Raw genomic sequence first — 576,716 nt, forward strand, 5'->3', positions numbered from 1 at the left:
TTGTTCCATGTGGTCTCACCCCCCTCCCATCCCTTCTGGAATTTTTGTAGGTGTGTTATTCTCTTTCTTCTTACTTATCTTACTGCTACTCTTCCTTTTTCAATCTCATTTGTATCTTTTTAAGAACATCTTTTGTATCTTTCTTGCTACTTTATCTCTACTCTTTATTTTCTCTCATTCCTTACCCCCTGTTTATTGCTTTTTAACGTCACTATGTACACAATAGTTGTGTTTCTGGTCTATATTGTGCACTATATTGTGTCTGGTTTATTCTGCTGTGTCTTTCATATGGTTAATTCATGTCCCTGAAAATTATTTCTTGGAATGTCAGAGGCTTGAATTCCCCTATTAATAGACAGCGTGTTCTATCGTATTTAGCTAAATTAGATGTCAGTATAGTTCTAATTTAAGAGTCACATCTCACAGAAACTGAATCATTAAAATTGAAGAAACGTTGGGTAGGTGAAGTTTTCTTTTCGCCAGGTGATGGTAAGACAAATGGAGTTATTATAACTTTGTGTCATAAATCATTCCACACTAAACTTATCTATCAAGAATCTGATGATGAAGGCAGATGGTTATCTACTAAACTGTTGGTTGGTAAGGTTCCGGTCTCTTTGTTTAAAGTATACGCCCCCACTAATGGTGATGCTCATTTTTGGTCCAACTTAACCCAACGCCTTGTAAACTTTCCTGAAGATAACTTTATTCTTTCAGGTGATTGCAATCAGGTTTCGGATCCCTTTATTGACCGCAACTCCACAGTGTCCTTTATAGCCAGCAAGGCACGTACGTGGTTTGTGCAAACTATCAAACAGAGGAGTTTAATTGATGCCTAGAGGCTATGTAACCCCTCCTTGAGAGAATACACTTATTTTTCCCTGGCACATCAAACCCAATCTAGAATAGATCATATTTTCATATCACACAGTATCTCCCAGTCTTCAAGATCTGCTGATGTAGGTCATATTCTCATTTCTGATCATGCTCCTGTTTCAATTCAATTGGATATTATTTCTCAACCTAAATTACCAAAACTTTGACGTTTCAATAACTTGCTTCTTTTAGACCCTGTTTTTACTTCTTTCTATGTATATTTCTTTCATGAATACCTTTCTATTAACTATACTGACATTTATTTCATACTATTTGGGATGCGTTTGAAGCTACAGCCCGCGATTTCATTATTAGTTATATCTCCAATAAACTGAAACAATCCTGCATTTCTAGTGGAACATTCTTTTTACACTTCTAAATCAAAAGAATACCTCTCAGAGCTTATTAAGACTAAAATTCAATTTATTAAGGTATCCACAGATAATGCCTCTTTATTCTTGTTGAAGTGTAGTGCAAACTTTTATGGTGGTCAAAATAAATCAGGAAAGTTCTGAAATTTTATATATGCCGAAGAACATACTGCCTGACTCTGAGATCTCTGACTATCTTTCTACTATCCAAAAGCCTTCTGATGTTTTAGCTGATTTTGACCTGTTGGAGACTGATACATCACAAACGGAACTACACAATGCATTGATTCCTGTTAAAGAAGATAAAGCCCCAGGTCCGGACGGATTTACAGTTGAGTTTTACATTAATTTTGCTCAGATACTTCTCCCACAATTGCATGGTCACATAACTTCTTTTTCGCACTCACACAAATCTTCCGTCTCCTTTTTAGATACCTTAATTTGTCTCCTCCCTTAGGAGGGGAAAGATCTTCATTACTGCAAAGCTACAGACCTATATCATAAGTCAATGTTGATTATAAAATTGTTTCTAATGCTCTAGCCATCCGACTTGATTGGTACCTTCCTAAATTGCTTGGCAAAGAACAATCCGGTTTTGTTAAAGGACGAAATATCTCTGATAACACCTGTTTATTTTCTGATATATTATCAAAAGCGTCACACTATTCGGATGCCCTTGCAGCAAATGCTTTAGATGCTGAAAAAGCATTTGATCTAGTATATTGGCCTTTTATTTTTCACTCTCTCCAGTGGTTTGGATTTGGTCCTAAAATCATATCCCTTATCTCTCTTCTTTATACTGTTCTGAAGGCTGCTATGTTTGCAAAGGGCCTTACCACTTCATATTTTACCTTGCATAGAGGTGTTCGCCAAGGTTGCCCTCTATCCCCCTTTCTTTTTAACTTAGCGTTAGAACCATTTTTATCCAAAATAAGCCAGAATCAACTTATTTGTGATTTCACGTTTAAAAATCACCACATTAAACTAGCTGCTTACACTGATGACGTCTTATTGTTCCTCTCCCAACCTCAATCATCACTCTCAGCTTTCTTACAAGAAGTTGATACACACACAGGTTTATGTGGTGTCCTAAACATTTTAAATACCTTGATGTATGGTTCACTCCATCCATTAAAACAATTTCTTAAAATTTTGACAAATGTCTCCATAAACTAACTACTCTAGTTATGAAATGGCACCCGCTATATCTGTCTGGTGTGGTCGACTTGACACCATTAAAATGATGTTAACTCCTATTATACTTTATATTATTTCTAACATTCCCATACCTATACCCATTAGGACCTTTCAAAAGATTAACTTTATACTCACATCATTACTCTGAATTAACGAAAAATCTTGTATATCGTTGTCAAGATTATCTCATCCAAAAATGGAAGGAGGTGTAAACTTTCCAGATTTCTTTAAGTATCATAAGGGGTTTTTGCTTCCTCAAGCTTCTCGATGGCTCTCAGACTCCTCTTTGAAATCTCCATTATAGGTTGACCTTGAAAAGTCCTTTCTTTCCCGTTTCTCTTCCCAAGAATACTTATCTTTCACGTGCAAACCACAAACTATATCTACACCAGTACTCAAACACTCTTGTAAATTGCTTGATTCGATACTTCATTTCATTCCTAAAGATCTTGGTACTTTTCTTGACTCCACTATTTGGCACAATAAACTTATATTAATAAATAACAAACCTATTTATTGGAAGTCATGGAAAAATAAGGGACTAGTTTAGGTACATCAACTCTTTGATCAAGACGCAGTTCTCTTGTTTTCACAAGCTCGCTCCCTGTTTCACTTTCATTCTGCTCTTCAAAGCAAATTCCAAGCTTTACAACAAGCAGTGCACCGTACCTCCAATCCTCTTACCCTCCTCCTTCTCCCTCAGAGTCTCGATGGCACAACCTTTTACACACAAATTCTAAAGCCTCCACTATTTACTCCCAATTACTTTCTTTCTCTACTAACAGAGTCAAAACTAAGGAACAGTTGTCTTGGGAATGTGACTTAGGATTGGATGGGTCCACCCTCCTTTGGAATAAATATGGACCAAACTTAGAAAATCCTATAGAGAAGCAAACACCACATAAACTCTTTACTTTATATACAATAGGCTTCTGTTATCTCCCATGACCTTGCATAAAATGCAAACTGAACTCCCTTATACATGTTGGTCGTACTCTTTAGTACATGCTGATTTAAAACATTTACATTTCACCTGACCTTCTGTGTTTAATTTTTGGACACAAGTATGGAACCAAATTAACACACTTTGCCAAACCACAGTCCCTTTCTCATTTGCTAATACTTTTTGGGAAGCCTATCCATGGATTGGGGCAAACACTCACCCAAAGTGCGAATTCTGGATTTGCTATTAGCAGTTGCATTTCAGAAGATCACAAGTAACTGGAAAGATTTGTCCTAATTATTTTTCCAACTTTGGTGGTTTGCAGTCTGTCATAATCATAGATTGGATACCGCATATGTTTACCCTATATCATTTATGGTCTTCTATTACGCAGTTCCTACAGGACAATGCAATGTGCTCCTTTACTCATACACCTGCCCAACAAGAAGTTTCCCAGCCTCCCTGACTTCTCTGTTACTTATACCAATATTGTTTTAATTAGTTTTCTTTTATTACCTGGATAATTTATGTCCATATTGTCTTCTTATACAGATCAGCCTTTTCTTAATCCAGACTATGCATTACTTCCCATTTTATAATGTTGTTTATGTAGTTTTTTGCATTGCATTGTTCTATGTAATGGCGTTTTAATATTTCTTCAATAAACATACATTGAAACGTTAGCCTTCCTTGGCCTATGTTGGACACCCCTGAAATAAAATACTCCTATAAGAAATCTGAAATTTTGAAGCTTCAGGTGGAGGAAATGTTATAGAGTCCTTTAGAGCAGAGCGTTAGCAGGACCTTTGGCAGTCATTTTTTTGTTCTTGGTTCTTGGTCCCTATGCCTAATTTATAAGTCAGTGAAATACAATTGTACAGCAGGTGGAGCAAAGCCTGCTGCACCATCAAGGAAACCCTTGTGGCGGACTCACATCTTTTCTGCCAATGTCCATTCTCCCCACAACCACCAAGTCAACCATGGCAGTGCCAGACAGAAACATACAGTGGCTAAGCCAATTGGTGTCACCTGTAATAAGCAGGTCCAGATCTATTGACTTTGACAATGGCTGTTTGCTTTGCAATGGTGTATCATTTAAACAATTCAGAATGGCAGCCATGATGGATTGTTTTTACTTTTCACATTGGAGCAAAACCATTCCGAGAATGATACTGGTGTATCATCATCCGTGCATGCATGGGATGCAATCACCACATGGGGTTTGTCTTCAGCAAAAAAAGTATTCACAGATGGGCATTCAGGTATTCGCAGATGGCCATGCTGGTGTTCGCATGCATGCTGACATTCCAATGCCCATTTTGATTTTTTTGTTGTTAGTTCGTATACACAAGATGTCCCAAAAATAGAGAGATCTGAGAGGTCCAGTAGCAGTGTGCACCTGCTTGTTATTCGCAAAAAAAAAGACAAAACAGCGACTAGAGGGCATTAGGTGGAGGGGAGGAAATAATAGAATGTCCATGTTGGGACTGCACGGAGCAATGGGGGTAACAGGAAAAGAGTGTGGGGACAAAAAAGTTTTTAAAAAACATAATAAGGAGGGATCCGGAAATATTTGGATGCGGCGCAGGAGGAGGGCTGATATGGAGAGAAGAGAGACAGCTAAACAATGCGCTACCATGCAGTGCTAACAGCTAAATATTTTTTTCCCCTCATATCACCAGGGGAAAGATATAACTCATCCAATCAGAAACCATGGTAAAGACTCCAGGGGTGAGACAAAAATAAGAATACAGAGGAAAGCCATTGAATATAGAGCTGTGAACTGAAGGAGACAAGAAACCCGTCAAAGCAAGGGGATTGCCCACAGCCCACTCTAGGTGCATGTAAATTTAGAGGCTGCTGTGCTGTCTGTAGTATGTACCAAGTCTACAAAAAATAAAGTGAAAATAATTGTCCCACAGTACAGAAACTGCCCTGATGGTTGTGGTGGACGAGCTAAGACAATCATTGGAACAGGGAAAACCAGCTAGGTTGCTCTTATTAGATCTGAGCACGGCTTTTGATACACTGGATCACCCCATATTACGCAGAAGGCTCTCAGACATTGGGATTAGGGGCACGGCGCTCAAATAGTTGACATCGTTCCCGAGTGATCAGACATTTCAAGTACAGGAGAATACCATTCTCTCCAAGACCATGTCTCGAAAATGAGCCCAACACTCTTTAATGTCTATGTTGAGCCGCTTGCCAAGATCGAGCTGGAATTTGATATATCCATGACTTCGTATGCCGATGATACGCAGCTAGTTATCTCCCTGGATTAAAAAAACTGCAGGGATGGTGAGAGCCTATCTTCCTGTTTGGTAAAAGTCAAAGAGTAGATGACGACAAGTTGTTTAAAGTTAAATGGGTACAAAACGGAGTTCCTACTCCTTGGAAATAAAGCAATACCCAGGCCCATCATAGACTGGCCTGCGTCCCTAGGTATTCCACCCATCCCCGCAGAAACAGTAAGAATCCTAGGATTCTGGCTAGAAACATCTTTCTATGGTGACACAGGCCAAGAAGGTCACAGCAACTTGTTCCGGACTTCTTAGAAGCCTGCGTAAAATCCTTGATAGAATCCCCATACAACTAAGGAAGACAGTGGTCCATTCTCTAGTCACTTCGCGACTGGACTATGGAATATCATTGTTCTTGGGTGCACCTAAATATGTCACCCGGAGACTGCAGGTGGCCCAGAATGCAGCAGCTAGGCTGGTGTGTATCATCCCGGTGCGGGAGTCATTAAAAAAGCATTTATTTAGACTCCACTGGCTCCCAGTAGAAGCCAGAATAAAATTCAAGGCACTGGTTATTATTCATAGACCACGGCATAATAGAGGACCAAAAAAAGTTAGGAGGCTGATCTCTCCCTACATCCCAAAGAGGCAGTTGCGATCCAGCATGGAAGAACACCTAAAACAGTCAAAGGTTAGGAGGGAGAAATGGGGAGGAAGATCTTTCTCCCATCTAGCCCCCAAACTCTGGAACTCCTTGCCGTTAGAACACAGATTGATAGACAGAGAACTAGAGTTTCGCAGAGAGATCAAGACTTTGCTGTTCAAGCAATACATTTAAGACATGGTTGGCCCGTATTTAGTACCTGACCGCGCAGCACTGGGAAGCCTTAGGGCAGCCATGCGCTTTACTAATCCCATTAATAATAATAATAATAATAATAATAATAATAATAATAATAATTGCCCCAAAGATGATCCCCATGAGTTAGAGCAAAAGGGTAGACCACCCCTGGTGAAAATAGATCCGTATGTGGTGGCGTTTAAGAAATAAACAAAACAGCTGGATACTACTAAATAGTATAGCAGTGATTCTATGTCGTAGACATATTCCTAACACGAAATCCAGTTTTCTATCAGTGTTAACGTACTGAATCTTCCTTTGGAAATGGGCTGTAAAAATATTCCATCAGAACAGCCAAACCAACCTGTCCTAATGATAATGATAAAACATTAAAAAGCAGGGATTAGGAGTGCCGAAGATATGGGCATTGGAAGGCATGGTGCTCAGATTCTCTGGCCTATTGAGGAAACGAGCGATGGGTTGGGAGACAGATATGTTACCTATCTAAGGAAGGGGACGCGATGTGACATTTGTATGTGTCGAATTTATTTTGCTGTTACTGTAAAGAATACTTGCTTTAATGAAGAGAGTTTTGAAAAAACAATAGCAGGGATTATTATATCTTCTTTGAAATATCTGTGTTGCAGATATGTCCGTCATATACTAGTAATTTAAAAACACAAGCATGTAAGCATGTTGGCATCTGAACATTACTGTGGAATCACTATTGAGTATAGTTTACTGGAGAAGCATCATCTACAAATTTCATTGTTCAGTTTATACATATACATTTGGGATTTAGTGCAGCCTCCCAATTATGTTTCTCAATTAAATTAAAATAAAAACAGGATTTATAAAGCACGGCAATCACCCACAAAGGTATCTGGGCACTGGGAGCCCAGTTGCTTCGGAAGGATTAATTTGAACAGTCAGTCCTTGAGTCCTTGAGTCCTTTAATGAATTCCAGAAGACAGAATGAGGTCGGGAGGTGAAGTGGGTGTCGTTCCAGGACTTTGCAGCAAAGTAGGAGAAGGAGCGTCCTCCATTGTTTGTTCAACGAATGCAGGGTGTCTGTGCGAGGGAGGCAGAGCGCATGTGTCTGGAGGGTTGGTGGAAGTTCATTTTGTGGTTGCTGTATGCTGGTCCTTGATTGTGAAGAGGTTTGTAGGTGTGGCTCAGCATCTTAAATTGTTTCTCTTCTGAATGAGGAGCCAGTGGACCTTCTTGAGGTGGAAGTGATTTGGATCCATTTGGGGAGGCTGAGGATGAGTTTGGTCGCTGAATTCTGTATGGTCTGCAGTCTCTTCAGGAGGTGCATGGTGATTCCTACATAGAGTGCGTTTCTGTCGTCCAGACAGTTGGTGACTCGTGCTTGAGTGGCGGTTTGTCTGGTATTGACGGGGAACCATTTGAAGATCTTACGGAACATGCAAAGAGTGAGGAAGCAGGCAGAGGAGACTGCGTTGATCTGGCTTTTCATGGCAAACTTGCTTTCCAGGATAATGACATGGTTGCAGGCTTGGCTAGTCACCATGGGTGAGGGCCCTGGTTCGGAAGGCCACCAGGAGTCTTCCACAGGAGGTGTTGTTCCTGAAGATCAGCACTTCCATTTTGTCTGTTTTGAGTTTTAGGCAGTTGCCTTTCATCCTGTCGGCGGCGCTTGTCATGCACCTGCTGAAGTTGGTCATCATGGTGGAGGGGTCTTCTGATAACGATAGGATGAGCTGGGTGTCATCTGCGTAGTATACGTTTAGTTCATGGTGTCTGACAATGTTGGCCAAGGGGGTCATGTAGGTGTTAAACAGTGTAGGGCTGAGGGACAAGCCTGGAGGAACACTGCAGATGATGTTCTTGAGTTCCAAAGCTAAAGGTGGTAGGCGGATTCTCTGGGTTCTTACGGTGAGGATGGAGGGGATCCATTTGAGGGTGTCTCCTTGAAATCCAATGTGATGAAGCCTCTTGATAAGGATGTGTTGGGATAAGGTGTCAAGTGATGCTGAGAGGTTGAAGAGGATCAGGGCCGCCGATTCTCCTCTGTCAATGAGGTTTCTGATGTCATCGGTGGCAGCAATCAGGGCAATTTCAGTGTGGATTCCGGATTGGGAGGTATCCAGAAGATTGTTGTTCTTCGGGTGCTCTGTGGGTTGGCAGTTGATGGCATTTTTGAGGACTTTGGCAGGAAAGGGGAGCAGAGAGATAGGACGAAAGTTCTTGAGCTCGCTGGGGTCGGCAGATGGTTTCTTGAGAAAGGGTTTGACTTCTGCATGTTTCCATTCTTCAGAGAAAGTGGCATAGTGATGGATGTGTTGAAAATGGTAGTGAGCTCTTTGATGTTTATCTTGCTCCCAAGTTGGATCTGTGGTGAGGACAGGGTTCCATGGGAGCTCCTGAGTGGAAGGAGTTCATGGTGGCTGTAGTGTTTTTGTGTGGTGAGCTGGTCCCAGCTGTTGAGCAGGTGGTCGAGGTTTGCATCTGTGGGAGCGAGAAGGCGGAGGATGTTGGGAGCGGTGGGTTGAGGTTTGAGATTTTTTTGTAGATTGTGGAGAGCTTGTCGTGGAAGAAGTCCGCCAGAGTGTTGCCAGGGTATTCTCAATTGAACATATGTTCATGAAGGGCTATACAGAGTAAAGACATGAAGATGGAATTGTTTTACTATTCTTTCACCAATTATTATATGGACAGAGCAGCACTCACTGACTGTAGCGGCTGTCAAGGGAGTTGTGGCTGAAGGAAAAGTCTCAATAACAGACCAGGGCTATGATATTAAAGACATGCGGGGCTCCAATTTGCACCCCACAGCATCTAAAGTATGTGTGCGAGGACATACCAGGCCTTAACCTCTTTATACAAATAAGCACTGGGAAAACCAATAGGTCACACCTTTAAAATGAGAGGGCTAAACTCCTAACTCTGCCAATGCTTGTTTGTGAAAGCATAGCGAAAATATTTTCTAAATATTGACTGATGGTGTGCTGCATGCAGGTGTACTGGAAGCCATCTTAGAATGTTTGTCTTTTTTAGGGAAATTCATTCAAAGATGGCCGCCGGTTTATCATAATGCATGCTCACTCATCAGCGTCCATTTGAAACAGGTTATCTGAGAAAAAGCATTCCACGATAGCATGCAGCTGTATTGTGATAGTATGATGCATTTATATTCATTGTAACAAACCCACAGCTATTTGGGGAAATGTTTTGTAAGTTTCGTTTACTGCTCCAATAAGGACCATTTTCAATTGCTATAATAAACTACAAAACTAAGCACAGGAACAAAAAAATAAAGAAGCTTACAACTCAGAAGTATAATGCAGCAGCCAGATCACCACAAACAAAAAGTTTAAGAAAAATAATAAACCGCAGGAAGAGGGGGCATGAGTGAGCAATAGTTAGGAGCTGAGGGTTGGAGGGACGAAAAGCAACAAAAGAGAGGGAAGGGGTGGGGTGGCAGAGTAACAGAAGAACTGGTTGGGGAGGTTGAAAAGCTACAGAAGCGGGACAAAAATCGACAGAAAACCAGGGAGAGGTGGAAGAGCAATGGAGTACGCAGGGGAAGCAGCACACACAGGGAAAGCAATATGAAGGTGCTGTGGTCTTGGTGGACAAAACGCATCAGAGAAGTGGGGGGGAGTGGCGGAGCAATGGAGAAATTGGTGGGATTAATGAAAGGAAAAGATAAGCGGGCAGGGCATGGCATAGCAATAAACCAACTGGTGAGGGTGAAAGACAATGGAAGAGTAGCATGTGGAAAGGTAACTGAGGAACTGGGTGGAAGTGGGTGGAAGCAACATGCACTGCAGAAGGTGGCAAAAGGGTAAACTAAAACACACAGTTAAGGAGAGAATGTAAAAAACACACAAGCAATTCCATAGAGTGCTAGCAGAAGAAGAAAAAAGTTTATCTATAATTAAAATTAGTGGAAGAATACACCTCATCCAGTTAGAAACACTGTAAAACAGCTATGCTCCAGTAGAGGGACACATAAAAAGAGGTCCAAAAATCCATCAAATAGGAAGGAAGTAAATGAGATTGGTGAGAAAGGCATCCACTGAAAAGCAATGGGCTGACCCAAAGCCCACTCTAAGGGGCTGATTACGATGTCGGGTGGATCGCAACCGCCCGCATGGCGGTGGCAATCCGCCCGACATTTTCCTCCGCCCGCGACCCATTTCCCCCCTGCTATATTAGTATGGTGGGGGGGACCCCGGCGGACGGAAAGACCGTCCGACAGTTTACCACCAGTCGACCAGTCGACCGGGCGGAAAAGGGGCTGGATATGGCGGCGGTGTCTGCTAGACACCGCCATCCATATGACAATGGGCAGCAGTGCAGGGCTTTCCATGGCGGAGACCCCGCCATGGAAAGCCAGGTGGAGTTTGCTTTCGGGGGCCCGTTGCGGGCCCCCAGGGTATTGGGGGGTGCACATGGGGGGTACCTATGGTATCCCCCTGCATTGTCATGGACAAGGTGGCAGGCACCGCGCGGTGCCTGTCACCTTGTGCATGACAATGTGCATTCCCAGCATTGTGGCGGGCTGTGCTGTGAGCACCGCCCACCACAATGCATGGCGGCGGTGGCATCCTAATTGCCGGTGCGGGTCCGCCGCACCACTGGCAGCTGGTCTCAGCACCGCTAGGGTGCCGCCTGCCATCCTAATCGGCCCCTAAGTATTGGTATTGATCACAATAGGTCTTATGATAACAGACAGCTAAAGCAATCTGTAGATGAGACCTAGAAAATGGGTAGTCTCCAGAGTGTTAAATCATGAACAGAAGTGTGCACAGCAGGCAAACATGAAGTGGCGATACACCCTTCATTATATGTTTTTCTGTAGACGCCCACAACTATACTTGCTGAGGTCCCCAAAAGATCCCATTAAAATGGAAGCAGCCACAGATATGGTGGAAACCTTTGTGGCCTCCTCAAGAGTTGCAGGATATGGTGATGCAGAGGATAGGCCACCGTGTAAGTGAATCCCTTAAGTGTCCTTATAATCCTCTGTGTTCCAGCTCAAGACTTTTTCTATGCCCTTTTAGACTATGTGATATTTCCGTACTATAGTGCAGGCACACCAGCAAGGGAATTTCCTCATTTTCCTACACCCACTTTCACACTGAAACATACACTGGTACAGAGAGAGAGCGGGTGGGGGGGAAGCATCACGGAGGGCACAGGTAGGGGAAGCAACACAGAGGGCGATGGGAAGCAACCTAAAGTGGCAGAAGCAACACGGAGGTCACGGTTGGACGGAAACAATGCAGAGGGTGGGAGCAAAAGCAAAATTGGTGGTGGGGAACAGAGAAGCATGCATGCATGACAGAACAAAGTGGAGCTGTGGAGGAGAGCAACACGGGTCAAAACGCAACACGGGGCAGACGCAAAGGTGGGTGAGAGCAAAATGGACGTGAGTGGTGGAGAAGCACACTGGCGAGGAAGAACAACGCAGAGCGCCAAAAGCGGGAACAGAAATAGAGGAGGGGAAACAGCTGAAAAACACATACACTCTCATGAAATGTTTAATGAAAAAGAACAAAGTAGTGCCTGATAACTAAGCAGTGGAAGCACACAAGTAATGAGGCTATGTTTTAAGGGAGGAACAAATGATGGAGCAAGGTTTCATATAAAAAGAAACTTGCTCGTATGCAATCCTCTCGAATGACCTGTAACATTGTAACCAACAAGTCTGTGAGTATTAACGGTGCACCACATTTTACATTTGTATCTAGGGGAAGCTTTTCTATGTATTCTACTAACCAGTAACCTGAGTGTCCTAAAATGGCCGCCAAAAACGCGGGCATTCTTCTACGCATGCGTCTACTACATCTACATAGTATGATGTCTTCTGTCGCTTGGGGGGAAAACTTTGCAGCTGTGCAATAGCTTTTAATATGGCTGCTTGAAACCTTTGCACTAAAGCACATGCTGAACTGAAACTAACCTATGCAAGTTTTACTAAGCCATCAATGCAAAAGATTTATTAAGTAAATGGGGTTAGAGTAGAAGTAAGTGGTATACAGTGAATTCATTTAATTTTGTATTCTAACATGTTTTTCTCTGACTTTATTAATGGCTTGTATTTGGGCCTCAGAGGGTGACCACGTCTTTGTTTACTTGTGGCAACTATGCATGTGCCCCATCTGCTTGTCCTGAGACCAATGAAGTCATTGGGTGACTGCCAAACCTTAAGTCCAGCAAGGACATGGGAAGAACAACTTTTGACCCTACAAGAGGAAAAAGATGAAACATTGTATTACAGATTTATCGATCTACATATGAAATACTTGTGGGAATAAAGCTTGTGGGTATTAAAATTAAGGGGCGGGGAGCTAGACAATAGAACTAAAGAAAATTCTTGCACTTAGTATGGTGTGATGTCCTCACGCCACTGCTTGGCCCAATCAAATTGCGAGTGAACATAGAATTAAAACATTTGGGGGTGGATCATACATTTGAATTGGTGTAACAGAGGTAAGTTCTAGTTAGTTAGACACACTTGACCCACGAGATGCTGATGCTATGCCGAGATGCTGCCTGATTTTGCTGTAACCTGACTGAAGAAACCAACACTAGGGAAATTCGCAGAACAAACAAGGAGGCACATCTAGGAAGGGGTCTGGATGAGCCGGAGAGAGAGGCACCAGAGAGGGGTGTAACGCTGGCGTTACACTGGAAGAGGTCACCTTCCCGGTCCTGAACCGGTCCTGAATCCTTGACACTCTGATGTCGGGGTCCTCACACCATTCTAGGTCAATATAATTGTGGGGTTAATGCTCCGTATTTGCTCTCTATTTCTTTTCTCCTCAGGTACTGTCATTGCAAGAATTTAATGCAAATTGATTATAAACTAACTGTACTATTTTTCCTGATGGAGAATTCTGGTATATCTATGTGTATTCTGATTTGACTCACAAAATAATTCAAATAAACTTTAAAAAACTCCTTCTGAGTCTGTGGTTCTTTGAATAAAAGATAAATGTATTATTGTATTTCCTCCCTATTCTAAACTACTACTAGATCTTTCGATGTGCATTTACTCAGGAGACAGGAATGGTAAGAATACTGGTGTAAAGATTTCCTATGGTAATCAAAATTAATGACCAGTGGATATTTGCTAGCTCATTAAGTGTATGAATATGTATGGGCCCAAATGAATGTTGTGTGTATGAATGTGTAGAGCTGGTAAACTCTGCTGCATCACAAGCACAAGAAGAGGAAGGAACGCCCACATAAGCTAACAAAAAAAAACAATTAAATGAAAGTGACAATAATGCCAACTAATTGGTGGGCTTTAAATACACTGTAATCCAACAATAAGTCTCTTTGCATACAGACAGCTTGCACTGTCTGGTAGGCGAGACCTAATAAAGGAACACTAAAAGCTGCATAGCTGGATCGGGTGGCTTAGTGGACTAATGCGTCCACTGTGAAGGCTGGTGTCTGACCTCATGACCACGGGTTCAAATCCCATTGGGTTGTCCCAGAGGATGTTGTCCGTCCGCTGCGCTGCCGCCTTTGGTGCAGGAAACCAGGGTTCGAGCCTCGAGGTCACGTCCACATCCTGAGATTCTGGGCAAATCACTTAATCTCCCCGTGCTTGAATGTGTAATGTAAATACGGTGCTATGTAAAGCGCTCCAATACCTTCGGGTCGAGTTCGCGCTATATAAATATGCCAACAAATAAAAACTCAGCCTTTGATTTGATTTGATTTGAGATTGTATTTGTATAGCGCACTATCACTCCGCGAGGAGTATCTTGGCGCTGGCGTCATACAGTAGTGATAGCACGGATTATTGACTTGCTAAGAGTAATTAAATCAAAGCAAAGCAGCAGTCGTCCGAGATACCATAAATCCAAGTTTTGAGATCTTTCCTAAATGAAAGTTCAGTATTACAGAGTTTAATCTGGGCTGGCAGCTTATTCCATGCTCTGGCACCCAAAAAGGCTAGGGTTTTTGCGCCTTTTCGTTTATATCTGTAATTGGGTAATTCTAGAAGATTTGCCGAGGAGGATCTGAGTGGCCTGGTGGTAGTATAAGGAGAGACACGTGCCGACAAAAATTTAGGACCAGTCTTCGTCTTTGCCCTAAACGTGATGAGGAGGATTTTAAAGAGAATTCTTTTGTGGACCGGGAGCCAATGAAGTTTATTTAAGGCGGCAGACGCTGAGGATCTTCTGGGGAGTTTAAGTACCAGGCGGGCTGCAGCATGTTGTACCACCTGAAACTTCTTTAGGACTTTCACTCTCCTGAGGTCGATAAAATGATTATCATTCAGGTGGGTAACAATAAACATCTGTTATTCACTGCCAAGATACCCATGGGTGAAGTGGGATATACAAATGTTATGTTATTGCTAATTGCAGATGGCCCTGCCTAACCAGCTGTCAAGTGTGGTAGCAGGGTCCCCTGTCCTCTGGCTAGCTAGTCAAAGACCGCCATGTTTAGAGTGCAGTGAGGCCCCTCACAGCCCTGGCCTTGGTGCCACTTCACATACTGAGCACATGGCAGCTCCCCCCTTACTTCTGTAATCCCGGACTGCAGCAGGAGAGTAGAACCGAGCACAGCACCCGTCCACGCCATCATGACAGGGCTGGACTGGCTACCGGGCATTTTGGCATGCTGCCAGCTGGGGGCTGATTTCGTTGATGGGGACCTGCGTGTGCTGAAGAAATTCGTTTTGCAGGTCTCCATCAACGAAATGAGCCCCCACCGCAGTGACATTAGCCCCCAGCATGCCAAAACGCCCGGTAGCGAGTCCGGCCCTGCATCATGGACACCCAGTGCAGTGTGGGTTTAGCATCCCTATGTCCGTACCAACCTGCGTGACACCAAAGGCACATTATTATATTTTGATTCTGCAGCTGTGAAAGGCTGCCAGTGAACTGTTCAGGTGTAAACGCGGGCGGGCGCTTCACCTGGAGTTTATTAAAACGCAGTTCCTCATAACTGGGCTGCCACGCGGCACATCGCCCAAAACAAACTGACCCTCACGCATTTTTGCATAGTAGAAAGGCCAATTTATTTAGAACAGGTAAACTCTCAAATAACTCAGCGATTTATTTATTTATTATATAATTTAGAATACTGAGCCAAAACCATTTCTAACATCACATTTCCCCATTTCAAAACTTTAAACCAACCTTCAAACTTCTCTGTGTTACCTTTACCTTGTCATTATTGTCTTCCCCTATTTCCTATCCGTCTTCCTGGGATGCCGGGTAAGACCGCTCCTACCTCACCCACCCCAAACCTTGCCACCCAGGAAAACCGAAGCGTTTTCCTGTCCCCACCAATTATTACTGCCGTAACCTCCCTTCAGCGATCTTTGCTGTTGCACCGAAGGTCAACAGCCAATTCCATTGACAAACAGTCCCTGATTTCCAAAATGTAATATACCAGGCCTAACTCTGACAAATGAACCCCATCTGCTCTGAGTAACTCTTTCTTTACTAGTTATGTTTCCATGTGACAGAGATACCCATTCCTGCACAATAGTTTTTCATTTCTTTATTCAGCTTTTTGCGTGCTCTATCCATTGCCACTTGGTCTCTCGCCTGCCTCCACTGCTGCCGATAAACAAATTCAGTCCACACAACTGTCGTTCCTAACCAGTTGTCTTTGATCACTGCTAGATCCAATTTCATGTTTTTTAAAAGCGTAAGACCTGAAAGCGATACGAGATCGTTCTCTCCTAGATGTATCAACAGCAAGTTTGGCGGCCGTCTATCGTACATCAATCTTCTGAGAGTTGGGAACAGTTCCTCCCATTTCATGCCGCCTTTTCCTTGCCAAACTAACTCATGTCCTGCACTTGGGAGGCCGAGGCTGCGACCATAAATCTGTCTTTCGGCGAAGAGGCCTGCCCATTTGACAAAAGAATGTCCGATGATCCATACGTGGCGTTTCCCAGACAAAGTGCGGATATCACCTAATATAAAATAGAAAGAATTCGCACGCCGTACCAACATTTACTAAAACTACTTGCGTACATAACGTGTACAACACCTGGATTTCCACCTGCCTATTCTCTGAATGGCATCCCACCCTAACCCCAACTTTGCAGCGTCCGTCGCTGCTCCAATTCTGAATGAATGAGTCGCATACTCTGAAGGTGATTCTCCCATTAACAGCAAAACCTTCCGCAGCACCCCCAACAACTGCGTACTGGTAACGTGGTGGCCTGACTTATGGATGAAACCCCTCCCACTCTAAAACTGGGCAACACTCCACCAGGCCACTTTTATTCAGAAAAACCCAAACACCCCTCCCCAATCGGTCAGTTTTTGAACTTCTTAACCAAATCCGAAGCCTCTGCTGTTCGCAAATTACTTCGTCATAACGTATGCCTCCATTCCCTCTGCCTCCCAATATTTCTGACACGCGAAACGCTCCGAAGAAAAGCCAAATCATTGCTAGCCTGAACAATGCTGTCTCATGAGCGCTATAACAACAATGTGTTAACTGTTGCACCAGTCTCTGCAGCAGCTGACAGGAAATGGGGGCTCTAGGCAGCCGCCTTATTACCCTCCTCTTGTTCAAACCTTTCAACATTCTTCGCACCAAAATGCCATCAACTGGGTCACAGCCCCAAAGTAACTGTCCATAAAAGGATACCCCAGCCAATTTGCCCGCTATGGTGTTAGATGACAACCCCTGTTTCGCCAGCCATAGAACAAAGTGTAAGATAATGTAATTAAACGGTTGTTTCTTCCACCCTTCGCTGTTACATTGTACGTAACTTGTAAATTGTAACCACGCTTGTCTGTAAGCTTTCCTTGTGGAGTCCGCTACTGAGTTTTCCACGAGCCTTTCAATTGTCAGTTCCCCAACGCCCAGATGTTGTCTGACAGAAGGGTTTTGCTGTCGTCCGCCCCTGGCGCCAGTTCGCGAAAAAGCTGCCAATTAAAACGTGAAAGGGCGTCAGCAATGGAGTTATTTACCCCTGGTATGTGTTTGGCTCTAAACATAATATTCCATTGTAAACTCACCAACATAAACTCCCGTAACAAACGTAGCACTCTCACATCTTTGGCTTTTTGGTGATTGAGTAAGTTCACCACAGACATATTATCAATATTGAACAGTAGAGATCTGTTTTGAAGCTCTTTGCCCCATGTGACCAGCGCTACCAAAACCGGAAAAAATTCAAAAAAGGCAATGCTGCGCCCTTGTGTCATCCAGTGCGCTGGCCGCTGCTCCGAACACCACCGACCGTCCCAAAAGATACCAAAACCTTTGGAACCAGCCGCGTCCGAATATATCTGTACTTGCCGGATGAAACGGTCCTCAATGAATTGTAACGGCACTCCATGGAAATTCTCTAAGAAAACCAACCATATTCTCAAATCTTCTTTTACCATTTTGGATGTGCGGACTCTATGATGAGGCTGCCGGGCTCCTGAAAGCGCCATGCCTAAGGCCCGGCAAAACGTCCTACCTGCCCTTACTACTCTGCAAGCAAACGACAAATAGCCCAGTAGGCGCTGTACCTGCCTAGGCTCCAGTTTTGATTTTTGTAATGTTTCTTCAACGCAATCTCGAATTTCACGCACTTTCCCTGCTGGCAGCCTGGCTATTTGTGCTACCGTGTCTATTTCAATGCCAAGAAATGTTAAACAGGTCTGTGGCCCTACTGTTTTATCAGGCGCCAATGGCACTCCCAGCTCTTCCATCAATTTACAAAAAACGTCCAAGGCTGCCTGGCACTGCCTAGTACCTGCCTGCCCCATGAAGATAAAATCGTCCAAATAGTGACAGGACGCTCCTTGTTGGTAATTCTGAGAAAAAAAAACAGTGTAGGAAGGTGCTAAATCGCTCAAAGAGGGCGCAAGACACCGCACACCCCATGGGTAATACTTTGTCAACATAATAGTGCCCTTCAAAATACATTCCCAACAATTCAAAATCAGTTGGATGAATCGGGAGGAGCCTAAACGCCGACTTGATATCACATTTAGCGAGCTGCACGCTCCCACCTAGAAAATTCACCTGCTTCAGAGCCTCGTCAACTGATGTGTAAGACACTGCCGTGTCTGCTGGGGCAATAAAATCATTAATAGAATGGCCTTCCGGCCAAGACAGGTGCTGGATCATTCGAAATTCCCCAGCCGCTTTTTTAGGGATGACCCCGATAGGTGAAATGATCAAATTCGGCAAGGGACACTTTGCAAACGGGCCAGCTACTCTGCCCAATGACACTTCTTCGGACAGCTTAGCTCGAACTATGTGGGGGAAATCCGTTGCGGAGTTCAAATTGTCTGCCCACCTACTTTCTCTGGGCCCTTGATAACTAATCTTGAAACCCTCCAACAAACCCCAAAACAATGTGCTAGCCGCTGTCTTATAGTGATATGCCTCCAGCCATGGTAACATCGCCTCCAACTTAATTGGCGTAGCCGCCTTTTGGCATAAATTGTAATGGTGCCCACCTACCCCAGGCCCCCCATCCCTGCTCGGGCCCTCTCTGCCCACCAGCTGCGTTAAATGTGGTGAAGCACTGAGTAATTGCATGTCGGGAACATTCGTGTCGAAAGCGACACGCCTGTCTGGTGCATGATCCCCTATTAAAATTCCAGCAGGCTCCAATCCCGGCTGCCTGCCCCCGCCCTGTGACACCCGCCCCTGATAGAGCGGGATGTGGCAGAAAGGGCTTATATGTAACTGGCAGACCGCTGGCAGTATGTGTAGTCGCCACAGGATGAGCTGAAGCCATCCATTGGAGCCACAATTCTGCATCTACTTCGCCCCATGGTTTATCTGTCGCCATGCTCATTCTGGCCCTAAATTCCTCCTCATAATTGAGCCAGCAATAACCCCCAAACTGCAACTGAGCTTTTCGTACTATATCCATATATTTAAAAATGGACACTGCTCTCTCGGGGTATTTTTCTGTATATATGCTGGCAAAGATGAGAAAAGCAGACGTCCAGTTTTCCACATTACGTGGAACCCTTGGCCGTCTGCCAGTTCCCGTTCTTCTTCCTTGGAACCTTCTTTCGCCTGGACCTCCCTGTGTAATAATTTAAAGATGTCGACAAACTCATGTTCCCAAATTTTTTGTTTCGTTTTCAACGATAAATGTGTGCCCAGGGGCATCGCTAAACCCATGTAAGGTAGACGTTCAGATACTTTGCCCGCTACCTGCGTCGCATCCCCCTCCGTCCTGTGCACCCTCGTACTCCCTACTTTGTCCTTGTTTTGTTCGCCGACTGAGGCCTCTTCCCCCCCAACCTTACTCGGGAGTACCTTTGGCTGACTCGAGCCGCTGTGTATATCCCTCACCTGAGGTAAATTAAAATGTGTAACCGAAGGGGCCCACACCTCCCACCATGGTGTCGTACCTCTCGGAAGATGTTCTGCTCTGTCCCTCATGTCCACTGGCACACTCGCTTGACGTCTTTTCATCTGTGACTCTTGCACTGGCAGGTCCGCACGTGACTTCTGTAATGTAGAAATAGAGGCAGTTGACCCCTTCCCTCCCTTCTTTACCCCTTTTTTCCCTCTGAGTTGCTGCATGACAGCACTGTCTTCCTCTCTAACTTCATCCCAAATCACCTCTTCGTCCCCACCCTCCTCTGCCAACCCTACATTTTGTCTACTACTGCTAGGCAGGGCTCCATCTCCAATCCCTCCATCAAAAATGCGCCAATCTTTTACGCAACTCTGCCCTTTAGCTCTGTGTCCTTTTGAAAAATCCGCGCTGAAGTTGTCTTGCTGAGGCACTAACTCGCTAGCCACCGCTACCTGTGACGCTTGTCGAGACCGCTGCTCGCTTTGAGCTACCGTCCGCCTAGAAACAGACGATGACCGCCGGGCGCTCTTCCCACCGGTAAGCTGCTCCGCAACTGATACTCTTGTCAATGGTGCTTTTTTAGCAGTCTCCTTCTCCTGCGCCGCACCTCTTTGTCCTGAGTGTGGCACCCACACCCACTGCCCTTCAGTATAACCTGTCTCTGATAACACCCCTTGCGCTATTTGACCTGGTGGTAACCTAGGCTCAGGAAAAATACTTTTTTCCATGTCGGGCTCTGTCCTGTGAGAGGGCCAAATATCTCCCTGCCATGAACTCACGCCCAGCTGATCTACACCATATACCCCATCCTCCTGCTCATCACTGGACTCACTAACGGTCTCTACCATTTGCACTACACTAACCACACCCTCCTCCGCTATACCAAAGCCTTCATCCCCCGCTTGCTGCCACTTTTTCCCTGTGCTACCAGTACCCCCACCAGGCCTTTGCTTATGCCCACTACCTCTTCTGGGTCCCTGTCGCTCCCCGTGTCTGACAAATAATCCACCAACGGAAAACCTTGTTCCCCCTTATTGTGCAAAATCATACTAAGAGGTTCCACCATATCACTAAACTGTTGGTCTTTTGCTCCCGCCTTCGCAACGCTACCCTGCCTCTCCCAGCCTATGAGGCATGGTGCTGCACCCCTCCCGTCACCCCTCCTGCCCCTCACCTTACTTCTTCTGGGAATGAGCCCCCTAAACAAACCCACGGGGACCTCCCTCGGATAAACCTCCTGTCCAACTGTGGCACTTCCTAAAACTCCCTGAGGCATTATGTTATATCCTGTAGTCAATGTTAAGTAAGCCTGAGTTATTCTCTTCCTCCTTGTTATGTGTGTGTGTGATGTCAGCTCATGATGTCACTGTTAGAATGTTATAATTCAACTGGGAGAGACTGACAGATGCTGAAGATGGTTGGCAGTTCAAGAGCTGTGTAGTCTTGTTACTTCAATAAATTCACTTTACTTCAACTGGATCCTGAGTGAATTACTACAGAAATTTGGCGACGAGGATAATGCTCAAGAAAAAGAGAAAACATGGTTTGACAAAAAAAAAAGTGTAAAAATGGTTTCTCTTTCTGTGGGTGATTTTGTACGTATTAAGAGTCCTGTGCACACCAAGAAGGGGTGTTCAAAGTTTGGACATCCAGTCAAGGTCATTCGTATTTATAACAATGCTGCCCAGGTTGAGGGTGGTCATTGGTGGAATTTGTCTAGACTTATTAAAACAAGGTCTTGCTTGTCTCCTAAGAAGTCAGGTGTGTCGAGCAAAGCATTTACCTGTTCTAAGGATTCTAGTGTGTCAAGCAAAGCTCATGCCACTTCCAAATTACTTACAGGTCAACGTAGGAGAAGTTCTAGAATTCGTGTTATTCCTCATAGACTTCGTGACTAATGATTTTGTTTAATTTTTTGGTATTGTATAATATGTTTAGTGTTTAGTTTAGTTTGTCAGAAGGAAGGGAGGTATGTTATATCCTGTAGTCAATGTTAAGTAAGCCTGAGTTATTCTCTTCCTCCTTGTTATGTGTGTGTGTGATGTCAGCTCATGATGTCACTGTTAGAATGTTATAATTCAACTGGGAGAGACTGACAGATGCTGAAGATGGTTGGCAGTTCAAGAGCTGTGTAGTCTTGTTACTTCAATAAATTCACTTTACTTCAACTGGATCCTGAGTGAATTACTACACATTGCTACCACCGGGCGCTGTGCAAGGCGTTTTGCCATACCTCTTCTTGTTCTACCATTCTGCTGAGGCAAGCAGGCCGCTACTGCCCTCTGCACTCCGCTTGCAGCCCGACGCCTCATTGTCCGTCCCCTTGGTGCAGACGCAGCCCTCGCCTCAGCTGACAGCAGGTCTTCTCTCCCTGCCTTCCTCAATAATTCCACAGCTGCCTTTACTTGCTCGTCGTCCTCCATGTCTCTCCTGCTCCTCGCCGTCAAAAACGGTCGTTTTCACGTCAGGGAAGCTTCGTTTTCCCATTAGCACTTCAATTTTACCTCTCACCCACGCTCGCGCTTCCCTACACTATCGCACCTGACTGGAAAAGCTAACGCGCGCGCGCGCCTCTCCCTGCGCTGCTAGCGCGGCCCGTTCCATTCGGGCGAAAAGCCCCAGGGGGAGACTGTTTCTCCGCTCCCCCTGGGGCCCCTGTCTCGCCTTTGGCGTCTTCCTTCTTGTTCGTTTCTTTCGCTGGAAGACATCCGAGGTCACAGAGATGTTGCCGCTAGGAGTGACAAGTACATGATCATTCTTTCAGAGCAGGTTACACCTGGTACCCGCGCGCCATAAGTGGGGATTGACAAAAGCAGGATGTACTTAGCTTGCACCCTTCCATCCAGGATCGTGCAAGGAAAGGAAGTTTTAGGAGGCTAGGAGTTATGGCGTTGGTGTTCTGTTTTTTTTTAACACAAAGTAGAAAAGTCCAACCTCCAGCCATCTTGTTTTAAGGGTTGTGAGTCTCAGCCACTTAGTATTTTTTGTTTACCTCCGTGGGTGAAGTGCTTAACGTGTCAACAATAATAAAGGTATTGATTACTATTATTAATATTCAAAATAATAATAAAGTGGTTTATTATTATTAATGAATTATACTTATAATAACGTAATTATTTACCAATTAAGCACTACACCAATGGAACTAAAAAAAGAGGTGAATTGGACCCGTAATCCTTAAAACAAGATGGCACTAATATTATTATGTATTTTGTATTATTAATAATAATAAGAAGAAGAATTAAGAAAAAAGTGCACGAGTCCGTGCCTAAAGATAAAACAGTTTACTGTACATTGGGTACAGTCAAAAGGGAATGGAGTGAAGGGGGTTGGGGGGGGGCGTAATGAGGAGTTGAGCCAATGACAGTCAGCCAGTGCTTTATTTTTTGACAAATTCTCCACCTGAAGAATTTGACATGGAAAAAATGTAACAGTAAAGTTGTTCTTTTTTACTTAAGAGGAACAGGAAGGACAGCAACAGACACGCGTAGAAAAAAATGAAGGTGAGGGGGTCAGGAGGCAACTCTTAAAAATAACCCATTGAACAAAAAGTACCCATTAAATATAGTCTTAAATGATATAGTGCCTTGATATGGACCCGCCATGTCTTCCCCCTTATGCAAATTTACTTGCTACATCATTTTCATTCTAGTTACTTTATGCAGTTTATCTCATTGTATATAATGTGAAGTTAAACGTGGGTGCGTTCCACATAGAAAACATTTGCGAATACCCCAAAGGTTTGTGGGGTTTCTAACATTTGTTCTCTTTTCCCTGACCTTAATCATAAACTTCCTTCTGTGAAAAAGCCAGCTCTCCATGCCACTGGAGTCAAGCTATCCTGGCTGAAGAAGGTCGAAACCCCGAAACCTGCCCCAGGATGCTTGTGTCCAGTCCAGGGAGGACCTGGCTTGGCAGTTCGGGCTGGACTGTTCCCATGAGGCACAGGGTCAAGACTGATTTGCATATGGCTGGGTTCAAACTGGAACGCATGGTGAGCGAAAAAACGATGGATTTAGGCCCAGATCTCTGTACTGGGGTGAATGTATGACATTGTTCTGCTTTCTGTCCATCAACTGTTCTTTTTGCATTTGTCACCCCGAGTGGGACTGGTATGCTCAGACATGAGTCCCGTGCTCTCCATGCCACTGGAATCAAGCTATCCTGGCTGAAGAGGGGTGAAACCCCGAAACCGGTCCTAGGATGCTTATTCCAGTCCAGGGAGGACCTGGCCTGGCAGTTCGGGCTGGACTGTTCCCATGGGAAACAGGGTCAAGACTGATTTGCATATGGCTGGGTTCAAACTAGAATGGCATGGTGAGCAAAAAAACGATGGATTTAGGCCCAGATCTCTGTACTGGGGTGAATGTATGACATTGTTCTGCATTCTGTCCATCAACTGTTGTTTCTGCATCAATGGACTGTTCAGCAGGAGTAAGTATATCCTGTGACTCATGATTTCTGTTTTGCACGTGGGAATCTTGATTTTTACACAGGTGACATACATGCAGACAATAACTATTGAAGGTGGTGGGCACTGGTACTCATTACGGGAATCAGAACTTAAAGTTAATTATTGTACTTTAAGAAAGAGAAACAGAAAGCTAAGAAATAGCGGCAAAGAGAAAAGACAGGATTCAAAAAGGACCTTCCAGACCGAGATAAAGAAACAAGAAGCATACGGTAGTGGAAGAGAGTAGGCCATCTGGTATTTGTCAATCCTGACACTTGGCCAGACTGGAGGCAGGTACATGAGAAACTCTTTGGGTCAATGCACTTCTTTTTATTTATGCACTAGTATGTCATTACAGTCCAATGATGACTTAACAAATAATTCACAGATTTCCATTGCAGAACAGAGCCTGAGTAGGTTTGTGGGCATGTGAAGTCAGGGCTGTGGTTGACAATTCAGCATTTTTATTGAATTTAACATGAATGTTTGGGTGGGTCACTTGGCCGCCCTTAAATGGGAAGCCAGAGGTAGACATTTTTCATATAAAATATGATGATGATAACAGCAGGTCCTCTACTACTGTTCGAAATTGTTCCTGTAGATGGGAAATATATTAAAATAAAGATGTATTCTACTCTCTCAAGCCTTAGTGCAATGTACCCTTTATTTATTATTCATGTTGAAGTCCATAGTCAGTAAATGTCATCCCATTCACCACAACCTATCTCATGCTTTTAAAAGCTTTCCAAAGTGACAGATTTGCAAAGTTTTGTCCCTTCCCAAAATTTCCACGTGGGCAAAATATTCAATAAAATATGTTTTTTCAGGACATTTTTCTTTACTAAACTTTTTTCTTCTCCCCAAAACGTAGCACATATTTCCTTTTCCCACAATACCCACGTTTTGCTCTATTTAACCTTTCTTTAAGGCATTACCAAATGGTGAATTAGGCAAAGGTTTTTAAAAAATGTAGTTGACAAACAACAACTTTGCAGATTTTGCACAACCCTAGTTAAATTTGATGCATAAACATCGTCGTTTGAGATAACTTTGCTGAGAAAATGTTCTGGAATCAGGAAAGGAGAGACAGCCTAAACCCAGAAAAACAAGAATACTATTAGCATTAGTAATTTTCTACAACAAACTCTTCTCAGTTTCAAAGTTTACATGATAATACATTTGTTAACATTAAGCACTAGGCAAATAATGTAAACCTGACAAATGTAGAGTTAAGGTTTGTAAGATTTGTTTACATCTCTCCACGGTGGCTTGGCTTCTATGTATTTTATCAGTTACTCCATGACAGGAGGAGAGGACTTTTGGCATCGCTCCCCACTACTGGTTGCCAAAAGATAAATATTAATGCCAAAATGGCCAACCCCAGCAGACCATATCTAATTTAGACAATACCACCTAAAGAGGCGAGACTCAGCTTGGCTGAGCACCAGCAAAGGTTCAAACAAATTATTTGTGCAGGCGCTTTGAAAATGAAGAGCGCATGCAACACAACAGGTTGTGAGCAGTCACCCTGCAGTGACTCATGTCACAGGGTTAATTGTTCATAGAAAATACTATTTAACACATATGCAAGAGTTTAAGCTATAGACATTGTAAATGACAATGCCTTTTATTTATCTGTTTTGATAATTAACACATAAATAAATGGCATTGTCATTTACAATGCCAATAGCTCAAGCCCTTGTAAATGCGAGACCTATTACATTTGAAAGAAGCAACCACCATTGTCCGGGCTGCTTTGAAAGTGAAAGTACGTTGCAGGAAAGCATGTCGTGCCTGCAGTAGGTGAAACTCTTTAAAGAAAATAGAGCTTACAGACTAAATAAGACGTACCATGTAACAAAGGAAGTAAAAGGGCCAGTCCTCATGGGAGGTTACAAATGAAGACAAGGCGGGACTAAGGAGGGACTAACAAGCCTATTAATGAATCAGAATCCAAAATTTACGAAGGACTATGACACAAACCAATGACAAATATGGGTGGAGAGTGGGAGGGCTTCAAGTCCATACTCAAATACAGCATGACCTGCAGAGCCGCGCATGTGCTGCCCAGGCTTGACCTAATAAGTCACCCCTAAGGTAGACCTTTTTGCCCATAGGGTATGGTGCATGATATTTAAAAGAAGGACATGTAGAAATTCAGTATTCCATGTCCTTACTGCAAAAAATCATAAAACCTATGTTCTCTGTAGCAAGGACGGTTGCTTCCAAAGAGAAACATGGGATTACATTATAATACCTCACTCGGGAGACGGTCAAGAGAAGAGAATTTAACAACACTAGTCTGCGGCAGTGTGGCTGCGCTGACGCCGAGTCTACTTACCGTGAGGAGGTTGACGCCGGACTGCCCCTGTACATCCCAGTCGTTCCAGCGCACAGCGCCAGCAACTCGCCGGACCCGCTTTGCAGGTCCCGCTTCGCGTTCAGTCACCGCGGAGGATTGCTGATTGGGACTGCCTGCCTGCCATCTGGGGGAAAAGAATCAGGACCGGGGCTGCGAGCAGCAGGGACTCCATAGTCCAGGAGTCCCTGCGAGCCCAATCACCAACACCTGGGCTGCTCTCCCTGGCCGACACGCCCCCAAGCCCACGGGAGTAAAAGTCGATTGATTCCTCCTTAACAGCGGGACAACTACTTGCTTACTTCAAGGTTGACGCTGGACTGCCCCTGTACATCCCAGTCGTTCCAGCGCACAGCGCCAGCAACTCGCCGGACCCGCTTCGCGGGTCCCGCTTCGCGTTCAGACACCGCGGAGGATTGCTGATTGGGACTGCCTGCCTGCCATCTGGGGGAAAAGAATCAGGACCGGGGCTGCGAGCAGCAGGGACTCCATAGTCCAGGAGTCCCTGCGAGCCCAATCACCAACACCTGGGCTGCTCTCCCTGGCCGACACGCCCCCAAGCCCAAGTACTGTACTATTTAATGAACCTGGTTACCCGCTGCGCGGGAGCGCCCGGGGCTAAGCCTGGGCAAAGGGCGGGCCGTCTGAGGCCGTCAGAGAACGGAGAAGACCGGACCGGGCCCTCTCCATAACAACGAGGTACTTCCAGAACCTAACAGTTCACTAATCCAGCACATCGTTTTGAGAGCTCTAAGTAGCCTGGTGTAAATTCTGCTTACCAAATTTTGTTGCCGACTAATTGTTCCGCCTGATTGTGGAGATGGTTCTTACGAGAGGGTCTAAAGATAAAGTAAAGGGAGGTGGGGGAAAACGTTTAGGTCCTATGGATGACTTTATTACCAAGGCGAACAATTTCATTGACCAAAGCATCACCCTAATAGAAGGTAGGGTCTCTTTAGATCTAGCCCTGGCAAAGCGGTCATCCATGGGAAACTTGAAGAATGCAAAAACCCCCGAGACCCGCCAAATTGAGGGCTGTGGCCCCACTCCCACAGGTAGGAGAAGTCTACCAAATAATGTAGATCTATCAGCTTCACAACTATCCGATTTTCAACTAAGTCTCGATCTAGAAAAATCCCCAGTACTAATCCCCGAAATAACCCCGGATGAAATAAGAATTATTAGAGGGAAAAGGGAGGGGGCAATTAGGAAAAGAAGAACAAAACCTAATAAATCGATCCCACATGACTCTAGTACTCTAGACGAACCAAAACCTTCAACACCCACATCTGACAATCCCCACTCTGGTAAATCAGTTATTAATCAGCTTACGCATGAAAATTTAGATTCGCTTAGCGTACATAACTCGATTTCTTCTTCACCTATTTACTCGCAAAGAGATAATTTAAACCCTGTGTCAATAGCCAACATAGCAGACCTTCTAAAAATTACCATTACCCCACTCGAATTAAGGTTGTCTCGGATGGAACAACAATTACAGCTTCTTATAGACATTATGAAACCAAAACAAGTAATAGGGGGGGGGGGCAAAAAAAAAGAGAAAAGAATCAAACCTCCCCTTCAAAAGGTGTCATATACGCAAAAAAAAACTTCTAAAAACGCCCCTTCTGATTCTACATCCAAATTACCACCTCCCGAAACAACCATCATAGAGAGAATAGAAGATCCTATTGCTAAATCCAACACTTATCCTTCTCAGAATAATGTTTTGGGAGCAGCAACGCCAGGGCCAAAATACTCCCCTCTCAGGGGAAAAAAGACGCTCCAACAAAACAAACAGGTCCCTAACCAAGTAACAACTGATCACACCATAGCTGACACGAGGGGCAGCAAAAAAAGGTTGGCAGTTGACCTACCTCCAGAAGCAAGCCCCTATGTGGTAGTTATGGTAGGAGTTCCCGAGCTAGAAGACCACGTTGTGGAAACTACCTGGTCACTGAAAAATAAGGTGCAGTTTTGGTTAAATAACAACTGTCCCATTACTGAACCCGGGTCATCTAGGATCCTGATGGTCCGTAGAACCCCGTGGGTGGGAAATAGTAGGAAATCAATTCCGGGTGACTGTATTCTGATTTCCTTTGACCACCCATGGGTGGTGGACCACATATGTTCTTGGGAGCGTCCAAACACCCATGGCGAAATAGGTATTAGGCGTCTCTCCTTTTTTTACCCCTCCAGGTTGCCTAGGGAGGGCCAAATCATCAATGCTCCTTATTGGGAAACTATAGCCCCTGTCCACGATAATTACTTCAATCGTTGGAACACAGTGGGCCCTCGTTTCCACGAGCATGGTGGTTATAGGCCAAATTCAGGCCCACAATTTCGGGTAAGAGGAAATGATGACTGGGGCTTCCATCAATTGCGGACGTTAAAGAGAGAGCAAACCAAAAGGGAAACCTGGTTTGGGATTCCCACGGACAACAGATTTAGTGTTCTTGAAATGGTCGATTGACCACCAATCAATTCCAAATCCATTGATCATAGCTCTTCTCAATTAACATCTAATTCCACAATGGATTGTTCAATCCAAGAAACAGTGCATAATGTAGATCTGCATTCTCTATCCATTCTTTTCTGGAATATAGCAGGGCTCCGCTCAAAAATCGAAGACGGTTCACTGATAAATTTTTTGGAAGGGGGGAATATTATATGTCTCCAGGAGACTTGGTCCCTGACAGAGCTTCACCTCCCTGGCTATAAAACGTATTTTACGCCAGCGTTGGGGGGTGGCTCTGGAAGACCCAAGGGAGGGTTGACTACATATATTGCCAACACAATTAATGATCTTAAAACATCTTTGGTGTTGTCTGATCCAAATTTCCAACTATTAAAGCTCCTCTTTAATAAATTTGAGCCTATTCTTTTGCTCAATGTTTATAATAATCTTGATGAGGAACAATTCTTGTCTCTCATCAATTTAATTAAGGAGAAATTGGGACATAACTCTCTACTTGGTAAGGGGCCAGTCCACCTCATATGTGGAGGAGACTTAAATATCCACCCATGCCCTCACGTCGGGAAAAATAGATGTGGAATTGTGGATGAAGAGAACGCTCCTATTATGCACTTTAATCATAGTAAAGCGGGGATTGCAATGAACAATATGCTGGTTGATTTAGAACTGGAAATAGTAAATGAATTGATTCCAGACTCTAATCTTTTACAACCAACGTATGTGGGTAGGGGCTTCAGTACGACAGTGGATTACATTCTTCTCTCCCCAGGCTTATTACCTCGAGTAAGGTCCTGTGAGGTACTGTTAAACACTTTTAGCGACCACTCCGCTCTTAGACTAGAAATTCAACAATTGAAGGGACAATCGGAAATTAGTATAATCGCCTCAACGCTCGCTCAAAATAAATTGGAGTTGGGCAGGACAAATGGTTATACAGTAAAGTGGGAGACGCTGGATCCGGAGATAATCACGGCGAAATTGGTAACGGAGTCATATTTAAATATAACCAATTGCCTCGATCCAACGTTGCCTGAAGAAGCTGTTTTAACCAACTTCCTACTAATACTGGAAAAGATTAAGGAACTTCTTACAATAACATCCAGGAGGTCACCCTCGATTAAAAAAGGTTGGTTTAATCATTCTTGTACCATGGCCCTGTCCAACTTAAAAAAGGAACTAAAAAAACAGTTGGAGATTCAGAAACGATTCAATTGCTGAGGCGTCAATATGTCTCCGTACGAAAGCAAAGAATCACTGAATTAAAAATGAAATTGTGGGATGATTTACACTCTAGCGCTGTATCTAAGGATAGTTTGGCTTTTTGGCGTACTGTCAAAACTCCATATCTCTTGGGCGCAGACACTCCTAAGATAGAAGTGGCTATCGATGAGGCTACGTGGGTGGCACATTTTTCGAAAAATTTTAAAAACCCAGAAAATACCAGCAAAAGACTAGAACACAGTCTCCCAAACGTCAACTTCCCCATCTCCCTAACTTTTGATATCACTGAAGTTCTAGCGGCCTTGAATGCTAGCAAAAGCGGGAAAGCTCCAGGCCCCGATGGGGTCCCAGTGGACTTGTTTAAATTTAACCCGGATCTCTGGACCCCCATTTTAACTAGAGTATGCATAGCAGTGGCAAAAGTGGGACTGTTGGACTCTTGGACAAAGTCTATCATGGTCCCAATTTTTAAAAAAGGTGACCGCCAAGATGTCGATTGTTATCGTCCCATTTCCCTTTTAGATTCGCTAGGCAAAGTGGTCGGTAGAATCGTTCTTGAACGACTCCAGCAGTGGGCAGAGGAGGGAAACATTATTTCAGACCTTCAATTCGGATTCCGGGAGGGGTTTGGAACGGTAGAGCAGGCCCTGAACCTTAGTCTGATTCTGGGAAAATACTGCCAAGGAAAAAAAGAAACTGTGTATATGGTCTACGTAGATTTATCTGCCGCTTTTGACTGTGTCTCACACACGAAACTTTGGAAAATCTTGTTACTCATGGGAGTGGACTCATCTCTCGTTGATTTTATGAGAGAATTATATTCGGGCGCCACCGCTAGGGTGCGTTTTGGCACAAAGGGTGAATTGACTGCGCCGTTCGGAGTGGAGCGAGGCGTCAGGCAGGGATGTGTCCTCGCCCCCTTCCTCTTCTCCCTGTACACAAATGGCCTGGAGGCGGAGATGTTGAGGGGGGCTCTGGACCTACCCCGGGTCAAACGGCGATTGATACCCGCCTTGCTCTACGCCGACGACGCGGTCATTCTGGCCCGCACCCCACGCGAACTGCAAAAATCCCTAAACAGATATGTTGAGTTCATGGGTAGCCTGGATTTACAAGTTAACGTGAAAAAAACATTTGTCATGGTAGCCGGGCGAGCCAAAAAGTGTGTAAAGAATATTTTTCTTAAAGAGCAAAAACTTGAGGTGACTACGAAGTACTGCTATTTGGGGATAATGATTGACGATAGGCTTAACTGGAGAGCAGCAGTGGAGGCGAGATGTCATTTGTTTAAAAGAGCAACAATGTCCCTGATAAGTTTTGCACAGAGGCTAGGGAAAGGCCTCCAGTGGAGCTGTTAAAAATTTACGTAGCTAAATGCCAGGCAATTGCCCTTTATGGAGCAGGCCTGTGGGGAATCGCAGAAATCAGCACCCTGCAGGTTGCCGAAAATAATTTTTTAAGATTTCTTTTAGCAGCACCAATGAGCTCCTCAGTATATGCCCTTCATCTGGAGCTTGGCATTCCCTACCTTGAGGACCTGATAAGAATTCAACCGCTATTGCTCTGGCGTCGTATCTGGTCTTCCGAGAACAATGTGTTATCACAAGAAATTCTGATGGACTCAATGGCCATAGACCACTCTGCAACAATTCAATGGTTGTGCTATGTAAAAAAATTTTTTAAGGATCTAGGTTTGGAGATCTATTACACAGATCCCAAAAAAATTAACGAATTGTCAAAGAAAGGACTTAAAAAACTGGCTTTAACGCATCTGGAGTCCTTGAGGCTGACTTCCGTGGCATCGAAACCCTCGGTTGTTCATGCTAATTTAATTCAGACCACTTACTCCATTCAACCTTATTTGACAATACAGATTAGCACTTATCACAGAATGTTGTTAACAAGATTTAGACTTGACTCCTTTTTTTAGGCTAGTATCCTTCCCCATGAGAAACAGCTGGGAGAAGGTTTCCACTCCTTGTCCGTGTGATGAAGTGTCAACTCAGTCAAATTTACACACTATTCTGTTCTGTAAATTTCATCATCCACATAGGAGGGTTTGGTTGCTACCTATATTAAAGAGTTGGGGATTAAGACAGTGTCGACCGGCGATGCTACGCCTTCAATGCCTAGATTCCGAATTGACCTGTTATCTTGTCCTTAACTTTCTAAAATGTATTCTGAAACATAGGAATAATTTGCAAGCAGCGGTTTGATCCCAGTATTTGTAGATGAAGTGAATCTTTGTAAATTCTTGGTTTTAACTATATGAGCTGATAATTGATTAATTTTAATTTTCATCATTCTCTATTTTATGTGCGATGTCCCATTTGTAACTGCTCTTTTATGGTTTTTTTAAAATTGTAAAAACCGAATAAAGAAAGAATTTATTAATTTATTTATTATTATTATAATACCTTATAATGATAATTCCAGATTGGTAATAGCTACAGAAATATAACAAGGACTCTTTATAATAGTTAAATAAAATCCAATGTAATTGGTCAAGTCAAATATTTTCAAACTAGTATGGAAAAGGTACTTTTGAAAAATGTCATTTTGTCTACCTAAAGCCTATAGAGCCCTTTCTGTGAGTATTTAGCTGTCACCTGGCAGCTTGGTGGCACCCCTGTAGTGAGGGGTATACTGCTACCAGGACAGGAACAATGAGCCTTGGGTGTGGGGAAGTGTTGTCCCCCCTTTGACAGGATTGCCTGGGGGCTGTGTCCAATCCCTGGGTGCACTTCAAAGGGTTGGCCGAGCAAGGGCCTTAATAAACATTTTATCAGGGTCCTCCACTGTCACAGGCAGATGTAACTCACAACTGGCACTGTTTTCCTTTTTGTCCGTCTAGTCAGCCAGGCACCAGAGAGCTGCCCCAGAAGTGGATAAGAGAGACCACTGAGGCAGGGCCGGACTGGCTGTAGTAGGCAGCGGGCATTCCCCTGGTGGGTCGCAATGGTGGGGGGCGGTTTTGGGCCCTTGGGGGCCGTTTCTGTTTCAGGGCCGTTTTTGCTGCATAGCTGCAAAATCGGCCCCTGTAACAAAATCAGCCGAAACCGGCCCTGGCAAGCAGCTCGACCGCACCCCCCAACCCCCGGGGGGCCAGCTGAGCACTTTGCCAGGGCCGTTTTTTTTTCTCAGTCCGGCCCTGCACTGAGGTGAAGCTGTGAGAATCCGCTTTGACATTAGAGTAGCAAATCTTGCTTGAATGTCACTTTCTGCTTGACAGGTCTGCTGGGGTTTAATATATAACATTTTGGGTGCACTACAAAGAAGAGAAACAGAATGCCAAAACATGTTGCGTGTATCTACTGTCTGTCTGTGTTTGATGGTGCACAGAAACTGCCTAAAACTGGTTCTTAGTGTTAGATGTAGGATGACACTGAGATTACCATAGTACATTCACTACGCACACCCCCAGACCTCAGAGTACAAGTTTAGTGTTGAGGGATAAAAAAGTAGATTTCCAGTATATAAGGATTATCGGGCCTATATTATGTTAGCATGATGCATCTATACGTACACTCCCTGTTGATATATATGCTTTTGTTTGGAGGAAACTCGTTAATTTCCTCCCTCTATATCTATTGCTAAAAGAGTAGGCCAAGAACCATACAGACGCCATTTTCTGAACATATGCTCGAGCACGGGCCGTCATCACGCATTGATCACATGCAGTTGTCAGGCCCCAGTTTTTCTGAGTTACTGGTAGCAGCTGAAGGTAGGCTGTTTACTCAACTGTTTTAAGAATCAAGGTCGCATCTGGCTTTGGGGGGCGATAAGCGCATTCCTGGAGGTGCCGTGCCTACACTCCCAGGCACCAAGACGAAAGGGAGTCACCCCTCCTGACCTCATCAGTAAGAGATAGTTAAGCCTTTGTACTGGTCTGATGTGTGCCATATATGGTCCTTTCCTGGAGCTCGAGGGCCAACTGGTGTTTTTCCTTTTACAGTGATTGTATGTGTTGAACCGAAAAGTATATAACCTCATGTTTGAATACAAGCCAACAGTCTTCTCGGCGCACCTGATGAGTGAGGTTCGGAGAGGCTCCTCTATAGAGTATTTTGTTTAATAAACGATTGAACCTTCTTCACTGCCAACTGACTGATTATTTGGTAATGGTACTGGGACTATTGGTAGGTACAGTCCTTTAGTTTAATTTTGTGGCACATCAGTTGGAGACTCTGGTGGGACTCCGTGACTGGGTCGTCCTCCCCGTAAACGGGTGGTAAGGACAAGGGGTAATTCTGGTCGAGCGGGTGGACGGAAAAAGGATCCTTTGAAATTTAGCCATCTTTGGTATGAATTTAATCCGGTCTCACGATCAGAGTATCCCCAGCTGCTAGTGGCCCTTCACCGGAGTCCTACGGGCGTAACCCAGAAGCTGACAGTGTTGGTCTTCAGGAGTTGGCAGTGGAGAACACGCAATTGTACCTGTGTGCACCAGGTGAGTGGAATTGTTTTGATGTTCTTGGCATGCACTGTTGAGCAGTGCTTTTGAAGCAGTTAACTGTGTAAGTATTTGGTGGTCAGTGTACCACGGAGAATCTTAGGGGTCTGATGGGGCAGCATTGTAGTGGCTGCACGTATAGATGCTCCACGGACCTTTTGTGAATAATAGAGACGCCGATCGGACGCCCGTTGTGGCACGTGTGGCCGGACTGCTCTCGGAAAAGCCTGTAGCTGTACCTGGGTAGCCTTGGGAACACATCTGAAGTGGCGCTAATGAAGCGGGCTTAGTCAGAATAGTCCCAAGAGTGAACCAGGAAGGCTGCAGGATGGTCTGTAGGTCGGTCTGTGGTTATACCTGTCTGACGGTCTCTTGGTAGTCTTTGGACTGCTTGATTTTGGTATCTGTCGGTCTTGGAATCTGAATTTGATTGATTCTCCACGAACAGGAGTCGATGGGCCCTGTTCTTTGTTTTGAAAAGACGTCATTTTGAATATCTTTGCATGTATATATATATTATTGTCTTGTGTATGAGCGTGAGGTTGTATGTTTTGCGAATGTTTGAACATGGCCATGTTTGAAAGTTTATTTTTCTGATCGAATGAAGAACGCGTGACGACAATAACCATGCAAATTTTGCAAATTGAGTTGTTTTGGATGTTGTTGCCGCCCTAATGATACGCGTTTCGCTGAAAGTCAACCTGCCCCGTCTGAGGGCAGCCCAAGTTATGATATGTATGTAAAGCATGGTATTACACCTCTCTTGTTTAATACACTATGGCATAAATATACTAAAGATAATGCGGAATTACAATGGCCCTTAACCAGGTCTTTTGATGAAAAAAAGATACATTTTCTGCAGGATCGATTATTTGCTAAATGTAGTCGACAGTCAATGTTTGACTCCCTAAGCCTGTGGCAGAAGGAAGCAAAGCCTAGACGTATGCGGGAGGAGAAAGTATGTAGGATGAAAGGAAATCAGACGATTATGCAGAAAGGTATAGCTTATGATAAAGCACGAACTGAACAGGGGATTGATTGTGCAGACAGACAATTTAGATTGCAAGTGGATAAGACCTATGTGGCTAGGACTGAAGAGCAAGAGGAGATAGAGGATTTATTGGCTACTCGTCCACCTCCACCTTCTGCTCCGCAGCGTATATATCCCGTTGTTCCCCCGACTCTAGTACAGGCCCCTTCAGCTTCCACCCCTGTTGTTTCCTCTTCCCTTGCCTCTCCGGGAACATCCTCTGTTTTGTCTCCCTCAGTGTCTGAGACGGCTACTTTATGGCCTGTTACACTGCCGTTTATCTTCCCCTATCCCTGTGTGAGCCTCCCTTTCTGCGAGCACAACCCCATCTCCAGCTGTTTCGACTCCATTTCGTGCTCCGGGGGATTTCGACGCACGGAAGTTGTTTACCCCTTCGGCTGTAGGACAGGAGGAGAAACAGATGATTGAGAATCAGTCATCCCAGTGGATGCGACAGCCTATTTACACTATAACTGATATCTGGAACACGCTTCGAGACTATGAGCCATGCAGCAACATGCCTTGAAACACATGGCTGCACGTATTATTACTCTCTGGGAACAGTGTTTTCCAGGAGGGATGGCCCCCCAAGTGATGTATGACATCCGGGACAGGTCTCATAAGTTGGAACTTAGTCCAGATGAAGTGTATAGAAATGTGGAGGTTTTATTAAATTATCGAGAACGGATGCATCAGAAGTGTCCCTCGTGGGACACTCAGCATCCTATGCGAGAAGTTCATCCTATCTTTCATCCTGAAATACCGGAACTAAAGAATAACCAGGGCGTGGTGACTAGACCTCATGTAGAGGCCCAAGTGCAGGAGCAGTGGGTTTACACCCCCTGGAAGAGGAGTGAAGTCCTCTCGCTAAAATCACAATTACCCGACCCCCGTAAGAATCCCACGGCTTATTATAAAGAACTCACAGAAGCGACCTCTTCGGCCATCATGACTTTAGCTGACATAGAGCTATTTTTTGCATTGTTAGTTCCAGTTGACGTATGGCTTCAGGTGCATGATCAGGATCATGCTCAAGAATTAGGCGGAACATGGGAGCAGATAAAAGATTGGGACAAGGATCGTAGGCCTGGAGAGAAGCCGAAACCTGAATTATTGGCATTACCTGGCCGTATTATCACTTACATGCATTCCCTAATTCCGCCTCGTAAGGTGGATTGGGACAAATTGACCGCATGTAAACAGAAGAAAGATGAAAGTGTTTCTGATTATTTCACTAGATTTGAGGGCGTATTCATTGCTTTTAGTGGGCAGGATTTAGCGTTGGAAGGCGGTGTACGATTATTTGTTAATCGTTTTGTGACCAATTTGTTACCAGAAGTCTCTGCACGGCTACAAGCCGCTGAAAGTACCTGGACCACTTCTACGCCCTCGGTAATATTGAGTATGGCCCAATATTACGAACATAGAGAAAATTAGAGTAAGGATAAGACGGAAAAGAGAACGAAGGATCTTAAAACACGGGTGTTGTTGCAACAAGTTGTTCAAGGACGAGGCAGAGAGAGAGGCGGTAGAGGGTTCGTCCCGAGGGGGGCGGGAACTGGACGAGGCAGAGGGCCGGCTGTCATTTTGGGAATAAATCAGTGTGCTTATTGTAAGGAGTAAGGTCATTGGCGATTTCAGTGTCCGTTGTTGCTGGCCCAGAACGGGGCTATGAGAAGTAGAGGAAGAGGTCGGGGAAGTGTGGATCGCAGTGATATGCGACGAGAAGAGGCGACGCAAGTTGGATCGGAAAATAATTTTTTTGATAATCCAAGAGGTAGGCAGTATTATAATGAGGAGTGTGCAATGGACGCGTCCAAAGGGTATGCTTATACATAGGATAGCCATGGACAGAGTGAGGGCCAGGTGTCGGTACCCATTGATCAGCAAGGACCTTATGTAGAGGCGCATTTGATGGGGACATCTGAAAAGTTTTTAGTTGATACGGGTGCAATGAATAGTTCTATTTCTCGTTCCCTGGTCCCAGGGGCTGCTCTGTCCGGGCACAATAATGTTTCGGTAGGATTCTCTGGAATTCCGGTGGTGAGCCCCATCTCCAAACCTATTCCTTTTACAATTGGTCCTGTTACGATAGACTCCCCATTTCTTTTGACTTCCCATTGTGGCGAAAATTTGTTGGGCTTGGATTTGTTTAAAAAATGACATGCTAAGATTCATTGTTCACCTGATGGTGTTTACTTGACTATTAATTCCCTTGGGAAGCATACTCTGCAGTGTTTCACTAAAAATGAACCCCTCCCTCGTGAGTTTGCTGCTATTCCAGCAACATTGTGGGCCACTGATGATACAGATGTAGAATTATTAAAGATTCTGCCCGTTGCTATTACTTTGAAGCAAAATGCTCGGCTTCCTCGTATACCTCAGTACAAAATTTCTCCGGCAGGCGAAAAGGCTTTGCTCTCCATCATACAAGATTTGGTAAAAAGGGGTGTGGTGGAAGAGACAGCTGCTAATGTGTGCAACAGCCCCATTTTGCCTATCTTAAAGAAAGCCCCTGTTGGAAGCGATCCTAACTATGCTGATACTTATCGTTTTGTGATTGATTTGCGTGAAATTAATAAAATAGTGGTGCCCCAATACCCTGTGGTTTCAGACATCACTACTATTCTCACTATGATTCCTCCTACTGCTAAATATTTCTCTGTGATTGATTTAAAAAATGCTTTCTTTAGCATTCCGATTCATCCTGATAGCCGCCATATTTTTGGCTTCTCACTGTCTGGTCGCAGCTTCCGGTTCTGCCGCGCTCCCCAGGGGTACACAGAGAGTCCTAGTATTTATAGTCAAGCTTTGAAAACATTGTTGGATGATTTGGTCTTGCCCCCTGGTAATGTGCTTTTGCAATACGTAGATGATTTGTTAGTGGCCTCTGATACCGAGGAAGGTTGTAAGCAGGCCACTGTACAATTATTGTCTCATTTGGCTGCTAATGGCAATAAAGTATCCCTTTCTAAATTTCAATATTGTCGACAGGAGGTGACCTATCTCGGTCATCTACTGTCGAAGGAGGGGCGGAGACTAACCCCTGAGCGTGTGACTACCATTTTTAATATGTCTGTACCACGTACTCAGCGTGATGTTTGTGCGTTTCTCGGCATAACTTCTTACTGTCGCCAATGGATCCCTAATATATCCCTGCTTACTAAACCTCTTCTGTATTTAACCACTAAAGATGTGCATGAACCTTTACCCTGGACTGATGCTTGTCAAGATGCTTTTGACTCTTTGAAATCTGCGCTTTGTTCTGCACCTGTTCTTGGTACGCCTGACTACCGAAAACCTTTTGTGCTTTACGTACACGAGGTGGACGGTTGCTCGCTTTCTGTGTTAACACAAGGATTTGGTGGTAAGCAGAGACCTTGTGCCTATTTCTCGGCGGTGTTGGATAACGTCGCCAGAGCACTCCCTAGCTGTTTAAGAGCCACTGCTGCGGTTGCGGTGGCTATTCGACAGTCGGAAGGGCTCGTGCTGAACACTGACCTCACCGTGATGGTACCGCACGCTGTGGATACATTATTGAACAAAACAAAGACCCAGCACCTTACGAGTGCGCGTCTTACTGGATACGAATTGACTTTGTTTGCTCCACACATTACAATTAAACGATGTGCCTCTCTGAACCCTGCTACGTACTACCTCTCCCTTCGAATGAAAAGAACAATGATGTTTATGATTGTATATTTCGGACTGAGGAAGAAACGAAGGGACGGGTAGACCTGACTGACACTCCTCTATCTGACCCTCAAGGGGAGTTGTACATGGATGGCTCTTGTTTCAAGTTACCAGATGGCACGACAACTGCTGCATATGCAATAACTACTCTTCACACTATAGCTCAGGCTTCTCGAGTACCCTATCAGTCAGCACAGGTGGCTGAATTAGTGGCATTGTTTCGGGCCTGTGAGTTAAGTGAAGGACTGAGAGTAAATATTTACACCGACAGCCAGTACGCCTTTGGCGTGGCTCATAGTTTTGGCCGACTATGGGCAGAAAGAGGTTTTCTTACTTCTCATGGTCAGCGAATACAGCATGGCCCCTTGATTTTGCGATTACTGACAGCATTGACGTTACCAGAAATAGTGGCTGTAGTCAAATGTAGTACACACAAGGCAGTGGTTGATGCAGTGGGGGAGGGTAATGCCTTTGCCGATCAAGTAGCTAAGAAAACCGCGAAATCCAAATTGACCTCAATGTTTGTGACTAGCTCTGCTAGGTGGGTGGCTGAAACAGAGATGTTTGATAATACCATGGAGAGTGTCCTAGAAATACAGAAAGAAGCTACCCCTATTGAACTGGCTCACTGGAAAGAGCGAATTGAGAGATTAGATGCAGATGGTTGTTGGATTGATCTGACAGAAAAGCAGCGGTGGCTGTTGCCTAATGCATTAGTGAATGCGGTGGTGACAATGGCACATGGTTCAGCTCATATTGAGGTGAAAGGTATTTGTGCATTATTAGATCCTGTATGGTACAATCGCAATATTTCTAGGACCGCTGCTCATTTGGTACAATATTGCATGGTTTGCTTAAGACATAATCCAGGGGGCAGGGAGCCTGTTCTGAGTGGAAACTTTGCACCACCATCTTTGCCTTTTGAGGTGCTTCAAATGAATTATATCCAGCTGGAGCGTGTTAACAATTTGAAGTATGTCCTGGTCGTGGCATGCGCTTTCAGTAAATGGGTGGAAGCCTACCCGAAAAAAGAAAATACTGCTTTGGCAACGGCAAAAGCGTTGGTAAAGGAGTATTCCCCTCGCTACGGATTGCCTCGTGTGATCTGGAGTGACAACGGAAGACATTTTATTGCAGAACTCATCACACATATGTGTAATGGACTACAGATTAAACAGAAACTCCATGCTGCTCGACACCCCCAGTCCGCTGGGTTGGTCGAGAAGTATAACGGGATATTAAAGCTCAAATTAGCTAAAATTCAAGAAAGTACTGGATTGAGGTGGCCAGATGCTCTGCCGCTGGCATTAATGTTGATACGAGTTACCCCACATTCTCGTTCTGGTTTGTCTCCATATGAGGTCATTTTTGGGCACCCTGCTAATGTTTGGGGCGACCCGAGACCCAGAACGTTTCGTGGTATAGAGTATCCTATGCTGACAGACTATTTGTATGCTTTGACTAAAGATCTTCGTTCCATTCATCAACAGGTCTCAGCAGTTTTGCAGCCCCTGCCGGAGGGTCGTAGACATCGCTTGGAACCAGGACAGTGGGTTCTGGTCCGTAACTATCAGCGAAAATCCAGTTTGGATCCTCGGTCTGAACCGTTTCAAGTCTTGTTGGCCACGCGGACGGCGGTAAAAGTGAACGGCAAGCGACACTGGATTCATGTGTCACATCTGAAAAAACTACCCATCCCGCTTCCATATGATCAGCGAATCCAGGACGGGGTTCTGACTCAGGAAAATGAGCGAGTTCCTCGATACATCCCTTTTTCTGACGCACAGGTAACTGGAGAAGGGCAAGGAGAAGGTACACCGGGCTCGGAAGGGGCTCTGTCATCAGCACAATTGATCGCCCCAGATTCTGTTGTTCCTACAGCTAACCCAGAGGCTTGCAGTACCCCTGTTTCACCAGATTCATCATCCTCTGTTTTGTTCTCTGATCAAGAAGTGCCTGGCCATACTCGATACAACCTGCGGCCCAGAAAACAACACAGTGCACCAGGTGAACATGGTAAGGAGAGACTTGAGTGATAGGCTACAGACCTGTGCTATGAATGTCTGTTAGATGCGCTTCTGGTGTACTGAGCGAGACACTGAACTGAACGCGCTGAGAGCCTTGAACATTTGTTTGCTCTGTTCAGAAAGAAAGACTGAATTTCATGTTCAAAGGGACCCAGGTTGTGTTTTCTTCAAGGGTTGTATGAGAACATAACTCCAACGTGAGAAGTTTGTTTTGGTATTATCTGTGATGAATGATAGGAGCCTGCCTGTGAGGCTCTAAACAGACACAGGAAAGAAGCACCCTCTGGCAGGTTGGACTGCATTGCCCTAGTTTATTGTTGGACTTTTAGTTAGCATGTATCCCTTTGCTCGTTTTGTTCCTGAAGAGGAACGTCCTTTTGTACCACGCTATTTTCCTACATATGCCTGTTTTTTCTAGTTGGACCAATCGTGTTAAAATTGCATTTATAGCTATTATAGCAATATTGCTAATTATATTACTGGGAGTATTCGTATATTTAGAATTTCGCCACCTTATGTATACTGTTTTAGGAACAACTACCCCACCTCCGGAACATGTGTTTCATACTTTAGCCCCTCATAAGGAAAGGCATCGTCAGTCCTATGTGAAAAACGCATTCATTGAAATGCTTTATCAAGCACACAGTGCCACCAATACTACAAATTGTTGGGTTTGTGGTCTTTTACCATCTGTTATGCACAAGCACGACGTATATCCTTACCTTTGTCTCATCTGGGAAGTTGCGAGGCTTGGTTCAAATTGCTTTCTATGATGTATATGCATTACATTGTGGACGCTCAAAGGTTTTCAGAGAGGGATCATGAAATGATTTGAGCAAATATTGAGGTTCATCAAGGATTCAACCCCGATGGGAATAATGGAGAGGGAACCTTAGATCCGAATGCCTGTATGAATATGTATATAACGTACGAAAATACCACTTGGTTGAAAAATGAAATTTTGGACTTTGTTGAATTCAATTTCACTCAATATTATCAACACTTTCAGGACCGTAATGTTACTGAAGATAGGGCTATTCCAGTGCCTGTATTAAACAGTACCTCTACGTTTTGTGTTTAAGGAGCAGGGTACATATCAGTAGGAGAAAGTCGATGTAATTACACTTATCAGTTGCGTACCTTTAGCAGCCCTCCGTTGTTAACCCCTCCTAATGTATATTTTGTCTGTGGAGAAAGTGCCTATACTTGGCTTCCACAAGGTTGGACTGGACGTTGCTACCTGTCTTTCCTGTACCCTCCAGTCTATATTGACCCTTCTAGTTATCACAAGGATCACCGACTAGATAAATGTAGCGTGCTTATTAGGAGAAATAAAAGAGTGATAGATACCACTGATACAGATCAGACCGATAATCCACTGCAGCATTTCACCGACATTATGAAGGGAGTGTTACCCTTTTGGGGGCCTATGCTTACTAGCCGAGAAGTACAACGTTTGTCTAGAGTAGTTGAAGGGGTAATTAACACTACTGCAGGAATACTGACCAATATAACAGTTGAGCTACAGGCGACCAGACTTGTTTCGCTTCAAAACCGTATGGTTTTGGACTTTATCTTGGCAGATCGAGGAGGAGCATGGCGTGTGATCGGCAGCTCTTGCTGTGTTTATATTCCTGACTCCGCCCCCTCTGTTCATTTGGCCATACAGAAGCTACATTGTTTAGCTTCCGAGTTACATGTAGAAACTGGTACGTGGTCTCTCTGGTTGGTTTTCGGGTTTGCTGTCTACTTGAGAATAGAAAATTTTGATGGTGCTGGCATGTATAGCCGGTATCGTATTCACGTGTTGTGTTTGTGTACAATGTGGACCTGCATGTTGCTCTTATTGCGCGACAAAACTCACGTCCTCTGTGTCTGGTCCATTCTCAACAGCGGTAAAAGCTCAGCTAGTTCAGCAGGAGCTCAAAGACCTAATGCAGATTGATGAAAGAATATTTGACGATTGAACTGTTTTGGTTAGCTACATCATGCTAAAAGGGCCGTTCTGAGGGATAAAAAAGTAGATTTCCCGTATATAAGGAATATCGGGCTGTATTATGTTAGCATGATGCATCTATACATACACTCCCTGTTGATATATATGCTTTTGTTTGGAGGAAACTCGTTAATTTCCTCCCTGTATATCTATTGCTAAAAGAGTAGACTGAGAACCATACAGACGCCATTTTCTGAACATATGCTCGAGCACGGGCCGTGATCACGCGTTGATCACGTGCAGTTGTCAGGCCCCAGTTTTTCTGAGTTACTGGTAGCAGCTGAAGGTAGGCTGTTTACTCGACTGCTTTAAGAATCAAGGTCGCATCTGGCTTTGGGGGGCGATAAGCACATTCCTGGAGGCGCCGTGCCTACACTCCCAGGCACCAAGACGAAAGGGAGTCACCCCTCCTGACCTCATCAGTAATAGATAGTTAAGCCTTTGTACTGGTCTGATGTGTGCCATATATGGTCCTTTCCTGGAGCTCGAGGGCCAACTGGTGTTTTTCCTTTTACAGTGATTGTATGTGTTGAACCGAAAAGTATATAACCTCATGTTTGAATACGAGCCAACCGTCTTCTCGGCGCACCTGATGGGTGAGGTTCGGAGAGGCTCCTCTATAGAGTATTTTGTTTAATAAACGATTGAACCTTCTTCACTGCCAACTGACTGATTATTTGGTAATGGTACTGGTACTATTGGTAGGTATAGTCCTTTAGTTTAATTTTGTGGTACATCAGTGTGGCCAAAGAATTCAGCCACCTTGAAAATGCCTAAAGTGGGTAGGGTTAGCCCAGGGAACCTTACCTCATTGGTTAAGGTATACCCTGGGATCATTCTCACCCACAAGTTTGAGACTGGCATAAACAAGAATTCTCCAGCAACCTACTTCAGAACACTCCTTGACCTGTGGAAGATCAGAAGAGGGTTGGACCTTCTGGCTGAGACGTTAAAAGAGCCCTAAAGAACTGGACCTGCTCCCTCTTGTACCAAGACAAAGAAGTGGACTCCAAGGGTCATAAGGATGACCTCCTGTTCAAGCTACAGAGATGCAGTAAGCTACAAGAGGCCTTTCCTGAAACTGCCCAGCTGATCAGTGGCACCTCGACCTGGAGTGGTCCCTGCATGCCATCTTGTGCATCTTTAAGTGCCTTTCCGGGTGTCCTGGGGGAATTTAGAAGTGTACTCCTGTGGTGGATTGGGACTTGAAAGACTAAAGTCAGAAGATAAAATCTTTGACAGGACAAAGCTGGTTGATGCATCTGACCTGGGCTTTATTGTAGTACGCGTCAAATTGCGCCTAGGTCCCTGGCTACCTCGGCCATTTACATTCAAAGGGAGGTAAGGTGTTTTTATGGTTCTGGACTTGTAGAGGTAAACAGAGGTAAAAGGTTTTTAAGGTTCCGGGGTGGGTAGAGATAAAGGGCGGTAAGGTGGTTTTAGGCTTTATCAGTGGGTAGAGGTAGAGGAAGGTAAGGAGTTTTTCAAGTACGGTGGGTAGAGGTAAAGGGGAGTAAGGGGTTTTTAGGGTTCAGAGGTGGATAGTGATAAAGGAGGAAAGGGTTTTTTTAGGGTTCAGGGGAGGAAAAGGGTAAAGGGTGCTAAGGGGATTTTAGGGTTCAGGGGTGGGTAGAGTAAAGGGAAGTCAGGGATGTTTAGGGTTCTGGGGCAGATAGAGGAAAAGGGAGGTAAGGAGTTTCTAGGGTTCAGAATTGGATAAAGGTAAAGGGAGGTGAGGGGTTTTAGGGTTTAGAGGTGGGAGAGGTAAAAGGTTTTTAAGGTTCAGTGGTGGGTAGAGGAAAAGAGCAGTAAGGTTTTTTAAGGTTCAGGGGGAAAGAGGTAAAAGGTGCCAAGGGGGATTTAGGGTTCAGGAGTGGGTAGAGGTAAAGAGTGATAAGGATGTTTGGGGCGATTTAGGGTCAGGTAAGATTAAAGGGAGGTAAGGGGATGTTAGAGTTTAGTGGGAGGTAGCGGTAAAGAGAGGTAAGGGCTTTTTGGGAGGTTAAGGGTTAGGTAGAGGTAAAGGGAGGTAAGGGATTTTTAAGGTTCAGCGGAGGCAAGAGGTAGCAAGGGGGTTTTAGGGTTTAGGGGTGGGTAGAGGTAAGGGCTTTTTAGAATTCAGGCGCAGGTGGAGGTAAAGAGAGATTAAGATTTTTTTATGGTATGTGTTGTGAGCATTTAAGGACGGTGATAGGGTTTAAGGCTTCAGTGGTGGGTAGCGGTAAAAGGTTTTTAGGGTTCAGGTGTGGATAGAAGTAAAGGTGGGTAAGGGATTAAGGGTTCAAGAGTGCTTAGAAGCGAAAGGAGGGCAGGGGTTTTAGGGTTCAGGGTAGGAAAGTGGGAGAGGTAGTAAGGAATTTAGATAAAAAGGTGCAAGTTGGAGATAAGGGGTAAAGTTTTCTGTCCCCTTGTTCCCTCACTCCATTCCCCCTGTCCTCCTCACTCCAAAACCTGGGGGGGATAAATCCCCCATGACCCCCACACCTCCTATGCCCATGGGCATCAGGGACACTCAATGAGAGATCACGTGGAGATAACAAAATCGCTACTGGCGGAAGCAGGCGTTACTGAAGGCTGAAGGAGCATGGCCGTTGGTCAGGTAGCATCCTGGGTGAAACCAAACTTGGCGCCCCGTCCCACTCGTCCTCTTGAATTATCTATATGTCCCGGATCGGAGAGAGCCTTCTGCAAGCAGCTCTGCATCCCTCTGGAGTTCAGTGCCCTGGGCGTGGACCTAGCTCGCACATGCTAAAGGCCGGCCATGAACACATGTGATGCCATTATCCATGTCCTTTTGGCCCCCATATGGGATCCCTCTTATATGCTCCAGTAACTCTTCCCCTGGAATTATGTCTTGGTGGGTGGAGTTACAGGGGATTACAACTAGGACTCTGTGGATCCCATTAGAAACAAGGAGTTACCAAAGGAATCAGTAATTCCAGTCCCAAGTCCTGTGGTAATTCCTTATTCTTTTCCCGTATTTCACCCGCAGACTCAGCCTTCATTTAGCAGGAAGAATCTGAGATAGAAACTCCTCAGACCCACAGAGATACTGTGGCTCTTGTGATACTGATTCGTCTAACTCCTAACACAGGCTGAATCAGGATTACCAGGGATCTTGAGGCAAAAATACTGTGTCTCGAAGTTTCTGTGTTGTTTCTGCGGAGGACCGCATAAGCTAATTTGGTTTATGTTTGTGCTCTCTGCCATCTGAGTCACAAACTGGATACCACAACCACCACACACTGCACACAGAACCTACCAACACTCAGGCAGAAAACATCAAGGAAGCCTACTGTATTTCAAACAGCTAGGCAGAGAATCAGACTAGGCTGAAGAGAAAGTCTGGATATTGAATCACTCATTACCAGGATCAATCGTCAATCCATCTGGGGCTCACGCTGTAATGTACTGAAGCATTTATATAGTGCTTCATACATGTATATCGGGCGCTGAAGCACATTTTTGGATAGGTAGCATGCTAGACAGTGATGGAGCGTGTGGTTGTCAGAATGTTATACTTGTGATCCTACGTGTTTTGGTGTTATGCATGAGTTACAAGAGGGGTGTCTTGGGGTGCTGCACCTAGCAGTGTTATGGAAGAGGAGGTGTGAGAGATAGGTGTACAAATTATAATTAAAGTTAGGACTAAAACATTTAGGCAGCTACACATCACCAGCCTAAAAGCAGCAGGGTGCTGTGTGCGTGTAGACTAAAAATGGGGTAATCAAAGAAGTCTCAGTAATCTATATGGCAAAATGTGCAAGGCAGAGATGCTGTCATATGTGTAAACTGACGTACAATGAGCGACAATGGGAGTTGATGACAAGAGCTCTTGTCATGCACCTTTTGTAAAGGCAGGGACACTGCCTACTACTGTGCAAATACACCTCATCAGCGAAGAAGGAAGTAAAAGAGAAATCGAGGTTGGCAAACTCAGCAGTAACAACACCATCTTTAAAAAGCCCGAATTCCACCCACTCCTGCTAAGCTGAAGGAATCCAACATTTTGAGCAGGATTTAGAGCCCGAAACCCCCTCTCATGATCCTGAAGGTTCCCTGAGGTTGGCGAGCAGCAAAAGGGCGAGCCCCAGACTTCTCATGGTGTCAGACTCTTGCCTGACTGGCACCCTGCACATGCGTGGGTGAGGGGCAAACTACATGCTAGGTTACTTAACTGAGAGGAAACTAGCAGAGTGGCATGCCGCATGTTGCCTTTCTGTCCTCACCCTACATGGGAGCACAATACTTTGGTTACATCCAGAGGTCTTTGCTCTTTCTGCTTTGCATGAGGAGGCATCCTCCTGTACTTCTAAAATTTCCTCCCAGGCAGCTTCCACTTTCATTAGTAATGCTGAATGACATCCCAGGGGTTCTAGGGTTTAAAAGAGACAATGTGGTGAAAGGAGACCAACTCTGTGTCCATTGTTCAGGCTTGGACAGCAGCACTGCACAGATTTAGTGGTTCTTACTTTGTTCAATTTTTACTAAAAAAACAAACAGCTGTTATATTTATCTCCAGATGTTAATGTTCATTCCAATTACCCCTGTTTGGTCCCTTCTCAATCTACCCTGCCCCCTTCATTACCCTGCTCTCACCTCAAGCAAGAGGCCTTTATTTTTTTTCAATTCAAAAGAATTTTATTATTTTAAAAGCGCAAATATGACACATAAGATATAAACGAAAGTGATACAATTGATATCAGACAATAAGATAATAAATACATTAATATAAAATTAATTGGTAGGAGAGCAATTCATTGTCATTCATTAATCTGCAGACATCAGATAAATAAATAGTTAAGGAGGGAAGACCCAAAATGATGTCTGGCAAAGATATATATCAAAAGTATCACCTACAGATGGCAAATTAGAGAGAAGAGGAAAGAGAAGAAAGGAAGAAAGAAAAGACGGAAAGAATAGGAAAGAGAAAAGGAAAGAAAAGGAGAGACAGAGAGAAGGAAAGGAAGAAGAGAGGATTTCCAGAGGAATCACCCAACACACAAGACAACACTAACCAGACAAATCAAAGGGATATTGTTCCACCACCCCTTCAGAGGCCAACTTCATGTATGAATCTAGGGCTTCCCATACACCAGAGGAAATAGAAGGAGAAAGATGAGCATGATCCACTGACGTATGAGCACTTCGTAGAAAGGAAACCCAGGCCCACCAAGTATGGTAAGAGACAGACGAAAAGGATTTCCACTCCATGAGAATTACCTTGACTGCAATAGTTAACAAGAGGTCCAGCAACTGGAGCTCCATGGGATCTAAAGGCGGAGGGACTGGGGCCGCCAACGGACCTAAGAGAATTAATGGAAGAGACAGTTGGAATTTGATGTTAAAGATGAGCATAAGGTGTTTGTGAACTAAATCCCAAAAGGGTTGGAGAAGGGAACAATCAAGGAACATATGTTGAAAATCGCCTGGTAGAAGCCCACAACTCCAGCATAAATTGTCATCTTTGAGATTAAGTGAATACAGACGACTGGGAGTCCAATGAAGAAGATTAATAGAGAAAAACTTAGACTGCGTTAGAGAGGGGGCAATTTTGTTACGAAGAGAAAATTTACCAATATCTTGCCAGGTATCAGAAGAGATATGGGCAGTAACAGAATGATCAAAATGATGTAACCATTTTTGCTGTGTGACAGTATGGGAAGGGAGTGTAGAGGACGATAAAAATTTATAAATCCGAGACGCAACATGACCAGTCCTGATCCAAAGCTGAAAGAGCGTAATCAGCGGGGAAGAAGGATGAAGGAATACTTTAGCAAGTGCAACCTTAATCTTAAGAAAAGTATAAAAGTCTAAATTAGATAAAGAAAAATGTTGAGCAAGGGATGAGAAAGGGGAAGGATCATTGTTGGAATCATAGAGATGTTTAACAAGTGAGACACCTTTCCCAGCCCAGTAAGACATCAATTCAGGGTCAATATTAATTTTGATTTTAGAATTGCGCCAAATAGACGACCATCTAGTTTTATGTATTGGAACTGCTACCCTCTTATCAACCTTACGAACCGCAGCAATAGTGTCTAAAATAATAGAGCAAGAAAATGGAATAGAAAGGGTGTTTGTGGTCAAAAAAGATGCAGTCGGAAGAGGGGAGGCCAGTTCCTGTTCTATTGTCAACCAAGCTGGAGCATGAATAGATGGGGAAGAAAACCAAAGGGCACCCTGGGACGCCAGAAAAGCAGTTTGATATTTCCCCCAATCAGGAAAATTACAGCCCCCCATATCATAAGATTTCCGTAAAAATTTATAAGCAATCCTAGCCCTTCTATCATTCCATAAAAATTTAGAAGTGAGCCGATCAAGTTCATGGAAGAAGGAATCAGAAAACCTTACTGGAAGCATAGAGGAAACAAAATTAATAATAGGAGTGATCATCATTTTTAGAGTCTGCATACGGCCCCACCAAGAAATATGCTTCGGAGACCAATTGTCTAAAAGACGTCTCACCTTAAGAATAGTTTGGGATTCATTATAAGAAGCCGTAGCATATAGGGTGGAACAAAAATAGATACCCAGATACTTTAAGTGTTGGGATTGCCATTTAAAGCCGGCCGAGCCCATATGAGAGGAGAAGCAGTAAGCATTTAAAGGAAACATCTCTGTCTTATCTTTGTTCAGATTGTATCCTGAAACTTTTGAAAAAAGAGCAATCGTATCCGAAATAGCAGGGATGGCCAGAGCAATATCATCAGAAAAAATGAGAACATCATCTGCATATGCCGCAGTTTTTATCTGATGAGACCCAAAAGAGAACCCTTTAATATCTGGATGCGAGTCAATCATTCTGAGGAGAGGATCAATGGACAACAAAAATAGGAGAGGGGACAAAGGGCATCCTTGTCTAGTGCCCTGACAAAGGTTAAAAAAGGAAGACGTAGCACCATTCACCCGTATATTAGCTCTAGGTTGGGAGTAAAGAGACATAACCATACGAATAAAGGAATCACCAAGATTGTGTGCAAATAGGACCGCTCGTAGAAAAGGCCAAGAGACCTTATCAAAGGCCTTTTCAGCGTCAAGGGCCAAGGCTGCCGCCGGAAGATTAGATCGTTTAGCGGCGCCAAGAATATGACAAAAAGTACGTATATTATCCCGTGCAAGACGTCCCTTTACGAAACCTGTTTGGGAGGGATGAACCAAGTGAGGAATAAAGGACTCTAATCGTTTAGCTAAAATTTTAGCAAAGATCTTGGCTTCCATGTTAAGGAGGGATATGGGACGAAAATTTTTGGGATCTGCGTGATCCTTCCCTTCTTTGGGGATAACTACAATAGTAGCATCCGCCGCAGAACCAGACACAGAGCCATCCTTAATAAACGCATCAAAAACGTCTTGGAGTTTCGGGACAATCACGGGAATAAAGGTTTTATAAAACGCAATAGGATATCCATCAGGACCAGGAGCTTTACCAGACCGAGTAGCTTTAATTGCGGAAATGATTTCATCAGCAGTAATCGGGCAATTTAATGATTGATTATCTTCCTCCGAAACAACTTCCAAAGGAACCGACTTCAAGAACTCCTGACATTGTTCAAAAGAAGCTTGAGCCGACGGGGTATATAAATTGTTATAAAAATCGCGGAACACCTCAAGGATTTCTGTAGTTTGAAATTTTTTCCTACCAAGCTGGTCAGTAATAGAAGGAATTTGGAAAGTGTTACAAGAAGATTCCTGGAACTTTAAAGTAGCAGCAAGAATCTTGCCCGCACGATTTTTTAACAGCAGTCTCTTAGATTTCTGAGCCTGCAGGCCAATATGAGCTCTCTTAGTGACTATAGTATTGTATGAATATTTTAGATTTTTAATAGATTGGAGGCAGGTCTTGTTCTGAGAGTGGCGGAAAAGGGATTCCTGACGTTTGATCTCATCTGCTAAGTCCGTGAGTTCCTTTTTAATGGCTGCGTTTCTCTTTGACATACATTTAATGACCTGACCACGAAAAGTACATTTAAAAGAGTCCCAGAGAACAACAGGGGAGCTGACTGACCCAACATTCTCAATAAAAAAAGTCTCAATGTCATTGGAAAACTCTCGCACCAAGGACTCATCATGTAAAATTTCTGTGTTGAGTCTCCACGAGCGAGCTCGTGCCCTAGGGACAAAGGAGGTAAGAGTAAATGTGACTGCGGCGTGGTCAGAAACTAAAATAGGGTGAATAAGCGGAGAAGAAGAAAATTGAACCAGAGAAGAATGAACCAAAAGATAGTCAATGCGTGAAAAGGACGAATGAGGGGAAGAAAAAAAGGAAAAGTCACTACCAGTGGGATTATGAAGACGCCATACATCCTGAAGATGGGTAAGAGAGCACATATTAATCATTTGTTTGTGTGCTTTAGGGGGACGAAAGTTAAAGGCAGAATTCCTATCCAAGATAGGATCCATTGGCAAGTTAAAGTCACCACCTACAATAAGATTACCAGAGTGAGGAGTATCCTCGAGCTTTTTGGTAATCGCATTCCAAAAGGCCGGGTCATCCTTATTGGGGGCATAAATATTCATGACAAATAAGTCAGCATTACCATCGGACAACTTAGATAGTAACCAACGCCCCTCCGTATCCTGTTCAGAGGAAACGATAGATAAGCCAGAGTGTCTAGAAACTAAGGTAATTACTCCATTCCTTTTACCACAAGCATCTGAACAAGCAACATCAAAGACCCACTCTTTCTTCAGAAACAACGCCTCCTTGGCAGAGAGCTTTGTCTCCTGAAAAAGGACGAGATCAGAAGAGAGAGATTTACAGTAATCCAAAATCTTTGACCTTTTGACTGGATGATTTAACCCTTTCACATTAAGGGAAAGTATATTTAGTCCAGACATAGAACCATTATCAGGAAAAAAAGATATTCCATATGTGGCAAATGAAGCGCAACAACCAGGAGGGTTAACCAGCAGACATCAACAGCCAGCACAACACAGGGTGAGACCAAAGAGGAAATCCGAAGAGAAGAAAGGAAAGAAGCGGAAAAAGAAAGCAGGAGAGTACAGAGAAAGAGAGCGAGAAGAGCCAATCCGGCAGGTCTGAAAAAGACCAAATTCATACAAGGGGGGACATGGAAGAAAGAGAGAGGGGCCAACAGAAGAAATAACAACAACAGCATAAAAAGCCCCAGAGCAGTGCATAACCGGTTATACATTTAAAAGGAGAGCACTATCTAAAAGCTAAGAACCGGAGATAATTATCACTTATTAGAAGACAAAGCGAAATGAGAAACTGTAAAGGCAACACAATTGACCAAATTAATGTATATATAACGACTAAAATAAATCATAGAGAACGGTAGGAGCAGAAAAGAGAGAAAAAGAAAGCCCGATCAGGCATTAAGAGCTGGTGGAAAGAGAACTAAGAGAGAACAATAAAATTAGGTAGAACCAGACCAAAGCGGACTCCAACAAAAGAAAAAGAACCATAATGAAGAGAAAAGAAGAAATACACTCTAAAGCATACTGTATGATATAATATGGGAAAAATACGTGAAATATAATAAAAAACGGTAAATAGCATCTTATCAATATAGCAATCAGTGAATCCCTATGGCAATTAAATAAGAGGCCTAATACTATATATAAATATGTAAAGTCTATAAACAAACTCATAGATGACTTGGCATGAATAAATAAGGCCATATACACGCAAACTGGTAGAATAAATATGCTTGGCTAAGTAAGTAAACATGTAGATAAGAGAGGCATAAATCTATCAAGAACAAAGCATCTCTAAAACAAACTAACCTACTAGAAAAAAACAGTTAATGACACAATGTAATCAAATCACGCAATGAGAAAGTCAATAAAGGAGGTATCTATATGAAACAATATGGGAAAAATAAGTGAAACATAATAAAAAACAGTAGGTAGCATCTTATCATATAACAGTCAGAGAAACCCTCATGGCAGCTAGATAAGAGACCTAATACTATATATAAATATGTAAAATCTGTATACAAACTTAAAGATAACTGGCCATGAATAAATAAAGCCATATACACACAAACTGGCAAGATAAATATGCATGCCTAAGAAAGTGAACATGTAGGTAAGAGGGGCATATGACTGCCAAGTACAAAGCATCTATAAAAAACTAACCTACACGAAAGAAAAACAAATAGTAACACAATGTAAACAAATCACTCAATGAAAAAAACAATAAAGTAGGTAAAACTAGCAACTATATGAACGACCTATATTGACTCTAAGTATAGCCATAAATAAACACTTAATAAACATATATGAATAAAACACCTAGACAAACCAAGCAACAACACGATGAGAAAGCAAAGGAACAAACAATGACCTACTCCATAAAGTACAAAATAACAAAAAACAAACATGAAGCAAAAGGAACGACCACAACAATACGATAAACCAAATTTCACCACAAAAATCGACGCACATACCGAAGACACACCCCTGTAAGGAAAAGGACCGTGACCTAATACGTCGAAAGACAAACTGGGGAGGCAATGAATAACAGGACGCTACGCGGACAAAAGTGAAGTCACGCGAAAAAGAGAAGTTACCACAAAAAATTGAAACGTTTATACACTAAAACTAACAACACTAAAGACCAAAACACCATAACGATACTAAGGGAGCACCAAGAGACGACAAAAATACGTCAAGACCAATGGACATAAAGACCACTACGCAGATCTAAAAGCCGCTAGACCTAATAGATCTGACAGAGACTAAAAACAATGCATTATGTATAGCCGCCTCAGGTGCCAGAAGAACCAGGAGCATGTGAAGCCCCCGTTTGAAGATCCATCTGTAGCTCCATTTGATTATCCAGAAACGAGGCCAAATCCGCAGGTTCGTCAAAAATTCTGACACGACCCTTGAAAGTAATGCGGAATTTTGAGGGACCAGCAAAGGAGAAGGGGATATTCATTTCAGACAAACGCTTCCGGAGATTAAGAAAGCCTTTCCTCCTCATCACCGTGTCTCTGGCAAAGTCTTGAGAAATTGAAATACGATGGCCATTCCAAGAGACAGCTCTAACCTTCCGCATATGCGCCAAAATCTGCTCTGTATGTTGGCGACGCAGCGGCTTAAAGATTATCGCTCTTGGTTGCGTAGCAGACTTGGGGCGAAAGGAGGGGACACGGTGTGCCCGTTCCAGTTCAAACTCTTTGTGGAAAGAAATTTGTAGTGTTGACGGAATCCATTGATAAAGAAACTCAATCATGGAAGATGCATCTTTCTCAACATCTTCAGGAAGACCAAAAATACGCAGATTGGATCTACGATTACGATCCTCTTGTTCAGTGAGGTCTTTCCTCAATGCTGCCATAGAACGCTCTATCTGCGTGAGAGATCTAGAGTGCTTTTGCATGGTATCCTCTGCGCCACTAATCCGTGCTTCTGTACCTGAGACACGAAGGGAAAGGGCCTTGAAATCATTCCTGATGGCTAACACCTCCACTTGCAGTAAATCTGTATTAGTCTTAGTAGACTGCGCAATCTCATAAACCTCATTAAGGCGCGTCAGAATGGACTCAAGAGTCGAATTAGTGTCTTTAGGAGCAGACTCAGGTGTTGGGGATACCTGTTTGGACCTCTTAAGAGATGTTTTAGATTCCTTAACGTCTTTGGCATTCGGTGAAGGGGCCATATTTTCAGCCATAGGGCAGACCACCTCAGCAGAAACAAAATACACCTCCTCAGATAGAGTGAGAACAAGGAATGCCAGGGGTTGTAAAACCCTCAATGTGTGAGAGGAAAAATGAGCAGGAAGGAATCATGCACTTGCATCAGAAAGAGCCGGGCAGAAAATATCGCAGACGATCCCAGTCAGAAAAAACACCTCACGAAAAGAAGCATGTGCTACAGGCGCCAGTAGTCAAGCACCGACTACGAAAACCACCAGGATCAAGCCAAGAACAAAAAAGCCTCACATGAGGAAGTGGCAGTGCGTTTGACGACGAGAAAAAAAACCAGAAACCTCAAAAAGTTCACACAGTGGGTCTCTCAGCAATAGTCGATAGAAAAAAAGAACAAAATAAGCTCAAGAAAAGTGAAAAACGTCACCAGCTCCTGAATGCCTCCATTCCTGACAGGATAGACCAGTAGCGTCGTCTTGTAGAAGCGAGAGAAAAACTCCCTCACAGAAGAAACAAAATGGCGGCCACTCGTGAAAGCCTGAAGCGTCACTTAAAAATGCCGATAAATGAGCTCTGGCCGCTCTTCACCACCAGAGACCTCCCTCGTAGCATGCACGGCAGTTTCCCATGTAAGATAACATCTTCTGCGCAGAGCAGGGCAATATTGAGCGTCAGCAATGCCTCCGTCAGCCCTCTCCCTTTACGGAGCTCAAGCGCGATCCGCCATCTCGCAGCGGCGCGCAAGCCACGCCCCCAAGAGGCCTTTATTTTTTTTAAACATTGCTCTTTCCTGTTTAAGAAGACTCCCAATCCATCCTCTCTGAATGCCAGCTGCAGCCAGCAAAGTATGTGAAATGAGTCTGCTGGACACCGCAGCTCAAATCTGCCCTTGATAAAGAGGAGTTTTTTTGCTCCATTGCAGTACGGCATTGATTGTGGCATTTATATAGCGCTTCATACCCTGCAATGAGGCGCTGAGGGGCATCATTGAATGAGTACCATGCCACACTATGAGGGAATGCATAGTTGGCGGTTATGGTATTTATATTTGGTGTAAAGACAGGAAAGCTACCACTGTGGTCAGAGATATCGTGCAGGAAGGGTGTAAAGACAGCAGAACTAACAGTCCGGTCACACCAATCTTGTAAGTAGAGCATAAAGGTAGCAGAGCTATCACACGTCACGCAGGTCTTGCAGGTAGGATGTAAAGACAGCAGAGCTAACGCTCAGGCCACAGAGGTATTGCAGGTACAGTGTAAAGACAGCACAGCTAGCCCTCAAGTCACAATAGTCTTGCACGTAGGATGGAAAGACAGCAGAGCTAACGCTCAGGTCACAGACGTCTTGAAGGTCGAATGTATGGACAGCAGAACTTTCAGGTGGGGGAATCTCTCTGACCCTTATTATCGGCCATCTGGTGCTACAAAATAGGAGTTGTTTGGTAGGAGAAAGAAAGAAGAACAATACAGTAAATTAGTGACAAAGAAAGAAATTGAGAATGAAAAAAGGCAGCAAGAATGAAATAATGGGTGGGGTGGAGGAAGAATGAGGCATGAGGTGGAATAAATATTAGGCCGCCTTGGTTTCCTTCATCTCCAGAATTTAGCAGTTTCATAGGCAGGATCCAAATAAAAACTAGGCTCCTTTTCAACAATTGAAATAGTGGTGAAAACTAGCACCTCACAAAGCAATGGAGAGACTCCTGAGACCCTGATTGGCTGTGGTTGATTCACAGCACGGTGGTACAGCATTCTTTATCTTAACCGCTAGAAGAGCTGTCTGCCAACTCTTGGTGAAATGAGTACAGTCTCGACCACCTCCCCTTGAGTGTGTGTGTTGTGTGTGCTTAAATAGGCATGCATGAGGGGAAACAGCATTTACCACACTGTTGTTACCACGCAGGTAGGTAACAACGTGGTAGTTACAACGACCACGTTGTTACCACGCGTGGCTTTACATCGCAAGTGGTTTCGACGACTTGCGCTAGGTGGCGTGCAACACCAAGGAATGTGTTGGATTTTAAGTCCAACACATTCCCTGCTGTTGCACTAACTGGAGTAGGAATAGTAATTTATACTATTCCTAACTCCAGCGCGCCAGTCGTAGTAACAACTTGCGATGTAAAGCCACGCGTGGTAACAACATGGTCATTGTAACGACCGCGTTATAACCTACCACGTGGTATTTACTCGCGTAGTAACGTCATACATTCATACATGAGTACCATGTGCAATACGAATGGGGTCATCCGTGAGGACATGAGCCATTCCCTTTCTCCTGTCCCTTAGTGCTGCCACCCAGGTTTGTGCTCTGGTGACTTAGTAGTTGTAACACCCTTTTCTTGGTTTGGGTGGCAATCTCCATTAAATCCAGGGATCTTCCATGAAAAGGATTGAACTGTATCTTTCTAGCTGCCTGGGCATGTGGAGCCCTGTTCCCAGAACTGCCCACTGATAATTTACAATTACTCAGAATGTCTGAGCCATGTTTGCCAAAATACACATGTCAGTGTCCATCCCTGGCATGGCCCTTAATGGTGTGCTTGGAGCTTGTGGACACAGGAAAAACCTGGCATAGGAAGGCTGCGCAATGCTTTCTAGTACAAATACTACTGCACTTGGATGTGCATTTATTTAGCTCTTTCAAGCAACCAGCTAGACACTGCAAAGAAAAGTGTAGCACAGAACCAAAAAATGAAATGACAATGAAAACAAATGAAAATCATTAGAATTCCGGTGGGTTAGATAACTCAATTAAATGGGCTTTCAGAAGCTTTTTTAAACCCACACGGGGTGATGTAATCTGATGAGGACCGGGAAATCATTTCACAGATAATGTACAAAGAGGGTCAACAAACAAAGCTGTATCCAAGGTCATAGAGGTCATGGAATGCAGAGAAGAAATAAAGTAGCTGAGTGAAGAGTTCAAGGGAGAGTATGCAATGAAACTGGAGATCATAAATTGTCTCTGCGATAACTGAATAAAGAGATATTAAAATAAACTGGCGAACATAAATAAGGTGGAGCATATAAGCGGACATGTTTAAACATAAATCAGAGGAACTGAACACTGTAGGAAGTAAAGTTGAGCAAGGTAAGTAGTGATGTGTGCATTTAGGGAAGAGAAAATAAAAGATGACCACAAGCAGATTTAAATCCACAGTAGTTAAGACAGGAAAGTACACGAATTTGAAGCAAAAGATCAAAATAAAGAAAGACTGAAGAAGCAACTGCATTTTACAGATATTGTAGAACTGAAAGTGACAGCTTTTAGAAAAAGAACCAATATGGGAAAGAAAGTTGAACAAAGAATCAAAACAAATTCAAGATAACGAGCTGAAGTAGAAAAAGACAGTGGGCGTAGCAGAAAGAAAACAGCTGAGAGAGATGACTAATGAAATGGGGAGTAAAACAATTTAATCTTTTTGGGCATTATGTTTTAAAAACAGAGCAGACATCCAGGTCTCCACAACAGAGAGACAGACAGGGACTTGAAACTGAAGTTCAGTAGAAAAGAAAGAACATTTGGTAGTAAACTCTTAAAGGCGTGATTAAAACCCAAAAGAGAAAATACAAAATAACAGAATGGAATAACAGACGACAAGTGAGGGTACCAGGACAGAATTTTGAGGACCACCCACAGGGTTTGACTGGGACAGAAAATAGTGCAGAGCACCAAATAAAAAGTGGACCCAAGTAGAAAATCAGACAGTTAAAATAGTGCCCCACATTTGCAAATCTGGACTACTTTTGAACTTGTAAAGACACGCTGTATAAGTGTTTTTCAAGGTATGGGAGACTGCATGCATTTGTGCTTGCTGTAGGCAAGGTTTGGGGTTATATCAGGGACATGACCTGTAAACAACAGCCCAGCAGACAACTAATCAAGCCCACACCCAGACAAAAAACTAGCCCACAAGCTGACCTGACAGACCGCCTTTCTGGCTCTGCCAGATTGTCCAATAGACGCAGCCCAACCCTCAACACCAAAATGTACATGCAAAGTTACACATGTAGAATCCTTACTAGCTACCTAAAACCTGTGATCAGATGGATAAAAGTGAACCCAATCTGGGCAGACCCAATGATGCCTAGTGCAGAAAGAGAATTCAGAAGAGTGGGGTGGTCCGCTGTGTCAAAAGATGCAGCAACATCTAATGGAACTTATTGTGGTGTGTCTGAAACATGAGGTTAGAAACGTGAAATAGAGCAATTTGGTCAAAAACCAGGGAAGAAAACTTGATTGCATAGGGAAACAAACATAGAGGTGGGCGAGGCACTGAAGGCTCGGGCCTGGCTCAAGACACTTGCCTGTCTCTGGACCCTCGAGCCCAAAATGAACCGAGTTTTGCATATTTGCCAGCCCTCCCAATTTAGGGGGTAGCAGTAATCTACCCCTTTTTGGGGGTCTTCCTATGTATACGTCAGCTATGAAAGATGTAAGCACAACCTGTCCCAGTGATTATCAATGACCTGCTAAAAGTTTTTGGTGCCTAATTGGAGCACTTTGGTTTGGGCTTCATCAGAGTTCACAACACCTGCTGCTTCACTGCAGCATTAGCTGGGCTATTGGCATAGGATGTTCTGCTGACCCTACCCTGGATTGTAAGTATGCCGGACTCAAAGCAAGAGGGTAAACATCCCCCGTAGGTATTAGCGTATCCAGTGTGTAATGGGCACTACTGTGGTTTGAATTTCAAACTACAGTAATAATCGGGATGCAGTGGGACACTCAGGTCTCTGGGCCCTGGTGCCACTGCACCTGCTGCAGTAATGGAAGCTATGCTCCTGAAGGTGAACGCTTCAGAGGACGCCTCCAAGCAAACTGGGCATCACTGTAGGGATAGCGTGGTGGACCAATGCATAATGAACTGACGTGTATTTACATTGCAACGAAAAAAGAAAATGCTGCATAAGACTAAACAAGCGCAGTATTTAGCTGGTGGAGCGGCGTTATTGCTTTCACTCCCTGGGCCTCATTTATGAAAAGTGACGCTGGGAAAAAACAGTGATGCATCACTTTTCATAGCGCCATACGTACGACACCATGGTTACGCCGTATTTACAATACGGCGCTACAAGGCACAAGGATTTACAGATACGTCAGGAATTCCGATGTATCTGGTGGTGCAACAATGACACATTGCTGGAGTGTGTCGGAAAACTGACGCAACTCCAGCAATGTGCCATAACCCATGGGCGACTCCTATGTGAAAATACCTGCGTCAATCCGAAGCAGGCGTAACGATTCTGATGCAGTTAAGTCATAGAAGTGGCGTAGTGAAATCTTATGAATTTCACTGCTCTACTTCTACGAGGCTTTTTTACGGGGGAAAGCCCAGCCTGTATAGATTATACCTGACGCAGGTATAATGTAGCGAAGGCCTTTACAAAGTGACGCATCTGCCTGGATGCGTCACTCTGTAAATAGGGTGCAGTATGGCGCATTGATTCCTCCGCCGCAGCATCACAAAAAAGTGACGCAACAAACAGCAGCGCGAGCCCTTCATAGATAAGGGCCCCTGTTCCTAAGAATCCACCACATTGGATCCCTCTTCCCTGTAACGAGAAAGTGAGCAATTCCAGTCCCAGAGGTAACTAAACCTGAAAAGAGAAATGGCTGAAACATGTGTATCGAACGCTGTTCTGCAGGCGCCAGGTGTTTATTTTATAACTGGGTGTGCTGTCTGAAGCGGCTGCCAAGTTTGCAGTCACCACTCCTGGGCCTGAGGCCCGAGGTTTGCCTCGACTGATCATAGCGAAAAAGGCGGAAGGGAAACAGGAAGCCGAAAGCGGTGGGGTGGTTGAAGAATACACGGAAGGGAAAGAAGGCAGCAAAAAAATGCAAAAGACAAAGGAGGAGTATCAAGACTAGGCGAGAAGATAGACGAGGAGCCTGGAAACGAAAGAAAAGAGGAACAGACATCAGAAGTTGCTCCAAATCAAATGCGAGCAATCCAGTCCCGTTTTCACATTGCATTATGGTATTTGTAGTTCTTAATAACTAGTTCTACACACAAAACTACAAGTACAAAACACAATGGAAAACCTGCAAATAGGCTACTTCCATTCAACTTGGAGGGATTTCAAATCAGTTAACTATATTGAGGAACAAAGAGAGAGATGGAGAGAAAGTATAGACGGAATGCAAGAGTGAAATATAGTTAGAGAAAGATAATTAAAAATTGTGAAAGTGAGAGAGAGAAAGGCAGCTAGAGACAGCAGGTCGACCCACCTTGTCTCTGTTCTTGAACAGCAGCAGCTAATACTAGTTGCTTTTCTGTGTGATAATAATGTGCAGAGGCTGGGAGTGATATTTTGTTTTGCTAATGTGTGTCAGTAGCTTCAGTGGGGTTCTCCTGAAACCAGCCTCTTATTAAGTCAGGGGAAGCCAGTGACATTAACATTAGCATTGAGTAATCTGCCTTCCCATGACTTAACTTTCTGATTTTTTTCTAACAACCCTTCTTGTTTCAACATGATTCATTATGCAATATGCGTACTGATTTAGCTCCTCAAAGAATTAACTCAAACCAGTAACATTTGCTGTAATATGGACAAGAAAAAGCGATGCAATGTGAAAACAGGAATCCTGGGATCAATCCTGGCTTTTCCACTTGACCAAATTGTGTGATCCTAGGAAGTCACTGTATTTCAATGAGCCTCCTTTTCTTTCATCATCACATTGCAGAATACTTTGAAATATATCTCTTGCATATGGTTTGCTAAATATATTGTTGCACCATCTAGCCATCTATAATATAGGCCGCATATTTGGGGGGCACATACATGTCTCAGTTCATATTTAAAAACTATCACTTCTAACAAATGCCACTCAATCCAATTATATCATCCAATATTTTAGAAAAACGCGAAATCCACATGTGAAAGAAATACACTTTTTCCAATACTGAAGTCTTTAATATTTTTTTAGATGACATATATTTTCAAAACTCGGCTCGTGCTCAGACTCTTGGAACCAAGCCAGACCCTTGTTTGTTCGATATGATGTTTTTTGCTTTTCTTCAAAACATGATTACATTTATAGCCACGATTGGATTAATACAAACAGTAATGGGGCCGCATCGCATGTCCAGCTTCAGTGACCCCAAACACATACAGTTCGAGTAGGCACATTATTCCCGTCTCCTCTCATCTGTATCAAGGTCACTCTACATCTCGTGGAGAGATTTAGATCATGCTCTGAAAACAAACATATAATCATTCCAAAACCATTTTGTTTTCATCACAAGTTACGAACATTACCAAGTAAATGGTCTGGCAATAAAGTCCCTTTTGTCCCGTGAAAGCCATTTACACAGATGTATGCCTTGATTTAGTCCACAGAGGGTCGAGGCTCCATTTGTGTAGGGATCCGTATCTAGGGCTTCATGTCATCTATCCTTTTTTGTGAAGACAGGAATAAGGTGGCCGCGTATCATTCCATAACTAACTACAACCGGTCGTGATGAGTCAGGTTCACATATATGCGTAGTCCATCCTTCCATCTACCTTTTATTTTTGACTTGTCCATCCTTCCCTCCCTGCTCCCCCTAATTCCCCTCTTCCTCCCAACAACTTTCAACAATTGGAGGCTATCAAGCGATACCTTAACAAAGCTTCGGCAGTGCAGTGTCATGTGCTATTATTCTTTCAGTTTCTCACATTACGTTATGTTACATTACGTTATGTTATGCTATGTTATGATATGTTATGTTATGTGAGGAAAACTTGTAGAGCACACATACTCCCTAGGATTTCTTGGTGAAATCCAGGAGGGCGAGGACAGAGGGCTCAGGCTACTCACAAGCTTGTTTAAACAGCCAGGCCTTCGAAAGCTTCCTGAACCGCAAAAATGTAAGCTGTGTTCTGAATACCAGTAATCTCTCTCTTAAATTGTAGGGACCTTAGGAAGATCCTGTTGAGGACCATAGGAAGATCCTGTTGAGGACCTGAGGAAGATCCTGTTGAGGACCTGAGGAAGATCCTGTTGAGGACCTGAGGAAGATCCTGTTGAGGACCTGAGGAAGATCCCGTTGAGGACCTGAGGAAGATCCTGTTGAGGACCTGAGGAAGATCCTGTTGCGTATATCTTAGAGCCGTTCTGTGGCGGCTGTAAGAGGTTAAGACCAGTGTGTCAATTCTGAAGAAATGCCCCCATAGTGTTTCAAATTTAGGCAGACAGTCATTTTGTGTACGTATTATCTGTTCAAAGGATGCAACCTGATACATCTCATGCATCCAGTCACCTGATATCCGTGACATCTTCCAAAATCTCAGAATCTCTATTTTAGCTACTGTCAGTGAAGTGGCAAATCGGTGACAAATCTGTGGAGCAATCTCCGGGTAAGGCGATGAGTTATGTGAGAGCACTGCAGACCCAACTACCCCTCCCACTACTCTGGAAAAAGCAATCATTATCTTTAAAATGTCCTTCCAGTATCATTCAAATTTTTTGTATCCCCAAACAATATGAACTATATCCGCCATTGGATGTTGGCATCTCCAGCATGTTGAGTCCGGAGACTACTGCTTTAAAGGTGCCCCACAGTTTCAGATATTGTAGTATTTTGGAAGGTTAAAAACCTGTAGGTAGTGTATTAGTTGCTGGTATTTCCAGGAGTGTATGCCGACATCCAAGCAGAGTGGTACTCCATCATGTTCAGACCTGCTGTTAGTTATAATATCTGCTGTGGTTTTGTGCTGCATGAGGGAAGCAGACACTAAGTAAAAGTCTATTCTAGTTCTAGTGCCATAGACATTGGAAATAAAGGTATACTCTTGGGGGGCAGGCTGAAACAGTCGCCGTGGGTCTAATAATGAATTGTCGGCCATTAAAAACCCACAGGAGATGTCTATCCCTGGATCTAGGTATGTTGTGATGTCCCTTTTTAGTCTAACATGGAATCTAAGGCCAGATTCCAGTCCTCACCTAGCACCACTTTGGATATGGACATTGGGATTAGGATTCGGTCTATCTCTTGGAGAAGATGGGATTTGTCAAGTTGGAGCATAGATAGAGCCCAGGATCAAGATAAGATTTGTTAATGGATTTTGGTTTTGATGAGTATATTGTTGCTATCTGGATCATCACAGAAATTAAGCGCTCTTAGTGGTAGGTTTTTGCGTGTCAGAACAGTCATTCCTCCTTTCTGGTATGGATGTGTCATTGTTGCGCCATCTGAGGATGTGGGTACATGATAGGCATTGTATTCCCTCCATACCAAATCCCTTCTAAGTTTTTCACTCTCAGTTTGCAAGAGATGGGTCTCCGCTATTAAAGCTATATCTGGGTGGGTCTGATTGAGAGATTTATCTTTTTATTCGTGATAAGATGGTTAGGTGTGTCTTGTTCTGCATTTAATTATTTAAAGACAGAGTAAATCTATTGTTGTATTGAGGGGTATGTTCGGGACGGTGGGGGATGTGCACAAATGTAGAGGAATCTGAGAGTTACTAAATGTATTTGAGAGGAGAGCACTATGCTGGTTTCCTGAAGTGTTAACTGAACAGAGTTTTTTCCAAGATGGAAGACCCTCTGATATAGGACTGTCATATGTGTCAAGAATAGTGGGCCCTTCTGTATTAGTAGAGGAAGCGGTATTACTGGGGTTATCTCTCTTTCGGGAGTGGACCCTGGTTGTTGATGATCAATCTACTGTTATCAGGTGCGAATGGCAGCTGCTCAATGAGGTGGCCCGCCCTTCGCAACGCCTGCTGTTAGTCTAACGTGTGCTACTCTGGTGGCGGGTTGGAGATATGTTGGATCTCCCATGGGATCGTGCAAATATGTGGTGAAAATGTTCGGGGCAATCTGGTGGTATCCCATACAGTAATATTGGTTCTTGCTCAGCCATAACATGGTCTCCCCTTTAAACTCACTCATCAGTATTTACAGTATTACCATTATCACAACACAACCTTAGTCTTGTCTGGTGCCCCAGCATGACTCAGCGGACACACCACATTCTCAAATGCTTTATCAGTTTATGACTGTGGGGACGTTTGTTTTGCTGTGCCATAACCAATAACCATGTAGAATAGTCAAGCTTATGAGTTCCTCATTTCAGTTTGATTTCAGGGATGACCTAGACTAGACTTCCAACCCCCTTTTTTATGTTTCGGCACTGACACCCAGTTGCTGGTTACTTCTTCCAGTCTATCTCTTTCTTGTCTCACTGACTGGACATCCAGTCATTAGTTGGAGTCTCAGACAGGGCCGGAATGACTACCGGGCGGTTTTTGCTGGGGTGGCAGGGTGGGGTCCAGTTTCACTGCTCAGGGGTTGATTTTATTGCTGGGGAGCTGCTGGCGCTTCTAAATTAACAATGCAAAACAAATAGCTTTAAAGCATACTTTTTAAAACATTTGTTTTGCATTGTTTATTAAGGAAAGCCCAGTAGCCAGTCCGGCCCTGGTCCCAGACGTTGTTGGGTGTGCCAGTGAAGGGATCGTCACCATGTAGGATTGTTCAATATTATCCAGGAATTGTTCTAGTTAACCTGGATCATCTAATTATTTAGTGCGACCATCCTAATAGATTAGCATTGCTACAGAGTCTAAAAACCCATAGTGGATGTTAAGTTGTTTAGCCGGGACCGGAGAGACAGAAAGTGCATTCGTTTTTGCATAGTCTCAAGAGTGAGAACTTGATTCACAGGGCTCTTATGACCCTAAAAAATAAGGCCCTTGATTTTTGGCCAACTTGATAACCTCATGTGTTTGTTGATGACGTTTAGAAGCAGATTATAACGTGTATTGGAGAGTCTGTATCTGGGTGGGCCATAGATCTGATCCTGTGGGCTCTTGTAGTTCTAATGGCGGGTTGAAGTCTAGTTTGGTGATTTCTCGTATGAACTGCAGGATGAAGGCCATGATGTTGTTTCCTTCCACCTTTTCTAGTATACCTGAGAGGTGTAAGTTGTCACATCTGTTTCTGTCTTCTAGTTCTGTTATTTTAGCCTGCATGTAACAATGATCCTTTTTGCTGTCTATGGTGTTCAAAGTAGTGTGCTCAATAATTGTTTACATGTTCTCTATCGAGAAGATGCATATGTTGAAGGTCAAGAGTACTGATCTGATGGAAGTAAGCTCAGATGTGTTCTTAGATGTGTTGTCCTCCATCACAGATATTGAGAATTTCAGCCCCAACATTCCATTTTGGATGACTTCTAAAGTAACATCTTGTGCCATCTTGCCCTGATATTTTGAGGCTTTTTGTGATTTCCCAGTGGCTGATTTCATCATCAGGGGGATGGGTAAATGGGTAAATGGTTCCTCAAGGGTGTCTCCTTCCTTCCTTCTTCTTGTGAATTGACTATGATTGGTATATGTGTCCCATTCCTAGGAAGTTTCTTGTTGGAGGGTTTATCAAGTAATTTCTTACCCCACCGTTCTATAAGCAATGCTGTTTAGTGATTGAGGTTGTGGCATACTCAGTGATGGAGTCTGGGCAATGCAGCATGACTTTTATTCAGATGGTGAGGGCCATAAGGGTGCATGGAGTCAAACCTCTGAAACGGCCAGTACTAAAATGAGCCGGAAGTAATGGCATTCCACTGGTGCTTCCAATGAGTGGGCGTAATTCTCTGTTTGGTGGTCTCGTGTTTGATCTGAGCATTTCAGCAGGGGTTTTCTAAGAGGGTAGAATGAAGGTCAGTTGCTTGAACAGGACCCTGTTGTCAGTTGACTTATCTTGCAATTATCTCAAAATGTTTGGCTAGATTAGAGGCTATGCGCTGAGAGCTATTTATTCCAGCGACAGGTATTCAGTTGTGTCTTGTGTAGTAGGGAGACAAGCCTAAGCTTTTCAGATGGCCAAAAAATACTGTTCTATATGATAGAGCTCCATTAACAAGTGCCCCCCGTTGTTGATCCCTATAGATGGCAGGGCACTAGTCCTCTTTTTACAACCACGGGTCACTGTTAGACCTGGTCTGTTCACTGCTCCTGGCCCACATCAAGCCCCCTGGCTCTCGCTCACATCTCTGAGCAGGGAACTCTGGAGGTAGATTTTTTTCTAGCCTGTTTCCTGGCAACATGTTTTCCTGGGGTCCTTTACTCCCCTTCTGCTCTGTTCTGCAAGCCACTTTCCAGCACTCCGCTGTGCTGCTTCACTCTATATCTGTGTCGGTAGTCAGGTGAATCGGATCATCAAATGCTCTGAGTGTTCCACAGACCTAGGCGATCTTTATCACAGTTTTCACAGTCTGATGCCTTTATTTTGATTGATGAAAAGGTCGGTCTGTGTGGAGCTTCGCAGAGGCACTGCCATCTTCTTCAGCAGCTAGCTCCACCCCCATCAGCTCTCCATATTAAGTTTCAGCTTCATATACTTCTAGAAAAAAGGTGATGAGAGGGAATAAAGGAGGTTAGCTGAGAAATACAGTATAATGAAGAACTGATGACAAATAAAGAAGAATGAACATAGTGTGGAAATTAGAAAGATCAAAAAATTCAAGTGAAGTCTTTTTAAGAAGTGAAAAAACAATAGTAGAGTTCTGAGACTTAGGGAAACACAATTCGTGAATAAAGCATTTAATCTAAAGAGATGAGAGAGAAGATGTAAAGAAAATCATAAAAGAGGATGGCACAGGACCAGGCTTGGCATGAGGCAAAAAAGTTAGAATTTCCTTCCATGGAGATCAGGCAAAAACAATCCAAGAGTGGCGAAGGTGGAGTTGAGGTACAGAACCGGTGGCTGAGGGAGTGGAGATTCCCCATGAATGCCAGGGCAGAGATGTCCTATACTCACTCAATGGAGCAAAGATTTATGAAGCTGGCATATCTTTCTATTGGCCCTGGGCTTCTGCCAATGCCCCAGAACTAGAGGGATAGTGCCCAACAAGAGCATCCTGTTTGAATTCACGTCGAACTTTGAAAGTAGCTCTGCAGTCTCACTCAGTAAAGGCATCTGAGTTAGGACTTCATGTTGCTGTTGCCCTGTGAAAGCTGGGAAAATCAGAAGTCCCACTGATTAAGATCAATTTGAAGGATGGCTCAAACAATATCAACTGCCTAGGAGGCACAAGGAGCTACAGTCCAGCTGTCATTGCCACAATAACAACAGCTACATCGACAGAGGGTCTATGACAGCTTGGACCACTGGAAGAACTGCACCTATTCATTACATGAGCTGTCACACTTTGTGAGAAGCAGTAAAGGAACACAAGTATTGTCACTTTCGCCTCAGGTCACTATGGTGGATCATGTTAGCTGAGTCTGGGAACTCTCATTCTATAGCCATTTGAACCACTTGTTTACGGCTTGATGTCCTAAACAAATTGCGCTTACTCCAGTTTATGGAAGGTACGTACCACGGGTAAAAGTCACCTGTCACGTGGGTGCCCCTGCCAGAGGAAAATTGTGACTACGATTACCTGTCTATGAGATACTGGCTGTAGGTCAAGGGAAAGCCATAGGCAATCTGGATCCCACAAGGATAACGCAAAGATGTACGTTTTGTACTTTTCTGCTAAAGTGAGGCGAACTAGGCTTCAGGTATCCTACTATGCCCCTTCGCTCATTCACAGATGACTCAAGTCACACAAGCCACCGTCCCTCATATTTTTCTCGGCTGAAATCCTGCAGCAACTTATGACCAATCTCCATGGTAGGCGTGTGCTAAACTGAAAATTCCCTACATGCCAGCTGTAGTAACTACTGAGACTCTCTACTTCTCTGAGGCACCAGAGGCCAGATTAGCATAGGTGTGACGTTTGTGAGCAGGTTGACAATATAATTTATGAGGTAATGATAGCGGTCGAGGCTTCACCCCAGGAACCAGTCAGAATTCTCCCCCTCAGGCCCGAGGAGGTCTAGTACCAGTGAGAATGTGTACACATTGTACATGTACAGCTGAGGAATGCTTGGAAGGTGATGATTCATGGACAAATACAGGAGGAGCTCTGAAAGCAGACATACAGACAGAAGGAGATTATGAAGTATAATGGATTGTTCACCCTATGTAAGCAAAGATCCATGTCTCTAGGAAGACCTGAAAAGGAGCTAAAGAGGTCCCACTGAGCATTAAAATACAATTATGTATTGTCTGGTCTTGTTAAAAATGCTCTCAGAAGTAACAGTGCGCTGACATGGTAAATAAATAAATAAAGCTCTTTGCAGTACACGCCTCCTCCTACTCATCTGGCCAGGCTAGAGCAGCTGTCAGCATCTTATGATGGTGAGGAGATTGTAATTACATTGTATTGTAATTGCATTTACACAGCGCTTACTACCCCTGACGAGGTGTCAAAGCACTTTTTCGGCGAGTAGCACGCTACTCCAGAACCCATAAAGGATTAGTGGTGAATTAGTATAGTAAAAATATGAAAGTAATTTGAGTGGTGGATAGGTTAGTCAGTTATTTGGATTGAGAAGGATAGTGGCGGGATAGAAGAGGGAAAAAGGTTTGCATTTAGGAGATGGAGCCACATGTGTGGCAAAAAATACAGAGTTGGTACAAATCGATCACTTGCGACACCAACATTAAATCTATCCATTAGCATCCAGGGTTTGATTTTTGGGACCTACCCCATTAATAAAGAAGCATTGGCAAGCCCAAACAATGTGGAGTTGTCTGCCAGCCTTTTGTTTTTGTAAATGGTTGCTTTGATTTGCATTGATTTTTATAAAACATTGTGATGACGGCTCCCGAACCCTTGCCAATGTTTAAAAAAAATGGAAATAAACAAAAATATCTTTTGGTCTGACAAAAAGCAAATATTTCCACAGTCCCTGACACTGAAGGAAACCACTTTGTGTGCAGATGTGTTCCTTGAGAAAGGCCAGAATGATGGCACTTTCTGTGGAGTCAGCCAATGACTGAAGTAGGCTCACCCCTTACCCCCGCTGCATGCTGGAGTGGGCAGAAGAAACTCGGTCACTGCTTACAAAATCTCATCAAAACGAATTATCAACCCGTCAAAACCAAATCACTGCAACTGACACCCAAAGACTGTTATTTTAGCCTTTGAAGTGCAACCTTGTGACTGCCACTCTGTTTCGGTCTGTAACGATGGAGAGATCCTTAGATTTGCCTTTGATTGCACCAGGAGTCTTCCAGGAGGTTTACAAACATCTTCCATTCACTAACAAGAGCAACAGGCTTCAATATCAACTATAATTTGAAAACTTAGCGATTAGAAGCCTTATTACCTTTCCTGATTTTGTTTGTAGACTTGTTTGCTCATGTGTATTAAATTCATTTTCTTTTTCAATGTATAGAAATGGCAACTAAGTCTCTAACCTCACACCAACTCGCTTGAATGAGCCTTGGCTGCTCCACCTACCCTGCAAGAGTCAAGCGCTGCAGGAGAGTACAAAGTCACCTAGTTGGAGTGCATCAATCCTTACGGTCCGAAGACACCAGTGGCAAATTACCTCAAATTGTTACCGATGGGATCAAGTACTGCCTGGCTGCCTTGGCATCCAAGGAAAAGGCCTTACAGCGAGGCTGGAGGTGACATCATTATGACATTGAAAGCAGGCCATGCGCAGTTCCTTTTCTGCCTGGCAACCATGCAGGGCTTCCTGCTGAAAGGTCCCCCTGGGGGAAACCTCCAGTCCCTTGGGATTCCACTAGACTTTCCCCTGAACTGCCATACACAAAGTGTGGGGAAAGGGAGATAGAAGGGTTACCATCAGCTCTGAGCTGGTGGAACCCACCACTACTACATCACCATCCTCCTGCCACTCAAGGGCAGGGTCGGACTGTGACAGAAAATAAAAGTGGGCCCCATTCGTGAATTAGATATCTAAAAAAAGTGGCTCATGTTTGCAAATTGGAGTTGTTTTGAGCTTGTAAATGAACACTGCCTAAGTGTTTTTGCAAGGCATGGAGTACTGTATGGATTTCATCTTGCTGCGGGCAATGTTTGTCTTAACATCAGGGAAATCAACAGTAAAAACCGGTCCAGCAGACCATAGCACAGGCCCACAAACAGCCAGAAAATCAACCCTCACACTGACCTGTCAGACCAAACCATCGGGAACTACCTAATTGCCCTATAGGCCAAATCGATCATGTTCTAAGACAGACAAAATTCAGGTGGTGATTACAATAGCCTGATCTCACTTGGCGGGAATTTGGCAGACACTGGCAGAGCCACAGCCACCATCTGATTAACGCTTTCCCCGCCAGCCCCACTGTTTGCTAATTGGTCGCTGAGTGGCAAGTGGCTTTATCATTGGTAGAGGTACAATAACACCCCCAGCCACCATAGTGCAAATCAGTGCCTCTATACCTAATGTAAATATGCATAAGTTGAAATATGCACTAAGGGCGTGGTAGGTTAAGGTCTCAGTTCTTACCACGCGCAAGCATGTACCATCATCTGATCAACCCCTCCCCTCCTTAACCACCTCCCTCCCACCAACCCCTGGTTTACAAATAAAAATGACAAACTAAACCACCGAAACAGGTGCACACATAAATCATCTACTCCCGGCCTGCTGCAATGCCAGCTGAGGGACTGAACTGAGACACCACTGATGCACCTTGCAGCTTGCCACAGAGAGCACAGCTGGCTACTAAAGCCATATATTATTCATTCATGATATGTTCATTTTTAGCTTTCCTGCACGTGTCTTTCTCCATCTAATGGGATCACACTCGTTTGCAAGAGATAAGCATCTCGAATCCTGGTAACGCGTTTTCATAGCAATAATTTATGCAGGTAAGATGCACACTCAGCACGTCTTCTGGATTTCACGTGTTTTCTTTTTTTGGGTGGATGGAGGGGGGGGAGAAACCGCTGCTGACATTCAAGGACTTTTTTATGCAAGCTGCACTCTCCCCCGAGGCTAGCCAGCACTGCCATACTTATCAGCACACCACAGTGTAAATCTAAAATTATCACCAACCAAACGCGACCGCAAACACGTCTAAAGGGAGTTACTACACTCAGTCCTGTTCTCTCGCCTCAGCATGTGCATGTTCTCGCTATTTGCTCCACTGATCTAAATGTGTGATTGTGTGTTGACGTTGTTAAGAAAAACTACCATGAGTGGCAGATAGTGGAAACGAGGTGCAGGGAACGTGCAAAGAAGTTAGAACTCGTTTGTCTAGTTTTCTTATCGCCAACTTTGTCAATATACAACTTCTCAAGGTACTGAGCTAAAGTACACTCTCTGCCCGTCAAATGACTTTAAGCTACTTGACAGACAGAAGGAATACGTAAAGACAAACCATTAGAGGCGCAGCTACAGCTTGTGGCGCCCGGGGCTGTCCCTCAGATTGCCGCCCCTGGGGGGGGGGGAGGGGGGAGCTGGGAAAAAGGACGGCGAGCACTTGAGAGGTCAGAGAGACACGTAGTATCGCCGCTAATAGTTACCTCGATCATGCAAGGTACATGCACAAACATGACGCGGTCCAAGGCTACACAGTTGAATACACCAGTGTCCGGCAGTACAAAAGAGAAAACACAGACTGCATGATCTATCTGGGGACTCAGAAAAACCGCACGCCAATGGTGCCAAGTCTAACATGTGTCCCCTCCAGCTGAAATGTGGGGAGAACTACTCACCCTCTTGGGAGTTCTCTTCCGAAGGCAGAAAAATCTGGACAGACCATCAGCATTGGCGTGTTCTGTACCAGGGCGGTGTTCCAAGATGAAGTCCATCCCCTGTAGGGAAATGGACCACCTCAACAGCTTTGGATTCTCACCCCTCATCTGCATCAATCATCTGAGGGGCCTGTGGTCTGTCTGAACCCGGAAGTGAGTCTCAAACAAGTATGGGCTCAACTTCTTCAGTGCCCTGACCACAGCAAATGCCTCCCGCTCAATCGCACTCCACCTCTGTTCCCGTGGAAGCAACCTCCTACTAATGAAGGCTACAGGTTGGTCTAGGCCCTCCTCATTCATCTGTGAAAGCACAGCCCCCACACCATGCTCTGAAGCATCTGTCTGCACAATGAATTCTCTTGAGAAGTTGGGAGCCTGAAGCACGGGCGCCATGCACATGGCAGATTTCAGAGCATCGAAAGCTTTCTGGCAGGTGTCAGTCCAGTTCACTTTTTTGGGCTGTTTCCTGGAAGTCAGCTTTGTCAAGGGTGCAACAATGCTGCCATACCCGTTGACAAACCTCCTGTAATACCCTGTGAGTCCTAAAAAGGCTCTCTCCTCTGTCTGGGTGTTGGGGGGTTCCCAAGCCAGAATGGTATTAATTTTGGGCTGTAGGGGCGCCACCTGGCCGCTCCCCACCTGGTGTCCCAAAAGCAGATCATACAATATATAGATGACATTCTCTTTTCTAGCGAAAATATACAGTCACATGCAGAACGTCTGCACCAAGTTCTTCAGGCTATTCAGAAGGGATGTTTGAAGGTGAACCCCAAAAAGGCACAGATTGTGCAGACACAGGTAACATTCTTAGGGTTAGAAATATTCCCTGAGGGAAAGCACATAGGTCAAAGCAGACTAGGGATGATACAACCTAAGTCCCTTCCAAATAACATGCACTCATTACAGAGCCTTTTAGGAGTTATTGGATTCTCGAGATCCTTCACCTCAATTTTTGCTGAGATTGCAGCCCGCTTGTTCGATTTGCTAAGATACTGAGACTGGAACTGGACAGTGAAAACATTGCCGGGGGCACTTGTTGAGGCCCCTTCATAGGAAAGCCTAGACATCACATTGCCATTCTATATTTGGCCGATGGTCACAGACAATTCAATTGCATGCATTCTGTCCAGATGTATTGAAACAAACACATCCGTGTAGCTTTTGCCTCTCAGTTGATGAAAATGGCTGAAGTGAAATACTCTTTGTGAAAAAACAGTGTTGCATATGTACTGGGCAATCTAGACATTCCAGTGCATGATTACAGGATCAGACATCATCAAAACACACCATACACTCACTGCTGAAGGTGTTGCTTAATGGTGTGAGCAGCTAAATGGATAGCAGTCCTTAGCAATAACTCCATACATACAGAACATTATCTACCCAATGACCCCAATTGGCAAGAATACCCATTGTGGGCCAGACACATGAGTGTGTCATTGAAGCAAAAGGAGACACTATACCCAGTGTTTAGAAACCTCCCTTAAGATAAAGTTCATATTGTCAAGGAGGTGCTGGAGTGTATGTTCAATATCCTAGTGCACCAAATGGGACTGCACACACAATTCAGAGACACGCTGGTAACAGATCAGGGCAACTTGCAGAAGTGGTAGCAATGCTACTACCCCTAGAACATGAAGCCCAGCATTACCAGTGTGTGCTATGATTGATGTCATTGTTGCTTCTGACTTTGTTTTCCGAGGGTGTGTGTTATACCTGAATCGGTGGAAACAAAACAACTTTAGAGGAACAGATGGTCCTACTGTGAAATTTTCAGATTTATGGCAGACAAGTGATGCCTTAACTTGTTTGCTTATACAAGAAAACATGGTAAAAATCAGGGCACACAAGAAAACAGGCCCCTTTACAATAGGTAATGCGTGTGCTGACTGATCAGCTAGCAAAGGGAGCATACCTCTAAAATGCCCCTATATTCATAGAACAACAACGTACACATGTGACACCTGTGACACGTTCCCAGGCAGCATCAGACCAGACGATACATGACAGCTTTCAACATCTCCGGACTGCACAAAACAAAACGATTCAGTCCTGAGGCCCATGTCAGACCAATGTGCCACTACGCAAGAGCTAAAACAAATACCTGGGTTTGGGTCTTGCTTTTTGGCACATGGAATAATATGGTGAAAAAAGGATTCCTTTGTACTGTATATAAGGAAGACGCTGCTATGACGATGTCCAATGGGGATTGAAAGATCTGCAAAATGTCGTACCCAGCATAGAATACAAAACATTTTATTAAATGTGGATTAATTACTTGCCTTTTTGAATACCTCGATAGATTCCAGTGGAGTCTGCAGGAGCGTTGTGAACGCCAGCGCCATCATTCAATTTGCGGCACCACCATCAAAACGGCCAGTACCGAGGCGTGCACCTTCCTCAAAACTCCCGGCACGCTCCAGCAGCAGGATGTGACGTCCGCAGCAGTTCCGACCGTGCGCTTCTTGCACTAAAAAAACTGGAGCCGCGCGTGTGCCGCACTAGTGGCCCGTTGCGGCGGCCTTTATAATTTATTTGGGGACACTGACTTAGTGAGTGTCCCCCAAAAAATTATAAAGGCCGTCGAAATGGGCCACCAGTGCCGCGCGGCCGCCGCCCCCTAAATAGTGCCGCCTGGGGCGGTCCGCCCCCACTGCCCCCCCCCCAGCTACGCCACTGCAAACCATCATGTGTTCATCCTATCTGCCTTTTCATTGGCACAAAAGATGCGAATAGACAGCGCGCCCATATTTCGTCCAGTGTTTAATTCGTGCTGGTGGTTGCTGGTGGTGGACACGGGGACTTATTTTTGAGGACCGGGACTTGTTTTTCACCTTCAGACTTTGACCCAGAGAATTGGAGAGAAAGGTAAAAAAAGGAGGAGAAAGGTAGGAAAACAGTGAAAGGGGAAAGCAGGGATGAACGAGAACCTGTAAGAGTGAGGCAAAGAGACAGGAAGCGTAGGGTGCTGGAAGAAAGAGGCGTGAGGTGGAGTCAAAACTAGACAGTCTTGGTATTCGGTCACTAGCTTTCAGAAGCACCAATGGTAGGATCCCAGGAAACAACTTTGGGTCATTGTACTTTTTTTTTTTTTTTTTACAAATTAAGCACTGCTTCCTTCACTACGAGGCATCTGGCCAGTCCTCTGGCAGATGTAAGCTTAGCTGGTTTGACCCCCCAGCCCTCCCTATTACATTTCTGAAAGATTCAGCTCATCCCAAAAATGGCTATGTTCAACTTAAGCCCCACTTCTTCTGCACCAGATCTAAGTTAGGCCATGCCCCAAACACTGACGGAGAAAATCTAGGCCCAGAACACACCATCACCAGTGCTGCCTTTTTTTGTGTGCAGTTTTATATAGCGTGAGCTCGGCCCGAAGGTATTGGATCGTTTTACATGAGCACCAGTAACGTTCCACAAGGACACATTTATTTTTGGTATGTACGGCGAGATTAAGTGATTTGCCTAGAATCACAGGATGTTGTGCTGATGCCGAGACTGGAACCTGGTTCCCCAGCACCAAGGTCGACAGCTCTGGTCGTGAAGCAATCCCAGGACTACGCCATCTTGGAGGACCCCATTTATACTCTCATCATACCTCCTCACACTTATGGCCCAGCAGGGACGTAGTGAACCACCTGCTTTGGCATCTACAGCAGGCCTGGGGCTCTTTATGAGCCTTTTCTGTCTGCACCTCGCAGACAAAATCTCATAAATAACGCAATGAATAAATACAACGTCAATAGAAGAGCAAGCGGGAGCAAGGAAACACAAAACATGGGTAAATAGACAAGGGGAGGAAGGGATATTGAATAAAAGGATGGGTGAAAGGAAGAAGGGATGAGTAGGTGGATGATCGAGTGGGTGAATGAATGTGTGCATAGATGGATGAATATCTGAAAGAATGAGTGAATGGTAGGTGGATGGACAGGTCAAAGGATGGTCCAGTGGATGGATGGATGGGTGAATCAATGGATAAGTGGGTGTACGTATGAAAGGATGGTGGATGGATGGATGAGTAGGGTGGAAGGTTGAGCAAATGGCAGGCAGAGTGGACGAAGGAGTGAAAGGATGGATCGAGAGTGGATGGAAGGATGGGGGATGGATGGATGGATGGCTGGATGGCAGAGTGAATGAATGGATGGATGGCAGAGCGGATGGATGGATCAGTGAATGGCAGAGTGGATGGATTGATGGAATGGGAAAAGATTGAATTATGCATGAAAAAATGAATGGATATAAGAATGTAAAGGTGAAATAGTGGATATCAGCAGGTGGATAGAAGGGTGGAATGGCGAATAGATAGGTGTGTGGATGGAAGAGACAGGAGAGCTCTTCTAGGGAATGGTAAGCTCACTTGCATTTGCTTATTGTGTGCCATCAGAGTTTTCATTCCTAAGTGGGGGGTATGACATTTTCTGGCTACACCCTTGTGGCCCAGCCTCTTTTAGAGGTGTCCTTCAAAATGCCGAATATATTTGGCACCAATGACCTTAGGTGAGAATGTGTTCCTCACCTAGTTGACCTGATTGCTGCTCAGTTTATTGATTCGTCAATGACAACATTCCTGAATATCCTCCTGGCCAGTTACTACATGCTTCTTAACACAATGTGGCTTCTGCCTGCCAAGTATTGCTATAATGTTCCTGGGCTGAACCTTCTAATTATAACTTAATGGGCTTCACAATGAGTACATCAAGCATCTAATCTCCACCTGCATCACACAACAACCTCCTAAGGTAAGAGTCGATTGTCTACTGCTCACCAAAAACCCACCAAGATGATCCCTCCTCAGCAGAAGCCCTGGGCTCAGCTCTGCACCTGATGTTCACTTTCAAGTGCTCGGTCATCTTGGGTGGTTTTAACATCTGAGCGAATCACCTCAAAAACATATATTTATTTTATTTTAACAGCTTAAAGGAAAAGGAAGTGGGGTGTAGGCATTAGCAAGCTGAAAAAGAGATTCAGCAGTGAGCGTTGAGCAGAGGGGTGCCACCTCCTGAGAGTGGTCATCGCCTGTGGTACGGGTCCAACCAGTCAAGTGACTATCCTAGGGAGGTGTATTGTGTAACAGGTCTCCTATGCATAAAAACACTAGAAGAAACTCATCAGTGCTGCAAGAAGCATTCGGATGTTTGCCTGGACCTCACAGAATGTCATAGCTGGGATGTACTGGAGAGTGGGAAAGAAAGGGAGGGGAAGCGCCACTGGATAGTGGATACACCAGGAAAAGAAGCAAGAAAGGAGGCCATGTGAGGGTTTGGAGCGACCAGGTATAGGAGGGTATTGGAAATATGTTTCATATTTGTATTATTATTATTAGTAGTAGTAGTAGTAGTATTAGTAGTAGTAGCAGTAGGAGTAACAGTAATATTATTATCATTATTAATATTTTTTAAAATTTTACTTATTTATTTATTTTTATAAGAACAAAACTGATAAGGTCATCGGTGCAGCAAAACAGCGTATGACATAAGAACCAAGCAAGTCATGAGCGATCACATAGTACTCACAGAGACCATTGAAAGTGTAGCAATGATACAAAGGCACAGAAGGCATAGCATAACAACCCAATATTTAATAATTTTATGGAGGTACAAGTTATACATAATCAGAGTGATAGAACCCGTGCAATGGAATGCCAGGCAAAGATAGAGCAGAGGGAAAACATAGCAATCAATCAAGATTGAATTTTGACAAGTAGTAGCGCACGGGAGCGCAATTATTCTGGGGACGAGCAGTCAGCAGCAGTGTTGTAGAGTAAGTTACGGACCAATATTCGCACAGTGACATGTCCTTTAGCAAATCACGAAATGTTGGCGCCCGCCGGTCACCCCAATGCATTGCCACCCTGCGCCTACCCAACAGTAGACCCATGGCTGTAAACTTCCAAATTGTTTTTGGTACCTCTTTTACGCAACCCAACAGAGCCACCATGGGAACAAAGGGGGAGGAATTCTCAGTCATGGCATTCAGGGCTGCAGTGACATGAGACCAAAACGATGCCACCTCCGGGCAGGACCACGCCAGGTGAAAAAATTCCACCCCCCAGGTGCCGCAGAGCCTACGCCTGGTATCTTCAGTGTGACAGTAGCAAGCAATATCTGTGGGTGAGAGATAGTGTATAAGACGGTGTCTACCATTAGGGGACACATCCCTTGGCTGTTGACAACAATATTGCCACTGGTCATCTGCTATCTCATGCCCAAAATCCCTCCCCCATGCCATCCAGGCCTTGGGGAGCTCTGTAGTTATATTATCCATCACTGCAGCATACAGTCTTGAGATAAGCCTGCATGGATGTGGGCTAGACAGCAGTACCATCAGGACGGGCCATACGGGGGTTCCTCCGGGAACATAGGATAAAGGTAATGGACAATACGTGAAGTCCTGCCATATACCCAAACATCCATTGGTGTAGCAGGCAAATCGCCCATAAATTCACGGTATGATTTAAACTCATGGTCTTGAAACAAATCACTTAGTGTTTTGATATTTCTTTTAGCAAGAAGCAGTGGTAGCTCCGGGGCATTGCAAGATTGTGACCAACAGCAACATTTAATGGGCAGTTGAGGTGAGTACGGGACAGGAACGTCACAAAGCGAGGAGAGTCTGTTCCAGGCCCACACAGTACATCCAACAGTGTGGATTTTCTCAGAGGGTCGTGAAAGTGACTCAAAAGGGGCAGCAAAAAGTGGAATGGGAGAAATCATACCTCGTTCTCAGACAACATGTGGGGAAGACCTACTGTTATGGAACCAGTGAAAATGAATTGCACCTGCGCCACCAGATAGTATACTTCGAAGTTAGGGCTTGCAAAGCCCCCTTGTGGTATGGGAGCTGTAACACATGCCTGTAGGAAGCTGGCTCTGTATATACTTTACCAACGTGAGGTATAGTGTGCACAGAGTCCAGTGGAACCCAAAAGGTAGACAGAGGTAAAATAGATAGCACCTCACTCTCTATTTGGGGTAGTGTGGTCAAGCAGTAAGGCTTTGTCAGAGGACAGCGTTAAGCATTTGTTGTGCACACTCATTCTTCAAATGAATTCACACACTCAAAGACTGAACTTTTGTATACAAATATTCTTTTCGTTATTTCATTCTCTAGAACCAAGCAAGTTTGGCACAGGTAAGTGATAAATACTTTGCAGTAAATATGCAGTTGTAGTACAGTTTGGATTGCAAGTGTAAATGTACTTTGATTTGATTACAGTAGTGTTACTGATAATGTGCTGCTTTTCAGAATACAGTACATATACTTTTAGTAAAATATCAAGTAAGTTACTTTTCAGATTACTTTTCTTACACAGTGCAGTATGCCTGGATCCTGCACTGGGACATCTCCTCTAAACAGGTAAGTAAAAGCATTTTGGTTATTTAGTTACAGTGTAAAGGATTTCTTAGATTTTCCAATTCCACACTTAGAAACTTTGCATGGAAAAACAGTCAATGTTATCCTGTGGAGGAAAATAGTATTATTGGTTGCAGCCTTTAGAGGTCACAGGGCCCTGGGTACCTGTGGTACCATTTACCAGGAGCTGACCTGTGGCCAGACATGCCAATTAGGTTTTGTTTTCAATGCAGTTTTGGGAAAGAACATAGGCCCTGGGTACCTGATTGGCAGGAGCCCAGGGCACACTCAGTCAAAGCACATCAGCAGTTCAGCAAACAGTGGGGGCTACCATGCAGAAAGAGGGCACTTTCTCACAATGCCATTCAATACGAGGCAATGTCATCAAAAGAGAGAGCAATTGAGCAAAAAGACCTAATTCAGAGGGATGGGGATGTTCTGAACAAGATAAAGTAATTTCGGTAAGACAACCATTTTCATCAGGGCCACCCTTTTCACTAGAGAAAGTGGCAGAGTAATCCAATGATCAATAAGGGATTTCAGGGCCTCAATATAGCGGCCATGATTTTCCCTAAGAATAACAGGGACAGCCGTATGATAAAGAATGCCCAGATATCGAATGGGGTCTGTCTGCCAATGCACCAGGTATGATATGTCTGGGTGAATAGTGGAACTGGTGAGAGGAACCATAATAGATTTGTTCGAAATAATCAGTAGGCCTGGGCAGTGAGAAAAGTTTACAATTCTTCAAAAAAGAGTAATTAGATTGACAGCAGGATTTTTGTCCACTGGCATGGTATTATCAGCGTACATGGATAAAAGAGTATATCAGAATCCCATATTCACCCCTCGTCGACAGTGGTACTCCCGCAGGGAACACACCATTGGATCCACAGCCAAAGCAAAAAGGAGAGGTGACAGGGGGCACCCCTGTTGTGGGCCTCACCAGATTATAAACGGCCCAGAGAGCCCATCATTCAGGCGCAATCTGGCAGAAGGAGCGGTGTACGGGAGCCAAACCCATTTAACAAGGGCTCACCCAGCCCGAGTCTAGACAGCAACATTAGTAAAAAAGGCCACTCAAGGGTGTCAAACACCTTAGCAGCATCTGAAAATGCAGCAACAGTGGGTGTGCTGGGGTCTAGCTGATGTGTGAGGGCAAAGAGTGAACAGTGGTTATCCGCCATAGAATGAACTGGAAAAAACCCAGACTGATCAGGTCTGATCAGTTGCGGCATCAGTGGTAACAATCTATTAGCTAATAACTTTGCCAGGATTTTACTATCATGTTAATAAGGGATAGGGGATGATACGATTCACACTTAGTCGAGGGCTTATCTGGCTTTAGAAGTGTGATTAGGATGGATTCCTGCATCGTCAACAGCAGCTGACCAGTCTGAAAAGCCTCCTCATAGACAGCTAAAAGAATAGGTGTCAATTCTTCAGCGTATACCTTATAAAACTCCTCAGGAACGCCATCACTACTCGGAGTGTTCCCATTTCGTAATTGGCGTATGACACATTTAATCTCAATCTCAGTATGAGGTTGATATAGCATCTCTCGTGCCACCTGATCTAACCACGCCACGGTCACCCTGTCCAGGTAAGGCTCTGTCACTGATTGCAGGATATACAGGTATTGATAGAAAGTGACAAACTCATTCGCTAGATCTTTAGGATGATATATCGAATGCCCATCATTTGTGTCCAGGCCATAGATATGATTGGCAGCCCACTTAGGCTTTATCAACATGGCTAAAGTATGTCCCGGCCTGTCACCCTCCCCATATCTGCACGCCAGTGAATATTTACCTATGAATTTCACCTCCCGGTCAGATTCATCTTGGAACTCCATCAGTAGTGAGTGCATTGTGGCCAAAAGAGTAGGGTCCTTGGTTTCCTCATATTGTAATGCCAAGGCACAAAGTTCCTGCTCCAGTCCAGCCAATCAATCAATCAGTTTTTTTTTAAAACACGCTACTCACCCGTGAGGGTCTCAAGGTGCTGGGGGGCAAGGGGGCAGCTCCGAATCAGTCGAAGAGCCAGGTCTTGAGGCTCTTCCTGAAGGTGTGCAGAGTGGGGGAGCGTCTGATGTTGACAGGGAGCTCGCTCCAGGTCTTTGCTGCGACATAGGAGAAGGCTCCTCCACCTGCTCTGGTTCTGTGGTTGCGTGGGGTCTCTGCCAGGGCGAGGTCGGTGGAGCGGAGGTTCCTATTGGGTACGTGGAAGGAGACTCTTTCGTTGAGGTATTTGGGTCCGATGTTGTGGAGGGATTTGTAGGCGTGGGTGAGTAGCTTGAAGATTACTCTCTTCTCGATGGGGAGCCAGTGGCGGTCTCGTAGGTGCTGGTTCATGTGCTCATGTCATGGGGTTCCGAGGACGAGTCTGGCTGTGGTGTTCTGGATAGTTTGGAGCTTGTGTGGCAGGGTTTTGTTGATTCCGGCGTAGAGGGTGTTTCCGTAATCCAGTCTGCTGGTTATGAGTGCGTGGGTGACGGTCTTTCTGCATTCGGGGTGGATCCACCTGAAGGTCTTGCGGAGGATGTGGAGGGAGTTGAAGCAGGTGGAGGTGACGGAGTTGATCTGGAGGGTCATGGTGAGGGAGGAGTCTAGAATGATGCTGAGGTTTCCAGTGTGTCTGAGGGAGTGGGTGGGTTTCCGTGGGTGGAGGGCCACCAGGTGTTATCCCAAGTGGTGGAGGAGGGTCCAAGGACGAGGACGTCTGTCTTCTCCAAGTTGAGCTTAAGGCAGCTGTTGATCATCCAGCTGCGACATCTTTCATTCCTTCCTGGAAGCTGAATCTGCTGTCTTTGGGGTTCTTTGTGAGGGAGAGGATGAGCTGGATGTCGTCGGCGTAGGATACTATGCTGAGCCAGTGCTGTTTGATGATGGCGGCGAAGGGGGCAATGTAGATGTTGAAGAGCGTGGGGCTGGGCGAGGATCCTTGAGGTACTCCGCAGTTGATCTCAGTGGGTTCGGAGAGGAAGGGTCGGAGTCCGATCCTTTGGGATTTGCTGGTGAGAAAGGAGCGGATCCATCCGGATGGACTTGAGGATACCATGACTTTTAGCGATGCACTCTCCTTGGATAACAGCCTTCAAGGCTTCCCAGAACAAGTTAGTGATGCCACTGAGCCCCTATTTAACGTTATAGGGTCCCAATGGCAGCACGGATTTCCACCACAAAAGTAGAGTCCAACACGTTTTTGGGTTCAAGGTGCTACAGCAACGTACGTGACCATTCACTTGGAAATCTAAAAACAATTTTAACGGGGAGTGGTCAGAAAGGGTTCTAGGGAGGTGTTGGATATTGCGCGTCCATCCCAGAATGTCCCGTGATCTCCCCCCAAATCAAGGCTTAAGGAAATGTGGTGGACGGTAGAGTGGAAGGTGTATTCTCTGACCTCGCAATATCTTGATCGCCATAAATCTAGCAGTTCAAGCTGTTCCATGGCCGGAATAAAGGCTCCACTAGACCTAGTAGGCGTTGTTCATGGTGGTCAGAGCAATCTAGATCTATATTAAGTACCAAGTTATTATATCCTCCCCATATAAGCAAGTGTGGGTTGAGTGCCATACAATGTTCAAGCACGGCAAGGAAAACATCTGGGTTGTCCACATTTTACCATAGGTATTGAGTAATGTAATGTGTGTGTGCCCAATAAGGCCCTGTTCTACCAGGTATCTCCCTTCAGGGTCAGCTACAGATCAAATATGGTGGAAAAGAACCTGCTTTCTAATAATAATAGCAACCCCTCTAGAACAGGAGGAGCAGGGTGCAAAATATTGGTGAGGACACCATGTGGCAAACAAATTAGTTCTTTACCAGGCACAAGATGTGTTTAGTTCAACAGAATTACATCCACCTGATGACAGCACGGGTAAGTAAGGACCTGCCCGCCTTTGCTATAATGTTTAAGCCCTTAACGTTCCAGGTGACAAACCTTAAAGGAATAGCACTGGGATAAAATTGGTGAACCATACAGAAAGTAAAGTACCAAGTGTTTTACAACATTACACAGTAATAGTGATGCACATGTAGAAATGTTGCAAGAACAGGGCAACATAATACCCCACCCCACCCCCCCAGCCCACCCACACCAGGACCCAATTTCCCAGTGACAGTCCCAAAGACAATGAACAGCAACATTTGAGGAACCCATATAAAAGAAACCTAAGGGTATTAAACATTAGAACAAATAAAGGCCAAAAGCAGGGGGCGGCTAGACCACTGGTACAAAAATGCCATTTCGCCCGCAAGGCAAGCAAGTATTCAACAATCATATTAATACTCAGTAGCAGTACATATGAATCTGACCAATCAAATTATTTCTAACAAAGAAATGTCCGAAGAGAGAATGTCATCAGTATAGTATCATCGGGCATAGCGAACATTTCAAAATAACATGAGTATAATGAAGAAACATCAACCGATCAGGCCCTTACATTACACATGATAACAGTTAACAATTGCAGTGAGTCATTCCACTTCATCCAGGGGCAAACTATTTCCAGCATCCTCATAAGGGGGTGAAGACCTCTTCTGTAACAAGGGCAGTGCTGTAGAGGGGTCAGTGAAAAGTTTGAGTTTACCCTTCTAGGAGAAGTGCAGCTTGGCAGGATATCACATGGCATATGTAATACCCCGTTCTTGCAGCTTCTTTTTTACTGGGAGAAACGTTTGATGAGCCTCTTGTACTGATTGAGTAAAATCGGGAAAAAATGTAAGGCGCATTCCCTTGGGATTCACCTCCCACGCCTCATGGGCCAAGCGGAGCACCTAATCCCTGTCGCGATATTTCAAAATGTTTACAATGATGGGACGAGGGGGTGCCCCTGGGACAGTCTGCGGGCCAGTGATCTATGTGACCGCTCCACTACAAAGGACTTTGAAAATAGTTCAGCGCCAAACAGAGTTAGGAGGAGCCTCTCCACATAATCCTCAGTGCTCCCCATTGCTGTAGATTTAGGAATACCAATAATGCGGACATTGTTACTCCTGGAGCTTGCCTCCAGGTCCTCGTTCTTTAGTTGCACCTTCCGAAGTTCTGTCCTCAACTCCTCCAGGTCTTTACCTGCTACACCTGAACATCCTCGACATCCAAGATGCACTCTTCTGCATCAGACAGTCGCATCGGTAGCTTGTCCATGCGGTCTTTCATATAATCAATAGGCCTGATGAGGGAGTCAAGTTTACAATCAATGGCATTAAGACTTGTACGCATTTACAAAAGCAAACCTTTGAAGTCCTCAACTGGGTGGGTGGTGAACATTCTCAGGGTGTTCCCCTCCACCCAGCGGTTGCTCAGAGGAGATGGAAAGAAGGCGCGACTGTCTCCGGGCTTCAAAGGTAAGGCGCTGTCATTTGGCATCCGTCTTGCCCATGGTGAGTTGTGGAGTATGGACCTGCAGGGGAATCAGGAGTACCAGGAAGCAGCATCAGTGAGGTAGGAGATGGAAGTCCCCCCACCAGGCATACTGCAGACAACAACAGGATCGGGCCCAACCAAGAGATTCAGGCGCTAAGGGGTGCAACGGAGCCAAAATATGATGCCCAGATAGCGTAACACACTTATCCCATGGTAGGGGGACAATAAAGTGCCAGGAATTCCACTTAGAGAGAATGTAGGAGCCAAATGCCACTCCAGGGTGCAAATGTGTGTTTGTCTCAACCGCGTTCAGTATGTTGGTAGGCCGTGACTAGGCCGTAGGCACACCCAATCGCCGACAGAATTCGTAGGCTGTCCGCGGCATGTCCAGCACCAACCTCAGTCCCAGGCCCCAGCACTGACCACTCCTGCACACCTCAGGGTATACAGCCGACCCGAGCTCTGGATAGGCAGCAGCGCTGCGCCCTAGGAGCCTAGGGCCACAGTCGGCAGTCTAGTGGCACAGGCCCCGCCTAGGTGGTCACCCTCCGGCACTCGTCCTTCTGGTGCCACAGGGGTCCTGGTCACAGCAGCTAAGAGCACGTTTGTCGGCAGAGTATTGGCATCCTGATGCTGCTGAAGGCAAAGATAACAGAACGAGGTTACACGGATAATTGTTGCTCAGACCTGCAGAGCAACATTAAAAAGCCGCCTTCTTGGGCCAGTGCGAAGCCACGCCCCCCCACTATTATTAACAATAATAATAATAGTGCCATTAATTAGCTGCATACCCAAACATTGTCTCTAAGCACAGGTCTTCTATTGTTTGTCTGCAACTGGTACGCATTGAGTTTTACCTGGATTTCCTTAGTTTCCTTTCTAGTGGCAGCTGGATGCTCTAGCACCTAATTCCAAGCTGTCCCAGTCTGCGGCCTCTTTCTGTAATAAGCTTGCATACTTTTCTTCACTGGATCATGGGGCCTAATGGGGTGATATGGTTTGATTTTGTGGGTGAGATATGTCCTGGGTACGCCCCACTGTTTCCATGCATATTTAACTGGTTATGGTGCAGTCGTAATGCAGAGACCACAATCCAGATATGAAAGTCGTGTACACTGAAATATCAGGAAGCTTGTCCTGAGTCCTTCACCTGTGAAAAGTTTCTTAATATTTGTGCAAAGGAGTAAAATCTTATCCTTGATGATCCCAAAGTGAGGAGCATTTCGACAGACAAGATGCGCTTTGCCCACAAAGCGAGTCAGTAGCCCTGGAAATCCATGGGGAATGGGATGAATAACTTTTTTGTAAGTTACATAGCCATCGGCATAAGAGGTGACAGTGACTGGGAGTACCTGTGGACAATTGGATGGGAGTCAGAATCTGGAAGTTTGATGACTGACAGAGTCTTAATGCGTTAAGTCATAAGAATGAGGAGATTCTAAAGCACAACATCTTGAGCGCTCTCTGAAACATGGTGAAAGAGGCAGCACTGCCTGAAGGGGCACCACTAGAGAAGAATTAATTCAAAGTTTGGTGTTTTTGAGCAGGAGATCTCTAGGTATAAGATGTATTTTCTGTGAGAAGCCCAGCAGCCTCACAAAAGTGTAAATTATCAACACAGGGAGAGCAGGAGAAGAATACTAGTGAGGTGGGATGGGGGTTGGGGGCAGACTTGTTACGCAAGGGGAATGGTTGGGCCAGGGGCGTAACGGAGGCTTCCCAGAATTTCTTGCTTGGAGAGGACCCCCTCAACTTCTAAGCCATGCCATTTCATTGCAGCCAGCGTTCAAAGTGCAAAAGAAAAAGTATGGTAACTGTGATGCTGCACGCAAGAGGGTGGGAGAGAGGGCGGGGCGAGTGAGGGTGTTGGTATGGCCAAAAAACCAAATATTCAACAGGGGGGAGTAAAGAAGGCCCCAAAGCACATCGTGCCCGCGGTAGGATAACCTCATTAAAGAAAATAGTGCTCACAGTCTAAATCACACGTACCATGTAACAACAGAAGTAAAGGGGCCAGTCACCATAGAAGGTGACAAATGAAAGGACTAACAAGCCTATCAACGAATCAGAAGCCAGCATTTAGGACAGACAATGACACAAGCCAATGGCAAATATGGGCTGAGAGTGAGCAGAACTTCTATTCACCTACTCCTCTACAATAAGTCTCGCAGAGAAGCGCATGCTCGCTGGCTCTAGGCTCAACCTAAAAAGTAGGGGAACTGTTTTCCTGAAATTAGAAAAGTAAGGACAGGCCCCCCACTTTGACCACTGCTTGCAGCATGCGTGCAATGGCATGGAATAAGAAATAGTTAAACACTCTGGGAAGCAACTCTGCTTTTGAGCAGGCCCCTGCAGTATTGGGGTGCTGGGGGAGTGGCAACCTTCAGGGGTCCCCCCTTGAGCCCAAGATCGATGAATATCCAAGCACTCTGTGAGATGTCAGGGTCCATCATCACATTCTACTGGGGGTGGGGGCCATCATTTTGCATTACACCATTGTACTGGGCTCTGGGCCTAGTTCATATTTTGTAAACATAATTCTTCCTCGAAATTTAGTTCTGCTTTCACTCATTATAAAAAATGTGAATGCAGTATTTTTGTGTTATTATAAAGAAGGTGGTATTTGAAAGTGAAGCCGCCTCCACGCTGTTGCTGACATGCTGTAAACTCATGGCGTGTCTGCTCACTGTATACAGTATGTGCATAGTTGCGTTCAATCATGGAGTTTAAATGTACACATAAGAACATTGCAGAATGTGAAAGTAAAGAGCAACCATGGCTGTAGGGAGGAGGTATGTTTGTGCCTTTGGTCAGGGATATATTGCTGCTGATATCATCTGTATTAAGTATTTTTTATCCACATCAGAAATGGAAAGATTCTGTGCAGTTGCTGTACGCTTTGGGTACCGAATTAGGAAATAAGCGAGTATATTAGGAAATACAATATTCCCAATCTGTAATAAAACCTAAGACAGTTCACTCACATCCTCCAGGTACCTGGTATTTAATAAGTGAACATTTCAACAGATTATTGTGCCTCATTTTCTCGCAATCGCTTCTTCAAACATACTCCTGAGGTATCCAACATAGGTCCAGGAAGGTCCCATATTTGTCTGATTTTCAAAATAACAATTAATAATGTAAATCATTTCAATTTAGATTCACTGTATGTAAATTTTTCTTTTAAGTGAAAATTCATTTTATATAACATACAGCCTGCCCTGCTGAACCTAGGTTCAACACCACTAACACATTTAAATCCGGTGTCAACACATCAAGTTAGTAGGTCTGGGTGAAATTTAAATGAAGACAGCATAATTCGTGTACATTTGGGAATTTCACGTTACTCTTCTAATTCCTGAAATTACTCCAGTATGCCACTTCACGTAATTAAGCACCATTCACGATAAAAATATACCGCAAATAGCACCATTCTTGGTAATTGCGTTATTCATTGTAAACATTTCATGTGAATGAACGTGACCAACAGAACACGAGCGGCTGTTCATGGCACTTTGTTTAAATGTGTCTTCATGCCAAAAATTAACGCAAGGACGCATTTCACACTAAAATATAACTTCGAATGACAGATTTGCAATTCAAGCAATAATGTGTAATTTTGTGTAATTCTGCCAAAACTTTGCATAGTTAAGTGAATTTTGCACACCTCAAATTGAAAGTGCTCATTCTTGGCTACCTTGCATCATTGTATTTCTGTGCTGTATTACTTAATATGCTCTCCTGTAAGGGGCCACTGTTCCTGTTGAAATTACATTCTTGGCTACTTGGAATTACCTAAAGTGCACCAGGGATGAAAGGGATGTGTGTGCCCACTTTCTGCGTACCCCAGGGCACATTGGTATTCTAGAAGAGTCCCAGCCTTTTGTACAGCCCCTTCTGTAATACAGGTAGCACCACACTGTCGTAAGGTGGGTCTCCTCATTTGCACCGGGGGCGCGGCCCTTAGGAAATAGGGGAAGACGTTGCCTCTGACCTGCGCCATATGATGGACACAGGCAAAGAGGCTGTCAGGCTGACTGTGCGACAAAAAGAGAAGGCCCACAGTGAGTGCCCCCACACGGGCGCCCTCTGAAAGGTGGAAATGGGGCCCCACGGACTACCCCAGGTATCCCCATCCTGCCGGGTGTGGTATCCCACTGCTCCTGCCTACTCCCTTGGTCCCCTTTGCGGAGCAGACTGGGTGCCACCTGCACCATGAAGGAGGGAGCGGGCAGGTTTGTTTTTCACTAATACGCTGGCCTCAGGGCAGCTTAGCAGCTGGAGTGAACATGAGCAGGGCAGAAGTGCCTATTAAGGACCATGGCTTTTTTTTACAAGGTAAATGAGAGGGAGGAGCTACAGCACAAAATGTGTGTCCTGCTCTGCAATTTTAGGAGGACTGTTTTTTACATTTAGGAATGTGAGAACCTGCAGTGAAGCTGCCCTGAACCAGCAGGAGGCCGGTCCAACAGCCATTACTGCCGACAGGCAGACTGTTCAGGGTCAGACCGCCCATTGGTGGTAAAGCGATGTTATGAAGTATCCTTAGAACCTACTCAGGGTCGGACTGGGACAGAAAATAGGCCAGGGCACCAAAATAAAAGTATCCCCCATTAATAAATTAGAAACCTTAATAACAGGCCCATGTTAGCAAAATGTGACAGTTTTGAACTTATAAAGATAGAGGTGTTTTGAAGAGCATGGGAGACTGCATACATTTGAGCTTGCTGTAGACAATGTTTCTTTAAATATCAGAGAAATCAATAGCAAAAACCCACACAGCAGCCCATAAAACAATCCCACAAACAGCCAAAAAACCGGGCCACACACTGGCCTGTCAGACCAGCCTGTTGGGCACTGCCTGATTGCCCTATAGGCAGCTCGACCCTGCAGTTATTCTCTGTTTCCAGGTTGGAAATTTAGAAGCTTTTCACAATTCATATATGTGGGTATTACCGCTCTACCGAACCATGTTAGACCTCTGAAATTCTGTTCAGTAATGGATTGCTCTATAGATGAACAATACTGGGTTGCTTGTTAGGTGCTAGAACCGGTAGAGATTTAAAAAATAAAGGATCTTGAAAACTCAGTTCATGATGTAAGACGGCCAATCCATAAAAGGTCAGGAAACAGGTATTTTACAATCGTGTTCTTCTTGTATAAATAGGAATCTCTTATAATCATTGACTTTAGTCCTGCAGAACTGATAAGGTGGGAGAGAGTGGGAAGGGACTTACACCACTGCGTAGTAAACTCAACGTGCCTCACTTATGAAAAGCATCGCATCACTGCGTGAAAACAGCAATGCTACACTTTTCAGTGTGCCCTCCTTATGACACCATGGATGCACCGTATTTACTGTACAACGCTCCATGTTGCAAGGATTTACAGATACGTCAGTATTCCTGACGTATCTGTAGGCGCAAAAGTGGCGCATTGCGGTGGTGTGTTAAAACAGACGCAACTCCAGCAATGTGTCCTTTCACAAGCCCCATGCGAAAGGGCCTGCGTCAGTCTTACGCCTGCTGTGAGGCAGGCGTGAAGATTTGATGCAGTGGTGTCCTAGAAGTGTCGCAGTGAAATCTCATAGATTTTTTGCAAGGGAACGCCCACCCTGCATACATTACACGTGTCACAGGTATAATGTAGTGCAGGGGTTTACAAAGTAGCGCATCTGCTTAGATGCGTCACTTTGCAAATATGTTGCAGTGTGGCGCATATTTTACGCCGTCAGTGCGTCACAAAAAGTGACGCACCGGTTGTGCAAGGAGCTCATAAATAGCCCCAACGTGCTTTGACTCACCTACGCCAAAGAGAAGGTTTGTAATTTTGCTGTCGCTTTAATTTGTAGCCAGTTGTAATGGCAGTGGTACACTTTCTGCAGCATACCACTGGCAAACTGAGAGGTACAAAGCAGAATGGGCCTGTTTCATTTCTGCTGTGTTGGTGCACAGTCTTGTGCTGTCTCCCAGATTCATAGTGTTTTTTTCAGGTAGCAAAGCTGTACCGAGATTGGCAAGACCACACTGGATTCATTCAGTCACCGTGGGCTTAGTTCATAAACCCACGTTGGCGTACCCATAAGTTGAATTTGCACAGCCAAGTGCCTTGAATGACAAATGCTCATTCACTTTTCTAAGTAACAATAGGTAAGTTTATACTCATACATGGATGTGCTCAAGCATGATATTACACATGAAGGAATCATCTTCCAAGGTGTGGCGTGGGCATTCTAGGACTGGGAATTTTGGGAGCACACACAAACCTGTAAGATTGTGGATACTCACAAACGTGTCCACGACCCATTCCCGTCCTACAAACTGTTGATAATTTACTTCGAAATTTACTTCTATCAAGGGCAGAAGTAAATGTATTTCAAGACAGTAATGGAAAACTTCTCCAAGGCGTGTGAGGGAGTATGGAAAGGTGATTCTCCATTAATTAATTAATTTTGGAGGCCCATGTAGCAAACTGCATGAGCACATTTGTGAAACACTCCCACTATTTAGACTCACATCAAGCGGGCTTCAGGCCTGAACATTCTACTGAGTCCATTGTTTTGGCGGTTCACGATGAACTCAGGAAGGGGGCTGATCAGAACATCGTGCAGGCACTAGTGCTCCTGGACTTGTCGGCGGCTTTCGACACCATTGACCACAATTTATTGGTTGATCGGGTCGAGAGCGCGGGCATCCAGGGCCTCCCGCTAAAATGGATCATATCCTTCCTCAACGATCGCTACCAAGCGGTTTGTCGTTCCAATTTCTCCTCTGAGAAAAAAAGACTGACCTGCGGGGTCCCCCAGGGCTCTTCTCTCTCCCCTCTTCTTTTTAATCTGTGTATTTTCCCCTGATTTTAGATCTTCGGAAGAGAGAAGTAGTTACTTTTAATTACGCTGATGGCCTCCAGCTTGTCTTCACCGATGACTCGTCACCCTCCTCCATGGAGGATTATCAATCGACCATGAATTTCATCAGCAACTGGATGAACTTAAACCAGTTAAAGCTCAATCCTGATAAGACGGAGCTGGTTCTCACAGGGACCTCAGCCAACCCTTGGAACCCTAACTTTTGGCCTCATTCTTTGGGATGCCCACCCTCCCCAGTCAGCTCGGTCAAAAGCCTAGGTGTCACAATTAGTAGTGACCTCACCATGAAGGCCCAGATTAATTCGATGGTCTCCATCTGCTTCTTCCACCTGCGAAGAATTTGGAAAATTAGCAGATTCCTATCCTTTGAGGCTCTTATCCAAGTTAACCTGGCCTTAGTAATGTCGCAAATCGACTACGCCAACTCACTGTATGCCGGAATCCATGCATACCAATCACACCAGTTACAAATGGTACAGAACCAAGCCGCCAGGCTTGTTTACGGCCAGCCAAAATCCCAGCACGCGAAACCCCTGCTTAAGAGTCTCCATTGGCTCCCAGTAACCCAGCGCTGTCTCTTCAAACTTGGCTGCCTAATCCACAGAGCCTTGTCGTCCCATGGACCTGTTTTTATTGCTACCAGAATTCAGCGATATGCCCCCTCTCGTGTGCTACATTCTTCTAGCCTGAATCTACTGACCCCTTGCTCATTCAAATGAAAAGAACATGGTGGTCTAAGATTCTCGACCTTGGCGCCTCAATTCTGGAATACCCTCCCCCCCGAATTGCGCCAAGTTCCCTCCTACCCTCAGTTTAGGAAATCCCTTAAGACTTGGCTCTTTTCCCAGGCCTATAATTAATTAACTCTCACTGCATCTGTCTATGCATCTCCGTTTAAGCGCCAAGAAACCGCTGGTGAACGTGCGCTCAATAAATAATTTTATCATATCATCATATCATTAGAAACATTGTTCTCACTATGTTGTACAGAATTTAGAAAAAGTGCAATAGTCCTCCTGCAAAGGCAATTTCACCTTTGCAGTTGTGTACATGTGAAGAACTGACATCACATTCACACAAAAGGGAAGTGACAAAATATTTCGAGGAATACGCTTTAAAATATTTCTTAATTCAAATATTTCGAAAATCTGCAAATGAGTAAAACACAGAGGTGAAGATTACTGCTTTTTTATTTTTTATTTTAGAACTGGGTACATCGGGGGTTTAGTTGCACCTTAAACATGTGTCATAGTGCTGTCTCTCTGCAGTCCCCTGGGAAACGTGAGGGCGCCCAATCACTGGTGAATGTTTGTGTAATTGTAATATAAACCTTGCATTTTTGTAAAAGGGCAGTGTAGTTCCCCATTCCACTAGCGTGGAACACAGATGGGCACTGCTATGAGGATAACTTATATACGTTTTTAAAGTATTCTAAAGTAAGTTGAAGAAACCCCATGTTCTTCAGGAAATTCTTCCCCAACTACACCACTGACCAGGGCTCCACCAGAGTCGACCTACTATGGCACAGGTTGGAGCAAGCTATTAGTAACATTTTGTAAGCTATCACACTAATATACGGAAACAGGCTAGTAAACCAAAATGCATACATTAACAAGTACTTTATCAGTGAACTGGCCTCCTTACAAAATCGCTGTGCACTCAAGCAAAATCAAATTGAAAATCCAAACTTTGTATGGGCACACAAAATCTACTTGTGGGGATAGCTTTCAGTGGCAGCTGGCACAGATAAGCGCGGTGAGGCGGGGCAGGGCAGGGCGCAGCAGGGCCCGGAAGAGGGGAAGCCGACAGACGACAGAATAGGTGTTATTTATTTATTTAATAGTACCTATTCCGTCGTCTGTAGACTTCCCCCACTGCCACCCCGCCCAACCACGTTTACCTGTGCCGGCTGCCGCTGATAGTTTTTCGAAGCAAAGAACACTTCCATGAAAACTGTCTGAAAATGGTGCCCTTGTTTGTAGTCCCTCCTTTACCCCTGCGTCTCAGCCCCTTAGGGATTCCTGTCAGTACTTGTTTTCAGATAGACCAAAGAGTCACCACTCCTCCTCCTATACCACCATTTGGAGTTCTGAGCACATCTACCACACAGCAAGAGGGCTTTCTTTCCGGTATTAGCAGCTCCCAAGCATCCTCTCATCAGTATTCAAGACAGGCCCTTCCTCAGTCACCTTAGATCTACTCCCTAACAAAGTGCTGTAGTTCACCGTCTATTCACTTGATCCAAAGATGAAATACATTATCCATGTTTCTTTCCTACAGACATCTTCCCTCATCACTATAACATTCTGTCAGTACGTCCTCCTCAAAAAGATGTATGTCAACCATGCCGCCATATCCAACTTCACATCAAACTCAAACATGCCTTCTGTTTCCAGACTAATGGACGGCAATGTCACCCATTAACGATAAGCCTACATTAAAGGACACCCCTCAATCTGACCTAATTGAATCTGAATCTAGTCCCTTCAAAAGCATATAATCGTCTTGACCAACATTTGAATCAGCATTCTCTTTTCCCTGGCTTGTCGTCTGTTTTCGGCACTATTGCCCACCGAGCATTGTTGGATAGACTCACATATTACTTTGGTGGGATAGGTCTTGTCTTCAAATAGGTGTAGATTTTCTCAATTATCACACTCAGCAGTAAAACCAAATGATTTCCTATCCTTTGCCCAGATGCTGGAATGGGGAGTACCTAAGACTTCCTCCATGTTCTGGTCCTGTTTCCGAGCTGTCCATCCAACATCTGTGCTCATAAGTAGCCTTTGTAATGTCAGCCAAACAACACTAAACTGTGCTTTTCTTGCATCTCTAGTGACATTTCCTGCTACAGTACAGTCATCATGTTCTGAATTATTTTTATAACTAACCTTCATTGAATCTTAAGTTCACATGTATCACCCATATTGCAGATTGTTCAAATAGCTCTATTAGGCTTTTAAATTATTCAATATTGAAATACAATACAACAAGCTTTTTTGCACTACATACATTAAGAAAGATTAATTCATCATCTTAAAAACATTTAGTGTTAAGAAGTTAGGTTTGTCAGCTGTGGCACTATGACTGTAACGCCGAATATTTCGGTCCTCAATCATGGAGCAAGAGGACATTTATAAAGATATGAAAAAATGTACGTTTGGGAAGTCCAACTCGGAGAGGGTAGAACAAAGAGGAATATATGAGCGGAAAGCATGATTAGGCAAATGAGAGGATACTGGATAAGGGGCCATGAGTAAGTAGTGTGAGGCCAGATCCACCACAATACTGGTTAGGGGGCTGGGAATAAGTAGTGTGGGGCCAGATCCACCATATGCCCTGTTATTCCCCTTCTGCTATATACTCTTTGAATGTTATTAGCATGTGTCCCTGTCTGCTGCTATGGGACGTTTTCTTCTTCTTCAGGCTTCCTCCCAGTGCGGTGCAGAACTTTCTGCTTCACCCTAACGTATTAGGCTCAACACCAAAGGAAGGGGACTATTGTGCACGCCAATGCATGGTTAGTATGCGCTTGGCTAAAAGAAGGGCAAAATTTGCAAGGCGCACCCACACCTCAAAGCTTTTCCTCCTTGGCTGTAGCTTCCCATGAGTTCAGTGTTGTTAGCTCTGTAACTGTGGCTAATAGGGTGTGCACCGAATGCCAGAAACTGGCAATATCTTGGCATGCCCAAAGCATGACCCGAAAGTCAGTTGGCAGCAGTCAGCATCTGGGGCAGGCATAATCAGCTGATGAGAACATATGGTTTATTTGAGAAGGTGTGAGGTAACCTTTATGAAGAATCATATATTGAATGTTCTTGAATCGTGCGTTTCTAGAGATAGCATGAGGAGTTTCAAGGGCCAGCGTCCATTCAGTGTCATGCAGGGGGTGCACTAAATCCTCCTCCCATTCCTGATGGAGTTGGATCAGAGAGATCCGAGTGTAATACCTAATGGCTCTGTAAAACCAAGTGATTAGGTGTTGACCTTTTCCCAAGGAGTGTAGCGCATGTATCACTGCATGTGTTGGCGGTTCTGTGGCCATCACACCCCACAGTGACCTGAGGGCTCCTAATAACTGCTCATGTAATAGAAATTGAGTCGGGGATGCTATATTCCTGACATATCTGATCAAATGTAAGCAAGTGGTCATTCTGAAACATATCGCCCACTACATCAATGGAATACTCATACCAGGTTGCTAATTGATCAGCAGTAAAGTGCCCCAGGGTCCTGGTAGACCCTGTAGCAGTGTGGATGGAGAGTAAGGGATTGTGCACTTTGTAACCTGAAAGACTTGTGCCAAGCATTTCTGAGCTATCCACACATGAAGGGGCCACGAACAGTGCAGTTTAATAGTAGGATGAAGAATTTGTTGGATCGCATATGGAGGGAGGGGGCCATCCGCAGCACTGGTTTAAAAAAGAATATTACCACATAGCCATGTGGCCACCTATTGCAGCTGTGCTGCGAGATAATAAGCCTCGAAGGACGGCGCTCCCAGTCCTCCCCTCCCCACTAGTAACTGGAGCTTATTTAGGGCCACCCTACATCTCCGTTGTCCCAGAGGAAATCTCCCAACGCCCAATTTAAATCAAGAAATAACAGTCGCTTAGGATATACCAGGACGTTAACATCGTGATTTAGTAGATGGGGAAGGACTATCACTTTTGAAAGGGCGATTCTACCTACCAGTGCTAACAACAATCGCTGCCAAAACCGCATTTGTGATTTAAGGGTGTGCTGAGAGTGATAAAGGTGAACCCCAGGATACTGGACTGCGCCTGTCTACCATGTCAATGGCTCTCCACCTAGCTGAATTACCCGAGTCAGAGCATCATGGTTAAGTGGAAAAAAGCATGAGTTCCCCCAGTTCACCATCAGTGCCGCCACCTGTTCAAAGTCGTGGAAGCCCACCGAAATGGGGGCCATGTCAGTTGACGCATCCCGAAGATATAGCAGCACATTGTCCACGTACAGGAACACCACATGCATAACTCCGTCCAGTGGGATGCCCCAGTGTCACCCCCCTCCAAGTGAAGTCACTGTGCCAGGTTCTCCATGGAAAGTGTAAATAGAATTGGCGACAGAGGGCACCCCTGTCCCGTTCCACGGCCTATCATAAAAGGCTTCAAAATTCAACCTTCCTATGCGTACCCTAGAAGTAGGGTTCATGTATAGTATCCTTGTATAAGCTAAGAGATGCCATCCCAATCCCATGGCCTTCAATCTGTCAAATCAGTAGTCCCAAGATAAGGAATCAAAGGCCTTTTTAATGTCTTGTATGAGAGAAGCTGCTGGAGAGTCTCGCAGAGGCCTGATCCATAACGTGAAGAAAACGGCTGATGTTATTAGATGTGTTGCGCCCTGGGGCAAATCCATTCTGATCCGGATGGATCAGTGTAGATAATAACTGCACATACCGCTCCACTAAGACCTTACAGAGGATTTTATAATCTGCCCCCAATATAGCTATAGGCCTATATGAGGAGATCAGAGTGGAGTCTCTACCAGGCTTGAGCAAGGGAACGAAAAGAGACTCATGGAGAGAAGCTGGGAGCGAACCTGTGGTAAGGGCCTCATTGTAAATTTCAACCAATTTTGGGGAAGAAACGTAGAGAAACAATCATAATATTCCAATGGTAGGCCATCTAAACCAGGAGTCTTATTTCGAGCCAGATTATTTATCGCATTCTTCACTTTCTATATAGGGATCAAGCCATCAAGTTCCTCACATGTGATGGCGGTAATGGTTGGTAAGGCCAACGGATCAAGGTATTGCTGAATGACCTTCGGAAGAGGCGTAGGCAATTATCAATATGGTGCAATGTAATAGGAGCTAAATGCTTGTAATAGGTTATTTTGGGTTTGTAGGGCTGGCCCACCATCCTGCGCAATCTCCATGATTGGCGGAGATTGTACATCTTGGCGAACAAGCCATGCAAACAGGCGCCCCGGCCTATCACCCCGTCACATGAACTTGAGCGGTATAGTCCGCATAATAATACCATCGGAGGCGTTCTAACAGTAAAGCATAACACGCTTTTGCATCACTTAGGGTGCAATGGGTTATCACATATGGATGGTGAAGATTGTCCAAGGTTTTCACTTCCTCTTCAGCGGTCTTCAAGTCCCAGGGATGCTCTCTGCGAACCCCAGATAAATTTTGCCTGCAAAAATCTCTTGTTACCACCTTAAAACAGTCCTACTATATAGTGCTGCTTGTAGCAGTGGCATGAATATCTGCAAAGTAGCAGGTAAGATGTGTATGCTGCCCTTTACAAAAGGCTTCATCAACTAATGTGTCCTTTGAATGTCGCCAGGTAGGGACCGGGGAATGCGGCATACCCCATCTAATATCTACGATGTGGGCAGCGGGATCAGACATCACCCGCTCCAGGTAGTCAGAGTGTGTCAATCTCAGGATAAAATCCGTGGAGGAATGAAAATAGTCTAGTCGAACATATAGATCATGGGGGGCAGAGAAGTGAGAGTATAGACGCATGTGTGGATTACGAGCTCTCCAAGCATCAAGAAGGGACCATTGCTGAGTCTACTGACCAAATTGCCCAATTACAAGCAGAGCGCCGCGAAGCAGTGGTTGAGATCGGTAAAGAGAAAGATTTAGAACCCTATTATAGTCACCCCATAGCAACCATGGGATGCCCACCCATTGGACAAGAATCCCGGCTAGGGTAGACCAAAAAGCTACCTGCTCCGTATTTGGGGCGTGATTACATCCCAAGAAGACGTGTTCACCATCTAATTGGCCCTCCACAAATACAAATCTTCCTTCCTTATCAACTACTGTTCGAAGGGACTGAAAAGGCATTTCTGGACAGATCCATAACAAGGCTCCGCGAGCATAAGAAGAATATCTGGTACCAAAAGTTTGCCCTCTCCTGCGTTTGCTGAGCCATTGAAGATTACTGTCAATTAGATGAGTCTCTCGCAGGAAGTAAATATGCGCCTGTTGTCATTTGATGTACGCCTATACAGGGTGTCGACAGTGCACTAAGTGTATCCCCCCTACATTTAGGGTTAGAAATCGGATATTATGGTGACGGTCCATGTTCTCATGTATCAACCATATTGTAGATGCGCTTGTTGATTTTATGATCCTATACTACCTAGTGTAGATTTAAGCCTTGAGAACAATCTGCACTGTTATTAGTCAGATAAGAACAATCTGGATCAACCTCTTTCTGTGACCTGGTAGGTGTGAAAATATAGAAGCTCAGCCAGGGCTGCTCAGCCTAAAGCCCCTCTCCCACCAAAGGTAACCCTGCAGGTTTCCCACACAGATCAACAAAGAGACCCCCCATCCTGCCTTACATGCTTCAGAGGCAGGAGAATGTTGATTAACTATTGTAAGAATTCAGAAGCAAATTGTGTTACAGAAATATAGAATCTAGCGAGAAAGCTCTGATATCCAAATACAGAAATAAAAGAGTGCTTCGTGTTAAATCCTCCGTTTTTCCTCTGTTCTTCCCAATTCAACATGGTAAAGTGCTGTAAACATTACTTAAGGTTTAAATTGATATGGACATGCTATATGTTAACATTGCACTGCCTATACGTTAACATTGCATTGCGTGTGTAATTGAATATGTTCTTTCTCCTAGCCAATGGTAACCCCTTCTTCTGAGCTGTTCAGAACATGACTGAAGCAGCCATCTTGTGCACAACCTACGTGCTGTTATATGCTGTGAGTTGGTGCCATTCACAGTGCTTAATTTGCAAAAAAATAAGTGCCAGGACCCTCGTCAGGAGCCATCCGCAACCTGCACCACCCATTGCCCCTGCCATCTTGGCCAATGACGGTATCAACACAACTACTAAGCATCAGACTTCTGTAAGTGTGACAATTCAGACTATTACAGGCCCCAAAGCTATAATAATGGCTTGAGCGGCAGGTATTAGCCATTTTTAACGTATACTGAATTAATAAACAACTGTTGTTGTGCTCATATGTAAATTAGACAGCCAGCGCCCCCATGTGGGAGACTGGCATAAGCGAGGTATTGACAAGCAAGTGCCGGCACTGAGAACCAGAAACCACCGGCTCAAATTAAGCACTGCATTCACCTGAATTCTTGGTCTTCGTGAAAGCTGAGAGTATGAGTAGCGAGGCACTTTTGTCAAAGAGGAGAATCACAATCGCTGGCCATGAAGCCAGTTGACTCATAGCCATGGTCTGGTCAACAGAAAGTGGCATCCTGCTGCAGGCCAAGTTCTTCCTTGGTAAATAAGGCTAAAACTTGCCACGCAGACCCTGTGACACTTTTCCCTCTCGCCATGCACCACTAGGCACCACACATTTTTACTTTGAGTCGTGAGAACTCACGCAAAGACTACAAAACTAATACAGTACATAACTGTATCGTCATGTGAAAAATAACTGTTACTCTTTCTATTCTTTCTTTGACTCTAAATCCTGCAGATTACCTATTCACAATCCACGTGGGTTACTCCATCCTGAATTCCACAAAATGCTCGCTGCTCTACGACATATAGTGTTGCTCGGTTATCAAGTCTTCCGGGAGAAACTGCAAACATGACTGTAAAGTATTTTCACAACAAAAGCAATCTTCATTGTTCAAAGAACCAACTATCTTTGAGTTATGAGGACTTCCAGAAAGGAGTGAAATCCCACCCTTCCAGGTGAGAGTTAGTTCTCTCGGACCTCATGGTTTACTTCCTGGTGGTAGCCTGCATTTTGCTTTTCAGAGAATGGTCTGTCGTCTTGCAGTACAACAAATGTTTGCTTAATGGTTCATAGTTTACTTTAGGCTTTTAATCTATTCTCTGTTCAGCCCCTTGGGGCCACGTTGGCAGCATCCGCTGCTCTCTAAAAGCTTAAAATCGTGTCGGTAGTAAGAACCAGCTTGAATTGAATAAGCCCAGAACTATTTATTATCGGCCAGGCTATTCATCTCATGCCAAAATGTCACGCTGTCTGCATTACAGTCAAATTCCCTGACATGGTGTGTAAATATCAAGGTAAATTGGCCATCAGATGGTGCATTGAAACAGCGCCATGAATCGTGTCCAAGCACTGAAGGCAAGGAGTGCCCCATGGACAATTCTGCACACAGTTGCACTTGGCCATAAAGGCAAATGTATTACACATTGTTTATTATTTGGAGTTATCCTGTTATATCTGCTCCCAGATTTTGGAGATGTATTTGTATCTCTTTTCTTTTTCATTTATGCATTTGTTTTGTATGTTTTGGCAAACTGTTTTGAAGTGTTTAGTGTTTACCAATCACGCTGCAGGTTATAGCAGACAGCTGCTGTTGCGGGTTCTCTAAATAGCCCTTTTCCTATTGTCCCTTTATGAGCAGGGTAAGGATAAGCCCCAAGGGGGGGTTCTTGAGGGTCTACAGGATGATGCTCTTGGGGATGTGGGTGATGTTGGCCAATTGCGGTGGGGGTTGTATGATGACAGAGGAAATCCATCCCCAGCAAGAAGACTTGAACAGAGAATCTTCTGTCATTTTCCATGCATTTCATGCTTGGCGGGGGACCAACAATAGCCTGTTGTCAGGTTCTAGGGGTGTGGGGGGTTTCTAGAAAATGCTTTCTACATATATGTGAGTCAGGGCTAGCTAGGCACTTTCAGGTCACTCAAGGATCCTGAACTTTAGGTCTTGCTATAGACAGCTTCAGAATTCTGATGGAGATTATGTTATCAACACAAAAGACGTGCACAGAAAGGGGCTTTGGTCAGACCCCTTTAACTATTGGGTCATTTGAGTCAACTCACTTCCTTCTGCGCTTAAAATAGGTGTCATTCATATTTTGGATTAAGCCAGAGGAGTGTTTCAGTCTCACTATTAGCTAGCTATTGACTATTAGGAGTGTTCGAATAACACCTGTTAAAGGAATGCTTCCTACTGCAGTGCTCCTATATATTATTTTCTCCCTAAAGTATCTCCATGGTCTGTTGATGTTGCGCCAAGACTTGTTTTGCTGTTAAATGTGCTTGTTAGACTTAGCATCTTTTGGCGTGTTTTCCCTGAGTTTTTGCTTTCTGACCTCCCGGTTTTTACTCTGTTTTCGCTGGCGTAGAGTTTCTGCGCACTTTTCTCACTGCTGATCAGTGGTAAAGTGCAAGTGCTCCTGTGGTAAGTTGTGTTATGGTTTGGTGTTTCCATGATTAGATATTTGATTTACTTGTTAGTCCCTAGTAAAGTGCACTGAGTGTGCCAGGGCTTGTGAATCAAATGCTACTAGTGGGCCTGCAGCACTGATTGTGCCACCCACGTGAGTAGCCCTGAAAAGGTAACTCAGACCCGCCATTGTGGAGTCTACGCGCAGTTTGTAACTGCCATGTCGACTTGGTCAGTGCGCACACTTGCCAGTCCCTCACATTCCATTTTCCTACATTTCAGCCACCCCTAAGGAAGGCCCAAGGTACCCCTGTGGGCCGGGTGCAGTGTATGTGAAAGGTAGGACATGCCCTGGTGTGTGTGGCATGTCCTGATAGCGAATTACGGCCAATTTCGTTTTTCGCTATTGCAAGGCTACCTGTTACCCATACGACAGAATGAGAAGTTTGTTTATAACATCATATAAACATAACTGGCCCAGGAAATTAGGTAGGAAAATAAAGTTTAGTATGTCTGAACTCAGAATCTAAAAATGTATCTTTTAGTGAAGGTGATTTTTACATTCTGTGTTTGAAAATAGCACTTTTAGAGAGTAGGTATTTTCTTGCTCAGTCATCCCGTGTGCCTCTGCTGGAATGTGGATTGCCTGTCTGGGTTTTGGATGACTGAAGGCTGGTGAGCAAGAGTGGCTCCAGATAGTCTAGGTGGGTCGGGAAAGGGCTGAATAGACCTGGGCTGCAATTCGGCAAGGGGGAGGAGATTTTTCCTTGCACCTCAAAGGGCCTGGTCTGCCTCTGACCATGCATGCCGTCTCCACCTCCTGCCAGGAGGTCACACCAGAGAAGGCAGAACTGGTTATGGCTGGGCACAGACACTCTCTGCATAAGAGATCAAAGGATTTTGGGATATAAATATTTTGGCCCAGACCCCTGAACTTTAGAACTCTTTTGGACCAAGAAGACTGCCAAGAAGAAGAGCCGGAGAAGCTGTGAGGAGGAACTACCACTCTGCTGTGTGCTTTGCTGTGTTGGCCTGCAGTGGATGCTTCTGTCTTGGCCAGTGAAAGGACTGGACTGAACTTTCTGCAATCTACCTTGTGAGTTTCTCCAAGGGCTTGAGGTAGAGCTTGACCCCTGTTCAAGAAGTCTCAGGAACAGCAAAGACTTAAATCTCTTCTGCCCTCAGCACTGGAGACTGTGTGTTTTGTGCTGCAACAGAAGAAAAGCAACACAACGACGTCTACGACGCCTGCTGATACCGCCACCGAGCCGCTGCTCGCACCACGACCTTTGGGCACCGCACTCCACACCGCCTTGCTTCACGACGACGCCTTGGTATCCTCGACATCGATGCTCCACGCCAAATTTGACGCCGCTGCTTGCCCCGTGGTTCGAGGGCATCGCTCGTAAAGTTACACGACACACCGCTCTCATCCTGCACTGCAGCCTTGGCCTACCGACGCCGGCGCCATCGACTCCAGTTCGCCAGCCAACAACAGCGCTTCAGCAACAACGACACCGCTGCTTGCACCGCGACCTGCCAGCACCGCGATGAGCACTGCATTCACCTCGCACCGCGACCCGGGTCTCATCGACGACGCCATCTGATGCCGCCACCGAGCCGCTGCTCGCACCGCGACCTGAGGGCACCGCTCGCCGCACCACTGCCCTTCTCACCGCAGCACCCGACGCCTGCCGACGCCAGTGCTCCTGACTCCAACAGAGAGGAGATCGATCTGCAACGCGTGTAACTTCGAGTGCCCCGACGACTCCTGCACCGACCTCCGGAACCGACGCCTGCGGACGCCATGCTTTCGGAAGCTCAACGAGAGGTCGCTGACGCCCTGCACTTCTAAAAGGTACTGTTTGCTGTTTTCCCGACACCGTAGCTGGCCCGCAACACCGTGGTCAGCCAGAACTGTTTGGATCTGTTTGCTCACGACGCCATGATAGTCTCGGATGAAGCTATCAACATCAATGAACTGTTTTTCAAGCATATTTTGATAACGAAAGATTTTTAAGTACTGTATTGTGGATTTTTTATCGTTTTTAGTCCTGTCTCAAATATATAAAAATATTGGATATTTTTCTAAACTGGTGTGGTGTCCTTTTGCAGTGCTTACACTGTATTACTGTTGGTTAGGTGCAAATGCTTTACATACTGCCTCTAAGATAAGCCTGACTGCTTGTGCCAAGCTACCAAGGGGGTGAGCAGGGGTTATTTTAGGAGTGTCCTGACTAGAGTGGTGGTTTCTGCCTGGCTTTGGCACATGCAGTTGCCTACCAAAAGTCACATTTTTAGCAGTACGTGTTCATCAAAAAGATTTTGCATCTAAATGTGGCTTTTGTTCCTACAGGTGTTTTCACATTGTGATTGATGTTGCACAGAGGGCGATTTTGCACCTAAATGTGTTTTTTCTCCTAAATGTGATTTGTGCTCCAAAATGTGTCTCTATGCTCCTGTTGATTATGCACTACTGGAGTTTTTGCAGCTAAATGTGACATTGCACCAAAAAAGATGATTTTATATATTTTAATTACTTTCTTGATTTTGCACCTAAATGTGTTTACACGTTCCTGCACCAACTGTGATTTTTCCTCAAAATGTGATTTTTCTCCTGAATGTAATTTTATCTTCATGGCATTCAGATCTTCCTGGGACATTTCAACCTCCACTGGAACAACATGAATGACGCGTCAGTCAATAGCCTTAAATCCTTCCTGGGAGACCTTAACCTAATACAAATTTGCAACAGCCCTACACACATTAAAGGGGCTACCTTAGACCTAGTCATCTGTAAGCTCAACTCCATTCATCTTGAATCTATTGTCCCGTGTGACCGGACTGACCACCAGTGCATCACCTTCCTCATCTCAGATTCTGTGAGAGTTAATAGGGTCCAGCCTAAGAACTCCAGACACTGGAAATGAAGACTGCGATACATCAACTTTTGTGATCTGACTGCTCTCTGTGATAACATCCTGCCCTCTCCTGTGGACATGTCAGATGTTCATGACCTTACTGACCACTATAACCGCTCCATGATTCGATGCCGCCTCTACAGCTAAAAAGATTGTCCTCCAAAGTCTCTAAACCTTGGTACAATGATAGCATAAATAGAGAAAGACAGAATTTGAGTTTAGCGAAAAGATTGAAGAGATCCTCTCCCTCCCTCGAACATCTCAACTAGCTGAGATCTTTAAGAAATATCTACAACAAATGCATCAGATGCTCTAAAGCCAGCTTTTGTCAGAAAGCAACTAGAACAAGCAAAAAAACGACCATGAGAACTGTCTGAGCTCATCAAGCTTCAATCAAACAGTCAACCTAACCTTTCCTCATTGGGTCCAGGTCCGTAGCCTAATTGCGAAGAATTTGCAGTCTTTTTCTCTGAAAAGAGTACTAAGATTGAATATGAACTATGGTCAGCCTTGGAGCACCTTTCGATCGCACCTCCTAACACCCTCCTTCCTCCTTGGTCTGAGGTCATCCTGCCCATTCGGTTCTGCCCCCCCCCCCTAAAAACAATGCCTCCTGGAGCATATTCAAAACTCTAGTTGAAAGCACTATACGCAAAACTCTGGCTACTCTGAAACCATCTAACCACTACAACGACCCCTCGCCATTGAACTTCTTCTCTGAGATCAGAACCTCCATACTCCCACTTTGGACTAAGATTGTCAATGCCTCACTACTGCAAGGTGCTATTCCGGACTGCCTAAAGTCTGGACAGGTCACCCCTATTCTAAAGAAACCATCTGCAGATCTCTCTGACCTACACAATTTCCGCCTAATTTCTAACCTCCCCACATTGGCAAAGCTCCTAGAGAAATGTGTTCACATCCAGCTGTTGAACCAATTTGAACAATTCCGACTCCTGGACCAATTTTAATCCGGTTTCCGTCAGGGTCATAGCACGGAATCCGCTCACTCATATTGTAGATGATGCGCTAAGATTGCTCAATCGGAATGAATCCTGCCTTTTGACCCTCCTTGAGCTATCATCAGCTTTTGATACTGTTAAGCATGACAAGCTGGCTTTCTGGGCCTGTACTAAACTGGTTCTCCTCAGTTCTCCACACTAGAACCCAAAGCTTCAGGGTGAACCAGTCTTTGTCTCATCCTTCTCCGGTCAATTTGGGGGTTCCACAGGGTCTGCACTTTCACCCACTATCTTCAATTTGTTCATGGAGCCTTTAACAGAAACTCTGAAATCATCCAACATTCAGTATCACGTGTATGCCAATGATACCCAATTGTACCTGAAGGTCTCCTCCCCTCAGGTCACTCAATTCAGTCTTACTGAAAACACAAAGCTGGCTGACACGTAACCACCTGAAAATAAACGCTCTTAAAACAGAATTCCTCTTAATCGCCCCACCCAAACAGTCTCCAGTCATCGAAGAATGGATGAATCAACTAACAGCTCTTAATTGCACGCCACACATCATTGATTCGACAAGATCATTGGGAATAATGCTGGATAAAAGTCTGAACATGCAGAAGCATCAGTGCACTCACCAAAGGAACGAACTTTCAACTCAGCATTTTAAGAAAAATAAAACCTTTCCTTCCTTCATATGACTTAAAGGTTGCGGTGCAAGCCCTAGTGATCTTTAAAATGGATTATTGAAGTGCAACCCTTTGCAGCCTTCCTAGATCAAAGACGGCTCCACTCAGGGCTGCCCTCAGCTCTGCTGCAAGGCTCATAACAGGCTCCAAAAGAAACAATCATATCATGCCGGAGCTGATATCCTTAAATTGGTTCCCATATGAAGCTAGAATACAACTAAAAATTGCATGCATGGCACATAAAGCTATTTATTTCAACACCCCGATATACCTCGCTCAAAAACTGGAGCTCTCGGGTGGTTCTAGATCCTCTAGAAGTGCGAGCACATTACTGCTCAAGCCACAGAAATTCCATAAAAAGAAAACGTATAATCGGGTCTTTTCGGGTATCGCCCGAGGATATAGAACTTCCTCCCCCAGGAAGTCAGGTTGAATCCCTCTATTGCCTTTTTCAAAAAGAAAGTTAAAGCGATACTGATGAAAACATTTTTGCCTTAGAACTGGAGCTTCTAAGGCTCTAGAGGACACGCTAGTTGGTTTGGGACTGTGAAGACTGTTTGTTGATCTATTGCAATTGATATTAGCTAAATATATTATTCTCTGTTACCCCCTTTGCCATTTTCCCTGTACTATGTTCTTCCCTTCCAAAATGTGAAGTGCTCTGATACCCTTCGGGGTCATGTTTGCGCTATACAAATCTTATTTTTTTTTTTTTACTTTTTTGTCAGCTTCCTTAAATACAAAAACAGTATATAACAGTACAGGTTATCAAAGTAACTGTCTCGGTCTTTATAAATAAATAAATATACTGTAAAGCGCTCTGAAAGCCCATGTGGCCATGTTCACGTCATAGAGTGAATCCCTCTATTGCCTTTTGAAAAGGAAGCAAAAACGGTATTGATGAAGAAACTTTTGCCGTAGATCCCTAGCTTCCAATGCTCCACAGGACTCCCTAGTTCTTTGAGACTGTTAAGATTGTATGATGTATGATTGTATGATGTTTTGTTGATCGGCTTTTACCTCCCCGTACCCTTTGTGATTGCTAAATTGTAAAGTGCTCTGATACCTCCAGTGGCCATGTTTGCGCTATATAAAACCTTTTAAAAATAAATAAAAAATGAATAAAGTAAATATGCCTAGGGGTATGGCACTTTCATCATTTCGAAAGGAGGAGAACATGCACTTTACTACTAGTTAGCAGTACAAAAGTCAGCAAAAATATTGTTCAGCAAAGAGGCCACAAAATACAATATGACCATACAAGAAGGGTTGATTTCCTACAGACATTGTACACTGGAATTACATGTGGAGGATTTTTGAAGCCATGAGATCTGGTACACAATTGCTGGGATGGATAAAACTACTGTAAACAAATTCCATGGAGAGCTGAACAATATAAAGGGGTACCCGACAGGGATGCTTTCTGTCACCGATGTCCCCTGTCACTGCTTCTATTTATGATAGCATTTAAGCCACTAGTGATTAATTAGTTTGAGAAGTGTGCCACAGGAGTGGGGCATACACATACCTAATACAGTATAGTGTACACAGTATGAATATACAGTGATGACAGTCTGGTATACTTGAGTCAGTCCCAAAGATCACTCTCAATATTGCTACAAGAGCTAGAGAGATTTGGTAATTTCCTGGGGGCTAGTGTTAATAAAGAAAAGTAAGCTGTTTCCCTTGGGATGGTTCTCAAGGGTAGAGATCAGGGAACTCTTGTGTACAGATCTCCATTGGCAAATTGACAGTATCAAACACCTAGGTATCCAAGTTGCCCACTCCATATAGAAACAATATGCCTACACCATGTGAAGGCATATTGATGTGAAGGGTGATGGCAGGACTAAGGATGTCAGTATAATTCTGGAACACTCTTCCCCTAGCATTAATAGGCAGAACAGCGGTGGTAAAGATGGTGTTCCTCTCCCCGTTCTTATGTTCTCCAAAGCACACTTTTGCTCCATATCCAGGTCTGTGTTTAAATAACTGGATAGTTCATTGATATCACTGGTATGGGCAGGGAAAATAAGTAGAGTTTGGTTGGAGATCCTAAAGAGGGACATAGAGGATGGTGGCCTTGGACTACCTAACTTAGAATGTGTCATTATTTGGCAACATGCTGCAAAGTAGTGTGAGGATGTGTATAACTGGGAGAAAAGATTATTAGGTAAATTGCCACTGATACTAATGTCTTAACGGCTACAGCGGCTGACCTTGAATCTGGGGAACTAAGGGGCTCATTATGATGGCGAAAGGACCGCCACCGCTGGGCCGGCGTTGAGGTCCACCGGCCCTGTGGACCGCGATTCACCCACTGACATATTACGATGGAGGTGGGATTCAGACGGCAGCAGAGGCAAAGCCCATCCACCACGGAACCGCCCAAGGCAATCGTTACGATAGCCCAGCAGAGCGGTCTGCATCCACAAAATGGTGGCGGTGTTTAGCAAGCACCGTTTGCCAAATTATGATGCGGTCTCCAGCCAGCCATTCCGCGGAGGTGCAACCACCGTTGAAAGGCAGGAGGAGTTTGGTTTTGGGGTTCTGTAGCGGGCCCCCCTTGTGGTGGGGGAGGTGAGGGTGCATGGGGGGGTACCCATGGTACCCCCCAACATTTCACTGCACCAAGTGGCAGGCACAGTGTAGTGCCTGCCACATAGTGCAGTGAAATGCACAACATGCTCGTTTTGGCATCACGGCAGTGCTGCTGTCAGCAGCCACCGCCTCAATGTGAACGGTGCGGACCAAGACTGCAGCGGTGGCGGTCCCATCATAATAGGGTATGCGGGACCGCCGCATGCATGGCGGACGGTCCCAGTTCACACCACCTTAGCGGACGGAGCCAGTCCGCCCTCCATCGTAATGAGCCCATAGGTTCAAGTCTGGCGGGAGGCTCAAACATCCTGTGTTTTGGGGAAAATCGCTTAATTTCCCCGTGTCTGAAAACAATTAATGTGTCCTTCTGTAATGCAACTGTTGCTCAAGAAAAGAGCTCTGATACTTTCGGGTCAAGATTGTGCAATATAAAACTGCAAATATATATATATATATATATAAATATATATATCCCTACAGAGTATGCTGAACAGCAGCAGTACGGAAACAGCTGTGAAAGGGTATTTGGGTGGTCCCTGTTCTCTAGGAACTTGGATATCTAGTGGCTACAACCATTCAGGTGAATTAGAAGGGAAATATCCCGGGTAAAATGGAGGGATGGAGGGTGCACTACTCTGGGCTACTTATACCCAGGTATATAATTAACAATTTTCATGGAAGCACACAAGGCATTTGGGGTAAGGCCACATCAGTTTCCGCAATAACCAAAAATGACATGAAAAGCTGAAGAAATGTGTGACTTGCTCCCTAGTACTCCCTTCACTACGGTCACTCTTGAGATGGTGCTAATAATATAGCTTAATTTCACGTTTATAAGGCTCTGAAAAAAGATTAAAAGAAACCTCAAATTCCAACACATTAGGCATGGGGTCAGATATCAAATGCTTTTAACGGGCAACAAGTGGGAGAGAAGATGTGGTCTAGTTCAGGCGGTATCTTAAAGCACTAAATTCAAATTAACTACCTGCACAGGACATAGCTAACACCCAAAGCTAAAGACGATATACCCTGAGAGGTCCTTTGCCTGCCCTAAGTGTAGCGAACAAGAGGCAACGTTCTTGCATATGACTTGGACTTGCGGAACATTAACAGGTTACCGGAGACGAACCACAAGTAAATTAAAAATTGTCACAGCAGTCAATATAGAGTGCCCTCTGCAGAACTGCTATTGGAAATTATTCCCAGACATAAAGGTGGGGGAAAGCAGTACAGATTTGCACTGTTGGGATTACTGTTTGCAAAAGGACACTGAGTAATTCATTAACTTCCCCAATAAGCCTGTGCTGTGGAAACATGGAAAAGAGACTTGTTAAAACAGGTCCTGGCCGTAGAAATTAGAAAGAAGTAGGTCAGAACTGATGAGAATGTAGCAGATGATGTGGAACGTTGGTAGGATTTAAGGAGATTGATAACAGACTGGGAATTCGGTAGAGCCTTTCATAAAGATTGAATCATTCTAGACTCTAGAGGCTATAAACACTGGGTAAACAAAGGCAATACTTGGATGTTCCCGGCAAATCAAGTGGGACTAAGTAGTTATTAAAAAAGTGAATATCTCAAAAGGATATGAAGTACTTGAAAGTCTGGGTTATGGCAAAATGTGTATCACATGATCAACACACTGTCAAGACCACTGACCTGTTTGTTTGCCAGGAGTTGCAGGAGCGACTTGGGTTTTGGAAATGGGTAGATGATATCTCGTTTGTACTTCTCTTGAGAGTACCTTCTGTCTGTCTTTTTCTCAGGACCTTTAATGTGGTGCTCAGAACTTGATCTTTGGCTTTTTGTTAAGGTGTACAGCTTCCTGTGTTCACAATACAAACCATTCAATTAGCAATGGCTCTACTATGTTTACATCAATGTCTCCATCAATTCTTTCAAGAGTGGCCAGTGGGGCAGTGGTTGGCTCTGTCACAGGTTTGGTTGACTGGTAGAATATGGGGGTGGTTTGTCTGGATCAGCAGAACTAGATGGGTTCAAACCAGCTATGTGGGCTGGGGTTTGAACAAGGGTCATGTGGGTATATGGAATTCCTTAGTAATAGAGAAATTGCAGCCTCTCCCCTTGGACAATATCAGTCCAATTCTTCTCTTAGCCTTACATTCTCTTGTTGGAGGGAGTGCAGTTGACTCTGCATTTCTTCTGAGATTCTGGCCATGTCTTTAAGTGAGGGTTCATTACCCTGTAGGGATGTGGCCAGGGCATGAACCTCAATATTTTCTATGTCTAGATCCATGTCACCCAGGCAACTCAAACATGTGGACTTGGCGTTCTGTCAAGACCACTTACCTGTTTGTTTGCCATAAGTTGCAGGAGCGACGTAATTCTGACCAGTCCCTCCTCCCAGTATGTTTCCCAAAAGACAATAACCATTGTTCTACTCATCAGGCCGGGGGAAGGGGGTTTTGAAAATGAGGAGCTGAGATCTCGTTCAGACTTCTGGTGAGAATGCCTTCTGTATGTCTTTTTCTCAGGCCCTTCTCTGTGGTGCTCAGAACTGGATCACTGGCTTTTCGTAAAGGAGTACAGTTTTCTGTGTTCACAATACAAAATATACAATTAGCAATGCCTCCGCTATGTTTACATCACTTAACCACAAGTTCATGTTACGGGAAAGCAATAGCAGTCACTCAGGAATGTAAACTTACTCAATGTCTTCTCCAAAGGGACCCAAGAAAAGCAATCCACATTAGTGTTCAACAGGGTAAATTTAATTTTCTCCTGTTTAGCTTTAACAAGAGGATACTGTCCACCTTTAAGTTTGGTTTTTTTGTTTTGATTTCTTAAGAATCCTCTAACCTTTCATTTGTCAGCTGAATTTTTGGGGAAGGTAGGAGCTATACAACCTTCTGTGATTTACATGCCAAAGTGAAGCCTCCCTTCTGTCTTTTGCCCCTTGTAGAAGCTATTGTTGGTTTTATTGCTCCGTTACATAAGATTTGGCAAACTAACCTTGTTTTCTGTTCTTTGCTTTTCAGGATCCTGATGATCAGCACAGCCGCACTGTGAAGAGAGGATCTGGAGACCCAGCTGGAGCGCTTTGTCAGGTAAGGATGATCTTAAGTCAAAGGTAAGTTCTGGAAACGCAGAAGGCTCAGTTCATCCGGTGAGTATGAAAGGCAATCACATGCACGTGTAGAGGGCATGGCTTTTATAGCTTCTGCAAGCAAGATGGCTGCCAGGTCACGTGACTGAAGGAAATCCGCTGAAATCTCATGAGATTTTCTTACATCACACATCCTTTCATCGGAAGCCCAAAACATGAGTGATTTGAAGTGCTAAGGGCCAGAGACCTATTCCGTGTCCCCAGGGATACTAATATCTTCATGGCTAAGCCTGCTGAGTCCCTGGGTTAAAGCATTATTTGCCAAAGGTCCTCGGGTGAGCTGCAGCTTTTGGACCGGGCATGCTGGGTCCCAGGGGATGCATATCATTGGGCCGAGATGCACACTAGAACCACGTCGGGCAACAGTTCAGACAGGTCGCAACACTCATAGCTACCATTATTAATGGAAATATTATGATAATGAGCGTATGTTCTTCCTCTGTGTTTCCCCTCAAGTCTGTATGAGTGACTAGCATAGGTTATCCTATCGCTGTTGGAAGGTTTTGATCTACTGTATTGCAGGGCTTCTAAAGCAAATGAGGATTTTAACCCTATTTTACATTCTGTGGTTGGCACAATATACACAAACAATTTTGTATACGTAGATTCCTCCATGCTGAGCCCCTGTATAGAGAAACAGAAAGTTTTGGATTGGTTGCCACTCTTTTTATTGGCCAATTTGATCAGCAGTAAATATTACCTTTATGCAGAGCACGACATCGGGAGTCGATTGAAAGGATTTGCTGATCTACCAGAGGACTATGGCATTGTCTCTTTTTCAAAATTGAAGAAACTTCCAAATTTGTTAGGCGATCTGTTGTATGTGCTTTGTGGGGTCTGACTCCTCCTGTGCTTAGGATTGGCTTCTCTGTGTGTCATTTAAAAATGGAAGTGTTCTAATGGCTGATGGTTGGTGCATGTCCCACCAAAATGCTGCTTGATAAAAGGTCATGACTGACAGAAGATGTCATAAAGGAACTTGTTAGGTATGGACAGAGCCACTAGATTTATGTGCCAGGGAGGGCCAAATTATGTCGCAGGATTGATTAAATATGCGAGAATTTATTTAAGTCGTATAATGCAATACATTTTTAAGCATTATTAACTATTTTGTCATTTCTCCTCGTTACCCCAGTGTGGGCAAATATTTTCCATTTGTAGTTTGTGTGGTGTGAGTGTAGGTGAAGTCTTCTGCATGAGAGTGTCAGATTGTGCAAGTATACCATGTTTTCAGTGTGCTTGTCGTCTTTTGCATGATTGTGTGTTGCATACATGTATGCTTATGTCGGTATTTGTCATTCTGTATTTGAGATGGAGTGAGTCAGATTGTTTATATGTGGACACTTTGAAAATTGACATAACATAACTTATTTAATCTGTAGACACATAACATCTGTGTACTATTTTATGATTCAAAATGAGATGCCTAATTTCACATTTCTTTTGCTTTTTTATCATCTTTCAATTTCAAGTAATGGTTGTATTCTCTGAAAAAAAGACACACATTGGACTGGTAGTGGCTGGGTCAAGACAATAGTTGTTTTAGTCTGCTGGGCAACATTACAAGCACTTAAATCTCAGCATTATATAGAAAATATATATACAAAGGGCTTTCTTTAACATTCGATCAAGGGGGTAAAAAGTCATCCTATGTGTATGGAAAGAGGTTTGCCATGTATTTTGCACAACTCTGTATTCAGAGAAACTGTTGTTATGGTTTGTGGGAAAAATGCAGTGATAACACTATTAGTTAGAACAGACAACAAACACTACTACAGGCTTGTTTTGGCTAAACAAGCTAAAAGTAAATATTCCTTGCATGAATACCACTTCAAGCTCCTTGACACTGCTCCCAATGCTGCAGGCTTCCACACGTTCCCCACTCCTGCAAGCTTCCTCGGCTGTCCCTACACCACTGCAAGCTACCCAACACTGCTCCCAATGGCACGAGCTTCCACACGTTTCAATTTGGGCTTGATATAACCTTATACATATTCAGGAATTAAGCTATAAATCAACCACCCAGGATAAAGTGCTGCATGGCTAAACCCTTAATAGGTCCCAAAGGCTAGACCTATTGGCTATCCCAATGCTTGTTATTATTGCCCTTTGATTTCAACAAACTAATCAATTACATCATGCCCATCTCACACAAGACTCAGATCACTGACCTTTGACCAGATTACTCACGTATCTTAGATGTACTGTCTTACTTCTGCCCTTTACAGTCTGAACGACTTAGCAATAAATACAAAACAATAAATGAACTTCAACCAACCAGCCGCCCCAGGATCCCCACCCTGCTTCCCGCCTCCTGGGGTGGATTTCTGTCCCGGCCCGGGGCTAAGGTCCAGCTGCACTTTATCTTCATTGAGTGTGTCTCCCGCTTTTCAATGATCTGTTATTTAGGAAATGTAAATGGGCTTCATTAAGAGGGCTTAGCTGTGGTGTTTGTTCTCGCTATTTTTTCAATTTGTCTAGCAACTTCGATGTGCTGCTTGCCCAGGTGTGAACCATTCTGCAGGTAATCTCTATCCCTTCTCTATCTTCACCTCCTACCTACCATCCAGGTGCCTCCGGGCAACTTGTAAGAAGATCCCTTCATTTATTGGACTGCCTGATGTCCACGCTGCCAGGATCCTCATGTGACCTCCCTTTATCACTCATTATTTTGGTCTTATTTACATGTTTGGGGCCAATCCAGGGAGTGGTTTCAGGTCTTTATAGCACTATTACTAAACCACTATTTTGAACCCCAACTGTTAAACAAAAATGGCGGAGATGTTTACCAATGAAACAGGTGGATGACAAGTGAGTGACTCTATGACCTCTCATGAAGGCGTTGCCATTGGCCACCACTGAGGCTGGAACAGGCCAGTCCCAGCCCTGACTAAGCTGCTGGAGATGCAATCAGAGTGAGCATGTTATAGTCTATATTCGGTGGACATGCCACAAACTGACCCAACACTGCTGGCAGGTCTGATAATCCATGAAAGACTCTTTTGGGTGTGACCTTACTGACATGTCACCGCTGACCATACTACATAATGTGTCACAGATTCCGTGCAAGTCTAACCACTGGAGGACATACTTCCGCCTGTCCTCCATAGTTGCTAAAGTCTACATCATGAGAAAGTGGAAAACACCGAATGTGGCTTCACCTAGAGAATGGACAAGTACTGGCCAGGCACATACATCTGCTCTACCGCCTCAATGACCGGATGCAAATGTTTGAAAACATTTGTGGGGATTTTATGCTAGCCCCTGTATAACAGTATTCTGTTTCTGTACGTTGGGCTCTTTTATGGTTCAAAAATGTGTAAATGCTTGGGCATTCGCTGATCAACTCTGTTTAATTAATTTTAACCAGACCCAGACCTCTGCATAGTGATGCTTTATATATTTACATTTTCAATTCCAAAACTCTTTTGTGAGGCACCGCCTATGTCTTAAAATAGCCAACAATATTTTACCCATCTGAATTTCACTGGTGATCATAGGGTGATATTGTTGCACCTTTTAATTTTGGCATATATGACTGCATGGGATATGCTCTGCCACAAGAAAACCACAGAAAGAGCCCTACCTTCATTCAGTAGTGCAGTCTCCCATACCAATTGTCCTGCCTGTCATTATGCTCTTGTCAGCATACAGGGTCACTCTGTATTATGACCATTACAAGGAGTCCATTACCACTGCCTATATCCGTCTCCTTGTTTTATCCGAATGTTCTAGGAAGTACAAGACATTATGGTATGCATACCTTCGGCCGGGCTGAGATCACTTGCCTCCCAGGCAAGAAGAGGATCCGTCTAGATTTTCTCTATATGGCTGTCCTGAGATGCCCTCTCCTACTGCCTTACTTCTCTCCTAGTCTTCACATACTCATCCACCCCATGTCATTCCCTTCCTGCCCTAAAATTCATCTGATTGTCCATTCCCATATTTCGTATGATATGTTGGAATCATCTGTATAATCCAGCCCAGTTGCTGTTTGTATTGTTGTCAGGAATCATTTTATATTCATGTACGTATCCATTGTTTGTTTGAAAAGTTTTATACAGCGCAAACATGACCCATTAGGGTATCAGAGCGCTGTACGTAGAAGCAGACACGCTTAGCAGGTTAAGGTATAAATACTAAACATATAGGAAGATAAACATACAAAATGCGAAAAAAGAACAGCCAGCAGCATAGTAGATATAAAGTAACAAAAGTGCTTAGCTGAATGGTAGACCATCGCTGTAAAATAAATAAATGTTAGTTTGGGTGGCTTCAAGTCTATTGTTGCAGGAGCAACCATTTTACCTCTTATTTGAATGGGTCGATCAAAGGGTTAGCTCTGATTTCCGAAGGAAGAGTGTTCCATATTCTTGAAGCAACACCAGAGAAGGCTCAGTTATAAGTTCTGTTCATTTTGAATTTTTGTAGTTTCAGTTGAAGAGTGTCAGGACTTTAGAGGGCCCGATTCATACCAGATAGTTAAAGTCTTTTTTGCCAAGTAAACAGTAGTGTTATAATTAAGCGCTTCATTATTATTATTTCATACACTGAAGGCACTCAAAGCTTCTACCACAGTTATCAACATTAACACTGAAGCAATACATACCATCTGTGCAATACCGTTATCTCACTCTGCTCTAATGACCCCCTCACCTTCCCATCACCAGTCACAACCAACGTGAAATTAAACATGACAACATAATACCTGCATAAATCAAGATTGTCCGGATCATAACCTTGAACAGCCCTCCTACATTGACACAGACCGAAATATTGTTCTGGACCAAATTCACAAACCTCCCACTAACTACCACAACACCTCAATGAAGCTTCCTGTTTTTCAACCAACCTCCAATACACCACAACAACAGCGCACAAACTGGCCTGACATACACAATCAATCTTAGAATTGTTTTGTCTCTATTTAGTGATTCACTTACCACACATCATATCAAACCTGCCTTCCTGAACTGTAGGTCTACATTCTTTAATGCAACATTCATATCTACCCTCAAACAGAAATCTGACCCAGAAGTGATTACACTCACAGAAATGTAATTCTGCTCACCCCCCACCACCACTATGTTATCACTAAGATACACCATGTTCTACATCAAAAACAGGAAAAAGAACGGAGGGTTGCCTTGTTGCCTTATCCACATTAGTTCCTTAAAGAATAGGACGTGTTACAACGCAAACGTTTACAATGCATGCCTTTACAACGTGATTTTACATCGCAACATCCATTACAGCGCATGATTTTACAACACATTTTTAAAAACCTCACTTACAACGCATTCCATTACAACACATATCATTACAATGCATACCATTACAACGCATAATACTTTTAGGGCAACAGTAGTGTAAGTGTTGGATAGTGTAGGGGTATAAGTGACTATTCCCACTCCAGTGAGTGCAACAGTAGGGTAAGTGTTGGATAGTGGAGGGGTAAAAATTACCGTTTCCCATTACTTTCCTTATAATGCGTTGTAATGGAATGCGTTGTAGTGGCATGCGTTTTAGTGACATGCGTTGTAATAGCTGCGTTGTAATGGCATGTGTTAGAAATGGGATTTCTGGTTGGCTAGGGCTTGCGCCAAAGCCAGGCAGAAACCACCACTCTAAGTCAGGGCTGGGGAGTTACACGCCAAAGATAACCCCTGCTCACCCCCTTGGTAGCTTGCCACGAGCAGTCAGGCTTATCACCAGAGGCAATGTGTAAAGCGTTTGCGCGCGCACACAGCAACGACACTCTAGGCCCACCACAAATGAAACTCCACACAAGGTTATATATAAAAATAGCCTTTGTATTATAATAAACACATTAGATGAAAATCACATAATTTACACTGTGCCAACTGGCACTGGGCAGAATTTTACAAAGGACTATTTACACGGGACAGGGCCACATGGACCACTGTCAGAATCAGCACAAATCACCAATTGTACATGTAGAACATATACTAACTGTAACACAAATTATCACTGTAGAGCACAACCAGTAACTACTGGTGCAATAATGACCTCAGCGTCATCACACTAGCATCAGGTATAAAACCTATCCTGCATCCATCACAGGGGCATAAACACATTATGCAATTTCTCATTAGTCTAACGCATTAGACCTAACCACCTAAGTATAACTACACTAGGGGCGTACATCACAATGGGTGACATAGTCTCACTAGCAAGAACAACCTCATGACCAGAAAAGATCACATTTAGAGGTATAACACAGGGTGCGCAAAACATACTATACACAGTACATTTCCTAACACCATAAGCATTAACAAAGGGTGCGCAAAACATACTACACACAGTACATTGCCTAACACCATAAGCATTAATATATGAATCACAATAACACCTCAATCACATTAGGGTCCAGGTTACGCCAGAACCTAAACGTGGCAGCTGCCCACTACTTGCTGGGCAGCTGGGGACAAGCACAGGCCCTAAACGCTGCAGCTGGCACTAAGTGCTGCGCAGCTGGGGGAGTAAAATGAGGCTTGGGCTCTCGATCAGGCACTACCAGCGCTTCACACGGAGCCCCCCCAGCCACTTTCACTCACCGGTGGTTCTCTTCCTGGCGGGGGCTCCTACTCGCTGCAGCGGCACGTCTCTTGCTGCCGTGGGCGGCCTTGGCTACCTGCCCTCTTCACCCGGGCCCCCTCCTGGGACCCGGGACTCCTCCGCATCTCGGCCGCCACCGCGGGGCTCTCCGTGCGCTGGACTGTTCTCTCACGGGGCTTCCCTTCCCGGACGCCCCGCCCACAGAGTCCCTGCCTTCCGGGTCGTGCTGAGCAGTGGCCTGGAAGGAATTAAATGTGCAGCTTGGGCCGCGGCAGTGATTCCTTGGGTAAAGTGCGGGGTGGGCACCCGCAATTTTAAATAAAGATGAAGCGGGGTGGGCACCCGCAGCTCAGTAAAATGTGGGGTGGGCACCCGCGAGACGGTCAATAAGCGGACATATGCGGGGTGGGCTCCCGCATTCAAATCAATAAAATACAGATGCGGCAATGAGGGGTGGGCTCCCTCAACCACGATCAATTAGCGGGGTGGGCTCCCGCTTGGCAGCCATTACGGGGGAATCCCTACGCTGGGGATTCCCTCTGGGGACAAAGACAGCAGCTGAGCGCTGCAGAGCATACAAGCTCCTCTTCTTGGCAATATAAGGATAAAGCGCTCCCAGGGCGCTATAAGGCTGTATTAAGCCTTGGCAGAGTAAAAGGGCCAGCAAAAATGTCCAAAAGGTCCTGAAGGCATCCAGGGGGCAAGGTAGGGCCCAGGGGCCAGCACACAGGGCCAGCAGGGAGGTTGCCCCCATGGCGGTCCCTCCTGGTCCCCACCAGCAGCAAACCCCCTCTGTCAGGATCCAAAGGAGAACATTTTTCTGGGGTCACAGCCCCTTCTTTTATACCCCATTTCCCTTTGTCTCAAGGTGCAGGGAAGGGGCGAACCAGATACAACTGGTTCTTGAGCACTTTGTTTTGCTCAGCCCCTCTCCCTATTCACAGAACAGGCCAGGGTCATCAGTCGCACCACAGGGGGAGGAGCCCGCATTGTGTGGGGAAAGCCCAGCCCTATTCAGGTCCCAGGTGTACTCCTCCCACTCATCAACATGCAGCTCTCTCCACCCACCACTGGGGCAGACCCATCCTGACTCCTGGAGCCAGGCTCACCAGCCAATCACACGCCAGACAGTCACTGCACATTTATGCCAGCGTCTAGAAGTGGCACTTCTACACTAGCTACAGTAATGCCGCACACATCATCGCTCTGCATTCACTCTCACGAGTTCGTACATACCAAACTCGACCCTGCACTCCCCACGCATCAGGAACTACCACGGTCACTCAGATCCCCCATGCATTCCTATGGGAGGGCAGGTCAGTCTCACTAAACCATACACAGAGCGCACGCGCTTTCCACTGGGACACAGTGTGCAAGAGCCTAGAGGCCTAAAACCACTAGTACAACACAGGAAAAAGGCTAGGATAATGCATAACGTTCTAGGGGTGAACTTGCCAGAAGGGCCAAGTCCAACAGCATGCTATGCAAAGGATGTTGCATTGTAATGACTGCGTTGTAAAGGTAGTGCGTTGTAATGACTGTGTTGTAATGGTTGTTTCCCGTTCCTTAAAACAATATGATTAACTTAATAAACTCCTCCTTTCTCCAAAACCTCTCTGTGGAGATTACAAACAAAATACCTTAATTATAGCACTAACTCACCTATTCCATTCAGATTCTCCTGAGAGATTTCAACTTCCACAAGAAAATTAGAAAAAGACATCCATACTACAATGTTGCAGCTTTCCTACCCACAGTAAGATTCCTCCTTTCCAGGGCCTGATTTTTTTTAAAATAAATATACACCACAAGAAAATATCTAACCCTATAAAATCAGGCAGGTTGTTCAAATAACTTCTTCATTCCATTCAAAATGTTGACCTGAACAAACTCTTCCCCTGATAAACATGGAGATGTAAATAGTGAGATCTATAGACCGCAAAATATATTGACAACAAACATTGGTAAAGCCAACAGGACTGGCTGTGAAGCAGTGCTGAATGCAAACACAGGCATGTACAAAAGTACACAGACTATCTGTGCTGTGCTGCAAGCCTGGGGCAGAACAGAGCCTGGCACTCAAACACCCTCTGCAGCACACTGGGAGCAGATTTGTTACAAAGGTCACAGCACACGCCGGACAGGGGGAACGAGTAGTTTAACTGAAAGCTTACATAAACACCTCTATTTGTTTTCATTTCAAGGTGTATCTGATCCCTGTGTTCAAACCTAGCATTCTCTAAACCTTTCTAGAACCCTTCTACTGGAACCACAGGATGGAACGAGATAACTCTTCCTCCCAGCATTGCCTATCCCTGCGGGACCTCCCTCTAGAGTGACCAACCATCCATAAATTTCACGGACCGTCCGTAATTTGGATCTCGCGTCCGTTGTCCGTGATGATCCCTTTTACAGACGCCTTTTGTCCGTAATTTGGGGCATTGCAGATAACAGGGAACAGAACTGTTCCCTGCATGAAGTCTCAACACCCTGATGGGGCCCATCTCGTATACCTCCTCCGAGCACAGGAGCAGCCCCACCCCGCCCATTGTCATTCTGTATGCGACTGATTGCCACATATAGAATGACAATGGGCCAGTCTGGGCTGGTAAAACATGTGGTGGGGCTCCTCCAGCCTTGGTCTAGGGCAGGGCATTCTGTCAGACAGAAGAAATGGCCAAAACCCCCAATGCTGCTACATGAGAATCCAGTTCAAGAAAAGAAGCTTGTGAAAGAAGTTAAACAAGCATTGGCATAGCCAATAGGTCTCGCTTTTGGGACCTTCTAAGTATTTAGTTATTCAGCACAATATCTTTGGTACAACCACATCAACTGTTGCATGGCTACACACTTATAATGTCCCAAAGGAGAGACCTATTGGCTATGCCAATGCTTGGTGTGGTTGTGTGTGTGGTTGTGTGTGTGTGTGTGGTTGTGTGTGTGTGGTTGTCTGTGTGGTTGTGTGTGTGTGGTTATGTGTGTGTGTGGTTGTGTGGGTGTGGTTGTGGGTGTGGGTGTTGTGGTAAATATTTCGTTACCGGTACTATTTTTTATGCGGTAAAATCTATCAAGAATAACTCAGTAAATATAAGAGGCAGAATCCGTGGTATGAGAGGGTTTAAAATGCTTTATTCCTATAAAAAGGAAGACAATTCGAATTGTGGGCCTTCTGTTCCATCACCACGAAAGTTCAGGAAGGAAGGGAGCCTATATTATTGACAGATAGGCAGTTTTATAGAAAATACATTACAGTGAAACAGATGCAAGAGGCGTAACAGCTGATAAAAGGTGCATACGTAGCTAATAGAGGGCGTAATTCAAGAAACGTCACTAAACATGATGTCACAAGTGGGCGGATCCATAAAAGAATCCTGCAATGTCAGCAGAAATGTTTGGCAAAGATGCGCACGCAGCCGCATGGCGTGTGATTGACGTGCAACTAGAGGGTGAAGGGGACTTGACATTTAGCTCTACATGTGGAGACAGAAGTCTGGGGTTATGTCAACCTAATTCCAAATCATATCTAATATCCTATTTTTAAAGAACTGTGTTATCCAAAAGGAAAGGTCTCTTAGGATAGAATCTTATTCTATACTGACTATACTGACTGTTAGTGCGTGTACAAGCGTCTAAGTGTCTACACTAGATGCGAGGGGGTAGGAATATTCCATGGTAACGGGGCTATGAATTATTTGCATGAGGGCAGCGAGGCCTGGCCCTTTGCACGGTAGCTGGAGGAGTGTTTACCTAAACTACTAGACAGGAATGCATCGGATGGGGAGCGAAGGAGATAATCTCGAAGGTGAAATACAGTTTTTGGCAGGCGACAGGCTGGATCAGGCACCGTTAGCCGCGCAAGGAGTAAGACAAAGTTCATGGTCACAGATGCAGGCTCAGACTGGAGCTTTCAGAGGCAGAAGGCAGGAAAAGGCTTGATGACAGAATTCGGGCCTACTCGCCTGAATCTGTGAAATGTGGGAAGTGAACCACATAAAGTCGGTGGCCTTTCATACTTAGGAATGGAATATCTGACCCATTCATGGCGGATCTGAAAGAGGACATGTTGACGGTGGACGCACATATATTTGCGTCTTCAGAACTAGAGCAGGAGGGAACATACATGTACTTATAGCATGCACATGGAGCCGTTGGGGTCTACGATAGGGGACATAACTGATCACAAAATTCATATTTCCTCATTCCCTCCTTGTCCCCTTCGGACCCTCAGGAGATATCGATCTTCATCAATCCATCGATCTGTTCATATAGCATCATTTGTTCTTCTTTCTTCTTCCGGGATCTCGAATGAAAACTTGGAGGTGGGATACACGAGGTGGCACACAGACCACAAATCGCTGGCCCACATTGTAGACATAAGCAGCAACTGAATAGTATGAGAAAGCCAATACCTAGGAAGGATAGTATTCTCCATCCCCAGGCTGACAACACGCCCCAGAACCAACCGGACCAAGTCCAGGTGCCTGGACTCTGGTGTATCTGGCTTATAATCTTATGAAGGCGGGTTATGGCTTTATATACAGACGGGGAATTTTCTGGTATGAAAATGCAACAACTTGATCCGATGACCCTACAAGCTCCGCCCCTATCGGCCAGGATGACGTCAAGGACAAGACGATTTTGAAGCACAACAATCCGCATAGCAGACTGCTCTTCTGTTAAATTGCCTAAGGCGGAAATAGTTTCGTTCACTACTGCTTCAAGGGTTCTTGTTAATCTTCGTATCAGCTTACTATTAGTGACTGTACCTATATAGGGAAAGAAACCTTTATTGAAATCTGTGTATTTCTCCCATGCTGTTTCAGTGTAATCGACAATTGGGAGATCTCTCTGTTGTCTATTGTGTACTAAATGGGTATTTCTGTGATAATCAGGAGGAGCTAGGAAAACAGGTGGCAGAAGGAATGCTATGTAACAGGTACCATCCCAATCTAAAGGTAGACATATATATGCGGTCTGGCCACATATGAAGTAGGAATGATGGGAAGCTCTAAATGTAGACTTGCCTTGATCACTGAATTTTATTACAGTGGTGCATTTACTATGGCCCATGTGTATGGAACCATTCTTTCTTATACATAATTCCCCTTTTACTGGGAATACTGACATGGCGGGCAAGATTGGTGTAGCTTCAGATTCAACGTTCAGGATCATGAGGTTAAGTGTAAAGTTACCTAATCCATATACTTCATTTTCTAGATCAGTTCCTGTTCTTTTGGGAAGTCCCTCCTTGTTAGGGTAGCAGACTTTAAGCAAAACTAGGTTCAGGTTTCCCCATACCCAGTTGTCTTGATAAACTGCGGAATTTGAATCTAGGGTATTAATCAAACTAAACCATGCTCCACAGGAGCCATTGTGTGTGAACGGATAGGGAAAGAGGGGCAAGACTCCCTTATAGTTCTGATAGGGAGGGAGTCGGCCACATATCCAACAATTTGTGGCATTGCTGGTTTGATGGGAATGATGTAACATACTAATGAATGTGTTGTTGCGCAGCGCAAATCTATATGACAATTCATGCGGAGGAAATTCGCTAAAAGAATGTTCTGCAGTTATATTATAAGCACGTTTAAGAATAGGGTAATACTTGAGCAATAGTATGCTAAAAATAATAATCAGAAGACTTAGAAAAAACAAAATTAATAATGTTACTGTACAGTGACTACGAAGTGATTTATAATACGCATGCTTTTTAAGCTGCATCTGCTGATTTCTTTCTCTATTCCGGTCTAGAGGATACATGTCAGAGACAAATTCAACCGATTCACCTTAGAGAGGACTTAAACAATCAAATTGTCTGACTTATTAGACCTCAATTTTAGTTTATAAATTTCTGAGTTCGATTGCTCAACCAAGGGGAGCTTTGAGTCTGTTTGTGAGGGAATACAGGGTTGAGTCTCTATACTGGGTGGTAGTCCATAAAATTTCTTGATATGACTTGAGTGCAACCACCCTTTTCTTCCTTCGATTTTCACGGCTGTCCTTGTGGTGAGTAGAACTAACTTCGGTGACTTCCACCTAGGATCCAGTTGGGTCTTCCGGTCAAAGTTCCTGACCAGCACCAAGTCACCAGGAACTACGTCATGGGGCTTCACCTCAGTATTGTCGGGAAAAGCTGCGGATACCTGTGAACGACAAGATTGTAGTGCAGACATCAAGGAAGCCAGGTAATCTGTCAGCATATTACAGTCAATGTCAGTGATTTTACGAGGTATAGGCGTCCCCCACATATTTGGTGGTCTACCGAAGATCACCTCATACGGGGATAGCCCTGTTCGAGAATGTGCTACCATTCTCATGTAAAAGAGCGCAACTGGTAAGGCTACTATCCAATCAACTCCTTTTTCTCTACATATTTTGGACAATCTAATTTTCAAAGTTTGATTATGGCGTTCTACGAGACCTGCTGCCTCGGGATGTCGGACACAGTGAAATTTCCATTGATAGCCTAATAGAAGGGAAACGTGTTTCATTAGTTCGGATGAGAACGGCTGGCCGTTATCTGAGTAGACAACACGTGGTAAACCGTACCGTGGGAAGAATTCTCGAACTAACTGTTTGGCAGTAGTCGGGGCAGTGTAATCTGAAACCGGGTATGCTTCTGTCCAACGGGAAAGAGCACAGACAACTACGAGAACATATTTGAATCCTCGACATCGTTCCATCTGGATATAATCCATCTGGAGGACTTCAAAAGCATGATTAGGAGGTTGAAATCCACCCTGCTCTACGGGGATGCTTTTACCTGGATTAAACTGACAACATATCATACAGGTACGAACCTTTTGTTTAGCTGCGGCTCGCAAGTGTTTGTTAAACCAAATGTGTTGAATACTGTCTAGCATAGCTTTCTCTCCTAGGTGTGCTGGACTATGTATTGTGTTAATGATAACTTGGACCATAGAGTCGGGAAGAAACCATATAGATTTTTCCTTCGTCATCCATCCTTGATCTGTTTGGATCCCTCCTAATTCAGTCCATTTCTTTATTTCTTCTGGTGTAGCATATGTCAATTACATCAAGGGCGGGATCCTTAACTGTCATGCAATGTGGTAGTGTCGGGACTATTGTCTTTGTCGCGTCAATTGTGAGAGTCTGATTCTGAGCAGTCTGTTTAGCTGTTCTGTCAGCTAGGTCATTACCCTGAGAAATGATATCGGTAACTTTTGTATGAGCTTTGCATTTCATAATCGATATTTCAGTAGGTAGATGAATCGCATCTAATAGGGCTTGAATGAGGGGTCCGTGCTGGATGTGGGCACCGTGAGAAGTTAAATAACCTCTCTCTCGCCACAGTACGCCGAAGTCATGGACGACTCCGAAGGCATAACGTGAATCTGTGTATATGTTGACCTTTTTGTTTGTGGCTTGAATACAGGCTTGTGTCAGAGCGGTGAGCTCTGCTGCTTGAGCTGACAAAGTGTTAATACAATTTGTTTCGATGACTTCAGTGTTTGTTGTGACTGCGTAAGCGGCCACTAGCTCTCCTGTACTTGTTCTCATACATGACCGATCTACATACAATGTCAAGTCTGGATCTGACAAAGGGATATCTGTCAAGTCTTGTCTGGGTTTCGTCGTGATAGTAATAACTTCGACACAATCATGTGCCAATGGATCTGTTCCGCCCACTGGTAACAGTGTGGCAGGATTTAACGTATTACAACGTCTGATTTCTATGTGTGGCTGAAACAATGTCAGTTCGTAACCGGTGAGTCTCGCTATAGTCAAGTGTTGTGTTTGTGTGCGATTCAAAAGAACCTCTACTGCGTGTGGTACTTGTACTGTCAATTGATGTCCTAACACTATGGCATCGCTTTGTCTGATTGCTAAAGCTGTTGCTGCCACCGATTTCAGGCACGCAGGAAGAGCCTGAGCTACTGGATCTAATGTACTAGAGAAATAAGCACATGGTTTATGTGATCCTGCTTGCTCCTGAGTGAGTACTGACAAAGCAGTACCTTCGCGTTCTGTAACGAAGAGTGTAAACTGTTTACTGTAACATGGTGTTGCTAGGACAGGTGCTTGGCATAAAGCTTTCTTTAAACTTTCAAAGGCGTGTGTATGTTCTTGAGTCCAAGGGAAGATAGTCGATGTGGCTGCCTCCTGTTTTGTCAACTGGATGAGTGGTTTTGCTAGAAATGCATATTGAGGGATCCACTGCCTACAGTATGAAGTGAGGCCTATAAAAGCCCGTACCTCCTTTTGTGTCTTGGGTGATGGCATGTTAGCGATTAACTGGATGCGGTCGGATGTAAGCTGCCTTCCCTCCTTGGACAGCGAGTGCCCAAGGTAAACAACTCGCTGGACACAGAATTGCAGCTTAGAAGGGGACACCTTGTGCCCCTTGTCAGCCAAAAATTTTAAAACCGTCAGTGACGCTTTTTCACATTCAGGTTCGCTTCGAGCGGTGATCAGCAGATCATCGACATATTGAAGCAAGGCAGTGTTAACTGGCATGTGGATACTGTCAAGTTCTCGTTTCAGTGCTTGGCTATAGATGCTGGGGCTTTCTGTAAATCCTTGAGGTGCGCGTGTGAATTTAAAACTTCGTCCATTTAAACTAAATCCGAATAAATATTGACTTTCCGGGTCGATTGGGACACTAAAGAAAGCATTCTTGAGATCAATTACAGTGAAGAACGTAGCTTCTGAGTCAATAGCTGTGAGTAATGAAGAGATATCTGGGACCACGGGGTATTGTGGCACAATACATTTATTTAATTCGCGCAGATCAATAACTAATCGATTTACTGGTGGAGCTTTTGGATCCGTTCTTTTAAGAATCGGAATTATCGGAGAATTACATACATTGGAGTCAGTTTCGACAACCACTCCTTGTGTAATGAGCTCGTCAATGATTTGCAACAAAGCCACAACAGCATCGGGGGGTAACTTGTATTGTCGTATTCGTGGTAGTACTATTCCTGATTTCAGTGTAACTCGATATGGTGTAATGTTCATGCAACCAACATCAGTGGGGCCTTGTGCCCATAAATGTGTAGGTAAATTCTGCAGTCGGTGATCCATGTCTCTGGATACGTAGTGACCTTTAAAGTCACGTAAAAATAGTCGTACTCCTTCCGGAGAACAACATATTATAGCTCCTAGAGCTTTTAATGTTTTTATGCCTAACAAGTTTTCTGGACATGATTTAGTAAGCAATAAATCTGTAGTACGTGTCAATGGACCAATCGTAAGTGGAAGAGGTTGTGTTACATCATTAATTATAGGTTTTCCTGAGAATCCAAGGGAAATATTCTGTGAGCCTGAGAGGGGTGCCCCTGGAACTTCACTACGTCTTATAGTTGTTCTGCTTGCCCCTGTATCAAGTAAAAACTTTCTGTCTTCCCCTAATAGTTCGCTATGTACATAAGGTCCCTCTTGGTCTACAGGAACCTCAATAAGGGGTAAGCCAACTTCCCTCTCTAGGCTATCTCATGAGTATCGCTGATAATCGGGATAATGATAATCTGCTTGTGCATACTGATACATCTGTTGTGTCGTTGCTTGTGTTGCAGCAATAGGCTGCGCTTGTGGTGGTGCTACAATTTGTTGTGGAGCTGCCTGTTGCGGAGCTAGCTGTTGCGGAGCTAACCTAGGTTGTGCTTGCTGAGGTATTTGTTGTTGGTTCTGATCCTGTCTAGGTGGACGTGGTCTCTCATGTGTTCTACCTGTAGCAATATTATGTTTCAGGACTGGACAATCGTGTATATAATGACCTGGTTGTTTACAATAGTTGCATGTCCCTTTTGCAGGGCCTGCGGGATCACCCCTTTGATGACTATCGGCTGGAACCGACTGTGCAACAAGCATTTTCATTTTTGTATCTTTCATACGTCTTTGTTCGTGTTCTTGTTCTTCTTTAATTCTATTGTGATGATATTGTAACATCTGTAGCATCTGTGATGGGGTATTACCTTGCCAGGTACTTTCGAATTTCAATACTCTATTCTTAACTTGTATCAGAGAATTTTCAACTAATTTTGTCACAAACAGATGTGGGTATGACTCACTACTGGCTTTTATGCCACTATTTATACCAAAACATTTTTCAAATCGGGAATAGAAATCACTAGTATCTTCGTCTGGCTTTTGTTTACAGGCTGAGATTGCACCCCAGTCTTCCTTTTTCGTAGTTAATAAACGTGGCAATACCTGTATTAGTAATCCTGCTAGTGCTGTAGTCTTTTCCCCAAGCCCTGCTCCTGCAGCTCGGGCCTTTTCTTCGTTTTCCAACGCTGTCCAATCTATCTTTTGGTCTCCCACCTCCCATTCTTTTTCTTTGAGTTTTTCATAAACACCGGCGGGTAATAGGACTTTTAATATTTTCATAATGTCGGGGTAGGTATACTCTCCCATGAGTAACATGTCTTTTATCTCACGGTGGAAACCTGCTGGGTCTTTGTCATGGCTGGGTACTACTTTCTTCATTTCTAATAATTCCAATTTAGTTATAGGCGTGTACACAAACACGCGTGTGAAATTATCGCCGGCACCTCTGATCGGGTGCACTTCGCGTAACGGGTTCTGTCTATCTATGTGATACATTTTTCTTCCCATTATGGGAACTGGAACGTGTTCCGGGCATACGAAATTTAAATATTGGTTTCGGGATTCTAGTATTTCTTTAATCAAATCAGTACCTGACCCTTTCCATATATTCGTGAGTAGTTCTGTCAATATGTCAGGTAAGGGTCCTGGATCGGAGTGTTGGCTTTTATATAATATAAGGAGGTGTTGAATCATGTATATACTAGCTAAACGCTGTTCATATGGGTCTAGATTCAGAAACGTGTGTGCAAGTACATCATCATTGTATTCGCCGGGACTGTCAGCCCACTGTACTGCTGACCTGGCTAATTCTTGTTCGTCCATGGAATCGAGCACGTGGTACCCCCTTCGATCTCGGAGTAATTTATCAGCGGCTTGGAATAAGTGTTCAGGGGATTTTGTATTTAGCATAGTGTTTGGGAGATGTCTATTATATTCTGGACGTATTGGACGTATTGGGTCGTTAAAACCTCTGGTATTATTATGGGGTCTTCCTTTACTTACATAAGCTATCGTGTCTACTTGCTCTGATTCTTGCTCCTCCTCCTCTCTGTGTAGATCAGCGGCGTCTACCTCTAATCGTTCTTCATGTATTCGTTCTACCTCTTTGCGGATCTTTCGATACATAGCTACTATACATAACTGTTTATCATGTCTTCCTTCTGATATATTCCGGCCCCAAGTGACAAGTGTTTGCATTTCTTCCGGATTTACCCCAGGCCGGTCTTGATTTCTAATTACACAGTTTATGAGGAAACGTAACAGTTGTCCCTGTACCTCCGCTTTCTGGTACTCCATGGCTCTGCTAATACTTTCAGGACCTCGCCCTGACTGGACAAAGTGATATATATTTTCTAAATGTGTATTCATTCCTGGTAACTTCGTTAAATATATTGCAGCTCATCTAATACGTAATGATGACAGCAGCATTTCGTCCCGTTTACCGGGCACCGGATCATATCTACAATCTACTAGAAGTTCCTTAAGCATGTCGGGAGTGGCTAGTTTGGGCGTACGTTGGTGTGCTAATTCTCTAAGGGAAAATTTATTTCCTCTGGGTGGCGTAGAAAAAATGTCTGCCGTACCTCCTGTAGCACCGTCTGGGGTGCTGGACGTGAAAGGATTTGTTGAGGGTGAGACAGCAACCGTCGTTGCGGGAAAAGCTGTAGAAACAGATGTGCTTGTCGGAATGTGTGTCGAAGCATGTTGTTGCGGAGGTACAGACGAATGCTCTTGGCGATGAGCATCATCGGCAAGCAGTCTATGTGGTGCGGTATTAGCATACTCGGGAGCTGCGTCATCTAAATAGCGGGAAAGGAAAATATCTTCTGCGGTTCTGGGATGCCCCTTGGGATGTGCTTTTATCGGAAACAATGGGGGTGGCAAGTCTTTTGGTATTTCCGGAGTAGCCTTAGGTAACCCTTCGGCCAGAAGTGGATACATACCATTCATAAAGGCGTTTCTTTGTCTATCTACTTGTTCTGAGTTTACTCGAGTACCTTCCTCAAGTAATAGATTTTCTCGAGTTTTATTTGAATTCTCTCTACCTTTCTCTTCCTGTCTGTGTGCTTTTTCTGTACGTCTGTATGATTCTTTACGCCATAATTCAATAGCATCTTTCCGTGACTGTCTGGCTTTCTTTTTCCATAATTCTTCTTCTACTCGCATGATGCAATCTGCATCCCAGGTCCCCGCTGCGGGCCATCTCTGACTCTCTGGTAATTCTTTGGTGTAGTCCACCCATAAATCAAGAAATAATACGGCATCTAGACCATGCTTATGATACATAAAGTATCCTGGAGTGTCTCTAGGTGGAATGGGAACAGCTTCTTCGAGTACACCTTTTCTAGTTTTGATCTGTCTTAGTTTCGAAAAGAGCGGCATTTTTAGATCTTGTTTCTAGAACACACTTTATACAAGAAAACACAATAATGAACAGTCATTCACACCACAATATATAGAACATATTAAAACATTTAACGCTTAACAGTTTTAACGAACAATGATAACTAATAGAAAACTAGTTATTGACATCATACTGACACTAGATGATACTTATTTATATGCAAGACATACTATATTACTATATATACTGCTAAACAGTACAGATACACTGCTGAAACAGTGCAGACCGGATTTGTGCACCCAAACCCGTCTTGACCGGCACAGACTATGTGCACGTAAAATGCCTCCCCGATAATGGTACTCACCGGGTAGCTCGGAACGGAAGGCCTCGGAACGGAACTGAAACTGGACCGGACTGGACTCGACTCGACTGGACTCGGAACTTCGGAACCTGGCGGGACTCTGTATACCTCGGATCTTGCTCTCTCAGCTAGGCTCTGGTCGGGATACTTCGCACTTCTCACCGCCTCGTCTGGGTGTTGATCGCAGCCTCAGTCGTCCCCGCTTGGCCGGAGGGAGATACAGGAAATCCTGCGGGGTACGCGTTTTTGTCCGTTCAGCCGCGGCAGGAGACCGGGCCTGCAACGCACCGCCGGCGCGTGAGATGAGAAAGTGTCCCTGTTCGGGCGCCAATTTATGTGGTAAATATTTCGTTACCGGTACTATTTTTTATGCGGTAAAATCTATCAAGAATAACTCAGTAAATATAAGAGGCAGAATCCGTGGTATGAGAGGGTTTAAAATGCTTTATTCCTATAAAAAGGAAGACAATTCGAATTGTGGGCCTTCTGTTCCATCACCACGAAAGTTCAGGAAGGAAGGGAGCCTATATTATTGACAGATAGGCAGTTTTATAGAAAATACATTACAGTGAAACAGATGCAAGAGGCGTAACAGCTGATAAAAGGTGCATACGTAGCTAATAGAGGGCGTAATTCAAGAAACGTCACTAAACATGATGTCACAAGTGGGCGGATCCATAAAAGAATCCTGCAATGTCAGCAGAAATGTTTGGCAAAGATGCGCACGCAGCCGCATGACGTGTGATTGACGTGCAACTAGAGGGTGAAGGGGACTTGACATTTAGCTCTACATGTGGAGACAGAAGTCTGGGGTTATGTCAACCTAATTCCAAATCATATCTAATATCCTATGTTTAAAGAACTGTGTTATCCAAAAGGAAAGGTCTCTTAGGATAGAATCTTATTCTATACTGACTATACTGACTGTTAGTGCGTGTACAAGCGTCTAAGTGTCTACACTAGATGCGAGGGGGTAGGAATATTCCATGGTAACGGGGCTATGAATTATTTGCATGAGGGCAGCGAGGCCTGGCCCTTTGCACGGTAGCTGGAGGAGTGTTTACCTAAACTACTAGACAGGAATGCATCGGATGGGGAGCGAAGGAGATAATCTCGAAGGTGAAATACAGTTTTTGGCAGGCGACAGGCTGGATCAGGCACCGTTAGCCGCGCAAGGAGTAAGACAAAGTTCATGGTCACAGATGCAGGCTCAGACTGGAGCTTTCAGAGGCAGAAGGCAGGAAAAGGCTTGATGACAGAATTCGGGCCTACTCGCCTGAATCTGTGAAATGTGGGAAGTGAACCACATAAAGTCGGTGGCCTTTCATACTTAGGAATGGAATATCTGACCCATTCATGGCGGATCTGAAAGAGGACATGTTGACGGTGGACGCACATATATTTGCGTCTTCAGAACTAGAGCAGGAGGGAACATACATGTACTTATAGCATGCACATGGAGCCGTTGGGGTCTACGATAGGGGACATAACTGATCACAAAATTCATATTTCCTCAGTGTGGTTGTGGGTGTGGTTGTGGGTGTGGGTGTGGGTGGGTGGTTGTGTGGGTGGTTGTGTGTGTGGTTGTGTGGTTGTGTGTGTGTGGTTGTGTGTGTGTGGTTGTGTGTGTGTGGTTGTATGTGTGGTTGTGTATGTGGTTGTGTGTGTGGTTGTGTGTGTGTGGTTGTGTGTGTGGCTGTGTGTGTGTGTGGTTGTGTGTGTGGTTGTGTGTGTGATTGTGTGTGTGGTTGTGTGTGGTTGTGGTTGTCTTTGTGTGTGTGGTTGTGTGTGTGTGGTAGTGTGTGTGGTTGTGTGTGTTGGGTGTGGTTGTGGTTGTGTGTGTGGTTGTGTGTGTGGTTGTGTGTGTGTGTGTGGTTGTGGTTGTGTGTGTGTGGTTCTGGGTGTGGTTGGGTGTGGTTGTGGTTGTGTGGGTGTGGGTGTGTGTGTGTGTGTGTGTGTGTGTGGTTGTGTGTGTTTGTGTGTGTGGTTGTGTGTGGTTGTGTGTGTGGTTGTGGTTGTGTGTGTGGTTGCGTGTGGTTGGGGTTGTGTGTGTGTGGTTGTGTGTGTGGTTGTGTGTGTGGTTGTGTGGTTGTACGTGTGTGTGGTTGTGTGTGTGGTTGTGTGTGTGTGGTTGTTGTGTGGTTGTTGTGTGTGTGGTTGTGTGTGTGTGTGCGGTTGTTGTGTGTGTGTTTGTGTGTATGTGTGTGGTTGTGTGTGTGGCTGTGTGTGTGTGGGTGACAGTAATACTAAAAGTATCTCAAAATAAAGAAACACAAACATCGAGTTTGTGGAAAGAGAAAGCACGTTGTAAGTCAAACGGGTGCAGCAAAGCATTAACACAACAACAAAACAGACAAGATCACTTAGCGAAGACTGAGTGCTGATAATGGATACACACAGCCCATCATCTTAAGAGTTCGATTGCAGCCAATGTGCACTCAAACCTGCCCCCTCCTTGTGAGTTGCACCCCATATTTCATGAGTTGTAACTGCTGCACCCGCCATAGCGCTTTGAGATCTAAAGAGCTACATAGGTCTAATTGATTAACCAGTCGCCAACATGCTGTGCTTTTAAAGAGAATGTGCCAAAAGTTTCCAGCTTCCTCATCATGTCCTCATGAAAGCGCCAACGAAAGGACTCCCTGAATGGTGCAACGGACATGAAGCAGCCACTGCGATCAGAAATAAACACTGTGAACGTTGTCCAGTTTCACAATAACATTTCCTTAATGTTCTTTAAGTCACAAAACAGTAATACTAAAAGCATCTCAAAATAAAGGAACACAAACATCAAGTTTGTGGAAAGAGAAAGCACATTGTAAGTCAAACGGGCGCAGCAAAGAATTAACACAACATGTTCTTTGATGTTTGATGTTCTTTGAACGAGAACATCAAAGGGGTGCCGCGAAAGTGATCGCGGGCGAAAGTGAAAGTGATCGCGGGTGTTTAATGAGCATGATGAGGTTTGCCAGCCTCTGCTCCTAAGCGCGCGCCCGCGCACATGCACTGCAGCTCTAGGCTGGCCATGGTAGCATTTTTTTGAGCCCTCACAAAAAGTCTCATCAGACCAGTGCATGCGCTGGGTCAGGTGAGACCTAAAAAAAGGGTTATGGGTCTTTCACAGTCTCGCCATTTTAGAACTGATGCAGTTTCAATATTATATTCAAGGAAGCCATGATTGCTGCTTTTTTATTTTATGCAACTAACAACCATTGACAAAGCCTATATGTTAGAAAAACCCCACTCCCACTCCGGAAGGGTGGTAATGGGGTCTTCCCAGACATACACTGTGGTAGCATGGCTCGAGTGGTCAGGGGTCAGGCACCGTGTTAAGCATACGACATACCCACACAATAACCATGCGTGCATCCGTTCCAAAAACGACACTACACCTTAAAAATTATACTGAAAATATATCTCTTTATCTTCTTTTCTCTTAGTTGCTGATTAAATAAATAATAATACAATCACAGTACACAAGGCTTTACCTTAAAAAGTGCAGGTCAAATAAATAATAACACTTTACAGGTGCAATAAATAGGATCAGGTCAAATAAATACTGTGAGGCAATAAATACTGTGCAGGAATTAGTTAGCTCAGGACAATAAATACAACACAGGAATAACTTAGATAAATACAATAAATACAGTACCCTCAATAAATAATATCAGCCAACAATGACATTTGTAAAATCAGATCACATTTAAAATACTATGGGCTGATTTGGCCCAGTCACAGCTTGTGGTTAGGTGGATGGCCTGAGGGGTATTCTCCCTGGCTTGGACAAGGCTGAGGCCTAAACTGAGGTAGATCAAGGGGGAATCTAGAGATCTGGCTCTCCCACACTACACAACCCCTCTGTATTAGTCTCAGCTCACCCCTGGCACAATCAAGCTGGTTCCAGCACCTCTCTAGCCCCTAGGATAGTCTCTCAGGGCTCCACAGGGCCTTAGGCGCCCTCTATTCCACTTACTGCCCTTTTTATGAAGCTCCGACGCCGCTGGGGTCGTGTCGACGCCGTGAGGCGGTTCCGGTTCGATGTCGGCGGCCTCGGCGCTATGTCAGTTCTTGACGACGTCGATAGGCGGTTCCGGTTCGATGTCGGCGGCCTCGGCTCGATGTCGACCTCCGGTTCGATGACGTCGGGCAGTCTTGGCTCGATGTCGACTTCGGGCGGCTCCGGTTCGATGACGTCGGGCGGCCTTGGCTCGATGTCGACTTCCGGCGGCTCCGGAGAGCGATCTCCACTCCCGACCTCCGGTGCTCCTTTCTTCAGGTTCCGGCGACTCCGGAGTGCGACCTCCACTCCCGACCTCCAGCACGATTCTCTTCAGGTTCCGGCGACTCCGGAGTGCGATCTCCACTCCCGACCTCCGGCACGCTTCACCTCGGTCTCCGGCGACTCCGGAGGGCGGACTTCACTCCCCCGTCGACGCCGCACACTCGACCTCGGGTGACTTCCTCCACGACCTCTGGTACTCTGCACGACCTCCGTCGGCGCCCTCTCTCGACCTCTGGCGGCTCCGGGTACGACGTCTGCTTCCCAGTCAGCGCCGCTTCTCCACCTCGGGCTCCAGGTCTCTAGGCTTCTCGACGTCGGACTTCAGGTAGTTACCAGTAACCAGGTCAGGTACTTGCTGTTCTTTACTTTTAAGGCCTGTTCCGGCTGTCCAGGTCCTTAAGATGGTTTTTCTTGCTTTCTCCCACACAGGGCTCCAGGCTGGGCTCAGTCAGCAGGGACTAGTATCAAGGGTGGGTTTCTGGACCCCACTCCAGGCACAAGTTTCCACCCCTGTTGCCTCACTCCTTCCTCCTTCAGTTCTGTGCTCCTCTCTCTTCACCAGTCAGGTGCCAACTGCCAGCTCCAACTGTCAACTCTGGCTTAGCTTCCCAACATTCCAAACTGCCTCCAACTGTCACAGGGTTCCAGAATGTTGCAGAAGGTTCTAGTAGGTTCCAGTGGATTCTGATGATGTCACAGGTGGCCACCATTTTGTGCTCCAGGCCCTCAGACAGAAGTTCCAGGGGTAGATAAAATGGCTCCCTGAATCTGCATCAATACTAAAAAGTCTGGTGGTTCCCAAAAAGGAAAAATACTAACAGGGTTTGAGGCAAAAGTGGGACAAAATAAATAATGATGAGGAGGGACCACCCAAAGGGCTGACAGGTCTAACACGCGTCCCCCCCAGCTGAAAGTGGGGAGAGCTACCCAACCCCTTGGGAGTTCTCATCACTAAGGCGGAAATACCTTGAGAGACCGTCTGCATTGGCGTGGTCCACTCCAGGCCGATGTTCCACCTGAAAGTCCATTCCCTGTAGGGAGATAGACCACCTCAACAACTTGGGATTCTCCCCCTTCATCTGCATTAGCCAACGAAGGGGTCTGTGGTCGGTCTGAACCAGGAAGTGCGAGCCAAACAGGTATGGCCGCAACTTCTTCAGAGCCCATACCACTGCAAAGGCTTCACGCTCTATTGCATTCCACTTCTGTTCCCTGGGAAGTAGTCTCCGGGATAGGAAGACCACGGGTTGATCCAGACCCTCTTCATTGAGTTGCGATAACACTGCCCCAATGCCATGTTCTGATGCATCTGTCTGGACAATGAACTCCTTGGAAAAGTCTGGGGCCCTTAAGACCGGGGCCTCGCACATGGCTTGCTTCAGCTTCACGAAGGCCTGCTGACAAGCCTCCGTCCAGACTACCCGTCGAGGTTGTCTCTTGGACGTGAGCTCCGTGAGGGGGGCTACAATGGTTCCGTACCCCTTCACGAAGCGGCGGTAGTATCCCGTGAGGCCCAGAAAAGCTCGGACCTCAGTCTGTGTCTTGGGGGGTTCCCAGGCCATGATGGCCTCGATCTTCGCCTGGAGGGGTTGCACCGCTCCCCTACCCACCAAGTGTCCAAGGTACACTACCGACCCCTGCCCGATCTGGCACTTGCTGGCCTTGATCGTTAACCCAGCTTGTCTCAGGGCCTGGAGAACAGCTTGCAGGTGACGCAAGTGATCCTCCCAGCTGTTACTGAAGACGGCTATGTCATCCAGATAAGCAGCAGAGAAACTCTCCATTCCGGTGAGGATCTGGTTTACCAGGCGCTGAAACGTGGCAGGTGCGTTCTTGAGCCCAAAGGGCATCACACAGAACTGGTAGTGGCCATTGGGCATGGAGAAGGCTGACCTTTCCCTTGCTCCATCGGTCAAAGAGATCTGCCAGTACCCAGAAGTAAGGTCAAAGGTACTTAGATATGGGGCAGCTCCCAGCCGGTCAATCAATTCATCCGCCCTAGGGATCGGATGAGCATCCGTTTTAGTTACTGAATTCAGTCCCCGGTAGTCCACACAGAACCTCAGTTCCGGTTGGGCACCCGGTGGTGCAGCTTTTGGTACTAGTACCACCGGACTGGACCAGGGGCTGCTAGAAGGTTCGATCACTCCTAGCTCCAGCATCTTAGTGACTTCACTGTGAATGCTGGCCTTCACCTTGTCTGACATCCGGTAGATCTTGGACTTCACAGGTGGGCTGTCTCCTGTGTCCACATCATGGACGCACAGGTGAGTCCTACCCGGAACAAGGGAGAACAACGAAGAGTACTGTCCCAGGACCTGGCGGCAGTCCTCCTGCTGTTCAGGAGTTAGAGATGGGGAGAGAATCACTCCCTCCACCGACCCATCCTTCTCTTGAGACGCAAACAAATCGGGGAGAGGCTCGCTTTCCGCGTCCTCTGCTCCGTCAGTCACCATCATCAAAATTACTTCGGGCCTCTCGTGGTGGGGTTTGAGGCGGTTGGCATGCAGCACCCGTAGGGGCTGACGAGGGGTTTTAAAATCCACCAAGTAGGTAGCCTTGCCCTTCTTCTCCAACACCTCAAAGGGTCCTGACCAGCGATCCTGGAGGGCGCTAAGCTCTCCTGGTTCGATCACCCACACCTTCTGGCCAGGCTCCAACTCTACCGGGTGAGCGTTGTGGTCATACCACGCCTTCATTACTGCTTGGCTGGCCTCCAAGTTGTCAGAAGCTTGCTTCCACAACTTAGCCATTTGGCTTCGGAAGGCCAGCATGTAGCTCACCACGTCCTGGGGAAGCTTCCTGGGAGTTCTTTCCCATCCATCTCTCACCAGGCTGAGAGGTCCACGCACAGGGTGCCCATACAAAAGCTCGAAGGGGCTGAAGCCCACTCCCTTCTGTGGCACTTCCCTGTAGGAAAACAATAGACAGGGTAGGAGGACGTCCCATTTCCTCCGCAGGCTTTCAGGCAGACTTCTAATCATGCCTTTCAAGGTTTTGTTAAACCTCTCCACCAGACCATTGGTCTGGGGGTGGTAAGGAGTTGTGAACCGGTAGGTCACTCCACACTCCTTCCACATGGCCCGCATGTATGCTGACATGAAGTTGGTCCCCCTGTCGGACACAACTTCCTTGGGAAAACCCACTCGGGTAAAGATTCCCATCAGGGCCCTAGCCACAACAGGTGCTGTAATGGTCCTTAGAGGTATAGCCTCTGGATACCGTGTGGCATGATCCACCAAAACCAGGATAAACCTGTGACCAGCTGTAGTAGGCGGATCTAATGGACCCACAATGTCGATGCCCACTCTTTCAAAGGGGGTGCTAACGACAGGAAGTGGTTCCAGGGGAGCTTTCAGCTTCACCCCTGTTTTCCCACTGGCTTGGCAAGACACACATGTCCGGCAGTAGGTGTCGGACGACACTTTCATCTGGGGCCAATAAAAGTGTGGGACAAGACGGGCGAAGGTCTTGTCTTGCCCCAGGTGTCCTGCCAATGGGATCTCGTGAGCCAACTCCAGAAGGAAGGCTCGATAACGTTGAGGGACTACCAAGGCTCGTGACGATCCATGTAGGGGTGCCTTGGGTTCACTGTAGAGGAGGCCATCCTCCCAGTAAACACTGTAGTTCCCTTCAACGTTCCCTGCTGCCTGGGCTTTGGCCTGACGCCTCAGCCCCTCAAGGGTAGGGCACTCCCTCTGGCCCTGGCAGAATTCCTCCCTGGTCGGGCCTCCCTCCACGTGCCACTCGGCCGGGATGGGTAGGTCCTCCAGTTTGGTGACATCCCCCACCGCAGACTCCTGGTCCACCACCTCCGGTGGCCTATCCGTCCTACGGGGTGTGGACGCCGAGGCAGGCTCCTCCTGTCCTCGGTTCTTCCCTTGATCGGCAGCTGGCTGGGCCTTTGTTCCAGGCTCCAGCCGAAACGAACTCCCTTTCCGGGTAGTTGCGGACCCTGTGCTCACACAGGCCCAGACAGGTGTACCCAGCATCTCAGTGTGAGTCCGGTATTCCACCTCCTTCCAAGCATTGTGCTCCATGTCATTTCCCAGTAGACAATCGACCGGCACGGCAGGGCTTACGGCAACTCGAAGTGAACCTGCAACCCCCTCCCATTCAAAGGGAACCTCGGCCACCGGATAGTGGCCGGTTCTGCCATCAGCCATCGCGGCTGGGTGGAGTACATCGGGAATTACCTGCTCTGGAGACACCAGTTGGCTACGTACCATAGTCATACTGGCTCCTGTGTCTCTCAGAGCCTCCCCCCTTTGGCCGTTGATGGTGACCCACTGCCCATACTTTATAGTATTTGCGGGCATCTGGATCTTAGGAACCATCTCCCGTTCTCCCAGGGACACTAAAGTGACACCCGCCCACTCCCTTCCCTTAATTAAAGGTGTCTCCTCCCCGAGCACTACACTAGCTACTCCGGGGGCCTTTCCTCCAATGGGAGGGGGTGGTCGTTTTGGGCACTTCGCATCTCCCTTATAGTGTCCAACGCCACCGCACTCGAAGCAATGGACAACCCTTGGCTGCTGACTCTGGCCAGGATTAGGGTTTCTGGGTGGGTTAGCCCTAGGGGTGAATCCTGTTCCCTTACCTTGGAAATTATTTTGGGGGCCTTTGGAGAACTCCTTTTTCTTTTCCCCCCCCTCTTTCTTCTGGGGGGCGCCCTGTCCGGCCTTTTGAGTATCCCCTCCAGTCCCCCTTGTGGACACCCGGGTACTAGCCCAAATGTCCGCCTCCTCAGCAAGCTTCCGGGGATTGGTCAGCTTGCTATCCACCAGGTGTTGACGCAGTTCAGGGAAACATTTTTCGAGCAGGTGTTCCTTCAATACTAAATCAAACAACCCCTCGTAGTTCCTCACTTCACTGCCCTGAATCCAACCCTCTAGTGCCTTCTTTGCATAGTCCAGGAAGTCCACCCAATTCTGTGTGCCCAGTTTGTGACTACCCCGGAACTTCTGTCTGTACTTTTCGGGTGTTAGTCCAAACTTTCTTATGAGCGCCACCTTCATGGTGGGGTAGTGGGTCTGCTCATCCTCCTCTAGGGCCAATAATGCATCCCTACCAGCTGGAGGCATGTACCTGTACAATCCCCCTCCCCAGTACTTCTCTGGAACCCCATGGGCCCTTAACGAGACCTCATAGGCCGCTAGCCACTTGGCGATATCGTCACCCACTCCATAGCTAGCTACTATGTCCTTTGGCAGGTAGGGTTTGGGTTCCCTGGTGATTTCTTGGTCTTTGCTGCCACCATTAGGAACAGGGTGTGCCCTAGCTCTTAGGATCTGAAGATCTATCTCTTTCAGCCTTAACTCATGAGCCATCCTCTGTTCCTCCTTCTCTTTCTCCAGCCTTGCTAAGTCCCATGTGAGCTGTCTTTTCTCCCTCCGGTCTGTTAACTCCACTTCAGACAAGCCACCGCTAGAGGCACTGCTGCCCTTCCTAGAAAGTGTCCTGGGCCCCGCTAACAGGATCCCCACCTCAGGTTGGTACAACCCAGCCCCCTCGCTGTCAGGCTCTCCATCCCTGTCTTCCTGCTCAGCTTTGCTTTCTCGTCGTGCCTCCCCCCAAGCCCTTAAGCTGGTTTGGAGTGCACCCTTCTTTGCTCCTGGGGGACAATACACCCCCTCCCGCTGACAAAACTCCCTGAGTTGGGCCACAGTATAGGTTTCCAGGTCTTCTAGCACAAACTCCATTTTGCCCACTCAGAACAGAAGACAGGTTTTTACAGAAGCTATGCAGGGGGGTACCTTATAGAATACCTCCTCCCACCACCAGAGTAACTTTGGAAAAACAAAAACTCACAATTAGGAAGGCCGCTTTGAGAAAACTCCAGGTGTAGGCCTATGGACTACCCACAGTTATTGTCGAGTATACGTAGGCACAGCTCAATCCCGCCGCTGAACACCAATTATGTTAGAAAAACCCCACTCCCACTCCGGAAGGGTGGTAATGGGGTCTTCCCAGACATACACTGTGGTAGCTTGGCTCGAGTGGTCAGGGGTCAGGCACCGTGTTAAGCATACGACATACCCACACAATAACCATGCGTGCATCCGTTCCAAAAACGACACTACACCTTAAAAATTATACTGAAAATATATCTCTTTATCTTCTTTTCTCTTAGTTGCTGATTAAATAAATAATAATACAATCACAGTACACAAGGCTTTACCTTAAAAAGTGCAGGTCAAATAAATAATAACACTTTACAGGTGCAATAAATAGGATCAGGTCAAATAAATACTGTGAGGCAATAAATACTGTGCAGGAATTAGTTAGCTCAGGACAATAAATACAACACAGGAATAACTTAGATAAATACAATAAATACAGTACCCTCAATAAATAATATCAGCCAACAATGACATTTGTAAAATCAGATCACATTTAAAATACTATGGGCTGATTTGGCCCAGTCACAGCTTGTGGTTAGGTGGATGGCCTGAGGGGTATTCTCCCTGGCTTGGACAAGGCTGAGGCCTAAACTGAGGTAGATCAAGGGGGAATCTAGAGATCTGGCTCTCCCACACTACACAACCCCTCTGTATTAGTCTCAGCTCACCCCTGGCACAATCAAGCTGGTTCCAGCACCTCTCTAGCCCCTAGGATAGTCTCTCAGGGCTCCACAGGGCCTTAGGCGCCCTCTATTCCACTTACTGCCCTTTTTATGAAGCTCCGACGCCGCTGGGGTCGTGTCGACGCCGTGAGGCGGTTCCGGTTCGATGTCGGCGGCCTCGGCGCTATGTCAGTTCTTGACGACGTCGATAGGCGGTTCCGGTTCGATGTCGGCGGCCTCGGCTCGATGTCGACCTCCGGTTCGATGACGGCGGGCAGTCTTGGCTCGATGTCGACTTCGGGCAGCTCCGGTTCGATGACGTCGGGCGGCCTTGGCTCGATGTCGACTTCCGGCGGCTCCGGAGTGCGATCTCCACTCCCGACCTCCGGTGCTCCTTTCTTCAGGTTCCGGCGACTCCGGAGTGCGACCTCCACTCCCGACCTCCAGCACGATTCTCTTCAGGTTCCGGCGACTCCGGAGTGCGATCTCCACTCCCGACCTCCGGCACGCTTCACCTCGGTCTCCGGCGACTCCGGAGGGCGGACTTCACTCCCCCGTCGACGCCGCACACTCGACCTCGGGTGACTTCCTCCACGATCTCTGGTACTCTCCACGACCTCCGTCGGCGCCCTCTCTCGACCTCTGGCGGCTCCGGGTACGTCGTCTGCTTCCCAGTCAGCGCCGCTTCTCCACCTCGGGCTCCAGGTCTCTAGGCTTCTCGACGTCGGACTTCAGGTAGTTACCAGTAACCAGGTCAGGTACTTGCTGTTCTTTACTTTTAAGGCCTGTTCCGGCTGTCCAGGTCCTTAAGATGGTTTTTCTTGCTTTCTCCCACACAGGGCTCCAGGCTGGGCTCAGTCAGCAGGGACTAGTATCAAGGGTGGGTTTCTGGACCCCACTCCAGGCACAAGTTTCCACCCCTGTTGCCTCACTCCTTCCTCCTTCAGTTCTGTGCTCCTCTCTCTTCACCAGTCAGGTGCCAACTGCCAGCTCCAACTGTCAACTCTGGCTTAGCTTCCCAACATTCCAAACTGCCTCCAACTGTCACAGGGTTCCAGAATGTTGCAGAAGGTTCTAGTAGGTTCCAGTGGGTTCTGATGATGTCACAGGTGGCCACCATTTTGTGCTCCAGGCCCTCAGACAGAAGTTCCAGGGGTAGATAAAATGGCTCCCTGAATCTGCATCAATACTAAAAAGTCTGGTGGTTCCCAAAAAGGAAAAATACTAACAGGGTTTGAGGCAAAAGTGGGACAAAATAAATAATGATGAGGAGGGACCACCCAAAGGGCTGACAGGTCTAACACTATAGTTCAAGCTTGTTGTAGGTGTAACACTACTTGTAGTATTATATATCTGAATATACACTTACAGAAGCAGCAAAATATCAGTGGGGCGGCTAAGCACAGATTTTTGGCTTAGGTGTTTTAAGCTATGCCCTTAATTACATTGAACACCCCCTTTGGAGAGACCCCCGAGTCTTGTCATCCCACTTAAAGCCCTGGAAACAACACCATGCCACAGTCCCCTCAGGTCCTGGCACTGTGCATCATGCATGATTCATGACTTCTAAGGTTTCAGATTGACTATGTGAAGGGGCATCTTGTACCCCTCCCTTTTCTTTAGGAACTACAGTGAGAGGTGAGTTCCTGATGGGTCTCTTCTGTCTGCAACTCTGCAGATGAAGTGTCAGCTCATAATTAATGTGAAAAGGTGGGTGAGTGAGTAAGTGAAGGGATGGGTGGATGGCTCGATGCATTAGTGAAATGGTGAATGGATGAATGAAAGAGTGAATGGATGGATAATGAGAAAAGGGATGGGTGGCTGGATGAGTGAAATGATGGATGGATTGATGAATTGATAAGTGAAAGGGTCAATGGATGGACAGATGAGTGAAAGGGTGGATGTATGGATGAATGCATGAGTGAAAGGGAGGGTACATGGGCAAATGGTTGGATAGATGAGTGAAGGAGCGAAAGGGTGAATGGATGAGAGAAAAGATGGATGGATGAATGAAAGGATGGATGAGTGATAGGGTCAATGGATGGATTCATGAGAGGATGAGTAGATGGATGGATGGATGGGTGGATGGAAGGAAGGATGAATGGCTAAGTAAAAGGGTTGATGGAGAGAGAAAGGGAGGATGGCTGTGTGGATGACTGAAAGGGTGAATTTGTGGAAGGATGAGTGACTGGGTGGATGGATGGGTGAAAGGGTAAATGACTGGATGGATGAGTGAATGGATGGATGGGTGGAAGAGTGGATGGATGAGTGTGCGGATAGATAGGGTGAAAGGGTGGATGGATGAATAATGGATGGATGAGTGAAAGGGTAAATGGAGGGAAGCATGATGGAATGGTTTGCAAATGGTTGAATATGTTTGCATATGCATTAGCTGCATCTTATGCATACCACTTTACATCTCACGATGTCTATGAGCAGATCTTCCCGACCATTTCTCTCACCAAACATGCCTGCTCAGGACCATGAATTGATTGTAAATAAAATATCAGACTGGACAACCCAGTGCTGTAACCATATAAATAGATTATTATCATATGAAATACCACAAAAAGACCTGCACAGTTGATCAAAGCTGTGTGCATACTGAAAAACAATGAAGTACACGATTGTTTCAACTTAATATAAACTTATTTTCATTTGTGTTTAAGTGGCTGTCTATTTACTTACTTACATACTATTGCACAACCTCCACTGATGTGTCTGTAAAACTTACCTTTTGTCCTGAATTTTGACCTCCTGTCCTGAATTTTTGTCCTGAATTTTACCCTTGGTCCTGAATTTTTACACTCACCATCCTGAATTTGCACGGATGCCAGTTGTTCACCCTACCTCCCCGGTGCCCTCAACCCCTGCCACCGACCCCTGAACCACAGCACTCTCCTCTTCTATTTACCACCTGCTCAAAGTAGATGGAATCAGCAGAAAAGTGTCCATTCATTATTCGCCCCCAGAAGGAGGAATGACATGCCCGTTTTTCCCAGGTTTGCATGTTATTCCTCATTCTGGGTAGAATAACCTGCCCATTATTTGGCGCACGCAGATAGAGTCTTGCACACTGGAACTCTTGCACCAAAAGAAGGGCAACTCACAATAAACAAGGTCCACAAATGATGCTAGTTCAATCCGTGAAACAGTGCAAGTTTCCTTTGGTGAAAACAATGCGGGTTAATCTACACAGACATCATAAAATAACATGTCTGCATCCACGTTTGTAACGAGTTCCAGAGCCATTTGCATTAACATGAAATACCGGCTTTCTAAAAACATCGCGCCACTATAAAGGGAACAAAAAGCATGAGTCATTTCGCGGGCATCTGCTCGCGCGCGACGGCCGCATCCATTTTCAGAGAGAGGGTAAGAGGTTTTGTGTTTTTTTTTACCTGAAATTATACAGCTGAAATAGGCTGGAAATACATTCTGGTGGAGCCACCGAATTTGTTTAGCATTATTCCTTCATTTTTCTCGTCATTGTTTATGCAATGTGTTCTGAAATATCGGTAAACCGCGCCAAAGCTTGGACCCGTGTGTGGTGTTTGGGGCCCTAGGCCCTCATGCTAGTAATCATGGACACAGACACGTAGTTGGATGGTGGGTTAACTGGCCACGAGCACGTGCGCTCGGCCCTTTTATTAGCCTAGTCACCTGACCCAGTGACGTAGGTGGTGGGTGGGTGTAAAGTGTAGAACATACACTGTGAACACTAGAACGTGTCCATGCTAGGACACTACATTCGTGGACTTGTTTTGCTAGACTAAGTTTAAGTGCAAGCCATTGCATGTTTACAGCGCCTGCAAGCCTGTTATCATCAGGCAAGACTTATCTTTATTATTGTGTATTAGGGATCACGGAGGGTCAGGGGCACGTGCTGTGTCTCACGTGCACGCGTCCACGTGATCACTTTAACCCTTTTCTTTCTGAGCTCAGCACAAATCCAAGACTTTCTCTAGGCTCATGTTCGCAAGACCACATCCCCGTTGTAGTTATGGAAGTACAGAAAATTTACCAGCAACCCTGTCTTCTATTTTAATTTCATACTGTAGGAAGCGGGCTCTGTATATACTATGGCAAAGTAAGTTATAGTGTGCACAGAGTCCAGTGGATCCCCAGAGGCTTACAGAGGTAAAAGTAGATACCTTACTCTCCTATTTGTGGTAGTGAGGGTGAGCAATAAGGCTTTATAGTAGTTAAGCATTTACTGTACACACTAAGGCAAGAAATAATTTCACTCACTAAAAGACTGAACTCTGAACAATTGTTTTGTATAAAAAAAATTCTTAGTTGTATTTTATTTTTAGAACCAAGCAGGACTTGGTGCAGGTAATAAAAATAGTACTTTTCAAGAATTATACAGTTGAATGCAATTGAATGCAGTTGGCTTTGTTACAGGTAGGTTAAATGTTCACAAACAGTTTAAATTACTTTACAATTACTTTGTAATTACTGTGTGATTACTTTTTAGATTACTTTTCGGATTACGTTTTCTACTTAGCGTGATATACTTAGATATCACACTGGGACATTTCCTAGATAACAGGTATGTAAAACAGTTTTCACAAAAACACAGTTTCTTATGTTTCGATACAAACACCCTCAACACGAGTTATTTAGAGGGAAACAGTCAATGCAATCCTATGGAGGAAAATGAGAATATTGGTTGGGCGGAAGGAAAACTCTGGTTGGTGGCTGCTCATGGGCATGCCGCTTGGGTGTGGGAGCAAAGCTCCTAGGATTGAGCTCAGGGAAAAGGGGGAACCAAGATAGCACAGAAAGGACACCCACAGCTGCACCTAGGTGGCTGGGTGCAGGGTGCTGGATCGACGTCGGGAGCCCAGTTGTTTTCAATGGGGAAGCTCTGGTCAGAACAAACACTGCGGGCACGAAGATCTTCTGGAGGAGACCACCGGTTGAAGAGGTAAATTGGGATGTCGTGGGATGCCAAGACACTGTCGGTTGGGCCACCCAAGGCCGTAGTGCATCGGGTGCGGAGGTGTCTTTTGGCATCGGGTTTTCCTTACCGGCTCGGGTCGCGATCGGGGGGCTGCAGGTGTCGTCGGGAGACTTGAAGTAGGTCAGGGATTATCAGATCCCAGGTCAGGATCACCGGGGAGACCTTCTTGTGGTATTGGGCCACTGAAACTCGGGCCATGGGCGGCGGGGGCAGAGTGGTGCAGAGCCACAGATTTGGCCGGAGCCAGAGTCTGTTGGTGAGTAAATCCAGTGCTCACGGGAGACAAAGTCTTTTTGGCGAAGGCAGGGCAGGCCCTCCGGGTTCTGGGGGGCCAATGGCTGCAGGACGCACCGGGATTCTGCTGAAGCAGGTCGGGACAGGCCGGTAGGGCTGGGTCTAAGTCAGTTGGTGTCCTCCTCTTCTTCCTTCAGCACAACTCTTGTGTCCTTCTTCTTTCTTCTTGTCTTTTGGGTTCAGGGCTGCCCCTAAATACTGTATTTAGGGGGTGTTTTAGGGGTCTCAAGGTCAGTAGGCAATGGGCTACTGACCTTAGGATGACTACACCCTTGGTGTGCTCACCCCACGTGGGGGAATGTGCAAATCCCTAACACTGATTGGAGAGTGCCTGCCTTCTGCAAGATGGTGGGCACTGAAGAGTGGGCTTCTCCTCGCCTCCCCCACCTGAGGGGTGGGGTGGGCAGAGGTGGGTACACCTTCTGGGCTGTTCTGATTTTTCATGCCTGTCCTCCTGCCGAAAAAGGGGGGAGACAGGAAGGGGGCCTGCTCCTTATGGCAGGAGAGGCTGGGGGTCGTTTTACAAAGGTGGCAAGGCCTTTAAAGCTCCCTTGCCACAGATGGCTGTTCCTGACCTGGGGGAGGTGTGACCACCTCAACCCAGGAAAGGCTTTGTTTCTGGGCCCAGGGAGCGAAGGCTCCGACCCCAGAGGTTCAGAAACATGTCTCATGGTGGCAGGCTGGTGTTTACCAGTCAGGGAACCCACTAGAGGCTGGTCGTTTTTCAAGGGGCATCACTAAGATGCTCTTTGTTCCGTTTTGCATCTGTGGACTTTGCCTGTCTTTGCCTTCCCGTGCCAGCAGCGCTCTTCCCTTTACCGTGTTCCCGTCTCCCGCCGCCGCTACCACCAACTGCGGCCGCGGAGTGGGGACGGGACCACACATCCCAGCATCCTTTGCGGCAGGGGAGCCGCCGACGCCGTTTTCGCGCCAGGAGGCGCACAAAAGATCGCCGCAACCCCCGCGTCGCGGGATCGCGCGCGGGCGGCGCCGGGCTAAGCCCGGGCAAAGGGCGGGCCATCTGTGGCCGTCCGGGGCAGGAGGAGGCAGGGCTGGGCCCACTCCCTGAGATTCCGCCCAGTCCTACGAAAGGTACTGTTCGTAATTACTTGTATGTGGATTGCCATCACTCCATTTACTCTTGCTTACGATTCTGTACCCTGCACGATCTGGACACTGACAGTTATAATTTCTTCCATCGCGTATAGCTGCATTATTAAACCATCATTATGACAACACGTACTCCCAAAAGTAGACCATCACTATTGGGAGGCTCAGTGCGAGGCACGCTGGATAACTTTATCACAAGGGCCGCCTCAGTTCTTGAGAATGAGATTACCTTGGTGGAGCGACGCCTATCGGCCGAACATTTGCAAAGGAAGCGCTCCTCGCTCGGACCTATTCAGATGGCCGTTTCACCGGGTCCTGTATTGCCTGTTCCCTGCTTAATAAACAATTCTCGGACTGCTTGTAGACCTTCTTCGCCCACTCGAGACTCTAACACTATGACACAGCCCCATACACATGTAACACCGCCTGCTTCCAATCCCCATGTTAACTCTCCTTCTGACTGTATACTATCAGATTTACAGCCTTCAAGGGCCACTACCATTCCCATTACTGACAGTCCACAAAGGAAGGGAAGGAGAATCATTAGTGCAGGTCCCCCTCCTCTGAAAAAAAGAAAGAAGGGAGTAAAGAAACATAGCAAAATGAACCCACTTGGTAGTAATAAGAGGAACCAAGTGGAAAATGCTATGATTCATCTCCCTTCAGTCGTCACACTATCACACGACTCTGAAACCCAGTCGGATTCCCACAATTACGACCCATTAATGAACGAAATTGTGGATCGACTGGAGTTACTTCTCAAATCACTCCTCCTCCCACTCCTAGAAAGAATGAAGGGCATATCGAAACAACTTGGGTCAATGGAGAAGTTGATCGTAAAAAATACTGACCAGTTAAAAGAGTTATTGCCTAATACAGTGGTATCTCTAAATAGCACCATCCATTCTAAACCACCCTTAGCGACAAACGATAAACAACTTAGTCTAGAGGCAATTAAAACTAAAACTCTACCATCCTCAGTAAACCTAACTAATTTGTCATCTAATCGAAAGAACAACACTGAGTTAGACTATGGTCAGACAACTGTTAACTCACGAACCAACGGCCCCGATCCCAAAACACACAACGTCTCTGTTGTCGCCGCCTTGAGTAAAACTCATGGTGTTAATTGTCATCATATAGATCTGCCTCCGGAGGCGGTCCCCTACGTTATACTTTTGACAGGAGTTCCAGCACTGGAAACAGGGAAGAAAGAAGGATATTATGACCTAAAAAACAAAGTCATGCATTGGTTAGGACAGAATAGGCCCTTACCTCCCAACATCAACGGTGAAATCCTGAATGTCCGTAGACTTGGTTGGGTCGGCTCACGGCCGAAAGAAATTGAAGGCGATGTGATCATTGTCAATTTCAGAGACCGCAGGGCTACCAGGCATATAACTAATTGGTTTCAAGGTCAACACGAGAGTGCCATTAGAACTTATGACCTGACTTATTTCTATCCACAGTCACTAACTAGGAACTCAACACAGTCCAGTACCCATATACGGCCCCAAGTAGGGTCCTTTAATTTTAACTTACCCACTTCCAATCGTTTTTCCCCTCTTAGAGGATTAGAGGAAGTCGACTGACTTTCTTTGGGAGATCATACTCGGGGCCCTTCTAGTGGCATAACGAAGACACAAGTAAAAAGCGACCTTTGTCTTCTTCCATTAACCCACACTGTACCGGACATTAAGAACTCGCTACCGTTGGTATTAAGTATTGATCCTCAATTGATAGACGAACCGTCAACACCCACGAACCCTCTATCATACCTTACAACTACATGCGTTCAAAAGACAAGTAAATCAAAAATAGCGGTCGTATTTTGAAACGTAGCTGGTCTACGCTCCAAACAAGGGAACGACGTTTGGACTAATTTTATTTCAAATTTTAACATTTTGTGTTTACAGGAGACATGGCTGACAACAGTGATTCATTTGGATGGTTATAGAACATACTTTTCACCTGCCCAACCTTCTAAGTCTGGCAGGGCTAAGGGTGGATTAACCACCTACATATAAAATCTGATCAAGATGGATGAGATAAGGATCATAAAACTCAACCCTAACTTTCAGCTTTTTAGCCTTATACTAAATGCGAGAGATTCTTTCCTCTTGGTCAACTATTACAATAACCTCTCTGACCGAGATGCAGTGGAAATAATTAATTCCATCTCTTCTCTAATAACATCTATTATTAAGAAATCACCCAGAGAGATGACTATTATATGGGGTGGTGATTTTAACCAGACTATTTGTGGTGCTTCCAATCAATTTCTATGCGGCTTATATGATGAGGATGGTAATCCTATTCCTCATTTTACCCACTTGTCTCTAGGCAGTTCCTTAAATGAAATCATGTTCAGGTTAGATCTGGGAATCGCGAATAATCTGTTTAATTTAAACGCGTTTCCGGCCCCTACCTATCATGGGAGGGGATGTAATTCCACCATCGATTACATCTTGATTTCGAATGGTACAATAAAGAGGGATACCACTTTTCATATCCATCAGATTGTATTGAGCGATCATTATCCTATCAGCATTACACTTTATCTTTCCAACAGGCCCAACACTAAAATCCCTAGTCTTTTACACCAACACAATTTAGAACTATCCAGATTAAATGGTTACTCTTTGAAATGGGCTTTAGTCGATCCAATCGAAACCGTTAACACTGTGGTCATTGGAGCATACTCGTCCATCATGAAATGACTGGACCCGACTACTTCAGACGCCAAACAAGCCCTAATGGCAAAAAAGACCCATTCTATAAATAACAGACAGGGCTGGTTTAATCACACATGCACAGCAGCCTATTCCAAACTAAAATCCGCTTCGCGTAAAACAGTTAGGGATTCCGTTGAAATATCTAAATTGAGGAGGGCCTATAACCTTGCAATAAAGGAAAGGAAATCGGAGTTAAAAAAACAACTCTGGGACGAACTACATGAGAGCTGCTCTAGCAATAATAATATTACTTTTTGGAAAGTGGTAAAAACGCCTTTTCTTACTGACAAGGGTAATCTCCCAAGATTAGAGGTCGCTATAGATGAAAAGGACTGGGTAGATCATTTTTCAATTTTTTTTATGATTAATCCATTATCAATTGATGTCAGAGATAATGATCTTTATTGTCAAGACCCTCCGCCCTTCCCTATTGACATATCCATTACACTCGATCAGGTTACTCGGGCTTTAAGTGCAAGCAAAAAAGGGAAGGCCCCGGGCCCCGATGGGGTCCCAATAGATTTTTACAAAACCCATGTCGATCTTTGGATCCCTCTTTTGACTAGAGTTTTTAATGCACTCTGTACCACCGGCATTCCGGAATCCTGGAAAAAATCTATCCTAGTACCGATCTTTAAGAAAGGGGACAGGAATTTAGTCTCCTGCTACCGCCCCATCTCCCCATTGGACTCAACGGGGAAAATGATGGGGCGGATAATACTTGATCGTTTGCAGGAGTGGGCAGTGGAAAATAACATTCTATCCGACCTACAATATGGGTTCCGTGATGGCTTGGGGACCATAGACCAAGCCTTGAATCTATCACTTTTGATAGACAAATATGTTAACATCAAGGCCGGAGCACTCTATATGGTCTACGTAGACCTGTCAGCTGCATTTGATTGCGTTAGCCACTCTAAACTCTGGTCCATCTTATTAGATCTAGGGATGGACCAGACCGCAGTCACCTTTATGAGAGAACTTTACGCCGATGCAACTGCCAGAGTGAGATTTGGTACCAGTGGAGAACTTACTGCATCTTTTGGGGTGGAGAAGGGCGTGAGACAAGGATGTGTCCTGGCTCCATTCCTATTCACCCTATATACTAATGGTCTGGAGAGGGAGATGCTGAGAGGAGCCCAGGACCTTCCTATGGTAGCCAATCGCCGCATACCAGCTCTTCTGTATGCGGACGATGCGGTGATATTGGCTCGCACCCCAATCGAACTTCAGAGGGCTCTAAATAGCTATGCACTTTTTATGGCCAGCCTGGACCTTAAAGTCAATATAGGGAAAACCTTCGTTATGAAGGCGGGCGTTGACAAGATTAACAAAACCAGACCTATTTATCTGAATAAAGAAAGATTAGCGACCACTGACAAATATCCGTACCTAGGTGTCATGATTGATAAAAAATTAAACTGGAAACCGGCAGTTGAAGTGAGAAAACTCCAATTTGCGAGAACCACCTCCGCACTTGTGAGTTTCTCCAGGAAACTGGGGAAAAAAGTACCTGCGGAAATGGTTAAAATTTATAAAGCCAAATGTATATCAGTGGCCCTATATGGAGCGGGTGTATGGGGACATGCAGCTGTGGGCCCCATCCAGACAATAGAGATTGGTTTTTTGAGATACCTTCTCGCTCTACCAAATACAGCTGCAAACTATTCCTGCCACCTGGAACTAGGCCTTCCGTACGTGACAGACCTGGCGAGAATCCAGCCTCTTTTATTATGGCACCGAATTGGGTCATCAGAGAAAACAATCCTTACCCAAAAAATCATTCAAGATTGTAAGGGCCTTGATAATGCACACAGATCTAGGTAGTTAGTTTATGTTAACATTTTTTTAACTGATTTAGGGCTAGTTAAATACTATCATGACCCTTCTCTGATTCAGGAGTTAACAAGGAAGGTCTTCTACAAACTTTGCCATAATCATCTTCAAGACGAGAGGTGCCAATTGGACGTACAAAGGTACAGTTTTGGGAAAGAACACAGACCCTGGGAACCTAATTGGCAGGGACCCAGGGCACATCAAGTCAAAGTGCATCAGAAATCTGGCAAAAAGTAGGGTGGTTACTGCAACAGAAAGCCAGTGTCCTACACATACAAAATAAATTTTCTTAAATCAGTTGGCAGTACTGTGATTTGCTTACTGAGCAAACTAGTGGTGCAAACCGCTTGCGATCACTAAGATTTAAGATTGCTTTCTTCCACCCCTGGCTCGTTTCCTAATTAATGTTTCTGATAACCAAATAAAAAGTAGGCCTGGGAGAAAATTTCGTTCCGTTCGCGGAAATTGCGATAATTTGACATTTTTGCGTTCCGCGGAGAGCGCGAAAATGTCAAAATTTCCGCTTTCCGCAGCTTGGCGATAATTTGTTTCTTGCTCGCGCTGTGAAATAATACATTCTCGCGCGCGCGCGATCGCCTTACCTGAATCCCTGCGTTCGCCGACAAGTTTTCTTGATCCGGTCGCGTTCTCCATGAGATGTTGGATTGTTTTTAGCCATTTGCGCTGTCTCGCGACAGTTCGCGCCCGCAGTGAAGTCATGCGTCGCGCGATCACGTCTTTCTTCTCGCGATCATGCACCGCGAGACAACTCAAAACAAGATGGCCGCGCCCGCGAGCAACCACATAGGTAAGTTGGCGACCCGCAACCATGCAGAAAATCTCGCGAACATGCGGGAAAAAAAATTCCGCATCTTCACGATATTTCCGCTTGTTTGCGATAATTTTAAACATCTTCACGATAATTTGCGGAAGTGGATTTCGCAAATTCCGCCCACCCCTAATAAAAAGGGAATATCAAGCGAAACAAAAAAAAACACACATCTTTAGACCCATGAATGGAAATTGCAATTGTGCCCATGTTAGCATCACATTTTTGTCCTCTATTTTTCCAGCTCCTAGTCATTACAAATCAACTTTGTCACCACATAGAAAAACAGTCAAGAAAGTAATAAACAGATATACAAAAATGTTTTGATGTACCCACCCATGTGGCGCTACCACTTAAAAGGGACCTTTCCCCAATACATTTCCTTTTTTGTAAACTCAGGGTAAATCGAAGGAGTTTGGTTTTCAATATTTTCTATCCTCTTGATTCTGAATAACCGAGGATTTATCTATGGAGATGCTACTGCTCCCACAATGAAGGAGCTCACGAAGAACACAATGTATGGAGTCTCTTCCTGTGTGAGATGGATTCCTCCCGGCCTTAAGATCTGTCAACATTATGGAGACCCGCGGTACATCCTTCTCCCATGATCCCCACCCACGTGCAGTGTATTGTAGGAGATTGTTGTCCCACATGCATGGTGTGTTGTGTAGGTTTGACTCATATAGTGGTGATTCCTTTTTGGGGTGCCATGGATGGTCTACAAGGACTGTGCTATGGCTGCAGCTTAGATGTTGCTGAAAGCTTCATGTTCTGCATCAGTAAAGTGCAGGGCTACACTCTGGTGATATTGTGCAGCGGCCACTTTAAATGTCTACATTTAAGAGCAGAAGGCGCTTTTTATGGCAGGTAGAACAGCAGCGTTTTGATGAATGATGAAGCAGTTGCTTTACGAATGGGATCGAAGGTGGTTTGCAGACTCTGTTAACCAGACGTGTTGAAAGTTTAGAGCAGTTCTGGGGACTCATCATAGCTGTGCCTGTGAATGCTGACCTAAGTGTTTAATCATTTGGGTCAGCTGTGACGATAATGGGGGAGCCCTTTTCTGTTATCATTCTGGTAGTCGATGTGCTACGTCACGGCTTCATAAATGTGGTAAAGACGCTTTTTGTAGTGCTGCTGGTGATACCTGGAGCCATTGCTGAGTGTGCTAGATTTGTTTCATTGCTGCGTCTACTGTGGTTGAGTCTTTGCTAATTTGAAGTACTGCTTTCCCTCACTTGGACATTTTGTTGAAGTGAAACACTCGCTGTAGGTGTTTTGAAACCTTTGGTTTCCATTGCTGGTATGATGGGGCAGTTTCTATGAAGCACTCTAAATCTGGGCGCACAACCACCAGTATTATTATGGACCCAATCCAAAGATCCCCATAAAACAAAACCTCAAGAGCAGAAGTAAGAATACAATGCTGATGAATATGAAGATGAATATACCAGCCCTTTAAATCTGGTGAATTGCTTATAATTAAGGCTCCCTTTTTTCCGTTTTTACTGATTTTTACAGATAAATACAGACAGAAAACCATTTATTTTCTTGCCTTTATTTATTTTTAAATGTGGATAAAAACGTAAAATGGGTGCTTTTTGAGTGATTCTAAATACACTTTGCCATGACTGCCAGGCCAATAACTGTGTGGATTGATAGGTAAGGGGGTTAAAAAAGGAATTTCAGTAAAGAGGCTTGAAAAGCAGTAGATATGCACAAGGCTGATACTGAAATGAGCATATTTTCACATAAGTGCATTGATTTATATTCTTATCTTCTGCGGGTGTTCATATCACTGAAGCTGGCATTCAAGCATGTCTGTATATTTATTGGTTAAATAAATGTGGAAATATACCAGTTTCAGCCTTATTTTTTAACAAAACCCATTATAAATATGGATAAATACAGATACAGTTGACAAAAAATAAATATGGATAAATACAGACGGAAAAGTAAAAAAAAGAAATAAGATAAAACCGGGAGCCCTACTTATAATAATTAATGTGCATACAATAGTGTAGATAATGCATTCAACAGATACTGATAGAACACTTCCACCAGAACTTAGAGTTTGTTGGAGATTGTCCAAAAGCGTGCAAAAGGACAAGAGGTAGGAGATTCAACACATCATGTGTCACAAAAGCATGCAAACGGTCAGGAGGCAAGAGATTCAACACATCATGTGTACAATGTCAGAAGACCAAAAGTGGACCCTAGAAAACAACAAAGGTTCAGTGAGAGAGAAGGCTGGGTGCAAATGAATACAAGAGTCTGAGAACCCATACAAGATGCAAGTATGCCAGGCAATGAGTGTTTACATCTTGATACCTTTTACAGTACACTGGCTAGAATGACTTGGGAAATAAAGTTAGATCATGATCTTTAGTGACAGAAGTTATCTTGGATTGGGTACCAGTGTAGTAATAGTGACTTAATAAGTGAACCCCATCCTCTTGGAATGTGAACTAACTTGACCATGAGTCCTGAATCTCCAATTCGGTCCTGGTTAAAATATTCTCCAAACCCCCCAGTGTCCTACTCTTACCGGAACTCGCTGACCTCTATTGAAGGGCTGTTGTTATAGGTGCAGACCCATAACCTGTTGATAAGTCCTGACACCAGGCATGTCTTTGAAATACCAGAGATTTGAGATATATGTGTCCAAACATAAGACATTTAAAAGGAGGCATAGGGACTGCAGGTCTTGGTCCTTTCCATTTGTGTCTCCTGTAAGGTCCCATTCTGCTCCCCGCTGGATGACTCCAAGGACCTGAAGAACTGCTTCTGGGCCTGCTGTCTTCTTCACAGCTTCAAAGCCTGCCTGATGCCACATGAGAGGTGGTCCTGGATAAGCGTTTGCCTATTCTAACTTTCAGCTCATATACCCCTTTCTCTGAGGATGGATTCCAGCGAGGAAGGAGCCCCAACTGTGCCCATTGAGGAGGTAGAAGATTATGTAGAATTTACTCTTTCAGCAAATATGTAAAAGGGAAAATATTTCAATTGATCATATTCAGAAGAACCTAGGACCAAAGCATGTTCCTGGTGCCTTGTGGCCAGGCAACATGATGATGAGCCTTGTCAGAATTATATGTTCTCTTTTGTTCTCTTGCTTGTGCTCCACAACCGACTGCAACTCCTTTGCTGCTCCCATCAGATACAGAGAACTTTGACTCTATTTGGAACTTGATTAGTTGATTGTCATCATTAACTCGTGCCTTAGGAGAGGTGGGTTGCATGCAGGTGGTGTAATTTGGATGGTGGTGAGTGTGCTGAGACAAGGGCATCATATCCTTTTGCTCTGTGCCAATGTGATATGGCACATGTTTCAATGAACAGGCAAGAATCTATGACACTGGTTTAGATTGAAATTACCAAACCCTACTACTTTGTGGCTGGGCTGTATGATGTTTTACTAGAGACAATGTGTCATGCGTATGGTTTGTGGTTTTTGCGAATAAACCTGGCAAAACCCAGCCAACCCCAAAATAATAAAGTCTGCTTTTAACCATAAGCCTACAGGCTCATACTGTAGATGTTGTAACACAAGTGATGAAACACAGATTGCCACATTAGATATCAGTGGCAGCTGAGCTTCCATCTTAATAAATGTTAGTAAGGAAGAGCAGTCTTTACCAGCCTCCATCACCCCTGCACTTCTGGAATACTTTCCAAAGTATCTGGGGTGAGTGGATAGCATATGTACTTGCTTGAAGAGATACATTAGGCAAGACACAGTAAAGCTTCAGAAATGCCTTAACCTTTTTATTGATGAGGTCAGTTGGTGATCCATCCCCAGAAAACCACTGGCATATTTCTGTTAAGACTAGAGAGGAGAGTGTCCACTTTCACCACAGGCGGAGATTCCTCCCTGAACTCTTTTTGCTAGTTGCTTTTGAGGAACCACATAATGCATACGCAGGTTGTGAAAAACATCTCACCTTGGCAAATCCACGTCAACTGAAGCCTGTGAGGTCTCAATTAGAAGAGCCCCTTATGGTGGTTTGTTGTTTATCGCACCTGATAAAATCTGGTACATTTTAGAACTGAATTCATCAGAGACAATAAATACCCTCTATCACAAGTTTATACCTAAGAGTGACTTACCACAATTTGAAAGGGGATACTCCAGGGGTGCGGACTTTACTACACATGGTAATTATTGGATGTAGTAAACTCTACTCTTATAATGATTGCAGTCCCTGTGCAAATAGGGATTTTCACAGGATTGGCAAAATAATTAAGAAGGCACTTGTAATCGAGACCTGTATGTGTGGTTCCCTTAAGTCTTTCTACTACTTGCTTTTTATGATAAGCAGTGGACAGGTTTTGAATAAATCAATGATTGTTGTATATGTGTACACATGCATAGAATTTAAAATGCACCACGGCATGTAGTTCAACACCTTTTTTCATGAATAATAGATATTTGATATCCTGGGTATTCTTACATACCAGGCATGTGTAATTGTGTAGCCACAAATATACACATATATAGTGTTTCTACTCCAGTGTTTCTAAAATGCTGAGATCCACTCGGTCAGGGAATCCAGTCCATTTGGATAGGGTCTCTCTGAGATCCCAGCACTCCTATAGTTCCGCTAGGTATAGATCCATGTTCTCTGGGACCGAAAAGACAGAATCCATCATAAAGTTCCCTCCAACTGGAACTACTCCTTCCTTCTCACTTTCACCTCCTATGTTAGGGTGTTCTCTTGGTATTCACTTGCCTGCAAGACAGATGATAGGAGCATTTATAAGAGAAGTTCATCCAACTCTATCAACTCCCTGATGACTACACTTTCCTCTAGCTATATATACCTGTGAGATTAGCAGCACCATGCCCACATGAGTACAAAGACACTGCTTATAGGATGGTATGAAACTCGCCCGACTATTTCTCCTCCACTAGTGCCTCAAATTGGTTGAGCAAATTCTCTGTGTCACCCATACTCCATCCGTTCACAGTGTGATCCCACCCACCTTGTTTTTTTTGTTTGTCATGTCTGCTGGGTCCCATCCCTCCCAGATGCTATTATCCCATGAGCCACAGGGGCAAACTAGGTTTTGATTGGTATCTCCAGAGCCGAGAGGTCTGCTGTTAGGCCTGTCATCCTTTGAGTGGTATTCCTCCAAACATTTTGCTTTTGACCTCCAAGTTTTGCTATATCTTTTTGTTGCCTTTAGGACTCTGAACACTTTACCACTGGTAATCAGTGCTACAGTGCATGTGCTTCTTATCTAAATATGTGTGTAATTGATGTTTACCTGATTGACACATTTATTTTATCTGTATGTCCCTTGTAAGGTTGTATACCATATACCCAGGGCCTGTAAGTTAAATGCTACTAGTGGATCTCCAACACTGATTGTGCAACCCACACAAGTAGCCTTTCAAACCTGTTTCAAACCAGCCACTGCAGTGCCTGTGCGTGCAGTTTACTGCCACTTTGACTTGGCGTTTAAAACCACTTGCCCAGCCTTAAACTCCCCTTTTGTTACATTTAAATCACCGCTAAGGTAGGCCGTAGGTAGCCTTAAGGGCAGGGCAGGTAGAAAAAGGTAGGAAATGAACTTGTATGTTTTGCATGTCCTGGTAGTGACAAAAAACCTATTTCATTTTTCACTAGTGTGAGTCCTACTCCTCTCATAGGTTACCATTTGGAATTCCTTCAAACACTTTTAAGCTGTACTTCCTGATCATAGAGAAGCTTTTTCATGTTTCATATGTTTGGAATAGTATTGATAAATCCGCCTTACTGGTGAAGTTGGATTTAACTTCATTATTTTAAAGAATTGCCACTTTTAGAATGTGGAAATTTCTCTGTCCTAAATGGTCTGTGTGCCTTGCAGTCTGCCTCCAATACACACTGGGCTGGGTGGCAGCTGCACTTTGTGCATTTCCTTCAGACAGCCACAAACACAGGAAGGCTAGGTGTGGCTGAGAACCCATCTACATACATTTGCATTCAGACTGCCCTGCCCGGGGGCAGGATGGAAGGTAAGGCCTAACACTTCACTTGAATAGGTAGTGTCCTCTCCCCACACAAAGGTCTTATTTTCCCCCATAGATTGCCAGGCAGACAGGACTGGGCTGAAAGTGGAACCTGTGCACTTCAGAGTGCTGCTTTGATGTCACCCCCACTTTAAAGGTATTTTGGGGTATAAGTCCTGGGTCTCTGACTTCCAAAAATCAGACACTCTTGGACGTATAACTGAGTTCTGCCAGAGGAACTGCTGTGATGCTTAAAGGACTCAACTGGACTGCTTGTCTGCTTTGTTGCCCTGCTGCCTGTTGCTCTCCAATTCTGTTGAAGGAGAGCTGGACTCTGCCTTTTTTTCCAAGTGATCTCTAAGGGCTTGCTTGCTTGCCCCCTGTTCTGCTGAACTCTCAGGGATACAAAATACTTCAAACTCAACACCAGCATCTCCTGGACCCTTCTTCAACTCGCTCCTGAACCCCAAGAGGCGCCTCTCCAGTCCTGGGCCCTTGGAAGTGGTTTTTGGGCCCCTGAAATCAAGCTTTTGGGATCTCTGCGAACAAGCCCTTTTGCACAGGAGCTGTGCTGCTCGCTCAAAGGATCAGTGTGAGCTGTCACAAGATTGTCCTGTTGCACAGCAGCATAGACACTCATTACTTCGAGGCTCCTGTCTGCCCTCAGCGTTGCCAATTCGACTCTCCGCGCTCACAAATGGGGCTCGTGGCTCACCTTGAGAAGGCAAAACTTCAGTTTTGGTTTATACTTTAAAAATTCATAACTCAGATTCTACTTATTGGATTTTTGTCATTATGGTCTTGTTCTACTCATACAAATACAATCCATGTTTTTAACCCTGGGTGGAGTATTTGTTGTGGTGTATCGATTGTGTTACTGTGTGTGTGTGTTGCCAAGGCTATCGTTTAGTGTGTACTTAGCTTACCCTGACTAGATTGGTGATTCCTGCCTGGGATGGGTGCATACCTCAGCCAACCAGGAATGCCAATTCTAACATCTGCCTTTACCATTTTTGTGAGGCCCATGACTTGCATCTTCCTAGTGAGTCGGGTGCTGGTGCCAACTCACCAGAAACACAAATCTGTTTCTGTCAGTTTAATTTTATTTTTTACTGGAAGCAACGTTTTTTTTTTCCATTGGCTTCGATCACATCATTTCACACATCATCAAACTGAGCAGCCTCATTAGATTTTGGCTGATAGGGTACTCTGAACACATACAAAGCAGTGCACTCTGTCAGTCAAACCTTCAGTCCAACTTCTCTGTTTTGAGTCAGGTGGGCCGTCATCTTTCCAACAGTAGTGCTGCGCTGGTTCCGCTTTCAGAAAGATTGCTCCAACAGAGTAGAGCATTTTTGACTGTCATGTCTGGTACAAAGATGTATTTGCAACTAGGCTGGCAATGGCCAGACTGGGACCCAAAGCGGCCCTGGTAAATTTTGTCAGACCTGCCTCTGTACATTGCATAGTGAGTGCAGTTAGCGAGCATGACCACTACAAAGAGGTTTTGGGGGGTTCTCCCCCAAGAAAATTTGGACAAAAAATGACACAGTCTACAACACATTTTTCATTGTATATTCAATTGTATTAACTTTTAAACCATAGCAATTGTTGACAGAGTGCACCAGGATTCAACATTCTTTGTTGGGGCTCTGCAATGATTCCCTCACTATCACTCTCCAACAGTGCCCCTCATCTCACCAATGCACCGCTCTCTTATGTATTTCATTTGTTTTATAGCACCTCTTATACCAGTGTAGGGTGCTCCGACACCCTACCCATTTATGAGAGGCACTATAAAATCACACACAAATACAGAGTCAATGCATCATACGTGTGTAAATCAGCATATAGAGAATGTTACAGAAGACTAAGGGCACTACAAGGTGTAGAATTCATGTCATACCTACTTGGTAGGCATTTTTAAGAGTGCTTGGTATGGAGAAGCACAAACTCAGGATTCAGGACACAACACAGTAGTTATGGTTAGCTTTACTAATAAGAATTTATTTATATCCAAACAAACCCTTTTTAGCAACATTAGGATAAGACTCAGAAAAAACATAACTTTCTAACCTGAACCATGTAGTTTGCATGCAGCTCTTTTATGACACTTAATAGCTCAGTGTACTGGATTATGATTGTAACTTATGAACTGTACTATAACAAATGGGTCGCTGTGACAAAAGCAGTAACCCACAAAGCAATGCACTTAAAATACTATTCTGTGATCTGCATGGTACACGTCTTTTACAGGGGGCATATTAACCTTCCACGCTACATCAGGTGAATCAAAACATCCACTAGACAAAGCTCAGATCTCTCTCCAGCAGGTACATTAATTACCAGAGTTATCATGACACTATATTGTTGCCTGGAAACTACTTGATATACAAGAAACTCTGCTGCAGATGTTTTAAAAACTTCTGCACTGCTACAAAACCGGCTCCCCCACCCTTCCAGCCTCCCGGTGAAACGCCAGACACCTGGTCTGGCCCAGAGGCTGGCCAATTTCAACTTAACAATAGCCTCATTGACAAGCAGATCAGGGCAAGGCTACAGAAGATAAGAGTGCCAAGTTGAAAGCCCTAGTGTCAGTGCCTGCTTGAGAGTGACCGTCGACTTTGTTGCTTTGTAGTTGGAGGGAGTGGCAAGGCCTGGGAGTGTGACCCAGTCCTGCACCAGGGCTTCAGACCCCAGTATGGTGCTTCTATGTCCAAGAACTTCCTGAAGACTGCCTAGAGTCTGACGTGTAGACTTACATCCTACTATGAGCATATCATAGGCATCCAGTGTCTACTGGTGCTACAGCGCCTGACAGATGAAAATGATCTTGCAGACCGGAAATTGACCCAGCTAATCATAGGCTATATGTGAATATATTCCAGGTTGGATAACGTGGAGCTAAAACAAAAAAACAGTATGAAGGCAACTAAAATAATAGTCAAAAAGCCTTGTTGGTCAATTCTTAAAATATCTTCAATAACTTCACTAGTATTTCTGGTACTTTGGCATGCCAGTAAGATGGCTGTTGTGATTGGTAGTTCTCTAGTTCGAATCACCTAGCTTTGTTCTTGACTAGAGCACACTTACTTATAAGGCAGCAGAGCTGCTTCAAATTAACCTTCTACAATTACAGCTGTATAAGTAATATCCTTCAATACACGTGAAACTTAAGAATTTACACAGTCTCTGCCCTACCTCTGTTAACTGCTGCAGCAGCAGAGGTACTGTGTGTCTGAAGCAATATCTAGGTGATTTGATAGACCATGCTTTGAATGGATGCGACACAGGTTGCAGGAGTGGCACCATGAGAGTTACCAATAATTTACAGGTTTAAGGGATAGCAAAGTATGAAACGTTATATAAAAATAAATGTTGAGATGGAAATATCCCTTGCATGGTGACAGATGTGCACTGCTCCCCTCAATGTCCCAGCTGCAATGATGTCTGCATTCCTGGTCCAATTTCTTATTGTTATAGGCAAACAGGGAAAATTGTCATGCACCATGACATAGGCCTCCTCAGGGACTGCAGTCTTATTGGACCAGGAGGGGAGCTGAAAGTATTACCCTGATAGTAGTGAAAGGCTATGGCCTTTGCCAGGACTTGAGTATCACAAGCGTGGTGGTGGCAGCATACCGTATAGTGAACAGAAGAAGTGAATAGGCCTTTTTACCTGTGTCACTGGAGTGAGGCCTATAGACTTACATGTGGCAAGTTCTGTTGCAGTGTGTGTAACTCACCCTTGGCGTACATTAAATTAGTATGTAGTGCTGTGCAGTGTGTGTGTGTGTTGTATGCATGTGCTGGGTATATGTGTGCCTGTGAATTATACAATACTTGGGAGATTCTGCGTTCAAGTTTGAGAGACCTAGGGCTGACTGGAGGATCATGTGGAGATAGAGGAATCCCTCCCACCACCCCAGATGTGATGTGGATGGGCACACTGGAAACAGAGAAGAGGCCCTACAGTAGACTTCAAAAGGTGGTCTTTGATTCAGAGAGGCTACTGGAAAGGGGGCCTGTGCAGATCTCAGGAAAGAGATGGAGCTGATAAGAAAATCATAAAGAGTAGGACTTGGGGCCCTGTGGTAATATTTTGATGCACATATCACTGTGGCTGACATCGAGGTGTGAACCTCTTGTAACTCCTGTGGTCTGTGTTGTGGAGCTGTCAGATTTGGAGTCGCTCCTGCTGTGTCAGGCTGATTTCTGGAGGCAGGGCAGAGGAGTGGGCACTTCATGAGGAAGCAGACCCCCTGCAAAGACTCAGACCCTAAATAGGATTTGGTTTCTCGAAATGGGCTATACAAAGGGGAGCTGGCCCCAGGAAGCCTTGGGCTGCTCAATCCGTGCTAGCACTGAGAGTCAGCGGTGTAACGCAGGCCCCTGCAACCCCTGCGGTGCAGGGGGGCCCGAGCTGCAGGGGGCCCCCTCAGCACAGTTCTCTGGCCCGAGAGCTCCTGATTAAACCCGGGGCGGGGCCCCTTCATGTACCTTGCAGGGGGCCCCCTCAAGTTTTGTTACGCCCCTGACAAATGATATCACCTTCATACACACAATGTGGGACTGTTCGTCCTTGAGCTGCTTCTCGCGGCGAGTGACATCAGAGGTCCTTTCTTGGAAATCCCTCTAGATCTCAAACTGATTCTTCCCCATAGCATGGAGGGTCTTGGCAGGAACCGCTATAAACGATGACTGTTAGTCTTGAGGCTTACATTGGCCAAGCGAGACATTGCTAAGATGTGGAAAGCAAACTCCCCAACGTCCATAGGTGCAAAGAAAAGAGGTATGTACCACTGTATGGGTCTAGAGATAGTGGTCTTCCAGGCCAGGGGCTGTCCTCAAAAACACCCAAACATATGGCGACACTGGGCCAATTATAGAGGTATAGTTCAGGACCCGGTGAGCACTGTCCCTGCCAGTTGGACACTGAGATACGAGCATATGGAGATACCACGCCATACAATTCAAGTGCTCCTGCCAGGGGATCCATTGGGGGCATTCCGGGGTTTGAGAGAGGATTGGGAAGGACAGTGCGAGTTTGCTATGTTCTTGTTATTCAAGGGTATGTACTGCTCTATCATGTGCTGCCCAAGTCTGTAGGCCGTAATGGCCCTGTCTTTATGCAAAAACCCAATCAAATTTGTTGTGGAAAAAAAATGCAATTATGCCTGCTCATAATTTCCCATCTTCCTACGTTAGTATTTCTTGACATACATTTTTTAATGCTACCCATTAAACTTTTTAACAGTTGAGTTTCTTCGTGTTTTACTAAACTGTAATCAGTCTGTCATACATTTCACGTTATCAGCCTATCATTTACTAAATCACATGTTGGCGATGACTGTCGTCACAACGTAAGGTGTACATTGACATATTTCGCATTCAGTAAACTTTACATTGGGAACAAAGTGCCCCCCTTCCCCAACACACAAAGTGCAAACACTCTTTATGACGCCGCGGTTTCAGGTTAAGCTCCTCCCCCTTCCCTTTCCACCGCACCGAGCCCGGTGCAAAACCATTGACTCGGTCAGTGCTTGTGTTTCCACTCGCCGCTCTTGTGAAATACTTCCTCTGCTAAGGTTTGCAGCTGCCGCGGTTCTCTTATGTAATCAGCTCGAGTGCTCCAGGGCAATGTTCCACAGTTCCAGGGACGTGCAAACACGCACACAGGCGCTCAGACAGTAGGCCTTCCTAGAATACGTCATGCCTGGGTTTTCTTCCTGTTGCTGTATTTTGTGCTGCAGGTTAGCTAAAGCTGCGGCATTTCAACCACAAATTTCACACAGCAAAATATGCATTGTTTTTTTTAAACTGGAAGTGGTGAGCAAAGGTTATAAATTCCTGCGATTTTTTCTTCTTGCTGAGACCTGAATTAGTCAAGAACTCAGATGATGCGGCAAAAAGGTGAAACTTAAGAGCGTGACTTTGCGGCTGCCCGAGGCCACCGCAGGGGGCCACTCAAGAGGGCAGCCCTCTAGTGGCATCGGGCTTTCCCCCCCCCCTCCTCTTGGGGGGTTGGTCTGGGGAGGAGTACCCTCCAGGGTCGCGGGCGTGCCGCGTCATGTCCGGTGCGCCAGGCAGGGTGAGGGGTACATAAGTCCCCCTCACCATGTTTTCTGCCTCTTGCGGCACCGGACACGCCACGGACGCCAGGGAGCTGGACTCGCTGTCTTGGTTCTGTGTCGCGGTCGGAGACAGAGTCAAGGTTTTCGGTGAGTCTGGGGCAGTTCCGCACACCTCCGGGCCATTTGGGCAGTTCCTCTCGCCTCCCTACGTAGTCCTTTGGGTTGGATGCCACTTCTTCCCCCAGGTGATCGAAGTGTGTGGCGCGGTTCGTCACTGGGGGTTAGGGAGTCGGGTTGCTTGGGCGTGGGGTTGAGCCCGCCGGAGGAACATTTGCCAGGCCTGGGGGGGCGGGGACTGTCCCGGGACCTGACTTGTTGCAGAAAGGTTGTGTCCGTCGGCGTAGTATTGCCGTTTGCCCCGGCCGCAGACATGGAGTCTGCATTCGTGATTTTATGTGGCGCGTTGTTCTTCCGCTCCCCCACCCTCATTGCTGGTTGCTCGGGGCACGCTAGCCGGCGCTATATGTCGAAGGTTGGTGTGCAAGGAGGGGGGGTGTTGGTGGTTGGTTGCGCACCACAACGTGTAAGTTGGCAGCAGGGCTGCAGGTGCAGGTGACTAGGGTGTGATTTATGCTGCCGCTTGTACCAACACTATAAAGTTGTAGGTTAGTTCCCCAAGGCAACACACGAGGACACATAGGCACATGGACTGCAACACCTTTATTTCGCATTAACGCATTGGGAGCGCCGGAGCAGAGCTCCGTACTGATTGAATTCGGCGCGCTAATGCCGATCAGCCGAACATGGCCGCTACGGGATGTCCGCTGACGTCACACGCAGTGTGCGTCGCAGACTAGACCGCTACACCACATCTCCCGCTTCATAGACATTAAAGCTACTGCAACCCTCTATGCAACAACAAAACAACCCCAGCTGGAACAGTCTTACTTGTTGTCCATGCTGAACTCCTCGAACCTCCTTGGCAACATTACTCTCCTCCCACATCGTGTCATCGCCTTGCACCCCCTTGGGGTCGGGGTGGTCTGGACCCCGTCCAGGCAGGATGTTTCACCATCTCCTCTGAGTCCTGCACCACTCTCGTCTGTCGCTCCCTGCTCCTCCTGGGTGTCTGGTCCGGGTCCTGTTCTATCCTCTCTTCCTTGTCGCCCTGTTCCCGACCAGGGACTACCGTCTCCCTCGCTGGATCTCCCCCTTGCTGCGCCCGAGTCCTTCATGGCTCTGGCCACCCTTTCGTCACCAGACTCCTCTCCAGGTTCCTTCTCGTGGGCGCGAGTGCATCTTGTCATACGGTCTTGGGACCATATCTTCCCGTCGCTGAGGAGGGCTGACCTGGAGTAGGGCTCTACCACTTGGAACGGGGATGTGAACTTGCTGTCTCCTTTCTTCCCTTGCGTGGGCAATTTGACTCTCACCCACTCACCCCTCTCGAGAGCGACGTCCTTAGTGTTGTGTCTTTTGTCATAATATTCAGTGTACACAGCCTGCGCTCTCTCCAGGTTCCTGCGTACAACTGCTGGGGACCAATGGCTTTGTTCTGTGAGTCTTTTCCAAGCCACGTTGTCCTTCGTGAAGGGTTCTCTCCCCCTGAGTACACGGAATGGGCTGTAACCCGTGGAGGTGGGTGTTATTCGGTAGGCCCACATCAACCTCTTTAACTCCTTCTCCCAGTTGACTCCTTGGCTGATCGCAGCCTGCACCGACCCCATTATTACTCTGTTGAATCTTTCCACCGCTCCGTTTCCCGCAGGGTGATAAATCGGCGTGTGCCGGACGGTGATTCCGTTCCTGTCCATGAACGCCACCCACTTGGCCGATGTGAATTGCGGTCCGTTGTCGCTTAGGATCGCTTTGGGGATTCCTTCCCTGATGAATACGTCCGTGAGGAATTCCAATATTGTTTCTGTCTCTGCATTGTCATTCACATGGACTTCCGGCCATTTGGAGTACCGGTCAATGACCACCGTGAGGTACTTCCGACCACCATTGGTGTCTTGTATGGGGCCAAGTACGTCAATTGAGATCTCTTCCCATGGGTTCTTGGGGCAATCAAAACTACCTAGGGGCGGACGCAATACTCTTTGGGTCTTATCTGCGTTGCTACATTGCTCGCACGCCCTCACGTGTTGTTCCACCGCTATGTCTATTCCTGGCCACCAGTAGTCTTCTTTCGTTCTCCCCTTAGTCTTCACTATCCCCAAGTGGCCTTCATGGGCGATGGCGACTATGCGTGGCCTCAGTGTGTGAGGGGGGACTACTTTGCTTCCTCGCAACAAGAACCAGGGTTGATCCCCTATGGACAGTTCTTCCCTGACCTCCCAGTATTGCTTCAATTCTTCATCCAGTAGCCTCTTCTCCGGCCATCCCTGGATTACGTATGCTTTAACCGCTCTCATTTTCTCGTCCCTTCCGTATTCCGTCTCCCATTCTTGTCCGCTTATGGCCCTCTCGTGATCTCAGGTGAACGCCACAGCGTACTCTTCCCATCCACCTTCGTCCTGGGCCTCCGTAACTTCCTTGGACGCAGCTCTGCTCAGAAAGTCGCCCACCTTGTTCTTATGCCCGGGCACTCCACGTCGTATACGTAGTCTAGGAGCCTCAGCGTCATCTTGGCGATTCTAGGAGTGGCATGTTCATGCCCGCTGGATGTGAGGACCTTCACCAGCGGATTGTGGTCCATGCGTAGCAAGAATCTTCCTCCCCACAGGAATTGCCAGAACCTCTCCATCGCCCACACCACTGCGAGCATTTCCTTCTCGATGACACTGAACTTGCTCTCATTGGGCGCCAATGTTCGGGATGCAAAATTGATCGTGTTGGTTGCTCCCTCGGTGTTTTTTTGAGTGAGTACCGCCCCTAGGCCCCGGTGCTGGCATCCGTAGTCAGCACCGTGGGCGCCGTTGGGTCGAACCCTTGAATGGGCACCGCCTCACTGATGTGTCTCTTCATTTCCTCGAACTCCTGCTGTTGTTCCTCCATCCATCGGAACGTGATTTTGTCCTTGAGCAGTGACCTCATGTGGTGGGTCTTGGAGGCAAAGTGCGGTACAAACTTGCTGTAAAATTCCGCCATGCCCAAGAACGTGCGGATGTCTTCCTTGTTCGAGGGCACGGGTGCGTCCTTGATGGCTGCCACATTGGATGCTTTGGGTTTGATGCCTTCCTGACTGATCTCGTGCCCTAAGTACGTAACCTTGTTCATGCCAAACTTGCACTTGTCCCATTGGGCCGTGAGTCCGTTCTGCTTTAGCACTGTGAGTACCTCCTCTAGCTTTCTGTTGTGATCCGCTAGGGACGTTCCCATGACCAAGATGTCGTCTTGGAAATATTGTATGCCTGCCTTCTTGTGGAACAGCCGGTACATGAGCTTTTGGAACACGGCTGCCGCTGAGGCGAGTCCGAATGGCATCCGTAGAAACTTGTAGCACCCGAAGGGCGTAATGAAGGACGTTAAGTGGTTACATCACGGATGCAGAGCAATCTGGTGGTAGGCCGACGTCAAGTCCACGGTGGAGAACCATTTTGCTCCTTGGGTCTTGGCCAACATCTCGTTGATTCTAGGGAGCGGGAATTTGTCCACCACTATGTTTTTATTAAGCTCCCTTAGATCCACACACAGCCTCACCTTCCCGTTGGGCTTCTGCGCCACCACTAGGGGTGCCAGCCACTCCGCGTTGTCAATCGCCTCTATCACCCCATTGTCCTCCAGTCTCTGCAGTTCTTCCTGCACTGCTGCCCTGGTCCGGAATGGGATGTTGCGTGCTTTGTGGGACACTGGCCGGGCCCCCTCCTTCAGGTGTATCTTGTGTGTGAACTTCGCTAGGTGACCGATGGAGTCCTTGAAAACCTCCGGGAATTCTTCCTTCCACCGCTGTGCTTCCTGGTCTGGACTGTCGTCGGTCATGAGCACTTGCGTGCGTCCACCCGGGTTCAGTTTTATTCCTAACTCCCCCTGGTCCTTCCAGCCCAGTACTGACGGTCCTTTCTCCGCCACGTATAGTTTTCCCTCGCAGGTTCTGCCCTTGAATTCAAAAGTGAGAGGGCAATACCCCACCATGGGTATGGGCTCCCCGGTGAACGTTACCGGATGAATGTCCGTTGGTTTCAGGCGATATTTTGTTCGTGTGGCGAAGTCTTCTTCCCATATCTTCCTCCTTATAATCGTGTAGGGCGATCCCGAGTCCGCCACCATGGTAACTCGTACTCCTCCAATGCACATGTCGCACTTCGGTTTCTTCTCCACCGAGCTCTCAATGCCCAGTATTTGTTCTTCTACAATTAGGATCTCGTCGTCTTCCTCGGGGTTCTCATCTTCTTCCCCTCTGCCTGTTTCTTGTGCTACATACTTCACTTGTTGCCGCGGGGATTTCCTCCGGCATACTTTTTCGTAGTGTCCTAGCAACCCACAGTATACGCACTTCGCCCCGAACGCCGGGCAGCCCTTGTCATTGGCGGCGTGAGTGCCACTCCCGCATCTGTAGCACACATTCGTGCTCCACTATCACTGTCCTTGGGGTCTCGCTGTACGGGTTTGGAACCGTCTGTGGTTCCTCGTGCTGTGTTGTCCCGTCGACACCTTGCCGTCCGTGACCTTCCGATCTTCTACTTTGCACACAGCCAGCTCTGGCTGGCGTTCCCATTTGGCCGCTTCCGCACATCTCCTGGTTAACTCAGCTTTCTTCACCAAGGATACGACCGTCTTCAATGGTGCGTCGCCGTTGGCCCACAGTTTCTCTTGGATGGAGGTGTTTACCGTGTGCATGATGATCTGGTCTCTGATCAGTTCTTCTTGCAAGGTCCCGAATTTGCACGTCAAAGCCAGTTTTTGTAGGGCCGCCACATACTCATCGACCGTCTCCCCTTTGTTTTGTGCCCTGTGGTAGAAGTTGTACCGGTCAATTGCTGTGCATACTGCCAGACGGTAATGGGCATCCAGGTCTTCTATAGCATGTTGGAACACATTGTCGTCAGCTGCTTGTCTCACTTCCTTCACTAGGTCTTCATACACCCTTTGTCCCGCCGGGCCCAAATGGTGGAGAAGGATCTTCTTCTTCCTCGAGCTCGTGAATGCTGTCTCGCCCTCCTCCTCCAATGCCGATAGATAGTTCAGGAAATACCTTTTCCAATCCTCCCATGGCATCTCAGGTTCTCCGACCTTCGTAAGGAAGGGCACTGGATTCGTCAGTGAAAACGTTTGCGAGCTCATCTTCCCGCCGGCTCTGTGGCGTCGCCGACTTGTGGCAGAATTTCCAGGCGAACTGGCCTCTTGGGCGTTTCTGTTCTCCGCTGCGTCTTCCTGGCCGGACTCTCCACTGTCCGTGTGGTCAGCACTGGTGTCTGCCCGCTTGTGGGGTCTTCCCCCCCCCTTCGGGGCATGATTAGCGCTGTTCTGGTGCACGTGGCGCGGTCTGTGGGTGCGCACCTGCTTACCAGGCTCGAATCTTGATGATGTGACCCGATGGCGCTCCATCCTCAGCCCCGCGCGCTCTGCCGCACCCCCAATTGCGTCCTCCGAGTTGCCCAGCCTGTGCGCTGCCACCACGTGGGTTCTGGATGTGCGTGAGCTCCTCTGCTACCACCTCGTCGCCATTATAAAGTTGTAGGTTAGTTCCCCAAGGCAACACACGAGAACACATAGGCACATGGACTGCAACACCTTTATTTCGCATTAACGCATTGGGAGCGCCGGAGCGGAGCTCCGTACTGATTGAGTTTGGCGCGCTAATGCCGATCAGCCGAACATGGCCGCTACGGGATGTCCGCTGACGTCACACGCAGTGTGCGTCGCAGACTAGACCGCTACACCACAAACACGTGTGTGGTTCGGAGGAGGCTTTAAGTAAAGGAGCAGGCGGTGTTGGAAAGAACTTTTATTCGCGGGTCGGGCTGCAATTTTGGTGGCGCCGGTTGTCCCTGCTTGCCTCCGGGCATGCTTTTTGGTAGGGGCCCCCGATCTGCATGCGTGATGTGGGCGTGTCGCCGCGGACACACACTGTGTCTGTTAGGGGTTGCGGACGGCGCTCATCGGGTTTCAGAGCTACAACATTTGAATTGGGAGGCATGGCGGAAATGCTGTTCGGTTGGATGGATGCACATGCGTGTGACCGCTGGCGGGGTGAGTGTTGCAAGCAGAGTCGAAAGGTGTTCAGTAAATTCGAACATAAATCAATGCGCATCAAATGACACGCTTGGAAAATGCTTGGGGATACTGTAAGCCAGCTCAGTGGGTTAACAGTGAGCTTACCTACGCAGAACATGCAAATCAGAGTATCCGACCTTTACCGTAGTTAGTGTGTCATGTGGTCTCGTGGGCCATTCTTTAAAGCACACACACATACTGGTGTGCAGGGAAGGGAATGTTATTTGTGTTGATCAAATAATTTTATAAAGGGGTGGCAGTAAACCAGAAGGTGCAGAAGCATTTGGAAATTGCTATTAAGCAGGGCGACACCCTATTGGGCTCCGTGGATTCCTTGGGTAGGCCCAGCGGAGGCCCATTTCGCTGGGTTTGCTATCATAGTGCAGCGTGTGGCCGAGTTGGGGGGCTGTGGAAAGGGGGCGACCTACAGTGGCCTGCCCCCATTTCTAAACCGCCTAATTCACGAACGCTCCCCCCCACACCCCCTTTCCGCCCACGTCGGCGTGGTTGGGTTAAGGCTCAGGCCCTACACACTGGGTTAGCCAGGCCGTCGTTTGGTCGAGTGCAACGAGGCCTTCGGCAGCTGGAGGGGGAGCATACTTAAGGGTTCCCTCAACATAGCACGATTGGATGGACCCGCGCAGGCCCCCCCCCACCCAGGACATATCACCGCACTGCTCAGCGGGAGGTGTCTCAGGCATGTCGGGGTGGGGAATAGGCCCGGGGTCGCCTACCCCATGGCGTGTTGCGCTGGATGGGAAGTAGGGGGGCCTAACGGCTAGGGTTCGAATCGCGGCAGGCTCCGTGACGGTGGGCACATTACCTAACCTCCCTCGTGCCAACAGAATTCAATGGACCCCGCAACTGGTCACGCATATTGCAGCCATGGGAGGTCATGCGGGGGAAACTGGCTTCGAGGTGCAGCAGGGGAATAATGCTGCCATGTGGGTATAACAGGGTTTGATCACGGGAGGGCCCCGTGATTGTGGACAGAATACCAAATATTTCCCGTGCCCAACAACATTTACTGGGTTCCGTAACAGGTCACGGACAATGCTCCCATGAGTTTTGGGTCAATGGGGCCTCGTGACACGTCTCACCCGGTTTCTGCGGGCTAGGCTAGATCTCATCCAACGTCCTCTCCACCATCTTGCCCAGCGAGGAGCGCTCTCCATCCATTGCATTTATGGGGTGACGCCGGATGCATGGGGACCTCGGGCTAAACTCCCCGGCTCTTTTAGACCGCCCTATTGCGACCAACACGGTGCATAGCGGCCAAGGTTTCAGATTGCGATGTGTTACATTTCCATATGCACCGTCTCGTCCCACCGCTGGGAAAGGGTAGCGCTGGTAAGTGCGGGTCAAGTGAACATAACGGGCTGTATTGGCGGTGGTAGATGAGGCAGATTTCTTTTCACAACATCGGAGGGAGAGCTGTGAATAGGGCTTGCAAGCACCTCGACGCCGGGAGACGCATCCCACTGCTACCAATGAAATAACAGTTGGGTGGCTGCTACGCAATTAAAGAAATGTGGGTACGGCTCAGACATAGCGGTCAAGGTAGCAGACTGTAATGGCTGTTATCTTCGTAATGCTGATCATACGGAGGGCAGACCAGGTGTGTGACTATTGCCGGGCACAAAGCCGCAGTCCTTGGGCCGCATTGACACGGGGTGAAGCACCACTTAAGCCGCATCAAGGGTTAAGATGACAAAAGAGCAGTTACTTGCCCCAACCCGCTTAGTGACACATATGAAAATGCGATGCTGATTGGTTGTGCCCCGGTGTACATGCAGTTTAAGATGGATAATGGTGTTATATATCGCTTTCTGCTAGTTGCGGACTTTTGTGTTCTCAGTTTTAAGGTGTTTTGGTTGGTCATCGGGAGGATGTCACCTCGGCGATTGTTTTGAGGATTGTCCAGACAGCATGCCTTTTGCCTAGTGGCCCTAACCTTCGGGCCGATGAGGCACGATGTGAGCATGTGGCGGTGAAGGATGCTGTCGGTTTTGTTCCGGTGAGGGCATGGTTGGTATAGTTTACCGACGAGGAGTGTGATTCCCCAGGAAGGTGTATGTTTGCGGATCGACATGCGGGGAGTCCGGAGGTGGGTTTAGGAGCCCACCCACTTCGATGGGGACCAGGAGATATGGTCCGGCCGTATGTAGTGTTGTGCACAGGGTCAGCACCGCATGTATGGGGGAAGCCGCTGACAGCGTCTCTCGAGTCTGCCCCCATCACTATCACAGCGGCACGGGCCCCTTGGAATGTCTTTGGCTGCTAGGACCGCAGGGGTTACCGGAGTCATTCTACGCATGGGGAAGCTGGGGAGCATAGCGTTGATGCACGTGGGTCTCTGCCCTATCACCGTAGCTCCTAGGCATAAGGGGCCATAGCTAGGACAGGCAGAAGTAAGGGCATGACATCTGTTGCGTGGCAGAATAGATGTCCACGCAGCATAGTGGTGTTTCTAGACACACTTTCCTCTGCCCACAGCTTATTTCAGGTTAGTGGCGCATTTGGATCCGGTAGTGCGCACGCTCCTTCACTTCTCTAATGCCGACTATGGAAAGTGGAAGTTTCCGGTTGGCTTGAATGTGGATGGTTTTCTATTGGCTCGAATGTGAATTCTGCCTGGAATGCCGGGGTAATGGGCCAAAATGGCTGGGTGGGATTTGTGTTTAACCGGCATCTTTTGTTGTAATAGGGGTTGTCGTAAAACCCACATGGCTTATAGGGTGTGGCCTATAGGTGGCACTGCTCCTCTCTCCTTTCATCCGGTCCAAATATTATCTGGTTTTCAACTCCCAATTGACCTGTGTATAAGGCTCGCAGGACGTGTTCTTCATTGTAGCTACTCCAAGCAGGAAGGTGGGAGATGGCAGCAGAAGGCGGGTTGGCTGTTAGCTAAGTGTGTAGTCGGTGGCTTGCGTTTTGGGTATGCGAACGGAGTACTGCACCGAGCATGTTGGATTTTGTAGCCCATGTGCCGGTGATGGAACTGTTAAGTGACTGATCATGAGCTCGCACAATATCATTTCAGAACTGACGCATGTTCAATATTCTGACAATGGAGTTTGTTCTCTGTGGATTTCCCTTCTCCTCTTGAAACTCACGAGCGGCAACATTGTCATGGTGCCAGTGGCTTGGAGGTTCTGTTTTGATCGAAAAGAAACCTTTTAGTGAGGTTGTAAGTGTGGAACACATGGCCCAAGCGGCGCATGGTGAAGCTTTGCAGGGAGGCATACCGGGCTCGGTAATCGGAGAGCGGTGGGTCGGTAGTGCGACCGTTGGTGTTAGTTTTGCTCTCACAGGTTGAGAAGAATAAAAAGAGATTTGCACTTGGTTGGCGCCAATTTGATAAGGGACTGTGTTCTTTGCAAGCACATGGAGTTGGCTAACCTGTGGGTGGCTAGCAGAAAATCAAGGGACCATTCATAAATGTGGGCAATTCCAAAGGTGAGCAAAGCATCCTTATGCATCATAGGTTTAAGCATTCAAGAAGGCTATTATGGGATCCTTTTCAACATTCCCTGGTACCCCTAAAGGTGTGGATTGTCTCATGACTTCAGCGTTGCGAGGATAAACTCCTGCGGAGTTGCCTCGGTTCAGTGGTCTTCATTTAATTAGCCTTCATGGCGGCAGTTCCTGAGTTTTTTGTTTTTTGTTATGTTCAGTTCCCCCCATCTGTCTTGTTTGGTGGAATGTTGGAATGGGAAGTAACTTACAAAAAATGCATTATAGAGCTGGGTGTCTTCGCTACAGGCTAACAGTGCAGGCAGGGGGCTCTGGTTGTGTGCCTTGTTTTACCAGTTTTGGGCCTTGGAGCACAAAGGTTGTTGACTCCTGCATAGTGGGGCACGCAGTTCACGGGTTCCGTGCTGCATGGTGCGGTGAGAATTGCCACCGTAAGGATAGATTCGACTTCCGCCACGACTGTCGCATTTGCGGTTATACTTGCTTTTGAGTCATGTCTCAGTCAATGGTAGTGCCACGACTGTCCAGGACCCTCCATTGGGAAGTATAATGTTAAACTTACCCTGGAAATTACAAACGCAAAGAGAGGCGCTGCAAAATGCTGAGCTGCATTGGGCACGAGGGCCGTTATGAGGAACATCTGCTGGCATCATATAGAGACGGGTACCATGTACTCTGGGTGGGCATCTCTCTGCAACCATGGGCAGGTGTCAGGTCACTTCAGTAAGACATATTCTCCCGCGCTTTGGCCAGGGCAGCAGGTGGGTGGTGGTAGTTGTCATCTAACAAGTGTGCTGCGGTGCATGAAAAGTTGGGTAAACACTGCGTTAGAGTCAAATGGCGACAGGGGATTATTGACCTTGGCATTACCTTTATTCAGGAAAAGGGCATGTAGTAGCACAGAATGTTCCACTTTTGTTCCCACAGACTTGCCTGCCCCCTGGGTTATCCTTTTATGGGCTAAAACCTGAGATTGGAAGGGCCATCTTCTGTTCCGGTGTCCCAGACACGTTGATAGTCAACGCTGGGGTAGATGTACCATGAAGGGCATGATTACTACTTGGGTTTCCCTAAGTTTTGGGGCCAACAAGGTTGGAGCATTAATTCTACAGTCCTTAGGAAGCATCCAGCATTCCTTCAATCCAAGTAAGGGCAGTTGGCGATAGATAAGTCACAGCGAGTGGGTAACAGATACCGGCTGTTCAGCGACATCGTGCCCAGGGGGCAAGTGCGCTTCACAAATATAGAGCTGCAACCAGAAGGGTGCCAAGTGGCAAAAAACAGTAAACAGGTTTAATATGTGTGTCTCTGGCCTTACAGCTGTGTGAAGCCATTATCATTTAGAGGTACGCCCAGGTGACAATTGGGTGCTTCTTAGGGTTCTCATGACCGATGCGGTTTGTGGTATCTCCCAGCGGATCCACTGAAAGTGTACTGCAGCTAACATGAGACTGGAAATATGGGATTCTGACACTTTTCTGAGTTTAAGCATCCAGGGTCTGAGATGGTTAGCAGGTATTGGCTATCTGTGATCCAACGGCAGTTAAGCAAGCGAGGTGCACTGCGGAAGTTGTCACGATATGAAAGGGTGAGGTGTTGCCAATAGCGGGCATAGTACACACGGGGTCAAACCAGATTTCACAACAATAAGGTGTTCACCAGGGTAGCACCCAAAGGGGTCTGTGCAATTGTCTGGTTAACGGGGGGAAGTAAGTGCACCCCAGAAGCGAGGGTAGGTGACCTGTTTCTGCGATTAAGCTCAAAAGCCCTGCACGGTCAGCTAGATTAGCCATGCTTGGTGTGGACACGGTCAGCCAACATAGGATGCTGCCGCCCCAATAAATGGGGTAATAAGGTGTCAAGCACAATGGGCTACTATTGCAGACAGTGCGCATTGTTCTAATCAGACAGATCCTCTAAGCGGGTATTCCTAGGGGGTTTCACCACAGAGGGAGCTGAGCAGGCGAAACTTCATAAGGGATGCAGGGTAAGTGCTGGAGGGCAGCCTTGCTCATTGTCACATGCTTCTAGTTATGAACATTCCTGTGCGTCGTGAATTCGAAGCTACGGGACTGTTCAAATGTTCAGGACAACGCTTCTCGCCATAATAGCCAAGGTAGGCAGGGCGGGAGATGGGAGCGGTCACCCAGCAAGTGGGCTGCAGTCCCATAGGTGTTGGACACAGGTGTTCAGGTACACTTCGTGCTAGAAGGACGGCAGCTAGGTAAGAGCATCAAATTGATGGGGCACTGTGAGCCAGGGTGTCTGAAACCGTCCCGCCCAGAGTTGCGCGGGGCGGAGTCATGTGACGCAGTGGAACTTTCCCGAAGAGGGTGAATAGTGCTCGGCACAACTTCACAGGCCACAAGGGCCCTTTGTTTCATCAGACACTAGCTGATGGGGTACACCTATCACCAGTAGGGATGGACTTGTTCTTGTTAGACTTACAAGAGGCGTTAGCGCAAAGGGGTTGCAGGTAAAGACCAGAGCGGTTTGGTGGGGGGCCCTGGCGGCGACGGTGGCCACCTCCAGGGCTGTGCCGGAGTTACAGGGCTATCTGGAAGCAAATGGGTACAGAAGGGTACCTCTGCGCGGCACATAGGGGTGCCAAAGCCTAATCCCAGGAGCCTCATGGGAGGTTCCTGGAAGCTGTGTCGGCGCCCCGTTTTTCCTTCGGGCGGTTGTGGGCCTGAGCAACCAGGGGCTTGCCTAGCTACGCTCCGCCCTGAAAGGGGCATGAGTATAAGGGACCAATGGTCATGTGATCTGGGAAGGGGATCGCCAGAAGGTGCAGTACAAAGGTGGTTTGCCACGGTGTTGCTTGGCTTATCAGGCGGGCAGGTGGCCAGAATGCTGCCTGCCCTTGGATCGCCCGTAAGGTAACCCACCAAATTACATAACGTTGCAGCAGTTTTGCCCAAGTCTAAACTTGTGTGGTGTGTATTTATTTGCAGGAATATTATGCTAAGGGGGGGGAGCTTTCACATGATGGTGCTAGTAGCCTACGATAGGGCCCCCAGGGCTTTAAGTGGGATGGAAAAACTGGGGGGTCTCTCAGAGGGGCGTGGCCAATGTAATTAAGGGCGTGGCTTAAAAACACATAAACTAAAAATCTGTGTTTAGCATAGTGTTCCCCCCGTCTTGTATTTTGCTGTTTCTGTCATTGCATCCAGATATGATACAACAAGGAACATCTTACCCACAACAAGTGAGGACTATTGCCTTTGTCAATGGTTGTTAGTTGCATAAGATAATTAAGCAGCAACTACTGCTTGCATATAATATTGAAAAAGCTTCCACTTAAAGCCCTGGTGACACCACGACGATGTTGCTGCTCCTGAGTTTCAAAAGGAGAAGGGAAATCCAGAGAGAAACAGTCTCTCTTTAAAGGATTTCCCTTCCCCTACAACGCTCACCTGGCATGACGTCATGCCCTAACTTCTCCACTAGTGAGAAGTGAGCAGTGTGAGCACGCGCACAAAGATGTGCCTGCTGTCACTGCAGTCGAGAAGAAAACAGACCGCCTGTGCCAGGGCACAAAAAAGAGCCCGATAGAGACCCGTTTCGAGGCCCCCTTTAAAAAACTGCCGGTGCTCAGACCCGGTGAGACCCAGCCCACTTAAAGCCCTGAGGGCCCCTACCAGTCTCCACCTGTGTTTAAGATCTACATGCACAGGGCTTAGTTTATGCCAGTGTTTGCACCTGGTGGGCACCGGTACTCCATTTTAAGCACTGGGACTTATATTTCATCATCGAACTACTATCCAGCAAAATGCAGAAAAAGGGCAAGAAAGATAGGAAAAGAGTGACAATGGGAGAAAGGAGGGCGGAGAAGAACAAGAGTGAGATAAAGAGACCAGAAGTGTAGGGTGGTGGAAGAAAGAGGCATGAGGTGGACTCAAAATTCGCTGAATTGGTGTTTGGCCAACCTGAGCATTCGGCATGCAGGCTCCTGAGACAAATTTGGGCCCCTACACCAATTTGTTTATTTGTTTTACACTTTAAGTACTGCTGGAGAATTTTCAAGTGCTATCCACAATTTCCCAACAAGGTAAAAATCAACAAATCCCTAAGTTGCATCCCTTAATGGATGAAAGAGATTTTTTCCTGATTAGAAGAAGGAAAACCTGAGATACTAGTGTTGGTTGGGTCAAGAGCCGTATCAAGTGTGCTTGAAAGGGCCTTAAGGGCCAGATGTATCAAGTGTTTGCGAACGGGAAAAAGCGAATGCATTTAGGGAATCGCAATTTGTGATTCCTTAAATGCAATGCATGAAGCAAGAAAAAATTGAGACCTGGTTTTAAGGAATCGCAAATTACCACCAACTTCTAGTTGGTGGTAATTTTCAAATTCCTTTAAAAATGCACTTTTTTGCATTTTCCTAAGTGGCATGTGGCGCACATACATGTCCGCCACATGTGCACACATGCATATTTCAGGGGTGCAACAGGCTGTCCTTTTGGCACCCTTGCACCCTTGAAATTGCATGTGCAATTTGCGAGTACCTATTTGGTACTCGCAAAATGCGTACGCAATCCTATTCATTGCTAAGGGCCTCTAGGCCCATAGAAATGAATGGGAAGGTATTCCTTAATAGCGAATCACAATCTGTGATTCGCTATTACGGAATATGTAGGATTTACAATTTTTTTTGCAAATCCTACATACATTGCATTTTTGCGATTCTCAAATAGCGAATCAGTAAAATTCGCTATTAAAGAATCGCAAAAGCAATTCTTGATACATCTGGCCCTAAGTTTTGAACCGAAGAAACATGTCATAGAAAGTATAGCACTTTGGTTTAATTGCTCCATAGTTCAACCAGCATTTGCAATGCAATAGGTCTCACATTTGTGAGAGTTTAAGCTATTAGCATTGTAAATCACAATGACTTTCATTTATGTTTTAAAAAACAAAACATAAATAAAAGGCATTGTCATTTTCAATGCCAATAGTTCAAACTCACTTAAAATTGAGACCTGTTGCATTGCAAATGCTTGTTTGACTTGATTGCAGGTTTGTTGAGGCGACTAGATTGCTTTGACACTAGGTGAAACAGATGGGCTATTCATCGAACAGAGTAATCTATCATAATTCTTACCACAATTTTCCACAATTTAGTGTTCCTCGCCAGCATTAGCACCAGCACCGATGATGGAAACACTATCAGTACTTATTACTCCCCTAAGTACTTTCCCATGGTTAAGAGGCAAATGACGTTCAGTCATAGCAATTTCACCAGTTATAACCCTCCACTGCCCTTTCCAGCATGTTATCAGTCATTGTGACTGTGCGGGGCACATTAGCAGGTCCAGTCGCTTTATGTTTGCCGCTAGCGAATTACTGAGCATTCATATAAAATAACCTGCTTAAAGAAGAACTAGTTGTGCAAAAGAAAGATACTGGAGTGTCAGCCGCTGATTAGGCAGCAGGCACCGCCTCCATTTATAAAGTCTATGCACCCAACATGGCGGCTTGGGGAGGGAGAGACAAGGTTGCCATTAAGGACCAGTGCCATCATACGCGGAGGAGGTTATGCCCGGGAGAGAGGGCTGCAACAAAACTGGCAGTACAAAAACATAAATAAATCCAGACTACAACCCCCTCGCGCACAACGTACCACAAAGAAGATGTACTTAGCCTGCAACTCTCACAAAATCCATATGGTCCCACTATCCGAGGCGAACGGGCGGCCTCATCCTTTGTAAAATGTGCATAAGGACTGTGGAGAGAACGGAGTAAGTCACCAAAGAGCGTGAGTATGAACAGCAGCGTCGCACTGCGTGTGCGCCAACTATGTAGCCAACCAACTGGAAGCTGTGGGGAAAAAGAAAGGGCTTGCCTGGTATTATTAAAAAAAAACATCTAGCGGCACACCGTGCTATTGTTAAAAGAAAATACAAACAGGGATACTATGTACACGGCTGTGGAGCGGGGAGAGAGAGTTTTAAAAAGATAATGATTGTGCGCTGCGTGTGGCCCCATTGTAAAAGTGTAAGCACGCATAGCACGCTGCAACTTCACAAAAAATAGCAATCGCCATTACTGAAGCTGGCGTCCCACCAGTGCTCTTTAGATAAACTGAGCAAAGAGTTCTCCGAAGGGCTAATGCAAGCTAAACAATTTAGGGCATGGTAAAAGGTCCAGTCCTGATGGGAGGTTACAAATGCAGACAAGACGTTACTAAGGAGAAACTAACCAGCCTGTTAGCGAATTAGAAGCAACTATTTACAAAGGACAGCAACAGGAGCCAATTGAAAAGATGAGCGGAGTGTGGGCGGAGCTTCAAGTCCATACCCGAGTACTCCATGCCTCGCCGTAGCGCATACGCTGCCTAGGCTCGACCTAAAGGCTCGACCTAAAAATTTCAGCTTTCCACAGTTCAAAAAATCCCCCCACTGCTTCAGAGACAGTTTTAAGTGGAACTAACCAAAGCACTGGTGATGGCACTTTTGACTACTGTAGCTTGGTCTGCACTGGGCAACCCACGTGAGAGGGTTGTATGATGTTACAATGCATTCCTTTGCAACGCATGCCTTTACAACGCATGTGTTACAACGCGAATGCCATTCCCACGCATAACCTTTACCACGAATATTCCTTTACCACGCATATTTTTACGATTTTCGTTGTAAATTCATGCATGGTAAGGGCATACTCTTGGTAAAGGTTATTCCCCCACCCCTAAACCCTTCTTACAAATACCCCTCCCCTGCCCTTAACCCTAAAATCGAACCCCTGTATTTTTTTTTTAATCTAAAATTACCCTTACCTCTCCTCGTCGTCTCGTCTGTCGTCTCTTCTCCATGATCTTCCTTGTTGACGTTGCACGTCGTAAAGAGGAAACGGAAGTGTCTTTCCGTTTCCTTTAACGACGTTGATTGCCTCCCGATTGCCTCCATGATCGGTACTTTATCAGGTGCGGTTTTTTGGGGTGGAGACCCCCCAAGTCCCCTTTTCTTTTCGCACGCTTTTTTTGGGGGGGGAGACTCCCCAAGCCCCCTTTTTTGATTTTAGCCTTTACCATACATGCCTTTACTACTTATCTCGTAGTAAAGGTATGCATGGTAAAGGCTATTCGTGTTAACCACGCATGCGTTGTAATGCATGCTTGGTTAATGTTATGCGTGGAAACGGCCACGTTGTAGTGGCTGTTTCCCACGTGAGAGAGATTGCAGCCCTGTACAGCTGGATAGTGCCTAAGCCTCCAGACAAATACCAGGTGAAAACTCTTTGAAATCACTGAGTGTGGTGGAGGCCAGGATTAGCAGTCAAGATTGCCCCAATGCTTGGGGTATTGGGGTATTTAGCAGATATTGGCTCTCTGATTCAGTCTGGACAGGGCACATCTTTAAGCTATCTCTAAACTCTATTGCAAGGAGGTTTCAAAAGGCTAAAACATTGAGGTGGGTACCTGGGAATCCAGGAGCCCAGACTCAGAAATGGCACGAATTCCAACTTGAGGGCAGACCCAATTATCTTCCATTCAAGAAACTCTTGAAACAGAACTGCACATGCTTGCATTCAATTGATAGCCGGCCTGAGGAGGACTAATACTAGACAGAGAATCACTCTTTGCATCCAGTTAGACTCTAATTTCCTACCCTCCTACTTCCTGTTATCTGGTTGTACAGACACTGCGCCTCAGAAACTGCGAGGTGCCACTGAAGTCCTATTAATACACTAATAAGCTTGAGTGCTCTATCCTCAACCCTCAACACCAAATTCGTCAGCACTTCAATCAGTAGAAAAGCAGTTGTGGAGAAACTCAAACATGTCATTATCATGCATGTTCAGGAAAAACAGTGCCAAGCCTGATATTTCAACAAAGCATAAACATATTTCATGGGCTTACTTGCGTGTGTATGGTTCTCATAACTATGTGGGGTGCTCCAGAGCCACACAGCAAGATGGCTGCCTACTAGGAAGGCTCCGCCCGCTGGGATGCTAATTCGGCATTAATCCTGCCATCCTAGAATGTATGTCGTTACATCGCGCACCATTCCATCGTGTGCGTTTACCACGCGTATTTTACATCGCAAACTCCATAACATCGTCACCTTTTACATCGAACGTTGTTGCAACGCCAATGCGTTGATTGCTATTGGGCAGTACATAACTTCGCAGACCACGAAATCGCACGTCCTGACAACGCGTTTTTTTTGTCCTACCACAGTATTTGCATTCTTTTGGCCGAATGCGTGATCCCGCCTCTAGCCCTTGGCCCCCACCGCCCCCCCTCCCATCCCCCCAACGCTAATTCTTCTCTTTTTATTTTTCCCAATTTTACGTTTCTTTTGCTGGCAATTACGTTTTTGAGGCACAGTGTTTTCTATGGGAACTCAAACTGGCACTGTACATGATTTACGACCTGATTCTTTAAACATGGCTAGTTTTTCTTTTTAAACCGAGTTCATGTACGTAATAGAACGACAGAGGTATTTTAAAATAATTTTATTACAGCTGGCAGTGCAGTGTCTGGTTCGCTCCTGCGCAGTGCAGTGTACAGATAGTACAGAACAGCAGAGATTGTTTTAATGTGACGCTGTCTACCAAGTGACAGGTTGTCGCTATCACTAATGTTCTCAGCCTCTCCTCTGCTGAAAGTAAACAATTGCGGATTAGTTTGCTGTCTTATGCCTCTGTCCTGCTCTTTTTACAAGTTGTATTTCAAATTATGATTTGCATGCGAAAGTGCAACTGTTTTAACAAATCAGACAATAGAGCAGTGTGGCTTCAGCTGGAAATAGCATTTGCTATGAAGTTTACAATACAAAAACATGCCCGTGCTTCTTAGAGGAGGCAAATCCTGCACACGATTGCAATGCAGTGAAAAAGTGATTACACATGTATTTACATGCTGTGTGCAAACGTGCGCACCGCATCTAATTCACACTCTGATATTTATTGACCAGGTTAGCACAGCTGTGGTCTGAATGTAGCTATCAGAAATCTTTCGATGTAAATATGACCTGGCCGGTCTTTTTTACTAGTTGCAAATGTGCATGCGTGCACGCACACAGAGACACACTTTTCCCTACCCCCCCTCGCTTTCATAGCTGGTAAAGAATACATCGTGTAATATTACTTCCCCCTCCCCCCCCCCAAGAGGTTAGTTCGGACCTGGTCTACAGACTCCCGCATCTCTGCAACAGTATAAAACCAGGGTAACAGCGTAGTAATTCGGCACCAGAATGCCAATAAACCACTATTGTTGTGAGAAATAAGACGGGGGATTTACGAAGAATTCCATCTCTGGTTTCCTGATAAATGTGTCAAGGTGTTAACCGTCTGCGTGACTCGTTTTTTCTCTTTATCACTACATTTATCATTTTCGAACAGTTGCAGAACTAATTGCTTTCTGTTCATGACCAAACGTACCCGTTTTTAATTTGCGTCCAACCATACACCCTTCATCCATCCACCCTCTCACCCATCCATCCACCCATCATTCATCCCCGCCTTCCATCATTCATCCATCCAGCCATCCATCCACCACTCATTCATCCCCCATCGTCCGTGCACCCATTGATGGACATCATGGACATCACGAAGCAGCTTTATTAATAATTATACAGCTTACAATAATGACTGTGTTAATTAATTTTTAATGTGCACGTGTGCTGAATAGCTAGCAATGATGACATTGTGCGGTATTATTCCAACGTGATCCAGCCATCCATCCACCCCTCATTCATCCCCGCCCTCCATCATTCATCCAGCATTCATCCATCCAGATATCGTCCATGCACCCATTGATGGATATCATGGACATCACGAAGCAGCTTTATTAATAATTATACAGCTTACAATAATGACTGTGTTAATGAATTTTTAATGTGCACGTGTGCCGAATAGGTAGCAATGATGACATTGCGTGGTATTAATCCAATGTGATTTGGTGACGTGCTGAATAGCAAGCAATGATGACATCGCGCGGTATGAATACAACGTGCGATTTACGTTATTTGTAATTTTATTGAGCGTTTGCAGTCAGCACGGTATTAATGAATGCATTACAAACAATTCAGTAAACGCGCATGACGGTAAATACAATGCAAACAATTCAGTCCTTTATTAATACAATGCAAACAGAACGCATTAAGAATTTCAGTCACCAGTCCTGCTATATGACTTAACGTTTGCTTCCTGCATCCACAGGGGTAGGCGGCGACGCTGTCGAGTGGCGGGGATGGGGGGTTCTGCAGTCTCAAGCTTTCCCACAACAACCTAGGACGCAACACTGGAATCCGTGCTTCAGGAGGGGTCCACCCCGCTCTTTACACCCGAGCACCTACGCTTGGGGCTTCGTAATTGTTGGTTCAGTTAGGGCGACAGATGCTTCCGTTCTTGAAGTGTAGGGGGGGGGGTGGGGGGTTGGGGTTGGGTAATTGTTGGTTGTTCCTCCTTGGGGGACTGTTTTGTTTGGTTTGGGTCTGTTCTCCATTGAGCCTCTTATGCAGCATCGCGCCCCGTGTGTCGACCGGGTGTGGCACTCAGGGTTCTCGCGCGGATCGCGGGGGGTCGCCATTTTGCTGCGCCGTTCCCTCCCGTTTGTGCTTACCCGGGTGATCCATGTCCCCCAGGGGATGGGGATTGCCGTTTGCGGCACGCTTGAGGGTCGGCCGCTTAGTCTCCTGTCGCTCTATGCGCCGCCTACCGGGCTATCTCAGGCCTTATCTCACGTCGCGTCTCTGTTGGCAACTCTTCCGCCGGGCACTATCGTTCTGGGGGGGGACTTCAACGCTGTCTCGGCTCCGCAGCTCGACTCCTCCGGTCCGGTTTTGGCGCCCGCGCCGCGCGGGCGAAGCAGTTGGCGAGTTGGGCGGAGGCGCAAGGCTTATGCGATGCGTGGCGGACCTGGTACCCACGCGCCCGGCAATACACTCATACTTCGGCCGCCCATCACACCCATGCCCATATTGATGCGATCTTTGTCCCCCCCCGCTGACTGTGTAGGCATCCAGGACATCTGCATCCTCCCTAGGGGGATATCTGATCACTCTCCGGTCCTCCTGGGTCTGGGTCCCCCGCCTCAAGGGGCCCGCCAGGTGTGGCGCTTCAACGCCTGGTTCCTCCAGGATAAGACGCTCTGCAAGGAGGTGGGGTCCGCACTGGCGCATTATTTTGGTGACAACGACGGGGCGGTCTCTTCGGCGGGCACCCTTTGGGAGGCCTGTAAGGCCACCATCAGGGGGACTGCCAAAGCACAAAGCAGGTGGTACGGCATCGCCAGACGCAACTCCAGCGGTCACGCGCTACGACTGGAGCAATCTCTTTCTGGGTCCGACGATCCGGCTGGGACCCGGCAGTTGCGACTTCTGCGTGAGGAGATTCGCCAACGGTCGCTTGATGTGGCTAAGCTCCTCTGGCAATCCTCGCTGGCGAGGGTATATGGGTGGGGCGACAAGAATGGTGCGCTCCTGCATCGGCTGGCTACTTACCCCAGGGCATCACGCATCATCCCGGCGGTGGCCGACTCTGACGGCCTGATCCACTCTTCCTCCATGGCCATAGCGGAAGCCTTCGCTCAGTATTACCCGCAGCTATATCGGGCCCGAGCGGCGGACCTTTCCCTGGCTTCATTGCTTGCCGCCAGTGACCAACGGCTTCCCCGTCTTCGGTCAGGGGATTTGGAGAGTCTGGAGGTACCAATTTCTGCTGAGGAGATTGGGGATGCGATAGGGCGCACATCCGCGGGGAAGACCCCGGGACCGGACGGCTTTCCCCTGGAGTTTTACGCCACCTATAAGGAACAACTGGTACCGCGGTTGGATGCTCTCTACGCTGAAGCGGTCAAGCAAGGCTCCTTCCCCCCGGAAGCCGACATGGCCACGATTGTGGTCCTGCCCAAGTCCACGCCGCCTCCTTGTGATAGGTCGGCCTACCGGCCGATCTCCCTTATTAATACAGATATCAAACTTTACGCGGCGGTCCTGGCCCAGAGGCTCCGGCCCTTTTTGTCGGGCTTGGTGCATTCGGACCAATGCGGCTTCATGCCGGACCGGGGCACTCGCCACTGCCTTCGTCGCCTTCACGTGGCCTTGGCTCACCGCCATCGCATATCTCCATATCTCACTCTCCTGCTTGCCGATTTCGAGAAGGCTTTTGACTCAGTCGGGTGGGCCTACCTATTTGAGGTCCTGACCCACATGGGTTTCGGCCCCAAGTTTGTTGGAATGGTGCGAGTCCTTTACGCGCGCCCCCGCGCCAGAGTGTTGGTCAACGGGGCACTGTCGAGACCATTTTGGATCGGCCGGGGAACACGGCAGGGGTGCCCGCTGTCGCTCCTCCTCTTTGCTCTCGCAATGGAGCCCCTTGCCGTCCTGATCCGAGCGGATCCTCTCCTTCGGGGCTGGGAGTGGCCGGGCCTGCCATCGGACAAAATAGCCCTCTATGCGGACGACGTTCTGTTGTACCTTAGTGATCCAGCGCGTTCGGGCCCCCGTGCACTCTATCTCTTGGGCCGCTTTGGCCGCGCGTCTGGCCTCTACTTAAACCCGCGGAAATCGGTCCTTGTGCCTCTGCACCCCTCCCGGGAGTGTTTTGATTGGCAAGACACTATTCCCCTCCGTCGGTTGTCCTTCAAATATCTGGGCATCTGGGTCTCCCTTCTCCCGGAACTGAGCTGGGCTCTTAACGTGACCCCCCTGGGCAAGAAGGCCAAGGTAGATCTGGCGCGATGGCACTCGCTCCCGCTCAATCCGCTGGGGAGGGTGGCACTATACAAAATGATGATTCTCCCCCGGTTTCTTTATGTATTACAAAATATTCCCGTGTCCTTCCCAAGGCCTTGGTTTCGTGAGCTAGACGGGTTGGCGACCAGATTTCTCTGGGGTGGTGGGAGACCGCGGCTGGCCCTGTAGGCATGTCGCCTGCCCACCTTTGATGGGGGGCTGGGCATGACCTATCTCTACCTTTACTATTTGGCCACCCGTCTCCTGGTCATCCATGATTGGTTTGGGGGGGGATGGTCCGATCCGGCCTACAGGGTGGAGTTGGGGGACCTGGGTTTCTCCCGCATTCAGGACCGCCTGTATGGCGCCCCCATCCCCACCTCTTGCCCAGACATCACTAAGGCGGTCTTCCTGGCTTGGCGAGCGGCGCTTCGCCACACCCGGTGGACCGGGAGACTGACTCGTGCCACTCCCCTCTGGCATGGGACATGGATGCGGGACGTTGCGGACCTGGAGGGATTCAAATCATGGGACCTGCTCGGCATCTCCCAGCTGGGGGACGTCTGGCGGGGGGGACGCATGTGCTCATACTCGGAACTGCAGGCGCGCTTCTCCCTCCACTCCTCTCAATTTTATAGGTACCTCCAACTGCGGCACGCCATACGCATCTACACCCCTCTGGACATTAGGCTGCCGGATCACAGCCCTCCGGAGGCTCAGGTCCTGCTGGGTAACCTAGGGCGGGGGGGCATCTCCCGAATACATTGTTCTCTTATTAATAATATCCCCACGGCCCGGGAAGGCCTGAAGGAACGGTGGGAGGAGTGGGTGGGTCCCCTGGACGAGGTCGACTGGCGGGACGCCCTTATGGCCCCCAGGCTGGTGATGGCCTCCGCCAAACTGAGGCTCATTCAAATTTATTATCTGCACACTGCCTACCTCACACCGGCTCGTCTGCACCGGGCGGGCCTCTCCGCTACGGCAGCTTACCCCCGATGCGGTTTTGCCCCTGCTGATTTCATCCACATGGTGTGGTCTTGTTCAGACTTGGGGGGTTACTGGAGGGGCATAGAAGCCGATCTCACGGAGGTCTTGGGATGGGTGGTGCCGCATAACCCTCGACACACCCTTCTGGGCATCACTGAAGGCCTGGATGGCACGCGCGCAGAGAAGCTATTCCTTATGACAGCATTTATGGTGACGAAAAGGGATATAGCAGCGGCTTGGAAGCATCCGCAGCCACCTAGCTTGGCCAAATGGAGCACTGGAGAGGACTGGTGTGCGGCACAGGAGCGGACTCTCTATCAGGCGAGGGGCTGCCTTAAAAAATACCGCAGGTTCTGGGGGAAATGGCTGGGCAATGTGTTCTGATTATGCGGTCCGGGAGGGTGGTGGAGGGGGGAGCTTCGGGTGGGGGCGGTAAGACGGTGTGATCTCATGCTGTGTGATTGTAATTTGGTGGTTCGTCAGGCTCAATGTTTTTTCTGTTGTTTCACTCAAAACAATAAAAATTTGTTTATCAAGAAAAGAATTTCAGTCACATCACATTAACGAGACTTATGTTACATTGCATTAACGCATGAGCGGTTGACTTTCAGTTACATCGTCATGGTGCCTTTTATTTGTAGACTAAACGCGCATCCAGAACAATGATGACATTGCGCGGTATGAATACAACGTGCGATTTACGTTATTTGTAGTTTTTTCAGTCAGCGCGGTATTAATGAATACATTACAAAGAAGAGGTTGACTTTCAGTCGTGCATCCAGAACATCGCATTAACAAAGGAATGCAAAGGAATGATGACATTAACGGATGAGCGGTATTAATACATCACATTAACGTTGACACCGTAATGTTGCGTTGTTGTGGCTTACGTAGCTATGCCTTACGATGTAACCGTGTACGCGTTGCTGTGCCTTACGATGTAAACGTTAATGCGATCTTCTAAATGCGTTGTAATGTCCTCGCGAACTGATCACTTCGTTGTGATGGGTGTTCGCTATCTCAGTGCAATGCACGGCTGTCACTCGCATCCATGGCACTCTACCACATTTTCCAAAGCAGAAGTGTCAGTCTCTGCAATTTCATTTGTAAATGGATTTTTTTTGGCATGTGGAGCTGCAAATGACTATAACCTTCAGCTGGGTTTTATCTGAAAGGCTGGAGACAGATTCATCATGTATCCTAATATATATGGGATGTTATTTGGTGCCCCTTCAGTATCCACGTTTTATTGCTGCCCATGATGTCCGAGGGGTAAGTGTTGAATCGGATTGAATCTTCTGATGTTAGTAACTGAAGAGAGACAAGAACCTCACCTCTTGGCTGTGATAAATTGAAAAAAATGTAAAGTTTTTCAGGGTCATCTTGTTGATGCTCTCGCTTGGAAGCTGTGGAGCAGAAAATTAAACTCACGGATGCCAAGCATTGTGAGATTTCAAGTGAATTCCAGGCAGATGTGACACCCTGATATTTTGTTATGAAGTGTTCTTTTCAAAGCTGTCATAATAGTGATTTCTGAGACACAGCGAGGGAAGAAGCCACACTGGAAGTTGTTGGTTTCAAGATGGAGAGCAACATAGTAACTAAAGTTATGAGGACCTCCTTTTCCTTTTCTTTTTTTTGGCTTTTCAAACACATCAATAGCATAAACAAGAGACCAATCATACACTTCTTATGATGCTTAAAATATACTGTACAGGCAGCATTCCAGAAATCACAGTCAGGTCTTCTGCAGGGCGCGTGGGCCATGTATCCGTCAACAAGGGCCAGGCGCAAGCTGAGGGTCTTTGTGTGATGTTGGGTAGCAAGGCTTAGTCCGAGCAAAATACTGTGTCAGGGGGAGGTGTCATCACCAAGGCATGCTGTAGCAGTCGGTATCCTCTCCCATCCCTCCGGCCTGGTGCCATATACAATGCAAATGGAGCCCAGATGTCCTTAGGCCTGCTGGGCACCAGCTTAAGGGCCCAATAGTCATCATGCCGCTACTGGGGCAGAACACAGCATCAGTCAGCCAGTTTCAGACAGTGGGCACAGCAGTATGGCCCCAATGCATTGTAATCCATCTCTTCGCTAGTAGCAGCAGTACTGCAGTGAGTTTGTGGACACCAGGAGGAATAACCCTCATGTATCCAAGCAGGGCCACTTTTGGTAGTCGTGGTAGCGCATGCACCGTAATGTCTGCAGTCACCTCGTGCACTCAATGCTAATACTCTGCTATATGTGTGCATCACCAGGCCAGGTTCAAGAATATGGCCCTCAACCCGGGCATCTACTGTCCTCACGGAGGCCCATACGATGTAGCTGGAGAGGGGTGCGGTAGAGTCAACGCAGGTAGTTAAAGTGGATAAGGTGAAGCCTGTAGTTGGGTGATAATAGTTGGACGTGCGAGCAGCAGTATTGCCACTGGCATTCTGCAATATCCCCACCGAGCTTGCGCCACCACTCCTCCCTTGCCCTGGGTACAATCAGTGAGGCTGTGGTCTGCATAGCGGCGTACAGACCTGTGGTCAGTGGTCTAGGGGAGGATGCTACAAGAAGCGGGTCGAACGCTTTAAGGTTGCAGGGTGCCTGTAGGATGGTGGCGTGTATGCGTGTATCTGTCTACAGGCGCTTCTCGGCCTGTGCTATAAGAAAACATATAGGGGTGTGCATAGAATGCATATTTATATGTCAATTCGCTGGATAAAGGACCCATCAGGATAGGGGCCCCTCTTCACGAACAGCTGCATGCAATTTAGCTGGTTGCGGGCGTGCCCATCAATTGAGGGGGGCAGTGCTGGGTTTCTGGCCAGGGGCATCTCCGTCAAATATAGAAAGGGCAGACAGGCTCTACTGTGCCATGCCCCAGTCGTACCGGCCACAGTGTTCAAACAGCCCTCAAGCATTTCACAGGCTCGTACATAACGGTAATCAGGGGGCAAGGAGCCATGCTATCGGTTTCTACAGCGGTGTGTAGAGTGTGTAAGACTGGGTGTATCAACGAGTGTGCAAACTGCGCCTGTGCATACTGGTAATGTAAGTCGAGGTCAGAGGCACCAATACCTCGCAGCTCAAATGGTAGAGTTAGCACCTCGCCTGTCAACCTGGGCTGAATTCCATTCCAAAAAAGCATTGTGAGAAGTGATCTAAGGCGATTAAGGAAGGCTCAACCAACGAGAGGGTTCAAGCGCTCGATGTGCGGACTTCCACCATTAGTGCGGACGTGTTGGACCTGCAGACCACTCTTGGCGACATCAAGATGGCCAACGATCAGATGGCCCGGCGGCTGGAAGACTTCGAGGGACGAGCCCGACGCAATAACATCCGTGTCATAGGCGTACCGGAGTCCTCCGACAACCGCCCGGTTGACCTCCTGGTTGAGGAACTCATCCTCCAACAGCTGGCCCCCGCTGGCCTAAGTAAGTTCTTTGCCGTGGAGCGGGCCCATCGAGTTCCGGGCGGTCGACCGCGGCCGGGGGCCCCCCCGAGGCCTATTGTAGCCAAACTTTTCCACTATAGAGACCGAGATGCGATTCTGCAGGCCTCACGGGTCCACGGCCCGGTTCGTCATGAGAACTCGTCAATTAACTTTTATCCGGACTTCACCCAACTTGTCCAGAAACAGCGGATGGGTTTCCAGGGGGTGAAGCGTCGTCTCCGTGACCTGGGCCTTAAGTACTCTATGCTTTATCCCGCAAAACGTCGAGTGGAACACGAGGGTCGGACTGCCTTTTTTGACTCTCCTGCGACTGTGAGTGACTGGCTGGACTCGCTGCCGGACAGGGGTGACCGGCCTGGGCCCTCTGCCGGTACCGAAGGTGACGGGTCCCCTTTGGAGTGACTTTTGGTCCTTGACTTTGCCATTTTGCACTGTTCGGCTGGGCTTTACTTCTTTTGTTCATCTTGTCTCACTATGACCTGTGTGGGGGGCGGGCGGGGACGGGTCCCTTTCCTCCTCCGGGGTCTTTCCGTAGAATGGGGTTAGTAGGGCGACAGGCACACTGCAAGTTGGGGTGGTTTTTTGGACCGCAGGGGTGCAGGGTGGGGGGAGTTGGATTTGGGGGGGGGTTGGGGGGTGGGAGGAGTTGTTTTGATGTGTGTTTTTTGTTTTCAGGGCGAGGTATTGATTTTTGTCCAGTTTCGGGGGCTGTGCTACTGGCTGGGGGACCTTTGATCTACTGGAGGGGATGGGGGGGGACGGGTTGAGGTTGATGTCATGGAACGTCAATGGGTTGGGTGACCGTACCAAGCGGGGTGTTGTGCTGCAGTATTTGCGTCGTCTGGCTCCTGATGTGGTATTTTTGCAGGAGACGCATCTGGTTGGTAATGTTTGTCATGCAATGAACAGGGGGGGATACCGCCTCGTGGCCCATTCTGGTTTCACCACAGGTTCTAGAGGGGTGGGCATTCTCCTGCGATCCTCACTTCCGTTAGAGATCACCAGGGTAGTCTCGGATGATAGAGGGCGCTATGTGGGTTTGACTGGGAGGTGGGAGGGGCAGTCCCTGTCCTTGGTCTCAGTTTACGTCCCCCCGGGCCTCCAGAACTCCACCTTTTCGGACTTGGGTCGTATGCTGCTTGAACTTCCCGACAGTCTTTTGCTTATGGGCGGGGACTTCAATTCGGTGCTTTCGGGTGACCTGGATCGTCACCCGCCCAGGGCCCTCCCCGCTGCCCAGGCATGGCTCGGCGGACTATTGGAGACCTTCGGTCTGGTAGATAGTTGGAGATTGATGCATCCGACACAATGTCAGTACACCTTTCACTCTGGGGCGCATGGGAGTCTTTCCAGATTAGACTATTTCCTTATGCCCGCGGCCCAGACTGCTCGGATTCGAGAGGTTAGGCACCTGGCGCGGGGTATCTCTGATCATTCCCCGCTGTGGCTGCTCTTTGACACCGGGTCGCGGTCTGCAGGGCGGATCGCTCCCATTAACCCTTGGTACCTGCGAGACCCTACGACTCGCGACAGCTTGGTCAAGTCGATTGACCAATACTTCCTTGAAAACGAGGGGTCGGTGTCGTCCGCAATGTCCCTGTGGGAAGCCTTTAAAACCGTGCTCCGCGGACACGCCCTCTCCCAGATAGTGGCGGCTAAGAAGATCAAGAGTGAGGCAGTGGTGAAGCTGGAGACTGACATCTCGGGGCTGGAGTCGGCCTTGGAGGCTGGTGTCACTCCGGACGGGCTCCATGCCCTCAGCTTGAAGCAGTTTGAATACAGGTCTCTTGTTACTGATGCTGCCAAGACTATGTATAGGGAGCAGCAGGGTAGATTGTATGACGCCGGGGACAAGGCGGGTAAATTGATTGCTTGGCTGGACAAGAAGGAGAGAGTGAATCGTGTGGTCCCGGAGCTTCGGGCCTCGGGTGGAGCGTGTGTGACTGAACCTGGTGAGATTGTGGAGGGTTTCGCTGACCACCTCCGGGCCGTGTACTCCCCGGTGACGGATAGGGATGAGGAAGACTCTCGCCTTCTGCTGCGGGATATTGCTTTGCCCGGCCTGTCCGTCGAGGACCGTGAGCAGCTGGACACCCCCCTGTCTGTTGACGAGATTGCCACTGCGATTCGGTCCCTTCGCTCTGGCAAGGCTATGGGTCCCAACGGCCTGCCTATTGAGTTGTATAAGTTGCGCCCGGATAAAATCGCGCCTTTCCTCCGTCGTATGTTCCAGGAATCCCTCGAGACGGGCTCCCTTCCCGCCGACCAGCGTCTGGCTACTATAGTCGTGATCCCCAAGGAAGGTAAGCCACGAGACCGCTGTGCCTCCTACAGGCCCATTTCTCTATTAAACGCCGAGCCTAAGATACTGGCTAAAGTCCTCGCCAATCGTTTGCTGAGCGTTATCTGTGATCTGATCCACCCTGATCAATGCGGCTTCATCCCTCATCGTAACACCGCTCTTAACCTGCGGCGTCTCCACGGCGCCCTCGCTAGGGCGGAGTACCTCTCCGAACCAGCCGTCCTGGTTTCTTTGGATGCCACGATGGCCTTTGATACCATCGAGTGGCCATTCCTCTGGGCTGTCTTGACCAAATTCGGCTTTGGGGAGGGATTTCTTGGCTGGGTGAAGCTTCTTTACACTGGACCAATGGCTCAGGTGGTTGTCAATGGGCGGGTCTCTCGGCCTTTCGCTCTCGGTAGGGGTACGAGGCAGGGGTGCCCGTTGTCCCCTCTGCTCTTTGCTCTCGCCTTGGAACCGCTCGCTGCCTGGCTCCGCTGGGAGCCCTCGATCAGAGGGATCCGGTGGGCCCCGGACTTCGAGGATCGGGTCTCGTTGTACGCGGATGATATTCTTTTGTATCTCACCTCGCCGCGGCAGTCGCTTAATGTTCTCTTTGATGTTCTTACTTCCTTTGGGAGAAATTCGGGTTTGACGATTAACTGGTCTAAATCCTGTGTCTATCCTATCTCTGGTGGCCCTCCTCTCTTGCCGCCTCGGCTTCCGATCCAACTATCTCTGTCCGGCTTTAAATACCTGGGGGTGTACGTCTCGTTGGACCCGGCGGTTCGCTATGAGCAGAACCTTCTGCTTCCACTTCGGCGTTTGAGGGAGGATACGGCTCGGTGGTGTAAGCTGCCCTTGTCCCCGCTTGGTCGCACAGCGCTGATTAAAATGATGTCCCTTCCCAGATTCCTTTATACACTTCAGAACTCCTTCGACGTCATTCCGGTGGCCTACTTTCGGGAGGTGGAGAGCCTGCAGAGGAGATTGGTGTGGGACGGGCGGGCGCGTATCGCTCTTGCAAAGCTTACTCTCCCCTGGTATGACGGGGGCATCGCGCTTCCCGACATTAGAAGGTACTATTGGGCCTCACAGCTATCGGCCATTAACCATGCCACGTATGCGCCTGGCTTGAACCCGGCGTATGAGATGGATAAATTCCTGCTTCCCGGCGGTAACTATAATAGGGCGCTTTACTCCCGCTCGGCTGGAAGGACCCTTACGGGCCCTACTAAGATTGCGGTAAGGATCTGGAAGGCGGCTAATGTAGCCATGGGCTGGAGTGAGCGCTTAACATGTGCCACTCCTTTATTTGCCTCCGACCGACTGGGAAGCCTCTGGAAAACGAAAGGCTTTGAGCGTTGGGACACGATCGGTATTAGCAGAGTGGGAGACCTATGGATTAATGGCGCGGTTAAAACCTTCGCGGCGCTCCAGAGTGAATACGAGCTTACTGAAAGGGAGTTCTTCCGCTACGCCCAGGTTCGGCATGCCCTGCTCTCGGTCTTTGGGGCAGGGACCAAGGTCCCGGCTTCTTCGCCCCTCGAGGACCGCATACTCGATGGTCACGTGCCTGACAGCACTATCTCTCTAATTTATAAAAAACTTATTAATAATCGGGCTGACCTCTTGGTGCGTCTTCGGGAGGCATGGACGGGAGATGGGGTGGAGCTGGACGACGAGGACTGGCAGTCCGCACTGTCGTCCCCTAAGGAGGTGGCCATCCCGGCCCGTCTCCGTCTGGTCCAGCTTAAGATTTTTCACCGGGTTTACGTGACGGGTCCCCGTTTGGTTTCGATGGGGTTTTCTGACGACGGGCTCTGTAAGCGGGGCTGTGGGCTTAGTGCCACCTTTCTCCACATCCTTTGGGAGTGCCGCGAGGTGGCGGAATACTGGCGCCGGGTGCATGTGGTAATGGGACAAGTCACCGGGGTCGCTCTGTTGCCGGAGGTGCGTCGCTGTGTTCTGAATGTGTGGGAGCCTAATGATTATAACGCGGCCCAGACTCGGTGGGCGGCCCTGGGGAACATGATTGCCAAGAGAGATATAGCGCAACTTTGGGGTTCCCAGCGGCCGCCCACCGTGTCTGTATGGAAGGAGAACATGGATTGGTGCATGTTCAGGGAGAAGACCGTGTATGTGGCTCGTGGTAAACCGGGGGCATGGGGTAGAATCTGGGGGCAATGGAATCAGTATCGGGGAAATATCTGTGCTCCTCCCCTGGTGGACACTTCCGAGGTTGCCTTGTCCCCCTGACCCTTGATGGTTCCTTGCGTATTTGAAATATCCGAGTGTAGACCTGGCTCTCCCGTGACCCCCCCTGACCTCTTAGTCCTCCTTTCCCTTGACCGCCATCTGGTGGTCGGATGTAGGGTCCCCCTGCTGTAGTCTGACGCCCACTTCATGTCACTACGCCTCGCCTTTTGTTTTTAGTTATTATTTATGGTAAATGTATGTATCCTGATTCCCTTAGGAGTATCCGGAGCTTCTGTAATGGGCTGGGGACCATGGGTCGGTTGACGACTTTAACACTGTGTGATCCTTTTTGATTTTAGCGGCCGGCCCTGGTGGTTGTAGGCCCATGCTTGTATCCTTTTTCTGTTCAATAAAAACCTTTTAAAAAAAAAAGGAAGGCTCTCATCAGTGGCATTGGGATAGTCACAAAGAGATAGAGGAGTTTGGGCAGTATCACCATCTTGGCTATGGCCATTCTCCTGGCCATTGAGACAGGCAGCTGAGACCACTACGGAATCCCATCCTCCAGCCATGTGATGGTGTTGCCGTTATTGTCTTGCCAGAGATCTGTAGTATCTCTACTGACCCAGATACCCAAGCATTGGACCGCGGAGTCTGCCCATGTCAGAGGTAAGTCTGTGGTGAAGCTAGAAGTGTCAGGAGTCAAGGGAACGATCACAGACGTGGCCTATTGATCATAATTACGGTTAGACCACCAGAACGAATGAACTCCCACAGGACAGCTGCTAGGTTATGAGCAGGGTCTCAGATGTATATCATGACGCCATCGGCATAAATGGAGATGATGAGCTGCCGGCGCGTGAAGTTCAGTCCACACTCCGCATGGTGCTGCCGAAGTCGGATGGCCAAGGGCTACATGGCAACCATGAATAGGACCGGGGATAGCGGGCAGCCCTGGTGCGTGCCTCTGTTGATCGAAAAGGCAAGCGAAACCAACAAACCATGCCGTTCACCTGGACTCATGCGGTAGGAAATGCACACAGAAGAGAAATCCATTTCAGATAGCTTGGACTGATTCTGATGCGCTGTAGGAGGGAGAATAGATAAGGCCACTCTGGTTAATTGACCTCCTTTGTGGCTTCTAGGAAAGTGGCCACAATGGATAGGTCAGGTGTTCGGGTGAGAAGCACAGCAAACAGCATATGCATATTAAGCGCGGTAGACTGGCCAGGCACAAACCCTGACTGATCAGGGTGCACAATATATCTGGAAGGCATAACAGCTCGTTTCTGGCTTCATCATACATGGCCTGAAAGTGCGGAGCTAACAGTTGAGCATATTGCTTATGGAATTGGACAATGAGACCATCCAGTCCCTGGGCCTTCCCACTGGGCATACTCCGAATGACGCAGACGATGTCTTCCACATCAAACGGGGCGCCCAGGTACTGTTAATGTGTGACATCCAGCCACAGCAGTTGCATGGTATCAAAATACTCTTGGATTACCTCCGGGTCACTGTGAGGGAGGATTGGTAGGGATCAGTAAAGTAGTACATTATTACATGCACCCCCTCTCCAGTGGAGTAACAGTGCTCACCATTCCGGCTCTATCACCTTCTCAAGACCATGAGTTGCCGCTTCTTTGTGCCGATAACGAGTCTTTCTCTCTCAGTGTTCTCCTGATACTCAGAGAGTTTAGCACAGAACCACACCAACAGTTGTGGGACATTTGTGGTGTAGTACCGATCCTCCTGACTGCGCAGCTCGCGTTCGTGGTGAGTGAGTGGTGTTCTGCTCTGATAGCACACAGCACCTCTATCTGATTGGGCATGCAGATCCCCCAGATATTCACCGTAAAGGCCTCCACAGCACGCTGGGGGATTGCACTGAGTGTGCATTGTGTTTATAGTACTCCATGGTTGTGTCACTGATCACTGAGCAGAAGACATGTTCTTCCAGAGGGTGGGGGGAGTCTCCATGAGAAGGCCTGGTCCTCACCATACATAACCTCAGCACTATCAGAGCATGATCGAAAAGCTTGCGCGGCAGATGCTGTGCCCTGTGGGCCACAGTTGCAACATCTTTTGATATTAGCCAGTAGTCAATGTGTGACTAGCAATTGTGGAAGGTCAAGATGCAGGTGCCCTGAAAGCACTCTGGGTGCTGCATCCACCATGTATTGACCATGTCATGATTGGAAACATAGTATGCAGTTGGGCAGCTGGGCGCAGATGAGGACGCTGGCCCACTCTGGACTTGTACTTGTCAGGACAAAATATCTAGTTGGAATCCTTGCCCCAGATTATTGTCGGGCAGCCCAGTCCAGCGAACACCCATCACAACGAAGTAATCAGTTTGCGAGGACATTACAACGCATTTAGAAGATCGCATTAACGTTTACATCGTAAGGCACAGCAACGCGTACACGGTTACATCGTAAGGCATAGCAACGTAAGCCACCACAAAAACGCAACATTACGATGTCAACGTTAATGTGATGTATTAATGCCGCTCATGCGTTAATGTCATCATTCCTTTGCATTCCTTTGTTAATGCGATGTTCTGGATGCACTACTGAAAGTCAACCTCTTCTTTGTAATGTATTCATTAATACCGCGCTGACTGAAAAAACTACAAATAACGTAAGTCGCACGTTGTATTCATACCGCGCAATGTCATCATTGTTCTGGATGCGCGTTTAGTCTATAAATAAAAGGCACCATGACGATGTAACTGAAAGTCAACCGCTCATGCGTAAATGCAATGTAACATAAGTCTCGTTAATGTGATGTGACTGAAATTCTTAATGCGTTCTGTTTGCATTGTATTAATAAAGGACTGAATTGTTTGCATTGTATTAATACCGTCACGCGTGTTTACTGAATTGTTTGTAATGCATTCATTAATACCGTGCTGACTGCAAACGCTCAATAAAACTACAAATAACGTAAATCGCACGTTGTATTCATACCACGCAATGTCATCATTGCTTGCTATTCAGCACGTCACCAAATCACGTTGGATTAATACCGCGCAATGTCATCATTGCTACCTATTCGGCACACGTGCACATTAAAAATTCATTAACACAGTCATTATTGTAAGCTGTATAATTATTAACAGAGCTGCTTTGTGATGTCCATGATATCCATCAATGGGTGCATGGACGATAGCTGGATGGATGAATGATGGATGAATGATGGAGGGCGGGGATGAATGAGGGGTGGATGGATGGCTGGATCACGTTGGAATAATACCGCACAATGTCATCATTGCTAGCTATTCAGCACACGTGCACATTAAAAATTAATTAACACAGTCATTATTGTAAGCTGTATAATTATTAATAAAGATGCTTCGTGATGTCCATGATGTCCATCAATGGGTGCACGGACGATGGCTGGATGGATGAATGATGGATGAATGATGGAGGGCGGGGATGAATGAGGGGTGGATGGATGGCTGGATGGATGAATGATGGAAGGCGGGGATGAATGATGGGTGGATGGATGGGTGAGAGGATGGATGGATGAAGGGTGTATGGTTGGACGCAAATGAAAAACGTGTACGTTTGGTCATGAACAGAAAGCAATTCGTTCTGCAACTGTTCGAAAATTATAAATGTAGTGATAAAGATAAACAAGCATTGGCATAGCCAATAGGTCTCACCTTTGGGACCTTATAAGTGTTTAGCCATGCAACAGTTGCATAACTAAACACTTATAAAGTCCCAAAAGCGAGACCTATTGGCTATGCCAATGCTTGTTTTAACTGCTGCAATCTATTGAAGCCTCACGGACAACATCAAAGCGGCCGTGTAGCCGCGAAAGTGAAAGTAATCGCGGTAAAGCGCGACGCGCGCCGGCGCACATGCACTGTAGCTCTAGGTTGGCCTGGTAGCACTTTTTGGAGCGCTCACAAAATGTCTCGCCAGACCAGCGCATGCGCTGGGTCAGGCGAGACCTAAAAACGAGTCACGCAGACGGTTAACACCTTGACACATTTATCAGGAAACCAGAGATGGAATTCTTCGTAAATCCCCCGTCTTATTTCTCACAACAATAGTGGTTTATTGGCATTCTGGTGCCGAATTACTACGCTGTTACCCTGGTTTTATACTGTTGCAGAGATGCGGGAGTCTGTAGACCAGGTCCGAACTAACCTGTTGGGGGTGGAGGGGGAAGTAATATTACACGATGTATTCTTTACCAGCTATGAAAGCGAGGGGAGGTAGGGAAAAGTGTGCCTCTGTGTGCGTGCACGCATGCACATTTGCAACTAGTAAAAAAGACCGGCCAGGTCATATTTACATCGAAAGATTTCTGATAGCTACATTCACACCACAGCTGTGTTAACCTGGTCAATAAAGATCAGTGTGTGATTTAGATGCGGTGCGCACGTTTGCACACAGCATGTAAATACATGTGTAATCACTCTTTCACTGCATTGCAATCGTGTGCAGGATTTGCCTCCACTAAGAAGCACGGGCATGTTTTTGTATTGTAAACTTCATAGCAAATGCTATTTCCAGCTGAAGCCACACTGCTCTACTGTCTGATTTGTTAAAACAGTTGCACTTCCGCATGCAAATCATAATTTGAAATACAACTTGTAAAAAGAGCAGGACAGAGGCATAAGACAGCAAACGGATCCGCGATTGTTTACTTTCAGCAGAGGAGAGGCTGAGAACATTAGTGATAGCGACAACCTGTCACTTGGTAGACAGCGTCACATTAAAACAATCTCTGCTGTTCTGTACTATCTGTACACTGCACTGCGCAGGAGCAAACCAGACACTGCACTGCCAGCTGTAATAAAATTATTTAAAAATACCTCTGTCGTTCTATTACGTACATGAACTCGGTTTAAAAAGAAAAACTAGCCATGTTTAAAGAATCAGGTCGTAAATCATGTACAGTGCCAGTTTGAGTTCCCATAGAAAACACTGTGCCTCAAAAAAGTAATGGCCAGCAAAAGAAACGTAAAATTGGGAAAAATAAAAAGAGAAGAATTAGCGTCGGGGGGACGGGAGGGGGGGGGCAGTGGGGGCCAGGGGCTAGAGGCGGGATCACCCATTCGGCCAAAAGAATGCAAACACTGTGGTAGGACACAAAAACGCGTTGTCAGGACGTGCGATTTCGTGGTCTGCGAAGTTATGTACTGCCCAATAGCAATCAACGCATTGGCGTTGCAACAACGTTCGATGTAAAAGGTGATGATGTTATGGACTTTGCGATGTAAAATACGCGTGGTAAACGCACACGATGGAATGGTGCGCGATGTATCGACATACATTCCACTGAGATAGCTGAAAGGATGTCTAGAGTCTTGAACTTGTCTACCGGAAGTGCCTGGCGGATGCATTCGCTGCAAGTGGCTTGATTTCATGAGAACTCAGGTTCCAAATGCTTACAAATCCAGCAGAAAACGATAGGTGGGTATTTATGCCGAGGATAGTTTCATCCTTACACTTCAGTATCAAAATCCGAGTACTAGGCCCCACTTTCCCGTTGGTGGGACGTCTTTTTGGTGGCCGTGTCGGTCTCCACCGCAAGGGCACAACTTCAAAGGCTGTTGTTAAAGCCTTTGCATACATATAATGAGCCTCACCTGATGCACATAAGATCAGGCTGCCCTGCTGCATTGTCAGAGGCAAAAAGCCAATGGGCTGCTCCGGCTGTCACAGCCCTCTGAGGGGTGCCTGCCCTCTGGCTCCCTCCAGGTGTGACGGGGCCTCAAAGAGCTGCCAATGGGACGCCCTTAGCACTTGCTTTGCAGGGTTCTGGGGCAGGAGAGAAGACTAGAGTCTGTGGTGGGGGTTTGGTGGGGGCCAGCAAGGAGGCTCGTCAGTTATCTTTGTCTCCCTCCCCCTTCATGGAACAGGCAGATATACATTAGTCTCTGCTGTTCTCATTTGCCTGCCATAGATGAGTTACTGAAGTCAACAGGGAGAGGTTGTGGTATTAGCTGACTTTGAAACTGGGAAACCAGGTTTGAGTCCCAGCATCAGCTCAACATCCAGTGATTCTGGGCAAATCCCTTCATCTACACGAGCCAAGAAAATGAATCTGACCTTCTGTATTGTTATCTGGTGCTCACGTAAAGAACTCCAATGCCTCCGGGTCAATTTCAGGCTATAGAAAACTGAAAGTATTTGAGGAAAGTGACACTATTTTTTAAAATGTTTTTTTGCATTTATACACTAGCATTAATCCCATTATTGGAACTTACACGTGATGTTGGCAGTAAAAAGAAAAAAAAAGATACACCTTTCACCAGTCTCTGAGCATTGGAGGGCCTCTCTTGAGTAGTGTATAAAAGAAATATCTTAAAGCCCAGGGTGAGTGTTAAAGGCAGTCTAGGTCTGTGCCGTTTCCGCAAATGTTTGCCAGTACTCAGCTCCATGGTCGTAACCAAGCAGTTATTGCGAAAGGTTGAGATCTGCGAATGTGGGGAACTTGTTTTTGTCTGCCCAGGCCTAATTGTGGCCCCAATCCAACCCTGGCCTCAACCACAGGCCCCTCGGCCCCTCGGCCGACTCCCTGCCTTGCCAACCCGAGGCTGTTTAGCACCTAGACCCTACTGAATTCTTGTCCTCCCCAGGTTTCACTGTGGGAAAATACCACATGACTGGCGTGTACTGAACTATAGGAACAGATCTGATCTGTGGTGAACAGCTGGTGTTCTTCCACTACGTCATTGGCGAAATAAAGCATGCCTTTGAATAATTAAACGTTATAAGTCACATATTCAAGTAAGTGAAAAATTATAGACCCTAAAAACAGAGCACAAAATGTTCTGGCTTCTGGGTCTTGCACTGTGCTATTCAGAGCTGCAGACCTTTTTGATTGGTTAAAGAGGTCCCTATCTACTAATTGATCTCACTGTGCACGGGAATCCAGGCGAGCTAATCAGTGCCCAGAGCCCACAGCCACACTCAAGGCCTTCAGAGAGGCAAAAGAGCAAACCCGGGTCACTTGAAAAGTATAAGTGAAAATACATGCTACAAAACAATCCGATATTATCACAAGGACCCAATATTTATGTGCACTTATTCCCATTGTACACATGATAGGATGTTCTCGCACGTCTAGATCCTGCCATATTAAGTTAAGTTTGTAGATTTATACAGCACCGCTTATCACCCTTTCGGGTATCCATGAGCACGGATAAATGAAGTGATTTGCCCAGAATCACAGGATGTTGCGTCGACGCCATGACTGGAACCCGGATCTCCAAGTTGGCAGCTCTGGCCGCTGCGCCACTACCTCACCACTTAATATCTGCCAATCTGAATGTGTTAGTAGTGTGAAAACTGGGCAGTTATTCATATTTCCAAATTATATTATCAGAAATATAATAATTAGGTTATACAACGTTTTAAAAGTTTCTCAAAAATGCTAGTTACCAGTCAAATTGATACAAGACAAGAGGACATTAGCCGTAAAAAGCACTGCGAGAAAGATGTACAACATTTTGTGAAAAAGGAGTGTTGCAGGTGAGGGTTTTTAAAGGTTAATATTCCTTGCTGATAGTCCAGTCAATTCAGGGGAGCTACATCCTGTGAAACAATAATGAAGCACATAAACAGAGGAGACAGTGAAAGATGGGGGGACACTTCCATTCTTTTAAGTTCTCTCTCTGCCACGCAAAAATGACTCTGACGCACAAGAGGAACATTTTCCCGCAATAGAACTCCTTACCACAACACAACCATTTCATATCTATTCGACGCCTCGTCAGGGGTAGTAAGCGCTTTATAAATGCAATTACGATACAATACAATATCTGACACTAGAACATGCTAATAAAGGAAACATCAGAACTCTCTTTGAGGAATGTGCAGCTCCTGAATGAAAGGCTGCTGATTTAAAATTGCATTTTAAGGGGAAGCAGACTTTACCACGCAGGTGCCTTTACCATGCATGGTAAGATAAGTGTGAGTATGGGTGTGTGTGTGTGTGTGTGTGTGTGTGTGTGTGCGCATGTGTGTGTAGTGGCAAAGGGTAATTCTAGGTTTTAAGGGTGGGCAGAAGTAAAGAGTGGTAAGGGTCATGTTAGGGTTTAGGGGTGTGTACTGGTAACGGGTGGTAAAGGTAATTTTAGGGGTGGGTACTGGTAACGGGTGGTAAAGGTAATTTTAGGGTTTAGGGGTGGGTACTGGTAACGGGTGGTAAAGGTAATTTTAGGGTTTAGGGGTGGGTACTGGTAACAGGTGGTAAAGATAATTTTAGGGGTGGTTACTGGTAACGGGTGGTAAAGGTAATTTTAGGGTTTAGGGGTGGGTACTGGTAACGGGTGGTAAAGGTAATTTTAGGGTTTAGGGGTGGGTACTGGTAACGGGTGGCAAAGGTAATTTTAGGGGTGGGTACTGCTAACGGGTGGTAAAGGTAATTTTAGGGTTATGGGGTGGGTACTGGTAACAGGTGGTAAAGGTAATTTTAGAATTTAGGGGTGGGTACTGGTACCAGGCGGTAAAGGTAATTTTAGGGTTTAGGGGTGGATTGCGGCATAGGGTGGTAAAGTTAATTTGAAGGTTTAGGGGTGAGTAGTGGTAAAGATTGGTAAGGGTAAATTTAGGGTTGTGGAGTGGGTAGTGGTATAGGGTCTTAAGGGTAATTTCAGGGTGGGTTTAGGGATGAGTAGTGGTAAAGGTTAGGAAGGGTATATTTGGGGTTTAGGGGTGGGTATTTGTATAGGGTGGTAAGGGTAATTACAGGGTGGGTAGTGGTAAAGGGTGTTAAAGATAATTTTCTGGTTTAGGGGTGGGTGGTGGTATAGGGTGGTAAAGGTGATTTTAGGGTTTAGGGGTGGGTTGGTTGATAGTATGGTAAGGGTAATTTAAGGGTTTGGGATGGATAGTGGTAACATGAGCTAAGAGTCATTTTGGGGTTTAGGGGTGAGTAGTGGTATAGGGTAGTAAAGATAATTTTAGGGTTTAGAGGTGGGTAGTAGTAAAGGGTGCTAAGGACAATTTGAAAAAAAATATTCTAACCATGTGTGTTTGGTAAAGGCATCTTTCATATTTCACTATACTAATTCACCACTAATCCTTTATGGGTTCTGGAGTAGCGTGATACTCGCCGAAAAAGTGTTTCATCACCCCTTCAGGGGTTACAAGTGCTATATATATGCAAACCTTTTCCCTCTTCTATCCCTCCGCTACCCTTCTCAATCCAAATAACTGACTAACATATCCACCACTCAAATTACTTTCATATTTCACTATACTAATTCACTACAAATCCTTTATGGGTTCAGGAGTAGCGTGCTACCTGCCAAAAAAGCACTTCAACACCCCATCGGGGGTAACAAGGGCTATATAAATGGAAACCTTTTTCTCTCTTATATCCCTCCGCTATCCTTCTCAATCCAAATAACTGACTAACCTATCCACCACTCAAATTACTTTCATATTTCACTATACTTATTCACCACTATTCCTTTATGGAAAAAGCACTTTGACGCCTCGTCAGGGGTAGTAAGCGCTACATAAATGCAATTACAATACAATACAATCTGCGCGGTAAACGTATGTGTGGTAATGTCAAATATCCCATTTTAAGCACATGTCTGAGTGGGAATAACTATCAGCTGCTGTGTGTACTGTGAAGATGCCAGTCTTCACTTTATTTTTCTGTTCTTCTGTTTTCATTCTGATATCTTCATTAGAAAGCCTTTGGGTTTTCGATTCTGTCAATCCTCAGATCTAGGGGTACTGTACCCTAGAAGTGGTTCAAAGCGGCAAGGAGCTGACAAATCCGATAATCGTTTTGGTGAACCGAGCCCCTGGCAAGGACCCCTATCCCATCATACTCTATCAGCCAATCATGATAAGGCAGACGGCCACAGGACTCAGAGCATGAACTTTTCAAACTGGTTTCTCTATGGTCCTGTTTAAAAAAAAAATTTAATCAAGGTTTTGAGTGTTATTTCTGACAGCAAAATTAGATTACAGAGACCCGGCGTCCATATTATGTGTAAGGACTGCATATATAATTTGAAGTAATTTGGTGAGCCAACATTCTAAATTGCTGTTTAAAATTCAACTCATTGGTTGCAACCCTTTTGTATAATTAAATTTTTTCTTTGTTATACTCTCAACACTACACTTTAGTAAATATTCTACATTTACGCCTGTCGCCCCGCAGAGCACAGTAAAGCCCTTATGTTATTTTGCCTTTTTTAAACTTTTTCCTCTATATGCTGCATTTTAGAAACCATTGCACCTGTATCTGTAAACCACTGTGTGTGATGATTTGACAAACCACAAATTTGGAACTGCGCGTGATTATATGCACTGTTGTTGCTAAATGGATTGTGTAAACTCCTTACATGGTTTGCTACTGATATTGTCAAGTAAAAGAGCTCAAATGTCACTGAAATCATGTTTAGGACTATTCTATACCAGAGAAAAGATGTGTGTTGCTCTAGCATTTGTGTTAATTAAGTCATATATCAGCCATTATAGAATCGTCCCCTGGAGCAAATGATGATTTGATTGAAGTACGGATAAATGTGTATATCCACCATTTCCAAGTTGTATTTTGTCTGTGCGGATTAGGGTAGTTTCTGAGTAGGCCTGGGCAAAATTTCCGTTCCTCTCACGGAAATTGCGATAATTTGACATTATCGCGTTCCGCGGAGAGCGCGAAAATGTCAAAATTTCCGCATTCCGCAGCTTAGCGATAATTTGTTTCTTGCTCGCGCTGTAAAATAATACATTCTCGCGCGCGCGCGATCGCCTTACCTGAATCACCGCGTTCGCCGACAAGTTTTCCCGATCCGGTCGCGTTCTCCACGAGATGTTGGATTGTTGGTAGCCATTTGCGCTGTCTCGCGACGGTTCGCGCCCGCAGTAATGTCATTGGTCGCGCAATCACGTCTTTCTTCTCGCGATCATGCACCGCGAGAAGAGTGAAAACAAGATGGCCGCGCCCGCGAGCAACCGCATGGGTAAGTTGGTGAGCCGCGACCACGCAGAAAATACCGCGAACGGGCGGGAAAAAAACTTCCGCATCTTCGAGATATTTCCGCGTGTTTGCGGAGATTTTTAACATTTTCGATAATTTGCGAAAGTCACTTTCGCAAATTCCGCCCACCCCTATTTCTGAGTACTGTGAAGATTAGCATCCTTCTGAAGGCCAAACTCGGGACAGTATCATAATCTACACAAGGCCAAATAAAGTCTCTATGCACAAGACTGAGCACAGATAATTAGGCTGACCCTGCTGGTCCTCAACAAGCTGTGGACAACAGGAAGCATATTAAAATGGGTCTGACAAAACCCACTGAAATCAGAGGTCCTGTTACTGGATCCAGTTTCACTCCGCTTCAGCTGGCCAGCATCCTTAAGAACCACCCTTCCACATCTCCACAGAATGTTTACAACCCTAGAGTGACATTTGATGGCAAGTCATTGCTGGTGTTCCAAGTCAAATCTATAAAACGAGTGTCTTCTACTACCCAGGCATACTGTGGAGGTACTTCTGCTGCAGCGAGTGTTTCAAATAATTGCACTGGTTCCTGCTGAGATGATGGCCCATAATGATCATCTATGTGGGACCCCATACCAAACAATAGTCAAACCATGAAGACCCTTTAACTATGCCCACCACCTCAACCTGAATTGATTGCCTCTCTGGTGCCAGTGTTCCTACACTAACAACCAAGCAGAGAATATACCAAAATATGATGTCCTTCCAAAAGATGTTTTACACTCATTTTGGGAGGGTAGATTCTTGAACTGTGAAACACCTGGCTGGCAGATGGGTAGAGTGGCTAAAGGGTTCACACACTTTAGCTAAGCACCCGCAAAACCATCCTCCAGAGGTTCACAGACAGAGGTAGTTGAAAAAGCTCCTTTAAATTCACTTTACTCACCAAATGTATCACAGATCAAGCTCAAAATTGTTAACTACACTAAAACTGTTGAGGGTAGAGGGGGAAGGCGGTGCAGAAAGAAGTCCCAATGTAGGACTTTCAGAAGTAACTGGATAGATTAGGTCATATACAAACATAGTTGAGATGATCTGAGAGGTTGAGCTACATCATAAATCTTACCTTGTTTTTTGATTTTCTGTCAAGAGCACAACCCAGATTCTAAGGCTGTCTGAAGAAGTCCTGCATGGAAGTCAGATCATTGTATGTATTTATGCATGGATGGGGAGTGTATGTAGCATATACCTAGCCAAACAACAGGAGAAAACTATACAAGGTTCAAGGCAAAGATGCAGTCAGGTGCGCAGGTGGACTATTTCTTCATTGTGATGTGGTGTTCCTTAAAGAGGTGTGTCTTCAGCTCTTTCCTAAATTGTATCAGGATTGAGGTGGTCCTTTTGCATGTCGTACTAGATCTTGGATGCATAAATGGAGATGAACTGTAATTTTTCTGCATTTCTTTATCTCCCTTCAGATAGCATCCTGACTATGGTTGTGGCACAGTTCCTTAGAATCCCCAATTGCAGAGACCTGCAGGTCCAGCAGTGGCTATTTAAAAATGAATCACTGTCAAGTAGTTCACTTGTGTGGTAGCTCTGGATGAAGAAGATCTATGGACAGTAAAGGCTCAGAGTGAAATGAAACAATGAGATGGCTCAAGATACTGCACCTCTCCTAGACCAATGAAAAGGCTTCTTACAAGTGCCTCGAATGGAGCTCAGAAAGCAGAAAAGTTCATATGGGCAGAAGTCCACACAGCCAGCACTGCATGCTAGACTTCCGCTGCCTCTCACTCAGCTCAGATCTTCAAGTCTAGTGCTCAAACAACTGAGACCCTAAGCACAAAATTGGGTGTGCCTCATTAAATGTAACAGCTCTAAGTAAATGCCCCTTGCCTAAGAGTTCTTAATTTGTTGTACCACCTTCTGTTTTGCTATTATCCTCTTGAACTGAAATTTTCACTCTATTGAAGGGCGTGATAGGTTTCAGTACGAAAAATGTACACTTAAATCTGGTAAAAACAGATTATAACAAATGTGGTTTATAATGTTATCAAGATGTAAAATTCATACTAATTTAAACCATCAAAGCAAATAAGTGCCCCAATATCAGAAGTCGTCTAATTACACCATTGGGACAGTGGCGTAGCTAGCCCTTGTGCCGCCCGTGGCGGTCACAGCTTTTGCCGCGTGAAAGAGCGGTGGGGGGTGCAGGTGGTTTCTGTGTTGCTGCCCGCGGCGGCCGCATGAAAGAAGGGAGGGGGCACCACCCCCAAAACACGTGCCGCCCAGGGCGGACCACCCCCGGCTACGCCACTGCATTGGGACCACTTTCTCAATCAATTATTCTCCTTGTTAGATAAGTGAGGAGTTTATATTGCAAGTTGGAGATGTTGAGATGTGTAAACAAGAAGCTCCTAACTTCATGATGTTGGTGGGAGGGCGAGAAATTGAGAAGTTGGTTATTTGGGAGCCTGTTATACTTTGATTAGAAATTACATGTAGCATTTTCTATAGGTATGTTTGCAATCAGCTATATGATGTCATAGTACATTTTCTTCAACCATCCAATTTAAGGATCAGAGTCAGTAGAGCACATTGTGTTGTGACAGCATTGCCTAAAAAAATAATCTGGACTCAGAGCATCCTGAACAAGTGCTGTGAGTTAGTGATGCGATGGATGAGTGTGAGAACTTTTTGCCAATTGCAAGGATGAGCTGGGAATGCCCAAGCGATTTGTTAAAAATGTTGTTTTAAAGAGGGGAACTGAACCTAGTATGCATGAGGTCCACAAAGAGTCACTGATACCTAGAAAAAACTCAAAGGTAGAGCTAGAGTGTAAAAAAATGCTTCTTTTTCCATGATCACTCTAAAAGTTTAAGACTGATGCTGCTGGTGTTTCATCTCTGAGAGTGCGCTAAGGCCTTCTAACCGGACCTCAGTACCAGTGCTCTGACCCTTAAAATGTGTATGTTTGATAGGCTCACCCACAATTGGCATAAGTTAACTTACTTATAAGTAAGTATATGGTACCATGAGTACTGAGGGCAGGTAAGTTAAAATATCCCTCATGGACTGAAGCACTTATTCAACCCCCCACACGTGTGACAAAGCAAAACAAGACTCCCAGCTGGCTGGCAGAGCAGATTTTTTAACTGCTAACTCGACTTTGCCAAGACCAAATCTTTGTTTTTAATATGTACAAGTCACCCATAAGGTAGCCTATCGTGCCCTAAGGCAGGCTGCTGCATATTAAAACATAGGACATGTGTTTTATATGTCCTTACAGCAAAATATGTCCTAAAAGCAAAAACCCCAATTTGTCGTTTTTTTTGTACAAAGGCTAGTAGCCCTATTGGCGAGTACAGGGTAACACGCTGACAACTCAGCTGCACTAACTTCTGAATGGGTCTACTAAAATTGGTACTTTAAAGTATCAAAATAATCGTTACATTATCCCCAACTTGATGCCCATGTCAAATTTAATGTAACTTTTAAGTAAATGGCAGCTTTAGAAAGTTGCCACTTTGGTGCCCAGGTTTTCCACTAACCATTTATGGTTGCTGGCCACGAAACTAACCCGGGGCGGAGCAGGCGGAGTTGCTCTACGCGGAGCTCTACGGAGTTGGGCAAAAACTCTGCTCTGCGCCGCCCACCCCCACTATTAAATATTTTTCAAGTAAAAATTACTATTAAAGTAAATAAAAGCACACTTACCTTTAACGCGGCATCCCGGGCTGCCCTCCTCCTCCTTGCCGTGGTCCTGCAGACTCCCCTAGGTCAGACGTATGTCATGGTTGGACTGCGCATGCACAGTCATACCATGACGTACGTCTGATGTGGGGGATTAAGGCGAGGAGGAGGAGGAGGGCAGCCCGGAGACGCCGCAATAAAGAAAAGTGCGCTTTTATTTTCTTTAATTGTAATTTTTATTTCAATAATATTTATTGAGGGAAAGTGGGAGGCGGGAGGGTCCGGGGCTGAACTCTGCTCCGCTGCGGATTCAGAAGTTTTGCAGGAACTTCGCGTTCTCCGGGGAACGCGGAGTATGCATAAATCCGCAAACTCCGCCAGCGGAGCGGAGTTGGTGGCCAAGGGTAACACAAAACAGCTTTCTGCCCTCCCTGGGGGAGGTATGATCAACTCTCAGGATGGAACAGACAAAGGGCCTGCAATTAGAAGAGGTAATAACTCTCCCTAGCAGGAAGGCCAAAGAGGGTGTGAGCCCAAAAGGCGAGCTTCAAAGGGGAATCGGCCTTAGTAGAGCAAATGGTGGACATACACAAGAGGGGCTGCTCTTTTGTTCCAGTAGACAATTTGGATTCAGGACCAGGGAGGGGAAACAGTTGTCAAACCACTTTTCCCATGCGGGGTGTACCCCTCAAGTAGCCACACCTCTAGGGTGGGTTGCCAAGCTCTACACACCGAGGGAGGGGTTCTACCATCTAGGAAATGGACAGGATATTGCATCTTGGGATAGCTAGATGCCACATGATGCAGCAAATCATCATGAGGCTGGAGTGAACCTGGCAGCCCATTGGCTAGTAGTAGCCTCTTCCCCGCGGTCAGGTTCTGGGCATAAAAGTAGCACCGTAGGCATCCAGACCTCATTTTTTATCTGCAGTGGTGAGAGGACTAAAGAAGGACTGCCCTGCTGTTCCCTGGAACCGGCAAAGAGAGGCTACACTAAAAAGTGGACTGCACCTGCTGATTCTTGGGCTAGCAAATAAAGGACTGCTCCTTTGGTGCTCCTTTCAAGGAAAAGTCTTCCCTAGTCCCAGACAGAAGAGGTGACTCCAAGAGTCAGTTGGTTGACTTCCTGTTACAGCTTCAGGGCAAGAAAAGCTGAGGAAACCTGCCTTGGTGAGTTGGTAGCCACAAATGCCCACTGAAGCACAGTCTGGAAGATGAGTCTCAATGCTCAAAAGGTGCACCTGGATTCACTGGACTTGAGAGTCATTGGAGACTGGAGAGTCATTGGAGTGCAGTTTGGTCACCCAAGACAGACACTAGCCTCAGTTAAAGAGAACCACTGGGTTTGCTGTGACTGGAGACCAGTCGACCAGTGCTAACGGTTTTTGGCTGGACTTCAACCAGACTTTGAATGACATTGACCTCTGTTGCCAAAGTCACCCCAACATGTTTTTGCACTGGATCGGTATCCTCATCATCCTTCAGCATCTTCAGCATCCTGCATTCCTTGCATCAGGACCACTCCATTGATGTCGATGGTAGATCGCCCATAGACCCTGGAACCTGACTGAGGACTAACTTGACTGCAACATAACTGTCCTGCCAAGCCTTTCTGGCCCCTTTCACTTGCTCCATGCTGAAGTTGACTGCCCAGAGCTGTTTGGAGTAACCAAACACAACTTCACAAAAGTTTTCAAAAGTTACCAGTGCTTGTTTGGGATTGATTACAAAGCAATGATTTATTTGGTTAATAATTTATATCTCTGGAACCCTGTAATGGATTTTTTTAGGTCTCGCCTAGGCAGCGCTTGCGCTGTCTCTTCAAGACATGCTGTATTCAGGATATGTGGATAAAGCTGCGCCTACTTCCCGCCCATCTTTTTAATTGGCTCCTGTCCCTGTCCTTTGTAAATGGTGTCTTTGTATTTGGTCATTAGGCTTTGTTGTCCCTCCTTAGTACCGCCCTGTCTCTTTTTGTAACTTCCCATGAGGACACCCCCTATTACATGTGTTGTTATGCCCTAGGTTTCAATTACAGCCTCAAGGCACTATTTTCTTAAAGGCCTTCAGACAGGACACTCACTTGGTCCTAAACAATTGGCAGTGGTTACTTTACTCGCTAGCACATAACATGTGTATTTGTAAAGCACACATTCACCCCAACGAGGTCTCTTTGCGCTGAATAACAGATTTAGTGCTACCCAACTCAATGGTACTCATTTTATCAACCTCAGATGGATGAAATGCTGAGTGGACCCGCCGGGATTTGAACCTCTGACCATGAAGTCAAACACAGGCCTCTGCAGTGGATGCATTAGTCCACTGAGCCACCAGACCTTCTATGAATTTCCCTTCATCAGTTCCACATAGAGTACAACCTAATCGGAATTAATATAATAATTGTTTTGTCACATTTCAAAGCTATTAATTGTATATCAGGACATAGCTATTTGAATGTACTTGTGGTACTGTCTTGCATGCAATGCATATGTTACCAAATGTTTGATGCTCACTAGGGACCCCTAGGCACAGCTTGCGGTACTGCACCTACACATCTCACATTTATATTAGACTACCTATAAATTTCCCTTCATCAGCTCCACATAGAGTACAACCTAATCTGAAAATAATATAATAATTCTTTTGTCACATTTCATAGCTGCTAATTGCATAGATTGAATGTACTGTGGTACTGTCTTGCATGCAATGCATTATGGGCATTTCAAAGCTATTAATTGTATATATGGACATAGCTATTTGAATGTACTCGTGGTACTGTCTTGCATGCAATAATGCAATGCATTATCGGATTTATTTCTTTTTTTTCCTCTTGTCAGTGGTGTAGTTTCTGGTTCAGATACATCAATCGTTACCTTCCACAACACCCTATCTATTCGTCAGTCGTTGTTAACAAACTTGGCAACAAGTGCGCAAGCTATACCATTGACCTTTTACCTGTGTAGGGAAAAGGTCACGTTAGACAAATATATACAGTAAATAACTACATTTACTCCACCTGTCTTCATCCGCATTCTCCGCTCCCCTATCGCCAACTGGTTCCTGTGTTAAAGAAAAATTGATAAAAACAGGTTAGCGGCCCCTCCCCCTTTGAGTGCTCAGTGGTCGTCATCAACTGATCCGTCCAGTGCAGCGTAGTCACGCAGGAGAGTGTGGATAATCTTACGGCACACCAGGGTCGATGTCTCCTTCTTCCCTACTACCAGGCAGTTTCTGGAAAACAGAAGAACATCTTTAAAGCAGCACAGGAGCCTCCAGCAGCCGTGGAGGTGACCTAGTGCATGTGTCCCTGGGAACAAACCATACATCACAGAGTTTGCGGTGATGTATGAAGTAGGAATCCAGGCCCTAAGCTCCATGCCTAGGGCCTTCAGCAGGTCCTGTGCGTACGTGCACGCCCAGGAAAGATGGTATGTCATCTCGTCCACGGTGCACCCTCTCGGGCAGGACTTGTATCGGTTGAGTCCTCTTGCGTGCATGAAGGCTCTCACGGGAAGTCCTTCTGGGATGGCCATCCAGGTGATGTCTTTGTGCTGGTTCGTCAGGCGCTTGGATGCGACGTTTCCACACACGTGTTCCACTATGGCAGAGGGGGGCGCCGATCGGCTCATTGATGTCCCTTGCACATATCTGGTGTTGGACATGCTTCGGGGTCCATGTGGCGGGGGCCTCTGCCTCCAACCCGAACTCCTTCACAAACTTCTTCACTTCCTTGTAGAACCACGGGTTCTCCCAGTTGTACGGGACGGTGCTCACCCACTCTGCCTATCCGAGGCACCTCCACGTTGGCAACAGGAAGAAGTGTGCCATCAGAAAGCCAAGATGGCTCACATCTTCGGTCCTCAGGGTGTTCCTCACGCAGTGCCACATGAACATTCCCCTCAGGATGGTGGCGATGTCCGGCACTCCTTTGCCTCCCTTGTCATGGGTCTTCAACATAACCGCCCTCTTCACTCTGTCCATCTTCGAGCTCCAGATGAAGTAGAAGATCATTCTCGTGATGGCTTTTGCCATTCGGGTCTGCACAGGCCACACTTGAGTGACGTACTCGAGCACTGGCAGGGTCTTGTTCTGCAGGACCAAAGACTTCCCTTCGATTGTCAGCTTCCGGAGGCTCCAGAGACCCAGCTTCTGCCTCGTCTTCGCCAGTCTTTCTTCCCATGTCTTCTCCGCAGCACCTTCTCCACCGAACCAGACTCCAAGGATCTTCAGGAAGTCCTGCTTAATGGGGAATGGCAGTGGGTCTCGGGTGGGGGTCCGGTGTCCAAAGAGTAGGTTTCCGAGTTGGCGCTGTTGATTTTTGCTCCTGACGCTTTCCCAAACTTGATACAAGTCCTCTCCAGCCCTTTCACAGATGGTCTGTCCGCACAGAAGACTGAGACGTCGTCCATGTAGAGGGAGCACTTCACTTCACCTTGTCCCCTGCTTCCTGGTTCCTTCACTCCTCTGATGTTCTTGTTCTGCCGGAAGCGTTCGGCGAGGAGCTCAATCACGCCGATTGAACAGGAGGGGGAAAGCGGGTAGCCCTGCCTCACCCCTGACAGGACGGGTAACAAGTCGGTTCTCAGCCATTTACCAACGCCATGCTGGAGATGTCTCTATACATTGTGGTCACCACGTCACAGAAGAAGTCTCCTAGTCCTAGTACTCTGAGTGTCCGGTCCATGAACTCATGGGAAACAGGATCGAAAGCCTTTGCTGGTCTAGGTTGACCAAGGCCGTCAGGACCTTGTTGCCCTTGCGTACTCGATCGTGTCCCAGACCAGGGCCAGGCTGTCTGCGATTTGCCGACCCAGTATCCCACAGGTTTGGTCAGGGTGGACTATCTTTGCTATCACTTTCTTTAGGCGGTTGGCCATCACCTTTGCGAGAATCTTGTAGTCCACATTGAGGAGAGAGATGGGCCTCCAGTTCATGAGGTCCTCTCTCTCTCCCTCTGTTTGTACAAGAGTGTTATCACACCCTCCCGCAGGGATTGCGGCATACTGCCCTTGCCCACCATTGCCTCATAGAGGTCCAGCAAGTCCGGCCCGATCAGGTACCACAGTTCGACATAAAGTTCCACTGGGAGACTGTCATTACCGGGTGTCTTGCCTCTCTTGGAGGTCGTGACAGCCAAGTGCAGCTCTTCCAGGGTGAAGGGCGCGTTCAGGCTCTCTCTCTCTTCCGGACCCAGTGTCTTTGAGATGCCCTCCAGGAAACTATCCGCCTGGGCTCTCTCTGACAACTTCGGTGAGTAGAGTTCACCACAAAAGTCAGATACGACTCTCATGACTTCCTCTTTCTTACTTTGGAGGTTGCCCTCCAAGTCCCAAAGCTCTACCAGCGGTGTGTGGGCTGGGTGAAGTTTCTTAAAGAAGAACGAGTTGCATTTCTCGTCCTTCTCGAGGTTCTCGGTTCTGGTCCAGAAGATGATTTTCTTGGATTCTTCCCTAAAGTGCTCTGTGAGCCCTTTTCGGGATTCCTCCAAGTCGTCATCCACGTCCCATCTCCTGAGCTTGAGTTCGTACAGTTGCTGCAGTTTGATCTACAGCTTCCTGAATGACCTCTTCTTTTCCCATGCAGCAGCTCTGCTTGCATCCTGGAAGAAGCTCCAGAACCTGTCCTTCACCCATTCCCACCACTCGCTGGTGGAGTGAAAGAGGTCCTTCATGTCCCTCCACTCTACATAAACGGTTCTGAGGTTCGCCACTAACTCCTCATTTTCCAACAACGAGCAGTTCAGCTTCCACGATCCTGGGCCAGTGTGGAACTTCCCTGTAAATTCCCCCTCAAAGCTGACTGCTCTTGTGTCAGAGAAGTGGACGGCGACCATGGAGCTTCGCCAAGGCTTTACTGTAGGGTAGGTGAATAGGAAGTCGATCCGTGAACACTACAGCTAAAATTCAAGTAAGAAATCAGTGTGAACTGCATTTACCACAATGCTAAGGGGCGAACTGTGCTGGGAGGTGAGGCAGTGTGCTCCCATCCCCCATTTGTTTGAAAAGGCTCCCTTGAGCCACTGAGCTGACGAGCTCTTGGCGATGCACCTGTGCGCCAGAGAGAGGTACTGAGACCTGAGAGACTATGGCAGCCTTTCCAGCAACCCCAGAAGGAATTTTCGTTTTTTATCTCTACTGAAGACGGATAATATCCAGAAACACATGTGTCTAGAGATTCACAGCACTAACCTGCACCAACTTTGGTGAACCACTACAGCTAAAATTCAAGTAAGAAATCACTGTGAACTGCATTTACCACAATGCTAAGGGGCGAACTGTGCTGGGAGGTGAGGCAGTGTGCTCCCATCCCCCATTTGTTTGAAAAGGCTCCCTTGAGCCACTGAGCTGACGAGCTCTTGGCGATGCACCTGTGCGCCATTGAGAGGTACTGAGACCTGAGAGACTATGGCAGCCTTTCCAGCAACCCCAGAAGGAATTTTCATTTTTTATCTCTACTGAAGACGGATAATATCCAGAAACACATGTGTCTAGAGATTCACAGCACTAACCTGCACCAACTTTGGTGAACCACTACAGCTAAAATTCAAGTAAGAAATCACTGTGAACTGCATTTACCACAATGCTAAGGGGCGAACTGTGCTGGGAGGTGAGGCAGTGAGCTCCCATCCCCCATTTGTTTGAAAAGGCTCCCTTGAGCCACTGAGCTGACAAGCTCTTGGCGATGCACCTGTGCGCCAGAGAGAGGTACTGAGACCTGAGAGACTATGGCAGCCTTTCCAGCAACCCCAGAAGGAATTTTTGTTTTTTATCTCTACTGAAGACGGATAATATCCAGAAACACATGTGTCTAGAGATTCACAGCACTAACCTGCACCAACTTTGGTGAACCACTACAGCTAAAATTCAAGTAAGAAATCACTGTGAACTGCATTTACCACAATGCTAAGGGGCGAACAGTGCTGGGAGGTGAGGCAGTGTGCTCCCATCCCCCATTTGTTTGAAAAGGCTCCCTTGAGCCACTGAGCTGACGAGCTCTTGGCGATGCACCTATGCGCCAGAGAGAGGTACTGAGACCTGAGAGATTGTGGCAGCCTTTCCAGCAACCCCAGAAGGAATTTTCGTTTTTTATCTCTACTGAAGACGGATAATATCCAGAAACACATGTTTCTAGAGATTCACAGCACTAACCTGCACCAACTTTGGTGAACCACTACAGCTAAAATTCAAGTAAGAAATCACTGTGAACTGCATTTACCACAATGCTAAGGGGCGAACTGTGCTGGGAGGTGAGGCAGTGTGCTCCCATCCCCCATTTGTTTGAAAAGGCTCCCTTGAGCCACTGGGCTGGCGAGCTCTTGGCGATGCACCTGTGCGCCAGAGAGAGGTACTGAGACCTGAGAGACTATGGCAGCCTTTCCAGCAACCCCAGAAGGAATTTCGTTTTTTATCTCTACTGAAGACGGATAATATCCAGAAACACATGTGTCTAGAGTTTTACAGCACTAACCTGCACCAACTTTGGTGAACCACTACAGCTAAAATTCAAGTAAGAAATCACTGTGAACTGCATTTACCACAATACTAAGGGGCGAACTGTGCTGGGAGGTGAGGCAGTGTGCTCCCATCCCCCATTTCCGTGAACATCTAGATCCGTCCGGCCTACTCCAGCAAACATTCCTGGCATTCGGCCCCATGCTCCCAATGACATCCTGGAGGGACACCTCACCTATCATCTCCACCAACAGCCTGGACGTTGCATCTATTCCTGCAGAACCTCACCCAGTGTGTATATCCAACTCTCCTATGCAGTTGAAATCACCACCCATCAGATTGGTTCTGGAGGTCACGAGTTGCATCCTCAGCACCTTGAACATCTTGAGTCGCTCATTCTTTTCTGGGGGGGCATAGACATTGATGAGTCTAACGGGCTCGCCGTCTACAACCAGCAATCTGCCGTTGACCTGCTTGGTGACCTTGTCCATGGTGAACTGCCACCCCTTGATTAGAATGGCCACTCCAGACGATTTGCAATCGTTACCTCCAGACCAAAAAAATGACCTGTGCGTCCACTGCCGTTCAAGCTGGCTGTACAACTGGGCGTATGGAATCCCGCATTCTTGCAGAAAGCAGATATCTCGGTTCTGAGCGGCCAGGAAGCGCAACGCACCAACCCGCCTAACCTGATCCTTCACACTCCTGACGTTTAGGCTGAACAATGATATTGTCATTGTCTCAGCTCTAGCTGTCAGTGCCTGGTTTCTGAACCTTTCTGTGGGGAGGGCTGTTTAGACCTCTGGGTACTGAACCATCCTGCAGGCCCTCTGTCCCTGGTGCTGTCTCCTCTGGGTTCTCAGTGGAGATCTCCACAGTGGTTTCTGCATCTTGTATCCACACGATGTTGTCCTCCTCCTTTTCTGCTCCGGTCTCCGGGGCTTCATTGACCATCTGGTGCTGCCTCTGCAGGTCCATTCGGACAGCTTTTACAGGGTCCTCCTGGGTGTTCCCTTCATCCTTCATGTCGCTGTCCTACGTCCTGGAGTCCACTGTGTCGTATTCGTCTTCTGCTTTCCTTTGTTCCTGATTCTTGATGATCTACTTCCCACCATTCTTTTTAATTGGCGCCTGTCCCTGTCCTTTGTAAATGGTGGCTTTTCATTGGTCATTAGGCTGTGTAGACCCTCCTTAGCTCCGCTCCGCCGACCTCGCGCTCGCCACAGTCCCCCGCATCCAAAGAGCGACCTCCGGCGGCAGATCGTTCTCCCACCTCGCCACCAAGACCTGGAACACCCTCCCCATCCTCCTACGGCAGACCCAGGACCTGCTAACCTTCAGAAGACTGCTCAAGACCTGGCTATTCGAGCAGTAGCAGCACCCACCCCTAGCGCCTTGAGACCCCCACGGGTAAGTAGTGCGCTTTACAAATGTTCTGATTGATTTATTGATTGATTTTTGTAACCTCCCATGAGGATACCCCCTATTACATGTGTTGTTACGCCCTAGGTTTTAATTACAGCCTCGAGGCACTATTTTCATAAAGGCCTTCAGACAGGACACTCACTTGGTCCTAAACAAGGTTTTGTCACACTTCAAAGCTATTAATTGTATATATGGACATAGCTATTTGAATGTACTCATGATACTGTCTTGCATGCAAGACATATGTGACCAAAAGTTTGATGCTCACTAGGGACCTCTTGGCACCCCTTGCGATACTGCACCTACACAGCTCACACTTATATTAGACTTTCCATAAATTTCACTTCATCAGCTCCACATAGAGCACAACTTAATCCGGAATTAATATAATAATTCTTTTGTCACATTTCAAGGCTACTAATTGTTTATATGGACATACCTATTTGAATGTATGTGTGGTACTGTCTTGCATGCAATGCATTATGAGAGTACCATATGTAACCAAAACTTTGATGCTCACTAAGGACCTCTAGGAGCAGCTTCCGGTACTGCATCTAGACATGCAGTGCTGGTGCTTTGCTCACTAGGGACCTCTAGGAGAAGCTAGCAGGACTGCAACCAGACAAGCAGTGCTAGTGCCTTGCTCACTTGGAACCTCTTTGAGCAGTTTACGGTACTGGCAGTGCTGGTGCCTTGCTCACTAGTGACCTCTAGGAGCAGCTTGCGGTACTGCACGAACCACATCTCACATTTATATTAGACCTTCTATAAATGTCCTTCATCAGCTCCACATAGAGTACAACCTAACCTAATCCATAATTAATATAATTATTTTGTCACATTTCAAAGCTACTAATTGTATATATGGACATAGCTATTTGAATGTACTCGTGGTACTGTCTTGCATGCAATGCATTATAGATAGGGTGGATTTACCATATCTTCAAAGTTTATAATGCTCACTAGGGACCTCTAGGAGCAGCTTGCGGTACTGTACCTACCACATCTCACATTTATATTGGACTTTCTATAAATTTCCCTTCATCAGCTCCACATAGAGTACAACCTAATCCGGAATTAATATAATAATTATTTTGTCACATTTCAAAGCTACTAATTGTATAAATGGACATAGCTATTTGAATGTACTCGTGGTACTGTCTTGCATGCAATGCATTATGGGTAGGGTGGATTTACCATATCTTCAAAGTTTATGATGCTCACTAGGGACCTATAGGCGCAGCTTGCAGTGCAGCAGCTAGACAAGCAGTGCTGGTGCCTTGCTCACTAGCGACCTCTAGGAACAGCTTGCAGGACTGCAACTAGACATGCAGTGCTGGTGCTTTGCTCACTAGGGACCTCTAGGAGAAGCTAGCAGGACTGCAACTAGACAAGCAGTGCTAGTGCCTTGCTCACTTGGAACCTCTTTGAGCAGTTTACGGTACTGGCAGTGCTGGTGCCTTGCTCACTAGTGACCTCTAGGAGCAGCTTGCGGTACTGCATGAACCACATCTCACATTTATATTAGACCTTCTATAAATGTCCTTCATCAGCTCCACATAGAGTACAACCTAATCCGGAATTAATGTAATAATTCTTTTGTCACATTTCAAAGCTACAAATTGTATATATGAACATAGCTACTTGAATGTACTCTTGATACTGTCTTGCATGCAATGCATTATGGGAGTACCATATGTGACCAAAAGATTATGATGCTCACTAGGGACCTCTAGGAGCAGCTTACCGTACTGGTAGTGCTGGTGCCTTGCTTACTAGGGACCTCTAGGAACAGCTTGCGGTGCTGGCGCCTTGCTCACTAGAGACCTCTAGGAGTAGCTTGCAGTACTGCACCTACCACATCTCACATTTATATTAGACCTTCTATAAATTTCTCTTCATCAGCTCCACATAGAGTACAACCTAACCTAATCCGTAATTAATATAATTATTTTGTCACATTTCAAAGCTACTAATTGTACATATGGACTTAGCTATTTGAATGTACTTGTGGTTCTGTCTTGCATGCAATGCATTATGAGTAGGGTGGATTTACCATATCTTCAAAGTTTATGATGCTCACTAGGGACCTCTAGGAGCAGCTTGCCGTGCAGCAGCTAGACAAGCAGTGCTGGTACCTTGCTCACTAGAGACCTCTAGGAATAGCTTGTGGTACTGCACATAGACATGCAGTGCTGGTGTCTTGCTCACTAGGGAGCTCTAGGAGCAGCTTGGGGTACTTCACTGAGACATACAATGCTGGTTCCTGGCTCACTATGCAATCATTTGCAATGCACTACGGGGCATATATTCACAAGGAGCTATCGCCAAATTAACGGCACTTTATCGCAGCCAAAGTCGTGATACATTTACATCCCCATTCACAAGCTGGTGCTAACAGCCCACAGCACCAGTGTACCCGCGATAGCAGCCGCAAAAAACATCACCACAGAGGACCCGCGCAACTATCGCTAATGAGAGCAGAGTGGGCATTCCCATGCCAAAAGCCGTCACCACACCACACCTCAACATCATCAACGACCAGACAGATCGGCGATAAAAACACTAAACCGGCGATTAGGCGCATTAGCACCAGGGAATGTAAACCGGCTCTGACCTGGTGTTAAGTGGGACGGCAGCCAGCACCACAAAAGGGAGACCAGCCCTGTGCCACATCGGGAGTGCAACAGATGTCAAGGAGCCACTCATCATGCGGCCAGGACACCCGAGAGGGCCACAACACCCACCCACACCACCCCAGGACACCACCCCACACCCAGAACACCCCCAACCCTGGACAACCACAGAGGCAGCGCAGACAAAGACAGCGGACCCCCAGGAAACGCACCAGCCTCACAGACCCAACATCTGATAATGTCACCGTCCACTACAGGCTGAAAGGGACAACCATCCTACACATCCTGACCATCATCGCCTAACAGGCCTACGGCACCAACATAACGGATAACCAACATCCCACCATACACCAAGCTGCTGGAATGGCTGCACCTGTTGGCCCCTGGCACCCCCCAAACAACACCCGCCAGAGTCGGAGGAGTCTCACAGCCAGCCACATCCAAATCCCCCACACCTGTCCTGGACATCACCATCACCCTGGTACCCCAGTCCCTATACATCCAACACAATGCGCATGATCCGCTGGAGACCAAGCAAGGACCATAGCAGGATGCACGTACGTATTGGGGGCAATCCACAGCACACATGTCCCACCTGTGCCCCCTGGTGACACAGCACACAATCACTGCAACAGGAAGCACACGTCTCACAACAATGTGCAGGCAACAACAGAACACAGTGGAATCTTCAACAATGTCGCCTCCAAATACCCAGCCACTGTGCACGATTCCTTCACCCTCCGACAGTCCATCAGCAACCAGCCTACCCAGGATGGCAACAATGGAAATGCACAGCCCCATGGCAAGTTTCAAATGGACACCCTACTCACCTCAACTCCACAACCATGCAACTCACAACTCTGGCAATGCACACGTCACACAATTTAAACCAACATGCATAACAACATGACCACACACCCGACAGAACAACTCACAATGGTTACCTGGCCAAGTCGTGAACATGAGCCATCAACGGCATAGCACCTCAGCCACACAACATCCGAATGTGGGGAGAGGTGGCAACCAGGCATGTGTGAAGGATGCAGTAGAACCATGATTGGGAAAGTACACAATGCAAAGAGTAAGCGGAGATGTGCTGGACAGACCGCAGTATGCAGAACACAACCATATCCATGGCGACACACACCTCTGGTGTATGGAGTTTAGTGGACAGTGGACGCAACCAATTCACCCCAGCCAGTGGGGGACCTTGCGGAAATGTTGCTTGTTACGCCCCCCCCCCAAGCGTTACCAGAGTGGAATGGCCCGGCGTACGCTACACCAGCGTAGGGGTGTGAATAAAAAGCACGTAGTCCTGGGTGTGGTCCTCTTCCGGAAAGCACAACGTCTCTGCCAGGGTGGCGCCTCTCACCCTGCCACGAGGCCGACGCCATCCTCGTGAGCGGAGTTGCCTGCGATTCTGTGCGCCTGCAGGACCACGGCACACTGGACCACGAACCCGTCAGGCCCGCCCCAGCGCATCCAGGCCACACTGATCACCTGCCGACACCGGCGTGTGTCAAGGAGGGCCCACCACATGCCGGCACAAGCTCCAAGCCCAAGGGCCATGACCTTGGCAGCCTCCTCAGTCCATCACGGTCTCCACGACACAGGCCCGCTTTAGTCCTTTCTCGTTGACGTACTCTACTGCCGCCTTCGGACTACTCTTTGGCCCAGTTGGTGACATGTGCGAAAATGTGTCCAGATTCATGAATGGCAGTGACCCCAAATCCAGGCCAGCGGCCACAGCACCAGACCCACCCCGATCAGTGAGGCATAGTTCCATATGGGCTATTAGCGACACGTGGTGCCGCTAACCCTGTTCAACGCCAGCCTGCGACACGTGGTGCCACTAACCCTGTTCAACACCAGCCTGCGACATGTGGATGAGGGACCATGACTACCCTGCGGACCGGTAGTCCAGACGAAAGCTGGGTCACGGTCACGGAGGTGAGCAAACACGTGGTGCCACTGAACCTGAACTACGCAGGCCAGTGGGACCATCCAACCTATGCCGGCAACACTCGGTGAATGGCCCGTGCTGAGCGCGGCCTCCGGCCTACACTGCGGTCCAGTAGGTCACAGACTCTTCATTTTGCATTAACTGAGTTCATATCAGCGTACCGGCATCATCGCAGACTGCATTCCCTCTCATCCCCGGTGCCACTAAGTTTGTTCCCCGACAATCATGGACACTCTCTGGTCGAACTTTGGTGGCGTCTGAGTCTATGGACCTGGGGGCAGTTTTCATCCCCATGTAGCTGATGCCGAATTGGTGGTGGCAACGAGGCTGTCGCATTCCACTCCTCTATTTGCTGCTTCCGGATAAAATCAAACCTTTCTGCGTCCTGCCCTGGAGGACACCTTCCACTGTCCCACGATACCCTCCGCAACATACACCTCGGACATTGATGGTGAGCCGCTCAGGTCGCATGGCCCATCTGACTGCACCGCAAGTCACCGTCCCATGGCTGGGTGCCTGTGCCGGCCGCTGTGCATCCGGGGCCACTAACTCTGACCTGGTCAGGTCCGGGACCCCTTCTACTGAGATATTGGTTGGCCCCTGAAGCGTTGGCCTTGGGGTCAACAACATCATTTCTCTGTGGCCCTGCGCTGTACGCAGCCTCCGGGCCCAAGAGCGTCCCAGCAGGGCTCACACACCAAATCGAGTCCAGACCGGCCTGGACGTGGCATCACCGCAGGAGGCACCCGCCACCACCGCAAGGACCACCTCCAACAGCCATCTGCCACAGTCGACATGGTGGTCCTGACAGACTTACGGAGTTGCTCAGACCTGTCGTGGATGCCGTCATCGGCCTGGTACCCTGCTCAGCACTCCAGGTGGCAGTGACTCAGTTCACCGCAAGCCATTGTCCGTTACTGATTGACATTTGTGCGGTGGAGATGTTGCGCTGCAATGTCACCTCATGCAGTGGGAAAGGGCTGGGTCTATGATGAGGAAGATGTGTCAAGTGTGCGTACGGGAGATGGCACAGACAATGGGAGGGCAGGAGGCAACATCCCCAAAGCAGGAATGCAGACTGGAGGTGCTAGTCGACCCACATACCCGGAACCATTAATGGGTATTGCGCTGTGGACTGCGGATGCAACAGTCACCTCAGGCAGTGTGAGAGACCTGGGACGTTGATGAGGAAGTTGATGCAGGTGTAACACACCCCACTGCATCTGCATCAGGACTAACGCGAAGGGACACAAACCTAGCTTTTCCTTCACATGAGCGCGCTTATCTCTAGTGCCCCTACCTCAGTGCACTGCAACTCACGGAACCTTCTGACTGAATTTTGGTTGACCTCTCTCCTTACTCCGGCTTCCTCCATGTTGCTGTGCAATTGACTCTGTTATGCATCTGTTTGCTGTTTCCGTTGCACTGGTGTCCAATATTCAAGTTGTTGCCAGCACCAAGCATTCCGTGCGGGCTGGCTTACACCCCACACACATCCAGCACAGGCGTCACTGTAAATGTGGTCCTGCCAATAAAGGGGCCGGGCACACGTGCCCGTAGCCAGGTCTACATTGAGTTTGAGTTTGAGTTTAAAAATTCTTATATAGCGCTCTTACACCAGCGGTTTCATGGCGCTGTAACTGGCAGATCCCCTCAATAGGCAAGGAAGGGAGGACGGGTAACAGAGGATTAAATGAAAATTTTGCTGAAGAAGTAGGCTTTAAGTTTCTTTCGAAACTGGGAATATGGGGTTAGGGATCTGAGATCAAGGGGTAATGAGTTCCAAAGGGTTGGGGCAAGGGTCGCAAATTTTGAGCCACCCACTTTTTCCGGCGAAACCGGGGAACTATCAGAAGGGATTGGGAAGAAGATCGGAGCTCCCTAGTTGGCAAGTAGGGGATAATCTCCGAAGAAATGAATGCAGGGGCCGTACCCAATCGAGCCTGGTAAGTGATAGATGCAAGCTTGAATTGGATACGTTCCCGAACGGGAAGCCAATGTAAAAGTTTCAGAAGGGGGGTGACATGTGAGGGTTTAGGAAGGTTAAAGACCAGCCGAGCCGCCTGGTTTTGGATCATCTGCAACCGCCTGAGACTATATGCAGGTATACCTGCATATAGGGCGTTGCCATAATCCAGGCGGGAGATGACCATCGCAAGGACGATCAACTTCAAGGCCTCAAAGGTGAAAAATCGAGAGACCCTGCGGATGGTGCGAAGAGACAGAAAAGAGGAAGAAACCACAAAACTAACCTGGGAGTGAAGGGTAAGGTGAGAGTTGAGTTTAATACCAAGGGTTTTGACCGAAGTAGAGGGGACCGGAGAGGGACCAAGGGAAGGGGGCCAAAAGAGTGAAGACCAGGGACTGGAACAACCACCCGTCAACACCAACTCGGTCTTATCAGGGTTGAGTTTCAGGTGGTTGAAATCCATCCAGTCCCTGATGAAAATCATAGTGGACTGGAAATTAGAGATAGAGGCAGAAGAAGAGGACAGATTAAAGACAAGTTGGAGGTCATCCGCATAGTTGTATACGGAGACCTCCATTTGTTGTAAAGAAAAAATGAGGGGAGAAATGTAAAGATTAAACAGAAGAGGTGAAAGGGAGGAGCCTTGGGGGACCCCGCCCAGAACTTTCCGAAAGTCCGCAGTGAAGTCACCCAGGCGAACTGCCTGGGTGCGGTCCCTCAGGAAGGAGGACAACCAAACCAGGGCCGTACCCCCGATCCCCGCCGCCGCGACACGGGAAAGTAAGATGGTATGATCCACCGTGTCGAAGGCGGCAGAGAGATCGAGGAGGACCAGTGCCTGGAATTGATTGGTGTCCCTCCCCTCCCTGAGGTTGTCAAGGACCGAAAGAACTACGGACTCCGTAGAGTGTGCGGGGCGAAAACCAGCCTGGCGGGCAGCCAATACCCCATTTTCTTCCACAAAGGTGCTCAGAGACCTGGTGACATGGCGCTCGAGCACCTTAGCCAAAAATGGTAGGAGAGAAATGGGGCGAAAGTTGGCTGGGATCGAGGGGTCTGCGCCAGGTTTTTTTAAAATGGGTAAAATGATAGCTGATTTCAAGGGGTTGGGAACAACCCCCTGAGAGAGTGAACTGTTTAGTAAGTGAAGGGGAGGATCAGGGCAAGAAATGTAAATGTGACGAAGTATTTGAGCGGGACAGGTGTCAAGGGGAGAGCCAGATTTTACAAGGGGGATTAAGGATGTGAAGGATTCCTTGGTCAGAAGAGGGAGAGAGTTTAATTGTCCTTGGGAAGGAGGGCACTGAGGATCAACAAAAGACGGGGAAGGTGCAGGGATATTAGCTTTAATGGCAGCAATTTTGTCAATGAAAAAGCTGTTCAGAGAGTGACAAAGGGCAAGGGAAGGAGAGGGCTTAAGAGAGGTACGATCTGAAAAGGCTAGGTTCTGAACAATCGAGAAAATTTCCCTAGATTGGTTCTCGGCTGTGAGGATCTTGGAGGAGAAATAGGCCGTTTTAGCGGCCAAGATGGCATTCTTATATTGAGCTAAAAGGGTGGTAAAATCAGCTCTTAAGATGGGACAATAGTTTCTCCTCCAGGCCCTCTCAGCACGGCGTACCGATAATTTGATGGTTTTCAAGTCATCGGTAAACCACAGGTTGGCATCTTTCTCTCGCTTGGAAGTCAGACGTTTCAAGGGGGCAATGGACTCACTGGCTGAGGAGAGCCATTGTTCAATGCTATTAACCTGAGCCGAGGTGGAAAGCCCGTGTAAGACGGGATAGGAAGCACTTAAAAGAGCTGATAAGTTCGCCGGGTCAACTCTACTCCACGAGCGGACCCAGACATTATTAGGAAGGGGGGCCCTAACTGGAGAACTGATAGGAAGAACAAAAGAAATCAGGTGATGATCAGACCAAGTGCAAGGAGAGATAAGAAGGGAGTCGACAGGGCAGTTCAAGGACCAAATCTGGTCCAAGATATGCCCCTTGACGTGAGTTGGGGAAGATACGTGAGAAACAAAATTAAGAGATAAAAGTGTGTCTGAAAACTCTCTAGAAGATGAACACTCTGCTGGGTCGGAGGGCCAGAAATTAAAATCACCCAGTAATAACACTGAAGAGTTATTGACAGAGAGGGTGGCTAACACCTCCTGGAAATCAGGGAGAAATCGTAGAGGCGACTGGGGAGGTCGATAAATGAGAAGACAGGTGAGAGGGGGGGATGTGGACGTGGTTCGAATAGCAAGATACTCTGTGGTGGCAATATCGGGGAGAGAGAGCAGTTGAAATGGAAGATCAGAACGGGCAATGACCGCGACGCCACCCCCCGTTCTGCCGGATGAACGATCGGCCCGAAGTGCATAGTAGGGAGCGGGCAATGTAGCTAGCAAGGTGGGTAGGGAGTCATCACAGAACCATGTCTCGATTAAAAGGAGAAGATCTGGTGCATGATGATCTAACAACACTGATAGTTCATGTGAATGAGCCACCGCCGATCTGGTATTCAGATAATACGCTTTAAGGGTCTTAACTGGGGCAGTATTGACGGCTTCTGTGGAAGGGGGGACCGGGATAGGAGAAGTGAAAGAACAGGAACAGTGAGAAGAAGGGGATAAATCTAGCGGGGATATCCGTGAGTGTGTGGAGGCAGATAGAACCCACGGACCCTGTAGCCTGTGAAGCTGGGAAGGAGTGTAAGAAATGATTTGAGCAGGGTATTGTGCCCCTGGCCCCGGTCGGCCGCGGACGGGCGCAGACGGGCTTAACTTAGGCGCAACTTCGGCGCGCCTTCGTCGCGCCCGCTGCGCCCGCCCGCTGCGCCGTCGGTAAGGGGAAGTGATTATATAGGGACACATGTGGGGGGAGTTGTGAGTGGGGCGTGGCAGGGGGTGGAGGAGCCAGAGTAGTGCACGCCCAGCCCAGACCCGCCCAAGGTGTACTGGCCGCCCGTCCCACTCCCCACGCGAGGCAAGGAGGGGGCGATCAGCGGAGGCGGTCTGGCTGCCTGGGTCGTGAAAGCAGGCGAAGGGGCAGCCAGGAAGTTGCTGGCGCTGGTTCCTGAGCGCTGAGCGAAATGCGCAGGTAGGCACAAGTCAATTAAAACAAGACGTCAGGGAAGTAAAAGAAACACCGTTGCTCCCGGCGAAGCCTCGGGAGATCTGCAATCACTGCAGGTAGCCCACTGTCAGCCTTTTGAGCCGTTAGCCAGGAGGGGAGGAGCCAGAGTAGTGCACGCCCAGCCCAGACCCGCCCAAGGTGTACTGGCCGCCCGTCCCACTCCCCACGCGAGGCAAGGAGGGGGCGATCAGCGGAGGCGGTCTGGCTGTCTGGGTCGTGAAAGCAGGCGAAGGGGCAGCCAGGAAGTTGCTGGCGCTGGTTCCTGAGCGCTGAGCGAAATGCGCAGGTAGGCACAAGTCAATTAAAACAAGACGTCAGGGAAGTAAAAGAAACACCGTTGCTCCCGGCGAAGCCTCGGGAGATCTGCAATCACTGTGTCCCTGTGGTCTTGATGTATGCATGAGAGCCCTGGGCACTAGGACATTACATTGTGCTGTGTACATCGGATGCAGACATGTCACCGCAGGCAGCGGTTTGGAGCTTGGACATGTGGCTATGTCGTCACCCACTCAAATAGTAAGGGGAGTGTCCAGGGCCGTTGACTCGTACGCAGAGCAAACATGGCTGTGTGACTGCTAATTGCGCACCCCTGGGCATGGTTCTGTACTGTGAATGTGCATCTGCATGTGTTTCTATGGCAGTGTGGCTCTCCTTTGTGGGGTATGGGTGGTCCCTGAGGATGATAGACACCTACATATGTGTTCTGTTTAGCATTCAAAGTGTTCGGCCCCCACCCACTCCTGTTGGGCCACCTCCTTTTGGCGTGCTGAGACATGGCATTGGGGTGCCATATGTGGGTGGGTGAGGTGTCATGTGCCAGCTGTGCTTGAAGGTGCTTCCTGCTGTGTGTTCTGTTGCTGGCTATGGGTTCTCCTCTGAGTTGCTTGGCTGCCCAGGTCCTGGTGGTGGGTTACGTTGTATATCCATGGGCTGTTGTAGGGCGTCGGTCCGAAGGTGTGGTGGTCCTCTCAGGCAGCGCAGAAGTGTTGTATTCTGTGATCTGCTGGAGATGTGGTGTGACCCTCTGCAATGTGTAGGGGAGATGCATGTGTGCCATTGCACCCACTCCCTCCGTCCCCCCAGTCCTTGTTTGTTGCACTCCCTGTTGATGTTGTGTCAGGTCCTCTCGAGCTGTGTCCGTACTCCCTGCTCCTTGCACAGTCTCCACACTGATGACTGTGGCCTGGGTTTCCTCCAGCTCCTCCTGTGGCACTGCACTGCCACCTCCTGTCGCCGTTGCTGCCTTCCTGTTGGCAGCGGGTTTGTGCGTGGTTTAGGTATTCACGTGATGCCTGCGCCTATTGGCCTCCTGGATTGGCCTCCTCGGCACTGCGCCTGCAATCCAGGTGGTCTGCTAGTCGGTCAGTTGCTGGTAGCGTTCTGTCCCCTCCATGACGCTGGTCATGTTTTCCTGCGGTCTATACCCTGTCTTCCTCTCCCTCTTCTCCTTGGCCTTCCCCTGCACCGTTGTTCCTTGCTGGTAGTCTGTGGGGTTCGGGTTGGCACCTGCGCTGTGTCAGGGTGCATCCATGTTGCTATGCACTTTGGATAGCTTTTGGTGTATATTTTCTGTGGTTTTTATAGTGCATTGTTCCACCAGAGGCGTGGGATTTGCAGGCCTGTGGCTGGTTTTCGCTACTTTTTGTACCGCGGTTGGCCTCATCGCATTTTTTTTGCGTTTGCGTATCGCATTTATGTGGCGTGGCATTGATTTTGACGTGGACATTTTTCACGCTTTCTGGTGACTATCGCATGGTACCGCCTTGCTGTGAATCCCACGTTCTCACAGGGTTATTTTCCCGCGATATTGAAAGTTGCGTTACGCTACTCTTGCGGTAGTTATCACACATTCTTGTGAATATACCCCTAGATCGCGTATTACAGAAATTATGAGCTATTGGTGTTGCATTATTATTTGAGATGCCAATACCTCAAACTATCAGTAATGCGAGACCTATTGCATTGCAAATGCTTGTTTCATATTGGTGTCTAAAATTGTATAAAAATAATAGCTAGTTTTATAAATTGTTGAAAGATTTATTTTCTTTGTATTTCTTATTCTGTTTTGGTACTTTTAAATGCTTTGCAATCCAGTGTTGAGCTAATGTTTTGCAAACAAGCCTTATTGGACCCAAGGCAGGTTTGTGAGTTTATCACACAGTGAAATCACAGAACCACGCCATATAATAAATGTCCTTCCTCACATAGACTAATTTAGAATGAATATATGACGTTATCCTGCAGGTGAAAACCCCGCATACCATCACCCCGCATTTTTCATTACGCAAGTGCTATTACTCCGACATACCATGACCCCGCAAACATTTACTCCGCATATGTCTTTACCACGCATGCCATTACAACGCAAAGGCATGCGTGGTGAAGGCATAAACTGTGTGAAAGTGCTTAAGTTAAATATATATATATATATATATATACTCAACTATATATATATAGATATATTTACATATCTATATATATATATAAATATTTAACTTAAGCAGGTCTTTTATGCTGCAGCCTGCCTGAATAAAGAAGTTAAAACGACGCCGTGTGGCTGCCTTCGTCTTTCGGGTAACTGGAATATGTACATATATATATATATATATATATATATTTATTTATTTATTTATTTACACGTATATATATATTTTTTTCAATTTCATTTTATAATTTTTTATTTTATTAATTACCCCCAAAAACACATATTTGCCCATTTCTATCCCATAAACTATACTCCCCAAAAATGTTAAATTACACATACCACCCCAATGCCCATTCCCACTAAAATCTTTAAATACCCTGTGCACCTCAAAACTACCCTCTACCCTAAAATTTCCCTCTGCACCCCAAAGCCTAGACCCATCCTAAACCCTTAAAATTCCCCCTGCACCACAAAACCCTAACTCACCCTGACCGCTAAAAATACCACTGCACCCCAAAACCTAAACGCATCCTGAATCCTAAAAATACCCCAGCACCCCAAAACCCTAACTCACCCTGAACCCTAAAAATACCCCCTGCACCCCAAAACCCTAACTCACCCGGATCCCTAAAAATACCCCAGCACCCCAAAACACAAAAATACACTTCACACTATAATTTCCTCAGAACCCCAAAACATATAGCCCTATACTCATACTTACCTGCTAAAACAAAAAATAACCAATAAAATGTTAATACTGTTTTTACTACCAAACTACTGGAGAAGCCCACAGACCTTCTGAGGACAAGACTCGAAAGAGAGTCTGGTGGAAGCTTAGCGCAGCACATCTAGTGCAAAGGAGCAACTTCGCTCTTTCCAATGCCAAAAGTATGAATCACTTTGCTGATTGTGTGTATTATTGGAGAAGCATTTGAATTTTATGTGAACTCCATTTTTCTTCAGGTGTTACTATTGATGGGGCATCATCTAGGAATTATCGTCCGGTAATTAATTCCTCTTTGTTAAATTTACATCAGTGTTGTCTTAAGGATTTTTGGGAGTACCGGGCAAGACATATTTTATGGGCCCCCTAGTCGTAACCACTTTGAATTTTATTACCCTTTTTTGTACTAGTTGTAGCCCACATGATTCCAAACAGTCTTTCAGAAATTGGTTGTATGCAAAATCTGTTAGACGACTTTGGTTTAAGAGAGACAGAGGTAGAGGTAGGCAGAGAGAAGAGAGGTTCAGATATTGAAATAGAAAGAGGTAAGCTAGAGAGAGGTAAAGTTTACTTTCCCAGAGGCCCCCTTGGAAAGTAGGGGCCCTGGGCAATTGCCCACTATGCCCATGCCTTAAAACGTCTCTGTTTACAATGGAAAATCATTCCTTTATTGTCTCAATTACTTTAGATCTTGAAGAAGCAAAATTCTGAAAATACTCATTTATGGTCCAAATAACCCCATTGTCTGGCTAACCTTAATGAAATTATCTGATTCCTCAAACACTGTATTTAAAAAACATAAAAGAGTTTTATGTATTGAAATAATTCATGAACATGAAAATCCAAAAAACACCAATTTAGTTGGAGGCACATATAAAAGAAAACTTTCTTAAGTATAGAATTAGCAGATACCTATCTGCAAAATTTAACAACTGGAGCCTGATCATTGTTTCCAGGGCCGGCTTTAGGGCAGTGGGCCTGGTGCGGCCACACTGGGCGCTGACCTGTGGAGAGGGGCGCTGTGACCTCAGGGGGGTGCTGTGTTTAGCAATATCTTATGACAGGAGAGATGAGGGGCCCTTTTGCAGGCAGTAGGGAGAGAATCCAAGTAGGTGGTGATGGGACGTGGGGGCGCAAAAATGATTGTCGCACCGGGTGCCACCAGTTTCAATCCCATCTATGACAAGTGTAAATAAGTTCTTTTGGTTCCGGGATCCCAACCGAATCCAGAAAAACAATCACACATGCACTCATCAGCAGCAGACTGGACTACGGCAACGCTCTCTACACTGAATCAATAAGAAACTCCTTTACAAACTCCAGGCTTCAGAACGCCCCAGCCAGACTGATCCACGACATTCCCATCACCCAACACCTGCGCGATCTCCACTGGCTTCCAGTCGAAAGAAGAATAACCTTCACACTCCTCACCCACACATGCAAGGCCCTTCACAACACCGGACCCGCATACCTGAACAGTTGCCTCTCCTTCCACGCACCCAAAAGACACCTCCGATCAGCCCAGCGCTCCCTGGCCACCGTCCCTTGTATCAACAAGACTAGAATGGGAGGAAAGTCCTTCTTCTACCTCGCAGCCAAAGCTTGGAATATTTTACCCATCCACCTCCGGCAATCTCCCACATTGCCTAGTTCAGGAAGGACCTCAAGACCTGGGTCTTCGGTTGACCCCAGCACTCTACGGAGCTGACCGCCCTCCCCCAGCGCCTTGAGACCCTCACGGGTGAGTAGTTGCACCTCACCAACCCTGATTGATTGATTGGATTGATTGATTGATTGATTGATTGATTGATTGAGGTTGTCCCTGAAAGAGATCCTTCAATTGACCTCTCCTCGCTGCCCATTGGTTGGCACATTGTAAACCCACAATGTGTTAGTTGTGTTTATTGAAGCAAACATTCTGGACTATTAAGATGGGGTCAAATCAGACTAATCCCTATCTGACTTTAATTAGCGCAATTTGGGCTTTGTAAAATCTATTTTGTTGACATATCGCAATACCTGGCTCATAACATCTGTCTCCTAAATATGGATCAGTTATTTCTGATTCAGGAGGTGAGCAATAATCTAGTGCTGGGCATTAGAACCAGCAACCTTTGTTTCCCAGAGAGGAGCCAGGTAGAACTGCAAGGTCAGGCTTGAAAAGGGGAAGACACCCCCTCCCAATCCCTCTCAGCTTCTTTATAAGACTGGAAGCACAGCCCTGACAGAAGCTGGAACAGTGCTGGGGGCCAAGCTCCTGCTGCACTGTGAGGCTTCTCATTGGCCTCAGGGATGCATTGATGTTCACCCTGACAGACACATGTTAGCAGATACACTATGCTCCCTGAAGCATTTATAGTATGTCTGCTAAATAAAATGATTGTGCTTATGTGAGAGGATCATATTTGAACTATGCCCCTCACATGTGCAGTCCAGAGTGCTGTATGTTTAAACAGCACTCTTTATGTAGCTGGATTGGGCTTCAGCCTCCCTCCTCCTCCTATCATCAGGGGCCTGGAGACAATGCCGAGAGAGCTGACCTGTGCACTGGCAGTGTTCCTGAAACCACAAAACTCATGTCTTCACTGACACTTATTACTTACATCATTGGCAGCAGAGAGAAGGGGAAGTAAGTGTGCCTCACAGATGACAGGGCCGCGCCCTGAAGCCCCTAAGAAGGCGCCACAGATTTGCTCTCAGAACAGCAGGAAAGCGAACGGACAAATGTGGTCAAAAGTGATTCAGCCACAATCACACAGTCCGAAGCAGCAAGAATGCTTGAACCAGCCACCTTAAGTCGCTGTCAGAGCCAGCCAACTTCCCAGTTGCCCACATCAACAGTGGAAGTTTCCAGTGTCCTGCTACCGGATCTTTCTAACCTGCTTTATGATGTTGTTAAACCCAGACACAAATTAAAAAATAATGTTTGATGTGTTTTTAAAGCGATGTTCCAAAATTTGAATTATGAAAAATAATAGTAATACTAAAGTGTGGTATACAAGTGCGACCTTATAAAGTCTGCAGTGAAAGCTCTTTGCTGGTTACAGTGGAAGAAAAAGTCAAAAGTCTATGTATGGTTCACACAGCACAGTGGTCGGGGATAGGTGCTAAAACTGGCACCCCCCAGTAATTCCAACCCAAAAGTCTCCGAGGAGCCACATATCAACTGATCATCACGCATGCCGTTATGAAACTAGAGCGCAGAACCACTGGGAATTCAGGGCCCCAAACTGTGGAACGTCCTTCACACGACCTTGAGGTAAAGAACCCAACTAATGGGCTCATTACAATGGCGTAACGATCGCCACCGAATTACCCACCGCCATCTTAGGATGGTGGTGGGTATCGCGGCGGACGCAAAATCCATCCGCCGCTTTTCCACCGGTGGCAATCGTTACGATTGCCTGCCGGGCGAAGCTGGCCACTAATACGGTGGCGGTGCCTAGCAGGCACCGTCCGCCATATTAGGATCAGGGCATTGAACAGGCTGGCGGGGATTGGCTGTGGGGGCCCGTTGCGGGCCCCCTCTGTGGCAGGTACACTGGGGGGTACCCATGGTGCCCCCCTGCAGTTCCCTGCACCAAGAGGCAGGCACTGCGTGGTGCCTGCCAAGTGGTGCAGGGAAATGCTGTGCATGTTCTTTTACCGTTTCGGACAGTGCTGTAGCCAGCAGCACCGTCCGCAATGGTAAAAGGCCATGATGCGCCCGCCAGTATGGCGGGCGCATCCTAATTAAGCTGGTGGGACCGCCGCATGTCTGACGGGCGGTCCATCGACGTTATGACGGCGGTCGGACTGATGTCCTCCAGCCATCATAATGAGCCCCTAACTTCGGTGCAGGGAACTCCTAAAACTGACCTGTTCAGACTAACACTCTAAAGGATGTCAGAAGGGCATGCGACCAGTGAGGAATACGAAGGGCTCTGGCCACACTGGGCGGATTTACACTTAAATAAAAATACAAATAAATAAATAAAACATAGCACCGTGAAGTAGCCGGGAGGCAGCACGCTGCACTTTATAAAACACCTAAATAAATAATACGTAAGCGTCGACACCTCTTTGTTTTCTGTTCCTTTTCAGTGTAAATACTAGGTAGTGCTACTGCCCACTTTGTTGGCACTTAATTTACCCCCCTTAGAATGATGAGAAGCGAGGGTGACGCTGCGAGGATTAACGCCATTTGGTTGCAGCAAACACAACGCTCTCAGCCATCATCCCGGCTAATACCTGTTTGTTTCGTTGTAGAAAATCACATCACAAAACATGTTTGTCACAAAACACCTTCTGCCCATCACAGCACATTATGGCAACCTGTTCTGTTGTTGCTTTGCCAGTTGGTTTTGGCTTTTCCTTTGTTGAAACCGGTTTATTTTAAGGGCGGTGTCACGAAACCCAACTTAAGCAGTGTGTGCACTGTTCAGTTCTTGTTGCCTTGCTTTGGGAACAACAGTTTTAGAAATGCCAAATATTGCCGGCGGCGCAGAAATAAAGTGTGAGCAGCAAGTGAGGCATCGTTTGGGCCTTTCCTAAGGGAAATCTCCAACAAATTAAAAACAAGCTTTGAAGCTCATGTGAGAAAGAAAGTGTGGAAAAAACTGGGTCACTCTATGCCAGTGAGGTCTGAATTTCTAGGAGATACAACAATAACCAAGACATGATGGATATGTGCAGGCGTGGACAGACACAGCAGGGTTCTATCAACTTAAAGTTGTCAAAAGCTTCACTGTCACTCATGAGAACAAAACTATACCACTAACCAGCAAAGGCTCAGCAAGAGATTTAGGAAAGTCAAAGAAAGACTTACGCGCTCATTTCGAGTTACAACATTATTCACAAGAATTGTTGTAATTGTGTGAAACTGTGCTCCAATCACAACTAACTTTGTTTTTTTTAGCACTTCCAGCATTGACCGTCAAAATGTATTCACGAAGCTCTTAAAGTGGTTGGAATCTTCAATATCCTCAGAAGGAGTTTTCAGAGGAGGTGAGAGTGGAATAGTCCAGTGGTCGAGTTGCCATCTGTGCATGCAAGAAGCTTGTGTGCTTACTATAGTCCCAACCCACACTTCACCAAACTGTATGATCTCCGAGTACCAACATTTGTAGTGTAAAAAACAAATTAAACTCCAATAACAAACACAGTAAATTACTTGACAAGCTAGCTCCATTCTAACAATGGCGAGCCCTCAGCAGCAGCCAGGCATAAGGGCGTGCCAGTTTCACCTCCAAGCGGTGCTTCCACTTTCGACCATGGCCTCGAGTCCAGTTCGACAGTGTGGGTCCGGTCAGACCTTACACCGGATACATACTCTAGGAATAGAACACACTATCTTCTCAGTAGCCCTGATTAGAACATCAGCTTACAAGATGCACACCAAGACAAGCCGCCTCATACCTCCCGCTCATTCATTCATGCAAGCACTCCACAAACATCTAGGAAAGAGCAGTGACACACCTTGTAGAACAGAGATCGGCGAGACTCCAAGCGACGGACCACACCCAATATCAGCTACAAATGAGGAGAGGAGAGGGTGGGTCTGAAGATCCCCACTCGGAAGCTCTTGTCATCGCCACACAAGCGTGGTTGGGCGGTTGCAAGTCTCACCACCTGGAGCACAACTGAGAAAAAACCGGACACAAAACCACATTCAATATATCCGGCAAGGTCTGCTCATGGACACCCTCAAGAAAGACTACTGGCGACCAAGCCCCCAACCGTAGAGACGTACTTCTGCATCTGCAGGAACTAATGGGCCAAGCAGTATGTGGGTGTGCACTACATGCAATCTGTTTAACATAACACATAACTTCCAGAGACGAGCATTCTGAGGCGAGAATTATCCGCTTTTAATTCCAGCTTGTTGGCCCTTCCTTTGGTTAGGGTGCAATGCACAGCACCCTAGTTCCACCAAAAAGCAATAAGGGAGGTTTGGTCATGTGTGTAATCCTTTATTAACCTCACTTGTGAGGCTAGCCTGGTTATTACTCAAAAACAATTCTGTGATGTAGTGAGTGTGTGTGTGCGTGCGTGCATGCATGTGTGTTTGTGTGTGCGCACATGTACCTGTGTGTCTGTCTGTGTGTGGTGTGGAGGGGTACAACACTAGTAAACGCAACCAACAGCCTTGGAATTTGCTGCTATATTCACCATCCAGGGCTGGCCCTGGGCCACAATTGGAATTGCTCACGTTCACCATAGAGGAGAAGGTTAAAGCTGCCATCTTCCGCTATAATTGGCTCTCTAAATGATACCTGCTCAGTGGTTGTGTTGAGAAGCTCCGCCCTAGGGATAACAGATTCTTGTATTTAGTTGAACATTTACCAGTCGTCTGGTGTGCTTCCCAAACAGTGGAAAAGTGGAATGGTTTCTCAACTCCTTAAGGAGGCCATTTTGGACCCAGACAAAAGTGAATAATTACTGCACTATCAAGCTACTCCCTGGGTTGGGCAAACCAACTTTTGAAGAAGGTCTTTCCCTTTCTCCCAAGGAACATCATGATGATGTTATTGTTGTCTCATGCATGTTCTCCAGACAGGACTACTGTAACAGCTTATACTTGAATCTGTCTTTTTATCTCATGGACGTCACAGCGGATGCAGAATTTCACCATTAGGACTTCTTGGAACCTCAGGAAATCAGGTCTTGTGTTAGCGGTTCAGCGGGAGCTACTCCGGCTGGTGGCGGAGTAAGCAGTACACGTTCAGAGCCAGTGCCTGATCCACAAAGATTTTTACTGCCATGATAAACCTGACTGGGATAGAGCAGACCAAGAGGCATCCCTTCAGATACCTCACTCCTAGACTATGAACAATCAACCTCTGGAGCTGAGAAGGAATTGGCCCTCAGAAGGTCACTGAAAACTGTGCTGTGTTCTCTTACTGTCTTCTTCTACCCAATATTAATACCCCGTGACCCTCAACTGCCCACTAACTTCAATGTTAATGATTAACACCTTACTTAACGAAAATCACATTTGCACATATATTAGAACAGTGCAAAGGTCACATTCTATGACATGACCATAGTCCAAAGTAAGTGCCATGGCAAATGCCTCCACTGCCTTGCAGATTGCATATCTCAATGGCTTTAAATAGGAAAACAACTCTGCTAAGAGTCACAATGTGATGGTATCTCACTACATAGATTTAAGCCCTTCAATTATGGTTTTAGTTAAAAAAAATATTGTGAAAAACAGCATCGTATAAAACATAGATTATTTTTACCATTGCTGAGGGGGGGATGGGCTTTGTGACCCACTCGAGCTTCATCTATGCCTATAGATTTATAGACATTTGTGTTTATGTTATATTTCTGTTGAATTTGTACAACTTCATCCTTTCTTCTGGGCCACTTAGCTCCAGGGATTATAAAACTACAATGGGGCTCTATATTTGCTTAAGGTGGCCATGCGGCCACAGTTTACAGGGATGCCACTATTTTTTTGCCAGGGGTCCGGGTAGATTTTGGCAAATTTGGTTTCTGTCCCAGTGTTCAGAAAAGGTCGAATGGAAACAGTGGGAGGCATATTTGTGTGCATTCCAAAGCTGGAAGTTAGCAACTCTTACCAGAAAGCAATTTAATTAATAGATAAGATACTGGGTTTCAAAATTACATTTTATTTATTTACATTGGTTCTCGTTAGTATTTCTATGTTGATGAGCGCTGTCAGTCTGCGTTGCTCGTTTGATGTAAATTTGTAGTCCTTCTTCTACTTTTGCGAAATGTCCCAGTTTTTGCTTTTCAAAATCTGGTCACCCTGTATTTATTTGCTTGACTGTGAACTCCTGCATTTGTTTACTAATTTGCCTGGCACTTGACTGGACACATGCAAATCAAACGGGCACCTAAGAATCGCTTCTGAGCATCATCATCTTAACAGCCAAAAATAGCCTAGGAGATGCAAATGTGAGAGCCAGGCAGTCCCCAGAATGAACAAGCATTTGCAATGTAATAGGTCTCGCATTTACAAGAGTTTCAGCTATTGGCAATGCAATAGCTTAAACTCTCGAAACGCGAGACCTATTGCATTGCAAATATTGTTTTTTTTTACTAGCGCTGATGTGGCGCTTTCACATTCATGGAGACCGCACTCCTTTCTTTAGACAAGTAGGAGTCTAACGAAAGGGGCGTGGCCGACATTAAAGTGAAACCGTGGAATGGGGTGCTTCGACAAAAAAAGCATCTGTTTGGGAGGAAGAAAACTAAAAGTGTGCCGCTTACTGGGTGTCTCATGTTCAAACTCTACCCTCCGCCAGGGCACCATTACCCGTGTGCATGCGTCATTAATATGGAGCACGTGCACTGGTAAAAGGATTCACAGATGTGCTTGGAAGCGTGCCCCATGCAGCCATTCTGTAAAGCAATCTGTGCCTCCTGCCGGGCTCTCGGCCCAGGGGACTGTTTGAGCAAGTGACACACATTTGATACTGCACCTCCAGAGATATTTTTGGAAAGCTGACCACTGTGGTGCCGTAGTTTTGCCCTCCAGACTTTCTGCCTACATGTCAAACTTAACTTCTCATTATGCACCTTGTGAGTTGTATATCCAAAAAAGGCTGATCAAATGTTGTAGCATTTTGATATAGTACAACGTCTGTAGTTTTTAATGGGTCAATGGCGTTGTTTGTTCCTTAAAGCGTATTAATGATGCGGATCAAAGAGGAGGGAACCCTTACGGACTACTAGGCCTCGCCACTATCAGCCTTAACATGTATCCAATATCGCTAATTCACTTGTTCCTGTCAGACCTCAAGGCGCTTGTCCCCATGTGTCTAACGTGTACTTCTATGATTGTACTACTGAATAGCGACCCCCTGAATATCGCGGTAGAAGAATGTCGAGGGACAAAATATCAAAAGTTAAGTGCATATAGGGAAGTATAGATTTACTATTCCTAACTATTCATCTGCATACCTTGCAAATATGTGCACCACACAGGTACATATATGTGGTGTTAGTTATAGAAAAGCTAGACTTACCTGCCGATATTTTATTTTCAACATTTATTTTCTCAATATTGTGTCACATTGATATTCTGGGGTCGATATTCAGGGTGCACACCCCCTTGCGTGCCTCTTGTTTGAAGTAGATGTGTATTTTCGCTTCCATCCTCCATGTGTTCCCACTCCCTCTTGCTGCTGGACCAGCGCTTCCATAAGGTGGGATAAAGGGAGACAAAAGAGCCGCCTTAGAGTGCTACCATGAGATGGTGCCAAATAAAAAAGAAAGACAGAAAAACTGCTCCTATCTTAGTAGTGGGGAGTGCTCCAGAGGCAAAATGGTGTTTTGCCCAGAGCTCCAAACACCCTTGCCACACTTCTACTTGTGAGTTCCCATTTTGGAGGTCTTCCTGGGGGCTAGCCTTGCAATAGACACAAAAATAGGACCAGTGAACTACTGCACAGCGCCGAGTAGTCTCTGAACTTAATGTCCACCAGCCCTGTAAAAGTCCCTTCGCGTCCAGCTTTGCTTACTGCTCAAAAATATGTACTTATTTCCGTTTTTACAGTACAGAACCTTTCGTGTTTATCGCGAAGAGTTGCCTGGCCATGTGATGAACGGAAGCATCGCATTCTCACGGAAATGACACAGTTCCTGCTCGAAATCGGTAAACATTTCTGCTTTTGTGGCAATTGAAACTATGGCCAGTATCCACCGAAGCGGCTGTGCCCCTGTATACATTTCCCAGGATGCCCTGCTCGCACGCTGTGTTGGTCCTGGAGGTTTCTGGTAGGAGTCTGCAATGTCCTGCTGTGGTGTTTGCGGCGTCTAGCTTCCAGGCTACGACCCACACGAAATACTTCCGTTGACAGGGCCAGCAAAGAATGTTTGCAAGTAATACAATTATTTTATCTGCATAACTGTATAATTTTTCCAAGTAAAGTAAAACAATTGTCTTTATATCATGTTACTGTGAAATTGGCCACATTAAGGAGTTTTGAATCATAGTCAGGGCCATTGAAATTATGCGATTCTGCTGCTGTAGCGTGTTTCTGCATAATTATGTTTTAGCCATATTTGCCTCATAATCCACTATGTGTCGTCTAATTTGCAGATTTCACCTTTTAAACTGTTTCTAGCTCAACCGGTTCAAAAGTTACTAAAAAGAGGTACCAGAATGAAGTTCCCCAGAATGGCAGACCCTTAATGAAGGTTGATTGATTACTTTGATTTGCTGATTGCTCTATTCCGCAGTTAAAATCGTACTAATGATGTGTAATTGTGCGCAAACAGTAACAATAGGTCCTGAAATGACAAAATAAGACAATTAAAGATCAAGATGCATAATGCTGCACAATTTGCGTATTCTTGTCAACTCTCCATAGAATATAGCCCTACATTGCCGCATAATTCCAGTGGGCTTGATCATAGCCATTCATACTCTGAAGGGATGCGATCTCTGTTTTAAAAACCTAGCATTACATACATTCTTGCACCGCAAAAAGTGCTAGCCATTTCAAAGTTTTCATGCTGGATGACCATTCATGTGTCTGTGGTATCTTCTTCCCACCCCTCTCCTGTTGGTACAGGCAGCTTAGAACGTGAATGGAGTACTTATGTAGGAAGAGAAGAATATTTACCAAGACCATCAGTTGACGTCCAACGGTGACCTACATTGGTTTGTTATGGGCCCTAATGAAAGGAAGGACGGTTGCCCTTTTCATCTCCCTGGACTATGGCCAGGGCCACTACAATTATTGGGTAGGGAGGAACAAATTATGCGGCAGGGTTGACTAAATTATGTGCCAAGAAAAGCCAAATTATGTAGTGAACTGATTCACATTTTGTGACTTGTTGACTTCATTATTTTGTCATTTTTACACATGGTAAAACTTCCAGGTAAAAGATGTTACCCTATTAGTACCAGTTTAACATCCACATGTGGCAACAAGTGACTGACTGACTAAGTCAACCTTTGTGAAAAGCCTTACACAACACAAGAACACATGTAACCACGTTTTTGTAACTTTTGATCCGTTCGAACAATAAACATTTTTTTTTGTTTAAATCTGCATATGATGCAGCGGATAATGGATTATGTGGCAAATACGGCAAATACATAACTATGCTGAAAATGCCACAGCTGCGCTACAGAAGCTGCAGAAGCGCATAATTCCACCAGCCCCTACTATGGCTCAAAGCCATTGGCCACCATCAAAATTACTCTCAAACTCATGAGCATGAACTGAACCCACCAACCTCACGTCCACCACCACGCCAAGTCATATACCCTATGGTATTTGAAAACATATTTGCCCACAGTGATTAGAAGACCGGTGTCAAGAGCTTCATGCTTTTAAGTAGCATGCACACAATTATGAAAATAGGTGCATGCCAATGGTGACATCCATAGATTGTAGGAAGGTGGATGCCAATAGTGACATGCCCACTTTGGCAGGGCCTGAATCGCTATAGAAGTTGTCTACCCAACACATTGTGACAGGAGCTGCATCACTATAGTAACCAAGTGCCTTCGCCACATGCTAGGACCAGTATCATGAATAGTAGTTACCTGACCACTGGGAAAAGGCCTGTGGTGCCATAGTTGTAATCTAAATTGGACATTATGAAGTCTGAATTTCTTTGCTTAACTAACTCTCAATTCAATTGCAATCTCTAGTACCATGTAAAGGGGATTATCACCAGGTGTGTGGGAGATTCATGTCATTTGCTTTCACATAGTTACGAGCAATTTTGGTACAATTATGTGAAATTCTGCATAATTAAGCAAAATGCGAGCCTGTCATTTAGACTATATTTTAGCATGAAATACGTCAATTTTTGAAAAAAAAAGTTTTGTGAACAGCCGCCGCTCGTATTCTGTTGTTACGGTGCGTTTGCAGAAATGTTGCATAATAAGCGTAACTTTAGTTTCGTCCAGACCTAATTATCATGATCCCAGCTGTTATAAAGAGAGGCTATCATCAGACGAACCTCTGAAAATCTCCTGCGCGCAAGAACGGGGGTTTATTTTAAATGTTACAGCAGACTCCAACGTCTAAAAACCCAGTTCCAGAGAACTGAGTAAGTGACTAAGGGGCTGATTACGAGTTTGGCGGTCCATGGGACAGCCAAAATCACGGTGGAGGTGCGGTGGCGGTCGGGCACCAGTGGTCCGACCACAGTATTACGAGTACGGTGCAGCGGTTTGACCTGTTGGTGACGTGGCAGTCTAGCCAAGCATATTACGAGCTACCCCCACCACCAGCCTTTTCATGGCAGTCAGCCCACCATGAAAATGCCGGTGGTGGGGAAATGCTTGTGGTGGGGAAAGCAGGCCCCCCTATTGCCCCTGTGCATTAGGATGCATGCAAGGGGGCCCATGTTGTGTCCTCCTGTGTGCATGCACCCCCTTTCCTGCACGGCATGGACTGCACAGTCCATGCCATGCAGAAACAGCCTTTGACACTCCCATCACGCTGCCTTTCTTATAGGCACCGCCGTGGGACCGTCTCGTCACCCGCCTGCCAGAACGGGAGAAAATTCATAATCTGGCGGGCGGGTGGCTTTGGCAGTGCGGGAGCGGGGCAGTGGCATGGCAGCAGCCCCAAAGTCACAATAATGCCTTTAGTGGGTGAATGGCACAAATGTCATGGCAGTTGTAATAGGCTTATGAAGTCAGGATTTTATTGTGCATGCTAGCATCTATAGTCTTGAATTCATCATGAAAAATCAAAGCTACAAGTTCCAGAACGCAATAAAAAAAGCATGGCAGGAGGAGCTACTCACACTTAATCATTTAATCAATCAATCAATCAATCAATCAGGGAATTGTGAAGCACGCTACTCACCAGTAAGGGTCTCAAGGCGCTGGGGGGGAGGGGGTCGCAGCTCCAGTCAGTCGAAGAGCCAGGTCTTGAGGGCTTAACATAGGATAACTTGGGATCCCTTAGAGATGAATGTGTAACTACATTTATAGCAGTAGCAGCCTGTACCCTGCCAAAGTGGGGGGCGGGCCGGGCCAGAGTAGGGAGGTGGGGAAGAGGGAGGAGGTAGGTGGGAAGGGTCCGGGGAAAAAAAATTAAGTAAAACAATTAAATAAACGTACCTTAACGCCGCCGATGTCTCCTGCACATTGGCTCTTCCTGCGTCTGGCTCTGGGCGCAGGCACCCAGCCTGCCCTGTGGCCAATCTTGAAGCTGCTCTCGCATGAGAGCAGCTTCAGGATTGGCCTGAGCGCCGGCAACATGCGCTCCCAGGCAAACTAGGAGCCTGTGCCTGGTCTCTCCAGCCCCAGCAACGCAGCTGAGGCTGGAGAGAGCTTCACTGCGCATGAGGGGTGTGGCTGGCCTGAGACGGCCGGGCAAACACTATGAACAGTGAAGGGAGTGCCCACCACTCCCCCCACCAGCAATGTCATCCCCTGGACCCGCCCCCAAGACTTGTCAGACTCCGGGGGCAGATCCAGGGGATTAAAATAAAACGATAATAAAATGGGTTTAAACCCCGTTTTATTTGCTGGTTGTGGCAGGGGGAGCGGCACCACTCCGCTCTAATGGTGTGGCCGCCGCTGATTTATAGGGCATACATTACTGCGAGTCAGAATCTAGGGACAGCGTAGGGAAGAACGCGACAGCATAGGGAAGAACACACATGGTTATTACTGCAGTGTGGGGGGGGCAGACGATTACCAAGTGGTAATCCAATAATACTGTGTCCGAATCCTTGCAGTATCCAGAACAAATCATCCACACATCGCAATCATTCTCTGTGCCAAAGGATTGCATGTCAGCTGTGACACTTGCAACTAATATTGGTTTTAATGGGCAACTGTGCTGTGCAGGTTGCCCCGTGTGGTTTTGTCTTTACTGTTTATGTATGGGCCTAAAAATCCCAGCATGCAAAGTGCTGTTGAGTATAAGGCCAGGGTCAACTGAAGGTGCCACACAAAATGGCGCACTCGGCAGCTGTGAACTTTTCATGCAAAATCCCATCCAAAAGGCAAGATATTGTTGGGAATCAGACAGAATTAGCTGAAGGTGTTCCACATGACACTGATCTACTTAGCAGCTATCAACAGGTGATAAGCAGTTTTTCGTCAAAGTTTAATCAGGCTAAGGTGATTATATTGCTTCTGTAAGCAGTCTAATCAAAAGGGCACATGAGGGCGGTAATGATTGCAGTCCATTTCCTGAAGTATAAGTGTGGTTTCACCAAGGCCTTTGCAGAAGAACACACCTTTACCTGGAGGTTCGAAATGACTTTTTTGTGCATGTTCTTTGAATGCAGTTTTCAAGTTGTCAGGTTTGCATGCTAGTTAGAGCCCTGAATTTTATTCTGTGTCCTTGTAATTGAATTACAACTATTAAAATCAAAAGTAACAAGCATTTGTATTGCAATAGGTCTCGCATTTCCAAGCGTTTGACTTATTGGCATTGTAAATGACAATGCTTTTTATTTATGTGTTGTTTTTAAAACAGATAAATAGAAGACATTGTCATTTACAATGCTAATAGCGTAAACTCTCTCAAATGCGATACCTATTGCATTGCAAATGCATTCGGCGCCCGTGCTATAACATTTTTGTTTAAAAAGAGTTAGGAGAGAGCATGTCCTGCCTGCAACAGCAGGCAAGACAATGCTATTTGTGAAAATAGGTCTCGGAGGCTCTAATTAAAGCATACCGAGTAACAACACATGTAACGGGGTGTCCTCATGGCAGTTTACAAAATGAGACAAGGCGGTACTATGGAGGGACTACTGAGCCTATTGACCAATGAAAAGCCACAGTTTACAGTGGATAATGACACAAGCCAATGAAAAATATGGGCGGAGAGTGGGCGGAGCATTAAAGTCCATGCCTGAATACAAGATGCCATGCAGAGCAGCGCATGTGCTGCCCAGGCTCAACCCAGTGGCGTATCGAAAGTTGAAGGGGCCCCCCTGCAATGTACACGGAGGGGCCCACGCTCCGGATTTAATACGGAGTGCTCAGGCCTGAGTACTGTGCTGAGGGGGCCCACTGCAGCTCGGGCCTGCGTTACACCCCTGGCCCAACCTAAAAACCAGGACTTGATGAGCTGCTCAGTGTTAACATGAAAAAAGGTGTGAAAGTATCCATCAGAAATCCATGTATTTTCTGTTTTGGCAAGTCTCAGGATTTTTTTTTTTTTATTTGCATGTTTTATAAAGTGCCAACACAAGATCTTTTAGCTTTTTAAAACAGAATATACACACAAATACAAGATGACCATCATAAAATTTAGATAACGGGGACAGTCATATCGTTTCCATCAGCCACTGCTCAGCACCAGGATACCCTCATGTTTGATAGTGCGCGTTACAAATCTATATAGCATAACATAACATAACGTAAAATAACACAACACAACATGACATAACATCGTGCAACGAAAGGGGCAGCTGCGTGGGGAGATCTCTAACAGCTGCTTGAAAGTTGTAATGTTCGCTGCTGCTAATTTGACAGATGCTATAAGTGACATTTTCAGCAAGCCTGACCTTTATACATTACCCTGCATGCTTAGATTTTCAAACTCATATTTTTAATAGTAACTTTATAATTATAAGGCCTCAGTGCAAACTAAGTGGGTGAAGGTGTCATAAATCCCATATAAATACGTGGCAGCCTCAAATATTAAAAAAATAGTAGTCTTGATTGTATTTGTGGGATCGAGAGTGTAAGCACTGCTGTGCCTAATATGACGTGTAGTACCTGGCTGTAATAAGAGTGTTAGCTCCTCTTGGAGTGCTCGCAGGGAAGATGCTAAGGAAATGCCTGTGATTAAAGAGCATCTAAGTAGCACCCCTAAGTAGCACCCCACAACCCGTGACATCTTCAGTTATCCCTGACTTTTTAGCTAACAGCACTCTGAATGCAGAAATCTTTCTGCTTTTGCAAGACGACATGTCCCACAATCCATCTCTCATGGTTAATGTGCTGTTCCCAGTGCAGGCGCATACTCGTGTCGTACATTAGTGAAAGACCAACCAGTTGTTTAAATCCGCCGGTTCACCTTTCACTGCAGGCAAAGATCGAGCATGAAGTTTAAAGGGGCAGACATCCCCCTGCAGGCAGGTACAGTGAGTGATTGCACCCACCTGCAAAGGAGAGCCTGACAGCATCCATGGGAACACAAGGGTGTGGGGTGCACCAATTAAATGCCTCGTCAATGAGATGCACAGGAAATGCATCCCCTAAGAGTTCTTTTGCCTCTGCGCCCACGTCTGTAATACGGTGTAGGTGAAAAGGATTCTTTCATTTGCTTGGGACCACACCGCCACTTAAAGGAGGAAACTTCCTTTTGAGATCGCACTTGTATACATCTAGCGTTTGCACAACAGAATTGGCCGCGCAGGCACCTGCTGCCCCTTCTCTAATACCAAAGTGCCCGAGGGGCCCAAAAAGAGAGTGCACGTGCCCTCAAGGCATTTAGGGGCATATTATCAAGACAGGCGCTAAAATTATCGCCACTTTAGCGGCAGAAAACTGCCGCTAAAATGGCGATAATGAGTTTGATAATATGCTCTGTGGAATTCCAATCGAAGCTCAGGTTAGATGTCCTTCACATCTAACATGGGCTTCAATTGGAATTCCATAGAGCATATTATCAAGCCCATTATCGCTGTTTTAGCGGCAGTTTTCTGCCGCTACAGCGGCGATTATTTTATCGCCTGTCTTGATAGTATGCCCCAAGGTGTAATACAGGCCCTGGGAGTGCCTCTTTTAATCGACCCTGCAATTCCTCCATCATAGGTGGCTTGGCAGCACCTTCTGGTGAGATTATTACAGCAACTCGTGCGCTGTGTTAAATTGTCAGATCACATTGTCGGTGGATTAAGGTGGAGAAACACATTGCTTAATAAAAAAAAAAATCACATAGGACTTGATTGACACATATCCAGTTCTAAATTGTAATCAAATAATTGACAGTTGTTTCTTGCAAAATTATTTTATCACCAGGACAATTGAAATTACCATACACAGCTCCAGCATCGACCACAAGACTGACAGGTCAGAATGTGTTACTTTAAAGTTGCGGCTGTTCTATTTTAAGGGGATTCATGTTTGAAGGCATTAATGTTTACGGGGATTAATGTACACCCATCCAGGCTGTTAGAGAATTATGCAGGTACTTGGCGCAGTGTGTTCCTGCAAACAGAAACATGGAGTGCATTATTAGAAGTTCCCTCTGTTGGCAGGGTACGCCTTCGTTGGTCCTGCTGTGCTGGGCTAGTCTTTCTTCCACTTCTCTGGCAGGCCTCTCACTCTGCACCAAGGGCCTGATTCACAAATGGCCTCCTTAATGGACATTGACATTAGTTCATGAAAATGCCAGGAGTAGCGGAAATGACATCATTCATTACTGCTGGTTGGGACAGGGCAAGGAAAGGACACTACAGAAGGTGAACCACGGTCCTCAGTCTCGCTTTACCCTCTTGTACCTGCCTTCATAACTCCTGAGACCAGGGGTGGCTGCAGTTCCAGGGATACCAAAGGGAGTAAGCGGGGGGGGGGGTGCCCTAATACCCAGGCTGCCCTGACTTTGAAGCCCTTTAGGGTACAAAGACCATGTGCAAAAGCTCTACTGAATGGGAGTCTCCTGACACACTACACCTGACAGAGGCGTTTATGGGAAATCTGCACAATATGGATGGGTTCAAGAAGTTGTGTGGATCGGACCTGGGAAATCTGTTGAGTGACCTCTCCTTCGATACAGGGAACAAACAGCTACAGAAAGCGGGAGATTGCCACCTTACCGCAATGCAAATAAGAACAGGGGAGTCCATTTTTGGCGCATGAGGTCTGGACTCTCACCAGAATTTCGTCATATCATCATGGGATACATTTAGATATGGTGGATCTAAATAGAAATTATTTACATAATCCGTGGTTTTTCTGTAAATTTGGCATGGGAGTTAGACCCTATGGGCCAACGTGAGCAGATAAGGAATATACACCCAAAATGTAACGCAGTAATATTGGAGTGGGATTGGAAGCATTGTTAGCCCCACAGGTCAACATTTTATTTTGCTCTGCTCTTCAGTTTTATTTCCAGATCTAGCAGAACATCTCAAAAGTTGAAACTATTCACTTTTACAACTTCGTAAGCATTGGACAGAAGACCAAAAAACCTAAGAGAACTATTGAAGCCAGAATCATGAGTAATCATGGAGATGTGTTAGTTGTATTTGAACACCTGGGGAAAACAACACATTAATAGTGATGGTGTAGAGTTGTTTACATGAGCAAAACCAATAAGTTGAAGAGTTCTGAGGATGACGTGAAATGTTTCAAACTTTGTCTCACCACTGCACTGGGATTAATACTACAGTGTCAGAGAGCAGAGGAATACATTCTGCCCAAGAAGAAATATGTATAGATGGCTATTTTTGACACTATTGTTGGATAATAATGCCATGGGCTTTCAAAATGGATCCCACTTTGCTTCGATAATGAATAATGTGAGGCAACCCTTAATGGTAAGCACCAAATGACATCATCTTCAGCATATGCAGAATCTCCTTTCGAATGTAAGCACAAGGTGTTTGCATTGTTTACCTTCTATATTCTCTCACATTGCTTTTATCACAACTTTGCTGCTACACTCAAGTGCAGCCTAAATCTCTGGACATTTGCTTATATGTATGGTACAGCCAATTCTTTACACAAACGCTTCCAACCTGAGCTAATCAACGGTCCTTGCTGAAGTGGTGGTCTAACAGCAGTCTCGCAGCAGATAGACTGTTCACCTGATGTAGGGAGTATCAAAAAGTACCTGCTATAGCTCTATCGCACATGCAAATAATGATGATGCTTTTTCCTACAGTTCTGCATCCTCAGAGTCCATGCTATCTGAAGATCCTACTATAAGTTCCTAAAACCCTGCATGATAACTATGACTTTGACTTAAATCTTTCGATTGTTGCCTTTCCTTTTATTTGAACGATCCTCTCTTTACTTTCCATCCCCTGCATGCGTCTCTCTCTAAGTATAGCCTATCTTAAGTCCTGTTGATGTTTGTATTTTGCCCATTTTGTAAATTGCCCATGCCTCGTCTTAAAGATCTCAGATTGTTGCCCTTTAAAAGCCATACCCTGCAATCTCCTCTAGCTCATCTACTAACCCCACTAACCATCGGCATGAACTCACATATCCCCCCACCACCACTAATCATCACACTTTTCTACTAATTTAGTCCACCACAAAGACACTGCAGTAAATACATAGAATGGTCTTCTTGAAGGCACATGGCCAATCTCAAAAACCAACAATAACTAATATTCTCTAAAATAACCTGGCATAAAGCACTTCAACACTTTGTAGGGGTAGTAAGTGCTATATAAGTACAATACAATGCCAGAAATGTTAGCAGGATCTGCCTGCAAATGTCCACCCTGCCCCACACAACCACCACTCTAAAATGACTGAGATTGAAACACACCAAGACAATGTATATTTTAAGTAAGAGAAAGCATTAGTGCTCCAAGCAGTTGATGGGAAGTTTGGGATCTTCCATTGACCTTTTCTCAGTAGCTTCCAATGGACCTGCTAATACACAAGAGTCTTAACCATCTGCAATCTTATAATGATTCAGTGTTCCAGCCCACTGCAACAGCCTTTTTATTCCTTTCTTTTGTGGCAGGTTTTAGTCACCAATGTGATTTATTTGGGAGCTTGTTAGCAAGTAAGCCCTCTTTATTAAATGTACCATCTTTGGTCCGCTAAGGTCCCCAAGTAGTTGCATATTTTAGCCTAAAGAGGGATGATACCCCATTATCAAGTTTGAACAGTTGATATATCTGGAATAATGGATTCATAATTTGATACATCTTGAAGATCGGATTCATCTTCTAGAGAGGACATTCATGAGATGTTTGCTCTGAATCTACTGCATTGCAAAATACATTTCACTTTGTGTATGAGGACTAAATGAACCATTTAATTTTTTCAATTGCTGCAGTTGAGCTATTCTAGGCTGAATGAAAGACTTGTTCATCTTGCTCTTCAGCCCATTCCCGTTGGAGCTATCTGCCCAACCCAATTACAGGGATCATAAATTTGTCAGCCATGTTGTCTGTCACCCTAACTGTAAAGATTAGATACAACAGAGATTTTGTTAAGTTTGCGACCATCTCCTCTCTCAAATCCTGGCAAGAGTTTTGAGTAGCCTTCTTTGGTGAGGAACAGTGCCCTCACATAACAACAAAAAAAGAACTGGACAACTACTACAATGTCTAATCTTAGGTAAACGTTAGTTTCATGTAGGTTTCTTTTAAACCGTACTAGTGCAAATTCTATTGCAGCATGAGTCTGTTCTTATGAAAAGTGCTCTGATAACTTTGGGTCCTCATTCGGCATATAAAACTTTAAAACAAGCCAATAGTTGTTGAGCCTCAGACCTTGCTGAAGGTCCAATGCCCACTGCATGTGCTTGCGAAGGAAGGAGAGGGCTTGGGATTGAGAGGCAAGAGGGAGAGATCTGTATCCTAGGCATGCCACCGGTGATTAAGAAGAATTCCAAGGTTGGCCGTAGAAGAACAGCGATATCTGCTATGAGTGTAACAAGGAGAATTCTTTCATAAATAAGAAGAGCCATCAAGTGCGTATGACAGAGGCATAAGACTTTAAATAAGCATCTTTTGAGAATTGGGAAAACAACGAAAAGACGCCAATTTAGGTGATACACAAGTTTTCTTGTTGAATAATAAGGCGACTATGGCGCCTCAAGAGAGGAGGACTGGATGAAATGGCCTTGGAATGGATGAGATCCTTTTTATAGCATCGGAGTTTTCAAGTGTCTCAGAGTCCGTTCTACTCAAAAAGCATCAGGCTGACTCAAGGAGTGCCCCAGGGCTCTATACTCGGTCTAACTCTTTTTAATTTATACATGGCCACCCTAGCTGAGCTGATTGCGAAATACGACATTAGTGTTGTGTTATACGCGGACGGCACGCAACTAGTGGTGTCGTTATCACAATCCCATGATAAGGCAGGCATCAACTTTTCCACTTGCTTACAGGAGCTAGATGCCTGGATGGCACATAATTGCCTTAAATTGAATGGCAATAAGACGGAGGTTCTGATAGTAGGCAGGACTCTGTCAATATGGTCCTCGAGGTGGTGGCCTCAATCCCTGGGCTCCACCCCCGCCCCCAAGGACCATGTTAAGAACTTGGGGATGTGGCTGGACCCGCAGCTCTCCTTTGACCACCACACCAGGATTGTTGTCGGAAAATGTTTCGGAATAATGAAGGGCCTCTGGAAGACACTAGATGTACTTCCCGCAGCCGCAAGAAAAACCTTGGTCCATGCATTGGTAACATCTCGCCTGGACTACGGGAATGCTCTCTATCTGGGGGCAAATAGGAAGTGTATTCAAAGATTGCAATGTATCCAAAATGCAGCGGCCTGCCTTGTTTTGAGATTACCCAGAAGAGCTTCATCAAAGAACGCCCTCGCAACCCTACACTGGCTCCCAGTTAGGGAAAGAATTGTGTTTAAAACACTGTGTATTAGCCACCGCATCCTGCAGGGTAAGGGTCCTGGCTACCTACACCTTTTACTGACCCCTTATGTGCCTACCAGGGCTCTGAGATCTATGGGGACAGGAAGGGTAAAACTACCAGTAATTAAAAGAGCAAAAATGGGGGGAAGATCTTTCAAATGGTTGGCCGCTAAACACTAGAATGACCTCCCTCAGTCACTTAGGTCTGAACCATCAGAGAGGACTTTCCGAAAAAAATTGAAAACCTGGCTCTTTCACATATAGTTCCTCTGGGTCTTTTAGGTGCATCTTGGTTAACAACTCATGATGGTAGATTAGCTGCAGCGCGGGAACATACTAGGTAGCATAACCAGGCACTTTAGAAACTCATTTATTATTATAATTATTATTATGAGCAGCAGTATTTTGTATACACTGAAGTGTGTCCGTAAGAAATTTGTGAAGGAGAAAGTAGAGCGAATAAGTGATTATACCACAGTTTTCCTGTGATTTTGCTTGTAATGCACCAGGAGGTAGGGATAGCCAAGAATGAAGATAATGCACTAACGTTTGTTTCCTTCTCTAAAGTAATCTGAAGGACCTTTGGTGAAGGAAAGAAGTTGGAGTTCTTGGGTTCCAGTTTAAGAAATAATCTGACTATAAAGGATTTGGACGTGTTATCCAAATTTTCATTGGAAAGAGTGCATAGGAGATATACTTAATGTTAATAGACTGAAACCTCAGCTGAGCTGCACAGATTCATCCTTTACAAAATATACTAGTTAATGAATCTTGGGGAACCCTGACCCTTTCAGGAAAGATTTAAGATCTCGCAAATGAACATTCAGGTAATACTATCTTGCAGTCTGTTGCCCAGATTTTCTATGGCTGTGGCTCTTTCTATGCAAGTTGTCCCCCTGCCACATCTTCAATCATGTTGGTCTGAAAGGAGATAGGAAACTTGGGTTTGTTGCACATAGGGGTTGACTTGGATGGCTCGGGTGTTTTTACTTATTAGGAGAATGGCCACCCGTTGTGAAAAGAAAGCAAAGAAAGAGAGGGAGCCTTTTCCAATAACTCTGGTATGGCAGGTGTGCTACAGCATAGTACTAGTGGTTAGATAGATTGGTGTGTGTGCCTAACAGGAAGGAGAATGGCAGATAATGTCACACAATATAACTTTCCAGCGTCTGAAATGATGAGTAGGGAGCCTGGCAGTCCTGTAGTAAATGTTCCCAGTCAACAGAACAACTGATTAATTTGTGAGAACCTAAGTCCAACTGGAGCTCAGCCGTGGCCCGTGCAGGTAAGAGCTGTGGGGCGGTGGGGTAGGGTGGGGTAAGATTTAGACTGACGACGAAAAGGGAAAATTATTTATTTATTTAATTTTGCCTCGTGATCGTCTGTCGAATCCCCCCAAACCCGGCCCCACCTCTCTTACCTGCACGGGCCCCGGCTGCTGGCATTGTAGCTTTAGTGAAAGAATTCCGCACAGGACAAAGAGCAAATTTCCTCAAAGAGATGTGGTGCTTGAGCTTACCACTGCTCTAAAGAGAAAGGGTACCACTGACACTACTACCCCGGCATTATGGATGACAGTTTCACGGAGAGCCAATGATCTATCAGAAATGGTCTAGGAAGGAGGACCTGTGCCGAAGGAGACGCCTGAAACCCCTCCCCTTCCTAAATGGCGAAGAGGTGTACCTATTGTTAGTACAGTGTCATCATGGCCTGGGGCTTTGAGGGTTGCACTGACCCCCCATTTTCCTTGTTTGCTTGAGGGCCCATGACACCCTTGCTGTGCCACTGAAACCACCACAGGTGTCTCCGGACTACTTTTATGGAGTCGCCTTGACAGGAGGTTTCATGTTCATCCCTTTTATAAACACTGAAGAGCTTGTGCTAATCTTTCAGGCTCCTTTCAAGAATAGCCCAGGGTTTTCTGGTGTGGGTACCTTGGACCATTTGTCTCCCACTGCGGGCCTTCACTGTCATTACCTGGCAAACTAAAATGGTCAGAGAAGAAAATCCCCTTCTATAGCAGTCATCATGTTGAGGAACTCAGCCAGTGCACTAAATATTACACTAAGGTGCATTGGCTAAACACATTATTTTCCTACAAATGGGCTTATTGCATTTATGTAATATTGGCACGTGAAATCACGCACATTTAAAAACTGGTAATAATTAACACTTTCACTGCATCATCTTGCATTGACCAGTCTTAGCTTGACCCTCTCAAAATGTTATATATTTACAAATGCTATAAACCAGTTAACTTTGCCTAGTTAGCTACGTTTAATATGCAGATACCCCGCACAGTTGGTTCTGCAGGGCAACAAACTCTACACCTACTCCTTGCAAAAAATTGTGCCACAGATTCTTTTTCCAGGAACAGTCTCCTTCCAAAACAGGCAACATGGCATTTTTTTCTAAGTCAGAATTCTCCATTTTACACATCGCTTTATCCCTCAAGGTGCCTGTTGGCCTTGCAGAGGACAAAGTTGCCTCAGTCTCACCCTCCTGCCTGGCGAATGCCTGGTCGTCCCCTGCAGCAACTGGTGCATCCCTTCTGTGCTTGGAACTGGCTCCATGAGACGGCTGGTCTGGGCGAACTTCGGAGATGTGAACCCAAAAGACCTTGTGGGCCTGCTGGAGCCCAAAGCCCTCTTAATCTCTCCATCTTGCTTGGGACATCATATGGGTGCTGTAGCACTTCTCAGTCACAGTGCCAATGGAAATCTGGAGATGTTCATTTTTAGGTCTTGTGACCTGCGTTGCACTGCACAGTAGTGCTCGCGCAGGCGAGAGTCCTTTTGTCCGGGGTTCAGAAATGGACCCTGGAATCGCACACGCTCGTGCGTGTGCGTTTCCTTTTGTGCTACGCGATTGGCCTTTGCGTGCGTTTTTTTATAAAAGACTGCACGCAATTGGCTAAAGGCGGGCCCATTGCTCCGCCCATGGCTTATTGGCGTCTATTACGTGCTTGGTGCACGAAATAGACACCAATAGGCCATGGCTTGCAGTGGAGTGCGCGCGCGCACCAGTCTCGGGCTTCTTTGTGTTTTTTTCAAGCGGAAGGGAAAGTGAACGCGAAGGGAAAGCGAACACTTTCCCTGCCGCTTGTTTCTTTTTGATGCATCCCCAATTACATTCGTAATCAAGCACTTTTATTTCGCAATGTTTTTATTTCCTTATATAGTTTCTATAACTTCACATAAATCTTAGAACTGTTGTAAGGAGGACAGGCGACTTGTCAAAATTCCCGACTGAAGATCAAAGGCACCTCCTCGATACAGACGAACTCTTCGAGTGCCCATGGCTTGACTTTAGGTTTCCATGGCAATGGACGAGTAGTAGTGTATTCAGTGAGTGATCCGAGTGACCCTTCCTTAGACACAAATCCTCTGATAGGAAGCCAGGTCGTTTTTGTCATCCAGACAAAAGGTAATTTGTGCTTGTTTTCTCTGATACGGGTTGTATTTGGGAGCAACACTTCAGTATTTGACCTGAATACTGTAGCACGGCGTTACTGTGTTCCACAGCACCATGGAAAAAGAGGGTTAGAGAGGAGAAAAGAAACACAACTTTGTTAGTTGTGGGCTACACCGTTAGGTCACACAAGGAACGGCTCAAAAATACAGAAAGGGAGATTGCAGCAGGAGATAAGGAACCCACGGTGCGTGAAGGAACCAGCAGAGGCTGTGACTATTGACACAGATATACCTGATAAGTTATCTGAACCCACTATGGGTATTGTAAATAGAAAGTTACATATATCAAAGTACTCACCTCCTTCTCAGAATAGCCTCCTTGGTAAGGTCTATATGGATGTTATGGTTGATTCTCAAAAACTGCAGACATATTCAGGAGAAACAACGCACTAATCTGTCTGCTGTCCAAATCAAACCTTAGGTGGAACTAAAATGGAGACACCAACTATCTAAGAACTGCATACTGGGTGAAAGCCAGCATGCATCTCATTTATTCAGTTATGCGTATATTTAATTTGGGCAGGACTTTTAGCATTTCTATAGCACTTTTACATGAAGCAACAACATAATGGAGCATGTTAGTTTTCAAGTATCTGTGGGATAGCATTTAAGTATAATCTCAGCTGGCCGTGTTTTGATGGCATCAGTCAGAGAACCCCGTTTATTTTTTGTCCTGTGCAGTGCAAGCGAGCCACGTATGCCAGCCCAATTGTCTTAATTTTCCGTGTGCAGGCCTCCAACTTTTGTGTCCTTTAAGCTTTGAGGTGTGGTTACTGGTTACTTCGTGTATCAGCTGGTTTTTCCTGCCTATTATGCATGAAATGACTTAGCATTACTCATCTTTTTCTAGGACACTGGGCTCAACTCAACTCCGTACATGCATGTGTTTGTTCATGTCCCTCTCTGGTCTTCCCCTACTATCATGATCTCCTGCTGTTTCCTCATGCAGTTAGGGTATGAGTGGGAAACTGCATCACAATCATGTCCTGCTCTGGCACCAGCAGGAATCTTTGGCGGGAATGGCAGCTGTAATTAGAAACTGAAGATGGGCCAGCTCTTCGCCATGATAACTCTAGTGCGGTCTCCTTTCATGTACTTGAAAGTGAAGTTGGTCTTATGCGGTACATTACTTATGTTGTGTTTTTTATTAGTGTTCCATTATAAGCTTTTCTTCATTCGATAGATGTGTTTGTTTGTGATACTATGCAGGTGAATGAATGCAGAACCTTTACTGATTCTGTAAACAGTCATTGTATCTCACAGGGTACCAATGCCTACCAGCAAGTCTGTTGAAAGACGCCCTTAGCAATCATGGGACACAGTGTTTCCTCTGTGAATCGCCCATGAATTTATATATGATACTACTTTTACTTTTGTTCTGTTATTGAGTGCAGCCTGCGGAACTGTAGTGTTTTTCTAAATTTGTTTTACAATGTACCTGTCCTAGGAAGTGGGGATGCTAGTTATCTTATTGGGTGTGTCCATCCCATAAGCTGTGCATTTGCTTGTCAATTTGCATGAAGAATGCAAACTTCATAGCATGGAAAGCTCATATTTAGCTCATGCGCTGCTCTGCGAGGCATGCTGTATTCAAGCATGGACTTGAAGCTCCGCCAACTCTCCGCCCATATTTTTCACTGGCATGTGTTACTGTCCTTTGTAAATGCTGGCTTCTGATTCTTTAATATGCTTGTTAGTCCCTCCTTAGTACCGCCTTGTCTTCATTTGTAAGCTCCCATGAGGATGGGCCCTTTTACTTCTCTTCTTACACGGTATGTCTTATTTAGTCTGTAAGCACAATTTTCTTTAATGAGTTTCTACTACTGCAGGCACAACATGCTTTCCTGCAACATTCAGTGCACCATGCGCGCTTTCACTTTCCAAGCAGCCCGGGCCAATGGCGGCCACTTCTTTTGAATGAAATAGGTCTCGCATTTTAAAGAGTTTCAGCTATTGCCAATGTTAATGACAAAGCCTTTTATTTATGTGTTAATTATCAAAAGAGATAAATAAAAGGCATTGTCATTTAGAATGCCAATAGGTTAAACTCTCGCAAATGCGAGACCTATTGCATTGCAGATGCTTGTTATGGACTTTGTTGTGTCCAGCCAGGAAACTGCAAGGGGATACAATCTCCTAAAGTCAATCTCCATAAAAAGGGTAAGTCTGCTTAATATTTATTCATTTTCAGTTACATATGGTGCGCAAAAGACCCAGTAGTGACAGAACACTTTACAGGAGAAGAGACAATCTATATACTTGATGAAATCATATCACAATTTTACAAAAAGTTCACACATAATTAAAGATCTCTTTGGGATATAAAGATAGATTGATAGATAGATAGATAGACAGACGGACGGATTGACGTACAGACAGACAGACAGGTAGGTAGACGGACAGACAGACAGACAGACAGACAGGTAGGTAGGTAGACTGACAGACAGACTGACATGCAGGTAGGTAGGTAGACGGACAGACAGACAGACAGACAGGCAGGTAGGTAGGTAGACGGACAGACAGATAGACAGGTAGGTAGGTAGACGGACAGACAGACAGACAGGTAGACAGACAGACAGACGGACGGACGGACGGACGGACAGACAGACAATGTCTATTTACAGTGAATCAAACATTACTTCAAAACCTATAGATAAAGCTAAAAAAGTACAACAGTAAGTGATAGAAAAAAAGCCTGGCGCACTTATTTGGCACTGATGAATCTGCATTTTAAGTTAAAAGATCCGCAGCTGAAATGTAATTTGCGCTATATGTGTTCAGTTCTCTTTTTAATATTTTAAAATTGGGGTTTGTGCGTAGTTCAAGGCAACTCGAGATCCACATTTTCGGTGTCTTTTTCGTTTATCGAACCAAGGCGGTTCCAAGGACATTGTGGGGAGTAGCTCCCCCTGAGGCGGGTACATTCAGTGCCAGATATGTCAGGGTGCCAGGGTGCATGGCTCGTGATGCAGGACAACTGAATATATTGTGCGCTACAACCGGAAGTGTTTAAGAGTCACGAGGACCAGGGTGATGTGATCTAAGCGTTTCATTGTTGAGCTCGGTCTTGCCTGCGGCGTGTGGTTCCGCCTGAGGCGGTGCCAGAGGTATCCTGGGAGGGCCTGTGAGTGAAGCATTTCATTAGTTGACTCTGGACAAGACCAGTGACTGATCCTCAGAGGTAAAGTCTGATTCTACTGAAAAGTTGGCACATGGTGTTCTTTGCTAAGGGATTTATGTGTGAATGTATGTACTGCTTTTTATATAAAACGAATCCCAGGTTTTTACACAATCAAAGATGTGAGGTTTGCAGGCCAAAAGAATGAGCTCAGCCATGACTGGGCCAATTTAATTCTCATATGCCGCGAAACAATAGCCTCTGTGTCTTTCCAAGGTTAGGTTTTACAATGCCCAAATTCACCTCTGCTGCCATAAACACTTTGGCAAAAGAAGCCTTTATTTGGCTAGCTGAAGAGGTGCCCACTACCTCTCTACACCTTTAAAAATACTTTATCGAAAAGACCATGTAAATGGCATACTGTACTTTAGCCAAAGCCACAAAGACCCTTACGTATTTGGCCACGTTCTTCATAAATGAGAAAAATCCATTATTAATTTCCTCTTGCCCTGCAGAAGCCCACTCTGCCAGTTTGGAATTTATTGTCAGCTGAAGGACACGCTCCAGTGTAGTGGCCACACATTCATTAAACTTGCTCAGTAACTCATTCTTGGAATCTGCCCAAAATCAATATTGCTTTCTATGTGTGAGTCTCACAATGTATTTCCATTAAATCTAGCTTGTTATCAAGGGGCAGAAACATGTAAAAGGTTGCCTTGACTGCCTTCAAAACCCTGTCCATCCCTTGACTGAAATCTATCCCACCATTTCCTCAGTGCCTTTATTGGGGGTATTTACCCAGAGTTTCAAGTTTACAAGCTTACAAATTACAAGAAATATGATGTGCTGCTTCACTAAAATGGTCCTCAAACCCAAGACAGAACATGTAGGGCAACATAGAAATAAGATCCCTGTTCGAGATGGGCCCTGTTGTATTTTGATAGTGGCAAAATGGGACTACCTACTGTTATCAAGACCCTTCTGCCTTTTGGGTTTACCTCTCCATCTGATAAAAAGTGCCTCATCCATATTTTGAGACTAAGCACTGGAGATCACATTGGACCAGATCACGTACATTGTCCTGGTTACAGGCAACTTTGCAAATGCAAAAAGAATAATTGATGGACAGAATGCAGAACAATTTCATACATTCACCCCAGTACAGAGATTTGGGCCTAAATCCATTGTTTTTTTGCTCCCCATGCCATTCCAGTTTGGACCCAGCCATATGCAAATCAGTATTGACCCTGCACCCAATGAGAACAGTCCAGCCCGAACTAACAGGCCAGGTCCTCCCTGGACTGGAAACAAGCATCCTAGGACCGGTTTCGGGCTTTCAGCCCTCATCAGCCAGGATAGCTTGACTCAAGTGGCATGGAGAGCACGGGACCCACGTCTGGGCATACCCGTCCCACTCGGGGTGACAAATGCAAAAAGAACCATTGATGGACAGAATGCAGAACAATGTCATACATTCACCCCAGTACAGAGATCAGTGCCTAAATCCCTCGTTTTTTTGCTCACCATGCCATTCCAGTTTGGACCCAGCCATATGCAAATCAGTCTTGACCATGCGCCCAATGGGAACAGTCCAGCCCAAACTGCCAGGCCAGGTCCTCCCTGGACTGGAAACAAGCATCCTAGGACCGGTTTTGGGCTTTCAGCCCTCATCATCCATGATAGCTTGACTCCAGTGGCAAGGAGAGCGCGGGATGCAAGTCTGAGTATACCCGTCCCACTCGGGGTGACAAATGCAAAAAGAACCATTGATGGACAGAATGCAGAACAATGTCATACATTCACCCCAGTACAGAGATCAGTGCCTAAATCCCTCGTTTTTTTGCTCACCATGCCATTCCAGTTTGGACCCAGCCATATGCAAATCAGTCTTGACCATGCGCCCAATGGGAACAGTCCAGCCCAAACTGCCAGGCCAGGTCCTCCCTGGACTGGAAACAAGCATCCTAGGACCGGTTTTGGGCTTTCAGCCCTCATCATCCATGATAGCTTGACTCCAGTGGCAAGGAGAGCGCGGGATGCAAGTCTGAGTATACCCGTCCCACTCGGGGTGACAAATGCAAAAAGAACAATTGATGGACAGAATGCAGAACAATGTCATACATTCACCCCAGTACAGAGATCTGGGCCTAAATCCATCGTTTTTTTTGCTCACCATGCCATTTCAGTTTGGACCCAGCTATAAGCAAATCAGTCTTGACCCTGCGCCCATATGTCGCCCTAAGTGGGAAGGGTATGCCCAGACGTGGGTCCCGTGCTCACTACACCACTGGATTCAAGCTAGCCTGGCTGATGAAGGGTGATGCCCTGAAACCAGTCCCAGGATGCTTGTTTCCGGTCCAGGGAGGATCTGGCTTGGCAGTTCGGGCTGGACTGTTCCCATAAAGACCATGGTCAAGACTGATTTGCATATGGCTGGGTCCAAACTGGGGTGGTGTGGTGAGCAAAAGAAAGATGGATTAAACCCAGATCTTTGTGACTGGGGGTGAATGTTTGCATTGACCAGCATTCCGTCCATCAACTGTTTCTTTTGCATATGTCGCCCTAAGTGGGAAGGGTATGCCCAGACGTGGGTCCTGTGCTCACTACACCACTGGATTCAAGCTAGCCTGGCTGAAGAAGGGTGATGCCCTGAAACCGGTCCCAGGATGCTTGTTTCTGGTCCAGGGAGGACCTGGCTTGGCAGTTCAGGCTCGACTGTTCCCACATGGAACAAGGTCAAGACTGATTTGCATATGGCTGGGTCTAAACTGGGGTGGTGTGGTGAGCAAAGGAATTGTGGATTTAACCCAGATCTTTGCGACTGGGGGTGAATGTTTGCATTGTCCAGCATTCCGTCCATCAATTGTTTCTTTTACAGGCAATTTTGCACCAGTGAAAGACAACTTTTTAAAGACAGTTGCACAAACGACCAATGCACAAGTTGTTTTTGCCCTGACTGATCAATGTGCAAATTACATTTTGCATAATTCAGTTGGTGCAAATCTCAGACCATGACTGAAGCAAAAAGGCCTCTCACTTTTGCACACATTGCATGGATCTGTTGCAATTTACGTGATGTGGCCTCTTGGGTGATAGCAATAAAGAGCAGGGTATCCTTACCTTCAAAGCCTCTTATTGACTTTGAATTCCATGTGTCAGAACCAGCTTGAGACCACAGGGCACTGTGGCGCTACTAGGACTCAGTGGAGGTGAAGGAGACAGTTTGTCTCCGGTTGTTCTGGGGGATGTCCCTCTAGGGCCCTGAAAACTCAACAGCAATTACACACCAATAGCACTTGTCTCTTAATACAGTGAGTCCATCAGTTCAAGGCTTCCTTATGGAGGTGATGTGCAGTTGGAGACTCAGAACTCCATATGAGGACTCAGCCAGTCCTTTAAGTAGGTAAGAGAGAGTACTTTAATCTGCACAGCGTGGGTATAATATAGTGCACAAATCCAGAAAGTCGAATACTTAGGCGAAGTACTAATACTAAGGGAGCCAGACAGTGTAACTGCCCTTTTCTTGACCACGACGGTCAGTCCTTAAGCTTTCTGTGGCACTGTGTTTTATCGCTATGGTAGGCCACCCATGCACAGATTGTCAGTCCTTATGCTGATGCTGTCATCAGCAGCATCTTTTACATAATGATGCCTTGCAGGGGAACCACTCTTAGGGGCCCTCTGCTCTTCTGGATCCGCCTGACTACAGTGCAGTCAGTGAGTCTCTTCTGCTCCACTTCTGCAGTCCTGCAGAGCGTGCGCGGTCAGAGGAGTTAGAGTTGCAGATTCACATGCCACTATCACAGGCCCAAACAAGAGGGTATGCCACTTGAATACCCTCTGAGTAAGGGGGATGCTCCAGCGGCCCATGGACCAGGAGTTGATAGGGGGACTAAGGTTGACCCCTGGAGCCCACGCTCCAGAATCCCAGAACCATGATGGTGAATAGAGGCAAAGGTCTCAACAGCTCACTCTGCTGCACACATTACTTTCAAACATAGAAAAATGAACCAATCATGCTTGCCATCACTCATGTGTTTCCTGGAGGTAGGAAGAGTTCCTTGGTCACAGGAGGGTCTTAGCATTGCAGAGCTCCATATCTGGTTAATGATTAGAGTCAGTTCAATCTGACAACACCATGGAAGATTCCCAAGCTAGGCAGGAAGACAAAGAGGCTCCCCAGGCCCCGGTTGAGAAACCCAAGACAGGCGCTTCCACGGCCCATGGTTCAACACAGAGCCTTGTTCTCCTCCTTGTACTTCAGCTGTACTTTCATGTGCAGTCTCTAATCTCTGGGGAGCTTCTTCACCAGGCAACCATGGTTGGGTTCTCCAGACTTCTCTTACAGTGACACCTCCAGCAAGGTTTCCACCTTTCCCAGAGAAAAAATACTAACCATCTGTTGACATTTTACATTTCTGCAAGTGCCTGGACATGAAACGTAAATAGAACTGTATATAAAATCATGCATATTCATTTTTAATACGGCCTTTCTGTATTTGTTTAATTTAATTATCAGTCCAGGATTATTAATGCAGCTCAAGAACACGTTTTAAAGTGTTTTCGTCCTATAATGTTTAAAGTGATTTTCCTAATTTTTGTACCAGTCGAGATATTAAAATACTGGTCATTCCATTCCATTAAAAAGAAGGCCATGAGGCAACCCTAACCTCCAGCAGCCCTCTATCAGTCGCAAAGGAGGCTCCTCATCAAATGAAGATCCTCTGCACCCCAAGCAGAAAGTTTCAAACTTCTCAGGTGATGTTTGTAAGAAACTGGCTCTATATATACTACACCAAAATGAGATCTAGTGTGTATAGAGTCCAAGTGACCCCAGAGGTAGGCAGAGGTTAAAGTTAGAAAGAACCTTACTCTCTGTTTGTGGTAGAATGGTCGAGCAGTAAGGCAGTATCAGAGGACTGTGTTAAGCATTTGATGTACACACTCAGTCAGCAAATTAATTCACACACTCAATAACTGAACTCTAGGCCAATTGTTTTTGTATATAAATATTCTTTTAGGCATTTTATTTCTAGAACCAAGCAAGCCGGGCACAGGCAACCAATAAATACTTTGCAGTAATACATGCTGAATGTTATACAGTTGTATTGTAAATGTACTTTGGTTTGACTTACACTATTGTTTCAGGGAAATGCAATCACTTGTAAATACAGTACATAGACTTCAATGGGATTTTTAGTAAAATAGCAGGTAAGTTACTTTTCGGATTACTTTTCTTACTCAGTGCTTGATGTCTGGATGCAGCACTGGGACATTTCCTGTTAACAGGTGAGTAAAAGCGTTTTGGTCAAATCGTACAATTTTAAAGCAGTTCTTTAGTTTTTAAAACTCCACACTTAGAAACTTTTTCAGGAAAAAGTGTTAATGTTATCCTAAGGAGGAAAAACAGGTTATCGGTTCTTAGGTAAGTATTTGACTGTGGGAGTTAAGGTTCTGGGGTTAGACTCAGGGGTCCCCCAGGGTCAGTGATGCACTGTTGCTGCACCCTCAGCGGCACTAAGGCGGCTGGGTGCAGAGTGTTGAGGCCCAATGTTATCCTATGGAGGATAGGGGGTCTCTGGTGGCTGCTAGCAAGCAGGCCACGAAGTTGTGGGAACAAAGCTCCTAGGGTTTAGCTCAGGGCAAGTAGGGGACCAAAGTAGCACCAAAGGTGCGCCCTCAGCAGTTGTTTACAATGGAGAACCTCCGGTACAAAGAAACACTGCAGGCTCGGGTACGAGGATCTTCTGGGAGCAACCACCACTTCGAGGGGTAAGTTGGGATGTAGTGGGTTGGTTAGGCCCTGTCGGTTTGGGCACACAAGGCCGTGGGGCGTCAGTGGCAGGGGTGCTTTGGGGCGTCAGAAAGTCTTACCCACTCTGGTCGCGGTAGGAGGGATCCTCTGGATTGAGGCTGCAGTCATCGTCTGGAGGCTTGAGGCAGGTCAGGAGTCGCCGGATCTCGGGTCAGGATCGCCGGAGTTACCTCCTCGTGGTGTTTTTCCACTCAAGCTCGGGATGGGTTCGGCGGGTGCAGAGTGGGCTGGATTCGCGGTGTCCAGTGGGAGCCAGAAGCTGCAGTTTGAACAAGTTCGGTGTTCACAGGAGATTCAGTCTTTGAAGTGAAGGCAGGCAGGTCCTCTGGGGTTTTTGAGGTTGCTGGCTGCAGGACACACTGGGATTTCGCAGGAGCACGTTCGAGGAGAGACAGGCCTGTAGGGCTGGGGCCAAGTCAGTGGGCGTTGTCCTCTTGTTAGCTCTGCACGGCTCTTCGGTCCTTCTTCTTATCTTCTTTTCTTGTTGTTGCTGGATCTGAGGAAACAAGGTTCAGGGTGCCACCTAAATACTAGATTTAGGGGCGTTACAGGTAGGGAAAGGGCAGGGACCAATGGGTCCCTTCCCTGAGGTGGGTACACCCCCTATTCTGCCACACTCCAGTGGGAGGGGGGCAGGAGCCTGTCCCTGGTTGGCTGGGTCCCCCGATCCTCAAGATGGCTGGGACTCGAGGTTGTGCTTCACCTCGACTCCCCCACCTAAGGGGTGGAGTTGGCAGAGGTGGGCACACATCTCTTCCTCACTTGTTTTTCCCGCCGGTTCTCCCCCCCAAAGTGGGGTGTAGAACCAGTGGGGACCAGTTGCTGAAAGCAGCAAATGGTCTGGAGAGGTTCACAAAGGCTGCATGCTTCTGAAGCTTCTCCTTCGTGAACCCTGCCCATCCTGGGGGAGGAAGCTTGGCACCTCGTCCCAGGATGTGCATTGTTTCAGGCCCCCGAGAGCAGCAGCTCTCGACCCAAGGGTCCAGAAACATGTCTGTTGGTGGCAGCCTAAGCAGCCACTCAGTCAGGTCACTAGAAGTTGGTCAAGTTTCAGGGGGCATATCGAAGATGCCTTCTGTTGTGCATTTTACATTAAATCCCACACTGGCATCAGTGTGTGTTTAATGTACTGAGAAATTTGATACCAAACATCCCAGTCTTCACTGTAGCCATTATGGTGTTGTGGAGCTCGTAATGACAAACTCCCAGCACCATATACTCTTAATGGCAGCACTGCACTTACAGTGCCCAGGAATGGACTTGGGCACTGTAGGAGTACATGGCTCATGCACCTGTACTCTCACCACTGGCAACGGGCATCCAGCTAGAGGGGTGACTGATGTATGCCAGGGCAGTGGTTTGTGGGCATGGCACACAGGGATGTGTGCCGACTCTTCACTTTGTTCTGCACCAAGACACGCAGCCTGCAAAGGCAGTGTGTGAGTGTCAGGGTACAGGACCTCTAAGAGTGGCACAATAAGTGCTGCAGCCCTTAGAGGCCTTCTCTGGTCACAGTGCCCTGGGTACATGTGGTACTGTTTACCAGGGGCTGACATGTGGCCAGACATGCCAATTGAGTTTAGGCTTCAATGCAGTTTTAGGGAAGGAACATAGGCCCTGGGTACCTGATTAGTAGGAGCCCAGGGCACACTCAGTCAAAGAACATCAGCAATTCAGCAAAATGTGGGGCATACCATGCAAGAAAGAGAGCACTTTCTCACAATGTTCCCTCCCCTGGCATGGAATCTGGTTGTCATGGATATCGGCTCTGGATCTCAAAAGATTTTCGAACACTCTACGAGGTGTCACCTGCATCAGTCAACAAGAAGTACTGGAACATTAACTTGGGGGTTCAGTCCCCTTTTTATACCAAACAGAGTTTGTGAATTCCCAACATAGTTCTGGGGCTGACATAAGGTGGTCTGTCACCTCCATTTCCATACAGGCCATCCATAGTCTTTGTCTTCAAGTGACAACAGGAAGGAGAAAATGTGGGGAATCCTCTTACCCAGAGACACCCAAAGCACAGACACAAAAGGTAGAGGAACCTTCACACCGTGCATTCATCAGATGTTCGGAAGAGACCAAAGGGACAGATCAGGGCCAAAGAATAACTCCGCACTTCTAAAGAGACTTCATCCTCCAACACCTCCTATGAACTTGATGAGGTTGACACCTGAATGAAGAAAAGAGCGGTATCTGAAAAAAAGGCTATTCATGCACTTCGAGGGAGACCATGGGCTCCAGTCATCCGACACAGTCAAATCTGGGGACTCCCTAAAGCTGTAGGAATGTCAGCAATCAACGTTGCTAGACTAACAAGGTGCTTCCAAACTTAACTTGGTACATCTGATTTACATTGCAGATCAACTGCGTCTACAGTCATCCCTGATACACACACACACACACACTGCTGGCTCATCCAACGTCATTCTGTTGGTATACATATGTGCCTGACAAGGCATGTTTAATGCAGTGAAGGACTAGAATGCAGAAGATTAGATAAGAGGGGAACCAGTATCCCAACTAGTCAATGCAGCGAGCAGGGAAAAAGGCCTGTCTTGCACTATAAATTGACATGTTGTCCCCATTGCCCATCTAAGACAATCCCCTTGAGCTGAAACCTGAGCTTGATGCACCCCTCCTAACTGAAGAGTCATTATCTGGGTCACATCTATAAATCTGTGGTTGATGCATGTACACTTGAATGTCATGTGTGCAAAGGCCAGAAAAAGGGAAACTTCCTGTATTACAGTCCTTTCCCTTTGAAGTAGCAGTAGTGATATTTCAAGTTTTCCCATTTCACTGACCTAGGTCTGCTTTTCCTGAAAAACAAAATTATTTTGTTGAATGATGCAGTGATGCTGCTCTTGGAATTACATCTAATATGGTAATAAGGGACCAGGAGACACCCTTCATCACTCCCTGTCCCAAATCTGCACCCTACAGCCACAGGCACGTGTCGTAGCAGAAACAGCATTTTTATTTCCCATTGCTATTTACAGAGGCATCTGAATCAACTTCCTTTCTGCTGCTGGTGGCTCTTGTCCCTAGGGGTGGCCTACATAGGTGGTACCTTAGAACCTGTCCTTCCTAGCAGGTACTGTAGATTTCTCTATTGCTTTAATAATGTCTTTCCTCATGGGGACACTAACCTTCTCCTTAGACAGGCCTTTTTGTGTCTTTAAAACCACATTTTCCTGTGCAGAAAGAACACATTTGAACAATATAAAAACATATTCAAAGCAATAACAACTTATTAAATCACCCATTATCATCCCGGGCGATGAGGTTATAGAGAGCTTAAAGAGATAACTAAAAGGTTAAAAGGCAGGAGTTTCAGTATATATATTGGCAATAACTGTGAAGAAAAGCCTAAAATGCTGCTGGCCGAGGCACCCACAGGGGGCCACTAGAGAGGTCAACACTCTAGGGTCACCTGGGCACCCCACACCCCCCGCCCCCTTCAGGGGCAGGGACTCTGGTTGGAGTCCCCCCCATCTCCAGCCTGGTTGCGGCGCACGAGGGTATATATCCCTCCCCCACCATTTTGGCGACCTCTTTTGATCGCCGCACACGCCGTCGTTTGGTTCGTCCTGGTGACGCCGTCGTATCTTGGTCTGGCGTTGGTTTTGTCCGGTGAGTGTGTGGGCATTGTCACCCCCCCATCCAAGTATTTCCCATGCTGCTCTGGCCCTGACTGCGTGTTTGAGCCGGGTCGTGCTGGGCAGGGGTTTGTGACTTGTGAGGTCCCCCAGCCCCCTGGCCTGGCGGTGTGTTGTGTGTGGGGGAAGCAGCATGGGCCTACGGCCTGGTCAAGTACAGCTTCTGGCAAAGCTTGGGGAGGGGGCGGTCACAGAGTGGTATTGGCCGGTGTGGCCATGCTCCGAAGATCAGTCTGCAAATAGCAAATGAGGCGGGCCAGACGAACACTTCCTGAGGTGTGGTTGGGTATCGACTGGGGACAGGTTTGTCCCGTACAGACCCCGGACTGCCTGGACACGCTGTCCAGCCTCACAGGGTCGTCGTCGCGAGGGCGTTGAATGTTGGTGCAGGCCGGTAGGGGCGTTTGCCCAGGCAGACAAACCTCCTTGTAGTTGGAGGACTGGGGGCAGAGGGTGTCCAGGGTTCCCTTTTACAACTATGTGCGAGAGTTGGTGCCGGTGGCGGCTGCCGCCTGATTGAGGCAGGTTTCCCGGCTGGCGAGGGGTTTGTAGTGGCCCGCGGCCTGGTCAGGCCAGGGCCCGACGTGTTTGTCGGACGCCTGGGCGGCCTGCTGAGGGTCAGCTGGGGATGAAGGTACAGTTGGTAGTTTGCGAGGCCCCCAGTCTCCCCTAGACGGCCTGCCCTTTGGCTTACCTTACTTTCTATCATAACCAGCAGTGGTCCACGCTGGTGTACTTCTGTGCAGCGCACTCGTTTTATCTCCAATTTGGATTAGTCTGTACAGTTGCCCTTCAACATGCAGTTGGAGCGAAACGTCCTATTAACCTCACCATTTAAAAAAATGCTTGTCTGACGTAAGGAGCCAAATGCAGATGTAATGGTCCATTGCGACCGATATTAGCTGTATGTAACACTTCTCTGAAGGCGCCCCTTTTACGTCTGATGGGGTAGTTTTCACCGATTTCAGATCTGACGTGGGTGCAAAGATTGACGAGGTGCACGATAGTTCATCACTGGTGTCGGGCGTCCGTGCTTGTGGTGTGCGCGGTGGGGCCCATTGCTCCCAGTATTTCATATGTAGCGTATGGTGGAATGGGGTGGTGCAGCGGGAATCTCCTTGCTGCTGCTCTCTGGGTTGGATTTTCCATGCAGAGGTTTTCTCGGGACTCACGAGGCTGAGGGGGGCGGGCACGTGCTGGGCTGTGTGCGGTCTCCCGCTCCGTGTTACGGAGTCTTTACTGTTTGGTGTGAAGTTGGAAGACAGTGCAGAGGCGTGGTTTAAATACTAGCCGTGGGTGAAGTTTGCTGGTTGTACCGGACGGGGCATCGAATTGCCGGTGGCCCCCATTTTTCTTCCAATTTCGGTTCTGGCTGGGTGCTGCTTGGGAGAAATTGTAGTGGTGAAAGAGAGCAGAGCTGGCTGGACATCGTTGTTGTTGCTTGGCTTCTTGACGGCACAGCGCATTTGGAGTCAGCTGATCTTGTGCTTTTCCCGGAGAACATTTCTCAGGTATTTGGGACGTGCGCTGTAGTCACTACAGTGAAGTCGCGGTCTAGAATGGGTCCTTGAGAGGGAATTCAGAGTGTTCCCGTGTTTCCTTTAATTTAATATTATAGGTGATGTCTGGGAGTCTATTAAAGAAATTTTGTAGAGATATGTTACCAGCAACATCAATAAAACAAGTTTCGCTATCATACAGGACCTCACAAGCGAAAAATGGGTGGGGGTAACTAAGATGACAATAATATTAGTGAGCTGCTGCTGTACAATCTAATATTGAAATGGGTATCTTCCTTATTATTAGATCTAACCCATGTAGGATTCGGACCAGTGTGCCTGTGCACTGTCAAGAACCGGGCCAAAGAGGGCATGAAAGAGCTGAAATGGGATCATAAATCCTGTTAAGGGGCTGGCCTTCTCTGCCTGCTGAGGCTCTTCCTAACTCAGCTGCTTGCGGTATTTGCTGTTTTCCTGTTATGCCTGTGGGGCTGCGAGTGGTCCCTGGTTCCGCTAATACACATTTGAGTACCCTTTCACCTTCCATGTGTATTGAAAGTGCATCTCTTGTGACTCATTCAAAGGTTATGCTGGCCGGCTCGTTTTCTTGTCGCTGCGGGCTAGGTGGTGCAGTAAAGGCCAGCGGGGCCAGATCTTAGTTGGTGGTGTAAGGAAGGTCTGGGTTTCTGGGGCTCCAAGGCAAAAGGGGGGCTCTGAGCCGGAACCGGCTAGATGGCGGTCAGCTAGTTCTTAGTTGGTGGTTTGAGCTTTATATGCAGGCAGGAAGTACCCAAACAGATGCTGCGGTCTTCCTCCAGGGAGTGTTCCTGCCACCGGGCGGCACTGCCCCTTGTTTCGTTTTACATACGGACACACAATCCCCCCCGTGCCAACCATATGAATGGGTCCATCTGCAACACACCTGGTGTCATGTGCAATGCTTTAATACCTTGGGCAGCATGTGCGCACGGGAGTAACACCTCAAAAATATTATTGCTTGGGATTAGAGAGAAAGGGAGGTCTGGTCGGGACGATTTAGACATTGTGCATTTCATGCCAGATCTGAAATGGGGAGCAGGATTCCTGCTGGATTTTTGCGGGCGCCGGCTTGATCTCGGGTGGAATCTAGAATTACTCGCAGTTTTAAGGGCATTCCAGCCCTGCCTGCTGAGGCCCTCCCACTCAGCTGCTTTCGGTATCTGCGGCTTGGCTTTTGTGCCACACAGCATTACAACGCCTAAAGTTTACGTGCTTCACGGGGCTGTGCAGCTGGTACATGCCAGGTGTATGGCAGATGTGTTGACTTAAACCCTATCAGGCACTTGTACTAATATAACCCATGTGCAATAATAGGAGAGTAGTTGAACTATCAGTTCACCACATGGGACAACAACCTCACATTGTGTAACAGTTATCTGATGCCCAATCCCTGTCAACAGAGGGACCACGGATAGGGAACATATCAGTTTCACATATTAGTTTCACAGTGTTTGTGTGGCACTAGATGAACGGACACACATGAACTTAAGGCCTCATTGGCGCTTTGTCTTTGCAATACATTCTCACTACAGAATGGTGAGAATGGTTTCATCTTTCTCACCTAATACTTGTGCATTATCGGCCTAAAAGCCAAGTATACTTCACGGGGCTCTGCTCACATCAAAGTGGGCCAAGATCACACAAAGCACAGGATGAGAGTGCGGGGTCAGTCATATATGGCGAATTATGAGAAATATGCCAGAGGTAGCGAATATGACATCACAGACTTGATCAGTGATAATATCATGGTTCATCTTTTGTCCCAATATAGACAAAAGGGGTCGAGAACAACTATGTTGCAAGTTCAATCACATTACGGGTCGTTACTGGATGGGGACGTAGTCACATTTTACTGGCTAGGCAATACTTTGAAGGTGGTGTCGATGCTTAGAGTTTTGTGTTGGTCTAATGGGTGTAATTACTGATATCGATATGTCTCCCTCATCTTCATTGTTTGATTTTGCTCGCAAGAAAGTGTCAGTCACAGTCCTTTAAATGTCACTCATTGTTGCACTGTAATGAGGAAAATGTCACTCATAGCAAACTGAAACCTTGGCAGCTATGGTTGGGGGCTCTTGGTTGGCTTTGCAACTGAGCTAGAATTGTGGCTTATTTATCTGATGCAAATAGAAGCATTGACTAAACCAAAAGATGTACTTGTTGTAGGTGTAGCGTTCCTTTTGTATTAAATATAGCGATGCAATGACATAGCGGCAAAATACCAGGCAAGGGCAAGGCACGGCCTTTTCAGCACGCTTGGGGGGCGCTGACTCATTTAAAACACGGCATCTTGAAGGTTGGAGATCAAAAGTGCATTTACTTGTAACCAACAGCACAGGCTGTAGTACTACTAGCCTCCCCGGGCAAAAATTATAGGGAGCACCTGTTTCGAACAGCTTTTAATTGATACAGTCCGTTCTTTCATGCCCCCTTTGAGGTCGGGCACAGACACACTCGTCCAAATTACGAATGTTTACATCCAATATGCGGGAACGGTGACGCGCTTTCAAATCTGTAACACAGGAGCAGCTAGTTCTGTTGCCAATGGCCCCTCTTGGAGCACAGGGTATGCCCACACCTCGACGCTGGGGTCTGTGCGGAGCATGTGGCGTGGTGCATCAGGAATGCAGCTAAATGTGCTCTCTGCAAACAGGGGCAGGTTACAGGTCACTTCATTTAAAGACATATTCTCCAGCGCTTTGGCCAGGGCAGCAGGCGGGTTGTGGTAGTTGTCATATAACAAGTTTGCTGCAGTACATAAAAGTTTGGTAAACACTGTGTTAGAGCCAAATGGCGACTGGGTATTATAGACCAGTGGCCATTCCCAATATTCAGGAAAGGGCAGGTATTTGCACATAACTTTCCCCTCTTTCCACAGACTTGTCTGTCCCCCTGGGTTATCCTTCTGCGGGCTAGAACCAGACAATAGAAGGGGCATCTTTTGGGACTGGGGTCCCTAACACATTGACAGTCAAGCGCTGGGGTAGATGTAACATGAAAGGCATGGTCACTACTTGGGTTGTCCCCAAGTTCTGGGGTCAAACTGGGTTGGAGCATTAAGTCTTCAGTCCTTAGGTAGCATCCAGCAACCCTTCAATCCAAGTAGGGCAGTTAGCGATAGATAAGTATCAGCGAGGGGGTAACATACACTGGCCATTCAGCGACATCGTGCCCCGGGGGCATGCACGCTTCACAAATACACAGAGCTGCAACCAGAAGGGTGCCAAGTGTATAAAGACAGTAAAGAGGTTTAAGATATGTGTGTCTCTGGCATACAGCTGGTTGGAGCCCGTCCCATTTGGATGCAAATAGAGGCACAGGGTCAGACTGATTTGCATATGGCCATGTCTGAACTGGGGGGGCGGAGAGAGCTAAAGAATGATGATTGATTAAACCCAGATCAGTTGACTGGGGGTGAGTGCTTGCTATGTCAACACTCCGTCCAACATCCCCTTTGGTATCGCTTTGTTCGCCCTAAGTAGGCAGGGTATGCCCAGACGTGGGTCCCTTGCTCACTTTGCCACTGGATTCAAGATAGCCTGGCTGATGAGGGTTATGAACCCGAAACCGGTGGTCCCAGGATGCTTGTTTCCGGTCCAGGGAAGACATGGATTGGCAGTTCGGGCCGGACTGCTCCCATGAGGCACATGGTCAGACTGATTTGCATATGTCCATGTCTGAACTGGCGTGGTGGAGTGAGCTAAGAAGGATGATGGATTAAACCCAGATCAGTTGACTGGGGGTGAGTGTTTTATTTGGTCAAACGCTCCGTCCAACATTCCCTTTGGTATCGCTCAGTCCCATTTAGAGGTACACCCGGGTGAAAATGGTGTGCTCCTTCTGGTTCCCATGACCTAGGCGGTGTATGGCATCTCCCACATCAAATGTTAGGTACCATATTACAGAAAGTGCGCCCTGTATCGAATCCGACAGATTCTCTAAGTGGGTATGCCTAGGGGGCTTCACCAGAGGGAGCTGAGCGGGCGAAATTCCCATAACGAATAAAGGATGCAGGGCAAGTGCTGGAGGGCAGCCTTGCTCATTGTCTCATACGCCTAGTTATGGACATTCCTGTGCGCCTTGATTTAGCAAGCAAGGGACTATGCCAAGGTTAAGTATCCTTCTCGCCCTAATATCCAAAGTAGGCAATCAGGGGTATGAGCGGGGTATGAATAGTGAGCTGCTGTCCCAGAGATGGGAGACACATGTGTTCAGACGCACACGGTGCTAGAAGGATGGCAGCTAGTGTGATCAACAAATAGGTGGGGCATTGTGAGCCAGGGTGTCTGAAACTGTCGTGGGGTGAATACTTCACAGGCCAAAAGGACTTTTTATTTCATCTGACACTAGCTGATCCAAGCTAACGTCAAGGGTGTATTGCTTAAATCAGACAGATTCTCTAGCTTGTATGCCTAGGGGGATCCACCACAGAGGGAACTGAACGGGCAAAATTTCCATAAGGAATAAGGGATACATGGCAAGGGCAGGAGGGTCCCTTGCCCATTGTCACACACTTCTAGTTATGAACACTCCTGTGCGTCATGGTTTACAAGCATAGGGACTGTTCAGAGGTTAAGTATAATCCTTCTCACCATAATAGCCAAAGTAGGCAGGCGTGTGGGGGAGTTGTCAATGTAAATATATTCCTAGGCAATCAATGTAGATACAAATGTCACACTAAATGTATTGATATAGAACCAACAGGACAAAATTGCTCATAATAAGAACCAGTGTACCACTTAACAATTAAAATTAACTTTTTTTCTTTATTGAAAAAAGAAGCTAATATTTTGTTTTTCTTAAAAAAAACACATATAGCTAATACACAATAAAACATTAAAAAGGAAACACTTTTTTTCAATGTTTCATGAATTATAAAAATTATACGCTGTATAATCTAAATGCAATGACAAAACAGATTTCTTTAAGAAAAATGAAAAAATTAAATAACTAAAAAATAAATGCAAACACCTTAATATAAATCAATAATTCATAAACAATGAATTGCAGCAGTAGATTGTCTTCGACGCGCGTTTCGGCGCACTGGCGCCTTCGTCAGGAAAGCCACACAATTTTCCTAAAAATAAAAGGTACACTGGCTTTACAATACTATTACATCATTTTTATAAAATTGGTCCAGAAGTTGCCAGTTTTGAACATGTGGTTTTGAAACGCTTGGATCAAGCAACTCGATTTATCCCGAAACCCTTGTACAACCTTAACAAAGAAGAATTTAACTCTTTAAAGGCATTAGCTAAAAATAAGGATATCATAGTAAAGAGTTGTGATAAAGGTGGAGGAATTGTGATCACTGACACAGATACCTAAAAATTAAAGATGCAAGCAATGCTCAATGATCAAAAATTCTACACAAAAATAACATCTAATCCCATGATTAAAGTGATACAAGAAATATCGATATATACTAAGGCCGCCTTAGAGGCAGGCCACATTAGTAAAAAAGAATTTGAATTTTTAAATCACTCAGATAGAAAAACACCTTGCATCTACGGTATCCCCAAGACGCATAAAAATGTACATGATCCTCCATACAGACCCATAGTGTCTACTATTGGTTCGGTTACTGAACCATTGTCTAAATTCTTAGACAATAAAATTAGACCATCTATATGTCGGATTCCATCTTTTGTACAAGACACACGTGACATCATTAATAAAGTAGAAAATCTCCATTTTAATCCTGTCACTGATATTCTTGTGACTCTAGATGTAGAATCCTTGTACAGTAACATACCTCAAAAAGAAGCTTTAGAGTCAGTCCTATGGTTTATTGATGAATATAAGCTCCCTTGTCCCAAATCTTTCTTCACCAAATGTCTATGGACAATTCTCACTGAAAATACTTTTGAGTTTGACCAACAACTATATCGTCAGACTAAAGGAGTCAGTATGGGAGCTTCGGTTGCTCCCACTATAGCAAATATCTATATGGCTCTATTTGAGAAAAAACATATTTACAATGAAGTGGCTCCCTATTTTGAGTCTGTTTCCCATTGGTCCAGATACATTGATGACATCTTTTTTATCTGGACCAATGGGGAAGATACTCTAGGTGAATTTTTGCAGTGGATAAACCTGGCGGATATTAATCTTAAATTTACAGCTCACAGCAGTATACAGCAGGTGGAATTCCTTGACATCTTTATTAAACATGAGTCGGGAAAATTATAAGTAGAGTTATTTACTAAACCAACAGCTAAAAATACTCTTCTTCACTTTAACAGCTTCCACCCACGATCCCAGAAAGATAGTATTCCGTTTTCCCAATTTTTAAGGGTACGCCGCAACTGTACAAATCTGTCGGACTTTGATGCCTAGGCAGAAAAAATGAAAGAAAAATTCTTACTCCGTGGTTACCCGCGGAGACTCATAAGAGAATCATATAAACGAGCACGCTATTATGATAGGGATCACCTCCTCACCAATAACACTCGCAGAAAGACAGATCAATTAGTCTGTATTACTAGACATTCAACTCTAAATGCCACAGTGAAACAAATTATTAATGCTAATTGGCATATTTTAAACAGTCATCCAGAAGCAGGAAACAAGATAGCCAAACCTCTTTTTGCTCATCGGAGGAATAAAAATTTGAAAGATATGATTGTGCATTCGAGGTTTAAATCAGACACCCCTTTCGTTCAAAAAACCATTGACGGCAGGAAACCCATCAAAGGTACTGTGAGATGCTCTACATGCTAATCATGCGACCAAGTTTTGGAAGGTGAAACCTTAATACATAATGGCCACAAGATCCAAGCACCACAACTATGGAATTGCAAGACACAAAATGTGATTTATCTCATTTTGTGTCCTTGCAATCTAGGATATGTTGGTGAAACATCCAGAGCAGCCCACATTCGTATAGCTGAACACCGTTCTGCCATTCGCAAAGCAAAAATGTCTGCACCCCTAGTCAAACATTATTTGGACGTAGGACATAAACCAGAAGAGATTAAATGGCGGATTTTAGAGAAAATCCACATTGCAGAGAACAGTGGTGGCCTTAAGATACGTAAGAAAAGGGAAGTTTTCTGGATTTTTGTCCTAAATACATTCCACTGCGGCCTTAATAATGAATTGCCTTGGGAGAATGCTATCTGAGATGTCATCCAACATGCGGATGATTCTATCTTTTTCCCCATTTCCTGTTCTAACGATGACAGACTGAGTTGAGTAAAGTGTCTGTATCTTTAGCCATTTTTAGTAGGTGTAGTCTTTACAAGATCTTTATATTGAAGTTCGTGCCACAAGAGACTATACAAAATAGCGATATTTTTATTCCTTTCTATATAACTATTTTTGTAGAAAAGTTAAATGAGACACTTAATACACTGACATAATATATGCAATCATTGCTATAATGGAAACTCAGTGTAATTTAAACAACATAGTTTCATTTGATTTAACAAAAGTCTAATTTCTATGAGACAATCTCCAAGTTTTTCTCAAATACATTAAATAATACACTGATATAATACATGCAACAATAACTGCTGTAGAAACTCAGTGCAATTTAAACAATAAAGTTTTATTCAAAGGAGAAAAAAAGACTCGTTTCAATGAAACACTCCGAGTTTTTTTCAAATACATTGTCACGTTATCAACTATTTACGTCTCACTCCTTTAGACGTAACCACATCATTATATTTTCATCACCTGACCCAGTGCCTTTAAACGTAATTACATCACTACGTTCTGAACATCTGACTAAATGACGCATCTGACGTACTGATTTAAACTTCTCCCCTAGCGCTGAATCGCGCATATTGAAAAAATCGTTTCATAGAAGAAAAGAGCACGGTGAGGCGCGTCCTTCTCCACGAAGGTCTTCTATCATTAGGTGAGTTTCATTGTATCTCTCTGTACTGCCATCTATTCAGGGGCCAGCATATAATATAATATTTCCAATCTTGAATTTTAGACTCAAGGTTTCTTTACTGCCGTAACTTGTTATTATTTTCACATCGAAAATATAACATGTTTTACCATTTACAGACCCACCATTGGAAAGAAGATAAATCGCGTATGTACCAAGATAAGAAGTAACAAGTAATAACATAAAATTAAATCTATGTTTTATCAATTTATAACTAGGTAGGTGAAATCGCCTCATTCATCAATTTAAACTTCACGAACTGGACCGAATATTGTAGAAGATTAACTCATATACCATTGTATATTTCTTTAGACATTATTGGTCTTTCTCGCTGCCTCATCGATGCCCCTTGTAAAAAAGCCGTATATATCAAAGATGAACAGCGTGTAAAAGTATCACCCACAAGGTAATGATCTGTAGATGTAGATTCTCGTAGAACAATTGTCATTTATCACTAGCATTTACCCCTTTCTCTCCCTTTTTTTCATCCTAGTCCTCTTCCTTAGTGAATATCCTACCAACCTCTCGATATTATTTCTTGCAAATCCCTCTTTTTTACTTCAGTCATTATTACGAGTAAGTTCTTGCATCAGCTTATTCCCGATTTTTCACATCTTGGCTGAAACCGTTTCCATTTTCACATTTCGGGTTGAAATATATTTTTTCTTGGGACTTTCTTGCTTTTTCTGAATCACCTGGTCTTTTTTTCATCCTCACGATGTATATTCTTTTCCCTTCCCCTTTTCTCTCTTTAATCTCGTTATGTAACGTTTATATATATATTTTTTTAAATGTTTGAATAGTACATGAATTTTTGTACTAGGTCACTATTATCCCTTTTCACTTTCTTTTCACTGTATCACTTGTTTATATAGCTGGAGTTTATTTATTTTTGCCTTTCTTGGAAGAGCTAATTTTATAAAAATGATGTAATAGTATTGTAAAGCCAGTGTACCTTTTATTTTTAGGAAAATTGTGTGGCTTTCCTGACGAAGGCGCCAGTGCGCCGAAACGCGCGTCGAAGACAATCTACTGCCGCAATTCATTGTTTATGAATTATTGATTTATATTAAGGTGTTTGCATTTATTTTTTAGTTATTTAATTTTTTCATTTTTCTTAAAGAAATCTGTTTTGTCATTGCATTTAGATTATACAGCGTATAATTTTTATAATTCATGAAACATTGAAAAAACGTGTTTCCTTTTTAATGTTTTATTGTGTATTAGCTATATGTGTTTTTTTTTACGAAAAACAAAATATTAGCTTCTTTTTTCAATAAAGAAAAAAAGTTTATTTTAATTGTTAAGTGGTACACTGGTTCTTATTATGAGCAATTTTGTCCTGTTGGTTCTATATCAATACATTTAGTGTGACATTTGTATCTACATTGATTGCCTAGGAATATATTTACATTGTCTTTGTTACCCTGTCCTAGGAATTGACCTAAATATTTCACAGGGGGTCCTTGATACTTTCAAAGTGTGGGGGAGTTGTCACCTAGCAAGTGGGCTGCTGTCCCATAGATGGGGCACGCAGGTGTTCAGGCACACACGGTGCTAGAAGGACGGCAGCTAGGTGAGATCAGCAAATAGATGGGGCAATGTGAGCCATGGTGTCTGCATTCGTCCCACCCAGAGTTGGCACGGGGCTGAGGCATGTGATGCAGTGGAACTTTCCCGCATGAGGGTGAATAGTTCTTGGCACAACTTCACAGGCCAAAAGGGCCTTTTGTTTCATCAGACACTAGCTGACCCAGGCTAACGTCAAGGGCTATTGGGATGTAGATGGGGCCATCTATAACCAGTAGGGATGGTTCTCTTTCATCTAGATTTGCAGGAGGCTCTAGACAGGAGAGGTTGCGGGTAAGACTATAGCTGTTTTGGTGGGGGGCTCTGGCGGCGACAGTGGCCGCCTCCGTAGCTGTGGCGGAGTTACAGGGCGATCTGGAAGCAGGCCGGTACCAAGGGTACCTCTGCGTAGCACCATAGGGGGTGCCAGAGCCAAAGCCGAGGAGCTTCATGGGAGGGTCCTTGAAACCGTGTCGGCGCCCTGCTAGTCCTTTGGGCGGTTGTGGGCCTGAACAACCGGGGGGTTTGCTATGCGACGCTCCGCCCTGAAAGGGGCATGAGTAAGAAAGTACCAACAGTCACGTGATCCGGGAAGAGGCACTAGTAAGGGCAGCACAGGCGGGGTTCGCCCCAGTGCTGCCTGGCTCATCAGGTGGGCAGGCGGCCCAGTTGGTTGCCTGCCCTTGGATCGCCTGTAAGATAACCCACCTATTACATAACGGTGTATGTAACCTGCAGCAACTTTACCCAAACAAAAAATTGAGTTGTGTATTTATTTATGGGGAATGTATATTATGTTGGAGGGGTGGAAAAGGATGCCAATGACGATACTTTGTTCTCTGCCACCAGGTGGTGCATGCATAATGGGTCACGGCCACCGAGAAACAAGCACTGGCAAAGCGAATAGGTTTCGTCTTTGGGACATATTGGCTTTGCCAATGGCTTTTAGCCATGCTGCACAGCATCCCTGATACTGTGCAGCATGGCTTAAGATTATTTTTTTTTTACTTTTGACACAGACTGCGGCATTATTTTGTAGGTGCACACACCATGCATTCAGACACCCACAATATGACGCAAGAGCTTTAGTTATATTTTACGTTACTGATTCAAGTTGGATTGGTAACTTAAAAAAAAGAACCAGGAAGAGGTGAGGAAGCAAATCAGGGGATGCGGGCAGGGAAGCACAACGTGGGCTGTGGGCAGAGGGTAAGCAACAGGGAGCAGAAACAACCCGGACAGAGAAGCACAGGGTGAGACAAAGCAACATAGGGGGGGCACAGAAGCAGACCACAAAACAGAGTAATATGGAGATGGGGAGCACAGAAGCACATGGGCGAGACAGAGTAACACTGAGATGGGGGAAGTCAAACGGGGGAAACAAGCATCACAGAACAGGCAGAAAAGCATAATGCAAGACAAAACAACATGGAGACAGGAGAGCACAGAAGCACACAGTGAGACAGAGCAACACAGAGATGTGGGGGCAGAAAAATACATAGCGAGATAGAGCAGCACAGAGACAAAGTCCCAGATTTACTAAGCCTTTGTTATGTACTTGCACAGTGCAGGCCAACGCAAGGACAATGCAAAAGCTTCTGTAAGATTTACAAAGCCATGCAAAAGGCGATTTGTGGTGCTTTACATGACTCTGTAAAGTAATGTAATGCAGTGCAGCGGCTTGGTGTGTGTCGCGTCACATTTTATAGTGGCAAGTAGTCCATGGGTGGAGCATAGGCGTTCCCATGCATCCACCCATAGAATTTAACACAATCGCAAATTTACTGAAATCAGTAAACCTGGAATAGCTCCAAAATGGAACATCACACCAACCATGGCATAACAAGGGGAATTATTTATCCTTGTTATTTCTTCTTTCCGCGTGTGCTGCATTCCGCAGCACACAGAAAAAGAGGAAATTGCCTCCTAGGGTTGTTTTTGTGGAGGAAAGTATCCCTTTCTGCACAAAAACAATGCTGGCCTTTATGCCGGCATGGTGCAAGCGATCTTGCGCTGGCACTAGAAAGCACACAGTGTGCCAGTGCTAGAAAGGAGCTAAGAAGGAGCAGAAGTGCTCTTATCAGTTATGGTGCATTTCTGCTTTCTCTGTTTCGCTCAAGTCAATACAGCATCTATTCTTGCCGCCGTGCGTTGTGTGAAACGTAGTAAATATGCAGTAGAGGGCCTAGCCCTAGAAGCACATAAGAGAGACAGCAGGAAAACACATTCACTCTCGTACTAAATTTAACTTAAAATAAAAAAGAAGTAGCACAAAAAAACTGAGTGTAAGCACACAGTAATGTGTTCTTGCTCCAGGTAAGGGACAAACTCACGACGAGGATGTAAAGCTAACACAAGCCATCAAATAAGAAGCAAGCAAATGAGGGTGACAATGAGTCCAAGCAATGGTGAACAATGGGCAGGCTTTAAAACCACTGTAAGCTAACAAAATGTCTTGCAACGGACAACATATTCGCTGTTTTAGGCGCAACTTATAAAGTACCACGAAACACAGCGCACTGCAATCATGCCACCCGCAACTGTAGGAACTCTTCTGATATACCACTTTCCAGCATTTTCTGCAGCAACTTAAAGAACTATAAGCTAAATATTTTATTTTTTAAATGGTGCCTCCAGAGAAAATCTTGTGACTTCTTACAATGTCTTCAATAAATACAGAAAAGAAGGCAACGGAAGCAAAACTCATTATTCCTTGGGCTGAGCAGGAAGGAAAGTGGAAGAAATGTACTTCCATAAATAGTGTGTGCTTGGTCTCAAATTGTAGTCAAACTATATTTTTGTAGCTCAACCTCCACGGTTTTCTGGTAAGTTTGTTATCAGTGCAATACTGCTAAAAGTAGTAGTTTAAGGAACGAAAATAGCACAGTATGGTTCCCTATTTCTTGTCATGAAATGGGTGTAGTCCTTTTAGCTGGACTAATCACTTTTGCGCATCATGAAGTCCCAGGACAAAAGTTACATAGGAAGGAAATCAACACTTTTGTAGTTGTCAACTTTACTCCACACTATCAGGACATGAGATTTCTCATCATGGACTTTAATTTGACAATCTACGTTTTTATGAGAGCTGTAGTCATAGTTTCCTTCTATTGAATCTTCATGATTTTTAATGAAAAGCCCAGGAATGGAAACAATCTGTTGCCGTCACGTGACTATCATCGCCCCCTCCTGCGGAGTGCTGTTCTTCAGGAAAGGTGCCGCCATTTTGTCTCTCCGCTTCTGCTGGAAAGACCTTAGTAAAAACAACATTTGATATGGTGACGGACCTAGTTCTGAGAACGCGAAACGTTCATGGAAAAGAACTTAAATTCCAAGCAAATGGAAAGGGGGGGCTCTTGGCCCCCCCGCCTGCATGGCCGTGCGGCGACCTCCCCCGGACTACTCGGTGGTGGGGCGCGTCACTGGGGGGCGCGCCCTACCACCGATTGGCTGCCTGCGTGACCCGGATGTCGTTAATCGACATCCGGGTCGGAAGGGAGGGGGGGCGGGCCACTGGGGGGGGATAAAGCGGTGGGGAGCGCCCAGGTGACCCCCTTGTTCCCTGGACGCTCCCCCACATAGGACGTGCCCCGGCGCTCGGGGCGGAAAACTTTTCTTCTCTTTTTTGTCTTTCAGGTCGGCCGGATCGCGACTCGTCGGCGCTGGGCTCCCGCCTATCGAAGGAAGCTGCTTCGTGTGATTAGAGCAGAGTTGCGGTGCGGGAGCCTTCCGAGGATCGTTCCGGCTCGGAGGATTAGCGAGGTCCGGTCCGGTGCGTCGTGCTGGGTCGAGTGCTGCGGTACACGACGGAGGTACTGCGAGGGAGCGGGTGGGGTGCGGATTTGCCGCCCATTCTCGACTGGTGCCGCTTTAAGTGCTGGCGTCACTCCTGGGTCCTTTTTTCCTCGTTTTTCCACAGGGGAGGGAACGGCCATTAGGCAAGGTTTGGTGGACTAGGGGAGTAAGGCGTCCAGTGTAGGATCCTGTGTTAATATTAAGGTCACAGGTTCAAATCCCTAATGTGGTAGCTGAGCCTTTAATGCTACCGACGTTGTCGATACAATAACTGCTGTTGGGTAATATAAATCTGTTTTACAGAGCAAAGTTGAAAGTACTGTTGGTGCACCATATTATTAAAACGATCGGTGGTTGCTAAGGTAGGGGCAACAGCCAAGGCCAGTGGACTGGGCAGTTAAAGGAAGTTGGCGCTGCTTATTTTTAGGAGGAGTTGCGAGGGGGATACAGGGAAAGTACAGGGTATCGGCTTTACTGCTGGAACTGTGTGAGACAGAAACACCCGCAAGGGAATAATAAGGGCGCCTGCATTGGCCTGGTGGCTAGTACACGTTCTCTGGTTGGTAGGATAGGGGCAACAGCCAAGGCCAGTGGACTGGGCAGTGAAAGAAGGTTAGAGCTTGTGCATACGTGTGTAACTTTGCATAACTCCCGGGATTTAATACATTTTCTATTTCAGGTGTTATTACTACGTCCCTGCAATTTCTTGTGGTAAGCCCCGAGTGGTGGCCAGCAGTTGTGGTCGCAGGTCACTTCAATTCCGGCTGGGAGTACGCAGGATTGGAACGGTAAGAGGAGAGCGGGGGGCTCGCATTACATTGCTTCTGGTAGCCGCCGGGTGGGTCTACGTTAGAGTTTACTCACCCCGGACAAACCGGATAAGCCGGGGCGTTGCGGTTACGGTTGCATGGTGCTTACAGCCCCCTGTAGATCCTCCATCTGGTGAAGGTAATAAGCGTACTGACGCCTGTATTAGGGTATTAGTGTAGGGCGGTGCACCCAAGTCATGGCGGGGCCAATGGGTGGTGAAGGGGGGTCCAGGATGGAGGCTATGTTGCAGGCCATGATGCAGGAGATGAATAGCATCAATAAGAGATTGAGTAAAGTGGATGAATTGGAAGCACGCTTGAATGAAAGGTTTACTGACCCCCCAGCTTCGTCAGGCAGGCCCGCGCGGCAGCGGAAGGCCCCCTTGTCCAGAGGGGATTTTGTTAGCCCGCCCAAGACGTCCAAGGCTAAGAAGCGAAGGCGCAGTGCCCCAGCCCCAGTGGTACCGGTTTCAATCACACCCGCGGTTTCGGTACCCCTGGTACCTGATTCAGTACCCCTTGTACCTGTCCCGGCACCCGTTACATTGGCTCCTGCCATGCCGCCGGCGCTACCTCCTGTGGGGCCTACTCCCCCGCCCGTGCTACCGATCCCAGTGCCGGGTCTGCCGGCACCGGTCTCTCCATTACCTACCATGCCAGCGCCACCGGCTATGCCTCCCGGGGGGCCCGTAGTCCCAGCAGATAGCCCGGACTCGGTCCCGCCTGAATTGGTATCTCAGATAGCGGCTTTATTACCTTGGCTAAAAAAGGGGGGGTGTTACCAGCGTCGTCAGATCATGCAGCAGAAGCAGCACAGTTGGTAGAAAAGATTAAATCAGCAGCGGCAGCGGATAGAGCTGCGGTTCCCCCCTCTTCTTCACTTGCAGGTTCCAGCCCCGCCCAACCGAAGGCAGATGGTGGTCAACCGGTCGCGGTGCAGGAAAAGGGTAAGGAGGTGGCACTGCCCCTCTTGGGCGATGGGTCATTGCCCTCTAGGAGTGAGAATTTGGCACAACATGTGTCCCAGGCAACGAAGGAATTGATTTGGGCGGGGAAATATGTTTACATTTTTTCATTGCTACTGGATCACAGGGAGATGGAACAGGCAAAGACACTAAAGGAGTGGATGCTTCCAAGTGAGTGGAGGGCACAGTGTGCTAGATTTAGGGTAGAGGAATCTTTGCTCAATTGGGTTAGGGCTTTCGCAGTGTTCACGACCATCATGGCCGAGCGGCCTCCTAATGTGCAGGCGTCATTGGCTTGCTACCAGAGTAGAATCGTGGGGTGGAGCGAGCAGTACCCGGGGGATGCCTGGAAGGAGTATGATGTCAATTTCAGGAAAGCTAGGGAATTTGACGCGTCATTGGCATGGGATAAGGTGGACTCTGTGTCATGGCATAGGCAGTTCTCAGGGAGCTCTGCCCCACTACAGTCCACCACTGCGGTCAGGGGGTACTTCACCAGACCTCAACACCCCTTTCGGGCGGCTCAGGGGAGTGAGGTCCCGGGTAGGGGTAGGGGGGGGGGGTTTGAGAGGAAAGGGGTGTGTTGGGACTTTAATAAGCGTACCTGCACGAGGGCCCCGGGCACCTGTAAATTCAGACATGCATGTTCGATCTGCGGTCATCCCTCCCACCCCGAGTCATCTTGCAGGTCCAAGCAGGGCAACCACAGCCAGAGGGGGAGGGGGAAGCCAGTGTAGTGCAGATAGTCGGGATATCCCAACCCCTATAGATGTTTTGGCAATGATCCCTTGGTTGAATAGGTACCCGAATCACACAGCGGCCACTCTACTGCAGGAAGGTTTTTCTCAAGGTTTTCGGATCCCGGCAGGGGGCTACACAGGTAGCACACATTGCAGGAACCAACTGTCGGTGCAACATAACCCCGCAGTGGTGGCTGCTAAGATTAGCAAGGAACTGTCCCTGGGTAGGATAGCTGGCCCTTTCCAGAAGGTGCCTGTCCCCGATTTTGTGTGTTCTCCACTAGGGGTAGTACCCAAAAAAGAGAAAGGGGAGTTCAGATTGATCCACAACCTGTCGGCTCCGAGAGGTGCGTAACTGAATGATGCGATTGATGAGGGAATTTGTAGCGTCAGGTATGCATCATTTGACCAGGCAGTGGATTTATTGCGGGCACTGGGGCCAGGGGCATTGATGGCAAAATCTGACATAGAATCTGCCTTCCGCCTCCTCCCAGTTCATCCTCTGGACCATCATCTTTTAGGTTTCACTTTCGATGGCAAGTTCTATATGGATAAATGTATGCCCATGGGCTGTTCTATCTCATGTGCTTACTTTGAGGCGTTTAGCTCATTTTTGGAATGGGTCATGAGGGAGGTGACGGGGCACCGGCAGGTGATGCATTATCTGGACGATTTCCTTTTCTTGGGTGCGGCGGGATCTCAGGAGTGTGCTTGGGCGTTGCAGGAATTTTGCGTGCTCATGCGGGCTTTTGGGGTCCCGCTAGCGCCGGGGAAGACGGTGGGCCCGTCCACCTGTTTGGAATTCCTCGGTATCGAAATTGATTCCGTGGAGGGATGCTTCAGGTTACCCAGGGCTCAGGTATCTAGCTTTAGAGCAGCCCTACGGCAATGCCTACGCAAAGACAAGGTTACATTGCAACAGCTACAGGAGGTGGTGGGGCAATTGAATTTTGCGCTTCGGGTTATCCCAATGGCACGCCCTTTTTCACGCTCTATTGCCCAAGCAATGAAAGGACTACGGGAGAAACATCACCACACGAGGTTGTCATCTGAGGTTCGCCAGGATATGCTCATTTGGATGGCATTTCTGGAGGATTTTAATGGCAGAGTAGTGTGGCCGGGTCCTCCCTCCACATCGGCGGAATTGGGCTTATGGACGGACGCTGCTGGGAGTACCGGCTTTGGCGCCATTCTGGGTACCAGGTGGGTCGCCCAGCGGTGGCCAGCGGAATGGAGGACACAGGGTCTGACTACCAATATTGGCTTTCTGGAGCTTTTTCCGATATGGGTAGCATTGATGGTCTGGCCGGAACACTTACGCAACCAATCCGTGGTGTTCTGGTCGGATAACATGACGGTTGTGGAATGCATAAACCAGCAGGGGGCACGCTGTCCATTCATACTCCGTTTACTGAAGGAGATTGTGTTGCAATGCTTAAAATGGAATGTGGTTTTCAGAGCCAAGCATGTCCCTGGCGTCCTCAATAATGCAGCTGACTCCCTTTCTCGCTTTAAAATGCAGGTTTTCAGGGAACATCTTCCGGCGGCAGATCCCCAGCCGGCGCAATTCCCGGCAGTACTTTGGCAGATTGGTGCCCCAGATTACAGGACCTCGTGGTCGCTAGCTTAGCCCCCAGGACCAAGACAGCTTACGAAGGGGCGTTTTTGTCTTACCGGGCTTTCTTGGGGCGGGAATGGGAGGCTAGGTGGTCCCAGGAGGACAGCTTTGCAGCTTACCTAGAATCAATGCACAGGGAAGGGCGCTCAGTGGCGACTGCGAACAGACATAGGGCGGCAATCTCCTTCTTTGCGCAGAGTAAGGGTATGCGAGATCCCACTAACACCTTTCTGGTGCGCAAGGCGTTGAGGGGTTGGCGCCGTGTACAGGGTTACCGGGGCGATAGGAGAAGGCCCATTGGATTGGCACGGCTGACGGCCTTATTGGGGGGCGCTGCACAGTGTTTGTAGCTCCCAGTGGGAGGTTATCTTGTTCAAGGCGGCTTTGAGGGTTGGGGAGTTAGTTGCTGGGTCAAAAACTGATAGAGTGGGGGGACTACGGTGGGCCGGGGTTGAGATCAAGGAAGACGTTATGAGAATAACAATTCAGAAATCAAAAACCGATCAGGACTCTCGGGGTCACACCATAGTGCTCCATCGGGCGCGGGCCAACCCCTGCTGCCCGGTTTCTCACGTGGAGGCTTTCTGCAGGCAGCGGGAGTGCACGGCGGGGGACACACTGCTGTGTCACGCCGATGGTACACCATTGACTAGGTACCAGTTTAGGCGAGTCTTGGAGCTAACGGTCAGTCTGGCAGGGTTCGATCCAAGGGAATTCGGCACCCACTCATTTAGGATTGGGGCAGCAACTGAGGCAGTGGCGAGGGGTCTCTCAGTGGAGAGTGTGAAGACACTGGGGAGATGGTCGTCTGAACGTTACAAGAGTTATGTACGAATTGACATGTTGTGACAAGATGGTGCTCACGCCCTGTATGTTTCTTTTTGTCTGCAGTTTCTCAAACCTGTCACGCAGGGGAGGAACTCGTCACCGGGCGACAACGACCGACATCGGCACAGCACGGAGGACACAAGAAATTGGTGACTTGGATTGTGGGCCACTCTTATGTTAGGCGTGCGGAACATGTTTTTCTTTCAGGAGACCGTAGGACGAGTGCAGCGCAAAAGGGGTTGGATATATCATTTTTCGGGAGGGGTGGTTTATGCCTCAGCCAGTTTCGGAATTTTTTCCAGGGACTCTTAGCTCAGCAGCGGCCCCCCCCGTCAGTGGTGATACTTCACCTGGGGGAGAATGATTTGGCAAAATTGGGGAGGCGCGTGCTTATTGAGGAGATCATTTCCACTGCGGGGTGGGTGGCCAGGGCTTGCCCGGGTTCCACAGTAGTTTGGTCGCAACTTATTCCTCGGTGGCAGTGGCGAAGGGGGTCTCGGTCAGGGCGTTGAATCACTCGGTACGGAGGGTCAACACACAGTTGGACAAATTATTTCGGACCCCCCAGTTGCAGACGATTCCACATGGGTGTATCTGGGGCGAGCAGTTTTACTTGAGGGACGGGGTGCACTTGACGGAGGCAGCGAACGTCTTGTGGTCTAATAATGTCTGGGCCTGCTTGGAGGGGTTTTTCAAAATAAGCGCGCTCCTGGTTTAGGTCTGGGTAGAGGGGGAGGCCAGATCGTCGGTTAACAATGCTGGCCCGTGGCGGTAAGGTCATGACCGGTGAGCAACTATTTGAAGGTCTGAGGGGGCGGGCATCATCCTACGGAGGTGCCCGCCCAGGGGGAGGGGCCATTGGCCCCTCCTAGAACTTCAGGGGCAAGGTAACTGGTGCTTCAAAGGGGCGCGGGTTGGGGAGTCACGCTTTCCTTAGGCTGGTAGCCACCCCGCGCGCGCATACTCATGACGTCACCGGATGGCGCAGAGTAAGGGCCCACCTTTAGTGGGTAAATGAAGTTCACGGCGTGGACCGGGTAATTACCGGGCCCGGCTGCGCATGCGCACACCTGTAGGGGAGGCGCAGCTAGTAGGACCTGACACCGGTTAGCGACCTTGCCATATGGCCCAGAAATGTTAGTATACAAAAATGCAGAGGAGGATGTTAGACTCGGTTAGGAAACAATCTGTATTAGAGTCTTTGTTAAGGATAGACACTCACACCTGTTGACAATAATGTATCTAATGTCCTGCTGAATTTTTGTATAACCGTTTATCATGCAAATTTGAAATTTATTGTTTTGTACTTAATAAATACGGCCGGGGGGTCTCGCGACCTCCCGCCTTCCAAAGATACCACGTCTGGGTGCTGTGTCCGGGGGTGGTGTGGTCATAGGGGGAGGGCGGTAGCCAGTCACTGACCATGTGAAATCTGCGTGCTCCGCACAGCGGCAGAATAGTATCAAAACATGCATTTTTTATTGCCAGATTCAATTACAGCAGGAACACATTCAGAGCAATTTGTATCGACCAATGTCACCGCGTAACATATTAAAAGACTTGGCAGAGCAAAAAAGCTTGTAAACGTTGCCTCAGTGTCACTGTTGCATCTGTAAAGCATGCAGGACGCGTGGTGAAAGTAGCGAATGCAGCAAATGTAATCAGCAAGGGACATTGTAGAGAGGCAATGGTGGGTAAATAAAGACGGTGTAAACTAAACAGGCCTATGTGGAAGTGCTGTGTCTTGTGTTGGCATGGAGTTTTTGCAGAGATGGTAACACTGGAAGTGCTGATCTTGTGGTATTCATGGAGCATGTATGTATGTTTAGTAGGGCTCTGTCTGGAAGGGCTGAGTGTGAGTTGGTTCAGGTGGCTGAGAAGATACATTTCTGCTTTTGGCAGGGAAAGAAACATCTATCTTACCTTTTCTGCAGCAAACAGAAAAAATTACTTTTCTATATCATATCTGCAGCAGAGATACTTGGTTACACGTTTATCATATATATATATCATAGACCTATTTAGCAAATGTTATCGTAATGTTCTGAAAGTAAGAGATGTCCACGTACCCCAGGATGATGCAAAAATAAACATCTAAATGAGTTCTGTTTTTTATGTCACATAGATTTGAATAGCAAGAAAACACAGCTTCAATGCCCTTATAGTGTTGTTGCCATAGTGGCTTGACTCAGAGGATAGTCCACCAATTGGGAGTCCAGTCTTCCATACTCACACCAAACCAACGTGTACAAGCCCTTGCCCTACATGCTGATAATATTGCCAATAAAGAAGTAGTAGCAACTTTATCACTAATAGAGCAAGCCTTTGGTCTACCCATCAAAGTTTTTCGCAGCATAATAAAATGCAAAAGACTATTCTTCTGAAGAAAGACTGCTTCCAAATGGACAGCCCTGTAGCTTGCGGGACATTCTGGGAAAGAAAGATTAGTGGGATCTACATAAGGCACACAACCCAGGACTCTGCAGGATATCTAGCTTTCACAAATATCTAGCTTTGATAGGTTTCCTTGGTGGTGCCCAAGCCTGGTCCCCAAATACTGCAGCTACCCACATCGCCAGTAAGAGTCAATTTTTAAGGCAACATTTTGAGATTTCCTTGTGTTTTGGGGTCTTTCCTGTTGTGGGCAATAGACTAGCCGCACTAGTGGAATGCCATTGTTTTAAGAGAAATGTAGGAACACATAATAGTAGAACCTTTGTTATTATCAATTGCATACCTCTCCATTATTGGCTTCTAAATGTAAGCCAAGAAAAAATACATTTTGCAAAATTCCCTTTGAATCACATGCTAGTTGAATTCAGGTTTATACAAATACCCACTATTCCCAAACTAAGGGGGTGAATAGGATGGCAGGCGGATCGCCACGGCCAGCCCGGTGGTGGCTATCCACCCGGCATCCAAAGGTGATTTACCCACCGCCATATTAGGATGGCGGTGGGAATCACCATTGTTCCCCGGCGGTCGGAAAGACTGACTGCCACGGTTCCACAAGGCGCTCCTTTTCCGCCCGCCTTGCGGACCTGGAACCAGGCAATCATTGCGGCGGTGCCGTGCAGGCACCACCGTAGTGATTATCATGGGCCTTTCCGCCTGTCTTTTTGCGGCGGATTCTCCACCGCAGAAAGGCTGGAGGAGACTGGCTTTGGGGGCCCATTGCGTGCCCCCAGGGAAAGCACTTGGGGGGTACCCATGGTACCCCCCTCCATTTCCATGCACAAGGTGGCAGGCACCGCGCGGTGCCTGCCACGTTGTGCATGGAAATGCACAACATGCCTCTTTGGCATTGCGGTGGGTGCTGCCTACAGCAGCATCCGTGGCAATGTCATAGATGCGGAATGCGACTGCCAGGGTGGCGGTTGCATCCTAATCAGTGCTGCGGGACCGCCGGCGGACGGTCCCAGCACCGCTAGGGTGCCATCCTAATAAGCCCCTATGTAATCTGGGCATATTTAAATAAAGCATAGGATTCCTTCAAGCCCATTTTCCATTTATTAGGTTTTACCATATCAATTGTTGCATGGTTGATACACAATGAAATAATATTATAAGTTGCAGCTTAGTTGATGCTAGGTATCACATGCTTTTGAACAATCTACAAACATCATATATTCCTGTGACAAGAAAAGTATGACGGACAGAATGGTATATTATATTTTGTAAATCAGCCATTGGGGCATAAGTATAGAATAACATGTTACCTCCAATGAATGTTTTCCCTTTTTTTTACATTATTTTAGATTTCAATGATGTGTCCCTTCGGGAAATCATGAGGCAACTGCACAAATGTACCCTTGCTGAATTCCAAATTTTGTCTACCTTCAGAAATGTATAGCTTTCTAGGTTCACACGTGGGTTTTACACCTCTTTCCACCACAAATTGAAATTAGGTATAAAGCACACAAAAACGGGAAAAACACACTACCAATTAGAAAAATGCAAAATCTGTGGTAAAAAATGGTTTTTTTTACAACTCTGCCTGTTCCTGAAAGGTGTGGACATGGTGATCTTAGCTTACCAACCTTTGGCTGAATCCATTTTTACAAAAAATACATGCTTTCTTGCCAGCACTTTTTTAAAGAAAATGTTGCTATATTTTGGCTATTTTCTCAGTTCCCTTGAGGGGAATCAACACGCCCTGAGTACCTTTAGAATCCCCAGCACATGGAAAAAAGTGCACAAACCTGCCCTGGAAGGCTTTTGTTGAAAAAAATGTGTGAAGCGTGAAGTTCCCCAAACATCAAAAAAGGGCTCAGTGCTGGAGATGCAAAAGCATCGGCAGCTATTGAGGTAAGTAGTGTTTTCAGGACTTCCATTTGTCCTTCCTTTATGTCATTGTTTACAGCATGGGCAGACACACACATTTTCTTGTCTTCCTGTTGTTCTGGGGCTAGTTACTGTTGGACTTGGCCCTCTCTGCATGGTCACCTCCCGGGGCTGCGGGGCTGTTATGTGAAGTCCTGTGTTATTGCTGTGGCGGTTCCAAAGCAACTGGGAGGAGATGCATCGGGCAGCATCAGGTCTGCTCACAGGACCACAGCTGGGCTGGCAGAGCACCTTCTGGCCTACTTCCAAGGGTCCAGAACAGTCCTGCCCCTCTCTCAGGATATCATCGGGTTAACATATTACATTTAAAAAGTGATAACGTTCATTTGGGAGCAGGCAGGAATATCTATGGTGTCTAAAGAATTGAAATGTAAAACCCTGTTTAACATGATACTAATAGAGCATATGTTCAATATCTGTTTTACAGAGTTGTGCCAGCTCCGAGTTGATAGTAAGCTCACTGACCCCAGGGAAGGTGCTAAGGTAGCACACCTCTGGAGCAGCTCCAGGGTGACAAAATGGTATTTTGGTGGAGGTGGGGGAATCCCCAAAAGGTTTGTCAGGGGTCCCACCAGAAGAAAGAGGGGGAGAAAAAAAGGATTTCTCTAAAGGCCCCCAAAATAATTGTAAAGGAAACACCAGTAACCATGCCCAGTCTGAGACTAAAAGAAAGGTGTTCTTTGACAAACAAACAGGGAGATTTGCCTCACCCTGTGTACTCAGTGCTCCAAGTATGGGGACACCTAATGTGCCAATAGGGTACAGCCCCTTACCGGTGGCCAGGTACCTGGGTTGGCAAGTTAAGCCCTTAGGGAGGAGGTGGTCCCATTTACCATGGGGGAGAGAGCAGAGGCTACATTAGTGTTCCTAAGGGCTATAGAGATGGTGCAGAAAGCCCATATGCAATTCAATACTTTTAAGTCTAGGCAGTGGGTCACTATCATCAATGGGCACAGTGTGGAGACTCTGAGAGACATAGAGCCAGTATGACTTCTGTAAACTGTGAGAGACACTACCCAGTGGCTCTGGTTCCCTTTAAGTGGGGGGATCTTCGGTTCTCTCAAAGTAGCCGGTGCCATGCCTGCAGATTGTCTGTTAGGCAATGACCTAGAACACACTGTAAGGGAGTGAAGCTCAGGTCACATCTGGAGATGTTAAGCTAGCCTGAGTGAGTCTGTATGACCACAAAGTCCTTTGTTAGCCAAGAGGGGAGTCAAGGAAGCCTGGAGCCTGGAGAAAATGGCACAGGCAACTGCCAAAAGGTGGAAGGGCAAGGGACACAGGAAACCAGCCCCTAATATTCCCAAGGTCCAGGTTGATGGGGCATCTGAGGAAGTCACCCATGTGCCTACCGGGGAGGACATAGCTGCCCTGGAACACCTCCTTGAGCTTGCTCGATACCATTTTGAGAGTGGGGCTCACAGGGGATGAATTCTGCAAAGCTCAGAAAGAGTGCCTAACTCTAGAGGGTTTGAGGTGGCAAGCTAAGGCCCAGGTAGCAGGTGATGATCACCTTAATTATTGCGAGAAAGACCTACTTTACAGCGAACGTAAGGTTCCTGGATCTGGGCAGCCTATGTGCTGGTGGACTCTCAGTGTTACTGGGCCTTCCTACTGGGATTGGCCCATGGCATACCCCTAGCAGAACTACTGGGGCAGGATAAGACCTTTACCAAACTTGTCCCCCACATCTACTGGCCCCGGATGAAAACAGCCTCAGATACATTCTGTAGGTCTTGCCCCACCGGCTAGGCCAGTGGAAATCAAGGAAAAAGCTCAAACCTCCCCTGGTTCCCTTGCATGCCATAGGCCCTCCAGTCAAAATGGTAGGCATCGACATTGTTGGTCCCTTGGACCTCACGGCAGTCTTAGGCAATAGGTTCATCTTGGTCTTGGCGGACCATGCCACACAGTAACCGGAGGCCATCACTGTAAGGTTGGTATCTGCACCTGCGGTGGCCAGGGCCTTGATGGGTATTTTTAGCAGCATGGGGTTCCCCAAGGAAGCAGTGTCTGATAGGGTCACTAACTTCATGTCTGCGTACTTGAAGTCCATGTGGGATGAGGATGGGGCAACTTACAAGTTCTCCATACCCTACCACCCTCAAACCAATGGGCTTTTTGAGAGATTCAACAAGACCCTGAAGTGCATGATAAATGGCCAGCCTGAGCCTATGAGGTGGAAATTGGACGTCTTCTTGCCATGCCTGCTGTTCACCTACAGGGAGGTATCACACAAGGGAGTTGGGTTTAGTCTATTTAAACTTCTCTATGGACACAATGTTAGGGGACTTCTAAGCCTTGTGGGAGTGGGGTGGGGGCAAGCTCCCCGGAAACCCCCTCAGGGTGTAGTCAACTATATGTTGGCTCTCCTTAACCAGATACAACGCTCCTGGAAAAAGGCTAATGCCAATCTTAAGCCCAGTCAAGAAGTAATAGAACTCTGGTATGTTGATGTAAACAGCGTATATACCGGTATGATTTGTAGTGAGCCGTGAACGCGTTGGATTCCCGGCATCGGTTAAACGGAGTCCAAAGTGAGGAAGCTGCTTGAGACGTTGGGGAACAAGATTCGCCTGAAACGCAGGACAAGGAATTAAACTGTTGTAATTAAAACATGATGGTATACTCCACGGGCAAGAGGCTGTGAGTGTCAACCCGTAGGAGTCCGTTTGTGATACATATTATTACTGGCCCCCTACTAAGGGACGTTGGGTCCTGAAATGCATAGGACGGGCAACAACAAACATCTAAAGAATTGACTAATGATCATGTAAAAAATCAAGTCATGCTAAAAACAATTGAGATGTTTTAGATGCAAATGTTTTAAATGTCGTATATGTTGCACGTACCGTTATTGTAATGCAATAATTCAAATTGCGAAAATGATTATGGTGATGGAATAACCATAAAATAAGCAAATAAAAAAGCGAAAGAGTATTGGTATTATATGAATAAATTATGTGTCGATGTAACTTAAATGTAATTTTGTAAGTTAAAAACAATAAAGGCAGTGCATATAGGCAATTACAGGCTCCATTGTCTTTGAACTTTTTTCATTTGATCACTCCACAGGGAAACAGGCAGTTCTCTAGGCCTATGGATCACATCAGGAACTGAGAAATAGTTGTGAACATTTGATTAAATAATACACACAAAGCAGGGAGTGTGCCCCTCAGCATATCTTTGATGGAGTTTCAGCCTGGCCAGAATGTGTGGATCATGGCGCCTGTAGAACCCAGAGCTCTCCAAGATCGTTGGGGAGGCTCATACGAGGTGAAGGAATGGAAGGGGGATCCTCTGAGCTGATGAGCTCATTGACAGACTGTGTGCGGCCGAGTACCTTAGTACCTTTGATCTCACATCGGGGTACTGGCAAATTGCTCTGACTGAGGGGGAAAGAGAGAGGTCTGGATTCTCGACTCCAGAAGACCACTTTCAGTTCGGGGTGATACCCTTTGGCTTAAAGACTGCTCCTGCCAGAAGGTGGTTAACATGCTCCTGGCTGGGAAGGAGACATTCTGTGCCGCCTACCTAGATGACATAGCTGTCTTCAACTCCAGCTGAGAGGTACACCTATGCCACCTCCACGAGATGTTTCAGGCCCTGCAATAGGCAGACTTGACTATCAAGGCAAGTAATTGCCAGATAGGGCAGAGTACCGTTGTGTATCTAGGGCACACGATGGTGGGACAAGTTGCAGCCTCTCCAAGCCAAAATTGAGACTATCCTGGCCTGGCAAACCCCCAAAACACAGACTGAGGCGAGGGACTTCCTGGGTCTCGCCAGATATTACAGGAGGTGTGTTAAGGGTTATAGCACCATTGTTGCCCCTTAACTGAACTGACTTATAAGAGGCAGCTAAAAAAAGTGATCTTGACAGAGGCCTGTCAGAAAGCCTCTGACACCCTCACAGAAGCCATACTCAAGGCTCTTGACTTCTCCAAGGAGTTCATTGTGCAGACAGATGCTTCAGAGCATTGCATAAGGGCTGTCTGAGCACAATTAGAGAGGGCCTAGACCAACCTGTAGCCTTCTTTAGCAGGAGGTTACTTCCCCCGGGATCAGAGGGGGAGTGCTATTGAGAGGAAGGTCTTTGCTGTGGTCTGGCCAATGAAGACGCTGAGACCAAGCTTGTTTGGGACTCAGACGACAGGCCCCTCCAATGGCTCATGCCAATAAGGGGTGAAAATCTCAAGCTGTTGAGGTAATTCATCTCGCTACAGGAAATTGACTTTACAGTGGAACACCATCCTGGATCAGACCACACAATTGTTGATGGTCTCTCTAGGTTCTTCCACCTTAGTTATGAAAACTCCTAGGAGGTTGGGTAGTTCTCCTCACTTTCAGTTGGGGGGCACATGTTAGACTGGTCAGCCTTAGGGTGATCTTCCCTCAAACATTTTGTCTTACTCCTCCATTTATGCTGTTCTAGTTTTTGTTGGCCTTAGGACTCTGTGCACTTTAACACTGCTAACCAGTGCTAATGTGTTCTCTCTTTTAAACATGGTGAAATTGTCTTTCACCCAATTGGCACATTTCATTTACTTGTATTACATGTACCCAGAGCCTGTACATTAAATGCTACTAGCGGACCTGCAGCATTGATATGTGTGCAGTTTTAAACTGCCAGCTCAGTCTGGCAAAAGAAACCTTTTGCCAGGCTTAAAACTTCCTTTTTAATACATATAAGTCACCCCTGTGGTAGGCCCTGAGTAGCCCATAAGTCAGGGTGCAGTGGATTTAAAAAGTTAGACATGTACTTTTAACTTATACATGCTCTGGTAGTGAAAAACTTGTTTTTCACTCCTGCAAGACATGCCTCTCCTACAGGATAGAATTGGGTTAACTTATTACATTTAATAAGCGGCACTTTCAATAGGGAGCAAGTAGGAATGTTGAGTTTAGTGTCTAAAGAAATTTAATTTGAACCCCTCTTTGATGACAAATTCCAATTTGAAGTCACAGTTCTGAAAATGGTCACTTTTAGAAAGTTGCAATTTTCTTGTCCCAACTATTTGGTCCTGGCTGCCTGTATCCTGGGTCACATGACTAAGTGTAGCTGGCAGTTGATCTTAGTGTAATGCTCCCAGACAGTGAGACAAAGGAGAAATATGTGTTTTCAGGATGGGCCATCTCTGACTTGATGAGGAAGAGGATCTGTCACCTACCACACTTACACATCGCAAAGGTTCTGCCTAAGCATACAGACAAATAGTCTTTTGTGACCCCAGACAAGCTTGGGCCAGGGCACGGAGGCAGCAAAATCTAAACACCTCTGTGGTTGGAAAACCCCAGAATATTCTCCTTGTCACACTGGGCACCAGGTATAAATAATGGACCCTCAACCCCAACTCTTAAGTACATCTCTGGACCTGTGGAGGACTCAGAAGGACTGCTGTATTGGTCTGCAAGAAGGGCTGCTACTCTGTTGCCCTGCTGCCTGAGTAAAAGGTCTTGGAGCTGCATCTTAGACCTCAGGACCACCAGAGTGACTCCAAGGGCTAGTTGGCTGTCCTCCTGATCAGAGCCTCAGACAGTGCTTCTAGACACTATTTACATGTAAATCTATAAAATTGCATATCTCTGGTTTTACTGATTAGATTTTTGTCATCTCAAATAATGTCTAAACATGTTACTAGATGTTTACTAAATTGGAGTTGGGTTTTTCTTGTGTTGTGTTTTCACTTTATTATTGTTTGAAGTGCTGCATAAATACTTTACACATTGCCTCTAAGTTAAGCCTGACTGCTTTTGTGTTAAGCCACTAGAGGGTTAAGCACAGGTCCATTTTGGGTTGCTTGTGCCTTCACCCTGACAGAAATTGTGACTACTGCTTGAGCAGGGCCCTCCCAAACCAGTAACCCAACAGCCTGCAGCACTCATTGTGGAACCCACTTAAGTAGCTCCATACAACGTCTCAGGCCTGCCATTGCAGCCTGTGTGCAGTTTATAACTGCCAATTCGAATTGGTACAATAATCACCTTACCAAACCTAAAACTCCCTTTTTATTACATATAAGTCACCCATAAAGGAGCCCGTAGACAGCCCATAGGGCAGGGTACATTCTAATTAAAAAGCTGGACATTTACTTTTAAGTTTTACATGTCCAGGTAGTTACAAACTCACAAATTCATTTTTTACTACTGTGAGGCCTACCCCTTCCATAGGATAACATTGGGTTACCTTATTACATTTAATAAGTGATAACTTTTGTTTCAGGGCAGGTAAAAATATTATTTATGGTGTCTAATGAATTGTAATTTAAAGTTCTCTTTAATGGTAAAGTCAGAGATTAAGTCACAATTCTGAAAATGTCACTGTGAGAAAGTTGGCATTTTCTTGTCCTAACCATTTGGTGCCTGCAGCCTGTTTCCTGGATCACATGACAAGGTGTAGTTAGCAGTTGTATAAAACAATAGAGAGAGACCCTTCACTCCTACAGAACATGGTCCTACTACTCAAAAAGTCAAAAGGGTTTCCCCTAGGGTTAAATGTCACACAAACACTCCGACTTCACTCTATATTCACCCAAATTTCACCAAAGTATTATAGTCCCAAAACTGATATAAGATCACACATTTATAGTTCATACACTTCTACATATAGTAAATATACAAAAGAGAGAATGACTACAATTAATCTTCATAGAATAGCATCTCTGCTTGTTGTGTTAACAAGCGTCTATTGTTAAATTGAATTTCATATATAGACCCCCTGTGCACTGCAGATCCTGCTTTACTGATCCTTCAATGTATTTTGATGGGCATTATAAACATCAACCACCTTCTGCAGCACTACCAAAACCTCTCCTCTCCAATATCTTTTCATTTACAATCAAATAGTTGCGTCAAATTATTGTTCATTCCCTAATGAATCCTTTTTTGTCTTCTTTCCATAGAGGTTATCTGGAATGTTTCCGTCTTTGCTATATTCCATAGAATTCGAGACCTCTCATAATACACTGTAAAAGCATGCAACGCGAGAGAAGTTTCAGGCACGTCGAATTGAGACTGTATAAGACGTTTATTGTGTACACCGTGTTTTTTGAGACTATAATACTTTGGTGGAACCTTGGGTGAATGTAGAGTGAAGTCTGAGTGTTAGTGTGAAGTTTAACCCTAGGGGAAACCCATTTGACCTTCATCCAAGGCAGGATGGGGGCAGAGTTGTGTAAATCCCTACTTCCACTTCAAAGACACTGTCTCAGCTCACATACAAAGAACTTCACACTAGCCTATTGTGACTACAGACAGACTGGGACTACGACAGAAAGGCAGGAAACTACAGACAATTCTATAGGAGGAAAGTTCCAGTAAGTTCCCTCCACTTCACATCTAGCATCAGGTATGAAAATAGGACCCTCAGACCCACTCTTTAGTTCACTCCTGGACCTGCAAAAGTACTCAAAAAGGACTTCCCTGCTGCCTGTAGCCTCCTGTGAATTTCAGAGGACTCCTCTGCTGCACCAAGAGGACTGCATTGCTCCCTGAAGCCTGTCTTGTGCCCCCAGAAGACTGCCCTGCAAAATGAGAGCTGCTTTCCTGCATGATCCCAAGACTTCCAGAGTGACTCCAAGGGCTAGTTGACTGGTCCCGTAATCAGAGCATCTGGGACAGAAAAGGCTCCAACTATCTTGAAACCGCACCTAGATCCAGCCTGAGTAAGTCCTGACCCATCAAGTCAAAAGATGCCTCCCCAGTCCTGCACCCTTGGAAGTGGTGCTAAAGGTTCCCAGAATGCCCAAATCCAAAACTTGGCATTTAAGAAATGTTCTGCCAAAAAGTGCTCTGAGAACCAAAAGGAGACAAGGGACCTTCCTGCTTGCCGATCTGCCCAAAGTGCATCACCTGTCTGCCTGACTTCGCCGCTCCCACTATGTTCTTCCCCTTAGCAACAAATTCTGTTCGGTGGCTCCTCACAGAAGGGGGTATATAGCTTTGTGGAGCCCTCGCCAGCTACAACTTGCAGCTTATTACAACTTTCATCTCCGCCACTGATTTCATGGAGGAGTTTTCTCAATGAAAAAAGTGGCGGAGATGAAAGAAAGGGGACCTGGCCCCCTTGTGCCTCATGCCTTGTGGATGCTCACCGGGGTTATAACATGTGCTGCCCTGTGTGCATGCACAGAAGTTCCAGCACGGTGTGGACTTTCAAGTCTATGCCATAGTGGAATTTACTTTGACGTTTCCATTGCAGGGCCTATTTTATAAGCATCGCCAAGGTAACGGCAAAGGAATCATCCGCCAAAGACAAAAAAGTCATTATTTGGCGGGGGGTTGTCACACAGGTTTGCTGGTGCGACAGCGGGGGTGGTCCGATCACCACACCGTCAAACTCGGAATCGGGCCTATAGTGTATCGGACCGGCACTCCATCGCAGTCACCCATAACTCTCGACATTACCCTGGTCTCACACAACTAGTTTTCTGCGGTTGGCACATTGATCTTGTCAGCACTATATTACACTTTAAACTTTAAAAATTCATAAGTCTAGTTCTACTAATTGGATTTTTGCCATTTTTTTATTAGAATGAACTCTATTTTTCTAAATTAGTGTGGGATTTTTCTTGTGTTGTGTTTTCACTTTTTTACTGTTTAAGTGCTGCATAAACGCCTCTAAATTAAGCCTGACTACTTTTGTGACAAGCTACCAGAGGATTAAGCACAGTTTAATTTAGTAACTTGTGGTTGACTCTGACAAGGATTGTGGCTTTTGCAATAAATTTAAAGTGGTTTACATAGGGTTTTGGTATTTGTTTGCAGAGACTGCAGCAAAGTAGCTTGTGTTATAACAAGTCACTCTTGTTTACACTGTTTATTTACTCAGCGGTATGTGTTTTTTTAAGTCAGCACAGCCACCAAACACAACACCATAGTTTCCCAATCCTCCAGACTACTTCAGGCGATCATTATATTTTTACATTTTACATTTTATTATTCAGCACCCTAATCCGCTTTTAATGCTGCAATAAATAAAGGCCTTTTTATCCCTTAATGTCTTCCAAAATGAACGCCTGTTTCATTAGTCAAGCATAGTTAAAAAATAAAAAAGGCGACTTCTTCTTCCACTCAATTGTCCTTATTCTCAGCTAATTACATTTAATTGTAGGGGATGTGCTCTGTATATCTCTCTCGATTTTGTCTGAATCCATCTTGGTCGCAGTCTCACGGCAGGGGTTGGCGTCACATCTTGTGATCGTTTTTATTCTCCACTTATTCTTTTATACTGCTCATGTATTTTGCTGGTGTGGCATTTGAGCTAGTAGCAACCTGTCTCCTTTGCCCTTGCGCCTGCACTGTGTCCTGGGTGTTCTTGAGCATCCGCTGATTTGACAGCTGGCCTATCCTGTTCACCGAGAGCGCCTGCATGGCGCCTGTGTTTCTCATTTCTAATAATTTTATTTTTAAAGTTCCTGATTGTGTCCATTTCAACTTTATAATTGGTCCTCTCATTCATTTTGGTGGACTACTATTGGTCAGCTACATGTTAAAAGGTACACCTCTGAAGGTCACTCCATACTCTCTTGTAGACAGATGTGCTCCCTTTAGGTCTGGCCTGCCATACTCTTGTAATTAAATCCAAACAATCATAAGAGTAATACATACATTTGTATTCATAGAAGAGAGACAGATGCTTGAAGTTGAAAAATGATGAACGTGGAAGGGTAATTCCTATAAATGGCCGAGGAGGGACAGCGTGGATCTGCAGTCGAGTAGGCCTTTCCAAGGAACTTCCCTCCTTTGGTCATAATGACTGCAGTGCAGCAAGATAGGGTCATGACGAGTCACCTGAGGACCAGGGCGGGACGGTGCTGTCACCAGACGAGACAGCATGGCAGGCTGCAGAGCACCCTATGAGGGACAGGTGGTGGCCCACATTAGCCCCTGAACGATGAGCGCCCTCTTCTTGGGGAAGAGTGGTATTGGAGCCATCTCTCCTCTGCAAAATATCAGAAATCCTAAGTGTAGAAAAGTGCCCCTTTTTAACATGGTCACCCCGACGTTTTGCCTAGTATTGGATGCAATTGTGACTGTAGTGCACTGGATTCCTGTTAACCAGGTTCCCAGTGCCAGCGCTCTTTCCCTAAAACAAAGTAACTATGTAATTGTTCCCCAATTAGCAAGACCTTTAGCTCCCCTGTAAGTCCCTAGTAAAAGGTACCCCTGGAACCTAGGGCATGGACACTAAAGAGGGTCTATAAGGGCTGCTGCATGCATTGTACCACCTAAGGGACCCACCAACCCACTCATGCAAACTGCCAGTGCAGGCTGTGCGAAATGGTGCAGACAAAAGTAAAAACACGACTATGCACACTCCTTGTGTGCCATGCCCCGAGGCACTGCATGCAATATATGTAAGTCACCCCTACAGCAGGCCTTACAGCCCTAAGGCAAGGTGCATTATATTACACGTGAGGACATATCTGCATGAGCAGATATGCCCCTTTGCTACCAATTTCAATTGCTATATAGTACAAGTAAACAGGGAAGCCATCTTAAGTACATGTACTGGGCACTGGACATTACGAGTTCCCCAGTTACATGATGGCTGGACTGAAACCTATGCTGTTTGGTATCAAACACCTCATATTTAATAAACCCCCACTGATTCCAATGATGGATTTATTAATACATTCACCCAGAGAGTACCTTAAAGGTACCCCCTGAACCCTCACACAGAACAGGAAACTGTTGATAGATTGAGTATTGACCCCAGGATGAAGTAGTTGTTTTTTTTATTCCTTTGTTTTTGGAGTTTTTGTTTCTAAAAAAAAAAGTATACAGCACATAGAGCGACATGGGTACAAGATATTGGCAACCAACGCGACGTACTCCCCACATGAACCACTGTTACGTCAGGAGCATGAGGTTAACTTATAGAGTAGAAAAATACAATACTCAAACATGTAAGGTGCTTAAGAAAGGAAATATGGGTAATTAACTGAACATGTATATGCTTACTGCTGTTCTACTCCTATACTCACCTCATGAAAAACATGTCATATTAAATGTGTGTCTATTGCAAATGGCACAACATGTGGATTGTAAGATAATAAACAATAAAATGACAATACAAATATATATTAAAAAAAGGTACCCCTTGAAAACCTACCAGTTTCTAGTCTGCTGGCTAACTGGTCCTTTCCAGATTGCTACCACAGACGATTTTCTAACCCCCCGGGGTGAGAGCCCACGCTCTCAGGAGGTCAGGAGCAGTGCCTGCTCCAGAGGAAGGTGTTCACACCTCCTACAGGTGCATAGCTAGTAATTTAGCATATCAGGGCCAGGGTCTTCAAGTCTCTACCTCCTTTACTATGCGACCCCAGCGTCCTCAAAACATGGGAGCTGCCAACCCCTGTGCAAAAACCAAAGGAAATGATGGACGGAGTGTTGAACATTGCAAGCACTCACCCCCAGTCAACCGATCTGGGTTTAATCCATCACCGTTCTTTATCCCACTCTGCCACCCCAGTTCAGACATGGCCATATGCAAATCAGTCTGACCCTGTGCCTCATGGGAACAGTCCAGCCCGAACTGCCAAGCCATGTCTTCCCTGGACCGGAAACAAGCTTCCTAGGACCGGTTTCTGGCATTTCAGCCGTCTTCAGCCAGGCTTGCTTGAATCCAGTGGCAAAGTGAGCAAGGGACTCACGTCTGAGGATACCCTGCCAACTTATGGCGCACAAAGCAAAAACCAAGGGAATGATGGACGGAGTGTTGAACATTGCAAGCACTCACCCCCAGTCAACTGATCTGGGTTTAATCCATCACCGTTCTTTAGCCCACTCTGCCACCCCAGTTCAGACATGGCCATATGCAAATCAGTCTGACCCTGTGCCTCATGGGAACAGTCCAGCCCGAACTGCCAAGCCATGTCTTCCCTGGACCGGAAACAAGCTTCCTAGGACCGGTTTCTGGCATTTCAGCCGTCTTCAGCCAGGCTTGCTAGAATCCAGTGGCAAAGTGAGCAAGGGACTCACGTCTGAGCATACCCTGCCAACCCCTGACCTGAGCCCCATTTGGCACCAGGACAGGTGGGAAATTATATATGAAGAGAGGTGTGGTGCACTACCAGGACAGTCACACCCTTAAAATGAGCTGATGTGACCCAGGAAAGAAGGATTCGATCATCTTGATTTTGGTGAAATTAGGAACTCTGGGACAGGGTTATGCCCACTCCCCACAGAAATAGGGGTGTAGTGATCACAAGGGTAAGTAGCCCATTGCCTACTACCCTCCACTCCCCTTAACAACTCTATATCTAGTATGTAGGGAAGCGCCTGGCACCAGATAGGCAGAACCAACTGAATCAAGAAGAAAGAGGAAACTGAAGAGCCACAAGAAACAGAACTGAGGCGTAGTAACTGACTTGGCGCCATTCCTGCCAGCTTGTCTGCTGTCCCTGACAATTGCAGGAAAGATAACTCGTCCTGCAGCTGGTAAGCCTGCTAATGCCTGGTAGGGCAGCCAGCAATTTGCAAAACAGTTAGGATCTCCTGCGGTGTAGCGGAGATACTCCCCTGCATCCTGCAGTCACAGAAAAGCAAGCTCTGGTTTACCGAAATGCTGACCCCCCCAGCCTCACCAACGCAGCAGCCACCCAGTAGGAGGTGTCCTGTGCTCCCAGAGGTCATCATCATCTTCCTAGCAAATAATGAGATGCAAGACCATCAAATAGTCTTCCACCACCAATACGAGGGGAACCGGACCCCTTGCAGCAGCCAAGACTTGTTTGTGATCCAATCAGGATACCGACCCCATAGAGACCAACAAGCCAACGAGGGACATTAGCACCGCAGAAGCCATCATCCAGGGTGATCCGACACCTCAGAGCACCTCTGCACCCGAGCCCCACAACCCAAGTCCAAGTGAACTAACGGTGTCCTTAGCACCCAGAGACCCCCAAGACCTGAACTCACCTTTGAGTTCTACTGAACTGGTCTCCCAGTCCTTGCCTGCAACCTCTTTCAGTGGGCTCCCCGAAACCGAGTACCTTTGACTGCCGCCACCCGCCGGACCAAAGACCAATGCACACAAGCCCCACAGCCGGAGTTCAAATCGACTGACGGTGCATCCTGGCTCCAGAAACCCTAAAGACCTCAGCTCCACTTTGGGTTTGAACCGACTGGCCCCCCAGTCACCGCTTGCAGCTTCTTTTCACAGGAACCATTTCCCATTGACTTTAACGAGCCGCCCGACACCAAAAAGCACCACAGCACCCGCACGCCCAGAGAGAGGTGACCTGTTGGTGTTGCTTTGGACCCTGGGTCCTGAAAAACAGTCCAGTAAGTCGTTGACAAGTTAAATTATGCAGTGTATGTTTTCCCCATAGGTTAACATTACAGCGAATACAGTATTGTCTATTTAAATCCCGAAAACCTATCTTGAAAAGTACTTAACTGATCACAAATATCTTGGTGCCTAAAATAATATACACTGTATGTTATTTTTATAAATTGGCGTTGGATTTCATTTATTGAGTGCTTGCCCCATTTATTGACTGTGTGTACAACAAATTGTCAACACTGCTCTTTGATTAGCCTAAGCTGCTCGACCACACTACCACGAAATAGAGCAATTGAGATTTTTTAAGAAAGCCCTGCAAATGAATAAGGGTTGCTTGGACTCTCTACACATTGTACTTCGTTTTAGTGCACTATATAGAGAGCCAGTTTCCTACACTGGGTATACTTTCATTGATTAACACCAAACAGTTAACTTGACCAGATTGAAACTGAGGGGCATATGTCTGTGAAGAAATTAAGAGATATTATACTGATGTTGCCCAATGACAAGCACCAATAGAGGTTCTCCTCCATACATAAGAAAGGAGAAAAATAATATAAACACAGCTGGTAAACTCCTGGAAGCTCAAATAAGGCAAAGAAATGCCTGGGCACCTGGTCATTAAGATAATAAATAGGAAAATAGAATGCTCAAAGCAACACATGTACACAATATACTGCTGTCCAACAAGAAGCCCACAAAAACAGTAGACACGTGCATACACAAACCAATTGGATGTAAAAGTAAAGGCACTTTGGGTGCAGAAATACTGACAGCAATAATAGGCTTCAGATAAGCACTTGAAATAAAAATGGATTGATGTCAACAGAGATCAGTTTGCTCCACAGGATGCAAGAAACATTGGAGAATGTGAAGTGAGAGCACTGCAGAAGAAAGTCCACAACTTGAAAGAGAAAATTGCAAATCTGACCACACTGACTGGGTGCCTTGAAGAGAGGAAGATATGGAGGGCCACTTCAAGAGAAATAACCTTCAATTTGTGTTTTTTGTTGTTTGGTGGAGAGATTGCTGGAGGAATGGATGTTGCAAAGCCCAAACCCCGGCGGCCTTTCTAATGGTTTCGTGATTGAAAGAGCACACAGAGCACTGGCTCCCTCCCTGCCTCTGGGGGCTCCACCAAGAACAATAATTGTCAGAGCCCTTAATTACCAAAATAGTGACATAATCCTACAAAAGGCTCGGAAACGTTGAAATATGAGAATCATAAGATATCTAGAATTCAAGACTACAACATAAAAGAGCAAGTGGGGCATAAGGCATTTGTTGAAGTGAAACAACATCTGAGAACGATGGAATAAAATACAAAATACTCTGTCATACAAATTGATAAAATTGCTGATGGAAGATCGCTTTTATTCATGAACCCTACTGAAGCATGGGATCACCTTGAGATTTGGGCTCAGGTGGGCCTGAGGAGAAACCTGACAGCATCTCACATAACCACATCGAACAGCACTTAAAGTAATCGCAGGCCAAGAGGATAGAGACCAACAAGAACAGAGCTTACAGAAGATCGAACCCCTCATGTCCTAGTGTGAGAAGACAGTACACTATTTAAAGAGGAAATTAATCCTCTTGAAAGAGACATGAGCAACTCTGACCACGCACCAAAATCTGCAGATGAAGTGGTGGTGGGTTGAGGGGAGGAGGGTAGTGAAGATAAGTAAAATTAGAAGTTATCTCCGCAAGACATTGACAAAAAAGATGCGAAAACTAAACATACTACTAGTTACAGAGTGTTAATTAAGTAATTGAGTGAATGTCGAAAATATATCTGCTCTCCGAACTGTAAGGTGACAAGGAAACAATATAAATATAAAACAACATCATTCTAAAGAACTGGGTAGAGGTTAGAGATAAAGTATGAAACCTTGTATATTAGGAGAACTAATTAGCACAAACTGGTTTAGCTGTTCCATAGGTGAGCTGTTTTTGGCAATTTTGGAACTTGTGGGGCTCAACTCAGTGAGAGTCCTTGAGCCCTAAACAGTCACTCGCATAGCACATTTGCTAGCAGTATTGGTATCGGTTCAAACACACCTAAAGTTAAAAAGTTATTAAACAAGTTGTGAGGGAAAGTGGGGGCGATGCAGCATATTGGCGAGTCCACAGTTCAACTCAACAACACTTTATTTATAGTTAAAAGGTGTCCTATCCTTCAGCGGATGGGTATGTTGTCTCAGAAAGGACATCTTTGTCTGGCCTGGGGGAGCGGAAGAGTGTGAGATATTTTGGGAGTGTTAACTGGAGATAGCTAGGATTAGGTAAGGTGGTTGGTCACCAACAGTACCTACAGCAAGGCAGAAGTTGGAGCATGATGAGGGATTAGGACTGTCATGTTCTCTGCTAAAACAGAGGAAAGATCACAATGGAACATAAAATCAAACAAATACAAGTAGATGGGGCATATCAGGAAAACAATAATGAGTAACGTCAGGGATCTAATCCAAGCTCTAAAGAGATATAGGGGCTTATTTATGAGAGGGCTGCGCCGCTAGAGAGTCACTTTTTTGGACACTCCGGTGGTGCAAGCATCTCACTCATATTTATGAGGCCACGCAAAGCCACCCTGCGTGGCTTAGCTTGGCCTCATAGATATGGAGTAAGACAAAGCAGTGCAAGTCGCTGTGTTGCCTTACTCTGCGACAGGGAAGTTTTCCATGGGCGTTGCAGTGGCTTTTCCCACGCAACACTCATGGATTTTGACACTGCCCCAGATTGACTTTATCACATAAAGCTAGGGCAGCGCCAAAACCTTACACCTTCATAGAGCAGGCTTAACAAGGAGAAATATTTTAATTTCTACTCATTTTTATCTCTTACCATGTGTGCTGTATTCTACAGCACACACAGAAAGAGGAAAGCGTCTCTTTGGATTGTTTTTGTGCAGAAAGATGCCCCTCTCTGTACAAAAGCAATCCTGCATGCAATGCAAACACCCTTGCACCATGGTGCAAGGGCGCCTGCATTGGCACTAGGCAGTATATTGTGCACCAGCACAGGGGGAAAGGACAGGAACGTATCGTATGTCATAAATAAGGTGCAGTCCTGCCCTTTCACATTGGGATTGGGTAGCGCAGCTAGAACCTTGCGGTGCTGCCCTATGTCAATTCCCCATAAATGAGGGCCATACAGTTATGGCCTATCTAAAGCAGCAAGGCATTACAACTACCAAGATCCAGGAGACACATATGATGAGAACAGTGGTAGCTAAGTTTTGTAGGTGGTGGGGAGGACAGTTGTTTGCTACAAGTTATTCAAATTACACAAGGGGAGGGCAACAAGAGTTCCCTGTAAGTCTCTGAATATATTAATTGGCCATGCTGGTAGAGATATGCTTGTGCATAGTAAATTAGATCTGGTTGAGGTGTGTTTTGATAAGATATTTGCACCTAATACAGATGATGGATTTTTTTTCACTAAGATATTAACAGCAATTTTCAAAAATCTAAATACAGCTATAATTTGGGGAGGTGATTGGAATTTGGTATGTTTGATGGCAGTGTGGATTTAAAATGAGAATTCAACCGAATACGACCAAATATCTACTAAACATAATGCAAGAAATGGGTTTAATAGATATATGGAGGACACAGCATCCATTAAAAAGAATATAATCTTATAATATATAATCCTATAATATGTATATATGGACATATACCACTTGCGGCATGGACTATATACTTATGAAAGGGAAAGACATTGGAAAAAGCAGGGACCTGACATAGTTTAGGAGATTTTTGTTAGATCATTTCCCATTGACGTAGATGAGACCACCGGTCACAAAATGGAAGCTTAGAATAGAAGCATTGACTGATTTACCACTTATAGACCATATACATACATTTACAAGTTTAGGCATCGCGGACCTGCTGCATGCCCCAGCAATCCCCATATATCTGGGTATAGTCCAAATGAAAGCATCTTTTGTAAGGTATGAAAAAAGGTAATCGTAATGGAATAATTCTTAAACCATTGGGGGTTGCTAAAATTGCAACTGACACTGAGCCATAACATTATGCAACTTATGAGGCTCTCCTGTAAATTTGCCTGCCTGTGCTAAAGCCAAATTAGGAGTGACTGATAAATTATGACTCACTCCCACATGATAACTCACACCTTCAGCTGCTGTAGAGGAACTTGCCAGGGGATATCATTGGCTGGTAAGGGTGGTGTATAATTACTTGAACTAGGTGTTAATTGATTCAATCGTTTAAGCAAAATAGCTTGCTCCTGGTGAATCTTAGTAGTAAATTGGGCCTGTATTTGAAAGGTACTCTCAAGCAGGTCCATTTAAAGGCCTGGCAAACAGTCAGATTTTGGTACTGCGGATCCTGCTGAAAGCCCCTGAGGTCTCTAAATATCTGTGCTGATGAACAAGATAAAACGTATAACCAGACACAGAAATTGGGGGAGAAACAGGGAAGGGAGTGGAGTTCGGAAGGGAGCCCACTCTCCGGGGATTTGTCTGTTTCGATTGATGGCACTACTCTCTATGTATGGGTGTTTTGACAATAGGTGGATCTGACCAGCTGGAAGACAGAAGACATACAGCAAGTTTGATTACAACAACTGAACACCAAAGAACAAATACCAACAGAAACAAGGCTTACCAGATCCATAAGAGGATTTTGCTATGACGAGCAGCGCCTGAGCTGGTATCCAGGACCCTAGATGCTGCTGAACATTCACAGGTATGAATTGGGACAAGAGACAGCACAACCAACAATATAAAGAGAGGAAGGGACTGAATGAAACAGAGGAAGCTGTAAAGGAAGAAACAACAAACAGTGAAGGGATGCAAAATGGGTGCAAACTAAAGCGAGTTTCTAAAAGTCAATGTAACCAAGCAATCCTTCTGCATTTAGAGGTTCCGAATATTGAAAATCCTTGACCTGGGGGCCCATCCACCGCACTGCCGCCAGCTTACTATGGTGGTAGACTGGCCTTATTCATGGAAGGGCTACCTCTAGTGCAGCGGCGGCTTCTTCGCTAAGACAGAGAAGCGTCGACCCACTGCTGCTATGCAGCAGTAAAAGAAAGGAAAAATAAAATGATAATAACGTGATGTTATTATCATTTTATTCTTCCCTGTTGCAGCAGCATGAGGGTGGGGCTGCTCAGCTGACAGGGCAGGGGAGGAGTGGTGGGAACACTAAAGTGCTCATGATGCTTTGACCGGCCCTCTTGGGCCGGCCAAACAGTCATGCGCACTTTAGCATGTTCTCCACGCAGGGTGCATTACAGCCTGCATGGAGAACATGCCCAGGCCCCCTGACCCCATCTGAGCGCTGAACCACAGCACTCAGACCAATCACGAAGCTGCATTGCAGCTTTGTAATTGCTTTAGGGGAGCCAATCACAACGCTGCATTGCAGCATTTGAGATTAGCTCAGGGGAGCCTGGCTGCCTCCGGTTTGGCGGAGGAGAGACGACGTAGGACAGAGCTGCGAGAGGTTACGTGAATTTTTCTTTTTTTTACAATTATACCTCCTTATTAACTATGTGAATTGTGTAATTAATTTTAGGTGCGGGTTGTTGGGTTTATAGGGGTAAAGGGTGGGAAGTAATGTATTTCTTTATGAATTAAAAATTAGTTGTTAATTGATATTGATTATTTTATTTAAAATTAATTATGACAATTGTATAATTGATTTAAGGTGCAGGCTGTGGGGTTTAAAGGGGTAAAGGGTGGGAAGTAATTTATGTTTAATTAATTAATAATTAGATGTTAATTAATATTAACTAATTAATTGTAAATTCGATATGTAAATCGTGTAATTACTTTTGGGTGTTTGTTTTGGGGCTCATAGTGGTAAAGGTTGGGAAGTAATTTGTGTTTAATAAATTAATAAATAGTTGTTCATTAATATTTATTAATTAATTGATATTTATTTAGAGTAATTGTTTATTTTTTTGTGTGTGGTTTTTACTTTTAAAGGGGTAAAGGGTGGGTATTAAATACATGTTACTTACTTTATAATTAGTTGTTTATTTATTTATTTATTTCGTGATTTTTATTGCGCAAACAAATACCCGAAGGTGTCTCGGCGCATGTGACAAAAACGAGAGACCAAACCGCAGGATTACTGATTGAACAGCCATGTCTTTAAGAGCCTACGAAAGCTTATCAAATTGGGGGCAGTTTTTATGGTGAGTGGCAAAAGGTTCCAGAGTTTAGGTGTGGCAACCAGGAAGCGCCTGTCTCCCCAGGTTGCCGTTCTCGTGCGAGGTAACGGAAGCAGGCAGGAGTTGGCGGATCTCAGCTGTCTCTTGGGGCTGTACAACTGGAATGCTTCAATCAGAAACTTTGGACCGACGCCATGCACTGCCTTATAGGCAATGCAGAGGGCCTTGAATTTAATACGGCCCTCTACTCTTAGCCAATGCAGGTGACGAATGGCTGGAGTAGTTGGCTGGCGGCGGGGGATGTCAAGAAGAATTCTTACAGCAGCATTTTGTATGGACTGCAACTTAGATAGAACGAGTTTCTGAGTATTAAGGAAGAGGGCGTTCCCATAATCGATTTTGGAAAACACTAGGGTAGAGACCAGGGTCTTCCCAGCTGAGGTGGGAAGGTAAGGCAGTATTTTCCTAATTTTCTTTAAAATAAAGAACGCAGATCGTTTAATCGTAATAGTTTTTTAATTTGAAAAACAAGTTTTAATTGTGTAATTAATTTGTTTACAGTTTAATTTTAGCTGTGTGTTGTGGAGATTATAGGGTTAAAGTAAGGAAAGTTAATTCATTTTTATTTGTTTTATTTTTTTTAAATAAATGCTATTCCTTAATTGGTAATTAATTATGCTAATTATGGAAGTACATTTTTTTCAATGTATATGTGGATTGTGATTTGTGTGGTGTTATAGGTTAGGAAATAAAATAAATGCATGTAATAATTAATGTTTTTGTAAATATTTTCTAGCTAAAAATATGTATTTGTTTGAAGTTTATTTTTTATTTTATTTTATATAATATTTGTAGGTATTTGTCATATGTAATTAACATTATAATATATTTTTGATTTTTAATATTAAATATATTTGTATTTTAATTTTTAGAATATATATATATGTATTTATTTGTTTTGGTTTTTTAATATATATATATATTTTATTTTTTATTTTGAACTGACTGGAGTGCGAATAGTAAATGTTATCCCTCCGCTATCCAACACTTTCCGTACTGTTGCACTCACTGGAGTGGGAATAGTAATTTTTACCCCTCTGCTATCCAGCATTTTCCCTACTGTTGCACTCACTGGAGTGGGAACAGTACATTTTATCCCTCCGCTATCCAATACTTTCCCTACTGTTCCACTCACTGGAGTGGGAATAGTAATTTTTACATCCCCTCTATCCAACACTTTCCCTACTGGAGTGGGAATAGTAATGTTTACCCCTCCGCTATCCATCACTTTCCCTACTGTTGCACCCATTGGAGTGGGAATAGTCATTTTTACATCTCTGTTATCCAACACTTTTCCCAAATGTTACACTCACTGGGGTGGGAATAGTCATTTTTAACCATCCGCTATCCAACACTTTCTCTACTGTTGCACTCACTGGAGTGGGAATAGTAATTTTTACCCCTCCGCTAGCCAACACTTTCCCTACTGTTGCACTGACTGGAGTTGTAATAGTAAATTTTATCCCTCCGCTATCCAACACTTCCCCTACTGTTGCACTCACTGGAGTGGGAATAGTAATTGTTACCCCTCTGCTTTCCAACACTTTCCCTACTCTTGCACTTATTGGAGGGGGAATAGTCATTTTTACCCCTCTGCTATCCAGCACGTTCCCTACTGTTGCACTCACTGGAGTGGGAACAGTACATTTTATCCCTCCGCTATCCAATACTTTCCCTACTGTTCCACTCACTGGAGTGGGAATAGTAATTTTTACATCCCCTCTATCCAACACTTTCCCTACTGTTACACTCACTGGAGTGGGAATAGTAATTTTTACCCCTCCGCTATTCAACACTTTCCTTACTATTACACTCACTGGAGTGGGAATAGTAATTATTACCCCTCCACTATCCAACACTTTCCCCACTGTTACACTCACTGGAGTGGGAATAGTCATTTTTACCCCTCCGCTATCCAACACTTTCCCTCTGTTTCACAGACTGGAGTTGGAATTGTAAATGTAATCCCTCCGCTAGCCAACACTTTCCCTACTGTTGCACTCATTGGAGTTGGAATAGTAAATTGTACCCTTGAGCTAGCCAACACTTTTCCTACTGTTGAACTTATTGGAGTGGGAATAGTAATTTTTACTCCTCCGCTATCCAACACTTTCCCCACTGTTGCAGTAATTGGAGTGGGAAGAGTAATTTTTACCCCTCCACTATCCAACGCTTTCCCCACTGTTACAGTCACTGGAGTGGGAACAGTACATTTTATCCCTCCGCTATCCAATACTTTCCCTACTGTTCCACTTACTGGAGTGGGAATAGTAATGTTTACCCCTCCGCTATCCATCACTTTCCCTACTGTTGCACCCATTGGAGTGGGAATAGTCATTTTTACATCTCTGTTATCCAACACTTTCCCAAATGTTACACTCACTGGGGTGGGAATAGTCATTTTTAACCATCCGCTATCCAACACTTTCTCTACTGTTGCACTCACTGGAGTGGGAATAGTAATTTTTACCCCTCCGCTAGCCAACACTTTCCCTACTGTTGCACTGACTGGAGTTGTAATAGTACATTTTATCCCTCCGCTATCCAACACTTTCCCTACTGTTGCACTCACTGGAGTGGGAATAGTAATTGTTACCCCTCTGCTTTCCAACACTTTCCCTACTCTTTTTTACATTGATATGTTCGACATTGATGTTTTGTCAGTGAACCCTTTCAGGCAGGTGAGAATCTATATTTTGCAGTTTGCAGGTCACCCACGAATATTAAATGAACCCCTTGCTTCATGCAAAAGACAAAGGGGAATGTCACTTGCAACCCAGCAAAAAGGCTTCTTTCTTAACTATGGACATCCCCTCCCTATAACTAATGAAGTAGCCTCCTTGTAATTCCATTAAATGAAAAGTGTTTGACGCAAATGCACTGACACAATAAGGGAGAATCACTGTCAGCACAGCCAGCAGCTGCCAAATCGATCTTTTTGGCCTATTGCAGCCAGACTAATGCGTTCCTCTCCTGATTGGCTCCTACCATCCCACAGTGGATGATCAGAGCTTGCAGCAGGATCCATTATTGCTGCCAATGCCGCTGGTTTGCCTCTAAGGTATAGTATAGATCGACAGAGGACAACAGACAGGGACGGACTGTGAACGCAAACAGGCCCTGGCAATTGAGTCCGACCTGCCACAGAGAGGGTGCGGGTGAGGGGGTATGGGTGCGCGTGTGAATCACTGCAGCTGTTTTTGTTACAGGGGGCCGATATTGCAGCCAGGTGTCCAAAACCGGCCCCCACCCTGGTGGCCCACCGGGTAACGCCTGGTTCCCGCACCGGCCAGTTTGGCCCTGACAACAGGTAGCCTCGGACCAAGAGCAGAGGAGGCAGGATAGGAGCCTAAAGTTTGCATATTTTGCAGCTGACCCAGGCTTCCACTACAGTGGCATAACATGAAATGATGCGGCCCCTCTGCAGAATGTGAAGAGGGGCTCTCGAGACTCCCCTATCTCACAGATATTCATTGGCCATGAGCTGAATGGGGGCCGTGAAGGGTTGGTGGTGCCCTGAAAGTTTGTGGGACCCCCTGCACCTCAGTGGCTGCAGTGGCCTCCCTTGCTCACCTTCCCCATTAAGGAGATGTAGTCTGTCACCCTCTACAAAAATTAAAACTGAACTAGAGCAACAGCACCACTGCCATGGCCGCTGTATCAGGGCATTATAGAAAACAATGGGAACCCTTCAAAGCTCTGCAGGGGGGATTGTTTTAAAGCAGCAACAGCCCCCTCCAACGCTCCCATACATTATTAAAATTGCTGAAACTCTTGTTCATGGCGTGCCTACTCATGCATCCTGAAGGCTACACTTGTTTCTAATCTTAGTTCTAATCTAAGAACTGTTAGTACATCAGTGTGTCTATGAAATTAATTTACAATACCAACCTGCACAGCGTGATATGAGTGGCTGTGCAAGCAGTGCTTAGGTTATAAAACAAAATATGCAGGGGCCCAAATTTCTTCTTAGGTGACCGCTTCCAGCACTGCTTATTGCAGGGTTGCTGAATACCAAGGCAGCCTAGTTTTGATTCCACCTTAAAGCATCTTTCTTCCACCGCCCTGCACTTCGTGTCTCTTTATCTCACTCTTACAGGGTATTTTTCATCCCTGTTTTCCCTCTTTCACGGTGTTTCCCGACTCTCATCTTCCTTTCTCTCTTTTTGAATTTGCTTTCATTGCTCTACATTAATGTCTGGTAACATAAAACCCGGTTTCCAAAAATTAGTGCCAGTGCCCATCACATGCAACCCCTGGTACAAATTAAGCTCTGTGGGAATCTGTGTTTTTACATAATGGAAATATAATCAGGGCATCAGACAAGCACATGGGGCACATTTCACATCTGACATGCTAATTATGTACCAATACTTACTATCATCCTGGCCAAAAATATAATTGTAATAGATACAACCAATAATGGCTAAAAACATCTTGCCTTTTAGCCTCTTAGTGCTCCTGAACCCTCTGAATCTGTCTATGAATCTTAGTGTTAAAGGATTACGCAGAAATCATTAGATTATTTTGAAGAAATAAGTCATTTGAAGTGAATAGTTTCATGAACACCAATGTCAGAAATATCCATCAATTCAATGTTAGGAAGGAAAGTTAGTATTTTCCATCAACTACACTGCCACAACTCATGCAGTGCATTGAATCCCAGTATGACATCTTACTGTCAACGCTTTGCGCCTATTAATTATCAATGGGCCAATGAGCAAGATCGGACCCAAGTGAGTTCCAAAGGACGATAGCACAAGGCAAATAGTGAAACAAAATACAGGACAGTATTAAAAGTCAGAACCATAAAGGTTTATTCAAAATTAAGAATCATTACAGAGGTGGTTAGTCAGTTTAAATCAACATAGTTCATAAATCAAGAGAAAAAGTCTAAGTATGAGATCAAATGACAATCCGACATTTGGACTGCTCAGGTTAAAAGGCAAGAAAGGTCTGGCACACATCCCAAATAAGGCAAAATTAGTAGGTTCTGAGGAGTAGGAAACCACACTCTCAGCATGGTGTGAAATGGCAGAGGGATGACCTAATAAAGTTACATGACATAAACCAATCAACATCACATAAATTGTGTTAAGTACTATTCTACAGGGCAACCTAGTTTAAATAATTCATTATACCCTTTACCCTACATACAAGGGAAATTACATTGCATGTTTAAACAAGAAACCATCTAAAATGAAGAAACATAGAGGCAGCAATAGACTTGATTATTGCAACATTACGAGAACCTCTCGGGCATGGCTTTCTTTCGAAGAACAAGTTACATACAGTACAAGAAGCTGCACCATGAAACTGGTCCTATTTCAACTGTTTTCTGTTCATAGAAAAGAGCTCCAGCAGCCTTGCAAACATGAAGAATAAAACGTTTCTTTTGTAATTTCAGAAGTGCATGTCTGTATGGCAATGTGAGGCCTAGCTCTGTTAACTCAATGCCTAGTTATGCAAACTTAAACATACGTAAATAAACATTATATCCTTTTAAAGCTTTTTCAAATATGCAAGCTCAGTCACAGCTAGCCTGTCCTGTTCGCAGTGGTTATTTGAGTGGTTTTCATTGGTGTTTTCTCAGTGTTTTCCAAACCTTATTAAATCAGTGTTTATTCAACTGCCTAACCCCCAAAATGTACCAAAACTGTGTTTTTCCAGTGTTTACAGGGATTGTTTTAAAGCATATATTTAATTTAAAGGCGAGGTAAAGCAGGGTATGTAGCGCCTTCCCATTGGCAGTGTGTCCAATTACCTTGTGATATTCTTTTAAGCATAGGAAGTCTGTGTACTGCACATTTTTTCTGTTTTTGCAGAGTTTTATGTAGCGCGAATTTGACCCGAATCCAATCAGGTATCAGAGCGCTTTACATAGCACCAGTTACGTTACATGAGTACACACATTCATTTTTTTGTTAGGCAAGGGGAGATTAAGTGATTTGCCCCAAATCACAGGATGTTCAGCGTCATTACTGAGACTCGAACCCAGTTCCCCAGATCCGAAGTCGAGCGCCCTAGCCGTTAGGCCAACTCCTCTCCCCAGATCTTATTACACTCTCTCGCATTTCATTACCTCTCTCACTCTGTCTGGTTTACAGGACTATTAAAGGATTGCAAAAGTAAGAGGGTTATATTCAAATGTTTTAATAAACAGATTCCTGATGACTGTTGGGGGTCATTTACCTATTTCTTACTGAATATTATTGCATTGTAGGGGTGGTTAATCCTGCCAATAGCATAGTACCTCATGAAATGCTTAACATTTTGAACTACACCTGATTAATTTGTAGCCCTGCATTCTACGGTACCTGAAACTTGAAGCTTTAAGCATGCTCAACCCTGCTTTTCTACACTCTTTGCCTAACTACATTAAAATGGTGGTGATGCTGTTGTGTGAACATTCATAGCTACGAAGTGTCACCATGGCAAAAGGCTCCCTTTAAGTCAGTCCCGCCCTTTTAACAGACATTGCATTGTATTCTGAGACTTGAAAATCTGCTGTTACATGGTAACTATGGGTTCAAAGCACAAGCAGTAACGGTCATGTGGGCAAAAAGCCAGGATTAGCTGAAGGTATCACAAATAACAATGGGACACCTTGCAGCTATGCATTTTGTTGATATATGGAAAGTTTTGTGTCATTTTTCACCACCAACCCATGCGCTTGGTGACAGATTTCTTTTTATGGATACCTGTCACTACACCTTGCATTTCATGTTTAAAGCCAGCACTGTTTTGCAGACTACCTGCTATCAAAGGTGACTTGTTGGAAAAGAAGAATGATGTACGAAAAGGTTTTCCCATTCTGTGTCTGTGGGTAAATATGATAGTACATATTGATTATTCTGGACCAACCATTTCACCAATCAATGAAAGACTTAAACACTGCCAAAAGATCAAATATAATTTTAGTATTCCCCGATTTTCTCAATATTCTTATACCAGTCTTTCTTGCTCTTAACATATCTGACAAAGTTACATTGTTTTTGTCCCTTCAGAAAGAAAACAAAATGACTAATTCTCTCTCATTTGTGGTTGTGCAGATGTTTCTCAGTGTTTATAAGTTTACACTGTTGAGGGCTGTTTCCGTTTTAGTTTTAAAAGAGGATAGCCAATTCACAACAACACACCAGACAAACAACCAGTTTGTAATATCAGAATAACACAATATCATTCATCACATTTGAAGCATATGTACTCAAGCTGCACTGAACCACCACTGCAGAATGGCATACAGAGAATGAATGCCTGAAAACAAAGAGGAAGCAATCATGAAGTGTGCCTCGTCAGGTGCTACAAAGAGTTCCTAAACAGAACCACCAGCAGTCCCTACCTCTGAAAAAATGGATAACTCAAAAACAATGTACTAAAAGCCATGTTCAGGGATATGAAAACAATAAAACTATTCCTTACACTGGGTTCAAACGTATTCAGAAGCTAAACCTGCCTCAGCATGCCTATATGGTTTCATGCAATATACATACATGCTCTGGTCCCACATTATATTTTTTCTAAAAGGTCCGATGTATGTGAACCAACATCAATTCCAAGAGCACCTAATATGCATCTGCTAAACCTCAAATACTCTATCCAAGAACATTAAAAAATAACTTAGTGCAAAGTCAAGGTCTCGCCACAAATTTACTCTCAAGATTACCGAAGCATAGAGCGCCAATAACAGTAGAAGCCTTTTTAATCTATCTGTTCTGTATGATTTACTAACACGTTCCAGGTTTAGTGAATGTGTATCCAGGAGCACCCAGATGCAAAAGTATGTTACCTGGTAATTCCCCATTTATGAATTCTAAAAAGCATTGACGGCCCATTCTGCGAGTTGTGCACTAGTTCTTCAAATGCATCATTTTAAACCAGAGACGTTTGAAGGCACAAAGCAACTTTAGTTCTCTATCTAAACATCTCTCCCTCTCTTCCTACTTCAAAGTGAATCTATCTCTTTCTCTTTAGTGTCATCATAAAGATGTTTTTAGGGTCCTGAAAAAGACATGTTTCTACTGTTTCTGCGTGACCCTGTTTCTGAACATACAATTACTTCTCCGAAGAGCTTCTAGATATGCAGCACCAGTCTATGCTATGGATCCTACTTACTAGCCTCTGGGTCTATTCAAGGTGCAGCTTTCCACCAGGAAAAGCTTTTTGTGTAATGCGGCCAACATAGCTTAGAGGGGAACAGCAATGGGGTGGCTCCGCATGCCATTTCCTAAGTATTCTGACTGACTCAGGGACAAAGGTGTTTTTTAAGGAAACTACTCTATTCTTCCTGTCCAGAAATCCAGCCTAAAAATATCTGGAATGACGTCTCCGCAAATCTCTTAAAGACCAGTCCTTCTACACCATGTGAACTCATCAAGACAGATGGTCCAGCCTTTAAAATGTATCTTATGTGGTATGTGGCTTGTGATCTCTGTTAATTTTTGGGGGGGTGTTGCCTTTTTTGTACATTATGTGACTTAAGGATCTTGTTGCTTCTTTGCAAGAAATTCATAAAGTATTGCCAAACATTCTACGGAGCATACTGGGTGTGTAGTGTTATGTAAGTGCATGTGTATAGTGCATGACTTGCAACCCAGATTTATTTCTGGTCAGGTCCATAATTGTCCATACACATCCACCATTCATCTTGTTTATTTACATTCAAAGGTGGGTTTCCCTAATTATGTAGGAAAAATATCGCCAGTGGATTCCTTCTATAAAATTCTCAAATGTTATCAAAATGTCACTTATTTTTGGTTCAGCAGTCATGAAATGCAATAGGCTATGTGTCAGTTGGCAGTAGGATGTCTGGCCGCACCTTTCTCAAAATCAGGTAAACAGTACATGGGTAAAATTACTCACTTTCTTGATGTGCCCAGCAGGACCCAGGAAGTTTGGGGATGCAGAAACAGTCTCACACGCAGAACCCACAAGGAGAACGCCGTTTCGGCGAATGAATGGGTGGCTGTTGTAACAAAACTCTACGTTGACCTTGATAAAACCAGGGACTCTGGAAAGAAGGCACTTGAAAATAACCTAGAAGACTTGGAGGAGTCCCGAATAACAGTAACTGAAAAGAAGACCAAAAGTATTTTGAAGAGCATTCAGAAGGATGGGGCCTCTGGTCCAAATGGCCTACCAGGCAACATCTTTGATGAAGACTGGGATTACTGGACTCCCTATATGTGTAGCTTGTTCAATGCATGTATTTGAACATCAGCCATATTGGACTCATGGAAAGGCTCCATTTTGCATCCTATGCATAAAGAGGTAGAGGATTCCTGTCCGGAAAATTGCAGGCTGATTGCCTTACTGGATGTTGACGGTACAGCTTCAGCAAAAGTGATTGTGAATGACCTGGAGGATTGGATCAGTGAGAATAACATCATACCTCAAGACTAGATGGGGTTCAGACCAAATTCTTCCACTATGGCTAACTCTAGCACTCTTTCCTATTTGGCAGCTAAGGCTTGAGAAACTACATCGCTGCCACTTTATGCCTGGTTTGTTGATTACAGGGCTGCTTTTGATGGCATTGACCATAACATCCTTTGATTAAAACTGGTGAAGTAATACAGAGAGAGCTCATTGTGGCCATTACAGCGCTGTACACGGGCACATACCCTATTTCTCAACCTATACCTCTATCAATATATCCTCTACCTCCACTCTCTCATTTATCCTAAACCCCATACCTCTCCTATGATCCCCAAAAAACCCTTTCTAGACTCTTCCCTACTCTAACCCTCCTTGCATCATCGCGCCGAAGGTGCACTAAAGGCAAGCCCATCTGTGCCACTCCGCGACCCGACCTCGACCAACGCCAGGGACCCTGGTTCTCCAACCTTCCACCGCTACAACCCAGCTGCCCTCCTCGCACTCAACCCCGGAAGGAGCAACAACTGCCAGCTATCGATGCCAAACTCCACCCACGGCCAGTTCTCCTGCCGACACTGCTGACATTCCTTCACCATCCACAGCACCCCCAAGATCTCCGCACCCATGCAGGACACCCGCACCACAGAAGCCCTGAAATGCATCCTCCTCAACATGCGCTCACTGCACAGACACGCCGTGGAGATCTGGGACCTCCTTGACACCCACTCGCCAGACGTCACCTTCTTCACGGAAACAAGGACAAATGCCGCCTCCGCCACCAACATCACCACTGCCATTCCCGACAGCTACACGATCTAGAGGAAGGATTGCCCCCACTGCCCAGCAGGAGGACTCGTCATTGCACACAAGAGCTCCCTCCGACTTACCACCTCCAGCACGAGCGACTCCCTCTCCAACACCGAACACCTCCACTTCCGTATCCAGACCAGACCCAGAACAATGCTGCGTGGCACCCTCGCTTACAGACCCCCCGGGCCTCGTGCCCCTTTCACCACCACCATTGCAGACCACATCGCATCCCACGCCATCACCTCCACGGACTATGTGCTCATCGGAGAACTGAACTTCCACCTCGACAACCGCAACAACCCCGACTCCACCGCCCTCTTGGACAAACTCGCCAACCTCGGACTGAATCAGCTCGTCACCACCCACAAGGCCAGACAAATCCTCGACCCCATCTTTGTAGGAGGAACAAACATCCACTTCAGTCACACCTCGCAGCCCTTCTGGACAGTCCATCACTGCGTACACTTCTCTTGCAGCACCACTACTGCACACAAGCCCCCCACGCGCTTGCCACGAAGGAACTGGAGCAAAATCACAGAGGAGCTCCTCAACTCCACCCTCATCCACTACCCCCCCTCCGCAATGACCGACACCCACACTACAACCATGGAACTACACCGATGGATCAACAGCTGCGCAGACAAACTCGCTCCACTACGCCACCCTGACAGACAACGGCCCCTGAAAGCCGCCTGGATCACAACCGACCTTCAAGAAGCCAGACGCTCCTGCAGACGTCTCGAAAAACGATGGGGAAATAGCAAAACCACCAAAGACCAGACCATCTACAAGAATGCCATGACAGAATACCTCCAACTCAGGACCTCTGCAACAAGCTTGGCCCCTACTTCCACCTGAAAATCAAGGCCCTATATGACAACTTCAGCGCACAAACTCCAAAAACCACCCTTCCCTCCAGCAACAACAGACAGCCCACCATCACTACCTGGACACCGGTCACCACCGAAGTCACCACCGCGACCATGAACAGCACCAACTCAGGAACCCCCACGGACCCCTTCCCTCCTCACATCTTCCACAGAGCCACCGCCGGCATTGCGCCCGAACTACGGCGCACCCTCAATGCCACCTTCGAATTCGGCATCTTCTCCGACATCTGGAAGTGGACTGATGTAAAGAAACCCTCGGCTGACCTAACGGACCTGAAAAACTTCTGACCCATCTCTCTCCTCCCCTTCGCAGCCAAAGTCAATTTGTCAATGCCCAGCTGACCACCTTGATCAAAGAGAACATCATCCTCGACTCCTCCCAGGCTGTATTCCACAGCAACCACAGCACCGAGACCGCCCTCCTCGCCTTCACCGACGACATCCGCATGCTGCTTGACCATGGCCACACCGCGGCCCTCATCCTGCTAGACCTCTCCGCAGCCTTCGACACCGTCTCCCACCGCACTCTTGCAGCCAGACTCCATGACGCTGGCATACGGGGAACCGCCCTCGACTGGATCCGCTCCTTTCTTGCCGGCAGGACTCAAAGGATTAGACTCCCACCATTCCTCTCCGAACCCACAGAGATCAACTGCGGAGTACCCTAAGGATCATCACTCAGCCTACGCTCTTCAATATCTACATGGCCCCCCTCGCTGCCATCGTCAGACAGTATGGGCTCAGCATAGAATCCTACTCTGATGACACCCATCTCATCCTCTCCCTCACGAAGAGCCCCAAAGACGCAAGACTCAGCTTCCAGGAAGGAATGAAGGACGTTGCAGCCTGGATGAGTAACAGCTGCCTAAAGCTCAACTCGGAGAAGACTGAAGACCTCATCCTGGGACCCACCGATTGGGACAACTCCTGGTGGCCCTCTGCCCTCGGAAACCCACTCACCTCGACAAACCATGCCCGGAACCTCAGCATCATTCTAGACTCCTCCCTCACCATGACTCACCAATCAACGCCGTCAACTCCACCTGTTTCAATTCCCTCCGCATCCTCCGCAAGACCTTCAAGTGGATCCCCCGTGAAGCCAGAAAGACCCTCACCCACGCACTCATAAATAGCAGACTGGACTACGGAAATGCCCGCTAAGCTGGAATCAACAAATCCCTGCTACACAAACTCCAGATCATCCAGAACACCACAGCCAGACTCGTCCTCGGCACCCCACGACACGAGTACATGACCCAACACCTGCAAGGCCACCACTGGCTCCCTGTCGACAAGTGAGTAACCTTCAAGCTACTCACCAACGCCTACAAATCCCTCCACAATATCGGACGCAAGTACCTTAACGAAAGAATCTTTTTCCACGTACCCAAAAGAAACCTCCGCTTCGCCAACCTCGCCCTAGCAGAGACCCCGCACAACCGCAGCACCAGAGCAGGTGGAAGAGCCTTGTCCTACATTGCAGCCAAAGCCTGGAACAAACCCCCAGTCAACATCAGATGTTCCCCTACCCTGCACACCTTTAGGAAGAGCCTCAAGACCTGGCTCTTCAACTGACCCAGAGAGCTGCTCATCCCCCCTAGCGTGTTGAGACCCTTACGGGTGAGTAGCGTGCTTTAAAAGCCCCTGATTGATTCATTGATTTTACTATTCAGATCTCCCAAACAAGCTTTTCTAAACCTTTCCCTCTGACTCTTCCCTCTCCACCTCCCTTCTACTCATCCGCCCGCCCCCATGGACCATGCACGCAAGCTCGGAATCTTCCTGGATTATGAACTCAAAATTGACTGCCAAATCAATGCTGTCTCATCCTCTTGCTTTTACACCCTCCGACTCCTACGAAATACCTCCATGGATCCCCCTCTAACACAGAAAAACCATCACCCACACCCTCATCAGCAGCAGACTCAACAACGGCAACACTCTCTACGCCGGAATCAATAAGAACCTCACCTGCAGACTGCAGAACATCCAGAATGCCTCCGCCAGACTAGTCCTTAACCTACTGCGCCACTGCCACATTACCCAACACCTGCGGACACTACACTGGCCCCCTATCGAGAAGAGATCCCCTTCAAGCTTCTCACCCACACCCACAAAGGCCTCCACAACACCGGACTTGCATACTTGAACTACCGCCTCTCTTTCCGCGCACCCCAAAGACCCCTCCGCTAAGCCCAAATCTCCCTGGCAACGTTTATTTTTTTTTTTTTAACATAGTCCTCATATCACCATGGCTACTGCATTCTGAACCATTTGCGTACACCCTCGATCCATCTGTGGTCCATGCAGGTTCGGACTCTTGGCCTCCACAGCACTGGTCTTATAAGGAGCGAGCGGGGTCCACCTCCACTGAGTCCATGGCATGATGTAATCATTGGACCATGTTTCCAGATTCAGGACCAGCCAAAAAGCTTTTAAGTTAAAACCCTATACTAACCACTTCAAGTAGTCCGTCCAAAACTCTTTTGGCCTGTGTGGGTTACATTTAATATCTAATTTACATGTCCAATTTAATGTATTTAACCAGGCTACCGGGTGGGGAGGCAAGGGGTCTAACCACCTTATACAGATCTCTCTTCTTGCCAAAAGCAGCAGATAAAATAGTAGGCCCCTTTGCTTGCTGCTCAAAACCTGTCGGGAGACACTATCTACCCCAAAAAACACCAGTGTTTCAGTCAGGACATTGTTCTCGGTTAAAATAGCCCTTATAATGATTTCAACATTCTTCCAGAATTCTCAAATACCTGGGCAAGTAAAAAAACATGGACATCGTTGGCCCTTAAGAGATTACACCTCTTACAGCTGGGGACCAGTTGCAATACGAACTTAGCTAATCTTTGTGGAGTCCAATATATCCTGTGGATGACAAAAAAGTGATGACGTTTAAAATTAGCCGGTGATACAAAGGCATATAAGGTTTTCAAAGATTCCATCCACAAAGATTGTATACAACCTTCCTGTAGTGTACAGATATCCGAGGGGGCCTTCAATTTATTTTGTTCCGCCTCCAAGAACTGTCCGTACAATTTTGCCACTTCTTTAGTGCCTGTGTTTATATCCTGTAATGAGGCTTCAAAATCCCAACTGCCCCTCACCTCCTCTGCAATAGTGGAGGACCATAAGGTGAGCTGCAAGTACTTAAACCTGGATAGCTTATTGCCTGTCCTATTGTTTAATGCCTCCCACGGAATCATTCCATCTTCTGATAAGAGATCCCCTCAATTAGTTATTCCTGCCTGTTTTAGTGACAGACTCAAAGCGTCTTTCATACACTCTGGTGTTCCAGGAGATTCCCAAATTGGAGAAAAATACAAAAAGTAGCCGATCTTTAATAATCGTTTCACTGTGAGCCATAGTTTCAATGCAGGTTTTAGGACTTTTAGCCTCACTTTTTAAAAAAGAAATTGGGCTCTGAATTTGTATAAGAATGCTTTAGGGCTCAAATCATTAACCATTTCTCTAAGTATTAACCCCCATGTACTGCTCGTGGGCTCCCCTACCAGCATACGGATATTTTTGAATTGGAAGGCCATGCAGTAAAGTTTGAGGTCAGGCAGTGCTAACCCACCCTTTTTAAGGCTGCTCTGTAATTTTTTCAATGACAGGCGCACACTCCGGGATGCCCAGATGAAACTCGAATTTTTACCCTGGATTTTATTTATTTCTTCTTTAGAAAAACTGAGAGGTATACCATTAAAAAGATATGTTAACTTTGGTAGGACAGACATTTTAATCAGATTCACACTCCCGTAAATGGACAGGGGTAATTTTTTCCACGTAGTTAGTTGCTTCTCCATCTCCTTCATGACTCGTTTCAAATTGCAGAAAGGGATCTCTTCGATTTTATCTGTAATAACTATTCCCAAATATCTCATCTCTTTACATCTTCTACCGCCCCAGTCCTCCATATTCCAACACATCACTTCTGTCTTTGATAAGTTTATTAAATAACCTGAAAGGACCTCATATTCATTTGTCAATTGTTCCATTCTAATTAATGTTTGGGCTGGGTCAGAAGTGTATATTATTAGATCGTCCGCATAAAGTGCAATTTTACTATGTGACGAAGTTGATGTATGGGGATAATTTGATCATCAGCTCTCAACAAGTATGCCAGGGGTTCTATATATAAATCGAAAAGGAGTGGAGACAGGGGGCAACCCTGCCATGTCCCTCTATGGATCTCGAAGCTCCTTGTCAAAGTACCATTTATAAGAATTTTTGCCGTGGGATGTTCATACAGCTTTTGCATTGCCCTTATGAAGTCTCGACTAAAACCCATGGTATCTAAAACAGCCCATAGAAACCCCCAGCTAACACGATCAAATGCCTTGGTGGCATCTATGGTGATTACCGCCAGCGGAATCGATTGGGCAACTGCTAAATCTATTGTTCCAATCAATGACAGTGTGAGATCCTGTATTTGTCGCTTTGGAACAAAACCTTTCTGATCCATATGGATTAGTTGAGGGGCTACCTCGGCCAATCGGCCTGCCAAGATACCCATGTAGATTTCGTGGTCTGTATTCAGTAATGAGATCGGGCGATATGAATCAGCCCTCCTCGGGTCTTTGGCTGGTTTTAAAATCAATGTAATTATAACCTCTCTCCAGGACCTCGGGGTCGACCCTTCCTCTCTGTAAACTGAATTAAAAAGAGCTTTCATTTCTGGCACTATCTCATCTACTAACAATTTGTAGACTTCAATTGGTATAGAGTCGGGCCCCGCAGCTTTGCCATTTGTCATGCGTTTAAGCTGCTCTCTAATGTCCCCTTCTGTGATGGGAGTATCAAGTTTATTCCTACCGTCAGTTGTTAAAGCTGGAAGGCCTACATTATTTAATCAGCATTTCGATACCTCTTCCTCTTACCGCACTGAGTCGGTATATAACTCAGAAAAGAGGGAGACCAAATTCTCCTGTTTTTCTTCTTCTTTGTTTGAAGGAGTTTCCTCCTGATTAATTATCAACTCACCGATGTGGTTTCTAGTTCTCTCAGCCTTGGATTCCAAGCTAAAAGTGCTCCGGCTTTTTCTCCGTACTCAAAATGCTGAATGCGCCCAGTAGCACACCTTTCCCTACATTTTAGGTCTAGTTTGATTTTATAATTCATCCTAACTTCCTCGAGGTTTTTCAGAATCTCCTCCCTTTGCTGTATATTATATGTTCCCTGATGCGCTCTTCTTTCCAATATCCCGATCTCCTCTTCCAATTTTTTTAAGTCAGCCCTTTCAGCCTTATTTTTAAAGGAGACCAAACTTTGTAGTACCGCCCTGAGATAGGCTTTAAAGGTGTCCCAAATAACTCCTATTGGGGCTGATTGGGCGTTCATCTGAAAAAACTCTAGAGGGGTTTCCTTCAAGCGAGCAGTCACATCTAAATCTGATAGTATGGACCTTTTTAATGTCCATCTCAAATTATTCCTCTTTTTTACACCCTTCAGTAAGATACTAACCATAGCATGGTTGGAGATATGTCCTGGGAGTATACATACTTCTTTCAGGCTCCCTACCAACTCCCGGTCTACTAACAAGTAGTCCAGTCGTGAAAAGTGACGGTATTTTTTACTATGGAAGGTATATGCTCTTTTACCTTGCATTAGATACCTCCAGGAGTCAACCAAGCACAATTCAGATAGCATATGCTTAAGAACTTGTCTTGTTTTAGTCCCTTGGTTTTGGGCGTCACTCCTACTGGTAGACCTGTCTAATACTGGGTCTAATAACATATTAAAGTCCCCCCCTAATATTATCGGTGCTGCTGCCCCAGCTACCATAAGTTGCAGATCTACTATGTACTTGGGGTCGTCTACGTTGGGTCCATAAAAGCCCACGCAAACAATTTCAAAGCCTATACCTCTAAGAGTGGCCATAACCCATCTGCCTGAACTATCAGTTTTAGAAGAAGTCATCTCAACTCCTGACCCTTTCCTTATTATTATCGCCACTCCCTTTGTATATTCCGATTGGTTGGAAGCGACATAGCTCTCTATCCAGTTTTGTTTTCTATAAAGCCCCCCGCTCTCTATCGCTGTTAGATGGGTCTCTTGAATAATACTGGCTAGTGATTCTTCCAAATACCTCATTACCAGACCCTGTCTGCTTTTTGTTCTTAAACTGTTAACATTCCACATTGTGATTTGTAAATGATTGTCCTTCCCGGCCATCTATTTTTAGGTAATCTAACGGACTTGGACCCGAGGATCTCTGCTTCATATTTCTAAAAAAGGAACCTAATAATTTGTGAAATAAGGACTGATTTTTAGTTTTTTCCCACTGCTCCCCACCCCGTACCCAATTCCGATCCCTTTCACCCTTGAACCTCCCATGGGAACCCTCCCAACAGGCATAGGCCTGTTGGGGCCACCGGGAAGGTAAGGCCTTGTTTCAAAACAATTGTGATAACTGTGAAAATCCCACCCCCCCGTCCCTCCCTCCCGCTCCGCCATCTCTTTTTTATGTTATCAAAAGTATTTCATATATATATATATATATATATATTTTATTTTTATTTGTACCCATCTTAATTTTTTTTTTTCCAGATCTGTGTTGGCTCTTCCTTAAACTAACGATAATATATTTAACAGCTTTGTTTCTCAAAGCCGCCCACCTTTGTTAATGCCGTCTATCAGACTGTCTGCCTCGTCTATAGACCGTATGTTACGCGTTTGATTGTTCCACATAACACGGAGCGTGGCTGTAAATTTTAGTTGAGCCTTAGCACCAAGGCTATTTAGCGCCCCCATTCTTTTCCCCAGCTCCCATTGCTTCTGGTCTGTTGCATGGCAGACGTCTGATCTAATATTAAACGTCAACTTCTGAACTGTGTAGGGGCCATTTTTTAAGGCAGCGAGCAGAATAATCTCTTTGACAGAGTATGATAGGAAGTTTACCAAAATGTTTCTTGGCTTTTGCCGCTGCAGGTTTCTCTTAAATGGATCCCTATGGACCCTCTGAATCTCCAAATCAAGGTTGATTTCCAGTCTATCCTTTAAAGCAGTCTCCATTAACAATTTTATCACGAAAACCTTTATGTTTGACCCTTCCTCAGCTTCAGGTATATTTATAATCCTCAGATTATTCCTACGGGAATGGTTTTCTATTCGCTCCATGTCATCTCTGAAGTTGGCATTTTCTTTAATCAGAGCCTCTACTCCTTTAGAGTTTTTAGTTCTATTGTTTCGCATTGAGCTGACTTCCACCTCCAATTGTCCTGTCCGATCGACCACATCATCTAATTTTTGTGCAAGCACTGAGCAAGAGGCCTGAATATCGGCTTGGTTTGCCTCTGATGTTTCAAATCGCATTTTAAATTCCTCTCGGAGGCCCATAAGGATGAATGCCAATGGAGCATCTGAAGTTTTCAGGGTTGGGTCGAGATGTTACTGAAGGTTCAGCTTGTGAGAAGCAACTTAACGGGGTTGACGAATTCTCTTGTTCTGGTCCCATCTCAGGTCAGTCATCTACCTCCTGAGTAGACAAAACACTAAACATGTTTTGCGTGTTGACCTGAAAAAGAACCTCTTCGGTGCCATGTTTGCTCACTGTTTCACTCCCCCTTTGCCCCCCTTCACTAATGCTACTTTCTAGCATACTGGGTTTAGCTCCACTTGTCTCAACTGTCTCAACCTCAATGGATAAAACTCAATTTTAGGCACAGATGGGTGGAATGGGGGGAGGGGAGGCCGAAGCACATTATAAGCACCTTTCTCACCCGGCGGTCCGCGACCGTTTACCTCGCGGCCGCCATGTTCCCTCCTGCTGTCCAGATCTCCCTGGCAACTGTGCCTCGCATTAAGAAGACCAGAACAGGAGGTTTCTCCTTCTCCTACCTAGCGGCCGACGCATGGAACACCCTTCCACTCCACTTCAGACAGACGCCGACACTTTCCAAGTTCACGAAGGACCATAAGACCTGGCTCTTCGACGGATCGCTGTGAACATCTGGGACCTGAGCTCTCCCCTCCTCAGAGCCATGAGGCCCTCTTGGGTGAGTAGCTACACTTAACAACCCCATGATTAATTGATTGATTGATCCCAAGCCTCCTACTATTGCTATGAGCTCAAAATAAATTCTTAATCATTCCCTCTTCTATCCCTCCACTATCCTTTTCAAGCCAAATAACAGACCAACATGTCCACCACTCAAATTAATTTAATATTTTACTGTACTAATTCACCACTAATCCTTTATGGGTTCCGGAGCAGCGTGTTACTCGCTGCAAAAGCGCTCTGACGCCTCATTAGGGTAGTAAGCGCTATATAAATGCAATTACAATACAATACAATTACATTTGTTTTGGTGATCAATTCCCCCCCAATAACAACAACATCAAACTGCCCGCAGCTCTGTTGGATTTGCTAATGAAACAGGACTCTCCATCATTGAGGGCACCAAATGCCAAATTCTGGAGAAAATTGACAATGCGATTCCACTCTTCTTGCTTTTTTGTCCGTGCCTAAAATATGATTCCCGCAGGATCATGGTCAATGAAAGGGCCACTTTCGAGAACCAAGTATAAATGTGCAAAGTGAGCTACGACCAGGTTCAATCACTTTGCTATACCTTGAAAGGGTAAATAGTAGTAATACGGAAAAGTGATTAGATAATACAGCTTAATCTCAGACACAGGGACCCGTCACAAGCATAAAGCTTTACCAGAGTCATGGGCCACCCTGTGCAAGTTTATCAACCTACAAATCAAATGCGTCCAGCAGGAACCTGAAAGAGTTGAGAAATGAGCTGGACAAAAGTATTAGGATACCTAGAAATAAATACAAAAGCCCAGAGAGAACAATCAGTTGTAGGATTGCCCGTTGTGACAGCAGCAACACCTTCTATCAGTCCACTCTGTTTTTAAATCCCTCTTAAATATTACAGAAGTGAACATGCTTTGATCAGAAGACTTATATATATCAGCACCAAATTAAATAAATGTGTCATTAATTATGACTGGAAAGAACGCAAGTCTAAATATTGTATCCTTTCTCAAAGACAGAATGAGCATTTTCTTCGGCGCTGTCAATATTATGACGCCTGTGTCGTTTTTCCATAACCTTTGCCATAAATCACAAATACAATTATCACATATGTGATCATCGCTCTGTGCGCTCTGCAGAAAGGCCAAGGATTGCATATCGCAGTCTCTTTGTCCTGGACCGCCTTGGCTCCATCTTCGGATTTTATTAATTATGTATTCTGGCTGTTTAACTAATTAATTACTTTGAAGATTGTCTTCTGTTCGACCACACCTGTCGGAGGTGTTAGTGCGTGCTTTGTGATCCCAGCAGCCTTTGCTGGATCCCCATCCTTTTGAGTATCGTTCCAGGTTCTGGACATTTAAGAGTTTGTCTCTGGCAGGACTCTCATTGGTCTGCGTGCCCCTGCCCCTTTGGAAAACCCTTAGGGGCAGATTTACAAGCCCCTTGCGTCACTTTTGCACTGTTGTTGCATCACTTTTGTGATGCAGCGGCAGCGTAAAAGTTGCGGCCGATTTACAACGTGACGCATCTAGGGAGATGTGTCATGTTGTGAAGCCCTGCACCACATTAAACCTGCGTCATGTTTAATGTATGCAGGGTGGGCGTGCCGTCGCAGGAAGCCCTGTAAAAGTGACGCAGTGAAATCTACAAGATTTCACTGAGTCACTTTTACGTCCATGCTGTGTCAAAACCCTGCGCCTGCTTGAAGCAGGCGTAAGGAGTGACGCAGCATGTTAGGCATAGGGCGCCCCTGAGCATTGCTGGAGTTGCGTCGTGCTTGCGACATGACTCCAGCAATGCGTGACTTTTCCGTCAAAAGATGCGTCAGAATTTCTGACGCATCTGTCAATCCTTGCGCCATGGTGCGCCGTATTGTAAATACGGCGCATCCACGGTGACGCAAGGATTTGGCATGTTGGCGCCGGGAAAATGATGCATCTCTACAGATGTGTCACTTTCTTGTAAATCTGCCCCTCAGTGAGCAACCTAGTTGGGGGATCGCCCTTGACCCTGTGTTCCCCTTTATTTTTTTCTCCACCCTCTCACGCCACCCTGGTTGGCTTTTATCTTTTTTGCCCCCTGCAAATAGTGTGACCACCCCCTTGATCGTTCACCGAAACTCGTGTCGGCGCTTACCCAGGACTGAACACGAGGACCATGGACATTGAATGGCAAAAAAGGGTGCAACCATATTATTATTGTCTATATATGTAAAACCATTGTTTGTTGCACAGCCATATATATATTATCCTAGCTCCCTTCATTCTAGGGATTGTACAACCATTTATGTACTTTTTATTGAGTTCCAATCAGTACCTTGAGATTCCATGTGTGTTCACATTTCACCTTGAATCCGGTGTCTGTTACCAGTTCTTGTAATTTCTAAAGGTGTTTTGATTTTGTGTTGTATGTGTTGTGTGATGGGCAATATTTGTAGGATGAATGGAATGTGTGAGTATTCATACTGTAGTTATATTGAAATGTTTGTATTCCATATGATAGTTTGTGATTCAAATTGGCACGATTAGAGTTGTCTAAAACTGTGACATCATTTATATGCAAGTAATTATTTTTTTTCTAATAAATAGTCCTTGGCTTTCTGACATTATATTATCTGGTTTTCTTCTGTTCACAAGGCTCCATTGCGACTTCCCAGCGCGCTAGAAATTCTCTTTTGAGGCATTACCTTCTTGTTTTTCAGAGCAGGCAGGTCTTTTGTTCTGTTTGGGTTTTGCCTTTCCCCTGCTTTCCTGCCTCATTGTCCTGGTTTCAGGGGCCCTCTTTTTTCATGAACTTGCATATGCATGAAACCTGAATGCCTTTATGACACACCGACAGACACTGTGAGAAATCCACACTACTTTCAGACCCACATCCAGAGCTTTCACTCATGCCCCGTCATTAACACTCACCCACTAAAGGAGCTCACCTAGATAGATGCCTAGCAGCAAATTGGTTCATGTAAAAGAGTTATATGTTGCATGAAAAAACTACAGAAACACAACATATGGAAAAAACAAACACCAGTAGGAAATACAAGATGAAGTCAAAATGTAATGTAAATAGAGAGTGCATCGGTATTATGGATTACCTCGATGCATTCAATAGTCTTTTTTGGAAACTCCGAGCCTTGCTTTGGCCTGTGAAGCACATGCATTAAGAACCCAATAGGGAATGCCCTGCATGCCCCCAACCGCCCTGCTACGCCGTGAGGACCCCTCACCTGTGTGGATCGCCGCAAGCGTCGCAGGGCCAGCTAATCTGCTCCAGAAAAACTGCACCAGCTGCGACCCTCCAGCAAACCCCTGAGGCGAGAGGACAAAGAGGGCTACTCCCCTGAGTCCGGACCTTTTAATAGCTTCGGGGAGGGATCACCAGCGCACCTCCCTATCTTCTCGCATTTCCTTGCGACCTTCCCCTTGACCACTTCGAGAGAAACGAAACTGTTTCCTCTTGCCCAAAATGCCACTAACGGCACCCCACCCCTAAGCGCGGGGGTGCCTTTCAAGAACCCAATAGGGAAAAAATGTAAAGCCACGGATGTTCTAACCTCATGCACTAAGAATTAATGACAAAGCAGTGACGTTTAATGTAAAACAGAAAGGAAAGAAATATTCATCTAGTAGCAGAATTGCACAGTGTGAAACCAGAAACTCTGGGATCAATCCCTGCTTCCCTGCTTGAACAAATTGTGTGATCCTGCGCAAACATTTTATGTCACTGAGCTTCCTTTCTGTTCATTATCATACAAAATCACCTTTGAATGCGTACATTCAGGAAGTGTGCTGTACAATAACCTCTTGTGTCTGATTTAAAAGACTATATTGTTGCTATGTCTATAATGAGAAACTAGGCCACACACAGAGCACACACGACAGCTGACATGCCTCTGATGATTTCACTAGTGTCTCCAGGGTGGGGAAGAAATACATGTTTCTAAGGCTCATGTTTTAAAACTATTACCTTTAATAAACGCATCCCAATGCAGCGTTAGGCAGCCCATTGTGCGCCAGTGCAGGGGTAAGAGTAGGAATGCGCTGTATGCCTTAAATACAGCGCATTCCTGTCCTTTCGCAGTGGCACAGTGCAGCAAGGCAACTTGCTGTGCTGCCCTGCGCCACTTTTTCATAAATTTGCCCCTGTGTTTTTTAGTCCAGTTTTTAAATTAGGTATTTACTGTAGCTGATTTCTTGGCTGTAGCGGGGGGGGGGGGCAGGATTTATTGAGTTTGAAATGCAGCAGTAGAAAGTGGACAGCCTAGAGTTACCCTGTTAGAGGGTGAATGCATCTCCACAACACATTCTGAGACACATCTTTGGAGAGGGCCTTTAACAAGAACTTCTGTATGTTTTGGCTGGCTATAGGATAGAAGGAAATGTGGTAACAGAGTAGGATGTGCCAAATACTGTAAATTAGAGAGCACTCTGATAGTTGGATGCTAATCCTCTTCTTTTTGACGGTGTAAATGTATTGTATTGTAATTGCATTTATGTAGCGCTTACTACCCCCTGACAAGGCTTTGAAGTGCATTACAGCGAGTAGTACAATGCTCCGGAATGCAAGGTTGGTAGTTAATCCAGTGGTTATTGGGATCAGTGTTGTGCTCAAAACTAAACTATTTCATGCATTTACTCCAGTTTCCTTGTGGTCGTTTACATTAATAGGAGATATGTGTACTTATTAGTGGGAGCTATGTAGGTCATGGCAATGACTGGTGGGATGAAAAGGTAGGATATGTTGTGGAAGAGGTGTGGCGCAGCGGCCAGGGTGCCTGACTCCAGACCAGGGTGCTCACGGTTCGATCCCCAGTGCCAGCTGCAGGTTAGCCCAGCACCATGTGACTCTGGGCAATAGCTTGCTTAATCTTCCCGAGGGCCCCCAGCGCCGGGACACCTCTCCGGAGGCAGCTGTCCACTTTACAAATGCTGGTATTTCATTTCATAGAGGAGATTAAGTATTGTGCAGGGATATGGTTTCAAATAATTCGAGATTGTAAATTTGCAAAAATATAATAGAGATTGAGGGACACTGACATCCAAATTAGAATAGGCTATGGTCAGAGAGAGGTAGCATGTACAGAATGGAAGGTAAGAAGGTCGTCACTCATAAGAAAGATGGGTGAAGAAGCAAGTAAATATTTGAAATCAAAGTCAAATTGCTATCCAATATTTTAAAGTTTTATGAGCATTTTATGAGATAGCATGCAATCTGAGGATGTAAACCTCTAAAAAGAAATATACAGAATCTTGAGTGTCACTGTGCAAGTTCCTAGGCAGTGGCAACCAAGTGATGTCTGTCTTGCTTCTGTGCCAACCAACCTTTTCCACAGGGTTAACACTAGCAATGCGTGTAGGAATGGCTGGTATAATCCCATGTGGCATTTCCTGTTTAGCCAACATGGTGCCTGAGCGATTTCCAAAAAGATTCTGCTTTCCTGTCATAGGTCCTGTCAGGCAGAGTATACAAGACAAACGAGAAAGAAGCCCAAGTTTGACATTTTTGTCCAATGCAGAAATCCACAATCCATTCGGCGCTCCACCCTGATTGTAGAACAACAGGAACGCACTGAGCACAGCATCCTGCAACATGTGTGTGATAAGCTCACCATCTTCTTCTAAGCACTTGCCTCTTCTAGTTGGTTCCTGGCATGGATATAACAGATGGATGAGTGTATGGACTAGTATGTGCTTAGGCTGCATATGCTAACATTGCTGCATATGTTGTTTGGTGGGCTGCAAATAGTTAAGTTGCTTACGTTTTTGTTCAGGTGTTCATTAATGAAGCAAGTCTGTCTGTGGTCTGGTGTTGGTGGAGTTCGCTTTGTGTTGTGTGATGTGGCAAGCAGCATATTAAAAGATTGCTGTATGCATTGTTGTGTGTGTTTTTAATTGTATTGTATTGGATTCTAGCATTTGTATTGTGACTCATACCACTGACAACACAAGGCTCTTAAAGGTTACTGATGAAGAAGTTATAGGCTACTATATTCATTATAAATGGATTTTACAGTCTGGTTTTATGATGTAGCCTGTGTTACAGGAGTTTTGCTGAGGTGCAAAGGGTCCTTAGGGGTGCTCACGTTGAGGAAGTTACTGGTGTTTGTAGGTTGAGCCTGGGCAGCTCAGGCGCTGCTCTGCGAGCCATGCTGTATTGGAGTATGTACTTGAAGCCCCACCCACTCTCCGCCCATATTTGTCATTGGCTTCTGTCATTGTCCTTCATAAATGCTGGCTTCTGATTCGCTATTAGGCTTGTTAGTCCCGCCTTTGTACCGCCTTGTCTTCATTTGTAACCTCCCATGAGGATTGGCCCTTTTACTTTGGTTGTTACATGGTACATCTTCTTTAATCTGCAAGCACTATTTTCTTTAATGAGTTTCTCTTACTGCAGGAAGGCAGGAGGATCTCTTGTGCGCAGTTGTGACCACTGGCTTGTTTATTTAATTCGTAGCAAATAGGGAGCTCTTCATGGGCCATGGGAGACATAAGGGGGCAACTCAGCGCTGCCTTCAAGCATTTTGAATGCAATAGGTATCGCATTTGCGAGAGTTTAAGCTATTGGCATTTTAAATGACAATGCCTTTTATTTATGTTTTAAAAACCAAAATATAAATAAAAGGCATTGTCATTTACAATGCCAATAGCTCAAACACCCATAAATGCAAGACCTATTGTATTGCAGATGTTTGTTGAGACAGTGGAGTTGTGTTGAAGTAAAGTGTTGTATCGCTTGGTGGTGAAGTTTGAGTGGCTGTAGTATAGTGGGCATATTAGTGGTGAAGATATTGGCATTACCAAGATGGTGAAATTGTGATGAAAGTTTGAATATCACTATTATTGTTCAGGGGTGTAGTGTTGCTATAGTATTGGAAATGTGGCATAGGTGATTGTGGTGAAAACCGTGCTGTCTGGTGTAGCGAAGATGTGAGTTATGAAACTGTTGTGTCAGTTCTATGGTGTGAGGTGAATGTGATGTGTGCCTGGTGGTGTGGAGGTAACAGCAGTACAGGCAGTGCATCAGTGGAATGTTGATGTAGGTGTTGGAATGTAGGTGGTGAAGTGGTAAATCATGAGTGTAGATTTGTGGCCCCTGTGTATGGTGTGGTGGAGGCATGTGCATTCTGATGTTGAGCACTTGTTGCAGCGTAGGTAGGAAAGTTGGAGTGTGCAGAGAGTGGTTGATGATGTAATTTTGGTTTAGTTTGGTTTCTTGCATGTGGTGGGGCTGTGTGATAATGAACTTGTTAAGGTTTAATGGTGGTCGAATTGATTGTCTCTGGTGCATTATTGTGGAGGAGGTATTTTAGTGTCTGTTTTGTGGTGGAGCGTGTTGAAGTTGGTGTGTTTCTGACAGTGAAGTTTGAGAGTCAATGTTTGCGGGAAGGTGCTGGAGTCAAGCATGTCTGTGGTGATGTGTCAGAATACTAAAATTGTTGCAGGGGCATGACACTGGCTCAGCAGCCTGTGTGGCACAGCAGGCCCCCACCCATCCAAGGGCACCCCATTCAGTCCAAAGCCAATGGATATTTGTGAGATATTGAAGATATCCAGCAGGATCCGCCCATCACTTGGGATTACGCCACTGAGCTGTTGGTGTCTGTGGTGTTGGAGACTGTGCTGTTTCAGATGAAGGTGCTTGTGATGTGCCAGGATGTTGGTAGCGCAGTTGCTCTTTCTGGAGCGTGGCTAGTGAAACTGAAGTTTCTGTGGAATCAATCGAATCAATAAAACGTCAAGCATAAAGTAAACCTTTTCCAGCAATGTAGCCAAAATCTAGAATTCTCTCCACACCAGTACACACACAGCCATTCTTTCAACATATTCACTCAATCTTAAATTCAATTCAATTCAAAATCTTTATTCGGATACAATAAATATCCATAAAAGCACTCAATCTTAAAGAAACAAGATCATGAACAAGCCACGCTCTCGGGGCTGCTTGCTCGTGTTTGTATGATCTCTGTGCACACGCCTCTTTTTTGCTGCTTTTCACACCCCTCAGTCCTAGTTTTTTGCTTGAATTAGCCTCACTGTGTGATATCCCACGGGGTGAGATTAGCGCTATATTCAAGTTAGTATTAAATATAAACGCTGCCGGGGGTTTAAGGAGTTATTAAGTCTGTGTATCCGGTGTGCTGGGTTCATGGAGCAGCATGACTCTGGTGTTGTACGGGGAGGGGGGCAATTGATGATGAATCGAATGGGCGCCGTGGGATGAGTGTGTTGGGATAGGCCCTTGTTGCACGAGTTTCGGCGAGTTCGTTTTAAACAGATGGTAGTAAACACACACTGTTCGATATGGTTCGCCGTGGAAACTCTCGGAGCCTGTCGACGTGTTTTCGGGGGCTCGTGTGCTCAGCTGAAAGGGGGCATCAAAATATGTGTGAGATTAGAGACATCTATGCTTATGGGAGCACCAGACATGTCAAAACATGCCCCGGCATGGACACTGGGTTCTGTAGAACGGCTGTGCGTCATGAAGTGAAGTTTCTGGGACTATGACTCAGACAAAAATCAAAGACATCCCTCAACCTCTTATTTTACAACTCCCTTAACCTGCAGCACGTCTCGATCAGCCGCGTGTTTATTGTCGACGCTCCTTCCCAGCTTTTGCATCTCCCTTCCCTTTTTTCCACCCTCTACATCCTCGCTCTTAACTTCTTTCCCGCCTCCCCTCATCTCCGTGCCACGAGGTTTGTTATTTCTAAGCAGCGCCTGTTGCAAATGCCCAATAGACAAATCAGCGAATGTGTATACCACGAACAAGGTGAGAGACACTGAACCAGAAGGAACACAGATTAGGCCCGCGTGAGCTTGTATGCCTGCCAAGGCCGTGGATAAAAATAAGCCCTGCTCCATACCAACAGACGCCGCTGAAAGGCGTGCCAGAGAAATTTCATCACGGCACATCACGCGTCAAAAGGGACTGGAGGAGTCCAGTCCACGCAGCTATTCGGGTCAGTATGGTGGCTTACTACAGGCTGCTGATGCTAGGTAACCCCTGATGCCCCCCTAGGTGGGACTAAAGCGTTTTTAGAATTAAAGCTATGTGTTCAAAGTCACTGTCCCGCCAGCGATCGCTATAATGATTTAATGTTATAAATGTGAGGTATTTTTAAAAAAAAAGACACGTGAAAACTGTGCTTACTCTTGAATGAGATATCTGTTTGCGCCCCGTTGTCCGGCAGTGCTCTCTCTCAGGCAAACAGTATTGAGCCCGATTCATAAAAGTAAACTGAGACGAAAGTCTAACTTTACGACTTTTGGTATTCACAAGCAGAGCCGGACTGGCCATAGCGGGCACCGGCATTTCCCCAGTGGGCCGGAGGGGTGGGTACAGTTTTCTGGTCGCAGGGGTGCTTTTCTTACAGGGGACCGGTTTTGCAGAAGTGCTTCAATATCGGCCCCCTGTAAGAAAAGCGGGAGCGGTGCTTTTTTGCCACTAACAAACCCCCCTCCCCTCCGCTCCCAGGGCCGGTTGAGCAGCAAACTGCCAGGGTTGGTTGCTGCTCCCAGTCCGGCCCTGTTCACAAAGGGCATTTACTACTAGTAAATACCCTTTGTGAATACCAAACGTTGAACATTACGCCTTCGGTATTCTGTGAATACCGAAAGTCTTAAAGTTAGACTTTCGTCTTATTTTACCTTTGTTGATTGGGCACAAAGTTTCTAGCATGCAGGGAGTATCAGCAGCTTCTAAGCATCTCAATTGCGTAAATAACAAGCCTTGCTGGTGCCCAAATCGTCATTATTCATTGTGTTGCCCAAGCATTGGTGAAAGGCTGAGTCAATCCCTCAGGATTCGAGCTTGTGGCCTGCAGGTTCCTGAAAATGATCGGCAGCAAGTTCAGTGCTTTAAGTGGGCAGGTGCTGTCAGGTACCGAGTACCTGTACCGTACTTCTTTATCTTTCAGCAGAGATGCAACTGGAGAGTAAAACCTCGGGTATAATGTACCTGCACTTCTATATCTCCATTTCAATCACTGAGTAAGTGTATAAACCCACTGACCCACCTTGTCATCATTCTGTTTTATTTGTTTATATTCGGGCTCTTTTTTAAGAACCGCTATTGTCACACGTAACTCTGGGGAAGTACTCAGAAAAATTTATATGTAATTTAACTAATTTAGTACAACCTATTTATATGTAAATTAATGAATTCGGTATTTATTGCATATTTAACGGATGTATATTTGTAAGCTGTATCACTGCTCTCTCTCCGGGTAATAAAAATAAATTTATAAAAAAAAGAATGAAAAGAATCCAGAAAAAAGAAAAGGAGAAGGGGTTTAATCTGGTTTCACTTCAAGAGCAACAAGAGGGATGGCAGGCAGATCATATCAAAAGAGAATTACATAGATCATAGCAAGGAAGGTCAGTCACAATGCAAGGTCTAGTCACTCCTGTTGAATAGGAATGAAGGCAGCCTGGTACTGGCAATGCAAGGCAAAGTCTTATTACCTCCCGGGGCCACTCCCTCGACTTCTTCCTTACTCTGAGGTATTCAATCAATCAATCAATCAATCAACTCGGATTTGTAGAGCTTGGTTAATCACCCATGACGGTATCCAGGCGCTGGACAGGCCTCTCTTAAGCTTTTTTTAAATGTATTTTAAATATCCCCATTACAGAGACTACTGCCCATACTCTCTCGGAGGAGCCATAAAAGGTATCAAAGCCCCTCATGGTTCTTCTCTGTCTCCTTCAGAGACAGGTATCTTTTACCCTTGAATCGATCCGCAGCACCTTCTCCTCGCCGCAGTGCACCTTCACAATCTCAGTTGTGGTGAATATTTGTTATGGGGGTTTGGCCCGTGGCTGGCAGATTGCCGTCTCCTTTAGCTTTTATTATGCCGCCTTCCTTATTTACCTGCATGTCTGCTCCCTGCTGATTTTCGTTCTGCGTGACCTTCATGCAGATGGCGAGGGGTGGGTGGCACCTGCTCTGCTGCTAGGGGCTGGTGCGGCTTTGAGGCCTCCAGTATGAATGCAGGAGAGACTTGCCTTTCTTGGTCGAGTTTTGATCTTATAGATTTCAATTTGACCTATTTCTGACAATATACATAGAATAGGCTTGGAGTTAGTCCATTCGAGTCTCTTTCAGCCAGTTGCTTGAAACTTTGTCAATCAAGAATTGGCTTAACCTAGTGAAGTATAACACTCTCACCTAATTCTATTGGCTGTTTGAATGTATCCTTCCAACTCCACTCCGAGGCTTGCATAAACTGCATGAAGAACTACTTTACAACTATAGCCCTCTCTGTTCACTCCTGCTAGTTCCCTCCGCTGTGTATTGGTCTAATGTGCAAACACTGCTTGCGTCAGCACATTAAACTGAGACCTATTGGCTTTGCTACTACTTGTTACTCTTTTTATTTTTATTCCAAAGAAAACACACAAGAACAACAGTGACACTGAGAATCATACACTGTAGCACCATGACACCGCCTTAGTAATGCGTAACTCCATCAATCTCAAGAAATTCCCTGTTCCACCTCCCCTCCCCCTTCAACGATTCACCCGGCAGCTCTGGAGGCTGGGCGTACCAAGCACAAAGTATCAAGTTCTGGACTCACAGTTGGGGCACATAGTCCACCCCAATAGTCGTTCCATTTCTCTGATAATTTGGCCTACATTGTAGAACAGCCCCGTCCCTCGTAGATCACCCTCTCTGCCAGCATGCACCAGTCCATGTCACTCTTTCACTCACCCAGCTGCGGTGTCAGTTCTGCCCTCTACATTCGTACGATGTTGCTCTTAGTCACCATTAACCCCAATGTCATCCAGATCTGGTTCATATGGGTGAGGTCAGTTGCCTACCAGACATTTATGAGGCACCACTTTGCAGAGGCCTCTATATTGCCCCAACACATTGTTCAGACAGTTGACCACTGATTCCAAGTACAACTGAATGGCAGGGCAACTCCATATTATGTAAAAAAAAAATACCCATTTGGCCACAGTTCCTAATACACAGTGGAGTTGCTGCTCTGCCCACTTTTACCATGGTAGCACACGTATAGTAGCATCTGTGTAGAACTTTTAATTGACCTAGATGAAATATGAAACTGATAGCTACCTCACGGAGGGAATGTCAACGCTTCAGGCCACTCATCGTCCTCCAGGCTCTCAAGGTCCCTCTCCCATTGTTCCTACAGTATATTTAAGGCGTCGGGTGAGTTATTGATCAGTTTGTAGGTGAGGGAGATGGATTTTCTGGGCATGTCATTGTTTAGTAATCTGTCCTCGAGTGGGGAGGATTCAGGGAGTTCCTCCCCCTTTGTCAACGCCCTTTGCAATTGATATTCACTATGCAGTTCTGCAAATGGGATCACCCCTCCCTGTGTCCACAGGTCTCCTCCCCTGGAGACGCCAATAAGGTCCCATTTGTTAAAACCTCACTGTGTCCTCAGTGTGCCCAGCCACACAGTGTCCCATAGGGGAGTGGCCTGTGTGACTTTATCCCGCCAACCCAGGGCGTTTAGTGTTGTATGCCAAAGAGTAAGTGTAACTGATGTTGGGCTCAGGAAGGACGAACTGCGCATTCCTCCATAAGTGGCCCTAAGGTAACCCCCCCAGTTGCATCACCTGCCTAGCCATGCGGTAAGCTGGTTCCCCATTTGGGAGATGGACCCAGTGGTTGATGGCAATGAGTTGCGCCACCCAGCAATACTTCTGTATATCTGGCAGGGCTATGCCCCCATCGTACTAGCTCCTCATCCGTTTTTTTAGGGCTATCTGCACTGGTCCCCCATCCCACAGTAGTGTACAGGTTTCCATTTCAACTGCCTGAAAGTAGGATGCTGGAACTGGATAGGGTGTGTTCTGGAGCATGTAGAGAAAGCGGGGCAGGGCCATTATTTTGAATAGGGTGGCTTTCCCCAAAAGGGACAGAGGCAGGGCTCTCCAATTTTGAACATCTCTCCGGATACTTGCAAGTGGCGGTGCTAAGTTGTGTGTGAAGAAGACACCTGGGTCTGCGGTGAGATAAATCCCTAGGTAACGGAACCCCTCCTCTGTGATGCTAACTGCACAGTCTCAGGGCAGACTTAGCGCATTCGTAAGAGGGAGATAGATTAGGGATCTGTTCCAGTTGATAGTGTAGCCAGAATACTGATGGAACAGGGTGAGGATTTGCATTATTTTGTCGAGGGTAGGGACCTGGTCCAAGACGTAAAGTAAAATATCATTGGCGTAAAGCGAGATCCTGTTGTCCTGCACTTCAGTCCCCGAATCAGGGGATTGCATCTAATCCAGGCCGTCAACGGCTCCAGGACAGGGACAAATATTACATGGGAAAGTGTGCATCCCTGTTTTGAGCCACGCAGAAGAGGAAAGACAGAAGACATGCCCCCGCTCACTGTCACCTGAGCTAGGGGAGCAGTGTACAGGAGGCGCACCCACACCCTTAAACATGGGCTGAACCTCAGCTTGGCTAAAACATCGGACAGGAATGGCCACTTGACCATGTCGAAAGCCATTTGTGCAACATGTGAGAGTACGAGCACATTTCTCGAATCTCGGAAGCGCCGCAAAACACCATGCAAATGACACAAATTGAGGGAGGTGTTCCTTCCTGGCATAAGGCTGGACTAGTCCGGATGGATCAACTTCTTGACTACCTAGACCAGGAGAGAAGTCAGCAGTTTTGCCAAAATCTTCACCTCTGTGTTCAATAGCGAGATTGGCCAGTATGAGGCACAGTCCTCCAGCAGCTTGCTCTCTTCATGAAAAACTACAATATTGGCTAATCTTTGGTCTCTGGGTAGAATGTCCGCTTCACTGCTTTTCTTAAACATTTGTAGGAGTTAGGGCATGACCTTAGAGGCCGTGAGCTTGTAAAGCTCAATAGGTAGGCCATTAGGGCCCACTGCTTTGGCAGGGGTTAAGTCATGGATCGACTGCACAACTTTATTTTCTGTCAGCTCCTGTTGTAGAAGTGCTCTGTCTGACTGTGAAAGCCCTGGGAGTTGAATGTCAGCCAATAGCTTGCTAGATTGTTCGGTCGTGACAGTGAGTGACGGGGAGTAGAGGTGTGTGTAGTAGGCCGTGAAGGCATTTGCCACTCCCTGGCAGTCCCTCACCCGCTCTCCACTCTCTGTCAGTATTTCAAGGACCCATTCACTGGCTCTCTCCTTCTTGTTGAGACAGGCCAGAAGCTTCCCTGCCCTGTCTCCCACCTCACAGAGGCGATGTTGGGTTGCGCGGTAGCTAGCTCAGACAGTTTCTTTTGCAGTGTCACTATATTCTTTCTGTTTCAAAGTCAAGGTGTGGTGTAAGCCCTCTCGTTCTGTATCAGTGAGCTTGGACTCCGTCTCCTGAATCTTCCGCTCCAGTATCTCTAGACGGGCCCTTTTTAGGTCTCGCCTGCGAACGCAGTGCGAAGCGCTGCTTTCGGCGAGATCTATTGTTGCTGACTTGCCTCGGAAGTGGGACAGGAGATGTGCACGCGCAGGCTTTTGGCGGATTTGAGTTGGTGTACGCGCTTACAGCCACGCGGCGTGCACATCTCCTGTCCCCCTTCCCTCGCAAGCCAGCAAGCAGTTTCACTTTCGTCCTCACCAGCCTCGTAATTTTTTAGGTCTCGCTCTCGCTGTGAACGCGCTTGCGCGTTGAGTGCCTGCTGAGTTAATTATAGGTCCGCAGCGTGGGGCGCCTGTCGGCATGCTGTGATAATGACCTTTGGTTTTTTAAAGCACGAAGGCTGTGTTTGCACTTTTTTTTTTAAATAGGCGGACACGTGCAGAGAGACCACGACTGATAGAAGAACTTCCGGCAGCAAGGGGGACCAATAGTTAATTTCCCGTGATTTCGAAGATACCAAGTTTTGCCAAAGCGCAATAACAATGCTTCAAAATAAACTATTTTATGCACATTGCGTTACAGTTTTCAACCCGATAACTAAACAGTTGACAGGCTTATCTACCACCGCTTATCGCTGCTTAAAATCATCCCCCAGGGGCACAAAGAAAACAATATCCTGCGGAATACTGGGGGGGAGGCAGGGCTGACCCTGCTCCCTGAGGGCACAGTCCACAATGCCGCAGATCACAGGCAGTTATGGGGGAGGGACAAATGGTTGTAAGAAGGCTGAGGGACAATATGGCACGAAAAACGTTTGAGTTCCTACCCATACCAGGCGCACCCAACCCTCCCTCCCCAAGATGCCGCGGTACTCACAGGGATCTCTGCCATGGCCAGCATCAACTCTTCTTCCTCCATAGCTGCTCCCACGGGTGCAGGCGCTCACACGCCCCGGCAGCAGGGATTCCGTGGGCGGGGCTTGAGGCGGGGAGGAGCGGCCACGCGCCGGGACTCACGCGATTCTTGTGATGTGGCGGTTGGGGTCCAAGCGGCTGGAACGGTAGACAACGCGCACCCTCCCTACAATCCGCCACTTGCTGGGATGGGGGCGGAACCGCTGTACACTCACCCCCGGCCCGAGCGGTTGAAATCCCTGCCCGCAGTGCCGGATCCGCGGGAAAGCAGAGGGGGTCTACTGCATCACAGCCAAACCAACTGCACAGTTTGCTGACACAGGGAGGAGGTAGCCCAACTAATGCCCGCGTAGAGCAACAGCATCGGCGGGCTGGTAGACGGTTGGTGACCGGGGCTAGTTTCAAAGTAGCTCCTGATGTGCACCTTTTAAGATTATTTTAATGGCAGGTCTATTGTCGAAGTGTGCCCAGGGTTTTACGTGGGGTGCGTCCTTCCGCTTCTCAGACCTAGCAGTAATTAACAAGCATTTGCCATGCAATAGGTCTCGCATTGACGCGAGTTTGGGCTATTGACATTGTAAATAACAATGCCTTTTCTTTTCGTTTTCTTTTTCAAAACAAAAATAAAAGGCACTGTTATTTAAAATGCCAATAGCTCAAACTCGTTTTTAGATGTCATTGAAGAGCTTTCTGCCAGGTAAGCCTGCATTGTGTTTTTGGGGAGATAGTAATATGCAGACGTGTTTTAGCGATTGGACGAATTTTAAGTCTGGTTAAAATGAAATAGCACACGTTTCATAACTTAGTATTACTTTGCACAGTTGCTGTAAAGAGTTGGTTTCCCAGGCTTTTTGCACGTTTAAATTGTTTAGCACTCGGTGAAGCTTGACAGAGTGGGCGGAAACTCGTTTTCGATCTGCTTTTCTCAAGCTGGGGACATAACAATAATTTAGTGAGCCACGTTTTGCAATCTTGCATTCATGCCAAAAGCCGATAACACATGATTCTTGCAAAAATTGCTGTTTGGTCAAGCAGAATTCCAGACGTAGCTTTGCCTGAGATGTGGAGGTTGGACAAGAAACAATCATTTGCAATGCAATACGTCTCGCATTTACGCACGTTTATGCTATTGGCATTGTAAATGACACCGCCTTTTATTTATGTTTTAAAAACCAAAACATAAATAAAAGGCATTGTCATTTACAATGTCAATAGCTCAAACTTGCGTAAATGCGAGACCTATTGCATTGCAAATGCTTGTTTCTTTGGTGTTCCCCACAATAAGTGAGCGGCCCTGACCCTTTCTTACTGCCTTGTATGCCTCCCACAGGGTTTGTGCTGAGTCCACCAAACTCTAGTTCTCATCAAAATATCTCTTCGTGTTCTTGTAGAAGCCCGCTCGGATGTGGGCTACCTTTAGGTACCAGGGGCTGAGCACAATTCGACTGCAGTAATGGCAATCAGGCAGACTGTAAACCTCCCAAACTGGGGAATGGTCTGAAATACCCCTGGAGAGGTGGTGAACCTGTTTGAAATGTGGGAGGTGATGAGACAGGATGAGGATGTAATCAATACGCAAGAGGCTGCCATGTGCACAGGAATGGAATGTATATTGGTGTGCCGCAGGATTGTGGGTTGTCAACAAGACCCAGGGCCATCACAAAGTCCCCCAGGAGGCAATGGGAGATGAAATATGAAACTGATAGCTACCTCACGGAGGGAATGTCAACGCTTCAGGCCACTCATCGTCCTCCAGGCTCTCAAGGTCCCTCTCCCATTGTTCCTACAGTATATTTAAGGCGTCGGGTGCCTGAGGGGCCAACAGTTGATGGAGTCCAATGTTAAAATCCCCATCCATTACCAATCCGCTATCTGGGAAGTGGAGAAGGAGAGCGCTTAGCTCAAGGAATATCGCCTCCTGCAGTCTCGAAGGGACATAGACTGAGATAATGTTGAGTGTCTTGTCCTTCTAGCTCCCCGAGAGCAGTGACTTGTGGAGAAGAATACCCACCCCTCTAGAGCCCGAAGGTTACCCCCCATAGGCCACCATTTTATACCCCCATCTGTCCAGTGCCCGACAAGTGTTTCCCTGGAGATGTGTCTCCTGAAGGAGAGCCACATTGCGAGAATGCCTCTTAAGGATGTAGTACCATCCCTCTTTTTATTTTGTCCCCCAGCCCGTTAACGTTCCAGGAAAGCACCTTGAAACTAGGAGCAGCTAGTGTATTGGCCATGGGTGTAGTTTAGTGATGACTAACGTTTGGAGGAGAAGGAGTTGTCGGCGGGGAAGTCCTGGCCGCTTCAGTAACAAAGCGTCACAGGGAGAATATCATGTCAGAAACATAACAACCAAAGAAATTAAAATCCGCAACAGAACCCCCCTCCCCGCCTCCCTGCATGGCGGATCTGGAACTGCCCACCCCTCAACTCTGCAGAGCGCCTTTCGCCCCAACACAACATGTTAAACAATAGGTGGCTGAGTTCAAAGCCAAGGTGCCCTCCATCTGCCCCCCTTGAATGAGTTATAAAGTTTTACCAATGTTATGTGAGCTACTGTTGAGTCATTTGTTCGCCTTTTGTAGCCGCCATTTCTCATTTGACAATCAGTGTCAATTTCAAAGTATGTAAGATGCCTCATTCTGCAGACCGTGCTAGTCTGTGTGCAGCTAAACAGTCTCTACCTCATTGGTTGGTAACCATCATTGATAATTCAGAGCACAGACTTTCACGTGTCTGATGCTGTAGGGAGTCGCCTCACTCCTGTTGCCTGCCAACATCGGTCTGCGGTTCTGATGTGTCGGTTCCTCGTCTACGCCTCCTAGAGCATGCCCAATGTTTAGGCCTGCCCACTGTTCTCCAGCCTTCAACTTGATCTGGCTATCCCTCATCACTCTTTTAACTTTGAGAAAGTTGTGGCGCATCCTTTGAACTTTCAGCGTAAAATCTGGGAAGAAAGTTATGGTGGCATTTTCACAGGTAAGCGTTGTGAGGTCATGACATCATGGTCTCGGTAGTTGAATTTTCTAGCTATGATTGGGCCGGGTGGTGCTACGGCTTCAGATGGGTTCCAGGGACTCGATGGGCCTGCTCCACCGAGAATTAATTGGAAAGGTCATGGGGCTGCAGCATTTTCAGTACAAGGTCTTCGACAAACAGATTGATTGCAGGCCCCCCAATTATGGGAATGTTGTTACACCTTGAACAGCCTTCACAGTCCTCCAGTCGAGCCTCCAGGGCATTGTTGGTGGCAGGTATCTCAGTGACCTGTGCTTTCAGAACAATCGTGTCAACCTTGAGAGCGGCTGCGGTATCCCCCACTTCCTTTACACGAGCTCCCATGTTTTGTAGGTCGTCTCTCACTAAAGTGACTTCTGCTGTAACTGAATCAATTCTGGCTTCTAGGGAGGTGTGCATGCCCTGAATTGCTGTTATTATATCATGCAGTGTGAGCGGTTCATCCCCCTGGACACTGGATCTGTGGGGTCAGTGCGACTGGATGTACCCCCACTATGGGCTACTAGTTGGGGAGTGTGTCTTTGTCTAACTTAGTCTGGTGCACTCCTTGGGCTCCTCTGCCCCTCATCATCTTCCGTGGGCCGCTCATTAAGCTCTTCCCTATGCCTGCTTTTGGGCCAGATGTTGAGGGAAGGGGGAAACAGGGACTGCTGTTGTACTCACCGCCGCCTGCCCAGGGGAGAGAGGTGTACACTCGACGGCCTGTCGGGTTTCCAGCTGCTTATCCATCCTCCCCTCTCCACCGTGGATACAGCAGCCTCGGGTCCACCACCCAGCTCAGGTACACAGCACAGGTCAAGGGAGCGACACAGGAGAGCCCAACCAACCACCACCTGGGTCACAGTCTCTGCATGTCTCTCAGGGCCCTGCCAAGCAGATTGGATTCAGGCCGCCACGCTCTCACCTTGCTCATAAAAACAACAGTGGATCCTGGAGATGGTGGATGGGCGCAGATCGTCCTCAGCGGGACACCGGGGGCCAACTAGGGGTGCCAACCAGGGGACCCGGGGGGACCTCCCGAGCCTGGTGTGTGTGGCGGGTCCTTCTTGACCTTTTTTCTCTTCAGCGGCCCCTGCGCTTTAAGCTGTGGCAGATGAAGCTGGCTAGCAACACTCATCTCAGGGCTCTCACACCCTCAGGCCCTCCGCCACATGCTCCATGTGTACCTCCTTGGCCACAGCTACTGTGCCGTGGCCTCACTCAGTCTCAGGGGCCCCACTGCTTCTTTACTGCAGGCCCATCAAAGAAGGTCACAGGGGCTGCCCATCAGGGCCATCTTCGCACCACAGTCCCCCATACCAATGCTGCCCCTGCTCCTGGTGTGATCGGCTTAGGCTCAGAGGCAGTCTCCCAACTCCACCTCTCAGTCGCCGCATGTTGCAGTGCAGCTCCAGAGGACGATATCAAGCTCTGGCACCTCAGGGCAGCTGCATCGAGAGAAGCCGACCCTCTGGTGTCAGCCTTGCACCCTCACCGGTTGTTTCCACAGCAGGTTGTTCTTCATGCAAGATCTGAGCTCCGTCACGCTGCTCAGGCCGTGCCTTTATCACAGCCCATGGGTTGACTGGAGCCGAAAATAAGCACCACATTGGTATCCCCATGACGAGCTGCATGCCTATGTTAGGTTTGCTTGTCATGAAGGACATATATTTGTGTGGATTAAAGGAGATTGCCACAATGGATGGCAGGAGCCACTCTAGAAAGCGGCCATCTTCCGTAGCGGTTGGCCACGCACTTCTACCGCTTGTTACTCTTGGGCTGATCCAGGGTGCCATTTCTAAAGGCAGTCACACACTGCGATATCAACACTATGTGATTGGGAGTGTAGTGTAAGCCAAGTTCAAGTTTTTTTTTTTTAAATGTCATTTCTCGCCTCCTCTCACTTGTTACTTGGAGATGGGCAGCGATTGTATATAGAACAAAAGGTAAGAAGCCTTCTTCAGCCAGCTTTTTGTCCTTCTGGCAGTCTGTCATTGGGTCTAGTCATTTGGCCATGAAAACTGTGCATCGGATACCATCTGGGAGACCAGCAATATGATTTTCTGGCCACGTCTTCAGCTTGGAGGTTAAGATTCAAGCCGTGTTGTTGCCCTTGTCCTGCGTGCTTGAGGATCTTTTATGTCACAAGATGGTTAAAGGATTATTCAAGTGAAAGGTTAATCAGTTAAAAATCCCTTGGTGATTTGATATCATTACTGACTAGAAAAGAGCAGTTGGGCAAAATGCTTTCACAGGCCTTCTGCCAGCACAGGCCCTGTTGGGCTAGGAGTCACCACTGCTGTGAGACTCTCCATCTCACTCTTTTCTTTCACAACATCAATTGCAGCCTAATCGTTAAGATTTTTGATTTCAGACTGAAGGCAGAGTGATCAAGTCCCACATTGGCTATAGTCCTATGACTGCTTGAAGGACCGTTTAATCACAAGGTGTTTCGAATACTTCTCTTTTGTAGAGTCTAAACATGTTTCCAGGAGTTATGCTACTGAAAATTGACTCCTAGAATATTGTAATACAAGAATATCAAGGACAGAATAGCAAAGGACAAAATATCAAAAGGTAAATGCACATAGGGAAGTATAGATTTACTGTTTTTAACTCCACATATATGTACCTTTAAGATATATATATATATATGTCACCAAGCTACATGTGTTGAGTTAGGCATAGATAATCTTAACTTACTTGACAGTAGTTTATTTTTGATATTTTGTCCACAATATTGTGTTCCAGCGATCTTCTGGTGTCTAAATTCAGTGTGCACACCTTTCCAGGTGGATTTCCTTCATCATTTGTTGAGCTTTACATGTGTTGCAGAATCATTTCTGTGCTTACCAACTTTATATTCTGGACATGTAATTAATAGAAAATCCATATTTCTGATCTTGCGAGGCTAGGGTATATTGCACATATTCACTTTAATGAAGTACAGCCTTCCATTTTAGCAGTGGTGGAACTCTTTCTTCAATAAGTATTCCTGTCATGAAGTGCTACTGCTCCTACCAAAACCCAATTCTACTTGTCAGTACCTTTATTTTATTATATTGGTTCTGTTCTATGTCTGCTTCTATTTCGGTGTTCCAGTTTTAATTTCTAAACTCACATTTGTTTTTCTTTTCTTTGATGATATACAACATGAAGAATCTGGTCAGTTCTTGATCAATCTCAGATATTCATGGTCACAAGGGACTTGGAGACTTCTCTGTTTCTTTTAGATATGTTAGTCGCTTCTAGGCAACAGCACGCTTGTGCCCTTGAGTCTCGTCTGACAATGGCTGAGCATGTAACTAATGGCTGGCACATGATGTTCCCCTTAGTCTCCATATTTAAATGAATAAAACTCCTCGGCCTCCTCACCCCAAGTCCTGACTATGTGGTATCCATTCCAGAGGAGAAAGGGGTGAAAGCATCATTCCATCATGCTCAGTGTAGAGAAGCACACAGGAGTTATTCCTCATATGGTTGAACTGAACACTCAAAATTCATTTCAAGACGGGCACTTTATCTATGATCCTTTCAGTGGAGGTTCCTAGGGACTTCATGACGTCCCTCGACCTTCAGGACAAGTATCTTCATTTTTGCCGTTTGATTTGAGTACCAATGGACCCTTAATTTGGCAGTCCAGTTGTGTCAATGTCTATTTATGTTCCTTCTATTTGGCCTCACATTCTCCCTAAGCCTGTTTTCCATGGGAAAGGTTACCCCAACAGTGATTTTTTCAAGACAAAGGGAAGAGGGTTCATCCATATTTTGTCAATTAGATGGTATCTGCCAATAACAAGGATCATGCATTGCAGGACAGGGTTTGTGTGTGCAGCCCGCTTCAGGAAAAGCAATTTATTCAACTGGGGACATCTCATCTCATTCCAGTACAGGTTATTCAGTATATTGGGGCCAAGTTCAGGAACAACCTTGTCGGAGTCTTGATCTCCTGGGCAGCGTTTGGGAGCTGAGATCTAGGTGACACAAATCACAGACCACTCAGAGGCTCCTGCTGTCTGATGGCTCTGAAGGCATGCTCACATCTATTTAGGGATTCAAATGCATCATGTCTTCTTGTTTTGGTACCCACTCTGTGGTAGATTGAAGGATTCTTTTGTCTTGTCTTTTTAGGGGCAACTCAATTGGTTTTCTGGAGGGTGTTATGCTTTTCCTTCCAGCACTGGACACAGTCACAACAGATGCCAGCCACCATGGCAGGGATGCTACCTGTGGGACTCATTCTGCCAGATGACTATGGTCTTGGTGGGAAGTTCATCATCCTTCGGAGGGAACCTGAGTGGTGAGTTATAGGTCCTGCAGGTGTCCAGGCCTGTCTAATGGGTTTTGATGCTCTGTTCTAAATGTACACTGTGAAGAGCATGCTTTAATCATCTCAGAGATGCAAGATCCGGGCAACTTGTCCGCCTTATCTTCAAGTTTGACTGCTGAGCGGAGTCTCTGTCAGCTGGTATTATCAGAAGTCTTGATAGTTGTCATGCAGGAGTCCTCACTAAGTATCTTTCTCCTTCAATGGACTCCTGTTTATCCTCTAATGTCTTCTTTTTAATCATGGGTTTGGCTGTACTGTATTGGTCTTGCTTGCCTACCAACATGATGCACCGTCTCCTTTATGGTGCTGTAGATTTCAGGAGCCAAAGGCTTGGGTGGTGGTCACTAACTTTGTTTTTTGTTAGGGGGGTCTCTTGTATGCCTTCCTTCCATTCCCTTGCTTAATCGAGAGCTTCACCACTCCCACTTCCACATGGTGGTGTAAACCTAGCAAAGACTCTATTTCAAGAGCTTATTTCCAATTTAGGCCCATCTTTTATACGTAGTGTAAGTCTTGGGAGGTCCTCCCTGGGATTGTAAAGGAGGTCTGTTTTTGCAATTTCTCCTGAATGGCTTAATCAAGGTACATCAAACACACAAAAAGGTGATGGGAGGAATGCTTGCAATTTGTTTTAGCACTGTCAATCCTTCGGGGTAGCACTCCAACACATCGTTCTTGCCTTAACCATATGAAATCTGATGGCACACTGGGCAAACCCATCACAATATTCCACCTAAGAGTGACACTGGCTGGAAGGGCATGCCTGTGAGTGTTGAAGCCCAGATAATTTGTGAAAGCATTTTCTGTAAGATAGAAATAAACCAATTATTAAGTTGGTATTTTAGACATGAAAAATATAACACTGATACTGTACTATAACCAAGATATATTTGTAATGTCAAGTTATCAGCCTGCTGATACGATTCTATGCCCATATCATCCTAGAGTGCCTTGACACAAAACATTGAGTAGACTGGCACCTTCCATTAAATTAAGCCTTGACTGGGTGCTGAGTGGAAAATGTATTGCAATCAATACTTTGCTGTGACTGAGCTTCCAATAGTCCCTCCAAGCCAAGGAAACTGCATCAAACAGGAAATCAAGAAGAACGACATCAGCAGATCAAGACCGGCACAGCAGAGCCGAAGGCAAAGGAATTTGGGCTCCTTTAATATTTGAAACACAGCATCAGTATCATTCCCAACACTCTTCCACAGTCATGAGCATCTTAGAGAACAGGGTCACAACATCCAGCCCCTGTGGTGCAGCTCATGAGTAGATACAACTCCTAAGTGATTGTGTGAAATTCATTTTAGTCTCAGAAAAAAGTAATGAGATAGAGTCCATTCTTTACTACAATCTCCAACAAACCCTTGTCTGTAAACTCAAGATCAGTGTTTTTAAGATAATGACCCCTAATTATTTTAATATCAAGAATTTGCCATGGACCAGATTTTGTGAGTGCAGGCCTTAACTTGTCTAGGGCAATCCTCCAGAACGCAATTAGAACTGATTGTCTGCAGGTGGTGTCCTGTTCTTTTCTCCTTGATTCACTCTGCAACAGAATCACTAATTCTAAGATTACTTGCTTTTACTTGCCTATTTTAAAGTGGATGAATTTAGGAAGATTGCTTACATAGTATACCCCTTGAACACCGTGACATGATGTTTTATGGGGAAAATCAGGCTTCTTGATAGTTTTGGGTGGCTGTCAAAATATATTTTTATACATTTGTACTGTACACATATAACACATACAACATGCACATAACCACCTGTGGCACACATGGTGCAACAATGTAAAACAATGGCATCATTAGTAATGTTACTCAGTATGTCCTCTAGCAATAGTTAACTTGGGTCAAGCAAACTAACTTCCAACTCGTAAACATTTTGAGAAATTGTTCCTCGGATTCCTCTAAATGTTCCAAATAACCCCACAATGTCGGTCTCTTAAACCCCAAATGATCTACATCTTCAGATCAGCTCATTAGTTTGACCACCTTTTTTTCCACCCGCTTCCATCTTCCATGGACTTTCTCACCTTCTCAAATAGTTGATGCAGTCTATTTCCATTTTCTTCAAGCACTTAGTCACATGCTGAAAGACTGTAGATTTCAAAACATGCAAAAGGCACCTTCCTGGTTAACTCTGAGCCAAGCGGGAAATTAAATACTTGCTCCCACCCAGTCACAGAAATGCCTCTTCCTAAGCCCCAACCACCACAACCCATTAGGCGCTTACATCTAAGAAGATAGGAATCCTTCAAGCCTCTAATAGATTTCTTTTTTTTGCTTTGAACCATGTCTGTATGAGTTGTTCTCGTTTTCAATATTGTCAACGCTATTAGGTCTCTTTATTTTCTTTGCTAGTTCATCTTCCTGGACTTCATGCCGGAAGACATGGCAACAGACGCAATAATATGTTTCTCTGGGATGCTGAGTGCTCTTTTAACCAGATACGGAAAAAGTCTCTGGGTTCGGATCTCCCACCCTCTCATGAAAATCATATGAAGTGTATGTTTTGAGCTTTAGCTTGATTCATGATTCTCTCTCTCTATTGAGCTCTAGATCCTAGTTTTATTTCCTCAGGAAATTGTTGTATTTCTTAAGCTGTATATTGTCTTTTTAGTCTCATTATTGAATGTATATCTTACACTGCCTGTATGGAGCTTCATCCTTCCCCAGTCTAGATCTGCCCTTCATGACAGCTTCATTACGCTTATCGAGATAGGTGTATATTCTTCAATGTTCTTTTAGATTACCATAAGGACATGTTTGGGAAAAACATGCATCCAGAGAGTCCCTCCTGGTTTCTCTTAGACTATGAGACAAAAATCAACTTATAGGCCTTTCGTTAAACAATAACACTCACTTCACTTTCAGCTCTCCGGCCATTTCTCTCTTTTCTCATAGATCATTGTTGCTTCCATTTGGGTATTATTGTTATTCGCCTTTTGTCTACTGCTCAGGTCAATGTCTCTTTCAGACACGCACATTATATGCACATCCGATTCTTCTCTGTTTCAAAGGTTCTCTCTGGTGGCTGGCTCTCATGGGTTCACTAAGCAGTGCCGGATCTTTTCAGTCGCAATTATTATCCAAGGCTCTCTCTTGATCCTCCAATGCCCATTTTACCTATGGAAATCCTCCACGCCCAGCATGGAGAGTGAAAGAACAGTGGCAATCGTGGTGGACTCCTAGGCCACGGCCCCACATAATTCCAGTCCTAATGCTGCCTTTTGATTTTGTGTTCACCTTTCTTCATGTCATTTGGATTTTTCTTTATGTACTGCATTGTTACTAGTTAATTTTCTTTCAATGTGCTCAGCAGAAGAGTGGGAAAATGTTAACTGTGGTCTTTCCATAAACTTCTTTCACCTGAGCTGCATGTGTGCTTTTTCTTCTGTATTATCATGTTCATTTTCCCTAACATGTTTGTCTTCAGTAGTATTCTGTTGGCTTTGTCCCTAAACAATACTTTTTTGGACCGTATCAGGGTTGTCAGTTTTTCCTTTGCTTTATTTATATTTAATTTTGCTATATTTTTTTAAACATGTTTTATTTTATTTCTTAGCTGATATGCATGTATTATGTTATACTGAGTTCAAGGTGACCATTATGGTGGCCACAAATCTCACAATGGTCTCTATCAAAGCAGGATAAAGCTTGCCGCATTAAATTAAGGGTGGATGAATTGGACCTCAAGAAGCAAGACCTTGCATGCAAAATACTGCAGCACACTGATCTTTGTAATACGCTAGCAAAGCATGACTACAGAGAACACATTGCCCACAGACACATGAGGGGGATAAGAATGAATGGTACGGGGAGCTATATGTAACACCTCCCGGTGCAGAGTGTCAATGCGAAGCTGTATCTCCCGACGGGGCAGGGAGGGCTGTCGGTGCCGAACCTAGAACATTATTACCTCGCGTCCCAGCTGCAGTGGGTGGCCCGGTGGGCAGAAGGTAGGCCCCTATCGGATACTGGAGGAGGAGGGGTTCCCATGACAATACACGCTGTTCTGGCTGTCTTTCATCCCTGCCACAGCCATAATAAATCCCTTCCACTGCTGCCACAGGTAACATACAGGTGTTACCGCAGGGCTTTATTTCTTACCAGACAAACGAAGTCGTATGCGCTGGCGCTGCCCCTGGTGGTACTGCCCAGGGGTGCAGGATATACCACCCCTACTGACTTGGTGGAATGGCAAGGGGCGGGAATACACACTCTTGGGGACTTATATAATGATGATGGATTGATACCCTTCAACACTTTGGCGCAGGAGGAGGGTATACACCCGGGACACTTTTTTCTACACACGTCCTGGATTAGGATATTACGCGGCCAATGGGGTGACATTTCGCAGGAACTTCCAACAAACATGATAATTCAATACATTCATGGAATGAGGAACAGTAGTCACCTAAGCCAATGGTTTGCAGATGCCCTGCGGCAGCATACTGCACTAAACCTGGCCCCAATATGAGAGAAATGGGAGCGGGATATTGATCGTGCATTCGCAGAGGTAGAATGGAATTGGGTAATAGAGAGTCCAACACAAGTCCCGCTGAATGCGAGGTTCCAATTGATACAATATTATGTAATGCATCATGCATATCTCACCCCGGAAAAGATCAATCGCTATTTCCATAGGGTGGATACCCACCGTCCCCGTTGCACTCACTTGAATGTGGACATTTTACATATGCGCTGGTCCTGCCATAAACTTCAGCAATTTTGAGATGTGGTGAAGGAGCACCTGGAGGGGTGCACTGATAGGCAGCTTCCGCGCTCCTGGGGGTCATGTTTACTGGGATTGATTCCCCAGGGGATACACACAGGGCCTCGAACAGGTTTATTGCTCTCGGCTCTACGGTGGTTAAAAGACTCTTCACGAGGCGTTAGAAGGCAGGAGAACCTCCCGCCTTTTTAGCGTGGGCTCGTCCTATGCTGTACTGGGCAGCGGCGGAGGGCGCATCCCTCCGGAGGGAGGACACTCCAGCGCTGCGAAAGTTCCCGCTGTCGGAAAGCCGGGACACAATCCTCACGGCACTTCGGCACATGATACAACTTGATCCTGAAAGCTCACCCGCGCAGCGGGATGGGCCGGAGGTGGATCAGGGTTAGGGCCGGACAATGGATGAGGTCGCGATGGGAAGGCTAGTGCCAACCTAGAGACACTTTAGTGGACTGGGAACGACCTGAACCAGGAATAAATAATACATATGACAGTTTATATATGCAAATGGTATGTACGAGGGGGATGCCTTCGATTACTGATGTAACCTGTGGTAATTTAAGTTGTTGATTAAATATTCATATTGATCTACGAATTACACTTGAGATAATGTAATGACAGAGGGGTAAAGATGAGCAAAGAACAGCGGATACTGTAGAGTTAATGTAACAGGAGAAGACGAAGGCGATTGTTTATTCTCATGATAAACGTTACAATTTCTATGTTTTTGCTTGTACCAATCTACGGATCGTGTTGCTTTACTTGACCATAGCTGATTGCAGAATAGTTAAATGGGCAATGTACACGGCAAAAGTATACAGCTGTATCATAAATTACTGTAATGAATAATATAAAAGGTCAATAAAAAGATCAAACAAACAGATCAAGGGGATAAGTACGGCTGACTAACAGCAGGACTGATTCAAGTGGAGATGCACATATTGGCCATAACAGCCATCCGTCACCCAGATGGGCTTCACTTGCACACGCAAGCGGACATAAATGCAGCGTTCACTGCATAATACCAACTGTGGTACTCACAACCAGACCCGATTGACACCACCTGCATAGACTATTCTTGGCGTCAGCCCGGTTGCAGATGCTTACACAATTGGGTCTTGGGGGGCAGCCAACCAGCATGAGGTCTGCCCCCAGGGAAATTTGGGGAATGGGGCAGCCCCGCCATTTCAGCAAGTTTTTGGGCTCCAATTTGCTACTTTGGCCTGTTTGAGTATAAATTCAGCCATTATATATAGCCAGCCACCATTTTATGAGTGGTAACACAGTGGCTTGCATTTAGTGAGAGAAAGTTTTTGCAAGATTCCCCTGTCAGGTAGTTAGGCTTGGTTGCAATGGCGTTGTCGACAGAGGAAAAGGTCGAGCAAGTGCCATGGCCAATGGTGGTGGCAGTGCAGGTCGCCCGATGCATCGGGCCTCAGTGGGGGTCGCGGCGGTGGTAATTGCTTGCTAGGCGCTGCGCCGGACCCCTTAGCTCAACTGATGAGGTAAGGAAAAGGGGGTGCTCTAGAGCTAGAAGAGCGGCCCACGTGCCGCAGGCCGACGGGCAGGGGTTGAGCCCATGCGTCCACCGGTGCGCATAGCAGCAACACGGAGTGTTGATTGGGAAGCCCTGGGGGAAAGTGAGGAAGCCGGGGAAGCTTCCCAGTCACAAATAATTAGTAGGAGGCCGCAGTCAGCCTCTATGCACACCACAGTTGGTGGGCCCCTGAGAGATTGATAGAGGGGCGAGATCAGAACATGTGAAGCTCTTGACTTGTCTTGTGGCATGGGTGACCCGTATGATGTTGAGGCGGTCGGTGGGGATTCCCCCAACACATGTGCCTCAACAGGGAAAGGGAGGGGATGGTGGGAGCATTATTAGGCCATGTTATCAATACAGGACGCAAGAGGCCAGCAAGCCTGGATCTGATAGAAGGAGTGAAGATGGCAGCAGTAGACACAGGCTGAGAGGGGAAAACCAGGAGAGAGGCCAGTTTAGGCAGGCTGTGGAGGAAGGCTTGGGCACTCCAGGAGTTCTGTGGACAGGACAGGGCTATGGTGAATGGCAGAGCATAGAGGGTGCGCACAGCAATTGGAGGGATGGGAGTGCCTGAGCCCCAGTCGCTCTAGACAGGGGAGGCTTGCTGGAGTGAGCACCAGTAGGGGCAAGGGCACCGTTGGCGCAGGTGGTGATGGACACGCAGGAGAGAGTTCAGTCTCAGGCCACAGCTTTTGTGGCAGCAGGCCTTGAGTGGAGCAATGGGGAGGAGGCAGAGGTGGTGAGAGAGAGAACAAAACATGTATATACTAGGGCGTATCAGGGGCGCAGGGCGAGTGGTCCCAGGCGCTGGTGGGTGAGGACAGGGACATAGTTAGGGGTTGGTGGTTGTCGGACACAGTGGGAAGCCTAATTCAGCATGAGTTAATTACCAGCACATCGGGCCCTTCCTCTGTTTTACAGAGCGTTTGGACAGCAGCATGGTGTACTTGGGGGAGTTCTGTACGGCTCCAATGCCCCAAGATGAAGAGAAGGTTTGGCCCTGAATGGCCAGCTGGATGGCGACGGGGGACACCAAGAACACTGCCACAAGAAGGCCATGAACGGACTTGACAGTGCCGGAGTGCCGGAGTGTACGGTACCACCCCTGGCAACCGACATATGTTGCGGCGTTCGGCATCAGAAGAATGGAAGGGAAGGCCTAGTACAGCCCCGAACCACAGAAGAGATCAACACATAGGGCTGGACACATTGGTAAGGTCGCAGTGCCAGGTGGCAAATGCTATCACGGGTGATGCGAATGAAAATGTGTTGGAGGGTATGGTCTTAGACTGTGATGAGGAGAGTCTTGAGGAGGGTAAGTTGGTGAATGAGGTGGTACATCAAGAGGAAGAAAGGAGATGGTGGCAACAGGGGACGGGGTCAAGGGGAACTCATCAAAGTGTTGCCAGTGTCTTACAGAGCTCAAGCATGGTAAGGCAGCAGCATGCAGTTCTGGAAATGCCAGAACGGAGGGTCTCGGGCATCGGGCTCCAGAACGGGCACCGATCCTGGTGCCAGGTAACGTTCAATGCCGGCGAGACAATGACTGCTGCGATTGTTCCAGTTGGTGTGGATGCTGTGGAGACACAGGAAGGGGGCACAGTCCGTTTACGAAAAGGTTTCTATGTGACTGACACAAGTGTGGGCACGGATAGGAAGGTGGAGGGAACAGGGTCGGGGCACGGGAACAAGAACCTGTGGATCACAGGGCCAGTTGAGGGTCCAAAGGGTAAAGATGGGGGGTTGAGTGAGGCACAGGACAGGGAGGCAGAGAAGAGTGAGGGTGGGTCACCGAGGGGAACAGACTGGGGACAGGAGACAAGGTCAAGGTCCAAGAGAGTAAGGAATTCAAATTTAAGAAGCTCCCCTACATGTGGGTCTCAAAGTCGTTAGGAGAACACCTCATGTTGGCAACCAAGGAAGAAAATATGGAATACAGAATATGTAGAAATGTTGAAACTGTTACATAGGGAGTTGAGGGGGAAGGAGGGTTCCAAAAAAGAGGAATGTGAGCTGGCTATGCATCCCAAGGTCCCGTTGACAATATGGGCTTGGACAGCAGCTATTCTCAATTACGCCAGTGTTTATTGCGAAAAACACCGTGAGAGGTGTGTAGCGCTGTTTGAATATATCAACACAATAGGAAAGGCGCAGATATATTATGAGGGTTATGCCTGGGCCCAATATGATGACTGAGTTTCGGGCGCACATGGTGCTGAATCTCGAAATACCATGAGGAAAAGTGGACTCTAATATTTGCCACCATACAATGTGCCCGTCCAAGTTTGGAAAAACAGTCTTCATGGCAAGCGTGCTTTCTATTGTGTACCAGCCCTTTAAAGCGTGCTTCACCCGGGGAGGGGTGGGGTCAATGGGCAGAGGACAACCTGGGCAGACAGGGGCATGCTGGGATTTTAATACAGGAATGTGCACCAGGGAGGACTGTTCATTTTGGCATGAATGCTCCAAATGTGCAGGCAGGCACCCCCTTGTTAATTGCTAAGAATCAGGAGGACAATCTCAAATCAGCAGCTCAAACACATGGTATAGGAGAAATTGTTGAAAGAGATATGAGAGGGTATGGTGGTCGTGCCGCTTGAAGAGTGGAGTGGCCCATGGCGGACTTGATGGTGTTACCTATTGGAGTGCTGCACAAAAAAGAGAAGGGGCAGTTCAGGACAATTCAACATCCGTCGTGGCCAGAGGGCAACTCTATTAATGACTTTATTCCAGTGGGCCAGTCATCAGTCAAATATTCCTCGGTAGACGTGGCCTTGGCCATTGTGGAGGAAGTAGGGTGGGGGGCACACATGGCAAAGTGTGACATTAAGTCGGCCTTTCGATTGCTCCCAGTATGCCCAAATGACTTTCAATTTGAAGGCCAATGGTACGTGCATAAGGCACTGCCAATGAGGTGCCCCATCTCCTGTGCGTTATTTAAATGGTTCAGCACATTCTTACAATGGGTTTTTTCATGGTCCACAGGTCACAAACACATTACACACTATATGGATGACTTTTTCTTTGTGAGTAAACCTGGGGAAACGGATTGCCAGAGGATGCTGCTTGGTTTTAAGGAAATTATGGGGGACCCGGGAGTCCTGTTGGCGCCAGAGAAGACAGTCAGACCCAGCACGGTGCTGTCCTTTCTAGGCATGGAACTTGATTCTGGTGTAATGGAAGCCCGTCTACCAGAGGACAAGGCAATAACAAAGCAGCTGCTCTCTAGATGCAATGTTGGCCAAAGACAAAGTTACAGAGTTAAGGAGGTGCAGGTGCTGTTGAGCCACTTGAATTTTGCATACAGATTGGTGAGGGCAGGGAGATCATTTTGTAGAAGGTTGGGGTTGTCATTGTCAGGTTTGCCATTACCACACCACCATGTTGGGTTGCCAGCAGGCGTGAAAGATTTGAGGATGTGGCGCTTCTTTTTGGACTTTTTCAACTGAGTTCTGTAAGTGGCCTTGAATGAAATTGAGTCGAATGCACAGGTCTTTTCTGATGTGGCGGAAGGAATAGGTTTTGGGCGCTACTGGCAGGTACAGTGGTGTGCAGAGGCATGTCTAGTCGGATGGAAGCATGGGGGAAGAGTGTAGCCTTCCTCAATTTCTTCCCCCTAGTGGTACCCCTATGGGGTAATCAGTTGGCACATAAGAAGGTTCTTTTTTGTATTGATAACATGCAGTAGTACACGTGGTGAACAGGCAGTCAGAACAGGACGTGCAAGTTTTGAAGTTTTTGCAGATTTTTCTGTTACGGTGTCTTGAATTTCACATTTTGTTTAGAGCGTGACATGTACCCGGCGTGGACAATGACATTGAGGTTTCTTTGTCCCGTTCACAGTGGGAGAGATTCCATGGGCTGGCCACGGTGGCGGACACAGTCTGAAGCAGGATGCTGCAGGAGTTGTGGACAGTAGACAACAGAGGATGCTGCAGTTCGTGATAGAATCAATGGCTGTGTCGATGAGACAGGCTTATAGCCAGGCTTGGGTAGAATTATATGCTAGCGGTGCGCAGTGGAGGTGGGACATATGGGATCGGACAGATGTGGTTCAGTTCTTGCTGATATTGATTGAGAGAGGACAGTCGAGGGTTAACATTGCGGGTAAATTAGCAGCATTGATTCCAAGGGTAAGCTCCTCTGGGGTTATAACCCATCAGCTGGGGAGCTGGGGAAACAGATACTGGAAAGGTGGGCTAGGGAGGCTAGTTGGTCTGAGCCAAAGAGAAGAATGCTGACTTGGGGAATACATTGTGAGGTACTTCAGAGTCTACATGTGGTCTATACAAGTGAAGACAAACAGGTTTTGTTTTCAACTTGAATGATTTGTATGCTTTTTGGGGAATTTACAGTTTCTGAGCTTCTGGGGGGATAGAGGCAGTTGAGCAGTGCTATGGGAGAAAGTACTACAGTGTGAGGCAGGTCTGCAGGTTTGGCTGTACAGGTCAAGAACAGACCAGAGCGAGCAGGGTAGTTTGTTTCTACTGCTCAGGTTCCCATATAAGCATATTTTGCCCTGTCAAATAGGCTGCCTCACTGAGGCTGAGGTCTACAGCCAGGGTAGGTAGCGTTTCCAGGCATATTGACAGCAGACCGGTGTCAGCTTTTCAGTTACTGGAGGTGTTACGTAAAGGGTTGTCACGTGTAGGATTGAATTTGAAGGAGTACAGGACACATTCATTTCGCATAGGAATGGTGACGGAGGCGGGTAGACAGGGTTGGAGTAAACGGAACATCATGGCTTTGAGCAGATGGACTTCTACCTGCTACCATCAATATATGCAGGGAGGGGGTTTGTTAGGTCACACATACTGTTCCAATTGTTTATATTTTTTATTTTTTCCAGGTTTGGTTCCAGGCCCAGAGGTACCTAGCTTGTTGCTGTGTATAGGAGGACATTTGTTTGTAAAGTGGACGGAAAGACAGTCGTGCCCAAGCAATTATGGCATCAACTTGAGTTTTAACTCCTCCATATTAAATCTGCGATGGCATGGCAAAGGGGAGATGAGATAGATGGAGCTGTTACCTTGCTTTAACAAGTTGCAGCTGAGGGGAATTGCCCAGACATATTGTTGATACATTTAGGTGAAAATGACCTGGTGGTTAAAAAGGGGGTAGTTCTCTTGCGAGCGATGAAGGATGATTTGGCAGAAATACAAAGGCAGTGGTCAGGTTGCCACATTATGGGGAAAGAGTTTATAACAAGAAGGGTTTGACAAGAGACCTCCAAACCAGCAGCAACTGAGAGAACAAGGAGAAAAGTTGATAGAGGGATGAGGACCATGAGAGCGAAATATAAGTGGAATTGAGCATGCAGACTTGCGGTATGATGCTTGGGAAGTTTTCCACGGAGATGGCGTGCTTCTTTTATTTATTGGCATGGAGCTAGATTTGTTACAGGTGCGAGAAGAAGTGGCTAAGGTGTTCCACATGCATTAGGACTTACAGGACCCTAAAGGGGTGGGGGGGGGGGCAGAAAAAGTGAGGGAAGGGCCTTTTTCTGGGTGGTGGTTGGCCGAGAAGTTGGCATAGGTTATCCACGTTTAATGTGGTTGACAGCGGCAATCCAGCCTGAAAGTGAACGGGTAGGCAAGCTCATGCCTGGACGTGGCAGGAAGTTTAGGGTTCAATAACAAGTTAACTTAGTTAGAGGTTAATAGTTGCATTAAAACTGTATGGCAGGTTGAAAGCCTCAAGTGAGGAAGTCTAGCCTAGGAGGAGGTACAACCTTGCAGGTTTAAGTTTGTGGGAGAGGGATATTTTAGGGGTGGGCATAGTTCAATGTAGGTAAATCATTTGTATAGTGAGGTTTAGTTTTGTAAGGTGAAAGGATCTATTTATTATATGTGATGTGCACCTGTTTCAATAAAGCGCCCTTTTTCACACAAACTAGGTGTCAGTGGTTTGTGCTGTCCCCCAAGATCGAAGGCTTGAAATGGATGGCCGATACTAGGACTCTAAATTGCTGCTGAGATTAAGTAACTTACAACAGGTAATACTCCTGGCTGCGAAGACCTCCCATTGGCATTTTTTTTAACTTTTCAAACTGAACTGACAAAGCGCCTTTTGGAGGTATATAAAACATCCTGGGTGCCATCCAGGATGCGAGGCAGGTTACTGTTATCATCTCCGGAAGTGCTCATTGTTTTGCTGCACATATCTAGTGGTGATCCTCTTGATTCAAACTCATATCACCCACTGTCTATCTTGAATTAAGATGCAAGATTTGGGGGAATTTATTATAAACCGGATCCAACATACACTCATGGATCTGGTTCATCTGGACCAAAACAGATTTGTTCCAGGCCGAAGCACATCTAATATCATCAGGTTATTTCACATTCTACGTGGGAGATCAGTGGGCCATGCTCATGCGGTGCATAGACATGGAAAAATCGTTTGATAACCTGTCTGGGTATATTTGTTTGCAGTTAAGTGGCATATGGGTTTTGGGCGGTCATATTATCTTGGATTTGGGTCCTATAAATCGACCCCACCTCTCAGGGCACGACCAGGATGGAGTTCTCTGACTCCTGGCTGATCCACAGGGGTATCAGGCAAGACTGCCCCCTTCCTCCGCTCCCCTTCAGCCTCACGATTGAGCCGCTAGCTGGTTGTATTAGTCAAGCAGGGGTAAGGCACGGCCTGGAAGTCGCTGGCCTGAGACACTCCATATCACTGTATGTCAAAGATGTATTGATATATTTAGCCAACATATGACCACGGGTCTCGGGGCGACGCTGGGGACTCTTGAGACTTTCGGGAAAGTGTTTGGCCCTAGAAATCAACAGGGTCAAGTCCTGCATATTTCCCTTGGCGGAAATGTAAGCCCATGGGCCTCTGAAAGGAGTGCCGCAGATTGAACCAATGAATTACATACATTCATATATCTTGGAGTGAATGTATACAGGCACCTACCCGATGGCAGGGCGGGGAACCTCAACAGAGCACTGGCATCCCTTAGGTCTACGTCAGTGTTCTGGAAGAAACTCCCATTGTAGGTGTTTGGGCGCATCGCACTTTCCAAGATGGAGGCTTTTACCGTCTGTACTTCTTTTCTAATTTATACGACTATCACTAGATGAACCCTTTTTCTGGGATTTCAATAGCTGGCTCACAGAGCTGGTGTGGTGTGTGGACAGGCGCACAGTGGTTTGTGACAAATAATTTCTCTCAACAGATGACGGTGGTCTGGGGCACCCACTTTTGAGCTCGCAGCTCCAATGGGTCATGACTTTAATCGCCACTGGCACTTCTCAGAGGTGGGATATCTGGATCATTATGAGGGGGGTAAGGCTGTTCTGTAGTGCCTGCTGCAGGACTGCCACTGCACAGCGTCTTCCCCTCAGTGGCATGTTTCTGCTGGCGTTGGTACGTTCAAAGGTCGCCTCCCTAGGCAATGCACTCAGCGTACTTACTGTTGTCTTGCTTACCCAGATTTGGGAAAGCAAGCCTGAATGCCAACATTTTGCACTGGTCAAGAGTCATCATCTCACATGTGGGGCTGTTGTGACATTTGCTTGAATACGAATATCTTATGCCCTGCCCATCGGGCAATTCCTGGCATATGCTTCTCTTTGTAGTGCAGTTGGCACCACGTGGGGTAGGTGCAATGAAGAACCGGAAATGGACAACACATTACATCTATTTACATGGGGCTCCAACCGCCATAGAATGCTGATGATGTACAGGGAGATTAGAGGGGGGCTGGTAACAGATCTATTAGTCTTACAGCCAAGATATTGAGGTGAAGCTCTCCGATATGGACTGGTCTGCGATTCTTCGTCACACATCGACAGTGTCCAGGAACACGACTTAAAGTGTTGGAGTTCAACTACGCACTTCATACGTATCTCATGCCCACCAGATTAAACCTGCTGTTTGCTAATGTATCTCACAACTACTCCAGGTGTGACGGTGGAGAAGCAGACTTGTACAACATGACCTGAACATGCAGAGTGCTCCAGGACGTCTGGCACAGTGTGTGCAATCTGTTCACAAAAGTGACAGGCAGGTGGCACATTTTCACCCCTAAAACATGCTTATTAGAGTAGTTGTCTCGACCCAAATCTTACTTGGTCCATAATGCTTTGTTTGACCTCATGTTGGCCCTTGCAAGGCTTGCAAGGGTGATACTGTTAGGCACTTAAGATATAAGGCAGGGAAATCCATGATAATTGTGGGATGGGACACTATTCTTCTGGACCTGGCCCTCAGGTCAGAAGATATACCACCATAGGCTCCATCAGGATAGGGCCGATGATATTAGCACGTGGATTGCTAGTGCCCAACTTCTCTCATTCGCCATCTAACAGTCAACTTCACCTATCATATATACCTTCACACACATATGTATACATGCCTCAGTACATTGCTTACCCCCCAAAAAAGACTGCGTGTGCCTAACTTGACTCCCTGCACGGATCTATCCAGGACCTTCTGTTGTTTCTCATGCCAGCCTTTCATCCTTCTCACATTAGCTCCCCTGCGCAGGGCACTGCCAATGTAGTGGTTAGTGGTTAACTTTTTCACTCACCCACAGCGGGTTCCATACCGCATGTACACAAGGACAGCAATATCTTAGTGCGGAGCCTTATGTGGGTTCCTGCTTACAGTAAAGCCATCGCCACCCTCTGCTGTCAGCTGCAAAACCATCCTGAGCCCACAATATTCATCAAATCTAACAACTTGCCTCGCCCCCTTGCTCCTCGTGGCCTGAATCTTTAGTACTACCTGCAGCTTGACTGTCCACAACTCTTTTTTTTTAATCTTCATTCGCATTCCCCTGCTTGAAAACTCAACCACATACATTTTTTCGAGTAAGGTTTGTCTCTTCTTCACTGAAGTTCTGTAGAGAGATCATTCAGGGAATCGTGCAGCCCTCACCTCCTCTTTTTTAACAACAATCATCTCCATTCATGTTCCCACACAGGGGCTGCTTTGGCATTCCATCTTGCACAAGTGCTCTCTGGTCCTAGCTCTCATGCCCACCTATTTCATACGTATGCAATGCAGTGGGATCTCAATGGTAGAATTCAGTTCTAGTTCTGCCAGTTTCTGGGCAGTACTAGCAGTAGTTGAGTCTTCTTATCTTGGGCAATCATGTTATTACAGGACTAGGGAGCACTCTTATCATCCTTAAAGCAAGAAAATGGGGACCTTCCCTTTTCTCATGTCACCCTTTCAAGCACCACTCAGAGCATGGTGCTCATATCTCCATTCAGTTACACAGCCCAGCAGTAGTAGGTGCTCTTTTTCTCTTAACTGTATTTTGGTGCGCCTTATAGTGCCAAGACCCTGAGATTCTACCCATATCACTGCACTACTTTCCTCTGAACCAGTCAAACCTGGTACCACCTTTGTGCTCGATTCCTTGTACCCATGATGATGTGTTTTTAAATGAAAGGGGGTGGTTGCATGGGATCCATATTTTAAGTTCAGAAGTACAGAATTTATCACATATTTTATCTTAAAGGATTGGCTGATCATATTTGAGTTCTGGCACCCAATCGGTTAGTGTACAAGACTGCAAAACTACTGAAGCCGTGGTTTAAGGCTTTATCAGCATTGCCGCCTCTGCTGAACCAGTAGGTTGATGCTTTACCTTAACTGACATTCTTTTAGTACTGATATTCTCCATTGAGTGACCCATACACTATTGATTTCTGTAATTCCCAACACATTCAGTCAAATGACATGCCATGAGTTATAAGCGCGTCAATTGTTTGCCCATTTCCCCCAATGCATTTTGGGGACGGAGCTGAGCCTCAAGAGACATAATTGAGAAATGTATATGCATCTGAAATGATTTCTAAGTCTGAAAGGCATTCTAAGTCAAGAATATCCAATTTGAAGAACTGAAGATGGCAGAAATCAGTAAAAAATATCTTAATTTAAAATGAACTCCCCCTTACATCACTTGAACCATATGGATTACTCAATGGAGAATGTCAATGATAAAATAATGACAATTAAGACAAAGCATTAACCTACAGGTTCAATTGCTGTACAATAAGGAACATTAACTGAGCAGTTTAGTGCAAAAGCAGCTAATAAAAGAATCTGGATGAAGAATCCACCATGGCATGCACACTAACGCATTGATTACGAGTTGTGAAATGTCACCAGGAACAATAAATTTGAGTAGAATTCGACCACCTACAATTCTTATTCAATCAGGGGTTTATGTAGCGCGGCTACTCACCTGTAAGGGACTCAAGGAGCTGAGGCTGGGGGAGGGCTGCTGATCAGTCTGGGCGCAGGGGTTCAGTCGAAGAGCAAGGTCTTGAGATCCTTCCTGTATTGTGTCAGCGACCGGGATTGCTTGAGGTGGAGAGGCAGGGTGTTCCAGGTCTTGGCATCGAGGTAGGAGGAGAATTCTAAGGGGCATATTTATAAAACCTTTGCCGACGGTGCAACACTATCAATATGGGAAAAAGTGACATACTGGAGGCACAAGGGCTTGTAAATAAGCCCATAAGTGCTTGTCAGGGATAGTAAGCGCAATATAAATGCAATTACAATACAATACAATAAGTGTCTCTGGACCCAGGAAGTACAGCGTATATAAACCCTGGACCTGGTAGTTCCAGGCCCAGAGACACCAGGTCTTGTTACATGCTGGAGGGGCTGCGGGCAGGAGCACAACCCTGTCTCCACCTGATCCCTGCAGTAGCATAAGAACCAATTAATTGTGCTTCCCCCACCTGTCTAACCACTGGAAAGGCCCTCGCTTACCCTTCCCAAATCAGTGCAGAATTGAAATGTCAGTGGTTTTGGGGAAGACAACAAGGAAAAGGACCCAGAATCTCCAGGTCTATGTGGTTAATTTCCATTCCAGGGAGAAGACTCATAATCAGCGTTTTTGGGTGGAGGAATACTGGCCCAAATCAGGGATTCTGGCCCTCTCTCCTCCCGCCCCCAAACATTGGCACTGTTGTAATCAGGGCCTTAGAATTGCGAAAATGTTATTATATTCTGAGAAAATCAGTTAAATCAATCAATCATAGCATTTATAGAGCGCACTACATACCCGTGAGGGTCTCAAGGCGCCTGGGGAGGGGAGGGGGGGAGCTGCTACTGTTAGAAGAGCCAGGTCTTGAGAAGTCTCCTGAAAGTTAGAAGGTCTTCGGTCTGCTGCAGGCAGACGGGGTGGGTGTTCCATGTCTTGGCGGCGAGGTGGGAGAATGATCTGCCGCCGGCGGTCACTCTTCGGATGCGGGGGACGGTGGCGAGGGCGCGGTCTGCGGAGCGGAGCTGGCGGGTGGGGGTGTATAGGCTGAGTCGGCTGTTGAGGCACGCTGGTCCGGTGTTGTGGAGTACCTTGTGTGTGTGGTTGAGGAGTTTGAAGGTTATCCTCCTGTTGATGGGGAGCCAGTGCAGATCTCTCAAGTGGGGTGTGATGTGGCTGCGGCGAGGGATGTCGAGGATCAGGCGTGTGGAGGCGTTCTGGATGTATTGGAGCCGTTTCAGGAGTTTGGCCGGGGCTCCTGCATAGAGTGCGTTTCTGTAGTCCAGTCTACTGCTGACGAGGGCCTGGGTGACCGTTCTTCTTGTTTCGGTGGGGATCCACTTGAAGATCTTGCGAAGCATGCGGAGGGTGTTGAAGCAGGAGGAGGAGACTGCATTGACCTGCCTCATCATGGAAAGGGTGGAGTCGAGGATGACGCCTAGGTTGCATGTGTGGTCGGTCGGTGTAGGGGGTGCTCCTAGTGCAGTCGGCCACCAGGAGTCGTCCCAGGCCATGGGGGTGGATCCGAGGATGAGGACCTCCGTCTTGTCTGAGTTCAGCTTCAGTCGGCTGTTTCTCATCCAGTCGGCAACGGCCTTCATTCCTTCGTGGAGGTTGGTTTTGGCGGTGTGGGGGTCTTTGGTGAGGGAGAGGATCAGCTGGGTGTCGTCAGCATAGGAGATGATGTTGAGGTCGTGCCGTCGTGCGACGTGGGCGAGCGGTGCCATGTAGACGTTGAACAACGGTGGGCTGAGGGATGAGCCTTGGGATACGCCGCAGATCATCTCAGTGGCTTCGGAGCGGAAGGGGGAGGCGGATGCTCTGTGTTCTGCTGGAGAGGAAGGAGGTGGTCCAGTCCAGGGCCTTCTCTTGGATTCCAGCCTCGTAGAGGCGTGTTCGTAGTGTGCGGTGGCAGACCGTGTCGAAGGCGGCTGACAAGTCCAGGAGGATGAGGGCCGCGGTTTCTCCGTTGTTAAGCAGGGTCCTGATGTCATCGGTGTCAGCGATGAGGGCAGTTTCGGTGCTGTGGTTGCTGCGGAACCCGGACTGGGACGGGTCTAGGATGCTGTTCTCCTCGAGGAAGCTGGTCAGTTGTTTGTTGACGGCCTTTTCGATGACCTTCGCCGGGAACGGGAGCAGGGAGATGGGTCAGAAGTTCTTGAGGTCCTTGGGGTCCGCCTTGGGTTTCTTGAGTAAGGCGATGATCTCTGCGTGCTTCCAGCTTTCCGGGAAGGTCACTGTCTCGAAGGAGATGTTGATGGTTTTCCGGAGATGGGGTGCGATGGTGCTGCTGGCTTTGTTGAAGATGTGGTGTGGGCAGGGGTCTTCCGGGGATCCAGAGTGGACGGTGTTCATGATCTTGATGGTATCGTCGTCGTTGATGTTGGTCCAGGCGAGCAGGCGGTTGGTGCGGGTGGTGGTCGTGGGAGCGGGGGTCTCAGCAGTTGTCTGTCTGTCTGTCTGTCGTGGATGTCTGCGATCTTGCGATGGAAGAAGGTGGCCAGCGAGTCGCACAGGTCTTGTGACGGTGGGATGTCGTTGGTGTTGGAGCTGGGGTTGGAGAGTTCCTTCACGATGTTGAAGAGCTCTTTGCTGTTGTGTGCGTTGTTGTCTAGGCGGTCTTTGAAGGAGGTCCTTTTGGCGGATCTGATGAGGTGGGGGTGTCTGCGGGTGGCGTTCTTGTGGGCTGTGTAGCTTTCCGGTGTTCGTTCACGGATCCCGTTTTTTTTTTAGTTTTCAGCAGGTTCGCCTGAGGCCTGGAGGTCTTCGGTGAACCAGCTGGCTCTCTTGCTGGTGTGGGTGTTGGAGGGCTTCTTGAGTGGGGCAAGGGTGTTGGCGCAGTCGTTGATCCACTGTCTGAGGCTATGGGCTGCGGCATCGGGGTCGGTCGGGTCTGCGGGTGGGCTCTGGGCGAGGACGGTGGTTAGCTGGTCCTTGGTGACTTTGCTCCAGCGGCGGCGAGGCGTCTGCTGGATGCGGTGGTGTGTGGTGGGTTTCCGGAAGGTGAAGTGGATGCAGCAGTGGTCGGTCCAGTGGAGTTCGGTGATGCGGTTGAAGAAGACGTGGGAGCTTGCTGAGAAGATGGGGTCGAGCGTGTGGCCGGTGGAGTGGGTGGGTGTTGTGATGAGTTGGCGAGGTTGTCGATCAGGGTGGAAGAGTTGGAGTTGTTGTTGTTCTCGAGGTGGAAGTTCTGACCCCCGAGGAGGATGTAGTCCGTGGAGGCGAGGGCATGTGTGCTGATGAGGTCGGCGATAGAGTCGCTGAACTGCGGTCAGGGTCCGGGGGGTCTGTAGATGAGGGTACCTCTGAGGGTGGTGTTGGGGTCGGTGTGGATCTGGAAGTGCAGGTGTTCGGCGGTGCTGAGGGTGTCATCGGAGTCTGTCGAGATTTTGAGAGTGTTCCTGTGGACGATGGCAATTCCTCCTCCTACTCCGTTGGTGCGGCCCTTGCGGGTGATCCAGGATGGCTATGGCGATGTCGGGTGCCGAGGAGGGGTTCAGCCAGGTCTCCGTCAGGAAGGCGAAGTCTGGGGCATTGGTGTCGAGTAGGTCCCAAAGTTCGACGGCGTGTTTGCAGGCGTAGCGGGTGTTGAGCAGGATGCATCTGAGGAAGTTGGGCTCTTCAGTAGGTGGGTAGGCGGGCCGGATGCTGGTGAAGCTGCAGTTCTGGCAGGAGAAGGGTCCTTGGGTGCGCTTCGGGGCGGTCAGGCAGCAGGTGCGTGATCGTCCGGCGTTGAGTGCGTGGAGGGTGCTGGTGTCGTAGCAGAGGTGGGCGTCATGGCATTTGAGGGGGCCAGGGGAGGATGGGCGCAGACGGGCTTGTCTTAGACACGCCTTCGGCGCGCCAGCTGCGTGCCCGCTGCGCGGCCTCCATATGAAGGGATGTGGGAGGGAGGAGTAGCTGGGAGGTGGGAGCGGGGCGGCGAATGGGATTGCAGGGGGGCGGGGACGCAGGGGACGCAGCGGCAGGAAAAGCGAGGCAGGGGTTTACAGAAGGCAAAAGAGGGCACAAGGGGCAAAAATGGACAAAAACAACAGCGCAAACTGTGGGATTGAAAACGGGCAAGACAACAGTGCAAACAATATAATTTTAAAAACGGGCAAGACAACATTGCAAGATACAGTGAGACAGACAATATCACTGACAGTAACGCGGTAGAATGAGCGGGGCACGAACCAGCTAGTGAACAGCAGCAGCGGGCTCAGGCACACAGGTGGAGCTGTGTGGCGGCGAGGGGAGCGACCTGCCTGGTGACAGGGTCAAGGGTCGCTCTCTTCACCACTGCGCGGTCTCCATATGAGGGGGTGTGGGAGGGAGGAGCAGCTGGGAGGCGGGAGCAGGGCGGCGAATGGGATTGCGGGGGGGCGGTGCTGCAGAGGACGTAGCGGCGGGAAAAGAGAGGCGGGGTTTACAGAAGGCAAAATAAGGCACAAGGGACAAAAAAGGACAAAAACAACAGTGCAAACTGTGGGATTGAAAATGGGCAAGACAACAGTGCAAACAATATAATTTAAAAAACGGGCAAGACAACAGTGCAAGATACGGTGAGACAGACAATATCACTGACAGTAACGCGGTAGAATGAGCGGGGCACGAACCAGCTAGTGAACGGCAGCAGCGGGCTCAGGCATACAGGTGGAGCTGTGTGGCGGCGAGGGGAGCGACCTGCCTGGTGACAGGGTCAAGGGTCGCTCTCTTCACCGCTGCGTGGCCTCCATATGAGGGGATGTGGGAGGGAGGAGCAGACAAGAGGCGGGAGCGGGCGGTGAATGGGATTGCGGGGGGCGGGGCCGCAGGGGACGCAGCGGCGGGAAAAGCAAGGCGGGGTTTACAGAAGGCAAAAGAGGGCACAAGGGGCAAAAAAAGGACAAAAACAGCAGCGCAAACTGAGATTGAAAACAGGCAAGACAGCAGTGCAAACAATATAATTTAAAAAACGGGCAAGACAACAGTGCAAGATACGGTGAGACAGACAATATCACTGACAGTAACGCGGTAGAATGAGCGGGGCACGAATGGGATTGCGGTGAGGGGAGGCCGCAGAGGACGCAGCGGCGGAAAAAGCGAGGCGGGGGTTTACAGAAGGCAAAAAAGGACAAAAACAACAGTGCAAACTGTGGGATTGAAAAAGGGCAAGACAACAGTGAAAACAATATAGTTAAAAAAAAACGGACAAGACAACAGTGCAAGATATGGTGAGACAGACAATATCACTGACAGTAACGCGGTAGAATGAGCGGGGCACGAACCAGCTAGTGAACGGCAGCAGCGGGCTCAGGTCCACAGGTGGAGCTGTGTGGCGGCGAGGGGAGCAACCTGCCTGGTGACAGGGTCAAGGGCCGCTCTCTTCACCGCTGCGCGGCCTCCATATGAGGGGGTGTGGGAGGGAGGAGCAGCTGGGAGGTGGGAGCGGGGCGGGGCGGCGAATGAGATTGCGGGGGCGGGGCCGCAGGGGACGCAGCAGCGGGAAAAGCGAGGCGGGTTTTACAGAAGGCAAAAGAGGGCACAAGGGGCAAAAAGGACAAAAACAACAGCTCAAACTGTGGGATTGAAAAAGGGCAAGACAACAGTGCAAACAATATAATTAAAAAAATGGGCAAGACAACAGTGCAAGATACAGTGAGACAGACAATATCACTGACAGTAACGCGGTAGAATGAGCGGGGCACGAACCAGCTAGTGAACGGCAGCAGCGGGCTCAGGCACACAGGTCTCGCTGTGTGGCGGCGAGGGGACCCAACTGCCTGGTGACAGTTGACGATGCAGCGCGTGCAAGGTAAATCATTTTATTTATTTAATTACTTACCTTACTCCTGTCCGTCATATGTCAGACTCCACTACCCCCTACCCTGTCCCTCCCCCGCCGCACCGCCCCGCAGCACTCCTTCGGAGAGCCAGCACTGGTGCTGACCCAGCACAGCCCATCATGATACGGCCCCAAGTGTGTGCATCCTCGGGACACGCACATGAGAAATGCAGGGGGGGCGGAATGCATAATGATGCCCAGCACAGAAGGGGCAAAATCGGGGATTCAAGGGGGACAGGTCTTGTCAGGTCTCATGGCCCGACAATAATTAAAAACCGACTTTGAAACAGGACTCTATCCGGCTCTAGATTAATTTCCTCAACTTTACTGGCAAAACACTGATGGGCTTCTCAAAAATGACTGTAAAACCTTTCAGATATTCCATGTCAGCGATGAAATTCCTGTTTACATTTCACATATTTTATTTCATCCTGCATTCCCTAGGTGTAGTAGCTTTTTCCAAGATATTGTGTTTCTTTCATGCAACATACGACTCTTGTACAGTGCATACTTTAATCTGAGTCACCTTCATGTAAATCGTGAGTTCAGGTTGTGGGTGAATGTTTACGTCGCCACAGGATTGAGAGCTCTAAAATTGAGGCACAAGGCGGTGTAAATTTCTCACAGTGGCCATCAGTGGATATAGGGTGTGCAGACTACATGCACATCCAATTCACGGCCTCTCTGCAGAGTGCACAAATCAACTGTCCCATATATGCCAATTGTTGGGAAAGAGTACGATATGCAGATGGAAAATTTCAGAAAGAGAGGGAGCAAGAGGACGTGTCTAACAGATGGAGGGATTGCAGAAAAAAGTGTTATGAGGGGAAGACCTGGAATGCGCCACTGCGATCAGCAGTTTTATTATGTTGCTGCATAAACACGTGATTGTTTTAATGAGATTTGTTATCCAGGGTCAGTAATGGGGCATCTAAAGCCGGAGATTGACGCAGCTGTGGAATCCTTATCTGGCAAGAGATGTGGGTTGACGTCCCTCACAGTGATGTCATCAGGTAGGTGGGAGCTGGGTTAGCACATGGTCCTTTTAGCAGGGGTCCATGGATCAAAGTTGGCTAGATGAGGCCGCCTTCCTGCAGATTCTCCAGCAGAGTCCTTGCAGACAGGGGACCCGGCCGTGTGGCCGGGGTCTGTGTTTCCACGAGCTGCCCCGGTTTGTCCCAGGGTTCTTCGCTTCTCTGCTATTTATTTCAATGTGAAGAGCCAGGCGTAGAGCACCGTGTGAGGGTCCTGTCAGGGAGGGTGGAAGTCAGGGGTCTGGACGCCCCCTCGCGCAGGCTTAAGACAGGTAAGAGCATTATTTGTTCAACACTTTTGGACATTTTGTTGTTGAATTCGTGCATCCTCCTTTCCCATACAAAGCAGCGGCTCCGCAGCGCACAGTGGTGACGCTTCCTTCTGTTTGTAATTGCTGCCGCTTCTGTGTTTGTTGTGACGCAGCCGTGGCGTCGCTGTGGGATGCGAACTTGTAAATGGTGTTGTCTAAGAAAGAACGCGGCAGTTGTCTTAGCAGTGTGCAGTTCTCACAGGAGCGGGGAACCCTGTAAAATGCATTGGCAATTAACCCTCCTTGTACAGAGATCCATCCACTTACCAAACCATGTGTAACTAAATATTTTAGAAAAGGTTAGTCTGCTCTGAAGCAAGATTCTTTTGGCATTACAGACAAGGATAATGATTCAATTACTTAGCACTGACTCAGCATCAGTGCACCACCACCTCAGCACCAGCACATAGACATCTCAGCATCAGCACAGCACCACCTCTGCATCAGTGCACCACCACCTCAGCACCAGCACATAAACATCTCAGCATCAGCACAGCACCACCTCTGCATCAGTGCACCGCCACCTCAGCACCAGCACATAAACATCTCAGCATCAGCACAGCACCACCTCTGCATCAGTGCACCGCCACCTCAGCACCAGCACATAAACATCTCAGCATCAGCACAGCACCACCTCTGCATCAGTGCACCACCACCTCAGCACCAGCACATAAACATCTCAGCATCAGCACAGCACCACCTCTGCATCAGTGCACCACCACCTCAGCACCAGCACATAAACATCTCAGCATCAGCACAGCACCACCTCAGCATCAGTGCACCACCACCTCAGCACCAGCACATAAACATCTCAGCATCAGCACAGCACCACCTCTGCATCAGTGCACCGCCACCAGTGCAGCCTCACCTCATCAGTTACTCAGTACCACGCAGCACCACTTCAGCATCAGTGCAGCAGCGTCTCAGCACAGCACCAACTCAGCACCACCTGAGCATCACACTCACCACCACCACAGCATCAGTCAGCACTGCGCCACTTGAGCAACACCATAGCACCACCTCAGCATCACTCAGCACAGCGCCACTTGAGCAACACCATAGCACCACCTCAGCATCACTCAGCACAGTGCCACTTGAGCAACACCACAGCACCACCTCAGCATCAGCACAGCACCATCTCAGCATCAGCCCAGCACCACCTCCTCATCAGTGCACCACCACCAGTGCAAGCACCAGCTCAGCACCAGCACAGCATCACCTCGACATCAGCAAAGCACCATCTCAGCATCAGCACAACACCACCACCAGCTCAGCCCCATCTTGGCACCAGCGCAACCCCCACCTCAGCGGCAATTCAGCACCAATGCAGCACTGCCTCAGCATCACTCAGCACTGCTTCGGCATTATTCAGCACCAACTCAGTATCACTCAGCATCACCTGTGCACCACCACCACAGCACCATGTCAGCATCAGCACAGCACCATGTCAGCAGTAGCACAGTAACACCTCCTCATCAGTGCACCACCACCACTGCAGCACCAACTCTGCATCAGCACAGCACCACCTCAACAACAGCGCAGCACAACCTCAGCACCACCGCCGCATCAGTGCACCACCACCATTGCAGTCCCACCTCCGCAGCAACTCAGCACTAGCATAGCACCACTTCAGCATCAGCACAGCACCACCTCAGCATCAGCACAGCATCACCTCCACACAGCACCAACTGAGCAGCACCTGGACACAAACTCAGCACCACTTGAGTACCTCACTCATCACCACCACAGCACTACTGAGCACCCCCTCAGCATCACACAACACCATCTCCATCAGCACAGCACCATTTCAGCATCAGCACAGCACCACCTCCACATCAGTGCACCACCACCAACTCAGCATCAGCACAGCACAACCTGAGCACCAGGCCAGAACCACCTCAACATCAGCACAACACCACCTCAGCAGCAACTAAGCATTAGCACAGCACCACTTCAACATCAGCGCAGCATCATCTCACCACAGTACCAACTCAGCATCACTCAGTACCACCTGAGCACCAGCTCAGCACCAGCGCAGCACCACAACCTCAGCACCACATCACCATCACTCAGCACCACTACAGCATCACTCAACACCAGCACAGCATCTCCTCAGCATCACTTAACACCACCATAGCATCACCTCAGCATCAGTACAGAACCACATCCGCATCAGTGCACCATCACCAGCGCATCACCAACTCAGCACCAGCGCAACTCCACTTCAGCATCAGAACAGCACCACCGCAGCACCAGCACAGCACCAACTCAGCATTACTCAGCACCACCAGAGCACGACCTCAGCATACACAACACAGTTTGCCCTCAGAATCTGACATCTGTTGATTCTCCCCTAATGTCTGTCCGCTGCGCATGTTGTAATTCAGGTACCATTTCCCACCCTCCACTCTCCCGTTGTTTCTGCAAGCTATAACAAACAAGCATTAGAATATATAGGAAGAAGTTGGCAGCATTGCAAGGACAAAAAAAAGAATCTTTTTATGTTAATTCTTTTTTTACTAGGGTTGTTCAGTTGTACATAATGCCTTCTTGGTTATATATAAGGTAACAAAAACGCTTGTAACACTTTTGTCTTACAACTTTTCAACATGCTGGACAGCAGCCACAATGCTCTACAACATAGCTTACCGACATTGGCAAAGCCAGTAGCTCTAAACACTTAAAAGGTCCCAAAGGCGAGACTTATTGGCTATGCCAATGCTTGTTACCACTTGTTTTCCCAAATTATTTCATGTGTGTGGAGTCACAGGTAGCTGTACCATTTTAACATGTGTGCAAACACTATAATTGGATAGCCTACCTCCTGTACCATAGTTCTTACCAATATAAATGTAACAGTGTAATAAAAGTGTGCTTAATTTAAGATGAGTGTGACACTTTCATTGTTAGTGATGTCACTGTTGATGTCATTTGGGATGCCATCATTGCTGTTGTGTAGTTGGGTTCCAAGCAGCATATGGCAGGTGCTCAACTTATAGTTGGTACATGACTAACATCAAACACATCCCCCTTCTCCTTACAAAAAAAACCCAGTCATTCCCCAAGGACCTATCATCACTCGTCTCCTCTGTAATATATAAATCAAACCATTACCAGAGCAATCAACAGTTTTGATCTTATCTCCTACTAATATGTGTCTGAAACACACATAAAACTCAAATTGGAAACCCCTAAAAACCTATCAAACTCAAAAACTGTCTCAACAATATAGACTAATGAATGACTTGTGGCGATTTGAAGTTTTGATTAATTAACTCTCTGTCCGGATGAATTAGGAGGGCCGCCAAAACTATTATAAGAAGTATGAAACCTTGGACATGTCATGGACTCAGAAATCTCACTGAATGTCCAAATGGGCAAACTCAGTCTTCTGCACTATGAAGACACTCTGTTGATTTTTTGCCCATCTTGGATTTCCACAAAATGTTCAAGCAACAACATCAATCATCCTCTCAAAAATTGATTAGCAAATAGTCTGTACCACAGGATTCCTCTCTTAATCAAGAGACAAATCCACAGAATTCAAAACTCAGCTGCAAGATTATCTTTGCATGTAAAGGCTCACACAGCCATCTACCCTTTCCCAAAAGCACCCCAATGGTTACAAGAAGATATTCAAACTATTATGTATCACTCAACTCATACATGATAAAGGTTCCAATTTCCTCTGGATGAAAATCAACAAACACTTCCAACCTAGAAATGTATGTGCTAAACTACTGCACCAATTGATCATTCTAAGTTACAAAAGGAAAACAGTCTGCAGCACTACTGTCCCTGGGCAGGCTGCCAAAGTATGGACTTCTCTCCCAGCAAAAACTTTAGCCACTGATAATCATCTAGGGGCAGATTTGCAAGAAACTGACCCATCTGTAGAGATGCGTCAGTTTCCTTGCGCCAGCCTGCGATACTCTTACACCACCACGGATGCGCCGTATTTACACTACGGTGCACCATGGCGCAAGGATTGACAGATGTGTCCGAAATTCGGACACATCTGTTGGCCCAAAAGTCACACATTGCTGGATTTGGGTCACAAGCACGACGCAACTCCAGCAATGCACGTTGAGGGCTATACTTATTACACTGCGTCACTCCTTGCGTCTGCTTCAAGCAGGCATAAGGTTTTGGCGCAGTGACATCCTAGAAGTGGCACAGAGAAATCTTGTAGATTTCACCGCGTCACTTTTACAAGGCTTTACTGCGTGGGAGCCCCCACCCTGCATACATTATACCCGATGCAGGTATAATGTGACGCAAGGCTTTACAACGTGACGCATCTCCCTAGATGTGTCCCATTGTAAATTGGCCGCACTGTTTACGTCGCCGCTGTGTCACAAAAGTGAAGCAACAGCGGCGCAAAAGTGTTGCAAGGGGCTTGTAAATCTGCCCCCAAGAATTTAGACAAAATGTTTAAGAGCTGGCTCTTCCCAGTCTGACCATCAAGGACATGATGTGCCATCTACTGCAGCTCTGCAAGATAAATTACAATAACTCAATCATTCTTACCTGCCGACAATCCTTCATCTCACCCAGTTACTGTATAATTAAATATAAAGTAAGAGCACTATTGAACATCACAATATTCTCATTTTTTTCTACTATCACCTGCTCAAGACTGCATGACATCCAGCAAGCTTACACTTATATTGCATAATCCCTGCACGACACAAAAAGATCTTTAAATTATGACTATTCTCTCTGTCTGTTCAGCTCCCCTTATTCAAATCTGATTCAAAATTGTATATAATTATTTGACATCTACACAAAACTCCATGTCCTTTGGTATACATTTCTATATGTACCTGCATGAATTGCCCATGTCTGGACTTGAAGCCCATAATCCCTCCCTTCTCACAAACTGGTAACCATTTGCCTGCAATTCATCAATCTTATCAGTTTCTTCTAACCTCTCTGTTTGCCCCATCAATCATTCACAGTAATTAGCATACCCCCACTCCCTGCTAGTGTTAACATCTAACTCCACGGCGGGAGCGTCCTCTACCCTGTCAAGTTACCCCACCAAAGCAAACACAAAGAGATGATGGACGGAGTGATGAAACTTATCAGACTCTCACCCCCAGTCACAGATCTGGGTTGAATCCATCGTCGTTCTTTAGCTCACTTCTCCACCCCACTTCAGACCCAGCCATATACAAATCAGTCTTGATCCTATTCCTCATGGGGACATACCAGCCCGACCTGCCAAGCCAGGTCTTCGCTGAAGCATCAACAAGCATTCTGGGACCGGTTTTAGGGTACCACCCCTCATCAACCAGGCTAACTTGAATCCAGTGACAAAGTGAGCAAGGGACCCCTCATCTGGGCATTCCCTGCCAACTTAGGACAAACAAAGCAAGCACAAGGAGATGATAGACAGAGCGCTGAAACCTTTCAGACACTAACCCCCAGTCACACATCTGGGTTGAATCCATCATCGTTCTTTAGCTCACTTTGCCATCCCAGTTCAGATCCAGCCATATGCAAATCTGTCTTGACCCTGTTCCTCATGGGAACAACCCAGCCAAAACTGCCAAGCCAGGTCATCCCTGGACCTGAAACAAGCATCTTGAAAGACTGATTTGCAGATGGGTGCATCTAAACTGGAATGGCGTGGCATGCAAAATACAATGGATTTTACCCAGATCTGTGACTGGGGGTGAATGTTTATTTAATTCAGCATTCCGTCCATCATCTGTTGTTTTTGCATTTGTCACCCTAAGTGGGAAGGGTATGCCCGGATGTGGGTCCTGTGCTCGCTATGCCACCAGATTCAAGCTAGTCTGACTGATGAGGGGTGTTACCTCGAAACCGGTCCCAGAATGCTTGTATCTGGTCCGGGGAAGACCTGGCCTGGCAGTTCGGGCTGTACTGTTCCCATAGGGAACATGGGTCAAGACTGAATTGCATATGGCTGGATCTAAACTGGAATGGCGTGGCATGCAACAAAACAATGGAATTAACCTAGATCTGTGACTGGAGGTGAATGTTTGATTACTTCAGCACTCCGTCCATCATCTGTTCGTTTTGAAGTTACCCCACCAGTCATTTGCAAGAACTAACTGATCCCCCAACCATGCTAGCTAGCAATGACATCTAACTCCCTCTGATTCCACCACAAATAAATTGAAGTAATGCATGTAAGTTTTCTTCAACAACACAAGACTAAACTCAATAACCAAAAACTAAATCAACCACTAGATTTGGGCTCTGGAGGAGTGTTTTACTTGTAACAAAGAGCTTAATGCCTCCTCAGAAATAGTAAGTGCTATCGAAATGCAACTGGAGGACAATACACAACAATATCTTGTCATCCTAAATCTGGTAATATGGTAATATGTTCTAATTGAAATTATAATAAATTATTTGTGAAAAGGTGAGCATATATATATATATATATACAACCTAGATGATTTAAGGATTTAAGAATAGCCACTATGCTCCTTGTAGATTAAACCCTAGTTCCAATATTGTAAATAGTTCATGTTCAAAGTTTGTTTTTCCTCAGCAATTACTAAATTGAACCCTAGTTTCAATAGTTCAAAATTAGTTCACGTTCAAAGTTTGTTTTCAACAACAATGCGACTTTACAGTGTGTGCTGTAATTCTTTAGTAAAGTAAAACCCACTTTCAAAATGAGTTCAAAGTTCATTTTCTTCAGCAATGAGAAGTCCGGATACATTTCTGTGTCTCTGGTAAAGGCAATCTGGGATCAAGTAGAGAGTCTTGGCTGCAGCAAAACTGTAGCATGACTGCCTACCAAGGATTCTTTCAACAATAAGGACAGTTATAGCCAGTAATCTAAGACGTGTAACCCCTCTCGAACAGACAAGAGTTTGGCCTGCTGGGAATCGTATTTGCATCTAGTGCACTGACACACACTGCGTCCTTCATGCATGTGCTGATTCAGTCCACACAGCACTAGCACTCTGTGATTACTGCAGAACTTCCCTGGAATGCCAAACCTCAAGTGTGAGTGGTCTCGACACACTTCCTCCATGTCAATGAAACACACAGAGCAGTAAAAGGCCCCTCCTGCCCAGGGCCGGACTAGAAATCCAAAGCATCCCTGACAATTGGGGGGGGGGTGTTTGCAGTTGTGAGGCATTGCAGCTTTTGTTAGTGGGGGCCGATACTGCAGCACTGCTGCAAAGCCGGCCCACACCGCTACAAAACCGGTTCGCACCCTTCCCCTGGGGAAATGCCTGATGCCTGCTACGGCCAGTCCGGCCCTACTGCTTCTGCCCCACTTCCTGACAGGTCCATCACTAGCGCTGCCTAGGAGGTCCCTAGTGGTACAATAGCAGGGGTTAAGCTTTATATCAGGAGTGAGGTGCATCACCAGAGCTGATTGTGAATGCTCTGATGATAAAGTAGCAGTGTAGGGGGCTATAGGTCATGAATGAGGTGCACTTTTAAAGTTGCTTGCAGGGTCCTGGTACTAGAATGCTAGGAAATGGGCTTCATGTTAGAATTGAGGGGCATTGTCAGGACCCTGGTACTAGAAAAGCAGGAGTAAGTACTGCAGGTCAGGGTAAAGATGTACTTTACTTTTGATCTATCCTGTGCAGGAGAAGCCATCTGTTGCTGGCATTGCTGACCCGCTAGGTGGAGTTTTAAAACAAATAGCTCAAGATCAATTGTTAAGAAAAAAAGCTCAGATTTACCCACGTGATAACAGATTCAAAAAGGGCAAATTATGCAGTTTACAGTTCGGATTCTAGATAACTTCGGTCTACTGCAACATCTGGATAGTTGTTAAGAATACCTAGTGCAAAGGAAATGTCCAAAGAATTTTCAGATTTTCGATTGAACAATCCGACAGCAGACATGAGACCCATGTTGTCTGTAAATCCAGCATCAAACTCATTTACAAATCTATCCAAAGTGGAGAAATAAACTTTCTGCATTAAGCACTCAGACACTGGAGTGTGACTTTCTGAGACATCAAAATGGCTAGATCTTTTCCCTACAGGGGTACTGACAAAAAACATAGGAAAGTTTGTTGATCAATCGATGGTGTCTCAGTGGTAGAACCCTTGGATTGGATTTTTCTTGAATCTCAATTCCACACTGCTCTGCTAAGTTCTTAGCCTGATTTAACAATACAGTTCACTGACTGTCTTGACAAAGTTTCACTAAATCACTTCTCGTTGACTTAATTAGGTCACATGCTCTCGGCAAGTCAAGGTCTTTTCTCTGTAGTTCTTCGGATAGACTGTGAATCTTTTAGAGAATGAGTTCCATAAAATACAATTTAAGTAAGAAACCAAAGTTGTCAATGTTCTTAAGAATTCTTTTGGCTTCAGAACTAGCCTCCTTGTCACGGTGCTGTGGTTTTATTACATGGAGAACAATGATAATAGGCTCAAATTGTAACTGTACATTTCTAACACAGAAGTGCCAGTAAAACCACCTCATACCTGAGTCTTTCTAGCTCCACTACATATAGAATACTCTCTTTCTGAGCTTTCACAAAGACCTCATGCCTTGGTGAACTTTTTGAAAGAAAAACATAAACTGCTTGCAATGTTGAAAAGAAATGTTTTATTGGTTGTATATTAGTGTCTGTTTGCACTAATGAAAGGTTTAGGCGATGTGCATGGCAGTGTATGTAAATTTCTTGCGATGCGATCTTTCTTATTATTGCTTGGACACCATTAAAACAGCCACTCATAACGGATGCTCCATCGTAGCAGTGTGCAACACATTTCTTCCAGTCAAGTCCAGCTTTCTGTACTGCTTCAACAATGGCTGCAGCAAGGCTAGAGGCATCTAACTTCTCCATATGGTAACACCCTAGTGCATTCTCCGGAACATTTCCATCACCATCAATAAAGCGGATAATAAAACTCAGCTGCTCTTTATGTAAAATATCTTTGGTATTATCAATTAGCACCACAAAATATTCTGTCACTTGTTTGATAATGTGCTCACAGTGAAGCTCTGCCTCCAAAGATCTGTCATTTTGGTAATCAGTAGAGGTCCATACCTCCTGGATATTATTGCTTTTAACCTCTCATCTTTATAAGAGATAATCTCTAACAATTCAATAAAATGTCCCCTATTGTGAGAATCGTTCGTTTCATCCGTGGCACGGAATGCAAGCCCTTGAAACATACTGCCTTAAGCAGCTGTTCCACATGTTGTCTATTCTCCTCAATTTCCCGCTCCGCACCAGTGTGAAATGAACACTCTGCTCATGAAGAGATATCACTAATGTCAACAATGGCAGAACAGGGAGAAGCAGCTGCAATGGCAGCAGATGATGTTTTAGGGATGTTACAAGAATGTGAACAATACCTTCACTGCTAGATAGAGCAGCATCAGGCAACTATTTTGTTGTCTTGCCTCCATTAGAACCTGTAGGAGGGTCTTTGGTACTTGTACTCCTTTTTTAGTGAATAAATCCAATATTGATTTTTGTTTTGGATCTTTGGGTTTTCTAGTAGAGAAAGACATATTTTTCTTTGTTCTTCTGTTTGCAGCTGAACTCAGCAATTCTACTGCTAAAATGTCAAAAATACAGGAAAAGGAGTTAGGGCATGGCACCGTACACTGCACATAACAATGTGGAAACACAGAGAGTCTTACACACACGTACATGTGACCATTTTGTATATAAACAGTATAAAAGAGATGTTTTATTGCATATATTTTTTTATGAATGTTAACATTATATATTATTGTATAGACAACCAAGCTGACTGCCAGTGGTTGCTGTAGCATACCTAGAGCGTCCAAGGGTGTCATTGCCTTATTGTGGGGCACAACACCAATGAAATCAATGGAGATACCAACTGTGTTGGCTCTGAGCTGGGCCAAGTACGTTTTTTCAGGGCTGATATTATTGAGTCTTTCAGTGGGATCTGTCATGTTTTGAAATGGAGGAAGAGCTAAAGGGTTGTGACTCCCTCGTATTGAGGGTGAATTAAGAGGTATGCTCTAGCTTTGAAACTGTTTTTAAAATAAAGCAGTAACAGGTTACTGATATCATCCAAAAATAAATATATGTTAATGGGCTACCCTTCATACTTACTCACTTGATCATCATCAAGTTTGTGGAAAGCAGACCCAATCCTGTTTTCCATTCGCATTTACACTAGAAGTCCTGTTAATCCCAATATAATGTCAGTGTCAGCATGCAACGATAACATTTGCTCCATAAGCTCCATCATTAATGTACGATATTCAGCAGCCTTGCCTAATGGATTCAAAGCAAAACCTGCTCTTTTTATTGCCTTAAGATGTACATTCAATATGCAGGCTAGAAAAAGGTGAAATGCAAGTGGCCATCTATCATTCCCAGTGTATACTTGTAGTTTGTTCTACCTCTGTTCTACTTTCAAGACTTTGCAGTAAAAGGGCAGCAGACCAGCCTGTCAGTCTCATTGCCCTGCCTCCTCTAGCCGTACTGAGCCACTCACTAGCCGTACATCTGTGGGTTACCTCTGCTCTGGACTTTGGAAGTCAACAGGACCCTGCAGAAAAATACATCCTTATACTTTTCTCCTTTGTTGTTACAACGCATCTGTTGGTCCTCTTTCCTGCTCTCTCAATGCACTTTTTTTAAACCAATGCAGACCACAAAATGAATCCTAGCCTAAGAATGGCAATACAACCAAATTAAAGTTGGTTTTTAAAAATCTGGGAGTTATTAAACCATTAATACTATAACATATAATTTTAATTCAAATGAAGTGTACACCCTTTTGTTGCATGATACACATTTCTTTTCAGTGAAAGTGCACTATTTTGCTCTAATATTTAACAAGCTGTCCACATGCACTTCACATAACATTCCAGATTTTGTCCGTTGAGCATCACCCCTTTAGGGCTTCATGCCTCTCATACATTATTTGTATAGCGCACGTACACCAATAAGGTTTCATGGTGCTGAATGGCTCGGAGGCACAGAGACTCAGTCCACAAAACTCTCCATACTTGTCTGAAGAGCCAGGATTGTAACAAAGACCTAAAGCTGGTGTAGGAAGTCAGGCCTCTAATATTTGCGGGAAAGTAATTCCAAATGCCTGGGGCAAACACAGAAAGCTAGTTCTACACAATCTCTTTCTTTTAAACTTAGGGGCCTCTCATAGGTTTTGAAGCGCAGACCTCAAATTGCGGTTGGGGACATATTTCAGAATTCTGGAAGTCACAAAAGTTGGACTTTGCCAGATTGAGACTTAAAAATAGGACACCCAGTCTTGAAAAGAGCTCTCTGGGTGACATGGAGCCAGTGTAACTTCTCAGTTAACAGACCTGGTCACTGATTAGAGTTCAGCACAGGCCTGTTAGGCACCCTCTAGCTTATTATATGAAGAAGAGCAGTGGAGTTGGATGTGAGTTTTTGTGACGTTGGAGAGGTTGATGCTCCCTCCCCTGGACCTTGCAGCCATGGTGTAGCGCTACAAGGCCTAGGGAGGAGGCCTCCTCTGCTACACCGTGAGGCACAATGGGGGCATTGAAGCTCGTTGTAATGGCTACATATGAGAGGACTGTTTTCTTCTTCCTAAAGTGCATTTCAAACTGCATCTACACATGTGCATCATGAGCCTGCCCTTAAACTGTTTGTATGATTGTATAATTCAAGACTCTAAGGTGTATCCATAAAGTACTTTTAACCTCAATCTTCTGGGATATTTATCAGAGGATTAGACCCTGCTCCTTTCCTCCCTGCTGATGCTTTCCATCTCTTTTCATCCATCCATCTGGAGATCCATTCTCCTCTCTCTCTCCTTTGCTTCACTCACTCACTCACACTCTTACTCTTATGAAGCCCTTCCTGTGCCTGCTGAAACTAACCCCAGGGAAAAGAAGAAAGTGACTCAGGTGCCTGCAGCACCCATGGGCCTTCCAAAAATTGGCTGATGGAATAAAGAGCCAGTGCAGCCCAGGCCCATCCAATGATCCATTTGCACCTCCCAGTGATACTGTTTCTTGTGTGGCTTGTCCTGGGACCAGGCAGAGAATTTCTGGCAAAAATGCAAAACAGTACAAAGTGAATACAAGTTGTAGGAATGTAAAACTATAAGTAGTATGGTATAAAAAGGTGTGTGCTAAAAAGGTTGAACTCTCGCACTGACAGAGGAGAGCACGTTATTGTGTAAGCTTACATTAACAAACTATTGTAACTCATTTGGGACATCACACATCAAAAATGATTATAACATTGCATGTGCCACCAACCGAGCTGTCTCTAAGTGCTAAAATAATGGGTGTCCTCATCCAACTCAGTGGTACTCATTCCCTCAACTTGGGAAAGTTGAAAGGCTGAGTTGTCCACGCTGAAGGTTCAAACCAATGATGTCCATATTTCAAGGTATTAGCTCAGCCCAGTAGTTATTCTTATCAGTTGGTAGCCTTCTTTCTTTTATTGTGTGACCTTTCTGTGAACAATATGACCTTCCCGGAGTCGCTATATAAGGCTTCAACTCTCTGTTACTGTGCGTTATCTGGTTGTGTAACACAACCAAGGTCATTCGCATCACAGACAATTGGCATCTCTACAAAGGACAATAATGCTGTAACATGGCTTTTAACTTGCCACTTCATGGGGGTAGATTTAAACTAACAACACCAAGTTTTACCTTTTCCATTAAACTTTATTCTGTAGGAGAATACCCAGGACTGGGTGAAGTCTGTTCAGTTCTGTTCAAATAACTTTATTTGATTCATATGAATCATAAAAAGTGTTCCATACACACATAAAACAATTTGATAAAACTTAAAACCTCCTATACAACAATTGGGGTGTATATATGTATTAATTCACAATTTCAAAAATGTTTAAAACAAGTTTTGTTAATATACAGCATTTCATCAATGTAATTTCCTATCACAGTTCATACCGTTTCCTAATTAACAACGCGGTTCTAACGTAGTTGAGCACAGTGCTACAGATTGCAGTAGTGGACAAAGATCGTAAATAATTAAAACCCTCTTGATACGAACAAGGGCGAATTTCCTTCAAGAGGGGCTTAATAAAGCGTGCTCTAATGTCTTTATAAAGTGTGCAAAACAGCATAAAGTGCATTGTGCTTTGTTGGGCTAAATTATTACAAGGACAGGAAGTCAGTCTCTCACACCAACTTGCCTGTTTAGGAAAAGCCACAAGAAGGTGCAATGTGCAAAGACAAAACCTAGTCATAAGGAAATGTGATTGTGTATGGATAGTAAAAAACAAGTAAAATTGAGGACGGCATATCGGCCCACAAGTAAATATATCAGTGTCACTGTTAGACGTTCTTATTTCGTTGTAATATGCATTTTTTATGATTAGTTTCATATTAGATTGTATACCATCGGGATTGTTGTAGTAGTGTCCCAAACCAATCTTCTTAAAAGCGTTCTTGACATAGCAAAGCCAGGGGATAGACAAGGCCTTTTCCGAATTCATACAATCTCTAATAATCGCCCTGGAGAATGATAATTCCTCCGAGGTCTACACCTTTCCCCAAAGGATCAGTGGGGCAATGTTTATGCCATCTCTGACATAGTCCAAACCAACTTCAGAGTGACAGAATTATGTGGGAGAACTGCTGGGAATCATCAATAATCTTTTCAAGAATTTATTTTCTAAAATTTGTATCTGGCTACTTTTTTGATGGCCCACACTCCTGCCCCATAAGTCGCAACTGACAGGCATTTTGACTTATATAGAGTTAACATTTCGGACACCGGCTTATGTTCCAGCTTGCACGCCAAACGGAACAGTCCCTCTATAATTCTACTTGCATGTTGAGCCCTGGCTATGATCAGATGGTCCCAATTCAGTTTGTTGTTAAAAACATTCTCCAGGTATGTAAAGTTGGGTACCTTATCAATGATATTTTCTTTTACCACAAATGTTCTCGTTTTAATCTGTTTGGGGGCACATACCATGATAAAAGATTTACTAAAATGTACTTTTAGGTCCAATGCCATCTTAAAATTAGTAAAAGCAATCAGTGCTTTTTTAAGGCTATTGGCCATTAAAGCCAACAAAACGTATCATCAGCATATGACAATAAGGGGACCGGCTGACCTTCTGTGCTAGGATAATCCAACTGCTGCTCTAGTAAAAATTTCTCCACCCCATATGTGTATAAAAGAAATAAAAAAGGGGCCAAAATACAGCCCTGTCAAACACCTTCAGTTGAGGCAATAGGCCTAGTCTTCTCTCCTCCTGAACCATAACGAATAGAGACAGTGGTTGATGCATGCAGCCTGCGTAACAGGGTAATAAGGGCTTCCTCAAAGCCCATTTTCTCCATAAGTGTCCACAGCTTACTCCTACTCACTGTATCAAAAGCGCTGGATAAGTCCATGAAGGCCAGGTGGATCGAACCCCCCTTGGCCTTCATGTACTTACCCATGATTAGAGAAAGATTAAGACACTGTTCGTTTGTTCCCATTCCCTTCCTTAAACCGTATTGTGTGGGGGATATAAGACCAGCATCATTGGCCCACGATTCCAGGCAGGCAAGTATTACCCTCCCCAGGACTTTGCATGTAGCATCAATTAAAGAAATAGGCCTGTAGCACACAGGATCGTTCCTGTTGCCTTTCTTATATATCGGCACCACTACTGCCTCTTTCCATGAACTGGGGAGGTGGCCCACTATTACTGATTTAAAAACAATTACCAACAATGGTGCCCATAATTGGAGCTTACCTTTGAACAGATCCAGGGGCACCCCATCTGTACCTGGGGCTTTTGAGGGAATGCGCTTTATCAACGCGTCTTCAACCTCACCAAGAGAGATAGATAAACTAAGTTGATTCGCAGTTTAAGAATTATTATTTCATTGCTTTGATATTGCGGTGATAAACCCTTTGGGTTAAATATATTTGAGAAATTAGATTCCCTAACTTCCCCTGTTATTGTCGATTCCATATTCCTTACATCATTTGAGAAAAGGGGACGATTTATAACTTCCCAAAAGCCCTTAGAGTCATTGAAAGCACTAGCTCTCTCAAGATCTTCCCAGGCAGGTCTTCTTAATTCATCTTTCCTAAGACCAATTACATTTTTATAGGTTTTTCTCGCTATCCTAATTAGTTTCTTATCCCGGGGGACTATGTGCAGGGCTTTTTAAGAGCTTTTTGTGCTCTGGAGCACTCAGCATTGAACCATCTAATTTCATGTGAATCCATTCTTCTCACTGTTCTTGTTAAATTATTGGCCAAATCTTTACAGATTCCTTCAAAGCACTGTATAACAATCTCTGGGGTAGAATCATCAGATAATCATGTCATAACTTGAGTAAGATTAGATTTCACAATATCCTTCTCAAATTGTAGGGCATTTATTTTGCTCCATTTTAATCTCACCCCCTGATTATGATTATATGTTAATGGGCATACATCACTATTGCCCTTTGGAGCCGTAACATACAGACAAGCAAGAGGGTTATGATCGCTGGTAGGGTTCTACCGCAAAGCTGTCTACCAGTGGGTACATTTTTTAGATATCAGCATAAAATTGATAGTACTTGCCCTACCTCCTCCCAAAAAAGTGGGATATTGTATAGGTGGGGTACAAACCAGAGTATCAACAAAACATAGTTCATTAACAACAATGATGGTATTTAACGCTTCGCCCTGTGGAGAATGCTTAAAATGGGAAAGTGGTTGGTTTTCGGTATCTAGAAGCCCACATACCGTTTGCGAAGTATGCTGACACAAAGTACAATTGAAATCGCCCACCCATATTAAACATAGAGGAAAACATTTAACCGCAGCCTTATCAATTTCCTCTTTGAGAGTGTTTATTACCCCACAATTGTTCTGATCAAAAATATTATAATACAAATTAATCAATAATATTTTAACATCAATCAGATTACAGATCAAAATGATCTGACACCAAAGGGAGTCAACTATGTTCTTAATCTTTAAAGATCCATATTTAAAAGAGATCAGAGTCGCTAATCCTCCCTTCGCTCTCCCTGCAGTGGATGGAACTGCCTGAACGTTGACTGAACAGAAACTATTTATAATAACGTCATCCCTGCTCCATGTTTCCTGGGTACAAATGATATCAAATGTCTTAATATATTGTAGCCAAACCTCATCTGATAGCCTAGGTCTAATTCCTGCAATGTTCCATGAGATAAGTCTCAGTAGGCGAGCACTTCGATGATGTCCTGCAGCCCCATCCATATTAAAAATGGGCTGAGCTGCTGTCACGATGTTTGCATCCCAACTAACCCTCTCTTCACTTTCTGAACACAAATGTAATGGGCGATTTAAACTGTCCTCTTGATCAGATAAATGAGAGAAGTCCATTATAATATTTAATGAGTTCGGGACTATCTCTGATTCACTGTTTGTGATATCCATTTTCCCCGGATCTCTCAAGTTTGGGACCAGTCAGTCTATATCTCCCAATCCACTTAGTGCCTCGTAGCAGTTTTGGTGATACCAAGGAGGATACATAGAATACTGGTTATCTTGTCTAGATCTTTCCTTTTTTACAACAAACCATGGAGGTCTAAGTGGCTGGTAAAAGAAACCCAGTGGTAAGATAGAAACCCCCCTTGAACACGCGGACCAGATTTTTGTCCTATCTAGGATTGTCTTAACTAGGCGTGGAGATCTAAAGGTTAGTACTCTACAATCACCTGAAAATTTTTTCATGGAGTTCCCCACCCACCTAATCCGACGGACCATTTTGAATTCCACAAACAACACTTCATCAATCCCCGTCCTTTCCCTCAGAAAATGTCAATGCCGAACAGTGCTCTGATTCACCTGGTGGCATTGGGGGAACATTTGCTAGTATTACGGTGTAGGGAGTCGCTTTAGGTGGTAAATGTAAGTTAGTATGTAGGCCACCTGGAGTTCTTTGATCAGACAACCTACCTTCCCTAGTACTTGGGGTCAGAGGTCTCTCACTATTAGTGTGAGAGCCACTTGGAGCATGTGTAATCTGGACATACATGGGGGTTGTATCTTTTACCTGGGAAGGGTTTTCACTGCTATTCAAAATTTGTCCTGGAATATTGAAACTATTTCAACCTTTGTGTAGGTTATATTCAAAGCTATAGTGTCATGGAAGTTAATGTTCACCTGCACAAGGCAACATAGCTACAGTCCAGGCTATGAAACTGCAGCTTCGTGAAGTTGTAAGCCTGTTTGCATAGTGTAGCTATACTGCAGCCCCATTTACATAAAGCCTGAACAGGAAAGTAATGCTGCAGTCTGACTTGCAAGCTGCAGCATGGTGAAGTGAAGGGTCCTATGCCTGGAGTAGTTGTGCTGCAGTCGAAACCAGGTAAGCTGCAGCACTATGTACTCATAAGACATCATTCACAGGGCAGCAGTGTTGTATCATATATAATACAAATCTATGCAAAATATATGGTGTGCATGATGACTGGCTGGCCTTTTATTTCACTAGTGGCTTTGTTGCCAGGGGTGGGGAGGCAATAATGTTTCTAAGTGAGTGTTAAAAAAACTTTCACTTCTAATAAATGTTAATCTGCTGTAATAAATTGAAACTCTTCCCGCATGTAAAAGAAATACACTTTTTAGAAACTTAAAGAAACTCTTTTGTATCTTTACATGTCAATTATGCACAAATTACATATTCATGGCTTGCCTTGTGCATGGACTCTTAGAGCCAAGCTAGACCCTTGCTTCGGTTCTCCTTGTTAATCTGTTGGCTTACCTGCCTCTCTATGCAGTAATGCTGCCATCTGAAATGAGAAGCCACCGGTCTATGAATTTTCTTGGGCAAGTCAGCCATTCTGTGGCTCTGCGAAGTCCATAAGGAGTGCCCTCCATCCCTGCGTGTGGCAGCCCTGGTCTAGTGTTAAGAGGCCCAGAGGAGCTCACAACTCTCCTGGATCACGCAACACAATTTCGAGACTGCAAGGCCCAGAGTTGAAGACCCCCTCTCCATGGTCTAACAGCCATGGTGTAATCATAGTGCTGCGACGCCCAGTGTATGGGGCCCTCCCTCTTGGGCGTCACAGCCATTGTGTAGTGCTGCGAGGCCCAGGGGAGGGGTCCCCTCCCTTAGGCCTCGAAGTGATGGTGACCATTACAACAAATGAGGCACCCTCCTGAGCAGAAAAGGCAATGTGACTATTCTTTCCTCCACCCCACCCCTGACCTGTGCACAATGTTAATCGTCACCCCCACATCCCCACAAAATCCACCTTATCCTGTGAAGTGCAAGTTGCGAGGCGGAGTCACACCTCGCTGTCTAATAGTGAATGAATGGGGGAGGGACACAAGGAGCACACACCGTGAACCGAGATAAAAGTGAAAAGTGTGGTTTGTGGCAAACTGATAAGGTGAACGTGGGGCCCTGGGCAGCTGCCCACACTGCCCATGCCCAGCGCCAGCCCTGTCTGTGACTGGAGGCAGGTCACAGGTCAAGTGCAGGGCGATTATAGGTAGCGCTTTCCGGCACCAATGGCCCTGCCAATCACAGAAGGGAGAGGGGAAATTTTTGTGTTACCTCCCCCCCACCCTTGTCCCCCGAACTCAAAAATCTGGGGGGGATATATCCCCTGCGTCTCCCACATGTCCTACACCCATATCCCATAGCAACGGTTGAGACCAAGTTATTTCCCCTACCCAGGCCATCATGATGTCTCTGCAGACAGAGCTTTAGTATAGCAGTGCAATCAAAAGCTTCTCACACTGTGGCCAGTGCTTTAAATGGGTAAAAAACAGTGCAGGTACTCATTCAAATGGGGTGAGTGGGCGGGGCTAAGGGCGGGACTAAGAGCAAGACATGCTGATACTTACTTGACTTCAGTACTAGTTGCAGCACATACCAAAACACATGAGAAATGTGTTTCTATAAACAAAACAGGTTAACTCCTAACACGAAACGAAAGCCAAATGCGGTGATGTTTTAACATTTCCTTGTTTTATAGTATTTGAGGTTTCCATACTGTTATTTGCTGTTGCTTGGCACAATACTATATATTCTTGAGTGTGCGCACGCACACACACACACACACACACACACACACACAAAGAAACAAGCAGACGTGCACACACAAAGTATTCCTCACATTTCCTTTAATATACTTCCCAAGAGTGTCTCGAATCTCCCCCCCTTTCTCTCACTTTTTTACTCACCCAAAAACCGCCCACAGGCAAACAGACAAATATAAGCAAACACTCACTAAAAGAATCAGGAAAGATTAAAGCCATTTTAACCTCGTTACCTTCTTTGGCTTTCTTAATTGCGCTGTCACCTGCCTGCCTCGAACCTGTGTTTGCAACACAGCATGATGGTGAATACCAGACGTTATGCAATGAATAGTTCAGCGGGGGCTCACTTCACCAGTCACTGCTACAGAAGTGCCTGGGCTGTCAGACAGGTCACCAGCACTAGCAGCCAATGCGCCTACCGTTTAGGAGTACCGTTACTCTCTCTGGCAGCAGAGAAGTGCCGGTACTCAGAGTGTAAAAACAAGAAGTGCCGGTACTCAGTTCCTGTGAGTACCGGCCCATTTAAAGCACTGACTGTGGCAGATTTTATGCCACCAGAGACTTGACAAGGCTGACAGACAGGTGTCACAAGCAAGGTGGCAGGGGTCGCAAAGTGTGGGACCCCTAATTGCCATCCATAATTCAGTGCTCTAAAATGCACCGTTAGCTACATGCCACATTCTTACCACTCTCCTGCTGAGTGGGCGTGGCTTATTTACTACACTAGTTCTTTGGATGACCCATGTAACTTTTACAACCTCTATGGCTTAAGTGATATGACATTGAAGGCAGTATCCCTCCCCCACCCCCCTCCAAAAATGTTTACTCATCACTGCTATGGCAGGGACATCAAACGAGGCAGCGGCAGTAGGTTTCATTTTAGCTTTCTCCCTTTTTAAACGTCCATCAATTCCGTGAACTTTAATGGGAAAATTAAGATTCAATCAACACCACAAGGCAAAATAATCCAAGGTGCCTGCAAAACCGAGAGGGTTTATTTTCACATTTGACGGGTGAAAAACATTAAATCGAAAGGGAGGCTTGTCCACGCCCTATCGAATCGCTAGTACTTTTTAGGTCTCGCGTGGCGTTGCAGCGTGAAGCGCTGCTCGCCTCGGCGAGAGATTTTGTGAGAGAGAGATTTCAGAAGGGGACTTGAAGCCCCGTCCCTCATTTCCATTGGCTGGCGTCACCGTTTATGCTAAATGGTGGCCTGCCATTGGAAATTAGGGTTTTGGTTGCCGCCCTTTCGCCTGCGATCTGGACTGGGTCGCCTGCTTTGCTGCTGTCGCAAAGCACTTTCTTATCTTTATGGGGCCATGTGTTTCTAATTAGAAACACAGTGCCCCATAAAGACAAGAGATCGATGCTTGTTTTCGAAGCAAACAAGAACTCATGGAGACCTCTGGAAAAATAAGCATATCATTTCAACTGCATAAAGAAAAAAAATACTTAAAACTAGACGTGGTATGTTTGTCTTTATATAAATAAAACACTTTTAATAATCGAATGAGTGCGAGGTTGCTAGAGTCCACTTATGCACGGGTAGAAAGAATTTCGAATGCAGAGCACTGTTAGTGAGTTTGAGCTCGTTAGTCAGCTGTATGGTAGAATATCTATCGTCAGTAATCTTAAAATGTCACGGAATGTGATACGTAATTGCATTCAGCAGCGTTTGCTTACTCCTGTATGTCCCAATGACAAGCTCTGCTGGAGTTTATGCCCCACTAACATGCACTGTGAGAAACTCGCCCTGTCTTCCATCTCAACTCTAGAGCTCCCAAGCGTGACCAAAACTTCACGCCACTTCAGCTGAGCACGCAGTTAGGGCAGAAAAACCGTCCACTGTTTTGGGATGGAATTCACAGTTGCGTAACAGTTCACAGAAAGCTGTAACTTTTTGGATGAAATTCGCAGCAATCGTGTAACCGCTCACAGAATACTGTAACGGTTTCTAGAAAAGTATAACCGTTGGTGGCTGGGACTAAAAGATCGACTTGAATTCAATGCTCTATAATATCTGTAAAATGTACAAATTACACACACCGCTATAACCCCCCCTCCCCAACCTGACTCACACTGATACCTATCTACAGGTGACCCAGGTCACTATACGTGCTATTGCATAATAATATGCTGGGTGAAAAGGGCGAAAAGAAAACAACAGAAAAACCAACATTCGGGATAAGCTAATGCTCTTGGGAAAGTGTAAACAGAAGCTACCTCGAAGACATGTGTTAACGATTTGTACAGCCTTTTAACGATCTTTTCCCCTGTAAAGCTATGGAAGAATATAAGACCTGATAGAGCCCAGTTTCTGCGTAATCTTTAACTACTGCCACGGAGGGACCAGACCCACCCAAAGCCCTGTTGGTTGCTGTTTCATTTTATGTGGTTACATTGTGAAGCAAACGGAAAATAAACTGGGGCCTGTAAACCTCTAACCGTCTACAGTCGAGTTCGTAGTGCGGTTCAGGTTCTGCATGGATTGGCAAATGGTGCTCTTATCGCATTGGTGACCCAGAGCTGCTGACTGAGTGACAGGGGACACCAGGTTTGAGTCTCTCCATTTGTTCAACATCCTGGGATTCTGGGCAAATCACTTCATTATCCCTTACCCACAAAATATGAATCTGCGTCCTTGTGTAATGAAACTTGTGCTTGTGTGCTCCAGTACCTTCGGGGCGAATACGCGCTAAATAAAACTTTAAAAAAGCAATTTGCCCAAGATCACAATGCAGTGAAGTGAGGAGACCAGGATTGAAATTCGGTTTGCCCCTCAGACACTGCCATGTTCCCAGACGTGGGACCCGTGCTCACTACGCCACTGGAGTCAAGCTATCCTGGCTGATGGGTAGCTGGTTCGAGAGGACGCTGCTCTTTACTCTACAGCTTGGAGAAATCTCACTAGGGGCATATCACAGCCCAAAATTTGGGACCCATTTAGTTTTGGATATCCCCATCACAACTATTATAAATTTTTGACATTTTGAGGAGTGGGCTCATCCAGACGCGAGATTTCTTGGGGACGAAGTTTGTTTTCGAAATAACCACGACATAGCCAGGAGAATGATGAATGAAAGTCTCCATGCATTTATCTAGACCTTGGGTAATATGGATATGGATCCGAATATCTAATCTTTGAGAATCTGGTGATGACCTTATGACATTTAAGCTTTGCATCTCGTATTTGAAAAAAGCCTTGAGAAAGTCACTGTCGTGACGAAACACGTGTCGGCTGTAGCGCGCTTGAGATCAAGATTACGGAACCAATGTCACCAACTACAAATGAATTCCAACATAACAATGTATTAAATATGTAAAGGTGTTCTATTGGTTTCTGTCTTTGGAATGTTATCTAAAAGTCTTGTTCAGAATCACATACCAAACTTTTTTGATGAAATTAAAAATATTTATACTTTTGCATAAAAACCTCTCTGTGTTGAATTAGTATAAGATGAGAACGAAATCCTTTGCATAATACTGTTTTTCTTACTAATTAAGAACATTACATATGAGTGCCGGGGTACGTGTATTGTTCATAGTATCACAGGGCCACGTTTACGAGACCCAGGTGTATATGCACCCAAGGTAGTAGGGTGCATTTGTAACCCCTAGTGGCACCATCTCTATAAATGCTGTTGTTATAAAAATAAGAAAGTTTGTCACATCACCTTGTCTGATGATGTACTGATTACTGAAGTGCGACACAATCAAACACTACTACCGCTTTTACAATTCTATCCTGGCTGATGACGGCTGATAGCCAGAAACCGGTCCTAGGATGCTTGAATCCGGTCCAGGGAAGACATGGCTTGGCAGTTCGGGCTGGACTGTTCCCATGAGGCACAGGGTCAAGACTGATTTGCATATGGCCATGTCTAAACTGGGGTGGCGTAGTGGGCAAAAGAACGATGGATTTAACCCAGATCTCTTGACTGGGGGAGAATGCCTGCATTGTCAGTATTCCGTCCATCATTTGTTTGTTGTAACGCTTTTCGCCCTAAGTGGGATGGGTATTCCCAGACGTGGGACCCGTGCTCACTACGCCACTGGAGTCAAGCTATCCTGGCTGATGACGGCTGATAGCCAGAAACCGGTCCTAGGATTCTTGAATCCGGTCCAGGGAAGACATGGCTTGGCAGTTCGGGCTGGACTGTTCCCATGAGGCACAGGGTCAAGACTGATTTGCATATGGCCATGTCTAAACTGGGGTGGCGTAGTGGGCAAAAGAACGATGGATTTAACCCAGATCTCTTGACTGGGGGAGAATGCCTGCATTGTCAGTATTCCGTCCATCATTTGTTTGTTGTAACGCTTTTCGCCCTAAGTGGGATGGGTATTCCCAGACGTGGGACCCGTGCTCACTACGCCACTGGAGTCAAGCTATCCTGGCTGATGACGGCTGATAGCCAGAAACCGGTCCTAGGATGCTTGAATCCGGTCCAGGGAAGACATGGCTTGGCAGTTCGGGCTGGACTGTTCCCATGAGGCACAAGGTCAAGACTGATTTGCATATGGCCATGTCTAAACTGGGGTGGCGTAGTGGGCAAAAGAACGATGGATTTAACCCAGATCTCTTGACTGGGGGAGAATGCCTGCATTGTCAGTATTCCGTCCATCATTTGTTTGTTGTAACGCTTTTCGCCCTAAGTGGGATGGGTATTCCCAGACGTGGGACCCGTGCTCACTACGCCACTGGAGTCAAGCTATCCTGGCTGATGACGGCTGATAGCCAGAAACCGGTCCTAGGATGCTTGAATCCGGTCCAGGGAAGACATGGCTTGGCAGTTCGGGCTGGACTGTTCCCATGAGGCACAGGGTCAAGACTGATTTGCATATGGCCATGTCTAAACTGGGGTGGCGTAGTGGGCAAAAGAACGATGGATTTAACCCAGATCTCTTGACTGGAGGAGAATGCCTGCATTGTCAGTATTCCGTCCATCATTTGTTTGTTGTAACGCTTTTCGCCCTAAGTGGGATGGGTATTCCCAGACGTGGGACCCGTGCTCACTACGCCACTGGAGTCAAGCTATCCTGGCTGATGACGGCTGATAGCCAGAAACCGGTCCTAGGATGCTTGAATCCTGTCCAGGGAAGACATGGCTTGGCAGTTCGGGCTGGACTGTTCCCATGAGGCACAGGGTCAAGACTGATTTGCATATGGCCATGTCTAAACTGGGGTGGCGTAGTGGGCAAAAGAACGATGGATTTAACCCAGATCTCTTGACTGGGGGAGAATGCCTGCATTGTCAGTATTCCGTCCATCATTTGTTTGTTGTAACGCTTTTCGCCCTAAGTGGGATGGGTATTCCCAGACGTGGGACCCGTGCTCACTACGCCACTGGAGTCAAGCTATCCTGGCTGATGACGGCTGATAGCCAGAAACCCGTCCTAGGATGCTTGAATCCGGTCCAGGGAAGACATGGCTTGGCAGTTCGGGCTGGACTGTTCCCATGAGGCACAGGGTCAAGACTGATTTGCATATGGCCATGTCTAAACTGGGGTGGCGTAGTGGGCAAAAGAACGATGGATTTAACCCAGATCTCTTGACTGGGGGAGAATGCCTGCATTGTCAGTATTCCGTCCATCATTTGTTTGTTGTAATGTTGTACAGTAGTGCACTATGTGTCCTAACCTCGGAAAGGCGACACGTAGCCCTACCACGCGGTATCCTTAGTAATCAAGATATTTGGGACTATACCTGGGTTTTCCGTCAGGTTGCAGTCAAACGCTGTTTGGAAAGGACCGTGTGCGGTTGTAAAATCTGTGAGTTCCCTGAAGTGAAATGCTAATTAAAGTTGGTGTTCAAAGTCACAAACCTTTTGAAAATTCATATACGTAAAATATGTGAGGATTAATTAAACCACATATGTACTTAAAGTACTTGAAATTCGGGGATACCTATGTACAAAAACTCATATTACCGTCAATATCATTGCATATATTAGCGTTTGCAATGCAATAGGTCTCGCATTTACGCAAGTTTGAGCTATTGGCATTGTAAACGACAATGCCTTTTATTTAGATAGGATGTGGTCCGTCTGCTGCGCTGCCGCCTCTGGTGCAGGAAACCAGGGTTCAAGCCTCGAGGTCGCGTCCACATCATGTGATTCTGGGCAAATCACTTAACCCCTTCCCTGCTCATGACGGAACCACTCCGTCATGAGCCACGGTTGTGCTGTGCTCATGACGGAGTGGTTCCGTCATGCTGCGGCCGTTGGCCGCCGCTCCGCCCACGCGGCGCTAATTCCCCGGCTGTGCGGGCGATTAGCGCAGTGGGTGGAGACGTGACGGAACCACTCCGTCATGAGCACAGCTCAACTGTGGCTCGTGACGGAGCGGTTCCGTCACAAGCACAGCGCCACCGCGCTGCCCCCATACCCCCCCCCAGCGCCGCGGCAGAATTCCTGCCGCGGCGAAGGGGTTAATCTCCCCGTGCCTGAATGTGCAATGTAAATACGGTGCTATGTAAAGCGCTCCAATACCTTCGGGTCTAGTTCGCGCTATATAAATATGCAACCAAAAAAATCATATTTTGGTTTATAAAACATAAATAAAAGGCATTGTCATTTACAATACCAATAGCTTAAACTCGCGTAAATGCGAGACCTATTGCATTGCAAATGCTTGTTAAAGATCAGGGGTCAGTGTTTCATGCCTGGTTTCCTGGTTTCAAAATTCACGATTTTTCTTTTTTTTAGATTTATGTAGCGCGAACTCGGCCCCGTAGGTATCAGAACGGCTTACATGAGCACCAGTTACGTTACAGAAGAACACATTCATTTTTGGTAGGCACGGGGAGATGAAGTGATTTGCCCGGAATCACCGGCTGTTGAGCGTCCATGGCCCTTTTCGAAGTGTGGTTCTGCGCAACGACTCAGTCTACTTTTTTCTGTAATCGACACGTTGCAGTGTGACTGTCACAGCTTTCTAGAAATTAACATTTCCCGCCATTTTAAAGTACGTGCTGCAGCCTCCGGCTCGTTGGGCTGCTCTCGCTAGTCAAATACTGTCAGTCAGACGTCACGTGAAGGTACAGTCCTTTTTACCGCCCAAATGACCCAGTTTCTTAAACTATTCTGACACGCCCGAATGCAGATAAGTGGGTGGAGTCAAGAGTGACAGCGCAGACGCCATATTGAAGAAGGGCAGTTTCAAAGTTCACCGTATGTATGCCATGATAAAGGATTACTAAAACAAAAAACAACAAATGTTTGCTTGGGGCAGCACAATAACTTCCTCAATTCAATACATTTTATATATGAGAATTAAAAACTTATAAACAAACAAAATCCTGTATACGGTATCTGTCTGTTGTCTATGGTGCAATAATAGACTTAGCATAATTTGTTTCCATTTAGTGGCTTGAGTGGTCCCCTCCCACTACCTGCTGTCTGCAAGAGCTAGAGTTTCAAAATGGCAGACTACGTCGCACCACCAGCGGACTGGACGCCAACGCAATTCTCTAGAAGTCTCCACGAAGAGAATGGCTTGGGAGCTTCTGATTGGCTTGTGCGGAAGGGGACCTAAAGGGAGGGCGGCTTGTGACGTCAGGCCTTTAAACCGGCCGGCTGGGGTGCTGAGCCGTGATTGTGCGCGTGCTGTGGTGCTGGAAGTGTTTGCGGAGCAGTTCCACGTCTCGCAAGAAGTGACTGTTAGGTGCGCGCGCGACTCGTGCCTCCACCTTTAGCACCCCACAGTACCTGTTGGAGCCACCAGAACCTTCAGCAGTAGCCCCCACCCCCAGGAGGAGGTCAATATGAGCTTCATCGTGTGTGCCGAGAGAAACCAGGTACGTGGGGGTCTGGTGGCAGATAGAAAAGACCAGTGGGATGTACGACCCTGGATATCTATTTTCTACTTCTGGTATACGGGCTTTTCCTAGTAGTCGTTCTGCGGATGTGCACGTCTCCGTGTTTCCGATTCTCCTTGAATGCAAGGCTTGTAAACTGCCTGTAGCCGGCTGGTACTTTCCAGGATATGTGGCAATATGTACGCCCTCTCACATCCAGGTTTTGAAATAATGTATTAAGTGGACTATTTCTCTTCCCCCCCCCCCCCTTATTATTTTAGGATATCGTTTGAGATGCTTGGTTTAAAAAAAAAAATGTAAAGCGTTCCCTCTCCGTATTGTAATTAATTTGACCTCATTGCAACTGCCTTAAATGTGATAGACGAGTGGAAGCCAAGGATCGCCTCTTATAGCTCATACTTCGTGCAGGCACTGAGAGACGGATGTCTGCAAGCTGTACCGCATAGTTCTGTACAAGTATGCGGATGAGAGCGCGGGAAATCGGGGTACTTCTTTTCTCTTTAAGGGGAGAGGGTGGTCTCCTATAAGAATCCGCACCACTAAACAGGTACGTTGTACAGTGCCTCCAGGTACATGTTGGTAAGGTAGGCCACCCTGTTACAGAAAACCATTTATTCAATAGCGTCCCTAACCTTTTTAGCGTTTTGAGTGTATCCGCTTTGGAAGGCGCGCTTGCCCTTCAAAGGCCTTTGGTATTTTACTTCCTGTCCATTGCACTAAGTCTTTTCGACAGAGGCGAAATGCAAAATGGCGACGGGGGCTGCAGAATGTGAAGGGGCCACCTGAGTTTCCCATATATTAATTTTCATGGACTAAATGGGGACCACTTGAAGGGTTGAGAGAAGCGAGGTTGACCCCTTGGTTTTAAAACTATAGTGTTGCGCCTACCATGCTTATCACCCGCGGCCATACATGCCAACAATTTACAAGAGGAAGGAGGGAGTTACGATATATATATATATTAGGAAGAATGTATTTCTCCCATTGATTTCAATTGAAGGTTGAGTTAGTTTCAGGCGGGAGACGGACAAACTGTCAGAATCCGTGTGATGGCGGCTTGTCTGCAAGAATTATAAGAACTGCTGGCAAAACTGCACTTTGCCGTTTGGGCGCTGTTCGCCCTGGAAACGATGCCATTTTGTTATCGCAGGCGTACTCTTGTGGTGGTGGGTTAGAGCAACTGTTTGCATTCTTATTTTGACGGCTGCTGCATATAGATAGCAATGGCCAGAGTACATATTGTTGGGGGTAAATTGTAATGCTTTCCGCATTGAGGGCGTTTATCACTTTCATTCATCAATGCCCCATTCGCACTGATGGTGGGCGAGCCAGTTCAGGGGCGCGCAGCTGGAGGCCGCCGAGACGCCTCCGAAAGAGGTCTGCGACACTCCCATTGACGGGGGATGGCACTGTTAATTAACGAGATAATCGTAGACACAATACACTAGCATGTATTATCGTGGATGTGGTTACTGGTAGCTTGAACCTGCTTAGAAGGCATGGTCTGGTCTGCACGTCGAATCTGCGCTGTTCCGTGGTACCCCGCACACATGGATGGAGGGGACTTTCGTTAGCTTTGTCTGTCTGTAGTAAGTGATGGCTACTTATTTTGCTTAGTGTATGTTCAATCGAATGCTGTTTAGACAATGCACATGTTTTCACCCAACCATACCTCGATGTGTGATGCGTAGCGGGTGAGAATAGTGCACGGACCCTCGCATATTTTCGGTTTTGGTGTCTGGTCCTGCAGCTTCCTTGTTACAGGAACCATTCCACAATCTGGTCTAAACCGGTCCATGCTTTGGGCGGTGAGAACGATGCTACTAAAACAACCATGTGCCTTTCACGTTCAGTCGCCATGCAGCGTTTTTTCTGCGCTGTATCAAGTGCGTCTGAGAAGGAAATGTACAAGATGGCAGCTGTCCGTGCACAGGGTTCGAGGATGCAGGGATGGTAACGCAAGCAGTGCCCCTAGTGACAGTCGTATTTACACAAGATGGCTGATGCATGTGCTCGCCAATCAGTTTGAATGGGAGACCTTGCCTTTACGTCTGTCCCAACCATGGCAATCGCTGCGTATGATGAGGACTAGGGCAGCGATTTTGTTTAATTTGTTTTCTAACTAAACGGCGGGTCAAAGGCAAGCCGCTTTTTTTTTTTTCTTCAGTACGTGTTTCCGTGCTATCGATCTAAGGGTGCTTTTCGTTTACATCATTTCGGGAGGGGGGGGTCGCTACGCTAGACAAAATTATTTAGGTCTTGGAAATCGCCCTTGGGTCTCCTGAAATGCCAATTGCCAGGGAACAAATTTAATGCGGCTTTGCTTATCACTGTATTAGACCGTTTATTTTTTTTTTAAATAGTTTGGGAACCATAGTTTGTTTTCAATACATCATGCTTGCTTTACAAAACGAAAGGCCCCTTTGAAATAAGGCCGCCCTTCAATTGCATTCCTTAATAATAATCACTACCACAACTCCTATTCTTCATCAGTAAAATGACAGCCTTTTCTTGTGGTGGAGGGGGCTCAACCAATTTTAATTGGCATCGAGGGGCTGGGTGGTTGATAGTTTTACTAGCTGGGGAAACTTAAACATTATGAAATTGGATGTGTCCCATTAGTTGACAGTTATTATCACTAAACGAAGGAAAGGTTTACTTTGACAAACCCTGGTACATCCACATAGTACCAGCCACGGTGAATGTTTACAACTGCATGCGTAGAGTTTTGTGATTAAATAAAACGGTAGGACAATAGATGGCTACCTTGCTTGGGGGGGGGGGGAGGCGGGATTGCCGTGTGGGACTTTTTCTTGGCAACTAATGTGAGCTTGAATCACTGCAGTCATACTTTGACAATTGGTATTGGGTCACCTTGACGAGCGGAGTGGATGGCTATTGAAATATAATCTTAAACCTATTTCTCTAAAGGGTTAGGACCTGGCACTGCTGTGCAGGGCCTTAGTTTTAACATAGTGTACATATTTGCCGGTGACTTAATGCACGTGATTGTGAGGGACAGGAGATATATGCTACTTTATACGAAGGGCCTTGGTACAAGTGGCGCTTTAACTGGGATGAAAAATCTGAGGGTGTTCCTCTCAAAGGGCGTGACCTATGTAATTAAGGGGGTGGCTTAAAACACCTAAGCTTAACAGTGTGCCGCCTGACTGGTATGTTGCTGTTTGTCATTGCACCCCGATATATAATACAGCAAGTAACTTTGCATCTACAACGAGCCAGGACTATTGGCTTTGCCAATGGGTATTAGTTGCATAAGAGAAATAAGCAGCAACTATGGCATCGTTGTGTATCACATTGAAAATGCTTCTGTTGTGACATGAGACTGAAATAACTATATCGAGTCTCTTTGAAGTTACATCAAAGGCAGTGAAGGATGGTACTGCTGCAGGGTTAATCATTTTTTTTTTCTCACCCTGAGGGTGAGGGCAAAAACGGAGAGCACGATGAGGACCCGTCCTAGCACCTGCCTTTTAGAACGGCCGGTGCTGAGCACCGACAGGACCCGGCCCATTTAAAGCCCTGAGCACAAGACTGTTTGTTGGTTGTGTAATCTTTGCGGCCCTGCGCTCGCAGAAACCACAACGTGGCTGTAGGCTACTATTTTATATCCTCTGGGTGGACGGCGTATACCAGTCATGTATTCCTGTAACCAGTGTGTAGTTGAGTAGCTCCTCCTGCGACTGATCGGGTCATGGCTGCCTCAATGAAGCCAATACCTGCGAGATTGCCTTCTCCGGCGTCTGGGTGTACTCCCCCGTACCATTTTATCGTGGCTATCCATAATCCAGTGCACACCTGGCTTGTTTCCCTGCCTCTCTGCTCCGACCAAGAAGCAGGATCTTTGCCCTGTTTAAGATTACTGCAAGTCCACATGCGCTGCCTTTTCCAGCTGCGACATTCCACTCCAAGCATGAGCTCTGCAAATAGAGGAGTACCTTCTAAAGCCCTTTAAACAGGCCGCGCCTATTAATTAACTCTCACCCTTTCAGCCACAATAATGAAATCCTATAAAGCACATCCATATATATTTTGTCTGTTCCGCTCTCCCCACGGCAACAGTCCGAGGTTAAAGGTCGGTTTTCTGTGTAGAATATTTAAATATGAGCTAGATTCAAGCGGCAAAAGAAACGTGTTTCATCGGCCTTGAGTTATATTACTCGGACAACCACCAGATGTCATTAATATGTACACAACGTGAATTTGTCCCTAGCTCCCTATACCTAGTTATCGGTAAGAAGCAATTTAACTGCAGGGAGTCTTGTTATGGGGTGTTGCATTCTTTTCAAGGGCAGCCATTTCATAACCAAAAACGCTAATGAAGTGTCATATCGACCACAAAACATTCAACTTGGCAATACTTATAATATATAGAGTTCTGGGGTCAAGCTTTTCTACGTTGAACACTTTTGAAATATGTATTATCAGAGAACCAATGTATGAAGATTATCATTTCATAAATCACTGTCTCGTCAAGTACTTGCCCCTTTGTATGTCAATTCATTTTGTTGGAGATACCAATAGTGTTAAGGGTGGTGATTAGCATGTTTGCGTATCTCAAGGTTGTCAACTGCAGGGGAGGAGGGATCTGGTCCGTTTCTCAACCAGAATTCACTCCTGGCTGAGTCTTGTAGGTTTACGTATCAGACATGCTAGTTAACAGGTAGTTTAATGTTGGTGTCTGAATAGTTCACATGGATTCTCCTTATTCAAGATCAGTATGAATCGAACTCCGCTTCATTAGTGCTTACTTAACTGTATGTAAGTTAAGATCTCACCAATATCCCTGTAAACCTAACCACAGCCTTCCTTTTACTAACTTCTGTTTCAGATTATGATTCATGATTATCACAAAAGAAGCTCGTGTCTATAGCTTCTAAGGACGTGATTACATCATTCGCAAGCCTGGTAGTTTGGGTTCACCATTGCATTTGGAAACAGACGGTTCTGCCTGCATTTCAGTCTTCTAGAAGAATTGAATTGGTTGTACTCAATGTCTGTCAACTGTGCTCCAGACACTTCCTCCTCTGATTTTGAGTATGTATGTTTAAAATTAAGTTTAAATGTAAAGATAGCTTGCTTCTGTCTCTTGTGTTGACTGACACCGAGGGCGAAAAGTTTCACATTTGACAGTTTTAGAATGCATAACGTTTTTTTTCCTTCTGTAAGAAAGGGATACTGTTACAGAATTGCATTTAAACTTGATCATCTATTTTGAATGGAGCTCAGTGTTGCGCAACATAGACACGCTTGTATTGAACAAGGTGGTGAACGAAAAAAAGAGAAAAATCTAGTTTAATGGCTCACATCTAATACATCCTTATAATTTTACCCTAAAAGCTTGACTGCTAATTCTGTGATTGTCAGACATGATTTCTCTCTTGCGGCGCCTCAGCATGTTATTCAGGAAGAGTAACCATGATCAAGCATGGCACACAGCTTTAACAACTGGATTGACCGTATGTAAACATCTGTTCTCTTTCGTTCATATCTGCAGCAAAATGATTCCAAACGGGTATTTGATGTTTGAGGATGAGAACTTCATTGAATCTTCCGTTGCCAAATTGAACGCATTGCGAAAGAGTGGACAGTTCTGTGATGTTAAACTTCAGGTAACCATTCATTGTAGGCACATTGTTGCAGTTTAATTGGCTCCATTTTCTTTTCCAGATTTGTACTATGAAATACTTTTCATGATTATATTTAGGATCTGTTGACTGTGTGTACCCTCCTAGCTAAATAGATGATTATCTGTAAGCTAACATCCGGCACGTGCTTACTGCCTAATCTTTAGGAAAAGTCAGCACATTAAACTGCCGTGCACAATATTAGACTAAAGAGGAAAGACCATAGGAAGATCCTCTAAGTGGGTAACAGCTTGGATTATGGACACTAATCCTTTTCACTCAAAATGGGGCTACACCTTCGGTGTCCCACTGTCATCACCAAACACCTGAGAAACCAGAATGTAAAATATGGCGCACCTACTGCGGGCTTGAATGAGTGTGTATTTCACAGGGACTAAAGAGGTGATTTGGCGGTGGGGTATTTCATTTCACAACCTATCTTGGTTATGAAGAAAAGGATTAATTCTTAATTACTTGAATTTGGGATAGTGGTTACAGTATTCGTGCTTGAAAATTCACGTCTATTACAGCCCTCTTTTGCAGACCTCATCCATGAGTGTTTAGAAGGCTTGCCTTTTCCAAACACTTTCCCTCCCCTGTGAGCTGAATGTGGTTCTTTCGTAGCTGATGGGTGAATTGGAGAGTGGGTCTATAGTGGGTGGGGCAGGAGAACCTTTTTGTTTTAGATCTAATCAAAGTATGAATTAAGTTCTTGATTATGGCCACAACCTTCCATCAGCATGATATATAGGCTCTTATCAACTAAACATTAGATGATCAAAGTTAATATTTTCTCATTTAGTCTTTATGCAGGGCTAATTAATCTGTTTATCGCCTGGGCCCTTTTTCCAGGCTAATAGTCTGTAGCCTTCTGTTCTTGCCCAATTGCATCTGCCATGTTCCATTTTGGTTCCTGGTAAAACGAGGACTCCTTTGTGGTCTGCTATGTATAAACCTGGAAGTTGGTTTTTTTAACCTCTCCTCCTTTGATGACTTCTACCACTTCTCAATATTGTTTACCTGGGTTAACCCTTTAAGTATTATTTTTCTTGGTCTTAAACTCTATCATGCTATCGAAGATGACTAGCTTTTCGCTTGTTGTAAAAATCGTGATGGTGCTGTTGGCTTAACTTTACACTTGGCCACCTTTTTAAATGTATCAACTTCTACATGCTTGGTATGAAAGAAAATTCCCTTTATTATAATGCCACTTTAATAGATGCCAAGTTTTTCTAGACGGCTGTTGATGGTTCAGATGGCCCATACTGAAATATCTACCTGGTTTGAGGTTCCTTGGTAATTTAGATAAGTCATTCAGCAGGTGCACAGAGGGAAAACACTTCCTAGCCACGTTGGTACCAGGGTCTCCAGCAGACTTTTCCATTACATGCAAAAATGCTTCTAGAAAGGAGTCTAAAGTGCTTTGTTTTCGAGTTCCTAGCCTATGTGGGAGTGGAGTATACATGTGGGTGTTTTTTTGTTGTCTCCCTCCCCCCTCGCCTATGGGTTCCTGAAACCTGAATGGGCCCTGTTGATCATTGTGACTAGAATATCTCTGCGCATGACATGAGTGTTCCTGTTGCTTGCATTAATTTGAATTTCTATTTCATTTTAAAGGTATGTGGCCATGAAATGCCTGCACACAGAGCAGTTCTTGCTTGCTGCAGTCCCTTTTTGTTTGAAATCTTCAACAGTGATAATGATTCCCATGGTGTTTCTCATGTTAAATTTGAAGACCTTAACCCAGAAGCAGTGGAAGTTCTACTAAATTATGCTTACACTGCACAGTAAGTACATATTTATATTGTGAAACTCGCCCCACATTAGTGAGCCTTTCGTGTTTTTTCTCGGACTTATTTTCTTATATTCTCAACTGTAGGCTAAAAGCAGACAAAGATCTTGTAAGAGACGTGTATTCTGCAGCTAAGAAGTTAAAAATGGACAGAGTAAAGCAGGTATGTAACTTCTAAAAAAAAAAATCCAAAAATGTCTGCTTAAAAATGAGTACATTAAAAGTTTTAATGTAGCCTAATTGCTACAAGGTAGGGGAATGGGTACAGTTGTAGCAAAGTGCCCCCCGAAATTTAATCTTAAATAAATTTTAGTTGCCCAGGAGGTTACAGTATTTTCAGGTCGTACCTGGGCTGCGCATGCGCTGCTCTATGAGGTATGCTGTATTGAGGTAGGGACTTAAAGATCCGCCCGCTCTCGTCCCACATTTTTAATTGGCTTGTTATGGTGCACTGTAAATTGTGGCTGTTAATTGGTCGAAAGACTTGGTAGTCCCTCCTTAGTACCATCTGGTCTCATTTTGTGACCTTCCATGGCGATGCTCCCTGTTGCGTATGGTGTTGCCCAGTAGGCATTCATTACAGCCTCTGAGCACTGTTTTCTCAAATAGTTGTCCTGCCTGCAAGTGCCTTTGGTTGCAGGCAGGACACTCTCCTAACGCTTTTTATTATTGAAGCACACATTTGCAATGCAACATGTCTCGCATTTGCAAGAGTTTAAGCTATTGGCATTGTAAATGACAATGTTTTTTATTCATCTGTTTTGAAAACCCATAAATAAAAGCCATTGTCATTTACAGTGCCAATAGCTCAAACCCTCATAAATGCAAGACCTATTGCATTTCAAATGCTTGCGTTCTTGGGCTATTTTTTTTGGGGGGGGGGGGGGGGGGTCGCTTATAGGGGTAAAAAATCCACTTGCCTTTAAGACTTCTGTACTTATCTATGTACAATATACGGAAAAGTAAATGTAATTAACTCTTACAAATTTCTTACAAGGTGTGTGGCGATTATTTACTATCCAAGATGGATGCTCAGAGTTGCATTTGTTATCGGAACTTTGTCAGTTGTATGGGAGATTGGCGCCTGTTAAATAAGATTGATAGTTACATCCAGGAACATCTACTGGAGATTTCAGAGCAAGAGGACTTTCTCAAACTTCCACGATTAAAGGTACAAATTTGTTAACAAAAGAAAGTACATACGAGAAAAAAATCAAGCTTAGAATAACGTTTTTACATTCCATATTATCACCGTTACTTCTATGGTCCTCCCTTTAACAGGAGATGGGGCTGTTTGCAGCCAACCTTTTTAGTTCGCACAAATCAATGCAATACTAGAAAATGCTTGAATGTAGTCTTGTATCTTAAGTTACTAGTTCAACCATTATATGGTCTGCTGATAAAAGTTACATATTTTCATTGGCCCCCTCCTTCCAACTGTCCTCAAGAATAATTTGATTTCTCGATTTCCTAAATCGGAAACTGTTTAATGGCTTATTCTATGAAGTTGACAAACTTGTCTAGAAATATTATCCTGTACCTGTAGATCCAGGCGGCTCCCTCCGAAATCCAAAAGACGGCCAGTTACGAATGTACAAACTATCATAGTTCCTTTAAATGTATATGAACCATCACTGAAAAGCAAGAGGCAGGGTATTGGAGCCACCCATATTAGGTGTGCATCTGCCCATATTTTGAGTAATTCTTTAGACCGGAACCACCATCCCAGTTTCTTGAACACAAAACTCAGACGCCACATGACTGACACTGGCACATGGATATCTTAACCAAGGCTTAACAAAATGCATCAAATTAACTTTCAGAGATGCACTAACGCTTATGTTTATTTTTTTTATCCACAGTTGGAGGTGATGCTTGAAGATAATGTCTGTCTTCCTAGTAATGGAAAATTGTATACAAAGGTAATCAACTGGGTGCAGCGCAGCATTTGGGAGAATGGAGACCACCTGGAAGATCTAATGCAAGAGGTTTGTTTTGATGGAGGGGGAGTGGGCAGGCGTGTATTTTTTAAAAGTTTTTATTTTATTTTTTTATGGACTTGTGAGTATGCGTAAAAGGATGGTTAATGTAAAGGTTGCCCTTTTTTCTGTTTATTTTTCTCCATTTTTCTTTTATTCATGACCCTAAAGAAGTTACATTTTACTATAGGTACCCCTAAGCTGAGCAACTGGGGGGTTTCCAGGTGAGCCGAATGCACCTTTCAGTCTGGCCGTTTACTTTCTTTTACACTTTCCCATGTGATGTGTAAACTTCAAATGATCTGTAAATTTAGTTTCGGATTTGAGACAGTCGTGCAGAAATGTAACCAAGAAGTAGATTTTTTTTTCTCTCAACAGGTTTATACTTGATAACTTAAGTAGGTAATGGCTTCTAACTGTTGTTCCTCCCCATTGATTTATCTCCCCATAGGTTTATTAACAAAACTAGGATATCCAAGACTGAAGAAGCAGCAAGAAATCTCAAGGGTATTGACACGTAACGAAGCAGCAGTCCTGCCCCAGTTCTCCTAAGAAAATCCACCCTGGGCAGAGAAAGATGATTATTTGTGTACTCCAAAATGGGAAATCTTAGTTTGTTCTTGCCAGTGCTTGGGTTTACATATATGTACAACCACAAGCCTGAGGGGGGAAGTCTCTGCATCAGGGTTTTATCGGAATTGGTAATATGTGCTTTAAGACTTTCAAGGTCCTTTTTCATCGATCGTTACATTGCTGCCTGTGAATCTAGATTGGTAAACCGGTTATATGAACTCCCTTGAAGTGTATCAGTGAGCTAGCCTACGCATTGTACTATCACTGACCTGTGATAGTAGCGGGCCAAGAAGTCAAATCCTGGATTTTGTTATACTAAAAAACCCTACTTCCAAGACCCGAATACTAAATTTAAGAAACGTTGGTTAAATGAAGTCCCAGTTGTGGTGGTTTTCTTCACTGCATGAAAAAAACACTACTTCAGGACAAATGCAGGCGCTGTAGTATTAAGTGTTCAAATCCACCAAACTCAAAATAGTCAAGTTGATGTAAATTTAGCTGCCATTGTACACTGAAGTATGAAAAGGTGATGGGTGAAATGCTTGAATTAATTTAAGCCTCTGGTAAAAACTAATTTTATTTTGCGCACCAGTTTGAACTCAGCCCTATGGAAATCGTTGTCGACACTGCTCCAATAAGAATGGTCAGGCCTTCCTGAACTAGTACACAAGCAACCCAAAACCCTTTCACCCTCATTAGGGCTCAACAGTCTGGTATCACTTGGTTCCAGTGGTACAGCATGTACAGGACCCACATCTGAACATACCAGTCTCGCTTAGGCCACTACGTAAAGCCTGGCAGTTCGGGCTGGGTTGTTCTGGTTGAAGCAGTGTCAAGACTGAACATCCCTTTTTGTACACTTCATAAGCATTGGTCTGTTAAATAGCACACTCATAAGAGCTTATTGGCAAGTGCTCCTTCAGCAACTTCATGAAAGTTTTTCAATGAAAACTTGGCCACATTAAACGACCGTATTGCACTTCAGCAATGCCCTTTTAGTGTGCTTGAGCGTTCAAAGTCTCTAAGCTATCAATGAACCACTTAATTTGCCAAGCTATGAATTTTTAGCTAGACTGCTTCCTCTTACCATGTGGAAATGGGGTTTCAACATTTGCACCAACCAAGGACACAATTCTTAACTGAATTTAAAAGCACTTATTGCTTTTTGGTGTTTTGTTTTTTCGTTTCACTGCAGCAGTATAAAGACTGAAGTTGCTGCAGCTTTAAGCCTGAAGTTGTACCTTTTCAGGAAAATAGTTAGTTTTTCAGCACCACCCAAAGAGGTCTTTGTCTTCAGTGGCCAGTTTATGGCAGTTTCTGCTCCAATGTTAGTCCTCTGGCACTGTCTCAGAAGTGCTGAAGTCATGGGTGCTGGTTCTGTTTGCTAAAGCTGATAGTCATTCGACTTCTGTTCTGTAGATATGCAATTGCTACGTGGCTTGTTGGTAAGATTCTGGTTGTGAAGTGAAAAGATTCAGGTGTATGACCACCAAAGCGGCAATTAAATGTATATATTTTGCTACTTCCAGTTGCACTTAAAGCTCATTTCAACCGCTCTACGTACCGATCTTGATAATGTCCTTACTGTGATAAAGCTAGAATTCTAGTAGTTTTGACTCGTTGATTTCCGCTCCCTGGATGGCTTTACAACCTCGAAGCATCGAATTAGGTTCTAGTGTTTACGTCCCTGCTGTCTTGCAAGTGGTTAAGTATTAGTTTGTTTAGTATAACCCACTAAGTAGATAAGCTGTGGGAACAGTGGCAATCCTTTACCATTCCTATTTCATAGAAGCAGCATTGGAAACGTTGACTGTAAAAGTGTGTCAAGCAAAATCTCGGAACTTGAAGATCTCATGTGCACAAAAAGCCAACGCCCTGTGCAGACACATTCCTTCGAATTAATGCAAATGAAATAACTGTATAAAATGAGTTTGTATCCTGAAATCTCCTCCCACCTTGTAATATTTTTGTTTTTCCAGCAGTAGTCATGACTGATCAATCACTGAGGTCTTATGTTTTTACACGGACTCCCTCTAACACAATTGGCACAGACTCCCCTACAATTCAAATGCACTCTAGATTTTTTTCATGATCTAATGTAGTGCACCAGCTGAAACGCCACTGAATGTTGGATTTAAAAATCCTACCTATGGGAGCCAGATCACTGGTGAATGCAGACCTGTTGGGAATGAAGGGTGCAATACTGTTTGGTGTCAACCGTAATTTGCTTGTGAACATGTATACTTGAGAGCACTGTTCAATTTCTGCATTTTTCTCTTGCACTGAAAATCCATACAGTTGTAGAATATTTACATCTAGCCAAACCGAGGAGCCATACAAGTATCTGAAGATGTTAAACCATGCCATCTGCTTCCCTTTTAATCCTGTGATTCAACTAGATTTCCGCCGGAGCGACGAAAGCTGCACTGAGATTACCTTTTGGGGGTTGCGTAATCTCGTTTGGTAGCCATGGTTACAGTAGCCACATGGGTGTTCTGTTGCTGTTTTGCAGGTTCAAACGTTGTACTACTCAGCTGATCACAAGCTGCTTGATGGGAATCTGCTAGATGAACAAGCCGAAGTGTTTGGCTGTGATGACCACATTCAGTTTGTGCAGGTACAAAGTGCACACCGTTGAGGTAACAATGGGTAACAGTTTTCTAGAACATTTTATAGCACACCTAAAGTTTAGGGATGTGCAAACTTTTGCTTCAGCAATAGTTTATTGGCAGTCGCATTTCCTAGTTTCTTTTTTGCATAACATTTAAGTTGTAGGTTTCTAAAACCAATCCTTCCATGAAGGTTACGTTCTCACTTTTAAGTGGTCACCTCAGGCTACGATTCTGTCAAGGCTGTTTATTTTTCTCAAATATTCACCTGGCAACTGTAAAATTGGGCAATTTTACCACCAGAGATGGTCACGTCAATCGCCCAACATGTAGTAATTTCTTAGATCCTAAATGCTTTGACCACTAATGGAACTGGCTTAGCTAATAATGTGGTAAGCGTTCTTTCAACGTGGAAATAATAAACTGTAACTGCTCTAAAGATAGAGAAGAATTGAGCTGATGGGCGTGGGGACGTCGCAACTCATTCCAAGCAGTAATCTACTAATGAATTATGGTCAGTACTCCAAATGTTCTGAACTTCCTGAAGCCAGCCTAGATGGCTTTCGGACTAATTATCATCAGCAATTTGTGGTAAATGACAAAGGGTTTTTAATGAGGTTCTAGTAACCCCACAACAATGGCACTTTGCTAACATGGGTCATGGTCAAGCTTTCCATATAGCTGGTCAGAACAGACTTTAGCAGTTTGAATTCGGATTGTACAGTCTTATGAACACAAGTTTTGTTTGGGCTTGCAATATAGGCAGAACCGATAATAATCTTTCTGCGTTGAACACTGACTGGAATTACTGAGCTATATAGGACCGTGTTGACTCCTTTTTAAAGCCTAATGTTACGGGCTATTATTCTTTGAGCAGAAATACCAGTTAAAGTACCTGAAGAAAACAAATTAATTAGCACTTAACTGTTTGATTAGTGGACACATGCTGCTTTAACAGTCTGTCCACCTGGGGCACTGAAGTATAGCCATAATGGGGCAAAATGAGTATTGGGCTTTCTCTGAAGTATTCCAGCATCCTCACTGGTTGGAGACTAATCGAACCAGTTGTTTTTCAGTTACGGTCTCCTTAATTGTGAAGTTCACTCCATGAATGTTTTGACTGAACTTCTGCTTTTTAGATAAGATCTTTACACTTTTTTGTTTTAGTCAGCAAAGTACTTTGGGTAAAAATGTAACTAACTGTAAACCTAGTTAAATGGTTTTGTGCCCTTTAAGCTATGGACAAGTAAAGTAAACCAAATAAGTTAATGGCAAGCTGCAGTAAAAGCTACTTTAGAGACAGTTGATTAAAGTTGTACAAACCTGTCTCTTGAACCGTATTTTGCAGCACAACTCCTCGTCTACTTCTATAACCTAAGATGTATTGTTTTCTTACACCAAGAACTCTCTTAATGGAAGTAATTGTATCTCTGATACAACGCCTGGCTCCAGTGTTTTGCTGTTACCCCACACCTCATCTGGATGTTTTCTTAATCTTCAGTCGCACGAACAGTGGTCTTTACTTGGCTGGTTAAAGTTCTCCAGACTGAACCTGATTCTGAATGTTTCTTCATTACAATGTAAATCTTAGATGTTTCTTGCGAAAATGATTGGAGGTTAGTTTCGATACTGTAAAGTTCCATGTCTGATCTTAGCTGCTTCTAGAAGTCCGGGATGAAAAGTAGAGTATCTCGTTGGACGTTTGCCCAGCTGCTGGCCAGATTGGTGACTGTGTGTTAAACGTTCTAAGCTTGTAACTGGAATACTGCCTAACGGTCGAGCTTACTCCATATTGAATGTCTAATTAGATGGAAGGAAACTTGCAGGTGTTTCATGACTGGTTCGTCGTGGTGTTGTGGTACATTTGTGCAGTTAAGACTGACTTTTTCTATGTCCTCACGATTGACCGCTTGGCCGGAGTACCAGTAATTCTTAAATACTGAAGTCTTTCTCTTAACTCGCCAGTCATTACCTCTTTCTGGCTGTGGGGTTTTAACTATTGAATGAGTGTACTAAAGTCCTGATGGGGTTGACCAGGCATATTGCAGCCAACCACGCATTGCTATAAAAGACTTAAGATTCCTGAACACATGCATTCACTGCAAGTACTTTGATTAAAAAGGTGTAACGAATATTTTTGTACAAGTAAGCAATTGCTCATTTAGTGACTTGGCTTCACTACCTAGAGTACATGCATTTTGCTAACCAACGGTGGTGGTAGACTCTTTAGGCCACTTATTTTTAAGCCTGGGCCAGATTAAAAATCTTTTCGACTGCCATTATTATATAATGGATTTTGAGTTTGGTTCAGTTTCGCTGTAGAATTGTATTTAGGTGTGCTATAAATGTGGCATTGGAAATTGGGTTTAAATTGAGGTTAAGAAATAAATTTCTAGTGGTGATATGGGTTCACTCAGTGGAGTAAAGGTAAATCAAGGTGTGGTGTATGGATAGGTTTCTGTAGCTGCCTTTTGATTTTGCAGAAAAAGCCACTGCGTGAAAACGACAAGCACATAAGTAGCAGTTCCTCTGGAAGTCTTTCTCCAAATGCTGTGATGCACAGCCCCAAACGCGAATGGAAAATCATTGCCTCGGAGAAGACCTCAAGTAAGTTTTTGTGATTTCCAGTTTTAATACCTCCAGACTAATTAAGCATTTGTCGCAAAAATACTTTTTCTATACTCCTTGGACGTTTCAAACACTGCATTTATAAAGCCATCCAACATTTGATACATTTAGTCTTTAACATGCTTGGTGTTATTGATTGTGCTGGGATTTCCTGATGCAAAAATATTAATTTTTTAAAGAAGGCTAAATGTTTAAAACTGTTATTGTGACTCTTAGCCAGCGTTTTTAGGGTCCTCAAAGTAAATTCCGACTGGCGATTTATGGTGTTCCTGTTCATTAAATTAAGCTGTGGCTTGAGAGAAACCACCTTTACACTACGGCCGTTACCCTAGATACCTTATCACACATCCATTACAATGCATATGCCTTTACCACACAAATTTACAGCACATATGCTTTTACCATGAAAATGTAATTTTTGTATGTGTATGTATTATATATGTGTAGAGATTCATATCCCAAACGCCGCTCCGGGCTCAAACGATCCAGAAAAATGTGTGCACTCAGTCGTGCGCAATAGAACACTTGCGTAAAGTTTGAATGTAAATCCAGCATATGGCAGAAAAGTATCACTGAGTTCGTGCATTCTTCTGGATTGTCTGGGCCCGGAGCTGTGCTTGGGATTTACACTGGGAGCCTTGTCCCTGCGTGCACCGTACCGCCAGGATTTGCAGGAAAATGAGGCTCTAGGGAGTAAGATATGTGCATATATACAACACTTGATACTTATCTGTGAAATACTTACATTTTCTTTGTGAATACATGTGTGATAAAGGCATATGCATTGGACGCTTTGTAAAGGCATGTATGGTTTCAACATAAATGTCTTGCTTAAATTTGCCATTTTCAATTTAATACGTGTTCATTCTTTCCATAACACCTTCTCGACTTTAAGGGTTTAATGGTCACAACCGGGTTTTGTACTTAAGATCTTAGCTTTTGTGTACAGGCCAGCACAGGCGTTTAAAGAATCTGACATGTAGACTGTTGTTCCCGGCTCTCAAAGGAGAGTGGAACTGCACCGAAAGATCTCTGTTGAAATCTCAACAGGCTAAAACATTACCATGAGTCTCACTATAACTACAGCTAATCATAAATCCTTACAATGACGAATGAAGCTTCTTTGACCATAGAAAAGCTCCCTCTTGGTCATGGGTCCTTTTTACTAAATCTTCTGGGAGGCTTTCTAAGTCACTCTGTATACTCTGGCGTAATATGTAGTTGCAAGGGTCCTTTTTTTATTTTTATGGCTAATGCCAACCACCATCTTGTCTGCATTTAGTCGTCCCATAACACCCTTGAACATGTTTAAGAATCCAGTGCTTGCTCACTTGAGCAGATAGAAGAAATAATTCCTTTGAGTGTTTGACATTCCTTGCAGATGTACTGAATCTGTTCCTACTTTCTCCTTTTGTATCTAGTTAGTAAACAGTGTTTTTCTGTTGTCATTCATGAACCATATTGGTATTGTGAGACGCCCAATTTTTTTTTTTTCCACTGCTCTTCTTTTGGTGACTTTGACGTCTATGGTAATTTTATTACAGGAAAGTAACGGGGCCTCCAGAATCCTCCAGTCTTTAAGAGCACGAAATTGTGTGTGGGCTGGAATGTTTTTGCATAATTTTTAAAACCATTGTATTGGTTATTTAGTCTTTTCTAGCCTATAGGGATTGGTGAAGTTTGTTGATCCCAGATCCTTTTACTGGAGTTGTATAACCCAATTCCTTCTGTTTGGATTTGAGTTAGAGAGCAAGGGGTCGTTCAAATGGGCCGTGAAGTGGATTAGGGCTTGTGTCCAAAATTGTACATCAAAATTCCACTCACCCAGAGTAGCTGTGCTATGAAAATGCTGAAGATTGTGATATTGATTAGAACCCAGTGTTAATCATGCCATGCTCCCTTACTCCTTCAAAGTGAATGTATCTGAATGACAGTCGTTTAATGTATCTGCAGTCCTTGCTTTACTGAACTAGACAGCAGTCTTAGGAAACCTAACTAATTTGTTTCACTTTCAGGTAACACCTACTTGTGTCTTGCTGTCTTGAACGGTGTTTTGTGTGTGATTTTCCTCCATGGACGAAACAGTCCTCAAAGCTCTCCCTCCAGTACTCCACGTTTGCTCAAAAGTTTGAGTTTTGAGATTCAGCCAGACCCTATTGAGAAGGTTATGTCCCCCATGCAGTATGCTCGATCTGGACTAGGAACTGCGGAACTGAATGGAAAGCTAATAGCTGCAGGTGTGTATGAGAGAGGGGACTTCTCATTTGTAAATTTTATGTAATGAAAACACGTTGTGTATAATCTATAGATCCGATGGCCCATATCCTCACCCTCTCTTGTTCCTTGTGAATTATGCAACGGACAATATTTTACTACCCACAAAATAGCTTATTCTATTAAACTCGACTACACGTGTACCTTCAAACACATGACCTACTATTAAACCACTTGATAACTCCCGCAGATTTTTTTTTTCCTTACACAATCAATAAAAGGTAGATAAAATGGTAAGTAGTTTGTTTGATTTCGGTCACAGAATCAGAACCCTTGCACTCTTAAGTAGTGCGTTCTCAATTTACCTGCATTGATGGCAGAGCAAATACTTAATTTACAAATACACACTACCTCGAAGCTAAACTTCCTTCCTGAGCATTTACTGTTTAAAGAACAGAACACAATGTCGTAATCTGATTAATTCATAACCATAAAATGTATTTTTGTTATTACCAGGCGGTTACAACAGGGAAGAGTGCCTCCGTACAGTTGAATGCTATGACCCACAGAAGGATTGCTGGACTTTCATTGCACCAATGAGAACACCACGAGCACGATTTCAAATGGCCGTGTTAATGGTAATGTGCCCATTTCATGCATGAAACAAAGCTTCCAAACACTTTACGGCTTGTTTATTGGGGAACAGCAGTCCACTTAATGGAGTGGTTGGTGTTAAAGAATATGGATTTCATCATGACGTGATACTTTTAATAACCTTTCTAGAATTCAACTCCTCTTCAAATCCTCCATGTAACCAGTCTGGTTGGAAATGTGTAAATCTTGGGTTATAAACGAACCATGCGTTTGACGTTGAGTGGTTAACCACCTCAAAAAGTGCTCTGAGTTGTTGGAAAACAAAGGGGCCCTGTAAACACTCGCACTGAACGTTGGTGACTGATAGAGGTGACCACTCTGTTCTACTGCTTGGTAAAAATCTTTCCCCACGCAATGTGGATTCTTATTTTGAAGGGGATGACGAGAACGGTCTTGGCTGAGTTGTCATGGACTTATTTTTCATTCCTGCGTACCCATGACTTTTCCACATTCTGTTTGTGGTGCTATACCAACGCAACAAGAGACCAAACATTTATTCCCTTCTGAGGTGTGACACCACCTCATTGCTCCGGAAGTAGAGCACTTGTATGGGATTGCACTGTGAAGTTGTGCTGCTGTAAAGTATGTCGACTTCAAGGTCAATCCTACTCCAGCATCTTTACCACATGTTGGATCTTACTCCTATGTACGCAAATGCTTGAGACAAAGTTGCTTATGAAGCTTTTTAGAACTTGCATTCTGCTAATCTGCAGTTCTTGACTAGGTTGGGTTGTGGAGACCACTTTTCTGGTAGCCTTAACCCCCGGCTTGGCATGAAAAGCACACTCCTGGATGTCAAATCAAATTATGGTTCTACTTTCTAGCATTAGGCAGCTCACGCCTGGTTGCCTACGAACTTTCAGATTTAAAATAATTTCTGCTTGAAAGAGCAGGAATATGCCATATCAATCAAGATCTGGCTTATTCTTGTCCTGTGCCTGCACTCGTGCACGATTTGCAGCCCAGTACAAACTCAAGCATGCTTGCGCTGTGGTGCAAGGGTGTCTGTTATGTGCAGGATTGTTTTTGTGTAGGAAGGGATACCTTCCTGCACGATAAGAGGCATTTTCCTCTTAAAGGTGTTTTTTTAAGTGTGCTGCAGCACACTTAAAAGCAACAATTGAGACTTCTATGTTGGGAAGGCGTATAATTCTGATCCTTTCCCTGGTTTACCAGTGTTGGTAAATCTGTAAATGCTTCTGAATACATGGGTGGATGCGTGGGAACACCCACACTCCACCAATGTAAAGCTTTCCAGGCGTAGTGTAACACAATGCAGCATCTTGTGCTGCCCTGCAGCAGATTTACATAGCTACGCAGGGTGCCTCTGCATGGCATGGTAAATCTCATTCTAGGTTTTGTCACCGTGCGTGGCTCAAGGGCGATGTGCAACTTAAATAATTCTGGGCCCCAATGTTCAATTACTAATTGTCTTAATAAATTCCACATTTAGTTGCATTGCCCATTAATTCTCCCAAAAGCCAAATTACTGGGTCGGTATGAGTTGTTCAGAGAACCTAGTGAAACGGCCAAAATAATGCATGGTTTGGCAGTAGCAGTCTGCTGTACTGAGGAACATGTAAGACAATTGTGATTTTGTTGGTTGAAGACCCCATTGAAGAATGTCTCAATTCTTTATCAGATTAACTCATTTTAAATTAAACCTCTGCTCAGTTCTGAATAACTGTGGCAGAGTAGGCAGGGTTAACTCGAATGAAACTATTGTAAAAAATGTATCCGTACCAAAACTGTTAAAGCTCTATAAAAATCCCACTCCAATTTATAGAAGTATAATTTTTAATGAGCAATGGACACTAAAACAAATTGGATTGGGGGAACCAAAGACATTTGTTTTTCAGCATCAAAAGGTGCCAACTACAGATATCTGGTCCCACTACATTGGGTCAAAGTTGAGGCTGACTGGGGGGTAGATGGAGGGTGTGTTGGGCTACAAGGTCCAGGTTCATTTCGGGGAAAGGATTCCTTTCAACATAGCATTTTTTTTTTCCCTGAGGAATTACCTCTGGGCGTGCTGCTAGCTGGATCCAACAGAGCTTAATTGTGGGGTGCTACTATGCATTGGCCACTGTGAAATCAATCGTGTTGGGATTTACATAATTTTCTGGGAGTCTAGCCGCGCTGCAGGGCAAACCACCAAGTTGAATCAGACCAGCGATTAAAACGATACTGGCTGTGGTTGGCTGCTCATAGTAGCCTCTAGTGTGTTAAAACTTGTTCTTGGAACTTTTTCATAAGTGTCCATTTTGCAGTCTTGCGGTAGAGAGTATACTTTAACACCAGCCTAGGGTCCAGGACCTTTTGGGCACCACTTGGTGAGTTAGGACTCTGTCTCCCAGAATCCTCCAGCAGGGTCCAGGGCAAATCTATTTAGAATGGGTCAGCTTAGCTCACCTTTTGTTGAAGGTTTCTTGCAGCTTTGTGTTACTGGAGCTTTACAGAAGGCTAGCAAACTAGCCATTGGAGGCCACTCTTCTATCCTAGGTTCAAGTGGGAGCAGATCCACCCCTTGCTGTTTCCACAGTCAAAACAGCAGGCTGTCTTGATACAGTCCTTTTGGTTCTGCAGGTGCAGTCTTATCTGTTTTCCACAGGTCCAGCAATGTTCTGAGGAAGGTAACCAGGGCTACCGCTTTTATGCTTGGGACTAGCTTGTCTGGGTGGTCCCTTCCCCGGGCAATGTTAACCAAAAAAAACTGTGTAAAATGTTTGGAATGGAGCAGTAGTCGGGGGGGAAAAACTCACCTGTCTTTTTTATTTATTTTTAGGGGCAGTTATATGTGGCAGGTGGATCAAATGGCCAGTCTGATGACTTGAGTTGTGGAGAAATGTATGATCCAAATGCAGATGACTGGACTCCAGTTCCAGAGCTAAGAACCAATCGCTGCAACGCAGGTGAGAATTAATTTTCGCGCCAAGCTAGTTTTGTTTTTTTGTGGCTAGGCTGCAGTCTTGTGTTAACTGAACGTGCTGCCAGACTTTGCTTTGTCGCCACTTTAATCACTGCTCTAGTTTTTGCATTTAGATTTCTTAGGTGATATTTGTGCTAGGCATATGAGCTGCAGATTTCACCCTGTGCATAGATCGCCATCGGCGTTTGGCTCGGATGTTTGAACTTGTTTTTGTCGTGGAAAGTCTTTGGGAGTCACGAGGTATGGGACTCCTCCTCTGGATCATAGTGCGCATGGGCATCGGCTCCATCCTCAGATTGTTTTTTTCCGCCATCGGGCTCAGATGTGTTTTCGAGTTCCAGTAAGGAACAGTTAACGGTTTTCTCTTTCGACGCGCAATCCTTCCCTTCTTGGCGGTATTGTTTCAGTCGCGTTTTCCAACCACACGCAACCCTTCAACTTCGAAGTCTTCGATTCCGGTCGTCGACAAAGGCCTTCGAGCCTACCCGGGCCTCCATCTCCGGCTCATGGAAAGGACGCCATTGAATGTCCTGGGTGGGTCGAAGTTCCCCCACACCGACCTACATGAGGTGCAACCTCTGACTCTCACCGGAGCACGAGGCCAGAGACTGTCCAGCTTGAGCCTCCTTCCGCTCCAAAAATACCATCCGGGACTGACTAGCTCAAAGAACAATGCCGCGCTCGTCCTCTTCGATCCCCGATGACTTCTTTCAAGAGGGCATCTATGTTCCGGAGTAGTGTCGAATTGAAGGCATCATCAGCGCCCCCCCCAAAACACTGTCAAAAAAGGCTTCGGTACCGGTTCCACCTTCAGGCCCAGGTGCACGCAGAGACACTGCTTCCCATGCCCTGCCTTCGGGCCCGGTAAAGAAGCCTATTAAGCCTTTAGGCGACTCTGGTTTGAGTCAGCCTACCCTCTGTACTGACAAGCCAACTCAGTCACCGAAGAAAAAGGCTCCCACATTGAAGCACTCTGCATCGAAGCCTAGAACCAGTTCCTCTGCACCGACCACACTCTCGGAGCCGACAAAAAAAACACCCACCAAAAGTCCCCGATTCTTCCAAACCAAAGACCTCGGAAATGAAAAAACCGGTCCAAGTGATAGACACTTCAAAACCACACAGTTCCAAGCCTCAAACCGCTACAGATTCGATGCCCAAAAAGCTTATGGCACCGAAGCACTCGACTCCAAAGGATCTGTCTTCCACAGATTAACTGTTTCGTCCAGATTCTACCCAAAAGACTTTATTGAAGGATCCTAAGACTGGTCATTTAATGCTCTGCATCAAGAAAAGACAACTGGAAATGCCCGCACCGCCACCAAAGAAGAGACTTTGCTACCTCTCCATTAAGGATTCTCTAACCCCCCTCCTCTCCCATCACCAACCCCAACAGATGCTAACACCTCAGATGATGCAGGGGCAGGTGCGGAAGATCAACCCCTACTGGCTCCCCTGACCCATGGGATGATTAGTGTCCCTTACACCCCACAGGATGACCTTTATCCCTCTAGGCCTCCACAGAGCTGCCCAATACCATGGGGTGGCCCTGCATACAGACCCAGTAGAGGAGGATTTCCTTATGGACACCTTTGATACCACACAAAGGTCCACCTCAACACTACCCATGCTTAAAGGGATCATTAAGCACGCATCAGATCTTTAAAAACCCCGTCAGGGCTCGGGTCATCAACCCACAAAAAGAAATATAAGGCTGCCCCTACTGACCCAGTATACATTAAGGGCCCGCACCACTAGATTCCCTAGTTGTCTCTAATGCCAGAAAGAGAGCAAATTCTCAAACGTCAGGTGACGCACCACCAGACAAGGAATCCAAAATCCTAGACTCCTCTGGCAAACGCACAGCGTCACAGGCTGCAAATATTTGGCGCATTGCTAATACACAAGCGCTTCTAGCCAGGAATGAAAGGGCACATTATGTCGAGCTTGAGTCCATAATGCAGCACTTCCCTGACAAATATAAAAGCGGGGCCAATGAACTCATCCAGGAGGGTTAAACCATCACTAACCTCCATCCGATGTGCCCTAGATGTAGCTGATTCCGCCTCAGGGGCAATAAACACCTGTGTCCTTTTGCGCAGGCATGCCTGGTTTCGTATATCCCGTTTTAAACCCGAAGTACAGAGTTCTATACTCAATCAGCCTTTTGGTGAGCAACACCTATTTGGTCCCATGTAGGCCTGGGCTAAAATTCCGTTCAGCTCGCGGAAATTGCGATAATTTGACTTCGCAATGACAATTTCCGCAATCCGCATTTTACCAGAAATTAAAATACATACTCGCGTGCAGGCGATCGCCTTACCTGAATCCCCGCGTTCACCGACAAGTTTTCCCGATCCGGTCGCGTTCTCCACGAGATGTTGGATTGTTGGTAGCCATTTGCACTCTCGCGACAGTTTGCGCCCGCAGTAACGTCGTTCGTCGCGCGATCCCGCACCGCGAGACGTGAAATCAAGATGGCCGCGCCTGCGAGCAACCGCATGAGTAAGTTGGCGAACCGCGACCACGCAGAAAATACCGCGAACGGGTGGGGAAAAAACGTCCGCATCTTTGTGAGATTTCCGCGTGTTTGCAGAGATTTTTAACATTTTCGCGATCATTTGCGAAAGTGAATTTCGCAAATTCCGACCACTCCTAGTCCCATGTAGACGTATCCCTTAAAAATGAAGGATTCAGACACCGCCGAATCTCTGGGAGTCTTGCAATCGCAAACTCCCAGACGGTCCTTTCGTCGCTCATTCAGAAGCACCCATCGAGGCTACTCCTCTGATAGCCCCTCCACCTCTTACAAAGCTCCTGCACAATCCACCTTTACCAGAGATTACCAAAGGGGTGATAACAGCAAAGGCAGAGGCAAAAACAACTCCCGTTCTGCCTCCACACCTACCCCGTGACTTCCCTCAACTCCCCCCTCTCACCCCCGACTATTCCATTCCAGTTGGGAGAAGTCTCCAGCAATTTCTCCCTGCCTGGATAAACATCACTTCAATCAGGCTACTGTCTCGAACTGACATCTACCCCCCACCATACCACCCAAACACCGTCCAATGTCACAAGAACATTTGTTACTGTTAAAGCAGGAGGTAATCTCCCTCCCCTACAAAAAAGTGCAATAGAACCAGTTCCCTTGCACCAACAAAACAAGGGAGTTTACTCCCTTTATTTTCTCATACCAAAGGAAGGATCACTAAGGCCTATTTTAGACCTCAGACCCCTAAACCTATACATACACTCAGACCACTTCCACAAGGTCACACTCCAGCAGGTCCTCCCTCTGCTTTCCCCAGGCGACTTCCTTGCTACTCTAGACCTCAAGGACGCCTATTTCCACATTCCAATTCACAGCGCTCACAGAAAATACCTCAGATTCGTAGTGGACGGTCCCGCACTATCAATTCAAAGAAATCCCATTTGGAGTAACCACAGCACCAAGAGTGTTAACCAAGTGCCTAGCAGTGGTGGCAGCACACCTAAAGAAGACAACAGATCTTCCCATATCTAGAAGATTGGCTTGTAAAAGCCAACTCATACAATCGGTGTGTACAACACTCACGCCACTATCCAACAACTTCACAACCTGGGGTTCACAATCAACCACGCCAAGTCTCGGCTGCAACCGTCCCACACCCAACAATACCTCGGTACCACAATAGACACCTCAAGCGCGCTTGCTTACCTCAGTCCTGACCAGATAGCGAGCATGCAAGCTCTTCTCACCAGATTCAAACCGCAACACACTTCCAGCTCGAGTGTTCATGCAACTCATGGGGATGATGGCCTCTTGCATATTCATAGTGCCTCATGCAAGACTCCAGATCCGTCCTCTCCAAGAGTGCTTAGCACGCCAATGGAACCAGGCTCAAGGTCAGCTAACAGATCTGGTGTTGGTACAGTCGTACCCATCGCGCTCTGCAGTGGTGGAACATCTAAAACTTTTCCAAAGAGCGACCGTTCCTCGAGCCTGTTCCTCAAATCATGACAGCGGACGCATCGCTCTCCGGACGGGGAGCTCACCTACTACATCACACCTTGCAGGGCAGGTGGACACCTCAATAAAAGTTACTCTACATCAACCACCTGGAGTTACTAGCGATATTCCTAGCCTTAAAAGCATTTCAGAAACCAACATCAGGCAAGACTGTCTTAGTCCGCACCGACAAAATGACAGCCATGTATTATATCCCAAAACAAGGCGGGACACATTCTGCAGCTCGCACAGAGCATATGGAGGTGGGCTATACCTCAGAACATTTTTCTCCTAGCCCAACATGTCCCAGGAGTTACACATTAGACTATCTCTTGAGCCGTCACACAACAAATCCCTGAGTGGGAACTTCATCCACAATTTCTTCAACCGTTTTTTCAGATGTGGAGGCAACCACAGATGGACCTCTTTGCTATCCAACAAAACGGCAAATGCCAACTTCGCCGCCGGGTATCCTCACCCATTGTCCAAAGGCAATGCGATATGGATGAATTGGTCAGGCAGATTTGCGTACGCTTTTCCGCCTCTCCCACTCATTCCGCTGGTGGTGTGCAAACTACAACAACACTCCTTAACGCTAATCCTAGTTGCTCCAACTTGGGCCAGACAGCCATGGTGGGCCAGACGGCCATGGTACACCACACTGCTGCAACTCTCAGTTCCGCACCTCTCTCCACGCCTCTTAACCCAGAACCATGGAAAGATCCAACACCCGGACCCAGCTCAGCTCGACCTAGCGATCTGGCTCCTAAAGTCCTAGAATTAGGTTACCTTAACCTTTCTCCTGACTGTATGAACGTCATCAAAGAAGCTAGACGGCCTACCACTAGAGCATGCTATGCAGCCAAGTGGAAAAGATTTGTCATATACTGCCATAACACTAATCCCCAAATGTGTCTATCCAACACATCATAGGCTACTTACTACACCTCCAAAGATGCAACCTAGCCTATACGTCTATCCGACTGCATCTTGCTGCCATTGCAGCATATCTACAAAATAGACAGCATCTCTCACTTCTCCGAGTACCTGCCATAAAGGCCTTTATGGAAGGACTCAAGAGAATAATTCCTCCCACCCCCCCAAGGGTGGAATTTAAACATCGTTCTCACAAGACTAATGGGGCCTCCATTTGAACCTCTACATAAATGTGAGCTACAATTCTTAACATGGAAAACAGCTTTCCTCGTAGCCATTACTTCTCTACAAAGTTAGTGAACTACAAGCAATAACCAGTCAAGAACCCTTTCTGCAGATGCATCTTAATAAAGTTCTCTGCACTAATCCCAAATTCCTCCCTAAAGTCATTTCTCCCTTCCACCTCAATCTGTAGAGCTGCCTGTATTCTCCTCGCAGCCACAAACATTCGCAGAAAGAGCTCTTCACACCGTAGATGTCAAAATAGCACTACTATACTACATAGAGAGAACAAAACCTTTTCGTAAGACCAAACAACAATTCGTGTCTTTCTCACCACCGAACAAAGGCAACCCCATATCAAAATATGGGATAGCTAGGTGGATTGCTTACAGATTTGTTACCACAAGGCAAAACGTACATTATCTGCTCCTCCTAAAGCCCCCTCTACACGAAAGATAGGGGCTTCAATGGTGTTTTTAGGGAGCATTCCTTTAGATATCTGCAGAGCAGCTACATGGTCTACACCTTACACATTCACAAAACACTATTGTGTTTTTGTGCAAACTAAACAGGCTAGTGTGGGCCAGGCTGTACTCGTAACACTATTTCAAACTACTGCAACAGATACTTGTGGTCGCCGCTAGGACGGGATGCTGCTTTATAATCTATGCACAGTGTTATCTGCAGCTCATATGCCTCGAACGGAATATGCTACTTACCAGTATGCATCTGTTCATGGCATGTAGAGCTGCAGATCTACACACGCCCACCCGGCTACCTTTATCTGTTCCAGTAGTATCTTATTTAGATACACCACACATGGGCATCTTTCCTGTTTCTTACTAAGCTCCATTTCCCTGCTGGAGCAAAATCTGTGGATGGAGCCGATGCCCATGCGCACTATGATACAGAGGAGTCACCACATACCTTGTGACTTCCAAAGACTTTCCAAGACAAAAACAAGTGCAAACATCCGGGCCCAACGCCAGATGGCGATCTATGCTCAGTGTGTAGATCTACAGCTCTACATGCCAAGAACAGATGCATACTGGTAAGTAGCATATTCCTTTTACATTCTCGCTAAACCCCTAAAATCACTGCATTCGTTTTAGGTTGCCATCAATTTATCAGTTTTTTTTTATATAGAAAATAGCACGAGTCAACTTTAAAATGCATGCTCTACATCGAGACTTGCTGATTAGCAATTGCACATACAAATGTTACTGAATTTATTGGTGGTTCCTTGAATCCTACAGTGAACTGCATTTGAAGATGCATTGAATAGGGCTGTCCATTATCTACCCAGGCATCTACAGGGGTGTTGCTGCACCTTTTTTCAGAGGTCTAAATTCTATTAGTTTGTCACAATATGCGATGGGTATGTCATGTAACAACATTGGTATCTTGCATGTTTGCACAGCGATCCCTGGATTGGGATGGGAGTGAGAAGGGTCGATTTAGAAATACACTCCTGCTGCAGGTTCTGGATTAGGTTGGGCTTTGACTGATTACCCTCGTGCCGCAGATGTTTGAATATCTCACAATCTGGGAAGTAATGCTCATTAGAACAGGTTTCTTACTTGATTGAAATTGCCCTTTTGTGCATTTCTAAAATCCCTTCGGGTGTCCAGTTCCCCTGGCTGGTGTGGTACGTTTGGGCATGACGTTAATGATGTAGAGTCTTGCTGTAATATAGATAGCTTGTCAATTTCCGTAAAGCCATTGCTCTCTTCTGAACTGCAAAGTTGCTCTGTGGACTCCGGACTACTATATCAAAATGCACGTTAATGACCAACAAATTATCAGCAGAAAGATCTAGAGGTAACAGTAATGTGACCAGGGCTAACAAAACGCTTCTTTATTGTAGGAGTGTGTGCTTTAAAAGGACAGTTGTACATCATTGGTGGCTCTGATCCATATGGCCAGAAAGGACTGAAGAACTGCGATGTGTTTGATCCAGTATCTCGATCATGGACCGGTTGTGCTCCACTTAACATTCGTAAGTTGACCCCTTTTTAACATTCGTAAGTTGACCCCTTTTTAACTTTTTACTTGTCTACAGTGTTTCTTTAGTCCAAGTAAAAGTTTAAGTTACCATTTATTGAGAGTTCGTGTACACTATTCAAATTTATTTTAGTATCTTAGCAAAGGAAACTGTTTCTTTTCTTTGAAAGAGCATCTGCTATAGTTAACCTTTCATTTATTGAACAGTAAAATGAAATGTTGGTTGCAAAAAATCAAACTGTTCCAAGTGGCTAATTTTCAAATTTACTTAGGGTGCCACATTTTGTTATGTTGAAAATGGTTGCAGTGTGCATAATACAAAAATATTATAAAACCACTCTTGTTCCTCAGGACGACATCAGTCAGCAGTATGTGAACTTGGTGGGTATTTGTACATCATTGGTGGTGCAGAGTCTTGGAACTGCCTTAATACGGTGGAACGCTACAATCCAGAGAACAATACTTGGACCCTCATTGCACCGATGAACGTAGCCAGACGAGGAGCAGGAGTAGCAGTTTTTGATGGTATGTTAATGCACTGCTGAAACTTAGTAATGGAGTATGACCTTTGAGGGCACTGCCTGCCTGGAAGCTGTACGGTCTACATAAAAAGATGGTTCAAGATATGTTCAGTCCGAAAAAATGAAATGTCAATTGTCGGGTCTAATTTGCCATAAGGTATTCTATTGATTAGGCCAATACGAGGGAGTAAACTCTCAGCTGCATATTAGAAAACGTGGTTTGTCGATCTTCTGCAGACTGAAGAATACTATTAGCATATTAACATTACTGACTACCACTTTATGCAAGAATCGACCTATAAACGCCAATTAATCAAGTGAGTTCCTCTTTCAAGCATGCTTTGTACTATTGGTGCATGGATCATGCCAACAAAAAGTATGTTTTGAGAGCGGGAGAGCCAGAGCATTCCAGTATGTCCTACTTTTTGTAAGATTTGTTCCACATTCGGCGGCGCCCAGAGGTTAGAAGTGTGAATGGTTTAAACACCCAGCATTCACACCTGCAAGGAGAGGGTGGGAACCTCCTGTAGACTGGATAAATATACATACCATTTTAACTTTGTTCATGTTCTAATCAGTTTAATGATGGGTTTCTTTATCCAGTGCATGGCACAAGCGATTTCTCCTTCCCACCCCCCCCCCCCCCTATTCCTGGTGGTGGGGGGGGGGGGGGGGGGAGAAATATGGGGCACATCCAAAGGTTAAATAGTCAACATTTGACTGACTGTTGTGGATGTCGAATTTAAAGCCGGTGTTCTTGCTAACATGCTTTTTCTGTACATCAGAGCAGCTATAGACACCAGTCCCACAGACTTATTTGCCACTGGACCAGAGCAGCATCACTACCCATGCTCTGTGATCACATGCAGGTGGAATACAACACTATTTGCTAGTAGAGATAAAAGACTGTTCATTTGCGGTTAATGAGCCCAGTAATGTTATGTATCTGTTCAGTGGTGATAGTGGTCTTGAAGACTTCAGCGCACGTTTCCCTTTGCCATTGTCTCCACCCTTTTACCGATCCGAATGGATTTGGAAGATGTCAGTGGGCCCCTTAACCTTATTCTGGATAATTATATGGACCTCCACAGGAGTCTGGAATTCCTATAGCCCGACGCACATGATGTATTGTTTGGGGTCAAGGACGACAAGTTTTCATGTGCATTTTGTTCCTGGGACAAGTAGGCTCAACCCCTTGCAGCACAAAACCTTTGGCTGACCGGATCAGCTTCCTTCTTCTTTCTTGGGTTTTGAAGGTCTGTCACCCATGCATGCCATGATAGTGCGACCATCCATGAAGGTTGGCTCTAACATTGCAAAAGGCTGCTGGCCCAAGAATGAGGAGAATCCCACTACAGCAAAAAACCTGCATCTCCAGGTTTGCGAACTCTAACACTATCTTTGCTCGTCTAGCATTTTCAAGTCTTGCTTTCAAAAGCCACTTAATTCTGAAATGCCACATGGCTCCGCACTTCAGAATGCATCAATATCGACAACTTCAAAATTCTGTTTTCAATAAATAAATGAGCATCTTAAAAGAAGCTAGGAAACCGTCCACTAGACACTCCTATGCTTGCAAGTGGAAACTTTTTTTGTGGTGCGTACCAAACAATTGTAGTCCCACCAAGGGGCAGGAGCAAGTCATTTTTACCATACCTGCTTCACCTAGCTAGGGCAGGCTTAAAGTTCCCTTCCATTAAGGTGCATCTAGCGACCATTACTGGATATTGGCGTTCTCCTTCTCAGCCCTCCTTTCAGTTGCAGGTTGTGCAGGACTGATTACAAGGTCTTAAAGGTCTACCCTTCGGTTCGACCTCCTTCACCCATCACCCTGGGAGCTGAACCTGGTGCTATCAAAGTTGATGGGTCCACCTTTCAAACCTATCCACAAAGCAACCTTACAACACCTCACGTGGAAGGTAGCTTTCCTGGTAGCCATCACCTTCGCTCGCAGAGTGAGCGAAATACAAGCGCTCTGTTCAAAGGAACCATACACTGTTTTCCATCTCGATAGGGTGGTATTGAGGACTCATCTCTCCTTCCTTCCGAAGGTGGTGTCTGATTTCCATGTGAATCAGACCATTTCGCTTCCGACTTTTTTCTCTAATCCCTCCACTCCAGCTGAAAGGGATTAACACTCACTTGACCTAAGAGTGTAAAGCACTTTCAGCTGGACCAGCACGCAAATTATGCCACACAGGATTCTCACAGTAGGAAGAACCGGAGGGAGACAAAGGGGAATCCAGGTAAGTAGCTTTATTTTCATCAGAGCTTAGGCATGACTCGTTTCGACAAGTGTCTTTTTCAAATGCCTGCTGAAAGAAATGCTTCCCACCAGCTCACTTTAAATTTCACCATCCGTTCTGCCATTGGTTGCGTTTACCAGGGTGGGCTGAGTCAAGGTACCAAACACTGCAGCTGCATCAGCAAACTGCAGGTCCCAGCATGCATCTCTCACGGCATGTTGGGGGAGTGTTCCTCTCTCAGATTCCATGTATCCCTTTCTGGGTCCTGGAATAATTAAGAACGTGGCTCCAGTAAGCTGAAACATCGCTGTAGAAAAGAAGCTTCTTTCCTGGGTCCCCACGACTCCTCAACTGCATATACCCCAGTTCCTGCTGACCTGAAATCGCCGTGACCCAGGATTCCTCCTTGAAATCACGGACTGCTTGGTTGCAGCGGCACCTTTGCTGGATCTGGATGTGGTGGGTCGGAGCTCAACCAGCACCCTGGAAAAACGTGAATTTGCCGAAGCTGCCCTTGTGACTCTGTCCACTTGAGGCGGTTCTCCTCCAGCACGCCCGGGGCCAGCGCACAAATATGCCACACAGGATTCTCACAGTAGGAAGAACCGGAGGGACACAAAGGGAAATCCAGGTAAGTAGCTTTATTTTCATCGGAGCTGAGGCATGACTCGTTTCGACAAGTGTATTTTTCAAATGCCTGCTGAAAGAAATGCTTCCCACCAGCTCAGAAGATTTTTTATTTTTTTATTTTCAACCTGGATAGGTCCCAAGTCGATTAGAAAGTCTGATCGACTTTTCATTAACTATGGGTCGATCAGAACAGGTTTTCCAGCCTCAAAACGATCCATCTCCAGGTGGATAGTTTCATGCATCAAGTTAGCTTATCAATTAGCACAAAAGCCCCTTGGGCCTGCTCCCAAGGCTCATTCCACGAAGGGAAAGGCGGCTACGACTGCTTTCCTTCAGAACGTGCCTATCTCTGAGATTTGTAAGGCAGCAACTTGGAGGTCCGTCCATACATGTACTACTGTCTAGATTCCGACACCAGAGCATACACCAGAGTAGGCCAAGCCTCCTTGAGGATCTGTTTAACAGCTGATTGCTGATGTTCTATGTTGGGTCCTCCACTCATTTGCCTGCGGGCGGAAGTTGGGGCTTGCTATTCTAGTCAGTGCTTATGACTATTGACGAGGATCCCCTGGAAGAGGAGGATAAGTTACTTACCTGTAATCCTAGTTCTCTTCCAGGGGTATCCTCTTCAAAGTCTTAAGCAACCCTCCCAGGCAAAAGAGAATACTTCATGATTAAATCATGTCTTTATGCCCTGACCTTCAGGATTACGCAAATAACTGACCTGTCGCCCCAGAGGCATGATGGGAAGCTAGGGGTCATAGCTACCTTAAAGGCACGGTGCCAGTTTTTGCGTGAATGCTTTCATTTTCTATGCTATTGGTTCACAATGCAGCCTGGAGGCTAACAATTTCTGCTTTTTTGCATTTTTTTCAGGTGGTTTACTCCTGCGGTTTATACATGCATTGTGTTGCAAAAGCAGTTTTTATTTGTTATTGCATTGTTTAGCCTCTTAGATGGGGGGGGGGGGGCTGCATTGGTATGAGGAAAAATGATGTGTATATGTATGTATATTTATGAATGTGTATGTATATTGTGTGTATATAGTTTTCATATATAATTTTTATTTCTGCGGTCCCTGTGCGTGGATGTCTGTCTGACCCCCCACCCCCCTTCCCCTAATGCATGTTCTCTTTAAACAGATCATTGGTTAAGAAGGTTATAGTGATCTCAACGGCTTGCATATTTTACTTGGGTAACCAGTTGCCAGAGACTTCTAGTATAAAAAATCATGTGTAGGTAGCAGATATTTTCTTCAGTTATGTATATACTTAACAAAGATGTATTTTTTTTTCTTTTCTTTTTTTCCCTTTTCCTCTGTAGGAAAAATGTTTGTTGTTGGAGGCTTTGATGGCACACACGCTCTTTGTTGTGTGGAGGCATACGATCCTGCCAAGAATGAGTGGAAGATGATGGCAAGCATGACTTCTCCAAGAAGCAATGCAGGAGTCATAGCCTTGGGAAATACTGTGTATGCAGTTGGAGGATTTGATGGCAATGAGTTCCTGAATTCCATTGAAATGTATAACCCAGCATTGAATGAATGGAGCCCCTTCACCAAAATCTTCAAATTATAATTGTTCCTTTCAAACTAACAGGCTTAGTGATGTAATTGTGTTTTAGTAGAGGTGAACATGTGAATAGGGGGGGAGGGGGGGGTATAGAAGTTGCCAACAGCAACGCTAAGCTTTTGCATATTGCATACTATTGTGTTGTACATATTTTTATTTTGGGCCGTAAAGGATTGTTTCTGAATACTAATTTTAGTATTTTTTTTCTTTGTGGAATATGAATTGTAATGCAAAATATGAAATGAGAACTGAGTAGCTTCCCAAAGGATTGTTTTTGCTAATTTGCACATGGAGCTCTCCCTCTGTAGTGCCTTTGGCTTATGGAGGAGGGGAAGTAAGAGGTTGGGAAGCAAAGCATTTTTTCTTGCCTTTTCAGTAAAAAAGAAAATGAAGCCTTATATTAAAAATAACTATTTTTCATGAAATGTTGGCACCTGCAAATAAATTGCCTTTTTGGAGCTGTTTTTTTGTACTTCATAAAAATATTTTACATTTTAATGGGTAGGCAGCAGATGCATATGGTTGCTGGAGCAGAGGCTCAATTTCACAGCTTTTGGTAGAAAATATTTAGTTCTATGCCAGGAACTTATATGCTATTTGCTTCTGTTATCTTATTTTGGTATTGAACTCTGTATTTGATTTCAATCTAGTTTCTAAAAGAAATAAGTTGTGTACTTCAGCCAGTACTTATTTTGACATTCAGACAAACTTGAAAGTGCATTTAGCTGTAGGCTTTAAAGTGTCCTCTTAAAGCCTTGTAAAGTATAATTGTAACAGTGGTTAATTTAAACATTTTCTCGAATAAAACTTTTATACATTCAACTGCTTAAAAAGCAAACTAGCATGTCAGTCGTGTTTTGACTCTTCCTGACACTAATTGTAGCATCGACATTCTCCCTCGGTTGTTTCAGAATCATTTCCAGGCTAAATCACAGAACCCTTAAACAATTGTGCTCAGCCTTTTGGTGCCTTCCTTCTGTTAAAGTTTTGGAGCATGAATTGGTTCTAGATTACCATGTTGTGAATTAATCTGCAAGTGTGTCCAGGAATCTTCTCTGCACTTAAAACTTTTTCTTGTGGGACAGGAATGTCCCCTGCGTGGGGTATGGCCATGTTCCTTGCCCCATGTGCTTGACTGCTTGCGACTCTTGTATAACTCTAATCTAGTGTGTGCGTAGAGGTCTAAATCTATCCAGAATTATGTGAAGTCCCATATCTTAAGGGTGCCCATGGTGTGGTGCGCCCTTCTGGTTGTAGGACAAACCAGTGGTGGCAGCATACTGTGCTTTATGCCCTTATAGTTTGGCCATCAAGCACACACAAGGTGATGGGTGTAATGCTTGTAATAAGTCTAAACACTGGCAATCACTTGGGGTAGTACTTGACCCATAATTCTTTTGCCCACCTTGGCACTTTAGTTTGGACCGATTCATTTGCAAATCAGTCTAGGCTGCTCCTATAGGAACAGTACTGCCAGGACAGGCCTTCCGAAAACTGGAACACAAGGAATTAAAGTAATGTTTCTCCCTGATTGGGACTTATCAGTTGTGTGGAGCTTGGTTCCAGTGGCAGTGTGTACTGTGCATACCCTTGCCACTCCATGGTTGTATATCAAACACAAAAAGTGATGGAAGGAATGCCTGCAGGAAGTCTGTCAGGAATACCTGTTATGCAATATCCACAGGAGCAGGTGATGGTCCAAATGCCCCTCTACCACCACCTGGGCGGAATTCCTGTGTAATACCCAGCGTCAGATACCAGCAGGGGATGTGGAACAAAGACACTAGCTCCAGAGATGAGTGCTGCTTCTACTGCTTACTAGCTGTTCTGCTGGTCTTGACAGCAAGTTCTGCACTACCAGGCACCTGCAGTTAGGAACATATTCATCCCATGAAATATTCATGTTTGAGGCATATGAGCTGTAGATTGTATACTTTAGCATAGATCGCCATCTGGTGTTGGGCTCGGATGTTTGCAGTTTGTTTTTGTCGCAGTGTTTGTTAGTCACAAGATGGGGGACTCCTTATGGTGACAGTGCGCATGGGCATCGACTCCATCCCCAGATTATTTTTTTCTGCCATCTGGTTCGGATGAGACTTTTGCGCCTGTGTCGTAATCGAAACCCCCTTCAACGCACAATCACTCGATGGTATTGTTTCGATCGCGGTTTCCCTTTCTCAATGCACATCTTCTACTATTGAAAACTTTGATTCGGGCCGTTGGCCTACCCGCGCCGATCACGACCGAAGTCGATGGAACGTACTCCCCTTCAGGAAATGTCCCCAGTGTAGTACTAAATTCCCACCGTCTGACCTACACCCAGTGTGTAATCTTTGCCTCTCTCCAGAACATTGAGAGGATACTTGTGAGGCTTGTCTATCTTTCAAGTCTAAGACGACCATTCGTGATTGTCTGGCTCGACGCAACGAAATGTCCTGAGGAAGTGGCTCAATTCCGGACATTTTCCATCCAGGCCCAGACAGCCTTCCGGAACAAGCCCAGGAGGAACAGGTCTAAGTCTCTGAAGCAGATGACTCCGACGAGGAAGACTGTCACCTCAGCGGACCATGAGTACTGAGACCCCCTCCCTGCCCAAGCCCATACCAAAGGCTCCGGTAATGCCTTTGCCACAGGGCCAAGCTCCACACCGATCGAACATTTCAAATGCCCCGCCCTCTGGCCCGGCTATGAAAATCAAAGACAAGCCTTCTGGCTCGGGCTCAAGCCAACCACACTCCGGTCCCAAAAAACCACCTCTGGCACCAAAGTCCAAGTCCTCCGATATGTCACGTCCTCATCCATCGGCACCAGAAAACTCTCAAGCGCCAAAACAGTTGAAGGACAAACCCTCAGAGTCGAAGCAAGAAGATAAAACTTACACACCGAAAACCTCCGAGCCGAACCAAAGGATAAACCTTTGATGCCTAAACACCCCAAACAAAAGCCTCCGGAGCCGAAAACTACACTGAAGTCTTCGGAGCGGGAAAAATCTTCCAAACCATACACTGTCCCTATGCCTAAACCGTTTAAAACTCGGAGAACAATCTTTGGCTCTGAAACATCACCAGATCCAAAGAACTTTGTACCGGATCCAAACCAGAAAACAATTTGGAAAGAATATGACCAGTTTTTGGATGGATAAAATGAGGAAACTGGAGCATTTTCAAATTACCAGTTCCTGCAAAACAAATGGACATGGGCACTAATTCCTCTCCACCCCTACACCTTCTCTTCCACTTACTGATCCCAATCTTCTGATCGCACCAGTACACTCTCCAGAACACACTTTCCCACGTTCACCACCAGAGGAGAGTGATGATGGAGACGGACGGACAAAGGGATGATAACAGTTCCACAATGATGATTTCCCCCCACCCCACAGGAGCCAGATCCATGGACAGACTATAACGCAGATCCTGACTTAACAGACCCAGATCTTTATCCCTCTAAGCCACGGGTACTCATAGTACGGCCCGCGGGCCGTCAGCGGCCCGGCAAGCCTTCCTTGGCGGCCCACGGACCTTGCAGACATAGTGCCTGTGCCCTGTTATTGTCAGCGAACACCGCCGGTTACAGCAGCGCGGAGCTGTGAGGCCGGGCAAATCTTTTAAAGGCCATTTACTTGTTAATGAGGCTTTTTTGTATTTCACCTCTTCTTAGCGCCCCTGCATCTCCCCTCTGATTGAGTGGAGATGCAGGGGCGCTAAGAAGAGGTGAAATACAACAAAGCCTCATTAACAAGTAAATGGCCTTTAAAAGACCTGTGAAGTACTTGGGTGCGGCGGCCGTGTGTGTTCCCTGGAAGCTGTCAGCGAGGGATGAGGTGACCGAGGACAGCAGGGTGAGGTGATGGAGGGCAGCAGGGAGTGAGAGCAGGGGGTGAGGTGACAGCGGGAGGAAGACAGAGTGCGACAGAGGGAGGAAGAGGGAGGGAGAGAGAGGGAGAGGAGGAAGACAGGGAGAGGAGGAAGACAGGGAGAGGGGGGAAGACGGAGAGAGAGAGGGAGACAGAGGGGGAGGGAGGGAGAACGGAGGAGGGAGGGAGGGAGACAGAGTGAGGGAGACAGAGGGAAAGAGAGCAATAGAGAGAGGGAGGGAGGGGGACAGAAAGAAAGGGAGACAAACAGTGAGTGAGACAGAGGGAGGGAGACGGAGAGGGAGGGAGACGGAGAGGAAGGGAGGGAGAGAGGGAGGGAGACGGAGAGGAAGGGAGGGAGACAGAGGGAGGAAGGGAGGACAAAGGGAGGGAGGGAGACAGACAGAGGGAGGAAGGCAGACAGAGAGAGGGAGGGAGGGAGGCAGACAGAGGGAGGGATAGGGAGGGAGGGAGACTGGGAGAGAGGGAGAGGGAGGGAGGGAGACAGAGGGAGAGAGACAGAGGGGGAGAGGGAGGGAGACAGGGAGGGAGAGAGAGAGGGAGGGGACAGAGTGAAAGGGAGACAAACAGTGAGTGAGACAGAGGGAGCGAGAGGGAGACAAACCGGGAGGGAGACAAAGGGAGCGAGAGGGAGACAAACCGGGAGGGAGAGGGAGACAAACGGAGAGAGAGACTTGAGAGAAAGGGAGACAAATAGAGTGATGGACGGAGAGATAGATAGAGAGAAAGGGTGGGAGACAGAGTGAGAGATGGATAGATAGATAGGGCGGGAGACAGAGTGAGAGATAGATAGATAGGATAGATAGATAGGGCGGGAGACAGAGTGAGAGATAGATGTGTGCATACCGGGTCTGGTGGCTCAGTGGATGAAGGTGTCCGCTGCAGTGGCCTGTGTTCAACCTCATGGTCATAGTTTTTTTTTGCTCTAGCCCCGCCCCTCCCCCACTGGCCCCGCCCCCACCGGTGCGGCCCTCAGCCAGAAACCACACTGTAAATTTGGCCCCCGAGAGAAAGTTTGTGAGTACCCATGCTCTAAGCCATACCCACCAGACGATAATGTAGGTTTTGCCCAACTAATCAATAGGGCCGCAACATATCACGGAGTAAATTTACTTTCAGACCATGTAGAGGAGGAAATTTGCTCGGCCACAAAAAAAACTTGCGTCCTAACAATGTTAAAAGGTCTCAAACACACACCAGAAGTGTTTAAGGACCCTGTTAGGACTAGGGTTCTTAACCCAAAGATGGAGGGAAAAAATACAAAGCTGCTCCCAGTGACCCATATACATTAAGGGTCCGCTTCCTTTAGATTCCCTGGTAGTGGCTAATGCATGTAAAAGGACCAACTCAAGGTTTAGGTGACGCCCCGCCCCCGGATAAAGAAACCAAATTATTAGACGCATCAGGCAAACGTATGGCGTCTCAAGCTGCAAACTATTGGAAAATAGCCAACACACAAGCTCTCTTGGCAAGTTATGATAGGGCTCACTATGATGAGCTAGGGAAGCTCATTCAACACCTACCAGAGCAATACAAACACCAGGCCAATGACCTCATACAGGAAGGCAAATGAATCACAAACCTATCAATCAAATGCACTTGATGCAGCGGACACTGTCCCGTGCATTCAATACTAGTATATTGTTACGCAGGCATGCTTGGCTCTGGATATCTGGATTTAAACAGGAGGTGCAAATCAGTATCCTTAATCAGCCCTTCGACCAAGAGTACCTCCTTTGCCTTGCAGTGGACACATCTTTAGAAAAGATGAAAAAGGACACTGCAAAGCCTATGGGAGCCTTGCAGTTATCTTCTAGAGGCTTCTTTCAACCCTCCTTTTATAGGGCTGGCTCAAAAACCAACACACCAGAGCACCCATCCTCATCTTACAAAAGCCCCAATCAGTTCCTTTTCCAAAGGGTACTTTAGGGGAGGTTACAGGGGCAATAACCAGGGCAGAGGCCGGGGTAATAACACCTGCAGCTCTCCTACCACCAAGCAGTGACTTCCCTGCGCTTCCCCCTCGACCACTCCACACCTGTCGGGGGATGCCTTTCACAGTTCCTACCTGTCTAGAATTCCATCACCACAGACAGGTGGGTAACAAATTATCCAGTATGGTTACTGCCTGGAACTCACATCCACTCCCCCACACATTCCTCCCAAACACTCTTTGACTCCTCAAACAGGAAATTCTCTCTCCTACACAAAAATGCAATACAACCAGTCCCCTTACCCCAACAGGGCACAGGGGTTTATTCACTACTTTCTGATTCCAAAAAACGACTGCTATCTCAGGCCAATATTAGACCTCAGACCCCTAAACCTCCTACAATCAGACCACTTCCATCCACATGGTCACTCTCCAACAGGTGCTCCCACTACTTCAACAAGGCGACTTCCTCTCCACTCTGGATCTAAAGAATGCCTACTTTCATATTCCTATTCACCACTCACAAAATATCTCATTCATGGTGGATGGACATTAGCATTTCAAAGTTCTTCCATTTGGATTAACCACGGCACCCAGAGTCTTCACTAAATTCTTCGCAGTGGTTGCAGCTTGTTTAAGAAGGCAACACATCCATGTGTTCCCTTATTTGGACAACTGGCTCAAAGGCCAAATCACACAATTGTGTTCAGCACACACAACTTTCCTGCTACTTCACGACTTAGGTTTCACATTAAACCTAGACAAGTCTCCCCTTCAACCATACAACAGTATCTAGGGGCTTCTCTGGACACCTCGAGCTCTAGCATACCCCAATCCAGGCAGGATACACTCCATGCAGGCTCTAATATTACAATTTCGGCCTAAACACTCGTTGCCAGCTTGAGTGTTTATGCAGTTAATCGGGATGATGGCTTCTTGCATCCTCATTGTTCCTTATGCTAGACTCCAGATGCGTCCCTTGCAGGCATGCTTGGCACATCCGTGAAACCAGGCTCCAGGTCAGCTGACAGATCTGGTGTTGGTGGACAGCCTCACACATCGCTCTCCGGAAAGGTTTTGTGCATTCCACCACTGCAGAGGGCGGCTGTTCCTCGACCTGGTTCCACAGATAGTACAGACGCGTCGCTCACCGGCTGGGGAGCTAATCTACAAAGTCAATTTTCAGGGCTTATGGACCCCTTGACATTAACAACTCCACATAAATCACCTGGAGTTACTGGCAATCTTTTAGCACTAACTTGTTTCCAACTTTTGCTACTAGGCAAAGCTGCCCTAATACGTACAGACATGACAGCAATGTATTACATTTAAAAGCGGAGGGGGTGGGGGGGGACACACTCCAACTTTCATGCCTAGTGCAAAATATATGGAGATGGGCTATTCCTCAAAAGATATACCTCCTCGCAGAACATCTCCCAGGAGTACACAATCCGATCGCAGATCTGCTCAGTCGACAAACACAACAAATCCACAAATGGGAACTTCATCCTCACGTTCTTCTTCCATTCTGTCAAATGTGGGAATATCCAGACCTAGATCTGTTCGCCACACATCACAAAATGCCCAAACTTCGCCTCCAGGTATCCACACGCATTGTCCAAAGGCAATGCGCTTTGGATGAACTGGTCAAACAAATTTGCTTATGCTTTTCTGCCCCTCCCACTCATTCCCTTAGTGGTTCGGAAACTCAAACAGCATTCCCTCGCAGTGATCCTAGTTGCTCCAACATGGGCCCGACAACCATGGTTCACAACCCTCTTGGAACTATCAAAAGCTACACCTCCCACCCAAACTTCTTACACAGAACCATGGCGAGATAAGACCTCCACATCCCAATCAACTCAATCTTGCGATCTGGCTCCTGAGGTCGTTTCGATTGATCTCCCACCAGATTGTATGAATGTCATCAGAGGCTAGACGTCCCACAACAAGAGCATGCTATGCAGCAGGATTTGTTGTTTACTGTACAAATAAAATCAACCCACTAGATGCCATTCAAAACATTTGATCTCTTGCATCTACAACATTGTAATCTGTCATATACAGCTATATGACATCTAGCTGCAATTGCCGCTTACCTCCAACAGACTACACTTGTCTCTATTTCAAATACCTGCCATCAAAGTGTTTATGGAAGGATTTAAAAGAATAATTCCACCTAGAGTTCCACCCTCCCCAGTCTGGAACCTCAATATTGTCCATACCAGGCTCATTGCCCCTCCCCCAATTTGAACCTCTACACAAATGTGAGTTATAGTTCCTGGCTTGGAAAGTAGCCTTCCTGGTAGCGATCACATCCCTCAGGAGAGTTAGTGAACTCCAGGCATTAACCATTTTTACAAATGCATCACAAAGTGGTTCTTAAGCTGAACCCAAAATCTATACCCAAGATAGTTTGCCTTTCACCTTAATCAGCGTGTTGAACTCTCAGTTTCTTTCCCTCAACCAGTCTCGGTGGCAGAACGTGCTCTTCACACACTAGACGTCAAAATGGTGTTACTATACTACATAGAACTAAGGGGCATATTATCAAGGACGGCGTTAAAATTATCGCCGGTTTAGTGGCTGAAAACGGCCGCTAAAGAGACGATAATGGGCTTGATAATATCCCCATGAGAATTCCAATAGAAGCCCTTGTTCACACCAGAACATGGACTTCTATTGGAATTCTCATGGGGATATTATGTAGCCCATTATTGCTGCTTTAGCGACAGTTCTCTGCTGCTAAACCGGCAAGACTATTAACGCCGTCCTTGATAATATGCCCCTAAACCTTTTACAAAGACTAAACAACTCTTTGTATCTTTCTCCCCACCTCACAAGGGCAATCCAATTTCAAAAACAGGAATTGCAAGATGGATTGTCAAATGCATCCAAATCTATCTCGAAGCTAAACGCACACTAACCATTCCCCCTAGAGCTCATTCTCACGCAAACTAGGGGCTTTTATGGCGTTCTTGGGGAACATTCCCCTAGATGACATCTGCAAAGTAGCAACTTGGTATACACCACACACTTTCACTCAACACTATTGTGTAGATGTACGAGCAAAGCAACAAGCTAGTGTGCGCCAGGCTGTATTGAGAACACTTTTTCAGATCACTGCAGCAGATGCAAGTTGCCACCGCTAAGGAGGGAAACAGCTGTATAATCTGCTAAAGTATACAATCTACAGCTCATATGCCTCGATGGAAAATGCTACTTACCAGTATGCATCTGTTCTTGGCATGTAGAGCTGTATATGCCCACCCACCTCCCCGGATACCTTTATCCGTTGCAGTATTATCTTCTTTAGATACATTACACATGGACATCCTTTTCTACTTTGGGTATCCACTTTGCCACTGGATTCAAGCAAGCCTGGCTGAAGACTGCTGAAATGCCAGAAACCGGTCCCAGGAAGCTTGTTTCCGGTCCAGGGGGGGGGGGGGGACGGGGGGACGGGGGGGGGGGGGGGGCGACTCCTGGAAGGGTAGGGCATGCCCATTCTCACCTATGTTCAACACCCTGAGATCTATAGTAACAGACCTCCAGTTTTGTAGAAAATGTGATACTCATCCTCCCACGGGAAATGAATGTTCTAGGATGGTGGAGCTAGAGCGGTTTCCCTGCTGCACCACTTGGAGGGGCAAAAGAAGAGGAGGAGCGGATCTGTTGTCGCGCAGCACCCTGCAGGCGACCTCTGCCCTTTCACCCTATAGGATCTGTACAAGGGATTTGCCTGCTGTTGCTGGCAAGAATAACATGCTGGCACGAATAACATGTTCCTCCCAAAGCCCCTTAACTTGCAGAACTGTCCAAAGCTCTAGGCTGAGATTGTAGCTCAATCTGCCTTAGCCCCAAACAGGTGAGATCAATCGAATGGTAAATACAGTAAAGTTGCTTGGACATCAGGAGAGAACTCTGAAAACACGCATCCAAGTGTGCCTCCTAGTAGCCACAGACGATCCCATCGCCCAGGCCGAATTGGCTGTGTCCAGACCAGACTATCACCTAGCGGGCAGCAGCTTGGCCATCTGACCCCTCTGAGAAATGCTCTTGTACCTCCTCAGACAATTTTGGGACCACCTCTGGCTGAGTACATGATGGTGTGGATGTAGCGCACCAAAAGGCATGTGGCATTCATCTACTTGAGGGCCATGCTCCCCGACGAGAACACATTCTTTGCCGCTTGCTCCATGCATTTTGACTCCCCATCTGAAGGCATAGATGGGAAGGAACCTACTACTGCCTCGAGGAGCACGACGCCTGAACAACCAAGCTTTCTGGTGATGGATGGGTGGACAGAAAAGCAGGATCACCCAGAGCCACCTTGTACCTCCTTGCCACTGTCCTGGAAACCGCTGGAGCGGACATCAAGAATGGGCTCAGTAAAAGCCTCATTAAAGGGAAGTAAAGGCGAGGAAGGAAAATGGAGCATCCCTGTCAGGATATTAGACTTTTAACTCCGCTACAGATGGAGGCAATTCCACGAGATCCATAGCCTTCCTGATCACAGCACGATAAGTGGTCACCACCTGCATCAGCAGACCCTTTGGAGATGAGAGCTCCCATTCACGAGTGGTGTTCAGGCCACTAGACCTTTGTAAACCTTTAAAATCCAGGTCAGGATCTACAATCTCTAGGTCCTCAGCTTCGCCATGTTCCTCCAGGTACTCTTCTTCCTCAAAGTATTTGCACCTCTCTCTGAGATCTCATTCTCTGAAAAGGTGTCTGCGGTGCCAGACGTGGCACTGGTGACTTTGGGATCACCATCGAAGGGAGGTCCACAGGAGTAGACGCCGTATGAGGTAGTCGGTGCCAGTTCAGAACCGGACGGTGCCGGGGACGAACCATCCAGTGGTACTTGCCCCTCCAAAACTTGTATCTGCGTTGAATCTGTGTTGAAAGAGGCCAACTCCCTGGAGCCATAAGCAAGAAAGGCACAAGAGGTTCCTGAGGAAAGTGAGGTGGCAAACCTCCCAGGGAAAATGCCAACAGACCCATGGGGCCAACAGGCACACCAGTAGGGTTTGCCGCTCTGGCAAACAAGCCAAACATTGAATTAAAAAAATGCGACTGATCTGAACCAGGGGTCTGGAAAGCAGGATACATCGGATCCAGTGCTGCAGGTTCTGAAGCTGCTCAGGGAGGCTGCAGTGCTGGATATCCCGGAGCCAGAGGTGGAGTGGTTGTTTTTGACAATGGTGGAGGCTTTTTATCTCTTGCAGCTAGTGAAGTCGCTGCTCTCAGAGATGGGGCCAGAGTCCCCACAGATGAAAGAGACGGAGAGATCTCATCCCTTCCATGATGCCTGGGACATAAAGACAGACTTGGAAGTTGCATCCTTTGATGAGCTATTCCAAGAATCCTGGTGCCGCTTTTTATGTTTCTTTGACCTCTAAGTGTGGAATCAGCATTTTCGAACGGGTCCTTGATCTTCTGCGACCCCTCTTTTGTTTCTTGGCCATGAATAGTTTGGCCTCCCTCTTTAGCGCTTTGGGATTTATGCACGTCTCGATGTCGTGGTCCAACGAAAGACACCATGAAACTGAAACCTGATTTTCTAGTAGTCATCCTCTGGCTACAAAGTCCCGACAATCAGCAACAAATAAATCTGTGAAAAAAACTTTGCACGTCGACAAAGGGACGAGGTCTTCTTATGGCTCCGATGATGTCACGGGTTGAGCCATTCCATCATGATGTCCTCGTCGATGTGGGAGAGCTGAGGAGAAAAGTTTCCGTGGAATGCTGCGCATTGGTATAACTCAAAAGGTGAGTAATCCACAGGCAGATATATCTATCAGAAATATACACACACACAAAATACCAAGAATAATGATACATATCTATTCTAAAAACGTTACTCAAACACTCCTAAGGCTTTAGCCACTCTTGTAGTTGACAGTCTGTAAATTCTTATGGCTCTTATTAAGATTAGTCCTTAATATTAAAGTAGTAGTGAGTATTAGCTCAAGTCTTTAATGACACCATCTATATAAATAATCATTTCCTCAATGCAGGTGGGTGTGTAGCATAATCTATAAATTCTGCTATACTGACAACAATATTTCTAAAGGTGTGTTCTCCAGAATCCAATACAGTTTAATACTTATGACTGGCGTGGTTCCTCTTACCAGAACCAACTCGATAAGCAAACTCTTCAGATGGATTTTCAACGTATTCTTCCAATGTGGAAAATGTATGACATTACCTGATACTGCAGGTGCGAGAAGAGGGAAACCTTCCAGTGAGTAAAAATCTTAAACGGCAAGCTGGAAGGAGAGGCCCTGCTCTTAGTTCTCACACTGGACGAAGGATGAATTCCAACTCATTCCTAAAAGAATATGGTCTCTGAGAGAGCGTAATGTCAAGATGCTATCTCATGTGTCAAAACTCAGTTGAAACGTGCCACTCCAGATAGGTGCATTTATGGTGAGCTTCATAAACTAGGAAGTGTGTGTGTGTGTGTGTGTGTATATTTCTGATAGATATATCTGCCTGTGGATTACTCACCTTTTGAGTTATACCAATGCGCAGCATTCCACGGAAACTTTTCTCCTCAGCTCTCCCACATCGCCGAGGACATCACGATGGAATAAACAAGAATGCTGACCTTTGTCTATGGCAGCTGCCATCTTGGAATTTACACACCAATGTTTTTCCCAGTGATTTTAACAGGAGCTTGAGAAGTCTATTTGGCACGCATTGATTATGTATTCAACGTGGGTATCTTTTTGTTCTGGCCAATATAACCTTCATCTTTACTTGGTGGAGTTAATACTAGTGGCCAAGTTTCTGTCTGTACTGCCCTCCAAAAAGGGATCCCTCTGCTTTGGCTACTTTGGAAATGTTTTGTGGAAGTTTAACAATCTTGGAGAATTAATTTTAGGGGTTCCCATTATCCTTCTGGGACAAAACCTTTCCACTCAACTAGATAGTACATTTTCCCTTTAACTATTTTTGAATCTAGTATCCTACTGATTTCAAACTTTTCTTCAGAATTTATTCTGATAGGGGCTGGAGAATTGTGCTCTCAAGTTAGGAAGGCTTTTCCTCGAGAGACACACGAAAAACTAGAAAAGTTTTTAATTTCAGAGGGTGCTGGAGTTTTATCGCTTCTGGGTTAATCATTCTCTCAACTTTAAAGGAGCCTGAATATGTAGGAGGAAATTTTCGATTTTTCCTTTAGGTGTAGATGTCCACGCCTTGCCTCCCATGACACATTCTGGACTTACTCTTCTCTTTTTGTATGCATACCTTTTATACGAAGCCTATGCTTTTTGCAAACTTTTTCTAGCAATTTGAGAGGTGTGCTACAACTCTTTTACCATGGCTCCTACCACTGGGACACTTACTAATCGTAATACCAGGGCGTATTCTTGAGTTTATATAGAACGGTGTGTATCCAGAGAAATCATGTACTGCAAAGCAACTCTGGCCAATCACCACCTTTATCTTAAAGATAAAGATCTAAATATTACCGAACTCTTGATTGACCCTCAGTCTTTATGTCTGTTTTAGGGTGGTAACTTGTGGAATACTGTGCATCTACCCCCCCCCCCCCCCATCTTTTCATGAAGGCTTTTGAGAAACACGACACAAACTTGGTGCAATGTTTAGAAACCACAATTGCACTACCTTTGGAATCCCCTGTGCTTTCAATACTTGTTGAGTGAATAACTCTGCAGAGTGGGAAGCATTTGGAATGGATTTTAAAGGGAAAACATTTCTTTTATTTTTTATTTTTATAGAAATTTCAACAAATTCTTAAAGGGTATTGGTTGGTGTTGTCCCTGCAGTGTTTTTCTGTTAGTTTTTCCTTCTATGCATACCTCGCAGGTTAACACACAGGGCCATATTCTCAAGGAAGTGGCGGAGGGTGTCAGCCTTCCTGGCTTAACGCATCTCTCCGCCACTTCAGAAATGCGAGGCTGCACCTTATTCTTAAGGATATGGTGCAGCCTTGCGTTTCCCCCTGCGATGGCGCTAAGTTTCACAACTTAGCACCAGCGCAGGCACCCTTGCACCAGAGTGCAAGGGTGTCTGCACGCAGGGTGGTTTGTTTATGTATAGGAAGGTGTCCCTTCCTGCACATAAACAAACCTTAAATGCTGGTTTGTAACTGCTCATGCAGCACACATGTAAGTTACAAAACGGCATCTTAAAAAAAGGTTTGTTTATGTACAGGAAGGGACACCTTCATGTACACGAACAAACCATGGCATTTTGTTTTTTCCATGTGTGCTGCACAAGGCAGTACACATGGAAAAGCCAAAACGAGGAGAAATAAAGCATTTATCCTCGTTTCGCCACCTTAAGACCAGATTTTTCCTGGTCTTAAGTTTGGCGCTACCTCCTATTTACGCTGCCCTTGTGAATAGGAGGTAGCGTCAAACTAAATGGGTGTTGCGGTGGAACGCCCACTACAACACCTATGCACACCCCTTTCACGCTAAAAGCAGCGTGAAGGGGGCCTATTCAGAAGTGCTGCCTTCTGAATAGGGCTAAGCCCCTATCGCCACAACAACATCACTAAAAGTGACGTTGTGGTGGCGATGGGGGCTTGAGATGATGCCCCATAGTGTCTTACGAGGGTTCATGTCCAGACACCATAAATGTATTCTCACCAAATCTGTTGTTTTTCTGATACCCTTGTTCCCTGCCATCGGATCGTCATGACGGGCCTTTACAGCTAGTTCTTGCAATTTCTTTGTTGGCAAATATAATGCTCATTCGCAGATGAGGAGATTACCTTTTGATTTTTTGGTCTGGGCCTTGATTTGCTTATTCCACCATTTCTTCAACTGAAAGTATTCACATTTTACAAAAGAAATGCATGAAGCTCTGAGTCACAGATGCACATTTTTCTGAGGAAATGATGGGCTCCTTGCTGAGATTTTTGGATTCACATTCTATATTCAGCCGATAAAGAGCCTTGATTTTGCCATTTGAAGAACCTGGTTTGTAAGTAGTGATCACATTTAAAATCTGCAAAGTAGAAGGACCATCTTAACTGTCTTGGCGTAAGATTTTACCGATTTTAGGGGCATATACTCAAGGACTTATCTCCGATTCATCTGCAGTTTAGCGCAACAAAAGTGGCGAATGAATCAGCTCCCCATTCACAAGCTGGTTCAATCTGCCCACATCCCCAGTTTACCAGCGATAGCGTCCGCAAAAAACATCGCCACGGATGAGAGCGACAACTAACGCTAATGATATGCAGAGTAGGCGTTCCTGTGCAAAAACACACCAAAACACCACTTTGCGATATTCTCAATGACCAGCCAGTTCTGCGATACGATCCCAAAAATAGGCGAAAAGGCGAGTTAACAGCAGGGATTAAACACCTGCCTTTTACTGGTGTTAAGCAGGACGACTACCTGTAGTATGTAAGGGAGCCCAGCCCAGAGCCCCATCTGAAGACCAACTCATGGCATGGAGACACTGATCACGCAGCCCGGAAACCTGAGAGGGCCACAACACCCACCACCACCCCCATGCCTCCCCCCAATGCCCCCCCCCCCGACAACCCCGCCCACCACGAAGGCAGCGCAGAACAGTACAGCGGATGTTCCAAAAACGGCATGCCCCTCAGCCACGCAATTGCAGAATGTGGGGAGAGGTGGGAAGTAGGCAAGTCACCCATGAATAAGAATGCACACATTGCCAAGTGTGGCAGTGATGTGCTGGACAGACCACAGTATGCAGAGCACAGACCTGTCCATGTGGACATATACTGCTGGTGTCTGTAGTGTTGTGGACAGTGGAAGAGCTGGGACGTGTAGCTAAGTCACCCCCCACCCCCTGTAAGCGAAAATGTTGCAATGTAGCATGCACTCGGAGGGCTTGCTCGCAAGAATGGAGTAATGAAGGAGCGCAAGACCGCTAGGGGTCCAGGATCATACATGCCAAGTGCTGTGTGTATCTGTATCGCCGCAGCATGAGCCAAATGCCTAGACACATTAGCTGCGCCAGTTCAGCCAGGCATGTACTCCACATCTGTGTCGGCCTTATCCTTACCATAGGCCCACACTCGCGTGGCCCTCCACCTTCAACGGACAACATAACAGTGCTGTTGTCAGGCTTGTGGACATGCGCAGACAGGCATGACAATACTGTGCCGTAGGAGGGCAAGTGATGCAATCGTGCAGCGCACATAAGTAAATGGGTTCGGGGGAGAGAGGTGCAGCTGTGAGGCAACGTAACACACAGTGATGCCGCTCATATGCCACATGCAAGACATGTAAAAAATGAATGACAAAGTCGCACCCATCCCACCTCACCCCCAACAAGCCACTTCACATTTCATGTTATGTTATGTTATCACACATTTGTAACGCGCACAGCTACCCGGAAGTGTCCCGGCGCGATAGACCAATGCGGGGGTGAGCGGAAGAAGAAGTAGGAGCTAAGCCATCTAATTAAAAAGTAAGGTTTTCAATTGCTTCTTAAATATCCTCAGATCGTGATTATTTCTGATCTCAAAGGGCAGGCTATTCCAGGCCCTAGCTGCCCTTACAGAGAGGGAACACCCTCCCGTTCTGACAAGGCGATAGCGTGGAATGGCAACAAGGCATTGGCCTGTTGACCGGAGAAGCCAGGATGGCGTATAGAAATTAAAACGCCTCCTGAGATAGCAGGGTCCGGACTTGTAAAGGGCAATGTGAGTGATAGTAAGTGCCTTAAACAAAATGCGCTGGACAACATGGAGCGAGTGCAAGTCACGAAGAGACTGCTTGATTCCAAGGCTACGCGGAATGCCTAACAGCATTCTAGCAGCTGCATTCTGAATGGTCTGAAGCTTTTTTTATCTGATAACAAGGAAGACCAATATAAAGAGAATTGGCATAATCAAGCCGCGACAAAATATGAGCGCAGGTCACCATTTCTTTGGCCGCTTGTGGCAGGAATTTCCTAAGAAGCTTCAATGTGCCAAAGCACACTCCTTCCAGCTTATTGATCTGAGTTCGAAAACTAAGTTCCTCACTGAACCAAACTCCCAGGTTTTTTGCTGGACTACCCTGGGTTTTTGGTTTGGGGAAGCCTGTTGGCCACAATTTATCACAAAAATTGGGCGCGAAGGTCCCATAGAGAAGGACCTCTGATTTTTCCTCGTTACATTTAAGTTGGACCAGGGACAGCCAGTTTAAAACTTCCATCAGGCAGTTTCTAGCTGATACCATATAAGTCTCCTCTTTCTTCCATGTGAAAAGCAGCTGGGTGTCATCAGCGTAAGCTAGAAGTTTGGCACCCAAAGCTTCCGCCAAGTAGATCAATGGAGTCACATACACATTAAAAAGCAAAGGGCTCAATGTAGAGCCTTGAGGGACTCCTGTAGTAATGCTTCTAGGTGTAGAAGAAAAAGGCGGGACCCACACTTGTTGCGATCTGTTGGCCAGAAAGGATTCAATCCAATATTAGACAGGCAAGCTAACAGCTGTCGGTGTGGAACCGTATCAAATGCGGTAGAGAGGTCCAATAAAACCAGGGCCGCTCTGCCACCAGAATCACAACAGCCCCTAATAGCCTCTGTTATCTCGACCAAAGCAGTCTCGGTGCTGTAGGAGGCTCTGAAACTGGACTGTGCCGGGTGAAGAGCACCAGAGGTTTCGATAAATGCAGACAGCTGTTTGAAGACTGCCTTCTCGCAAACCTTCACCACAGCTGGATGGAGAGAGATTGGTCAGTAGCTAGCCAGGGTACCTGGGTTCAATGAGGTATTTTTTTTAACAGGGGTAATAACTTGGCCTGTTTCCATTCCTCAGGCACCGTGGCAGACTGAAGGGACAAGTTAATGATGTTGTTAACTTCGGGATTAACTACAGTTGCCACTGCTTCCAACTGCCTAGCGAGGCAGGGGTCTGACGGGGATCCTGATTTAAGTGCTTTAAGAATGGCCAGAGTATCGGCCAGTGGAATGGGCGTGAATCCTGTCAAGGTCATAAGTGTGCGATCCGGCTCGCTAACGGCACGGGCCCAAACTAGCTGGCCCCAAACTGGCCTGAATTGCTTGTATTTTGACAATAAAAAAATCAGAGAGTTGTTCGCACCAGGAATTGGAGGCAGGGCAGCCGTACTTTCTGCAGCTGGCTTCAAAAAGCTCTGGACAATCGAGAAGATTTCCTTTGAATTGTTCCTAGATTGAGCGATACGCTCCGCATAAAACTGACCTTTAGCGCTCTTAAATGCATCAAAGTATCAGGTCTGGCATTTCCTAAGAGCTAATTTGGCTAGCGGACAGTACTCTTGTCGCCAGCTGCGTTCTAATTTTTTACAAGCTTTTTTTGTTCTTTACGTTCCTTGGAGATCCACGGCTTAGATGGAGTAATTCTAACTCTCTTATGATCCTGAGGTATAGCCAGTTGATCCACTGCACTCGCAATCCAATTGTGGAAGCTTCCTACTGCCTTAGACAGTCCCTCCCCCGCCAATGGACGTGACTCTGACAAGACCCTGCCAAAACCTACCGGCTCTAGGCGAGGGGGAGGTCTACTTTCAATTAACCTCGAGGGTGGATCTGGAGATGTAATTAACCAAGAAAAATGGATTAAGGAGTGATCGGACCAAGTGACCGGCAGAGGGTCTTGAACTGTTAGAGGGAAATTACAACATATCACATCAAGAGTATGGCCCCGACTATGGGACGGAGAATTGACCCATTGTGTCAAATGGGCAAGGTCTAAGGTATCCTTCAATTCACTCGTATCGGCCATCTCTTTACAGTCCCAGTGAATGTTAAGATCGCCAAGTAACAAACAATTAGCGTAGTGCATGGCCCTAGGTACAATGGCATCATCCAAAGATTTAAGAAAGGAACTCGCAGGACCGGGAGGTCTGTATATTAAAGTGGCCCCTAGAAGAAAATGTGGTGAGATAGTGAGGGCAAAATCCAATGCTTCCCCATCCTTGATGGCATGAGATTCTTCCTGCGTGAAGATCCAATTGTCCCTGTACACTAACGCCAACCCCCCCACCCCCACCTGCTATCAGGTACATTCTAGCGATTTTATAGCCTGCAGGAATGGCTAGTGTGATAGCAGAAGCCGCATAGTCATTGAGCCAAGTTTCTGTTACAAAAAGCAGATCTAACTGGCTATCAGCCAAGAGCTCATAAATATCCTGTGTATGCTTTACTAGGGACCGAGTATTGATTAAGGCGGCCTGAATCCGCCGGGAGTTTGAGGGGGCACCCGAAACCCGATTAGGAAAGGAGGTATCACCCAAGGTGGGTTTAAAATGAAAGTTGCAGACCTGGCACACTCTTGTGGTACAATCCAGGACACACAAGTCATGGACACACCTGCCCATACGTTCCCTTATTGCCAGGATCTCTGTGCAACTCAGTCCCAACCTGGCCGTAGGCAGATCTGATTGACACCAGGCAGCGTGGCTGGCGCTGGTCGCTACCGGGGTGTGGACGGGCGCAGGCAGGCTTGCCTTAGGCGTGCCAGCGGCGCGCCCACTGCGCACGTCCGCTGCGCGTCCGCCCTTCGAAAATGTTATGTAGCCCAGAGCCCCTAACAACTAGAATGCGCCGTAAGCAAGATGGTGGTCTAGTATGTCCACCCCCCAGGAATCCAGAAGTGTGTGGTGGAGTCGTGCGGGTAAGTGAACCTAAAAATTCCCTGTTTAAAATCGGCACTTAAAAAATAATAGCAACAGTTAGTGCCTAGACATGAATTCAGCAAATTGAAAGGATAAAAGTATTAGAACAGCCTGAGGAGCAGCAAACAAACGCCACCACTCACCCCTGAGCCGCAGGGCATGTTTGCAAGCAGATTCCAAACTTACATCAGGGATGAAAGCTGCGTTGTCTGACACATCAAGCAGAAGCACATCTGCACCTTCGACCTCAGAATAGCATGTGTCAGGCAACCCCTGACAGATACCATTGCAGCTGAAGCTGACTCCCACACCAGGCGCAGCCCGACAAGGGACCAACGTATACACAGCCCACACACAGGAGTCCTTGCACAAAGATATCTTGCATGGAATGGCCTTCACACAAACAGTGCACACTAAAACAACTCGATCTGAGATGTGGCATTTCATCCACAGGCCTGGCACCGGACAGAATAGTGCTGCTTCAATAAGAGCCACTAACGCAATGGCCGAACATCCCGGACACATGCACAACCCCAGTCACGTGGAACTATACCGTGCATGAATGCTGCATTTACTGGGGGCACTGCCAATGGCAGTGCTGCGGATCAGTTACCGGCTAAGCTTCCGCCTTGCCAACGTCACCTGAGTTCAGCCTGTGTTACATTGTCGATTATGCATATTCGAGTGGTCCATGGATGTCTGCCTATCCAACAGGACGGTAGCTGAACTGGACTTTGACATGTGTGAGCCCACCCTGTTGTCCCACGATCAGGAGTGCCACCGTGATACCCGTTTATGGGATGCCTGGATACTTGGCTTGCATGTTTGCAGCTGGACCTGGGGGATTGCACAAATCCTCGTGTGCAGTGACCACATTGAACCGCTCCCCTATTGGGCTGTAGTGCTAATTGGTGTAATGGGGTGGACGCAGCACACCTGTCTGGATCTGCTGATAGATCGCCTCACAGTCCTGTTTGATGAAGTCGACAACGACCTCATGTTGGAAATGTTAGCCTACGGAGCTGCAATCACTTTCATGGACGAGTAACTACGTACCTACAGCCACAACAGATCGGAACACAGTGCACATGTCCCGACACCTTGTAGTATCTTGGAGATCTGGTCACATATCCCACGACAACAGTGGACATGGCTGCACGCGCCTGGACCCCGAATAGATTTTGCTGGCAGGAACGCAGCTCAAGACACACCTGTGGAGGGTAGGGCATTCTCCCGGAGTGGACAGCGGCACTTTTAAACGTGCCTCATTCTGGCATACTGCTGCATTGGTCTGCATGTTGTGGCACTTATCTTGCCCGTCCCAGTGCAATCCTAGGATGAAATCATACAAATGAATCCACAAGAGTTGAATGCACGTTACATGACAGATGTCAATACTATTCCAAATAAACTCCAAAATATATATCAATCCAATGTCTGGAATTTTCTTTATTTGCTCATTCCATGTCTTTTCGAATTAAGCAATGCTTTCAAATCAACATCATGGCGTCCCAATGCATTTCGGTGTGAACTCCTTCGTCAGGGGAATGCTGTAAAAATATATATGCATTGTGTATAATACATTTCCAAAATACAATCAATAAAGGCATTTGCAAATGCAATTCAAAACTTTACAAAGTAAAGACTCGCAAACATATAACAATGTAAGGCTTCACATCCAGTTATAGCCAATTGTGTATAATGAAAGTCGACAACCAAAAAACAACAAACAAAAAAGCGTTTGAATTTTTGTATTTTTTTCACATCGGTTAGCAGGGATATTTCCTCAACACGCTGACTAAAACTTCCACCACAGCTGTTTAGATTCGCATGGAGGTGAGTCCTCTATAGTTAGAAATCTGGTATAATCAGCACATTTGGTGCTGTTGCTCTTGTACTTTGGAAGGTGAGGTGGAGTCTATTTGGACATGGGCAGTATCCACTAGAGTTTGTTTAATTTCGCACCATTTTTTGCACCCGGCTACCTAACGGGGACACTTCAGTATCCTATTGGATGGCACATAACTGTCTGCATGGTTTTCAAATGCTTTTTTGTTTGTTGTTGTTTGGTTGTCGACTGTTTCATTATACACAATTGGCTATAACTGGATGTGAAGCCTTACATTGTTATATGTTTGCGAGTCTTTACTTTGTAAAGTTTTGAATTGCATTTGCAAATGCCTTTATTGATTGTATTTGGGAAATGTATTATACACAATGCATATATATTTTTACAGCATTCCCCTGACGAAGGTGTTCACACCGAAATGCATTGGGACGCCATGATGTTGATTTGAAAGCATTGCTTAATTCGAAAAGACATGGAATAAGCAAAGAAAGAAAATTCCAGACATTGGATTGATATATATTTTGGAGTTCATTTGGAATAGTATTGACATCTGTCATGTAACGTGCATTCAACTCTTGTGGATTAATTTGTATGATTTCATCCTAGGATTGCACTGGGACGTTTTGGCATAATGTTCCTTGTCACTGCAGAGTAAATTTCACTTGATATTTTTGTATTGATGTTGTTGAAGTTGTTTCGAATTTTTGAATCTCCTGAACCTTATTTGATAAACGTTAGCACCTTATTGGGCCAGTGAACAGTGCGCCTTTGACTTCAAACCTTTGTTTGAAAATTTTGTAGCATTATTTCAAGCCTGTTTGGGGTTTAGCAGGTCTTACGAAGGCAGCACCTTGTTTTACAACTTTTGATAAATTTTGATAAATATGGATTAATTTTGCCCACCAATTTCCATAAAAAATTGGAGTGCAGGTTGTCACATCTTTTCTTGTGATTTAAACTTTGGCCGCTAATACTGGCCATGTTGCTCCATCTCATCCGAATGGACAGAGTCTTATTCTATTTCTTGTATGGGATAGGGTGCCTTTAAACCAATATACATTTTCCTGGTAAGTGGAATTTCAGTGTCCTCGTACGGACAATATTCGTTCGGTATTTAATCTTCTGTGTAGTAATGAAAAGTCTTTGTTAATGCATTCACCTGTGGGAATGTAACCCATGAATAGAATACCTCTGTTCTAAATAATTTGTGTGCCTCTATCACAAATGTTACCTGCCCACCCCTATATGTTAAACCGTATGCAGGTAGTTTCAGGGTGATAGCAATTCTAACATTTTCTGAAATGTGTATTGCATCTGCATCTTCTTTTTTTCCTGAGAGATTTAATTGAACCACAGGATCTTCCTGTACAGTCATTGTTTTAGTAAGAAGAGCCTTTCAAGGGAACTTTGATAAGGTTTAAGCACAATAGGAACAATGTGTCCTTCAAGCTTAATTAACCAACAGCCAATACATAGGATTTTGCTTACTCAGCTGTGGCGGATTTTGTACCCTCCCACTCAAGATGTCTCTGGGGAAATATGAGTAGGTGTTTCTGAGAATAGCACGACTGAACTACTCAGATTTCACAGTTAAATAAGTATCCAACCAACGTTGGCAACGCCATGTCGTGTAGTTCCTATAAAACTTATTTCCATGATCTGCGCGTTTAGACAACATGCACTGTAGTATTGGTGTCAGACTGATTCTAGACAGTCCCACCGGGTATGTTGCCCTTTGTACCAGCTAGCTCACAGTGCCACTAGAAACTCCTCTTACCAAAGAGAGAATAGTTCATGGCAACCCTCAAACATGACAAGCCTGATCCCTCAGGACCGTGGAAACAGTGTATTACTTTTCACTCAGTCACTCGCGCTCACATAGTTTCAGAGAGATACACAGAATAAATAGTAGGGACTTTTTCAATAAGTATTTATTGAGCAGTCATTATTCTAGTGTAAAGTAGGTGTGCTGAAACAATCATTAGACAGTAACAGATATAGATGATTAGAAGCACTAGGAAAGTAAAAGGATGGTAGATTTTTACCATTCTGCTATAATCATGAATATAGGCAAGTATATAAAATACATGACAATAAAATGCGTACTTCTATAATGCTACCCAAACTAGATGTACCTAAGTGTACCTAGCATGTATGTAGGTGTTAAGCCAAGAATCCCTCTAGGATAAAGTCAACCCCATTACCTGAAGTGTGAGACTGTGGGACTCCGTCTTGGTCTTGAGTTGGACACCCTGCAGGGGATGTTCAGACCACTGCGAGCTGGAGTGTCTGCATGCAGGAACCTCAGCGTCTCGCGTCAGTGTGTCGGCATGGAAGTCGTGATCTCCTCTCTCTACCTCAGCAAGTTGTGATGTTTATATACCCAGAGGTATCCGCGGGGGTTCTACCTTGCTGTGTCACTGTTGGACTTAGGATGACATCGGGAATGAACCTTGTACATAGTTATTATGCAGGAGATGGTAGTACTGCTGACTTTCCAAGAATACAAGGATCCTCATGCATAATGTATGAGGCTAGTGTTCAGGGAAAAACCCACGTTCGGTGTGCAGTACTGTAACTAGGTAAAGGGTCAGCCCTAGCAACCTGTTATGTATGTAATGTAGGGATGAATATAGGTGAAAAGTTGTGATGTTAACCAAGCCTATATCTGGGTACCTATATGGAATATAACAACCCTTAAGCCTCAACATCATGCCAGCGCACCCAGGGACAGCCATCCTCTACCAGGGGGTACTTTAGAGGGCCTAAAGGGGCAATAATTCCAAAGGCAGAAGGAAAGGTGCCTCTCCCAAGGAGCTGCCACTGCCACAAAACCCTGACTTGCCCAATCTCCCCCATCCCACCTCCAAACTACACAATACTAGTCAGTGGCCGCCTTCAATGATTTTTTTCCACATGGCAGTCCATCACTTCAGACCATTAGATATTATCCGACATTGTTATTGCCTAGAGCGCACTTTCATGCCTCCCACCATTCCTCCTCACAAACACAAACTCTCTCCAGAACGCCAACAACTTCTAAAAGAAGAAGGCCAAGAGACTAGTGCCATAGAACCCGCCATCAGCAGGGTGTGGGAGTGTACTCCCTGTACTTCATAATACCCCAAAATGACGGGTCTCTGTGAGAAGCTGGGTTTCTGTTGCAGTAACCCCCCCCCACACTTTTCGCCAGACTACTGATGCACTTTTGACTTGATGTGCCCTAGAGTCCTGCCATTCAGGTTCCCAGGGCCTGTGTTAACTCACCAAAACTAACCCAATTGGGATCTCTGGCCACAGGTTAGCCCCTGTTGAATAGTACCACAGTTACCCAGGGCACTGTGACCAGGGAGGACCTCAAAGGCTGCAGCCCTTATTGTGCCACCCTTAGAGGCCCTGTATCTTTGCACACACACACTGCCTTTGCAGGCTGCGTGTCTTGGTGCAAAACAAAGTGAAGAGTCGACATGGCAGACATCCCTGTGTGCCAGGCCTACAACCCACTGCCCTGGCATAGATCAGTCACCCCTCCAGCTGGTTGCACTATACCAGTGGCAAGAGTACAGGTGCATGAGCCCTGTACCCCTACAGTGTCTAGGTCCATTCTTAGACATTGTAAGCGCAATTAAGAGTATATGGTGCTGGGAGTTTGTCATTACGAACTCCACAGCACCATAATGGCTACACTGGAAACTGAGAAGTTTGGTATCAAACTTCTCAGCACAATAAACTCACACTGATGCCAGTGTGGGATTTAATGAAAAATGCACACAGAGGGCATCTTAGAGAGGCCCCCTGAAAGACGACCGACCACTAGTGTCCAGGCTGAGTGGCTGCTTTCAGCTGTCACCACCAGACATATTTCTGGACCCCTGGATCGAGAGCCTGCTGCTCTCGGGGGGCAGAAACAATGCACATCCTGAGAAAAGGTGCCAAGCCTCCTCCCCCAGGATCCAGGAGGGTCCTCGAAGGAGGAGCTTCAAAGGCTTGCTGCCTTTGTGAACTTCCCCAGGCCACTTGCTGCTTTCAGCAACTGGTCCCCACTGGTCCTGACCCCCACTTTGGGCGAGAGTACCGGAGGGAAAAACAAGTGAGGAAGAGAGGTGTGCCCACCTCTGCCCACTCCACCCCTCAGGTGGGGGAGGTGAGGTGAAGCACAACTCTCAGTCCCTGCCATCTTGCAGATGGGGAGACTCTGCCAATAAGGGAAAGGCTTATCCCCCTCCGACTGGAGGGTGGCATAATAGGGTGGGTACCTACCTGTAACACCTCTAAATCTAGTATTTAGGGGCAGCCCTGAACCTTGCTTCCTCATATCAGTAGAAACTACAAGAAAAGAAGAAAAAAGGACCGAACAGCCGTGCCCAAGCTAACAAGAGGAAGGTGCCCACAGACTTGGCCCCAGCCCTACCGGCCTGTCTCCACCTCGAACCTGCTCCTACATAATCCCGGGGTGTCCTGCAGCCAGCAACCTTGAAAACCCCTGAGGACCTGTCTGCCTTCAACCACAAAGAATGTGTCTCCCGTCAACACCGGATTTGTTCATCTTCAACCTCTGGCTCCGGCTGGACACCGCAAATCAGCACCACTCTGCACCCGCCGTCCACGGCCCGAGCTCACGTGGGCAAATACCACAAGGAGGTCTCCCTGGCGATCACAAACCGAGATCCGGCGACCCCTGACCTGCCTCAAACCTTCAGCTGATGCCTGCAGCCTAAATCCTGAAGGTCCCCCCAACCGCGACCAGGAGCTGGTAAGAAGATCCGCACTAAAAGGCACCCCTGCACCCAATGCCCCACGGCCTTGGGTGATCCCACTGACAGTGGCTAACCAAACCCAACATCCCAACGTACTTCTCGAAGTGGTGGTCGCACCCAGAAGTCCTTCATCCCTGAGCCTGCAGTGCCTTTGCAAACCAGAGGTTCCCCATTGCAAATAACAGGGCACCTGATGTCGAAACAGCACACTGCACCCGGCCGCCCTAGTGCCACTGAGGGTTCACCTTTGGTGCTACCTTGTTTCCCCATTTACCCTGAGCTAAAGTCCAGGAGCTTTGCTCCCACAACCAAGTGGCCTGCTCGTCAGCAGCCACCAAACAGAGGCCCCTTATGCCCCTTTAGATAACATTGGACCTCAGCACTCTTCACCCGGCCGCCCTAGTGTCGCTGAGGTGTAACAAGAGTGCATCCATGACCCTGGGGGACCCCTGAGTCTACTCCCAGAACCTCAACTCCCACTACTTAATACTTACCCTAAAACCGATTACCCTATTTTCCTCCATAGGATAACATTGACTGTTTTTCTTGGAAAAGTGTGTAGTTTGAAAACCTAAAGAAATTCTTTAAAATTGCACTAACAAAAACGATTTTACTTTACTGTTTACAGGAAATGTCCCAGTGTATTATCCAGGTATACTACACTGTGTAAGAAACGTAATCTCAAAAGTAATTTATCTGTAATTTTACTGAAAATCCTATACAAATTATATGTACTGTATTTACAAAGCATTGCATTTCTCAGATACAATACTGTAAGTCAAAACAAAGTGCATTTACAATTACAATCCAATTTGTATAACAATTGTATATTTAATTTAAAGTATTTATGACTTACCTGTGCCAGGCATGCTTGATTCTAGAAAATAAAATAACTAAAAAAATATTTTTATACAAAAACAATCGGTCTGAAGGTCAGTCTTTGAGTGTGTGAATTCATTTGCTGACTGTGTACAACAAATGTTTAACACAGTCCTCTGATACTGCCTTACTGCTCGACCACACTACCACAAATGGAGAGTGAGGTGCTATCTACTTTTACCTTTGCCTACCTTTGGGATTCCACTGGACTCTGTGTACACTATAGCTCACTTTGGTATAGTATATACAGAGCCAGCTTCTTACAGCTACCATATGTGTGCTCCCAGCTGTGACACGCCGCCCCCCTCACCAGCACAGCCAGTCTTTTTAAAATGCAGGCACACCCACAGTTGTGACAGTAAGCCCCATCTGAGTGGCAGGCTACAGTGGGATTTGAGGATTTACAACAAGAATCGAAGATCCTGGGGTTTGAGGATCTGGAACAGGGTTCAAGCATCCTGCAGTCTATAAAACCCACACCCATGGCATGGTCATGCTCTTGACTTTCTTCCCTGCAGATGAGAGGAGGTCTCTGCTCTTCATTTGTGTTACTGTCTCACAGCCGAGACGATCTTCAAGCTGGACGCCAGGTGTCTTCTCAGACGTTTTCTGCATGTGGTATACCTTGGAACTTCTTATGCAGTGTCCCTTCAAATATTTCCTCAACTTTTATGCAGCGTCACTTCAAATATTTCCTCGCATTCTTGGAACTCTTCAGAGAAATTCTTTGCGTCCTTGGAACTCTTCGACCTTTTTTAGTGCTGTCAGAGGCCTCAGGTTAGTGATTGTCGAAGGAGAGTTACATTTCTTTGTTTGAATATGAAACTACTGTTAGATTCTGGAAGTGCCCCTTGCAACTATGTGCGGGAGCTGCGCCTCCTCTTCTAAGTGGTGTTTTAACAACTGTCTCTTGAGCCTCTGAAGAGTTTTTTACAAAGTTTATGTGAGCCTTTGTTTTTGTTTAGTGTCACAAATTGTAGAGATTTAACACCTGTTTACAGGACATCGGAACAAGACCAGTCTCACAACGATTCCTTTGGATCTACACAGATAAAGCCATTACGTAATTGATAAATTGAGCATTTACTATAATGACCTGTTGATAGAATAATTCTTGGGTATTTTTCAGTTTCTGTAGAATTTTACCGTTGATGTGAAATCCGTGTTAAAGAAAAACATGCAAGCAAATGACTGATGTAAAAGGAGAGAGTAACATTAGTTTTGCTTAATACAAAAAAGCTGTCACTCGTGAGAGACTGCAGACACCCGCGAGAGTCTACATTTAACGAGATGTGTGGCTACAACCCAACATCTCTTATGTGCTTTCGCCCATATCCCTATGCCCCTCCCTCCATCTTCACCTCAGGATAGAGCACAGATGTGGATGCCTTTGGCACTGTCCACATGGAAAGGAGACTGGTGATTCCACATTGTTCCAAAAGGAACATTTAGATTTACTAGTTAGTGGTAATTTGATTCTGACACACATCACCTCGAAGAGTAAGCCACGGTTGCTCGACCTTGCTACCTTGCTATACTATCAATCAATCAATCAATCATAGCATTTTTAAAGCGCACTACTTACCCGTGAGAGTCTCAAGGCGCTGGGGAGGGAAATGCCGCTACTGCTCGAATAGCCAGGTCTTGAGGAGTCTTCTGAAGGTCAGCAGGTCTTGGGTCTGTCATAGGTGGATGGGGAGGATGTTCCAGGTTTCGGCGGCAAGGTGGGAGAATGATCTGCCACCGGAGGTCGCTCTTTAGATGCGGGGGACTGTGACGAGTGCGAGGTCGGCGGAGCGGAGCTGGCGGGTGGGGGTGTAGAAGCTGAGTCGTCTGTTGAAGTACGCTGGTCCGGCGTACTTCAACAGACGACTCAGCTTGGCTGTACAAAAAGAGCCAATACAGAGAAGTATTGAAGGCATGCTCCCCATAGAGGGCAAATTTAAGTGCGGAACTTGAAAAGTTTGCCCTTTAGCAATTGAAACGAAACAACTTGTTTTCTATGGACAAACCATTATGTCGAAGGGTATAAGTAACTGTAAGTCAAGAAATATCATTTATTTACTAATATGCCCCTGTAACAAAGGATATGTGGGCGAAACATCTAGGTCCCTCAATATTAGACTCACCGAACATAGGTCCGCTGTTCGGACCAAAAAAATGACCTCTCCTATGGTTTCACATTTTCTGGATAACAACCATACTGAAGATGATATACAATGGTTTATCCTGGAAAAAATCATTGTTAAAGAAGGCATGAATTCGGATAAAATACGAAAGAAACGTGAAGTATTTTGGATTTTCAGTTTGGATACTGTCAAAAAGGGCTTGATTTTTGGAAATACCTTGGGATCAGGCTATTTAATTCTAGTCCTAATAACCCTCCCATTCATCCTGATATATATAACCCTCACAGGTGGGTATATTGCAACATGTTAGAAGATCTTGTCTCGCCCATCTTATTTCTGTGTCCTCATGCACGGACTACTTTATGTACGTATAGTTATATATCTTATACGTACAGGGGGGTCTACTACATTGTTCTGATGATCTTGCCCCTTCTAACTAACTTTCTAGTGTGTTTGTAGAGATCACCTTTTTCCCAGAAATCCCACATGAGCATTTTGACTCTCTGTTTCTCCCAAGATGGCACCCGCATTTGTGTGATCCATTGTATGTGGTCGAGCATCAATTCTCTAACAGTACTTTTATCAATGTGGAGGTGCTTTTTGTTGACATCGCCACGTGGAGGGACCTTTTGGTGTTGTACACCCCAGTCTTGGGTGTTTGTTATGGTCCCGTTTTCTAGCTTAGTTCTTATACCCAATTTGGAATTGTTGTCCCTCCTCTAATCTATCATTGGGACATACCATGGGCAGCGCCATCTTGAATTCATAAGTTTAGCTTCTCCACGCGATGGTCTGCTTTCCATGTTTATCTTTTATTGACCTGAAGTATCGTTATCTGTGTTGCATTTCATCGACATCGTTACATGTAGGGACCCTTTGGTGTTGTGCACCTTAGTCTTTGGTGTCTGTTGCGGTCCCGGTCTCTATCTTATTTCTTTAATCCAATTTGGAATTGTTATCTCTCTTCTAATCTACTACCGGGACATACCATGGGCAGCGCCATCTTGAACACATGAGTTTAGCCTCTCCACGCTATGGTCTGCTTTCTATGTTTATTCCTTTGACCTGAAGTATCGGTATGTGTGTTGCGGAGTATCGCCACCTGTCTCCGATTAGCTCAACCAATTTGAGTGTTTGGCGCGCTTATCGGCCTGTATATAAATGGTCCAACACCAGAGGAATAGTTGACAGCGCCGTCTGCATTTGAGCTTTGGGAGCCATTCACAGCACCATTTCGAGCGAGTATTAGGTATGTTACCATGGCCCTTTCTATGAGTAAGAACCCCTCTGCTAGAGCTATTCGTATAACCCCTACTTTGCTCATCTTTATTTTATCTCATTCTTAGATACACTTGGGCAACGCTTGCGTAATTTTCTGCATCCTTGATCCTCGAATAAGTTCATGCAGACAGACATTTTTACAGCCAGCACTGATTAGATCTGTTATCGTGTAAGAATCGAAATTAAACGAATCTTTAGTAAGTAGCCATCGATTTTTTATATCCTTGCCATTAGCTGGCTATCTACCTAGGAATCATACACATGGGTATTATTATGGCCATTACTTTCCTTCTTTTTTAGTTTTTGCTGTCTGTAGAGTTGGCGTGTACTGAGATAGCCGACTCGGGAAGAGACGTACACCCTACGAGTCGTGGAGCGTTGTGTTATATATCATCGTATTTGCATTTTACCTAAGTGAGTACAGTAGGATGTTTTTCTAGGCACTTGTATACTTGGGCTTGACCAAATTAACACAACAGTATATATCTAGTTACCCTATTACATGTATTCTATGTTTTCTCTAATTAGTGAGAACCTCTGAAATTTATCGTTTTTGACTACGCTACCTCTGTCTGTAGTCATTTAACTGACGTCTAAACCAAAGCCAAGAATTATCCAGCTTCTTACACCCTGCTACTTAGTAAGTGAATCTACCCTCTTTTCACCCCCTGAATTTATAAGTAATTTGTGACTGTTTTTGTTGGACCCGTGAGCGATATCAGTTCATGGTCTTTATGTGTTTTGATTCTTGTTTCTGAACATTAACTCTTCATTATTCTTACTGTTTTTTCACTATAATCCCTTTTATCTTTTCTTCCTTCTCTTTTTTATGTACTCTTTATCTTTGTAAATAACTAGCCATGTATAGATAGGACTTTTGTATCACAGTAAATGTAAATAGTTATTCAAGAATGATAGGGAGATTATATATATGTATATAATTAACAGAATGACTTCTAGCTTAGATACGCTGTATCCCTTGTGGATCGTGTAAATTTCTTTCTTTTTTCATTTATTATCAGATAAGGCATCATCAACCTAAGGTGTCCATTTGAATATTGTATAAATGATTTTTTATATCTGTTCTGTCCTGTTTCAGACTGTATAGTTTTAGTTTTTTTTTTGTGAATATTGGATTTAAATTGTTTAAAAATATGGTGCATATGTATATTAACCGTTGGAATGTAACCACTCTCTTATATGTCGTGTTAATATATATATACATTTTTTTCAGTGTCAGCGCAATAGACGGTTTTCCTGATGAAGGCTGTTATGCCGAAACGTGCGTAGTCCCCATCTACCGCATTGTGTTTATTATCTACATGTCCATTTAGTTTTTCTGTTTTTTGATGTCTGATGCCAATATATATACATAGTGTGTGTATTTTCCTCAATTTCCTTTTTCTGAATTAACTTTATAGTATTTTGTTTGCTGACTTGTACATACTGTTATAGATTTTAGTGCTATACGCTATAGCAAACCCTGATTGAATAATATACAAAAAGAATATCAAATGAAGAAATAAAAGTATTTTTCTAATCAAGGTTTTCGGTCTATATGACTAGCACTTAAGTGGTTACATTTCATGATCCATTTCGGATATATACTACTTTGGATATTTACCCACTTGATATAGTTCTTTACCTACCCGGCGTTGTGGAGTGCCTTGTGTGCGTGGGTGATGAGCTTCAATGTTGACGGGGAGCCAGTGCAGGTCTCTTAGGTGGGGTGTGATGTGGCTGCGGCAAGAGATGTCAAGGGTTAGGCGTGCAGAGGCGTTCTGGATGCGTTGAAGCCGTTTCAGGAGTTTGACCGAGGCTCCTGCATAGAGGGCGTTTCCGTAGTCCAACCTGCTGCTAACGGGGGCCTGGGTGACTGTTTTTCTTGTTTCTGTGGGGATCCACTTGTAGATCTTGCGGAGCATGCAGAGGGTGTTGAAGCAGGAGGAAGATACGGCGTTGACCTGCTTAGTCATGGAGAGGGTGGAGTCGAGGATGACCCCTAGGTTCCGTGCGTGGTCGGTGGGTGTTGGAGCTGTTCCCAGTGCGGTTGGCCACCAGGAGTCGTCCCAGGCTGAAGGGGTGGATCCGAGGATGAGGACCTCCGTCTTGTCAGAGTTCAGCTTCAGTCGGCTATTCATCATCCATTCGGCGACGGCCTTCATTCCTTCGTGGAGGTTGGTTTTTGCTGTGTGGGGGTCCTTGGTGAGGGAGAGGATCAACTGGGTGTCATCAGCGTAGGAGATGATGTTGAGGTCGTGCAGTCCGGCGACGTGGGCGAGCGGTGCCATGTAGATGTTGAACAGCATTGGACTGAGGGATGAGCCCTGGGGTACGCCGCAGATGATCTCGGTGGCTTTGGAGCGGAATGAGGGGAGGCGGACGCTCTGTGTTCTGCTGGAGAGGAAGGAGGTGGTCCAGTCCAGGGCCTTCGCTTGGATCCCGGCGTCATGGAGGTGTGTTCGTAGTGTGCGGTGGCAGACCGTGTCTAAGGCGGCTGACAGGTCTAGGAGGATGAGGGCCGCCGTTTCTCCATTGTCTAGCAGGGTCCTGATGTCATCGGTGACGACGATGAGGGCAGTTTCGGTGCTGTGGTTAGTGCGGAACCCGAACTGGGACGGGTCCAGGAAGCTGTTCTCTTCGAGGTAGCGGGTAAGTTGTTTGTTGACGTCTTCTCGATGACCTTCGCCGGGAACGTGACCAGGGAGATGGGCCGGAAGTTCTCGTGGTCCTTGGGGTCCGCCTTGGGTTTCTTGAGTAAGGCGTTGATCTCAGCGTGCTTCCAGCTCTCCGGGAAGGTTGCTGTCTCGAAGGAGATGTTGATGGCTTTCCGTAGGTGGGATGCGATGGCGGTGCTGGCTTTGTTGAAGATGTGGTGTGGGCAAGGGTCTGACGGAGATCCGGAGTGGATGGTATTCATGATCTTGATGGTGTCGTCGTCGTTGATGTTGGTCCAGGAGAGCTAGCGGTTGGTGCGGATGGTGGTTGTGGGGGCGGAGGTCTCAGTGGTTGTCGAGGCAGTTGTGGCATTGAAGCTGTCATGGATGTCTGCGATCTTGCGATGGAAGAAGGTGGCAAGCGAGTCGCACAGGTCTTGCGATGGAGGGATGTCGTTAGTGTTGGAGCTGGGGTTGGAGAGTTCCTTCACGATGTTGAAGAGCTCTTTGCTGTTGTGTGCCTTGTTGTCTAGGCGGTCTTTGAAGGAGGTCCTATTGGCGGATCTGATGAGGGGATGGTGTCTGCGCGTGGCGTTTTTGTGGGCTGCGTAGCTGTCCGGCGTACGTTCACGGAGACAGTTCTTCAGCTTTCGGCAGGTTTGCATGGAGGCCTGGAGGTCTTCAGTGAACCAGTTGGCTTTCTTGCTGGTGTGACTGTTGGAGGGTTTCTTGAACGGGGCGAGGGTGTTGGCACAGTCGTCGATCCACTTTCTGAGGTTGCGGGTGGCGGTGTCGGAGTTGGTGGGTGGGATCTGGGCAAGGGTAGTGACTTTGCTCCAGCAGCGGCGAGGCATCTTTTGGGTGCGGTGGTGCGTCGTGGGTTTCTGGAAGGTGAAGTGGATGCAGCGATGGTCGGTCCAGTGGAGTTCGGTGGTGTGGTTGAAGGAGATGTGGGGGCTTGCGGAGAAGGTGGGGTTGAGCGTGTGGCCGGTGGAGTGGGTGGGTGTTGTGATGAGTTGTCTGAGTCCGAGGTTGGCTAGGTTGTCGATCAGAGCGGTGGAGTTGGTGGTGGTGTTGTTCTCGAGGTGGAAGTTCAGGTCCCCGAGGAGGATGTAGTCCGTGGAGGCGAGGGCGTGTGTGCTGACGAAGTCGGCGATGGAGTCGTTGAACTGTGGTCAGGGTCCGGGGGGTCTGTAGATGAGGGTTCCTCTGAGGTGGTGTTGGGGTCGGTGTGGGTCTGGAAGTGCAGGTGTTCGGCGGTGTTGAGGGTGTCGTCTGTGTTGGTCGATACTCTGAGAGTGTTCCTGTGGACGATGGCGATTCCTCCTCCTACTCCGTTGGTGTGGTCCCTGCGGGTGATCTTGTAGCCTTCCGGGATGGCTATGGCGATGTCGGGTGCCGAGGAGGGGCTCAGCCATGTCTCTGTCAGGAAGGCGACATCTGGGGAGGTTGAGTCGAGTAGGTCCCAGAGTTCAACGGCGTGTTTGCGGGCAGAGCGGGTTTTGAGAAGAATGCAACTGAGGTAGTTGGGTTCCTTCTTGGTTGGTGGGTTGGCGGGTCGGATGCTGGTGAAGCTGCAGTTCCGGCAGTAGAAGGGTCTTTGGATGCGCTTCGGGGTGGCCTGGCAGCAGGTGCGTGGTCGTCCGGCGTTGAGAGCGTGGAGGGTGCTCGAGTCGTAGTGGAGTCGGGCGTCATGGCGTTCGCGGGGGCCAGGGGTTCTGGCGCTAGGTGTGGTCCAGGCGCGGACTGGTGCAGACGGGCTTGCCTTAGGCTCGCCTTTGGCATGCCAGCGGTGCGCCCGTTGCGCACGTCCTCTGCGCGGCCGCCATATAAGGGGAGGTGGGAGGGAGGAACAGTTCTCACAGGGCAACACAAAGAATACAATTGCAGGCAACACAATGAATAGAATAAAGGCGAGAGAGGCACACAGAGAAGGGGGGGTGGCGAACTCATGGAGCGGCAACGGCGGGCTCAAAGGCAGGGACCCACAGGCAGAGCAGTGCGGCGTGGGGAGCCGCCTAACCTGCAAGCAGGGTCAAGGGTCGCTCCCTTTACCGCGCAGCGGCTGCCATATAAGGGGAGGTGGGAGGGAGGAGCAGCTGGGAGGCGGGAGCGGGGCGGCGAATGGGAGAGTGACAGTCAAATGCTATAATGGAGTACTTGGTCATTCCATCAGTGGGAGTACTTTAATGTTGTAGCCCAAGACACCAGTGGTAACCAACCTCATTTGTTACAACTGAGGTCCAGTATCCTGATTTCCATTTATCCAACGATAAAGATCTCACAGATACTATTCATCTTGTTGTAAGTTGCAAAAGCATTCCACCATTGAGATTGATGTTAACTCAATTCCACTTCAGAAGGGACCGCATTTAAGATTTACACAGTGCATGAGAAATCCATAATCCAAGCTCTACTCTTCTTTACTTATAACAGTGGATGACATGTTTCTTCATAATCCACTAATCCTCCTTTCTTGAGCCTCTGGTATGACCTTCGACCTGATAGGGAGTAAGGGTGTTGATTTATTTTCCTTGATAGGGCTTGGACCCAGTCAGTGGTCTTCTGGACCGTGCAGCAGGAGCTGGAAAGACCCTTCCAGCAGAACAGCACTTCTTCCCCAGGCCTGAATGAAGTAATAAGTATGCAGTGCAAGTTAAAAGGCAACAGGAAAATCAGCGCTTTGCTTCGGGCATAGCACGACACCAGGATCACGGGGGAGTACAAGTCTTGTCTGTCGCATTTCTCTCTGTTTTAATACTTATAAAACTAAAGTAACCAGGGAGCAGAGCTCTTAACATTGATAGGAACGAGGATCAAAGAATGTGAAGTCAAGAGGTGCATCTGCAATTTGGTACCTTCATTTTATTGGGCCTTTGAGGCCTATCCATATACAAGCCTTCATGCACATCTGTATATGTCCATGATTTGTTTTGCTTAGCGATAAAAGAAATGGCTTATTCAAGAAAATTATTCACCTCCACACTATGCACACTGCCACATCGCCAAAGCTATAGTGAGCCTACATTTTTAGGTCGTGCATTCGAGACCTCTTGTATATACTTTAGTATATACTTATATGTGTATGTACTTTGTGGGCTCTGGAAATCTGCCCTAGGACTTGTCTGTGTCCACTTAGGAACTTTTTTTTCTGTTCAACTGCCTCTACTTAACTATCTTGATAGAAAATGACCAGTAGAGGTCAGTAAAATACCAGAATTGCTTTCTGCTTGTTCAACTGCCTCTATTTAACTGTTTTGATAGAAAACGACTAGTAGAGGTCAGTAGAATACCAGATTTGCTTTCTGCTGAGGGACTTTTTTTTTCCCGCAACTGCCTTTATTTAACTTTCTTGATAGAAAATGACCAGTCGAGGTCAGTAAAATACTAGAATCACTTTAGCATTGTCTAGATTCCAGTCCATAGAAATTGTCTCCCACGAGCACCTGTAGACAATAATATTTTTTTCAAATCTTGTATTTTCATTGATATGACCACCGAAGGCCCTGATTTTATATTAAAAACAGAGCTTTGGACTATACCATTTCCTGCTGAAAGGCAATATTTCTCTCCATGTGTTCCCATACCTGGCGTGTCACACAGTTTGGTGCTTACTTACCCTCCATGTTAAAGCACAGGGGATGTTTCAGCACCCAGGCTAATGTGCTGCATAGCTAAATACATATAAGGTCACAAAAAAGCGAGACCCATTGCATTGCAAATGCTTGTTTATGTTATGTTTTGCTGCTTTTATTAGTGGAGGAAAGTTGAGCAAAGGGCGAGAATACAGAGCAGTTGTCAGTCATTTTGCTGACTAGTGTGAGTTGGTGATGGTTAGCACAGGGAGTTGCAGAATATATACAGATATTTAATGGTATATTTTTATGTCAGTGGTGAGCATTTCTTTCGTGCTACGTAGGCGCCTTGAGACCTCGGAAGCAACGCCTAGAAGACCAGCAGAGCCAATACTCTGGGATTTAAAACAAGAAACTGAAACTGACAGCTTTGCAACTGTTCTGTGGTGGTGTCTTCCAAAGAAGGTGATGAAAACAGTTCACATGTGACAGATGCTTCCCTGATAAAGTAACGAGCTCTTGGGGCTTACTTTATATAATGTGGTATCCCCCCAAAAAGCTATGAATCAGCATGTCTCCTGAGGCTCACAAAGTGTCGCCCCACCTATCGATTACAAACAATTCCCTACTTGTCTTTACTGACACCAACATCGTACTGTCGCTACTCCAAATCCGTGACCGGCTTGAGGACTCTGCAAATTACAGCTTAAACCATCTGGCACTGCCTTATAGCTCAATTAGGCTGAAGCAGTTAGTCTATCTAGTGCACAAACTGCTGATGCGGGGACACGAAGCAAAACATTTCAAGAACACCTATTTATTGAGCGGGTAATGATTCAGCAGTATGGCTGTCGCGAATGATGAAGTTCTATGGAGCGTTTCTCAATAATCGGATCCTCTGAGAAACCAATTCTTGAGCTCCTGAGGCAGTTAGTGGTGATTAAACAGTTTCCTTAGTGGGCACTGTTATTTACCACTGATTTTATGAGGGCTACCCATAGTGTTGCCCTCTTAATTGGATAGCTAAGTTACTTCCTTTGGGCATTTGGCTGTCCAAGGAGAGTTAAGCCTAACTGTTGCGGCTTACTCTGAAAGGGAGGAAGTGTTAGGTGCAGCATCACCACAGTAAACAACAATTAATAAATTATATCTTCAAATACGCCTAAAAGTACTTTACTGGGAGTTAAAACAATTACAAAAATGAAAGATGAAAGATGAAAATTAAGTGAGCCAAGACATGACCTCAAAGGTTTTATAATGTTTAGACGCTAGCTTTTCTGTAATATTGGCAATATGGACAATTGTATCCATTGGGGTTGTGCCAGTGTGCACTCTGACAACTTTGACAGTCTTCAAATTTACGTCAGTGTTTACCAAAATATTCTTCGTAAATGGGCCAAAGATGCTAGACAGTAAAAATGTACAATTGCAACCTAGCTTCAAATCTGAAAAATACAATGGGACTAAGCACCTACTGTAAATATTCCTTCACTTAAAAAAATTCACCTGCAAACAACTAGGGTCTCGCCCCACTAGAGTTAATGTTGGTATTTTTTGGGTGCAGAGAGTCTGTGTCCAGTTCAGTGGCTACCAGGCATCAATAACCAGTGTCCTGTTGGGGCACAAATCATTTTTAAGTGCGGACAGTAGACTCAACTCGTATTTGGGTTCAGATATCAAAGGTGGTGAGAAACCCACTTGGTAGTGTCTTGAAATATGGGGGTCTACACTTATGCTGGTTGAGGTTCACATTTTCCTGTCATGGGGTACCCAAAAAGATTCACCACTCCCTACGAGAACTGGATTTATAATGGTTAGGAGCCAACCACAGCTTAAAACCCTGATCATATGGAACCGAAAGACCTAGAAAGATAGTCAAACTGTTCCAGAATCAGAAGGCTCAGTAACAAACAATGGGACAAGAACCCAAACATGAAGTGTGATGGTGCATATCTTCTGCAGATCCTCTGCATCTGGAGCGGGTAATGCTAGTCTGTGCCTCGCTTCCAGGCCAGGTCGCTAATGGGACTTGTGGTTCGTGGGCCATTTTCTTGAGCAGTCCAACACAGAAATCCTCAATTAGAAACGGCTTGTGCTAGTCTTCCAATTATCAAGACATCTCCTCTTCTCACTGGCAATGTGGCTACTCATCACCCATGTGTCACAGCAGCAAGGTGTTGCAGAAATTCGGGTGTGCCCCAACACTGAGGGAACGCTGCCAACAGCACTTCATCAGACTGGGAGTCCGGAGTCCCTGGTATTTAATAGAGCCGTAAACCGTAGTAACATGCCTCTAATCTAAGTGCCAACAAAATCAAGGAAACGGCTTCCTCTTCTAAAAAGCATTCACCAAAAGTTACTCAAAAAGCCAATAAAGCATGTTGCTCCTACTCTGTGTGCTTCTGAGTGTGTTCTGATTTCTCACCAACTGCCTGTCCCATCTTTCGCATCTAGAGTGGCAAAGTCATTGACTATCCTGTCTGTAACTCTCTCATCCCATCCCCTGGCACAGAGTCGAGGACATGCTTGTCGACCTTTGTATGGTCCACCTGCACATCCATGTACATGATTACCCCAACATTAGCTGCACCACTGGCTTTACTACTCATGATATCTGACCCATTGACCACACCTTTGTTGAGTTCTACTCCTCTCCTATCAGTGACATGGCAATAAGTGCACAAACGGATGAGATACTTTAGATGAACTAGTTACTTACCATGGGTAACAATCTCTCCAGTGGATGTTCTATCTACCTCCTGATTCCTAACCTCTAGAATCTTCCTGTGCACCAGGCTGGGTCCAGAAATGCTAGCAATGCCCCCAGCACCACTAAGTGGCACAACACCACTCTGGCACCTCCACCGGATGTGACACCATAGAACCATATGAGGTGTCACAGTGAGGCCAGTTTCTGCCCTCCCCCTCCGCCCCCCCCCCCAAGCCTTTGAGACAGAGACAAGACCTACTAAATGATAGGTAGACACAAATGTGGCCAGTAGCAGAACTAACTTGGAACCTAATTAAAAGAATCTGCAATACCACTCCACAGAACCGGGAGGCAGGTGCGCAGCGAGGAATCTGTGGTTCGGAATATAAGGAAGGTAAGTAATTTATCCTCCTAATGGATGCTTCCACCCATATATTCGTCACATTTTAAATCAATAGGCATGCAGTACAACAAGCGGGTATGAGGAGCAAATGAAACCTGAACACTTTGCAGCACCGACCAGGCAAAATTACCTTTCTTGCAGACCTAGGAGTCCAGACATTACAGTTTGGTAAGGAATGGAGCTACCGAGAGCGTACTAGATGACTCACAGACAGAGAAACCTCATGAGTTCAGCACCTCCAGAAGAGAGTAGTCCATGCTGCCCTTCTTGTGGGCGCACCCACCGCAGCCTTTGTGACAGTTAAGATTTAATTAGCTTTATCGCGAACCGAAAGCAGGAATTGCTTTGAGGATCATCAGATTGGATAAAGAACCAGACAGATGCCCCAAATACCCATGGCATCCAGGTAGCTCCCTAGAAGGCGGGAAACATATCAGCCACTACAAAGGCATTTGCCGACGGCGGACTGGATGGTCTGCCGCGGGTCCGATTGTCCCAAACAAGCCACCGCGACAGGTATTGGAAAACCTCCGATTTCAAATGTATTATCTAGTTACTTTAAATCGTTACACAACCATTGCAAATACACAGTAAAAACACATTTCAAAATTATCCATTGGCAAAGCGAAAAATGTATAGAAATCAATGAGATACAAATATAGTCAAGTGGTGCGAGCCGGGCCTCGAGTACAGAAACTAAAAAAAGTGATTCACATTTCTAGGTATGGCTGAACTGCGGTAAAACAGATCTACTAAAACAACACATACAATTAAACATTGTCAGGGCCTGAATGTCCTTCAGGCATGGTAGGTCCTTCTGAGAAGGAGCTGAAGTGTAAGATACTGAGCTCTAGGTGATGACAGACTGTGGTAAATTACTTGTAAGCTATTCTTCACTGTACTGCTCTGATGGAATGTTGCATGACATCATGGAATGCCTGGGTGCCTCTCTAGGGGAGATTGTCAGTTGGTGTACTCAGGCTGAGCTGAAAGGAGCTTGCTCCTGGTGGGGTTATCTTTCTACTATCTAACCTCTTCTACCATCCTGATCTTCTGTACTGGAACCAAGCTATCATTAAAGAAGTAACCTACATGAACAGATGGACTCTGTATCATTCTTTACAACATTTTTGGCTACGATCTGAAGGACTTACGCGTGTATTAAGGACGAAAGACAACTAAGGAACCAAGGAACCAAAAGACAAAGATCTATGGACATCAAGGACTTTCAAAATGTCAATTGAAAGTCAGAGGCAACACCCTGGCCAGCCCCACCAGTGTCCTGTACCATCTGGACAGCCTGCAGCCTGGGCGTTTGTATCCACATCACTGTGGAACCTGTTGTCACCTGTAAGAGTTGAGGAGTCTCTCTGGTAACAAGCCTACGGTGTCTCCTTGTTTATTTCAACCCCAGCCTGCCTGCAAGCGTCGTGTCTTGTATGCGCCTTCAAGGTCTCATGGTCAGAGCAGCGATGTTTTTTAAAAGGGAGTGAGACTTTTGGTGACATTTTCAGCATCTTGCATTGAACATCTCGTGAGGAAATCGGCTGTTACTCTGTTTGGCTGGTGTGACGGGGAGCTACGTGCAAGTACTCAAGTCATTGCATTTGTAACAAGACCTGCAGTGCCTCTGTGGAGACATCAGCAAGCTGGGCGGAGCGTTTTGGTGTATCTGACATTCGTGAGACTGCGTGTGTTCCACAATTGGCTTTGCTGTAGTGGTGCTATTTCTGGGGTAAGTCCGTTGGGCGTTTGGTCGTTCGCCGTGCTGCGCAAAATTTTTGAATGTTCGTATATTCGCCGCGAACACCAGCATGCGCGCACTTACCTCCGTCACAGACCCCTGGAGTTCTTCCGACATTTCCGCATCTCCTCACCTGCTCTTGGACGCTCTCCAGTGCATGCGTGCCGTGAGCCACCCGGCGCAGCGTCAAAATCCGTGCCGCCATTTTGGACTTGGGAACTCTTCCTCCATGCTAATCTGTACTGCGGTCTGCGTTGTCAATAAAGTTCTGCGGACAACAAATTACCTGTTGCGCAGTTCTTTCTGGTGTTCATTAAGCGGCGCGGCAGGAAAAGGATGTTGCGGCTTGGCAAGCGGAGGATGTGGCGGTTTTGCAACTTTTGTCGAACATTCAGGTACATTGGTGTGCAGGCGCAATTGTAATAACTTACAGTCAACTTGAGCAATTAGAGCGCTAAGTAAACTGGACATTCCCATTCAGTGAATGCTCACTGAAGAAGCTGCGGGACTTCTTTGATGGGGAATCTCGGGTGATAGACCGATCACCGGTGCCTAGCAATTACTTCTTGCCTTCTCTCATTTAGCACTGCTGGTATTGGCTTGTGAGAGGGGAACTCGATGTGTTATTTCTTGTCCTAACACTCTGTTTTGAGTGGAGGTTTTAAAGTTTTAGGTTGTTGTATATCTTTTGCTGTATCCTGCCATGGGAAGGTCTGTTGTTGTTTTTTTAGTCTTATTTTATGTACCTTCTGCTGTACCCTTCTAAGGGGAAGTTGGGTGTTTTTTTTACGTTGTTTACTTGTAGTGTACTGGTGTGTATCCTTGTTAGGGGAGGTTTTGTCATTTGTGGGTAGTTTTTGCTTTGTATCTGTTCGCAAAGCCAGCACCCTGTGGTGTACCCTTCTATTTGTAGACTAGTTAGGGGAGGTTGTCTTTGGGGGGGTAGTCAATGCCCCATGTCAGTTTTTAGGGTGACTGCTCTGTGGGTGTACCCTACCTAGGGGTAGTTGTGTTGTTTTCTGTAGTGTTTTACATGCAGTGTATCTGCCTCTTTGGGGAGGTTGTGGGGGTAGTCGTTGCCCTTATTTTCTCAGTCTTTATTCATAGAGTGTACCCATTTGGTTGGGGAGGTTGTGGGGGTAATCTATGCCTCTAATTTAGTTTTGGGTGTTCCAGGGTTAGTACCCTGTGGTGTACCCTTCTAGGTGTAAACTAGTTAGGGGATGTGGTTCAGGTTGCGTTTGTAGGTAGTCAATGCCTGAATTTATGAGTCTTCATACGTTGTGTGTACACATTTCTTTGGGGGGGTTGTGGGGGTAGGCAATGCCTCTATTTTAGTTTTCAGTTTCCTTGGGTGTGTGTACCCTATGGTGTACCCTATTTAGGGGAGGTTGTTCTATTTTCAAGGGTTAGTACCCTGTATTTTTTTTTTTTTTTTTGGCGTGCTTGATTAATTTCCAGCGCTTTCAATGGGTCTTCTTTTCTAGTTGACACTGTGTTCCGGTCGAAGTCCGCCTCCATGGAACTCGTGGCCAAGGGTTTCATGTTTGGAGGACTTTGAATGTGCAGTTTTGTGTTTAGATCTCTTTTGTTATTCCTAGTGGATCTTAAGCGTCAGCATGCCTTCTAGCCTAATCAGGGGAATTTTTTGTGTCTTTCCAACATGTTTTCTCTCTAGTGTCTTTCCGGTTGTGGTTGCTCTCTTTGGGCTAACTAGAGTGATTCTAATCCTTGTTGTATCTTTTATTGGGGATGTTGTTTTCTCCCAAGGGTTTGTATTTACATCCACCTGGTTAACAGGGTGTTTTCCCTGGGTGTGCCCGCTTTTGGGGAGGTTGGGTGGGTGTTCGCCCTTCTTGTTGCATTGTGTTTTTCATCTGTGCCATGCATTGTTTTCCCTAAGGGAGGGGGATGGGGCGTGTAGTAATGTTGTTTGTGATCTTTAACACATTTCTGTTCATGCCAGTTATATTCGTGATACCTCACGCATTACACCTGAGGATAGGTGCACCTTATTGCTGCACCTTCTTGCCAAAGGTTTATTGGGTATCTTACTTTACTTCTTTTGTTCCCTAAGGAAAGAGGATGTGTGGTAAATTACTTGTAAGCTATTCTTCACTGTACTGCTCTGATGGAATGTTGCATGACATCATGGAATGCCTGGGTGCCTCTCTAGGGGAGCTTGTCAGTTGGTGTACTCAGGCTGAGCTGAAAGGAGCTTGCTCCTGGTGGGGTTATCTTTCTACTATCTAACCTCTTCTACCATCCTGATCTTCTGTACTGGAACCAAGTTATCATTAAAGAAGTAACCTACATGAACAGATGGACTCTGTATCATTCTTTACAACACAAACCTTTTTGCACGCACCTTTGAGCTGATAGCCTTAGAGCTGACACACTTAAATTGTGCTACTTCCACTAACCGCGATGCCTACAAAGAGCCATTCGTCTCTGCCGATATATCATTTTCAAAGGCCTCTTTGTGTGTTCTTACACCAAGTCTGTGAAATGATAGCTTTAGATAAAACTATTAATTCATGACTAAGAACCGGTAATGGAGCAGTTATATTTGTTATTACACCACGCATTTGTCAGGAGAGTTCTTGTTTTTGCCATGTCTGGCCCGCCTCCCTAAAAATCAAACAAGCCAATTTTAATTACAGGTAGTCAATTATGATCTATTTTATGACGAAGTAAGCGAGGCTGGTTTGGCTGCTTGGTTCAGAGTTTGAACCGGGGTCTGGGATGAACACGTTCCTGCTCCTGAGGGTGCAGCTATTCCGTCTTATTTTCAGAGTCAAGGCCCAATTGTTAGACGCATTTAGGCCCAGATTTATCAAGCCTTTGCGCTGTCCTTGCGTCACACAAAGGCGACGCAAGCACAATGCAAATGCTTCAGTAACATTTACAATGCTGTGCGACGGGTGATTTTGCGTCATTCTTGGGTGGCCTTTTGAGGGAATGTAATGCAACGCAGCAGCTTGCACTGTGTGACCTTACATTTCAACTTGGGAGGTGGAGCATGGGTGTTCCCACGCATCCACTCATGGATTTTGGTGCATTCCCAGATTTACTATAGCTAGTAAACCTGTGAATGCGTCAAAATGCTGTGCCATCGCCAGTGAGGTGGAACGAGAAAAAATATTTGAATTTCTCCTCGTTATTTCCTCTTTCCACGTTTAGTGCATTCTGCAACACACATAGAAAGACAAAAAGGCCTCTAAGGCATTGGTGGCTCCTCTGCTTTGGTGGTGGAGCGTTGCCCCACTGCTTGTAAGCAGTGCCAAAGAGAAACATATAATGATAATAACTTAGAGTTATTATAATTTTATGCTTGTGTCCTGCTGCTTTGCAGGCGGGCGGGTGCGCGGGCTGCTCTGTTCTCGGAGCAAGGGAGGAGTGGTTTCCCCACTCCTAAGTGCGCAATGACTGTTTGGCCAGAACCAGTCTTGCGCACTTTTCCCGTTCTCCATGCAGGCTGCATTACAGCTTGCATGGAGAACATGCTCGTGCTCAGACCAATGACAATACTGCATTGCAGCGTTGTGATTGGCTTAGGAGAGGGAGCCTGTCTGCCTGCTTCCTGTTCCTGGAGTCGGAGACAGGAGAGCAGGCCCAGAGACGCAGGACCCGGCTTCAAGGTGAAAAAAAAAATAATCTACACCCTGCATGACTCCCTCCCACAACCTACCCCACGCCCCTCTCCCCACCTGTGAGCCTTGCCGGACGCCACTGCTCTAAGGATTGTTTTTGTGCAGGAAGGTGGGTCTTCCTGCACAAAACAATCCTGCCTGCACTAAGGTGCAAGGATGCCTGCGCTGGTGCTAGGCAGTATATAGAGCACCAGCACTGCAATAGGTCTCGTATTTGCAAGAGTTTAAGCTATTAGTATTGTAAATGATAATGCCCTTTATTTATGTTTTAAAACCCAAAGCATAAATAAAAGGCATTGTCATTTACAGTGCCAATAGCTCAACCTCCTGTGAATGGAAGAGCTATTGCATTGAAAATGCCTGTTTTAATTACTTGTGTGACCATCTCAGTGCTTACACAACCCTTAAGACCTCTGAAGAGATTCAAATTCCATCCAAAAAGCTTCCTCAGTGTGGCACCCACTGAAAATGGAAGTTCCACAAAAGCACTTTCATTCAGAACAAACTGAAGCACCTTAACAAATATCAGTTTCGGAGGGCGTGTCTAAGATGGCGGGGGAGTAGGAGCATTAATTAACTCAGAGTTCCGCTGCCCTCTGTTTCGGAGCAGTCCCGGCCCAGTTCGGAAGTACATCGGACCAGGAACGTGCACTCCTACCCCCTCTGGGTGAGACCTGAGCCTCGGAGGGTTCGGATTGAGGTGGCGTGACCTACAATGCCAGCAGAGTCGGTTGAGGCCTGCAGACCACAACTATGAGCTGGTGGGTGTAGCGCCGCGCTCTAGTCTTCATGCACCACGTGATGACGTAGAGCGCGGCAGCCATTATGGGTGCCGGCAGTGAGCGCGGAGTTCGCAAGCTAAGCGGACGTCCCCCGGCGCTCTCCCTAATTGAGTGTTGCAATAAATGCAATTAAACCTATACCTACCTACAAATTATACTGCTGTGAGCTGTTATTTGTACCTGTGAACGAGAACGGTGAAGCATTTCCCAGCAAAAGGAGGAAGAGAATATTGCTTCATAACCTGGGACTGGAAGGCATCAGAGTATTCCAGCACATAGTTCCCACTCCAAGGCAGGCAGGCAGCGGACGACGACGTATTCCAGCACGCAATAGATGACTTGAATAAACACTACAGACCAGCGGTGTGCACGTCCATACACAGATACAACTTCCAACAACGGAAACAAGCAGCGGGAGAGTCCATAGATGAATACGTAGCAGCGTTGAAGAAATTAGCAGTCACGTGTAAGTTCGGGACATTACATGATGAATTCATCAAGGATCAAATAGTCATGCACACCACTAACTCGACGATACAGGACAAGCTATGGGTTAATGGAGAGGCGACCCTGAAGGAAGTTATAGCCATGATAAAAAAGGCAGAGCTATAGAAAAGATGTGAGGAAGCGGCGAAAAAAGAGACGGCACCTAAGCCCATGGTGAACAAGGTCACGGAAACAGAACCACCAGAGAGAGGCATGGGAGCAACAGGGGACATGAGGACACAGACCAAACGGTCGTCCAGACCAGCACCGGCGAAGAAACCGAGCAACGAAAGCGAGAAGAACAAGTTACTTACCTTCGGTAACGCTTTTTCTGGTGGATACAGTATCTGCCTGTGGATTCCTCACCTTGTGAATATCCCCTGCGCCAGCATTCCACTGAACTTTTCTTCCCCAGCATTCCACGTCGACGTGGGCGACGTCATAATACACCGGCTCCGCTCGCGACTCCGATTGACGTCACCGGAGCCATAAGAAGCCCACATCGGCGTGATGACGTCAGTTCCACCCATTTTTTCCCCGTGCCTTCGAGGCGAACAGGTGGACTAACGACAGACTTAAAGTATACACAGCATACAATACACCAACACATATGCATAGCACACAAAGGAAAAGAATGCTAAATAAACAAGCATTTCCTACAATTGCACAACAAAGCATAAAAGCATATCAACAAGACCTATTTCATGGTATACAAAGGTGGACAACGGGGAGGCGGGTGGGTCAGTGAGGAATCCACAGGCAGATACTGTATCCACCAGAAAAAGCGTTACCGAAGGTAAGTAACTTGTTCTTCTGATGGATACATCTACCAGTGGATTCCTCACCTTGTGAATAGATTCCCACAGCAGTCCCCACTCCTGGAGGAGGGTGTCCACCTTCCTATACCAGAAAGTCCTGTAATACAGAGCGTGCAAAGTGGCCCTCCCTCCTCATCTCAGAGTCCAAGCAATAATGCTTTGCGAAAGTATGGAGGGAGGCCCAAGTCGCGGCTTTACAAATATCTGCCACAGGAACACCCCGGGCCAAAGCAGATGTAGAGGCTTTAGCTCTAGTTGAATGCGCTCTAATACCATCAGGAGGAGTCTTACCAGCCAGGGCGTAGCAGATCTTGATGGTCAGAATTATCCATCTTGACAGCGTGCGCTTGTGCACCGCCTTCCCCTTAGAACGACCAATGTAGCCAATAAAGAGCTGGTCATCAAGGCGAAAGTCCTTGGTTCTATCCAGATAAAAACTAACAGCCCTCTTCGGGTCCAAACGATGGAGTCTTTCCTCCTCTTTGGAAGGGTGAGGAGGAGGGTAGAAAACAGGGAGAGTAATGGACTGCCCCAAATGAAACGGAGTGACTACCTTTGGCAGGAAAGCAGCCCTGGTCCTGAGAACCATCCTTTCAGCATGCAAAGTAAGGAAAGGAGGTTTGGAACTAAGAGCTTGAAGCTCACTTACCCTCCTTGCCGAGGTTATGGCCACAAGAAAAACCACCTTAAATGATAACAGCCTCAAAGGACAAGTATGAAGAGGCTCAAAAGGGGACCCCATTAGAAAGGATAAAACAAGATTAAGGTCCCACTGAGGCATTACAAATGGAGTGGGAGGAAACATGTTTGTAAGGCCCTTGATGAACCTCAGAACAACCGGGGACTTGAAAAGTGAAGGTTGATCCGGAAGGCATAGAAAAGCCGATAAGGCTGAAAGATAGCCCTTGACCGTAGCCACAGCACAGCCCTGCTGAGCCAAGGGCTTTTAAAGGGTCAACGGACCTCTCTCCACACCATTTTACAAATTTAGACCACCTGTAGGAGTAAACGGACTTGGTGGAGTGTCGCCTGGCCGATAAAATAACATCCACCACATCAGGTGGGAGAGAGAAGGAACTCAGGTTGCCCCGTTCAATCTCCAGGCATGAAGGTGTAAGCTCTGGAGGTGGGGGTGTAGAACCTGCCCCTCCGACTGCGAGAGGAGGTCTGCCCTCAGAGGGAGACGGAGCGGAGGGCACGAGGAGAGGTGGAGAAGATCTGTATACCACACCCTTCTTGGCCAATCCGGGGCGATCAATATGACTTGGGCCCGGTCTTGGCGAATCTTCCTCAGAACCCGAGGAATCAAGGGTATGGGAGGAAACGCGTAAAGGAGTCGTGAGCCCCAACTCAACTGAAACGCGTCCCCCAACGCTCCCTGCATCGGATACTGGAGACTGCAGAATAACGGGCAGTGAGCATTCTCGTGAGTGGCGAACAGGTCCACCCGAGGAGCCCCCCACATCCGAAAGACGTGACGAACTACCTCCGGATGAAGCCTCCACTCGTGATCGGCGGAGAACTGCCGACTGAGACTGTCCGCACGCACGTTCAGTACCCCGGCCAGATGATTTGCCATCAGACAAATCGGATGGTCCTGAGCCCAGGACCATAGACGCAGGGCCTCTCTGCACAGACAAAGAGACCCCACTCCTCCCTGCTTGTTGACATACCACATCGCGGTCGTGTTGTCCGTCAGGACTTGAACCGACTGACCGCGAAGGGAAGGGAGGAAGGCCTTGAGTGCCAAACGAATCGCCCGCAATTCCAGAAGGTTGATATGAAGCAACCTTTCCTCTGGAGACCAAAGACCCTTGATCTCCAGGTCCCCCAGATGAGCACCCCACCCTAGGGTGGATGCATCCGTTATCACTGTGGCCACCGATGGAGGCAGATGGAAGGGCTTTCCTTGCGACAGATTGCCCTCTACGCTCCACCATGAAAGATCCGCTGCAGCTTCTCTGGAGATCTTGATAGACTCCCTGAGATCTCCGTTGTGCTGATACCACTGCTTGCGGAGGCACCACTGGAGTGCCCTCATGTGCCAGCGTGCATGGTTGACCAACAGAATGCAGGAAGCGAACAGACCGAGCAGGCGAAGGACCTTCAGAACTGGAACAACCGCTCCACTGTGGAATAAAGGGACCAACTCCTGAATGTCGAGAATCCTTTGAGGAGGAGGGAATGCTCGACACAGAGTAGTGTCCAGTACGGCCCCTATGAACAGGTTGCGTTGAGAGGGCACCAGGTGAGATTTGGGCACATTGATCGAAAAACCCAAGTCGAACAACAGCTGAGATGTTACCTGCAGATGACGCTGCACCATCACCGGGGACTCTGCCTTCAGAAGCCAGTCGTCCAGGTAGGGGAAAACCGGAATCCCCGACCTCCTGAGATGAGCAGCCACCACTGCCATCACCTTTGTGAAGACTCGAGGTGCGGTAGTAAGACCAAACGGGAGGACCGCAAACTGGTAATGTTGCGACCCAACCGTAAAACGGAGATACTTCCTGTGCGACTTCAGGATTGGGACATGGAAGTACGCGTCCTGCAAGTCGAGCGACACCATCCAGTCTCCTTGCTGCAACGCTTGAAGAACCTGCGCAAGGGTCAGCATCTTGAGTTTCTCCTGTCTCAGGTAAAAGTTCAAGATTCTGAGGTCCAGTATAGGACGCAATCTGCCGTCCTTTTTGGGAATCAGGAAATAACGGGAGTAGCATCCCTGACCCCTCTCCTGCTCTGGAACCACCTCTATCGCACCCTTTTGAAGCAAGGCTAGAACTTCTTTCTGCAGGAGAAGCAGATGGTCTTCCGAGCAATAACCTTGGCAAGGAGGGTAAGGGGGAGGAAACTCCCGAAAGGGAAGGGCGTACCCAGTCTCCACGAGGTTCAAAACCCAAAGGTCTGTTGTAACCGATTTCCAACCCCGCAGAAAGTAGGACACCCGACCCCCCACAGGTCTTACATGATCCGGGATGGGGGATCTAGGGCTGCTTCCCTGAGGCCTCATTGGGAGCAGAGGAGGAGGAAGAAGAGGGGTTGCGTCCAGAACCTCTCCGACCCCTTTGCCTCCCTCTATAGGACCTATAGAGGGGATTCTGCCGCTGCTGCTGGGGCTGCCGGTAAGAGCGAAAAGACGATCGCCCAAAAACCCCTAAATTTTCGAAAGGTCGAACCCTTTGCCGGTACTTGCAGGCCCAAGGATTTTGCAGTCAACCGGCTGTCCTTAAAACGCTGAAGGGCAGAGTCCGCTTTCTCCCCAAACAGCTTCTGACCATCAAATGGAAGATCGACCAGCGTAGCTTGAACATCCGCTGAGAAACCAGAGTTACGGAGCCAAGCCTGCCTTCTTACAGCAACAGAAGACCCCATGATCCTTGCCACGGAGTCCGCAGTATCCAACCCTGACTGGATAACTTGCCTGGCAGCCGCCTGAGTGTCCGCTACAACCTCCATGAAGGATGACTTATCCCCTTCAGGCAACTTAGGAGCCAAGGACTTAATGGAATCCATTAGAGCGTGCACGTAACGTCCCAGCAGGCATGTAGCATTAGTCAACTTTAACGCCATGCTTCCTGTCGAAAAGGTCTTCTTGGCTGCCTGATCAGCCTTTTTAGACTCCCTGTCAGCTGGAGACTGAGGAAAGGCACCGGAAGCATGCTTGGAGCATGAAGCCTGCACAACCAAACTGTCCGGGGACGGATGAGTGGATAAAAAGTCAGGATCCCCTGGTGCAACCTTGTACCTTCTTGCCACCTGTCTACACACTGCAGGAGAAGAAAGAGGCTTCTTCCATACCTCTAATACCGGCTCCAATATGGCCTCATTGAAAGGCAACAAGGGCTCCGACGGAGAATGTAACACCTCTGTGAGCAGATTGGATTTGTACTCTACAGAAGGCAGCTGTAAATCCAGAAGCTCCGCTGCTTTCTTAATCACTACGTGATAGGGAGCCAACTCATGAGGTGGAGAAGACGTGGCAGATGTATGTTCCCACTCTGGGGTCGTATCCAGCCCACTGGCTTCCTCAATGCCCTCGAATTCGTCCGAAGAAGAATCAACCTCACCTTCTTCCACCTCTCGAAATCTTCTTTCCTCCAACACCCTCTGGGCTTCCCTCCTCGACCGGATTCGAGGTACCGACGTCGGCGACATCGTACGCGGCGTCGGAGAAACCAGAAGAACCGGCGTCGACGGCGCCAGACACGGCGCAGATGGAGACAGCCTCGACGTCGATGGAGTCGGCTTCGGCGTCGATGGAGCCAGTCTCGGCGTCGAAGGAGGCTCCGAAGCCTGCCGAACCTTCCGAGGTCGAATCGGATCCCCAGACGGCGCCGGAAACTGCCAAGAAGGCGCCATCGGCATAAAGGGCATAAAGGGGGCCTGAGCATACTGCTGAGGCACCCCCATCGTAAAGGCCATCGGACCCACGGGACCAGCTGGTGTCCGGATGGGTAGGACGCCCTATTAAAAATGCCATACATAGCATTCAAGAAATTTGCCGAATCCGTACCTGGGGCCGGGAACTGAGGCAAAGGAACCTCTTGTGGGGCCTCCGGCACCGGCTCCGCAATATCTTCCACTGGAGCCTCAGAATCTTCAGGTACTGGAACCGACTCTTCCTGCTCCTCATGCATAGAAGCATCCGACTCCACACGAACCGGAGTCGACGTCTTAGACGGAGCCGAAGACCTCGTCGGAGACTGATTCGAAGTCTGCTTCCTCGAAGGAGAACCCTCCGGAGACCTTGAAGGTGAAGGAGACAAACCTTTTCTCCGACGTCGATGAGACGAAGCCGACCTCGACCTCGACTTCGATTTCTTGGACTTCGAGGATCGACGCCTAGAATGTTTACTCTTTTTATGGTGCTTCTTCGACCTCGACGACCTCGAAGTCGATGACTCTCTCTTCGATCTCTCCTTCTGCCTCCCTCTTTTTTCCTCACCAATCTTCTTCATGAAGAGCTTGGTCTTCCTTTCCTTGAGTGCCTTCGGGTTCATGCTCCTACAGCATCCGCACTCCTCCATATCATGTTCCGAGGAGAGGCACCATAAACAATTCTGGTGAGGATCCGTTATCGACATCAAGCCTCCACACTCCCTACAGGGCTTAAAGCCCAACTTCCTAGTCGAAGACATAGTCGAATAAACAGAGATACACGACCAAACTACAAAGTAGCACTGGAGAAAAAACCGTTGCGCGTCGAAGGCGCGGAAAAAAGGGAACTGACGTCATCACGCCGACGTGGGCTTCTTATGGCTCCGGTGACGTCGATCGGAGTCGCGAGCGGAGCCGGTGTATTATGACGTCGCCCACGTCGACGTGGAATGCTGGGGAAGAAAAGTTCCGTGGAATGCTGGCGCAGGGGATATTCACAAGGTGAGGAATCCACTGGCAGATGTATCCATCAGAACACGTGCAACAGGTGCGGCAGTCTGTCTCACCCGCGTATGATAAGCGGTGCCCAGCCTTCAAAGCCAAATGCATGTTTTGCGGGATAGTTGAACATTATGAAAAAGTATGTCGCCGCAAGCTTAAAAGGATAGCAGTCAAGTACGTCGCACAAGAGGCAGAAGAGGAAGGAGAAAATGAAGAAGATGAACGGCAAAATACGCCTGTGTGTGGACCTGAGGGAGTTGAACAAAAACATAATAGTAGAAAAGTTCCCTCTACCAAGGATAGACGAGATGCTGGCGAAAACCAAGGGTGTGAAATGGTTCTCGACCATCGATCTCACCTCAGCCTACCACCAGATAGCACTGCACCATACCTGCCGGCAGTTGACATCCTTCATAACCCCCTTCGGGTGCTACCAGTTTCGCAGGATGCCGTTTGGACTGGCCTCGGCAGAAACGTATGCACAAGTTGTTTCGAGAAGTAGAAGGAGTGCAGTACTTCCAAGACGACATCCTGGTAATGGGCATTAATAAAGCAGACCACGATGCCAAATTGTCCAAAGTCCTGCAAGTCCACAGTAGTCTCCTGAGGCTTGAGCTGGGAGGTAGAGTTTGACGCTTGAGTTATTTGCTGCTATTCTCTTTTTTATCACGATTTTAACTGTTTTACTCGTATTTTACTGTTGGGGCATAACCAGCTTTTTAAATCTTATTGTAATTCAGTACGCGGGGTTAGCGCTCTGTGTTACTTACTTGGCACATGTTCAAGGCGCTTGCAACCAGGGACGCCATCAGATCGGCACTCCAGCTTCTCGAGCGGAAGCAGGAGGGACGCCATCTTGGTGGTAACTCTCGGCCCGCACTAGCTTTTCTCCTTCATGCCAGCACTTAAGCGGACGCTCACTCGGGCCCGCCACGGTAGTCTCCTGAGGCTTGAGCCGGGAGGTAGAGTTTGACGCTTGAGTTATTTGCTGCTATTCTCTTTTTTTATCACGCTTTTAACTGTTTTACTCGTATTTTACTGTTGGGGCATACCCAGCTTTTAAAATCTTATTGTAATTCAGTACGCGGGGTTAGCGCTCTGTGGTACTTACTTGGCACATGTTCAAGGCGCTTGCAACCAGGGACGCTATCAGATCGGCACTCCAGCTTCTCGAGCGGAAGCAGGAGGGACGCCATCTTGGTGGTAACTCTCGGCCTGCACTAGATTTTCTCCTTCATGCCAGCACTTAAGCGGACGCTCACTCGGGCGCGCAGCGGACGAGCGCAGCGGGTGCGCCGAAGGCAAGCCCGTCTGCGCCCGTCCACGCCGGAATGCCGCCAGCCATGCTGCTGGGTGCACTCCCGGAATGCTTAGGTACACTAGGGACTCTCTGTTATCCCTTGGACATAGCATTCCCCTATGCAACTTAGGTCCTTGTCTATTACCGGAGGGACCCTTCTGCTGTAGCAGATGCAGGTACAATTCGTACCCCTCACTCCTACCGGCATCATCCATTCCTATTAAAACTCCCTTTAAAATACTCTACTTGAATGCACGCTCCTTAGTTAAACACTATAATGAGATTTACGACCTCATGAGTCAAAATCCCCAGATGTCTTTTCATTACCGAGACATGGCTCACGACCGATACTGTTGTTGAACCTGGACTGGCTCTCCCTCCGGGATTTAACATCCACACTATCAATAGAGGAACCAGAGGTGGCGGTTTGGCGGTAATTTTTAAGACCCCCCTCCACTGCACATTCGTTCGTGAGGACATTGCTGGTTGCGAGTGTGCCCGTTTCTCCATTTCACTCAATGCCAACTTCTCTTTTTCTGGCCTCTTGGTCTACCGTCCTCCCGGTCCCTCCACAGAATTTAAAGTAGCCATCATGGAAGCTGTTCATGCTTTGGCTACCAGAACAGCCAACTTTACCCTTATAGGCGACCTTAACATTCACTTTGATCACCATCTAGATTCGGACGTCAGCTCTGTGCTTGCTGATCTTGAGGCCTGTCAACTCAAGCAACTGGTGCTGGAACCCACTCATTCGGCTGGACACTTATTAGACCCTGTCTTTTCTAATATTCCTTCCCTCCAGGTCAAACCCCCTAGCCCAGTCTGCTGGTCTGACCACCACCTTATCACTATCTTCCTCCCACAGGTGGCGACCACACCTAGAGTTGCGTCTAGGGCCATGTTTAAACGCAGCTGGCACAAACTTAAGCTGGAGGATCTTCTGGCCCTCCTGTCTTCCGGCCCTCCCACCCTTGACAACTTCGACCCAGAACAAGCCTACAATGCTATCCGTGAGTGGATATACGCGGCACTCGACTCCCTTATTCCGGCAAAATGGTCTAAGGGCCGTGACTCTGGCTCCAATCCCTGGTACACGGATTCCCTCGCCGCTATGCGGAGCGCTTGTAAACAACGCGAACGAGCCTGGCGCAAGGACTACTGCCCCTTAGTGAAGAAACAATATCAGGCCGCTATCAAAAGATACCACAAAGCCATACAGCTAGTGCGTACTGCTTTCTTTACTAATCAGATTGCAGCTAGCAATAATCCTACAAAATGTATATTTAAGATCCTCAATGACCTGAAAAAGAGGAAAGATCCACTCACCACTCATATCACCTCCGGAAAACAATGCGAAGAACTTGCTACCTATTTCGTTCAAAAAGTTGCAAATATCTATAAGTCTTTCTCTAACTGCCCCGGGTTGCCAGAACACCTTTCAATCCCTACATCCTATTCCTCCCTGGAGAGCATCCCTCCTATCTCACAGGAGGAGTTCCTTGCTCTCAGCACCAAAGTCAAATCAGGGTCTCCTCTTGACCCCATGAGACCAGCCCAATTTCGAGAGTGCCTTTCGGTTCTTCTTTTTCCATTACTCTCGACCATTAACTCTTCATTTAGTAAGGCACTGGTCCCCTCGGTTTGGAAACAGGCCAAGGTGCTTCCACTGCTGAAAAAACCTCTTCTGGACCCCACCAAGCCCGAGAATTTCCGACCGATCTCTCTTCTGCCGTGGGTGGCCAAAGTAGCGGAGGCACATGCCAATAAAGTTCTCTCTGACCATATAATCAAAAATAAGATCCTAGATCGATCCCAGAATGGATTCCGTGCGGGGTACAGTACCGAAACGGCCCTTCTAGCAGTGAGTGAAAACCTACGTTCCATCCTTGACAAAGGCCATACAGCGGCACTCGTATTGCTCGATCTGAGTGCTGCGTTCGACACAGTCTACCATCGGATCCTCCTGCGTCGGCTAGAAGAAGCGGGAATAAAAGATCTTGCCCTTGAATGGTTCCGCTCCTTCCTGTCAGACAGATCTTTTCAAGTTGTCGCCCCCCCCTTTTGCTTCCTCCATCAAACCCATTGAGCAGGGGGTTCCTCAGGGCTCGGCGTTAAGTCCGGCCCTGTTTAACCTTTACGTGCAACCCTTAGCTGCTGTCGCCCATTACCATGGTCTTTCCATGGTCTCTTACGCGGACGACACCCAGCTTATGGTGGCTCTTTCGGACGATTATGCTCACGATGCCTCTCACTTTCGGATAGGCCTTGAGGCTATCGCGGGCTGGCTGACAGAGAATTGTCTCCAACTCAACGCCAGTAAATCCGAGGTCCTTCTGGTAGGCAGGGACAGGGAGCTCTGGAACTCCCAATGGTGGCCTCCGTCCCTGGGTCCTGCCCCCTCCCCCAAATTGGTGGTAAAGAACCTTGGGTTTCTGTTTGATTCGACCCTGAGCTTCCAAGAGCACACCCAAAAAATAGCTGGCACATGCTTTGGTCTTTTACGTACCTTAAGACCTATTCTCCGGTTCTTTGACCCGGCTACACGTCAACTTATAGTCCAGGCCACTATCCTCTCGAGACTAGATTACGCCAATTCTCTGCTGCTAGGCGCCAATAAGGCAGAACTGAATCGTCTTCAGCGCATTCAGAATTCAGCAGGCCGCGCCATCCTCGGTCTCTCGAGATCGTGTTCAGGAGCTGGGGCTGTTCAACGCCTTCATTGGCTGCCTATCTCAAAAAGGGTTGACTACAAATCCCTCTGTCTCACTTTCAAAATTTTAAAGCTCTCCACCCCCGAGATCTTGTCTGACTTGATCACCCCGTACATCCCTAGCCGTATGCTGCGCTCTTCTGAATTGATCCTAGCCTCTGTTCCCAGAGTCAAGAGATCGAGAGCTGGGGGCAAGTCTTTTCGTCTCTTGGCAGCCAAGCTATGGAACTCCCTTCCTCTGAAGATCTGCAGCCTGGAATGTCTGACCTCTTTTCGAAAAGCTATTAAAACCTTTCTCTTTCCCATGGCTTAATCATCTTCTCCTCTGGAAACTGCTACTAGCGCCGGGACGCCCCTTCGTTGGGGCAGCTGCGCGCTTTATAAGTGATTTTAACATAACTTAACATAACATAACATAACAAGTCTTGGAACACAACAGACTCACGGAAGAATGGGACAAGTGCCGGTTTGGTATGACTTCAGTCACATACTTAGGGCATGTAATCCGCGACCAAAGCATTACACCCAAACAGTCCAACGTCAAAGCGATATGTGAAGCGCCTCCCCCGAGGACCAAGGAGGAAGTCAGGTCATTCCTGGGCATGGCCGAGTTTTACAGCAAATTCGTACGGCACTTCGCCACCAAGACACACCACTTGCGACAACTCCTACGGGACAAGACAAACTTCGAATGGACGAGGGAGAAACAAGAAGAGTTCCAAAGGATTAAAACGGACATCAGCACCGCGGTACCTCTGTGTGGATATGACCGGCAAGCCAGATCCGTACTGACGACCGACGCGAGCGAGAGGGGCCTAGGAGCGGTCCTAATGCAGGAAGCGAAGGGAGGGGAACTGACCACCCTCAGCTTCGCATCCAGATCACTGTCACCCACGGAACAGAAGTACAGCGTGATAGAAAAGGAAATGTTGGCGGTAGTCTGGGCCATGGAAAAGTTCCGCCAGTTCCTATGGGGCACGAGATTCAGGCTGAGAACAGACCATAAGCCTCTGGTCAAAGTGCTCACGTCGTCGGGAAATGCGAATGCGACCCCCCGCATCACGAAGATGACCTAGAAATTGCTAGACTACAGGTATGATGTGGAACACATCCCAGGACAAAAGAATATGGTGGCTCATTATCTCAGTCGAGCATCAGCCATGGAGGAAGCTCCGTGCACTTCCGAAGAGGAGGATACCAAAGTGGCATTCATGGAAGATCACGAACGAGTGATAAATGAACAAGAGTGGAAGAAAGCGTACGAGTCTGACGCAGACATAGGAGCAGTTAAGCAATTCATACTAAGAGGATGGCAGGAGAAGAGGAATGTGGAGGCAGCGCTCAGAAGATTCTTCGAAGTAAGAGAAGAATTATCAGTTTGTGACCGGGTGATCTTCCTGCGGAGAGGAGAAAAAGTAGTTCCCCCCAACAAGCTGATCCCACATTTACTTGTTCTTATTCACGAAGGTCACCTGGGCATCGTAAAGACAAAACTCAGGGTGAAACAGATGTACTGGTGGCCGGCGATGGACAACCAGATAGAATGACATGTGCGGGAGTGCGACCAATGCCAAAGAGCGGACAAGTCCCGAAGCCTCCTGCGACCACCCTTGGGAAAGTTCGACAACCCAGAGAACCCATGGGAGGACCTGTCGATAGACATTCTGGGTCCGATTTTGGATGGTCAGGGAATCCAGAAGTATGTGGCAGTACTCGTAGACCGGTACTCCAAGTGGCCAGAGGTGGACATACAGGAAGACATGGACACGGACAAAATATTAAAGTTCCTGACTGCAGTTTTCCTGAGGGAAGGCATTCCACCCACCCTCCCTCCTAAGTGACAATGGGCCTCAGTTCGTATCGGACAAGTGGAACGCATACTGCAGGAAACGGACTAGCCGAGAGGTTCAACAGAGTCATCAAGGGATCGGTACAGTCGGCGATAGGAGCAGGGAAGGACTGGGAGAAGGAAATAAAGAGCATGTTAAGGGCATACAGAATTACTCTGACCAGCACTGGATACAGCCCTTTCCAGATCCTAAGAGGTCGAGACCCATTAACAAAAGACAATGTAGTATGGAAGGAATGCACTATCACGAGCAAATGGTCTTCAGCGGTAGTACACCACAATCTAGAAAAAGCACAAAGAATATACACGGATCACTTCAACAAAAGAAGAAATGTCAAGGAGATGGAGTTAGAGAGAGGAGAGTGGGTTCGAGTCAAACTAGCCCAATTAAGGCGGAAAGGGGACAGCAAGTTCAGTGAACCCTTGCAAGTGGAAGAGGTCTACAACCGAGCAGCCCTACTGAGCGATGGGAAAGTTTGGTCTCAGGACAGGATGTCTAAATGCAACAAGATCCTTCGATGGAACGGAAGAGAAAAAGGAAGAGAGAGGGAGGAAGAAGCAGAGGTTGGAAGTGACTCCGGTGCCTTGGAACTCTTGGAAAACAACAGTGGATCACCTCCCGGAGGAGTTCCCCTGAGTAATGAACGCAGTGCAGCGAGAGACTCCCAAGAGGTGGCCGTGCACATTTCCAGTATTCCGGTGAGACACACCCGTATCGGAAGAGCAGTGGTAAGACCATCGAAGTACAGAGACTTTGAGATGGGAGACGGGAATGAGTCCAATCGCAAGTAGAAAGTAGACTTTATATTTATTGTTAAATGTATATCCATAAAGAAGGGAGATATGTAGCTTCGCGCTCTAGTCTTCACGCACCACGTGATGACGTAGAGCGCGGCGGCCATTTTGGGTGCCGGCAGTGAGCGCGGAGTTCGCGAGCTAAGCGGACGTCCCCCGGCGCTCTCCCTAATTGAGTGTTGCAATATATGCAATTAAACCTATACCTACCTACAAATGATACTGGTGTGAGCTGTTATTTGTACCTGTGACCCCAACACTACAGTGGGTTGCAAGGGACTTGGCAGTTGACCTCTCCTGTCTTCTTGTCCCCTGAGCCTTTTGGGCCCGGCCTGCTCGGAGGGGGAGTGTGCTGAAGGTTCTTGGCATACTGAGACAGACCCGATCCACTTTCTGTGAATCGCTGAACCTGGAAGCATTGTGTTCCACTGGTGGGGGATCTCCCGACAGCAGGTGAGGAGAGTCGAGCAGCACAGTATGCAAGGCCCGAGGCCTGGGGCTGTGTCGCCTTACGTAACCCCGGGCAGTGCCGAGCGCTCCTCCCCTCTATGTTCTTGCTCAGACTGAGCCCTTATTGAGACTAGGGGGGTAGACTGCAGCTTTTACTCTGAAAGAGGCTATCGCCGACTGGATGCTGCTGGAAGTTGTTGAGTTGCTGGGGAAGGGGGTAATAACCCGATGGCTTCCCACTGGCCTGGGGAATGAAGTGCTTTGGACTCACTGAGCGCCTGCGTAGTGAGTGCCACTTACTTGTCTATTCTGTAGGGAGTTCTTGAGATGCCCTGGTCTTCTTGTATTCTCTTAAATGAAAAAAAGTTGGCTGGCCCCTGTGGGACCTTATTTCTCTAGGCCTGATGGAGAGACTCTTCCTAGGCCTCCCACTCTGATGGATCTGGAGTGGGCTGGCTCTCTTGCTCTGTCCTTATTACATGAGGGGTCCTGACTGAAACTTTCTCGATCTATACTCTGCACTATATTGGCTTTTGGAAGACACACCTTTGTTTATTATTTGTTGGATTTCTTTGCCCTGCGGAATACAGGGCCCCCCAGGCTTTGCTTGACTTTGAGTGAGCTGAGCAATTTGCTCCACCTGCTCACCTGGATTCAAGATAAGCTTCTTTCAGGATCATTCACCGATTACATTGCAGCACCGTTGTGCCTTCCAACCCTTGACAGACATACTTCATGAGAAGGGTATCAGATGGGGCATCCCTTCCACTTCCACTTTGCGTGCAATAATGGAACCCAGAGTGTCAACTCTTTGGATGAAGCACAGTCCCTGCCAGATATGCCTAAACTCCAGGAACCTCCCGGACTTAGACGTCTTCACAGTCGTTGAATTCATCACTGGCTGGCCCCGGATGCTCTACTCGCACGAAAAAGGCTAAGATGTATGGTCCTTCAGAGGCTGAGAGTCTTAGACAGCGGACCACACTGCTGCATCAAGTACAACTTAAGGACAGTGCATCTGAGGTGGGCAGTGACCATTGAAGATAGAATTCTCCCCTTTTCTGGCAGTAACTGACCACTGGGTTGCTGCTATACATGGTCTGCACTGTTCCTTCTCTTTGTCTACCGGTCCTGATTCCAGATAACAGCTTCCTTTCATTACGAATTGCTTGCGAGCAGCAGAGCACCCTCCCCCCAACGAGGCATCATGTCAACGGGAAATACTCTGAGTGGATGACATGGACCCTTACACGTTGTTTAGATGGGTTTCCAGGCGGGGAACTATTTTGTTTCAATGTTTTTGGTCTTTCTCTTTTTTTCCTTTTAAATGGGGATCTATCTGGGTCCAGTCCCTCTATAGATATTTCTTCTGGGTGATCCTCAAGGGTTTTCCGCTTGCATGTGGGCGCATGATGTACACACTAGAGACACAGTCTGTATGACCTATGGTTAATGTCGTTAGTCATCATATAAGAGGTTTGAATGCTCCTGTGAAACAGTTGGCACTGCTCTTTTTCCTTAAAGCAGTTAAATGTGATATAGGTTTGCTGCAGGAAACCCATTTGCTTAAAAGTGAGGAGGCTGCGGTCCCGGTGGTTTGACCACCAATTCTTTTCCTCTGGACCTGGTAAGAAGGTTGGGGTGACGATTCTCTTGGGGACACATTTCCCTGAAAGAGTGACCCAAACTCACACCAAAATGCCTGGCAGGCCTTTATCGCTACGCATTGACATAAAGGGCTACAGTTTACATTAGCCAATGTGTACGGCCAAAAAGGAACATCACAAGTCCATTCCCAGGGATGCATTGGGACAGGTTCTTACTACCCCCGATACGGATGTGATTGTGGGAGGGGATCTCAATATAGTCATGGATGTGCAACTGGAGCAGACATTAGGCGACAAACCCACCCTACCACACATGATTTTACCTTCTTCTCAGTGGCACATCAGTCGTATGCTTGTCTCGATTATTTCCTGACTTTCCCACATATCTCGTCAGCCACGGTAGGGGTGGCTGCTTTATCTGATCACTCACCTCTCATGTTACGATTCACAACACCTAGTGTCTCGTCGATGTCTCGCACCTGGCGCCTTAACACCAAACTTCTCAGTTACAGCACTACACTTGCTGAAATTAAAGACACTTTAGACACTTTTTTCACCAAGGATGACACACCTGACGCCCCCATTACATTACTGCGGGAACGTTAAAGGCCGTGGTGAGGGATCAATTTATTATTATAGCGGTGAGATTTAATACTGAAAGGCGTAATAAATGACTGCACCTGGAGACTGCAGTTAAGGAACTTAAGGCCACTCATAAGTGTTCAGGATCGCTGCCATCCCGGCGCGAACTCACAGCGTCTCATAAACAGTTAAGGACACTCGGTCTAGACAGAGCGGAGTACACTGTTGCAGGTCAAGCACAAATATTATGTAGGAGGGAACAATGGGTGGCATCTTTTAGCCCACCTACTCCAATCTCAGTTGGTCCACCAGAGAGTTAATGAGCTATAAAGCACTGATGACACTCTGATCTACCAGGAAGAGTGAACTGCTAAGGAATTTGAGATGTTCTATACAAAGCTGTACTCTGCAGGAATCCTTACGGAAGATAACATCCAGACATATCTCGATTTGATCCCTCTAACTCGGACTCCCCATACGGATGCTGAAAGTATCAATAAAGGCATAACTTTCACCGAGGTCCTTATGGCAATTCAGCGTGTGCAAACTGGTAAAGTGCCAGGTTGTGATGGGTTTAGTGCAAAGTATTATAAGGCTTTTGGGGCTGTTCTGGCCCCTCTATTCTGGCATGGCTTTCAATGCATTTAGTTGTGGGGTTCCCTCACGTCCACCATACAACAGGCCACGATCGTCGTTATTCCTAAAAGCACTCCAGACATTGCTCCTCATATCGCCCCATCTCATTATTGAATATAGACACCAACATTTTAACTGGTGTCCTGGCAAATAGGCTAGCTCCCTATATGCAGAGTTTGGTGGATCCAGACCAGACGGGGTTTAAACCCGAAAAGAGTAGCGGAGATAGTACTAATAGACTTTGTCATCTTCTCGACAAGATGCAATGCTCCCACATGCAGGCCCTACTCCTCACTACAGCCGCTGAGAAGGAGTTTGATCGGGTACATTGGCCCCATCTACAGGCAGCGGTGGCACGTTTTGGCCTTGGCCCCTGATTTAGCAGTTGGATACAGAACAGCTATGTCTCCCTTAAGGCAACGGTGGGACTTAATGAGCTTTTGTCCCGACCCATTCTGTTGAGCGGTGCATCCGTAAGGGCTGTCCGTTATTACCCTTATTGTTTCCCCTGCAGATGGAGCCATTTGCTTAGCAGGTTCGTGGTAACCAGCGGATCTCTGTAATTATAGAGGAACCTGAGATTTTTGGAGAGACCTCTGTTTTCAAAACCAATCTTCAAAAGTCATTCATTCTCAATCTTAACATCCCTGAGATGAGCAGGTCCACTTTAGAGACAGATTTTCCATTTTCATGGCCTTCACAGGGTGTGGACTATCTAGGGTTGCAGATATATCCCCCCCCCTTAGCAACAGCTGACAGTAACTATTCTGTATTGATAAGAAGGGCCCGTTCTGAACTGACTCAGTGGACGGGTTATGGTCTCTCATGGTTGGGTCAATTGGCAGCGATAAAATGATGCAGCTCCAGAGAATACTGTACGTTATGCAGATATTACTGCTACAGCCTCCACCACAGGCATTGGAAAAGTTGCAGGTCCTTATCTGGGAGTTTCTCTGGGGTGGGAGGAAGCTGAGGATGGCAAAAGTGCATGCATACTTGCCCAAAGCGGAGGGGGGTTTGGGAGTTTCTCACCTAATGAACTACATGGTTGAATGGTCTCGCCCCCAAACGGAAAAACACTGGTGTTTAATCGACCAGGCGATGGCCCTTATTTGGAAAGCACCCTGGTTGCCTATAGCCCATCGACCATGTGGGGTGTATATTTCACCGCTGCTTCATGCCACTCTGGGGGTCTGAAATAAGGCCCAAGTGCATAAGGTACTGTCTGCTCCCATTTCTCCTCAAACAACATTACTGGAGAACCCGGACTTCCCCCCCTTCTTTGCAGGGCTCCTCTCCCAGCGAATGGCAAGAAGCCAATTGTAAAAGAGTCAGAGATTTTTTTGATGTTGGGGGGCGGAACCTACAGTGGCAGAAGCCTAGGAAAATATTGGTAAACTTTCTTTCATACACAGTCAAAGAAACCATCCTGATAGCAGCATTGAGAAATGGTCCATACACTGTCTAAAACTTCACGTTTACTATCAGGTCGGATGTATGCTATGTAACGGATCAGAAGCAATGGGAGCTGGGTAAAAGAATGGAGAAGTTAAATAAACTTGGAACCAAAGCCCAATTGAAATTCCCAACGATGCTCCGTGTCATGTGGAACAATCAGATGCGCAATTTACGGACAACAGAAGAAGCATATAGTCTGATGGATAGTATAAGAAAGGGTAGGGTATCTTGAGCAATAGTCCTAATATGAATCTGAAAATGAGGTATGGGGTATCGGCTGATATGGGGAGGTGAGGAAGGGAGGGTGGGGGGGCACGGCTTATATTTATGGTTTAGTGAGACAAGCACCCTCTCTCCGGTGGTCCAACAGGCTCTATGCCTGATAGTCAAGGAAGGGGTCCCATGGGAAGGATAGGGGGTAATCGAGAGGAGGGCAGGGCACTGGGTGGGGTGCAGTGGGAAGAAATAAAAAAACATAATACGTCCTCAACATTTATATTGTCTTGGTCCACTTTTAAAATAGATTATCAGAGATCCCCAGGTCCTATAAAATTTGCTCATCTCAAGGCAAATGGGTGGGGATGACAATAAGCTACAAATTTCAACCTGGAATGTTGGGCCTCAGATCAAAAAATAGACAGAGACTGGTGATGAAAAACTTAGATGACTCTAGAGCCCAGGTTATTATTTTACAAGAGACCCACCTAACGGCAAGTGAAAGCAGGGGGTTATATGTAAAACAAAGATGGGGCGAAAGCTTTGCAGTATCCAATCAATCAGAATATTGCAAGGGTGTTGCAATACTGATCTGGAGGGGGCCAGGGGTTGAGCTGATTTCCTCCAAAACTGATGGTTCAGGCAGGTGGGTTTTAGCAACTCTCAAATGCTCTGGTACAGAGTTTGTCTGTGCTGGTTTCTACAGTCCAAATGTGGACAACCCGCAGTACATTGTGGATCTACAACTGAAATTAGTTGGGGTAACCACGCATATAATAATAGGGGGCGACTTTAACACCCTTTTAGACCCTACTTTGGACAATTCCACTAGTAGGACGGGAGCCCAAGCACCAAAGACTAGACAGGCCCTCGAACATATGATACATGAAATGGGATTGGTTGACACCTGGAGATACTTAATGAGGATAAGCGAGGTTACACTTTCCATAGCAAAAAGTACAACCATTTTTCAAGATTGGATTATTTGCTAGTGAACAGAGCATGGGCTGGGAAATTAAAAGAGGTCCATATATCACCAGGACATATTTCCAACCACGCTGTGGTCAGTGTTACACTAATGGGAATTAGAGCAAGGCATAATGCGAGATGGACATTGAAAAGATCTATTTTATTAGACACAGATGTTTCCAGCCTTTTGAAAAAAACAACTACAGAGTTCTCTCCAGGATAATGCCATTCAGCTTCCATTGGAGTTATCTGGGATACTTTTAGGGTTTATGCACGAGGAGTCTTACAAAGTCAGGTCTTGTATAAGAACAAGATGGATAGGGCCGAGCTGAGGAAATTGGAGGGGGAAATCGGGACATTAGAAGTCAAGATGCAGCAAGGGATACGGAACACACAGAACAGAGAGGAGGTTCTAAAACAGTTGGAGGAAGCCAGAGTAAATTATAAGATCAAGTTAGAGACAAAATGTAGAGAGAGGTGGGCTATGAGACGTATGCAGCATTTTGAATACAGTGAAAAAGCTGGAGCACTGTTAGCATGGAAGTCGAGGGCCGAGAGGGCACGAAATCACATCGGGGGAGCTGGTCATCAACCCCGAAGGTGACATTACGAACAAGGATGAGGAAATAGAGGCCAGCTTGGTCTCACTCTTCTCTGAACTATATGCGGAAGAAGAACGCTCCGATGAGGAGAGACTAATGCATTGGCTAAATAAAGTAGGTCTCTCCAGCTCTACCAATAGAGGGTAGGAAGAGTATAGATGCTCCAATTACAGAGGGTGAAATAAGAGAGCAGCTCTTGCAGACGAAATAGTGCCGTAAATGAAGTTACTCTTCAATTCAGTTTATAAGGGGGAAGAACGATCCCAAATTCTTGGAGAGAGGGCACAATTACTTTGATTTTAAAATCCGCTATGGACCAGAGGAAGGCTGATTCATATCGGCCAATCTCCTTGTTGAATGTAGATCATAAAATTTACACTGGTATTTTGGCAGGGAGTTTGGCAAAGGTGGCTCCCCAACTGATACATATCGACCAGAAAGGCTTTGTCCCGAAAAGACAAATACAAGAACTCTCAATGTCATTAATCGGGACTATAGACCTAACAGTCGCACGTTCGATTCCCTTGGCGGTGATCACTATAGATGCCGCCAAGACTTTCGACCGTGTCAGTTGGGTATTTCTTTGGGCAGTTGTGGGTATACTGGGCTTTAGTACTGACTTTGTTATGGCAATCCGGAAACTATATGAGTGCCCCACGGCTAAAATTCTCCTAAATGGCTCCCTGTCGAAGAGCTTCAATATCTACAGAGGGACGAGGCAGGGTTGCCACCTATCGCCCCTCCTTTTCAACATATATATCGAACCCCTGGCGCATATATTGAAGTATGATGATCAGATCACTCCCATTTATCTACTCCCTTCATGCAGTAAAATTGCTTTGTATGCCGCAGATTTGATAATTTACACCTCTGACTCAGCCCGTACACTACCTAGGGTGGAACAACTGACAAAAGAATATGGGGCTTTTTCCGGATACTTAGTGAATTTCTCGAAGACGGAGGTAATGTGTTAGAATGAGAAGGATTGGGGAGGCAGAGTGTGCACAGAGATGAAATATCTAGGGATAGTTATAGTTGAAAAAATTGATGAGATCCCGATGCGTAACTTGAAGAGGGTGGCCAAGGAGGTCGACAGGTCATTATCCAGGTGGAAGAACTTACCTCTGACTATCTATGGGAGGGTCAACTTAGTAAAAATGTCTATTCTTCTGAAGCTAACATATCTATTCAATTGCATTCCACTCAAATTCCCCAAGTAAAAAATGAACAAAATACAGGGAAAAATAACTAATTTTATTTGGGCATCTCGTGGGGCATGTCACTCCTGGAAAAAGTTAAGACGTAGTCTTAAGACGGGTGGGTTAGCTTTGCCGAACCTTAGGCTCTATTGTATGGCATTTCAATTAAAAAAATTCTGTATGCTTATGGGGGAGCCCAATTGTTCCACCTGGGGTTTACTATTGGGGGAAATGATCAAAGAGTTTGGTTCAGCAGCTTTCCTGTATATATTCGGAGCCCAAAAATTCTTTGAAAAAGTAAGGGTAAAGGTGTTGAAAACCGCATTGAGTCTTTGGTTTGGAGTAAGGAAGTCACTAAACATTGGCTATTTTCAGTCTGGGAATCCCCAGGGACGCTGGAATGCTTGAAAGATGCTCTCAGTCTTCCCTTAAAGCAAGTAGGGATATCTAAGTGTGGAGACTTGATATCAACAGTAGGTGTGCTACCCTGGGTGGTACTGGGTGCCAAGACGGGCGATAGACTCTCTAGGTTTAAGTACATGCAGCTAACTTCATGGTTTTCAGCTGCGTCACAGGAAGTTGGGGGGCTATGGGATTTTGAGGCTTCACTCCAGTAAGTCAGCCCGAAAGGTAAATAAGTGACAAAATGGTACGGACAATTCCTGGAGGCAGAGGAAGAGAAATTGATTTCTCCTATCAGATCTGGGCAGATATACTCCAGGAAGGAAACATACAATCTCTTTGGACAGATTCATTGAAATTAATTATATGGTATAGTAACAGCTGCAAACTTTAAACGCCATCATTTCTTTGTTATTAACAGGCTGTATTGGACTCCTCAAAGAATGGCCAAGTTTGTGTCACAGCAAGTCCCCAGATGTAAGAGATGTAATTTCCCAAGAGCTAACGATGTACATGTTTTCTTTACATGTGCAGTGATAAAAGAATTTTGGAAGACTGGAAACCACCATGAGGGACATTTTAGGAGAACATGTAGACTTGATGGAGGCCCTGGTACTTTTGGGGGTAGACAGAGCTAAACAAAAACTCCTTGAACAGCAAGCAAAGGGGTTTCATATTTTACTTTTTGCTCTTGGCCAGGCGGGAAATATTGGAGGGCCTTATGGATTTTTCTCAGCTACAGGAGGATTTGGCCTCTCCTCCAAAGCCCTCTGGAAATATATTACATTGGGACACTGGGTGTCCCAACCCTAAAATCGACCTCACACCAGTAAACCATTCAGGTCATTTGAGAGATGGTTTCTTACCTGTTCTGATAAACGTTTGCTTTCTGACATATATGCCTCTCTCATTGTACCACAGAAGTTACCTAAAACACCAGCACAACACAGATAGGAGGAGGAGTGTCAATGCATTTTTACAGACAGGGAGTGGCTGGATATATTGCACTGGGCTTGTGCTTCTGAATATAGTACTTCCAGTAAGGAGATGTTCCTTAAGATTGCACACTACTGGTATTATACCCCAACGAGACTTGGATTGGAATCAGCTGAGAATATTAACCCACATCTTATGGCAGTGTCCCAAAATTAACACTTTCTGGAGGGAAGTACTGGAATCAGCAGACACAATTTTTGTGACAGAAATTCCCTGTTTCACTAGCTACAAACTACTTGGGCTCCCGAATGAGTTGATGTTTCCATTGATGTCCGGGAAGGGCCGAGCTATCTCCCTAGCACTTGGAGCTGTGATACAACGTTTACTGGCGTGATGGCGCTCAGACACTGTTCAGACCCACAGGGACTGGCTCCATAAGTGTAGGGACCTGCTGGCGGTGGAGATACAAACACTGCCATCCTTTGATAAGATGTGGGCGCCTCTTATAACTTATCTCTCAGACGAATCTGAAGAACTAATGTGCCCCACTTACCTTCATATTTTATGCTTCACTCACATCGACCAAGACCCTGCTTAATAGAGGCTATCTCCTGCGTATGTTTTAATTTAAGTATCCATCGTTCCCACTATTCAATCACTTGGATCCCATTCAACACAACATTGGCCATTTTCCCTTCCCTCCTTCCTCTTTTCTCCCTTTTCTACTCTCTGTCATCTTCTTAGCCTCTTGATTTCTTTGCCTTTTAAAGCCCAACTGGCCATTGGATGTAGGTGGGAATTGTTGTACTTGTTGAATACTTCAATAAACAAGATCCTAACCCTTAAAATGTCAGTGTTGGAACATGAGCCACTGTCAGAAGTATCAGGATTGTGGGGACGTGCTTTTGAGCCTGGAGTAAATGACTGCCTGAATTGTGAGCTCCGGCAGCCAGGGAGACTATATCTAAATGTAACCACTAAATGAAATTGAAATTACATTTTAAATTGTAACACGCACTAATACCCAAGGGTGTCTAGGCGCGAGTGCTCTGATTTCAAAAAGAAAGAAGGGAAGACTGAAAGTTACAGAGAGTGGCAACACCCGGTTAAAGGACCTTATAAGATTAAGATATAAAGAAGATTGAAGCGTCCTTTCAGGAACATACCTCCGGGATTTGTGTTTACAATAATCAGGGCCATGCCCATGTAGTGCTTTAAAAGCAATGCAGAGGACCCTAAATTCAATTCGCCTTCACATCGGCAGCGGATGAGATACCGATTGATATTTCGAGATGGCAAGCAAAAGGTGTGCTGCAGCATTTTGGAGGATTTGCAATTTATTTAAAAATCTCGGTTGAATATTAAAAAATAATGCGCTATAATAGTCAATCTTTGATAAAATACGTGCCGAAATCATAGTTTTCTGAAGATCTAAAGGAATAAAAGGTAGAATTTTCCTGAGAGTTTTAATCATGAAAAAGCAGGAGGAGGTGATGGCATTTATTTGGCCTTCAAAGAACAATTCATTGTTGAAGTAAACTCCTAAATTTTGTACCTTATAGACCGTGTTAGGGAGATCTCCCAATTCCCGCGGCTACCAACTAGGTGTCCAAAACGAAATGTTACATCCAGACAAAAAAACCTCAGTCTTTCCTGAGTTCAGCATGAGACAATTTCTGGACATACATTTTTCAACTTCATGCATGCAATCATGGAATCTAAGAGAGGTGTCCTCAGGATTGCCCACCAATGACACCAAGATCTGCGTGTCATCAGCATATGACACCACCGTAAAGCCAAATGACTATATTAAAGTGGCAAGGGGGTGTGACATAAAGGTTGAAAAGCTTTGGACTTAATGATGAGCCCTGCGGCACCCCAAAGGGAAAGGAGAAAGAGGTGAACCTAAACCCATCAAGCTCCACCAATTGCTCCCTATCTGCTGGGAACAATTTAAGTAATTTGAGTGCCCTGCCCCTTATGCCCAGGGTAGAGACGATCGATGAGAAGACCTTGATTGACCGTGTCAAACACCGCGGAGAGGTTTAACAGGATCAAGGCCATCTTCCCACCTCTGTCCATGACTTCCTTATTCTCCTCCGACACATTTATCAGTGCCAGCTCTGTACTATGCTGGCATCTAAACCAATATAGTGTGCCGTCCACGAGATTGTTATCCTTAATGAACTCCCCTGATTTCAGACTGAACGCTGCAGAAGGGTACACTGGACACCTCAAGCAATTGAAGACTCGCAACCACTTCCTTAAGCGGAGCCTGCTGCACACTAGATTTCCTGCCGCACATGGTAAAATGGCGCCCATGACAAGCCGCTAACCCATGCACTCGCTCCTCACAGGGCTCCAGACTATCAAAGAGAAACCTGAAAAAGGATATAGCGCTCAACCTTATCACCCAAACAGGAGGGGAATTCTCTCACCCCACACCTTATCTGCCAGTCCTTATGTCCCGCAAACCCCTTTAATATACACAAAATTGTGCCGACAGTACAACTCTGAAATCCATTGTGCCTCTAAATATGTCGGACACATTTAAAGGCGCACTTTTGACGCTAGCACTGAGAAAGCGTGGTGTCGAACTAAATGAGGGCTGGAGCTTTTTGTCTGGACAATACGGGGGTGGTGAGTCTCCTGAAGCCCCATATAGTTCTTATGGGCCTGTGGCTCATTCTCCCAACTACTACACCGGAGGCCTGCCCATCCCCGCCCTCCCCCATACTGTCAACGTGGTGTGACCAGCATTATCCAGTGCCCAACAACTTGGACGGCATCCCTGCGACACTCATGGCTAGCCAGCACTTTGATTTGTTGCTATTTGAATATCTGTGCTTAATATCACAATGGCGGACAAGAAGGAACCTTAAGATGAAGACCAGAAGGATCACAAAGACAGCAAAGAGCAGAAAGCATCACTCAAAAGCGCAAAACAAGACCCATCCACAATTGAATCACCAATCAAAACAAGACAGGGCCTAGATACGTAAGACACATTGAACTTAATCCAATGCAACCTCTCTTCTTTACAAGAACTGGCACAAAGCGCCAGAGAGAATACAGATCTACTGCAAATAGAGATCTCTGGCCTGCGAAATGACTTTCAAGCTACACCTCAAACCACATTCAACCCGATTCCCCAAGAACTAACAGCTGCTCGTAAGTTATCAAGCTGTCCTTCCAAACAAGAAACCACCATCATCCAGTGTCTCATTTATCATTATCTGCAGCTGATTATTTTGAAATTAGTTTCACGTGGATCCGGACAGATATCTCCCTATGGTAGATTGGTGCTTCCAGTTCGACTCACTCCTCACTATCTTTGCAGTATCTTTGAATTATTGTCTGAAAAGAAAGGTCTCTAAAAACAATTCAATATGTCCATCATGAACTTGGTTTATTTGTTTCTTGCTGCAAGTCATGCGTAACTACTATTCTTACAAAGATGTTACTAAGCAGATGCATGCATTGCCCCACTACATACCTAACAGTTCTTTAAAAGTCACTGACCAAACATGAACTATGAAAATGGGATATGTTGTTATTGCCTCCATGTTCTACTCTCATAAATGATGTATGACAACTGTGTGGTTATAAGATACCTGCACAAAACTAACAGATCGAAAGTTACATCATCAAATTTTCAGACAATGTTGTGTTTCCTACGCTAAGGATCTTTACCATACTATGTTACACGTTACTTAACGAACCTTTTGAAAGTTACACTAAGACTAATTTCCGGCTCCTGAGTCCTCTTGCATCCATCATACCACTCACCCATCAACCAAACCCTCCGCCTGCTGCCATACCCTCCCTTCCTTGAGCTCCAAGCGGATAGACCATGGCTTCCACTGCCCTGCCTTCCGTCTAGGGATGGGAAATTCTTCTTCCATGCTTCTTTTCTCCCTTTCCTGCTCTTAGTCACCTCTCTGTACGGGGTCTCCTCTGCCCAAGTCACACCCCTCATTCTCACATGTTATAATAAATGTCGCAGCCAGATTAGAACCAACTGTATACTTAAACATCCAAAACGTCATCAATATCTATAAAATCCATTTAATGCCTAACAACCCCCTTAAGGTTCTCTCTTTAAACACAAAGGGGCTGAACCACCCTGTTAGAAGAAGGAAAAGCATACTGCCATAAGCTGAAAGGTGATATTCTCTTACATCAAGAAACCAGAATAGACAACTATATTGCCCAAAATCTCCAAAATAATTGGTACTCAGAATTGGCATGCTCCCCCGAATTAGCTGTTTCTGACCTAGACGTAGTGATGTGCTCTAGTTGTTTAAAGATCACGTGATAATGCAGTGCATTATTAACAGCAATAGTGAAGTATATATCTTTTGGCCCTGATGAAGCGGCATTTTGTCGTAAAACACATGCTGGCTTATGAAGAAATCTTGAATCAACAATAATTAAAAAACCTCCTGACTTATTTATTATTTTGGGTACTGAGTTTTAATCTTTCAGCCATAAGACCTCCAAATACTGTCTGTGTTTACCAAAATTGTAAACAGGACTGGAGGGTTCTGTTCTGTAATCCTTTTTGAGGTCAGGATCAAACCCATTAGAGACCCTCTGTTCCCTTCCACCTTCTTTTGTAGTAAAGGATATTGAGAAATGACTCTTTTCACCCTTTCACTTCAACAGTTGCTATCTACATTAAACACTTCAAACTCCTACTCAAACGTAATCAGATACATGATAATGGCAGTTAAACATCTAGACAGCAAATGTCTAGTCCAAATTAGGCACTTCTTTGCCTCTTTATGGAACAACCCACTAATAATTAAAATTGATGGTAAAACTCTCCATTGGCATACCTGGACATCTCTTAACATTCTTTATATTAAGGATGTTGTTTACAGGGCTAACCTCAAAGTTGCTATCAAGCGCAACAAAGTTGCTGGAACCCTCAAATCCCAAGCATTCTAGGAGAGCTAACCATTGCATCTCAGGATCAGCAAGCCTCAAAATTATATAAAATTATTCAGGAATACACTCCCAATACTATTCAAAAAGCTCAGAACAAATGCTCTGCCTCTTGCCTCAAAGAAGGATATAACCATCCAGATGAGAAAAGATGGTCTCTCATATGGAAGTATGTAACTAACCTCAAAATCTCGTCCATCAATTCACAATGTAAATACTGGCTGTTACACAGATGCTTCTGGATTCCAGATACACACTTTAAATTAAGTTAAGTAAACTCAATGCTGGAACTGCTAATCCATAGGTGACCTCGAACACATGTTTTCCTGCCCCATGCTTCATCCTTTTGGAGGAATATTAATGAAACTGTCAACAACATTTTCCATTACAATGTGACCTTAACCTTATTAACTTACGCACGTGGACTATTCCCAATCCATCTTCACTAAACACAACAGAAATGCTATTATTAGACCTACTACTCACACTAGGGGTCAAAACAGTTCTCTGTGACTAGAAAGACTTAAAATCAATATCCTATCACACCTTGTGGGCCTGGGTATGTTATGTCGGAAGCTCAGACAATATTATTCTCAACCAAAATTCCAACCACACTAGATCTAGACAGCTCTGGCTATCCCTAAACGATTATCCATATAATAATATACCCCCTGGCTGAACATTACCTAACTACCCCACCTTACCTCCACAATCTTGAGATACCACCACTTACCCCACCTTCCATCTACTCCTCCTCTTCTTCTCCCCCCTTAGCTTCCAATTTCATCTTTCCTCTTTTCCATCTCCACGCAGTGGAAACACCCAAATGTATAGAAGCTAACCATAGCAGCTTCCTCGACCAACGTAACTCAAAGAATCGATCTTCAATGCCTCCAATTCTAAGTAATAGATCAATATAGTTCTAATTGCTTCACATGTAACATACCTATGCTATACTTTCATTTCTTTTTTTGTACTCCAGTTTCATGCTGTAATGTTTTCTCATTTAAAATGCTCAATAAAATGTCCCAAAAAAAACAACACAAGAAATATCAGGATTGTATCATGAACTCACTGCGCATGGCAAAAGCATTCAGCGAATGGTGCACAGAATCATCCCAATGCAAAACAGGCGTTGAGTGGAACAGAATAGGAATGTGGGGTGGTTGACAGGGAACCCCAGGTCAAAAAGCAAAGAAATGGTTCTGTGGAGGTAGTCAACACGAGTTGTTACAAGCTTGTCTTCAACAGCCAGCTGTCAAAGTACAGTAACACATGTATCCCTGACCGGCAAAAGCCAGCCACAGTCAACAACATGACCTTTGTGAAGACCCAAGAGGCAGATGTATGATGGAAGGGGAGGACTGAAAGTTGGTAGTGATGTCAAGATAACTGATTTTCTACCACAGGGATGCTACACAGCCAGGAGACTGATCACACCATTCCCTTGAATCCTCCACACCAGATTTCAATTAGAACAGGGTCTGGGACTGGGAATCCAGGTGAAAGTGTAAATGGAAAGAGACACAGGCGCCGGAACTGCAACAGGAGGAATGCTTTCATTATATGTCCTCCTCTGGTTTAGTATCAGGATATGAGGATGAGCTGGCTTCAGAGACAGAACCTGTTGTTCTGCAAGGAAAAATAAGAAATCAGAACCCATGGAATCCCTCCTACTTTCCCATCATGTAATACATTTGCATCTTGATTGTCGATTAACATGCCTCCCTTCACTGTGTGTTAACTTTAACACATGGTTCTCAAGCTCCTGCACAAGTCATAAGACACAAAAATGAGTCTCACTTTTCCCGTTCTCTTTTTCCTACTCACTGAGCTTTGCTAAATAAACCACCTAACTGCCACCAGGAAACTACATTCTTTTGAATTACTGTAGCTGCACTCTCTTGATGTGCTAGCCAGTCTATATTGTATCTGAGTCTTTACACTTTCGATATATTTTCAGTCTTTATTGTATTCATCTCATATGCTATGCTGCTTCAAGTCTGTGTGTGTTCCTTACACACTGTTACAAACCTCTGTGTGTTCTCTTCACACAGTTCCATTTTAACTTGCCCAGTTTCACAGCAGTCCATATGCATCACTGCCTTTCGTGCACATGTACGATATTGATGACTTCAAGAAAGAATTTCTCCGGATTTTTGATCGGTGATAGGCCTTGCAAGCTACAGATAATGAACTGCTGGAAATTAGACAAGGCAATCAAGATTGAATTGCATACTTGGCCCAATTCAACATGCTAGTAGTTGCAACCGAATGACCTGAGAATAAACGAGCAGCAGTATTTAATCGCAGATTAAAAGACAAATGAAAGGATGCTCTGGCCCAAGTACCCAATAGGCCCATGGAAATTTCAGCCTTAATAGATTTAGTACTAGAAATCGATTTTCGACAGAATGAAAGGAGAGGAGAAAAAAGAAAAGATTTCCGTTCAAGTATACCCACATTCGATCGAGCAAAAAACAAAAAAAACAAGGGAAATGCTGCACAACATGGCACCGAGCCAATGCAAATTGGAACAATACGAGGACCCCTATCTAAGGAAGAGAAGGAAAGACGGAGAATAAATAAACAATGTCTCTATTGTGGTGCCAGAGGCCATTTTGTTTGAAATTGTCAAAAGAAACCCAAACAGACGCCGCCGGAAAACTCCCAGCACCATCAGTAAAGGGAGTTGGACTGGTAGGTGCCGAATTGGTAACAACTCCAAAGAACCATTTGTTGGCAAATACCTTGCAATCCTCTTCACCACATCTAGTGATGTTCATGACCCTAAGGTTCAGAGAGACCCAATTGGAACGAATCACAGTGATGGTGGATTCGGGGGCTACAGGCAACTTTTGTGATCTGACGTTTGCCAAGAAAATTGGGTTGAAGGCACTCAATAAGGTAAGGAGTGAAGCGGTGCCAGCAGAAGACGGGATGACTCTATCGTCTAGACCCACCGTGAGCCATACGGAAGCAGTGGAATTGGAGTTCTTGGAAGGTCATTGTGAAATATTACAATTTAATTTGATTGACACCCCTCAATTCCAACTGATTTTGGGGTTGCCTTGGCTCACAGAGCATAATCCCATCATAGATTGGAGTGTTCGATCAGTCGTTCTAAATTCAGAATTTTGTAGGAAGAATTGTTATAAGAACAATAAGACTACCCATGCTGTGACACCAGCAACACATCTATGTGAAGGCGGAGCTACTGTCTGCGTGATTCACACCACAGAATTACCCTCTGAATACGCAGATTATCAAGATGTTTTCAGTGAGTCGGGAGCTAAGAAACTCCCTCCACATAGAGCATTCAATTGTAAAATAGAATTGGAATCAGGTTCCAATCTTCCTTGCAGCAGAATATACGCTTTAACGGAAAAGGAAGACCAACATTTGAAAGAGTACATTCAGAAATATCTAGACAACGGTTTCATCAAATCCTCTCAATCTCTGGTGTCTTCACCGCTTTTCTTTATTCTGAAGAAGGATGGCGAATTAAGAACCTGCATAGATTATAGAGCAATAAATCGCATAACCGTCAGAAATCGATATCCTTTGCCCTTAATCTCGGTGCTTCTAGACCAAGTAATGAAAGCTTGGATCTACACGAAATTAAACCTGAGGGGGGGTTTATCATCTTGTTCGAATCAAGGAAGGAGATGAATGGAAAACAGCTTCCAGGACAGAACATGGGCTTTTTGAATACCAAGTGATGCCCTATTAGCTCTGCAACGCTCCAGCAGCCTTTCAACATTTCATCAACGAGATTCTGAAACAATATATTGATCAGTGTGCAATAGTATATATTGACGACATATTGATATATTCTGATTCCGAGGAGGAGCATGAAGAACATGTGAGAGGAGTTTTGCAGAGGCTAAGGGAGAACAGTTTGTTTGCCAAATTGGAGAAATGTGCCTTCAATGTATAAACAGTGAAATTCTTAGGATTTGTGCTGTCACCAGAAGGAATTGCCATGGATGAAAACAAGATTAAGGCAGTGAAGGATTGAGAATCCCCAAGAACAGTAAAGGAGGTGCAAAGTTTTATAGGCTTTGCAAACTTTTACTGTAGATTTCTTTAAGATTTCTACAAGAAATTAATTCCTTCGGCGTGCTTGCTTAAAAAAGGGGTCAATTTTAATTGGTCCAAGGAGGCTGAAGAAGCATTTACGCAATTAAAGAAGGATTTCACCACAGCTCCGATTTTACTGCACCCAGACCCTTCTGAGCCTTTCTTTGCAGAAACCGACGACTCAAATTTGGCATTAAGAGGTGTCTTGTCACAAAGGCACAAAACAACAGGCCAGTTACATCCAGTGGCATTCCGGTCACGGAAATTACCTCTGGCAGAGGTCAATTATACTATAACTGAGAAGGAGTTGTTGGCAATAAAGGATGCATTCAAGGAGTGGAGGCATTACTTTATGGGAGCCAGGCATACCGTCACAGTCTACACTGATCATTGGAACCTGAAATTTTTAAAGTCTGCAAGAACCTTGATTCCAAGACAACTCCACTGGTTCCTGTACTTTGCGGACTACGACTTCGTCATTACCTATAGGCCAGGAGCAAGAAATGCAAAGGTAGATGCATTATCCAGATTGGGTAGTGAGAATGTACAAGAAGAGATTGTAAATCAAAATATCATTGCTGAAGAAAAAGTCATCGGTGCCGTGCTTAAGGAATCTATGGAAGAATCGACCCAAAACTCAATGGGTTTAGAAGGATTTAAGAAATGGGCAGATCAAGATACAAAGAGGGACATTTTTGGAAACTTGCCATATCATCTGGAGCTCTCTATTTGCCGACCCAAGAATTGCAGCAGAAGGCCTTAAAAGAGTGTCATGATAACATACTGACAGGACATAAAGGAACACAGAAGACTGAGGATCTAGTGAAACGTCGATTTTGGTGGCCTAACATGACCAAGGATATTCGTCAGTATGTGGCCACTTGTGGAATTTGCGTTCAGGGAAAACCGGAGAGGCAGGCTCCTAAAGGGTCACTTCAACCCTTACCCAACCCACCACACCCATGGCATACTGTGACACTAAATCTAATTGTTGAGTTACCATCTAGCCAGGGTTTTGATACCATATTAGTTTGTGTAGATGCATTCACAAAGATGGCCCATTGTGTTCCTTTGAAGGGAATCCCAACAGCAAGAAAATTAGCACACATCTTTAGCCAGTCCATAGTGCGAGCACATGGAATTCCCAAGCTGTTAGTGTCTGACCGTGACTCTCAATTTTTATCCCCTTTACTAAGAGATTGAATATAGAAACTAGATTTACCACTAGCTATCATCCAGAATCTGATGATCAAACGGAAAGAACCAACCAAGAACTAGAACAATATCTCAGATTGTGTTTATTATATCAAGAGGGTGATTGGCCTGAACATGTTTGGGCCGCAGAGTTTGCACACAACAATGCAAAAAGAATTTCCACAGGTTATTCCCCTTTTTATCTAAATTCAGGCAGACATCCAAATCTTTCCATAAACTTTCAAGAAGTAGCGGTTCCTGCAGTGAAGGATTTGGTAGAACACATGACTAGGTTACATAGTTCAGCAGCTGAGAATTTAACTAAGGTAAAAGGAAAGTTACAAGTATTACGCAGACAAGAAGAGAAGAAAAGAACCAGATTTCGAGGTAGGGGAAAAAGTTTGGCTAAGTACAAAGAATCTTAGACTCAAGGGGAACAGAAAGTTGCAGCCAAGATTTGAGGGTCCATATTTAATTGAGAGGAAGCCGAGTTCATTGACTTATCAATTAAAATTTCCAAAAGGGTAGAGAATATATCCAGTATTTCAGGTCTCCTTATTAAAAAGAGCATCAAAAGAATTGGGAATTGTTAAACCCCCCAAACCAATTCAAGCAGAGACAGGAGCTGATGGTAAAACAAATATTAGATTAAAAAGAAACTAAAGGTCAGGTTTACTATTTGCTAGATTGGGAAGGTTATGGTCCTGAAGAGAGATCTTGGGAGCTATTCTCTGATGTATATGCTTCCCGATTGATCAGAGACTTTCACAGAAAATTTCCCAACAAACCCAAGCCGGTGGAATCTACTTTGCGGGTGAGGGGGTACTGTCAGGGTCACTCAGCCTCCCCAGAGAAAAGGTGCCGCAGTTAATTTGATTTTAATGAAAAACACAATGAAAGCAGGAATAGGTGTTGATTGGCATAGGAAAAGAATCAGGAGGTTTTCCAAGATGGCCGCTAGAAGCCGACCATGGATGCAGCACTCTAGTGTTTCAGAGTTGAAGTGTAGTTTGGAATGTCCAGGGAATTCTCCCTCAGAAACACGCACTTCACCTGATGTTTCTGAGGAGAAGGACGTCTCAGCATACAGCTGCGCGTTTAGTCAGTTAGGGTAGTTTGTCGCGCTCAACATTCGACGTTTAGAAACCATTGCATTTCCTGAATCCTGAGTTGAGGAGAGTAGTGTCTTCTACTGGAGTCTTGGCAGTAAGCTTTGTCATTTATTTGGTTCTTTCTTGTAATTCATTGGGTGCGCCTTTGAAGGAGCGGTATTTAGATTCCAATATTGTCTCCGTATCGTGCATGTGTGTGTGTAAGGAGATTAGCGTGTACCAGGACAGTTGGTAGTGTCTGAAGTTTAGGAAGAGTCAGCACCAGTAGCGTTAGTTAAAAGAAACCTTTGCCATTGAGATATTAACACTTGGTAGAGACCTGAGCAAGTTAGTTGACTATTTGATTTTTGGTTGCGAGGCAGCAAGCATCAGGTTATTTCACGGAGTACCAGTTTTTAAAAACATTGGCAAGAGGGATACAAAACGAAAAAGTGCAGCGATTATCTAAAGACTATAAAGTTAGCATATCCTTACCAAATACTTCGAAGGAATACGTTGGGAGCTCCACTTCTGTAAAAAGAAGGCGAAGATTCTAGAGTAAGGAAAAATACTCGTTAATAGTGGATACTTCTGGTAAGCAATGTAATTGAGAGTTTAACTATATTCGCATTGCCACACAGTAACCAGCAGGCAGAAAAAATATAGAAAGAAAACAAGAGAAGCATTGGTAACACAAGTCTAGGGTAAGTACAATATAAGCAGTATTGTGATAAGTAAAAAACTAAAAGTTAAGCATTACAATAAAAAAGTAGAGTGAAATGTTAAGATTTATAATATCTATTGCAGTTCCACATCCCTAACTACACAACCCTGCTAGGAATAGATACAGAGAGTGGAGTGAAGAAGTTGGAGGACGAACCTGAAGAATTGAGTGACTGTCTCTTCTCTGTCCCATCCCCTTTCCCCCCTGTGGGTTCCTCAGACATTCACTACTCATACTTGTTTGACTGGAAAGCTGGAGAGGGGCTTTGGGAACCTGCATCGTTCTGCTCCAGTGCATAAAGTGATTTGCACCTTGACACTGGCTGTCAGTTGCTTTCGAGGCTTTCTGTGCCCACAAACGCAGAGCCTCAATAGCAAATTCGTTATGACCAGTGTGCAGAGTCATAGACTTGTCATCTTTTTAATGGATGAAGTACAATGCACAGAACAGGGAGGATGGGAAGTTCAGTGATGAATCTGCAGATAGAGAGTCTCTATCAGAAAGAGCATTATCAAAGGTAAACAACTTGTTCTTCTGATAGAGACCACTAACCAGAGATTCCTCACCTTTTGAATAGCTTTTGACTAGCTACCAAACCAGTACCTATTTGGAGGCAAGTCCGTGAATGGACTCAAACCAAAGGGTCCTGTAGGACAGAGCGGGTGACACACCTCTCAGCGAACCTGGCTATTCAGACAGTAGTGTAAAATGAAAATATGGACTGACGCTCACATAGCTGCCTGACGAATGCCCATGACAGGAATTCTGCGTGCAACGCAGGGGTAGCAGGTTTGGCTCTGGTGGAATGAGTGCACAGTCCTTCCCGTTGGCTGCTTTTGGCCAATGCATTGCAGATCTTAATACAGAGCACGACTCAGCAGGAGATGGTCCTTTTCTGCACAGCCTTGCTTTTTCTGAGCTGATCATCCACCTGGTGTCCTCGGATACGATCAATGTAAAAGCTCAGTTCTCTTTTGGGGTCCAAACTATGAAATATCTCCTCCTTCCTAGAAGGGTGCGGCAGAGCAAAGAATGCGAATAAGGTAATATTTTGACCGATGTGGCAGAGGGACACAAATTTCTGCAAGAAGGATGCTCGCGTCAGCAGAACCAGTTTGTCTGGAAAGAATGTGCTGTACAGCGAGTTGACACAGAGAACTTGAAACTCACAAGTTGTGCCAATGTTATGGCGACAAGGAACAGCATCTTGAGGTTGATAAGTTGCAAAGGACAGCTGTGAAGCAGCTCAAAGGGAGCACACATCAAATATGTGAGGACCAAGTTAAAGTCCCACTGTGGCATGACAAAGGGAGCAGGAGTTGCCATATTTTGTAGGCCTGTCAAAAAAACACATTTTAACAGGTGATTTAAATAAGGATAGCTGATCTGGCAACCGCAAAAAGGCTAAACTGTAATATATGCTTTATGTGTGCCCAGAGCACAGGCTTGACGGGCGAGAGCCAAAACAAACAACAAGACGTTGGATAACTCTGCCTGCAGGGTGTCAATCTGCTGTGTGCCGCACCAAGTCATAAATTACGCCCAACCACAGGCGTACACTGTCTTTGTCAAGAGATGCCTGGCTACCAAAATTACATAAATCACCTAGGTAGGAAAGTCGAAGGTGAACAGCTGTTGCCACTCAATGTTCAAGCATTAAGATTGCTCCGGGTGTAGGACCTGGTCCAGTTGCTGCAACGCAGATCCTACCAGAGGGGTAGCTTGCCTGGAGTACAGATGCTCATGCCCAGGAGCTCTGGATGCCTTTCTCTCCATGCCCTATCTAGGGCCACTAGAATGGCTTGGACCCAGTTGGTTCTGATTTTCTTCAGGACTTGGGGCAGAAGAGGCATACTGGAGTTCCAAATTCCAACCTAGGAGGAACGCATCTCCTAGTGAAAGACACCTTGGATACTCCAACACACAGAACTGCTGACATTGCGTGTTCTCAGCAGTGGCGAATAGGTCGAGCCAAGGTTTGTCCTATTCACAGAAGAGAACTTGCGCCACCTCCTGTTGCAATTTTCCCTCGTGGTCCGCTAGATGAAATTAGCTCAGCTCACCCACTCTGGGATTTACAGATCCTGCTAGGTGGTTCACCACCAGGAAAATTCTTTGATGGTCTAGCCATTTCCAGATGTGCAGTGCCTCCTGGCACAGGGTCAACGACCCCACCCCGTCCTGTTTGTTGCAATACCACTTGGCAGTGGTGTGGTCCATAAGCAGCTGGCCTCTAATCTCCACCTCTCCCAGGTGACTACCCCAACCCAGAAGTGACGTATAGGTCACCACCGTCAGCTCTAGGTGGAGTAGGGAGAGGAGTATGCCACTGACCCAATCGTGGTCCAGTAAACAAAACTGCAGATCTTTCACAGTCAACTCTAAAATCTGGATGTGGTCAGGGAGGCCCCCTTGATTTTGAGCCCACTGAGACTTGAGACCCCACTGCAGAGTGCGCATATTCTACTTGGCGTGCCAGTAGGATGCAGGAATCTATCAGTCCCAGCAGTCTCAGAGTCTACCTCACTGAAATCCAGGACAGAGGCTGAAACATAAGAATTGTAGCCTATATGATCCAGATTTCCCCCCTCATCCTGGCTGATGAGGGGGGAAACCCCGAAACCGGTCCTAGGATGATTGTTTCCTGTCCAGGGAGGACCTGCATTGGCAGTTTGGGCTGGACTGTTCCCATAAGACACAGGGTCAAGACTGATTTGCATACGGCCAGGTCTAAACCGGGGTGGCATGGTGAGCAAAACAATGATGGATTTAACTCAGATCTCGACTGGGGTCAATGTTTTGATTTGTTCTGCATTCCGCCCATCAATTGTGTCTTTTGCTCTGATGCTTAAAGGCACGTCTGACTTCGTGTCAAACAAGGACGGCTGCATCCTTTAAAATAATACAATGTTCATACATTTCGATGTAATGTAATGAGTCCCTGAAAACTTCCTTGTGGCTGATTTAACCCTCTGGAACTTCCCTCTCCCCCTAGAGCTTCCATAATAATAGGACACGCTGTTCCTGGCCGAAAGAAACATTCCAATCGGTCCTTGATCACTCCAAGCTAATACACTGTAATCTTTCTTTGCTACAAATACTTTTATGTAAAGTTATTTTTCTATGTATCTTACTGTTTCCCAGAAACATCCAAATTAATCAATTATGTTACTGCCGAACGCAATACGGTTATTATTAGAAGACACTTGTACTCCACATTCTTGTAAAACAGCTGACCTGAAATGCTGCTATTGGTGAACCCGAGTCAACTAAGCCCTCAAGTTGACCTGAACAATGTGAACACAGCAAACCGCGTCTCCCTTCTCCATTCCCACATATCTACCAGAAATCACCGGGTTGAAATGTTGTGAATCTTCTCCAATACCTTGCTTCTGAACTCTGGTAATCTGAACATACCGCTGGCTGTTATTACACACTTTAGATTAGTGCCCAACCCTGCCACGTGTAATGCATATCCTGTTTAAAGCTAGGTAACTACTAATGTGCACGGAATGATACGTAACCTACAGCGATAATGCCCATGCGTTTAAAATGTCCTTTGTCCATCTTTCCCAACACTACTTGCTCCAGGTGAAGATGAAAAGGCTTTAAACCCATAAAGCAACAGCATTATCCAACTTGTTCAGTTCTTTTTTTGTCATGACTGAACGTTCGATACCCCTGGCAATTGGAATGGTCTCTGCCAGGCTAGGGTGCTTGCAACACAGCATCTGCTCCTGAGTTTTTTTGTTTCAAATCAAAGCAAGTTACTGCTATCTGATCCCTCAAATAATATTCCAAAGTTCTGTCAAAGTCACAAATCGATGCCTTAGCTATGCTATACATTAGTCTATTAACACGTCAGTCATTTGTTCTCTCATGTGAAATGTGCCTTTATGGTAAATAATGATGCTGACACCTTTTCAAAGCAAACATAAGCAGTTTGTTAGCCAACAACCCCGTGACACCTTAAAGACAGACACCACAGCTGCAACTGGCACACACAGTTCTAGGAAAAATCTTGAAACAAATATGGAATACCATTACATAGTAAGCATTCCATAGTAAGTCATTCAAATTTAATTCATTTGGCTCAATTTGTTTCTCTGGTTATTTGGTAGTTGTTGTGTCCACCGTTTTTCCCGCTGTTTTCCCGCCGCCGCCCTCTCGCCTCCTGGACTGACACTCCCACCTCCCAGGACTTCTTATGGATACTGCTGCCCAACTCCAGTAGTATATAAACAAAAACAGTGGTTCTGTCGGGCATACAAACTATTTCTTTTTATAAAGAATTATTTATTTTATGTATTGTTATACAACCTTCATTAAAGGTATCCGAAATATTTAGAAACCATGGAACACATAGCAAAGAACACTGTCGCAAATTGGTGGGTATTCTGGTGTTTTCTATAAATTAAAGCATTTATATATACTCACACATTTGTAAACAAGGCTGTCAAAGCAGGGTGAAGCTTACAGTGATGTGTATTAAAGTGACATTTGTGCTCAGTGATAGAACATGGTGCATATATTATGTAACGGGTGATTAAAACCACAGTATATACAAGGGAAGAGAAGGACAGAATATTATGACAATCACAATGACTCTGTTGCTTGTACAAATTATTCAATCATTTGCACCCAGAGTCTTGGTAGATCTAGACCTTTTCCCGCCGCCGCCCTCTCGCCTCCTGGACTGACACTCCCACCTCCCAGGACTTCTTATGGATACTGCTGCCCAACTCCAGTAGTAGCCCTGACCTCTGGTCACTGCGCCGCCCCCGCTTAATTCCCTGTGACTCTGCTCCCAATCCTAAAGCCTCCGGTTCGGTCCTACTGGTGGAGGACCTTGCACCTGCAGCCTCCCTGGTAATAGTAATCATCGTGTAGTGATTTAGTATTCATTCCTAAGGCTGTAATTTTATTTGTAATTAATTTGGCTCAATGTATTTATTTAATTCATTTAGCTCAGTTTGTTTCTCTTGGTATTTGGTAGGTGTTTTTCCCGCCGTTTTTCCCACTGTTTTCTCGCTTCCCACTCCCTGCCCCCCCTGACTGCCCTTCCCACCTCCCAGGACTACTTATGAAGGCTACTGCTCGACCACGCAGTGGATGCGCCACTGGCGTGCCAAAGGCAAGCCCATCTGCACGTCTGTGCTCGTCGGTGCCTGAACCGCACCCAGCACCAGGACCAGGACCCCTGGTCCTCCCTCCATCTGCCGCTATGCCACCAAGGAGCTTTTGGCCCTGCATCCCGGACACCACAACAGCAGCTGCTTCACAGCCTCCCCACGATCAACCATAGGGCCCTTCATGTGCCGCCACTGCTGCTTCTCCTGTGAAACAGGGTCTCCCGCCAGCACCGTACCCTGCACCATTTCCTCTCAGAAGACTACTAATAACCCGGAACCACGCCAGTGCATCCTGCTCAACACTCGCTCTCTCTGCAAACATGCCATGGAAATCTGGGACACCATCACCACCCTCTCCTCCGATGCCGCTTTCATCACCAAAATGTGGCTCAACCCCTTCTTGAACCCCACCATCACCACCACCAGCACCCGGGGGCTACAGGATGATACATTGAGACTGCATTAACAAACACAGCACAGGCATCGCCATCGTCTTCAGAGAAACCATCCGATGCACCATCACCGATAACCGCCCAAAGCCTCTCATGGAACACCTCAACTTCTGATTACAAATCGACGCCAGGACCACGATCAGAGGCACCCTTGCTTACGTGCCGACGGGACCCCAATCAGCCTTCGGGGATGCTATGTCTGACCTCATCGCCCCCCTTTCCATTGACTCCCTCCACTAAGTCCTGCTTGATGATCTCAATTTTCATGTCAACGACCCCAACAATGCCAACTCCATATCCCTCGTGGAGAACTTCAACATTCGCCTCACTCAACTAGTTACCGAACCCACACACAAAGCCGGACACACACTCAACTCTATCTTCACCTCCAGCGTCAGATTTAAAGAACTCACCTGAGAGGACCACACCATCTTCCAATTTACCATTTCCGATGCCCATCATACCATCACCAAGCACCAGAACGCCACCCACCGCAGCTGGGGCAAAGTAATCGAGACTCAATGGACTAAGACTCTCAGCACCACACAAACTTAAACTTCAGAAGTTCTTGACCAGTCCATCCAGAACTTCTCCACCTATATCAACAAGTGTGCCGACAGAGTCGCCCCGCCAAAACTAGTAAAAACCATCAAAACCACGAAACAAGCCGGATGGTACACCCCAGAGCTCAGAACCACCAAAACCAATTGCTACTGATTCCAGAAGTGATGGCTCGTCACCAAGAACCCCTCCGACAGAGCCACTAAGAAAGCAGCCCTCAGTGATTACCTCCTGCACATGAAGGAAGCCAAGAGAGCAGCCATCACCAACCGCATTGAAACCGCGGCCAACCATACGAAGAAACTCTTCCAAATTGTCAAGGAATTCTCCAACCACAGCCACAGAGAACACTTCCCACCCCTCCTAAGAACTCTTCTGCACCCTCTCAGACTACTTCCACAGCAAGATTGCTGCCATCTACAACAATTTCGAACCCCGACTCACCACCCTCAGCCTCAGCAACCTCAACCAACCAGCGAACACCATCCGAATGATAACCACTTGTTCTCAGCTCACCACTCAGACCACCACAACCATCGTTTTCCATCCATATTTTCAACTTCTGAGCCAACCCAATCATCCTCAACACTTCCGTCTCCACAGCAACCTTCCCAGGCAGATGGAAACACACAGAGATCAGACCCCTCCTAAAGAAGCCCAAGGATGACTCCCGCAGCCTAAAAATTACCGACTAATCTCCCTGCTCCTCTGCCCAGCATAAGGACTCAGCGTAGTCATCAACCACCAGCTCACCGAATACGTGGAACTACATCACCTACTTGACATCTCACAATCTGGATTCTGTGCTAACTACAGCACTGAGACCACACGGATTGCCGCCACAGACAACATCAGAATCCTCCTCAATTGCAGAGAAACTGTGGCCCTGATCCTGCTCAACCCCTCTGCTGCGTTCAACACCGTCTTCCACCACACCATCATTGACAGACTCCACAACATCGGCATACAGCAAAATGCCCTCAAGTGGATCGCCTCTTTCCTTTCTGGACTCTCACAGAGCATCCGTCTGCCTCCCTTCACCACCGCACCTAAGGACATCATATAAGGCATAGCCCAAGGATCCTCCCTCAGCCCCAACCTGTTCAACATCTACATGACCACCCCCTTGCATATGTCGTTGTAGCCCATGGACTCAACATAATCTTCTACGCTGATGACACGCAACTTATCCTCTCGCTCACCCAAAACCAACTTCTGCAACACCAATACTGACGCAGCCAATCGGATGAGAGACAGCTGCCTCAAATTCAACTCCGACAAAACAGAAGTACTGATCTTCAGGAAAGAACACCTTTGCATGGGACCACAGCTGGAGGCCAGCGGAACTCAGACCTAGACCCACACTAACAGACCACGCACACAAACTCGGCACTATCCACAACAGCCCAACTGAGTATGAAACGACAAGTCAATCCAGGAGCCTCCTCCTGCTTCCACATCCATTGCATGCTCCGCAGAATCTTCGTATGGATCCCGATCAACATGAGAAAGACTGTCACGTAACCCCTCATCACTAGCCACCTCGACTATGGCAACACTCTTTACCAGGCTCTTCAAAATACTCCAGACCATATAGAACACCGCAGCCAAACTCATCCTGGACCTCCCCAAATGGACCCGCATCCCCTTCACCTCAGAAACCTCCACTGGCTACCCATCCAGAAGAGATGCCAGTTCAAGATCCTTATGCACGCATACAAAGCCCTATATAACCAAGGACCATCCTACATCAACCATCGACTGAACTTCCACCTGTCCGCTAGACACCAGCTCTCTGCCTCGCTCTCCCTTGCACCTCCCTCGCATCCATCGCAGCCGCAGCGAGGTACGCTCCTTCTCCTACATCGCTGCCAAGACCTGGACCTGGAAAGACCTGCTCCTTCACCTCTGAACAGCACCCTCCCTGGCAGACTTCAGAAAGAAACTCAAGACCTGGCTTATCAAATGAGACACACCACCCTCAGTGCCCAGATACCCCTAGCGGTGACAGTGCTGCCCTCTACAAATGCTGATTAATTGAGCATTGACAACACATCTCCCCCCCTTCACAAATAACCAAACTAGGCATAGTAACACGGCGACTAACACACACTACTAACGCAAACACGCGTACACACACAAGACACCACATGACAACCCACAACACCAATCTAATGAAAGTCAACAATGAACAACCCAAGGGAACAAACACCTACACACTCAGTCTCCACACCACTACACTAAGAAAATAAAACATTAACTCCTAACAAAGTCATCCAGCCACCTAGTTGGTCTGTGGTTTCTTGCCGAAATCCTGGACTGTGGTATGGCTACAAGTGATCTGAGAGCATCCAAAAGGGCTTCACAAGTGCCTTGAGCATGTTGCTTGCACGGCCTAAGGAAGACACCACACCTACCTTTTCATCAAGCTGAAAATCTGAATCTTTCATCAGGAACCAACCACTGCATTCTTCCGCATCATCTTGGGTTCGACAAAAACCTACTGTTTATTGACCAAGGCAACTTGCCTGTGTCTTTCACTTTATATGGCCCTTTACATTTGGAGAAACACTTACCCAGACCACCAGGTTTAAGGTTCACCCAGTCTCCTTTAGCAATGTGACAAACAGACGCCTTGAGGCTGGACCCCTCATCAACATGTGACTTAAGGTCACTCATCCACAAAAGGATAATGCAGTGCCAGGAGATCTACCTCTTATGAGTTCAAAAGGTGATTTACCCATACAGGATTCAAAGTGGTACGGGGGCCCACAATATGTCTTTCACGGCTTTTTGTAAACTCAACCATGATTTTATTGCCTACTCAATGCTTTCCTTAACCAATCTGTTTATTCTCTCTACCTGACCATTACCTTGAGAATTGGATAGTGATGGACACATCTTTAACACCTACACCGAGCAAGAAATTACTCATGTCCTCAAAAATTAATTGCATACCTTTGTCAGTCCCCAAAATTGATGGAACTCCGTCCTTGTGCCAAGATGGCCATGATAGAGCAAGTGGTTATGTTGCACAGGACAACAAATAAATAATAATAAATAATATTACGCTTCTACTCATCTTGACAAGGCATCGACATGAACTGCATCATAGCTTTCTTGCTCTGGTAAAGTCAAGAAAGGTCCACTGAAATCTAAATAGACTTTCTCCACCAAAACCTTTCTCTTAATCTCTTACTTGTCATAGTCTGACTGAAATACCCTTCATGGGCTAAGTCTATGAGTTTTTGTTTAACTCCTTACCGGGGCACATATTTGTTACCCCTCATTATCATATACTCACCGCACAATGATAATTCATCCGTTATCTAAACATAGGGATGTACTCCTTGGAGAACAGAAGTTACACTTTGATAAATTCAATAACTGCTGATGACGTATTATCATTACTCATAGCAGTTATCCAATCATCTCTGGACACACAGCTGTATAACCCTTCAATTGCATCAGACACACCAGCTATAAACTCTTTCAATTCTAGAGCACAATCTTTCTTCACTTGCACCATCAGGTAAGCGAGACAAGCATTTGGCCACATTGTTCTTCTGCCCTGGGACATACTCTACTATGCAGTCATATTATTGAAGTTTTAGCTAATTATTATTATTCAGATTTGTACAGCGCATGGCTACCCAACCAATGGTCTCCCAGCACTAAGCCACAGAAGAGGTACCCAGAGACACTACAGGGGCGTCTCCTAACCTACCAGAACAGTTCTTGGCACCAACAGGACTCAACATATATACGAGGGTCTAGTAATCCATACATAAAACAATTCTACTTCTCCACAAAGATATCCTGAAATAGATATCAACCCACGGAGAAGCCAGTGCTTTACTTTCAACAACTGACCTGTTTCTCTCTATAATGGACAAGGAGTGAGATGCGAAGACAACTGTCTTTTCTACCTTCCCATGAATCTGAGAAAGTACCACCCAACCCTACTCAACCCGCATCCTCTGTAATGATGCTATTCAACCCTTTTTGAAAAGGGACCAAAGGTCCAGCATGGGCAATATTGAATTTCACCTCTGTAAATCCTGTCTGTTGACTTTCTGCCTTCTCTAAGTTGCCTTTCTCGAGTAACAATCTCAAGAACTCTGACTTGTGGGCAAAAGTTTGTGGTAAATAATGATCCTGAATGCTTTTCTTTGTGAGTAGAAGCAGTGTATTAGGCAACAACCCTGTAACAACTTTAAGGTCAGGCACCACAATGGCAAATACAGTACTAAGATAAACAAATATGGTATCTAGCGACGCATGGAATCCTACTACATAGTAAGTATTCCGCCGTTAACAGTATGACACACTCTTAATAACACTGCTTGGGTTGTCACTTAAATATAAACTAAGCATTTCAGCAGTTCTGACATAGTCATCACATTGTCCAAAATGAGAGTTATTGGGATAAATCCAGGAAAAAAATTAAAAATTCTTTGTCAACAGCACCAAGGCAACTGTGTAACATGGCCACTTTTCTCTCTCCTCATCAAATTTCTAATCGTCAATTGCCACTAAATATTCCTCAAAAGCCCCTTTCCATTATTTCCATTTTACTTGTGGTGTTTCAGACATTTGCATAAACGCAGCAATCAAGATGACACCCTGAATGATCTAAGTGATAAAACGAGGACCACAGTTCCAATCTGTACTTGTCCTCTCATACTAATTGTTTGCTAGCCAAACAGTGTAAAATGGCCTCCGGCTGGTGTCGTTAGTACATTATAATGGTCAAATTTGTTCAAATGCGGTTATAAATACCTTCCATTTTTGTTTTTAAAAGTAGCACAGTCACAGTAATTCAAACAGCAGTGCTTACTTTCACAAAACGTGTACATTCCCCAGGCAACCAGGCAGCAAAAAATGGCCGCTCGTTTACTGATCTAACATGCCCGTTGTTTTTTGAGGCAGTTGGGCTAGTTTTGGCCAACAATGCGGTCTGTTCAGCATTGCCTGACTGTTCCAAATGTTTGCGCAGTGTGAGCATGAAATACCCAAACCAATAGAGCATGCTTGCGCTGTTTTTGCCCCAACCAAAATTATAGCCATTTTTCTAAAAGAAGACCACAAAATGCAACTTGCTGGACAGTCTATTTGGCTGACGGGCTTTCCAGAATGTGACTGGTTGACCTGGACATGTCGCTCCATGAGTAGTGGTGATGCAGCTTGCAGCACTGGAATTTTTGGGATGAGTAGGTGGTCTACCTCAGCCGCTCGTCGCCAGTTGTTACAAGATGACTAGAAAGCATAGGTTTAGTTCAGCTGATCAGAGTTACAGCAATGATGCCAGCAGTGCCAGTGACTGATCGGTATCCATTGGCTAAGAACCTCACATCTGCTACTGTCAACACAACTCAACATTCAAACATGATTTATCAGGATACAGAAAATGATGCGAACACAACATTCTCCCTAACAATCGGTAAGTCGATTGCCTTATTTGGGCTCCTCATTTTAAGTTCAACAACTTCAAACATGCTTCGTCCACCTGGAGAAAGCAGTGTTAATGGATTGTATAGTGATGCTGATGATGTTCAAGAGATCAACAACCATTGCTGGCCTGCCTCAATGTTGAGCATAAAGTATTGTCTTCTTAAGCCTGCTGGGAAGCAAGGAGGCACAGCATTCAGACTTCTGCCATTGGCGTACGAATTTTCATGCCATGTTCCAAAATGGCTTTATTCTTTCTGAGTGGGGGACACAAATACTGCTTTTTGAAGTTTGCATATCAAAACACTTGGCCTCCTATATGTGGAAGGATAAGACTTCAAATATACAAATACAGAAACAAATACCCTTTTATCATTGGAAACACTGTTTTTCTCATCCAGAAACTTGGAAGCAGTGATTTGTAGTGTGGCCTTTTGCAAAGCTCATGTGCCTACACGAGGACAAGAACCTGCATATAAATTATAAGCTTAGTGGCAAGGCACCCCAACATAGCTAAAAGACAACCCATCTCTGGCAAATGAGCTGGTGTATGAATGGGGAAGCTTTGGTGATTTTCCCAGGACTAAGAAATACTTGGTGCACATTATATTTCTTGCTAGGATCCAATATTGCTGTTGGTGTCCAAGCCTTCGATATTTGGCTTCCTATGTGGTCATGGTTTGGCCGTTGGATCTGATGCAGCATCCCTGAAGGTCATACACCTTACTGAGAAGACTTTGATGGAAGTAGTTACGGATACCTCAACTGGTCCAAGTACTTCCTCAGTCAGCATTGGTAGAACTGGTATTACAATTACTCTCTTAAAAAAGAGACAGTCCAAGTGTCTCTGGATTAAATATGGCATTATTATTATTTTTATTCAGCATTTATTAGGCGCATAGCTACCCTAAGGCATCCCAGCACTAGAGGCCGAACAGTAGGGGTCTGAAAGATTAAAGGGTGGGATGTTGAAATAACCAGGTTTTAAGAAGTTTTCAAAAGGGGGGGATGGCGAGATTCCGAGTGAAGGCGTGGGGACAGGGTGTTCCAGAGTCTAGCTACATTGCATGAGAAAGATCTTCCTCCACTTCTTACCCTCTTGATTTTGGGAATGACTGCGAGGTTAAGATTAGCCGAGCGAAGGCATTTCCGGGGGCGGTAAAAGGTAATGAGGGAGTTATTGATTACTGGGCCCTTTTCCCATAGGGTCTTATGGACTATACACAGATATTTGAATTTTAGTCTTTCCAGAATTGGCAACTTGTATAGGGTCTTCCGAGCCGGCTTAGCTGACTGAGTTTTAGGAATCCAGAGTAACAGTCGCACAGCACAGTTCTGCGCGACTTGGAGTTTCCTTCTTGTTGCTTCAGGTGCTCCTAGGTATAGAGAATTGCCATAGTCCAAATGAGAGAGGACCAAAGCCTGGTTCAGGATTCTCCTTACCCCCATAGGAAGGAGAGGGAGAACTTTCCGAAGCAGTCTGAGAATGCCAAAGCAGGCTCCTGACAGTTTCACTGCTTGGTGGTCAAATTTAAAGGAGTATCCAGCTTAACGCCCAGGCTTTTGATCTTAGTGTTGGGGGTTAGGGCGGGGCCAAGGCAAATTGGCCATGTCTCTTTAAGATCCATGCTAGTAGCGTTACCCAAGAGCATTAGTTCAGTTTTTCCTCCATTGAGCCTGAGGTAGAAGTGTTCCATCCAAGTGGCCACTCTCTCCAGGCAAAATTCAAAATCGGAGGAAATATTCAGAGGACCGTTAAGGGCAATTACCAACTGCGTATCGTCTGCATAGGTGACAATTTTAATCCCATAAGGCACAATAATATCAACAAATGGTCTCATGTACACATTGAATAATGTGGGGTCAGAGACGAGCCCTGCGGGACACCACAGCTGAGCACTATTCTCCTAGAATTGGACTCCCCAGGTAATCGCACCACCTGAAACACCAACCCTCCTAAGTCTGTTTAGTTGAATGTCAAAATTAACCATGTCAAATGCCGAGCTTAGATCAAGGAGGATAATAGCTACTGCTCCTCCCTGATCAAGGATTTTCGTAGATTTTTTGACCACAGCAAGAAGAGCAGTTTCAGTTCCATGCTGAGGGCGAAAACCGGTCTGGGAATAATGCAGGAGACCATGGGTTTCTAGAAAATCAGATAGGGTCGAGTTTACATACTTTTCCAAGATCTTAACGATCGCCGGAAGCAGAGAGATGGGACGGTAGTTGCTTAAGTCATCTGGGTCTAAGCTCGGTCTTTTGAGTAAAGCCTTCACCATGGCATGTTTCCATGGTGATTGGACTAGACCGGTGGAGATAGACAGATTTATCACCTCCAAAATGACAGGGATTATCACATCTTTGGCTTTACGAAGGAAGTGGGGAGAAGCTAGATCTAGGGGGGAGCCTGATTTTATTTGGGGAAAAATGTCTGCAAAGTATCCGCATTCATAGTTGGGAGTTCCTTAAATACATGCTCCGTGTGAGGTGGGGGCGTGTCCGTTAGTAGAAAGTCACTAGGACATGGTGAGCTGGGAAATGCAGTGTATATATTTTAAAATTTTCCTTGAAAAAATTCTGAAAGTTCATTACAACGATCTGGGGAGACCTCGGAAGATATTCCTGATCCAGGGAGGTATAGGAGGTTCTTCGCAACATGAATAATTTCCCTAGGAGTATTAGCTGCAGAGTTAATAATAGCTTCATAGAATATTGCCTGTGCTTTTTTTATTTCCATTTGGTAGAGTGTTATAGATTATCTGAATTTCTATCTACTCAGTCCATTGAATTCTTTCCTCCAGTTCCTCCCCAATCTTTTGCAGACTTGCTTAAGTGATCGAAGCTTGGAAGAGTACCACAAAGACATTTTCTCTCTCACTTTATAGCTGGGTTTAACAGGAACAACTGTGTCCAGCGAGGACTCAATCCAATGAGTGAATATTTCCTAAACTAAGATAGGATTGGGGTCTAATTTAGGTTTGAGATTTTCAAGAGCTGAGATCCACAAATCTACCGGGCCTTTAGACCAAGGGCGGACTCTAATGCTAATGAATTTGGTGACAGGGGTTGAGTTGATTGGCTCAGGGAGATGGGGATCAGAGAGTGATCCGACCAAGGCAGCAGGATAGGGTCATCCACCGACAGTTCAGCATTGTTAATAAAGACAGGGTCTAAAGTATGGCCTTTCTTATGAGTGGGGCCTTTAAATATTTGTGCTAGCTGAATAGCTAATAAGTCCTGAATAAGATCTGAGGCATCAGCCTTGTTTGGGTCATCAAAATGCAGGTTAAAGTCCCCCCAAAAGAATAATGTTGGCAGAGGTGCCTGCTAATGTGGCTGCTACTTCAGGAAGGGATTTAAGAAATTGCCCACACACACCTGGGCAACGGTTAATTAGAACTCCAGAAGAAGAGAGAATGGCGGAAAACAGGATAGTGAAAGAAAGGCTTTCACAATCTGCAATAAGATTGGGTTCCGTACGGCATTTAAGAGAGTTTTTTTTATATATAATAGCAATGCCTCCACCTTCCCTCTTGTTGCGATCTATCCGCTGGATATTGTAACCGGGGGAAGAGTTTGCACCAAATCTGGTTCAGACTCTTTATAGAGCCAGGTTTCTGTTAAGAATAATACATCTGGTAGTTCATCTTCCAGAAGCATATTACGTTCAAGGGAATTTTTGGATATTGATGTGCAGTTCAATAGAAACATTTTGAATGTATGGGATGACTGAACATCCGACAGCCTCTCTGAAAACGGGTACAGGCTAAAAGAACAATGAGAGCAGCGAGAGTCCCCATTAAGTAGGAACATCGAGTGGCGACAGTTATCGTTGCATGGGTTCCTTAGCTTTAGGAGTTGGCAAGGTAAATAAACGGGGCACCAGCTGTGCGCGTCCACTGCAAGTCCGCACTGCCATACGCCTTAAATAGCCTGTCACCCGAAAGCTCCTCTCTGAGCTCCGCCTCCTCTCAATCGGCTCCCGCCATGCAAACGGAAGACCGCGGTGGGCCAGGGATCGGGGTGGGGCCAAGCGGAGCACCAACTGCAAAGTAAGTACAAATCAGCTAAATTAAAACAGTAAAATCAGTGAAATAAAGCTTACATACAAAGTTAAAAAACAGACACGGTCAGTCTGTTCAGCCGCTGAGCATCCGCGCTGCCCATGCGGCTTAAATAGCCCGTCACCCCGAAGCTCCTCTCTGAGCTCTGTCTCTGCCTCTTCTCAACCCGCTCCCTCCACGCAAATAGAAGACCGTGGTGGACCGGGGAGCTGTGCGGGGCCAAGCGGAGCACCAAGTGCAAATCATCTAAATTAAAACAGTAAAATCAGGCTTACGTACAAAGTTAAAAGACAGGGTCAGTCTGTCCAGCCACTGCGTGTCCGCCCTGCCATGCAGCTTAAATAGCCCAACACTCAGAAGCTCCTCTCTGAGCTCCGCCTCCACCTTCTCTCAACCCGCTCCCTCCAGGCAAATGGAAGACAGCAGTGGACCGGCGAGCGGGCGGGGCCAAGCAGAGCACCAAGTGCAAAGTAAGTGCAAATCAGCTGAATTAAAACAGTAAAATCAGGCTTACGTACAAAGTTAAAAAACGACAGGGACATTAAACGTGCCCAAGACGGAATCAGATACCAGGAGGGGTTTAAGTGTGTTGTCATATATTGTAGCTAACTGAATTAGCCAAACACAGCATCTCGAGATCAGAAATTTTCTCTTGCTAGTCACAAGTCATTCATCCAGACAGAAAAATTAGATACCTGTACCCATGGGATCTAGTGTATGTGGCTGTAGGTACTGATGGAGTAGTGGATAGATCTGGTCTTGAGGTATATTGAAAAAGAACAAAGAGTACTGTTACCACACTCTAGGATACAGTGAAAGAGACAGGAAGGCACCACCACATGCTTCTCAGAGTAAGTGGGCCTGAAAGAGGTGCCAATGCAAAGATTTTGCCAATTTCTCAAGTTAATGCTAGTCATGGGACTGTAACAGAGGCGTATGAGAATTTAGTCTCTTCTGTTCATTTTGCAATGTGCTTCCTTACTCACTGATCTGACAGCCTCCGACTAACCCCTGCCCTGAGAGGTCATGTGACTTGGCTGCTGAGGAGGGAGAGGGGATGAGAGGAAGATGTTATTCCTCTCCGAACCCACGGAAATCAATTGCGGAGTACCCCAAGGATCATTACTCAGCCCCACGCTCTTCAACATTTACATGGCCCCCCTCGCTGCTATCATCAGACTGCAGGACCCCATCACCATCAGACTCAACTTCCAGGAAGGAATGAAAGACATTGCATCCTAGATGAGCAGCAGCTGCCTGAAGCTCAACTCGTCCTCGGACCCCCTCCCTGCATGGGACAACACTTGGAGGCCCGCCGCCCTCGGCAGCCCTCGGCAGCCCTCCCACCCCCACGGACAACGCCGGAAACCTTGGCATTGTACTCGACTCCACCCTCTCCATGACCCGACAGGTCAACGCTGTCGCCTCCAACTGATCAAATCCCTCTGCATCCTCGGAAAGACCTTCGAATGGACCCCTACCCCCGAATCAAGGAAAACCGTCACCCACACACTCATAACCAGCAGACTGGACTACCGAAACGCCCTATATACCGGGATCAACAAGTCTCTGCTCCACAAACTCCAGACCATACACAACACAGCAACCACTACAAAAGGGGAACCCCTAAACAGATAGAGGTAAAGCAGCAGGGGATAAATCAGAAATCAACAAGAAGAGGTCTGCTATACCTGTGTAATTTTACAAAACGCAATAAAGTCAATTTCTAAGGTGAATCACTCTTGCTGGACCAAACATGCAAATATGCAAATAGTGACACAAATCAAGTTATCACATTTTTATTATTTTGATTATTTTCAAAGTGATTAGAAACAAATCATGGATATATGAATCATATGTTAACAAAACATTCAACTGGCATAAGACATTGAAATCCTATAGGTCAATGAATCCCATGGACAATCTAAGGCACAAATCATTCAAACATTCTCACTAGACTCATACAAACCATGAAAACACACTAAGCATACATCCTAAAATCTGGAAAGTAATAATTCAGAGGCCCAAAGTGACTGGCATATTTGATTTTTGTCCCTATCAATAATGAAAATGAGTATCCTATTAATAATAATAGATCACCAAAAACAAACAATTGTCCTTCGATTTGATATATATAAAGATAAGGCACAGAACTCTAATAGGTCTATAAAATTAACATTAATATGATATCACACTAAGGAACAAATTAATTCCAAACGCCGACGTGCGTTTCGGTGCAACACCCCCTTTCCTGGGGTAACACCTTCTTCAGGGCGTGAAATTATCCGTGTCTGATGTCCATGGGGCCTGTTGTGTAATAAACAAAGATAAGACAAAATGCTGGTTCATTTTTTGTTAAACCAAATTTTCTTAGTATAAACAGCAATAAGGAATAACTTTCTATTTGTAATAGACATGTGAACTGGTCATCAAGCAAGAGTGGTATATAGCAAGATGGAAGGCTATACATGATAGCTGCCCACATAGATCAATAGAATAAACAAAAAAGGAGAATTATTTAAATAAAGGATATTCTGAAAACAAAAGATAAGGCAATAAGATTTCAACCAAACATAGCAAACAAGTATCATGTGTTTCACCTTTAGCTAAGAATAAGAAGTATACACAAAAATTGGCCGAAACTCAAAAGGGCTACGAACAGGATTCAGGGAAACGAAGAAAAACATTTGGAACAATTATCTAGCCTAACAAGAGGCAGTAACATTTCACATAGCAAGTATGCGGTGCGGTCTCACGGCCGAAGTACTTAAGGGTTGAAATAGGCAAAACTTCGATAGGGCTCACCGTTGGACTAAGAACTTTTAAGTAGCCAAATTAGCAGATTGAAAAAATCTTCAAATGGCAAGCAGGGTGATGGAAGATCATCCGTCCGCTAGAGGGATCGTAAATCTAAGCGTTGGAAGAAAATGAAAAATGATTCTAAATTGTTATTTTGCGATAATAAATAACAAACATGAGCACCGTCATAGATGAGAAAGGTCCCCCCAATGGAAGCATTGAAATCTACCTTGCCAAAAAAGTCCGACGATCTTACGTAAGAATTTCAAACGGTTACTCAAAGAACACACATATAGCGCCAGGCGTCTTAAAAAGCGAATTGTCAAAAGACATGAAGATTAGCGCTAATTCAAAGGTAATCAGCAATTAACGGTGGCGAAAAGAGAAGAAAGGAGCACCTACTTGGTTAATTGACTATTGGCAAGAAAGCAGTTCTGATCAGACAATGGGCAGGCTTCACAAGTGCCGCTAAACTGGTAATGGGCTGTGCGGTCCTAATGATCTGCAACATTAAGGGAGGTACAGTCAGCGTTCAGAATGACCGAGTTAGTTTAAAAATAACTTCAAGTTCAGTGGTTCCATGTACCATAAAGAACTCACCAGTGATCGCTGTTAGACATCGAGGAAAAAGGGGATCATATTTCCTTCCCAATTGGCTCTTCTAACTTCACAACATTTAGCCAGAATGTGCTCTTCTCCCGACACGTCTTTCCTTGGTACACGGAGGTTAGAGAACAGCCCGCCAAGGTGAACTCAGCTGTTTAAATACTGCTCATTGAGTTTGCAAAAAAAAATCACGATGGTGGATTCTAAAAAACGGCAATGGAGTAAACCGAGTAGACAGAAATAACCTGAAACCGATGGTGAATTCTAAAAGTCGGCAATGGATTAATCCGAGTAGACAGAAATAACCTAAAGCCAATAGTGGCTCACAGCGTTCAAATACAGGATCATATAAGGATATATAAATCCAAGGAAAGAACAATTCAGGCATATTCCCCATAGATACTGTTCTAAATAAACAAAAATAGTATTTAACAAACGAGCATGGATCTTTTTAGTCAGATTGGAAAGATAGACGTCAGCATTCTCATAGCATAGGGCAAACGCAGGAAATTTTTTTGTTAAATAATTGCATTTTCCATTGGCAGGACTTCGGGAAAGAATATCGTAAGAACAGAGGCAGTACAGGAGTATTCCCACATAGGTACTATTCTGGATGGGCAAAAAAGTAACCAAAGGGGGAGCACAGGTCTTAATCAGGTCAGAAAGATAGACGTCAGAATTCTAGGGAGATTGTTTTAAACGCAAGAAGATTTGTTAAATAATTGCGTTTTCCCATGGCAGATCTTCATTCAGACCCATCGTTTTACTGTTCAAAAAGAAAATCCAAAAGACCTCCCGTTTTTTCCGAGTGATATTGGTATCAGTCCCTTTCTGTGTACGAATCTTTTCCAGTATAGTCCAACGTAAGTCCTTTTCAGTATGGTTGACTTCCATCCAGTGGGTCACCAATGGGGCTGAGAGATTATTACGCCTAATATTGGACTTATGTTCTCCTATCCGAATCTTACATTCTCTGGCAGTCTCTCCCACATAGGGGATGTTGCAGGGACATAAGATGACATACACACAATTAGATGTTTTACAGTTTGTCATCTAGTGTAGGTTGATAGTCCGGTTGTTGATTGTGATTTTGTCATTCACAATGGCATTGGGGCATGCCTGGCATCCCCCACATTTATGATGTCCAAGGACAGGAGCAATTCCTGTAATAGATCTCTGTACTGCAAAGTCGCATTCCGGTAGTTTGGCTCTGACCAGTAGGTTTTTCAAGTTCTTATTCCTCCGAAATGCAAACAGGGGCTTAGGAATACAGGGCGTCTGATTGTCTAAATTGAGTAGGTGCCATTGTGAATTGACAATTTGTCGTATTTTATGGTTGATGGATGAATGTTTGACAACGCATCCCAGTTTTTCAGTTCTCTCCTTCTCCTTCGGGATGAATAATGTATCCCGATTGTAAAATCGTGCTCTCTTGAGTGCATCCCTCACAAGCCTGTTAGGATACCCTCTCTGAATAAATTTTCAATTCACAATGGCACCTACTCAATTTAGACAATCAGACGCCCAGTATTCCTAAGCCCACCCTCATAAGGGAAAGTGACATGACTGCATATAAGATACACACTTGGTATCAGTCATATCAGGGTCTTGCTTTAACAACACTGAGAAGCAGTTTACAGTCCCATCAGTGAGTGGCAGTGTACCGACTGGGGGAGATTGAGGGGAAAGCAAGTATAAATCTCATCAGTGCAATCAATGAATTTGCCCTCCGGGTCTAGTGACGTTTTGGTTGGTGCTGAACTTACACAACCTTTCCCAAGGAGATGTTATGAACCTGTACAGGGGTTTATATAGTATTGATGTGGAAAGAGGCATTTTGATTCTTGCAAATGTCATCAGCGAATGAGCTAATGTTGTCTTAACTAAGACAAAGGTTTTATGTTCCAGTTTCTCAGATAGATTATAGCAGAATGAATGCATCCACAGTTATTTTTACACAGGAAATGTATCATTTCTATTTAAATACAATTCAGGTTAATGAAAATAATGGGATTAGGGTCAGTAACGACTACCAAACAACAAATATAATTCAATCATAAATATAAAATCAGGAAAAAAATAGAATAAATAAACTAATAAGACCTGAAAACATTATATTAGACACCTAGGGACCCCAGGCCCTATGTGCCACCTTACGCACTCTACAGGAATGCAAGGCATACAGGGGAGATACCCTGAAATAAAACGATGAAATCAACAAATTGATTGCTGGATGTGAATAAGTGAGACTGCAAAACCAGAACCTCTCTGCAACAAAACCCAAACAAAGCAAACATCTAAACCAAATAAAGTTGTATATATCTTATGACCAGTTTTCAGCTCAATATGATATCTCCTGATCTAATTTCCTTAAAGTGGCAAAAAGGGTGGGCAGCTGGGATCCCACACATAAACCCTTCTGTGGTTTGCTAAGAATATACTTGATGTAACCGAATTGTGGGTTGGTAATTTGTCCAATTTCTTGGAACCAGAATCTGCCCACAGTTTCTTGCAAGCTCGCTGGCAAGGCGTTACAAAGTAACAATGCCATGAAGTAAAAAGCAGAAGCGATCTCTCGATGCATACTCTGGAATGTCGCTGGTTTAAAACACATTTCAAAGCTGGGAGATTACACTGGTTTCCTGTTGATATTTTACGTGATTGATCTTTGAAAAACCTGCAAAAAGGTGAAAATGTACTTGATTAAAAACGATCTAAACAGACTACGAAATCAGTAAGACAGAGTCGCTACTAGTACAGGATATGAATGGTTTTCCTTTGCAACTCCCGGTGAGTACTTTTTTTTTGTTTCAGTTTTATATAGCGCGTACATGACCCGAAGATGTTGGAGCGCTCTTACATGAGCACTGGTTACATTACACAAGGACACATTCATTTTTCGGTTGAGCCTTGGCAGCACACATGCACTGTCTACAAGACCTGCTGTAATCAATCTACAGAGGGAAATTTCGCCTCCGGCATACCATTGGTTCACGTCTGCATCGGTCTTCTTTGGTGCGTCCTTATTGGTTGGGTCATCGATACATCATGTCAGTTTTCCTTTTGCGAGCAACGTCCAACTACAGTTCCCTTACGCTGTAGCTGTTTATTTGTCCCTTTGGGGACTACTTCAGTAAAGGAAAAGTGTTAAAGCTTGCAAAAATAGCGCTGGAACATGCATGCTGTCTGCCGCTTCCTCGCTCTCTCTGCTCTTCCTCGCTCTCCGCTATTCCTGACTCTTCCTCGCTCACCAGCTCTTCCTCAGCATTCTATTGCACCCAGCATGGTGCACCATACGTATTCAGTTCCTGGTGTTTAAGGCAATCCATTTCTACTCCGACTCCTCTCTGCCGATTTAATCGGAAAATCCTAAATACGGTCCGAAGAACAGCGCCTAATCTTATGAATCAACATGGTACTAATCAGTGAAAATCTCTGAGCTTCACAACATCTTATACTTTTATTCACACTTTGCTCCTTTTGGATGTAACTTTCCAGAACACATTTTGGCTTTGACATCTGAACGATCGTTGCCGGATACAAGCAATCACCCTTCAATTCACACATTCATATTATGCTCAGATGCAACACGTATGTGTAGTGATTGACTTCTGTACAGTCTCTAGTACATTGGCATTAAACTTGACTTTTCCACAACTATGCTCTAAAACGTAATCAATAACTCGAGCCAGTCAAACCAGAATTACATTTCCCAGCAACCCCGAGGGCTTAAGTCATCACACTCCCTTCCTACAGGCCCATCATTTTCCCCATTTATGAATGCACCCAAGAACGGGAACAGCAGCGAGCTGAGCCGACCCCTAGAAGTTACGGACAGTTCGTTACACAAAGAACAGCAGTTATTTTTCGGTCGACATATGCCTCGTAGTGTTCCTTCAACCCCACCACAGTTCCCTATCAAAGTTATTGTGCTCCCTTGCCGCAGGCCGATAATCATTACCATTGATATACGTACTCAATATCAATAACACAAGCAGTATCAAGCATAAGGAAATAATAGAAGTTATAATTATGCTATCTCATGAACCCTGTACCCTGCTTTTCTTTGTTAAATAGCATGTATTGACAAATTAATTAAGGATGCCACCAGTATGTTTTTCTTTACGAATTATTAATTGGGACTTTAATGGCTTGGAATTTATCATGAAGTTTAACTTGAAACATGATTTTGGTACCGGACACATCTTCTGTGGCACTCTCTCTGACTTGTAATTTTTGTGTTTGTTTTGTATGCAATGTCTTGTAATGTTACTTTTTCTGTGTATGATTCAGTTGTTTATTTGACTTGTTATACGTCTCCAAGAGAATAATTCTCATAAATCTAACTTTGATCAACTGATTAACTGCTTTTAATTTCTCATACTATGCACTAAGTTACCTGGTTATCATGTGAGGCAAAAGCCAATATGTACATTTTTTAGCCCTTACAAGAGATTATGGGGGGCGCTCCATTTGTCCCGGGCATGCATGTGTGATGAGCGGCTTGCTACTTCTCAGAAATGGTTTTTTTCTTCTTATTTTGTTCAGAAAGTGGCCTTGCACCATGCTCTTCGTTTGGGGGAACCAACATGCCCCCGATACATGGTGTGATATATGCCAGAATAAACAAATGGGAGAGCTAGGACCATGAACGGGCCGTCCTTGTTCCTTGGTAAGTATTGATAAACAAATTGGATGGACCAGTCTAGCAGGTTGTCCGACACTGTAGTGCCTGGCACCACAAGGGTTTGTTAAAAGAACCTTCACACACCAACCTAGTTGCTAAAATGTTTGGTAAAATTAAATAGGGCTTACTTCAGGACCTCTCTCACAATGAAAAAAATGATGAAAGTGAAAAAAGTGACTGGTACATTTTTTTTTTAGACCACGTGTATATGCATTTTGAAGCACACACGCTAAGGTGTGCTAAATGTTTTGTGGACTGACCGTAATTTGGGTCCACAACTGCATATGTACGTAATTTACGGAAATACAGTTTAGATCTGGTCCCGGGAGGGGTGAACCCCTATTGTCACACATTAGTCAAGGTGCTCGCCCGCATTATCACCTACTCTGGTCTCCTCGAGAACAGGATATATCTCATGCATCCTCTGAGTCACTTTCTCTACTCACCTTAATTTCTGAGACTTCGCTGCTAAACCTGTATTGTATGTTGTACAGAGCACATTTCAAGGTTTATTGTTTGCAGAAATCTATTTCTTGCACCTGTTCTGTCACCCATGCAATCTTCCTCTCAGCCCCATAATCGTATTTCACATTTAATTTACTTTTTTTTCTTTAGTCCTTCATTCCTATTTTTCTATCTTTCTTTTCCAGCTCCTCCCCTTTTTTAGTTCCTTTCAGTTGCATTCTTGTTTCCTTCATTCCTTTTTTTGTTTTTCTTTCTTTCATCCTAATCTTTCCTTCCCTCATTCCTCTCTCCATTTATGTCTAGCTTGCTTCCCTCATCTATGTGTGTGTCTCTCTAGCAGCAAAAGTTATAATGAATGCACTTTGAAGTTAAAAGTGGGGGTTTAAGTTTAGGTTTTTCTAGGAATGGACAAAACTGCATCAATAGTTCAACCAGTAACCTTGAGGATTCTAGCACACATTTCTGACATTTGAGTGCAGGATCCCTGCACGGATGACAACCATGACATTTTAGACTAAGCCTTTCATCCTTTTTAGGTCAATAATATGATAATCATTGATTCGAGCTATAATCCCATCTGTTATTTACAACAGTACGAAAAAGAGCAACTGGATGTGTTTGCAATGCATTAAATATAAGTTATTGTTGAAATATGATTGACCTAAGCAAAAACGTTAATTTATTAAGTACAATGGTGATGGTCATGCCCTCATAGTGATGGTCACATGCAATTTTAAGTTTTGTGTACAGTAGTCACAAGAAGTATTAAACAAGCATTTGTAATGCAATAGGTCTCGCATCTGTCAAAGTTAGAGCTATTGGCGTTGAAAATGACAATGTTTTTTACTTTTGTGTTTTATTTCCAGTTGAGTAATTATACTTGCATTGCATTATTGCCATTGGTATGAAAAAGTAAAAATAACAAACATTGTCATTTTCAACACCAACAGCTCTACCTTTAACAAATACGAGACCTATTGCATTACAAAATGCTTGCTATTTTTAGCTAGGCACGGGGAGAAATAAGTGATTTGCCCAGAATCACACAATGTTGAGCCGATGCAGAGACTTGAACCTGGTTCCACAGCTCCAAAGTCGGCATCTCTGGAAGGAAGTCTGGCTGTGGGATTTAATAGCTGCGCTGAAGACATTTAATGAGATGTTATCCAAAGTTCATATATCGTGGAAACGCTGCTATCATTTTAGTGCCTAATATGTTTGAAATTCTCTGGGCGCTAAGAGTAGCACAGGGAAGCGATGAAGCATTAAAAGTCATCGAGCAACCTTTCCTAGTAGATGGCCTAGATGCGAGGAGCACATACATTGTTTTCATCTGGTCTGCTGGGTTCTAGTGATTCTGGAGGGTTGGGCTATATGTGATGCTTCTGAATATTTTTAGAAGGTATCTGTATCTTTGTTGGTTCATAAACCCGTTTTTACGGAGTTGATTTTTTTACGTCATTTCATTATATTATCTGAAAGTTATTAGAGACTGCAAAAGTAATAAAGTGATAACGGGCCCCAAATTGTTAGGTTTGCATGCTTGACTGTGTGCCTCATAGTTCACGTGCCGAGCACCCATGGTCCAAATGTTATTTACTGTGAAGTTACAAGTACATGATTACTAATCATTTAAGAAGATTCCAGATGCTGTTATAAGCTAAACATTCTGGGATGTTGAGTGTGTTAGAGAAGTTAGAATTCCAAATGATAATCTGGATTCACGGAGACCTGCTATTGTGGCTGTTTGTTGTAGCTGACAAATACAAAGACAATGTGAAGGGCTAAGAGTTCATACTCAAGACAATCTAGCCTCTTTCACTAGGCAGGCAGGGAGAAAAGAAAATGAACTCATGTTGCCCTGCTCAATCTCCAGGCATGGAGGTGAAGGCTGTGGAGGCCAGGGTGTGGAAATTGCCCCTGATATTGCCAGAGGAGGCCTACCTTGTGAGAGAGACAGAGCAGAGGGTGGCACAGAGAGAGGTGAATGATGTCTGCATACCACACCCTTCGTGGTCAGTCCGGGACGATTAGTATTTCTTGGCCCGGCCAAGGCGAATATTCCTCAAGATGCGGGGAATCAAGGGCATGGGGGAAAACACACAGAGAAGCAGAACGTTACACTTGGATTGAAACATGCCCCCAATACTCCCGCCATCGGAGACTGGCAGGCACAGAATGTCGAGTAGTGAGGATTCTCATGAGTGGCAAACAGGTCTATCTGAGGAGTCCTCCATAAGTGGAAGATGTTATGGACTACCTCTGGATGAAGACACCACTTGTAGTTGGTAAGATGACACCAGCTGAGATCGTCCACTCTTACATTGAGCACTCTGGCCAGGTGATTTGCCACCACACAAATCTGATTATCCTGAGCCCAGGATCAGACTCGTAGAGCTTCTCTGGAAAGAAAATGTAACCCCAGTCCCCCTTGCTTGTTGATTTACCACATCACAGTTGTATTGTTCGATAAAGATATAGACTGATTGACCATGAATGGAAGCAAGGTCTGGAGAATCAGATGTATCGCCTGCAATTCCAACAGATTTATATGCAAAATCTGTTCTTCTGGCAACCAGAGGCCTTTGATTTCCAGTTCCTTCAGATGAGCTCCCCACCGTAGAGTGACCACTTTTGCCACCGAAGAAGGGTAAAACTGCTTTCCTTGAGAAAGACTGATGTTCCCAATCCACCATTGTAAATCCACTGCAGTGTCCCTGGAGATCTTGATACAGGCATATAGATCCCTCTACTGTTGGAAACACACAGAGTCACCGATGGAGAGCCCTCATGTGCCAGTGTGCATGGGAGACAAAGAGAATCAGGAGGCTAACAGACTGAGCACGGGTAAGACCATCACAATGGGAATAATTACTCTGTTCTGAAACATTGGAATCATAGCCTAAAAACCTCAAACCCTCTGAGGAGGAGGGAAGGAGAGATCTGATGTAGTGTCCAGTACTATTGCCTCCAAATGGTGAGACACCATCTTTTGAGAGCTGGCTTTGATAAGCCAATCGTCCCAGTAAGGGAATACTGGGATTCCTGTCCTTCTGAGATGGGATGAGACCACCGCTATCACCTTTGTGACAACTCGAGGTGAGGAAGTAAGGCCAAAAAGAAGGACAGCAAACTAGTAATATTGGGAACCTACTATGAAACAAATGAACTTCCTGTGAGAATGCCAGAAAGGGATGTGAATGTAAGCCTCCGGCAGTTCAATAAACCCCATCTAGTATTTTGGTTCCAGGGCAAGCAAAACCTGCGCCAGGGGCAGCATTTTGGACTTTTCTTTTCTGAAGAACCAGTTAAAAAACCTGAGGTCTTGGATCGGAAAAAGTCTGCAAGCCTTTTTGGACATCAAGAAATATCGAGAGCAACATCTGTGACCTCGCTTCTGCTCTGGTAACAACTCTAATGCGCCCTTTAGGAGTATGGGCTGAACCCCTTGTTGAAGGTGGTCTTGTAGGAGTACCCCTGGTCTGGGAGGGATGGGAGGTGGCAATTGTTAGAAGGGTAGGGCATACCCCTTTTCCCACAATTTGTAAGTAGTAATAGTCCTCCATGTTTGTGGAAAGGTGGACACCCATCCTCCAAAGGGCTGAGTATGTTTGGGTAAGGCGGAACCAGGGCTGCATCCCTGCAGTGGCTGTAGAAGATAAGGGATAAGTAGTAAGATGTGGGGCACACTATCTTCCTGTGCCACACAAGTCTATATTGTTTATAGAGTGGGTTTGCCTGTCGTTGTTGCACAGACCCATATTGCTGATATCCCGAAAGGAAAAGTTTTGGCTACATCCTCTACATTTCTTAAATGGTCTATAATCCCATTTCTGCAGGCCCAGAGATCTGGCAGCATCCTTGCTGTCCTTAAATCAGCGTAGAGTCTGCTTTAGCACTTAAAAGGTGGGATTCATCAAATGGCAGGTCTATTAGCGTGGCCTGGACATCCTGTGAGAAACCTGAGTTGTGACGTCATAGGAATATAGATGTCCCCAAGGCCCTTGCCACTGAGTCAGTAATGTCCGGACCTGACTGGATAACTTTTTATGCTACTGCTTGGTCATCCTCAATAAGTTGAGTAAGATCTTCTGTTAGGGTTGGAATAACCGCCTGTGCTGAGTCAAGAAGTGTGTATACATATCTGCCCAAGAGGCATTTAGTGATTTAAATGCCATGCTTTGCGTCTTTGGCAAACTGCTCCATTTTCTTTGACTTCCGATCTGATGGTGTTTATTGGAAAGCTTCTGAAGCCGTCTTGGATGTACCTGAAACTTGCACGACTAAACTCTCTGGACATGTATGAGCTGGGGGAAATCTGTATCTCTGGTTGCTGGTTTATAACTCCTATAAATTGTTCTAGAAACCGCTGTTGAAGTAGTCAGGGTCTCCCATTTAGCCAGAATAGGGTCTCCGGGGCCTTGTTGAATGGAATGGGGGGGTTCAGCTGCATGAGAGAAGGCATGCAAGACCTCTGTAGTTTTGATCTCAGCACATGGGAGCTGTAGATCAAGCATGTCTGTTGCCCATCTTATAACGGTGTGGTATGAGGTCCCTTTTGGCAGATGAATACCCTTGGTTGATAAGAGCTTCCATTCCCAGCATACATCAAGTCCACTTTCATTGTTTAGGCCCTCAAAATCTAGGTGTAGCCTAGTTGGACCAGGTCCGATTATCTGGATCTTCTCGTGAGTCAGTGTCCCTGAAGAAATACCTGCCCTTCTCTACTAGCCTTTGAAAGTATCTTATGGAGAGGTGGGGCAATATAGGAAGGTTCTTCACCTGAATCAGTTGTGAGGTTGGAGAAAAGGCTTGCAAAATAGGCGATATGAGGTGAGGTGGATTAGTTTGTGGCACCACTGGCGCCGTTTATGGTGCCATCTGCGTTATCTGTGGCACCAAACAGACATTACAGTAAAATAACATTGCTGCTATTGAATTTACTGTTCTTACCTGATTTTATTCACTTTGGCGCTCCTCTGCCCGGGGAAAGAGCTGTGTTAAATGCTCTGGGGGTATGAGGGTTTCGTGCTTACTTCCGTATCCTTGCACTTTAGGCGCCCGGGCCAGCGGTCTAGTTGCTGTTCCCGGCGCCAGATAAGCTGCATAAAGGTGCCCGATGACACAACTGGGCACACCTAAAGCAAGCCCGTCTGCGCCCGAACTGGCCCAGGACCCCTGTATCTTTTCCACCGGGGCGCTATTGCTATTCTAGTTCTCAGCTCCATCAGTTAAACAGCGCACTAGGAGCAACATGCTACCATCAGCTTTCATGTGGAAAGTCTATGAAAAAGTGTCCGTACTGCTCGTTTACACTCTCCCCTCGGACCATTAGGACCATTAGGCCCTCCGTATCTACTGGGTCCTTTAAACTCCTTCTATTGAACTGTCGCTCTCTGCCAAAAAATGCTACAGAGATCTTGATGCTTCTACAAGACTATGACCCAAAGGTTTTGTTCTCAACAGAAACGTGGCTCAACTCCAAGTCAGAGCCTGATATTGTTCAAGCGCTCCCCCAGGGGTACCAGATACAGAGGGTGGACAGGACGACAGGCAAGGGCGGCGTGATAGCGATCTTATATAAAGACCACCTCACCTGTCGTCTGCTGGGGAACCCACTCCTAGACTGTGAGAACGTTCATTTCTTGATAGAATTTACCCCACTCCTCTCGCTAACAGGCATCCTGATCTATCGGCCCCAGGAGCGAGGGGTACTTTCTGTAAAGCTTTGCTAGAAGCAGTTATCAACCTCGCTAGTACTGCAGTGAATTTTACTCTCCTTGGAGATTTTAACTTGCACTTTGATGATTTGGGAGCAGCAACAGCGCTGGAATTAGCGCGAGATCTTGCGGCCTTTCAGCTGTCACAAAAAGTTCTGCGAGCTACCCATGTCAAAGGACATTGCCTTGATCCTGTGTTTTCTAATTTGGAGAACCTTAAAGGTAATGACCCCATCTCGATCCCATGGTCCGATCACTTCCTCATTCCCCTTTCCTGGTGCCCTCGGGTCACCACTTCCTATGCTCAATCCTCACAGACCCTGAAACGCCCCTGGTCCAAGCTCTCTCTGGACAAGTGGGCCCACGAACTAGAAAAGACCAGACCTAAGCCTGATCCCAGTCCAGTTGTAGCCAATGATGACTTTCGGCAGTTGGATAGCGAACTCGCTGAATGTGGTCCTCCCTAAAACTTTGATAAAAAAAGACGGATGGCCCCCATAAATCCCCCTGGTACTCCTCCGAATTGCGCATTTTAAAACAGCGCTGCAAGGTTCTGGAAAGAAGCTGGAGGAAAGATTTTTAATCAAGCAAGAAGCTGGAATATAGGAGAGTCATCAGCACTTATAGAGCAGAAATTAAAAAGGCACAGGCCTCCTATTACGAGGAAAAAAATCCTGTCAGCCACAAACTCCCCCAGAGAAACCTTTCTTATCATAAAAAACTTCTCAAAATTCCGGCCCCACCCGTTGCCCCCGACACCTAGGGTCAGCGATGTAACAAACAGGCAGAGTTCTTTACCACTAAACTACAGAATATACTTAAACTTCTGCCCCAAATTGATGACGAATGCGACACCTTAGACGAGCACGTAGGTCGGGCCCACTTTTAACCAGACACCTGTTGGAGGCTTTTCCTCCTCTCTCCCAGGAAACACTTTTGACTCTGCTATCCTCGATGAAAAGTGATTCACCTAGGGATCCCACACCTATGAACGTGTGAAAAGGGTAGCTCCCATAATCGCCCTAACCATCACGGATGTGATTAATGCTTCACTTGCTACAGGAATAGCCCCCCCTACCCCTATTGGAAAGGGGCCATGGTAAAGACACTTTTGAAAAAAAACAATCTGGACCCAGTGGACCTGGGCAATTACCGCCCCATCTCTCTTCTCCCTGGGATGGCCAAGCTCGCTGAGAAATATGTTAACCACACCCTCTCAAATTTGTTAGAATACCATATTTTGCTTCACCCCTCCCAAACAGGATTTCGCCCACGACAAGGTACGGAAAAAGCCCTGTAAGCAGTAGTAGAAAAAGGAGAAAGATCCTGGGCTCAGGAGGGACATCAGCCATTATACTCCTTGACCGGAGTGAAGCGTTTGATACGGTGAATCACCGCATCTTGATTCACCGTCTCAGAAATTCAGGAGTAACTGACACTGCAATGGTTACGCTCCTTCATGAAAGGAAGATATTTGAAGGGGAGATAGCTTCTAAACCCTTGCCTTTGGTGTGTGGTGTCCCTCAAGGCTTGTCATTGAGCCCGACTCTTTTTAATGTGTATATGGCCCCACTGGCGGCTATCGTAGCCCCTTTTGGAATCCATATGGTGACCTATGCCGACAAAACCCAATTGGTCGTTGCGCTTAATCAAGCAAAGCAGCTGTCTAAAGGCCTCTACTTATGCCTAGAGGAAGTTTCTAAGTGGATGGGGACGTCCCACCTTAAGCTCAATGGTGAAAAGATGGAGATCATGATCCTGGGCAACCCCTCAAGCGTTACATTGAGCACTATGTGGCCAGCATGCATGGGCCCAGTCCCGGTCCCCAAGACCGAAATAAAGAGTCTAGGCATCTGTTTAGACCAGAACTTGACATTTAAGGTGCAAGCAAGGAAGACGGTGGCAACTTATGGCTTGATCAGAATGGCCCGTAAAGTGCTTCCTCTTCTTCCTTTCCAAGCCAAAAAAATATTAGTTCAATCATTGATACTCTCAAGGATAGACTATGGAAATGCACTCTACTTAGGGGCCCCAATCGCAGTAATTACAAAACTGCAAACGGTCCAAAATTGTGCTGCAAGACTACTGATAGGAATGTCCAATCGCCTCTCGGCTAACAGGCCCTTCGCTCCCTTCATTGGCTTCCAGTGAAAGAAAGAATCAGCTTTAAGGCCCTCTGTGTTGTCCACAAGTCCCTGCAAGGGAACGGGCCATCAATAAACTCGACCATGGTCCGCCCCTACAAGGCTAATAGGAAACTGCACTCGGATGAACTTCACTTGGTAGAAATCTCAAGGGTTAAGAGCGCCAGAAGCAGCAGCTGGCTCTTCTCTCATAATGCAGCCAAACTCTGGAACGCACTGCCACTTTATCTACACAGGGAACCTAGCCATCCTGCCTTCTGAAAGCAATTGAAAACACTGTTGTTTCCCTAAGTATCTCTGCCACTGGTCACTAGTCTAGCCCAGCGCTGGAAGGCACCTGGGTAGCCATGCGCTATATAAGTGTCTCTTTCAATTCATTTCATTAAGTTTGGTGCCAAAGGAGTCAGAATCAGAACAAGCAATTGAGATGGCTTTGACTCCAGCACTGGACCCTCAGATGCTGGAGTCAGCTTTCGATTCGTCCAGGATACTTGTGGAAGAGGTAGTTATGGAGTGACTGTTGCCAGTTGGTATAGTGTCGGCATTTCTCACAACAAATATGTCATTGGAACCATGGAGGCCAGCAGGCGTACCAGAGAGGACCATGGCCCAATTGAATAAATTGAACATTGCTTTAAAAAATGCAGACTGATCCTTCCCAGGTTTTGGGAACTCTGGGTACGAATGAGAGGTGTGGGGGACTGGTATCATCACCGCAGGCAGTATCGTGTTTGGAACACTCACTAGGTCAGCTGGAGCCACAGGCATCGTGTCAGCTTGTATTGATCCGAAGCCGGTTGATATTTGCAGGGGAGACATGGATCGTGGAGGAGATTTTCAATGACCCCGACATTCATCCCTCACTCTAGCAAAATACAGTTCAGTCTCACGCTCCTTGAGGGGCTTTGGATGTATTTTCTGCCAGGGTTTGCACTCTCCAATGTTGTGATAAGATTTAAGGCACTTCAGACAGATGTCATGAGGATCTCTGATAGACATTAGACATTCGCAGTCTCAACAAGGTTTGAACACGGAATGTTTAGGCAACAACATCCCAATTGAAAACTGTACCTAATTTGAAGAAGTACAAATAAACCACTGAATAACACAATCTTATCTGAGGAGCATTTAAGAGCTCCAGAATGCCTCCAGGAGCGGAAAACAGGTGTCAGCACACCAAAAGGGATGCTTTATGGCCCCAGTGACGTCACGAGGGGCCACAAGCGATGCCGAAGTGGAGTTGACTCCCCCACGGTGGAAGAGCTATTGATAAGTTTCAGGATCAAAACAGACACCTGGGATATTCACAAGGAGAGGAATGTCCAGGTAGAAGTATCTACCAGAACACACTCTTATAAGTTGCAGGATTCACTTTATTAATTGGGAGCCCTTGAGCTATCAACTGAACATCAAAATCATTTATTAAAAGACCAAAGTGATGAAAATGTCCATCTTTATGTGTTCAACGGGCGGATGGGAGACCACTGCTTGTCAATCATATAAAATTTAAATGTAAGTAGTTTGTATCATATTGATAGCAGCAGCAGAAATGTCATCAACCAACAAACAAAAACATTAAAGGTAAGGCTGCAATAATGGCTTCAAAGTATGTTAGCTCCAATTTAGTTTGTTGATTACTGAGCCCTTTCATAGAAGTGTATCACCAAAAAGTATTGCTGTAGTATAGGATAGCAGGGTAGAGATACTTAGGATTCAATCAGTCCAACCCAGTAGCATTTATTCAATTAGAACTTATCCCAAAGCCAGTACGAGCTGGAGTGACCAGATTTTTGTTTATTGGCATGCTAAATGAATGCATAATCTAGATATCTTCTTATATGGTGCAAGTCAAATTTCAATGCATTAGGAAAGATTTATTCCAGTGTTTCTACTCTGGAATAGGAAATTGTGGAAATCAATCCTAGGTTCTGAGATAGATATGGCAGAAATTTCAATAAAAAATTTTGTATTTCAAAAGTTTTTTTAAATAACTCTCTTCAAACAAAGATAATGGGTTAAGCGAATGTATGCTATGAAGTAATTATTAAATCCATCTTGTATGTGGACACAGTCCTTAATTTGCTTTACACCATTTTTTTTCAAATACTTTTTGGGGAGCTTGCTGTGCATATGCATGATGGTGCATGGAGGGACATATCTGAGGAGCTTTCAATAAACAGATACTACTCTAATGAAAAGCGACAGGTAAGCAGACCCTATTGCACTGTCAAAACTGAGAGCTGTTTTTGGGGGGGGGGGGGGGAGTAATTTACATAATTAAGTATAACTGGATTGTGGGAGAGTATTCGAAAATATTTTTTAAAGAATACATTTTTCCTCTGAGGTTTTTGTATAGAAAGGTTTGCAATGTCATCATTTTTTAATATTGTAAAAGTGAAATCTGACATTTTGATACATCCACTGGAGGAGTGATTTTGAGATAATAAGAGTTTGGATAGCTTTTAAAAATCAAACTCAGCTTAAATCAAGCAATTGTACAGTGTATGTTAGATCTCCAATCATAGAAGACAGAGAAAATGGTACTCACAGACCAGAGATATGCCGCTGCAACTTATGAGAGAGGCAGCATCTCATAATTTCTACTTCCAGGGCAAAGAACAGTTAAATCAACAGTAGACTCAGCCATCCACTGATGGACATCAGAGGTAGCACCTAGAATGTGAAAAGAAAACACCGTTGAAGACTTAAATCCTCCACAACCATCCCCCTCCCTGCTCATTAGCGAGAAACTGTACTCCCGCCTTGGGAAAGCCTCATAGTAAGTCTCCGCAATTAAGTAGTCTTAAGAACCCTACCCAAAAACATGTTTTAAACTCACCTTGAACTCTTCAGGCAGTTAGCAGAGCATCCCTCTTGGATGATAAGGAACATTTTACCAAGGCAACAGACCTTTGGTTTGGCAGGAGTTTGGAGCAAAGCTGTTAAAACCACCTTATTCAATAATCGTTAACCTCCCCAGAACATTTGTTCTCAACTATGTCTTGGGGCTCAGGTTAGGGGAAAAAAGGATCTTCTGCTTCCCCACTCTCACTTCGTTTAATAACAGAGCTGTGAGGAGAATGCTACCATACCTATCTCAGGATCATTGGTTTTTCATGACTGTGCCTTTATCCGTCAATCCGACTTTTTGTCAATTCTTTGGCAGCCAAGAAGCAATAGTATGTTTTTCCATCAGTGGCACTGGCTTGGCACAATTGAAATTGTTGATCATGTTTAATCATGTAGGTATACTGAGAAAACTGAAGGCATAAGAGAAGTTCTGGAGATTGGGACACTGTTTCGGCAGAGCATTTGCTCTTGACCTACCCATTATTAGAGGATAAAGTATGAATGTTTACTACTTTCACTTTAATTGTCTTGGGACTAGTCCACCACATAAAGATAGGTTTGCAAGAGTAGAAATCAATGGTGGCAGAATCTGCAGCAGACCTAAAGGCAAAGGCATTGGTAATCTCAGGAACAAACTGGTGTAGGGGGCCAGGAAGATGTTAAGTGTTGGAATCAGAAAGCAAAATAAAAGTACAGATTTTGTCATCATTTAATTTGCGAAATAAAATTTCTGTTGAGATTGCACTGAGAAAACAACTTACATGTTCGGATGTCCCCGTATGTATGAAGGACACATAAGGCTGGAGCCTTGTCTGTACTCTACAATGTACTCCCAAAAACTAACCTTAACAATACCGTAGGACTAACCTGGAGCTAACCTTGAAAGGACATTGTGTGACTTCAAGTGATCAGTTTGAAAACAGTCTGGGATGAAAGTTCATTAGTTATACAAAATAATAACATGAAATCTTTTTACTCTTCTGTTGTTTTGAAGGGTTTTATGACTCCTGTGAAATTGTTCAACCAATCAGATAATAAGAGGATACATCTCTGTAGTTCCTCTCATTGCTGTCACTCCCATCAAACGGCTCTATCATGCATCTGGTCAGACAGCGCAATGATAGTCTTATAAAACATACACTGCACATTACTCAGCTTTCCATAATGGTCCTTTGAGTACTGCTGTAAAAGAAAACTTGATACTCCTATGTCTAATGACTAACAATGTTAACCACAAAGACAGAAACCGGTCCTTTCTCACTAGAAGTTACATCGGCTGACACTATTGTGTGAGTAGAAAATAGAAAGTGCAAATCAAAATGTGCATGTATATGCCCTTGAAACATAGCCTTAGAGACCTGGTGGATATCCTCATTACATTCAGGGAGGGCATATTAAAGCAGGACTTCAACGATGCCGATAACAAAGAGACATCTATTCTAACAAATACCCAACTCATTATTTAGAGTTTTTGGCATATAAAAACAATAAATAGAATACAATAACCATAACTCTCAGGAGGGCTAAATCTGCTTGGATCCTTCAGAACAGAAACTAGTTCCTCATAAAACAGCATGACCTAAAAATACACGCATTCATTGAGTCACCCATCCATTCCTGACCTTGTGACATCTTACAGGAAAAGGGGAAAAATGTAGCCCTCATAGCGCTGACTAACCTGCAGAGGGGGTTCCTAAACCAGGCGAAGGACCAGCCACCAACTAGAACTAGAAGTGCAATTCAGATGTAGCTAGAAATTTGGCTACTCTCTGGATTCAGGTGCGGCAAAAACCTCCTGATACAGACAATGCAGATTTCTCTCCTTCACCTCTGTTTGTCGTCAACATCCATAACATCACAGCAATCCTGGTAACCTCATGGTACATTAAAGGCTGTTTCTAAAATCGCAATAAATTCCCACTTAGAACTTATGCAGGGGGCTTAACCTTCTCATCCACAGAATTTCTAATTTGATGTGATGGCCCAAAAAATCTGCCAACGTACAGGTCTCGTTTTGAATTCTCCTTGTGTGGCAGGAGCAAGAGGTCCAGGCTTCCTAGGGGGAGATGTACCTTGGGACTTGCCGTAAGTGGCTTCACGGAAACCTACCACATCCCTCTCTAACATGTAGATGCTCCCCAAAGCCTGCTAGAGATCTGGAGTCACTTTACAGGTGAGGGCTCCCTGGAGAAGCACTATAAAATATTGGAGCAAAGCTACTCAACAAGTTCTTCGCTCTGCAACTCAATCTTATTCAGACTTACTGCAGAAATTCAATGAATTCATCTGGCTATTCATAAGCCATAATCAAAAATATTCATATCTAGGCCTGCCCAGATATCTCTTTCTGCATCCTCCTTTGGTTAATGGTAACCAAGAGCTCTCCCACTCATAGGCCATGCATCTATATCACTGCCAAAGTTGTAGACAACAGGACACCCACCCCAAGCCTGAAAATATCCGACATGGAACAACAAGCATGAACACACCATAGTTCTCATTTCCATCTGTTAATGCATTCTGCACATTAGTGTCTTTGTGTGAAAATGACAGTCGAACGTTACAAAGAAATGCTTTGAAAATGACAACCGAAAATTCCAAACGAACGACAAAGGAAATGTATACTATATGTAGCACAACCGGTGGGCCCCTCCAGGGGGACAATAAGGGACATCTCAGGTATGAACCGCAATGCCACCAGCTCCCTACTGGACAGTGGGCAGGATACCAAGATTGGGTAAACTGGCCTGTAATCAGGGATCAGTAAGTCTTGACGGGGTTTGGGACACTTGGATCAGCAGTTGATAATGTGGAAAGGAGAAGCTAGCGGTACTCAACTCAGAAGATACTCTCTGTAGGAGTAGACTCTTCTGGGCCACAAAACTGTAAGATTGGGATATATTTAATGCTAAAGAGAAATGTGACTGGATGAAAAATGTGTCTGGAATACAGTCGACCTTTGGGTATGGCAGTGACACACAACCAGTGTATAGAAGATATGGGCCCAAGGTAACCGGCAGTGTCTTTTGCCAGAGCTCCTCCAAGCTTTTTTATGATCATTAACTGGAAAGGGTCCTTTCATTTCAGGTACATAGGAACTGATCTTTATTTTGTGAGTGGGGAATAGCATTTAGAGTCAACAATCTCCTGACTGGGTGTAGGCTAGGATAGGAGAGAACATATGACACAGAAGGTTCATTGCAGGAGCTTCCTCCAAAGCTGAACTACTATCAGTAAGATGTATTCTACCCCACTCTTCCTCTCTGCAAGACAACCTTGTCACAAAGTGGGGAGGTGGGCATAGAGAATGGAGCCATCGGGCTGTGTACCACACCCTTTTAAGTCTGGAGCAATGATGATGGCTTGGGCTAGGTCTCTGCAGATCTCCCTCAGAATCGGAGGAATCAAGAGTATGGAAGCAAATGCTAGAGAAGCGGAAACTTCCACTTCATCTGAAATCTGTCAGCCCTGATATTCAGTGAGCCATCCAGGTGGTTGGAAACCACCCAGAGCCCCTGTTAATGGACCAACAATGAGAGCCTCAGCGCTTCCCGATAGAGAAGATGAGACCCCTATTTGTTTGTGTATGGGAAGGATGTGCAAGAAGGAGGATGGATTTCTGCTCTTTTGGAGACCAGAGTGCTCTGACAGCATTACCCCAGATCTGCACCTCACTCAGAGGAGGACTACCCTCTTCCAGCAGTGGTCACGGTAGTGACTACCATGACCACTGCTGGAAGGGGGCAAAAATACCTTCCTTGATAAAAGTTGTTCTCTGCCTCCCCACCAGTTCAGTTCTGCCACAGCATCCCTGGAGACCACTATGGAATCTGCCAGTTCTCCTTGGTGTTGGAACCACTGCCTGCATATGCACCACTGGAGAGTCCTCATGTGCCAGCATGCAAGAGTGACCAGGAGGATGCAGGAATCTCACAGCAAGTAGTCTCAGGACCATCTGATCTGGGCGCCTGCACAAAACATCAGGTTCATACCACCAACATCTTGAATCCTCTGTGCAGGAGGGATGCTCTGAGTAGGATGGTACCCAGTACTGACCTTATGAACAGGAGGTGCTGGAATGGCTCTAGGTGTGATTTGGGCATATTGATGGAAAATCTCAAGATGAGCAACATAAATGTTATTTGTAGTTGGTGGGCACACTCTGTGTTGAACCAGCTTTGAGAAGTCAACCATCCAGGTAAGGAAACAGAGCAATTACTGACCTCCTCAAATGAGCTGCCACCACAACCATCACCTTGTGAAGACTCAGGTTGCCGATATCATGCCAAAATGATGAACTGCAAATTGGTAGTGTGTGAAACCCACCGTAAAATGCAGATACTTCCTATGAGATGTCAAAATTGGTATGTGAAAGTATCTCTTGTGGGTCAAATCACACCATCACACCATCCAGCCATCCGCACTGAACACCATCAGAACCTGCGACAGGCACAGCATTCCGAACTTGTTCTTGCATAAAAACCAGTTCAGGAGCCTGAGATCCAGGATCAGGTGGAGACAGCACTCCTTTTTGGCAACCAGGAAGTACTATGGACCCCTATCCAGTTTCTTAGTCCGTACCAACTACACTGCTTCCTTCTGCAACTGGAATGCCACTTCCTGCTGCAGGATTCTGAGATGTTCTTGGGAGTGGTGGGTCAGATGTGAGGAACATAGTGAGGATGCTTGGAGAAGGATCAGATGTACCTCTTTTCTACTATCTGTAGGACCCAGCAGTCTGAAGTAATGGCCTCCCAAACCAGCAGGAAAAGAGGCAATGTTCATCACACAAGCGTAACATACTCCTTTACAACCAAACCACTGCTGCTTCCTAGGTGGTGCTGAGAAATAGGAACAGGAGGAAGTTGAGGGATGACAGTGTTGGGGACATCTTCAGCCCCTGCCGAATTAGCACCATACAAGTGGGTTCTGCTGTTGATGCTCCCAAGCTGATAAAGAGTGATGCTGCTGTTGTTGGAATCTTCCACCAAAGGTATTGGTTCAGTGAAAAGAGCAAAAGCTCCCTGAATGTGACTGAAGGCCAAGAGACCTTGCTGAGGTTCTGCCTTCTCTGTGTTCTAACGCAGTCTTACCCTTTTGACTACATCTTTTGAAAATTCAGTACAGCACAGCTAGGCATGCCTGGGAGTTATGGAGGAGCCCATTGTTCTGGCTATGCAGTCAGCTATATCTAGACTAGCTGTTATAATATGGTACGATGTTTCTTGCCCATCTTGGATGACCTATATTAAAATGAGTCCTATGATCAGCAGGACAATGTGTAATTACTAGGGCTAAATTGATCATGAAAAATGATGTATTTTGCCTGCACATAAGTGTTTTCTGAATTCTTAAATGTAATAAATGTTTATTCAATATTATTGTGTGCTGCCTTGTGATAGGACCTGCTTGTGTTCCTATAAACATGAATACCCAAAGATAGGTGCACAAAGCTGTGCACGCAAGGCGCACCACTCTCGACCCTAGGGGTCTTTCGAAGTGACCCAAAATTATTGCTGTTTTATATATTATTTAATGCATTTATTCATGCTGTTTAATTGCAAACCTTTTCTTTTATTCTGAGTCTTAGAGACTTGATAGACAACAAATAATAAATTATACAAAACATGTATGTGGCCTGTTGTGGCCTGCCCATAAATTTAGACATGCAGTGTTACATTGTATAATTACATCCAATAATCTTTCTTTCCTTATGCTGGTAGTTAAATTCCCATTACATTTTGGGTTTTCGATTAACCCTTCTTCAGGGGAACTGAAAAATAATAAATAATGAAGCGTCTTACAATATGTAATCACCACCTTGGAACAGTTGCCATAATAACATTTAAAAATCGTTAACCTGTGGTTATGCTGTTTTTTAATACGTATGTGTGTGTTGTAATCCCCATGAATGCATGACCATTAACTGAAATTGTGGTCAAACATGCAAAGTGCCGATGCGTGAATGCCATTTGAGGTGACTTTCCATACAATGTTTCATCCTGTGTTTCCCGCCTCCTGCATACCACCCTTACCGGTGATGTGTGTCCAACCTGTATAAACAAACGCTTCAAACTGTAATACACTTGACATACCGAAAGAATATCCAACCTCGAGTTATATCGAGCATATAGGAGTCTAAAAGACTCAGAAAAAAGAAAAAGTTTGCAATTAAACAAAATGAATAAATGTGTTAAATACTATATAAAACAGCAATATTTTGGTTCATTTCGAAAGACCCCTAGGGTCAAGAGTGGTGCGCCTTGCGTTGCGTGCACAGCTTGCACAGCTTTGGGAATTACTAGGGCTGCCATATCCCAAAGGAATGTGTAGGAAAGTAGGATCTGCTTTTATGGTTACCCACACTTTTTGCTTGATGTGATGCTGGTCCTCCTCAGCGTCGCCTGGTCTTCACAGCTGCAGAGTCAATGTCCTCATCATCCATCCTGCAACACCCGACATCGGAGGGCATTCGTCTTCCAAGTCTCCTGGTCACTCCTGAGTGACATAGACACTGTTCCCTCTGCTTGCAGGTACCTCTCATCAAGAATCCATCCTCGGATTCCACCGCACACTTCTTTCTTCTTCCTCAGCAGCGCATTCCTGAAGTCATCCATTGGGTTTGATGGCCGTTTCCGACACCACTTCACACATATACACCTGGCTTGCCTGGTGGAGGTAACGTGGGTACTAGGGTATCCACAGGTGGGGTGGCTCTCCAACCTTCTGTCTTCCACGGGGTTTCTTCAGGGTTCACTAGGAAGGGTCCTTAATCTTTAAAAACCCAACTGCGACTTGCACACAGAGTTACACGGAGTACGAGGTCGTGTTTCCACACTGCAAACGTTCTCCGTGGGGTCCCTATCTACCCACCTTGGGTGGTTCCTTGGGGCCCAGCACTTCTACGCCCTCTCAACCCAGGCTTGATCCAAGTCGTGGTTCTTATACCACTTTCTTAGTATATGGCTTAGTCTCCCCCTGGGGTCCACTGTGTATTTTGTGCAATTTACGGTGCTTCTTTGCTAAAGTATTGTATGCATTGTGTTTATCTCCGTGTTGAAGATATTGGAATGTACTAAAGAGTATTATATAATAAATACATCTTTTTATAAATACTTGGTCTGGTTCTTTTCACTTAATCTATACGATAAGATTGTATTCTGGTAAAACAAGCTGCTTTACACTCCTTCTGGACTAAGCCTTAAGGCTGCTCTCCACAGCTGCCACTTAGAGAGCTTTCTAAGGTTGCCTAAGACCTCTTAAATCACCACAATGGTCGTCTGGCCTGGGGCAAGGTGCCCCCTTACATTAGTGGACATCATATACCAGGCCAGCCTCTCACAGCGGAGATATAACGCCCCAGTAAACAAGCACCATTTAAGGAATGCAATGCAAGACTTCTGGCTCAGAATCCTTTTTTCCCTATCCCTTGTAGTTTTTTTTTAGATTTTTGGAAGCGCGAGATTGTATGCTTTACCATTACGTATTAATATACATTCTTAAGCGTTTGCTTATGATTAATTTCTCTGCATTAATGTGCTGTCTCAAGCTCCTTGGATATGAGTAAGATGTGTCGACCTACACTCCATCATGGCGACCCTTTGTTCCTGTCAATACATTTACATTTTGGCAGCGCGGGATTGTATGCTTTACCCATGCTTATTAACACACATTCCTCAGCGTTTGGGATAAGATTGCGATAGGATATTGCACCATTTCATTATGGCGAACTCTCCTGCCGTTCCTCTCTTTTCTGACTATAGAATTACGAGACACGGATGTGATGTTGATGGTCCGATGACTGATACTTCCTGTGTGTTTCTTATGTTTTAAATTGTATGTAGCGCCTATTTCTTTAGATTTAAGAATCGTGAGGCCAGACAGTTTATTTTTGCGTATTTATATACGCTTACTAGTGTTTGGATTATTACTATGATGGGATATACCACCATTCCATCATGGCGACCTTCCTTACCGCTATTGCCTCCCTGAACTTTGGAATCGCGAGACATGGATGGAATCAGATGACCTACTCGTCCTATGGGCTTCCTATATTTTAAATTGAATATAGCCCGACATGGGCTAGCTCGCTGTTTACTGCTACGATCCCCCAGGACTTTGGGGCTATGGGATTTCCCAGGTATGAGTCTTTTTCAATGCGTCCAGAAACATTTGTAGTACCCGTAATAAGTTTAGATATACTCTTCCTATGGGCTTCCTATTTTTTTTAATTGAATATAGCCCGACATGGGTTAGTTCGCTATTTGCTGCTACGATTCCCTAGAACTTTTGGGGCTATGGGACTTCTCGGGTATGAGTCTTTTTTAATGTTCTTAGAACCACGTGTAATAAGTATGGATATATATTTTTCTTTCTAAAGTCGCTGCATTTATCAGGACTAATATGTATTTTCGGCATAATTGGCATATACATTATTCTTTGAGGTTTTCTTCGTGGTACTCTGGCCTTTAACATCGCTTGTGCTTTGGCCATTTGTATGCACTGCTCACAATGTGATAAGGTTGGCTATGTTTAGGCACCTAGAAGGGGGTCCTTTCCATTACAAACTTTATATACTAACGTAAGTGTACAAGAGAATTGGCCCTATTTCGGTGGTGATGCAAGCATATCACCAATCATTGCGTCTTAATTTTTAGAATATCGGAACCCTTATGATCGCGCTCGTATCATGGAGCCGACATATTGACAATAATCATTTTGAAGCTAAAGATATTGATGTCGGTGACACCATCGTTTTATAAATAGATAAAAAAAGAAAAAGCAACGAATATCCAAATAGTGGGTAAGTCCCCTTTTTGATTTTTGATTATTGGTTACTGACTGCTTTGTTCGCTTAAACTTACTGATTATGCAAGATGGTTTTGGACTATTACTGGGATAAGGGATTTCTTTCCCTGTTCCCAATAATTAATATCATGTACTGATTCTGTTTTTCTATTCCTTAATTGATATCAGATAATAGTTTCTTTGGAAGTGTGGGCACTAGCATTTTCCATTTTCGCCTTTTCATTGTGAGAGGGCGTAATTTATTTTTGGAGTATCACGTACTTATTGAACTTATTGGCCTCATATCTTATCATGTTTAGGTCTTAATATATTCATATATATATATTTCCCATCAGATTATACTATCTGGGAATTACTTTATGCATGTGGGACTTTGCCACATTGCATCTCGCTTCGTTTTGACATAAGGAATCGAATTCCGGTGAGTCCTTGGTGATATTCACGATATTTACGATTCATATACATATATATATATATATATATTTTTTTTTTTTTCTCGCTTTGTAATTTTTTTTTTTCTCGCTTTGTAATTTTTTTTTTCCCCTCTTTTCTCTTTTTCCACTCTCTTTTTTGGGTTCATTATTCTGATTGACCTTATGTACTAATATGGTTGCGGATTAATGGGATCAATATGATAATAGAGGATTGACCTTGCCCCAGAATTGACAGAATATAGTCGTACAACTATATACTTTGATAGGGATCAGAAATGTCCTCAATTATGCATACTTAATGTTGTTTGGGATTCTATTGTGATACATATGTGTGTTCTTTTTAGACATGTGATGTATATGTTTGTCCTTAATATGTTATGTATATACTAATGATTTCATATGGATGTGTTATTAGTCATAATTTTTAACTTTTTATATATAATTTGCGTACGTTATGATTTTTGTATTTGTAGTGTTTGTGAAACTAGTCACAGTTACATTTTTGTGGTATGTGCCGTATTCATATTTCTTATATGTTATAAATGTTATTTATACGTTGTCACGTTACATGTTTTCAGCCTTGAAGAAGTTCCAGTGTGGAACGAAACGCGTTGGCTGTGAGTCCTTTACAAGAAAATTAAAAGGGAATATTAAAGATACTGTTTGGACCTGGACTTTTTTACTGGTGCACCTTCCTCTTTTGCTTTTCTTCTTCTATATCTGGCCTACAGTGGAGTCGATCTACGGCGTACTCCGGAAGATTTGTGCACAGGAACTGAATATTTACCTTGAGACTTTGGGATTTTAAGAGCTAAACTTGTAGTCAGCCGTAGTTTGTCGTTTTTCTTAATTTTCAAGTTGGATTGTGGATAACGACTGAACCAACAGACTTTTTATGGCAAGGGATGTACTGAAAGAAATTAGAATTTCCCAGAGCTGGCCTATACAGACGTACTGCTGTCCTAGGAACAACAGCGAAACAGTATGGTTTGGACCATCTGTACTTTCGTCGATTATGGCTTCATTAGATGTTAAAAGAAGCTCACCTCTAGCTGGTGTTGACTGCCAAATGTCTGTAAGAATATTAGATTTATATTACACTGACTGAAGAATGAGCTCCAATAAGTCGGCTGCTTTCTTTGGCACTGAATAAGAAGAAGCCATTTCAGGGGTGGGGGGGGGCTTATCCAGGGACCGGGTCAATATCTATTTCAGGGGGAGGTGTTGAGGAAGGGGGGGGAGGACAGCATTCCAGTCCACTTGCCTATTGGGGAGGCAGCAGGTCTGAAACAAAGCCAGTGTCATCACCATCCCCTTGATATTCTGGAGATTGCTGATCGGAGTCTGATTCTGATAGTTAATAGTCTACTAGTATTGTACTTCATCTAGAAGACATCGGAATCGCCTCCTAAATATGTATTTTTTTAACAGTCGGCAACAGGACATCGGAGGCTGCCAGGAGCGCTAGAAACGACAACAGAGATGCCACCCAGTGGATTCCGTATGGCACTAGAGGGACATATGGACCTAGAGCAAAAGTGGCAATTGGAGAGCCATATGGTCCAATGGTGGCTAGCGGAGTGCCAGAGGGGACTTTCACCCTCCTAAAAAGATCCATCAGGGCTTGCATAAAGGAGGAGGGATCTGTACTCGAGTTAGGAACTCCGGATATGTTGGAGCTAGTACTAACATGGACAATGGAGGCGGAGTAAACAGAAGTTGGGGGGGTGTGGCGTAATGACCAGAGGTGCCGACCTTGGAGTTGAGAAACCAGGTTCTAGTTTCGGCGTCAGCTCAACATCCTGTGATTCTGGGCAAATCACTTAATCCCCTGTGACTACCAAAAATGAATGTGTCATTGTGTAATGTAACTGATACTCGTGTAGAGCGCTCCAATACCTTCGGGTCAAGTTTGCGCTATAAAAAATGTAAAGAAAAAAAAGTTGAGATGGTGCTGGAGGAGCTGGCGATAGGTGGGGAGAAATCTCCACAAGCCCAGGCTCTGGAGACGATGGGCAAATTAGCATTTGAGTTTGATCGTCTTGGAGAAAAGGAGTGCTTCTTTTTTTATGATGCCTCCTCTTTTCCTTGGAAGACTTTGAAGATGGTAATGAGGGAGTAGGTGACCTCATCCGTGACTGGAACCTTGACCTTTTCCTCCGATGTTTCCTATCGTCTTCCTCAGCATGAACTATGAAGAGTTTTATTCTGCACTCTTCTGAAGGCCTTAGGGTTCGCTTGGAGGTAAAGGGCACACAAGAGCGTGCTGTGCCTTGAACCCAGGCACCAAAGACAGACGTCGTTAGAGTGCATGATGGATATATCACCATCACACTGAAAACAGGGCTTCAAACCTGATCTTTTTGGTGGGCACATTTTCCTTGCACTGCATAAAATAAATCTGGAGGGAAAAATATCTCCTCACATGAGATGAACTGAAGCGCTGAACTACTGAAGCGCTGAACTACATTGAAAAGTGCATGAAAAATAAACAAAGTCAGGGCACCGGGCTGGGCACCATATACCTCTGATGATATCTTTAGAGCTCGATGCTCAATGTCGATGTAGAGACAGCGTCCCCTGCCGGAGAGGTATTTCAGAAGTTTCCAAATCCAATCTGGAATATTAGACAAGCATATGCAATGCAATAGGTCTCACATTTGTGAGAGGTTGACCTATTAGCATTGTAAATGACAATGCCTTTTATTTATGTGTTGTTTTTAAACAGATAAATAAAAGGCATTGTCATTTACAATGCCAATAGCTTAAACTCTTGCAAATGCGAGACCTACTGCATTGCAAATGTGTGCTATAAAAAAAAAAGCGTTAGGAGAGAGCGTGTCCTGCCTGCAACAGCAGCAGAGATCTGTTGGGTGAAGGTTGCAAAAACAAGAGGACTCGTAAGAAATTTCTACTAGCTTGTCTGCTTCAGAGATACAAATCCATGAGGACTATGAAGCATGTAAATCCAGAAATGGGATACCAGGCGAAGAAACCTGTTAGGTGACCAACAAGAACGTGAACTGGCCGGCTCATATTTAGGACGCGCTTCTCAGGAAAGTACAGAGGGTGTAAATCTGCTTCAGAATACTCTGTGGTTAGCATAAGTACCCATTGATACCACTTTTCCACAGCAAAAGAAGAGGAAATAAACGCTGTGTATGAAAGCACGTTGTTTAACGAGATACAATGGCTCACAAATGTGAGAGCGCAGATAAAATTCCATGGGCTGCGCACAAATTTGGAGTCTCTAGCAGAAGATGACAGGGCTAAGGGAGGAGGAGCCACTGGGTGTCACAGAGGCCAGGTACTAGTTGCCACACTGAACCTACATAAACTTTCTGAGCATACCTGCCTGCAGTAAGAGTACCCCCTGTTTCTGGAGAAAGGGGTGGTGGACATACCTGTAACAGGATTTTTCTTATTACTTGACTTTGAGGTATCTCAGTTTGGCAGGAACTGGCAAAGGAAGGCTAAATCAGTCTAAATCGGAAAGGGGTGCAAATGATTTAGCCCCTGTATGTAACTGATTTCCAATATACCAAAAACCATATTCTGGCTTGAAGTTATGGTGACATTGTTTTAGGACACACATACACAGGAAGATTCATAATAAGTGAAAACTCAAGTGTGCTTAGAGAAGGCACTGAAAACAGAACCCTTTGTAGTTTATTTGCACGTACTTTGCAATAAATTAGAATTATATTACACATTCTCAGCCATTTACAATGCATTAGATACACAGGGCAAGCTGAATAAGAAGGAAAACATGGAAGTTCCCCTTTAAAAAACTATACACTACTATACACCTGTTCCACACACAAACACACACACATATATACACAGATGCGTGTCTGTGTGTGTATTGAAAGGGTCCTGATGGTTTAGTACAGAACAATAGTACAGTTTTAAAAATATGCAAGGTGTTTCCATTACAAAATAGTGACATTTTAACAAACGGGAGACAAATCAGCATACGCTATTTTGCTCTGTAATCAGCTCCGACTGCCAAGAGCACATAGATGACATTTCTTTGTCAGACATGTACTATAATTATTGAGCACACAACTGCCTCTGAAAAGACAGAATTTACCACAGTATCGGTTGTCAGAATAGGCGAGGTGCAATGGAGCCACAGAAGGTATAAAACGGCCTTTCGTGGTGAAGTTTGTTTAGCAAGTTAATACTGGCATGTCTGTCCCCTCCCACCGGGCAAAAAAGGACTAGTGGGCAGAAGCGTAGCTTTTGTGGCATTCATTTTTAACAAAATAAAAACATCAGCCACTATACTGTCAAGCGCTTCTTTTGTAGAACAGAGTGCAGGCCTGTTCGGGGTCTGTGTGGACAGGGAGAACCGGTGTGCCATCATTGTTGATGCTTCCAGGTGGAAAGAGACACTGTGTGAAGGGCTAACCACCGACCACGCTTTCCGGCCGAGGATTCGTATCACATCCAGCCCCTGCCTTTAGCTTCCGAACAAATCGATTCGTTGACAGACTTCATCGTCTGCTCTAAGACACCAAGCTGGTAGCATCCAATCGTTAGCTTTTGTCTAGGAAAAAAAGAAAACAAATTAGAGTTGCAATTATAACTCACTAAAATAAGTTGTACATTTGCTCAACCATACAATCTTCAAACTATATGAGGGAATTATATTGCCAAATGCTTAACACATCTCTGAGCCTTTAGACTACATTGTTCAGCATCTTTCACTGCTACCATGCACTTAGAGGAAACCTTTTAAATATAAACATGCATACACCCAGCTAAAAGCCACACCACCCACCTTTTCTCTGTACCATGAGTAGATGTGTCAAGGCACTTGGATTAACCAGTAAATCCTAGTAGTAATGTATAGTAGGGGGTTATCACTTCTATAAAAATCAAAAAATTAATTGAAATCTGAAATATTGACTCGTTGGAAAACCCCATTTGCCATACTTATTTAACCCAGGGAAAACAAGTACAAATCCTTAAAATAGCAAATGTGATTATGCACATTTTATTTAGAAGTAACACCCCCTTACTTATATGAAGGACATTTGAAGCGCTTGCATCTGACTTAGGGGGCACATCTAGAGACTAATTGAGGCAGTGCAGCTTGGTGAAGACTTAAAGCAGTCAGATCTGACTAGAGAGGGACACTACATAACCCCCTTAAGTACTGCAGCATTATGAATGACTTCTCAGGCTTTTACATCTGAGTCGAGAGGGCATCTAATCAGAGGTGGCTCCTCCACAATGGCGAGCCAGCAGCTGAAAAATAAAATGATTAACTAAATAATTTTATTTTTCATTTGCCGGTTCTGAGCCAGCGCAATCAGGGAGGGGCGGGACGAGGCATGGGAGGAGTGCGCACTTACTTAGGTTTCTCCAGCCCAGCTGCATTGAACAGCCGGGCTGGAGATACCCCACAGACTCCCTGATCTGAGCGGAGCGTCTTTTCAGCCTGCTCACACCAATCCTTGCGCTGCTCTCATACCATGAGAGCAGCGTGGGGATTGCACAGGGAGTCTGTCCCAGTATAAGCTGGGAGCCTGGGACCAGGAAGAAAACACGGAGCCGCAAAGCGGGAGGTGGCCGCACCTCCAGGTAAGTGTTTTTTTAAATTATTAACCACCCCTGCGTGCTCCCCCACCTGTGCTCCCCCGTCATGCACTCACCACCTCTTCATTGTGTCTGCCGCCACTGCATCTAATAACAACTTATGGTATTGCAGGTTTGTGAATATCTTGCCCAACTCCAGAAAAACTTCATAGTAAAAATACAGGCATATATAAGAATAAAAAGGCATTTTGTGAAATTTCTTTATCTCCTGGTTTGCTCAATTGACATTGACATTTTGCTTCTTCCTACCTCAACACACAGCATAGGGTAATGGATCAGCACAATCCAGTCACAGGCCGCATTTATATATGTAGTGGTACACATGTGTACTGCCAGTCAAAAACTGTTTGCTATAAATATGGTGTAAAAAAATGCATTTACCAGTGCCTGTTAGTACCTCTCTACACTAAGTTATCACAAGTCGTCCATAGTAATCAAGATTTTCACGTATTGGACGAAATAGACAAGCATATTGACACGAAACATCCTAGACTACCTGCATACATCCTCTTAGGAGTGCCCAACCCCATCACTTACCCCCTCAAATCTAGACGAGGGAAACAGATAGCCATAGCTTTGGGCACGGCCGTCCAAAACATTCTGATTCACTGGAATACTCCCCGCATTCCCACACACACGGGTTGGTATCAGAGACTCTGGCAGATCCTAGGAATGGAAAAGATCTCTCTTGTTCTGGCTGGGAAAGGTTCCTCCTTCAACGACCTTCCCCACATTGCTCGCACAAGAATTTCGGGAGTTGTCCTGCCCGAGATATTTACGTCTCCTTTGCCTCACAGTACCAGAAACAGCCCCCTAGGGGTCCCAAAATCTAGGCCTGCCACATCACCTGGCTCAGGGCGTTCTCACCAACTTGGACCGTGGACGGGTGGGGGGCGGTTTCTCTTCTCCTTTTTCCTTTCCTCCTTTCACTTTTCCGGGAGATGGGTGGGGGGTGGGAGCTGATTGTTCATTTCGTAACTGTTATGTTACCTTTCATCTCAGCTGGGCCCTGCGTGACCCTAATATTGAGTACCTTTCTATTGCAACGCTTAATAAAAAGAATTAAACCATAAAGTTGCAATGTTGACCCATCATCGTAAAACTCATCGTAAGCAAAAGTGCATGGGTAAATATGTTAAACCACACCCCTGTAACTTTGCGAAGGACATTTGAAGCAGTTTGATCCGACTTGTGAGATACAACTTGTAACAACTTGAGGTACTACAGCTTTGTGAAGGCTTCAATCAGTTGGATCAGCATTGATTTTTTTTGTTGTTGAAGATTTTATGCAAGGAACAATCACATTTCAAAATCTTACAACATAGTAAAGGTGGCGACCAGAACCAACATATAAATCATATAAGGTGAATTGACAGGGCAGAGTGGTACACAAAAAAAAAAAAAGCAAAACAGGAGCCACAGACCCTCGAAACACAAATAGAAATAGCAATAAAGCAGACCCCAGTATTGAGTATTAATCAAAGAAGATTGTAACACACAATATACCCTATCTTACAGACTCTTCAATCCATTCTGCAATTGGCGCCCATATTTTTATCCCCTTTGCTCTCTTTCTAAATCCCTTTGTCTTATAAATTGCAGATTCCATATTAAACATCGCCAGAAGTCTGGCCCTCCAAACAAAAAATGACGGAGGATCTGGGGAGATTCAATCTTTCGTAATACAAGCGCACAGGATCGCCATACAGATAAACAGAAAGGAAATTATAGACTTCGGTCTTATTTGCGCTTCAGCTTCTGTTTTTTGTCAAAATTGTATTTATTAGCAACAAAAAGAAAGAGCAAGCCATGACATCTTTGATACAACGGAATGGACTGGCAAATAATGATCAAAGAACTCTCCCCCCCCGGACACGGAAGTGGAAGAGGCAAGCTTTACCAATAACAACAGGCGCTAATGTAGGGGTACAGTAGTGCGAAAGAGGAGGCGAAGCAGGCCCGAAAAACCATGCCCTGGCGATCCCCAATGGGCAATACATGGAACCATTCAGTCCGGTGTCTACAGTTCACTGAGAGAGGAATTGTCCATTCAAGCATCCTCCGCGTCATGGATCATCAAACTTGTTTTATAGGAAACCTAACTCCCCAAAGTTCCACCCCCTCCCTCCCCAAGTACCCAGTTGAGGAAAAGAGAGAAAGAACAGAAATTCAGCTTCTGTTTTCATTCCTAACAATACCATCTCCCCAGTAATGCATACTGGAGATCCCACTACTACTGCCAAAAAGGATTGAATTGAAGATAGGAGATCCACCAATTTTGAACAGGAGTAGAAAATGTGGACAGCGTCTGCAGCTGGAGTACCACACCTATTGCATTTAGTTCCTGCTCCTGTACCCCATTTAGCGATCTTACCCGGTGTACAATATAAATCATAAATAGCCATATAATGTTGTGCACGCATCCTACCAGTCATTAGTATTTCATTTGCCAAGGCAATAGAAGTATTTAACACAATTCTTTCTATATTTAACTTCCTTTCCCACTTTTCCTGAAAAATACTGTAAGTCATCTGGCAATAGCTTTATCAAAATAGAATAGAAAAAACCAATAGGCATACTTTTCCCCAACTGTTCTATTAAGGGAATTTTTCTAAATTGGTGCATACCACCTGGAACTAATTTATTACAAAAGCTACGGATTTGCAAGTATTTAAAGAAATCATGTTTTGATAAACCGAATTGTAGTTTTAGCTCTGTAAAAGATAAAAATTGGCCATCTAGACAGAGATCTCCTAAGCGGGAGATCCCCTTCTGCGTCCACCTAGTAATAGTGTAGTCTCGAAAAATTGGAGGAAGTATACCTACAGCCTCAAAAGGGATATAGGCATTTATTTTCGGAAGACCTAGATGCCGCTTAACTCGCCTCCAGATAGCAAAGGTAGCCTTGTAAATTTTAAACTTGTTTTTTTTTATAATAGCTGGGTTCAACAAATTTTACCAACCAGCTATTTGCCTTTTCACCCAATCCAAATTCGTAGATTGATGGACTGTGGCAGGGCAACAGCTTAGCCCTTTCTCCAACAACCAGAGGAGACATGAATTTCAACGCTGTCGCCCAGTAATAAAACAAAAAATACGGAATCCCCCAGCCTCCCAGAGTTCTAGGGAGCACCATCTTTTTGTATGCCCTTCTGTGCCTTTTATGGTCCCATAAAAATCTAGAGCTAATGTTATGAAGCCTTTTAAAGTATATAATTGGGAATTCAAGTGGAATGGTTCTAAACAAGTATAAAAGTTTGGGCAGCACCAGCATCTTTAAAATATTTGACCTTCCATGCAGTGACAGATGAAGATTGTTTATTCTCTCTAAAGTAACCTTAACTCATCTAATACTGGGTTCAAGTTAATTTCAGGAATTTTATTGACGGGTGAGCACAACTTGATTCCCAAGTAGGTAGCTTCCGAGAGGGTGGAGATTCCGTCCGGAGGGTTACCCCCACACATAAAATCTGAGTTTTAGTTAGGTTTAGTTTATAGCCAGACATTAACCCATACTGCAAGGCAGGGTCTTCAGTTGTTGATAGAGCAGAAGGAATATCAGTGGTGAGAATAACAATATCGTCTGCATATGCCAAAGCTCTATACTTAATGTCACCCACTTCCACAGGTTTAATGTCATTAGACTGATTTAATTTAGACAAAAAGAAATCAATGTATAAGGTAAATAATAAAGGTGAGCTGGGACAGCCTTGCCGCATTCCGCAGCTAATTATAAAAGATTCTGACTCTATACCCGACAAGCGTATACACGCAGTAGGTAATTCATACAGTGACTTGATAGCGTGGAGTATACCCGGTCCAAATCCCTTCACACGCAGTACCTCCCAAAGAAAAGGCCACGACACCCTGTCGAATGCCTTCTCGGCATCCAACAGGATGATTCCAATAGAGGTCTTTGTAGCTTCTGCCCAGTCCATCAATGCTATCACACGGCGAATGTGATCAGTCGTATCGCGGCCAGGGATGAACCCATGCTGAAGTGGTGAAACAAGGGTGGAAATAATACTCGACAGACGAACAGCTAGGACTTTGGAGTAAATTACTACTACTCAGAATTGTGATCAGATAGCAAAAGATCTAGCTGTTCAAAAAATGAGGGTCTATCAAAACTTCGCTACCAAATTAGCGACCCAAGTTGCGGTTCATCGTTCAGACTTATATGAGGTCGGAGAAAACTCGGGCCGGCTACTTGCTAAAAGACTAAGGCAGAAGGAGGTTGCTAGGAGGGTGAATTCAATCCAGGATGAACTCGGGCAAATTCATTCAGAACCTGCGAAAGTTTTGGAGATCTTTAATAATTTTTATACTCAGCTGTACCTAAATGAAGATGTTACTGATATAGAAGGCAAATTTGTAGGGTTCTGGGGAGATAATGAGATCCTAAAACTAACACCTGAACAAAAAGAAGAGGTAGAGGCCGATATTTCTATCGAGGAAATGGAGGCAGCAATGCTACCCTTGGCGGTAGGTAAGGCGGTGGGCCCGGATGCGATCCCCTTGGAATTTTTTAGAACTTTTTTCTCTGCTCTCAAAGATGAATTGCTGGCAACATGTTTGAGTACTCAAAAGGGATTGCCCCCTCCGTCTTGGAAGAAATCAATAATCACAGTATTTCTTAAAAAAGACAAACCTCCTGTTTTAACTTCCTCGTACAGACCTATTTCATTAATCAATGCTGACAGCAAAATTTACAGTTGGATCAGTATTGAAAGGGACATCTAGTAATGAGGTCTAGCGCTGAAGCTTTGGGAAAGACCTTTTAAGCACTTGCAGGTCTTAGGGCAACCAAATATTTTGAAAACAATTAATATATTTGAATAAACCATGGTGATAATGCATAAAAGTAATCTAAGACGCCAGGGTAGGAAACATATGAGTTAACATGAGTTCTAATTGCAAAAACAGAAAGGGGCATATCACAGCCGCTTTGCACAAGTGCAGAAAATAGGGAAAATGTTTTTGAGAGACAGAATAGAGCACACAGATTTTTCTCCAACCACTAACACAGAATGATTTTTGCACTAAGACAAAAACTGAGACAATGGACTGTGAAATCATATACTTTTATTAATCAATCATTGTATTTGAGTTGTAGAGCTTTTTTTATTTTTACAAAGAAATCGAAATCCATGGATAAAACATTTTAAAGAAATAAAGCATGCTTGAATTTTCAAAACTCTGGGGATCGAGGGGAAAGTCACGTTAGTGTTTTCAAATAGTTATAATAAAAATGTTATATTTTACTTTTGCTTTAAAATAAACTTGCTGCTGTATTCTTCCCCAAGAAATCTCTCAAACCATAATTTTTCCTCCATTAACCATTAGCAGAAATACATGGCAAAACCACATTTGCTAAAAATGAAAACTGCATATTTAAAAGATTTCTCAGGCAGTCTTGGAAGGGTCCCACGAGGCAACCCCTTAAATTAAACAAAGTGCGACATTTTGGCGAAGTTTACATTAGTTTCCGTTTATCCCTTACTATGAGGAGGAAAACCCATTCCCAAAAAAAGGCCACAATTACTGGAATTTGACAGATAACTCCAGGAGGCCATCCACCTGTCAATTCGTAATTTACATTTCAGTTCATTTGATGAACTCACTTGTTGCAGACCTCGCTTTGAGCTTTAATACATCTTTCCAGGTTGTTTTCAACATGTGGTGGATAATGCCGCTATTAAACCACTTTACTGCAATACAGAGATCCCTGCCAAACCTCCACACATCTTAAACTTACCTCTCCTGACTAGCAAGGGGGCTGAGAACACAGCTACAAATACTACAAAAACTTGATTGAGAAATCACAGGTGTGGGTGAAGCACTGTTGTATTCTCACATGAGTTTTCATGTTATGGTACCTTGTTCTTTAAGTGTCACATTCTACGGCTTTAGTTCCAGTGTTGCTATGCCCCATGGCATAGCTGCGTTCCTTACCAGTCAGTTGTCTGCTGGCTGGAGAGGGATCACCAACGTTATCTCTAGCGCTCCTAATAAAGTACCCGTTTACACC

General features: G+C 45.7%; 2 protein-coding genes, 1 long non-coding RNA gene and 1 pseudogene across 8 annotated transcripts in view; 1 reads left to right on the top strand and 3 right to left on the bottom strand.

The window, feature by feature from the left end:
- Window positions 1-61,975: 61,975 nt before the first annotated feature.
- Window positions 61,976-337,813, bottom strand: LOC146833804 (uncharacterized). 2 transcript variants are annotated; one of them, XR_014960619.1, is made up of 3 exons: window positions 337,721-337,813; window positions 313,842-313,994; window positions 61,976-67,427 (listed from the first exon to the last, which is right to left on the bottom strand). It is a non-coding gene; the product is annotated as an uncharacterized LOC146833804 (long non-coding RNA). The 2 variants fall into 2 exon arrangements; XR_014960618.1 differs by lacking the exon at window positions 313,842-313,994.
- Window positions 337,814-388,433: 50,620 nt separating this feature from the next.
- Window positions 388,434-390,818, bottom strand: LOC146833805 (zinc finger MYM-type protein 1-like; annotated as a pseudogene).
- A 16,406-nt stretch (window positions 390,819-407,224) lies between these two features.
- IVNS1ABP (influenza virus NS1A binding protein) lies at window positions 407,225-441,467 on the top strand. The gene is made up of 15 exons (XM_085601688.1): window positions 407,225-407,464; window positions 412,338-412,543; window positions 413,004-413,118; window positions 414,751-414,920; window positions 415,013-415,088; window positions 415,923-416,096; window positions 416,788-416,913; window positions 419,990-420,094; window positions 422,570-422,693; window positions 424,730-424,951; window positions 425,445-425,566; window positions 428,368-428,494; window positions 435,525-435,656; window positions 436,013-436,186; window positions 440,382-441,467. Exons 2-15 carry the CDS (start codon window positions 412,500-412,502, stop codon window positions 440,633-440,635), a joined length of 1,965 nt encoding a protein of 654 aa, XP_085457814.1. The 5' UTR covers window positions 407,225-407,464; window positions 412,338-412,499; the 3' UTR covers window positions 440,636-441,467.
- A 127,242-nt stretch (window positions 441,468-568,709) lies between these two features.
- SWT1 (SWT1 RNA endoribonuclease homolog) overlaps window positions 568,710-576,716 on the bottom strand; it is a 976,200-nt gene continuing 968,193 nt past the window's right edge. For all 5 annotated transcript variants that reach the window (XM_085601694.1, XM_085601692.1, XM_085601689.1 and 2 more), the window contains one exon: window positions 568,710-569,630. In XM_085601694.1, coding sequence (XP_085457820.1) covers window positions 569,525-569,630 — 106 coding nt within the window. In that variant the 3' untranslated portion in view covers window positions 568,710-569,524. The remainder of the gene's footprint in view (window positions 569,631-576,716) is intronic.

The sequence above is a fragment of the Triturus cristatus genome, chromosome 4_2, assembly GCF_964204655.1.
Source record: "Triturus cristatus chromosome 4_2, aTriCri1.1, whole genome shotgun sequence".
In the NCBI taxonomy this organism is placed as follows: Eukaryota; Metazoa; Chordata; class Amphibia; order Caudata; family Salamandridae; genus Triturus; species Triturus cristatus.

Excerpts from the sequence above, each read along its gene's own strand:
- IVNS1ABP (XM_085601688.1), top strand. The coding sequence starts at position 412,500 with ATGTCTGTCAACTGTGCTCCAGACACTTCCTCCTCTGATTTTGA. Across the intron at positions 414,921-415,012 it reads AATTATGCTTACACTGCACA|GCTAAAAGCAGACAAAGATC; the intron begins GTAAGTACATAT and ends TCTCAACTGTAG. Across the intron at positions 420,095-422,569 it reads ACCACATTCAGTTTGTGCAG|AAAAAGCCACTGCGTGAAAA; the intron begins GTACAAAGTGCA and ends TTGATTTTGCAG.